Source organism: Drosophila sechellia, chromosome X (genome assembly GCF_004382195.2).
Source record: "Drosophila sechellia strain sech25 chromosome X, ASM438219v1, whole genome shotgun sequence".
Taxonomy (NCBI): domain Eukaryota; kingdom Metazoa; phylum Arthropoda; class Insecta; order Diptera; family Drosophilidae; genus Drosophila; species Drosophila sechellia.
Genome location: NC_045954.1, coordinates 17,944,578 through 18,461,487, shown reverse-complemented (window position 1 = coordinate 18,461,487; position 516,910 = coordinate 17,944,578). Strand labels below are relative to the sequence as shown.

At 43.7% G+C, this 516,910-nt stretch overlaps 47 protein-coding genes and 1 long non-coding RNA gene across 101 annotated transcripts; 23 read left to right on the top strand and 25 right to left on the bottom strand.

Annotated features, from left to right (window-relative positions):
• The first annotated feature begins 2,506 nt into the window (after positions 1-2,506).
• Positions 2,507-5,779, top strand: LOC6614846. The gene is made up of 4 exons (XM_032726092.1): positions 2,507-2,938; positions 4,002-4,489; positions 4,565-4,714; positions 4,898-5,779. Exons 1-4 carry the CDS (start codon positions 2,932-2,934, stop codon positions 5,624-5,626), a joined length of 1,374 nt encoding a protein of 457 aa, XP_032581983.1. The 5' UTR covers positions 2,507-2,931; the 3' UTR covers positions 5,627-5,779.
• A 21,057-nt stretch (positions 5,780-26,836) lies between these two features.
• LOC6614844 lies at positions 26,837-34,025 on the bottom strand. Its single transcript, XM_032726125.1, has 4 exons — positions 33,461-34,025; positions 31,127-31,564; positions 30,822-31,019; positions 26,837-27,851 (listed from the first exon to the last, which is right to left on the bottom strand). Exons 1-4 carry the CDS (start codon positions 33,461-33,463, stop codon positions 27,297-27,299), a joined length of 1,194 nt encoding a protein of 397 aa, XP_032582016.1. The 5' UTR covers positions 33,464-34,025; the 3' UTR covers positions 26,837-27,296.
• A 17,243-nt stretch (positions 34,026-51,268) lies between these two features.
• On the top strand, positions 51,269-52,084 carry LOC6614840. Its single transcript, XM_002039222.2, has 2 exons — positions 51,269-51,635; positions 51,691-52,084. The coding sequence occupies exons 1-2, from the start codon at positions 51,354-51,356 to the stop codon at positions 51,844-51,846; spliced, it is 438 nt and encodes a 145-aa protein (XP_002039258.1). The 5' UTR covers positions 51,269-51,353; the 3' UTR covers positions 51,847-52,084.
• A 13,527-nt stretch (positions 52,085-65,611) lies between these two features.
• LOC6614839 lies at positions 65,612-70,119 on the top strand. 2 transcript variants are annotated; one of them, XM_032726194.1, is made up of 4 exons: positions 65,612-65,877; positions 67,678-68,198; positions 68,580-68,717; positions 68,915-70,119. In XM_032726194.1, the coding sequence occupies exons 1-4, from the start codon at positions 65,826-65,828 to the stop codon at positions 69,446-69,448; spliced, it is 1,245 nt and encodes a 414-aa protein (XP_032582085.1). In that variant the 5' UTR covers positions 65,612-65,825; the 3' UTR covers positions 69,449-70,119. The 2 variants fall into 2 exon arrangements, with proteins under 2 accessions (XP_032582085.1, XP_032582086.1); XM_032726195.1 differs by lacking the exon at positions 65,612-65,877 and adding an exon at positions 67,360-67,563.
• Positions 70,120-84,419: 14,300 nt separating this feature from the next.
• Positions 84,420-99,586, top strand: LOC6614838 (probable G-protein coupled receptor B0563.6). 2 transcript variants are annotated; one of them, XM_032725954.1, is made up of 9 exons: positions 84,420-84,862; positions 84,986-85,409; positions 89,523-89,686; positions 90,296-90,461; positions 91,766-91,919; positions 95,808-95,957; positions 96,371-96,464; positions 96,516-97,173; positions 97,286-99,586. In XM_032725954.1, exons 4-9 carry the CDS (start codon positions 90,318-90,320, stop codon positions 97,397-97,399), a joined length of 1,314 nt encoding a protein of 437 aa, XP_032581845.1. In that variant the 5' UTR covers positions 84,420-84,862; positions 84,986-85,409; positions 89,523-89,686; positions 90,296-90,317; the 3' UTR covers positions 97,400-99,586. The 2 variants fall into 2 exon arrangements, with proteins under 2 accessions (XP_032581845.1, XP_002039256.1); XM_002039220.2 differs by having other exon boundaries at positions 96,516-99,586.
• A 54-nt stretch (positions 99,587-99,640) lies between these two features.
• LOC6614837 (transcription factor TBF1) lies at positions 99,641-101,224 on the bottom strand. The gene is made up of 2 exons (XM_002039219.2): positions 100,509-101,224; positions 99,641-100,173 (listed from the first exon to the last, which is right to left on the bottom strand). Exons 1-2 carry the CDS (start codon positions 100,791-100,793, stop codon positions 99,877-99,879), a joined length of 582 nt encoding a protein of 193 aa, XP_002039255.1. The 5' UTR covers positions 100,794-101,224; the 3' UTR covers positions 99,641-99,876.
• A 4,033-nt stretch (positions 101,225-105,257) lies between these two features.
• On the top strand, positions 105,258-105,968 carry LOC6614836 (enhancer of split mgamma protein). The gene is made up of 2 exons (XM_002039218.2): positions 105,258-105,441; positions 105,526-105,968. Exons 1-2 carry the CDS (start codon positions 105,268-105,270, stop codon positions 105,799-105,801), a joined length of 450 nt encoding a protein of 149 aa, XP_002039254.1. The 5' UTR covers positions 105,258-105,267; the 3' UTR covers positions 105,802-105,968.
• On the bottom strand, positions 105,956-133,211 carry LOC6614835 (frequenin-1). 2 transcript variants are annotated; one of them, XM_032725229.1, is made up of 8 exons: positions 132,725-133,211; positions 118,297-118,517; positions 111,099-111,123; positions 110,407-110,455; positions 109,589-109,678; positions 109,411-109,489; positions 109,126-109,214; positions 105,956-109,065 (listed from the first exon to the last, which is right to left on the bottom strand). In XM_032725229.1, exons 2-8 carry the CDS (start codon positions 118,358-118,360, stop codon positions 108,898-108,900), a joined length of 564 nt encoding a protein of 187 aa, XP_032581120.1. In that variant the 5' UTR covers positions 118,361-118,517; positions 132,725-133,211; the 3' UTR covers positions 105,956-108,897. The 2 variants fall into 2 exon arrangements, with proteins under 2 accessions (XP_032581120.1, XP_002039253.1); XM_002039217.2 differs by lacking the exon at positions 132,725-133,211 and adding an exon at positions 124,376-124,692.
• LOC6614833 lies at positions 131,321-132,239 on the top strand. The gene has a single exon (XM_002039215.2). It carries the CDS (start codon positions 131,359-131,361, stop codon positions 132,106-132,108), a length of 750 nt encoding a protein of 249 aa, XP_002039251.2. The 5' UTR covers positions 131,321-131,358; the 3' UTR covers positions 132,109-132,239.
• A 2,842-nt stretch (positions 133,212-136,053) lies between the features above and the next one.
• Positions 136,054-154,881, bottom strand: LOC6614832 (frequenin-1). 2 transcript variants are annotated; one of them, XM_032725315.1, is made up of 8 exons: positions 154,522-154,881; positions 149,069-149,343; positions 142,821-142,845; positions 142,648-142,696; positions 142,049-142,138; positions 140,998-141,076; positions 140,789-140,877; positions 136,054-140,620 (listed from the first exon to the last, which is right to left on the bottom strand). In XM_032725315.1, the coding sequence occupies exons 2-8, from the start codon at positions 149,130-149,132 to the stop codon at positions 140,453-140,455; spliced, it is 564 nt and encodes a 187-aa protein (XP_032581206.1). In that variant the 5' UTR covers positions 149,133-149,343; positions 154,522-154,881; the 3' UTR covers positions 136,054-140,452. The 2 variants fall into 2 exon arrangements, with proteins under 2 accessions (XP_032581206.1, XP_032581207.1); XM_032725316.1 differs by having other exon boundaries at positions 154,658-154,881.
• An 18,639-nt stretch (positions 154,882-173,520) lies between these two features.
• Positions 173,521-173,916, bottom strand: LOC6614830. The gene has a single exon (XM_002039212.2). The coding sequence runs from the start codon at positions 173,914-173,916 to the stop codon at positions 173,668-173,670; it is 249 nt and encodes an 82-aa protein (XP_002039248.1). The 3' UTR covers positions 173,521-173,667.
• A 1,170-nt stretch (positions 173,917-175,086) lies between these two features.
• Positions 175,087-181,270, top strand: LOC6614829 (potential E3 ubiquitin-protein ligase ariadne-1). Its single transcript, XM_002039211.2, has 8 exons — positions 175,087-175,191; positions 175,723-176,331; positions 177,441-177,596; positions 177,658-177,714; positions 178,326-178,975; positions 179,809-179,932; positions 179,994-180,220; positions 180,298-181,270. Exons 2-8 carry the CDS (start codon positions 176,113-176,115, stop codon positions 180,377-180,379), a joined length of 1,515 nt encoding a protein of 504 aa, XP_002039247.1. The 5' UTR covers positions 175,087-175,191; positions 175,723-176,112; the 3' UTR covers positions 180,380-181,270.
• A 1,232-nt stretch (positions 181,271-182,502) lies between these two features.
• On the top strand, positions 182,503-183,054 carry LOC116802072. Its single transcript, XM_032725133.1, is given in 3 exon segments — positions 182,503-182,509; positions 182,571-182,626; positions 182,628-183,054. Coding segments are annotated over 3 exon segments (387 nt in total). The 3' UTR covers positions 182,952-183,054.
• Positions 183,055-185,290: 2,236 nt separating this feature from the next.
• LOC116802144 lies at positions 185,291-186,448 on the top strand. The gene is made up of 3 exons (XR_004362514.1): positions 185,291-185,644; positions 185,851-185,881; positions 186,148-186,448. It is a non-coding gene; the product is annotated as an uncharacterized LOC116802144 (long non-coding RNA).
• A 10,858-nt stretch (positions 186,449-197,306) lies between these two features.
• On the top strand, positions 197,307-208,276 carry LOC6614826 (troponin I). Of its 12 annotated transcripts, none has more exons than XM_032724532.1 (10): positions 197,307-197,431; positions 199,426-199,461; positions 200,145-200,327; positions 200,492-200,620; positions 200,686-200,809; positions 204,458-204,558; positions 207,082-207,125; positions 207,191-207,332; positions 207,465-207,507; positions 207,968-208,058. In XM_032724532.1, coding segments are annotated over exons 2-10 (783 nt in total). In that variant the 5' UTR covers positions 197,307-197,431; positions 199,426-199,446; the 3' UTR covers positions 207,970-208,058. The 12 variants fall into 12 exon arrangements, with proteins under 12 accessions (XP_032580423.1, XP_032580429.1, XP_032580420.1 ...); XM_032724531.1 differs by lacking the exon at positions 204,458-204,558 and adding an exon at positions 201,376-201,476 and having other exon boundaries at positions 197,310-197,431; XM_032724538.1 differs by lacking the exons at positions 200,145-200,327; positions 204,458-204,558 and adding an exon at positions 203,437-203,537 and having other exon boundaries at positions 197,308-197,431.
• Positions 208,277-208,626: 350 nt separating this feature from the next.
• LOC6614825 lies at positions 208,627-210,452 on the bottom strand. Of its 2 annotated transcripts, none has more exons than XM_002039208.2 (3): positions 209,927-210,452; positions 209,386-209,860; positions 208,627-209,227 (listed from the first exon to the last, which is right to left on the bottom strand). In XM_002039208.2, exons 1-3 carry the CDS (start codon positions 210,289-210,291, stop codon positions 208,814-208,816), a joined length of 1,254 nt encoding a protein of 417 aa, XP_002039244.1. In that variant the 5' UTR covers positions 210,292-210,452; the 3' UTR covers positions 208,627-208,813. The 2 variants fall into 2 exon arrangements, with proteins under 2 accessions (XP_002039244.1, XP_032580417.1); XM_032724526.1 differs by having other exon boundaries at positions 209,395-209,860.
• Positions 210,453-210,626: 174 nt separating this feature from the next.
• LOC6614824 (transcription initiation factor TFIID subunit 8) lies at positions 210,627-212,017 on the bottom strand. Its single transcript, XM_002039207.2, has 4 exons — positions 211,794-212,017; positions 211,300-211,734; positions 211,114-211,242; positions 210,627-211,056 (listed from the first exon to the last, which is right to left on the bottom strand). Exons 1-4 carry the CDS (start codon positions 211,939-211,941, stop codon positions 210,776-210,778), a joined length of 993 nt encoding a protein of 330 aa, XP_002039243.1. The 5' UTR covers positions 211,942-212,017; the 3' UTR covers positions 210,627-210,775.
• A 671-nt stretch (positions 212,018-212,688) lies between these two features.
• LOC6614823 (multivesicular body subunit 12A) lies at positions 212,689-216,435 on the top strand. Its single transcript, XM_002039206.2, has 6 exons — positions 212,689-212,911; positions 214,257-214,473; positions 214,540-214,695; positions 214,756-215,110; positions 215,178-215,393; positions 215,461-216,435. The coding sequence occupies exons 2-6, from the start codon at positions 214,268-214,270 to the stop codon at positions 215,578-215,580; spliced, it is 1,053 nt and encodes a 350-aa protein (XP_002039242.1). The 5' UTR covers positions 212,689-212,911; positions 214,257-214,267; the 3' UTR covers positions 215,581-216,435.
• A 127-nt stretch (positions 216,436-216,562) lies between these two features.
• On the bottom strand, positions 216,563-220,322 carry LOC6614822 (rho GTPase-activating protein 22). Its single transcript, XM_032725937.1, is given in 7 exon segments — positions 216,563-216,871; positions 216,874-216,915; positions 216,918-216,988; positions 217,101-217,283; positions 217,350-217,455; positions 217,517-218,879; positions 219,147-220,322. Coding segments are annotated over 6 exon segments (1,722 nt in total). The 5' UTR covers positions 218,706-218,879; positions 219,147-220,322; the 3' UTR covers positions 216,563-216,740.
• A 600-nt stretch (positions 220,323-220,922) lies between these two features.
• LOC6614820 (3-hydroxyacyl-CoA dehydrogenase type-2) lies at positions 220,923-222,475 on the bottom strand. Its single transcript, XM_002039203.2, has 2 exons — positions 222,360-222,475; positions 220,923-221,828 (listed from the first exon to the last, which is right to left on the bottom strand). The coding sequence occupies exons 1-2, from the start codon at positions 222,366-222,368 to the stop codon at positions 221,070-221,072; spliced, it is 768 nt and encodes a 255-aa protein (XP_002039239.1). The 5' UTR covers positions 222,369-222,475; the 3' UTR covers positions 220,923-221,069.
• Positions 222,476-222,944: 469 nt separating this feature from the next.
• LOC6614819 (transcriptional protein SWT1) lies at positions 222,945-224,699 on the top strand. Its single transcript, XM_002039202.2, has 4 exons — positions 222,945-223,124; positions 223,205-223,459; positions 223,518-224,144; positions 224,208-224,699. Exons 1-4 carry the CDS (start codon positions 223,019-223,021, stop codon positions 224,429-224,431), a joined length of 1,212 nt encoding a protein of 403 aa, XP_002039238.1. The 5' UTR covers positions 222,945-223,018; the 3' UTR covers positions 224,432-224,699.
• Positions 224,700-224,997: 298 nt separating this feature from the next.
• Positions 224,998-227,621, bottom strand: LOC6614818 (transcriptional adapter 3-B). The gene has a single exon (XM_032725935.1). The coding sequence runs from the start codon at positions 227,479-227,481 to the stop codon at positions 225,811-225,813; it is 1,671 nt and encodes a 556-aa protein (XP_032581826.1). The 5' UTR covers positions 227,482-227,621; the 3' UTR covers positions 224,998-225,810.
• A 378-nt stretch (positions 227,622-227,999) lies between these two features.
• On the top strand, positions 228,000-234,945 carry LOC6614817 (xenotropic and polytropic retrovirus receptor 1). Of its 3 annotated transcripts, none has more exons than XM_032725932.1 (7): positions 228,000-228,206; positions 231,044-231,204; positions 231,281-231,679; positions 232,041-233,016; positions 233,075-233,244; positions 233,313-233,446; positions 233,509-233,785. In XM_032725932.1, exons 2-7 carry the CDS (start codon positions 231,136-231,138, stop codon positions 233,783-233,785), a joined length of 2,025 nt encoding a protein of 674 aa, XP_032581823.1. In that variant the 5' UTR covers positions 228,000-228,206; positions 231,044-231,135. The 3 variants fall into 3 exon arrangements, with proteins under 3 accessions (XP_032581823.1, XP_032581824.1, XP_032581825.1); XM_032725933.1 differs by lacking the exon at positions 228,000-228,206 and adding an exon at positions 230,838-230,943; XM_032725934.1 differs by lacking the exon at positions 228,000-228,206 and having other exon boundaries at positions 233,509-234,945.
• Positions 234,946-234,954: 9 nt separating this feature from the next.
• Positions 234,955-248,769, bottom strand: LOC6614815 (dynein heavy chain 6, axonemal). Its single transcript, XM_032725936.1, has 27 exons — positions 247,980-248,769; positions 247,653-247,917; positions 247,452-247,596; positions 247,040-247,390; positions 246,885-246,980; positions 246,698-246,828; positions 246,066-246,640; positions 245,593-246,003; positions 245,137-245,527; positions 244,802-245,078; positions 244,135-244,749; positions 243,627-244,079; positions 242,747-243,570; positions 242,092-242,686; positions 241,883-242,032; positions 240,583-241,822; positions 240,339-240,518; positions 240,017-240,283; positions 239,778-239,963; positions 239,366-239,715; positions 239,168-239,309; positions 238,107-239,110; positions 237,867-238,047; positions 237,057-237,808; positions 235,928-236,996; positions 235,395-235,865; positions 234,955-235,332 (listed from the first exon to the last, which is right to left on the bottom strand). Exons 1-27 carry the CDS (start codon positions 248,745-248,747, stop codon positions 234,976-234,978), a joined length of 12,246 nt encoding a protein of 4,081 aa, XP_032581827.1. The 5' UTR covers positions 248,748-248,769; the 3' UTR covers positions 234,955-234,975.
• A 15,574-nt stretch (positions 248,770-264,343) lies between these two features.
• Positions 264,344-269,549, bottom strand: LOC6614812 (axonemal 84 kDa protein). The gene is made up of 11 exons (XM_032725506.1): positions 269,389-269,549; positions 268,795-269,233; positions 268,580-268,737; positions 268,175-268,374; positions 267,234-267,593; positions 266,959-267,115; positions 266,052-266,893; positions 265,663-265,996; positions 265,413-265,531; positions 265,276-265,351; positions 264,344-265,224 (listed from the first exon to the last, which is right to left on the bottom strand). Exons 1-11 carry the CDS (start codon positions 269,412-269,414, stop codon positions 264,609-264,611), a joined length of 3,327 nt encoding a protein of 1,108 aa, XP_032581397.1. The 5' UTR covers positions 269,415-269,549; the 3' UTR covers positions 264,344-264,608.
• A 4,624-nt stretch (positions 269,550-274,173) lies between these two features.
• LOC6614805 (potassium voltage-gated channel protein Shaker) lies at positions 274,174-393,528 on the top strand. 16 transcript variants are annotated; one of them, XM_032725498.1, is made up of 13 exons: positions 307,239-307,273; positions 307,443-307,481; positions 365,833-365,956; positions 366,023-366,191; positions 366,403-366,499; positions 367,548-367,743; positions 367,843-367,964; positions 368,391-368,544; positions 369,050-369,221; positions 373,731-373,860; positions 376,112-376,302; positions 377,877-378,311; positions 379,090-379,237. In XM_032725498.1, the coding sequence occupies exons 1-12, from the start codon at positions 307,254-307,256 to the stop codon at positions 378,302-378,304; spliced, it is 1,842 nt and encodes a 613-aa protein (XP_032581389.1). In that variant the 5' UTR covers positions 307,239-307,253; the 3' UTR covers positions 378,305-378,311; positions 379,090-379,237. The 16 variants fall into 16 exon arrangements, with proteins under 16 accessions (XP_032581388.1, XP_032581387.1, XP_032581396.1 ...); XM_032725497.1 differs by lacking the exons at positions 307,239-307,273; positions 307,443-307,481 and adding an exon at positions 274,174-274,406 and having other exon boundaries at positions 377,880-378,311; XM_032725496.1 differs by lacking the exons at positions 307,239-307,273; positions 307,443-307,481 and adding an exon at positions 274,174-274,406.
• LOC6614808 lies at positions 291,446-295,823 on the bottom strand. Its single transcript, XM_002039191.2, has 16 exons — positions 295,604-295,823; positions 294,803-295,248; positions 294,590-294,735; positions 293,936-294,523; positions 293,741-293,878; positions 293,526-293,672; positions 293,345-293,473; positions 293,107-293,281; positions 292,934-293,049; positions 292,767-292,875; positions 292,619-292,710; positions 292,345-292,562; positions 292,190-292,286; positions 291,992-292,134; positions 291,702-291,938; positions 291,446-291,638 (listed from the first exon to the last, which is right to left on the bottom strand). Exons 2-16 carry the CDS (start codon positions 295,228-295,230, stop codon positions 291,555-291,557), a joined length of 2,847 nt encoding a protein of 948 aa, XP_002039227.1. The 5' UTR covers positions 295,231-295,248; positions 295,604-295,823; the 3' UTR covers positions 291,446-291,554.
• A 1,214-nt stretch (positions 393,529-394,742) lies between the features above and the next one.
• LOC6614803 lies at positions 394,743-407,241 on the bottom strand. 2 transcript variants are annotated; one of them, XM_002039186.2, is made up of 6 exons: positions 407,009-407,241; positions 399,804-400,451; positions 397,628-398,226; positions 397,109-397,568; positions 396,644-397,043; positions 394,743-396,584 (listed from the first exon to the last, which is right to left on the bottom strand). In XM_002039186.2, the coding sequence occupies exons 2-6, from the start codon at positions 399,856-399,858 to the stop codon at positions 395,096-395,098; spliced, it is 3,003 nt and encodes a 1,000-aa protein (XP_002039222.1). In that variant the 5' UTR covers positions 399,859-400,451; positions 407,009-407,241; the 3' UTR covers positions 394,743-395,095. The 2 variants fall into 2 exon arrangements, with proteins under 2 accessions (XP_002039222.1, XP_032581524.1); XM_032725633.1 differs by having other exon boundaries at positions 407,063-407,241.
• A 770-nt stretch (positions 407,242-408,011) lies between these two features.
• Positions 408,012-411,049, bottom strand: LOC6614802 (vacuolar protein sorting-associated protein 4B). Its single transcript, XM_002039185.2, has 5 exons — positions 410,897-411,049; positions 410,022-410,161; positions 409,066-409,927; positions 408,726-408,954; positions 408,012-408,656 (listed from the first exon to the last, which is right to left on the bottom strand). The coding sequence occupies exons 2-5, from the start codon at positions 410,155-410,157 to the stop codon at positions 408,555-408,557; spliced, it is 1,329 nt and encodes a 442-aa protein (XP_002039221.1). The 5' UTR covers positions 410,158-410,161; positions 410,897-411,049; the 3' UTR covers positions 408,012-408,554.
• Positions 411,050-411,452: 403 nt separating this feature from the next.
• On the top strand, positions 411,453-412,749 carry LOC6614801 (mitochondrial fission process protein 1). Its single transcript, XM_002039184.2, has 3 exons — positions 411,453-411,823; positions 411,889-412,114; positions 412,441-412,749. The coding sequence occupies exons 1-3, from the start codon at positions 411,718-411,720 to the stop codon at positions 412,601-412,603; spliced, it is 495 nt and encodes a 164-aa protein (XP_002039220.1). The 5' UTR covers positions 411,453-411,717; the 3' UTR covers positions 412,604-412,749.
• LOC6614800 (glutathione synthetase) lies at positions 412,750-419,008 on the bottom strand. 10 transcript variants are annotated; one of them, XM_032724238.1, is made up of 8 exons: positions 418,669-419,003; positions 418,379-418,596; positions 417,837-418,049; positions 416,594-416,952; positions 414,103-414,145; positions 413,731-413,969; positions 413,279-413,663; positions 412,750-413,202 (listed from the first exon to the last, which is right to left on the bottom strand). In XM_032724238.1, the coding sequence occupies exons 2-8, from the start codon at positions 418,535-418,537 to the stop codon at positions 412,900-412,902; spliced, it is 1,701 nt and encodes a 566-aa protein (XP_032580129.1). In that variant the 5' UTR covers positions 418,538-418,596; positions 418,669-419,003; the 3' UTR covers positions 412,750-412,899. The 10 variants fall into 10 exon arrangements, 9 of the variants coding, with proteins under 9 accessions (XP_032580129.1, XP_032580128.1, XP_032580131.1 ...); XM_032724237.1 differs by having other exon boundaries at positions 418,730-419,003; XM_032724240.1 differs by lacking the exon at positions 416,594-416,952 and adding an exon at positions 414,651-414,784 and having other exon boundaries at positions 418,730-419,001.
• Positions 419,009-419,185: 177 nt separating this feature from the next.
• LOC6614799 (fibrinogen-like protein 1) lies at positions 419,186-420,387 on the bottom strand. The gene is made up of 2 exons (XM_002039182.2): positions 419,410-420,387; positions 419,186-419,350 (listed from the first exon to the last, which is right to left on the bottom strand). The coding sequence occupies exons 1-2, from the start codon at positions 420,342-420,344 to the stop codon at positions 419,209-419,211; spliced, it is 1,077 nt and encodes a 358-aa protein (XP_002039218.1). The 5' UTR covers positions 420,345-420,387; the 3' UTR covers positions 419,186-419,208.
• Positions 420,388-421,314: 927 nt separating this feature from the next.
• On the top strand, positions 421,315-445,904 carry LOC6614797 (serine/threonine-protein kinase minibrain). 6 transcript variants are annotated; one of them, XM_032726288.1, is made up of 10 exons: positions 421,315-421,543; positions 421,971-422,115; positions 430,078-431,188; positions 435,076-435,221; positions 435,734-435,868; positions 437,861-438,032; positions 438,102-438,269; positions 438,345-438,631; positions 438,708-439,542; positions 444,169-445,904. In XM_032726288.1, the coding sequence occupies exons 3-10, from the start codon at positions 431,131-431,133 to the stop codon at positions 445,095-445,097; spliced, it is 2,730 nt and encodes a 909-aa protein (XP_032582179.1). In that variant the 5' UTR covers positions 421,315-421,543; positions 421,971-422,115; positions 430,078-431,130; the 3' UTR covers positions 445,098-445,904. The 6 variants fall into 6 exon arrangements, with proteins under 6 accessions (XP_032582179.1, XP_032582178.1, XP_002039216.1 ...); XM_032726287.1 differs by having other exon boundaries at positions 421,315-422,115; XM_002039180.2 differs by lacking the exon at positions 444,169-445,904 and adding an exon at positions 440,268-443,741 and having other exon boundaries at positions 421,315-422,115.
• Positions 423,237-425,238, bottom strand: LOC6614798. Its single transcript, XM_002039181.2, has 2 exons — positions 424,070-425,238; positions 423,237-423,885 (listed from the first exon to the last, which is right to left on the bottom strand). Exons 1-2 carry the CDS (start codon positions 424,735-424,737, stop codon positions 423,462-423,464), a joined length of 1,092 nt encoding a protein of 363 aa, XP_002039217.2. The 5' UTR covers positions 424,738-425,238; the 3' UTR covers positions 423,237-423,461.
• A 63-nt stretch (positions 445,905-445,967) lies between the features above and the next one.
• LOC6614796 (zinc finger protein 622) lies at positions 445,968-447,630 on the bottom strand. The gene is made up of 3 exons (XM_002039179.2): positions 447,005-447,630; positions 446,467-446,829; positions 445,968-446,393 (listed from the first exon to the last, which is right to left on the bottom strand). Exons 1-3 carry the CDS (start codon positions 447,518-447,520, stop codon positions 446,043-446,045), a joined length of 1,230 nt encoding a protein of 409 aa, XP_002039215.1. The 5' UTR covers positions 447,521-447,630; the 3' UTR covers positions 445,968-446,042.
• Positions 447,631-447,761: 131 nt separating this feature from the next.
• LOC6614795 (actin-related protein 8) lies at positions 447,762-450,393 on the top strand. Its single transcript, XM_002039178.2, has 3 exons — positions 447,762-447,973; positions 448,042-448,627; positions 448,690-450,393. The coding sequence occupies exons 1-3, from the start codon at positions 447,969-447,971 to the stop codon at positions 449,920-449,922; spliced, it is 1,824 nt and encodes a 607-aa protein (XP_002039214.1). The 5' UTR covers positions 447,762-447,968; the 3' UTR covers positions 449,923-450,393.
• On the bottom strand, positions 449,973-451,429 carry LOC6614794 (putative sulfiredoxin). The gene is made up of 3 exons (XM_002039177.2): positions 451,313-451,429; positions 451,036-451,213; positions 449,973-450,645 (listed from the first exon to the last, which is right to left on the bottom strand). Exons 1-3 carry the CDS (start codon positions 451,408-451,410, stop codon positions 450,433-450,435), a joined length of 489 nt encoding a protein of 162 aa, XP_002039213.1. The 5' UTR covers positions 451,411-451,429; the 3' UTR covers positions 449,973-450,432.
• LOC6614793 (laccase) lies at positions 451,388-455,649 on the top strand. 3 transcript variants are annotated; one of them, XM_032726292.1, is made up of 4 exons: positions 451,388-451,474; positions 453,227-453,453; positions 453,873-454,509; positions 454,576-455,649. In XM_032726292.1, exons 2-4 carry the CDS (start codon positions 453,268-453,270, stop codon positions 455,574-455,576), a joined length of 1,824 nt encoding a protein of 607 aa, XP_032582183.1. In that variant the 5' UTR covers positions 451,388-451,474; positions 453,227-453,267; the 3' UTR covers positions 455,577-455,649. The 3 variants fall into 3 exon arrangements, with proteins under 3 accessions (XP_032582183.1, XP_032582182.1, XP_002039212.2); XM_032726291.1 differs by lacking the exon at positions 451,388-451,474 and adding an exon at positions 451,627-452,523; XM_002039176.2 differs by lacking the exon at positions 451,388-451,474 and adding an exon at positions 452,549-452,732.
• Positions 455,650-455,906: 257 nt separating this feature from the next.
• On the top strand, positions 455,907-456,700 carry LOC6614792. Its single transcript, XM_002039175.2, has one exon. The coding sequence runs from the start codon at positions 455,972-455,974 to the stop codon at positions 456,689-456,691; it is 720 nt and encodes a 239-aa protein (XP_002039211.1). The 5' UTR covers positions 455,907-455,971; the 3' UTR covers positions 456,692-456,700.
• On the bottom strand, positions 456,685-458,135 carry LOC6614791. The gene is made up of 3 exons (XM_002039174.2): positions 457,893-458,135; positions 457,729-457,831; positions 456,685-457,671 (listed from the first exon to the last, which is right to left on the bottom strand). The coding sequence occupies exons 1-3, from the start codon at positions 458,033-458,035 to the stop codon at positions 456,838-456,840; spliced, it is 1,080 nt and encodes a 359-aa protein (XP_002039210.1). The 5' UTR covers positions 458,036-458,135; the 3' UTR covers positions 456,685-456,837.
• An 83-nt stretch (positions 458,136-458,218) lies between these two features.
• Positions 458,219-460,461, top strand: LOC6614790 (RING finger protein 121). 2 transcript variants are annotated; one of them, XM_032726297.1, is made up of 7 exons: positions 458,219-458,298; positions 458,508-458,668; positions 458,766-458,800; positions 458,869-459,165; positions 459,234-459,462; positions 459,525-459,760; positions 459,818-460,461. In XM_032726297.1, the coding sequence occupies exons 2-7, from the start codon at positions 458,621-458,623 to the stop codon at positions 459,936-459,938; spliced, it is 966 nt and encodes a 321-aa protein (XP_032582188.1). In that variant the 5' UTR covers positions 458,219-458,298; positions 458,508-458,620; the 3' UTR covers positions 459,939-460,461. The 2 variants fall into 2 exon arrangements, with proteins under 2 accessions (XP_032582188.1, XP_002039209.1); XM_002039173.2 differs by lacking the exon at positions 458,219-458,298 and having other exon boundaries at positions 458,451-458,668.
• A 149-nt stretch (positions 460,462-460,610) lies between these two features.
• Positions 460,611-463,567, bottom strand: LOC6614788 (mitochondrial uncoupling protein 4). Of its 3 annotated transcripts, XM_002039171.2 has the most exons (5): positions 463,187-463,567; positions 462,791-463,059; positions 461,771-461,880; positions 461,145-461,633; positions 460,611-461,082 (listed from the first exon to the last, which is right to left on the bottom strand). In XM_002039171.2, the coding sequence occupies exons 2-5, from the start codon at positions 463,037-463,039 to the stop codon at positions 460,908-460,910; spliced, it is 1,023 nt and encodes a 340-aa protein (XP_002039207.2). In that variant the 5' UTR covers positions 463,040-463,059; positions 463,187-463,567; the 3' UTR covers positions 460,611-460,907. The 3 variants fall into 3 exon arrangements, with proteins under 3 accessions (XP_002039207.2, XP_032582186.1, XP_032582187.1); XM_032726295.1 differs by having other exon boundaries at positions 462,791-463,567; XM_032726296.1 differs by lacking the exons at positions 461,771-461,880; positions 463,187-463,567 and having other exon boundaries at positions 462,791-462,882.
• Positions 463,568-463,941: 374 nt separating this feature from the next.
• LOC6614787 (replication factor C subunit 4) lies at positions 463,942-465,308 on the top strand. The gene is made up of 3 exons (XM_032726294.1): positions 463,942-464,132; positions 464,209-465,076; positions 465,139-465,308. The coding sequence occupies exons 1-3, from the start codon at positions 464,026-464,028 to the stop codon at positions 465,223-465,225; spliced, it is 1,062 nt and encodes a 353-aa protein (XP_032582185.1). The 5' UTR covers positions 463,942-464,025; the 3' UTR covers positions 465,226-465,308.
• Positions 465,296-466,466, bottom strand: LOC6614785 (transcription initiation factor TFIID subunit 9). The gene is made up of 2 exons (XM_002039169.2): positions 466,231-466,466; positions 465,296-466,167 (listed from the first exon to the last, which is right to left on the bottom strand). Exons 1-2 carry the CDS (start codon positions 466,379-466,381, stop codon positions 465,488-465,490), a joined length of 831 nt encoding a protein of 276 aa, XP_002039205.1. The 5' UTR covers positions 466,382-466,466; the 3' UTR covers positions 465,296-465,487.
• A 570-nt stretch (positions 466,467-467,036) lies between these two features.
• Positions 467,037-477,437, bottom strand: LOC6614784. The gene is made up of 5 exons (XM_032726298.1): positions 476,837-477,437; positions 468,363-468,492; positions 467,956-468,296; positions 467,712-467,877; positions 467,037-467,649 (listed from the first exon to the last, which is right to left on the bottom strand). Exons 1-5 carry the CDS (start codon positions 476,960-476,962, stop codon positions 467,543-467,545), a joined length of 870 nt encoding a protein of 289 aa, XP_032582189.1. The 5' UTR covers positions 476,963-477,437; the 3' UTR covers positions 467,037-467,542.
• Positions 477,438-480,704: 3,267 nt separating this feature from the next.
• LOC6614783 lies at positions 480,705-486,162 on the top strand. The gene is made up of 9 exons (XM_002039167.2): positions 480,705-480,872; positions 482,306-482,681; positions 482,747-484,847; positions 484,916-485,028; positions 485,092-485,260; positions 485,321-485,411; positions 485,477-485,584; positions 485,654-485,786; positions 485,849-486,162. Exons 2-9 carry the CDS (start codon positions 482,340-482,342, stop codon positions 485,870-485,872), a joined length of 3,081 nt encoding a protein of 1,026 aa, XP_002039203.1. The 5' UTR covers positions 480,705-480,872; positions 482,306-482,339; the 3' UTR covers positions 485,873-486,162.
• A 2,347-nt stretch (positions 486,163-488,509) lies between these two features.
• Positions 488,510-489,007, top strand: LOC6614782. The gene has a single exon (XM_002039166.2). It carries the CDS (start codon positions 488,588-488,590, stop codon positions 488,972-488,974), a length of 387 nt encoding a protein of 128 aa, XP_002039202.2. The 5' UTR covers positions 488,510-488,587; the 3' UTR covers positions 488,975-489,007.
• A 5,349-nt stretch (positions 489,008-494,356) lies between these two features.
• On the bottom strand, positions 494,357-516,659 carry LOC6615253 (visual system homeobox 1). The gene is made up of 4 exons (XM_032726293.1): positions 516,047-516,659; positions 496,399-496,625; positions 494,903-495,042; positions 494,357-494,824 (listed from the first exon to the last, which is right to left on the bottom strand). The coding sequence occupies exons 1-4, from the start codon at positions 516,528-516,530 to the stop codon at positions 494,437-494,439; spliced, it is 1,239 nt and encodes a 412-aa protein (XP_032582184.1). The 5' UTR covers positions 516,531-516,659; the 3' UTR covers positions 494,357-494,436.
• Positions 516,660-516,910: the final 251 nt, after the last annotated feature.

Sequence of the window (516,910 nt, the reverse complement as noted above, 5' to 3'; positions counted from 1 at the left end):
GACTAACTAACCGTTTAAGTTACCGTTTCCGGATGTGAGAATTGCACTTCGGGATCTTGATAAAGCGAGCGATTTTACGCATAATCAAAAAACATCAAAACAACAGAGGAACTGAACTGAGAAATGGGAAACTCACACCTCCCCCACCCATTGCACACCCACACCCACAGCTACACACCCACGAAAACAGGAAAACAGGAGGTTCGGAGGTAGGTAGGCATGCCTGGGATGGGATCAGGTCCTGCGAAAGGACAGGAGCTAAGCAGCGGGTAATGACGGATGGTTCTCCTTATGGCACATCTACAGATACTTGTATCTGCATCTGTATGTATCTGTATCTGTATTTGTGTCTCTCGGTTAACCTTCCACCTCGAGGTCGAGGTGTTCGCTGTGGCAATTAAAGCGTATCCTTAGCATTCGCTACGCCGCTAAAAAATTACACCATGACAGGGCACAATGCGTTCTGGACGGGCGAGGACCTCACAGGACAGCTCAATTTTGTAGCAAAATATTTTTGTTGTCCAGAACGAATCGCAAGTAAAACAGAAAGTCGAAGATGGGCGACTGGGTGGGGGTTGTCTCCCCGCCGGGAATGCTGTGTGTGTGTGTACCGACAGCAGCAGCAGGAGCTCATCAATGCAATAATCGTGTCCATCTCGGGCGTACGAGGATCCGATCCCGATGTCGATCCCGATCCATCCTGACAGCATCGAGGAGATGAAGCTGTTGCTCCGGGTGCGAATTGCCCTTTTTGTGCCTTGCCGCCCGTTTCCCAAAGGAGAGGTCGCACAAAAGGTGTGCGCTGCCACCTTGATATATGTGATATATGCGAGCGAGTCCCTCTCTGTGGGTTGTGGGTCCTGCGAGATTCGAGTCCTGTGCGTCCGTCCAGCCTTGCGGCGAAATCAAGGCGAGTGGCCCCGCTGCGCAACACAACTGCTTCCTGCAGCAGTTGCTGCACGCTGCACTTACGGTTAGACGCAAGGACACACCGTCCGCTGTCCGTTGTCCGCTGTCCGTTTCGGCCCGCTATCTGACCATCTACAGCTGTTTTCGGCTGCCCAAAACAATGCGGCCATAATGCAGCAAAACTCTCAATTTAATTAGACCGTCAATTGTGCAAGCCCTCGAAAGAAGGGAGAAATATGGGCATATTTGACGTAGGGAGGTCTAGGTAGCTGGGCGTCCGGGGGTTCGCCAGTTGGGAGTACCTGGCCCACTGGCCAGAGATTTCACACTCTTCTTCTATTACATAGCATATCCATCCATACCAGTATCAAGCCAAAACTAACCGAGATGGTGAAATATTAGCGCAGCGATCATCAAAAGATATAATTTGAGGTGTGATAAAAGTATCTAGATACGTTGAAACAACATCCTTAATGTACTATGATTTTTATGTAAGTCTTTATTAATTAATTAGCCATACCAACCGATTTAGGTATATATATATTATTAAATTCATTTAATCAACTTTAAACATGTCAAATGAATTGGAATGGAATGGTATATGTATAATAGATTGTGAGGGCCAAAACCAATAGTACAGTTACATTGGCTGTGTTCTAACACGCATAAATAATATTACTATAAAAATGTATATTTTATATATATAGTAATGCTGGTATTGAGAAGAATTGTAACTCAACAATTGGCTGATGCTTTAATACTTTATACTATTTTACGCTTTATTTCTTATAATTACTAAATTAAGATACAAATTTGAATATACAAAATATATAGCTATTTAATAGTTGTTAGGAAAACCTGAAGAAAATGTAGTATTGGTTAACACTCCTCGTGGATTTTTCTCGAATGGATTAGCGAGCTGAATTGCGGTGTTATGTTGGTCATTTCCGTTGATCACTTTCTGGACCGATTTGAATGTCAGGACTTTTTGGGAGGGGTGAGCAGGCCGCTCAAGGTCACCCAGAGTGTGAGAGCGAGAGAGGGAGAGAGAGGACCTAGCTGACCGGGCTTAGAGGAGTGGGACAGAGCCAGGTAGGCCTGGTCTTTTGGGGCACCAGGTAGGCTATCCACTCGCTGCCTCTCTCTTTTTCCCGCTCTTTGAGTGAGTGGCGCGGATTGGGCAAGTGGGAAAATTCCAGTTGCAATGGCGACCGGGCAAAGATCGCCCTGGCCCGCAGGAGCGAGCGGGATGGCGCGCGAGGACAGCCGGTTGGCAGGCTCGAAGACGGCACCGATACACACTTGGGCCAGGTAGGCGCATACGCACACACGTGCAGGTGACCTGGGAATAGGATACCCCGAATACGATCGGTGAGAGCGGGCGCGGGAGCGGGACAGCCTGCGGTTCTTCGGATCTGAATCTGATCGGTCCGAATCGGCGGTCTTCTTCTGGCTCGGACCATGGCGTACCGCTCGTCGGCAGTCGGCGGGCAGCGACGCCGGCAGAGGCCGCTCAGCTCGCCTCAGTTCCCATTTCAGTTTCGGTTTCGGCCTTTTGGCGCTGCTCATCGGTCGGTCGGTTGGTCGGTGGTCGGTCGGTATCGCTCTGGTATTCTGGTATCTGGTGTCCGCAGCCTCTCAGCGAAGAAAGCTGGTCAAATCCAGCGCGACTTTGGGCTCAGTTCGGTTTCACACTCGAACGCGAGCAGAAGTGTCCGCGAATCAGTCTCCAAAGCATCGAAATCACCAAATCAGAACACAAACTGAAGCACGGATCTAAACTCGATCTGTGGTCAAGTGGTCTCACAAATATTATATATAATAAATATATATATAAATAAATTTTTTTGCGAGTGTTGTGTTGCAAGTGTGCCCATTGAAAACCGCCGGAAAATCAACGAACAACGAATCTCGAACGATTATCGAACATTTGGATTAACGTACGGACTTTTGGGAGCTCAGGCGCAGCACAGACCACGGGGATCCCTCGAGGATCCTGACCGATTCCACTTTTCATCTATAATGCGGTGTGTGTATTATTTTTAATTTAATCAAGACTTAAGAGCAGGCACAATTGGAGATTGGAAGGATCGAAAAGGATATTTCGGTCAACATCAATTCTCCACTCTTCAAGTGACTTATCAACATGAAACGACCAACGATCTACTGTTATGCAAAAAGGACATTCTGTGAGAGCAACTGCAATTTTGGAAATTAGGATAAAAAAAAATTAAATACTTTCTTAAATCCGCTGTGCAGGACAATGCGATTCCATTCAGGATAATGTTACTTGTGCGAATCCTTCGATCGTTTTTAAGCAGCAAGCGATCTTCAGTCTCGAATTTTAATCCTGTCAGATAAAGTAGCTAACATGTATGGAGAATTTGAAATATTCAAATTTTAGAATTAGCTCCAAATCCAAAATTCAACCTCAAAAGTTCCCATACACTTTCACACACTGGAAGTTGAAGCCAAGCCAAGCCAGAGGCAGAGATTTATCGCCGCCTGGAGAAGATTAGATCCTCGAATCTCGGATCGATACGTCTTCATTATTCGCTCAGGCTACTCTCGAGTTAATTGTCTAAATTAAAAAGTTTCCCGCCCTCAATATACACACATATTGCTCTGGAAAAGAAAAAAAAACAACGAAAAGCAAAAAAAAAAAAACGCAAAACAAGCTAAGAGAAAATGTTAAAAAAATCAAACCAAATTGTTGAGACTGTTGTCCGGTTGCAGTTGCACTCGCATTGAAGGAGGCTCGGCTGATCATCCGACCCGTGAACCCGATCACTTCAGAACTCGAGCACCCAGGCTCCCGACCACGCAATCCCACCCAGTAACCCATCCACTCCCAAGGAAGTCCAGTTAGTTAACCATCTAGTCAGGAAGGAACAGTGATAGCAGTTGATCGTTGGTCGTCGCGCGTTGTAGCAGAAAATTGAATTAACTTTTGCATTCTCGATACTCATAGTGTTTTTTCTCCACATCTCTTCCCCTCTCACCTCATCACCTTCACATATATCTGTATATATATATGGTCACCCTGTTCGCTGTATCTGCAAACTGATTTCGATACGGACCGCGGACAGCAGTTGGTTGGCAGTGCGCTGCGACCACAGCTAAACACAGCACCACGGCAGCCGGCAACGGAAACGGAAACACCAGCGGAAGCGGTAGCGGTAACGGATTCCGGCGCGAAAGAGAAAGTGGCTACCATGCGGCGATGGCTCGTCCGCTGCTCCTGGTCCTGCCCGCCCTACTTGTCCTGCTCCTCGCCGCCCAGCTGCCCCACATGGCCGAGGGGCGCAGCACCACCAGCAGCGGCGGTCTGACGGTTATCGATAGCGAGCGCCTGCGCATTCGCACCACCTCCAGTACGGCTTCAGCCCAGCATCCCAATCAGGGCACAATCCCTGCCAGCGCCGCCAGTCCGCGCAAGCGCCATCGAAAACGGAACAGCAACTGGATCGACTATCGCAACTTTGACGAGAACACCACCGCCCTGGAGTGGGCCAATCCCTGCGGGGGCAACTATCATCCTTCGGCGGGGGATCGCTTCAATCGCCAGCGGCCCAGGCAGGTGAGTTCAAACGGAAGCGCTCGTTGGACACGATCCATATTTAACCCGCTCCCCATTTTATCTGCTCCTCCGCAGAGCTTCAATCAGCTGAAGCGCCACGCCTTTAGGGAGTTCCGCAGTCTAAACAGCAGCCAGGACTCGGCCATCGATATCCGCAACATGACCATGTGGTCGCTCCACACGCACAACTACAAGTTCCTGCCCAAGCTCAAGCCCAATTCCACGGTAAGCATACTTTTCTTCTATTAACTAGTTACTAGTTAACTCAAAACTAGTTACTAAATCATCTCTTTATCAACATATCTATGTATGATATCTTGCAAATAGCTCAATCATAACGTTATCAATCTATCTATGTATCTTGAAAATAGCTAACAATGGTCTTCATCTTTTCGATTTATCCCACAGATTGCCCTAAAGCGCTGGTACCGCAACATGCAAACGTACGTGGCCAGCTTCGCGTATCTGAGGCGCCAGCAGATCCGCTGGGACCAGCGGTCCATCACCCGCGAGTCCAGCACCGCCCGCGAGCTGCGCGAGCTGCTCCTGAGCTCGCGGCGCATCCTCTGCGAACTGGAGACAGCCGTAAACCAGACGCAGAGTCCGCGCCAGAAGCAGCGGCGCAGTGGTGCGGCGGTCACAGCAGTTGGCGGCACCACCATGCTGGGCCAGCAGCTGCCGCAGATCTCGCGTCTCGAGATGAACAAGCGTTTGAAGTTGCGCTCCAAGACGAGTGCGCCCGGCATGGGTGGTGCTCCTTCCAGTGCATCCATGGCGGCGGGCGAGGCGGACTCGATCGATATGCGCTTCGTGAAGCACCACTACTACGACTTTTTGCGCACCATGTACCAGCTTCTGCGTCGGGATGGCAAGCGGGTGAGGAGTCGGCCACGGAAGCACCACAAGAAGCAGCAGAGGAGCCAGAAGAAGCTGCTACAGCAGCAGCAGCAGCTGGCGGATCAACTGGAGCAGCGTTGGCGCAGCTCCACCATGAATGGCAAGGAGTTCAACGAGGTATCCAAGCCAGTGGCCGGTGCTGCTGCTGGAGTTGCAAGTGTTTCCACCGGTGGTGGAAGCAATCAATTTTCACGTGGCAGACGAGGAAAGCGCCAGTCGAAGCGCGTGCAGCGCACGTGAAATAGCATATACAACATCCCCGTATCTCCCATTTTCCCTTTCCTCAGGACACGCCCCTATCCTCTGTTCCACAAGCCCCTAGCCTAAAACCCTTAATTTAACCGTTTATTGATCGATAGTAGCTTAAGTAAATTATTTGATTGACAGCACAGAGTCCCTGTTCTCGAATTCATTGCAAGTATTACCACATTCCGTATTTATTGACATCCGTCGAGAGATAGAGAGAGAGAGAGAGAGAGAGAGAGAGAGAGATAATTATATAGCATACGAAACCACAATCCGCAGTTGCCGTTCTAGTCACATAAGAACAACCGCCAACCATCAACCACCACCCACTGGAAAGTATTATTCGCCACGCCCGCTTTGTAGCCCATCCCGCACCCAAATCGAGTACTATGTGACCCCCAGTAGGCTAAGCTAACCCATCGCATCCATGACCATAATTCCATATCCATATCCTTTAGGCTAAATTTCTATCCTAAGGCACACACACATTTTTTTTCGTAGGCTAGCTTGTGTTTTGACATCTGTGATATAGTGATTGACTAGTTCGTAACTAACCTAATTGTACATATATATTATATAGACAGCATTGGGGCGGCATGTGGCCGCATCTATGCCTTCGTAGTCCTAAGCTCGCCCTTAGAAATCGATTTTCGTATTTATAGAACCGACCGACATATGACTAAGCCAGCAGCGGAATAAAGCGAACAATAAACTGAATTGAATTTGAAAATAAATATGTATTGTATTTCATTTTTGGGAATAAATGGTATGATAAGGATAAGGTATATAAAGAATATATCCTTTTGGATATAAATACCATCTTTCATGGAAAATAACTTCGTACTTCAACATGGTATCCTATTTTGAGGTTGTTCAATCTTAACTGATGTTTTTACATTTGTATCTTGCTGTTTTCTATATCTAATATATTTCGAAACTAAAATAGACGTATCTTCGTATCGAATCCCTATAAAGATGGCTAAATATCTGATTATATGATTAGTTTGATCGAATTAAATTCTATATATTTTCATATCCTTCACCATCAAAAACCTATCAAGTACCTTTTTATGTGGCCAACACATTCGTGTACATTGAATCCCTATCTCATTACCCCAATTTCCTAGACCCACTTTCTGCGGATTCGCTCTCTGCTGCGCCTTGGATGCGTCTTTATGGCTCCCCCATGGGTCATGGGTTTTATGATCTCCAGCGGCGTCAAACTATTAGCACGTCAGGCTCCCAGTTCCCCTCGATACTGAAACCGATCCCTATTCCAAACCCGATCCCCACATGCGTGTCTACCTGTGCCCAGAAACCCAGAGGAAATGAATGGACTGTGATCAATGGAACCACTCAATGAAAGTTCGCGCCAAGTGCATCAGAACTACATATACTCGTAAAGCTGATCACCATAATCATCGGTGGCATTAGCTCTTGCGGGGATGCTAAGGTGCCGGGATCAGGGGGCAGATGAGCTGCCGCTTATCCCCGGGGTTAACTAAAACACGGCTACACTTGTCCTGGTCTCCGATTTGCATTGCAGTCTGGAATCGAGAAATCCCCGCTTTGTTTTAAGCGGATTTAGGTAAATTTACTTTTTAATGCCTTGGCTTATTGCCAAGCTCCGTTTAGGGCGCTTAGTGGCAACTTATGGCCAAGTCCACTCGGATTATTAGTGCTCAGCGAACGGAAGCAGACTGCCGTCTTCCTTGCGAGTCCTTAAGTGTCCTGGCGAAGGGCAAAACGGAGATGTTGACATGCAAATGGATTAGCACGAGACGGTGAGCAAAAACATTTCTGCATGCATTATAATGCCGCCTAAGCCGTTTATTGATTGCAATCGATCGAAGGAAGTCCAGACTTTAAGCCGCTCCAGGGTTATGGTTTTTATGTTCGGTTTTGGTTTTGGTTTTGGGTTCGGGTCTCTTGACCATAGTCCAGTGTCAAGTGTCCCCTTTTCGGCCTGAGCCCTTTCGGGTAAGTAGGTGTTGTTATGTTTTTAGCTGTCATAAATATTGTAAAACTCGGTAAATATTTAAACAGCGTGCACAATAAAGGCAAATGCCAAGAGGCTCGACGTCGACGGGCATTCCAGCATTCCAGTATTTCGGTTTTCAGTTTTCGGATTCCGTGCGGGGCATTGTTTTTGGCCTGGTCATAACGGACCAGCCGCACCGCCCGACTGGACTACCTGCTCCTTCCTCCCGGTGAAATTTGAATATGTGCCTGGCCGTGGACGGCGGAGTGGTGCGGGGAAAAAAAAGAAAAAGATTAACAACATTTAATAACCCATCATTGCGCCGTCCCGCTCCCACGCATTGTGTCGACAATTTTGCAAGATAACTGCATTTGTGCAGTCCTTTGTGTCGGGCCACTTTTTGCCATTGTCCTGCCATTTTGCGCTCCTCTTTTTCCTTTCTTCGCCGACTCACAAATTCCCAATCTCTTTTTGTGTTTTTTATTGTCCTGCGGCACCTTCCAGGAATCCCATCCCGTGCAGCGGCCTTCGCCTCTCCAAACTGCGTCCTGTCCCGCACGAACAGGATGTATCTGTATCTATTTGGCCATGTCCTGTTCGCCACTCAATTTGTGCACCCAAAGGCACAATCCGCACGGCAGACAAGTGGCAACTCAATTAGGCCATCAACGCAATTATATTGCTACGATCAATCCAGTCAACGCAATCGGATATTCAAGTTTCCAGATGATGATGGATCGATCGGTTCCTAGGGGATGCGATTCTCGGATTACGAAGTGCTATTGCTGGATTATAGAAACCTATCTACGTGATGAAAAGGAATGTTTTTATAATAATAAATAAATATATGAGTATTTATAGCAACTTAGTATATAATACAGATCCTCAATGCACTTATTATAATAATGATATAATAGTATTGCAAGATAATCTAAGTTTTCATGCATATACACTTTGTTTATAAACAATTAATCGATTAAGCACAGTTCTGTGTTCAATCCGCATTTCATCACTAACCCTAATTGATTCGATTCCACAGAGCTGAAATTCGTCACCACGCCCATTCACTTACTTTCCATAAACACGACTTTTAATTGAGGCTTATTAAGCGATTCAGTGCCAAGGCGACGATTTGTATGCGGATTGCAGTTCGATTTATGGCACTACTGCCCGACATATCTCGTCACATCCCATTAGACGTATGTCCACCAGTCCAGTCAATACCAGTCAATCCCCTCCGGGTGATCCCCCCAAAATAAACAACCCCGCGACATGTTAAATTAGCCATGAGCCGCTTGCAATTGAAATTCGATTTGTTTACAAAGCGATTCAATTAATTTGTCAAATTGGCCGCGTGATTTGCATTTCAAAGCGTTCGCATTTCAATATTTTCCATGTTTATTATTTTATCGGCGCTGCCGACGAGTTGTTATTGTTGTTATTGTTATTATTGTTATTATTATTATGATTTTTTTTACAGCTGTTATTATTTGCATAGCCGGCCGGCTTCAGTCCGTGATTTTGTTGTTTTTGGACGGCTCGATTGGCATGATGATGATTACAGCGGATTTTACTCAATATCATTTGCGGCTTAACAATTCATGAAGTGATTTCTTGTTTAAAAGCGCGACTCGCAAAAATTTACCGGGAAAAACTGTTGATAGATGCGAAAAAAAAAATGGTCCATCTATGGAAGCTAATGGTTTTCAGTAAACAGATCGTAATAGTATGATATACTATTGAATGGAAATTTTATGAGAAAAATCAAATATTAAGGATTAGGCAAAACAAGAAACAGAGTTAACGAGCATTTATGTATGGACATCCATGCTTCCAGTTAGTGACGAAGCGCGCCTGTCGTGTGTTTTAGCTGGAACAAAGCTGTAAGAATAAAAGTTTTGCTCAAAAACTGAGATTGTAATATCAAGCCCATCTATAACCATATCAATTAATTTGTTACTTCTGTGTTCCCAAGTCATATCTCAGATTGAGGATCCTAAGTGACGTGGCGTGCCCCCCTCCGCTGCTCTATTGCCACTCTGGCGGGCCTTAATTATATAATTTGTGCGCTTGTCTGGTCGGACATATCATATCTTGTTTTTATTAGCATACATTTTAATGGCCATTTATGTAATCTCATAGAGTGCGGCCGCATAAATCTCGCCGTCGGTTCTCAGACAGTTAAGACCCGGCCTAAAGTCTGGTCCCAGGCGGTAAAAAAAAAAAAAAAAAACAACAAAATAAAATAAAAAAATGTATGGAAAAAAGAAAAGATTTTGCGTATGACTTAATAAACATGTCGTTGAACTGTCGCCGGCAGCGTAGTTTTTTCTTTTTTTTATTTCGCCTCAGGTTTATGAGCTGCTAGGCTGTGGATTTTTATTTTATTTCATTTTTGAGTCGAGCTGGCCGGGCACCTCCTCGACTAACGCTCTTTAATTGTTTTAATTTTTCCACTTTGCTGGTAGCACCCCGCTCACCTCCTGTGCACATTGAACTTGAGCCGACGGCAAAGAAATAAAAAAAAGAGCTCACAACGCAGCACAAAATTTTAATTACCATGAGTAATATTTTATTACACTTTGACACTGAAAGAAAACTTCACAAGAACGAGACCATTGAAGAGGTGCGAGAACAAAAAACGGTAGGGATCGTTTATTGTGAGGGGAGGGGTGATAAGGGGGAGGGGGGGGAGGGGGGAGGGGGGGGTAGGTGTCATAAACACGTCGAATGGGTAATACCCTACAATTCTATATCTATCACCTGAATTTACAAATCGATCTCGAGATGATGGCATCCCAAACGCCACGGGGTTCGCAGTTCGCAACGCCCTCGACTATTAGATACCGTTTCCGAGGAAGTATGGGCATCTATGGCATATATGGCCGAATCAACAGGGCACAAATCACATAATAAAATGTGCAACAAATTCGTAAATCTCCATCGCCGGCAGGCAAAAAGGAAAATAACTAACTTAAGTAGCGGTAGCAAAAGGCTACTAACATGTTTATGCTACTTTTATGAGGTGGCAATAAAATCGAACGCAGTACGAAAATGAAAAATAAAACTGAAACAGAAACAGAAACGGAAAAATGAAAAATGAAGAGGGCAAGGGATGTGTTGTTGTTGTTGTTGTTGTTGTGCGCCCTGTACCGGTCGCACCCGCTGCAAAGGATCGCCAGCGGCACTCGCACACAATGACTTCATCGATTTATAGCGGTCACGAGTGAGGAGCACTCAGCTCGGACTGACTGGCTTCTCGGTTTTGGTTTTGGTTTTTAGGTTTTTGGTTTTTGGTTTTTGGTTTTGGTTATGGCATACCGCTCTAGACCTGGCCCAATAGACCTAAAACCTGGTCGTGGACATGGACTGCTGCCTTTTATGATGATATTGTTTTGCATTTCGCGCGCACACAGGACTCTCGCAGCGCGGCGGTAACTAGTGGCCACTGTGGGTTCAGTACGGTTCGGTTCGGTTCTGGTGGTGGTGCTGATGTGGATTAAGTCTAGGATGCAGTCGAGGGAGTCGAGGGCTCTGCGGTTCCAGGAAGCCACGGAATAACTCGCGACTCGTACGCGCAGCTCGCTCATCCTGCCATGCGTTTTATGGTTTGTCGTCATAATCACCGGCACAGCATCTCGCGGTGCCTCGTCCCTTTTCCTTTTCTCCACACTCTGCTGCGCCAGTGACACACTCACACGCACGCATATGTATGTATATGCACTTACACTCACACTCGCACTCACCATTTAGGGCCAAAAAGCCAGGCGACTTGTCACTTGATTTATGCAACCTGGCGAACGTGACTCGCCGGAGGAGCTGCCTTCTGTCTCCTTACCAAAAAAATAAAAAATAAGGAAAATTAAAAGAGAAAAAATCATATACCTTGGCTCGTTTGTTTTTGTTAGACATAACGGGGCAGTCAATAAGGTTTTTTATTTCGCATTAATTTCGTTTCGATTGCCAAAGCCAAGTGACAAATAACCAAAAGAGGCGGGGTTCTTATTCACAACCTTTGAATAATTGCGGGCCGAGCCATTCTGACATAACCCTCTGATTCGAAAACTCAAGGATGCGTTTAAGAATTGCAAAAATGTTGAATTTTTCACATTGATTTTACATAATTTGTGGAGTTACGAATACAGATCGGAATTAATGGAAATCGTGTTTTCAGTAAAATCTAAATTCAATTAAGACTTAAGCTATTGAATAATTATTCAGAACTTAATGAAAGCTGGCTCAGAATCGAATCAATGATTTCTATTTAATTAAATATACTCCACATCTGGAATTATAAATAATTCAATTGCTATAAACTATCTCATGAAGGACCTGAAGTGTCATATAATGTATTCAATTGTAATTGCCATCAGTCATTGTTCCCTCCATTTGTTGCCACCAATTGGTTGGCGCGGCATTTAGCTGTGGAATTTCGTCTGTGCCCCCAACCCTTCGCGACCAAATGAATACACTCACTCGACTCACAAAGGCCACAGAGGGAGACATTAATCACAAATCAAATGGCTACAAATAGAGCAGCGCAGAGTCTGAGATTGGTATTGAGATTCGGATACAGAATGCTGATTCCCCCCGTAATTCCCTCCATAGATGCATGTGTGTGCGTGTGCCCCTCATCTTGCAACACGGTGCTGCACAAACAAGGCGCAACACTTGACAATGACACAAAGCGTCAACTTTGGCGGCAACAACAGCGCTGCACTTGCTGCGCCCATGGATGGCCATTCTGGACGGGGGTTTGGGATAGGAATTGGGATTCAGACACGGATACAGATACAGATACATTTACAGATTCAGATTCAGATTCAGATTCGGATTCGGATTGGGAATGGTTAAAGATGAGCTGAGCTGGGCTGAAACGAACTGGGCGCAAGTGCAGGTCAGATCAAAGCAAGAGTGCCTCAATAATGATAATCATCGCGATCATGATGATGAGCGACTGTCGTCTTAACAGATCTTCTGCTGCACAAATTCTGACAAGTAAAATAATAAATTTTTCTATATCATCTCGCTCTCGGCAGGCATTGCCATCCCGCTCCCGCACACTTTGCCAGCGATGTGGGACACATTTAATACAATTTTCTGATTTCCAGAGTCTTTTTGTTTTGTACCCTTTTTGAAGGACCCTCAATCAAGCCAACAGATGGAGATCTGCGGCTAACCAGGGAGCGGGACTATAAAATCGTAGGGCATCGGAGGCGGGGTAACTGTCGGCACTTGGTGAAAATATTTGTTGTACGCCTCGTTGAATTCGGATTCAGATTCGGATTCGGATTGCTTCTTTCTCATTCGGGTGGAGTGGAGTGGAGCGGAGTGGAGTGGGGGATGAAGCGGCTTAGAGGGGACTTGGCTGTCGGGGATTAGCCGATGTGGATACGATTCAGTAGCTCAGAACTAGTAGGTTCCATTAGTTAATCTTCCATATAACGCATACGCCACCACCATCCGAAATCCTTTGGATCATTATATGCCCCAATTTTCGTATCTTTCCCAACAAGATTGTAGCGCACGCGTGTATTTGCTTTTGTTAAACAAAAAAAAAAAAAACAGAAAAAAAGAGCCAAGACAAGGCGACAAACCTTCAAAAGTGTGTGAAAGAGAGGGCAGGCGACACGCAGAGCGAGACGGCTAGAGGCGAGGCTCGAGCGGAACTGATCAAAGTCATTCAAACATGAATGAAGTTCATTAAAAACTGATCAAATCTTTTGGGCGAGAACAATGCAAACAAGACAAGAGCGGCGGAGAAATGCTGATACAACAGAGAATCGAAAGGGGAGTGGGGGGGGGGGGGGGGTGGGTATGGAAAGTGGAAGGGGGGTGGCAGGGAGTACAAAACGCTGGGAAAGAAGCAAGAAGAAGTGATGGCGAGAAAAGAAAGAAAGACACACACACGCAAACGGGCGAAAAGCGACGGGAAGAAAGAATCCATGAAAATGCAGCTGGCAGTGACAATTTCTCACTCGCTCCCTCTCGCTCTCGCTCTTGTTGCCATCCCGCTCGCGCCATGTGTGGCAATGTCCTGGATTCGATTCAATTCAATTCGATTCCGTCCTGTCGTCCTTTCTCTTTACACGGCCCTTACAAATGATGACATTTCCTGATATTTGTTTCGCTCCTCCAGCAACAACAAAGGACATCGAATGTCCTCGAAAGCGGCAAGGACAACAAACACCTTATCGACAATGGGAGTCGAACACCGTGTTGCTGCCACAACGGAAGTGTTAACGGTGCAGGATTTCAGGATGTCCCGCTAAGGCTAAACATAATAACATTGGGCTATCGCAGTGAGATAGGGCGGGGAATCAGAAACCATATAGGGGTTCTATTGCGTTATATGTATGTACATGAAAGCAGGAGATACTTTACGAGGTATAAGTGAAAAACTAAATCAACATATTTGAAAAATAAATAAACATAATCGTAATAGAAAAAAGTACTGATACCACATATTACTTATAAGGAATTTATAATAATCGTATCATGATGCATAGTAACTAGAGCATTATGTTCCCATACTAAATGACGTACTTAATATGCTCTTGTTTATGTTAACAGCTTTGTTAGTAATCCACATGAATGATTTTAAAGGAGGCTCAGAATGAAAAGTAGATTACCCATTTAGCTAATCAATAGCCGTGCAAAATGTGAAGCATTGGAAAACATAATGAGTGCTGTCCCAACACAGACACAATGTGACTTATTGCCGTCGCCCCGTTGCGTATACGCCATGTGGGGCCGTGCATGTTTTCCACAGGACCAACATTTCAATTTGCGGCCCAGCAATTGGCAACGCTGGTGCATGGATTGACCACCGACGGTTGACCAAAAGAAAAAAAAAAGAAAAACAAAATAAATAAAACGAAAATGGCTTGCGTTTACACATGGACAGAATGGGGAGGTGGACATGGTGAGCGGAGTTGGCTCAGTGGGAGCTAATTGATGCATTGAACAACTGACGGACTGCAACTGGTGGCTGGGTGGTCCGCCTACAACTGCCTCAAGATGAAAATGAAGCTGAAGATGAAGATGCAGAGACACTTTGTCGTTGGCTTGCCAATTGCAGAGTCTCGAAACAAAAAAAAAAAGAAAAAACCACCGAGAGACTTAGGGGCGGCAGCAGGGGCGTGCCCGGCTCACAGCTGGCCGCCCATGCTTCAGCCGCAGTTTGAAACTCAGTTTCAGTCTGTATCTCAGTCGTAGCCTTTAGTGCTTGTGTAAATATTTCCCCGTCTTATTTGTGCCACACAGCACACAAAGCCGGACAGTTGGACAGTTGGGCACACGGACATACGGACATTCGGACATAGGGACGGTTGGACATGCGGACAGACCGCCTCCCTGCCGCTCGGGTCGTGTTTCGTGGGAGGGGGAGGGGGTTTTGGGCCAGATATTGTTTTAACACATTAGCAGCGCAATGCAACAAATAATTTCCATAAACTGCTGCGCCGAACGGACCTCCTCCTCCGCCGGACTTGGACTCCGTTCCTAAATGGAGCGACAACACACACACGGCAATAGAGACTCTCAGCCGAGACAAAAAACACAACGCAACATACACACACGGCCAACAAAAGTAAATTTCAATGCACGAAAGAGATATGTCACAGGAAGAAAATATTAGTCTTTGTCATTAGGCAAAACAAAAGACGAAGATGAAAAAAGAGACGAAATCCATGGAGGGCGGGGTGCGGTAGCGTAGGGAAAATCAAGAGGAAACTGGGGGGCAGGGGCACCTGTACATGAGTACATGAATGGGTTGTGGCGCGATTATGATCGTCGTCATAGTCGTCACAGTCGGAGTCGCGATGATGATGTTTGAATGTTTGCCCACCAACAACGGCCGAGACTTGTTGTTGCCACATTCACATGATTTAAGCCCGGGCCCGAACACGAAATGTTTCCCATCATAAAAGGCCGCTGCCCAGCGCGGACTTCTTCTTCTGGAGGTGCCCAGTCCACAGTACACTGTCCCCAGTCCACAGACCCCAGTCCCCGGTTCAAGTCCATATCCAAGTCACCAGTCTCAAAGTCCAAAAGCGGCTAAAAGAGCTGAAAAGCAGTCTTTGAGCCAAAAGCAAACGAAATTAAAAACGGTTCAAATGCTTGACTTGAGCAAGCATAGACCCAATAGACCCACTAGACCCACTAGACCCACTAGGCCCACTAAGCCCACTAAGCCCTAAGCCCCACGGAGCCCCTCCTGCCCTCCACTCGGATCGGAAATGCCCCCAGTGGAATGGGGGATCTTTCTTTCCCCAATCGAACAGCGCAGGGAAATCGCCCAGAGTATTTTTTTGTTTTCGAGGCAGGGGCTAAGCCCAAACAATTGCGAATGCATCTAAATTTATCCATTAGCCAATTGTGTAGTTATGCCCCCCGTCACCCTCCGCCACCCACAAAACTTACCCACGCAAAGCCATTAAAAATGGCCTGGAAACGAAATGATTTTATCATTATCTGTGGGCGTGCAAATATCACGGCGAAATCCCCAAAACAATTAAAATTACGTTAACAAATGGTAATTATTTGTAAATGGCAGTATCAGCGAACCACTTAGGTATTCATTAGGTCACAAATTATAGTGCTTAAATAAAGTACTGAGGTAATAAAATAAATCTGTATCTATGTCACCTTTTGTAACTCTAAATGGAATATAACAATATTAATAGTTGAAAAATTGCACCAAATATTTTGAGGTTTTTACTTGATAGTCTCATTAAATATGTCTATTTGTTATAATTGTGAAATAGTTTTCAATATATTTTCATTTTAGCTAATTTCATTGCCCTGCCGCCTTATTTGTATTTACCCACTTGTCACCGCAAATATAAATATAATATATTTTAGCAACAATTTCAATTGACTCGTGACGTGACTCACTTTATATGACTTTATGAACCGTGGAGCCACCTAAAATTTACATTGTTTTGCTCGAAATGCATATTTAATTCGTATTTACCGACTTGTCGCCACAGATACATATACATATATCGTTCTGAAGGGCCTAGTCCACAATTTCAAGTGCTATCTGATTTCCGTTTAAATTTCTATTTAAATTAGATTAGGGCGGGCAAAAGTTTCTCAGGCCTGCGGGTCAGAGTTAAATATAAAGTTTCGGTGGAATGCCGCCGGAGTTCCGGGAAGCTTGGACGGACAGCCCAAGACTTTCCCTATAAATTTGCCTATAAGTCGCTGATTCTATCCAAACGAACGCCCCCTTCTGGCAATTGCCAATTGTGCAACGCACCGCCGCCAATGAAAAGAGTTTATTCTGTTTTTGAACTTGCGGAAATTCCGATCGACCGGCGGCATTCCTTATCGCATATGGACATTCCGTCGCCCATTAACGCCCAAGGTCGCCAAACATTTCCTGGCCAGCCCAGCCCAGTCCAGGCATTGCCCAAGTTCCGATGAGGCGCCCCCATCTCATCTCATTTCATCTCATCTGAGGTCCAGACACCGCAGCCGCATCGCCAGCAAAACCTCCAACCAGCTCCACTCGAGTCGCACATTTAATTTTTCGGAGAAAAACGCCGGAGTTTCTCGCAATTTTATGATAAATTCATTGAATTTTTTTCGTGCGCCGAAAAAGTAAAACCGGCAAAGGCCAGAAAATCCAGGTAGCTAATGTGGAAATACCCTGCGAAAATGTATTTACCATAAATTTAGCTACTTTTCGGTTTCAATGCTCCTAAACATATTGTATCTTTATCTAACGAATAATTAGTTTGGTGTTGCAAAACTCCGATCTTAGGCAATGTACTCTCCTGCGACAGGGTATCCGAATTGGGCCGCAAATAAACTGGCTTGCGGAAGTGCCGCTGAGCAACAACAACGCGCTGTGGAAGTTGTTGCCTTGGTTATTGACTCAGTGATACGACAACAAAAAGCGCGACTCCAGCATAATAATAATAAGAAAATAACTAAGTTCAACCAATACGGCGACGACACGCATGCCCCAAAGGAGCTGCGACATTTAGCTCGTATCAGTTGTGTTTGTTGCCAATACTGGCAACAAGCCGTGGTACTTTTTCGGACCCTCTTATCAGTGACGTCAGAGGGCGCTGAGCTGGCAGAAATCGGAGCAGCGAGTCCATAAACAAGGCGAACGAAAAACGAGCTATAAATAAACGCGAAATTGATGTTGGCGTAAGATGCTTAACATTTTCATTGACTCAAGACGGGGAACTTCTTGCTGGAGCCACTGGACCGTAGTGGAAGCTGGATGATGGAAGGCCCCGGGACTCATCCTCATCCTCATACTCATCCTCATACTCATCCTCATCCCATGCCCATCCTTCGGCCCATCCCAAGTCCAGGTCCAAGTCCGGTGTCAGAGTCTGTCATCCCCGTTGATTTGTGTCGAGGAAGCAAGTGCTCGAGTCGCCAGCCAAAGAGGTAGCTGCTTGGGAGTTGATCTTCATGATCATGCTCATCCCGAGGGGAGTACACTGAGCGAAAATCGTTTGCAGCTAAGCAGTTAGAGTTGGGAACACTTGTACTTACCTTCCGCCACTTGTCTAAGTACTACGTAAATCATTAAATATTATACCATAACTTCTAAGACTCTTAATAACTAAGGTCAAAGATCGGTAAACTGGTCAGACGTTGAACAATAAATAGAATATATATATAAAAGAACCAGATAAGATAAAATATTTCATTCCACCTAGAATTTCAAGATTTCCTTTGAGAAAACCTCATTGATAATAAATATCATATCATATCATAGAAAAGCCAACCTTTAAAATGACTCTTACCGACGTTATTATAGTTATTATCACAATCGCTAATCACTTTGACTAGCTTGTGTACTTAGCTATAATGGGGTCATATTTTGGTCTAATCAAGAGTATCTCCATTTCTTGCCGTGCAGCTGAACGATTATGACGAACTGCCTCGAACTGGCGCGCTCAGATGGATAGCCCCGGAGATTTATCATCAAGACAAAGTAGTCGCAAGGATCTGAAACAGTCAGCCACTCAAGGGGCACAATTAAAGCCGCTCTCTCTCGCTCTTGTTCTGTTTTTCCTTGTTTTTTGTTTTTTCTTTGGTTTTTTAGTCCGGGAGTGTTGAAAAGTAAGGAAGCTTTAACAAATTACCGCCCAGTGGCCGCCGCATGGCTGGACAACGGGGCTGTTTATAAAAGCGCTGTAAAAATTTGCCAAACCAACACCAGAGCCCCAAACTGCAGCCAAACCCGAACCCGGACCCAAGCCCTTGACCATCTTTAGCTTCAGCTCCAGACGCTCCAGCCGCAGCTCCATCTTCATCTTCATCTTCAGCACCATCGCCTTAGCCTTTGCGTTTGCCTTTGCCTTTGCCATATCCATCTCCATCTCCATCTTCAGCAGCAACTCGATGTCCGTTCTTTGCCAGCGGCAAACTTGGGCGCACACCCCGGAACGGTGGATCCAAGGAGGCAGTGGGGCATCCAGGAGGCATTAAAGGAGAGATCTGTGGCGCGCGGACCTTATAGAGCGAGCATCGCCGGGGCAGAGTCACTCATGTCATGACAGCAAACGAGCGAGCGGCAGACTTATGACTGAGTAATTGCTGGTGATATTTATGCGAGGAAGCGTCCGACTTTAGCGGTGCTACCCAGTCTGCCCCCCTCCCCCTGCCGCTGCCCCTGCCGCTGCTGCTTATTATTTGCTTGCCCCACAACGCGTTCACTGCGGCATATTGATTAGCAGGAAAACGCGGCGATAAGAGGCGTCCACACGCTTTCAGTTGTGACGTATTCCACGTGGCGACGAGTGAGTAATCGCAAGTAGTTCGCAATCAAATGCGAAACGTCACCGAGCTGAATGTTATTGTTTATTTATAATTGTATTTAATATGTTTGTTATTTACTATTCTCAAACATCCGAAGCTATTTCTGTTGGCTCGTCGTAGTTGATGGGGCTTATCAACTAGTAATGCCTATATATAAAGTCACTCCTGAGGAAGCAAAGTTAAGCAGTAGTAGCTCCATTATAGTTTGCAGATATTGCAGCTCCATGATTTCCGATCTTCATGTCGTAGTTCGATGACTGGCCATTTGTCGCGTCTTTGATTCATTCACTCAATTAATGGACTGTGGACTTTATTCTGGATAATTTTGATTGTTCCGCTTCTTATTATTTCAGCTATAAATTTCTTAATAATCCTAATCAGCGTTGCCACGGGTGTATAAATCTTTCCTCCATGTGAATATATATTTTGAAGATTTTGGATATTCTTTGAAATATGGATTACTAATATATCCATGGTAGTGAATCTGAAATCAATAATTTTGCTTTAAATAGCTTAAAGACTTGAATTGTATCTGATATGTGATTGTAGCTCAAAGATATAATATCTTCCAGCACACATTTCTTCGCGTAGGAGATCTGTGGATTCGTTGGGTTGGCTCCTCTTTTTGGGGCTGACTTCTGCGGCTGCTGCTGCTGCCGCTTGCAGCGTTGTGGGGCACATGTACACACTCTCAGTTGGATGTTGCTGCCGTGCATGTTGCTGTTGCGGCTGTTGCTGTTGCTGATGCGGCTGTGGTTGCTGCTCGCATAACATCACATACCGCAAAGCAGTGTGTTTGCTGTCTCTCGGAATGTAAATCATTCGCTAAGTACGCTTGATTTAGGCGACCATCGCACTACATTCTTCGACGAGGACAGCGGAGCCGTCGGAAGAGAGGGGATGGCATCACCGGCGGCGGCGCGGGGGGTTGCCAAGACTGCGGCTGAGACTGAGATGGAGGCCGTGAGCCTGGCTGACAGATGGCTGGCCGTCCGTCCGTCCATTCGTCCGTCCGCTTGTCCGTCCAACGTTTTTGGCGGCTCGATGCAGATACACGAGCACTTTCCAGCCAGGGCCTCAAACTGACGAGCTGACGACGAAAGCAATACGCCATACATAACTCATCGCACATAATGAGACTGCAATAATTCACTTGCTCTGCATGCTCTCTCTCTCCATCTCAACCACTCTTTCTCCGCCTTTCTACCTGTCTCTTTTCCTCCTTGCTGCTGCCCATCTCCCTTCCCTGACCTGATCCCCATACCCCCCGGCTCAAAGATACAGATACCATGTCCAGACTTTGGCCCAGACGGCGGCCCACACGCAGAAAAAAGTGGCGATGTAATTTAAATATTGCATAAATAACTTAAGAATTCCTAAAAAATATAGTAGAAGATAATATTTCATGTAAGGACTCGATATTTTATTTCAAGTGTACTTCTAATTATTTTAGCAGTTACGCACAGCATATCTATAGCCTATATTAATGTATTGAAAATGAAAGATATGCGTAATTAAATAATGGACTGCAGAGAAAATATGTATCTATAAGTAACTTGAAAGTGTATCTTTAAAATAAAATCAACACTATAATAACTCGCTTCATTGTACATATTGATAATAGAGTGTGTGCAGAAGTGATAAGCTTACATATTAGAGTCTGTGATTTATCTATAGATCACAAGTATCTCACATTTTTCCGAGTGTCTCCTTGCAGCCAGAAGCCCCTGAACCCCCCTCCCCCTGCTGCCATGCTTATCTTTCCGATTCAGCTGCAGATTCACGATCAGGTTCGCATTCGCATTCGGAGTCGTCCGTCCGCAAGTGGAAATCTTCATGCACTCCTAGTTTTCTGTAATTAAGTGTAATGAGCGTAATTGCTAATGTGTAGCACGGATCTCGAACTCCGAAGATCTCCGATCTGCGATCTTCGATCACCGATCGCCGCCGATCCCCCGGTCATTCTCCATCTTCATCTCTGCAGATTTAGTTATAGCCCAGGGGCAGCCCCATTCCGGGCCAAAAGCAAAGCAAACCAAACCGAACCGAACCGACCGAACCGAACCAAACCAAAGCCAAGAAAACCCGCTGGCGAGGATCGTGATCTCGACAAAGTGAAATTAAAATGTATGACAAAGTGCGTGCAATAATTCGTGCAAGTTTAATGAGCGGAGCCGCAATGCGATGGACATCGTCTAATTGCACTAGATATGGATATTTTAATTGAATGAGAACCCTGTCATATTAGTGGCCAGCAATTAGTCCGATTTGTCCATCGCCGGACGGGCCACACTTGGTCAGTTCCCGATCCTTCCAGCCGGCGATGTCTCCTCCCTGGATTTGTTAATCAAATATTGTCGCGATCCTGTGCACAGAGAAAAATATATATCTACTAACTACGCTATCAGCTAATTTAATAACTAGTTACCGGTATCCTTGTTGAATGACATTTCTATCATGAATAATTTGAATATGAATATCATGACAAAATAAACTTTGATTTAGGTCCCACCTCCTTGTGTTGACCTCCATCCTACGATAGAGATATCTTTTTTTCTGACTGCATACAGCTGCGGATCGGCTGGGATCGGATCGCCTCAGACTAGCTCCATAATGGGCAACCAATTAACTGCAGTCCGGTCGCGTTCGGTTTAATGAACTGTCCAGGATTACATGAGCACTCGAGCATCTGAGCATCTGAGCAGCGGAGTGTCTGAGTATCTGAGGACTGGCGGCGAATGCGACTACAACTGCAGTTGCAACTGCAACGGATGATATCAGTTAACAAGATTGACACCGCATTCCACATCCACGTCCACATCCCTTAGAAGGGAGCGGCGGAAGGAAGGGAGCGCGATTCCATATTCAAATATTTGACCATCGCATTCGCCTGTGAAGTTTTGTCCTGGCCCTTTTGTCCGAAAGGGGTTCCGTCAATATTTGACGGGCCACTTGTGAATTGTGACCTCACCCTTCGGCCTTTCCCCTTTCCCCTGGCCCTTCACCATCCCGTCCACCTCCCCCGCCCGCGGTGAGAGTATGTGTGTGTTCCCATTGAGTGATTGCCTTCGTGTTTGACTGATTGACTTGCGCCCCTCACCATCACCCTCTCTCTCGCACTCGCACTCATACTCTCCCTCATGCACCATCGGCATATCGGCTCTGTTTGCGCCCTGATCCTGTCCAGCGATAAGCTGGCACCACCCCCACCCCTCCTCGGCCAGGATAACGCAGGCACACGCTCATCAATTTCGACTCCTGCCCAGATTCAAACTCGGATGCAAAGTATGTGCACATGGAGAAAATATTCATGTTATTCATATTATTCATTCTATATAATGAAGAAAGGTTTCCAATGTAAGTTTAACATATGCTTTTTACTTATTTGTATACATATTTATGATAAGAAATTATTGCTGTTTAAAAAAGCAGAATACGTTTTATTACAATTTCATTTTTGTGAGTTTACTAACCAATATTCATAAATATTCCTAATTATTTACAATTGCTATTCAAAAATGTACTAAGTCATATATTCCTTTAGTGTTCATTGTAAATCAATTATTAATACATTTAATTATTTGTTTTTTTACTATTAAGTAATTTATAAGTCAGAAACTTATTATATATGTATTATTGAGTTTAGAAATTTTCCACTATTGCTATATGTATGCCAAACGTTGTGAAATGATGGAATTCCCATTAAAACCAGGACTTGAACGCATATTTCCTGAGTGTACATGATTTCCCTCCGTCCTCCTCATTCCTCTTTTCGTGTACCGAAAGTCTGGCGCCAAACTGGCCATTAATTATATCAATTCCATTGTAGCAATGGCCATCAAAAATCGGCATCTAAATCGCCAGAGCGTCGCATTGGTATTCGTTTTCAGGACATCTCATCTTATTGCATCTGATCTCACCTGGGTGGGAAGCCACCGCCACCTTTTTCGCACGGAGTGAGCAACTGTTTCCCAAATAGCCGCAAAAGGTCAAGAGCTGATGTGGCATTCATTGACAATTAAAAACGCTCGCCCATTGTCCGCCACTGATCACTTCATTGTGCGACTGTCCAGCTGCCCCTCGTCCTCAGTCTCCTCGTACCGCTTCGCACCCCCCAACCCCCGCTCCGTGTGAGTACCGCCTTTGTCCCGCTGGCAGGCGATTCAATTGTCATTTGTTGGTCGCTGCAGAGTGGGCGCGTCGCGTCGCCTTTGATGTGAGTGGATCGATCCCTCGATGGTTCTTTCATAATTTGTGTCACTTTATGTGCAGACGCTCGAGTGCAGACAATTGAATCCGAATCCCATTTCGCAATTGAAAACACCTTTCGACCTTATTAAGCAGAAAATTCGGGAGGTTGCAGGAAAACGCCAAAAAAAAAAGCCATGAAAATGCCGCCTCATTGTTAAGTGATCGTAATTTATTTGGGCCAAGGCGCCGCTTCGACGGCATCGGGATGGGTATACGTATGTCCTGGTCAGATGGTTATTGAATGGCCCGATTTGAGGGCCAACAAATGGAGAAAGTTAATGGGATTACAGCTGGCCATATCGTTGAGTGACTCAAATATGAGGCAATCTCTATGGAACAGGCACAAAAACTCACTCAAATCTTAAATATTTCGAAGCTGAGCAATAGCTACAAAATTACTTATGCATTTAAATTAAGAGTACTTGTATTATATTATATTATATTTATATTATTTTTTATTCACACACAAGTGAAAAGTCTCCTTGGCTCACCTTAGCTGGGAGAAGACCTTCCTCTGACACGATGATGATCTTCTGGGAAGTGTCGCACTTTTTCCCATCCAGCAATCTGGCCAAGTTGACTGTTTTCAGTGCCGTCAGCAAATCGAGCTCAACCTCGAATTTTGCAGCTCGACAATTATGCTTACAATAAGATCGCATCTAATGGAAATTTTATTATATTTTATTTGATTGCCCAAGAACTGATGAACAGATGAGCAGATGAGCAGCTGGCCAGCGGTCGGAGCATTGCTTTCGATTCGATTCCGTGAACGGAGAAACTGCTGAGCAGCGACTTGGGCAAGAGTTGGCCGGGGATTTCAACACCTCAGTGAGATGGCCAGACTCCGCCATCTCCGCCAGCTCCTCGGCGCTCCCCGCTCTCCTGGTGAATCTTCCGTATGGCGGGGAGATTCCCACAGGCGGACGGAAATCGCTGAGCCAGCGATTTGGGTTCGTGGGAGAGTCGGGAATCAGAAACTCCACGCGAATCGTTTTACAATCGGAACTATGGGAGTTACTGGACACTGGACACACGCCCTGGTGGGCGGTCTTTGCGCCACGCCCCCTTCGCCGCTGAACCGCCGAGCTCTAGGGGCTTGGGAACACTTAGGGAACATAAATGTAACGCCATTATCGGAGGAAATCTGCAGCGGAAAACATAACTCAAAAATACACACGGCGAATACAAGTTAAATATAAAATAAGAGAGGGCAAAGCAAGAAAAACACACAAATGAAATAAGATATTTTAAATTAATTGCCGTCGCACTGTCGACCAAGATCACAAAAAATCTGAAACAAAAACAGTTCCCTGCACGTGACTTGTGACGGTTCGAGTTGGACACAAAATATCCAGATTCAAAACTGAACAGAAAACAGAAACAAAACAAAGTGAACATTTAGATTAGATCAGTGCAGGCGCAAAAGTTCATTCAGCAGGAGCCAGGAGCGGAGAAGTCCCAAAAACAGGGGAGCCTGGCTCTCGACAGCGCGGATACCCATTAAAGCAGAGGTTTTAGTTCTTAATAGAACATAGAAAGTTTGGAATGTGAAAAGTATAGTCGCGTTAGATCTAAATAGAAATAATTAACTAAATATAAATATTATTTGTATCATGTATCTACGAAGTTATAATCGCATTTGGAATTGTTGACGGTTATCCTTTATAAGGACATCATTAATGGTTTTCTCGGCGGTTCGGTCTTTAAAAGCACCAAAATACCATAAAACAAGCCACTAATTTTTATAAGTACTCAACCCTAGATACCTTTGTTCCCACAATCCGCACGATAACGCATATGCCCCGAAAATCAAAGGGGTTTCCGGAGAGGGAAAGAGAGGGCGCAAAAGAGAGAGAGAGAGGGAGACACAGATCGAGTGAGAGGGATGAAGGAATTTCAACATTTCTCATAGAAAGACATAATTTTCAATTTAATAAAGGTCAGGCCAATAAAAACCTATCAAAACTGAAGATAGATGTTCGCTACGTGGACCTGAAAGGGACAAAAGGGTTGACGCAGCCTGCATGCAAAGCAGCCAGAGGGAGAGGGAGCTATCGGCGGATGGCCATGAATGGGATCGCATAGTTGCATGTGCGCCTCATTCGGATGGATCTCGGACCTGGCCAAGATCACTGGCCACAGATCTTCGCCAGATCAGCGGACGACGGAGAGGCTGCCACAGGGAGAGCACACAATAAAATCAGACCGATAACCATCTTTACTGGAGACGCAGACAGAGATGGAGATGGCGATGGAGAATGGGAATGCATCCCTCTCTGTCGCTCTATCTTTGGCATATTAAATTGTTGAATCAGTCACCGAGAAGGAGTCGGAGTAGGAGTCACAGATGGAGATGGAGGTGGAGGAGCTGTGCTGGGCAGACAAATCGGAGCACGTACACCGAGTCCGAAATTAATGACAATTGCTGATTGTGTGCGATAAACCCGATTCGGGTACTCCGGCAAACCGCAGAGGAGAACATCAAAAATCCAGGGCTCAGTGAAGGTGCGCGCGTAGATTCCGGCCCAGCGATAAGGCCGGGAGAATTGGAGATCTGTGAAAGGAAGAGCTGGGGAGGGAGATTCGGGAACGGAGAATGGAGAATGGTGAATCAAGAGCGGCGACAAACATTTCTTGTCGTTAAGTCGCTGGTGTTTTGTGTGCAGCTGACAAAAAGGGACAAAGGTGACCCCGACTCCGACTACGACCTCGATTCCGATTCCGATCCCGATCCCGATCCCGACCCGGGCCCAAGCCCAAAACCCAAAACCCAGGGGAGAGAATTATTATATGGCTCATAAAATATTTGAACAAGTCTATAAATGCCGCGTAATTCTGCTGCAATTAAAGCCACGGCGACGATCGTAAAGGGGAATTGTTTGGACACTTTTATGTCTTTCTTACCTCTCATCCAGCACAGTGCGTATGCGCAATTTCGGTGGGAATGTATCTCGTGTACCCCCCCACGTAATGTAATTGATATGGCGCCAGCAGAGGACCACCCAATCCGCAGATAAACTCGCGATGCATTTGTACTTTCAACGGTTTGTATTTGTATATTTGTATAGTTGTGTTTGTATTTGATGTCTAAAATGTTAATTCCTAATCAACGCTAAGTTACATAGAGGAGTAAATCGTACATATATCCGTGTGTAAATATAGTCGGGGGAGATATATAGCTTGTGGCCGTCGCGGAGCGTTGTGTTTACTTTAATCATCTACTATCACAGCATCGTAATACAAGGCAAAGTATATCTAGTATACTTAGTATCTAGCGGAATGTGCGGCAGATTGTTGGCGAGTTGCAATAATAAATAATACAATGGTACTTAAAGCTATCAAAAAAAAAAAGGAAGTTGTCGCAGAAACATTACTATCGTGTTTGGATATCTCAAATTCACTTCTGTGGTGGATTGTTCACATTACTTATTCGGTTTTTCATAGCCTTGCGATTGTCGGGGATTCCTCGTGATTCGTGACTGGTGTGGCGTGGCGTGAGTAATAAATATAGGATGTTTAATAAATTAAGTATGTCTTCATGGAATGAGCCTCGTTGTGTGGAATGAAGGTTTCGCCGGTTCTGAGCTCTTGGCAATAGCTACTGTCTATATTCTACTTTCTACTCTCTGCTCTCCTCTAGAGTTTCGACTGGATCGCCTTCGGCGCGTGGGCGGTCGCCTTGCACAGACTCTTCCGCTGGTTTGCGAGTATCTTGCGGATACTCTTGAGATACTGCACATACTTCAGTTTGGTGAAGAGGGCGTGGTGCTCCAGAACCAACAGGTCGTCGGGCGGTGGCGGCACATCCTCCCCGCGGGCGGCTAGCGTCGCCTGCTGGTGCAGCTCCACGAGTGGCACCAGCGTCGAGTTGAACTGCTGCAGACGCTTCTCCATCAGCTTGCGCGGCAGGATCTTGTAGGTGACCACCGGTTGGGCCTGGCGACGCTTCTTCTGGCCCCTCGGCTGCGGCGCCCGCGGCCTGTTGGGTGTGTACAGCAGGTTGGTAAGGTTGATGGCCTCCTCCACGCTGCAGAGCACCTCGCGGGCGGACTTCCGCATCCTTCCCAGCTCGTCGGAGAGCACGCTCTTCGCCTGCAGATTGGCCAGGTCCCAGTGCAGCTTGATGTTGCGCATGTACGTGAAGGCGCCCACGTAAATCTGCAGGTCGCGATGGGCGTGGCGAAGATTCAACTGGAATGGGCAGGGGAAAAGATTGCGGGTTAGTTAAGCTGCTTTGTCAAGAAATATAAATACTATGAATATGATCATGAGTAATTGATAACTTTAATGTGCAACGAGCGGTCTCTGTTGATAAGATTGAAGTTATATGGATACATATTTACACCCATTTCATTATTTTTAGATTAAGTTGAGTGTTTTATTTATAAAAGTTTGAGTCCCAGTAAATAAATATTACTTATAAGACTTATTTATTCCCTTATTCACGAACCGAACAAGTCATCAACTGACCATTAACTTCACCACCATAGTTATTCCACCCCGTATTGAAGATCAGCATAGAATCGAATATATAATAATTATATGGCAAAGTAAGTTAGGTATTCTTAAGCATTTAACGCCTTAATTGATTGTATCGCAATGAATAAAGTTCGTGGGTATCTTTATTGAATAAACCTTTTTATGATTTAATGCTCTCGCTGGCAATAGATAAAAATCCCAAATGGGAATTCTAAATTTAAAGTATTAGGGAACCTTGAAATTGCGATATCTATATCGCATATATGGTGTATATAGTCAATCATATAGTTACATTTTTTTGGGTTGAGTGAACCCGTGCACTGACTGCGCTCCAGCCCCTTCACACCCCCCTCCCTCCCTTCGGCAAGAAACTTATCTGACCAGCGGCTGAAAGTGAAAATCGAGCCGAACGCTCGTCGCTCTCTCGTAAATGTTTTTTGAGTTCTCGGCTGCGCTTCGGCTGGCTGCTCGTGACGTCGTCGTTGGCTCTTCGTTTCATTCATGCCGCGCTCGCCGCTTGTCGCTCACCCTCTTCCTCTTCCGCTCGCTCTCGCTGGAGTTTCGGGGGAATCCACGGCTCTGTTTCATATGAATCACATATCGCGTATACGCCCCGGCGCCCCATGTCCCCCACCACCGACCGCATCGCAAGGCAAACAGCGTGTGTGTGTCATTCACAATAAACGAGCGTTGTGAACTACTCAAACATATTATCGTTAAGCTCATTCCTTCTTCCGAACCGATCCGCTGCGGTATCAGCGAATTGGTTGTTTTCTTTTTTTTTTCTTTTTTTTTTGGTGAGTATGTGCGAATACATTGCTGTGACGTCAAAAGGCCGTCGATTCTCGGTACCGAAGCGATCCATCTAAATATAGAGATCTTCTATCAGTCCCGCTTGGCACTTCGTCGTCGGATCAGGTTCCGTTTCGCTCTGTTCCGGGGATGTCAACAATTAGTTGGCACAATTGGCATTGACGTAGCCGATATTGGCCAAATATTGACACACATCCCGAGCGGCAAGTTCCGAGCTTGGTGCAGAGTAAGAAAAGGTAGCTCGACTGGTCGAATCGAGTATTGTGATCAAAGGTATCTATTGAAAAAATCAAGCCGAAAGGGAACTCATAAGCAGCCAAGGCAGTCAATTGTTATGAGGAACCACGTTCTGTAGTTACCCCCATTTTCTCGCAGTGTGGTCCGCGGGGCCCAGGTACTTTTCCTCAACTATGACGACAATTGAGAAATTTCAGCGAAAGTCAAACTTTGCTCATCGCCCTGAATAGACGATTGAGTGAATCGCGCTGGCTGAGTGAATGAATGGATAAAATGGAATGGTGACTATGATGGGACTGGCTAAGTTTAGCCGTTCTGGGTAATTAAAAAAATAAAAACCAAATTCCCAGGGGGTGGCGACCTTTGAGATCCACCTGCATTCTGATCGCGACTTTTGGCTGACTCGAAGTGAATCGGCAGTTTCCGCGGATCTTGACCACGCTTGAGATTTTTCACATTCTATAATATATACACTCCCCATTACCCACCTAATTTTACTTCCATTATTCACCGGCTTATCGGTCACCCCGGGTTTTTCCTCAGCTGGGCTTGCTCATTTCCCCGTGTCAGGGCGAAAATATTTCCGAATTCCCAGACCCTGACAATTTGGCATTACTAAACGGTTCCACTCTATTTATATCAAACTGTCCGCAACTCGAGGGTCTCGAAATTGAAAAGCTCCATAATTTTCCTCTCGCCATAATTCAGATGTCCGTGGCGAATCCAATTCGAAATTTGATTAGCTTCTGTTTGTTGTTGTTTACTTGTCAAAAGTGTAAATAAAATGTGCCGCTTGATTTTATTTTGTTTATCCAACGAATTATCCACTTCAGATATAAATTGAGATTCGGATTGAACTTCGTTTTCAGTTTCAGATACAGCAACTGCTTCAGCTTCAGCCTCAATTCGGATCGATCCAATCTACGGGTTGGCCATAAAACGTGATCGCTGGATCAAGGCCGGTTTGGGGGGGATCGCGATGGATCTATATAAACAATACTCGAAAAAAAGCGCGCGCGCCGTCAATTTGCTCTTAATCTTAATGTGGTTATGGCATCGATTGCTAATGTTTTCTCTCGTGCTGTTGTTGTTTGCTGCCAATGCAAATCGACGGTTAATGGGGCGTCCCGAAATGCCGGCTAATGCTCACGAATCGAACGAGGTGCGATCGAAAAGTTGGCGGCACTTAAGTGCTCAACGCAAGTCGGGGTGGGCACGCAGTACTCAAGCTGATGGAAGTTTTGTCAAAAGAACTCCATCATCAAGTCGAACTCGTTGAGCTAGCACATATGAACTATATACATATCTCAATCTTTACTTCCTGCATCCCCCTCGATGGTCTTATAAATTCCCTTAATCACGTAGACAAACTATGGCAACAACTCTCGCGGCTGGCGGCACGATTCCCCCGGATTCGGACTCATATGACCACTCCACTCGCCATTAGCTTGTGACGGCCTGTTTGCACCTACGCAGGTGAACGGGGCGAACGCCTCACGTGACCCTCTTTTTTATCACCTCAAGCTCCCTGGCAACAGAAGAACCCCACGCGAGTGTTTGATGTTTGTAAATGATCCAGTAGTTCTTCACATGACAATCTATGCATACATATGTTATGCTAATGGCACTCACCTGCTTGCTAGTGAGATTCAGACGGGGCAGGAATCTGTAGTTTCCCTTGTATAATCGCCACTTGTTCTTCTCGACGATGTCCAGGGTCTTGGTGCTCACTGTGGCCCGCTTGTCCGCATTGGTGGTGACCCTTGCCTTGTCCTCGGCCTGGATGCCCCGCAGCTCGCGGCCCGTTTGGTTCTGTAGATTCTGCAGGATCTGAAATAGATATAAATACATATATATAAATCATAGTGCTAATTGGTTATGCTAATTAATTGTACTATTAAATAATAGCTAAGAGCTAACTTTCGCTTGAAACTTACCCTTTGGCGTTTCTTGCAGCGTTTCGCCTTGCTGTGGGTTTCGTTCAGGCCCGTGGGCTTCAGATTGCAGGTGTTCTCCCAGTCCAGATGCGTACTGCTGGCATTCAGTTTCTGCTGGAAGGTCAGCCGGAAGTTGGCCGCTCTGGAACGCTTCTGTAGGTGCTTCAGGGGATTGGGAGGACTTGGGGGACTGGCAGTGGGCGCGGTTGCCAGTTGACTGGGCGCCGCTGAGACGCCACAACCGCCGCCGCAGACGGCAAACTGGGACATGGCCATGGCGAGTAAGATCAGCGACCAGTTCCTGTTCAGACGACGTCGATCCACGAACGGCGGTTGCGGCTGCGGTTCCACTGGGTTCCTGGTCCTGGCCGTTTTGTTGCCGCTCCTCCTACCGCTTCCGCTGCTCCTGCTGACGTCGAGCGGGCGGTCAGCTGTCGTCTGTGGATTGGAAAAGTTCCGAAATAAGTTAAAAAAATTTATACAAACATGCAAAGCCCTTAAGACAACACCGTTTCATTTTTTTCCCACCCATAATGGCCCGAGTTTCACCCGGCTTCTTGACGTCACATCTTCGTCAGACGTCGTCGTCGGTGTTTAGCATGAGAAAAGTCTAGCAACAGGTTATACTATTATTAGTTTAAAGAAAAAAATCAAATACGTACGGTCGATTTTCAGTTATTTACATACGCTAACTTTGGCCGAAAAGAGGGTTCGGTTGGCCAAGTGTATTCCCCGTCGAGGGAGCAATTACCATAAGTCAAGACTAACGGACGCAGCGCGGACAACTGAACTGAACCGACTGGTTATATATTATCTTGGCCAACTTTTGCCAAATATAAACCAAAATTCGCACACGTGATGGTCCGTATGTGTGATTGTGGTGCGATTGTGCGGCTGTGTGTGTGTGCGTGTGTGAGTGCCTGAGTGGGCGAATTATGATGATTGTTTGCTGCTTGGGGATTCCCGCTGGACACACGTTTGCGCACACGCGCACACATTGAAATATAATCGCAATTGTTTGGGGGCCCGAAGCATGCGCGATTTGTTATTGTTATCGTTTGCGCTTTAGCTACAGCTATTGCTATTGCCGTCTTTATCTGACTGACATAATTATTTAAAATTAAAAATAAAATTCTTTATTTGTCCACACTTTCTGGCTGAATCATCGTGTGTCGAGTCGGCTGGAGGTCGACTGGCGAGGGTAGTGGTGATAGTGGTGCCACCGCACAGGCGGTGCTGTCTCACATCGCCTGGTGGGGTAAGCTCCAACCGTTCCACGCGCTTCCACATCGATCAGCATGGTCAACGAACTTGGCTTCTTGCTCACATTTGTGAAATTCATTTTGCCGTGCTTTCTCGCTCTCCGGCTCTTTATCGCGGTCCCTTGGCCCGGACCTTGTCCACCTGTCTGTGCCGAATCGCTAGTGCTTGTAGCGACAACCACCGCTGACGCATCCAATCTTCAATTCCTGCCAACCACCAGCACCGCCAGCCCAACCAGCCCCACTGGCACCACCACCCCCGCCGCACGGAACGTGTAAATTAATTTCACATGTTTCGCTCTTTTGGCCATTATTTTCTTTTTGATTTTTGGCAACGGACGATGGAAAGGTAGTTGGTCAAAACAGAGACGCTTTATTTTTATAGTTGCAATAACTATTAAGTTAGTTGCACAAGTTGTGTGGTTAAATGGAACAATAAGTTCCCAATAAGTTAGAATAGTAATAGCAAATAAATGCAAGTCATCGATTAGTCATACCCATCCGAAAATAACCATCCATAGGTTTTCAAATAACTTAGGTTTTTCATAACAGAAATAGTTTTAGAATGCTATGATTCACAAGTGGAAAAATGAACATTCTGTGCATCATGAATTTATAACTTGCTTTCAATGCCTATCAAAAAAACAGTGCCAGTGATTCATGAATGAGTTTCCCCCATGAGAGGCTGGAGATGGTCCCTTTTGGCTGTAAGCCCTATCCCCATCCTCAATCCCATCCCCAATCCCATCCCCAATCCCATCCCCAATCCCATCCCCAATCCCATCCTCAACCCCATACCCAATCTCATTCCAATCCCATTCCGATCCCTAAGCTCATCACATCTCCTCCTTGGGGCCAATTACATCATGTGTGGGGTACGTGTCACCTCAGCCATTGCTGACCAGTGCAGCTCTCGGCAAGAACTCTTCGGTTCAGAAGTGTCGAGCGCCAGACACCTGTACCTATCAACAAACCGAGCACCCACAGGTGAATTCTCCGCTCTTATCGACAGCAGAAAACGCAATATATAAAATGCCCGAAAAATAAGCCTGAGGTAGTTACTTGTACTTACCATTTACATAAAAATCGTTGGCTGGGAATTCCGCACAAAAATTCGTACTTGGTTGACACGCACTTTGCTTTTGTAACGCTGTTAGTCTTTTCTTTGTGGGTATTTGCCGGAAAGAAGCTTCCAGAATGCAACGGAAAAAAAAAACGGAAAAAAACTAACTAATAATAATAGCGATCGCGATTTGTCGAGCTTGGCGAATTTGTCGAGTTTGGCGAATTTGTTGAATTTGGCTGCGTATCTTTGTATCGCAGCTGGAGGAACTATCGCGTTAAGTGTCGACGCGCTGCCTTCGACTGTCTGCTATGATTTGATTCCGATTCGATCGGAGTCGAAGTCAACAGCGCTGTCGATTTTTCGCCGCTGGAGAGCGTGGATTGGAGTGTTGTCGAGTGGATTGGATTGGAGTGGCTTTCTCGCCGTCTTTGCCTTGTTTTTTGTACACTTTTTGCAGTAGCGTTCCTTCACTTTTTTCCCCTTTTCGCGTGCAGTGTTATGTGTGTGTATATATGTTGTGGTTTTTTGTTTTTGGGTCCGGCGGAGACTGACTGAACTCCTCAGTTACTATGAGCATACTAATGAGGAGGCGGACGCCCAGTCCGCCGGTCATGTCCGCTCCGCTCGAATCGCCAAAGAAGCGGAAGAGAGACAGCGAGAGGCTCTCTCGGCTGTCATGAGTGTGCAATCGCAAGAAAAGCGCTCAAAACATTCGCCGAGTGCCAAAAACAACGCGAGAAAGCCATAAAACAGCACAGCTGAGCGATAAAAAACAGAAACAGCTCAGAGCGGCTGGGTGTGGACAACGGGTTACCCTGTACCCAAGGTACTAGCAACTAGGACCAAGAAGATACGATGAAGAAATCATGAAAAAAGCAGAAGAAAAGTAGGTAAAGGTAAAGGCTAACTTTAATAATACTAAATATAAGAGATAACATCTAAACTACAGCAACCGCAAATACAAACATCCAAAAACTATTAACTATAGTTGCTTTATTCGATTAAGACCAATATTCGGTTAGTGAGCTAGTAACAAATGCCATAAATATTCTATATTACGGCCATCCCGAACATAATAGATTTATTACCAATATTACCCAGTCGTAATGGGCGTGAAAAAAATCGTTTAGTAAATGATTAGGCCCGCTAGATTTCAACACGATTAGAAATACTCACGGCTCTCCAGCGCTCCCCTTTTGGGATGACACATAATCGCCGCACTGGAGTGGAGTGGAGTAATTGATCGATCCGTCGAGTGGGCCGATCTCCTCCAGATAAGGTCGCTGGGAGAGCTATTCACTGTCTCTCCCGCTCGCAGATAAACAAAACATGTGTAATTCGCCCATTCGCCGGTCTCTGGGGAACAAAGTGAGCGGCTACTTGGCTCTTATCGAATGACTTTCACTCGCCGCCACTTCCGATTCTCCGTTTCTGCGGTTCTCCGGCTTCGAGACGATCGTTTCCGATCCGAAGCCATTTCGTTCCATTCCGTTCCGTTTCGATGTAACCCCCGCAAATAGTCGGCAATTTATGGGGGTTGGCATGAATTTCAGTTATTTCCGTTCAATTTCGCAAGAATATTACTCATACGCTCCGTCGGCCGCCGACAGCCGTCAATGACGACACGATTGGCTCAGTCGCGAGACGGGCTCTCACGCTCGCAGACACGGCGATTCATTCATGATTGCCGACGACGCTCCAGCGGTCGGCAGAATGCGGATGCCCAGCCGAGAGAGGGGGGATGGCGCAACTGCGGGGTGGCGGTGTGGCCGCTGAAAAGCGGTCTAAATTTCACCGCGCGCCAAAACCATGATCAATCGAAAAGTAATTGAGCACTCATCGTTACTCATGGCCAAAGTGGCGACGTCGCCGTTTGTCGTTTACCGTTTACGGTTCACGCCTTGCCGCGTTCCATGTACCGTGTACCGCTCACTGCCACTGCCACTCCCACTCACCGTCGGTCGCCCAACGCCCACCGCAGGCGGCCAAACTGACGGATGGTGGTCGGTGTCATGATTGGGCCGAGCTATTTTTAAACCATTGTGCGAGGCACCATGGTACGGATCGCGTATCTGTGCCTTTTGATTTCGGCTTATCGTGTTGATCTGTCCAATTGGCGGATATTTCGAATTCGATTCAATTTGATTCGACTCGCTGCGAATTGACCAAAATTGGCCGTGTTTGCGGTCTCCACATATGTACACATGTATATTATCGCAATCCAATGATTGTCTGTGCCTGCCATTCGGTGGCGTTAGTGTAAAACCCTAATGGCTAATGCATGACAGTCGATGACGACGACTGGGGTGCCAGCGGCGGTGGCGTATGAGTAATATTTTTGACGTCTTTGCCGCAATCATGTGAGACACGCGTGCGGCACATGGGGGAAACTCTCGAGACTGAATGAATGGAAATGGAAATTGATTGGGATGCGGTGGAAACGATTTGCGATTCGGCTGGAATATTTTTTTTCTCATTTGGAAGGGGAAAAACTTGAATGAACTTTGGCTTGACTGGCATTGTGCATAGTATGTAGACACGTCGTACATAAGCGAACTTGCAATTTTCGAGGGGAAGAACTTTCTCGTTATACATCTGAAACTAATTAATTACACTGCAAAGTGATCGAAATGTCACAGTCTAAGTGGCTCATTAGGTGTATTTCGCGATTGAACGCAATGGGTATGCTAATATGCTTCGAGAACGATTTAATTTGGTGGAAACGTAATCTTGAAATTTTCAGCACATTCAATCGGATAGCATTGTATCATTAGATTCGGTGAAGCACAGCTATACTCTAGATGTTCGTAGAATCCCAGGTATAAAAGCCTTAGGAAAATTTTACAGATATTCATAAGTTTCTGTCAATACTTCATATAATTAAATACTTACTTGCGCTCTCAATTAATAAGCTTTATTTTAAAGTTCTTCAAGACCATTAACTGAATAACTCGGTATTTTTTGTTCTTGGAACACGCTTTTATAGAGTCATAGAAGATTACACTGACCTACATAATAAAGGAAGCACACCAACTTCCGGCGAGTTCTTCCGATAAGATCAGCTATAAATTCTGTGTTATAGTGTGCCGCGTCAAGTGTTAGACATTTTATCAAATCAAACCCGAAATGAGTGTGTATAAAAATCATTTAGTTTTTCGGCCATGTGAAAATTCCCCAATAATGATACAATGTCTACCGCGATTGCAATCTTTGGAAATTTATTAACTAGGCGGTGATAAGACACCTGAATGCCGAGTATCGCCCCCGCAGAGAACTTTGAACCCGCGACCGTCGGCGAGATGCTGATGCAGATGCCAGCTCATCGCGTGGAATTTGAGTTGGCTGTAACCGCATAATGCTAATTTATTGTCCAATCGATTTGAAACAGCAACTAAAGGCTGCAAAGTCAGAGTCAGGAGAGCGAAGCAGCGGTGAAAGTGAGTCATAAAAGCAGCGAAATCGCGGGGCCAGAAAACATGCCAAATATTTTACGGCTAATGAAATTGGCTGCAGTGTCGATGGCTCTTGGCTTTTAGCTGGATTTTCCTCTCGTTTTACTCATCGTTCTACGCGCACCCGCTCACTAACTAGTTCATTCATAGACGCTCCACGAGCACCACGTGGCGTATGAGCAATTTGCAATTGCAGATTAATAGCTGGCCGTATTGATACTTCCTGCGCAGCGATGTGGCTGGGCGAGGGGGCCAGGGGCAACGCGGGGCCTTTAATGCCCGCCAATTTGGGGGGATACCACACGGCGGTTTTCATCTTTGCCGACCCAACGAAATTTAAAAGTTTCACACATAACAAAGTGCGAAGGATGCAGTCAAAAGAGCCCAAAAAGAGCCAAACTTAATTAGCGCCCATTGCAAAAATATTTACGGCAAAACAAAATAACACCCATTAAGGAAGCCCCGGCGGGGGCAGAGGCTTCCAAGGGCGGCGGGGGGTTGGCAAAGCGGGCACAGGGGGCGGAGTGGTAGAGGGGGGCGCAAATGCGTGATGATCACCGGGTAACGCCCCTCGACAAAGCCCCAAAAACGGAGCCACAGCAGCAGCAGCCGCACCACCACCAGGAGCATTGGCCAAGGAGAGGGCAGCGGAGGGATGGAAGATGGATGCATATGGAGCGACCATCAAAGGCACAGTGCACTGCGAGAAATGGCGCCATCCCAAGTGGCAAGCTACTTACATTTATTTAATACAGCCACGACATCGGGTAATATATAATGGAACTTATAATCAAATAGCTAATAACTAATAATGTTTATTATTATCAAATTATTTATTTAATAATTTATTATATTTTTCCTTAATTTACACACGATTTGATTCCATGCGTATATAAATTCATAACCTTGCTATTAAAAGCAGCCTCCGTTTCCTCGCCGTGCTGCGGCCAAGGAAGCGGGAACCGGCGACTCACACTCATCCATGGGAGGTGCAAACGCCTCAACGCAGCGCGATTTGATCCCAGCCGATCCATGGCAGCCCGGCCCATCCGTGCTCACGTTCTTGGCCATGGCCCGTCATTATGAGCCGTCACCTTATTGTGTAGACATTGGCCATGGCCACCGCACAGACGCAGACAAAGATGGAGCCGGTCGGCGGCTGGTGGATGGTGGATACTGGATGCTGGATGCTCGGTGCCGAATGCCGGTGCCGAGTGCTGGATACTGGTGCTGGATGGTGGTCGATCGACGACGATCGACGGTCAGAGGGGATGCAACTGCTAATCCGGTTCGACTGCGACGGCGGCGGCAATCGCTGGAGTGAAATCAACTCGTTAACTCGTTACCAAAACTGATCCCATTTAGCGGCGGCGCATCGCGAACCGGCGCCAGTCGCACAGCCCCGCGGAATGCCCTACACCGAAGGGGAGTCTAGAAGATTGGGGATTAGCTGCACGCACCTCAAGACCGTTTTATATGAATATGTCAGCTTTGCTTGTGGTTACCTACAGTACCATATTTAAACAGATTATACCATTAAGTTCATATATAACTTTCATATATAATATTGATACTTAACCTTTTTAATGAAAGGTATTCATTTCATCTTGCATATTCACACTATTAATAAAGGATTTTATTCGCATTTATGAGGGATACCAAGTAGCAGGGTATTCGATGTATCTTCAAGCCTGGCCAAAAGTAGCGAACAATGCCGTCCAGGGGGCGTGGTGAGCGGCGAGGGCTCGGGGGCAAAAGGTGGAGTCTTAACTTTGACTTTAGCTTTGGCTGTGGCGCATTCGCGTCATCAGCATCATCATCGCCAACACCTTCATCATTATCGGCGGTGTCGGCGTCTAACCCATATGCCCGTGCTTAACCCATACCCATGCTTAACTCCACATACCCAGATCCATGCCCATATCGCCCAAGGCGGTGGCTGCTGCTGTGGCGGTGGCGGCGCTGCTCTCTCATCGTCGTCCGCCAATTGCCAGATCCCGAAGTCAAAGGGAGCGAAGAATCCCCAGTGCCGTTGCCAGTCCCTACAGATCCCGTCCGTAGGTGGCTGTGATGATATACTTTGCCTGCCTGTTTGGCTTAGCTGTTGAAAATGGGGAGCTGCTCCAGCGGCTTCCGCTGCAAACTGGCAATATTGTTGCATTGTTATTCTTATTGTTATTCCTTGGCCCCAAAAGCAGAGGAGTAGCGGTGTGGGGCAGTGGCTGAAAGGATATTGGAGCCTCTTCGGCGGCGGCGGCGGCATCGGCATCCATGTTATTAACTTATTTTCAACCAATAAAACGGCAATGAAGCGAGGGGCGTTGAGGAGGGGTAGCGGCGTAGCGGGGCAGCGACACCGGTACCGGCACCGCAAATCAGTTCCCACAGTTATTACTTTTCATAGGCAGCTAGCTGGCGTGGAAGTAATGCGATATCGGAGTCGGTTTCGCAGAGGGATCGGATCGGATTGGATTGGATGGACGGCGGCGGGAGGGGTTGCGGCGGAAAGCGGAAAGTCGTTCGATGGCGCCTCCGTTTGGGATTGCTCGTTGATTGGGCTTGACCGCAGAAAGTGTCAAATGACAGGGACTTTAACTGGTAACTCAGCTTGGTCATGGACTTGCCAGGGAGCTGGTCTGGCACTGTTACTGCAACAGGATGGAGTCAAATCAAGTCAAGTCCAGTCCAAGGAAGCACCGCAAGTGTTGATGGCGCCCGCTCGCCGAGGGCTGATTAATGCGCAGCCATTAATCTCGGCCAGCAATGGAGTTGCAGCAGTCGAGGGAGCAGGACGGCCAGATGCCCCGCATCGGTGGACATGGACCACACAATGTGAGAGCTGTAATTGCAGCAGCAGCAGCAGCAGCTACAAAACATATCACATCCGAGGATCGGGGATGGAACACAAACACACGAAAAGACAAAATACCGCACCAGATGATAATTATGTAGAATGATAGTTCCTTTCTTGTACGAAACGAGACGAGCCGAGATGATCCGAAGCGATCCAATACCAATACCAATACCAATCCCATCCAATCCTATCCTATCCCATTCAATTCAATGCCCCTGCCCGCCCTCTTGTTTTCGTTTTGAAGTGTACAATTTCACAACATTTAATTCAAGATTTGACGGGTGGCCAAGGGGCAGTGGTGCCGATGGCAGTGGAAAGGGGTCAGGTTGGGCGAACAGGTTCCAAGGCTCCGGCTCCGGGGATTGAGCGACAGGTACGCACACCGGCAAGCAAAAACATAAGACACAAAAATAAACGAAGAAAAACGGAGGCATTGTATCCGTGTCTGTGTCTTACAAGACCTCCCGCACATGTAAAACATGCCGATTCATAATTCCGCATTTTGCTGCTTAAAGAGGAGCAAGCCGAGTGGACAGCCGGCGAGCGGAGAGGAGCAGGGGAGGATGGGGATGTGGATCTGGATGTGGATGGATGACTGACAGGCGGCACGGAGGCAGCGGGATGAGATGAGGACCCGGACAGGGGACAAAAAGTGCTCTGCTGTGAGTGGGGCTCCAGCCTCGCATCTTGAACCCCGATCGATAAACGGGGACCACCCGAGAGCTCCTGGCGGCAAAGGTGACCCCGATGTGCGGGGGTAACCTTCACAAGGTTCCTTCTGATCCTGACTCTTCTTTCTACTAGCCTTGGACATCATTCGGCAATGGCAATTGCTGATGTACGACAAACTTTAAGGATGTTCCAATTTTAGCTGCTAATATACTTAGCTACGCATATCTAGTCCTGACCAAACACACACACATGCGCAAATGCAAAATGAAACACAGATACTCGAATGCGAAGTGAAATGAAGCAGCGGCCAAAGCAGAAATACGATAATTGAGTGCTCATTTGTCTTACACGCAGCCAACAGACAAGTCGAGAAGGGGTTAAGCAGAATGGGGGTGGGGGCCTTAGGGGGTTAAGGGTGGGACAGGTATTGTATCTCAAGCTCCGTATCTGTCTCTCCTTCGGATGCTGCGACTGCTGCTGCTGCACGCGTTTTAATGCCCACATTGAAGTCTTTATGACAGCGCCGCATTGGGAATGGAAATGGGATTGGGAACGGGGAATGGGGAATGGGAAACCGCTGCGATCCTGCATTAGTATATCGAATGTCCTGGCACTTGATTCCGCCAGCGGGTTGACAGAGGTAAAATAAAAGTATCTGCAGGCCATTTCCTTGCTCGCCTGATTTCGCATAATTACACACATGTCAGCTGTTTGGGCCACACGACTGCGGCTGATTTGATTTTCCTCAAACGCAATTGTTTTGTAATGGCCATGCCATGTCGATGGCCAGATAGTGAGATATCCCCAGATAGCCAGATAGTCAGCCAGTCCGCCAGTCAGCTAGTCAGCTAGCCAGATAGCCAGGTAGCCAGTTAGACAGTTGGCCAGACCAAGTGGGAAATTGATAACCAAGACCGGTGCAAATGCAACTGCAACTGCCACTGCAGCAAGTGCAGCCGTATCGGGTATCACTGGCGGCCCATTCGATGGCAAATTAATATAATTATCGTTGCACGAACCGGAATTACACGGCCAGCAGCGCAATTGTCAGAGCCAGCTCCAAGTTCCATTCCTCTCCAGACCTCGTCACTATGCTCCACTCCACTCCACTTCACTCCAAGTCCGATTCGAATCGAATCGCATCGATTGAAGCAAATAAACAATCAGAGAAACGGCTCAGTTCAGTTCGGCCCAGGGTATAATTAACGCCACAAACGCAAATATTAAGCCAACATCGATAGCTGCAATCTGCCAGTCACTCAGATTTGTATCTGCACCCATATGGTGCAGATACATCGTGATCCGCATCTGCATCTGCATTTGTATCTCATTGCATAAATAGACGCATTGCCATTCGCATGGGAAATGGGGAGTTCAGGGGGCGTGGCAGGGAATCCGCATCGGTATTTGAAGTCGAACTCAGTTTCGGGATCCATCGATTTTCATATCCGAAGGTTAGCCTGAGGCCTTGTTCCACGTCACTCTCAATTTCAAAATTCATTTTCAATTCGAGTTTGATATTCTGTTGCAGTTGCATTTTCAGTTTTAGTTTCAGTTTCAGCTGCCATCTGCATCTCAACCGCTTTTTGATGTCTTGATTGAGTTGCCAAATTGTGGCCGACTTGTTAGCAAAGCCATTTAACGTAATTAGCCGGCGCAAGAACAGTTCAATTACAGTGCAAAGTCGGCCATAGACCAACACAGCGAACACCTGATACCCTCTTCGAGAAAAGCCAGAAAGATTCTACTGAGAATCTACCGAAGTGCACTGAGAAAAAAGGCATACAGTGGTATTAAGTATTATAATTATATTAACAATTTTATTCAGTCTAACTTTTAAAGTTTCCCATTTATCAATTGAGAATCGTATAACATAGATAACTATACTGAATACACATGTAGATTCTTAACTTATATTTAAGCCAGAAGAAAGAACATTCAATAAAGTTAACTTACCCCTTTGCTAGGTTTTAAATTGATCTGTAAAAGTGGGGGCCAATAGGTGTTGGAACCACTTTGTCATGGTTAGTTCTTAATGATAATAAAATTGCTGCTATTTGCGAGTGGCAGGAACTGTTGAAAGTGTCAGAGTGGAATAACAATTTGGTGGAAAAATCAGCACCATAAATATGCAACTATTCCACTGTTTATCGTTCAGTGTAGATGATGCACTGATTCCCGATGAAGGCGAGGATGAGCTCGCAACGTATGTGGGTACAAATGCCAAATTGCAACTGTCGACTTTTTTGAGCCGGGTAATGCAGAGTGCGGAGTGCGGAGTGGGAAAGTGGGTAGTGGGTGATGGTGATGGCCAGTGGGTCTGCCGATTGGATTGCGAACTGCGAACTTGGGACTGCGAGTGCAGCTTCTTGGCGGCAAAGTCGTGACTTACCCTCGCCGCGATCCGATAACCGCAGCTGGGAAAAGGAGAAGAGAAAAATTTACCCACCAGCAGGATATATTTAAGACCACAAAAGACCACAAATGTGTTGGCCAAAAGCAGCAGCAGCAGCAACAGCAGCAGTATCAGACGAAGACGAAGAGGCAGGCGGCGATCGTCGTCGGACTGCGAAGATGATGATGATGAGGCACAAAATCCAAAAAGCCAAAACCAAAACCAAAGCCGAAACCTCTGGGCCAGGCTGAATCTGAATCTGAATGCTGGAGCGCTGGAAAAAAAAAGCTGAGTTTCCGAGGCCTTGCAGTTGATTAAGCGGCGGCAACAAATTTGCATATTTCATTGAGCAGTTCAATCAAATGGAGGACAGCCCAAAGAGCCTGGCTGGCTGAAACAAAACGTGGCCGGGTCTCTGAGTTGTTGGGGACACCAGCTTGTATCTTTTTCTGCTCTTTTACTTATTTTTTTTTTAAGTCTTGGCAGTTGTGGCCGGGGATCCAATCCGTAGGTTGGGGAGTCACAGTCACAGTCGGCGGCGACAGATTCAGATTCGCAGACGAGGCGAAGGCATTTTTGTAGTTGGTCGAGATGCAAACGGAGCGATTAGGTCCGAAATAACTCATTCATACGCAGAGACAGCCACAGGAATGGAATGGAAAATCGGAGGCTATTGCCCAGGATGTGGCATGTGGCATGTAGGTATGCTCGCTCTCCCGCTCCCTCTCTGCTTCGCTCTCGCTCGCTCTAATCTGGGGAATGCCATCGCAGGAGCCACAGAACAATGGCTCAGCGGATCAGGATCTCCGAAGGGAGGAGCAGGAGCAGCAGCAGAAGGTGGCGGTGGTGGAGGAGGTGGTGCAGTGCTGCAGTGGCGGCGACCAAGATGGCGAGAGATCAGCCATCGGCCTGCCAAGATGGCGATGTCTCCGTCTCCCCACGGCGGTCGCATTTGCATAACAGCCGGTCGCACTATCTGCATCTCCGTCCCACAGCCCCTAGCAGCATCTCTTTCTCAATTCACTTGGCCTCTCTTTCGCGCCCTGCTCCCTGCTCCTGCCGTCTCGCTCTGTCTGCGGCTCGTCGGAGCGTGCTTAATGCGGGCGGACACTAAGCCACGTGTGAAATTCAATCACCAACTCAGCCAGCCGGCCGGTCAGCCAGGATCAGCTTGTCTCACTCTCACTCGGCAGCACCACCACGAACCACCGAGCCACCGAACCACCGATCCATCGAACATCCGAACCATCGAACCACAGAGCCAGTGGCTCGAATATCGCCATCGTCATCGTCATTGTCGTCGTCATCGCCTGGACACCTCGTTAGGGGCTCAGCAAAAGGGGCACAAGGAGGAGGAGGAGGAGCAGGGCCAAGCGGCGTGGGGTCCACGATTCCAGAGTCCCAGAACCTGAGCCCAGAACCCAAGACGGGGCTCGCTTCACTGCGGTTTCGGTTTCTTCGGCGGCAGCGGCAGCGGCGGCGGTGGTGTCGGTTTCGGTTTTCATATTTTGAGGTTCACCGATGTGTTAACAGGCGGCGGCTGTCGCATATTAGGCTGCCCGTCGCCCCCCAAACCGCTCACTCCTACCACTCAACACTTACCGCTGACCGCTTACCACTTTCCACACTTACCAGCCAATGCCGATATGCTATATGCTATAATATGCATACCCATACCAGCCAAGAACCACCATCGCCAATGCCAGGGGCCCTTGGCAAGTGTCACGTCGAGCACATAAATTAAATACACAACAAGTAAAAGCGATGGGCAGTGCGCTTTTTCGACTAGGAGATACCTTGATGCCTGGCAGAACTTTTATTAAATTGTTGGCAAATGATATTAAATGGTCTGAGCTACAGATTTGCTCAGCTTTATGCCACCAGCAAACGCCCTATGATTATCAGTTTGGATTAAAACAAGTGGAAGATTGGAAGATTTTTAGTTAGTTCTGCTAGCTTACATTAATGGGTTAATAGAAAACATACAAAGTAATTGTTAGAACTTTAAATTTACCTATTAGAATACTACATACCATGCAGTCTGAAGTCTAATCAAAGGTTTATAGATTTATTATGGGTATTAAATGTATCTACATTAGATTCATTTTTATGCTTGGCTGATTAGTTCAATTTAAGAAATACTGACATGAATAGTTTCTTTTGACTCAGTTAGATATGGAATATGAAATACTAATTTCAAGCACAAAGTTTAACATTTGTTGGTACATATAGTATTATTAAAAAAGTTAAGCTACTGTTGTTTTGAAAATATACAAATAAATATATTTCTGCGTAATATAAACCACTCCCTGTGAGAGATATAAAATCTAAAATATAATATATCCATACCAAACAGTATGGTAAATACTTACTGGCAGGGTATTCCACCTGCCCCACCTGACCTCCAGACCTTATAGACATACCGCTTGCCCCGCCGACTATGCCCGATGGCCGAGGTAGAGTATGGGATGCCCAACTCGGACACGAGAACATGAATAAGCAGCCGATCGAAATGAGCACAAGACAAGATAAGCAGATAATTTTCTAGCTCCAGCTCCGGACTGCGACTCTTGGCCGCCGGCAGAGGCAACAACAATGGTAGCGAAGACGACTCCAAATTGGACCACAGAGGCTGCTCCGCTTTTCGCCCCCTCCATCTCCTGACCATCCAGCGCTGCCAGCTTCTCGTGCTGCTCCTTCATTCTGACCCAGTGCCTGGTACCCTTAACAGCGACATGATGTTTTACTAACCAGCGAACGGCAACCGGCAACCGGCGACTGGTTAAGAAGACGGGCTGCTAATAATTTGTGTTCGCGACGCCGCCGAACAGGAAAGCCGGGTCCCGAGTCCAGAGTCGTCCCGGTTCCCTATGCCACGCCTCGCACCTCACCTCGATTCTCGAGGACAGGACCGCCTCACAATGGATACGAAACCGAAACCGAATAGCCGAAAGATCGGGATCAGGGGCTCCCCTGCATTTGGGCCATTGTCGTCCTTCGTTTCGTGCTAAACGTGTTGTTGCCAAATTGTGAACAAGATTCATTCATGTTTCAACACATTGAGCAACACGGAGGAGTCGTCGTCTGGGATCGGTCGGCTCCACTTGGGATGTTGATGTGGCTGTGCTCCCATCCGTTGCCAGTTGCCGGTTGCCAGGGCCATCAACCGTCGTCAGCCAGCTCGTGTGAACAGACGCCGCCTCATCATTCCGTAGCCCCTTTATTCAAATCGGCAGGGTTGGAGCTCTGGGGTTGGGGGGATATATTTGGACAACTTTGATCTATAAGGACCGCGATGAATGAAATGAATCCGGGTAGACAGTAATTAGGAAGGGTTGCGTCTCTAAGCTTTGAGGCCATGCGAATTGCTAGACACACGAGAGACCCACTGACTCATCCATGGCACTTTGACCCTCCGTAGGGTTCTAACCCTCTGCAGCTCTACGTTCCGAGTTCTGTGTTCTGGGCCAACCGGAAACGTCCGACATTCCAGCGGCATTCCACCGCCGCAGTTGGCCATAAAAATAAATAAAAAAATAAAATAAAATAAAAAAAAACACACACACCAAAGAACAAGAAAGAAATACACACGAAGTGCGCACTCGTTTATTGTGTGCCTGAAGATGTTTCTTATTATGAAATTAGACTGAACCTTCGGCGACACTTGGCCAGCGCTCAATGAATGAAACCGAAATGAGAAATGAATGATATCATGGGCATTGTTAGCTGAATCCGATTCCCTCTCCCCCTCTGACCATGCATCTACCCAGCCACAGCCAGCCAACCATCCGATCCCTATCCCTATCCCTATCTTTGTCCCTAACCCAAAAACCAGAGCCTGCGGGTCGGCCTGTCGATCCCAGGGACCGGCAAACGAGAGATCAAATGCGATAGCGCCACGAAAACGAGCCACCAGCAGCAGCAGCAGCAGCAACGTGTTGCTCATTTAGCTGGCAGCCCAAACGCGGCCATAATTCAACGCTTTTGATAACTGCGTTAGGTTTAGGCACCATCAAAACCCAACCCATTCCATCTAGAGATCTGAGCTCCATTCGAGCGACGCGGCGGCCCAGGATCGGCGCGCGTCAGCACTTGGAGGGACCGGAGACCCAAAAAACCCAAGAGGCGACTCCCCAGGCACAGTGGTTGGAAAGTTGATTGAAATGCGTTGGTCCCTTTGTTGAATCAGCTTAATGGCAAGCATTCCATAAGGATACATCAGGATTCAAGCTGGAGAATTGAACTTATTGTACTTATGAATTGTAACTGAAGTGTTGTGAATAAAGTAAGTAAAATTGGGGGTTGTCTTTGTTAAAAACTACATACATTAAATCACAGATCAATCCATTCAAATTTATCAATATCATATCAATATAAGATTATGTTCTTAAAGCTGATAGTGTTATATTGTATTATTTGTATCAGTAACTTACCTATTTCATACACCCTTCCATATTCCCAGAGTTAAGCGCTGTTGTACCCTGTGTAAAAATAAGATATATTATTTACTTCCATCTAATGCTTAGAGATGAAACACTACTACTTGCCCCACTGTGCCTTTAAACTTGGCCTGCCTGGCTGTACAATTTGATTTCGGTGTTGTTTGCCTGGCGATTTGTTGTGTTTGATTTGCTGCCTCGCCGTCTTGCTCCATCCTGGCTGCTCCACCCTCGCATCCGCACATCCTCGCATCCTCGCTTCCGCGCATCCACGCACCACTGAACCACCGCACCACCGAACGCAGCTCTTTCGCATTCCAGCGGTGCCGCAGCGCTTACATTGTTCGCTTTTTCGGTTCATTCAAATCCTTTCGGTAAAATTCTTTTGTTTGGTGTCAAGTTTAACAAATATTTGCGGCCTCTTGCCTTGTTTGTCCCATGTTCCTCGCGTGTTGCTGCCGCCCGTCATTGTTCGGCATCTCAGTTGGACAGCGTGGAAGTGGCTGCGGTACATGTTGTATGTGCGGCATGGGGGCGTATGAGTAATCAGTGCCGCCCGCAATTAGTTCGCCTTAGACAACTAGCGAGCTGGAAAATCCGCACAGAGCACCGAGGAGTGAGAGTGAGTTGCAGTCGGGAGTTCGTCCTTTGCTAGGCAACAACGATTTGCTTCCCATGATTGGCCAAAGTTATTGCTGTTGCAGTTGCAGTGCCATTGTTGCAACTCTCTTATCAGTGGCTTTTTCGCCTTTGTGCGAAATTTTTGACTCCCTGCTGTGTGAGTCGCACAAAATGCCACAAGAACTGCTGTTGCTGCTGCTGTTGCTGTTGCCGTTGTTGCAGTTACTGTTGCTGCTGCTGCTGCTGCTGCTGCGGCAACAATCTGCAGAGCGGTGCCCCCTGGTGGGGCATTTGGGGGCGGGGCAGGCCCAAGTGGCACTGCTAGCCAATATGGAGACTTGCAACTGCTGCAATACCAGGGCCAGGCAGCAACTTCCACTGCCGGACTGCAACTGCAACAAAATGAAACCGTAATTGTTTGTTTATTATGACTCTGAGCAGTTGTTGTTGCAGCTATCGCATGTTATTGTTGCTGCTGCCGTTGTATTGTTAAATGTTAAAGTGCTACACAATATTTATATTGGCATTGTCTGCAAGAGTTGGCCATCGTCGGTTGCAGCTGAGATCGCACTGCAAATGCCCTGACTTTTGAATATTTAGATGGCCTCTTATACGGATCAAATAATTATGAAATGATTTTGAAATATATAAATAAATAGATATTTAAAGTATTTCAAGGTTTTGCACCAGGGTTCAAAATTAGATTGAGCACATATTCCAACTTTGATAAAATTGATAATTGATATAACTGACAAGTAAGCAAACTCCTTTTCAGTTTTTCCATTTAGAAGATAATGATTTTAAGTTTTGCTTTAACATACCCCACATGGCCAGTGGACCCGCTTGCATCTACAGGGTAGCGTGGAGTAGAGCAGGCTGAGATTACCATCGGAGACACCCTCGCCGACGCACAGAGGGGAACCCAGCGATGTGTGGCACTGCTGACACTTCAATGGAGCCCCTCTCCTGGCGGGGATTGGCTGGTGGACAAGGGCGTGGGGACGAGGGGGCGAGGAAGTGGCACTCCGAGGTTGCCTCATGCTGTGGCGCTATGCTGCGATTATGGCCACGGATTAACTTCCTCTTGTGGCCATCATCATTGTGGTTATTGTTGCTCCTGCCACTGCCACTGCCGCTGCTGCTGCTGCTGCTGATTTCCGATTGCCGCGCCTGCCTGCACTCGCACCTAATTATATCTAATTCGAGTGAACCTGAACCTGAAACCGAAACTGAAGCGGAATCCGATACCGATTCCGACTCCGAGTCCCGATGCGAACCCTTGCCGCCTCTTAGGCGCTGATTGCGCTTATCAACCGATTACGTCGACGTGACTGGGTGGCGATAAGAAGGCCCGTGGCGATCGGACACGCTTCCCTTGAAAATCAGCCCCGCCAAGCCTAGAACTATGCAATGCCAGGGGGATAATTTCGTAGCTAGATCCCCCCTCATAGCCAGTATTTGTGGTATATAGTTATTTGTATAGAGGGCCCGCAGACTTCAAAGGGTTTTGAAATTTAATTTGAAAATTTCCTTATGGATTATGGTCTTTTAAACTCTTTTCTTTGTTGTTACACATTAAACAGTCGATCGAACGGGCGGCGTTCAAGACGCCTGTGCACTCTCATCTGGCATTTGATGTGACAGCATCTGTATCTGCATTTGTATTTGTAGCTTAGTCGTACCTGGGCAGGTCTAACACCTTATAACACCCCATAAATCAAGTGCTTAACCGTTTTTTACGATCGCCGCGTTTCGCAAGACCCCAAAGACCTTTTGGCGTTTTCATTGTGTTTTTTTCCTCTCATTTTTTGGCTAAGCTCCCCTTTGGCGGCTGCTAAACCGGCGGCAAGGTCAACGCGTCTCTTCTTCGCTTGTGCAACCCCTGACATTGAGCAATGCGCGCGTATGGGAGGGAGAATCTGAAGCTGGCGGAGATGCGGGAGATGGGGGAGTTCCACTGGTGACTGGACAGGAAATGCTCGCCGAAATGACGTCTCACTACCACCACACTCAACTACGCAACGCTGGTGACATTTTTCTCCACTTGGCGTCGGCGCGTTGACAGTTTCAGTTTCAATCGCCGTCGAGACGAGTCGACTTTTCCCACTGGCGGCAAAGTAGAAACGGATCCCGAGAGCGGCCCAACAATGCCCCGGGGCCGTGTTAATAGAAACGTTCCGAGATTCGACAGAACGAGGAGCAGTCGGAGTCGACCATGTAGACGGAGCCAGCGACAATTCCCGGGAACTCCATAAAAATAGCTAAACGTGCATGGGCCGCCCAGAACTCTTCAGCGTTCAGCGTTCAACGCTCAACGCTCCCCGCTCATTTCATTTCATTTCAATTGACCGACTGGATGGCATTCTTTTCTTCAGCATTTTCCTGCTGCTGCCCAAAAGGGAAATTCACTTTCATCTTTTCAATAGGCAGCCGAAGCTGCGTAGGAACACCATGGCTCAGGATCGGGACAATCAGCTGTGTGGGTCCTTTAATGTCTAAATCTTTGAGGCTGATTCCTGATGTGTCATACCGCCCAAGTCTTGACCTGCTGCTGCGTTGCTGGCCCAATGTCCTGATCTTCGATCTCTGATCCTTTTGGGCCCTTTGTTCGCTGCTAACTGTTTCGGGCCCAGGCCCATCCCTTCCAGCCTCTCTACCTCTCCCTCTCACTCTTTCTGGCACTTTGTGTCCCGTGTAAATATTTTCCCAGCATCCTGCAAACGTTTTGACAGTTTTTATTTGATCAAAAACCGGCTACAAGTGGCGTGTGATAAATTGCGGCCAAAACGCAGCTAAGCAGAGATGGGCCAGCCCAGATAGACGAGTATGAGTACACACACCCAGATAGGGCACACACACATAGGTAGGTGATAGGCACTGGAATTTGGGAATGGGAAATGGGAATAAGGGTCTAGGATGGAGGAAAGATCAAGTGTCGCTCACTACTTGGCTTCCCTTTTATTGTCTGATAAGTCGTGACTTTAACACACACACGCATTTCTCCCCGTTGAGTGCCAGCAATTAGGGCATCCAGAGTCCTGTTCTCTCGAGCATCTCGTAAATCCGTTTACCGGCATTGTGTTCGAAATTTAAGCACTCGAATTATTAAGACAATAAGATTTTATTACTGCCACAGCAATCAGCGTAATGAATCCTTCTGCCCCGCAGATCAACCCTACATCATGCACACATATCGCCGACTTGTCCTGCTTCTTTCTTGGGAGCGCTTTCTGTGCAGATCATAACTCATCATCGACATTGTGGCGACGGTGCGTTTGATTGATGAACTGCCAAAACGCTCGGCACACTCACAACTCAAATATGCTGGAGCTACAACCAGACCAACCCCACCCCCAATCGAATCAGGGAGGCCGTGCTGAGAACGTTCGAAAAGAGCCCTTGCGGGCCCCACAACTATTGTTTTTTTTTTTTGAAGTCAACACATTCCCCATCTCGTTGCAATAGGATGCCAAATTCGTCAGTGATCAGCAGGGTGAACGCGGGATTGGCTCGCTGTTTGACCCACCACCGGAGATTGTGTCGCGGCATTGCCGAGCTGGACCGGCTCATCCACAACGATGATTTCTTGAAGGATCCCAGGACGCAGTGGCTGCTCCATCAGCGGCGTCAAACGGAGGAGGACCAGGCGAATGCAGATGCTAGGGTCAGTCCGTTGGGCAGAATGGGTTGTGAAATGGGTCGTCTGGTGGGTAGGTCCAAGATAAATCTGTCCCCACAATCCCGAAAGGTGAGTACTGCAATCCCACTGACTGGACGACCGCTTGATGAGCTATCCCCCACAGAATAATCTCGTCGTGACCCGGACCTTTTGCCAAATCCTCCAAGTTGAAAACTCCACACCCCGAAAGCAGTCGGGACCAATGCCGGCTCCAACTCCACTGCCATCGCCAGAAAGAAGACAGAGTCTCATATTCAGCGCTAGCCTGCCTCGTCCTTAGCCGGATAGGATCCTGCTCCAAGATCAGCCAAAGTAGTTATGCATGAGATCCTGTAGAGATACACTACCAAGCCTGGCAGAGATCTACGATATGTATAGATCGGTGCAAGGCTTGGTAGAGTTCTCTTTGAGATGTCTCTGTGGAAATAGCCCAGCAACGACTGAATTTATATACCACACAACTGGAGGGGCAGCAGGAGGAGGTGGACTACGAGGAGGAAGACGAGGAGGAGGACGAGGAGGAGGTGTTGCCCCGTCCGTCGTTCAGTATCCGTGCTGCTCTCGTTATTGTTATGAATAAGTTAATAACATGGCGGAAGGCTTCTTTTGTCGTGGCCCAAACAAGCAACAACCTGGCAGGCAGCGCTTATTAAATGATTGAAGCCTTTGGTGGGGCGAGGTGGTGCTGGAACTTCGACTTGCTGTTGCTCTTGCTCTTGGTCTTCCAGTTGGACTCAAGCTGGGGGCCCCCATAAAAAAGGTAGAAACCTGGTTCTCGTTTCTTGATATTTTTTTGCTCCCCCCGTTGCTGTTGTTGCCCACTCTTTTGAGGAGCGCTGCTTTGTGGTTTTTTCCCTTTGCGTCCAGCGACCACCATCAATAACAGAGCCCGGGCCATATTTATGATTTGTTAAGCAACGCCGAACGTGCGAAAGGATAATCACAAGCGCCTGCTGGCACGCCCCCCTTCTGCTTTCTGCCCCTTTTTTATTTCGGCCAAGGGGGTGAGTTCGCTGAAGGGGGGAGATGTTCGCTTTCGTCGTGTGTGAGGCATTTTCAAAATTGAGTCAATGACTTTTATTTTTACGACTCGCCCTGAGAGTCAAAGTGTCCAAGATGGATGGATGGATCGTTGGATATCCAAAGCTGGTCGTCTGTTCTGGCCTGGCCTTTTGGCTTTTATGGCACTGCGAATTGAGCTATTAGACTGGCGCAGATTGGGTGATCGTTGTAGTTATGGACAGTTATAACAGGTGCCTTGCTCCAGATCCACTCGAACTTTGACCACCGGCGTTGGTGGATGATGGTAAACGCCCTCGATCCCGATCCCAATCCGAATCCCTAGTTGTTGATTCCAATCTCGTCCACTCAACGAAATCAATTATGTACTACAAAATTGTACAAATCATTTTCGTTCGACCTCCAAGGTGTTTCAGCTGCCAGGGGATCGAAGAAAGGAAAGAAGGAACGGCAAGGATGCAGCTGTAAGGATCGCACATTTTGTGGCATGAGGATGAGGTTGAGGCTGAGGACGAGGGCAGGAGTCGAGGGCCCTTTGACACGCTCGCGGGATTAGCACGGAATGAGAGAAGGAGGGCGGGTGGCTTGTTTCGCCGGAGAGCTGTGAAAATTCCTGGCATCTTTAATGAGCGCCGGCTTATCAATGGCCTCCGCCGTCCTCCGCTCCACATCCCATACACATGCCCATGCCCATGCCCATATCCATTCGCAGTACCATTCCCATTCCCAGTCGCAGTCGCAGTCTGATTGTTAACCTTTGAATCGGGGCATTAAAAAACGTTAACAAGCTGCGTAGCGCCGTCGGCGGCGTTAATGTCGAAATTGGCGCTGGCCCAGGAATGGCCAAGATCGGTGAACTGGAGGAGGAGGACAATGAGGATGGGTATGGGGATGGGAGGGAGAAGTGATTCCAGGAGGGGAGCAGGAGATCGGGGCAACTGGGAACTGGGGCCTGCGACTGGGACTGGGACGAACGTGTTTCTTAATGAAACAAAGCTTGAATTTTAAATGAGCATCATAAAGAACAATGAAAATGCAAGGAACAGCAACAACAAAGCGAGACCGGCGATTCGTTCGATGGACAAACACTGGCGGGGAAGTGAGCGGAGGGGAATGGTGGCGGGGCGGTGGAGCGCGGACAGCGCGAAATAAAAGCGCAGAAATGTTAAATAAACAATAAAAAACAATCCGCTGCCCCCACCGCCCCCTCGAGGAGTCTGTCAAACTCGGCCAGCGGATTAAGCGCGGCCTGCGCACAAGACGCACCAGAGATGGATATGGCAGCGATCCCAGGCGATCCCCCAAGCCCCCAGACTTCAGCCACGATCCCCCCGTGCTACACTCCAACCACGCTTGCCCAAGTCCCCGAAAACCCCCATCAAGCCGCCACCAGCCCAGAGACGGAGCAGGATGGGGTGAAGTCAGGAGGAAGTGCGTTCCAGCTGACGCGCCGACTGCTGAATGTCCTGCCACAAGGTCTTCGAAGTATAGTGCAACAGATTAATCTTTTAAATATATACCTTCTAATTAAATTGTATTACCATCTATTCAGAATTTGATAAATAAAAGTGTGGGTAAGTTCATTTACAAAATAAGTAAAGCGAATTACAATTTTACATTCTAGTAATTATTGAAAAATTTAATTTGATATTGTGCCAGATACATTTTAAGCACAGAAAACATATCTATATATAAATTTATATATCAACCTTAAAACTATAAATAAATATTAGTGATATAAACAAATAAGAATTGGATAACATATTTTTGAACTTACCTTTTAATAGATTGTAAGCATTTAAGGCTCAAACTAAAGCACTCCATGGTTATACCCTTGAAGAAGTTAGGGTATCGCCCGATAATCATGTGGGTTGGGATGTAAAACTTTTGCCGTCGCCGCTTTAAGGATTCCCAAATGATTCTGCGGCCAAAGATGAAATGAAATGGGCTCAAAAGGATCGCGGGGAGCACAAGGGGCAGCTGGCCATAGTTGATTCTCTGGTGCTGGTCATAATTGGTGCTCATCTTAATGGCATTAAAATTGCATTATCGCTGTATTTATTGAAACGGTTTGTTTTAACAAGATTAACTCGACGATACCGGCAACAACAACAACAACAGCAACAGCAACAACAATGGTGGAGACCACAAAATGATTAACAGCAAAAGCCGCCACAGACGAACACCAAAAAAAGATACAAAAATACAGAAAAGAATGAGAAAACGATCCGAAAACAGCGTTAAAATACGTGATATTTATGTGGTTGCTGCTGTTGTTGTCGCTTGATTGGCCCCATCCATTGTTGTTATTGTTGTTATTGTTTCTGCTGGGGGTCATAAAATATTTATAACATAATTTCATATCATTTTTAGATGATTAGATTCAATAAGGCCGGCTTCCAGTTGAGCAGCTGTATTGGATTTGAAATGAAATGCGCCCGATACCATTTGTATCTTTTTGTATTCGTACTTCAAAGGCGCTTATCTCTGCCGGACTCGGGGAATGGCTTGCTCCTGGGAAGCCAGGAGCAACCGAAGAACCCATACTGAGTCAGCTCGATGACGCCCACATGCATTCCCAGAACCCTAGTTTAGCCAATCGATCGATCGATCGACCGCTGGTGATCCAATACTGCAACCCTTTTGCAAATGATTCCGGGAAACACTCATAATTATTATTTATGGTATGCATACAAATTAAAAGCAGAGCGCAGTATTTACCAAAAATCCGAATCCGATCAAAGCGCTTATTTATGGCCGCTCTTCTGTTCTCACTTCTTGTTGTTACCCCGTTTATATTTCATCAGCCCGTGAAATGCCGAAAAAATACAAATCGAATGGAATGATATGAAAGAGTTTGGAATGCGTTTGCCGCGGGCATGTAATGTCCTGGTCGAGATACAGATACGTGTCGCCATTTCGATTGCTTTCCATTTCGAAATTGCCGTTAGGTCACCCATTTTTAGGGGCATGAGTTCGGCACATCCAAATTTGGTAGCCACCCGTTTTAATCCAGCGATTAAAACTTCGAGTGCTCCCGTTATCAGGAATCCATTTGTTAGAGTTCTTGACCTTAGACTTGGTCGGATGATTGGATGTTCGGATGGCTGGATGTTTGGCTAGTTGGCCCAAAGGTGCGTTACCGTTACTAGCGGCTGGCTCGGAAGTACCCCAACCGCTCCAGATTCCAGATTGACGCATCCACTTATCATCGACTATGGCCTACCTGTGACCGTGCGTCAGCGGCGAAAATTAAATAGATTGAATGCGGATTGCGACGATTTATGACCTGGCAGCGGCACTCGCGGCACTTGGCACTTGGCATTTGCAATTGATTGTCGTGTTGCCCAATTAAACTTATTGCGCCTGCGAGTAAATGAAATGTCAAATAAGTTAATTAAGCAATGTGGATGAAAAGGGGATTGGGGATAGGAATGGGAATAGGACGAGCCTCCGTTACGGGGGCGTGTTGCTGCGATAAGACGGGCGATGATAACACCGGACGACCTTGTTGCATCAGCAACAGGTGGCGTATTTGTGTTCGCTGCACAGCGAGAAAATAAAGGCGATAAGATAAGACCAGCCTGCCTTCATTGAACATGCAAGTCCCCTGGTCAGTATGCTGCAAACGATATAAATAGGTATTATAAAGTTTAAGTTCACACTAGAAGTTCTCAGGCTAAGATCGGGAAATCTTTGTTGGATTAAACGTAATAGCATTAAGAAAATACAGATTAAATAGTCCAGTATAGATACGATTATGTTGGGTGGGTCTGGTATGTTGGGAATTTTGATAAGATTGCAACGGCCTTTGTTGCAGTTTTACACGTAGAACATTTAAGGGAATATTGATAGCTCATTTCATTTTCATTTCTACCCAGATTGTGCCAAAATGTAGTACTAATTAATGCGATCATAAGTATTATTCAGGAGCCATACCTTAAATTGAATTTCATGATATATATTTAAACAGCAAGTAAAATGTGGTTGCTGTGCAAAATGAAATTGCTTGATTGCCGATAATCATTTGGTCCCATGATCATTCCGGCCAAACAATTTCGCACGCGTTGTGAGTTTCGATTAGATTGCGATTGCCGCACTGGCAGCCCGTCCCCGTTTCTCGCCGTGTAGCCAGCCGTCTTACAGTCGTGTCTACCGTGCCTGCAGTGATAACCACCGATACACATTACCACTATATCACTACCACTGCTCGTAACCACCGAGCTGGTGGTGCTGCGCTGTGGCTGACTCATCAGGTGGTTGCCCCGCTTAGCGACACACTCTGATTTTCCGATTTCATTCGGCGCTTTTTTGCGGGGGCTTCGATTTGCTGCGCTCGCTGAGTTGGCATCTCACCTGGCGACGGGCTTCCAATTAACAAATGCGAGTCGCGTGCCTTGACGTCATTGGAGCTGCCCCTCCAATACAAAACCAACACCCGCCCCCCCCCCCCTTGCTTTTTGCCCCAACAGCTATGATATACAAAGGTCGCCGCCGATCGATGTTTACCCCACAATTCCGCGAGAGACATGAGACAGCTCATGTTTTCAGCCGGCTACGTCAGATGGCTTGATTTCAAGAAACCTAAGTGTGGGTGATCTTGGGGGGTTTTCGAAGATAGTGATTGCACATTGTGAAATTCTGTTGTAGTGGTGCCTGGGGGTGGGGATGGTGTGTGGTGTGTGGTGAGTGGATAGGGGGTTGGGCTGTAAGCAAGTAGGCTTTGTTGCCAATTGAAATGAATTGAATGGCATTGAACGGAACGGAATTGCCGGTGCTTTTTGCTGTACCCTATTCCAACTTGACTTAGGTTAGGATTTTCAGCGCTATCCCAACAGCTAGGTAACATTGTGAAATTATGTGCTGGGCCCGCTCTAAAAATAGTCAACCATTGGTTAGGAGGGATTAACCAACACGATCCGGTGATCTTGACGAGCTACGATTTTCCACGTTCATTAGGTGCTATTGATTGTTTTCCAGCCAAGACTGGTTTCTATTTTTAGCCCTCAAATATCTGGTCGTACTACCCGTTTGTTTTTTTTCCCCACCAAACGCTTTGTGGGTCAAGACGTTTCGCAGCTTGTGACGTCACGAAAGAAGCGGCGCGTGTTTGAAAGCTAAGCTCTTTTTTTTTTGGTATCTTCTTTTTTCCCCATGGCAGCCAAATATAACTCCACCTCTATCCGAAGAAATGAAAATAAAAGGCAACTCTGTGGCGTCATCTACGCATGACGCATGTCCCACCTGGGGCCAAGTTCATTGCGTAGGTCGTTCGCACGGTCTTTAATTGGGTTATTAGGAAACGATGAGTGCGCCGGGTTTATTTTTGGCACAACGCCTCGATTTGCCATGGTTATAATTGGCCATGGTCTGCTACCCTAGTGCCAAGTGCCAAGTCCCAGGCCCCATCGCCAGTCCCCCAATCTCCGGAAGCGGCTTCGTCTGGCTGCAGTTGCCCAACTCGGATTGGGGACTAGTATTCATTTTAATTAGCCGCTTATTGATTGACGCCAATGGAAACATCTGAATCATCATCGTCATCATCATAATCGTGGTGATCAGCGGAGAGATAAGTTGGCCAGGCAGTCCGTTGACTAATTGATTGATTGCTAAATGTCCAGGTCTAGGGCAGGTGACCCTCCACTCCTCCTAATCTCCTTTCGCGTGGGCCAGCAAAAAAAAAAAAGATAGTAAGTAAGCAGAGAAGAAAACACGAAGGTGGAAACCCCTTGGCAATTATGCGCGGACACTCGACTCGTCTTTTTTCCAGAGCTGCAACATTGGCGGCAGCAGTTCAAAAACCTCGAAATAAAATGCAACTAATACCCCGAACCGAACCCCTGGAACCACGGAACCCTGAAAAACCCCATCCCGTTCCCCTCTCACAGTTCAGTTGGCTGTATCAAATTTTGTTTAATTGTCGGCTGGGTTCAGTGGCTCAGTGTCCAGTGTTCAGTATGCAGTCGTCTTCCCAGACATGGATTCTTCAACATTGTAAGCGCATTTGCTGCATTGGCATCTTGTCAACCGCATGGGGTCCCCCACCCCACTCCTCGTGCTCCTCCTCCTGGCAGATGCTACTCCATTCGATCCATTGGGATGGTTGGCTGTTCCCGTTCCCGTTTCAGATGCTCCATTTGCTGGGCGAGTTGTTTGCGCTGTAAATCGATACATTTGCACTTGGCTACTTACAAATGTCCATCTGTCCGTTCGTCCGTCTGTTTTTCCACTTTGCGGAGAACAAAACACAGGCAGCACATGCAACACATACAACAGAACACAGCGACGACGTGATCTCAGTGCGGCATTGATGGTGGTCATTGCATGCCACCAAAGCCACAACAAGTTGATCAGGCTGCCTCAAACTGGAGTGGCATGGGGCATGTGGCATGGTGGCATGGGGGCATGGGGCGTGTGGTAGCCTCTATCTAGGGCTGGGTCGAAGTCGAAGCCCTGATCGAGTTGCAGTGGCCCACCTCATTAGCCTTATTACATGTGCCACATCAAATTAACAACAAGAAGCTGCTCCCGATGTTGCTGCTGCGCCAGTGGCAGTGTTGCAGTTGCAATTGCAGTCGCTGCAGCCGCAGAAAAAAATAAGGCGAAGACCAGTAGAAACGATAAGCCCGACATTCAGACACTCCGACTGGCAGATTCTCGTTATTCAGCCGGAAAATTAATTTGAAATACTCATTTTGATGCATGTAAATAGATAATAAACTACGTTTCTTTATATTATGTCAATCATGTAATATTAATGCTTTGCTAATTATTTGAGTTATCTGTTTTTCTAATCAATATAATTTTCAAATTATATTTTCAAATATAAAGAATTAATTAACACCCATAGCATGCATGTGATAAAATTCCGACTTGTTAGATTCGATAAGCTTTCAGTATGATACCCACGCATAGATTTTCGGCAAAGTGGGAAACCCTGACTCATCTGCAACTTTGGTTTACGGAAATATTTTCAAACCAATCCGAAAACAAAAAAAAAGAGTCTCAAATGATTAATGGGCACGAATCAAAGATATAATTTGTGTGTTTATGGGCAGTAATTATGCGACCCGATAGTGTTTATATACCCTCTATTTGAGGCCATCTACAGGGTAGACTGATGAAATTAAATCAGGAACAACAGCGACTGTGTGAGCCGGAAAATAGCCAGTGGTCGGGAAAAACTTCGACTTTTCTCCAGAGACAAGAAAAGTCTCTTTTCTAGCCGCCCAGCAGTCTCAGCTCGACGACGACCCTGCCCCCGGTGGTCCCGCTCCGATTTCTGGGTCATATTTTGGCCAACTTTTTCAGTGACATTTGAAGCAGCCGCCGACGGCGTGCAAAAAATACAAAAAAAAAAACTGAAACAATCAGAAAGTAACCACACAAAACACCAGCAAAAACCAAAGAAAAAAAAAATAATCAAAAAATAAATAAATAAGAAATGCAGGCGAGGCACGACATGGTCAGGTTGTTTTAAGACCCAACTCCGCCGCGCTTTTTATGAGCCAAAGTTGCCGTTGCCGTTGCCATTCCCGCTCGTATGTAAATCAAGTGGATGCGTTTGGATGTGGATAGTGGGGGAGCAGGGGGGTTTTGGAGCTACGTGTACGTGTGGAATCTTGAATTGCAATTTCAATAACGAGACACGGAACACTTTCAAGAAAACGCCGCAAGTCGAGACAGCCAGCGAGGCAACACCCAAGATCCCTTAGAACTTGCAACTTCGGCGCAGCTTAGATTACACAGCACGATGATAGACCATAGACCATAGACCTACCATCTGACAATCCAAGTAAGTACACTCTCATTTGGCTGAAAGCAGCATGCATTTGGCCAAAAGCCCAGAAAAGTGGGTTAGCCCAAGGTTTTTGCCATGTCCAATTGACTTTGACTTTGAGCGTACTCCGCAAAGTTCACTGACACAAAGTAGGTGTATACAAATTAGCTAACTCTAGGCCACTAGATCTGTCTCTTAACCCCATAGGGTAACCCTTGTCTTGTCGTCTACTAGGGTTAAGCCCTGTTACACCCGAAATGAGCCATCATATGTGAGCTGAAGAATTCTCAAAAATGAAATCGCACTGCCCAAATGGTAGCCGCCACAGAAGCCGTGAGGCTGAGACAGATCTTCGGAATGCCGTTCCGGTTGGCCAAAAAAAAAAGAAATAAATAAAATAAAAGGAGAAGAGTCAAAAAAAAAAAATACAAACCGGGCGAAAACAAAAACATTAATTGCTCATCAATTGCTGGGAAAGGCAATCCAAACGGGTCCAAAGCAGAGCGAAATACTGAAATACTGACCCACACAAACACTTGTTGTTTGCTCTGCTGGCCGGCGATTCTGATGCCCAGTTCGTCGGATATATTTATTTTTTTTTTTTGGTCTTCGATGGCAATTAGCTGGTGGCTTGGGGGACTCACCGAGGGGGGGGCAAGGCCATTGCGCCTATGCAAATTGCGAATTTATTTTTGGCAACCGCATCACCACACAGAGTTCCCTCCTTGGTTTCCTCCATTCCTTTCGCGCTCTTATTTGTTTGACGACCCAAAGTCGAAACGGAAGTGTTTTCGCGATGTGTAAGAGCGCCAAACGCGAAGCCGGGCAACTTGGAGCTCCGAGCTGCTGGAGCCGCTGCCACTCATGTGGTAAAGTGAGTGGAGTGCCCAAATTCACACGCGATGAGCTGGCCCCAGTCGAGCACGGATGCCATCTGAGTCTTTGGGAAAAAGTATCTTTGCCCAAGGATTGATTAGTAATTGCTAAATATATATTTTTTATCAAATATTTTATTTATTACTCCCATATTCCTTGTATTTAAACAAAAAAAAAACAGCACATGCTGCAAAAGTATTATTAAAAGTTTACCACATCACTCGGCGATCTACATTGCTCAAACTACAACCATTAGTTATAAATTAAACGTAAAAACTAGTCATATGATTTATAATTAATTTTTAAATGATGTTATAAGGTTATAGTATTACTTAATTGATAAGAGTATCTAAACAGTTCATTCAATATGCTTTAATTATTTAAGACATTAACTTTTAATTAGAACTCAACACCATCGTCTGTGGAATTGCATTTATTTATTATTTGCCACTGCTTTCATAGGCTTCGGAGGCATTAAAAGTGATGGATGACTCCTGGAATATCTGATAAGTCACTTAACAGCTACCACATCATATGTAACACCTAATATTTAAAGCCAACAAAGTCTCCATTAAAGCCAAATATGCTCCCGCGTGGCTCACTGTTTTCAGTGAGCTTAAGTGCTCAGCCTGTGATTATTATAAATATTAATAAACAAATAATAAACAAAACAATTTTATTGTCTGCCAGTCAGTCCTTGCCATTTGGCCAATTGAACTGATGGCCAATGGTGACCCATCCTTGGCTAGCGAGTCCATTTGTTATGCGCTGCGCTGTTGAATCATCATGTCTTGGATCTGAGATTAATGTCTGGCTGCCCCGAAGCCCCAATGACTAACCACCCGTGGTTAGGTCAACCCACCCACATCCCCACCCCAGTTTTACCAATTGAACGCTCAATCACCCCACTCCACTTCACTCCAGATCCCATACCCAATACCCTTACCCATCCGCCGGCCGCCGCTGCCGTTGACAATTTGCCAGCGGCGCACGCGACACTTGTTGACACATTGGAACTGGAACGCGTTGGCGTTGTTGGCACGCGATAAACTTGGCGGCTCGGCTCGCTTATGGATCCGATCGAATTGAATCGAATCGGATCGGATCGGAACGGAACGAAACGGAGCTCGCGCTCCATCAATTAGTCATAGAAGGGGTCTGGGCATGGGTCTGGGAATGGGTCACATGGATGTGAGTGTGACTGTGAACCGCGTCTCTATGCTAATTACTGATCGGCAGGCCGAAAAACGGTGATAAGAGGTCGATTTCAATTATGTTGCCAGCCTGCATTATAATATTAATAACACTCGATAATAATCGCGGCGAAGGCGTAGCATTAGCCACCCCGATTTGTTGGCATCAAAGTATCAGGGTGTATCGATTGTTTGCCCCTCGGCTGATACTGATAATCAACGGCAATTACAGCGAAATTCGCGATTGGCCGATGGTCCTTCATGGGGATGGACGGTAATGGGCGGCAATGAGGTGGGGGCCGGCGATTTGGGAGGCGGTGGGTCACACGGCCAACGTCACAGAACATGACACCTACGTCAGTGGAGCGCCAAATGCCAATGGCTAAATTTAGCGCCAGGTGCTAAGCTGAACTGAGCCGATTGGGTTAATTGGATGTGCCAGGTATCCCTCGCTACATGGTGCCAATAGCATGGGTGTTAGCCCAGTTAAGACATCCTAATTACTCCTGAGACTAGTACAACCAGAGCCCGAGTGGCTTAATTGATAGGTCAGGGAGTCGTTTGTGAGATAACAAGCGCCTAATGAGGATATATACTATGCACTTACTATATGTATATGTTGTTGCAAAGATTTATTTTCGTATCGTTAGAATGCTTCTACATCAATGAGCCAGTCGGAATCCTTATCAACTGAGATAGAGAGCTGTTACCTTTACTTCTTAGCCATTACTATAAGTACTTCGTATAATGCATTAATAAAAACCTAAGAACCGATACACAAGAAGCTCTTGACTGATTAAATTCTTGAGCCACAGTCTGTACATGATATCTGTATAGTGTGGTTATAGCAGAGTATGGTGGTATCCTAAGCACCAGATCCGCTCCAATTGTGCTCCCCGTGCAGCGACCTCCGACCGAAGAACTGCCGGTGAGTCAGCCCATTCATGTGTCCAGCGAATGCCAAGTGCCGCCCCAGTCGATGTGAGTAGTCTCCTCGTATATCCATGGAGCGATATACACATATCGTACCGAGGTGGCGGTGGCGGCGGCGGGGGCGTAGCCAGTCCGATTATTTATTCATAGAACGGCATTAGTCAACACCCATTGAAGACAATTGGCTGCGAGGTGAATTCCCTGGCCGACGACGCCTCAAAGTTCAGCCTCTGACGACGTGCGGCGATAAGAGTTCAGTGGAAAAGTTGGCTCAATTACTGCTAACCGGCGTTGAATCAAAACTTTTAGTGCCACCCGTCGAATGTCTAGTAATGGGACGACAGTGGGCCAAATCGATGTGATATGGGCTGAAATGCCTGTGGAGACCAGCCCTGTCAATCCAGCTCCATACCTGCCCACTGTAAACTTTTCCACGCTTTTCCTTATCGCGATCGTTCCTTCACACAAACACACACACACACACACACATGAAAAAAGCGCGTCATCCACGGACTCAAGACCCCCAGAAGTTTATTTTTTTCTTTTTCTTATATATTTTACAAGCGTGCCACCGATTTAACTCGAGGGATGGCACGGGGTGTCCGTCGATGAGTGAGGGTGCAAAGATCGCAAATTTTGGGGATCATGATATCACATGTGTGTGCATATAAGATAGCTGCGTTTCATTGGGGTGGTTCTATCTCTGATATTTTTGATACCAACTCCTGCGATCGTAAATTAGTGTGATCTGGCCGAGATATTGGAAGTGGCCAAGAAGCTAGACTATAAAGCTGTCGCTGTACCGTGGGAGAATCCATTCCCAGTTCGATGGCCAGCTAACGGCGATGTGCGTCAGTTGCCATTGCTTTCGTCAGATGATATAATTACCGGTCAGATTTTGGGACAATGGAAAGTTTTGCCGCAAAATACGTGACACAAAGTGGGATCGAAATGGCCCAGTGAGTGGTGAAAAGACTGGAATCGCAGTTTGTTTACTTCGGAGTGCTTGAATGATGGTGAACAAATCTTTATTTAGAGTATCACTCAAGGGATTGGCTAGATACAAAATCAAAAGAGCGGGAAAAAATAGGCTAAGAAAAACATAGGAATAGACAAACGATCTCAAGAAGATACTTCTCAACTGATGGCTCAAACTTTGATTGCGAATCCATTGCGGATTCCATGGTGGCCAAGCGACCGTTATCACCACCTCCATCTGATCTTTCCAGAAGCAAAGAGCTCGCAAAAGAGTGGCGTCAATGGAAAGAGGACACACAGAGACACGTGGGGATGATCGACCCAGAGATCTCTCTCCATTGACGTGCCCCAAAATTTCCCATGGCCTCTCGGTCGTTGGCGAAAAAATCCCCCGTCGTTGAAAAACATGATTTTTGAACCCGGCCCGCAATCAATGCAATTAATTTCGCATTGAGGGCCCCCCTCAAAAAACTAGCTGTGCCACGCCCCCCCACCCGATCGGGCGGGCGGGGTTGTGTTTTTTCGCTTGGCGGAGGGGGAGTTGTGCGGCATTGTGACGCAAACAAAAACCTCAATGGCCAACAGACAAAGTGATGGTGTACATAATGAGACACATGAACACGGCACACTTACGCACACCACCGAAGGCCAAAAGAAAAATCCCCCTGGAGAAGAGTTGTGTGTGGGAGCCACTGGCGGCGTAGCTGGAGGTAGTGGAGTTCAGGTGGGGTGGCTGACGCCCAACTACATACGTAATTGATGAAATATAAATATGATTGTGCGGCCGGGTTGTGAATGAGGGGGGAGGGTTTGTTGGGTGCTGGCTGCTTGGCAATCATCAAATCAAATAATCCAATAATAATTATAAGCGTGGCGCGCACTTCTGACTCCGATTTCGATTCCCCACGTTCCGATGGCGAATCTTTCGCACGACGGCACTTCGTTGACTTCATTGACGTCCACGTTCCGCGACGCCCGTTGGAAGCGTCGGCGTTGACTGCGCTGCCACTCCGCCGCTCCGCCGCTCCGCCGCTCTGCTACTGCCATACCGCTCTGTCGCGGAGATAGCAAGATAGCCGTAGAAGGGCAGGCACAGGCAGATAGCAGGAGCACCCCAATGAAGCGGTAACGCCGACTGCGACGCCGACGGAGGCAGCGACTGCTGCTGCTGCTGGGACTGCCTCACAGGCGGCAATCGCCGGCGATTTTCGTATAAATATAAAATTATGCGACGGCCCGAAACCATGAATCAGTTTCGCTTAGACACACGCCAATGCTAATTGTCCCGCGTTGTGAACCCAGCCCAACACAATCGGAGAAAAGATACCGAAACACCCGCGACACACAATTACCAATCCGCTCTAGAACGAACGCCAATAGATTAATATTATAATAGCCCATCTGACTGAACTGATCAGATCTGATCTCCGATCTCTCCAGTTATCACTGGCATTGCCACCGCCACACACACACAGTATTATGGATGTTGCCAAAATAGAACGTGATCCGGCCCCAAAAAAGCGACTTCACAGTGAGTATTGATCGGTTTGGGTGCAAAGTCCCTGCGAAATTAGATCACCGCTTTCCCAGTTAGAAGATTACTTTCCCCGTTCGTTTCGCAATTGTTTATAAAAAGATGATTTGCTAGCTGGCTGGCTAGCTGGCCCATTACGGAATACCTTCGATCGGTTCCCATGATTAATGCTGTGTGCTCAACTTGGCCAGCTTGCCAGTTTGGCTATTTGGCTTGGCAGTGTGCTAGTGCCTTCTGCTTTCTGGGCTTTCTGGGGTGAATCCCCCATGCCGGACGGCGAGTGATCGAACTGTTAATAATCGGCTTCGACGCTAATGCCAATGCTAGTGAATGGCAAGGTGGAATGTGCGAAGGCGCGATGGTGTTACCTCCAAAAGGGGCTCAATTAAAGACAGGTTAATTATAAGCAAAAATTTATAAAAATAGCAACTTAAATTTGATACAACAAGTGCTCGTGCTCGGCTCCAACCATATAGATTACCTATCATATGTAGATAGTTGTAAATGGTAGCAGTGAAATCCCCCCATTCAGTTGGCATTTGCCAATCAATTCGTCAACACTTCCACTCGAAGCCCTCTTCCCGACTATCTAGATAGCTCACATGACCAATTTCCATCCTCGAATGATAAGAACACCAGCAACTTTCGCTGGCCAAGATCGTAGTGCATTAATCATCACATCGCGTTCAAGCAGAACTTTCCAATATCTCGATTACCGCCCAATTAGTGTTTATGGCCTTGGCCAGCTGATCAACTTGGCCAACCGCAGCGACAGCAACAACAACAAATAGTACTGACGCAGCACGTGCCTTATCGCAGTCGCAGAACCGCCGACAGCTCAGTCGGCGTCGTTATCAAGTCGCTGACCTACGACAACAGAGCCGCCGAGCGGCTGGCTGGATTGTTATTGGTCGGTGCGGAGCGAGCGGTCTGCTGAGCGGCGGCAAATCGAATTATACAAAGGTCGAGAGCGCTGCTATGGGCGGTGGGCGGTGGGTGGCACGCTGGCTACGTCACCGTTGGCCGCAGACTCCGCCGCCGACGCGCAGAGCGTCTGGGTAGCGTCTGGTCTGGTCTGGCCTGGTATGGTCGCGTCGGGTCGGGTCGGGTCGGAAATCGTGAATCGAAATCGAAATCCGAAATCCGAAAAAAAACCCAAATACCTATGAGTAATCTTTCTGGTGAAATTCAGCCAAAAGGCGGCCGAGAGAGCGAGAGACGGCCGGCCAGTGCGACTGACTTTGAGAGCATGATAAATGCTCGAAAACCGTATCAGAAAATTGCTCAAGGCCTCGAACGGGTCGGGCTGCTGTAATTGCACTCACTCACTCGCTCGTTCGCTCACTCGGGCGCTCATGCTCGCACTCGCACTCGCAGCCGCGATCGATTGGGATTGGGAGATCGGCACGGAGAATGAGTCGAGCCGAGTCGAGTGGAAGTGGGAATGCGTGAGCGACGCCAGGAGGCTGGAGGCTTACAAATTTTCGAGCGCCGCTGCAGCGGCAGTCACTTAGCCATCAGCCGTCGAGCGGGAGAGACCGTGGAGCGATCAGCAGCAGCATTGTGATAGTGATAGTTGGCCAGCCAGCTAGTCAGCCATTTAGCCAGTTAGCCAAGTTAGCCGAGTTAGCCCAGTTAGTGTAGTGTTAGTGATAGGCGCAATGCCAGCCTTTACCTTAAACGGTACGCCCGCATTTCCACCACAAACACACACCCCACACCCCACCGCCCACCACCCACTGCAAACTGAAACGATGGCCAATCCACTAACGCATCCACCATCTCTTCCACTTGCAGTCAGCCAACAGAGCCAAAGCAGCCGCAGCACCGGGAGTACACACAGCAGCTGGAGCTGCCACAGCCGGCAGGTGCTGCTTGTGATCATGATCCTGGGCGTCGTGATGCCATTCACCAAGGCGCGACACTTGCGCGACCAGGTGGCACTGGACTACGCCTACGACGAGGACAACTCCGGCCGATCTTCCTCGTCGTCATCCTCATCATCGGGTGGCGACATCCTGCCCGCCTTCGATGTCAATCCGTATCGCGGTCTGGCCGAGAGCTTCGGTGAGGGCAGCTACGACAGTGATATGAGTCTCAGCGAGAGCAGCTACGAGGAGATCGCCCAGGCGGCCATCCGGGCTGCCAGGCGGGAGATGCGCCGCCAGAGGACGCGGCACGCGCGCAGCCACAACCTGCGACTCTTCTCCGGCAAGTCAGATATCCCGGAGTGGGAGAACCCATGCGGAGGCACCTACACGGCCGACGAGAGCCTCAGCGATAGCAGCGCCAGCCAAGGACGAGTTATCAAGCGCAAGGTGAGCATGCAATCCGAAATGTTATACATATAAATTTGAATGGGAGATGGTGACCTACCTCAATCTTAGCTATCACTTAGATTTGCTTCAGTACTCAATACAAGTTAGCTTAAGGGCAATGGAGGGAAGCAACCTACCCCAAGGCTCAGAAATGAGTTATATGCCAGCTTTTCTTACAGTGTTTGATAACAGTTTACATTTACATAGTCGCAATGCAACTTCATAGATACTGAGATACTTTTGTGCGTTGCGTGTCCTGTTGGCATCTTTAACAGGACAGCTACTTTACTTAGGCAGTTAGTTGAACCCGAAACGTTCGAGAAATTCTGTCACACAGCCAATATGCATTACTCATCGATTCCCCCCGCTCTCCCTTTGTAGCACCTCGAAAACTTGCGGAACATCACGATGAGCGAGTACAAAGACATAACCCACCGCGCCACCCTGGAGTACGGCAATCTGCAGCACTGGCAGCGCGAGTACAAGTTCCTGCCGAACATGACGAAGCCCACAAGTGCGGTAAGTTAGACCGATGCAGACCGCGCCGAAGAGTTCCATCCAAACCGAGGCGGTGAGACAGAGTGAAGCGGACCTGCTCCGCCCTGGGCGGCGCAGACCAGTTTCCCAGTCGGCCCGCCTCATTTGCATGCCCTTCCCAGCTGCGCAGCATCCACATGCAGCAGTGACTGACGAGCACTCTTCTACTCAATTTGCAGGTGAAGCTGAAGACCTGGTACCGCCACATGCAGACCTTCGTGGGCAGCTTCTCGTATCTGGGACGGGCGCAGTACAAGTTCCGCAAGGATCAGCAGAAGAGCCTCAACGAGGCGGTCACCAAGGAGCTGCACGACCTGCTGGTCAGCGCGCGCTACATGCTCTGCGAGATCGAGTCGACCATCAACGCCTCCTATCCGAACAGCAATGGTGCGAAGCTCAGCCGCGTGAGCCGGCAGGCGATGGAGGAGCGGCTAAACTTTCACACGCCCGCCAACGGATCCATGGAGGCGGACCAGCGCGACCTGAAGGTCAGCAAGGAGCTGTACTTCCAGTATCTGGACAACGTGTGGAAGACCCTGCACCGCGTCCTGCGGCGACCGCGACGCAATAGTGCCGAGCGGCGCCACCTGGCGTCGATCCACGGAACTGGAGCGAGCGGCCTGCGGGCGGGCAGCTCGGAAATGCTCGACGTGGGCTCCTCGAACGGATCCGGTGGCAGTTCCGGCTCCGACGGCGGCTCCAATGAGTCCTGAGCCCTCAGCACCTAACTCTGAGCCCGATGAGCCGGTCAGCCGGGTCAACATCACGCCCTTCCAGTATTACAGCGAGTACTTACAGCTGCACATTCCCAAGCTTAGCAGCTTTCCAGCTCTGCAGCTTCCAAGCCAAATAGAGGACCACCCGACCAATCGAGCGGGCGAGAACGAAGAATTTTTTTCGAATGCCATTTAGACACGTACTTTTAGTATTTATTTATTTATTGAATATTGAGTATTTAGTATTAGAGCGCCTTCCATTCCAGTTGCCAAACCAAGCCAATCTAATCCACTCCATTTAACCCCATTTCCCATTTGCACTTCCATGCGGCTCAGTGCCAACTCGACTATTTATTTGCCATTTAGAATATGGACCCTTTTTTTTCTCTATGTGTAGTAACTTATTTATTTATTTATTTATGTATATCAATATTGTATTTATACCTATTTATTTGTGCAACGGCGAGATAAACTCGCCAGCAAAAGCCCAACAAAAACCCAGCCACAAACAAAAAAATGCTTAAATCTACTGTGATTTATTTTAAGTACTTTTTTTGAATAGTTCTTAGTGATTGTGAAAAAAACACGAAACGATTGTGAATGAAAACGAAGCGAAGTATTGTACAGACATTCTTGTGCTTAGTTGTAAGTTTGTGCAAAATAAACTTAGAAAAGACAAAAAACAATGGTGCATATTCTTTTGGGACAGTTTATTACTATTTTAAAATTTATAGCGATTTATTACTTCCCTGGAAATACATAGATTTTTGAAATACAAGCGGAACAAGTCTATGCCTATTCTTTTTTGCTGAGGTATTTATCTACAAATTTATGAGTTAATGAGCCCTCCACTAAATAGCTTTTGATTACTCACTAACAAAGAGCTTTACCTTCGGCATGGCGAAATTGATATACCCTTGCAGACAAAATATATATATATGTTGTTCACTATAATATCAATTACGTGGACATAATCTTTAGCAAATTTAAGCATACACAAAGTGTATTCTAAGATTCTGTTATTCAGATAGCTTGAAAATAAGTTAGCAAAGAAAAGTAAGTTGATGTGTTTTTGCTGAACTTTCTAATAAAACAATATACTAAATAAACTTAGCAAATTGCCAATGTAATTGAATAAATAACTATATTCGATTGATAGATAACTGAAAGAATAGTACATAGAAACATGTAACTTAAGGTTAAATACACTCTGGCAGAGCACTCAGAGGTGACAATAATCAGTCAGTTGAGACTGATTGGGTCCACCATCGACGATAGCAAACTGATAGCCCAGCCGATCGGTTCGATGGGAGCTCTCGACACTTCCGATCGGAAGCTGCTTATCGGCCAATTATGGGGCGTATCTACGCCTTATGACCCTATAAGCCCGCCACTTGGGACACTTGTCCGCTGCTAACCCAGATAAACGCTTCTGGAGTGTTGCCCCTTAAAGCGGACAAGAGGCGTGGAGGATCGCGTCGCGGTTTCCGTTTGCACTTCACGGAGGAATCGGTGCGTCCGCTGCCCGCATTCCTTATCGAGGACGCGCATCTTATCGGGTTATTCATGCCCGCGGCATGCGGTCGATGCAGTCCGTAATCGTTTAATTAACCTATTGATCGGTTTGGTCAATCTGTCAATTGGCTATTGGCTAGTCATAGTCGGACTGTCTGGCCGGAAGGCTGCCTTTGCCGCACTGCAGTCGCATTCCAGTGGATATTCATTGCCGCAATGGCTAGCATTTGCAGCGCATTACTCATACGACGCGTGGCCACTTAACTGCATAGCGCCACCTAGCGGCTAGTGTGGAGAGGCTCAGCTAAACTGCGCTGCGAGCTTTTGTCAGCCAGCACGCGCCGCGCAAAAGTATGCAATAGCCTCTCAGCCAAAAGTATGCTATAAAAATGGTATACCATCAGAATGTCCTGTATGAAATTATATTAACCATTTAATTGTCTGTTTAAACTAGGTCAAAAATCTGATTCGCAGTGTTAACGCCATTCGGCAGCCAAATTCATTTTATCTCAATTACATTCCAATTTATTACGCTTTTTTTTAATGGCATACGGCTTGGTAAGTGAATTAACATGCACTCCCATGGGTTAATTAAAACTTTTAGTGGCATTCCAACTAAAAGAATGGCCAGCGCAAACTAAATAATATCACATTGTTCAGGTTTTTTTAACAATACATGATGAATACATCGCCATTGGCGAAATTCGTGGTGGGCATGTACGCGATATGGACAATGGAGTGGTATAAATAATGTTCATGAAATTGAATTAAACTGGCGACTGTGTATTGTTTTTTCTACCTTAACTATCAGAACACTTTACCTCGTTAAAACGCGTATTGTTTGCTTATTGGTTGCAGCAGAATACACAATGGTCTAATAATTAAATGCAGCTCTTAATAAGTAGGCTAATTATGTTTACAATTTGTTCCATTCCAAATCAAACATATTGCATTACTTAAATAAAACCTATCTTTTGATAAAAAAAAAGTAACATAATTATATGTAATATTCTTAATAAGAAATAATGATTTATTGGAATTAATATAAAAAAGCGCCCTCTGTTGCTCAACTTGCAAAGGTTGAATATTATGAGTAAAGTTACATCAAAGTTCCTTCTAAAGCTTTCGGCAAAAATCCAAATAGCTATATTTTATTCAGACGGCATAGAAAACGTAAGTGGAGGTTATCTTTTTACTAGTAATTTCTACATACTCATTGCTAGCGCCACCTAGATGCAATTTCCCACTATTACTGAAAATACAGGCTCTTTATAGCAGGAGTCTTTCAACTCGCGTTCAATCAGCTTGAGTGGCTCTGGTTGAACGCTTTTACACGGAATTCCCCAAGCTTCGATTGGCCGAATTGGAGTTGTCTATGTGCGAGGAGCGTGCTATTTTGGCGCCACAGGAGTTGGGGACCCCTTTGCCTCTGCTTTCGCCTTTTAAGCCCGGCTTAAGACTCTCTAAGGGATGGGGGATCGGAGGTGGCAGCCAAATCAACCGATGACAACGAATTTTCATTGCCCGCATTCGAGCGCAAAGTGTTCGCAAATCGTCCATTAATAATTTGAATTAACTTTTGTTGCCTACCCAAACACTCGGCTATACACGGTATATACATACATATAAAGGGAAACCCACACACAGACACACACAAGCGCAGACGACACACACGCACACCCATACACACTCAGGGGGGACGCATTAAATTCAATTAACAAGACATTGTAAATATTGTCACACCTTTCACAAAAGTCAACACGAGGCCAACACTTGAAACTTGTCGTTGTTGCCACTTTATTCTTTGTGCATGCTGTGTTGTCGCTGCTGTTTGCATATGAATAAAGGCGGCCGAAAAGGGGCGGGGCCGAGGCGGGTCGAGGGCGGGCTACACTCCACAAAAAATGGGTTGCAAATAAACAACAGACCGGCGTGAATAATTGAAATGGAACCTGTGCCACAAATAAACTCAGAGATTCAACCACAAAAATTGTGAACATTGTGAATTCTTTAAGAATAGATGAAAAATATGAGTCAAAATTAAACTGTTTTGGAACTCAAATGATGATGAGGGTTTAATTCCTATGAATTCAATTGATGACACTTTAATTTCATGACATTTCGATCATGATTTGCCAAATAATACCATCTGATACAGCTGTGATAAGGCGGAATCCTGCGAGGGATTATCCGAATCAGCCACGATTTCTGAATCACATGCCCCACTTCCATACAGCCACTTTCTCTCACTGCAGATAGCGCGGTAAGCAGCTAGGTAATGGATCAATTCCCGTCTGACAACTTGCCAATTTTTGATTCCAGCCCCTTTGCATTCGCCCAGGTGCTAAGGTTAGAGGTCACGCGGCTGTAGGATACACGTACGTACGTGAGCTGTGCCCAGACTTTTCCCGGGTTGCCAGTGTGTGTGTGTGTGTGCGTAATTGTGTCTATTTGATATGTTTGGCTTGTCTGCCGCCCATTTCGATGATTGTCGCGACCTGGCGGGTGTGGGGTGGAGCATCCTTCGCGGGGAGTGTGTTTTGGGCGGTGCAAGGAGGATGGGCATGTGGATTAGCGGTGCGGTGGATGCATTCTGGAGGCGACAGCACTCCAGAATCGGGGATGCTTGACCTACATAGCAGGAGGGGTGCAGCACAGACGCAGACACCCAACGCCACCCTTCATCCTCCGCCCTTCCACCCTTCCACCCTTCCGCCCTTGCAGCTCCTAACCCACCCAAGTCGCACAACCTCCGCCCATGTAATTACGGAGCGCTTGGCGACCGACTGGGGGCCACTGGCGCCATTAACCCTAACGAGGCGGCGTCATTTTAATGAATATCGGGTTAATGAATATTTTATAGAAAAATGTGCAATGTTCGCAAGGCCGCAGATACTCACTCGTACCTGCACCGGTCACTCCGGAGCGAGCAGCTCTGGTTTCCAACATGATATTTTTGTCCTATTTTTCTATTTTCTTCATTTTTTATCAATTTTTTTGAGTTTTTTGTGTTTTATTTGTCAGCTTTACTTTGTGGCCCCTTTGTCCCCGGCACTCGATAAAAATTGCAGCGCATAGCAAAAGGGTCACGTACTTTAATTTTGCTTACTCCGTGAATGAGTGCAATTGAAATGAATAGAAATGTGCAGCCGCTGGGTCGTCGAAATGGGAAAGCCGTCGCCTCCTGGACACCACTGTGTTCCCCCTCAATCCGCATCGTATCCCCATCGTATCACCCGTGACCCGGCTACGTGTGAACTTTGGACAAATTGAGCGTGGGCGACGGACTGACGATGCCTGAAATATTTGCCGACTGGCAGCGAAAGGGTTTCCGGCGCATTTGCATGCTGGCAGCCCAATATCAGTACCGCCGCCCATCCATCGATTCGCAACCTGGCCAGCAGCTAGCCAGCACATGGCCCATTAAAAAACGGCAAGCAAAAAAACGGGCAACATTTGAATTAGATGGGGCAATTAGGCTAGATATATATATATGTATATTATATAGATTTTCACAGTTCTAATGGAAACGTGACACATTTCCGTTGCACTTTTTATCCAGCCCCAAAACAGCTCGACTTTCACTTGTGTGCATTTCTTTTCGTGTTTTTTGTTTTTTTTTTTAGCTTGCAGCCTGGTGGAATAATTAAAATGGAATTAACGCAAGAAAATCCAATTTCAGTTCTGGGCTCGGGCTATAAATACCTTAAATTTAATATTAATTAGCAACGCATTAACCCCTCTGCTTTAACAATAATCCCATGCCGAGTTATTGAAATGGCAATTTTCTTCTCCGATTTTCGGACTAAATATGATGGGGTAGCATATAAGTTGGACATAATCGGTTTATTAGCCGGGATCGAGCAGCAGGAGCACCCCTTTGACTTGGCCTTTTGGGTGGCGGTGCCTTGGCTACGCTCCGCTCCGAGTGGATTGCTCTGGCCGGGACAATCGCCGGGCTTAGGGCAATTAGGCATCAATTTTCATTGGCGTTTCGGCCGCACTGTTTTGGGCAATTAGCCGAGTGCACAATGAAGTCGTCCTTCCAGTCAATAATAACTAAGGACGAGGCATGCAGCACACAGCAGGGTGGCACTGGGGCCTTAGGCACCTAATTCAGGTGGTTTTAAGTCCTTCCATTGATTTGCTGCCAGGGATTTTGGCCAACGGGCAATCCAAGTTTAGGCCCCATTGTCTGTGTTTAGATGGGAAAAGTCGTAGAAAAGAGCTGGGGCCAACATTTCCCTAAGCGGCCCAAAAACTCTGAGTAGCAGCTAGCAGGTGAGCCACAAAGCAACGCAAATAAATTATTCAGCTCGGCCACTTTCTGGCCAGGAATGGCATCCAGATGTGTGGGCACAGAAACGGGACTGGATGGCAGCTGCTGCCAGGATAACGAAGGGATGGGGTGGGGTGTGGCTCACGTGAATGCGTTTTCAGTTGACTACTGCGACGCACATAAAGCCAAAAAAATACGTTGAGCGAAATTGGGTCAACTTGGATTGGCGTTTGATGAATACGTTACGAGCCGAGGGAAAAGGAAAGTTGGCGGGGGGAGTTGCTCGCTTCTCTTGTCTGTCGACCGAGGCGACAGGAAGTTTTACTATTTTTGGCCCCTGTTATTCCTGCCTGGGTGTGGGTGTGTTGGTAATGTTCTGTGTGTGTGTGTGTTTGTGGGTGGCCCCAATAGCCGGGTTGAGAAACCGGAACGAAGCACAAAGTACCCTATCAATTCTTGCCAAAGGATTTTACTCTGCAACTAAGACTGCGTTTATGTAGAGGTTGTACTTGAAAATAGTATAATTCAAGTAAATTAAAGTAAAGTAACCATAAAAACTGGCTTAGATTATGGCCCAGCATCCATTCAAATGAAAACTACATCAGCAAAGCGTTTTTCTAGCCATATACTTCATATCATCGATAAAGTGACCAACATATTGAGAATTTTACAGCCTAATTGGACGAATTGCATTTATCTAGAATTAACAGACGCATGAACCAGTAAAATAATGCAGTTTTGTTCATCAAGACTTAATTGAAGGATTCCTTTGGAAAGAGATTAACTCCCATGCTGCAATTCCATTGTTCTGTACTAATTCCATCTGTGCATTGTAACACTGCATTTGCTTTGTTATGCAACCGAAAATTGGATCTGTCTTGAGGATTTGCCCAAAACTTAAGCTCTTCATTCAATTCTTGATCCTGCCAAAAAGAAATTAAGCATACCCCTTATGGCCAGGGTATTAAGGTCCGAGAAATAAATAGAGAGAGAGCCAGCGTAAAGTCTGGAAGTTAGTCAACTCGGCTGAAGTCCTGTCACGCACGTGAGCCTTGAAAGCCACGACCCAAGATCCAAGGAGGTGGACGCGAAGGTGGAGGTCGTGGACGTGGACGTGGGGGTGGAGGTGGAGGGCCAGACATGGCTGCTGCCCGCCAACAGACTGGCTCCACCTGGCAAGGACTCAATATCTCTCGCCGTCACCCAGAGACCAGCTGCGAAACTGATTTATCAGGCAGGTCGAGTTCGCTGGACGAGCTCGCCAGCTGCATTCTGATTAGGCCAGCAAGGTTAATTGGATGCGATGGGAGTTCGATTGAAGGCCAAAATGTCTTCCTCCTCCCTCTTCTCCCATTCCCATCGCCATTCCCATTGCTGCTGTACTTTAGGTGTAGTGTCCTATTACCGAATTTCCCCTTCGGGCCAAACAAATTGCTGTCAACGACAAAAGAAGCCCATAAAAGTAACGCAAATAAACAATTTCACTTAAATATAAAACACGGAAGTAACCGCAGGGGTCGCCGCCGGTGGAGGAAAAACAGAACAGTACAGAACGTAACAGAGGTCGATGTCGCTTAGACGCTTGATCGATTTGGATTCGGAGGGCCATGTAGTCCACCTCCTACTCCAGACACAATCCCAATCCCAATGTCGGGACATGGGCAATTAGTTGGCAAGCAAATTGCCCGCAACGCCGAAAGTACCGCAATGTGGTTTCTCGATTGCGGGGCATTGAAATGGGGATGGGAATGGGGATGGGGAAAACCCCACTCAAATTAAGTGACAATGGCAAGCAAATACATAATGAATTATTCCATAAGCTGCTAAACTGGGTCAACTGCTACTTAGTCACCGTTCTGGGCTCTGCTTTCCGATGGCTGCTCCCGATTCGGGGGTGGCTCCAGTGCTCCATGGCGGACTCAGCGGACTGCCCGCGGGCAATTGTATTTGATATTTATCGCCCTGCAGTTATGGCGGTACAAGTACGCAGCGAAATAAAGCAGAACAGCCAGCGGCAAACGGGAATGTTAAGGATTTGTGGCGGAAATAAAAATATGAAGCGGCAGCGCGAAATGTGTCAACCGAGTGGCAGAACAATGGGACTACCAGACGCTCTTTGGGAAAGTGCACATATGTATGGCTGGGAGATGCGTAAATCATATTCCGCCAAAATCCCCAAGGAAGCCTTCAGGTGGCAGTGATTCAATAGCTTCAAAAGAGATCTTGGACAATTATACAGCTCAATAAGCGAAAATCTATGTAGGGAAAATAAAGTCACGGATATTTCATATATCTGATAGAAGCTCCCCAGCCAGTTGCACTTATAAATCGCTTTCGCCCAAATCGACTGATTAATAGCCCAGATCTCACGCACCGATGTCTCCCACAATAGATGTTAATACCTAAAGCGTCGCCATTAGGTTGCTCCACTCCACTCCATTCCGAGCTCCGGTTTCGTGCCAGCCTCCATAGCCATCTCCAGTCCCATTCCCCATTCCCATGCCCACTCGGAACTTGGAGTGTCATAATTAGCCATTGTTCAGCTTGACATCAGTGCGAAAGCGCGCTGGCAGCGTTTTGCTCTGGTTTGGGTTACAGTTTTAGCTCTGGTTTCGCTCTCGGCATCGGTTTCACTACCCATCCCAACCTTGGCCAGCGCCAACACCCTCCCACCCCTTCGATTGCCAGCTGGAGGCTGTCACGGGCTCGACAACAGCTGTTCGCGGCACCCGGGGCGTATGAGTGATAGGCGAGAGAACGGGTCGCCTGAATAAATCATCCCCATTCCCATTCCCATCTTCATTCGCAAAACGACCCGCGGCTGCTGTACCGCTCCACGCCATCCAGGCCCAATCCAATCGTATCGCATTCTATCGCATCGCATCCCATCCCATCCAATCGAATCCTATCCAGTTCAGTCCCGCTCTGAGGCTGAGCATATGCACTTCTGGTGTATCTTCCCAGGACCTTAGGCCAATTCCCGGCTAATGGGTTCTATCATCGCAGTGCATTAGCTAATGCCGGGTACTGGTTAAATCGCATAATTGATGGTGGCTGAGTGACAGGCGGCGCGAATTACGCAAATGGAACTGGTCATTCGACATTGTCCAATGGACATTAGAGATGGCGCAAATTTACAGCGGAATCGAAGCTCTGATAAATGGCACGCTGTTGCAAGTTGTGAGTTCGACAAAATAAAAAGAAAAACGTAATCCACGCATGAGAAAGTAATGAAAAATGGCAATGTTGGCAATCAGCTAAAAGTACTTAATCCAATTACTTCGGGCGACGTGGAACTTGGAAAGTTCGATTTGAATAGTGAAGTAATTAGGGTGCGTTATGAAAAACATGATTTACTTTAATTAGGCTCCTTTGAGCCGCGTTACGCGCTGCGAATCTCCCCGCACCTATTAAACCTCCAACCACCCCTTTTTTTTCTTGTTGGCCCCATATATTGCTAGGCACCCAATTTGCTATTCGCAGCTCCGCTGAATGGCTTCCGCGTCAGCAGTCCTCCGCCTCGTCCTTTCATCCCTCCGCCGGTTCGATGTCAATGAACTTGGTAAACAATTTTTAATCACATGCCTCGACACCAACGCCCTACTTGACGCCGATGCCAAATTAAATTGAATAAATCTCGGCACGCCCACGCGCCGCCAGCTCAACGGTAATGAAGTTGTGCCTGCTGTTCCCCGAGTCAGCTGCTGCTGTCGATTTTGGAGGGCCAGGCACTTGGCTCTGCCAGTTTCCACTGTTTTCGCCACTCGGGTTTTCCCGCCATTTTTGTTTTCCTTCTCCCTTGGCAGCGAGGCAAACAAAGGGCTGCGTGAATTGTGCCACGGAGCGGAAGGACGAGCCACGAGTTCAAAGGGCGTCCTGCGTCAACACGCAATTGTTGACGAGTTGCCAAAAGATTTGCCTCGGATTTGTGCTGGGCCTTTGGGTGGGCAGCGCACAGCAGAGAAGAGCCGCGTGCTGGGCACCAAGCTGGACTCCACCTGCGTGCATGTCCAGCGCGCTCTGGACTCAAGGTTGCCTGCAGGCGTTTTGGTCTGTGGTCTGAAGGTTTCGGGCTCTGGGGCCCGGGGTCTGAGATCTGTGCTGCGACCTATGGGCTTCGATCTCCGGGATATGTGCTCTGAGCTTCGAGCTGTAGTCTCAAGGTTTCGGGCTCCGGACTGCGGGCTATTCGATCAAGGTTTGGGCTCCAGGCCCTAGAGTCTGGGCTGTGGACTCTATGCCCTGGGCCTTCAGCTCCCAGCGGCTGTGGGCTCTGGACTCTCGGCGGGGTCAATGGACGAGCGATTGCCCTCGCGCCACGTTGCGTTGCGTGTTACGTGTTGTTTTTAATTGGCAAAACAAACGTAATTAAAGCATTTAGCAGCCAGATTGAATAATGAGTAATCGCCAGCGAAACCCCGACAGCTACAACACGGCGAAACGGCAATTAGTGGTCACTGTGAGTCCTGCGAGGAGCGATAACCAGAAGCCGAACACCCACCCACTGCCAGTTAAGTCCACCGCCCAACTGGAAAACGGACTAACGGGCTAACTGGCTTACTGGCTAACTGGCTAAATGAGTAACTGACTGACTGACAGCGCTGGGGCGTTCTCGGGCAACCCTGCGTATGAGTGATATAATTGTAATTGGGAGAAACCATGGTGGCGTTACACTACACTGTGGCCCTTAAAATCTAAAAATTTAATTTAAATTATAAAACAAGTATCTTTCCTAATGCTAATGTATTTAATTGATGCATAGAATGCCAAAGGACAGCTGTCGGAATTTTCTGTCACTGCACTTACAGCTGACCCATTATCTTCAGCTGGCAAAAAATTTGATTATTATGGCTGCCAAGATTGCAGATGCAATCCGCTTTTTAGTAGCACAAAGTGCAAGTTCTTTGGAGAACTATTGCCTTGGGCAGTGGAATGGGATTTGGGGTAACTCGTACCATAATTAGTTGCCAATCGTCATGGCCTTGAAGTCATTGGCTCCACCACTTTGGCAGCCCCCCTTTTTCCAAATATAAGTGTAGATGATGGTGTACTTAAACAACCGAAATGTCGCCTTGATTTGAGGAAAATGGCTGGGAAATCCATTTACATTTTGGCTGCTTAACACGCTCGATTAACAATTCCAACAAAGCACAAGTCCTGATCAGGAATGCACTGCCAAGGCTGCTGCTTTCGGGGCATTTGGAAAACTTTTGAATGCATTTCAATTATTTTGCATGTTCATCAGATATGCAAACTGGGATTCCAGCCCGGAACGGGGGCGATGCTCCCCACCGACGCGGGGAGCATCTCAAAAATGCCAGTCACCAGGCAAAAGTGCATTAAACAACTCAAGTTACGAAACATGACGATGGGGATGACGACGACGATGACTACGATGACTACGCCGAGGACGTTGACAATGCCAGCCCCGAACTCAGCTGAACTGAAGTGAACCTCGCAAAGGATATGCGATGGGCGACGGATGGATGGGTCGGATGAGTACGAGCAGTGGCAGTGGCAGTGGGAGTGAATGTGGGAGTGGGTGGGTTGAACTGCCATGGCATGAATGCCACCACACCACATCGCACACTATTGATTTAATCATTCAAACCAGAAGAAAAGGCCTCACTGACCTGAAATCGAACACCCTGTAGCTGCAAGTTATGGCATTATTAGCTAATCGAGCAACACATTGAAGGAACATATGGCTTTAAAAACTTGCTGCTATCGAATGTCGGTTTTGATAATTGCATATCAACTACAAACTATTCGAATATTATCTTCTATTCTTGGAATTGCGTTGTTATCTCATAACTCACCGAAGTAGGATGCCTTACAGAGGATATCGATGGAGGCTGGGCAGGGTTAAGATGGAGGAGGGCTAATCTAAAGTCCACTCCCGGAACCCAAAACCCAGGGCACACTGCCCAGTAGCCCTACCAGGCCAGGACTCAGCAATGCCGAATGTGGAACATGCTGCGTCAAGGCATTTTTGTGGCCAAAGTCGCAAAGTCTGAGCCGAGCGAGCAGTGAACGTTGCAAAAACGGGTGACTGAGCGTAACTCAAGCGACAATGGCTTGGGGCTGGGGAGGATTGGCAGGAGCTCCAGGACCAGCACCACCAGCAGCACCACTAGGACATCCGGGCGGTGGGGCAGGACAACAATAAGCAGCAAAGGACAAGCAACAACAATAACTAACAAGAGCAATAACAACAGCCATCGGAAAAATGGGAATGTGGGGCGAAGGCGACACGGGTGACGGTGGATATGGCACGGCGCACAGAAATTCTTTTGAAAACTCTTTCACGGCAATTTCGCCAATCTTTTCCCTCTTCTCTATATATATATTTTTTTTTGTTTTTTTTTTCTTTCTCTTTTGCCGCCCCTTATTACATGTCTCGAGCTCCACGGCAGGAGCATCCAATTAAGGGGCGTCCCAAGGATTCAGGAGCTAGTTTCCCAAGTGAGCAAACTGGAAAACTAGAAAAATAACATAATACGCTTAATATAATACTTTAATCAGGGTATCGTTGATTTTAAAGCAACGAGACTTGCGAACTCTTTAAGATTAAGTTGAAAATGTAACCTTCTATCGAAAAGGATGCAGTGCATGATTTGTTACATGACTACAAGATTTAACTAAATGACATCCTCATTTAGTCCTAGGTGCTAAAAACTCTCTTCATGAATATGGTCAGTTAGTCACTACCAAACTTCTACTACAATGGGCCCTATGTTTAAAATCAAGTACGTCAAAAAGTCAGTTCATTGTAACGTATATTTCATAGGATATTTTGGATTAAATTATATATAGAAGGGTAAATGACTTTATAGCTTAAAATAGTAAAACGGAGTAGGCATATCGTTACTAAAGTTGAGTATTTCAAAGAACGAGAAACCTCATTGCTTGGCACAAATTCGAACTGCTCTTACAACAATGAATTTTTATGAGTTTCTGCGCCCCATCACATATTTGTGTGGCGACCCTCGTGTCGCGAGCTTTGCCAATGACCTACTTACCAAAAAACGGCTGACTCGGCGCGGGGATGAAACTGGCGGAGGCGGAGGAGAAAGCAAGGAAAGCGAATGGCAAAGGGAAGGCGGCGGAAGAGCGAGTCTGTCTGCGAAGGAGGAGAACAGAGGACAATGCGATTGTTTGATCTGGATGGACGGGAACGTGGACCAGGACACATCGGAGGCATTTGGCCGATGCCAAAAGCTGAAAAGTCGCGACGCAAAGCAACAATAATTGGCGCAAGGTGGCCCAGTCAAGGAAAAACACGCAGCCACATGGATAGACAGACAAATAGAGAGACATACACTTAAGGCGGCTCACTGGGGCAAAAAAAAGGACGTGGCAGGATGGCGGATGAAGGGGTCCTGAGTGACAGAGATGACAATCAACAAAAGGACCCTCACACACACTCGTGCACATACAACACATGCACTCACACATGGAAAAAATGACAGGAAGCAGCGACGCTGGCGCTGACTGCAACCGAAATCAAAATCAAAATGAGAATCGCAAAATGTAAAATGCCGCAAATTGCTTGTAGGCAACACGGACAACAACAACGACGACGACATCGCTGGCGACGGATGGCAAAATGGAAATAGAAGATGAGCGGAAAAGCTGAGCGGTACCACGATGAAAAGCGGTTACCCTAGACAAACCGAGCACTACTACTGAAACAAAGGGCATGGGACAAAAAACTGTGCTTGATTTTTTACATGTTTTTATACAATTAAAAAAATCAAAACGATTATCGAAATAACTTGGAATACAAAGGTTTATTACTTAAAAACCGAATAAATGAGGAAAATCTTAAACGTTTGGTTCAGTAATGCACATTAAACATTTCGATACTTTGTTAAATAAAAATAATTTTATATTTAAAAAAAATTTTCTTTTTAAAAAAGATACCAACCCGAACTATTCTAAAATCGCTTTCAAGCAAGTGAGTGAATTTTTGCTCTTCTTTTGTTGGCGGAATGGGGAAAAGGAAGGGGAAACTGCAGCGAGGTGGCGACCACATACACACACAAACAGAGACACACACACACAGGCACACTCACACACACAGTGACAGTGGAGAAAACAGGGTGAAGGACAATGCGTGCATAACGCTTATTGAAATAGTTCTCAAGTGAGTTCGACGCTGGCGTCGACGTCGTCCTCATCGTCAACGTGGGCTTGCCAAATGGGCCGAAAAGGGTGGCCCAACGGCGGCCGGGGAAGAGGATGGGGCTGGGTTGGCCCTTAAGGAGGGGGTCACATTGAGGGTGGTCTGTGCTAACTAGGAGGCTGCCATTTAATGCCGAGAACCGAGAGGCGAGTGGCGGAGGCGAGAGGCGAGAACCAAAACCAAAACCAGAACCGGTTGAGACAGCTGATATTTGCAGGCTGTGCCCGCCTGCAACTGTCTGGGTATTACACGACTGTCTCCCGCACATTTCCACTACCAATACCAACACCAATACCAAGACCAGGACCACTACCACTAGCAGTACCTCTATCACTGCCACTACTTCCACTTTCCACTTTCCACTTGCGCAAGCCGCCTTTCGCTATATATCTGTTATATATCTGGGAACTGGTATCTGGTATCTGGCTGCCATTGCCGTGATTGTCAATACGCAATCCGTAATCCGGCGAAGGCTTAGGAAACCGAAAGAAGATAAGCAGCAGCTTACCAGCAGGACTGCTCCTGCCGCCTTCAGCTGCCAACTTTTCTGGGTGGCGGCCAAAGTGGGTGGTTATGGTTCTGATTCTCGTTCTGATTCTGAATCTGAGTCTGCAGCTGCGGCCAACGCCATCTCGTTGTGGTATTTATATTTGTTTTGATTTTATGCGCTGCTGGCTGAGGGCTGGCTGAGCAACCTGGCTCACATTGTTTGCCTTCGCCCCCATTCCTGGCTTACATCGCCAACAAAAAATCAAACAAAACAGAAAAACAGCATTCATAGCCAGAAAAAAAAAACAACAAGGAACAGCAAACAAGCAGCTGCTGCAGCCTTCCTGTTGATCAACCTCCTTGCACTATGGTAAAAGCTGGGAAATTTCAGCCCCACAATGTTCCCTCTGTTCGATTGAAAGCCAACGAATTTCCCCGCTTTCAATCGGCCCGTTCAACTCGCTTTCAATCTCTATAAAAGGAGGTGCGCCAGGCAGTTCCAACTCAGTTGCTCGTGGGCAGTCGAACAGGCATGGATGTGTCGCAGCAGCAACAGCAGCATCAGCAACAGCAGCAGAAGCAGTAGTTCTTGAACTGGCCAACAGTCCGCCAACCAGCAGCAACAGATCACACTGCCAAAGTCTTCTGTATTTTTTCCATTTTTTTTATTTTTTTTTCCTGGTTGCTGGAGGGCTTACAAAAAAGAATTAGAAATTCAAAGTGTGCTTAAAGTTTGAGTGGAGCTGCAATAATTGCATAGTACCAAACTTGTTAGTGGTATAAAAAATTGTAAAAAAAATATAAGGATTTTTTCTAAAAAAGAGTGTCGAACAGTGAGTGAGTTTCAGTTTCATTGCCGACGAGAACGAGGGGATTAAGAGGCGAAGAAACTTTTTGGCGCACAAGAGTAGGCAACAGAAGCGCCAACTTTCCTTGCTGGGTGAGTCTGTGTGAGTGTTGATTTGCGTTGGTGTGTGTGCGTGGCAATGCCTTAAGCCCTTTGCCAAACTGCAACCGCTGAACGCATTTAAGTGCAGATTTATGTTTTGCCTCTCTCACACAGATCCTCCACTCCTCGTGCACCACCACCATCAAAGTCACCCACCGAGCAACACTGCCAATTAAAGTTGCCACAGCAGCTGCCACACACACACACAGCCACTGCCAAAAACGAAAAAAAAACAACTAAGAAGGAGACCAAAGTAGCTAAGGAAGACGTAAGAAGGAAGAAGGAAAGACTTTGGCCAGCAGCTGAGTTATATTCACTAGTAGCGAATAAGTTTCCAAAGAGCCACTGCCACAGTAACAACTATAGACCAGCTTCAGCTACAGCAACACTACCAGTAACAACGACAACAGCGACAACGACAACAACGACGGCGACAACAAAAACAGAGCTAGAGAAACAGCAACAACAACGTGTTGCTGCCACAAAACGCAGCAGCCGCAACGAGAGCGTCATCTCTGCCCTTCGCACGCCTCTGCGGGTAAGTTGACATTTCATTTTCATTTTGAGTGCATTTTCCCGCCAACGACGACAATCCTCCTTCACCGTTAGCCCCATGCCACGCCCCCTCTTCGAGGGCGTTCATGTGTGCGTGCTAGTGCCGTTCTTAGTAATTGTGCGTGTGTGTGTGTGTGTGTGTGTGCCGGGGTCAGCGCGTTATTACAAGTTATGTCCTGTGCCAGCAGCAACTCGTTGCTCGCAGCTCGATTCGGATTCAGAATCAACAACAACAATGGCCCTGGGGCGCCCTTTTCTCTCAGTTTCCAGTTCCCAGTTCCAGTTGAGCACCGAAAAACGAACCCAATCCACATACCCATCTCGAACCAAAGTGGCGGCAAAAGTCACGTTTTTCGAGTGGCACCACAACATTATTCAGATCCAAGTTTCCAAGTTCCCGCGACCAGTTCAAGCTGACAAGCTTACAGCTCACAGTTCGCTTAAAATGTGTGGGTCAAATGTTAAACGGGCATCAGCGGCATCAGCTGGCAGCAGTTAACGGCGGTCCCCCGGGAAGCACCCATCGAAATATGGACTCGCAGTCGCCCGGGGACAACAGAGAAAAAAACAAAAAAAAAAAAACTATTGGGGCAGATGAAAAAATAAAATAATAAATATACAAGTATATCAATTCTATTCTGAGTGCACTTAATAACATAACTTAATAAGCTGAAGTATCAAAGATGTAGAAGATGCAGCAGTAAATTTTGCTACAAAATTATATTTCTACTTGATTGATTAAAGAAAAAATACCTATTAAATCAGTTTAGAGTTTTTATCAATAGTTTCTTGAATTTGTGACATTTGTGCTTTTCCCGCTTGGAAAACTATGGCTCTCTAGACTCCACTTCGACATTAATAAAGATATCCCAATGAGATCTCAATAGGCTGCTGACCCCCTCAGTTTCTCCCCGTGGTTGTGCATATCCCTGCGACCTGGCAGGACACTAAGGACACACACTTTGCATGTTTATCTCGCTGTGGGTGGCAATCCCGGTGGAACGGCCATCGCCGTTAAGCAATTTCGATAACTGCCGAGCGACAACGTCAACTGGTCATGCCAATTTATGGCCAAACTTGCTGTGCCGTGCTGTGCATACAAATGTAAATTTAAATTGAAAATTAATCGGACAGCGCAGGCGCTCAGTTATCAGCGATAAGTTTTCGATTAAAAACTCGTCACAAGCAATAGAAGAGCACGAAACAAAAAAAAAATTGAGAGCAGTGAAGTTCGTGGAGTTCGAGAAGTTTCACTTTCGGTTGCCTTGGGGTTTTAATTAAAAGCTTAATTGGAGGGCGAAAAAAATTAAATAAAATGATTGCGTAATTAAAAGCAAACAAAGCCGAAAAAATGCCCGTCGCCAAAAGGTGGTCAGCAAACAGAAGCAGCAGCAGCGGCAGCAGCAGCAATGGCAACAGCAGGAGCGGCCATGTCCTGCCAAGGAAATTAAAAACTTAATGGTCAGAAAGGACACACATGGGAGGCTGTCAACGCTCAACGACTTCGGCCAACAAATGGGGGCAAGTTTATCGTGTCGTCGGCTCCAAGTGTGTGTGCACACTTCATGGGGCCAGGGAAGGTGATTAGGCGGCAGCTCCAGATTGGGCAACTTTTCCGACGGGAGAGGTGCGCACAATGGTGCCGGAATAAACCAGCATAATCGAAGTGGGAAAGGTCTGATTTAAAATTAACAATGAATATAAATGAGCAGTGGGTGACAAGGCGTTATTAAGCAGTAAGGTTACACATGATTGAATTAGTCTCCAGTTCCAGATAATAACAATCAGATAACCATCAAAAGCAAGTGCTTAACATTATGAAGATATACATTTTATATATGCTTCAGGAATCTTTTAGACAGTGAATATATGATTTTTATGTGCCATACTCTATCTTCTTGTTATACACGAAACACACATATATTTTAAATACAATTTTCCCATTTATACCCACTGTCCTTGGATCCTCTCCTTCTCCAGGATACTGGGAATCTACTTAAACTTTGTCTTGAGTTGATTTCCTTTTACAGTTTGCTCATTCTTGTTGCTGGAAAAACTTAATTTGCTGTCTGCCCGAGTGTGGGTGTCCACATGAGTGCGACTGTATCCGTATCTGTATCTGTGTGCGTGTGTGTCTGTGTGTTGTATTCTGGCTGACAGGGCTTGTCCTGCTAGCTTGTCACTAGGGCCACATCATTTTGTGTGTAAATTAAAGACCCGGTAGTCCAGAACCGCCCAGAAAGTAGACAAACTGTCCACTCGCACACAACGACATATGGCTGCGCACACACACTGATACTCGTACACACACACACACACTCGCATGCACACATGCAAGGATATTCATCTATGTCGCACATCGTTAAGCGCTGCCAGTTTGACTTAATTTGCGTTAAACTTTTTTGTTAAACATATCATTCGCCTGCCAGGCCCCGGCCGCAAATCGCAAATATAGAGGAAATGGGCGGCCCCCAAAAGAAAATAACCAAACGTGAAGCGGGAAATGTAAACAAAGGCATTAATCATGCCAGCACACATGCGGCAGCAGACAGGGATAGAGATAGATGGATCGCTGTGGAAAAAGGGATAGCAGAGAGATGTCGGGAAAGCGGGAAAAGCCCCAGCAGGTCCATTAAGCTCCATGGCTTTCCCTGATTTTTTGTCCTGCGTTTCGGTGGGGGATAAACAGGCCAAGTCACTCTCACATGGCCTTCCTACCGTTCCCCGTCTGGCCACCACCATGTTTGTTTAAATGACAAACTGCTGTTTGTTAACCGAATAAAATGGAAAGCCAAGCAGAAACTACCGAAAAAAGAAACAAGCGTGAAGGGTAGCAGCAACGTAAAATGTAAAACAAATCCATGGAAGGGAAAGGGAGGATACGACCTGCCCACAACCGAACCGATCCGATCCGGGCTTCTATTTATTCGCCAGGCAAACTAAACCGCAATAACTGTAAGTGCTCAGCAAACAGCAACGGCGAAGAGCTCGGAAACCAAAACCTAACAAGCGACAGTTGACAGTCGACACCTACACACCCACACACGCACACACCCACAGGACACACCGGACCACACTGAGCCACCCTAGAGCCAGCGTAGAGCCACCCTAAACCATGCCACCAACGAGGCAGTCGTGTGTGTCGGACTGGTCTGGCGAATTATTATGATAATCGCCGGCATAAATTATGCCTGAATCCGACTTCAACCGAAAGTGAGACACCCACAGAATCCCGGACTCGGTGCAGGTGTCGCAGGTACAGTGAGCACTCTCGACAGGCGCCGTGCGTTTCTGGCTCGCAAATCCCCAGCTGCTCTTGCTTTCGATGGCTTTTATGTTGTGCCTTGGGGAAATTAAGTTTGTGTCATGTTTTGTGTCGCACCGCACTCACCACACACCGCAGCTCGCAGCCAGGTGCTCGGTTCGAGTGCTCAGCTTTTCCCCAAGCGCCAACAGTGCGTATGCGTGATATGCAAATATGCGGTGGTCCGCCGTCCAACGCCCACTGTGCAGCACCGCCGCCGCAAAAAGTGCTGCATACTTGCGGGCTGCAACCCGAGGCTAACAACAACACGCCTTCGCCATTGCCGCCATTCCATCCTGACACAAAGCCATTAACGGGAGCGCGCTGTTTGCCCTTAAAGCTCACTTTTTGTTTTCTATATATATATGTATATCTGCCATTTTTTTTACACTTTTCCCCAACTCTCTCGCCTGTTCGCCGCTGACTCGGGGGCAATTTATCAAGTATTTTATACTAATTTCAGCTGCCTGTCAACGTTGATTTTAGCGCTTAGCCGCCGGCGTTTGGTGGGGAATTTGGTGGTAACGGGGAAAGAGGGGCAGTGGCCCATGTGGGAGCGGCGGGGCGCAAATAAAACACACCTGTTGCCGCAGCCCACACGTCAATAATAATACACCAACACATATGCGCGAGCGACACAGACACATGCTCGCGTGTGTCCTGAGTGTTCTGTCGCATAATAAAACACCGCCTGGCGATGGTAGAAGATGGTGTGGTGTCTGGGGGGCAGACTTGTAACACTATAACTCAGCATTATTTCCACTCGTTCTTTAATTTGTCTACTCTTTGCAGATTCTGCAAGATGCAGCAGTATGCTAGGATTGCCAGGATTGCAACCAACTCTGCCCGGGCTTGTCACCGGCAAAGATTCTACGAACCCAATGCCGAAGTACGCTGGCAGCACTCCGAGCACTAAACAGGCTGAGCGGAGCCACTAGCACTCCCGATCCGATCAGGTGCGTCCCAGTCCATACAGTATATACTTGTATATAGATACATATATAGCGTATCCTGATTTCCCCCTGCCGTAGGCGCCCATTTTTATTTTCCCATTCACTGCCAACTTATTTACGGGCCGCAATTATTTCCAGCATTTTATTTTTACGTCTCTCTGGCAGTTGCTTTTCAATTTTTCGTTGATTTGTTTGTGCTGCGCGTCGGCAATCAAAGTCCCAATTGTAACGCCAACTGCCTCGCCCCATCCCGCCACGCCCCCTTATCTTTTTGTGCGTTCCTGTTAGTGTGTGTGTGTGTGTGCGTTTGAGTTTGTATTTGTGTTTCGTTTGCTCTTTGTTTTTATCGCACTGTGTACAAGTGAACGCTTCCGTTTCCGCTAGTCGCGTCACAGTCCGTTTGCCCATCCGACCGCCAGGCCACCCACTCTTCCTATTTAAATTACATGGCAATCGGCATGCCAAAGCCATTCATTCATGAGCCTGGCGGGTAGCACAAGCTGAGAAACTGAGAAGCCCAGTAAGCGAGAAACCCGACTATTTTTACACGCAATTTCTTTGGGGGGCTTGCAGGCGGGCGCTTTACTTACACAAATTAAACTCGATTCGCAGCGGCGGCAACAGCGGACGAACTATGATAACGAGGCTCTACAACACCGAAGAGGATCCCGCCTACTGCTCGTTCATCTGGGGCTCGAATCTCACCAGCAGCGTCGACGTCCTGGCTGCCAATGCCACGTCCGTCTTCAGCAGCGACCTGAGGGACGACTTCTATCGGGTGAGTGCGTTTTGGCCATTCAATAGTGCTGGCGGTGATTCCGCCCCGATTGTGTGCCCATTCTGGTCGGGAGCAGCTCGCTCGCACCTTGGGCCAGTTAGCGCCAGGCGTTGGCCTGGCCTTCGCAAAGGATGCCTGCTGCGCAGAAAAATTGTTGCCTACTTTCGGGCGCCGCGGGTAATGCCATTCTCGAATGTTTTTAACCAAACACCAGGGCCAACTGGAGGGGAGTAGCTCATTTCAGGACACAGCAGGCCCAGCTGCATGGCCTCCACGGCCAGGACACCCAGTTGCCAGGCTCCCTTAACTCTTTAAAGTCGTGCTAAATCTTGGCAAACAAAATTAGGTTTAAAAATAAACTCTTTATGTTGACTTGGCTGCTATAACTTTTTTTGACAGAGAGTTGTAAACAACAGAAGGCTACGTCTTGCTTGGAAAAAGCAGGAAAAAATGAGGAATTCTTTTTAAATATCATATAGAAACATAAAATGTTTGGGCTTTACAAGCTAAAAAACGGTGACAAATTCAAGTCATACATTAAGAAGTTAAGCATGTAAAAAGTTGATATGAAAAGTCATCCAATTTTGACACTTCGGAGTAATAAATCAATGTTTGGTATTTAAATATAAATAAAAATCTTATTGAGAATTGAAGCAGATATGCATAAGCTGTTTACAGTTTACAAAGCATTTTAATGGACAAAAATATAGAATTCATTTCTAAATTGCTTGAAATCTTTTTAGTGGATTTGATATACAACGACCGTTTCTCCTAATTTTTCGCCAAAGACTGAGAAATCATCTCATAACAAAGCGCAGGGCGTTTTCTTGTCAGTTTGCGAAGGCCAAAAGTCCTTCATCTCACTAATGCTGGGTACTAAAAGTTGACCTAGCTGGCAAAAGACAGCCAAAAGCTGCTTTGTTCGCAACTCTGGCTCAAGGCGAGCTGCTCGGCAAATGGGCGAATGCAAAAATAGAAAACAAAGCGTGGCACATTAGGGTGGCGCACACATGTGGCAGCAAAGGAGCAAGTGACTCAGGAGCCAGAAGAATGCCGCATGCGAGGCATGCGTGCGTATGTGTCTGTGTGAGTGTGTGTTTGTGTGCATAAAAAGTCACAAAATAAAAGTGTCAAGTTGACTATTGAATTTTTATCTGCGCCAGCCCATCCGAGTGCCAACAAAGCGAGCGAAGCCACAAAGAGATGATTTACGAGCTGTTCCCATTTCCATTCCCACACCCACGCCCCGCTCACACAAACAGCACACAGCCGTACTTACACCCGCTTGTTTACTATCCTTTCAGGATGTGGAGGATCCGCGGACCGAATCGCTGAGGGAATACTGCTATGGCCTGGTGCTGCCCATCATCTGCGCCATGGGCATCATAGGCAACGTGCTCAACCTGGTTGTGCTCACCAGGCGCAACATGCGTGGCACCGCCTACATTTACATGAGGGGTAAGTAGAAAAGCACACATATAGCAAGCACACATACATATGTCTATTTATGTACTTCCTTCAGAGAGTCCTCGACCACATCCACCCACAAAACGGGCAAGTTACTTGTGCCAAAGGCGCAATCATATCGGCTGGCAGATTTCCTATTAATCCGCAACCGCACACAAGCCAATATTCAAATATTTCCTAATTTGAGTGACGGATGCATTTGCGAACTCAATACTTGCGAATAACAATGTACACTTTTTAGTTTTGCGCTCGTTGCGCAAACTGGCAGCCATCAATTGGAAGTCCTTTTCTTACACTAATTACTGCATTTATGACTGTGAACATTCACAGAAAATATTCCACACATCAACATCGAATGTGTAACTCAAAAATCCTTGTCGATAGACTCAGCATCAGCCTTTTGACAAGCAATTAAAAATGTTATTCATTTTCAACCAATAGGTAGAGAACAAAAGATTTGCATCAACCATATCAGCTTCGCAGCTAGAAATTCAATTTGTGCCAGAGGTGAAGTCCCTTAAAACTTGGCACTGCTGCGCTTCATTCTGCTGTTCTCACGTGTCCTCTTATTATTATTTAAACTTTCTGCATTTGATTAGACGATGAAAACACAATTACATTTACTCCAATGTGAGTGGTATCAATTTGGGATGTTAACTCGTTCAGCAGCTAGCTGCATTGAATTTTGCTTGGCATTCTTGATTACAATGATAAGTGATTTATTGAATAATGACCAGCACAAATGGGCGAGCATGTCCATCAAATCTAAACAGTATCCATTTCCAATTAGTGCAGGCCCAAAAATGCAGCATAAATCCACTGCCTTGCAGAGTTGCAACACGGTAGCGTCAAATGAATTTAGGTTGCCTGTTGATTAGGCCGGAGGAATCCTTTTCAAAAAACAAAAAAAAATGAAATAGAAGATCTTTTCACTTTACTGGGAACAACCTAAATACCATGCTCATTTCCCATTTCGAGTATGATTGGCGATAACCCATATTGGATTTTTGGCCAAAAAGAGACACACTCGTACGTCTTCGCCCACGCAAACCTTGGATTTCCTCAGCTTCATTGGCATTCCGGGTGATGTGGAGATGGCGATGGAAATGGGAAGGGAGGTAGAGCTAAAGATAGAGATGGAGATGGAGATGGAGATGGAGGGCAGGGAATTGGGCTCGACTCTTGACTGATTGCCAAATTGAGTTTCGCTTTAGAACATATGTATTCCGTATTCCCCATCGCCATCGTCTATTGGCCATTGTGCGCCAGAATTTATTCATTAACCTCGCCGATTTCTGGCAAAATTGAAGCTGCCACAATGCGGCTAATATATGCGTACCGTCGTATTCGCACTCCCATCCGCATTTGTATTCGTATTCGTGTGTTTGTGTTCGTGTGGAGCTTCATTGAAAGTTATTTCATTAGATGAGACCGGTTAACCCAGTGGAAATTTATGCACAGCCACTAAGCCCCAACCACGCCCAGCGTCCAACTTTCTGCTGTATTAGACAGCATGTCAACTCTATTAGGCACTCGTTTGCTTTATGGCGCTTTAATTGATTAATGAGCTCCACTTCCGCCACTTTTGGGGCGGGCAGGAAAAAGGCAACTTTGTCAACGCCGCCACTTGCTGGTAATTTTTTAGCCTCGACTATCACTCATGTTGAACCTCCTATTCCTACCCCTCTACCCATCCAAAAAACAAAAAAAAAGTTAAAGGAATGGATGCGAACAAGAAAAACAGAAACAGGCGACTCACTTTACTTGTCATGGGGAAATTCCGCTCGAGCCGAACCGAGAAATACCCTGGGTGAAAAGGATTGACCATACAAATTGGTGACCCCTATTGCATAAGCAAATTTTGGTCAACCGAATTGTCGGATGTTAATAAAGGCTGTTGATTTATGTTCATAACTTCCGCTGTTCTTTTAAGCGCCCTCAACAGTTATTGGTTGTATTCAAAAAGTTTAATACGGTAGTGACCCCGATAAATTCGTTTAAGTGATCTAACTATACTCGAGCAAGTTAAGTTTTACTAATTATTAGTATTTTTGTGATGTAAAAACGTGTAAATTAAATGCTAAAGACATCTGTTGTTATGCATTTCTGTTACTTATCCAAACTGGTATCTGGTATGGCTGGATCTGAACAGTACATTTGGTGACCCCGATATATTCGTTTAAATTTTATATTCTTAGTGTAAGGAGTTAAGTTCCTTAAGCTTTTAAGATGCATACCTAAGTGGCAATAGGCGGAAGACCGCGAGAATATTACAGATTTATGTTTTGCTAAGAAAATCTGAACTTTTGATTAAAAACTGCTATCGTTCCTAGATCTGGATAGGCTACCTCGAGGCTCGTGCCCAATTACCGCCCGATAAATCTTCGACTTTATGACCTGCCATGGGCCAAAAGTGTGCGGCCGATCTGACTGGAATTTTAGTACCCCATAAAAGGGTATAGGTCGAGGGCGGGAGGATCCGGGACGTCTCGTCCCTGCAAAATGTGAAAATAAAATGTAAAATGCTCCAAATGTAATACGGATGCTATGGCAGCATAATTGATTGCCCTTTCGACTGCTGCCTCAGTCAACAAAAGTAGGGAAGTGGGGGCCGAAAAAGGACTAGAACCGTGCAGAAAGGGGGAAAAGTAGAGAAATGCAAAGCGAGACCCTTTGGCTGCTCACTGACTGAAATATCACCAGACTCGGCTGAGTTCTGCCGCTCAAGTGGCAGTAAATAAAAGTTGTGAGGAGCCTCGGCGGAATGAGTAATAATGACCGAAATCAGAGCACTATCACCACCACCGCCCAACGCGTTGCTCATTTTATTAAAATAACAAAAATATTTTGCCGCTCCCAGCCTTTTTACGATGCCGAACCGACTGGCGGCCCATTTGTTATTTGGCGGTCATTGCCAGCAAATGGTGTCCTGTCGCTCTTCCTCGTCCTCGTTCTCGTCCTTGTCCGTTCCACTGGGGCAACTTGTGTGTCGTGTGTGTTTTGACCAGAGTTATGCAGCTGCGGATGGGCAAAAATGTTTTATTGCCAGCCGGGGAATGCCAAAGTGGCAAGAGGCAGATTGCCCGATCTTAGCTGTTTAAATAAATTTAAGAGAGATCTGGCACGAAGCACTCCATCACTGGTCCAGCGATCCGTTAAGCCATTGAGGGTCCTTCGAATGAAATGCCAGCGCTGACAAGGAAAACACTGGAGATTTGTATAATAAGGTGGGGGGAGGGGTTGTGCCGAAATTTGGCACTGATGGGCAGGACACTTGTCAGGCTTGGCGCAAACAAAACTGACATTTATATTGATGTGTCCCTGTACCCAATTAGATGCCCATCATTATGAGAGCAGGCTATCTCTGCTCGCTTGTCTTTCCCCCTTCAGTTTTGCGCTCGGGAAGTCATATATCGAACATTAGGCTCTGTTTGTGTGCAGAGCAATTTGGCGGGAAGTGGCAGCCGGAGGACGCACATGATATTAGTAATAATGTAATTATATGGTCATAAACAAAATAATAAATCAATAAACAACACACACGCACACGCAGGCGGCACACGAGTAAAAGTTATCACGGGGAAGAAAAGGAGGAAAAATGGGAGGCAGAGCACAGGAAGTGAAGAAAAGGGAACCGGAAAGGAAAGCCATTCATTTGGCCCCGCGACTCAAGTGCCGTTGTCTGCGTTCGCGAATGTGTGTTTGGTTGTGTGCGTGGCAGGACTTCCTGTTGCCACATGGACGGAAACGGCGCCATAATTATGCCATAAACCCAGCCATAAAGGACATTTTTAGAGATGTGCCCGAGTTAATCCCTTTGTTGTTCCACTCGCTACCGCACCCAGCTCTCATGTCCTTTTTACCCGCACATCCTTTCAGCTTACTCCACCGCCGCCCTGCTGGCCATCGTGTTCGCCATTCCCTTCGGCATCCGCATGCTGGTCCACAAGGATCGAGGACAGTGGGAGGAGTTCGGCCCAGCCTTCTACACCGCCCACCTGGAGCTTTATCTGGGCAACGGCTGTTTGGGTGAGTCTCGGATTTTGGATTTGCAACAGGAGGAGCTTTCAAGGGTCGAAGCTACCCTAAAAGGTTCAAAGGTTGGACTCAGCTTTAAGTTCATCCGGATTTGGGAGACTATTTTCTACTAAAAATATATATAAAACAACACGTTATGAAATTGTTTATGTACCATAAATGGATCGTAATTTGCTTGATTTAATGGAACAGATGTCAACAGTGCTTAAATTGTAGTAAAACGCTATTTTTTTAGGAGCTACACATATATTATTAGAATGGACTGATAAACATCTGTTAGAAGATAATACTGCGTACATTTATAATTTCTTAGTTATAAACTTTATTCCATTGGGACCATTTAATCTTTGAACTGTTATCTGATATTTGATAATATTTACTTATTTTCCCATTCGTACTCCTAGGTGTTGGCGTAATGATGTTACTAGTGCTGACCATTGAACGTTACGTGTCCGTATGCCATCCAGGATTTGCACGACCCGTGATGGGACCACCTGGGTAAGTCACGTTGAAAGTCTGTAGACGGTCTAATTAACTAATCCTACCTAGCGTTGTGGTATTCCTCACCTGCTTGGCCACGGTAATCGTCTACCTACCGAGCATCTTTCGTGGCGAACTGATCAAATGCATCCTTGGATCGAGTGACGTATATGTGTATTTGCGGCGCGACAACACGATCTACCAGCAGACCATCTTCTACCGCGTCTACAAGATCATGCTGGAGGTGATCTTCAAGCTGGTGCCCACGCTGGTTATCGGTGGCCTAAACATGCGCATCATGATGGTCTACAGGCGGACCTGCGAGCGCCGCCGCAAGATGGTGCTCAGTCGTTCGCATGCCCAGGGACATGGTCACGGACATGGTCATGGACATGGACATGCACATGGACACGGCTATTTGAAGGACGACGATCCGCGAAAGTTCGCCGAGGAGCGGCGCTTGTTCCTGCTGCTCGGCAGCACATCGATTTTGTTCCTGGTCTGCGTCTCGCCGATGGCCATTCTCCACATGACGATCGCCTCGGAGGTCTATCCGAGCTTCCCCTTCCAGGTGTTCCGTGCCAGCGCCAATCTGCTGGAGCTGATCAACTACTCGCTGACCTTTTACATCTACTGCCTGTTCAGCGAGGATTTCCGCAACACCCTGGTGAGGACCATCAAGTGGCCCTGGTTGAAGGGCAAGTTCTGCCACCAAGCCGAGCACGAGGTGAGTGCCAGTCCACCGGCCACAGCCGGGACCGTAGCGGTAGCCGGTACCGGAACTGGCCACGTTTCTAATTTTCATCCGGCAATACCGGCGCTGACTCTCACACCCGCAGAACCCGACGAACGGCCAAGGTGTGCCAATGGCGTGCTTCACTAAGGTGGAAAGGGGCCATCAAAAGCACCACATAACTACCACCTCGGGCCTGGGACGATCGAGTAGCATTTAGCCAACGCCACCACCCAACAACAACACCACCACAACCCATCCGCTACTCGAGATCCGAACTCCGAACACCGAGAACCCTCCCAGCCCAGAGTAACCCCAATACCATCCAACTCCAAAACCGTCACCAGCACTTCCACTTACCCCCCAGGTCGTCGAGGTTGAATGGTGTCCTTTCTCTCGCTTGAGATCCTGCGGCATTCGAACGTGTTCAAGTATCGACAAGCGAAAAGCGATATACGATAAACAACTAACGATTAACGATAATTGATATTCAGCGCCACGCATTGCGTATATAAGTGTCTGTGTGTGTTCCTTAAACATATATATTTAAATATATGGATAAACATTTTTTTTGTAGCACTAGAATTAGGTACTTAAAAACCAAAAACGCATCCGTAATCGGTGAAACAATTGATATCGACTTTCGATCAACATTTGCCGAATGATTTCACCACATATAGCTTGCGGAATGTGTATGTCGCAGGATCGAGATCCTCAAGCCACACGTATAGATGCAGATATGATAGTTTCGTCAATGGATAGATTGCTTGCCATACTGATAACAAAAGAGCTCGTTTACTCTAGCATTAGATGCAGACAAAAAACAGGAACAGTGACAGGACAACAACAGACAGACATATAGACAGACAGGTGAGATGGAACAATAGCGAGAGAGAGAGAAAGAGTTTTACGATGATAATATGCAGACATACAATACTTATATATACACTTGCATATGCCTATATGTGAATGATATTTATGTAAACGACGTATTTATGTATACACGCGTAACTTTAAGCGAATATATTTATATATGCATATATGTATCTATTGATTATAGCATTTAAGTGCGCGCAAGAGGAATACAGATTCCAACCCCGGCCCCAGATATAGATCCAGATCCAAGTTGAGATCGAAGATGGATATCTGGCTACGTGCTGAGCCCTTTCGTCTGACGAAACTGTATTGAATTGTTGCGTGAATTGAGATTGAATTGTTAATTGTTAAGTTAATTAATTGTAGTCGCACTACGAATAGTTATATTTTTAATTCTAGTTATAATTCGAGGACTAAGTTATCTAGTTACATAGTACAATTCCCCCGCCCTTGGTTGTCAGTCTGAGAGGGGAGGTCTTGATACCTGACCCCTGACCACTGGCCGAATGAACCCTTGCAGCACGCGTAGCTAACTTAACTAAATGTGTGTACCTAGTATTAAAACAAAGCAAAGCAACCGAAACTGTTCAGTGATGTCTATTTACCCAGCGCCCAAGGCTAAGCTATGGAATGCATTACAGTAATCTCACAAATATCGAAATGTATATCTATTTAACGATGGAGCAGGATTAGTTATGTCCTCAAGTACTGATGAGTAGCGACGATGGAGTGGGTCAGACCTTTCAAAATTCCAGAGGAGTTTCGAGATTACTAATCCAATTTGGCAGCGACTTCAGTGCATAAATCAGGAAATAAATTCTGAACAACGGCAGTCGAGAACTCCTTTGAATTTCAAGTAACATGTGTATTGAATTCCCTCGAGGTATTTGACAAATATTCCGAAAAATGATGAAGTTATTTGCAAAATATGTATCCAAAATTGTGGAAACGAAAATCATGTCATGAAAATACTTTGGGCAAAAATCGAAAGTTAATAACTACAAGTTCCTTATATAATAATTTAAAATGTGAGTAAGCCAATATTTTCCGATCTACATCCTAGTCGCTACAAAAGCAAACAATATACATACTTGCTAGGATATTGACGAATATCCCTGCATGAGGCAGCTACTCAAAGGTGAATCATCACAGTGAATGAACGTAGATCCTTTTGTTTTCGTTTTCCAGAGCTCAGCTCAAAGCCAGGAAAGAAATTAATGTTTAGGAAATTAGATGATCGAATTGAAATAAAAAAGAAGAAAATGATATATAAAATATGAAATGTGAAACGTCAGGCAACTTGAGGCATTTAGGACACCAAAAACCCGGAAATCAGAACAGGCATCACGAAGGCAAACTAAGAATATCCATAAATAGAGTCAGAACAGCGTGAACGAAGTCAGATGGAGTTTAACGAATAAACCATTCAATGCAATGCATAACTTACCATAAACAGCATTCAAATACCCGATACGGATAAACAATTTTAATTGGTGTCAAAGTTCATTGAATAAAAATCTTTAGAAACGCATCTGCGCACTTTCATTTCGAATCGCTGGGGTTGAATGGAAAACAGAAGTGGGAGTAATATTTCCAAAAAACTCTTTATTACATAACTATTATTAACAGGAAAAAAAATAAAGTCGGTTTGCAGAGGCGTGGGAAAATGGAAGAGCAGCGCGATCATCACACAGCAGCAGGAATAATACCGAATGCGTCCTTAAAGCTAACCCTTAGACTAGTCTCAGTTCCCGGATTTCTCTCTCTCTCTCTCTAACTTTCTAGCTATCTCCCTCTCGCACTTTCTCCTTGGGAATCCCGCTACCAAGGTCGCCATACCACCATTCGCTGCTGCACCAGCTCCGCCAACTGGCGCTGCCTCTGTCGCTTTCTCTCGAAGATCTGGTGGCGAATCTTCAGCAGGATGCTATCACGTGGTGCCTGCCCAGTTGCTCCATGGGACTTGGCGGGCGAGGATTGCTGCAGCTGCTCTATGAACTCCAGGTCCATCTCGTGCGGCGCCGCTGCGAAGTGCTGCTTCTCCGGCATCTGCTCCTGATCGTTATCCTGATCGACGGCCAGATTGCATTGGTACTGCTGCAGCTTGAAACGCTGACGCTGATGGCGAAATTTAAGAAAAAGAGTTCCATTAGATAATACGTTTTTCTTACTTATGCTAATAGGCGTGATTTTCTGTCGTAATAATTTCAACTATGCTTTTGTTTAACTTTTTAATACAAATGCCTTTCAAATGAAGTTTAACTTTTACAGTTTTAAATTGAAATTGTGGTTTGTTTATATGTGTAATATAGTTTAATGTTTTTTCTTTGGCTTAAAAGGTTTAATAAATTGGAACCTCTTCAATTGAAGTAAAATATATATTAAAAGATGGATTTAAACAACATATATGCTGATCCACAATGATCATTATTTGTTGGATTTGCCGCACTCACCTTTTTTCGCGCGGCATTCTCGGCTAGAAATCTGCACAGCTGCTGCAATTGCTGCTCGGCCAGCTCCTCCTTATCCTTGTCGATGTGATTCTGGACATGGTTCTGATCCTGATCCGGCTCCTGATCCCGCTCCCGATCCCGATCCCGCTCCTCCACCATGTGATCCTCCAGGCGGCGCTGCTGCTGGCGCTGTTTGATGGCCGCCTGCACCTTGCACCTGGTGGCCGAGCTCAGGCTGAGATCCATGCTGCGTTGCTGCTTCAGTATCTTGTAGATGACGCCCATCGAGGTTGGTGGCTCTGCTCTGCTGTGGGTCCTGCGATATCTCCGATCTATATATTCCCGATATGCGAGCGCGTCGAGCTGCGGCGGAAGACTGTTTCGAACCACTCGTCCACCACGTCTTTATATGTGCTCTCTGCGGGTTTGTTTTGGAGATCGACTCTTTTTAGGATTAAAAATAAAACATAACTCGTGGGCCCATGTGTTACTGGTTGTGTTTTTGGATTGTTCGTTTGCTGGTGCGGCACATTGCGCGCCAAACTCGAAACTCCCGCTTTATGGGACATTGCTCAAGTGGAGTCAATTCTATTTTCTGCTCTCATTACAATGCCTTTTAGCAGCCCAACACAGAACACATGTGGCAGCACCAGCGCCGCACAATCGCCCCAAAAATAGACCCTCTCACACAGCTGCAACACTTTCGCTGCTGCACCGACCGCTGCCACATGCAACATCCAGCGGCGCATGTGGCCGTCGCGCAGTCAAAGTCCCATTTCCATATCCATTCCGAAATCCAAAATCCGGGTCCTGCTCCTTCTGCTCCGTCATACATCCATTCCCAAATCTCGTACCGAATTTTTCCCGTGGCAGTTTGCTGCGAGAAACCGCATGTTTCGGCGCCTGTTTGCGGATTGACAGGGTAGCAGGGGTATACTATACCCCTGATACTTTTGATACTTTTGAATATCTATTTGAATATATTTTGAATATCATTATTGGAAATTAAATAATTCGATTATATACCTAAAAATGTTCTACATTTTTAGGAACTTCAATATTGGTGTCATAGGTTCTTTTGTAAAGTATTTAGTAATATAAATTAAAAACGGCTTTTATTTTTTTAGTATTATACAAATATTTAATATAATGAACGATTCGTATAATATAAGGTTAACATTTTCTAATTAATAATACTGCATATAGAAATAACTCGAGTACATGGTACTCTGCGATCGGGAAACTCTGCGAATGCATCATCGTGTCGAGCGTCATAATCGTAGTGCCGCAAGATGGGATCCGATCGGATTGGATCGGATCGGATCGGATCGGATCGGCAACGGGATGCATGTTATAAATAGGGCCTGGGAAAAAACACTTTGCAGCGGCGACTCATCTGTGTGTGTGTGCCTGTGTCACGGCATGCACTTGAACTCTGCATTCACATGTTGTGTGTGCAATGCAACCCACTCGCTCCCTCTCCCTCTGGCAGCGCAGCGCTCTCGCTCGCACCCCGGTACTCGTACCACCGCATGCCTAACGTTCCTGCGCCTGGCCCTTCATGTACATACATACATATATATAAGTATATATATCAACGTATATTATTGTGGGTCTCTCTGCTATTTTATTTGGACTTCAAGATGTTTCAGAGTGCACTTCAAGTGCGTTACAATTTGCGTCTATTTTTGGACGCTTGGGAATATCTCGGGAAATATACATATCTGGTTTTTGTGGAGGGGGAAGAGGGAGTGGAGCGTACAAAATGCGCAGATAACGGGGATTTTTATAATGTAAATCATTGCCGACAACCCCATCCACATAGGTGCAAGATGCAAGATGGGCCATAATTGAAACATTTTTAATGAGCGACTTTATAGGCGTTTCAGCCCATCGTCCACGGAATTAGAATCCCCGATGGGGGAAAGCAATGTCCGATTGTCGCACTGATAACAGTGCACAGTGGGCCACATCTGTTGAGGAACCAAAAAAAGAGCTAATGATAGAGTTACTTTGTGTAACAAAATTAAATAATTATTATTTATTTGATGTTATTATAGATGAATTGTATATATACATTGTATAAATGTATGTACATATGATGTGTTTTTATATTAATTTTATACTTTTTCGGAACTATTTTGTAGATAATATAATCACAGATACATGTTAGAACTAAATATTATTTTGTACATTTTCACCTTAATGATCACATCCGATACTCACTGTTTCTGCCCACTGTACCTCCGAAGATCCCTTTTTGAGCGCCTGACTTGCGCGTGTGCGACTTCCCTGCTCCTCCTTAAGTGCGCATGTTCTTGAATTTCAGATGAGAATATATGTTCGTAAGTCCCATTAGCCGAGGATTGCGGACTAAAACGTCTGTTACAAATGTAATTTCGATATCCCAGTTCCACTCGGGAAAGAAATTGAAGCCCTTCACTTGACTCTCAGATCGCTGGGCTTCACTTGCCCGCTTATCTGTCGTCTGGGCCGCGGGGACAACCCTTGGAGTGACAATTAGCTGTTGGCCTGGGAAAACATTTCCCACAACTCGGTTCGGTTGGGGTAGCCTACATACATACGTGATATGGTAGAGGGATCTTTCATAGAAGCGAAGCCAACAAGTGCAGGTCCCTGAGAGGGTAATAAAAATATGTCTCCCTATCGCTTGGCTTGTCCCGGGCTAATCGATACTCGATACGATCCATAATTTATGTGCGATGCGTCTATTTCTGGACTTCCGCCACTCTCCTATCGCTTGAGGTCTTCGAAAGCTAAAAGTTTTCGCTTTGGAAGATCTGGCTCTGGAATCCCAGCCAGCCGTAATCCCTGTGACCCACTGATGCCAACGCATCGTTGGGCGCGAAATGTGGAAGAGTTGTCAATGACACGCGGTGCGGCCCCCCGAAGAGCGCGCCAATTTTCACCGCCCGACGTCCCACCAACACGCATAATTTCCCACGCTCCCGGCGGGAAGTTTTGGAATGGGCGGGGAATGGGGGCTGCGGAGCAGGGGGATCCACGAGGGGGAAGCCCTGACAAGTTGTCAGCGGGGTTGTTAATGAGCTGCGTGTGTTGAGTGAAAACGTGATGAATCTACACTGCCTCGGCCAACTTGTGCCTGCTCAGAAACGTGTAAGTAATCCCCGAGTTCTCAAAGATCAGCGGAGATCAAAACAAGATCTTAGATCCAAGTCATAGAACGCTTAGCATAATAGCTCACTTAATTGAGGGGAAATTTGAAAAGCAATCATACCTCTAGGACAAATCGTTAAAAAAGTTTTAAAGTCTTATAGGGTAAATTAAATAGATTCATTCGTTCCATTCAGTAAAATAAATATTTTGCGTAAATTATTGCAATTTTGTAGACTTTTATGTAAGTTATACTTCCTGAACCACCCACTGTATTATAGATCTAAGTAAAATTGACTTTACAACGAAGATAGAGAGTACCATATAAACTATGGTATACCCTCTCATTTGAAGTCCAAGCTCAAATACCCTGCAGTAAGGGTATTGCAAAGCATTGCAATTTGCGCACGAGCAGACAGCGAAAAGTATTTGATGATCTGGGGATCGGAGCAAAGTTCTCTGGCACACAACATGTGTCGACTCCCCTGCCACGCCCACCGGTACCGCCCCCCGGCCCAGTGTCATGTGTGGCGTTTAATAGCTTGCCTCAGCAGCTTGCCGCAATCGCGTGCACCAATGGCGGTAAGTGGGGATCGAGCGTGGGAAACGCAGCTTCGCCGCAATCTCAAAAAAGGCCATTTGAAAAGCCCAAGTCCCTTAGCAGAAAGATCAACAAAAACAAGGCAGCAAATCAGATACTTCAGCTGGCGCGGAAGCCATCGCAGAAAACCAAATAAACAGAAGCCTCCAGAAACAGATTCTCAACGGCTTTGCCGCCAATTCAAATTGTATAATAGTCTAGTGCACAGGAAAAAATATTTTAGAACGTGAAGTTTATACTTCTGGAATAACACAAAGAATGGATTTATCAACATCACAGAATATAAATTTATACATTTATACAAGAGCATTAAACTTGAACCCAAAACCAATTATCCAACTGAAATGTTAAATAAATAAATAATATAAATATTATGCGTACACATTCTCAAATCATTAAATAAATAAATAATATAAATATTATGCGTACACATTCTCAAATCATTTTTTAAAGTGCAAATCAATTTGTGATTGAAATATAGGCATACTGGGATTCTATGGTCCAAAATCTCTGGTGTCATCTGGTTTTCGGTGAATTATTTGGAACTCCCCCATTTCGCGTTCCCCTCAACCACCCGAGTATCCAAGTAATAGCAACGTTTACTTTTCCGATTCGTAGGAACCCCAAGTAGGTGTCCATAGGCCGGCGACAATTTTTGCCATCAGCTCTTTTTCCTCAATGGGACACGCATCGTCTGCAGTCGACGTCGCTGCTTTGGTTGCGTAAGCTGTCAGAAATCGGAGATGGTCAATGCAAGGTAAGTAAAAAAATGAATTGCGACCAACAATACCTCGCAGTATTTAGTACGTAAGACCAAAACAAATGTGAAATACTTAAGATGCAAATTGTGCAAAGTGAGTGTAAAGAAAACCTACGGATTCATATATGGGATGAGCCCTTGTTTCCATGAAACTAATATGCCCTGAGCCCCGCTACTTAGGGTGCATCTAAGCTGTCGCTGCTGCTCCAATTCGTTGGGCCATTCAGTCGCTTAAGATCCGGAGGTGGAGCTGGGCGAGGCTTATGATGGCAAGTCCCGATGAGCAGGAGTCCCATCTTGGAGCAAAGACGAATTCCAAGTCACGATCTCATCAGTATCGCGATGTGTTTAAGCCAATGATAGAGAAGAAGCGGCGGTCCCGCATCAACCGCTGCCTGGAGTATATAAAGGAGCTGCTTCTGGAGGTGTCCCATCTGGTGAGTGGCCGCGCATTGACCTGGTCTCCTGTGCTGCACTGCTCACTCATCTCAAAAATTGGTATAATATGTTTAAAAATTCAGGACGCCGAGACAATGGACAAAATGGATATGGCAGACGTCCTGGAACTGGCTGTTCACCACCTGAGCAAGAAAAACTGTCCTGTGGCCACGCCTACATCCAGAGAATATCAGAGCCCAATCGATTGCTATTGGAGTGGCTTTCGAGAATGCATCCTGGAAGTGTCCCAATTTCTGCAACACAACGGTTATCAGGCGAATTCCGAATTTGTGGAAGAATTGGATCAGCTTATGGCCTCCGCATCCAAATCCCAGCCAAATCTATGGAGGCCCTGGTAGTCATCATGGGAAATATCCACAAAAGTTCCTAAACTCACCATTTCAAATGGTATGAAAAAGCAAACGATTATTATGGGTTAATTATATAGTATTTAGTCCCAAAACAACTAAAGACACTTTTGCGATAGAGGCACGAAATAAAACTGCACATTCGTTTTCTGCTTTAAGTTTATCTTTTTCTTTTCGCAATAATTCCAAAAACTTTTTAGGTATGTGGTTTGTGTGTAGAATGTAGAATGTAGAATGTGTGTAGTGTGAGAATGAGTTTCCATTGGGGGTTTAAGTTTAGAATCGATTTAATTGTTAATAAACATTGCTTAATGCATTCGAATGCTAAATTAAGTATTGCTTATGTTGAATATAATGCACACAAAGTAAGGTTTTTTTCTGCTGCTATCAGTATCGTTAACGTTATCAATGTAGTAGCTTAATAGATAACCAAAAAAAATACATATCAGAGTAGAGTGGTCGACAAAAGGTGTTTTTAGAGATTATCCTTAAGCTTGCTCTAAGCTTATTTGCTTTTTTTTTTAGCATACGTGTGAGTGAGTATGGGATTTTATTACAGTCTATGCTGAATTTTTTGTCGGGACCCTCAAACTTTCCGCCTTTGTATGTACAATACGAGTATATGTATGTAGTTCACAATAATTTCGAGTTTGAGTGTAAGAAGCGCGAAAATTGATTGTTGCTGCAGTTTGTTTTAGTTTGGTTTTCCATCGACCTGCTGATTTGTATCTGTTGCATATATGTATAGGTATACTCATAGTTTCGTTTATTTAGATATCGATATCTTCTCAGCTTCGCTTGATTTACTCAGTTTTTTATTTCACTTTTTTCGAGGACAGAAAGGCATGCAATTTTGTGCAGTGTAGGTGTGAGTGTCTTCTTAAATTCAAATCGTTTTCAACAATAAATCTATGCAAAAACAATTTGCAAATTGCACAAGTAAAATACAAATGGGGACTTCTATATAATAATAGATGTATATATAATTATCAATATCTGTGTGTGTATATATATATATTTATATATATATATAATTCTCTCTCTCTATATATATATATAGGTGTGTATATCTATTTATTTGGCCATTATCTAGGTATATTTAAATACGAGTGTACAACTAGAAATATGTGTTTCGGGTGCTGGGCAATCAAAAAAAAAAAATGGTGGAAACCTCGGAATCGGATTTGGAATCGGAATATCGGTGTCAGAGAGGATGAGACAAGCATTATCTAGGGCCGATCCAATCTGAAACCTCAGCGACAAAGCAAAAGTCTTTGGCTAAATCTATAGATTTCGGTTAAATTTTGGGTTTCTAAGCGGAAAGCAGAATTTCATGTTTCTACAAGGCAACACTACAAATCGGGATTAATGAGGGATGAGGGCGATAGATTGGATAGGATTGATGGGGATAATTGGATATGGATCTTATAAACGTGTTCAGTTAACTGGCTAATATCTTTACAATAACGCTTTCTTTACAATCTAAAGCTGAACCACATATAAAATATAGAAATTATTTTAGCATGGTGATTAGATGGCTCTTCTTTTGAGTTAGAAGAAGAAGAAGCTCATCAAACGAAAAGGATAATCAAATTGAAAATCATATGTATGTATCAGAGAGAGATGGAGCGATTGAGAGAGAGAGAGAGAGAGAGAGAGAGAGATAGAGAGGGAGTGAGTGAGTCGATGACTGGAAGTTTTCGTTTGGTTTTTGGTAAGGCATTATAGGGATTTCCCCCCATACGATATATTTTCAAGCTCTGGTGAGGTGTAAAAACAAGTACAAATACAAGTAGAAATACACAATTTGATATTATCGTTGCTCTGTTAAGGCATGCACAATAAACACATAGTAGAAAAGGATTAAAGTTCTATCAAAGATTCGTCTAGGAGTGTCCTCCTCCTGTGCCCGATGAGATGAGTTCTTGAGGTGAACGGGTGATTGGAACCATTGGATGGTCCGCAGCAAAATCAGGTTGATTGTCAAGCTCAATGGGGGAAGAATGAAGAATGGAGACTGAAGATTGTGAAGAATCGGGCATACAAGAGGAGTAATTAAGCCGCATGCTTCATAGCGCTACGTTATATCCACATGCATGTTTGTCCACAGGACTTTTAAGGACTCTTTAGGACTTGGAGTTAATAGAGTCGGTTATCTGATTAAATTGAGAGTAAATAGGTCTGTGTATCAGTGTGTGGCTTTTTTGGCTTAATAGTAGCTTCAATTTCGATTATCAACACGTTCGATTATCAACAGTTAGAGCAGTTGGCACGGCAAATAAAAAAAGTAACAATCGAGTGGCTTCTAAGCCAATAGCGAATTAATATCGGTACAAGTACCAGTATATATGTAGATATTTTAGGCATAAGTACCAGCTTAGTCGGTGCTGCATTATGTACTATCCTTTTTTTGTTGGGCCGAGTAGCTTTAGTTTTCGCAAAAAAAAATTGCAACTATTCACTGGCCTAATTAATCGGCAACTCTTTGCGATAGTTGTCAATTGGGGTTTCTCGTTTGCTTGGCAAGCATTTCAATAAAAATGCCTAAGATCATTATAGAGCAAGTGCCTAATATGTAGTTAATTTATGTAGGTTTTCATTTATTTAATACCTATATTCATCCATGCTGCCGCATACACAAATACGAGTTAAATATGTTTTTAAAAAAGCGCTTTTTCGACTTAAATTGGTGTTGCTTTGTTTTCCATTAATTTACGAATTGTTCATTAAACATTTTTGTTTTTCAGCTTTATGCGGCTGTGCTGTTTGTTGTTAATAGAAAAATCATGTATATATGCGTAAATAATTTGCTATTAGTTGGAATTTCACTTAAGACGAGTTCGCAATGGGCTAAACTCGGAGTGTGTGTGTGCTTGTGTGATGGTGTGTGGGTGTGTGTGGGAGGGGGAGGATAAGGGCTATCGAACTGCCCCCAAAAGGTCAAATGGCATATGGTACACGGGCGTGGTGTGGACGTGCTTGTGGGGCGAGCTTTGACCCTCCTGATCCTTGATTCGCTGTTGCCTCCCATCACCGTCACTATCGCTCCCTCCCCGCCCCTTCTCCGCACGACTACAGGTCCCGCGGTTAATCACCACCTAAACTTAACGCCTGCACTATACGTGGATCAGCTTTACTGCCCTCGCGGAACTCCTCCAGCGTCAGTCGATCGTCGTGGTTCTTGTCCATCTGATCGAAGATCTTGTCCACCCGCTTCTGCGGCGTGTTCTCGTCCTCCGTCTGCGGCTGTTGTCCCTGCAAGCAAGTGTTTACTGTAGCCTTGGCATATAGCTATACGGATACAGAGATACTCACTACCATCTGGTAGATGGCGTCCACTATGTTGTACATCTCCTCGCGTGTTATATAGCCATCGTTGTCCACGTCGTACAAGCGGAAAGCCCCTGGGAAAAGGCAAATAGAAAACGTTAGCTATGAGGGATTATGATCTATCATGGAAGGAATATGATCTATCATCATGTTAATTAAAACATTTACAATGTACTATTTTACCATATCAGGCAAATAAGAGTCTCGCAATCATGCAAAATATTCTAGCTAATGCTATAGATTACCCATCTAATCAAATCGAAAACTTACAGTGCAGCTTCTCGTCCAGATTTCCTCGTGATGTGATGGAAAGGGCCCGAATGAACTCCTCGAACTCAATGGCGCCATCCTGCGGATTCGCACACATGTGCAGATATGTAGATAAGATATATATATATATATATATATATATATATATAGTAACACGTCAGCATATCAGCGTACTCACATTATTCTCATCGAAGACACGAAAGACCAGGGAGGCAAACTTGCTGGGGTCTCCGTCGGGGAAGAATTGCTTATAGATTTTGATGAAGCCCTGCGAAGGGAGATAGCGAGAGGGCACGAGAAACAGACAGAGAGGGGAGATGGCAGAGGAGAGCGGTTAGACAAGTAAATGTTTGCTATTGCCGTCGACTCTGGGGTTCAGTGTTGAGTAAGCAAGTCAGAACTAGACACATAAAATAGCATTAGAGTGAAAATTTTGAAATTCTCCAGTTAAGTGAAATAAACGACTCGCACGAATGGGTGGGTGGTGTATTTCGGTTTCATATGGTTTTGGGTTCTTCGCCAGCGCAAAGGTATGCGTTAGTATACATAGTTATATCGGAATGTAAGTGTGTTAGCTGGGTGTAGGGGAAATTTATGTGGCAACTGCTCCTCCTCTTCTGAGGGACAAAAATTCAGTTTATTTGCTGACGTAGCAGCTTGAATCTGCGGACATGCATGTATGGTAGAACTTGTATTTATTTTATTCAAGCCACAAAAGTCATACACAAAAAAGCACCGAACGTTGAAAATAAGGACAAACCGCATTTCAGGATTTTGGGGCAGAGTGTGGCTTAAATATATAAATGTGTGTAAAATATTCGAGTATACGCACATACATATGTATGCAGTTTGCCGGGAATGACCCGAAATAAGAGGATTCCGTTTGTGGTCGCTTATGATGAAAGCCAGGCAAATGGTTGGATAATGGTTGATGATGATGGTGATGATGATGGCGACGGCGACGATGGCGGGGGATAAAATTGCAGGGGTACTCACTTGTTCGGTCAGCAAGCCATTCGGACAGTCTTTGAGAAAGCCCTTGTGCCTTCGATGTGTCAGAGGTCAGAGATCGGGATAGCGGATAGCATAGCACACAGAGATCACAGGAAGAGACAGCGGGTTTATAGAGAGACGGGGCGAGATAAACAGATTAGCATAAAGGACAGAGAGAAAGAGAGAGGGGGTGGCAGTTATAGAAAGAGATGGATAGAGAGACGGGGGACAGTGCGGTACCCACAAATAATATGAATCAGAAATTAAATTAAAAACCAATAATTGAGGCAGCACACAACAAATGAAAGATAAATATTGGCTCCGGAAAATGTTTACCTCCGGGAAATCACTCGCACTTGCACTCCCACACGCGCACGCTTTTCCATTTTGCATTTTGCATTTCGCATTTTAAATTCTATTTACATTTTATTTCGTGCTGCCATTAATTTCAACTTTTCCCAATGCAACCGCAGACAGCGAGCTGAAATTTGCTGCAATTCCACCATTAATTATAGCCACACAAAACGCATCGGAAAATGAAACATTTAAGTCCTGGGCGCTCGTAATCGAATTGAAATAGTAAATAAAAATGAAAATGAAAATGAAAATACCGAAACTCATAGGGATACGAATCGAACACGCAAATAGAGAAAAGCCCGGGCTGTGTGTTGCGAAAAATCCATGGACATGCTTACCATTGACGAATTTCCTTTTCAGTGACTGCAACGAGAGGCAAGAGGGAGAATTTCCAGATTAGTTGAGCAATTCCAGAGGGAACAATAAAGCGGCGGGCTAAACGGCCGCACTTAGTTGCGCCTCAAGGGTCCCGAGGCCATCATTCTTAATATCAACATCGAGCCCACCAGCACACCGATATCAATCCCCCGAATCGCCATCCAAAGCCATCCTTAGCAGTCCCAAAACCATCCCACCCTCTTATCCAGCACTCAAGTGCCTTTGCTGAGCCGCTGAGTTATGGCGGCTTAAGTTCGTCTAAGGCTAGACTGCCCTTGGAGATTGATGGCGTTCACTTGACAGGCTTAGCGGACACGTCCTCCTCCCGTCCCCTGCCCCTTCCCCATACTCATCCCCGTCCACATCCGCATTCCCATTCCCATCCCCATCAACATCCACATCCACATCCGCACCCGTATCTGTGTTTTTGCCGATGCTGCTGCTGATACTCGCGCCACGCTGCGTATGAGTAATATGCAAGCACAATTTACGACCAGCCAAAAGGGAAGTGCATCAGCCATGGTGAGTGCACAACTCATTTAATAAATCATTTAATTAATTAGAACCTTTCAGGGTTACCTTTGCATGGAGTTATGTAAACTCCATATCAAATATTTAGTTTAAACGTACATGCATTTAACTATTTGGCTATCTAATAGATACAACAAAGCGGCTGTGAACCACTTAAAGCTTTAATAAATATGCATAATTAAATGGTTGCAGGCTAACACAACTAAACCCAGCCAGCCAATAATCGGAAAAGTAAGCTTTAAACAAACCATTTTAGTTATTCATATAAATTAGTCGAAACTAATAGGTTTTTCCAGCGTTTTGTAAAATTTTCTTGGCAAATATTTTTGTTAATTCAACTTCAAATTTGATTGGTTTTTATTGAGGATACTTCACTCACATGTATTACTTTTTAACCCCGCAATTATAGAGCTCTCTTGGGCGCAGGTATGGCTCATAGTGAGAGATGTGGGCTAAAACCACTTTGAAAATGAAAAACAAAGCGGTATTGGACCGCTGATGATGATGGAGACGAGCTGGTCTGATGATGGGGCGTTTGGGCAAGGGCCCTCCAATAGGTAGACCTTTTTATTCCGGTTGAATATGCCCCATGTTGGGCGCCAAATTCAGCTTCAGCTGCTGCACGCAATTGAAATTGGCCACAGCCTAGGTCCATAGCATATACACGAGCATATCTAGATACATTTATTTATGCTTGTGTACGTGTGTATCTGAATAATCCAGAGATTGCCCCGCAGGCTTGTTAAAAGTCTGCGCACGCCAACGCGTCGGCTAAGTAAGCTCCAAGGAGCGTTATCCTTGTCGCTGTCGATGTCGGCCGACGACTTTTACTGTGGCTACATGAATAATACATATCGCTGGCTGATGTGCTAGTGTTTGTGTTGCGCCGGCAGCTGTAAAGCAAATTAGTACGTAGTCCCACTTGCCAGGGCAGCGGGGGTTGTACAGGTCCTGGCAAAAATTATTTCGATTTAAATGTTTATTTGCACAAGGCGGCGCTCGGTTTTTTTGAAGCAAGCTGTTTGTGGCCCGCAGCGTTTATTCAATCTTATTTATAATTTTTTGAGGCGCACAAAAAGCGCCGAAAATGCCGCCAGCCTGGCCTTTTTGTATTTACTTAATTTAATTTTTAAACTGATTTAATTTCAACTTTTCACAAGCACCACACACACGCACACACTGAGTGTAAAAGGATGGTGACACAGCAAGGACCTCCCGCTGGGTGTGGCCACATGCTAATTAATGAATGGCTGGCAAAGGCCCCACGCCCCTTCTCCCTTCCCCCTTTCGCTTTCTCCTTTACCCTCGTGCCGCTCTCGAAAGAGAAAAGTGCTGGGAAAAAATGAGTAGTGAACTTTAAATGAGCTGCGAGCTGCATGCGGGCCACACACACACACGTATTCGCACACGCACACAGGGAAAATCGCAAGGACTGTGCGTGTTTTTTGGCCACCAACTCAACTCAACTTAACTCAACCGCCTTGCAGCCAGTGCTCCACATCCAGAAGGATGTGCGTCGTCCCCAGTTCGGCTCAAATATTTACCAAACTTGATTAGATCCCAGCGATTCCGGGCGGGGCAACAAGTGACCTCGCCACTAGGCTTAACCCTGAGCACAGCCACATCGCATGTCTGTGGTTAACCCCTTGGTGGCCTCGCACGCAACTGAAACGCAACCACTCACCTGGGGCGGGGTTACGCCCCCATTGTCCCAGCCCCATAGACCGACCCATACTTATAGTCGCAGTCATAGTCATACTTTCACACACCCCGAGCAGGAACAAATTGGCCTGGCAACTGGTCCGCAACCAGACACAGATCCAATCTCAAATTGGTTCTCGGAACAGGGCCCAGATGCCGGTGCATTCACCCACTAATTAATCATGATCCTATCTAAAATTAGTTCTTAGAATATGTATTCAAGGAGGCACTTCACATCGCAGAAGAGAACTCTAAAAATATCTATGGTTTTGTTGACACCAGTGAAGGTGGCTACAATTATGCAACAATTTAGATTCGGAACTATACTGATATTTCATGACGTTCCTTGTTTCCATTTTAAGGTTTCCAATTTGATTGGAAAGCATATGTCCCTGATACTTTTAGGCCTTATTTCGCTAACCCTTTTAAAATTTGCGCCTAATTGGGCTGGCTCTTTTGTATTAATGGCCTGCTGCAATGCAATGCAACCCGATCGTATGGCATGGCATATTAGCAGTTCAGTTTCCATTGATTCGATTCATTGCCTTGATTGGGTTTGCCTGCTCATTGCATACCCACTCATTGTTCCTGCAATGCTAAAACATCGCTGCCAGCTAAAGTTGACTCAAAGCACATCATAATTTCCCATCGATTGGCAATTTTCTAATGTCGTTATATGGCAATACGCTCAGTTTCGCCCCCACTTCCCTCCGCCGCCGTTTCCCTGGCGAATCGCTTTCTGTTTGTTGCTTTATCAATTTGCGTCTATAAACGAGCAGCAGCCAGGGAATGGCAGTAACAGAGTGGAGCCTCGTGGAACTGAACAGTGCTGAACCGAATAACTGACTCAATGAATGGTCGACTGATGCAAGCGGCATGAGGGATCTTAGTGGGGGATGGGGCTAAGGGAGAGGCGGTGGTTGGGCGATAGGGTTATAGGTTGCCCAATGCCGGCGCCATTAGCAAATTATACACAACATGTGTGCACAACAGTGGGCCTGGGCTAAAAGGACCAACAAGACGGGAAATGCAGACTGGCTATCAGCCCATTTCCACAACCCTTCGATCATCTTGTGATTTTTTCTCTTACACTTAACAAAATATGTATCACTTTTATAAATGAAATGCATTACATTTGGCAGTGTCAAAATAATGATATCTATGAGAAATAGATATAGAATAGAATAGAAGAATCGCATTTAAAACAAGTCAGATTCATTTCCCTTGGCAGTATCCTTTTCGCTCAGTGTATGCTCTTGCCGTTCTATTATGTTATGTTCAGCTGTGCTTGTTGCTTGTACACATTTGATTTCCACTGCTAAATGCCAGACAAAATGTCAGGACAAGCTGAGTGCTCCCTCAACTGGCCGCCCACTCAGTCCAATCTCGAGCAGGGATCTGGGTGCTGGGAACAGGGAACACAACAAGTGCAATAATAATTTCAACATTGAAGTGAATTTTGAGTGTCAGCCAATGCGTGCGAAATCAGCTGGGAGGTGCCAACAGGGCGGATGTGGAATGGGCATGGGCGTGGACATGTGATTGGTGCGGTGGGCGCCAGAGGACATAGAATCTTTTTGCCATCCTCGACGGCAAACCGACTGGGATGTTCTGTCTGTTTGCATAGCGAAATGCATGTGCCAAAGCCAAATGAATGCGGTTCCGAATGCTATAGCAATATGACATTGCTGCAGCGTGTCGTAAGCCATGGGTGTGGGTTGAAGAGGGGGATCAGATCCGGGGGGTCCATTTACCCATGTCCCTTGGCAAGGGACGTGCATTTTAGTTTTATAAGCGATTTGGCCCCAAGTCCCGCCATACCGTCATAGCGCCATTGCGCCCCATACTGCGACTGTTTGTCGAAGCGTAAAACAAACAGAAATTGACATGAAAGCCATGTGTGCGGGGTGCAAAAGAAGGGCTAAAGTAGGGGTGCAGCCAGGGTGAAGAAGGGGTGAGGAATGGTCGAAGAAGGGCTGAATAAATGGAAAGCCATGTGGCGAGCTAAAAGGCGGCGAAAAGTAATCAAATGTTGCACACATTTCAACTTGTTATTCTTTCGCCCGCCATTCACTGAACTACCATATTGCACTCTAATGCGTCCTGTGCCCCCCTATGCCTGTCCACCAGTCGCCCCTTTTGCTCTCATACACTCGATTCAATTAAGAATTTTATGACAGAACAATCAAAATGTGGTCTTAAGTGTAGGTAAAGTTTAGCGAATTAGCAGGAAGTGTGTCGGATTGCTAAAGGAGCTGATTTACATTTAGAATACAAGGCAAACCATAATGCTGCAGAGTATAGTACATAAATTCAACAAGTATACCCATTAGTCTGCCAATTTTAGAGCGTATAAATTAGATGTATTATTTAATTCGTGCGCTCATTTTGAACACACAAGCCACATTAATGAACCGCCAAACAGCTAAATGAGTGTTTGGGCAATTTATGGGCATTAAATATGCACTCAACTGACCGCTAATCGAAAACTAAGCCGTACAATAAAATTTCGCATAATATCAAAATGCCGTAAGACGACTTTAAGCGCAATGAATATAAGGTTGCCGTTTGAAACTCACATATGGCAGTCGTATCGCATAAAAGAAATGGAGAAAAGAAAGGCGGCAAAAAGTATTGCCTACTTATGGGGGCACTTGAGGCAATAAACAATAAAAGAAAACTCTTAAAGCTCATATAGCCAAGCGCTTAAACTGCAATCGAAGCGCAATGGGCCAATGGAGGAGCCTCCAATGAAGAAACCCATTGCAGGACTCGCGCCAGGACGACTTGGCTCACACACACACATACATGTGTACACGTACACACACATACATGTAGTCGTTGTTGGCCCCTCAGGGCGCTCTGGCATGTGCAACTATTAGAAAATATAAAACTGTATGCTACGTCGCTCGGTGGGTTATTCATACACACACACACATGCACACGCATGCGGATGTCCAAGAGAAATTACATAAAAAATTAAATGGAACACAAGCCTTGAGGGGCCTTAGCCTGCATAAAAAGGAAAAAATGCAACGGAATCGAAAAGTGTTCAACGACGAACGTCCAAAATGGTCTGGAAGCAACCAATCTTGCAACATTTTGTGGCAACTAAACAAATTACAAGTCCACATTATTGCCTGCCACATTTTAAAGCTGAAAAATGTGCCTTTTTCCGGAATTTCTGACATTTCCGTCATCAGTTTTAATTCCCATTTAGTTTACCGCAGTCAGCATGAGTATTGAAGTATTTTTTTTAATTTGCCACTTTCAGCATTTACATAATTTGTTAATACTCGTATTACTTTTTTATTAAAATAATTCCACGGCTAAAATTATTTAATTTTTTGAACTATGAATGAGTTGCTACCAATTCGTTCCTTTTGAAACTCTTGAAATATTATACAAATATGTTAATTTTAAAGAACCATTTAAACATTCCCACTGCTGTTAGCATATTTAACCATTAAGGATTTGTTGGCGATCCACAGCTAAGTGAAATGGAATTTGCTGACCAAATCCCAGAAATCCCAGAAATAATGAATGGCCAGTTGCGGGGGAAATGAGCAGTTGAAAGGATTGCGCTTTAGCCCAGAAATGCGAGCACTGTGAGAACTTTGCCACTGATATATGATGGTCGTGCCGTGGTGCAGTGGGCATGGGACATTACCGGAGCTGCCAAAAAGGCTTTCAGGCAACAACTCGTAACTCATTCCGGGGAGTTCAAGGCTGCCAACGCACCCAGCCGTGATTTGTGGCCAGTATACGCAACCAAATGGAGATATATATGTTACAGATCAGAGAACTGCAGCCCGCCACTGGCACTGTACGTCCACCCGATAAACACTCGGTACTCTAGGCACCCCGTGTTTTTTGACACCCTACTTGCGGCAACACAAAATACTCGAGTGTTTTACCAACGTGGTGTTATTGTTACGAGTAAAAAAACCACCCGAGGCCTGCTGCGCAATAACCGTTTGGGTGAGTGGACGCACAGTCAACGATCGGCCGCACGTCATTTTTTGTATGCGGGCTGCAGTTCTCTGGTCATTTTTTGTACGCCTAAAATTTGTAATGGTGGAAGTGTGACGGGTATAAGAAATGAAGGGTAAAAGGGAATACCCAAGAAAATTTTCGTGCTCATGTCTTTGCTCTTTGATGGACTCAATGTGTGCCACCCGTTTTTATTGCCTTGTAATTTTTCACACGTCGCTAGCTGAATACTCTAATGAAAAATATTCTTACATAAAGTCATTTTTGAAATGAATTTTGTGACTTTATGTACATAGATTCGGCTATTAGCATTATTACTATTACTATTATTTTTACTGTAATCTATATTTAAATTATTAATAATAATATTTATTATTATTATTATTATTAATTAATTAATTTTATTATTTATTATTAATAATTAAATTATATATATATATATATATATATATATTAATAATATATAATATAATAATATATAATATAATATATATAATTAAAATAATATATAAAAATAAGATGAAGGGCATATTATACAACGTATTTGACAAAGTCTAGAGCCACGCCGAAAGAATAGTGTGTAAACGTATGAAGTGTAAAACGTATGGAGTTACGCATCTTGTCTTTGACTCGACTACCTACGAGACCACTCGAGTATTTTTGGAAACACCCATGTGTTTAACGGTAATGTGACCGAGTGTGATCGGCACCCGCGACGCAGAGCACCGTATTGATTCGGGTGCGCGCACAACGGGGTGTCTTGTCTGTATGTTCAGATTTATACTGTGTGTTTGTAAGTACCCGCGATGTGCGTGGCGGGTAGCACCCGCACACAAAATTGTAGGGTGTGAGTCGAGTGGTAAAAAGTGCCACCCTTGCAGTTCTCTGTTACAAATACCAAATGCACGCAGTTCGAGATGTACGGGTACTTACAGTATGTGTCCGTTGTCAGCCGATCGATGGTGTCCTGCTTCAATTTTGAGTTCTTCTTGCCCATGGTGAAGGTTCGCCTTGTTTCCGATGACGATACGTCTACTTTTCCTCTTTGGGGGATAAGGCTTCTGCTTCTGCTTCTTGAGCTAACTGGCCAAGTGGGCGGTCAGTGACAGGTAATTAGGTGAGCGTGTCTTATCCCAAATAGGTCTCAGTTCGATCTGCAAGTACAAGCACAAGTAGCGGCATTGGATTAGAGATAGTCACCCGAAAACTGAACGCTGTCAAGGCGAAGGCATCGCTCATCGGTGCCTCCACCTGCACCGAAGGGTACTTTGATATTTAATCACGTCAGCGCTGGCTTTTTGTGTGGGCCTGGCCAAAAGGACTAGCGCCCACCCATCCACCATCCTCCATCCACCACCCACCTCGAACATCACCGAAAACAAGGCAAAGAACAACCGCAACGACAACAGCAGCCGCAGCACAATGAGTGGGGGTGGGTAGGTGGTTCGTCCTTCGGTTCCTTCTGGCCCTCCACTGCCCCCCGAGCCTTGCGCCAGTGCGTCATCCGACTCAACTAAACTCAGTTGAGCCGAAACTTACGGCATGGCTATGAACTTGGCCCTGTCGGACCGTTCGAATACAATTTCGGCCAATTTCAACCAAATTCCTCATTTCCATAGACCGAAATAGCACTTCATTTTGGCAATATCGTTTCCTATACCAAATGCAATGTCCGCAATTTATGTAAAATGGTCACACAAAATGCTATGAATTGGAATTCATTCGAGGATAGGTTTGAATTTATTTTATCTGCAAGATATAAATCTATCTTGTATCTACGACAATGTGTGACAATTTTAAAAAAGTTAATAGTTCAAGCCAAGATGGATGTTCGCAATTTCTTAGGGTATTTAATTTTTAACTATTTTAATTCAATATTAAATTTCTTCAAGATAGTTCAAATTTTAAATTCTAGTCTTAAAATCCGGAGACAAGATTTATTTATATCAGCATTTTAGAGGATTATATCTGCCATTCTGGAAATGCATTAATAATGGAATTTCAGCAAAGCTGTTTTGATAGCTCGAAAGCTAGGCCATCATACTACACATACATATTTAAATTATAGTCAAGATATTAATGTCAGAATTTGCAAGTACTGGGTACGAAGTGTTCGTTCCTAAAATCACAGTAAACCCCTGTTTGCTTTACCTTTCTGCAGGTTTGTGTAACGTCAACCATGACGACAATGGCAGCGACGACAGAATGATGTCTACAAGTTTTCCCCCGTAGAGTTGCGTAATTAAAATTTTAATAATTTCCCAGGCAAGTTTTCCCTCTTCCACTTTCCCAGATCCCCATAGCATTCAATGCGCTAGTGAGCAGGGAAGAAAGCTTTTAAATTCTTTGTTGCCACTTGACAAGCAAATTGCGTGAGACTTTAATTGACTTTGAATTGGCAATGGAGGCGGCGACCAGGCAAAAACCCAAACCCAAAAGCACCTCACGTATGTGCCATAATAATAATTTATGACCCAAGACCTAAAGCCAAAAACCCAAAACCAGGATCCATAATTAGGCGCGCGGAGTCCTCGAAGAAATCATGACAAATTAGACAGAAACTTGCATAACGCAATCGTAAAAGATCTGTCTGTGCCATTTTCATATTTCATTTTACGAGTTGCGGACAAATTTTGATGGGCCTGGCGGAAGCCGGCAAAGAAAATGGCCCCGACAGCCGAGGCAACTTTTTGATGGAGCTCCCAGCTTCCAGCTCCCATCATCCAGCTCCAGCTGAAATCCACAGCGAAGTCAACGTGTGGACGACGACGACGACGACAATTCTCGACGGATGTGCCCAAAGTTAACTACTGACAGTGGGAGAAACGGTAAGGGGATCAGGAACACAGGACGAAGGACAAAGGACGCAGGACGCCTTGGACTGATGGCACATGGCAGAAAGGAAAATTAAATGGAGCCCGAAACCGAAATAAATTATTGAACAGATCCAGCTTAAAAATGCAACACAATGGCATTACAACTGAAGCGAAATAAATGGATAAATGTTCAAGAGAACTTGAATATGTGCCAAGGAAAATATAGTAAAACATCTTTGGCGCACTACAAGTCGATTAGCATTTACAAGTATCAAGAGCGAGGTGTTTTCTATAGTAGTGCAATCATAAATGGTTTATGAAGGATATTCTAAGCCTGATGATACAGGGACTTGAGCAAACATATTATTTAAATACAAAAGTATGAAATTGTAATTAACTAACATCGTTAAGATAGTCTTCTTGAGTTCATCCTAAATTGATCACTATTTATAATCAAAGCACCTATATAATCTATCCCATTGCAAATTATAAATACTCCCTACACAAGATTATCTATTACAGCATTATCTTCAAAAAGAGAACGCCGCTAGCGAGGGAAATGAATTAAAAAATTATAAGCTGATAGGACAGCTCATGAATAGCCCCCACAAAATGAGGAGCTTTGAAAATTGATTCCCCCCCTTGAAGATCATTTGGGGAGACATTTTAGGCAATGCCCCAGAGTCAGTGGGGGAAAAAAATGAATGAAAGGGAAGCAATTCGACTGAAAAGGGCAAAAGTGGCTGGGTTGGCGGACTGGGTGCAGGGTGCATAGTTCAGGGGTCACACGATGGTGATGCAACTGCTAACGAACGTTGAGACCCAGCGACGTGTCCAGGCCACGTCCACATTCGACTCCACCACCGTGTCCCTTTGAGTCTCCTGGCTGGCTGGCTGTCTGGGTGGCCGGCTTGCTGTATGTCTGCATGTCCTTGCCCCCGCCCTGCCGGAAACCCTTTCTCCATCCCCACCCCCTTCCCCCTAGGAAGTTGTTTGTGCCAACTGCTTGGGGCGTCTGTCTCGTCTTCGTCTCAATCGTTGTCGTCGTCGTCGTCCAGCGGCTCAGTCCACATCCCAGTCCACGTCCACGTTCACGTCCATGTTCCAGTCCATGTCTGTGTCTGTCAGAGTCGGAAATTGAAAGGAAAGAAAATTGAGCATACTTTAAGGCGCCTCCGCCTTGGCCTTCTGCCTTGTCTCAGTGTCAGTCATGGCTCTCTGATTCTCCGGCTCTGATTCTGATTCCGACTCTGCTCCTGATTCCTATTCCGTTTCCCCCAATCCGATTCCGAGTCCACCTGGCTGTCCGAAGGGCATTACGCGATTTCCGGCCACCTCTAAATGCATTTACCCATTTGGCCATTCGGCCCAGCAACTTTCACACCCCCAGCGAGCAAGCATCGCAGAAAATTATATAAAATGGCCATCGGCGTTGCCATTGAATTGAATAATTGCCAAACGACTTGTAAATAAGTTTGCAAAGACACAGCAACTAGTTCTAATGCTAATTTGTTTTGGTATTTTCGCCAACTTCAGGGCCGTGAAACGGAGACAAAAGGCGTTGCTTCCAACTTTAATTGCCTGGGCAGGGCGGCCAAACTCGATCAAACTTGAGCTAAGTAAATTAGTCAATGACTTAAATAGCCAGCCAGCCCCATTCAGTAACAGGTCGAAATTCTGAATGGAAGCGAGGGGATGGGGGACACCGAGCTTCGGAGCCCATAAATTAGGAATTCCCCAGTGAATACTCAATTTTCGTGAGTCCTGCGAAACTTTCGCCTTGCTTGCCAGGACAAAATCATAATTTTCCAGCCAGCCCCGGCGATAAGTTGGCCTAATAAATTAGGCTCTAAACAATGCCGCCTGCAATCCCTTCATTAAAGATTGTGTTGACCACATTTCGGGATGCCTCAATTCGAGTGGCGTTCCCAGTCCGGAAGACACGTCTTGGTTTATTTCGCCTTTTAATGGAATTTTTAAGCAAACAATTATTCACGCCAGCTGGAGTCGAACTAGCTATGTACATCCCCTTTTCGTTTCTCGACAAATCCAGGAATTGCAATTTTTGGGCAGCCAGCCAAAGTCTCGGGCGAAAAGTTTTGCCCAAACGAAGGAAGTGCCAGCTTAGCTGTACCAGTTTTTACCAAGTTTTTCGGGTGCGTTAGAAATTGCAAATTGTCGCAAATATGCAAAAAAAAAAAAAAATATATAAAAGAAAAAAGAAAAGAAAATAAAAGGAAAACTGGGGAAAAGCGTCCAGTGATTGCGGTCCTTTGTATTTGATTGCAGATTGATTCGTCAGCTGGTTTTCTTATCGCTGCAATGGCATAACAAAAAACTCCTGTCCGATGTCCTTGGCAATCCCATTATTCACCTGCGTAACTAAGCCACCACCGTCTAATCACTATATTTGTACCCCAACTCGCTTTATCAGCAGCAGATAAGCTGGCAACCCTATTTTCGCCAACATTTTTGGAGCTCGAAAGTTTTGCTGGGGACTCATATGTCTGGCTATTAACTTGGCCCTGTGAATTATGCAAATGGCGGCGGAGAAAGCATACCAACGAATTGGTAATAAAAGTTACTTTCGGTCGAAAGGAGCGTAACGGGATAGCACATAAACACAGACACACTACCTTAAAGTTCCATTCATTACATTTTCAGTATTCATCCTGAACACATAATCACCGCTCAGGTTGCATGGAAACTAGGATCCGGTGTCCGTGGTTCGAGTTCCGAGGTGCCGTGACCTTGGTCCAGGGTCCGGTGTCCGGGGTTCGGGTGCGGAGTCCATGGTGAGGGGTGCGCAGCCGCCAATTTTGAGATGTTTTTGAGTAGGAACTGCAGAGTCGGTAAAAACACACATACGTACACACACACACACACGTGAGCGAAATTTACATAACCTCTTTCATTTTGATTTGATTATTTTCATTCAATTTCGTAAGCCACGCGAACAGGCGAAGGCTGCAGAAGTGCGGAGGGGGCTGGCAGGGTGGCAGGCTAGCAGGGGCGTGGGAATGTTTTTTTGAAGGGGGATTGGGGTTGGGGGGTTGGCTGGATTCGCTGACGTCGTCTGGCTCGTCAAAGCGCAACAGCGGGATAAAGAAGAAGCATCCTTTGGACAGCAGAGAGCAAAGGAGAATGGAAGGATGCTTTGGAGAGGTACGAAGATATAATACCCTGGATCTAAAATTAAAATATATGTTCATGGTATTTAAGTGAAATTATATATAAATATATATATCACTAATATTAGCATATCGGTAAGCCATGACTAATATTTTCTAATTCATATTATAGATTATAATTGATCATTAAACTTAAGATATTCCTCTGATTTACTATTACTAAGATCGATATAATTTGTACTCTTTCTTAAACACTCTTAAATACTATGAGATAGAAACCATTTACATTATTTAAAGTACCAAGTATATATCTAAGAATTAGTTTATGTTCATACCCTCCAATGCAAATTGCCATTAGGCTATAGAAAAGAGATGATAACTTTTCAGTTTTTCTGGCTATAAGTAATCGGCAGTATAAACAAATATTATGTCCACTAAGCCGATGGTAAGCCTATGTCAAAATGTCCAGCTGACAGAGAGTTGATACAGGGTATACGTATTTCGGGCAGGCGAGGAGTGAAAACAAAAATTGAATATGGTATTTTATCACTGGTAAGGTAAGAGGTGGTCGGGAAAGTGGGGAGACTGGCAGTTACAATGTGTTTCTGTGTGGGTGGGTGTGGCTCTCAGTTACCCTTTTATGGGCTGCCTGGGCAGTCTATTAGGCCAAGCCCCCACCACCGCCCCCGCCACGTTCAACACTTTTTCGGGGGTCATGTTATTCTATGTCCTCGTACCTTTTCAGCATTTTTCTTTGGGTTCTTGGAACCGTTGCTCCCCCTTCTTTTTTTTTTTTGGTTCTTTGACTAAGTAAGTCGTTAAGTTGTCAGACTTGACTCTCCCAGTGTATGTGTGTATGTGTACGTGTGCACATGTGTGTGCTGGCCCATTGTGTTCGTGTTGGTGTGGCTTTATCAATAAAGGAGCTCTTTGACAGGACATCAACTGGCAAAAGCCTCACACTTGGCTGAGCAATATTTGCCTGGCTTAAGCCTTTTACACCAGACCAAAACCAAATAAACAAACATTGGGATCGCTTAAAATATTTTCGAGAATTTGTCTTACATTCCAAGCAGATTTCTTGCCTTTTACCCCGCTCGTCTGCGGCTTGCCCTTTTTTGTTTGTTTTTAAATTTCCTCTTTTTTGTGTTTTTACATTTATTAGCGCTGCAACAACAGTAAACAACAACAACGAGAACAGAAAAAAAATATAAACGGAGGCAAAAAGAGGCGGATGCGGCGACTCCGGCTTTTTTCTTATTTTGGGTGGGCGGAACTCTCGGACTCGGATACGGATACGGATACGGACACGGATGCGGATGCGGACTGGGACTCGGATGGCTCCGGCTCCGGACTCGGCTTTCGTTCCGTTCGTGGCACGGTCTGAAAATCAACTGAAAAGCTTCGGTTCGGAGCGGAGCGCAATCAACAGTAGGTCGAATGTCCTTGCTGATACGAGCCGCCGACGAAGTTAAACGAGGCGCGTTCTCGTGGTTCCATGCCATGCATAGCCACGCCACTTGCACTCCCGCTCCCACTCCAAGTCCCGCTCCCACTTCCACTTCCAACTCCCCCGTAATCCCTGAGAGCTTTCTGCAGAGAAACGCAATCATCATAGGCAGCAGCCGGAAGACAAGAGGCTGTGAGGAATGCGGTGGCACAAGGATGGCGGCGAAGGCAGCTAAGCCAACACAGATATCGCTCGAGTAGTTTAAATAAATAAATAAATACGTGGCTTATTTTAATGGCATCAAGTGGCACAGCCTCTGGTTCTTTTTTTCCGCCCGCCTTCAGGCGCTCTGGTCACACTACAGGGAAATCCCCCCGAAGAAGCTGGGCGGTCCAACAAAAATGTCTCGGGAAGATGCCTTAAGATCCTGCAGATGAGATTGCCGTCAAATTGGTGAGCGGCCTGGGGCAGCTGACAGGCGAAATCTGATCATGAGATGAGATAATATTTGAATTGCTCTTCGTAGAATTTAATCTGTATTCATTTTCTTTCGGGCACTTAATCCTGTGACAGTTTTGCGGTCAGTGCATTTAATTAGAACCATTGCTTGGCGAACTCTGATTACTCAATTATGGGCGCTTTGGGCTGCTTTTCACTCTCTGCTGGCATTTTTAATTATGTAATGCAATTTATTAATTTCAATTTGCATTTGTATTCAGTTGCGCACACCTGTGCAGGAAGCCCAACTGCCAGCGAATCCATGCAGCCGAAATGGGGGCAACGTGCCGTATGCGTAATATTAGCGCATTAATATGTGCCACATAGCCATGTGTGCGCATCTGTGTATGTGTGTGTGAGTGACGCAGTGTGCGTGAGTCTGACAAGAAAAGGCAGCGGCTTAAAAAATATATATAAAAATCCAGGAGTATAAATGCGGAACGGGGAACGCCAGTAATTCGACATTACGAGCATTAACTCCCACGCCAGAGTGGCTACCTCTCGCTCCCGCGCTATTGCCCTCTCACTCCCACTACTCACCACGCGAGCTTTTCTTCTGCGACACAGAAAGCTCGTGCTGCGGCGAAGCTTTTCCTCGCGGCCAACGGACAAGTGAGTTTTTGGCGCCAGGAAGAATCGTATCGCAAACAAAAAATCTCATCTAATCTAATCGCATTAAATCAACAATGTTCACGCCAACGCCACGCCCACCCACCGCAGCACCTGACCGCCCACTGCGAAAAGCAACAAAAATTGTTCGTCATAAGCGGCGTGGGAAATTTATTTTGTGGGAAAGAGGTCGAGAAAGGAAAACCCGGCGAAGGAGCACGGTGCTCGAAATCAAAAAGTTTATGCAAAAAATAATTATGCAAATGATGTTATTCTATTCCTCGCAGTTGTTTATACACAATTGTTGAGGCAGATAGATAGATAACCTGATACAGCACTTGTAATTCTTAAAGAACAATTTGCTTATTAATCTAACCGAATCGTTATTTAATTTTTATAATCTATATGGTTATATGATGTCCTTAAGTATGCAGATCCAAATGCATTTTACTTCAATTATCTTGAAAGTACTTATGCCAAGTGACTTTGATATATTGCAACTCAAATGCCTATTTCAATTGCCAGGCGTCATAATTCCACTTGTAACCAGTTTGATGGGGAAATCACCCGGGTAATATATCATACGCGGTGCGCTCAGGTGGCATTCCAGCTCTCCATTTCGCTTATCAGTGCGCATGGGAAACAACAATATTTATCATACGCAGCGTGGGCCGCTGTGGAGTTTGCCCCACTGACGTTATTGTAGTTGCTGTTGGTGATGCAAAGTCGATTTTCACGAGTCTCGTGGTCGTTTTTCCACCCCTCCTGCTTGAGCGCCATATCGTTTAACTGCCTCAAAGCCATTGTTAATTAGTGCACCGACCTTGTCGTAATTAGTGCGCGCACTGCACATGGTTAGGGTTTTACGGTTTCACTGTTTTAGGGTTTTCGGGGGCCAGGCTCTGGAGAACAGGGAGGCTGGCGACGAAAGGTTGGGCAGCCGTGGGTGGAGCCAAGCTAAAGCCGACAAGAATTTTGTGTGCAGTTTTTGGCGAATGCCCCAGGCGCAACGTTGCCAAGGAATGGAGCAGATGAGCTCTGGCTGGACGGGTAAGGGGCTGAAGGGTTAGGCGTGGGGCTGAAAAGGAGCGAATTATTTGCAAGAAGCTTGCGGCACGTAAGCCAGCACAAGCGGATAATAAGTTTTGCATTAGTCGACCGGAGCCGGCCAAATGCAATTTTCGGTTGGGCGGATGGCTCTCCAGGGCCTCCATTGCTGGCCAGTTTAGTTAAATAAGCTAATGAGCCAAGCAGCAGCAGCAGCAGAAGAAGTTAAGCCCAGCAAATTCCAAGAATCCCCCTTAAAGTTTTCCAGGAAAATGCAGGCCAGAAACCAGCAGAGAGAAGTGGGAGGTGGTGGCAGAGGCATTAGATGAAATTAAAGTAGAAAAACCGGGCGCTTAGGTGCTAAGGCTACACAAATTCAAAGCACTTGCATTCGAATGCGTGCAACAAACACTATGCTAATCAACGGCCATAAAACCGGGTTGCAGCTGGAAAAAAAAAACAATGGAGAAGCAACCAATTGCCGAGCGAAGTGCATAAATCTCGAATGGAAATTATGCACACACACGCAGGGAAAGTGTGGCAACAAACCGAAGCAGGGGCAGAGGAAAAGCAAGGGAAAAATCAGTGAGACATAAGAGGGTGCGACAAGGAAAATGCCAGCTGACGCCGCCAGCCTTTCGTCGTCTGGTGGGGAATCAATCTCTACCGGGAACTTGAAGTAGCTCACCCAGTTCCACTGCTCCCTTCCTTCCCTTCGACACACAGCCACCCCGAAAAATACGTTCCAAGCGCGCCGCAGATGTCTATTAGCTGGCTCAGTGCTTGCCACATTTAAATACAAATTAAAAAACAATTAAACATTTTCCCCAACTTGTGCACACTGTGCTGTGTACAACGCTCAACGCCCGCAAATAATTAGGCGCATAATTATTTAATTTGACGAGTGTGCGAGTGTGGGCCCGGGTAAATTTACGAGGAAGTGCCTCATAAGCCAAAAATGAGCCAAAGCACTGCGAGGGGTGTATTGAGAAATGCTGGCGATATGAAAATTAATAGACGCACTTCCCAAGTGGCAAAAACAGGAACAAAGAAGAGCCCGAGGAGGAGGAGGAGAGGAGGAGGTGGCGGTGTAGTGGCTCAGAACACTTCGAGTGTCGTGTGAACGGCTGCTCGACTGGAGGCCATACCCATATCCACTTACCCATGCCCATGCCCGATCCCGGCCAGAGGCGACAGCTCCCAGACACTTCACCGAATGCCGGCGCCAGCATCCGACTGAACTGAAGAAGGGAGACGAGACGAGACGAAACGAAGCGATGTGGACACAAATTCGAGAAGCACTGGCTAACGTGGCGTATGCTTGATATTTGAGTAGGAACGCAAGTGAGCAAGTTGCAACTCAGTTGGCACACTGTCAAAATATTAAAAACTCAGCTCCAATTGATGAGTGCAGATGAGTGGGTAGTGAAGTAGAGTGTAGTTGGGTAGGGATGAGGATGGGTAACCTTCTTTCAGCGCCCAAGGGACTATCCCTTTTGAAGACCGCTCTTTAAGCTGCTTTCCTTCGTTTAACAACCAACTCGGCAACCCAACTCCCATCCGCGCCATTTGTTGTTATTATTAATTTTATGCGCCATATAAACGGTGGAAGGACCCTAAAAAGTCAGCAGCGTCAAGTAAACAAAAGCCTCTAACGCCGCTCCATTGACTACAACAAAAACAGTTGGAAAATAAAAAGTGGCCACTGTGTGGGGAAAATACATATTAAACAAGGGACAGGCGACAGGAAAATGTCTTGCCAGGGGAAGAAAATATATAAAAATAACCATAATATAAGGCATAAAATCCAGCATAAGACCTGCAAATTAATTATCATTTTGAGCTCGTTAAAAACAATTGGCAATATTTGCAGGCACTGATAAAATTCAAGATACTTAAGCACCTTGACTTCTTATGTTGCCGCTTTGCAAGTGGGAGAGTCTAATATAACTAATATAAGATATAGTGCAATTGGTTAAAAATTGAATTTCAAATAGGGTTTTTATATTACTCTATATGTTGTATCCTATCTTGTCAACCAGTTAAGAAAACAAGAGCACTTAAGTTCCGTTTCTTAATATACACAAATTCGTATTTGATTTGTTTTAAATATATCTATCACTTGCTTTGTTAATTAGAATTGATCTATCTTTCAAAGATGTAGCATAAATTCCAAGTGCAGGGAAACTTTTTTGAATCATTCTCTACAATCCATCAAAAATCCTATGTACCTCGGACATTTTGGTCGCCTGCCAACTGTGGCACATGTGGCTTAATGTGTGTGTGTGGTTCTGTGGTCCATGTGGCCATTGTCATTGCCATTGACTGGTCCTGTTCTCGGTCGCGGTCTTGGGTCTCGGATCTTGGATGCTGGGTAGCTGGGTAACTGGGTAACTGGGAAACTGGGGATCTGGGTGCTGAGTTCTGGCCGACGTCATATTGTGTTTGGCAAATCGTTTGCGATAAAGCCAACTACATAATGTCTCTGTAGGCCAGGGCAAGGGGGCGAAGGAGAGTGATTGGGGGTCGGGACACATAAAAATGCTAAACCAGCGCTATGCTGGCGTCGCGGCGACGCACACACACACACATACAACGAAATGCCAAATACCAATTTCCAACCCTCTGACCCCAGCGTTTCCCTCCATATGTGGGCCTCGGGATAATGCGCGTTATCCTTGATTGCCTGCCTCGATATTGGGCCACAAGCCACGGGCCACGAGCCATAGGCCATGGGCTCAAGCTCAAGCTCAGGCTAAGGGATGTGGATGTGGAATATGGCCTGGCTGCAAACAAGACGCTTAAACTTGCCTCTCGGTTCACCATCGTTGGACAAAGTTTGATGCTCTTTAGCCAAACGGAGTCACTCAGCTGGCAGATTAGGCTGGAATTCCGTATTTTATCTAATTTCAACTTGCACCATGCGAGGGAATGGTATTTTAAAGACAAAAAGATAAAGAAGATTTCTAAGGGTCTTCAACTATTAACAACTTTTGTTATCCATATAGTAAACTTCATATTTCTTATAAGTCTTTACTGCATTCTCAAAATCCTTGCAGAACTATAAAACCATAAAGCTCAATATTAAATTTGCCACTTTAAGTGGATAATAGTTATCGGAACTTTAGTGCTGCAAACTCAACATGCCCATTAAAATGAATATGCCATAAAAGCGTATGGCCCAGTTCGGTTTTCCCGATTAACCGGATCCCTGATTGTTTCACTTTTCTTGTGTCTTTGCCATTGAGCCTATCGTGATTTGGCTCTTTTGGGCTCTGGGCTGCTTTCAGCTCCAGATTCCTGATTCCTTCTCGCTTCTTGCCTTTGTGCTTTATGCTCATCATCATTTGCCGGGGCAGAGAAATCGCAATGGAATCAGATTTTTGCCTCTTTTCTCGGCGGCTAATTGGTGCCCAAATGCCGCCTGCCGAATGATTCTGTTTTCCCCACGAAATGCGAATGGGAATGTAAATGGGACCAGGATGACGGGGTGACCAGGGGGCCACGTCGTCCACGGGGGCTACTAGCTAAACAACAATTTTAATTGCGACCAGGCAGAGTCAACGTCTGGGACTCGGGCCAAAGGCAAATGAGCGAGCGCTCCAAGAAATATGAACGAGGTCAATGATTGTTTACACTACCCTCGAATGCTGTTTACTTCGGCCCGACGACAAGGGGTGGGAGGAAATGGGGGCTGGGGCATTGGTTGTGTGTGTGTGGGTGTGTGTGGCAGGTGGCAGTTGGGGTGGTGGCACGATGGGGTTAGTTCTAGTTGCCAGACACCTTGGAGGCAGCGCCTGCAGCGAATGTCAGTTGGTGGGAAAAACAGGAAAATGCAGTAATTAGAAAAATACCTAGATATAATTATTTCTCTTATCTTCGTTTGAGTGCATGCAAAGAAATTTAATTCAATGGGGGGTCTTTAGTTCACTACTTGGCATTTCTAAGAAGATTAGCTATAAAAAACTCAGTAAAACTTAAAAAACTTAGTAAGGTGTCTAAAAGTATGCAGCACTAAATTTCCGCATAGAATAGTACGCATGTCATATGTGTAAAGTTTCGTTAATATTTTTGAATGTGAAATTTAAGTATCCATTCCACTGTGGCAACTATTAGGCCTCGGGAACGTTTGTGTGTGTGTGTGTGTTAGAAAGTGTGGACAAGTATGGAATGCGAGCAAGGGAGAAGGAGATGAAAAACAAAAAGAGAGCGATGCATAAACACTTGCAGGTGCCACTACAGATGCTTCAGTTGTTGCCTCATTTACGTGAACTGTTTAAGGTGAGAACATAAGCTAATCAATAACCATGCAAAAGTAACCAAAAAGTAATAATCCAAGCAACTGGAAGGCCAATCAAAGTAGTCTACATGTAGATATTCAGTATTTTCTACACTTTCCACCTTTACACAGTACATAGTATACAAAATTATTCCCTTCCAACCCATGATGAATCGATATCACGAACTTAGCATGTCGTTTGAAATGCTGCGCGATCTCTACGAGACCTGGCTGATCCTGGCCATTGGCATGCTGGTCCGCTGGAATCGCTGGAGTCCGTTGATGCATGGCATCGTATCGCCACTGGATCCCTCCCTTAGGCACATCGTGGGCGACAATGAACGCTGGGCGGGAGTCTACTTTGGATGCGGCACACTCATGGCCATCATGCAGTACCGACCACTTTGGGTGCGCCGGTGTCGTCACCGCGTCTGCATCCTGATGCTGATGTCGGAGATTATGCTGCTGCTCCAGATGGTGTACTGGATCGACTGCCAGCTGTGGCAATCCTTTCTGGGCCTCTTCGAGGATCTCTTCTTCGCCCTGGGACGAGGTCAATGGGGCTCCTGGTTCAGTTTCTGTCCGGCCGCAGTGCGCAATCTGTTCCTGTGTGGCGATGTCTTCGATGTGTTCCGCCTGCTCGCCTCGTTCTCCATCTTCGCCCTGGCCCTAAACTCGACAGCTGGTGAATGGAGGGTGTCCTTGGACTTCCTGTTGATTGGCTACTTCCCAAATACTTCGCTCTGGAGGCAGTCCCTCTATGTGGGCTACAGGAGGAAGGGTTTCGAGCGCAGAGACTATGTACTGCCAACACTTCCCCCACCCGAGCTCCCTATCTACAAACGTATGTGTCGCCTGTGTCTGCAGCAACTTGAAGCCAATCCCACTCACCATGAGATTCAGATGCCTTGTTAAACGAAGGAGCAGTGCAGTTCATTCTTAGCTATTTTATTTTGACTGCACCTGATACGTTAAAATTGAATTAGTTTTTGAAACTTCGGCAAATTCCTATTATATATTTTCTGCATATTCATACAATAAAATCTAGCGTGTGATAAGTTTAACCTTGAGAAAGTTACTAAGCCATAGTTCTCTTTCGAGTAACTGCCACATTTGGTGTCCTGATGTGATCTTCAAGTGATTGGTAGCCAAAAGCTGTTATAGCGGCGCACCGCAGAAGCCAGAAACTATGATTAAATTCACTCTCCAGATCTCCTGTCCATAATTAACCACAGAATGCCAAAGTCATCGACCTGAAACTATCGTAATAACCGCAGGGTTTGTACCCAAAGATAAATGCAACCGCACATGGACCGCAAATCGAATGCAACTGCAAGCCAATTGGCAATCGCGAGCTGCCACCCAAAATACCACCCATTCCATCCAGGCCATCAAAACCACCGCGGGAAATCTGCCTAATTATCTGGTTAGCTGGATTCGCATTCGGATTGGGACTCGGATTGGGATTGGTATAGGGATTGGGATGAGTTTAGGGGTAATATTGTTTATCCGGGGCTAAGTAACGACATACCTGGCACTCATTAGTGTGGTCATCAAATGCGGCGGTGGGTCTGCGTATTGGTTCGTGTTGGCGATGACAGTAATCGACTGATTAAGCGTAATTATGGATGTAATTTCCACTCAAATAGAAGGCGAAACAGCAACAAACAGCAGCCAACAATGGACTACAAAGGCCTTTTCACTTTGGCTTAAAAACAAATTGGCTAGCAGTTTAACGCATTAGCGCGCACACTTAATTAGAATTCCCTGGCTGTTTTTTTTTTTTGTTATTTGCTATTTGGCGTTGCTTTTGCTGGCCAAAGTGGGTGGCGATTTCCAATATGCACAGCGCACGCGAGCAGCCCAAAAAAACAAACAAAAATTCGGTAAAAATTCGGAAAAAAATCGAACGAAAAAAAAAATTAAAATAAATAGAGGAAGCCGAAAAAAAAACAATGAGGAAACCGAACCGAAACAGAAAATCGAGTCGCGAACATGCAACTTGTGCGAATGGCAATCGAATGCCAGCAGTCGCACAAATGGCCTGGGCCTCAGTCGCAGTCGCCGTCGGCGTCGACGTCGGCAGCGCAGTCGGCGTGGGGATGGGTTGAGGAATTGAGCAATTGAAGAATTTACTTTGCATTTCTTGCAGGTGCCGCCTGTCGTGGTTGGGCAGTGACTAATTATTCCGCAGGTTGCTCTTCCTCTTGGCCTCTGCCTAAATATAGTAAATAATAAAAATTCTGGCGAATAACAAAAGGCAAAGCGGCGGGCAAATAAACAATAAAACGCCTGCCCCTGCTACAGATACAGATACTATATCTAAAGATACAGATAAAGATACGGAGGCGGGGCGGCAGTCAAATCAAACGAACCGTTTATTGGGCTGCTACTGTTCGCATTTGTATATATATATTTATATATATATTTGTTTAGATCGGTTGGATATATTAACACCTAGGCGAACTCTGCAGACACTATCGCTAAATAGAACCAGTGTCTTTAATCCATTAATTTAAATTTTTAGCAATTTTAAACACTCAAGTTAGCAAGGAAAAGGGCAAATTACTAATTGTATTAAACTATTAAAGTATTTCAATAATCTAAAAAAGTACTAAGTTTGCCAAGTTTATGAAATACTTTGCCAACATTATGGAATTAGCAATGCTCTTTATTACTTTACAGATGCTAAACCACTTTCAATATTCTCCTTTTGTGTTTATTTGTATTGCATTATTTTTTTTAGAATTTTTCAAATAATGTCGAATAAGCGAAAACATTGTCCGACTTTCACAGAATCGGTATCAATTTGTTTGGCTTTTTATTGCCTTGGATCATCTATTCGCTACGTAAAAACTAGAAGAATCTTTAAGATATTCTTGTCACAATCTTATCATCCATTCTATACTCGAATTTAAATAATTTCCTTTATATAACGCTGGCCAACGGATCAAAAAGCCGCCAAAAGCAACACTTTCAATATTATAATTAAACATTTGATTTGATACAGTGTTTGTTAAGTTGCCTACAAAGTATTTAAGTTCAAATTCCTGCCAGCATCGAATGCTTTTCGAAAAGTAATCTATAATTAAATGCATTGTTCTTCGAAAGTTTATAGCTGCTTATACATACACATTGATTGGTTTCTCAATTGCTCCATATATTCCATCAACTAAATGGTCTCTTAAGATCTCTTTGGAACCGATTAGATTGGTTGAAGTATCTGCCGATCTGCCGATCATTGATCATGACGATCAACTGGCGATCACTTGACGCAGCAGCAGCAGCATTTCCATTTCCCGTTTCAATTTGCAGTTCGCGGGAAGAATAAATTCGCAATTGTCTACGAAAGAGGGGGCTTTACTGGCCCCACCTACGAGGGGGGTTTTTTTTAGAGGGGCTGAGGGAGGGGGTTAGGGCGATTCCGCGTCATCGACGTCGACTGCGGCAGCAACGCCCGCGGCGACTTATTCACTCACTCTGCCGCGAATGCGATGCCGCTGCCGAAAGAATCGAATTCGAGTCCGAAACAGGCCAATTATAATTACTGTTTATTTATTCTGGTTGTGTAGGTCAGGGGTGTGCCGAGGGGAGGGGGGCGGGTGTCTGTAAGAATTGTTAGTTCGAACGTTTGCTCATTGTTTTCGCATTTATTGCTATTTTGTTGTATAGATACATTCGGATACGGATACAGATACAGATACAGCTACAAATGATGCAGCTGCAGATACAAAATCTATTTTGGTGTTTAATCTGGCAGCCTTTTATTATAAATAGTTGGGCTGCCTAGATAAACACGCTGCCGACGCCTCTGTCGCTGCCGCTGCCTCAGTTGACGCCTCTGCGTTCGAAATACATTACTAATTCATGTCCAATTTCCAACGCCAGCGGCACGCACAAAAACCGCAAAAAGGTAATCAAAAATGCGCGCCCCCGACCCCCAAAAGTGAAAAACGCCTAAATGAAAATTATCAAATGTCAACACTTGCGGCAGAGGCACAGCCATGGAAATTATGAAAGATTAAGTGCCTGGCTGGAAAATATTTCCAGCTCATTTGGGCAAGAAAATCGCACTGCTTTCCTTGGAAATCTTAGCAGCTAAAACCAAGGCAATTAATTTAAGTTAATTGGGCTTATCCGATTGTTATAGATTTGTATTCCAATGACAATTTATGATATTTTAATTATTTTAACTAAAAAAGAAAGTTTTCCCTTGCCATGCCACATTTTCGTAAGCCTCGTAATCCCCAGTTATTTCTGCTTATTGAATTATCTTAGCCAAAACTTCGATGGCGTTCAAGTGAATTATTGCATCATCAATTTTCCGGACGAAGCACTCGATGCTAACTCGCACAGCACTAACATGTAAGTACATCAATTAGTATTAAGTACGACATCAATCCGGCAAATAAAGTTGACCCAACTTGCTACACACTGTTAACATGTCGGGCTGACCCATCTAGACACTTGAAGTTTGCTTTGTGCAAACATTATACATTTATGTGCCAACGCTGCGTATACGTTACGTTTGGGGCCAAATCCATGTAATCGCCATGTAGCTGTCTCCGTTGATTGCGCATACGCCACGTGTGACTGGCCATAGCAGCTAATGGCCATTAAACAAAACGGCAAAGCTTCGCCCATTAAGAGCTCGACAATTAAGTTGAAACTTTCATGTGTGTGTGTGTGTGCATACTTGGGGCAGCACTTCTCCAAGCAGCTGACGATCTCCCAGGGGTTGGAGGTCACAGGTCACAGGTCACATACTTACCCCTATCAAAGTAAATGTCCAAATGGCCCACGCCACCACCTGGGATGGTCGGATTTGATTTTTAATTGAGGCATTAAGAGACTAAGGTGCTCGCTTTAAAATTTTTATTTGAAGTAAGTAATATTTTTTTGACAGTAACAAGATAAATTTTCCATTCCCCCTTAGGCGATTACTTAAAAAAAAATAATTAAGTTTCTTTCTTGGTAAAAGAATTTGATTTTCATTTGTATGTTCTATAAAGTTCTCATTTCATGTTCATGTTTCTTATACGTTTTGCATGTGTGTTTAGGTTTACACAATAATTGTTATCATCGGCGTTGCCATATAATCATAATAATAACAATCGACATAATAATGATGGTAAGTAAAGGCAAATAGAGTAGTACACAGGATATATCGAACGAAATGAAAGTCGAGTCAAGGTAAATGGGAGAAAAAAATTGGTTTCATTTTTTGTTATTTTTTTTCGCTTTTTTAGCATATCATTTCGTTTTGTTTGCTTGGTTGCTTTTGTTTTTGTTGTTTTTTTTTTTTGTAAAATATACGACCTTTCGCTTAAACTGATGTTATTTTCGTTACATTTTCGGCTTTGGTTTTGAATTCTTCGCGACTTTATACATTTCGTTTTGTTCTTAGCAAGGAAATCAGATTCAAGTTTGCTAAAGAATATCACTAAAAATGTTATTAATTCCCCACTATCTGCCGCTATCAGCTGGTTTAAACGCCTATTCACGCATTATCAGACATTTCGCTTGGATATCTGTGTATCTGCCATACAATATTTTATTTTAGCTATTATGTCTATTTAGCCGGTCGACTCGTTATTGCGGAGTGTGTATATAAGTTATGTATATATTTATTATCGTATATTTATTTATATATATATTTACCCATATATATATATATAAGTATATATGTGTATATAATGCATGTATAAGTATGTAAAATATTGCTTGTGAAACGTTTAACTTGACATTCGTGTGGTTTGTCAACGGCGGTGGAAAGAAACTCATCTTCGACTTCTGCAACTGGTTTTTCACAGCTTTTCACTGCTTTTCCACTGTTTTTTTTTTCAGTGTGTTTGCGGGAAAAGCTTCACTCGCCGGCCCATTGTAAATTAATATAAATATTTCATAATTCTCGTATTCTCGTATTTTGTCGGCTATTACAATTGACTTGATTCATTGCAAACCCATCCAATTCAATCCACAAAAAAAATTCCTTGCTCTAACTTACTGTTTTTATGATTTTACTTCTTCTCGGCTGCATTTTTGGATATTTGCATTTTTCGCATTAATATTATAATTATTTTTCGTTACTTAAGACCCGTTATATTTTGGTGTTAACAAACTTATTCGGTACTCCTCGTTTTTGTCAGTGTGCAAGTGGGTATGCGCGTGAGTATGTGTGTGTGTGTGTGAGGGTGTGTCTTGTGGTGTGCGTGATTCACTTAGTGTTATTTACAGTTTGATTTCCTTATTTCCGCCTCAGCCGCTTACAAAAAAAAAGAGCGGTCAACGTGAAAATTGCGTTGCGTTTTTCCCGTTTTTCTCCAATTTAATCTGTCACATATAATAGTTTAGTTAATATTATTTATAAATTTCCTTTTTTTCGTTTCTTTTCGATTCGTTTCAATTTCTTTTAACTACTAGACTACTACAGACACATTTGTTTTCTCAGCTATATCACTTTCGAATTATTTAATTATTGATTAATTTTCGCATTACGTTTATTGTTAATATACTCGTACAAGTGTGTACTATATCTTGTATCTTTCAGTTTGTTTCTTCGAAGAATTTCAGTGAGGTTTATAGAAGCGTTTTTGTATTCGATTTTTGGTTTTGTTATAGTTCCTTAACTTGCTTTCGATTGCTGTGCTTACTATTTAGAGTATATATAAGTTTAGGCATACACATATATATATATACATATATATATGTATTTATTTATACATACATATGGCTATGTGTGTGGTGCGTGTGTCAGTGTTTGGGGAAAAGTATTTGGGTTGCACGGCATTTGACTTTTGAATTTGTATCGTGTTTATTCTTTTAGATCGGTGCTTAAATACATGGAAAGCATAGGAACAGATAAACGTAAATCGGTCAATTTGGAATGTTCCTTCTCAAAGAAGGCAAAGCAGGCGAAATCATAAGAAATACTACTACATACATAGGCACTATATAGATATACAGTATGTGTGTGAGCGTGTGAGCGTGTGTGTGTTTGGGTTAGTGTTAGTGCTTGTGTGTTTTCAGGGAGTCCGAAATCTCCCTAGATCTAGATTACACAAAGGCTACTAAACGGGTTGTATTTTCTTTGGGGGCGTGGTGGTGGGGGGCGTGAGAAAGCGGGAGATTCAGTATTTATAGATAGTCATCGGAATAGTAAAACGGTTGACTGGTTTATTGAAAAATCAATGCAATAATAAAGCTGAACCGCATATAGAATAGAAATTAAATCGTAAGATGGATTTGTTTCATTGTTATACTCGTATATATATACATATATATCTCCTAACTGCTCCAACTTCCATGCTTCTTCTGCTGCGTCTCGAGGATATTGGATATACATTTGTGTATATATATATGTTCATGTTCTGGCTGTTGATGTGGCTCTGGTTGTAGCTGTGCGTTCTTTGATTAGTTTATTATTTATTAACGGCTTCACTTCGCAGCTATTTCTGGACTTCTGGAGCTGTGGTGCATGGGTTCATGGGTTCATGGATTCATGGATTTCTGGGCACTGTTCTTAAGACCTTTGGATATCCTTTTTCTCTGCTCATCCTGCTCCGCCTATTGTCATTATGTTCGTGTTGTTATTGTTGTTATTGTTGTTATTGTAAATATGGTTTGGTTTTGGTTTGGTTTGGATTGGTTATTGTTGTTGGGAACGTATAACGCTTAACGGAAAACAAGGCAAATCAGAATTTACAGATAGAGAGAGATGGAGAGAGAGAGGGAAAGAAATATAGATAGAGGTAGAAAGAGAGAGAGATTGAGAGCGAGCAAACGAAAGCAAACACTTTTCTGCGCCTGTTGGGTATGCAACACTATTTGTACGCCGGCGAAACTCATCTGCAGATTTAATCTCTTTTCGCAGGGGAGCTGCATAAAAGCCGATCAAGGTGCGTTTCATGACTGCAAGGCAGCTGGCTTGAAAGTACATGGGTTGCCTCGCATTTGAGCCTGAAAATAAATACACTTCTGCTGGTGCTGGTTGGTTATGGAACTTGCTCATAAATCCTCTTTCATTTCTCAAACAAGTCCTGGTCAATAAAAGCAAATGAATATCGGAAGTTGGGGTACCAAAGTAATTTGAATAAAAGGAAAGTTGCTATGGACAGCGAGACCTTCTGGCTTACCATTCTTTTTACATACACTTGCAAAAACTTTAGTGTTAGTATTGATGGAAATCAGAAAACATTGAGTGGTGTAATCTCATTATACCTCATCTTCGATTATTCAAATAAGCTAAAGTGAATGCACTTGGAAATGGGTTATATGTGTAAGTATCTCTCGTAATCGTTAAAGTGTTTTTTTTATGGTATTTTTAAGCTAGCTCCCCTCTGCTGTGCAATGCCCTCTAAACTGTGAACTCTGAACTCTGTTCGTCCTGTCTGCGGCCACTTATCGGATTGATACTGTATCTATATGTATATATATATATATTAAGTGTGGATATAGTGGCTGCTGTTGGCTGTCGTGAGTGGAATTAGCTGACTCGGATCGAGTTTATATAACTCGCTTTGCTTCGAAGGCTGCACAATTGATGCGTAGGCTTAGTTCGGCTCTAATTGTATCGTTTAATTGTTTAGTATAGTTATGCTGATTTAATCGTAGGTTTAATTAGTTTACTCGTAATTGGTGTATGCTTCAAAAATTGATTTGCGCCTCCGCGCCACTCGATTTAATTTAAAATTAGTATTAGTTTATTTATCTTTCGACTTTTTTTTCGTTTTTTCATCTTTTTGTTTTTCCATTATTGCTATAAACTGCGCTCTGACTACGCCATGATTTCCTATATATTTATATTCTGGTGTATATTTAAAAATTAATTTCTTTCGGTTTTTTTCGATTTTTGTTTTTTCTTTTCATTTCTTTTCGGTTTGTTTGTTTGGATTTCCATCTCGTTAGTTATTCTTTATCCATATATCAAAAAATTATTATCATCTTCAGTGTCGCAAGCGACGCGCGGAGAATCGAGAATCAAGAATTGAGAATTGAGAATTGAGAAAAGCGTGGAGAGAAGAGAGAGTGAAGAGCGGAGAAGCGAATGCAAACGAAGCGGCAGGGGCGTGGCACCGTACCAACCCGCCCCCACCCACAAACTGCCATATTTTTTATTTAATTTGTTTTGTTTTGTTTTTTTAAGCGGGTTTCGATCAACTTGCAGTATCAATATCTTTTTATTTCAGTTTATTGCGCGCTTGGTTTTTGTGGAATTGGAATTGGGTCTGTTATCGGTAATCGGCCATTATTAATCGATTTAACCACCACCCAAACTTAACGCCTGAACTATACGTGGATCAGCTTTACTACCCTCACGAAATTCTTCTAATGTTAATTTGCCATCGTGGTTTTTGTCCATCTGATCGAAGATCTTGTCCACTCGTTTCTGCGGCGTGTTCTCGTCCTCCGATTGCGGTTGCTGTCCCTGTTTTCAAATAATTAATAGTATGTCAAATATTATTGATAAAACTTTACTTAGCTTAACGTGCTAAACTTAATCATTAAAATAACTTTAAGCCTAACCTTGAGTTGGCTCAACTTTTTTACTATTTAGCAGGGAAAAGGGTAAGGTTCTTCAAACCCAACTACTTACCACCATCTGGTAGATCGCATCCACTATGTTGTACATCTCCTCCCGCGTTATGTAACCATCGTTGTCCACGTCGTAAAGACGGAAGGCCCCTGTGGTTGAAGCATAAAAAATGGTAAGAAAATAATAATGAAAGTATTGATGGATAGCTGGGTTTTTGTGAGCTCTTGTGTTTTTTTTTTCATTTTGTGGAAAAACATGGCGCCACTTACACTGCAGTTTTTCGTCCAGGTTGCCCTTCGATGTGACGGATAAGGCGCGTATGAACTCCTCAAACTCAATGGAGCCATCCTGGAGAGCCATAAAAACGGAACGGGAAGGCCGGGAAAAAAAGAGAGAAGAAAGCAGGCACACACACATACACACAGCGGTAAGGACACAAAAAGACACACATACACACACACGCGGAGACCCAAAGAAAGCAAATCAGTGCAGACATCAGACAGTTGACATTCTGTGGTTGTTCGGGCGGGGACGGTAGCGAAGGGGCGGGCCACGCCCATGGTCCATAAATAATAAAAGCGAGGAACAACAAAAGCAGCCAAAATTTATGATCACCCACACCATAAACTGGCCAACAGCGGTGAGAGTAAAGGGCATTAACCAGCTAAAATCAGTTTATTTTGTGGCTGTCTCACACTGAGGGAAAAACTAGCCCCAAACTTTGTTGCAAATGGAACATGTACCAACATAGATAAAATGTTTGTAAATATTCTGAAAAATCTGGATTTATGCTAGCAAATTCCTTGCACAATTTTTTCCTGGCCCTGCCAATGTGCCTCAATTGAATATTTACATGACAAAAAAAAAAAACAAAAAACATGGCAACTTTTATCTCATGAATACAAATCATTCGATGTTAAGCTTATAAAAACTTCAGTTAAATATTTCTTTTGCTGAAAATCCTTTTGCATATTTATGTTTATGCCAACAAAATCCCTTTCAAATCAAACAAATGCCTTTTGTAAATATTTTAGGGTTGGCAAATGTAGGGAATGAAAGTCTGGTTTTTTCGAACACTGAGCAATAACAATTTGTATCTTATAAATACAAATGATTCAATGTTAAACAGTTTTCTGCTTTACAAATATTTGCTTTTTGCATAGCATGTTTAGTTTACAAAAGATGTGCCGCTGTACTAGTTATATACAAAATTATGGAAAACTTTCAAACGCAAATGGATTGGAAACTTTTTAGTTTGTGGGCGTGGCCAGCCGCAGTTTCTACTGGGGAAATAGGATCTAGAATAGATTGAATACTCACATTGTTCTCATCGAAGACGCGAAAGACGAGCGATGCAAATTTACTGGGATCGCCTTGTGGAAAGAATTGTTTGTAGATTTTGATGAAGCCCTGAGAAGAGTGAGAAACAGATAGACGGAGAAATAGAGAAATGGAGAAACGAAGAAGGGGGCGAAAGACAAATGTAGATGAATCAATTAGAGGCGTGCCACATATGCGTATGCGTATGTGTTCGTGTTTGAATAATGCGCGCATTAATAAACTTCATTATCAACAAACAGCCGACGACGACAGCAGCAACATCAAGAACAACAACAACATCCACAAAGGCAATGTCATTAGCAGCCGGGGGTCGTCAACACATTTGGCCAACCCCAAGACCTCCACTTGTATTTGTGTTATCCTGGCGAAGGACCTCTCATGTCTGATATGGCTGCTGTCGTGGAATTAGCAAACATAAATCGAGTGGAGGGGCGAGTTTGGGTGCAAGGCGGAAAATTAACTTAATTAACCGTTTGACTTAAATGAATTGGCCACGCTCAGGTGGCCCTTTTACACACACACACATACAGTCGACTGCGCCTAAAGGATGTTTAAGGACACATATCCGATATACTCACTTGCTCCGTGAGCAGGCCGTTGGGGCAGTCTTTCAGGAATCCTTTGTGCCTGGCGGGTGCGAAAATGTTTGATTTATATTCAGTTAATTCGCGGATATGTTATATATGTATATATATTTAGATATATATCTGCCAGATATGCCGCCCGCTGGCATTTTTGCCAGCCAACTCACCATTGACGTATTTCTTTCTCTGTGACTGCAAATGAAAACAAACAGAAAATCGAAGTGGATTAAATTTTTATGCGGTATTTGAAATATTTACAAGGTGCGAGTGGATTATTTTGAATTGTTTTTGGCCGAATATGCTAAGCCGTTCAATTGAGCACACAAATTCGTGTGGGCCGTGTTGCTATTCGAATGGTACAGTGCGTTTCAAACCTGCCATGCCAGCTGACAATAGCAATGGCTTTTTTCCGTCAATTGTTTATTTACACACGAGCTGTCACCAAATCCACAAAGGCTGATGAAGGGTTTGGGAATTACAAATAACATCGGATTAAATTCCAAACTTTCGGTTATCTAAGGCTACCAGCTGGCTTAAAATTTCGATACTTTTGGCCAGCAGTTTGGGATTTAATCTAGTTATTAGTTACACTACTGATTATATTATTTTATTTTGTAGTATACATATGTAGATTTCACAGGTGTAAATAACATAAGCTAAAGGATTTAAAGTGCCTTGCACGTTTATATTATTTAGTTACAACTTAATGGTAGCTTCAAGAAGAGTAGTTAATTGCTCTTTTATAAAATAAAACATGGCATTAAAGAAAATTATATAGGTTCTCACAGAATATGGCATTCACAATTAAAAGTAATTGTTGCTGGAGGCTATACTACATATATTCCATATAGTTGGGACTGCTGGCTTCTAAATCAATTTTCTCTCTGCCGCACAACTAATGAAATCATCGTTGCTAAATTATTCATTCATTATTGATTGGCGTTCGATAAGAGGCGGAGTGGTAGGGGGTAATAGGGGGTGGAAGTTAGGTGGGGGTTGGGGCTAGGAGAATTCCCGGAATGACCTCTTCATTATCCATTTCTATGTGACCCCTCCACACTCCTCGCATATGCAAATGGTGAACTCATTCGGTTCGAGTCCTGAATTATCTTTCATTGTCTTTCGACCATGCCCAGGGCTTCATCTGGACCTGCTCCTCCTGCTCCTCCTGCTCCTCCTGCTCCTTCTGCTCCTCCTCCTGGACTTTCTCTGATTTTCCACCACCTTCTTGCCCACCATTCATGCATATAAAAATGTTCTTTGTTTTTCTGGCATAAAATGTTCTCTGTTTGCTTTCTTTTCCCCCATTTTGCTTGGCCATTGCCATTGCCGTTGGCCTAATGGCCGTTTAACAAACGTTTAAACGCCGCTCAGCCCCTTTGGGAGGTCCAACCTGACCGGGGCCGTATCCTGATCCCGGGTCCTCCGACTGACTCCTGGGCGTGTGAATGGTGCACATGTTCCCTGAGCAGCAGGACTAGGCAATTGGAAAACAGAAAATAAAAAAAAAACAAAAAAACAAAAATGAAAACATAAATTCACGCAAAATTACACACATTCGAATTGCTTTTGAGGGGGTGGGTGGTGTTGCGTGGTCAATGGCCGGCCATTTTGGGCGGCGTGAAGAGGTGGCCAGCTGGGGGTGGGGATTGGTGGGCGGAGACACGCCTCCAGGGAGCTGGGCAATTGGATACGGAGCTGGAGACGGGCTATTGACTCGATGGCTGCCAGTTATCTGCAGCGGCCACTCGCATTATTCATGACACGGTGGTTCATATATCATCTGCGTGCCCAGCCACACGCACCAAAGAAAATGCACTGAAAGAAATGCGGCACAACTGTGTAAAGACGCCCCTTTAAATTTATTGCAAAGTTGAAGTTCCCAGAATAATTGCAAATATTTTTAATATTTAATTAAAATAAGAACCTCCAAATGAGTATAATTTAATTTGGAAAAATCGTTAACTTCCCTAACTTTAAGTGCTATTCCCATTTGCTTTGAACTCTTTTTCATTCTGTTTCCTTCAGCTTGGTTATCATTTTTCATTTTGATTAGCTGCCTGGCAAAGGAATCGCTGCAGCATTTGCATTTTAATTAGCCGCAGAAAAAAGAGCGCTTCGTGGGTTTTATCCCCCCTATTAAACGAACCACCCATACCCATGCCCCTGGGCATATCCTTGATCCATTATGCGTTGTCCTTATCCCGCAGGGAATGTCAAACCGGCGGAGTCAACACAATTGGCACAGTCAGCGCCAGGAGCAGAATTGATTGGTAATCGATAGCCTGGCTAAAGGACCAACACACCGACTGAGAGACAGGACCCACTCTGCCTTTTTGTATTATTGACGTGTGGCATGTAAAAATATAACGGCATTTAAGGGGCAGCATTGTGTGTGCCTTTCATTTTTTCCCCCATCGTTTCTCCTTTTTTTTTGTGTTGTATGCCTCTGCGGCGTCAAATGTTCGCCTGTATTGATTGTAAATAAAAAGCATATTGCTCATACGACTTGTTGCCATCGGTTCCAGTTTACCGCCCCCCATCCGAAATGCATTGTCATTCGCATATAGCACGAGTCATTCTGTCAGCTCAAGTTGGCTTGAAAAAGATTGCGGATCAGCATGGCAGGATGTGGGTGCGGGTGGCACTGGTAGTGGCTCACCTTTTTGCAAGGAATGTGGCAATATGTGGTGCAATACAACCCCCCTTTTCCACACCCATGCCAATCGATTGATGACCGAGCATAACATATTCATTCCGCTGGGCCATTTGAATGTTGCCCATTCCAGCGGCTTTTCCGCAATCACAGCGTGGTATAAAATGTATTTTAAATAACAATGTTTGTCATGGTCGAGTTAATAGTATTGTACAAATAGCATTGTTCATGTTTTAATTGCCTGCTTTTCCTATCGGCGTAGGGCTAAAATAAAATATGCATTTAATTGCCATCGAATTCTATGCGCATAAACAATTTACTGCTGGCGAAATTGTTATCATTTTCAAATCGTTTGTTTGTTCATATTTTCCGCTTTACAAGGCTTATGCAATTGTTTTTCCAATTAAATTCAATTTAAATAAGTAATAAACCCATTGCGTAGACACCACAGTTTGGCATTCCAAAATTGATTGTTTTAATAATATTTGAACAATCATTTTGAATGAAATATCTCTATGAATTTGCTACCAAACTTACAGCTTAAAAAGTGATTAAGGCCATAAATTATTGCAGTTTGGAAACATACGTTACCTTAAGACTTTACCCAATACCTAAAAGCCATTATTTTGCCTACAGATATTATTTAAGCCAAGCTAAACCGAACAAATGGCTAGAACATTTTGCTTCATTGCCGAAAATCCCGAACATGAAATTATTAGAACAATGTAGTGGAAATCTGGCCAACAATAGAATGTCACACCTGGTTGGGCTCGTAATCGAATTATGAATTGATTGAAATTGAAGCCAACCAAGTTTGTGTTTTAGTGCAAAATTCGCCACGAAACAGATAATAAATAATACGATACTCCATCACGTTGTCATTTGCCTTTAAACAAAAAGAAAATTTCAAAATATACATAAAATAGAGTAATCCTTAAGTCACATTTTGTACAAATTGCGCCAGAAAGTGTTGGGGATATTTGGCTTAGACAACTAACAACACGAGAACCCTTTGCACTCCTAACTGCTTTTCAGTTAGCCACAGGCACTGCTGGTTTCGACCCTAATTCGAGCCACCATGGATGGATGAATGTGTGGCCCAAACGCACTGGGGAATTTGCATTTGCTACCACCCCTCCTCTCGCCTGAACTAATCAAATTTCTGTCCGTTTATTTATTTATTCAGTTGTGTGGCGGCAGGGGGAAGGGAAAGGTAGGGGGGGGGGGGGGCTAGTTTACGACTGCAAAGGGCTAAGACGATGGGCGCTGAGGGTTAGTTTAATGTCCAATTGATTGGCATGTCAATGGACAGGACAAATATTGACGCAGGCCAGCAGAAATTGTTCATACGACCCGTTGGCAATAAATTGAGTCCTTAGTTGATTCATTTGCTTTGCTTGGACAAGCAAATCTCTGCCAAACAGCAGCTGTTGCACAAACACACAATGGGCTTTTCGGCTTGGGAGCGGTGGAGCATTCGAGGCAAGAGGATTACAATTATTGAGTTGCATATTTAAGCAGAGCCCAATGAATTCCATTTCAGCGCAGCTCTGCCAGCCAGCTAGCCAAGACAAACAACTTCAAGGAAAAGCCATTAAAAAACGGTGAAAACTTTGGCAGCAATCTGTCAACACTTTCCTCCGTCCTCTACCTTATTTTCCAGCTGTTTTTCCTTTTCTTTTTTTTTTTTTGTTCGGCCAGGTGCCCCCAAATGCCCAGCGGTAATTATTTATACGCCCGTCGAGCGCCCCACCCCCTCCGGGTTAACCCCTGACCTCGGTGGGGACCGCAGAATAAGAAAATACAGCGAGGAGGCAAACGAAAGCAATTAGTCACAAAAGTTTGGGGCTCGAAAAGTTTCTGACTTGCATTTTTAAGAAGCCCAAATGGCCGAAACACAAAAAGGACCAAAAGCTCGGTGCCAGCTAAGTAAATGTAATGTCCTGCTTAGCAGTAAAAGCAGCAGCTACAAAAGAAGCTACAAAACGAGATACAAAACGAGATACAAAACGTAACGGAAATCGGTAGCAGGGCACGTAAACTGAAAGGTAGTAACTAATAGTAACAGTTAACACAACACATTGTACGGGCCACAAGAGTTAGCCACAACAACAGGTGAAACGCAGCAACAAAGCATACAATTAATGTTCAACTTTGTGGGTTGAAGAGGTCGTAAAAGGTGAGCTGCATTACCATAAAGGTGAAGTGCAGTTTCAAAAGTGTTGCCGCTTTCGAGATGTGACTTTTGTAGAAGGAATATTATTTAGAGGGCAACCCTATCATTTCTGATTACTGCTACCTTGATTGAGTTATTCCTGTTTAGACTTGATTTCTAGAACTTAAGCGTACTGATTTATAGCCAAGTTTATAGCTCGGGCTATAATATCCTTCGAAATATCTATGCCACTGAAATGCCAACGCTTTTTTTTAGCCAAGCTCAAGTCGAAAGCAGCCATAACTGCAGCTGTCAGTTTCAGCAACAATAACATGTCAATTTATAACAAAGTAGCAGCAAAAGTGGCTACAGGAAAAAGCGATAAAATTAAACCATAAATGTCAAGTGCTCACCCCCCTTGTATCCAGCACGGGGTAACTCAATAGCCGCAGGACGAAGGATCCTTTCGCACTCCATCTATGCACTCCGAACTTGAGCTGGCTGGCTGGCTAATCCCAAGTTTCTCAATCGAATCAAATCGAATCGGGCTCAGATGTTCGCCGTCAGTTGGGGCGACTTTATTGCCAACGCGGCCATGATGACTGATGAGTCAGTCGCCGTCGCTGATGAATAAGTTGGCTGGGAAAACACTTTTGAATTATGCATTTATCGAGCTACCAGATATCTCTGGCTATCTGGTTATCGGAAAATGTCTGCACCTTTGCGTATTTTGATTGATGCTCGGCGAACGAAAACAAAAACAAATCGAAATGGGGTAAACTGCCAATCGAAGGAAAATGGTAAATGAGTTTGGGGCAGATGGAGAAAAAAAATGAAAAAAAATAATGAAGAGAGAGGGCATAAATGCCTGGGCAAAACAAACAAACAAATAAATAAATAAGAAGACGGAATTATTACAAGGTAAATCAAAGTGCGGGGGCAGGAAAAACACGCTGTGGATGGGAAAATAATAAAATGAGGTAGATGTGGAATTGATATAGTGTCTATTAAGCGAGCTCAGTTCCCAAGGATAAATGCCAATTTTTGTAAGCAATCCTGGCGATTAACGGTACAGTTGAGGTCCTTGATTTGAGGGATAAAGTATAGCAAAATGAATTTATAAAGTGCAATTTAAGCCACCATTTAAAGGGGTATTAAATGTTTTGGTATTGGTACTGGGCTTAAATTAAAATGTCATAATTGGGTATCCTTTATTTAATCAGTTGCAGTAACATTTATAATTACATTTTTAATTATATATCATTTTGATGTCATTTATATAGCTTTATACATATTAATTAAATTATCTTTCAATCTTCATCAATCAATTCTTATCAATCAATTATTTATCAATTCAATCTTTAATATTTATTATTAATATGCCACTTTTGCTTTAATTAACTTTAATTAAATGTGCATAAAAATGGTTGTTTATCTTCATCTTTTATATTAGTCTCAATCTGTGCTCATTTAAAATGGAACATGTATCTACCTAAGTCTGCTGAAACCCATTGTATCACTAGATAATTGAGTACTTATGCCGCTGAAACGCACTGTACCACTTGATAATTGAATACAGAGACATTTAAGTGCGATTTACTTACAGTATGTGTCCGTTGTTAAGCGATCGATGGTATCCTGTTTCAACTTGGAGCTCTTTTTTCCCATGTTGTTCTTGTTGTGGCTCCCTAGTTGTTGTTGTTGTTCTACCTCTTGTTGTTGTTGTTGTTGTTATTTGTTATTTGTTGTTGTTGCACTTGACTGCTATTGCTTTTTAGTGGCAAACTTTTTTGCGCTGCCCAAGTTCGTTTTACTTTGCAATTTTTGTAGTTGCTTTTGTTTCGGTTATTCAAAAGTTTGCCATAAGTATTTTAATATGCTTTATAATTTTGTTATACAAAAAAAAAGAATGTTAAATGCGAGGAAAGTAGGAAAGTATGGTGCATAGTTCACGGCATATTTGCTGATATTAAATTTAAATATATATATTCATATATATATATATATCATTCATAACTGGCCAAGATAGTTTATGAAAAGTTCTGGCCGCACTTTTTCCCGGCTCATAAACTTCTCGAGTGGCAGTGGCGCTTAAAAGGAGTGTGAATAGATCTTATGCGAAGGATGCTTCAAATTCAGTTGGATTTTCATTTTGGCCCCACCACTCGCTGGAGGCTCATCCATCAAAAACCCATCGATAATCCCCCATGTCCTGTGTCCTTTGATTAAAAACTATTTTTACTTGGATTTTTGTCGCTGTTCAATTAGTGATTTTCCCCACACAACAACAACAACGCCGCACTATGATTATAACGAGGCCAGAGGCGTGCCGAAAAAAGGGGCCCTTTTCATGGGGTGGAGCGCGGGGGGAGGGGGATTGGGGGTATTGAAAGGCATAAAAATACACAGAGCGACACTTTTCAGGTCAACTCTCGACTCGAACTTTTCATGACTGTTGGCAACAAAAAAAAATCGTCTAGATGTGGGCGGAATGGGGTGCGGGTGGTTGGAGGGCGGAGGGCGTGGCCCGCTGCAGAGGATGCAAACAAAAGCGCATAAAAAACTTAACCCTGTGTGTGCCAAAGGGGTGGATGTGGGGGCTGGATGTGGGGGCGGTTCCCTCTGTTGCCTTCTGCGGTTGACGCGAATGGCATAAAAATAAGTTGCCTTTGTATTTTTTCTCCTCTCTGCCTCCAGAGAAAAAGGAGAGCGAAGCGGTGGAAGGGGTAAGGTGGGGAAAGGGGGCTCCGTAGTATGCAATGAATTAAATTCTGTTAATTTCAGATGCAATCCCGCCGAGATGTCGCATGCAAAGCTGTCGTATCAAGTGCAGCAAACGAAATCAAAAACACTCAATCCCCGGGGAAAAGTCAGGAGCTGGTGGAAAACGTGACGGAACTGCTGTTCATCGCCAGAAATCCGAGATGATCCCTTCCTGGCAGCACGAAACTTAATTTGTGCTGCGGAATTGTGTTCAAATCAAACCAATTGATCGGGGAAAATCGGGAACCTTTTCAAGTGCTATTAGCTGATAGGAAATATGTTTAAACCCAACTAATTCAATCTATTTGTGATAAATATAAGGAATTACTGGAGGTTATGTGCTTAATTAGCTAATTAAATCGAATTTTCGAATATAAGCGAGCGTATCTTTTCAAATTAGTATCTTTATAAGAAAGTACCTTCAGGTTTTTCGAACTATTTACCCATTAACTGAGGAACTGAGGAAAACTCTCATATGGCAGGCGCCTTGGCATTAAGAAATGCCCGAAATGACTTTCATATCCCTTTCGCAGGACAACAAATATGGCGAGTTACTTGAGGTAAATGGGGTCACCTGTTTTCGCTTTTAATGAACTCTTTTTTATTGTAGGGCTGGGCACAATTATGTAAAGGCTGCCAGCCAGCAGAGAGAGAGAGGCCCTCCAATATCTTCGTTCAAGTCGTGTAAAATTCTTGTTGCTTTTGACTTTGTTTGTTTACAAAACTGTCGCACACAGAGACACGCAAAGTGATACACCCACACACACACTCACTTTCCTACTCTCTACCTTTCTCTCTGCCTCTTCCTTTCTCTCTCTCTCTCCCTCTCTGCCCTGCGAACATGAGCCATTGGCATTTGCTAACTAAACACAGTTTGTTCCTCTGCGTGTGTGTGTGTGTGTTATCATGTCAGGTGTGCTGCCGCGTGCGTTTGAGTGTGTATGTGTGTGTCTGTGTGCGTTTGTCGCAGTGTTTCAGTTTCATTCTGTGTTGCCTTTTACAACGAGCGACGAGCTCAAATTTGTTCACACTAAAAATATTTTTACGTTTATTTCGTTCACAGCTGGCTGCTAATGCAGTGCCAACGAGCGGGATGGCACTATTTAGACAGGGATGCAGATAGCAGCAGGTCCTCGCTATCTACCTCTCCTCCCCCTCCCCTGGCCCTCCGCTGGCCCAAAAAAAAAGTCCTGGCTTGTAACTCGACTCGTTTATCTATCTGAATGTGTCCTTCTTCCCTGCCTTTCGCTGTCTATGTGTGCGTGTGTGTGGGTGTGTGTGTGTGCTTATTTTTCATACTGCCTGCAGTTGTGGTTGTTGTTGTCTTGCCCACCCCCGCCCCCTGCTGCCTCGGCCACTCCCCCTCTTGAGCCAGCCGCCTCCTTTTTATCCTTCAGCTGCGTGTTCATCTCGCGTTTAGCCCGCGAGCATGCAACACTTTTCTCGCACTCATCTACACTTGCCAACAAAAGTGGGACCGAAAATGGGAAAAAGGGCGAAGAAATGGGCGTTGAAGGAATTGGAATGGAAATGGATGTGGATGTGGGCATGGCCAGGGGGATCGGGATCGGAACGCAGTGAATGGAACGGAGCGACGCGCAAACTTATTCGAATGAAATGGATTGTAAACGATACCCGAAAGCTGGGCTACACTGGCAAAAAAAACCTATAGTCTATTCAACATTGTAAGCAAATTATTTAAAGCGTTGTCTAAAAGTAAAAGCAATGAAAAGGAATGACTGAGCGATTTAAAAACACAATCTATATCCACAAAAGGAAACCTTTTATCTTGAGGTAAATTGTTTATAGAGTGAACAAACAAACATAGAAATGAATAATTTATTGATTAGTTTATAGAATTTTAAGCTTCCCAACAATTCCAATCTGCGTTAAGTTCTGAATATACCAAACTATTAATGCAAACAACCTCGTTTTATTCACAGTTTTTGTGTGGCAAGCAAAGCTTTTAGATTTCAAGGATTTTGTAGCTTTTATGCTTGTTTTAAATCCGAACTGCAATTTGTTACTGCTCGGACGATTACCACAGTTTGGCCTTTAAGCTAGGAATTACCGATTTCTGTCTGTGTATAAATGCAAATGAAGATTGAGCTGGCAGGAGGCAGGGAACCCAAGACGCGGAGCCCACAAAGGCGGTGCCGTCACCCCGCATCACCAGCGGAGGTGGTAAATTAATTTTTACACCCACAGTCAGCCACATTCAGGGATGGGATGACAAGAACCCCGCCCACTCGCCCCAATATGGGGCGAAAGTCTCGATGCAAACAATGCAGAATTCGAGAATTTCGAAGATTTCGAAGAGCGGCAAAGGATCTCGAAGGTCCTAAAAATGGCGGTGGGCAGATAGACATGGCGGACGGACTGCAACCTAAAATTGCCTAAATGTCAGTGCCTACCTTAAGGCGATTGGATTAGGCCGGGCCAAGAGCGGGGGGATGGGGGGTTTGGCAACTCATCTTGGCAATCGAAATTCCGCCGAGCATTTAAATGTGGAATTCCTGGGAGGAAAGTGTGATTGGGATTGCAGGGCTTAGCAAATAAATGCTGCTATCACAATTGAAATATTCATGGCAACGGGCTAAGTGCAATTTAACATGAATTTCGAAATTAGCAAATCGGACGGATGCCAAAAATACTTTCAAGGCTGCTAACTGGCAAGTAATTGAAATGAATGTACTGCGAATTGAACGACCGGCAAATATGAAAATTTATAATTGGTTTAATTCGTACATTATCACCATGAACTTAGCATTAATTTGGTAATTAGAAAAGCAGACTGAAGCCAGGCCAACTAAATACCAAGAAAATGAAATAAATTTACTAGGAATATGGCACTAAAGCAAGTTGGAAATTTTTAATTGGCTCAACTTGTTAGCATTTGAGCTATGCATTTAAAACTCGGAAATTATTCAGATGCGTTTAATTGCTGAAATTTCCAGATTTTAACTAAGCAGTTATACTTCATTGGTCGCAAAAGTTGGTCTTGGAAATTAAACAAGCCAATTAGAACATAGAAACCATTTAAAGTTAAACTTACAAATTTATGGATGAATAAATCCTTTTTAAATATCTCAACAAGACAATAACATTAAATTTTTGTGTTTTGTAAAACCTCAAAGAAATGAAAGAACAAATATTTAAACATGATAAAAGCAGTTATAACCTTTAAATTGGGATAGAAGTCTATTTATAAGGAATATCCTAAAGTAACATCACTTTTAAATGGCTCACTATAATTGAATATAATTGAATAAGCAGTTGAAATAGCATAGCTGGACATTTGATGACCACATCTTGCGGTATCAAATATCCCAGTAAGCCCGGACAGATTGGCCAATTTGGTTGCAAATGAGGGAGGATAAGATCCTTCCTGAATCCGGCTATTGCAGCTATTTTCGTGCCGATTCCGGGATTTGTGCAGCCGTTTTGGCCATGGGCAATTATCAAATAATTGATGCAAATTAAAATGCATTTTGTAGCGCCGTGTTTCGATTTGTTCTGCCCCTTTATTTTGTCACTCGCAAAAAAAAAAGAGGAAAAGGATTGGGGGACGAAAAAAAGAAACGAGGAAATGACACGCAAGGTGAGAGTGGGGACTGCATTTGTGATTACGGACGGATTGTGTGCGGATGATTGCGGCCATTGATGGATGTTAGAGGGGAATGGAAACGCGGACTTCGAGGTGCCTGCCCCCCAAGTGAAAAATGAGAAAACCGAGTCCTTGGAGGTTAAGTCTAAGCGTCGCGACACAAGTTCTCGCTGGGCTGGGAAACTTATTTTTGTTTACATAATCCTTCCACGTTGTCTCGCTGCCCAACCCCCCTTTCGACCCACCTCAGCGCCCCCGCGGTCGTTTATTTTTTATATATATGTATATTTTTTTTTATTTAGCGGCAGCTGCTGGACCGCAAAACGTAAATTTGGGTCAAGTTTTGTAAGCATAACGAATGGCAGAACCAAAACCGAAACCAAAACTAAAAACCCCAACCAAACCGAAGGCATCCCATATGCATAAATGCGAAAGTAACCTTCGTCTTGCCCTCTCTTTCTGGCGCCCCGCTAGCTATCTTTTTCCCTGTCTGCCTGCGGGTGTGTGTGTGCGTGGGTGTGTGTGTGTGCGGATCCCTTTTGTGTAAATTAATCTTTGACTGCCGCACAAAAGTATGCTACACAAATATAAATAAACACTTGATCCCTTTGTTGATTGTTTCTTTTTGTTTTTTTTTGTTCTGCGGCACAACTAATGTTTTTATTTAATTTTCGCACTTTTGCTTACTTTTTTGCTTGTTGTATTTGTTTCTTTATTATAATTAATTATTTTTGCTTTGTTTGCTTGCGGTCGTATTATTTAACCGAAAAAAAATGTCAACTATTTTGCAGGATTGGAACTTGGAAAAAAAAGGAAAACAAACCAACTCTTTAGGTAATTGCTTTATTATTTTGTTATTGTTGGTTGTTTGTTGCTGCCACTGGCGGCTAATGTTGTTGTTGTCGATTTCCGTGGACCGGAGAGCGCGCTTTGTCCTTTTGTTGTTGTGGTTGCGAACCAGCGATTGGATTGTAAACTTAAAAACCTGCCGAGCTGCGTTGCGTTTGTTTGGCGGTCAAATCAGCGACTGAAAGCGCTCTGCACGCTCCACGGCGAACGGAATACGGAATATGGAATACGGCGGAATGTGCGGCAGTACGGCCAAACGGCTGCCTATATGTGTGTGCGCTATCAACAACTGAGAACTTTTTTGGTAACATTCTCAATGGGCCGTGGTGAGTTCTCCTACCGCCCCTTCCTTCCACCACTTCGCTTAACACAGTACGGCACTCGCGACTCATAACCGACTTATATAACGCACACAAATGCAGGCATTCCAGCGAACTCACCACTCGAAACGATGACGAAGGCGCAGGCACCGAAGCTTTTCACCACACTCACCCACTCACCGACGTTCGCTCTCCCGCTCTCTTCACACGAGGCTCGTTGTGTGCGTGTTGAGGTGCCGCTGTGTGCGTGTTAAAAGCTGCAAGAACTTACAACAAAAAAACTCGAAGAGTTTAGCAGCTGCTGAGGACCAAAAAAGAAATGTAAGAGGAGGAAAAACCGAAAAGCCAGCGCAAAAATGGGCCAAAAACAGGCACCCCTGCTGAATATTGAACTCCATGGAAGCGAAAATGGCAAACCCGTGGACACCAGTTCTGCACCGGGAGCCATCGACAATTACCAGAAGCTGGCAATGGTCTTAGATAAGAGCCCAAATCGCCAAAGAGCTGGGAAAAGTCGAACAAGAACTGGGACAATCAGCCAAGCAGTTAGCGATAAATTTCCCCCCACTCTCAGCACACAGCGAAAATAACAGCACTTCCCAATGGAAAGCGACGATTTTCCGTCAATCGAAAACATTTTCCAACATTCAGTTTTGAATTTAGTTTAGTTAACTTTTATTTCTTGAAGTTTTCCATCATTATTGGGTTGTCTGTTATTTATTTGCTTTATTTCCGTTTTTTTAAGGAATCTAGTAAAATACATTTTTAAAAACTAAAAATTCTTGTATTGTATTGCAAGTAACCGCAATTAATAGAAAATTTAGCAATTAATAGAAAACCTAAATTGCATTTTATTAAATTCTCCATTAAAATTAGCTTTTCATCATTTCTTCTCCCTTTCATTGTTAACTTAAATACATAAATATTTAAAAGTTTTAAGTTAATTCGAATAAATTTATTAATAAATTCGAAAATGCTAATAAAACGAAGTGTATTTTGTAGTTTACGACCCACATTTACCATTAAAAAATGCTGTGTTTATTCATTCAGATGGAAATGGTCGATTTATCACAATCCAAGGCAATTTCAAATATTTTTCAGTTGCAATTAAAAAGAGCTAGTTTTTTTTTTCTAATCAGATGGATTTGTGTTTGCTTTTACTTAGTGTGTGTTTTTGTGGAAAATATGTATACATTTATATACATATAAAAATATATATATATATCTTATATATAAGATATTCAACGCCAATATACTTGAAATTATTTATATAAAATTATAATCATTTTCAGAGAACTTGCAAAAATATACAATCTTCAATGCACTATAGGTACCTTTTTGTGGCCAAAATTAATAACATTAAAACGGAGAGAGATATTTAGTTTCTGTTTTTTGTTTTGGATTACACTAGGGCATATCTTATATGATACCAAAAACTGTGGGCGTGGCACCGCTCCTTATATTTAATTTTGTTACCAAAATAAATTACTTTTAAAGTAAAACGAAATTTTTGGTATCAATTTTTGATTTGTATTCTTAATAGGCCTTCTTCTTGCCAATTTAAAATCCTAACAGCAATATGGTGAAGGAAACTTTATAAAGGCATCTCTGCTTTCGTGCCACACACTAAAGTATCCTTTAGGCGGCAATCTTTCTTTTTATTTGCAACTTCGTAGGACGAATGCGGGATTAATTTAATTAATTTTCTGGTCGCAACACTAAAGTCTAATCTCATACTAACATAATGGCGTAATCAAAACTTAGTATTACGGACTTTTGAAAAATGGCTTTTTGGCCACAAAAAGGTATCATTCAGCCTATACTGCAATGGCTTGAACCTTTTTTCCAATTCCTGCCAACGATATATTTGCTAGATTTTTACAAATAGTCCACCTTTTTTCGCTCTGTGTAGGAGCAGCATTTGGCGGGGAAAAACTTTATCACCAGAGCGCTAGATACGCGTCCTAGAGCCGGGGGAAAGTGCGTCCAGAACGAGTCCTTCTCCTCCCAGGACCACCGACCCACATAACCCCCCAGCCCCCTTAATTGTTCTTCTTTTTTTTAGGATCCCTACACTATGACGTGGCTGGGTAACAATCCGGCAATCCAACAAACGAACAAACAAACAAATACATGGCATAACACGATAATAATAAAAATACAAACATTTGCCATTGCGTGTCCCTCAATGACGTAACCCCCCCTGAAAACACACAGAAAGACAAAGACAAGTAGAGGGTGAGCAGGGTTTGCGGGGGGTGGTTGGAGTTGGGGGTTGGGGCTTCATGGCGCCCCAAAGTGGATGGACAGGGTGGGGCAGTGAAACCACATCCAAGTGGGTGGGCATATTGCCGGTACGAAGAGCGCTAGTTGCTGGCTGAAAATTTACATTTTTCTATGTGCGCACAGTGCGGTACAGTAGTGTAAGGCAAATAACTTGTAACTCAAAAGGGTATTTATTGAACTAAAGTTATATTTGAAATTAAATCAACTCAAGGAGTGCAATAAATGCATTAATTGGAAGGCTAATAGCAAAATCTTATATGTAAGATTATAGGCAGTAACTGATGGGCAGAGCTTACCATTACTTTGTCGTGCTGCCTTACACCACCGCAACGCACTGTACTTACACACATCCCATTGGCGGCTGTTGGCTTTTCCAGTTGTTGCCATGCCCGTTAATTGCCCGGCCAATGGCCGCATCAGTTTTTACGGCCCTCTGGAGGACCGTGAGGTGTTAACTTCGGGAGCGAGACATCTGCGGATTCTCGCCGATCCATGGGCCAGTTCATTAAAGACGACTCTCCGGATCGCTGGTGGTTTGTTGTGCACCGTACACAGTGGGTGTGTGTTTATCCATTCGGATGGAAATGGGCAATTTATCAAAATCCCAAGCAAATCCAAATAATTTTCAGCTGCAATTAGACGAACTAAACTTTTATGATTCAGACGCTTCCATGTTTGTTTTTACTTCTGTTTGTTTGTTATGAAATTTCACAAACCCCAACCGAACCCCATCCTAATTTAGCCGCAGCCCAAGTGAAAATGAAAATTGAAATGGAAATGGGAATGGGAATATTTCTGCTCAGTTTATATGTCCAAGTTGAGTGCAGTGAAAGAAAACAAGCGGCAAAGAAAACTCTTTGCCATCAATCAAATTTAGTTCTTTTTCGTTTCGTTTTTGCGTATTTTTGTTTTTTTTTTTTTGTTGAACACAGTTTTCCATTTCCATTTCCGTTTTTCCAGTCGACTCGATTGCGTCAGAGACAGTTGGGGGAACTTAATTTTAAAGTTCCTAGAAGTTGCTAATCCTCAAGCACCCCCTCCTCCCTCTATCTTCCTTGCCTCGTCTTCTTGCCCCAAGATTCGGCGATATAAAGGAAAAAGAGAAAAAAGCTTTGGAAGGAGCAGCAGAAGAAGACATTGCCGAGTTGTCGTAAGCGCTGACTAATCAGCGTCATTATCAAAAAAGCCACAAAAGCAGCAGCACAAAATATACAAGAACATGGAGGGTTTTGCTCGGGATAATACACGCGGCAACATTTTGTGATTATCATTGCGCGGCGAAAGTGCTTTTTAATGTCGCCGAGCATTTTAAATAATTAGCTGATGCCGTGGCGGCATCCAGCTTCTCCGTCCCTCCTAAATGCTCCATTTGTAATTAGCTTTGCAAGGGGGATTGTGTAGGAACTTCCAACTGTCTTGGCTCCGCGGCGAAACCGACAAATAAAAGAGTTATTTCGCCAAGGATCCGCCTGCAGCGAGGTGACAATCCTGGCGGGGCTAAGAGGCAACCATCTAGACGAACAGTAGCTACAGATAGTCCAGGTGGAGCGATAAGAGCCGCCCACATGGCGTATACGCAATGTTGCGCCCTTCCGCCAATGCCAGTTACTCTCTCTTGTTTTCCACATCCTGCGGTGGCCAAATTAATTTACGGCGGCTCTGGATCGAGGCCTAAGCACCGAGTAAAAATGGGGAATGAGGAGCGCACCCCTCGACAAAAAAAAAAAAAAAACATGAAATAATAATAAATAAATTCATTAACATAAAACACGAAGAACAACTTCGTGGGGGGGGGCAGGGGTGTAAGAGGGGGTGGAAATTGAGGGGTGTCGAGCAGGAATGCGTGACGGCAGACGGAAGCCAGGACTCGCTCGTTACCTGCCTGGAGATTATCATCAGCGGATTGTTATTGTTTCGGGGATTTTCATTGTGTGCGTCCCGCTTACTGTTTTTCCCTCCAGTTTTTCCTGCTTTTTTTCCAACTTTTTTTGATGGTTAGCATCGTTAGCGGCTCCCCCGAACCTGCGAGGACCATTCATTTGCATAATTTTTTATGCCACAAGGGGTGTCGAGTGGCAGTTGTCCCCACTCAAGGGTTTCATCGATGGCGGCAATGTTATCAAATATATATGTACATAGGTATGCCCCATTTTTGTTGTGTGTGCATGTGTGTGTGTGCGAAGGGTTAAAACACTTTTATGCCTCATCAACGCATTTTTACGCCCAATGCGCGCCGTCAACTTTTATTAATTGAGTTTTGTATGAAGTGACAAGGGAAAATGGGTTGAGTGCTAGCACTAGTGTAAAAAACCAGCGGACAACGAAGCTTATGAGATGATAAAGCAGAAATAAAGGTTAGTGAAACGCAGAAAAACTTCTGTGAAAGTAACTAATAAAAAAGGGACTCTAAGTAGATTAAAATAAATGAACTGTACAAAAAACTGGCTAATTTAAGTGGAATTTATTTACATACCTGCTACATATATTCGAATAAATATAGCTAGCTGGAATACTTGGTCACTTAGGAACGCTTGACTGTGCTCAAATATTCGGCAGCTCAGAGGTCCATTGGGGAAACCAAGTCATTCCCAGCTGATTGAGTTGAGTGGGTGCCGGTTGGCCATAAATCAATGGAAGCCACTAAATCATTAGCCATAAATGGCCGCAGACCCGCATCATCAAAAAGTTTCAATTGGCCGAGAATTTTGGAATACTCGTAAGCCATGGCCAAGAGTGATTTCGTGTGCGTTGAGCATAAAACCTTAACACTTTCCTTGATTGGTCCCGGCAATGGAACACCAGTCGAGCCGCAGCACAGTGGTTCCACCCATAGGCCAAAAATAAAAACATTAAAGTCCAAATTTTGACTTTAAGTGTATCATTACTTTCTCATAATTAGTCTAGCTATTCAAATTTATTCATGTTTTTGTCTTGACAGCATGATATCAATCGAATGTTTCCGCGTATGATAAAAAACCTTATAAATCGACAATACTCTGCAATTGAAGGCAGATAATAAATAACGGTATTTAGTATATTTGAAAAAAAGTATATGTACGACGTTCTGTGTTTTGCTATCTTTCGTTGAAGCTTTCGTTATGCCCATTTCCACTTAATTTAATAATATTTTTTGTATATTGTTTATTAACATTTTAAAATTAATAAAACGTTTAGTTTAAGTGCCGACAGGTGCCCAGGTGTTATATATGCGAAGCAACTCCAACTCCAAGTTATTTATTTGTATGCTTACAAAGAGAAGTTTGAACCTTTTGAACAGACTTCTATTGAGCTCTGATCCATTTATCACTGGTCAAATCTTTGAGCGGTCCGGTACTTGGTCCCGTCCTCGGTCCCGTACTCGGTCCCGTACTGGTCCCCATACACTGGGAACCACTGTGCGCAGGCAGGGTCATGTTATGTACATAAATATATACACATTCTATATGTATATGTGTTATATTTAATATGTACGTGCATAGGGTCCATTGGCTCACACTCCAAATGCGGAAGTGGACAGCCATAAAATATGTGGCAAGAACCGCAGAAACTTTAACCATCACAAACTCCCTGCCGCAAAGGACGACGACTGCTTATCAATTGCCCATGAAAGTATGCTACGAAATTCCTGCTCGCTCCTGTGCACTCTTGCGTGTGCGTTAGTGTGTGTGTGAGAGATTTGCGATAGCGAGCTGAATTCATAAACAATATTCTACATGAATTGTTGCACCCTTCGACCCAGCCCCCCACCACTTTTCCTCCTGCCTGCCTCAATCGCCCTCTGAACGGCCTTTGCCTTTGTTTTGGATTTTGTAACTTCAGTTCGGGTAGCTTGAATAACATGATTAACTTGATGGCGAAACGAATCCCGGCAAGTGGCCAGTGAATCTCTGACCAGCCTGTTGTAAGAAAGAACTGAATTAAAACCTCCTGAAAAAGTTCTTCAAAAGGTTTTTAAAGATTGTCAACCGTATTAAGATATTGATAAGTATCTTTTATATAAAGTTATTATTTTTCTTAGTATATATCCTCTAGAAATCATGTGCAACACACCATTCCCAACAAAATAACTCACTTTGAGATGGTCTAAATATGTGTTTAGACATAAGTAGGCAAACTATACATGTGGTATATTTATGGGCTGCAATAAACAGGTCACGTGACAGCATAAGTGGAAACTACAGATGAGTACGATTGCAGCGGCCTATTGCCGGAGTGTCAAGTGACATGACCACGCGGGAGGCCTCAAACATAGATTTAAGAATAAAACTCAGCTGCATTTACCAACGCAGACTGCGCCGTCTTACAAGCGCTGCATTATATAATTAGATGATAAGAACCTATGTAAGAATGAATAAAAGGTGATGCCCTCGCAGCAGCGAGTCAGTTAGATTCAAACACCCGAATTGAACTCAATAAGTGTACGCACAAGTGTATAGTGTGTACATTTTGGTCCTTCGAGCCGAATTCTGTTGTTTCCCCCACCAGTGGTAAAAACACAGATAAAAACACGCGCTTCAAAGTAAAAAGAGCAAGGTTATTCGAGTGATTCTGTTGTTTCCCCCACCAGTGGTAAGAAACACACAATAAAAGACCACGACTTAAAGTACTAGGACTATAAGGTGAAACATTGTGTTATTGCTTTTTCTTGGCTGATCAATCAGCTGTGAGTCGAGGCACAGCTAGGTCAACTGGGCGACCAATCAAAAAATCCTCCAACGGATCACGCCAAAGAATACAAGCAGAAAGCGTAAAAAAGTCACAGTGATTGTTTTCCCAACATGTTGTCGGAAAGATCTGTGAAATTGATGCAAGAGCAAGGAGAGCTGCAGAAGAAAATACTGCAAGCCATCAAGGAAAAGGCATCTATATCAGCAATAGATGTATTGGTAGTCCGATTTACTACCAATAACAATGCGCTGGTAAAATTGGGAGTTGGCGATCATCAATATTTTAATGATAAAATATTTTTGAAAACTATATATGCTATCAAGGCCTACAAGGAGTCACTATTAAAGGTAGAGACACTTGAAGAAATAAATATACTAAGCGGATCAAAATTATCTGATACCGCATCAGCTCGGAGCGCCAGTCCAGTTGATAATCTGGTTCAACTGGTGGATAGAAGAGCGGACAGGGTGAGGCAACAAATGAGCCTAATCTACGAAACCCGAGATAGTTCAAGTGAGATTGAACTAGTCAAGCAGCTGGCAATGATGAAAAGTCATTGGTCCAACGTGACGGACACACTGAAACTGCTTGAAAACAAGTATGACAGAACTGCCTTTGATCAAGATGAGGCCGACATTCTGCAATCTGAAGTGCCCGCACTAGAGATGGTACTTCAAATGAAGTTGGAACAGTTTAAAAGTTCCCATAAATATACCATATGTATAGTTTGCCTACTTATGTCTAAAGACATATTTAGACAGAGATACCTCGACACGGAATTTAAGATCAGCTGGAATTTTTTTGCGGCTCCGCTATATGTTTTCTTTTTGCCCTTGCAGCGATTTCCATATTTTCCCCCTGCGAAAGGCATCCTCCTGGAGACTTTTCCAGCCCGCAGTTCCTTGGGTTCCTCAGTTTTTTTGGTGTCTCCCCAGCTGGAGGCAACCTGGTCGGGAGCGAATTCCGGCCAGACACCTCCGTGGATCCCCCGGTTGCTCAAGCTCTCAGTTTCGCTGCGAGTAGCTTCGGTTTTTTCCCATTTCCCTGCTTTTCATTTCTCCACTTCCCTTATTGCCCCATCCCTGGACCCCAAACCCACATTATGTAGCAGCACTAATGGCGCTTTATTATTGGCAAAGTTGCCTGGCCCCAGTTAACAGCATGTGGACATAGGGGTACGTGGAGGGGGAGCTAGGATGTTGGTGGGTTTTGGGCAAATCGGGGGATATATATGTAGGAGCAGCAGTAAGTAAACGAGGGAAGGAAGCAAAGCTGAGCAATGGATGCTTTTGGTTGAGCGGAAGCCAATTTATATGGAAATAGATGCGCGGCACATTTTCAATGCGGATTTTTCCTATCCCTGCCCGACTTCCCTATTCTTTCTGCTCCTCCCCCCTCCTGTGAACCTCAAAAACTCCCTGGAGAATGTTGGACTAGCGGGGAGGTGGAGACAAAAATCGATGCCCCCGGGAATGAGTATAAAAATGAGAATCTCAATCGTTGTGCCCGACACTGAGACTGAAGATTACTTTGGACCCGCAGTCCCAATCTTCGCCCCTCGAATCGCCAATTTTACGGACCTTCCTTTCTTTTCTTTAGCGCCTATGACCCGCCCAATTTCGGACCACGCCCACATCCATTGTTTGGGCCGGCATCATATTCGAACAAATTACGTGGCAAAAGGTCGTGCTGCCATGGGTCAAGTTCTTAAGCGGTAAAACGGTCAAATGTTCCAAGCCTATTCAATGGCGCAAATGTCTAAAAATAGAAATAGAAAAGCGTCGGAAAAGCGGCCAAAAACAAATGAAGTCTCGAAAAAGTAATGATGCGAGCTCAAGCCAAAGAGAGAAATACTCTGTCGGGGTTTTGAAAGCCATACTTATCGTATTGAAAAATTCCTTATTTTAATCGCAAGCAGATCAAAAGATCTATATCACATAAAAACGAATTGATCACATATAAAATATTAATAAGGTACATATTTTAGGTAGCTTAAACTTTTTTTTTTAAATAATATGAAAATATTTAAATAATATTATAGTAATAAAAGCTTCAAATAGCTTAGCAGCAACATGTGATTTTCTAAATTATATTCCAAATAATTCTAAATAATTCCAATAATCTACATACGTATTACGATTATCTTACAAATTACTAGCTTATATCAGTCTATTATCAGATTATTATAATTTAACAAAAAAAAACTTATAATATTATGTTGTAATTAACTTTGACCTTTAGTTAGCGACATATGCTCGGTGAAAGGTGACCACAAGAATAGGGGAAAACCGAATTACCGAGCGTACGTGCGTAGATTGCCTCAAGTTAAAGGCTGCACCTACTCGCTATCGGTGAGCCCACCAAATTGGGTTTTCTTTGGCCAGCAAATCGCAAAGGCAGCAAATTTTCCACTTTCCACTACTCTCACCCACTCTCTCGGCCGACTCTGGCTTTCTATTGATCAAATCAATTACACAATCATATGCCAAGCCAGCGGCACGCCTTGCCAACCGATATCCCGTATCCCATCGCCATGCCCCCCAATCGGATGGGGGAATCCCCCATGCTGCCAGCCAAACCAAGCACCCACCACCCGCAGAGCGGCACTTGCCACCGTTCCTCCATGCCATTCTGACACTTGCCACACGACTTTCAATCATCAACCGCGCCAACAATTACCCACACACGGACCACGCCCACGACTATCGACGGCCCAAATGCCGCCCCCAAGGAACGCATTTAGCCAAAGCAAATGAAGGTTAAGCCGGAAGAGAAAGAGCCAGGGCCGAAGGATATGGATGGGGCATGTTGGACGCGAAACTCCCACTTAATGGGTACTGATACCTAGGTATATCAACCGATAGATCTCCATATGCAGATATATTGCTTACTATAAATTGGCCAAACTTACGTATTAAGTAACATTTAGTTTGGAAACATTACTCATACTATTCTAACTATTAAGCTGTGCAAAAATAAATACATATATCTTCTCTTAATTAAGTTGTGATATTAACAAAATAATTAGTTAGATGATATTTAATGTCATATATGATATTACACAAAGGTTTATTGTAGTAAAAAATAACTGAGAAAGTTAATCCAAATTAATCTAATACATATTTTTAAATTAAATTAATATTTTATTGATCTGAAACTCACACCATTTCAAATCGAAGGCATTTGCAACCCTGGACTTCGCCCACGAAAAACAGCAAGGTATTTGCTTTACTCAATTTTTGTCAAATTTTTAGCGTTGTTTTTCTGTTTTTAGTGGGTTGTGGAGATAAAAGTGTGTGTGTTTGTGTATATGTGTGTGTAATAGAGTGAGGGGAGGGGGGCTATGGAATACCCAAGGGGCGACTGGCGTGGGTGCGAACATTTTAAATGAATTTTACGCTTGATTTTGGTTTCAATTTCGATTCCGTGAGCTGTCGCCGCTCGACTCAGGTGCATTTTCATTATACCCGTTGCTCTTTGAATGACAGGGTATACTCGATTCGCTGAAAAGTATGTAACAGGTGCATTTACATTACTGTCTGAACATCGAGATCTTGGGATCCATTTATGTATATTGGAAGTTCAGGTTTATTTAGTGAACTGTAATTACCGCTAGGTGGCGCTCTTTAACAATCATCCGATTAACGGGTATCTGATAGTCGAGGAACTCGACTGCAGTGCGTCCTCTTGTTTTCGTTTCCGTTTTCGTTTTGGTAGGGAGGGTGAAAAGTGTTAGGGGCTGCCCGTTCGGTTTGGATAGAGACGAATGTAGAAATGAGAGAACGAATTCAATGGGCCAACGAAAAGTTGCAGCAAATAAAAGTTGCAAGTGTTTGCCAGCAGGAAGAGGAAGGAACAGTGCCCATGGAAGCTGGATGGAAGCAAAGTCAGGTAGTCAGGAACTAAATCTGTGACAAGCACATGGGTGGCGATGGCTCCATGGGGGAATGGGGGCTCCAGTCCAGTGCTTTAGTGTCGAAGGGGAGAAATACTCGGTCGGTTGGAGGCAAGTTTAAATTGAGTGACATTTTGCCGCAATTGACTGTGCCGAAAGTTTTTTGACTCCCCCGCGCCCCTCCATTTCTCAATTTTCCCCACGATTGTTGGCCAAACTGGACTGGGACCATCCATCATGGCCACAATTTGTACGGAGCATTGGATGGCGCAGATAAGGTTGGCTAGCTGGAATGGAAAACCCTGTTGCATGTCCCAACTGTCACACGGGCGAATGTTGCACATTAGGTCCGTTGGATGGAGGCGGATGATGGTGTTGCTTCCAAACTAGATATCAATTACACAACCTTCCAGGCGAAATTCAGAATCCATGTGCCCCCACTAGCTTAGCAAAGTTCTCTGGAAACAAGCGCCAAACTATATTTGGGTTCACAAGCTGGACAGATTATTTGTAGGACAGCAGGATTGGAACTACAGACTTTTGATCAAATTTCGTGGGATATGAGGAACTCTTGAGTTTTGAAAATAGTAAAATGTATTATTTGCTTTAAGGTCAACTTTTGTGCTTTCCCAGTCAATCCTACCTAATATTTCTAGATCCCAGGCTATATGTGAGCGAAATTGACCTTCACATATTCCAAAAGAATTGTAGATTTGGAAGCGAGCTTGGGGGATTTTTCAGCTGTCGAATACGCATTTTTCGGGGATTCAAATTTCCACTTACTTGGCTTGTGTCCGTTTGTCCGTATGTCTGTATGTCCGTTTGTCCGTATGTTTTTGGGTGTCCGTAGTCGCGTTTTTGTCCGTGACGCGGCTTGCACTTTTGCTGCTCCATTTCCTTTCGGTTTTTTTTTTTTTTTTTGCCATAGTCCCCAGCATTTATTGATTGGTTTTTTTGGGGGTTTTCTTGGGTCTAGTTCGGTTCGGTTCAGTACTGTTTGGTTTGGTTTGGTATGGCTTAGTTGGGTTCGCATTGGTTTCGATTCGGTTTCCTTGGATGTCCTTGACTTTTGCCTGGCTCGCACTTTGCGAACACTTTTTGGCAGCCTCATTGTCATCGACCCCCCGCTTTTCCCGCCTTGTTATTGTTGGCTGACCAAGTTGTGTGAGAGTTTGAAAATAGTTTGCTTTCTTGTGCCTTATTCTTGTTTATGTTTTCTGTATTATTATTTTTGTATTTTTTTTTACACGTTTTGGCCGAGTGACTTCTCTTTGTGTGTCTGTCAGGGAAGGTGGGGGGAATGGTCGTCAGCTTTAAGGCAATTTTTCGACTTTGTTTCGCCTGCAGTAAACATTTCAAGTTGTTGTTTTTGATTGTTTGAGGGCCAAATTCGCCTTTAAACGGCGAACGGGGGCGTGTGCCTTGTCTATTTTGGAAACTCTTGTCGAATTGTTCTGGGAAAATATCAGCCGAGATCGGGCGAACTAAAATGCCAGTCGCACAGTCTGTGGTCAAAGTCATCGCTCCATGGGCAGCCAAAAACTGAGCATGAACAAGTACGTCTTCTGGCTATAATTGCCCATACAATAAACACTGCTGTGCAACTCTTCCCTTTTAATGGCGAGTCAAAGTACTTTGATCATTTTCTTTATTGCTCTAAGAGCTTTTTTATTACTTGGTTACATTCGCTTTTTTTACTGCAAAAAAAGGCAATTTATAAACTTTATTTCCTTAGTTTACGCAACTTGTCACGGTCAAATAAAAATGATCTGATTTCCATAGAAAATTTCATATAAAATGAAGTACAAGAATTAGTTTCTTAGCAGACTCTTAAAAAGAAGGGTTGCTGGAAATGTAAACGTTTTTCCAGAAAAATTAGAATTACAAAAGTCTTTCAAAGATTAAAAAAAGGGGTAATATCTTAACAAAACTCACGTAAAAAATAATAATAATAAAAAATAATATTTAAAAATACATCAAAAGCTTTCTACAATTTAATGTTGCACTCCGTAGTCCACAGAAGCCAAGTATATCTTTCACTGCATACTTTTAGACACCTTTGAAGATAAAGTATCTACCACCAAGCAGATACTGTTGCCCAACACTGTATCTCGTACACTTTGTGAGCTCTGACTTGCAACTTTTTCCCCATTTCGCTGCCCTTCTGCCCGCTTTTTTGGCTCTTTTGCTGTTTTATATTCTCAAAGACATATGCCGCTGCTGCAGGACTCTCAGATAAATTTTTCCTTGGTTTCGGTTTGCGTTCTTTTCACTCGCTTTTCCTTTTTCTGCGCTATATGCGGTAACTTTATGAATACACATATGTACATATACATATGTACATATATACCGACGTACATTTATGCATGGTTCTGCCCCTGCGAGTTTTGTATTAAAAATTATCAAAAATAGCGAGCTAGAAACGAAAAGTTTTTGCCAAAGTTGACCCGGGTCACACGTGTGCTGTAGGTTTTGCCCTTTGACCCACCGCCCTGCTGTTTTCCCTTTATTGTTATTTATTTCATTACGCATTTTTGGTCGCTTTTGTGTGCAAGATTTGGCTCTCTCCCTTTCCCTTTGCTAATTATTGAGCTCATTTCGCTGGCTTTCTATATGCACACGTGCGCGCGATTGCGTCTGTGTGTGTGTATGTCTCTCTGTGTGTGTGTTGTCTCTGTGTGTGTGTGAGGGTGTGGGATAGTCCCTAAAAGTATGCTGTGTAAATGGGAGACGGCTGTCTCATAAATCTGCCCGCGCATGTGGACAAATGTCCAACCAATTCGCACACAACAAATTCATTTGCCACCCAAAGGGGCGGTGGGGCGCGTGTTGGGGCGTGGCCATGCCGCAGGCATCATTTGTATTGCATAATTACTTATTTACACACACACACAGAGGGAGAGCAAAGGAATTAATAAAATCGGTGGGCGTTCTGCGAACCTCTTTCGACCGCAAGGCAATTCTGAGAAATCAATTGATTACAGGACGAAACTGTTGAGTAAAGTTCACAGCAAACATTTTATTCTCAAAAATGATGTGCTGAAAATCGTTAATATAATACAATGCCATGAAATTTGATGTGTTTTAATATCGAATATCGAATACAGTTTTTTATCTGTCTGCTTTCTGGAAATATCATAACTTCAAGAATTTTGAAAGGTGTCTAAAAGTATGCCATACAAAATAGCATTTCCGCATTGATTGTACCGTTTTAAATTCGCCGCATGCTTTTCTTTGAGCATCTAAGTGACTTTAGGTGCGATTTGGTTTCCGTACCATACCTTTTAAGTGCCGTGGGGAAAAAAGGAGCAGGATGAAGCCGTCGGGTCAACAGTTTCCCAACGACAGTGCGTGGGTTGGCCACAAAAAGTGGGCAAAACTCATCGGTGGCCGGGGGCGGGGGGTCAGAGGTTAGAGCAAGGCGACAGCCCCAAGTTAATTGCTTAATAGTCGAGACATCAATAAATCAAAGAAAAATGCGCGTAAGCATAAAGCAAAAAGCGGCGTCGACAACAAAGAGAAATGGCTGTTTGGGGGGCGGCTGGGGACGAGGTGTTTTGCGGCTGCCTGCGCAAATGCAAACAGACTGATTGATGGCGGCAAGTGATTTATTTATGTTAATGCGAAGGACTCGCGGGGGGAGGTAAGGCATGGTGAGGCGACATGGCACCAAAGCCAACGAGTGCTGACAGGACCCTCAAAGGAGCATAGGGATCTACGAAAATATCACTTTCATATTCACAACTTTCCTGGATACTCCATTTTATCCATCGAATTGGTCGCACATCATTTCTAAGTTCTATATAATCTCTTTGTAAAGATACCAACAGATCATAAACAAATAAATAAACTCATACAAAATTAGAACCATTCCTATACTCGATATTATAAATCAAAACTATAAAAATCTTAGGAACTTGTAATCAAAAAAGATACAAATTCAAGCCGAATATCTTAATTGTAAATATAGTAAGCTCATACCAAATATAGCCATTCTTACCTTCGCCATTGTACATGAAAATCACCAAAATCTTTGAAAAAGTTAAGCTTTCCGATCTGAATTTTTAAGATGTTCGATTGACGATAACCAAAAGCGATAAAAATGAAATCCCTATACAAAACAAGGCCATTATCAAACTTTTACGCCAGTTTGCTAATTGCTTAGCTGCAACATTTTTTTTTTAAACCTGTTTCAGTTATTCGATAGACGATAAGCAAAATCGATGAGGTTGCCAGCTCGCAGATGGGAGTGGGCCCGAAGCGGAGCTTATCGTTGCGTAGGGCTCCCAAGCACCCACCCACACCCACACCCACACCCACACCCACATCCAAATCCAAACCCACTCCATTCCACTTCGCATTCCCATTCCGCGGGCACTTTGGCATTTTCACCTGCGACATTTGTCGCTGTACGTGATTCGACCGACGATTAATCAACTGCGTGGGCGCCGGCGGGAATGTGGGATGAACTCCGATAACAGGAGCACACGCACGATTTCGATGACGATTCGAAGAGGACTCGCAGTTCACATTAAAATGAACAACCTGTATTTCCCGTAAACCGAATCGAAATCAAGGAATTTATTCACTATTTTCAAGCAATTGCTGGTCATGTTTTTTGAGTTTAAGTTTTACGGAGAAAGAAGGACTATTTGTAGGCTCGCTGTTTAAGGTGCATATTTGATTTGTTAATTCGACGAGCTTGATCCAAATGCCCGATAAAACAGATGAGGGAGGGGTGACGGGATGCCAGCCAGGCGACAAGAAAGACATCAAATGAATTTTAATACGCGCCTGGGGAGCCGTCAATAATTAATCGAACAAATGGGCAGCGGCGAGGCCAGGGTTTTTGGTATCCCACCTCGTCCTGGCTGCTTTATTGGCGGCGCTTCAATAATTGATTATGGCGAAATGGACGGCGGATATGGCGCAAGTTCATTCACTAATAATTCCAGATTCGCCAGCGACAACTTTGTCGTGTTGGTGGCGCCTCCACGACTGCCGCTCCCCCTCCGAAAAATCGCTGCAAAATAAGATTGGGGCAGAATGGGCATGAATAAACATCAATAGGAATTTTATTGTGAAAATATTTGTCGCTGCCGGTACGGTACGTCAACAACAACAACAGCAACAAACAGATGACGAATTCTACACCGAAAGAAATGAAAGTAAATTAAGTACAATCATTCATCAATGTAATATAACAACATATCTGGCTTGCTTATACATATATTAGGTATTTTATATTTATTTATATACATATCTGTAAGTTGCATATCCTGAAAACTATTTTCGAGTTTCATTTTTTCATTTAAGTTTTGAACAGCTTACACTTTACAGTCTTACGGTTGAAATCTGATTTCCTTTATATTTATAAGCAAATATAGGGTAGCCATGTGAGAAGTTTTTCTTCGAGTGTACAGTTTCCAGCCTGCCAATGACCGCAGAAATACAGAAAAACAGCGAATGGAAGGAGAAATTATAGAGCAAACGAAAGTCATGGGAATTTATTGCTGTGCTGTGGGCAAACAAAAAGAAAGAAATATCATACAAACAGTTCACTTTAATAGCTTACACTAGCAAATAATTCCCCAAAGCCATACATATGTACATATACGTTGAACTTTTGTACATATTTACGTTAAACTATTTTCATCGCTGAATTTTTCTTCTTTGAATTTGTGAAAGAAATAGAAGACATGCCATTCAATTTGGTTTACGAATAAGTGAAAACTGGCAATCTGCTATTAATTATGTAAATATTTTGTTAAGTTAGATGTTTGTTGTAAACAAATGCTTAAGAAAACGTTATTTCAGATACACTTGCGACTTTTGCGCCAATGAAAAGCGAGTGAAAATCGCACTTTTCCAGACGATCTCGTATTCGTCATGTGCTTTTGCCTTTAGCTTGACCTTTTTTTTTTGTGGCAACGCGTGAACGATGACGTATACGCTCCGTACGCCCGGCGGCAATAAAATTGATGTCACGTTTTTATGACGCCGTTGATGAGTCGTTATCTTTGATTTCAGCACGCAGGCTCGGTCTCCATTTCCGCCTCCTTGCCACGCTTCGCCATTATCCTGCTCCGCGTTTGTTTTGCGTCCGAGAGGCGCAAGTTTACAAAGCCGCATCCCCCACACACACACACCCACACCCACAGGACACCCGCACACGCACACACACACAAGCAGGACACGCACACCCACGCAGACAGCGACAATTGCGTCAGGTGGCCGCGGTCTTGTGGTCATCATTCTTCGCCTTTGCTCCGCTTTTGTTGCTGCTTTTTTTTTGTCCTGTTTTTAATTTACGCCCAGTTCAATTTGCGCTTTTTGTTTTATCTCCCGCTCATAATTTATTGTCTTTGTCTTCCCTCCTCGTTTTGCTGGCATTTGCAAATTGAAAACAAGAAGTGGGCCTCAAGCCGATCGTTGCGACCTAGGGATACCTCGTACCTTAGGCAGAACAAATGACACAAGAGTTTAGATCAATGTCGTATGTCTGCTATCCATTTATGTCATTAAATACTTGATAACTTATTTAGCTACTACAAAGAATGGAATTTTTCCACTTTTTTTAAAGCCAGGGTATATCTCTGTTTATACGAATACTCGTACAATTCACCCATATTGATCCACGTGTAACCGGTATAAACAGATGCGCAACCTTTGTCGTTGGCACACAAAAGCAACAATTCCTGCCGCTTTTTGGAAACAGTTTTGTTTTTTACACGTTGTTTGTGCTTTTGCTGGCGAGCATGCTTTACGAGCACAGCAGACAACTATAAAACGCAGCCGCAGCATCAGCGAAGATAAAGAAAGCAAGTTCGAGAGAAAATATCGCTACTTCGCGGTTGATTGCCCTTTTTCGTTAAAGAACTAACTTTGTATCGGAGAAAAACTAATTTAATTATTTAAAAGGGAAATAATCAAATAAGCGCTTTATCGCCTATTTTTTAAATACATTTAAGAATCGAGCGCAAAAAGCCTTTGTGTTGCTTTTAATCATATTTACCCGTTTGGTTTTAAAAAAAACTGGCAATTTAATAAATTCCCAGAAGGGTTCTACCATAATTGAATCGGGCAGCACGGACTGGCGTTTCGTGTAATAAAACTTGCCAGCAATTATGACGTGCCTAATGCAAATTGCAATTAATTCCTGAAATGCAAATTCGAACCGAACTATGTATGTGCTTGCATAGGTAATGGCCAAAATGCACATTACATATGTATTAATGTATAAATATACATATAAAGTAATTTAATCACAATTATATGCAATGGCCGCGTTTTAGTGACAACTGCCTGGTATTACTATTCATAAATGAAAATGCCTTAAATGCTTTTTTGTGGCGAAAAAAAAAAACAATGCAGCCATTCATGCGCTCAGTGCATTCGGTAAATATAACTCAATTGATTGAATTACAATCAAATTGACATTTTCATTATATACAACAAATGGTGTACATTTTGTTATGTTATTCGAGTTAAAAATGTTATTTAGTAACTGCCGTCATGTAATTTTGTAGTTTTATTTATTGGTTTAATAATATCCACATATCAAATGGAAATGTAAAATATTAAACCAATAGCAAATTATTGAAAACATTATAATATTTACTTTTGTGTAATGAGGCAAACGAAAAACATTGCCAACTGTGTAATTGCTTAGTTGAAATTTAATTATACGCCCGATCAATTTTAGTACCATTTTTTCCTCGTTAAAAATGTGTCTGCTGTATTTATTTTGCATGCTGATTTTGATTTTATGAATTTTAAGTTGATATTTGATTAGTAGTGACCATTGATGGTTAATCAGGGGCACAAAATGAGGGGCACACAGTGTCCTTGTTCGTCACGGGCATATCCCCTCGCACAATGGCATCCGGATGGGTTTTTCCAGCACCGCTGACTGAACTCCTGGCAGAAGGACTCGCAACGGCAGATCGGGTTGCTCAGACGGCACTCGTAGGGCCCGCAACTTCCGAATCCGTCCATGTTGGCCCGTATGGCTGCCACCATTAGAAGCAGGAGAAACCGAACTGCCGTCCAACGAACTTGCATTATGACAGCATGCTGATTAAGGCAGCTGGCTGTTTATATATACCTTATATATATATATATATATATACCTTAAGTCACACAACAACAGTTACAGTTGTCAGGTGTTGCAATAAAATCACAATATACAGTGCTAAAATACGTTTAGTGAAATTAAATAAGGCGCCCATTGCCAGTGCACCTCAGTAAAAACCGATACAGTATCGATATGGTATCGATGCATCGATGTTACATCTGTGTGACCACTTACAATTTAATTTCAGTTAACGGTAATTGAGAAACAGTGAAAAATGGAACATTCAATTTTCAAATAATTTTATTCCATTATATTTAGGTCGTGCGAAATTTTAGCAATTTTATATTCTTCACCAATTTAAAGATTAAACTTTTACCGGAAGCAAAACGTTTTAGTTGAATATCTTGTCAGTCAAATAAAAGATCTCAATGTTCATTCGGACGAAGACACAAACGGAGAAACAAACGTAAATAGATCGAGACGCCTAGTGATCCTGATCAAGAATTTTTTTAATTTATGAAGCCGGAAACGCTTTTCAACGAATCTAGTATGCCCTATAATTCTACGAGTGGGGTGTACAATTATACATAAAAACTCAATGTTTATATGTATATATATATATAAAACATTGAGTTTTTATGTATAATATATATATATATATATATATTAATATATATATGTAGTATTATATATAGTATTATAGTGTATTACATTCATTTTTTTTAACTCCTACAAAACTTGTGGGAGTTGAATAATTAATAATGTTTAAATAACGATATTTATTTCAAACAGGTTTATGTCTCGGATTGGAATTATACAGTGTGGTTCGTGTCTTGAGTTCAGCGCTCCTTGTTTTGTTCTGTAAAGAGTTTTTCTCAAGAGCTGTTTCAGTAAATTAAACGCAATTTTTATTTTTCAGCTAATCTCTTTTCTCTGAATACATTGAGAATAAATAAAATATACTCATTAGAAGCTCACTTGTTTTTGAACCTACTGTTTCTCAGCCGCCGATAAGTCACTCCTGCTATTTTGGCGCCCATCAATAAACAGATGTTGTTAAACATACGATTTAACGGAACGAAATGAAACAGGCGGCAATCGGAACGAAAGTAAATGGGAAAAAAGCACAAACATGCGCACACACTTTCACGCACACTTCACTCCACTGTGCGAGCGTGTGTGTGTGTGTGTTATTTTTTGAGAAAAAGCAAAGAGAGCAAGTGAGAACCAACACCGATGCAAATCATTTTGTTGGCTTTACGGTTAGTTTTTCGTGAAAATTCCATTTAATTTGTGCATTGCAACTAAGCTTCGCGTCGAGGGCTAGCACGATAAGTGTAACAAGCTAGTGTTTTTTCTTTGAAAAAATGCATCGAAAAACAACAAAAAGTCATAAGCTTTTCGATTGTGCCTTTGTGTGTGCGTGTGTGGCAATACACACGTAATGTGCGCATGTGTGTGCGCAGTGTGCTGGTGTGTGCCATTACCTTGAAAACAAAATAATCTGCCCTAAAGAAAAATGCATTTGTGTACATAATTGCGTTTTTTTTTTTTTTTGTTTGTCCTATCGACGTTCTGTCGATTTTACATGATTAAACGGTGCTGCGGACACACACATGCACACATTTAACATAGTGTTGTTCGCTGTTAAATCAGCAGTTCGGCCCTGTTAAGCGCACGGGCTAGTGTGGCCGTACTGCTGAAAAATACCGTCCTAGTATGACTGCCAGCAGGGTCTCGTATTGTCGTTAGAAAATCTCACATATTCATTTTTCATTTACAAATAAAAATAGCCAGCACACAGCCTACAAATCAACAGCGCACAAAATAAGTTAGTGTGAAAAAAGGAGTAGATGCTGTGTACCAACTGCAGCGACCAAACACAACTGTCCACGCCACTGCGAGGGCATAAATAAGAACAACTGGCGAAAAGGGCTGCGCAAAAACGTAAACAAAAGCAAGTGGAAAACGAGGCAAAGGAAAACGAAAAGACAAAAGCAAACGCAAATGCAAATGCAAAAGTAAAACACTGGAAGTAAACGCTGGAAAACAAAGCCTCGAAAGCTGAAAACAAAGAGGAACGGAAGTGGTGCGGGAGGTGCAAGAGGAACAGGAAGAGGAAGAGAGCAGAAGGAGCACCAGCAGCTGAAGCAGAAGCAGAAACGCAAAACAGAAACCGAAAGATGGACTCGGACAATGACAATGATTTCTGCGATAATGTCGATTCGGGCAACGTCTCCTCGGGCGACGACGGCGATGACGACTTCGGCATGGAGGTGGACCTTCCGTCCTCCGCGGACCGCCAGCTGGACCAAGATGACTTCATGTACAAGGTGCTCACCACCGAAGAGATTGTGCAACACCAGCGCGAGATCATCGACGAAGCCAATCTGCTGCTGAAGGTATGGCCAAGCGCAAGTACAGTGAGCACCCGATAGTATAGGAGAAGCTATCAGTCCTAGGGCAACCATAGAGGTTCATTCTTCACACAGTGCAGACAACAAAAAGATAGGCAAGCAGTCACCTTTGATTGCTCTACAGTCAGGCCTGCCTAGCAGGAACATGCTTGCTTCGGCTTTCGTTAGCACTGCTGCGATTTGCAGTGAAAGCCAATCTGTGCAACCATCTGTTTGACATAGTTTAGTTTATAGTATAGCCGCCAAGAATATCTGATCTGTTCGCCGCTCAGAGGCATCACTGTGTGCAGCACAGTGCATTTGGGCATGTGTATCCGCGCATCGCGCTCCCCACCCTTCGCTCTTGCCGCCCACCGCCCTGCCTGGGATCTGGGATAAGCTGAAGGTCGTCTCGGACTGCCAGTGCCAGTGAAATCGGAACACAAGCACCCAGGCGCACCCAAGGTCGCCAGATCCGCATCCCATATCCGCATCACCCGCTGACTTGCCCGAAGTTCACTAGCACAGTTTTCACTTTCCCAGATTTCGGGGGATTCCCTTGATTCCATTTGAAATGAATACATTAGGATAAAATTGAAAGATTTCCTAGAATCCATGTAATACTTTTTTGTTTCAATGACGGCAGAAACATCTGAAAATCTTACATTGCAATAATAAGCGAAATTCACTTAGCTTGGTGTTAACTTTCAGTATTGACACGCCTGCGATTGATACAGATCAAGTATATAGCTAGCTAATTGTTAGTTAAATAAAGCACCTTTGAGTAACTCTTCCCTCTAAAATAAAATTGTACATATGTACTTTTTATCGATTTCCAAGAAATCGATTAGATATTAAGAAGGCCAAGAAATGTTATATGTCCCAAAAATTATACTGCTTAGATAGACCAATTGCCAGTGGTAGTTATAGTGGGCCAACCTCAAATCCATCCACTATTATACGTAGGTACCTTCTGCTGCGGATCGCAAATGATTTGGCATTGATTTCGATGCAGCCCCGCTTCTTTTCCCCATGCCAGACCCCCTTATATGTACATATGTGTCATCATCCATCCACTACTGACATTCGCTTTGTTTTGTTGTCTATGGCCACAGCTACCCACACCCACTACGCGGATACTGCTAAATCACTTCAAGTGGGACAAGGAGAAGCTATTGGAGAAGTACTTCGACGACAACACTGAGGAGTTCTTCAAATGCGCACACGTCATAAATCCTTTCAACAACGCCACCGAAGCGGTCAGACAAAAGGTGAGCCCAGTGCTAAGGCTCCATTTGAGGACTCATCTAATGCGTTTCCCTTCATTTTCAGACCTCACGCAGTCAGTGCGAAGAGTGCGAAATATGCTTTTCACAGCTCCCGCCAGATGTAAGTTGTCATGGAGAAGGGATGAGTATCTCCATGACCTAATTGCGGTGTGGAATATATTTTCCCGCTGATTAACCATGAATATTTTTTGTGTTAAACATGATTTTGTACCTGGTCAGTGGTGCCTTATCTTTGCTTTGCTTTGCTCCACAAATCTAAAATATTCTAAAAAGACTTGATTTGTATTATATCAAATATATTTATTGGCTTACGTTATCACTAATTTACTGGCTTGATTTATAATTGTTGATTGTTCTCCTGAATTTGGTTATGTAAGCAATTTAGGTATAATTCGCTGTAATCCAACATTGAATAATGTAGTTTATAAAGTAAAATTCAAAAGGCATTTGCCTAATTTAACTTTCATATATTATATATAAGAAGCAAAGCTAACTAACAAATAATCAGAGCGTAGGCGTAGCAAAAGTTTAAAATTACCATACACTATGTAGGTGGTTTTGAATTGTTGTATGCTTCTTCATTAGGCTCTCATAGTTCGCAAGATACATATATTATAATTATAATATTATATACTCTTTTGCTCCACAAGCAACAACTTCAAGAATATCTACAATGTGTACTAATAGCTGTTTTCTCTTCGTTCCATTTAGTCCATGGCCGGGCTGGAGTGCGGACACCGTTTCTGCATGCCCTGTTGGCACGAGTATCTGTCGACGAAGATCGTGGCGGAGGGTCTGGGCCAGACCATTTCGTGCGCGGCGCACGGCTGTGATATCCTGGTGGACGACGTGACCGTCGCCAACCTGGTGATGGACGCACGGGTGCGGGTCAAGTACCAGCAGCTGATCACCAATAGCTTTGTGGAGTGCAACCAGCTGCTGCGCTGGTGTCCGTCCGTCGACTGCACCTATGCGGTGAAGGTGCCGTACGCGGAGCCCCGTCGCGTACACTGCAAGTGCGGCCATGTCTTCTGCTTTGCCTGCGGCGAGAACTGGCACGATCCGGTCAAGTGCCGTTGGCTAAAGAAATGGATCAAGAAGTGCGACGACGACTCGGAGACGTCCAACTGGATCGCGGCCAATACCAAAGAGTGTCCCAAGTGCAGCGTGACCATCGAGAAGGACGGCGGCTGCAACCACATGGTGTGCAAGAACCAGAACTGCAAGCACGAGTTCTGCTGGGTGTGCCTCGGTTCTTGGGAGCCGCACGGCTCCTCATGGTACAACTGCAATCGTTATGACGAGGACGAGGCCAAGACGGCCCGCGATGCTCAGGAGAAGCTGCGCTCCTCGCTGGCCAGGTTGGTGATTCGACTATGAACTCGGTCATAGTAAAGGAAACCATTTTTGTTTTTTTTAAGTGATAGTATTATTATTTGTTTGGTTTTCGCAGTTCGCTGATAATGCCCTCAGTGCTTATTAATTACCGGTTTATTTTATCTGCTAATTTCTTTTATGAAAAGATAACGATTGAAAGCCGTTGAAAGAAATGAATCAGCAATAATTCGTAATTACATTTTATCGCTGATAACCTATAGAATTATAAATGCTAAAATTAATGAAGGAAACACGAAAGCATCTACGCAGTAATGTGAAAGTCATCCAGGTGTGGGGAACTGCCGCCAAATCCCAGCTTAATAGGCTCCGTGTGGGCCAGTCGAGAGCTGCACGTCACGCATCTGGGCTCCCCTGGTACGTGACGAACATGGTCATCGAAAGAGATCTTAAAGTTACCCTTCTTGGGGATCAGATTAATTTCCACAGCAGCCGTTATGCCGACAGGCTTATGGCCCACCCGAACCGACTAGCAACTATCCTAGCTGATCCCATCTCCCTCCGAAGACTGAAGAGGGTACACCCCAGCGATCTCCTTACCCGGAGGATAATATAACATATTACATTTTAAGTAATTGATAACTAGACTAGATTTTTCTTTCTTTTGAACTTTATAATTAAGATACCACTTGGTCTCATTTATCTTTATCACACATTAGGTTATGTTCAGAGGAATTACTGAACGATTCCTTTTGAAACCTTAATAAATAGAATAAGTTCCCTTTTTTAAAAAAAAAAAAAAAAGAAAGTCATTCTGGAATAAAACTCACTGATATATTATCTACTGCCAAATCCACAGATATCTCCACTACTACAATCGCTACATGAACCACATGCAGTCGATGAAGTTTGAGAACAAATTGTATGCATCTGTGAAGCAAAAGATGGAGGAGATGCAGCAGCACAACATGTCATGGATTGAGGTAAGTGGTGAAAACTCGTGACCATAACAATGCGGATTTAGCACACTCATTGCAATTGCAGGTGCAGTTTCTGAAAAAGGCTGTCGACATACTTTGCCAGTGCCGTCAGACCCTCATGTACACGTACGTGTTTGCATATTACTTGAAAAAGAACAATCAATCCATGATATTCGAGGATAATCAAAAGGACTTGGAGTCGGCAACGGAGATGTTGTCGGAGTATTTGGAACGTGATATTACATCCGAGAATTTGGCTGATATTAAGCAGAAAGTGCAAGATAAATACAGGTGAGCAAGCGAGCCGTGTTGTCCGTCCCCAATATACAAACGACTCATTCTCCAAACATTGCTCTCCATTCGATTAGGTATTGTGAAAAGCGGTGCTCTGTTCTGCTGAAGCACGTGCACGAAGGGTACGACAAGGAGTGGTGGGAGTACACAGAATGACGCGAGTCATGGCTGGATAACTAAGCTAAGCCGAGCGGCAGGCAATCGGAATGTAGTGCCGCTAAGCGCCTCCCCATCCAGCATCCGAAATGCACCAAACACTGTCCCCATCCACATACCGACCAACATCTGCCAAGCCACGCAATACACACACACACACACACTCACGCACGCAGAAATCGAAGCCGAAGAAGTTGAACCGAAGTTAAGGATAATGCAGAAGCTACACAGAAAGGCAAGAGAAAGGAAACTCGGAATTCCCAGAAGCGCAGGATAAATCCCCCCACACAAGAGTTGCAAAGCAAAATTGAAGCCATTTCAGAACACAGAAGCCAGAAGGAAATCGGCATAAAATCGTAATATATATAAATATATATAATTATATATATTTTTCTTCGTACTGAGCAGCAGCAGCAGCAGGACACGAAGAAGGACAGGATCAAATAGACACTACCACCTACCAAACACATACTCACACACACACACAGAACCAGTCACAAGGATCAGAAGCAGAATAGATATATAGTAAATAATCAACAGTTACAAACTTATTTGATGTTAACCGATTGCAAAAAAATCTTCATGTTATAAAAACCTAATGAAAAACGAAACAAAATGCAAAAATTAGTGAATTCAAAGCTACACGCATGAGAAGCCAACAATAGAACCTAAACTTATGTGAAATAAACTACACATGTAAGCAGAAACAGTCTCCCAGCTTCCTTTCCACCTGCCCAACTTCCTTTGACCTTCTACATCCCGTTTTTAACCCGTTTAGGCTTGAGGTTAGCGTTATTGTTCTTTAGTTTCAATCTCAGACCCAGTTCGATTTTCAATTTCGAATTTCTTCCAGTTTGTTAAGCCTTTTTTTTCAAAAAAAAAAAAAAAAAACAAAATGATTTCCTCTTTTCTTTTTCGTTTGTTTTCTGTTCAATAAACAATTGTGCCTAGCATATACGGAATGAAAATGTTTGCAATTCGATCGGATAAGCCTTGTTTTCGTGGCGGGAGCAGAGCTACGCCCCCATTCTTAGTTCGTATGTAATGGCCTCACAAGGGCGTCGCCAGTGTAGGGCAGTACCTAAAAGGAATGTTCAAGAAATTTCATAATTTTCTGCCTATCACGTAACTTCTCCTTGTTTATTTACACCATGTACTGTTCTTATTCTATCGATCTGCTTCAAATACATAAGCTGTTTAATAGGTGCTTTCACTAAGAGTTTCCAGTGTTGGAAGTTGAATTCTACTATCTAACCCCCCTGGCTGATGTCCTGGCGACGCCCTTGTGGCCTCTCGAATGTTGCAAATGCTTAATTGGAGCTTAATCGATCGAGATCCGTGCTCGCAGCACAAATCGAAGAACATGCCGAAACCCGAAACACACACACTGAGTTATATACGAGGAATGTATAGTTGATGGGGAGGGAGACGGGGGGTCCCTGGACCCTTGCAGTGTCCTCCTCCTCGAATCGTTGTATATAAGAGTACAGTTTTGTCCATGGTTTCCTAGCCCGCCCACAAACACACACACATACACACACACAAAATGATGCACGTATGTATGTGCATTACGTGCGGCAACATAACTGGACATGCCACGCCCCCGCTACGAAGGCGTCGGCCCTTAACCATGTTTCCGTTTTCAGCATTCTCTATATATTCTAAATACCAATAAATGAAGAAACAATTATATTTATAAACAAACTGAATCCAAATGGAAAACTCATTGACATTAAATTGATGTAAAAAGTTAAAAGTTGTTCGAATTGAAAGAAAAGAAAAAAAATACCATAATGTGGAATACAAAAAGATATATAAAAAAGCTGTAAAAATTATGAGAAACTATGTATGTATAATTAAGATGAAATGTTGCAAAAATTAGTGAAAATAAAAATTTAAAAAATCTAGCCAACTGTTTTGAGTACTGTACATATATAGTATGTACAATCGCACACTTAATATTATCACATCGCGGCTCATTTTCTAGGAATTCGTACACTTATATCCCTATTTGGTTTTTACTTATTCGATTCGGGGGCGAAAAAAAGCCTATAAAAATGGTACACAATCTTCTTTTCGAGATCAGTTGAAGTCGGCACAGCAGCGCTACAATACAGAAAACAATGAAGAGTAAGACATTTTTGGTCAAAACATAGTACGAATATTTATTTTTTCGACCATTAATTCGCAGTTCTCTGTTGTGTAACCCTTTTGGTCATATGCGCATGTGCGTTTGGATTGCGTTTGGCCCCAGATAACAAGCATCTTGGGGGCGAATAAGTATCCTCCTGGTTATGGACCAGTAGTCACCGCGATAAAGGCAGTCATCGCCCTCACTCCATGCACCCCTTAGCGAACTCCCACATCCTTAAGCTTCAGATATAGTTACGAATGCTCCGAGAGATGCTCCGGCCATTGTGCTAGCTGCAACTCCACCTGTATCTTTGGCAACCGATGCGTCTGCGGAGCTGGTTACTACTGCACATGGAATCCCGATTCATCTAAGCATAAGCCAGGAACTTTGATCCCAACAGTATGCGAGCCCATTGAGAATTTCATCGAACGCGATTAAGGTACACCCTTATCTATATCATATATTAAGTAAAATTGAATGCGTATAAAATGTAAGACTAGTGAAAAATAAAATCCAAGTGGGCAATAGTACATATATATATTATTTGATTTTATTTGTCTCGACTATTAGATACCCGCTACTCAGCTGATGCGGTTGTTTCCAAGACTTCACACGAGCTCCACCTAGCGGCAGTTATAATAACATACAAATACAAAATCCACAGATTTCGGCGATATATGTACTCCTAGATAGATTTATTTTTAACTCACGCACAGCATTATTAGAATGGGTCACACTCATGTAGTTCAGATCAGTGGTAGAAAACCACATTAACACCAAGTAGCTTAATATATGTGAAGATTTATTATGTAGGTGTTTAAAATTATTTATTTTTACAGAATGCACACAGTTACACAGTTGATTTTCCGTTCACAATGCCATATTCATGATCCTCCTTCATCAGTAACTGTAAAATATAGATTTTATAGAATATAAAAAAAGAAATTTAATCCTGGATCGTCAGGTGTAACTTCCTTCTCACTCACAAATAATCCAATCCACATGAACAGCAGAGGCACGATTGCTAGCAACTTTTTTTCCATATGAATATGTTTTCAATGTAGTTATTTGGATTTCTTTGTTTTTCTGTTAGACAATGTGGTGTCAAATCTGCTTATAAAATAACGATTTCGCTCTAGTTACAAGTTATAGAAATTTTGGTTGACATTGCATTGATTTCCAGCTGTTTCGGAAGCTTCACGAAATCCATTACAGATACTAAGAAATAATTAATCTTAATAATGATAAGTCATTTCACATAAATTTGTCCTTCTTATACACGAGCAATATGTATTACTAAGAATAGATTAAATTTCACTTTCTTGCGAACTGAACTCTTCGGTCACGTGATTGATATGAAAATTTTTAAATTGTAGGTATATTTTGTATGCCATCCGTATGTTTTTAATCTTTATTATAAGCCCATTAGCAGACCTAAAGTTTTGTTTTTTATATATTTTAAATTCAAGTAAATAAGTTACCGAATCTCTCATATTTCCCGGACCTTAAGTCGTTCTACCATACAGTTCTACCATTCGCTTCGAGTTGAAGGATAATTTCGAGCACTTTGCGTTCGAATTGCTGGACTAATCCTTCGATATTATTTGATTCCATCAAAAACATTGGTAATAATTGCATTAGGCGGCAATCTCTATGGCTTCTCGTGCGGCAATCTGGGCCCCGATGATGGAACAATGGCTGGCTGTTGCTTCTATGGCCTCTTACAATAGCCGCTGTCACACGCACAAGAGTCTTAAGTCTAATCTTGTGCAGTGGCCAGCAGCTGCAATAAGCACCTTTCGGTTCCGGACGTGGTCGGTGAATCACTACCATTGCTGGTCGCCTGGCACACTAATCATCATTGTACCCGTGCAGTTCAACGGACATTGCCGAACCGATTGCTGAATAAGTGATGATGATGTGCCCACGACATATGGTCGAAATTCCAGGCTAAATCGCGGACGCTCCTGCCGCGTTTTTGAATAATATATAGCAATGTGTGTACATATATATATTTTTTTTTTTATGGGTCTCTCGATGGGTTATCGATTTTCAATTGGAAAATGCACTTCCCATTTTCGGTGTGCGATTTAATATAATCGTCACTGAATCACGGCAAAACAAAATGTTAAAAAAAATACCAATGGAGTGATACTATTATCCTGCGGGGATAGCACTTGAAAAAAATATGTAAATTGTTTCGCTGACGAGCAGGAAGGATCCTTCGGCTGGCCGCTGGTTGTCGCTTCATTAACGCTATTTAACTGAGACATTGTTCGGAGCGGCGTTCACCTTTTATAGTGGCAGGTGGTCAGAACATCCCTCTTGGTTCAGCTTGTTTAAGTACCTTGCCTGTACGTGTTGGCCGAAGACTTACATGTGTGTGTGGTATTATTAGGGGCGCATTAGTGTGTGTCCCACTCGCAAAAGGCTGCCTACTTTTCAGCGCTGCCCCCGGGGGGTTGGGGGTTGGGGGATCTAAAGCGAAACGACAACAAACAGAAGAGGAATGAATCCCAAAAAATCGAAAGCCAGACATTGAGGCAGGTTTCCTTTGCTCTGTGTGGCAAGATACATATGTGTGTGTGTGTGTGGATACTCGGGGTTCTTGACCAGAAGCCAAAGCGCCGCTGAGCGAAATATGATCCGAATGGAGATATGCAACTGCAACTGCAATTGCCACTGCAACTTGCAACTGCCACAATCAGTGGTGGTGGTGCTACATACCCGTTTGCCCACCCGGGGGCGTCACAAAAATTAAATAACATTTTTCCCGGCGGCTGAATGGTGGTGGCACTTGTATGGCATCTCCGGGTTTCGACTGGGGTTTGGGTTTGGTTTGCTTCGCTGGTCAGCGCCCGTACAAAAGTGTGCCCGTGTTTAGTGGGGAATCTCAACAAGGTAACGGTAAAGGTAATGGTGGTAATGGTGGCTTAGCGCGTATCAAGTGACAGATTGTCTGCGGCAAGGAGGCCGGCGATCAGTCGATTCGCTCGCCGCCTTGGGAAACCATAATTTCCGACAGCCATTCACAACTGTCAGTTCCCGATGGTGTTCAAATGTGGAAATAATGATTGATATGTCCGGAAAGTATCAAACGATTTTGGATTTCCGTTTAATTTGAATGTGCTGTAAGTAAAGTTTGAAATAGTTGTAACTTAGAGAATCTTATAGATACAAATGGAACATGGCAACATTATTTATGGATTATCTAAAAATTAGATAAAAATTGAAAATCTGAAAACTACTCATTTTTTGATTTGAAAATAGTATGTATGTACATACATATTTTCCAAAATAAAATATATATCTAATTTAAGAACATCTAATATTTCAGTGGAATGTAAAAGATAATTGCTAAGGTACAAGTAAGTCAATAAATCCAAATAACAATTATTAGAAATATATGAAATCTAGAATATAAGTAAATATTTACATATTAACTTTTGAACTTCCTAACCAAATGGAACAGGTGCTGAAAGCAAGTTCATTCTCTTCACTGGCTAATCACAAATTTGCGAAATTTTTAATCAATTAGACATAAATTTTTGATAGGAAATTACCTTGCTGTTCAAGGCGGTTCCACTGGGGGGCGAATTGAAATATATTTATGTAATTATATTTTTCTTTAAAGGCCGCTGTCTGTATGTTTAAAGTAATGCAAGGGATAATGGGAGCTCTAATCTAACCAATTACATATGCAATCCATTTAGCCAAACGTCTTTTATTTTGGCTGGCTGTCAAAGTTGATTTCAATCAATATTCATGAAATAACGTTGTAATTAAATGGCCACATACATATGCTCCTGTCAGAACCTCTCTTTGACTCCGAGTCGATACCCCAGGCCACGGAAGAGGAAATCAGCAATTTAATAGCGGCAATGGGTAACCACAAGGCTCCAGGCGATGATGCCATCAATGCCATTGCTTTAAAGCTCCTCCCCCCTATTAGCAAGTCACTAATCACGACCATAATAAATAAGTGCTTGCAATTGGGGCACTTCCCTTCATCATGGAAACGCGCCGAAGTAGTTATGATCCTGAAGCCTGGTAAACACGAAGCCAATCCCGCCTCCTACCGCCCGATCAGCCTACTACCAGTACTCTCCAAGATACTCGAAAGAGTATTTTTGACCAGAGTATTGCCGGTGATTGAGGAGGCTGGTCTGATCCCTGATCACCAGTTTGGCTTTAGGCGCCGCCACGGGACACCAGAGCAAGGCCACCGAGTAGCGCAATATATCCTGGACGCCTTTGAGAATAAGAAATACTGCCTAGCAGTAATGCTGGACATTAAGCAAGCCTTTGATCGTGTTTGGCACCCCGGTCTCCTCCTAAAGCTCAAAAACGGCCTGCCCCAGCCATATTTCAAGTTCTTAAAATCGTTCCTGGAGGGCAGAAGATTCGCCGTCAGGTGTGGAGAAACGCGCTCAGACGTCAAAGAAGCCCGTGCAGGAGTTCCCCAAGGAAGCGTTCTCGGTCCGCTCCTCTACAACGCGTATACGGCTGACCTGCCGGTGATACCGAGCCAGTACATTATGGCAGCCACTTACGCCGATGATACTGCGTTCCTAACAACAGCAGATACCCCAGCAGAGGCCTCCCAGACTATGCAGGAGCAACTAGATCTACTGAACACGTGGCACACGAGATGGAATATATCGGTAAACAGCGACAAGTCAACCGCTACCACCTTCGCAACTAGACGCGGCACTTGCCCACCAGTTAGTTTCAACGGGTTCCCAATCCCAGAGGTAGCCAATCCAAATTATCTTGGCTTTACACTGGACAGGAGACTTACATGGAGACCACACCTGCTAAAGAAGCGGAAACAGGCGGAGAACCGAGTCCGTGAATTCTACTGGCTGATGGGCAGACAATCTAAGCTACCGACTTCCACTAAGCTCCTTATCTACAAAGCGATCATAAGGCCAATCTGGACGTATGGCATTCAACTGTGGGGCACTGCATCGAAAAGTAACATCAACATTATCCAGACATTCGAAAACAAAACGCTCCGCACAGTCACAAACGCTCACCCTTTCCACGATAATGCCACTATACACGAGGTCCTCAGCTTCCCCTGGGTGAAGGATGAGATTAAGAAAAGCAGCAGGCAGTACATGCAGAGGCTTCAAGACCACCCAAACAACCTGGCACAAGACCTGATGGACACCAGTCAACGCACCAGGAGGCTGCACCGATCACACCCTTTGGACCTCTCTGGGATTAGACACGCAAATTAAATTAAATTATACACATACATTATTATATACTTCATACATACAATATCGACAGTTATTGTATAGTTTCGCAACAATTTATGTAATCAATTAATTCTCTACCGTTAAGTTTAGTCATCAAATTTAATGATTGTCCGCGAAGGACAGTTTTAAATTAATATATCCAAAAAAAAAAAAAAAAAAAAAAATATGTATACTTTTATAAATTCCTGTGAGCGCGTCACACGTGTCCTTTGCAGAAAGAGAGGGGTATAGGCGGTGGAAGAGGGACGGCAAAGGGTGGCAAGGGGAGGGGCAATCGCGTCCTTCGCTGCTACGTCACATTGCTTCAAGATAATCGAGAGCGAAAAGAAATGGCGGAAAAATCCTTGCGAAGGGAAAATGCAAATGGAACGTTGGTGGGGAGTGCGTCTAAAAATAGCAGCCCCCGAAAATCTAGGACACCTCGCCCAGCCACCGTGACGTTGCAGACGCCCCTTTCGCTGTTGCGGCACTGAGAGAAATGGTGCACCACATTCCAAATAAAACCAAAAAACTCAAAGTAAAACCAAACGAAAAATAAGACAGCAAAGACTTAAACAAAATATTTATTCGTGCCCAATTCAATGGAAATATTAAAAATGACAAATTGAGAAATCAAAATTGTTGAGTTTACTTACTTACTGATCTTCAAGCAACTTGCTGTGAAATATTTAATTCAATATTAATATAAATTGAACATTTTAAATGTAGAATATTAAACAGATTTGTACTATTTGATTGCGAGTAATTAAATAAAATTCTAGCATACTTTTAGACAGCTCAGTATGTAAGAATCGTTTTATTGAGAATCCAATCCATTGATAACTATTATTTCAAAATTAGGCGTTCTGCTAGTTTAAAGATTGTATTTTAATTGTATTTTATTGCATAGTTTTTGTTCTCGCTGTGTAGCCTGCCTTTTTCACTTCTCGCTTTCACTTTCTCCAGGCACTTCCCCCATCGCCCCCGGTCACCCCGCAGCCGCCTCGTTTCGTCTTCGGAGGAACTTCGTCTTGGATTCGGCACTGGGTTACTGGGTCTGCACATCGCAGCATCTGCGCTCGTGGCGACTATGACGTCAGCGGCGGCGGGTAAATGGCCTCTGCAGGCTCGTCACATGTTGCTGTTGCGCCCAGCAACATCCGCGCCATGGAAAAGGGGCGCCTCCCCCTTGCAGCCGCAACAACAAGAGCAGCGCAGAGGCGCAGGGTCAACAATGTTTGGGCTGCCCCTGAAAGTAGGCAGCGCTGCTCCGCGGAGAATAAACAGAGAAATGTGGCAGGCGCGACGAGTTTAAATTGCTTTAGCTGGACATTGCTGGAGTTCGGAGTTGGCAACTTTGCATATTATGAACTTTCCGTGCAAGTGGTCCAATATAATTAGATGCCTGAAAGTGTGCTGCCCACTCCGAGCGGAAAACAAAGCTTTTCATTTCAAACTGAAAATAGTTGGATTTTAATTAAAAACTTTACTCTGCCACTTAGCTGCTAAACTGTGTTTATTGTCTCGCCGTGCAGGTTGTCGGTGGAAATTGAAGAGCACGGACAAATTGCAGAGATGCAAATCACTTTTAAACGAGTTTTGAATAGTAGATTTGATTTTCGTTTAAATTTAATCAAATTTTCCCTTTTTTCCTTTATAACTTCTACTATGTATTCAGATGCCCAATAGTACATTTTCGGGATTTTTTAAAATATTTATTTCTCTATCACTGCCTAAATGTATTAATTTTAATCAAAAGTACATGTTGTTTAGAAATATCTGTGCATTCATTCATTTTGTGAAAATTTACCAAACTATTAAAATATTGAATGTAATTTAACATATTAAAAGCTTAATTAAACTTAACTTAACTGGGTATGTAAATATATTTTAAATTTTTTTATAAACTGAAAAATAAAGTGTAATAAATGCTTATTAATAAAGATGGAATTTAAAAATAAAATCAAATAACTTAAATACAAAGCTAGGTTTATTTAGGAATAAAATATAAATACACTGATCTCTTTTATACTTACTTATAGAACACATGGCATAGAACTTATATTTAGTAGCAACAGTAGTCCATCCCACGAACGAGCTCAACGTGTCAAGTTTTTGTTTTTAAAACGATCTCAAAACTTGCTTAGTGGAACTCGGACGTAGGACAGAGACTTGGGGATTCCTCGAACGCCACTGATGACGACGTTGCACTGACATCACTTGCACACTTTCGGCACACTTTGAAAAAAAATCGAAAAAAAAGCCTGTTCAAATGTTTTGGCGCCAGAGTTTTGGGTTTTCAGTTTGAATTCAGCCTTTTGCTGGCTGGAGCCATTCACGACTGTTTGGCTTGGAGACGAGTTTGCGACTGATTTTCCCAGATGCTGGCACTGCGAATGTAAACCCATGACCAGGCTCAAATTTGTGGCGCCCAACGTCGGCTGAGGCGGCGGCAGAGGCAGCGACTGCGGCGACTGCTGCGGCAGCGGCAGAACCAGCATCACAACGCCATCTCTGATGTCGCAAACAGTGTCCTTTGCAGATTATGTCTGGGGTCGCGTTCGGGGTCTCTCTTATTTGGGGCTGGGCTGGGTCGTCCTGTGCGAAGGATGCTGCCTGCTCGCTGGCTGCTGAATACTGGATACTGGATGTGGATATCCAATACTTGCTTTTCTCAATGAAAATCTCCATTTGCAGCCCAGCAGCGCGGCCGCCATTGGATGCATGCCTCACATCCTGTGAATGAATGCCAGCCGTGACGTCACTGGGCCCCAAGCCTTCGTGCTCCTCGGTATTTTCCTTTTTCCTTTTTTTTTATATCATCGCGACTCGACTCGGATATTTCGGCATTTGGCATTCGGCACTAGGTCACTGTGTTAGCAGACATTACAGAGCAAGCGGAAGAGGGACGGGGCGGGTTGCAGGAAAGAGAGAGGGATGTAGCGACAGCGGGGGGCGTGGCCGGTTGAGGCATCAGACGGCAGAAAGTCGGTGAGTCCTGTACCCCTTGGAAGAGCCCGCCTAAGCCTCTGTCTGTAGACAATCAAAGGTGGCAACTTTTGAAAAAGCCACAAGAAAGGACGAGGCATGAAAGAAATTCTTCGAAAGGAAAGCCAGACTGGCGAAGACTTTAAAGTTCGCACGAATGTGTGCACTTTTTGATTTCCAAAACGAAAAAAGGTTACAAATATAAATTCAATTATAATATTAAAATAGTAAATATCACCAATATTTATATATATTGTTTTTATTCATTTTTAGATTCGAAAAGTATATTTTGCGCTTTACCTTAAAGTATGCTCCGAACTTATGTGTCAAACTAGTTTTTTTAAATATATAGAAAAACAAAATACTTTAGCAGCATATATTTTGGAAAATTTGTTTATCTTATATGATGCTAATAATATACATACATATGTCAGGGTTTATAATCATTGGCATTTTCATGTACTTTCTAGATCAAAACAGAGTTTATACACTTCAGTTTTAAAAGAAAATTAATTTCCTATGTGAAGCTACATACGCATTTATGAAAAATTTGATAATATTCATATACTATATACCAGGTTATAAGACCTTTGATCATCCTTTGATCATCCGATTTTTGTAACTTTTCCTAGCTTTTAAGAATGTTTGTACACGGATATTTTCGTGATATAGGGATGCTAGCTGTGTTTCCTATGTGATATGTATGTAACAAGCACCTGGAGTGCAGCACTTGCTTATCAATTGGAACACGGCTGTGCCAGAAGTTGGAGAAGTGAATCGGATGGAAATGGAGGGGATGGAGACTGATGGGTATGGTGGCTGGTGCTCCATGCAGCGGCAATGACGTCGACGCCGTCTGCACACCTGTTTGACATTGCCCATTGGCTCGCAGATGAATGGATCCCGGAGGCCCATCCCAGCCCAGCCCGTTCCGATCCGATCCGAACCCGATTCGCAACCGATTCGGATTTTTATTCGGCGAATGCTGCCGCTGCCGCTGTTGCAGTTGACACTTTGACCTTATGCAGTTTGTGCAGTGCGTTCAAGTTGGAGTCCGCTGCTCCTGCTCCCTTCCCCGGCACCCCTTCGACATTCACCACCCCACAACGCCAGCGAATCCCAGCCAATTACGTAGCGACCTTCGCATTTATTTTTAGTGCACTTCTAAAAATAAATCGGGGTCAGCTAGAGCGGAGCCAGAAAATCAAAACTTTCACTTGCGAGTCTCGCTGGCAAATTCAAATAGTTTAGCAAGTTGGACAATGACGATGCCCAGGCGAATTCCAGATGCCAAATAGCCAGGTGTGTAGAGCAGGGAGCTGCTACGTAAAATAGAGTAGGTGGGAATTTGGCCAGGAGGTGGCTATATCTTTAGTCAAACGGGCTAGTTGTCGCTGCCAACAACGAGAACGAGACGGCCGACAGAAAATAGAAAGAACAAAAGCGTAGAGCAGCGTATTTTTATTATGCCACATATACACAATGTATGGTCGGCTATATAGACCCCATTCCGTATTCTGTATACCAAAGCATCCCATATAGCTGCGCCCGATTATTCGGCGTTATGTGATGTGCATGCATGGATTTCGCTCTAATGCCAAAACACGATTATGTGCGTCCGCCGATCGGACTATATGCTACTATATATACAGTTGTATATAGAGCGGTAATCTGTGGGCGATTCTCTTCTAGGAATGCGTCGATGGCTGTTCATGCAAGTGTCTGGCCATAATAGAGGGTTTCCTGATCCATTTGAAGCTATATCTACAGACTTAGGATGGGTCTGTACTGTGGTTCTACATATATAAAGTCTACGGGTATAGGAAACAAATATGACTATACCTTTAAGTTTCTAGTTATAGCTTAATTGGCAAGTGTTTATTGTTTTTTCTAAAAGTTAAGCCGAAAATATGATACACTTCTCTATATACCACACTTGTATACAGGCACCCTTTGTACTCAGTTCTTTTCGTTTAACCATGCCGGAAATCGGCATACAATGGAGCCAAGTGCAGAGTCCATGCGGATCAATTGAATTGCAACTGCCAGTGCATTCAAATCCAAATTGCATTGGCGCTATCCACCTGCCCCCCATTCCCTTCGCATTCTTCACGAGACTCGCCATCCGCTCCTCGTTGTGTGTTTCCATTGGTGTCGCTTAAGTCATCAAGTCCGGCCAGATAAGGTGCTCCGAATCGGAACCAATTGAGGGAGTGGCGAACGGGACAAAGGGAGCACATTTCCATGGGCCAGGACATGGGTTCAGGACATGGGGCATCCATCCACATGGCCAGCCAGTCGGACAGACAGTCAGCCCGACAGCCCGACAGCTTAACTCGGTTGACATTTATCTGGCTTTTGCATTTGTGCATTGCTGTTGCCATAGCGCCACGCCCACCCACAATCGGAATGGGCGGCCCATTGATGACGCTGGCGACTTTCATTCACAAAACTGCAGCATTTCAAGGCAGGAACGGAGTGGCAAACGTCAGCAGTGAATGGAAGAGACAGCCATGCAACCACCCCCCGTTTAGCCCCTCGATGAAAATGTGGAAAATTGTGCAGCCCCCGTCCATCTCTTCCTCTTCTTTGGATGTCCTTCGTCGTGGATGCGGATGCAGATGTGGATGTGGAGAGGCTGGGCGGCGGAGGGGACTTGGCTAATGAAGACCAATGACGTCCGACGGCTTACAAAAGCACTCGGAACAAAATGCTTAATCGTTCTCAAATTTAAATGAGTAGCATTAACTCAACTGGTATTCCTTTCTTGAAGAGCACACATTTTCATTAGATAAGTCTTCTAATTAGCGCATTGAATTAAAAGTTACCATGTATTCCTAAAAGGATTTGAAAAGGGTATTTGTGATAATTATCAGATATATTAAAGATACATGTGTGGATTCGAGATCTCACAGAAATAAATTGATGCAATATATAAGTATCTTTTTGGTAATTTTCCGTATCATTTGAAAGCACATATTTGATATGCTGTTCGGTGAGAATGTTCTTTCAAAAGTGTGTGTGGAACGGCCGTGGAAATTGGGGCCCCTTGATTGACCTCAGCTTACTGGACCATCAATCAATTAGGCGCCATTTTGCCTTCCACGAACGCGTGCACATGGAATCCGCATCATATTCCTGTTCCTGCACCATGTTGCATGTTGCATGGACTGACCTCGCTGCCTCCTGATGACGTCTGCCGTGGAAACTATGACGTCACTGGCGGCGAAACTAGTGCAAATACACTACAAGCTGCACACGCATGCCATCGGTGTGAACGGCTGTCTGTGTGCGTGCGGCGGCTGCACGTCATCAATGTGGAAAATGGAAAGCCATAGAAAAAGTACAAGGGTATAAACACAAGTCCCTAAAAATAGGCGATTAACCGAGATGCGAACTACTTCATAAAAAAACAGCAATGGAAAATATTGAGCTAGTTTTAAAGAAGCCAAACAGAAATTGCCCAATTGTTAGTAATTTTCGCTACACAAGTTATAAATAATTAAATAGGTATTTGTTTAGTTAAAAGTATATGTTTTATCTGTATAGATATTTAAGCATCATGCCAAATAAATGCCTTACTAATTAAGCTACTTATTGATCCCATTATCTATGCTAATCCCATAATTTTCCACAATTTGCTATCATAATACTAGTTTGCAAATGTTTCATTCCGATTAAATTAGTACACTTACTTTACAACACAAGTTGCGTGCTGCTCAGCCGCCTATTGATGCAACAAAATAAGTTACTTTAACCGACAAAGTTAGCAGCAAACGCAGTTAATCCTTGGAGATGTGCAACCAATACGTGTGCAGCGCATTTGAAACTGTAATCCGTTTAGTTGATTTAATTAAATTTGCAATAACTTTGCCAACTCTGAGGCGAACTTGGGCAGTGTTATTTAAATATTTTGCAGGACCTGCCGGAGTAAGCGAATTCTGAATTCTTCCATGAGTGCCAGCACCTACATAATGCGAGTGCATGCAGCATATATAAATATATATGCATATACATATATTATATATATATATATATGTATATGGTGCAGGGAGCATAAGGATGCGTGTGCCTGTTTGTGTGTATATAACCCTAAATGGGTCAGCGACAGCTGGGGGGTTTATGGAAGTGTGGGCTATGGAGGGGAAGTTCGGCGGGCAGACGACGACGACGACGACGACAGCAGCGACAAATAGTTGTCAGGTAGAGCGAACGTTGCAAGGCCACGCCCACAGTGGGCGGCGCAGGGGGTTGGGGGCTTATGACGTTTGTTTTGCTTTGACGCACTCGCAGCCAGCTGACCATCGATGGTTCGCCTTTAACCCCGAATTAAGCTCGATTCACTGGGCACACCACACTGCCCACCTTTAAGGCCTCGATTCGTGCAAATATTCCGCCCAAGTTGCAACATTGCGATATTAAAGTTTACTCATTGCCAAAGCACACTCATTTTAGACGCTTTTACATTACTGCTTTTCTAGTAATACTGGACCAACCCCGCTTCAATATTTCCTGTTTGCCAAAGATCCAAAAATAAGGCACAATATTAAAAGTGTTTTCAAATGAAAAACATTTTCGAAATTCATAAATTAAGGCAAAAATTGCTTGGGCGCGCAGCGGAATTGTTCAAAACGCTCGCAGCGAGAATGAAGGCGAAAATAGATTCGTCCAGACTTAGACGAACTGATCAAGTTCCCTACGAAAAACGAAAACATTTTGCCACAAGCTAACCCACTGCCCTTCCGCAGTCGCCGTTTTTCGATTTTCCCCCCTGGAAGCCATGTTCTAAATTTAAATGGGGGAAAAACAAAATAGAAATCATCGAAAATACATTTCGAAATAGAGCTAGAACAAGCTGTGGCAAAATCAAAAACAAGCAACACAAACAGAAACAGAAAATGCCAAGAACAACGAGATGAGCAGGGAAAAGCAACATTATTTTCAACAATATTTTGTTGTTGCTCTCCCTGCTGAAAGTTTATAGAATCGGAACATATGTACGTATAGCAGTCTATGTATATCTAAATTCATATACGATATATATATATAGACATGGTTTCGTGATCGAAACGTTTTATTCGTCGTCTTTCGTTCTCGGCGAAATTCGAAAATTACTTTCAACAAACGTTGCATGGCGTTTCGTCTACGGGGCGTATGCGTGATTTTCAGTAGGTGTGTTGCAGCGTCATTCGCACCGTTTACCATTATATATAGAATTTATATATATTTATATATATATATATATATATATATCTGTGTGTATTTGGCCATATTCCGTATATACATTATATTTAGACTGACGATGCCAAAGTAATTCAGCTAAAACATTGATATTAACAAGACGGATATAGGCTATATGTTTGTACGATTCGCTTGGAACACATTATTCGAAAGTTTAAAGTTATGTCAGCGGCCAACATGCAAGATAAATAGCCGAACAACATGAAACAGATCGTTAAAATGGTTTTTCTAGATCAAGTCCAAAGTGGCACGGTCTAAGAAAAACCTTTTAAATGAATGCAAACTGAATAATTACTTTAAGACTGGTAATGCATTGCAGGGATTAAATAGTATTTATCTGATAATTGAATCAGCCAAGTATCTATGGGATTCCCCAAAATGTATCTAATATATTTTCAGCAATATATATGTAAGGGTTATTAACCTATTTTTCTTTAAAACTGCAGTCTTCTATTGACAAGTGTAATTTGTATTCAATCAACTCATAGAAATATTAGTTATGTTTATGAGGATTAATGTTTGATAGGAGTTATAAATCTAAACTTTAAAATAATGCTGCATTTATCTATTATAAGAAGATATGTTGAAGACGATAACATTGAAAATGAATATATACAATATTATTTATCTTCCCAAGACAAGTTTATTCCCTGGACTTCCCAGAATTAGCATAATATTTTGCAGTTTTTACTCAGGGCTGGCGAAAGCAGAGGTTGCAGCCAGTCGCCGGCCCTGGTTTTCATTGCAGACCGACTGCACCGCCATCGCGTAGCCTCCCAACTGGAGCAAAACCTATTTTTATCCATTGCATTGAATTCCAAGCGGCTCCGTTTACAACAGCACACACATCGAACTGCAGATACGATTTTGTGAACACACAGATGCGGATACAAAGATACAAAGATTCTCCAAGCGGTATTTTCGTAGGGGGTTTACGGGCTGCAGTTCGGACGGGGCGGGAGTTACGGGATCGGGATAGCAATCGGATTCGGATTCGGAATCGCTTCGGCTCGCCACTCGGCTGCGACGATCGTGAGCCGAACAGTTTTCTGTATCCATTTCGATTTTGGTTGGGCTCTGCTCTGCCATGTCAGTTTTGGGGGGTTCTATTTTTGGACCTCACGCCCAGATACATAACCCCGGCCCCCGAGCCACTCTCGCTCTCTCTCGCTCTCGCCCGTTCGTGAAGGACGGTGGGCAGGTGGGCGGCTAACGGTTGGCGCTTTCGGAACATAACGGAACCGAGCCGAACGAGACGATGCGATACGATGCGATCCGATCAACAACGATCCGTATCTGTATCCGTTGGACGGCTGGCCGCTAGAATATAGTCTGCCGTGGATCGTCGGACCGTTCAGTCTTTTTGTGTCGTTCAGTATCATCCGATTCGTGTGATCGACAGCACAGCCGAATTTTTTTTCTTTTTTTTCTAATTCCTTGAAGGTGAGTGCTTTAAGCGGAGCAACATTCAAAAAGCCAAGAAAAACATCACCATCATCGACAACGAATAACAATGCAAGAACAAGCGGAAAGGAAAAACAGAAAACTGCAAAATGCAAAATGCAAATGCTAATGCAAAGAAAAACAAATGTGCAAACCTCAGTCCTTTCTCATATGCTATACATATCTATATATTGATATTTATTTGTATGGATGGACCTGACCAAAATCGTGTGCGCGTGCCCAGAGGATTCAAACATTTTTTTAACTATTTTTTTGCTATTTTTTTCAAGTGATACAAGTTAACAAGTGTCTAAAACTGCATCGAAATACTTTTCAACATTATTTTGACTTGATTTTGCAAAGAATTTTTTTTCTCGGATTGGCTTGCCAATTACGTAAGAAGTTGCCGTGTGTGTGCGTGTATGCGTGTGTGTGCGTGCCGAAAGCTATAAATGTATCCCGCAGATACAAGATACATTTCAAAAAAGCTGAAATCGCTCGAAAAGTGCCTGAAAATAGACCACAGCGAGAACAAGAGATCCCGAGAGAGAGAAAAATCACACACACACACGCACACACAGCAAATCATACACTCACACACAGAGAAACAAACGCACAGGTCGCCCACGTAAAATAACTGGATAAATGCTCTCCGAACTTTTGGATTTAATATTCGATACGAATATCGTTGCTCCAATTCGACTATTTTTTTCCGTGAACATATAAACAAATTGTACGGCAAATCATAAATAGCTGCCATATTTCTCGCATCCGAGATTCGTGTATCTATCAACAGGTTTATTTTTAAATCAGACTACTAGATCAGATACTAGATACAGTAGATGCCATCCCACTCGCTCTCATTCTCAGATTATGCTGTGTGGAGACATCGACTATGCTTAAATTCGCTGTGCATTTCTCGCAGTGTACATAGCCGAAGGTCGCCATTGTCAGAACATTTTCACGCCTTACCTTCGCTAAGGTGCGCAAATTCCTGGGTCTAAATATACGCCTAGCTCCCTAGCAATTCGTTCTACTAAGCCATATGGCTTCGTAGGTGTGAAAAACAATAATATACAACTTCCCCCAAAGGACATAAAATCTATTACGGATATCTCCTTTCGAACCATTGTACATCATTGTAATGCTGATAGCATAGCGAGTCTGTTTAACGATTACTTTCAAAACTAGAAGACTTTTTAAAGTTATATATTTACTTCGTGAGGCGTTAATTCCTCGACTTCATTTCAGTAAAAATGTATACATATACATACTATACGATTAAGCTAGCAATCAATTCCGATTAATCCTTAAGATGTAGACATGCTTTTTAGCATGATGAAATGTCATAATGTTTACTTAAAGATTTCCAATATGTCTTTTGAAATGGCATTAGTACGTTCAATTATCTGTATGCATATGTAAAAGTTACTTCTATACTAACGACTTAACTTTTAGCTTGATTAAAACGAAAACATATCGTAGGAAAGTTTCCATTAACAAAATCAGCTGGCTGAGATCGGTCAGTTGGGAAATGCTTTTCTCTCTTTGCTCACTTGAAATCGGATATCAAAGAGAGCAACTAGAAAAGCTAAAAAGCAATACAGTGGTCTTTTTCTGGCAGCTAGACGCCCACGCCAAAGTAAATGTGCGAAAGAGAGCGGGAAAATGAGCGTTGCTATGGTTGTCCTCCCATATACGGCGTGGACCAATGCTGCGTATACGTAATATGCGGCAAATGCCAACAATATTGCGCATACGCACTGTGGTACCCCGGTGAGATCGTAGGCGTGTGCGAATGGGAGAGAGAGCGACTGATTTATGGAACACATATATATATATATATGTATATATGCGTGTATACCTACATATAGCCGTGTATATATAGGGCAATGGAAATGATGTCATCGAACATTTCCATTTCCATTCACCATTCACCATTAGCCTCCAGTTCCAGTTCCTTGAGTTCACCTCTCGATTTCTCTTACTTTCAGTAACCAAAAACACAAATCAAAATGGCTGATGATGAGGTGAGGTGAGTATAGCTAACGGCACCCTTCCTACCGCCTATGACAAACGGTTGATTAACCTTTGACCCTCTTCTGCAGTTAACTATTTAGGGGCATTAATCGCAAGCACTGTTTTGGAAAATGGAAGTGATTTGGACGGGATTACCACTGACTGGATGTGGATTTAGGTAAGCAGAGTTCCCGAACAATCCAGAAGCTTCAACTGCCCCCCTTTTGCGACCATGCAACATGCAACCCAAGCCTTTCTTTGCCTTTCTCTTGCTTTCACAGGATCGCTGCGCTTTGCAACCCTCTGAATCCCAGCCATTTCTTCCTTTCGATCAAGGAGCACAGATAATGATAACTGTCAAGTCTGACTGAAAGCCATGTCTGTTATCGTTAGTGTGTGTCTATGTCTCTGTGCCTTGCTTTGTCCCTTGTTTGTTATCGGTGCGTTTGTGCTTGGAGAAATTTTAGATCTAAAATAAAACTTGGCTGTAAAGTTGTTTAGTCACTGATGAGTCAATAGACCACTCTTAAATATTTTAAATGAGTTTAAAACCTATTTGATTACTTTAAATAAGTGTGGATGATCGAAAAATGTAAATAGTTACTTTGAAGTTCAAGCAATTTTCTCCTAGCCTGGCGTACTTTTCCGATTTCTAGAACTGCAACTAACCAGAAATCCTTTACCTTGATTTCAGAAAAAGGCAGCAGCTCCGGCCGCGGCTCCAGCGGCGGCGGCCAAACCGGCGGCTCCGGCAGCAGCCCCGGCGGCCAATGGCAAGGCTGCTCCGGCGGCCAATGGAAAGGCTGCTCCGGCAGCCGCCGCCTCTCCCGCCGGTCCGCCCAAGGATCCCAACGACCCCAAAGTGAAGGCCGAGGAGGTACACTTGTGTACGTGTGTGCCCGTTCAACTCCACGTCCATGTCAAAGTCCAAGTCTCGTGCTGTGCAGTGCTGTGTTCGAATATCAGATCTAGTGTTGTGTCCAGTTTTGGATGTGGGCTAACCATGCTGATACCCGGATTGTTCGTTCGTTTAATTTGCAGGCTAAGAAGGCTAAACAGGCTGAGATCGAGCGCAAGCGTGCTGAGGTGCGCAAGCGCATGGAGGAAGCCTCCAAGGCCAAGAAGGCCAAGAAGGGTTTCATGACCCCAGAGAGGAAGAAGAAACTCAGGGTAAGTTTACTGCATATACCAAAGCTTTTTCCGATCGCCTGCTAATCCAAGCCCTTCACTTGCAGTTGCTGCTGCGTAAGAAAGCCGCTGAGGAGCTGAAGAAAGAACAGGAACGCAAGGCGGCTGAACGTAGACGCATCATCGAAGAACGTTGCGGCAGTCCCAGGAATCTCAGCGATGCCAGCGAAGGTGAGTAGCCTCGGTCCTCGAACCGAATGGTTAAGATCCCTGATCAGGCGAGTGGAAATCCCCAGGGGTTTTCCTTCCACTTGATCACGGTTCGAAAGTATAAAGGATGAAAAAACGTATAATCGAAATAAACGAAATCAATCAGTAAAACAGACAGGCGGGTTATGCATTCAATATGTTTGAGCCCGTCTGTCGCGAAGCATAAACCGAAATCGATAACTGAAAGTTGAACAAGTGTCATACATCGCATACATCCATACAATTACATAACACACCAACACGGGTACACCAAAAACACACACACACAGGATAACCGACCTCCCACATCGGATCACATCGACGTCGCAGAGGAACCATAGTCTTATTATGCCTGAACCACTGTGTGCAACATGTATCTAAATGTGTCTCTATCTCTATCTCTCTTTTGCCGCACCCATGCCCGTTAAATATCCAATCGATCCACACACACACCACCACCACCCCACTCCAACACAACCAACACCCCATTCCACAACCAACTCCGAACCACTCCGTAAAACCGAAAATAAAAACCCCATTGTGAACAGACACACTGAAATCTCTGATCAAGCAACACTATGACAGGATTAATAAGTTGGAGGACCAGAAATATGATCTTGAGTATGTTGTTAAACGCAAGGATGTTGAGGTACACGAACACCACCAATTTTATATACGCCACCTAAATACGCCTAAGTCTATCCACGATCAAAATCAAAAGCTAACGCTTAACAACTACAATATAAACACCTTCTGTCAGCTGTCTCTTTCTATATATCTAAAACACTATCTCACTCTCAATCTGTTTACTGTATAATACACTCTATATATGTTCGTGAAAAGTGTTATTCGCCAAGGCACTAAAAACTGTACAGAAACTCAATGGCTCAATTAGCTCCGTATGCGTATCCGTATCCGTATCTCCGTATACTCACCCGATTAATGCAGGTCTCTTTCTATATGTCCCTCCAGTGAGGATGTGTTCTGTTTAAGAATGGAAGTGTAGGTGCCATTTCTCGAGTAGATTAGTCTCACGAAAACACACTCACCCACTTCCACACCAAGAAATACCAGCACACTCACACACACACACACACACAGTCAAACAACACCTCCAGATATCCAGATACAGTTCGAACCGTTTTGATAACCACACTTCGTTCCGCAGATACAATTCAGAGTGCTTGTAAGGACTACCACAGTAAGATACTGAAACTGGAGTCCGAAAAGTACGATCTCGAGCACGAGGTAGCCAGAAAGGATTATGAGGCAAGCAGCTCCGGTTTCCAATAGTTTCAATCTTTCGCAGATCGTAGAACATGTCGATAACTATCTAAATATATAGAACTACTTCACTAGCCGAGGCAGCAGCACAACCAGCCCAAAGATATATGCAAATATTTCGGAGCTCTATATACACTAGTGTGTGTGTTTGTCCGGCGGACAAAAGTATATAAGACTAAGCACTTCGTAGAAACCGTAGTTAACACCATGTACTTTTTGAATCTAGTTTCCATTTTGGGAGAGAGCTGTGCAAACGAGGCCCCCACAAAAATTTCGAGGTGTTTTTGACACTCGAAAATCGTATATACCATATAGAAAGTAGAGCCCTAGTCAACGCAGCTAATCCGTAATATAAGAGCTTCAAGGTCGGACCCAAATTGGGGGGATCGAAAATAACTACGCTGCCTTTATGTACTAATAACCTAAGCCGAGTGCAACAAGTGCTGACAAACCCTATTTTTGATGTCACCTTATTTGTGGGTTTTTTGCTTTTTACGGCTTTAGCTATAAGCTTTTTGTGGCTACAAGTTGATTTTTGGCTTTTTATTGTAGCGGAAAACACATGTACTGTTTTTGTATTTTTGACAAGGCTTTTACTAACCCACCAAAATGAAAGAAAATATTAAGAAAAAGCGAAACGGTTAAGTTAGGGGAATGTACTTTACTCTAGTGTGAACAGAGCTTAGGCAAACAGTCATCACAGAAGTACAGTCACGCACGAAGGAACAACAAACAAGACACAGACACTCTTACAGACACTTCATGTTGCACCAAGAAACGAAAGCACAACACTGTCTTACACTTAGAACATTTGTAGGTGATAAAAATCGAGTTCAATCAATAACTTTATATTAATCAAATCTTAATCTAATCCTTCTTTTTCTTGAAAACGCGCCAACCAATCACTTGAACAATCAAACAAACAAAAAACACACAACCAAACTCAAATCGAAACAAACAATGCGTCGTTGTCGTTGTCTCTATACGTCTCTATCTTTCATTCTATCTCTATCTCTTTCTGACCCTATCTAACTCTGTTTCTTCGACTATATCTGTCACTCTCTCCAATTTCATGCCGCACCTAATCTCCTTCCTACTATCTTACTCTTACTCTCTTCACCTTTCTGTCTGTACCTGTTCTTTCACTCTATATCTATCTATCTTCTTTGATCCGTAACTCCCACGCATACATACAAACAAACACCAATACCAACACACTCAAATATACATACAACACCAATACAAAACGAACTCTGTCGATAAACGTCAACCGTTTACCGTTTCGTAACCGCTACTGTTACCGCTACCGTTACCGTTTACCGCAGCCGAACTGCAAACAATATGCAAACAATATTGGCAACGCGTATACAGTTTGGAGGGCGATAAGTTTGATTTAGAACACGTGCAGAAAGTCAAGGCCCAAGAGGTAAATTCCCCAAAGATTTACAAAGTTTTGCCATGCACCCACCAAAAAAAAAAACGAATTAAAAAAAAGAAACCAAGATCGAATGTTTTTTTCTTTCTTATCAAGCCAAATAAATTATATAAGATATTTACATATATATAAATCGATTATTAATCATAACTCTACTTTACGATTATGCCCTTGATTTAATTATTTGATTTCATTTCTAAATATTTCCTAATCATATTTTTAGTTTTTTACTGCGATACTTCTTTTTGTTTACCTAATTTTGATATTGTTTTAACTGCGCTAAACTACAGAAAAAAACGAAATCAGAGAGATCTTCTCGCATCGGCGCGTGCTTCAACAGTCTGGTTTTGGGGGGAAATAGTTCCCGGGCCGCCGTGTATATAGTCTATCCGTCCGGATCCGGGAACCGTCTTCCCCCGCAGTAACCCCCAAGCCAGGTCTTCGGTTCGCCGGAGTGGAAGCTTGTAGGAGAAAATAATAAGGAACGTCTTTCATTAATTGTCAAAACCCAAATAATAAGTCTGAGTTTATCGAGATGCTCATGGAATTCAAGCGTACCCAATAGGCCAATAATGTAAACCGTAACGATCGTTTCCGTTTCCGTTCCATTTCATTCCGATCTGATTTGTTCCGTTCCATTTCGTAACAGAAACAGTAGGAGAAACCCAAGTCAAAAATCGAAGAATAAAAACTCATCGAACACATAACATCTAATGAAGCTGCGAAACAACAAACGATAAGATATCGATAACCATTATTGCGATAAACCAAAAGAAAAATCTATAAACAGTAAATTCAATCATAAATACTATTAGTCATACGTAGATTTAGAACATTACCAAACGACGAACGCCGATTAAAAGTTTAAGTCAAACCAAAACCAAATTCCGAAAAATCAAATATTTTTGCAGGCGAATTGCAAGAGATTTGCGAAGAGTATTACGAGCGTATGTATATTTGTGAAGGCCAGAAATGGGATCTGGAATACGAAGTCAGGAAAAAAGACTGGGAGGTACTGCAACAATTTCAATTTAAATTTTCCAATCGTTCTCAATCAATCAATAAATGTCAAAACTCTGAATACAAAAGAACAACCAATCAAAAAAAAACCAAAAATATTAATAAGACCAACTCACCCAAGACAGAATGCAACAAAATTGTATCAAAACTAAAATCTTATTTGATTATCTAAAGTATTCATTTGAGTTCTAGTATCATGTTCGTTTCCGTTCCGTTCAGTTCCGTTGTTTCTTTCTTACTTGTTGAATGCGCATCTCAAAAATATGTCTCTTAGTTTGTATCTGTTTTACTTGACTGTTTCACAAAACAACAACCACCTCGTGCCCCCCTACCCATATATATATACAGAAGCATATATGTGGGTCTCGGTGGGGGCGCACAATCGTGACTATTTATTCGTACTACTCCCTGTTTAATTTCAATTTAGAGTTCCTAATGCCGTTGTTACTTACGTTTAACTCAAAAACTCCAGACGGAAACACGTATCCGCTGAGAACGCGAGGATTGCCTGACCAGTCAATCGATATCGAATATATCGAAAAGTTTATTCAACTTGAAGTGTGACCAGATGTCGTGCCCAGTGAGGTTATGTCCGAAAATACACATAGTGAGGATAAGTCCGCTATCGAGCACACGAACAAACATGTCACATGGCACCTCCTCACTTCCTCTTTGCAAAAATATCAATTTAACTGGCAATCCAAGTATGCTCATCAGTCACACTACACCCCAGACAACCAGAATCACAAACAAATCGAACAACAACAAGAAACAAGCAACAATAATGTAGTATTAGTGAATTGCACAATAGTTACAACAACAGCAATATAACTAGTTTGTTGCACCATTTGTGAACTTTGTTTTGTGTGTGTGTTATTTCTCTTTTTTTCTTAACTGTAACCAACAATTTGTTTGTGCCGCTGTCGACGCGTTACGCCATTATTCAACTGAACCACAGTCTGTGCGTCCGGTCCACAAACACAATTTCAACCCAAAAATTTACCAGCACATAGTTATACAAGCACATTAGCACAAAAGTACACGATCACAATTTATGAACAAAAGAAGGAAAAGTACAGTCACGCTCATACGAAACGCAACGCACGCCAGCACGCAACATTTTGCATGCAGCAACACATGAAAAAAAACAGAAGAATAAAACACTGAAACGACCGACAGGCAGCAGCCACGAACCACCTATCCCGATCAGCCACGCCCTGTACTGCCCACCGCCCACCAAGCCACCGCACTTCATTGTAAATAATGTTTGTGTAAATTGATCCCATCGCCGCTCACACTCTGTCTCTCTCTCTATCTCTTTCCCTCTCTCTGTTTTTCTATCTATCTCTCTGTTTCTATCTCTGTCTCTCTGTCACTTTTTTCTGTGTTTCTATACTATCCTTTCCGCGAAAAGCCGCAAAAAAGATAAGCCAAAAGCAAAGCTGAGTTCCAAGTTGAAAAGCATAAAAGCCAAGCGTCGATTACTTCTCGATTGAATCACTTAATGCTAGGCCACTAAACGTGATATACCGATTACCGATTACTGATACCGTTTACCGTTACACGTACCCGCCAAAATGCCAAATGAAACTGCGTGCGCAGCTGAACAAACAAATCGAAAGAAAGAGAAACAAGAAAGCAAAGCAAAGCAGAAAAAGCAACACAAAACAAAAAATCGAAGGGAGCAAGAAGATGAGGCTGTAATCAGTGTTCCGATAACGATTACGATAACAATATATACAAATACCGTTAAGCAGTACCTCAGCCCAGTCGCCCTATTGGGTTTCAGTTTCAATCTCAATCTCAACTTCCGTTCCATTTCCATTGTAGTTGCAGCTAGGCCAACGTCGCTCGTTCCGTCTCACTCCCTCCGGCTATCTAGCTATCTATCTATCGATCTATCTTAATCACTTGATCACGCTGACTATCTGTCTCTGTCTAGTGTATATATGTATAAACGAACAATACTCTCTATAAAACTACAAATAAAGCATTAAAGCAAAAGCAATCGACATTTGGATGTTATGCTGTTCAATCAACAAGAGGCGCGATTAAAGCGCCAATCTATTGAACCACCAAACCAACCAATCGAACCGAACCGCAACCACCAAATCCTCGTCTCGCTCCCACTAGGCAGTTTAGACCGCAAAGAACTTGGCTCGCTCGCTCGCTCGCTTACTCGCTCTCGCACTCACTCACCCACGCACGCCAGCACGCCCTAGTCTTAGCTCATAGTACTTAGCAATACGACTTAGTGGTAATGCCCATGGTAGAGTATGCTCTATATGTCTGCAACCCATGTTTCCTGTTTCCTGTTTCCCTTTGCATGCGTAAAAGAACCCCCATTTAGTGAAAGGAAAGAACTTCTTCTTGCAGCATTTTGATTTTGATAGTTGCCCGCCGTAGCTGTAGCTTTATGTGTCCATAGACCGATAGACAATTGTCGATGAAATCATACTAATCGCGTACCCTCTTTCATCCCAACTCTCTCTACGTGCCTGGCTTGGTTACACAGATCAACGATCTCAATGCCCAAGTTAACGATCTTCGCGGCAAGTTGTAAGTACAATCGAAATAATCGGCAGGAAGGCGATAACTAATCGATTACATTCGAATACCTTTAGCGTCAAGCCAGCCCTGAAGAAGGTCTCCAAATACGAAAACAAATTCGCCAAGCTGCAGAAGAAGGCCGCTGAGTTCAACTTCCGCAACCAGCTCAAGGTGGTGAAGAAGAAGGAGTTCACGCTGGAGGAGGAGGAGAAGGAGGTAAGTGGGCATTTCCCGCCATAAATGGGAACTTCAGCGACGGGGGATATCCAATATTATAATCTCTACTCGACGATGAACGAAACACTACACCAATCTCTATATCTTCTATATCTTCTCCGTGACGTTTAGAAAAAGATAAAAGATGCCGCTGTGCTAAATAAGGCCAAGAAGTGTAAGAACCTCAGTGTGTGCGTGTGACCCAGATCCTTCTGTTTGCCTTGAGCACCTGAGTGCACCTGCTCCATATCTTTCTCTCTCTCTATATGTTGTCGCACACTGATCTGTCTTTGTCTTTCAACGATCGTAGTCAGTAGTTATAGTCACACACTTTCTCTCTAAATCACACGAACAACTAGAATAGTCTAAATGTGGGGGATCTGAATTTGATTGCTCGAAATTAACCACGGAAAATATGCATTCATTGCACTCGCAGTCGATCAAGTTGAGCATCCCACCATAGCAATTTATTTTGGAGCACACGTCACTTGTACATGTAGATCACTATGTAGTTCTTAGTGTCGGCACCGCGCATCCAGATGTTGTATGTGACCATTTGGGATGGTACATGAGCCTACTAATACCGATATATTCTCTCCTCTATTCCGCCATGATATCCACGTCCGGATGAGCAGAAGAAACCCGACTGGTCCAAGGGCAAGCCCGGAGATGCCAAGGTGAAGGAGGAGGTTGAGGCCGAAGCTTAAGTGTCCACACGTCCACTAGTGTCCACTGACCCGTGACTCCCGCCCTAAACAATAATTGAAATTATTTACAACAATTATCTGAAGCAATACAATTTATATGAATCTATTAATATATATATATCCGCAAATATATATGCATGTATATATCTCGCCATATATATATGTCCACAATGGATTTGATCAGAAATGAAGTCAATAAACAACAACAGCAACAACTAAATTAATTCAAAATCAAAATCAAACTCAGACTCAAACTCAAACTCAACTGCTATAAATAATTCAGATCAACGATTCAAAACAACAGCCAAACATCTGAACGCCTTGATGAATTATTTATTATATTTCATTATTTACAAATTATATTTTTTAATGTAAATTAAATTAAATTACAAAAAAAAAACAGACACATTTTTTCTAACTCGCCCTATATTATGATATATATATTTTTTGCACTCAAAATCATTTTTTGCACACAAACACTGAGCGAAATAATCTTTAAAATGGTTGAGATTTTCAGGAGGGGACCGAGAACTCACGATCTCGAAAATCATAAATACAGTATAGTTTTGAATGAAAAGACAGCGAAATTGAAAATGTATGCCAAAAAGTTTATTGCATATTGTATTGTAATGGTATTACTTATTATTTATTGTTTCTAATAGAATGGGTTTTTGGTTTGATTCAACGGCTTTGGAACATGTACAAGTTCAACAAGGCCTTTATAATTTATTTGAAAATAGACAAAAAAAAAAGTGTTTACGAACTATAAACCGTCTAGTCGAACAGTTTCAACTCGTCCAGACGTTTCAGGGTGCACTTGAGGCTCTCCAGCGTGCGAGTGTTTCCCTCGAACATGAGCTGCACCTTCTGCCTGGCGAATGTCTCGTCGTGGAAGTTCTTCAGTGAGTTGTCCTCGGAGTCCACACCGATCATGCTCATCAGCGGGAAGAATCCAAAAGCCACGAAGAAACCGTAGGCCTCGCGCTTTCTGATTTCATCCATGATATCCTCATAGCTGGGCAGCTCCTTGGACCAGGGCAGATGCTTCAGGCAGTCCACCAGAGACCTGTAGTAGATGTCGACGAGCTCCTGCCGCCGGTCACGTAGCACCTCCAGTTCCAAGCTGGTGTTCAGGAAGTAGTTGATGTCGAAGCCCAGGCTGCCGTAGAAGCACAGCTGGAAGTCAATCTGAAGTGGCAGTAAAATGGGCGTCTAAGGATCAGTCGATTCTGATGTAAACAGTAGTAACTAGCTACAAGCTCTTAGTCAGTTTATGAAGAAATAAATAAAATAATATTGGAGATTGCTGGAAGCCTCAATTTTGTGGGCAACCATTTTGTACATACAATCTTCACCTGCTGCACCGTGTACTCCGCATCGTACTTGAAGAATATGTTGTTCACCCAAAGATCGCCGTGATTGAGCACGTTATGGTTGCCGCGCAGTGGGTACACCGCCTTCAGGACTCGCTCGGTGAAGTGCTCGTGGTAGCGATAGAGCTTCGTGGTGATCCCACCGAATCCCTCACAGTCACCGACCAGAGCGGCCAGCTTTAGGAGCTGAGTGCCGAAGAGCAGCTTGAAGGGCTCCGAGTTGATGGCATCCATGTGGAGCAGACCGAAGGGATAGCGGTCCACAATGGTTTCCGGTTCCCGTTCGGCCATGACCATGGTGAGGGCATGGTATTCGGCCAGTTTGGCCATCACCAGAGCGGCGTGGTCAAAGTCCAGACCCAGCTGGCGGCACTTCAGCTGATAGCCTGCGGCACACAGGTCCTCCAGGATGATCGTCTGCTCCGGCTGGGTGGTGGAGTAGTAGTGCCTGCAAATGGAAAAACAAGAGTTACTCCTCATGGATCCTAGACACACTGCCGATTAGAGAACCCACTTGGGAGCCAAGGTCCAGGCGCTGGAACTATCCACCGCCCTCCACATGAGTGCCTCCAGCTTGGGCTTGATGTGCATGTAGAAAAGCGTCTCCTTGTTGTAAATGTGCAGGCGGGCCAGGATGGCCTGCTTCTCGTCCGTCATGGACTTAACGATCAGGGATGTCTCCAGGACGCAGCTCTCGGCATTGCGATACTTAATCTGAGCGCGGTAGATGTTGCTGCAGTAGTTCTCCCCGCCACGCGTCAGATTGATCAGTTGGACACCGATGACCTGCAGGTCCAGCTGCTGCAATCCGTGCTCCAGGGTGCGCCTGAAGAACTGCGGCGTAAGGTACAATGGGGGCTCCTCCAGTGCGTCCGACATCGTGTATCCGTAAATTGCAATTGTGGCGGTGAACAGCCGGCTTTTTATGCAAAATCTCGGAGAGCACTTGCCGATGCCTCATTTGTTTGTCTAATTGATCTTAATGGACAGGGCACGACTGGACCTTCCTCAATTGCCTTGATGGAAGTGCATTTGCCGCTGGATTAGCGGTTTGCAGATTGAAGAACATAGCCGATTTGCAGATCTTCGAGCACAGATCGTGGCTGGGGTTCAAATTTATTTTGATATTTAAATATAACACGAAATATTGTTATATTTTGGGGAAGTTGGTCCTATACAATGTCTTCAGTTCAAACAGAAAGATACCAAATATGTAAGTATAATAGAAAATATATTAGTCCTACTATTTGAACCTAAAACTACATTATAAATTTTCTGAATGCACAATACGAGTGCAATTGTTGAAAGTTGTACAAAAAAAAGAGGAGTGTTTACATTTTCTAACCATAATTAAAAACGCTTGCTACTCTTGAAGGCTAGTTTTGGTTATCTCCAGAATGGAGGGCGTTCGTATCGTTGGCGCCGTGGTGGCCAGACTCCTGCTGGGCATGGTTCCGGGTGTTGGGCAATTTTTGGCTCGCTTGGGCAGAGTAGCCGCCCGCAAATAGGGATTATCGATGTTGGGGTTGTCCAAAATTGCCTTGTTCGTGTTGGAATTGGGCTTGATATCTATCTCGGGCTTCTCCTCCTTGGACTTGTCGCCATCCATCTCCTCGTTCTCGCTATCGCCCTCTTCGCCCTCATCTGAAAGGGTGGAAAGTGTTAGCACTCGTGACATCTGACTATTTGGAAGGAACGCACCTTTGCTGGGCTCATCTTCTGTGCGATTGGCCACCAGATAGTGGTACTCCAGCTCTTCGAAGTCGAACACCTGATCTGTGGGATTTAAAGCGGCTGCATAGGGAGGAAAGGCCGGTTTGCAGGCAATTACTGCAAAAAAAAATTGTTATTAATTATTGTTCGCTGGATGATTATTGTGCCTCTTACAAGGAAACATGTTGTCCTCGGTGGGAAAGAGGTTGTTCGTCTCCGTGGTCTTGCAGAGGAACTTTGTGAGCGCCTTCTCGATGTCCCGCTTCTGGCAGGCGGCCTTCTCCCTGATGGCCTCGTACTCTGTAACCGGCTGCTTGTGAGTGGGCGTCCGTATGTAGGCGTGCGGATCCGGCATGGGCGGAAAGTAGCTGGGCACATAGTGGGGATGCGGGGCCTTGATGCCCGCTTGCAACAGACTCAGCGGGCGCTGCTGCGTCTGTTGTGGGGGCAGTGGAATGGGCACGTGCGTCTCCTTGCGCATGTACGGATCCAAATTGGAGATCGAGATGCCCATGTTGATCAGGGCCAAACTGACATCGCCCACGGTGGGCATGGTGCGTCCACTTAGCTCGCAGTAGTTATGCGCTGAGTTGCCGATCTCCCAGAGCACTGGAATGGCGTGCTAAATGATTATCTGGTACAAAATGGTAATCCCAATGTCAACTTACACGCCTGCAGCATCTGGGTTAGCGTCTCCAGGCTTTGGTTGCTCGCCTGGCCGGCGCCCTTGTCCACCAGAAGCTGGGACACAGCCTTGTTTAGGATCCGCCGATAGGGATCCACATTGGGCACTGTTACCGCCTCCACCTTCTCCATGGAGATAGAATTAAATTTGTTTATGCTAAAGTAGAAACAGAAGTGAATATTGCCACTTTAGCGGCTAGTGATGGCACTGTTGGGCACTATCGACTACAGCTATCGGCGCAATGCTGCTTAAGAGTTCATGCGCAACTCCCCTGGTTATTTTAATATTTCTTCTGGCATTAAGATTTAATATTAGTTTAAGCCAAGGCTTGGCATTACAAATCGTAATTTTTCAGTTCTTAAGAGTTGATTAAAAGCTCAGTAGAAAAACACGCCACCAGAGATTGTTAAATGAATGAAACACATTTTAAACTCTGAACTATGTCTTAGAAAATAAAGTATAGCAAAAGTTGAATTATAGATTTATAAAAACAGGCAATTTTTAATTATTCCAACAAACTAGTGATTTATTCCCTGGGCATTAGTTTACAGCATCATTTTAAGATAAATTGTCAACCATTATTAATCAAAATCGCTGAGGCATCAACTTATTAATAAGCTGCATTGGACAGCATTAACATATTATAAGAAAATTGTACTCTACTATATTACACTATAAAGTAGTTATTAGTGTAGAATTTTACTATACCATACTGCTTAGCAATGCACTATGCCATAGATTCCCCTAATTGCCTTATAATTTCATTAATAAATTATTATGACTGGGCAAACATCGATAGTCGATGGTTGGTTCAAAAACAATCGATATATAGAAAGGAGTGCATCGCAGGTGCACCATCTCCAACAAATCAGTGTATTTTTTGTTGTTCTTTGCCAAACAATAGAAGGCGAACGTACTCGGAAGTAAATTAAACAAAATCGGGCGACCGGATCAGGCGTAAATCGTTAATTGTTCAATTAAATGCAGCTAATGAGGCGCCGGGCTGCATAGTGCGATCGCAGAGTCACCGAGTGGACCGGGCCCCCTGGCGCTATAGTCGTAATCCGAACCCGAATCGCTCCATCGGGAATCGTTAATTGTGTACGTATATATGAATGGATATGGATGTGTGTGGATGCTGCGTTGACTAATGTTTTTCGGCTGGGGGATAGAACAAATGTATAAATGGATGGCTGAGTATAGCCACTCGAACTTCCTGGCAATTTGCACTTATAATTGGAATCGTGTGCGGCCTTTTTCGAATGGTTTCTATTTTTAAGCTCCGTGCTCCGTGCTCCACTTTGGTTATCAGCCGGAGTTTCACCACTTCCCCAGTCTTGTAGTACATATATGTACTAGCCGTAATCCCATTTCTTTGTCTGCGCGCCAAAGAGTTTTCATTTCGAAACCTTAGAAAGTGTCTGTGCACAGGGAAAAATAAGATCTTGATTAATGATCGATGGATTATTGGGATATTACTATAGCAAACCATATAATCAACAACAGTTAATAGTAGTACATTTTGAGCTAATATAGTATAGTATCCCCCTGTAAACACTTTTACGTAATGGTAAACACAACGGAATTCATTTCATTGATCACATAATGGCACCTCTGACCTTTTACCCAGATTTTTTCATATCAATAATTAATGTTTTAACAAAACAAGCACTGCCTTGGTTGGTTTGTTTTGTTTGTGGGTTATACCTGTTCCGACTTTTGTTTTGTTTTCTTTTAGACGAGCATTCATTGCACTTGGCTGTGGGTTTTTGCAGTTTTACAGATGACTCAGAGCTGCCGGCCGTCACCTGGCTATGTATATCTTATCAGTACTTAAATGCAAAACATATTGACAATCGGGAAAACACACAAAACTATAAAAAGAGAGTCTCATCTCCTCCATTCTATGCCATTGTAAAGTGCGCACTCGAAAATGCGGCTGCGTTTGTTTACTTAATTTCTTTGGCGACGTGAGCATGTGAGAGTGGTCAAAGAGAAACTCGGACCTGGCCCTGGTGTGGCGACCTACAAAAGATTGCCATGCAAAAAACCCAGCACCACGATCATGAATCACTGGTGTGGGGCGGCAAAAAGCACCACCAGATCGACATTATCATCACCACCACCACCAGAGATCAAAGTTGTATTTCAAAGTTGTTTGTGCTGCTACATAAACAATTTAACAAAAAATACCCAAATTAGTTTCAAATTGTAAGAATATATTGGTTTACTGACAACCAAGAAAAGCCAACATTCTTTTCACTATCTAATAAGGCTCCAGTTAAGCCAAAAGCTCAACAAAGTGAACCCTAAAATGGTCTTAAAACCAACTTTCCCTCCATATTGTGTACACTTTTTTACCTTTAAAAAATATACATATATACATCTAGGAGCCATAACTCAAAGTGTCAGCTTACTAATTGTTCTGTCTGTGAATTTGTCTCAGGAATCCGCGCGATGAACAAAGTGGGCAAGCACATCCAAAGCGGCATCGGTGGAGCACCCAACGCGGCATTGTCCACGGCAGCTCTACTGGGTACTCCGCTGGAGGCGACCAATGGAGCTGGCTCGGCCAGCACAACCAATGTGTTCAACTCCATCATGAGCTTCCTGCCGGACAATCGACCCATCACCTCGCTGCACATCGTCGAAGATTTCGAGCGGTTAGTGTGCAGTAGTGGCCCGTTTGACAGTGATTTGTCCATACTAATAGCTTTTGCGCGTTTTAGCTGCCCGAAGAACTTCAGTGCCATAAGCCGCACCTACGACCAGGATTCGGATGCGGACCTATGGCGCGACTACAGTCTGTTCGGACGCCAGAACACACGCTACCTCTGCCTGTCCAAGTCCGAGGGCCTGCCGGAATACGTGGTGGAGACCCTACAGTGAGCTCAACTGGATTCCATCTCCTGTTCGTTTATTAATGAAATCTACTTGGTTTTCAGAGTGATTTTGGATAAAACGCCGCCGCCCAAGGAATTCTCGCAGGTCTCCCGCACTGCCGACAGCGACCAGAAGGCCTGGCGCAAGCGGCAGCTGATCTACAAGCTCTCCAAGCGCGGCACTGTGACCCAGGCGGTCACCGACATAATACTCTGCTCCAAGTTGAAGGCAGCGCCCGATGGCTTTAAGCTGGCCGGCGATATCAACGGAGTGCTTATCTGCTACAAAACGAGCGCGATCCCAGTGCGCCTCTCGCCGCCAGTGCCAGGTGGAGGATTGCCAGCTCCAGCCACCTGCGAGGTGGAGCAGGCCCTGAACCGCCTGAATCTCCAGGGCCAACGCAACTCACGTGGACCAGTAAGTCGTGCCTCTGAGCCAATTGCGTCTTCAATTACTGTCAATGCTTGCCCATTTCACCGAACAGCTGCCACAACCACCGACTGAACACCATGACTATGAGGAGATCCAAGCCAACTATCAAATAAAGTCGCCACAGCGACCGGCTCCACCGCGGCCAGCGTGTTCCGGAGGAGGACACGGTACTTACGGCGGAACGGGCACCTTGGGCACCTACACCGAGCTGGAGGGAGTGCCTTTCGCCATGGACGTTAGGCTGCAGCGCAACCAAGCTGTGAATGATGTGAGTGAAGCAGCCAGTGGCTATCAACCTCTCGCTCTAATTCGATATTCGAAATTTGTATGCATAGATACCTACACTGCCAGAAATCTCTACGCTGCTCAAGTCCCTGGACTATGACTTTCAGCTGGAACGTCAGATCTTGTGCACCATGAAGTCATCGGCATCTAAGAACCCGTTCTTTAAGTAATATCGCAAATTGATGGTTGGGCAAATGTAAACAGCAAAGCAAAAGAACCGGAAATGAGTGGATTTTATATTTAGTTTAGCGTAAGCTTGATCCAATCGCAAAAAGATGCGCGTGTGGCGTGTAGCTGCCATGGTGAACCCAGTAGTTATTCAGTTGGAATTAAGTTCTGAGGACCCCGGCCCCTTAGAGTAAAATGTGTGTAATATTCCTGTGCCTTCGATATGTATCTAATTTGGATGCTCGCCCGAGCAATCAACCGCCTCAGTTTCGTAGAACCCCTCATTGGAAAGCAACCGAATCAGAATCCTACCTATTTACATCATAGAAATCATTCATATACATACATGTATCGATTAACCCCAAATCAAATTGTGATCAAAAGAGCGAGCGCAATGTTTTGTCATTAATTTAGAAGCGCTACACATAAGATGGCTTTACTTTACGCATTCGCATATGTATTTCGAAAGGCCGATGCATAAGATACATGTGTATACACCTATGTACCACATATGTCCATGAGTGTAATGTTAATGTTGAATCAAGTCCAGAAAGCGGACTAAAGCTAATATAAACCTAGTACATACAAGCATATATCTAATATATATATATATACACTCACGTTTATAGGCCACATAGCACTTAAAACCAGTTGGTTTTTAAAAACATATATTACATATTAGCTCTAGTGACGATTAGACTGTATTACAAAATCATAGATTCTTCCCAGCTGCCTCCGTCCCCGTCACCCGCAATCCCAGCTCCTTTTCTACCCTTTACTCCCAAAAAAATACCCCACCATGTTATATAGCAGTTCAAATACAAGAAAAATATATATATACGCCACTGAAATTACAATATCGAGTCTTCTTTCTGATGATTCCGCGGCAGGAGAGCTTTGGGATAAACGTGGCTCGTGATTTCCCGGGAATTCGTCAGACCATCTGAGCATTAGTCAGTTTAAATAATTATTGAAGATATCAAATTCAGGAAACAATAAGTTTTAGTTTATAATAGTAAACATAAGTACAAAAGTTAGTTGATAAAGTAAGAATATAAAAAATAATCCTAGGACACAATAGCTAGCGGGGCCTAAAGTCATTCCATATGTACTCTCTCTCTCTCTCTCTCTCTCTGGGATGAAGGATCCAATGGACGTCAGCTTAAAATAGATTGTGGAAGAGCAGGTCCGGCTGCGACAGAGTCTTCTTCAGGTTGCGCATGCTCAGGCGGCGGCGATCGGCGGTGCATCTGTAGACGACGTGATCGGGATTGGAAATGGATTCGGGAGTGGGTATAGGTGTGGCAGGTACAGTGGGGGTTCAGGTTGAGGATTTCGGTTTTCGAGTGGTTAGCAAAGCGTTCGACACAACAGCACAGTAGGTGAGCGGTTTGTTTGGATGAGACGTAAGCGGCGGGAATTCGGGTTTTGTGGGTAACAGTAGCGGCGGGCGCCCGGACACCAAATGGACCATCACCTGGGAGACTGGGGGCTGCTCCTCCTCAGCGGGGCTGGCACTTACTCGAATATGCGCCCCTGGTACTCGATCATCAGCTTGACGCAGTCGGCCAGCGTTTCGCCCTCGCGCAAAAGTTGCTGGATATCCTGCATGTGGACGCCCTGCGGCACCGTGTGGAAAATCGACGGCGTCACCGATATGGACAGCGTTTCCGCGCTAATCTGCTGCAGCGGCACCTTGGTTATTCTGCAAATTCAAATTTATATTATTTAACGATACATATGTATATTGTGCTATGCGGGGCGCACTAACCTATTGAAGTGCCCGAAGATGTATTCCATGGTGTCCCGGTTGCTCTCCGGCAGCGAACGAATCAGTCTTTTCAGGGAGTCCAACTTCGCTGACAGATCGGTTAATACTGCGCATAGGAAAGAAAGAATTAAAAGCGGGCACTCGGAGAGGAATACCTTCGAACTTACACCACTGATTGGGCTGTCCAATGAAGGTCTTGGCCTCGTTGACACTGACCAGCGGACTCTTGATTTCGCGCAGGAAGAGCTTCAGCACGCCGGTCAACGTGTGTATATCGACGTCCGGCTGACGCAGTGAATCGTAGTCGATGGCGTCGATGCTGAAGCGCAGCGTTTGGATTTTATTGTAGTCACCGCACTGCCGATAGATGCCCTCGATGGGCTGCGTGGATCTGCGGTACTTTTGCTCGATAAGATCGCAGCAGTCCACAACGATGCGCGGCACAGTGCGGTGCTGGTCGTGCTTGAGGACCATCTCCAGGTCCGTATCGAAGCAGGGCTCGTCGAAGAAGATGCGCTGTTCCCGCAGCGTTTCCACGCTGGGTCTGCTCTTGAACCAATTGGACAGGTTCATCCAGGCCACCAGGCGCGAGGGTCGGACATTGGGACTGCCGTGAGCAGTCCGCTTGCCAGGCGCAGCAACGCCGCCTGCGGCTGCGAAGCGCGGCTTATCCTTGTCCCTCTCCCTGTCGCGTTCCTGCAGCAGTTCCGTCAACTGGCGACTCATCTCGCCCACCTTCTGCTCCAGCTCCTGGCTGTATGTGGTTTGGACGAGCAGATCCTGCTCCAGAGTATGCATACGCTGCTTGAGATCGTGCCAGCGCTTGGAGCAGCTGCTGCAGCACTCCAGTCCATTGCGGCGATCCCTGCCGGACTTGGACCTGCCCACCGCCGGACTGCCGCCAGAGCTGGAATTCGAGGAGCAGACATCTATGCTGGTGTTGGACACCAGCACGGCTGTGTTGGTTGAATCGTCCAGAAACAGGCGGGTCAGATCCTTGCTGCTGCTGCTCTTGAGCAGCGCCAGCTTGTTGGGTCTGGTTTTCAGCTCTCTGAGTAGGACGACCGCCTCGGGCCGCCCGCTATCCTGCTTGCCCGCCTTGTCCAAGGTGCAATTGGAGCCACCACTGCCCTCCAGGCGAAACAGAGTGCTCGAGGTGACGCTGTGACCACGCACATAGGCGTGTTGGGCCTGCGACGATGACGACGACGTCGTGGAACGATCGCGAAAGCAATTCATCAGGGTCTTTCCGGTCTGGCGTCTCTCGTGTGCCACGAATCCCGCGGCGCCGATTACGATATGCGCCGAGTCTGGAGTGCCAGGCGTTACTGGCCGCTGACTTGTCGTCGTCTGCATGATGCTGGGCTTGGCGCTATCGGGTTGTTCGCAACACCCTTTCCACTCTGGCTTCTTCTCGATTGGCTGCACTTGGGCTTGGCCACAGCGCCAGTGAGGCAGCTGACCAGTGGAGAGCCCTTCCCTTCGTCTCCTGCTTCACCTCCCGTTTCCCAGTGACGTCAAGTGTAGGAACTGTGCAAAAAGAAATAATCGTGTTTATAATTAGTTTATGACCATTGAATGTAAGTACAGATAGCAAACGCACAGTGAGCATTGGGAATTACAAATTATGTTTACTTGAAATATTCAATATTCAAAGAAGAAAAACAAAGTGGGTTTTCACTGCAAAATATATGAATATAAGATACAATAGGACCAACTCTAGTAAATCCATACGAAGTACAGCTTCTCAATGGAAGCCATACTCCTTAGCCAGTGCCTACTGTGGTAACCACCCACCTCTTCCGCTTTTCAAGAGCCTATTCCTGCCGTATCGTGGAATGCTGCCCAATGGAGTTGCAACTCCAACAACAGCCACACCTTGCACACCAGTTGACCGCGAATCACTTGTGGGTCTTCCGATTCTGTGTTTTCCTGGGGTTATCAAACTTTTCCTTGGTGCACTCGGATGACGCAGTATCAGCGACGCGATTGCCGGTCACGGATAGTGGATAATTCGCAGGCAGCTCCGATTTCAACTGACTGACTGGGGCAAGCGTTTGGAATTCTGTGGGCGCTTATCGCACTTCCAATTGTTCCACACTCGCAGGCCACTCCGACACTCTAGATAAGATAGCCCGGAGAACCAAACAAATGCCAAAGCACTCGCATACAAATATAACTGGCTGTCACAGAATGGACGATTATGTGTGAAATCCAGTGGAGGAGTTGCTATTCTCCTATCCCCCACTCGCATCGCTCTGGTTTCACTGGGCAAATGGGAATCGCTACTGTAAGCTGCAGACTTGGACTTTGGCAATTTCTGGGTAACTGGAGCAAGTCAGGGCCTTGACCAGCCCATGGAGATATACCCAATCGGTCGTGATGGGTAGAGTAGTGCTTTTATATTTAGGAAGTACCGACTGCCCAATATCCGGTGGTGATTAATCGCAAATAGTGTGATAAGTGGTTTCAAAGTGGTGGCTCATATTAAAGTATACTATGTTTTGAATGGTTCCATGGCACATCATGGTGTTAATCAAATCAAATTAGGTGCTTCTTCCTACATTCCATTACGACTTATTTCTTTTGCAATCACTTGGAGATCTCGTTGTGGATCTCTGTGTGTCGCTTGAGGCATTAGTGTCTAGCTCTTGCTACATCTAGGACAATCGAAGGCTATCATCGTGCTGAACCATGTAGCTATCCACGTTCTTTACCACTTCCTCCAATAGCCGCAACATCCCGTGGTTGGGGGAACAGGAGGCAAATAGCTTGCCCTCCCGCTCGTTTTGCTGCCGGCGTACTTTCTTCTGGTGGGAAGTGGTCCTCATCAAGCAAATTAAACATTAAAGCTGCCAGGAATTGAGCGGAGATTTTCATTTTATTGCAGCAAAGCTCCAGCTGATCCAGTTTCGATGACAGGACATGCTCTGCATGCATCATCAGTAGGAATCAACTAAAGTTGGGAAAAAATTAAAATATATTGCTGACTCACGGTTCCCCCATCTGTGCTGGACTGCTCTAGCTATCGCTGTATGGACAGTCCAGCAAAGTGTCCACCTCGTTATGCTTCACTTAAAATGCAGCCTCGTTGACCAGTGCATCCTTTCCTGCCGGGGATTCCTTCCATTTAAATTGCTCTGCGTCTTGTGTTCCCAAGGGATCTTTTTTGCGGACAGGTGGTACATTCTCTTGATCCCAGCCAGCTGCCCTACGAAGTTCCCGGCACTGATATGGCATTATCTTCTAAAGAGCGATTTTCGTTGTTTACATTTTGAAACGGAGCTGCCAACTTGCGGGAAAAACAGGGAATTCTTAAGGGGTAGCACTTGGAGATACCCTTTTATTCAATAAATATTTAAGCTCTTATCCACACTGTAAATATTATAGTAAACTATTTTCTTATTATAACTAAGAATTGCTTAAGAATTAATGGCACAAATAGTAAGTCAGTAATAACATTGACTTACGAAAAATAAATCCACCTGTTGCATCGACCTTTGCAGCAAATACACCCCAGCTACCCCTTATATATCCAGTGTTGTAGAACGGGAAGCAGATGCGCCTCCAAAATTTGAAATGTGACATTGTGTGTTTAATAGCAACTATTACATAATTTCGGGACAGATAATAAAACTTTTTAGCTTGACCACTAGACAATAGATAAATGCAAACTGATCGAGCCACTTCCAGAGGTCCAAGACCGCGCGCAGACCGGATCTAGGGCATCATGCGCAGGGCACCATCGATGCGGATAACCTCGCCGTTGAGCAGCGGATTCTCGTAGATGGCCTGCACCAGGTGGGCGTACTCACTGGGCTCGCCCAGGCGCTGCGGGAACGGTATGGACTTGGCCAGGAAGGTGCGCACCTTCTCTGGCAGGGCGGCCAGCATGGGTGTGTTGAACAAACCCGGTGCAATGGTGCAGATACGGATGCCCTGGGTGCTCAGGTCACGGGCAATTGGCAGGGTCATGCCCACCACGGCTGCCTTGGAGGCAGAGTAGGCCGCCTGGCCGATCTGGCCATCGAAGGCAGCCACCGAGGCGGTGTTCACAATCACGCCGCGCTGTCCATCCTGGTTGGGCTCATTGGCGCCCATCAGTCCGGCGGACAGACGGATCACATTGAACGTGCCAACCGTATTGATGTTGATCACCCGCTGGAAGTCCTCAAGACGGTGCGCCACGTTCTTGTTGAAGTTGAACGTCTTCACCGCGGTGGCTGTGCCTGCACAGTTCACAGTCAGATCCAGACGACCGAACTTATCCTTGGCCGTCTGCAGAGCGGCGCTCACATCCTTCTCGGAGGTCACGTCCACGGGCACGAAGACCACCTTGTCGCCCAGCTCCTTGGCCACCTCGTTGCCCTTGGAGGAGGGCAGATCGGTCAGGATCACGCTGGCGCCCTGCTTGGCCAGGCGCTCGGCGGTGGCGCGGCCCAGTCCAGAGGCTCCTCCGGTCACCAGGGAAACGGCGTTCTGCGGATGGGAAAGGCATGGAGTTAGCAAGGAAATAGATTCTAAAAATGAACTGCATTCCATTTAATCCCAACTACAACATCAATGTTTAGGGATCTTAACAGAATAAGCTTATAGGGTGCAGAATATATGATCTGTAGGACCTGAGATCTTTATCTTCAACAACATGAAAAGCTGTCTGTAAAAGTTTGTATAGATATAGCACGATCCCCAATTTGCAGATAAACTTATAATCCGATGTCGGTTTATCTTATTATTTCGAAAGCAGCGGACAGATGCGTTCGGTGTCCAGTTTCCCGATAAGCCGCATTGTATTATTGTATAACTCGTGGGGAAGTAATGCTAATTGTTGGATGGGTACAAGGTACATCGCTGTGGGCAGAGATACAGTTATTTATGGGACTCCATGTTTATAATAGACACGAGTTCACATCCCAATTGGACTTTGCACCCCGGCCGCCGAGTTATCGGCCGCTTTTGCTGCACTAATTCTAATCGCAGTGTGATCCTTATTTACAGCACCCCACATACCTTGATCATTGTTCTGGCTGGTGGTGTTGTGTTGTGGGTGCGAAAGGCGGTGGTTACTTAGTGCTCGGGAAAGCTTTTTGAACAAAAACTTGTTAAGCGATTCGAAACCGTGCAGTGTGACCGTATGTGCGCCGCTTGAAAATACTGCCTAAAACTATTGGCTAGGGGGCTCCTCTCAATGGCTTTACTTTTAAATTTTGAGTTGATTTAAATTTAAATTATTTTGTTTATCAGCAAGCAATTTATAATTGTAGGATTTTGGAACAACTTTTAAATAGAAATTACCTCGAGCAGGCGCTTGCCTGTTAGTTAGCTGTTTAGCTAACTAACTTGGCAACTAATTATTTCAAGAACATGTTTTTTCAACAATCAAGATCGCAGCAGTCAAGTCATTATGTATTCAAATTTTGCAATATGCTGTGCAATATGCAATATGCTTTTGATAATTTATGGAAAATAAACTTGTACTTAAAAATTATACACTTTTCTTATACGATGTGCAGTTGATACGGAACTACAGCGATGATTCCTCGAAAAACATCGATGATTGCGATTTTTTTGAAAACATCGTTGACATCGAAGTTTCCCCACCTCTAAGTGCCTATTGAAATACAAAATAAATAAGTGCTTGCTAGAAATCAAATGCTGGAGAACACAAAATGTCGCTCGGTGGAGAAAGCAAGCACACTCCAAAGCTATCCAATCTGAGGCTTTTGGACGACGACCAGCTGGTTAGGATCGTCAGGACGCCACGTCCGTCAAATGGTAAGACATTCACCCATGCAAACTGCGTGTTTGCCAAAAATACCAAGATTTAACTTCTATTTTCCACGCGATTGGGCAAGGATTGGGCCAGCATCCCGCACAGGATCGCCTCAAGCGCCTGCAGGCCCAACTGAAGCGGATGCAGGACAACGAGAAGGAGCAGGGGACCACCAATCGGAGCACCCACAGTTCCTTGGCAGCTCGTCGTTCATGTGCGTCCACATCTACACCCCAGCGAATCCTAAAGGTGCCGGCCAAGGTGGCCAGGAATGCCTGGGAAAAGCCAAAAGCCCTGGTGGATGCCAATCGCCTGAAGGCGGGACGTAGCCAACCTGGTGAGTGCTCACTGCATGTAGTTACTCGAATCCCTTTTTCTCCTTATCGTCTCCCTAGCCAACCAGCGTCTCATGCTATTAAGAGCTTCGCTGCAGCAGAAGCAGCAATGCGAGGAGCGCAACAACAATATTGTGCCCAAGATCAACGAAGAGGTGATCGAAAAACAACCAGAGATCTGCAACATCACAAATACAAGTGCATTTGGCTCGACGGCCAGCGATATGGAGGTCGAGCCCATGGAATGGCAGGATTCCATTGAAGAGGAGGCTACACAAAAGAATCAGGATGAGGCTAAGGAAGGGGACGATACTCTATTGATGTTGCAGGCGGAGTCCATTGAAGAGGAGGCTCCACAGAAGGATCAGGATGAGACGAAGGAAGAGGACGACACTCTATTGATGCTGCAGGCGGCCGATGCCGAGGAGCTGCCCCCAAGGCTTGTGGATTACATGTACTTTGTGCTAGACACCAACGTTCTCATACACAACCACAAGTTCGTGGAAAGACTGACCGATGTGGTGCTCCCTGGCACGGTGGGGAGCATGCTGTACCTTCCCTACATAGTAATCAAAGAGCTGGACAAGCTGAAGTACAAGTACGAGTCGGACTGCCTGAAGCGCGTGATTGCCGTGCGAGCAATACGCTTTTTGAACACCAAGTTCGACGAGAGCTTGCAAATACAAGGTGGGTCGTGGATTGTGTATGTAAATCGTTGGAACTAACCTATGTATATTCTCTTTGTTGCAGCTCAATCTGCTTTGGAGGAGGCGGATCACCTGATCAAGATCGATTGCCCGGACGATAGCATTGTGAATTGCTGCCTGCAGCTGCAGGAGCAGGTTCCCCACATGATGCTGCTCACCAACGACGCGAACCTCCGGCTCAAGGCCAATGCCTCCGACATAAAGGTCTCCAGTCGCTCCGCTCTGATGTCCACCTATGCGGATGAGTTCGCTGGCTTCGGCGATTAATTCGATGCCATCCGAGCTCCCACTTTACATTTAGTATACGAAAGACTGTGACTGCGTTTGTGATACGGGATCGGGAGGCAGGCAAAAGGGATCGACCAGTCAAGCAAGATGCACCGCAGCATACATGAAGTACAATGAATCCTTAAAACCTAATATACTTTCAGAGGAAGGCCACTGACGTGTTCACCGAAGACTTTAAACATGCACATATTAGACATCATATTTAACTGCCATTTGCTACGTGGAATAAAGTTTGTTTCTGGATATATTTACCTGGCGATTAGCGTTCAAGATAGCCAATCCGCGTGGCCCGGAAGGGCTTCCTCCGATCGAAGATGGCCCGCTCGCTTGTTTGGCTTTAATTAGCCGCACGCCCCGGAGTTGCCGACTTTGCGCCTTATCGGCTGGGCAAACAAGACCGGAGCAACGGAGGAGGATTCCCCACATCCGCTGGAGTTCACTTGGCCCGCTCCGTCGGCCAGATCGAGCTCAAAGCGTGCGCAGCGTTCGCCCAGCGCGGTGGTTTCTCTCCTCCGAACTCACTCCCATGGTGGAAAATTCTGTGCTTTACTCTCGATAGTGACGACTTTATTGCCGCGCGATAACTTAAGCTATAAAAAGTGTATGTATTTGGGAGTGTTGTTAAATAGGGTGGATCAATATTTATAGTTGCGAAAGACATGAGGGAAACAACGTGCTTGTAAAATGTGGGAAATTCGAGCAGCGGAAAGTTTTTCAGTTCATTTAGCCAATAATGCGAAGAGCATTCTCCACTTTTATGTACACAAAACCAAATTTGGCATGTAAAATCTACGGATATCCATTTAATTTTCAGGGAATACAAACAAATGAGCAAAATCTTTAGGCTTACGGAATTACGGAATACACGTTACCAAGCAAGGAAATTCGAAACTACGATTTTGTAAAAGAACAGTTTAAAATACGCAAACCCTACTCTCCGCCACTTGAAGATCTTATCTAAATAACTAATTTCTCTTTAATCTGGAACTCTACATTCTATGAGCTAATGTATCTTTGTTAATGTACAGTCTGGCGACGAAGATAAGAATACGGGGGTCTGGAAGCTAGTGGAAAACGTCTCAAAAGTGGCGTTCGACTCGGGGAAAACTAATGCATAACTTTTTCCGCCACCTTGAGCGCATCTTCCCAAACGTCCACACCTTGGATTGGGATTGAGACACTAGCGGCTATGTGTCGAATAGCGTGGCTAATTTACAGTCTGGCGAAAAGAAAGGAGTGGCGAGTAAGGAGGAGCGGCTCCTTCAGACGCACTGCAGCTTAAGGCTAGCGTCGCGGACCTGCCTCTTTGCCTGATGCATGGCCATTAGCTGGCACCAGCCCCAGGCCAGGCTCCTGTCCTACATCTTTGGCTCGAGCAGGGAGCTGCCGGAGCCGCCGATGCTGGGCAGATGCATCTGCATGCGCTCCAGCTGATCCGCCAGCAGGCGCTGCTCGTTGGTCAGCCGCAGTATCTCCTGCTTCTCCTCGATGGTGTGGCCCTTGCGCTTGGCCCGATACTGCAGCATTCGTTTGTAGCACTCGAGTATCTCCTGGTCCACCATGTCCAATTTCTGTTTGATGGCAATGCGCTTGATTTCCTCGCTGGCAACGGCACGCAGTCGCTTCAATTCCTCGCTGTTGAACTGAGAAATAGTGCTGATCTCGGTCGTCACGCGCTTGATCTCCATCAGCACCTCGTCCACGTCTTCGTGGGCCGCAAACTCACTGGCATCGATCAGTCCGTTCTCGATGAGAGTCTTCTTCAGGCGCTGTTCGATTCCCACGCCGTGTTTCATCATGGCGAGGGATCGGAAGTTCCCGGAAGCAGCTGCTGCGGCAGCATTTGCCGAGGACGAGGAGTGCGAGTGGGTGTTCTCGTTGCTGCTGCTCGTGGTGCTGTTGCTGTGCTCGCCCACGGCGGCCTGTTCGCTGGGCAGCGTCATCAGCGACTCCTCCATCAATGCGGACACCAATCGCTGGGTGAGTGGACCAGTGATGCTCTCCTCCACCATGCCTTCGGCCTTTTTAAGCATTCCGCTGGAATTGTTCGACTTGATTCGTGCTCCTCCCGGCTGCAGCGCCTTCATATCCTCCTGGGCCCAAACGGTGGAGTAGTGAGGACCCAGAGGGGGCACCGGCGGCACCAGTGGACCCCAATACTGCTCCAGCAGGTCATCGATTAGGCGCAGATCCTCGTTGGTTAGTGGCATGCAGTAGGGCTCCACGGATAGCCAGAACTTGTTGGGCGTATCGTTCTTGGGCACCGACATCTTCGGTAGCTGCGGCAGCGGCTGGTGATGCGGCAGCACGGATCCAGAGGCATTGGCGGCCACCAGTGTGGGCAGATAGTCCATGCTGTCATCGGTGTGCACGGCCAAGGGGCTGTTCTTGGCCTGGTGCTTCGAGGTGCCGCCGGAAACGCCCTGTTGCTTGAGAATGGTCATCGAAGAGTGCTTCTTGCGCACGCCCGTTGGCTCATCTCGCTTGCGCTTGGACTGGCTAGAGGTTGAGGCGCCTCCGCCGCCCAGCGGGCTGCCCAGACTTGTCGACGAGTTGCTGCCGATGCCCAGCAGGCCGTTGAGCATGCTGGCCGGACAAGGTGGCGATCCAGGCACACGGTCGAGCTTTCTGCGATCCTGGCGCTTCTCATCCTTGTCCAGGCTATCATACTCCGCTTTCAGGACGCGCGAGCGCAGCGCCACATTGGAGAGCATCTGTTCCAGCTCCAGTTGCACTGCGTCCAGATCCTCGGCCGCCAAATGATCATCCGCCGGACGCTGCAGTGCGGCTGCAATGGTGGGCAGCAGTTTGGGCACATCCCGAGTGCGAATTATGGGTATAACGACGCCTCCGGGCGTGGCCAGTACCTCGGAGTCCAGGAAGGTGCTCGCTGGCGCGGATTTACCGCCACCTGTGCCATTTGTAGGCAGTTTTCCAGCTCCTCCGGATGACGCAGAGATGCCAAAGCCACCGGAACCGAGCGAACCACTGAAGTGGGCCAGTTTGATGTTCTTCAGGTTCGCACTCATGGGACGCGACTGCGACTGGTTGGGGACCTGTGTGTTAGGTATATATGTGTGTTGCGTATATATTTCCTGTTTTTCCTCCTTTTCTTGTGGTGTAAAAATCGCAATTTGTTTTGCGTCGATATGGCAGTGTGACCGTAGCGGAAGACGTGTAAATACTAATGTACAAGATGGATAAAATACTGGAATGGGCTAAACGCGCGGGTTAGGCACAGTGGGCCAATCAAAAAAAATCCTCATAAGTAGCGATATATTTATAATTTAAAACATGCTTAACTAGCATTTCATTAGTCATATTTAGCAGTAATTGAAACTGTTTATTCGACTATATTTCAGCAATTGAAGAAAACGGAATATTATCGCATGCATACATTTGCATAGCACCTGATTTTATGATACAAAATAGTGAAAAATACTCTCTGCAACTTTAACAGTGATCGTGCATTACAGCGCTGCTCCAGCGCTGTGCAACACTGGCGGCCGCGTAGCGCGCGTGTTTACCAATACTTTGCTTTTTTTGTTCAGTTCTTTGTTGTTGTTTGGCGTTCGCATTTCGCCCGTCGTCGTCTGAATTTTGAGTGATATGCGCGCTATTTCGGTGATAAGCAGTGTACTTAACAAATCAGCGACTGTTGACAATTAGTAATGGCCACTTGGAGCAGCTTGCGATGTTAGAGTAGCCCCACATTCCCCCCTTCCGCGGACGAACTGCAAGTGCAAACTGCAGTGTATGTATATAATTTTATGTAATTGAACACCCATTTGCCACCCCACCCCCAAAATCCACCAAAGCATGCAAACACACATCCAAACATTCGAACATCCAAGCACCCAAACATCGAAGCATCCGATAATCTCGGACTGGGTGCCTCCAATTGCGCCTCGTTTGTCCAATTGTGAAGCGAAAATCACAAGACAAGTCGAATTGACGCTCAGCCGCCACGCCCCCTTCGCTGCTCACGCCTCCCCCCTCCCCCTTCACCCGGGCGGAAATCAACGTAAATCAAAAGCCAACATCCAGCGATTCAGTTCGGTTTAGTTGGGTTCAGTCGTGCCGACATATGCACAAATATCCCAGCTTCAAAACGCTGTTTCCATTCGATTTGCCTACACTTTCCCAACTGGGCATTTTCGCTATCAGAAGAGGTTTGCAATGATAGTTGATTCGAATTTCAAGTAGTGCAAAAGTTTGTTATTTTAGATGGATTTATTATTTCCAAGATTTCCGCTTCCAAAGAATTCGAGCTCGCCATATGTGAAACACGATCGTTATAAGCCAATTATTATTGTTTATTTTACAACAAAGTGTTTTGTTTGAGTTAAAATTCGATCGCAGAGAGTTTCAGTACGATAAAGATCCTAAAATAAACAGTGAAAACAATCCAAATAACTTGATGGTGTGTAATTTAATATAAATGAACAACACACAAAAGTGTTTTATTTGAGCTTAGCTTATGTTTTGTAAAGGTTTCATGTTTTGTGTTCCATAAGATATATGGATATATATGATATATTCGTTTCAAGTTCGCCTTGTTTGTTCTTCAATACAAAGATAAATACAAGCTTCCCCCATCTATTATCTCAAGTAAAAAGAAGTGATCAGCCTATATAGTTCTTTGTTGCTTTACTTAATTCTTTGTTTTCGCTATTTGCAATCTTGCAGTGTGGATAGAACAACTGAAAATCGTAGCTATTTTGAATCTATATCTCGTTTGTTTTTCGAGATAATCCCAACGTGATTGCACATAGTATCTAGAAAAGTCGAACAATAGCCGCGGGCGGGTAAGGGTATTTGCAGTGCCCCCAAAAATCTGAACGAACCCTCCGCTCTTGTTTTATTGATCAAATATTTGCGTCTACGTGTGTCGTCGTCGTCGTCGTCGATGTGTTCCGTTCCGGCGATGTCTCAGCGATTATGGGGCTTTGTGTGTCAGCTGTTGTTTTAAACGGCACTAGCACATTTTTTATAAGCCCAGTCCGCAGGCCAGTCGGCTCGTTATCAGTGCCAATTAAACCGGAGAAGAGAAATCTTTAACCGCCGGCGATAGTGGCGATAAGGTCGCAGCCCTGAGATGATCGGGATAGCTTCAGGATTCACCGGCTATGTCGATCGATCAGAGACAGCACCCACAATCCATTACGATTGCCATAAGCTAGTTGGTAGTTGCTGTATGGTCTAATCAATCAGCGAGCCCATCTAATTTTAGACTCCACTGTTGACGTTAATTGACCGCCAGCCAGTGCCACGCCCTCCCTCCCCCTCATCAATTATCGCCCAGGAATTGACCACTCTTCTCGGTTGCTCGTTCAGCTGGGAATGATAGTCAACTAAGTGGGGGGAAAACATTATCAGCGTATCCGTATCAGTGCATCAAAAGCGCATTAAATTCAATTAGATATATGCATAGCTGATAAGAAATGTTGTAATTCCCATTTAATCGGCATTTTGTTGAGATTTACAACAAGAATTTAAACAATTCAATCAATCAATCAGGGATTGGGCCATTGATACGCATATTTTGTACTTCTTAGTGATATATCTAAGTGCCTAAATTCATTTCCGACATGAACAATGACTATTGATAATAATTTAAAATCTACTGAGCAGTTCATTCAATTGATAATTATAAATAAATATCAAAATTAAACGGAAACAACAGAGGCACTATTTATAAGGCTTGAATATCTGCATAATGTTGATAATTAGATTTAGATAACGAAGTTGTATTTACTATTAAGTTGAGGTATAATTTTTAGAATTCTTTTTTCCTGTGTAGGGTATTGTGTGAACGGAAGTTCCGGGCAGAAATCGAGGAAGGGCAGCCGTAAAATGAGCGGCTTAAATGGCAAGAAAAATACGACAGCAACAGTTGGCGACGCAAATATTTGTGCAATTGATTAAAACAGTGTCCCATCCAGATCTCTATCTGTATCTTATACGTTTGCTGTTTGAACTGGCGACAAAATTTTCCAATTTGCTTAACTCGTTATGCGGGCCACGTTAATGATATGGCCTATGCACATACATACGTATATAAACAAACATATACATACATATGTGTATTCATTCTGTAAAGAGTCGAGTGGCACAGACCCCAATAATTGTTTGTATATTATTGCTTATACGTACAAATATTTTTTCGGGGCTTGGGTGCTTATCAGTTGTGAAGAACACACACCCACCCATCCACCACCCACCGTTCAATTTACGATCGCCGGTAGTCGCATACAACGTGCTTTAGTTAATACGCCCGATTAGCTGCTGCACTGATTTGAGCCATTATCCATTAGTCCGCTCGCTCGTCCGTTAAATTACCGGCGGCGAAAGCTGGGCGATTGGTTCTATGTTCCTCGGACATTGCTGACTTGAGTCTCAACCCCACACATTACTCATCCGCCGCGAAAACAGCTCTATTTGGGCGGTGAATCACTCACTCCAAAATACATCTTTCCTAATCTTGAAGTGTACGTAGTACAAGCATAATTTTAATGCACTTGGCTAGTTTTAAGTACGCATACGATATCCGGAAGTGCCCTTAACAACTCTTCAATGCCATCGTTTCAGACGCGCTTCACTGCAGCGCCGATCAACGGAACGGATCCGATCTGGACTGGACTGAATAGCCCTAGAATAGCCAGGTCGACGAATCGCCAGCCATGAAGTTCGCCGAGCACCTGTCGGCGCACATAACGCCCGAGTGGCGCAAACAATACATCAACTATGAGGTGAGTGTTGGCTCAACATGGGAAATCCACCAAGTAAACGAAGAAACCAACTGATAGCCCAATTTTTGTGCCACAGGAAATGAAGGCCATGCTGTATTTAGCCGTGGAGGAGGCGCCATCGGTGGAGAGCGTCGAGGACGACGTGCTGAAGCGGCACTTCGCCAACTTCGATGAGAACTTCTTTCACTACTGCGACAAGGAGCTGAAGAAGATCAATACGTTCTACTCGGAGAAGCTGGCGGAGGCCACGCGAAAGTTTGCCACCCTGAATGCCGAACTGAAGACCTCCATCGAGGAGTCGGAGCGGAGTGCCAAGAAGTCCAAGGGACACAAACGACATGCCGCCTTGCCGGATCGCAAGGCGCGCGAACTGAAGTTGGCCTTCAGCGAGTTCTACCTGAGTCTGATCCTCCTGCAGAACTATCAGAATCTGAATCACACCGGCTTTCGTAAAATACTCAAGAAGCACGATAAAGTAAGTCTGATTTACGGCAACCGCAGAGACATCATTGCTCAGCCATGACCTAGTCAAGATCTTTGGAGATTGCATGTAGTCTGCGGCGCAGAACACGAAAAAACACATTTCGTGTGAGAAATAAATAATACGAATTTATAGTAGGGTTTTCGGGGAAAAAGTCGTTTAAAAATAGTCACTGTTATCGCCGAAAATGAATGTATGCGGATTGCACATGTAAGAATTTTGGGGTAGCCATTAACAATGTGAGTAAGTGAATAAAGTGAATAATACTAAGATAATAATGGGTTAGACATCACTGTATAGTTTTTCTCAAGTCTGTATGTTCTTAAAGTTTCTATATTTCTATATTTGGTGACAGCTTTTGCGTGTGGACACCGGTGCCAAATGGAGACAGGAGTATGTGGAGGCTTCGCACTTCTTCACCAACAAGGACATCGACAACATCATCAATGAGACAGAGACGACGGTCACCGGTGAACTGGAGGGCGGCGATCGGCAGCGAGCGATGAAGAGATTGCGAGTACCACCGCTGGGCGAACAGCAGAGTCCGTGGACCACGTTCAAGGTGGGCCTCTTCTCCGGCAGCTTCATAGTGCTGGTCATTGTGGTGGTGCTGTCGGCCATCTTCCACGAGATCAGCGGCGAGAACCTGAAGGTTACGTTCCGACTCTACCGCGGCCCCCTGCTATTCATCGAGTTCATCTTCCTCATCGGAGTGAACATCTACGGCTGGCGTTCGTCTGGAGTTAATCATGTCCTGATCTTCGAGCTGGATCCGCGAAATCATCTATCCGAGCAGCATCTCATGGAACTGGCGGCGATCTTCGGCGTGATCTGGACACTCAGCATGCTGAGCTTCCTGTACAGCGCCAGCTTGGCCATTCCGGCGTTCATCAATCCGCTTACGCTTACGCTGATTATGGTGCTGTTTTTGGCCAATCCGTTCCATGTGCTCTACCACGACGCACGATTCTGGCTGTGGCGGATTACGGGACGATGTCTGTCGGCACCGTTCTTTCACGTTGGCTTCGCGGATTTCTGGCTGGGCGATCAACTCAATTCGCTGGCTACGGCTATCCTCGATTTCGAGTATCTCATATGCTTCTATTTCACAAATGGCAACTGGACGGAGGCGAAGGATGCCTCCATTTGCATGGAGAAGGACTTCATCATCCGGCCGATTGTCAATTGCCTGCCCGCCTGGTTTCGATTTGCACAATGCCTGCGCCGATATCGCGACTCGCGGGAGGCCTTTCCTCATTTGGTGAATGCTGGCAAATACTCCACAACCTTCATGGTGGTGATCTTCGCCACGCTGAAGAGCTTTCACAGTCGTAAGTTTTGCATCTCCATTTAAAGTATATTTATTTCCTAATGGATCTGTTCCTTCAGCGAACTATGCCAGCACATTCGATAATCCCTATACCTGGTTGTGGATTATCGCCTCGATTGTGTCCTCTTGCTACGCCTACACGTGGGATATCAAGATGGATTGGGGTCTGTTCGACAAGAACGCCGGCGAGAATACTTTCCTGCGCGAGGAGGTTGTCTACTCATCGACGGTAAATTGAATAACAGCTAATAAGTATAAGTTAGAACTATATATCAACCATATGTCCTTAAATTGCAGGGTTTTTACTACTTTGCCATTTTGGAGGATCTGGCGCTGCGCTTTATTTGGGCGCTATCTTTCTACCTCACCGAGATGAAAATCGTTAGCTCAGACATAATGACCTCCGTCACAGGCATCCTGGAGGTATTCCGGTGAGTACAGATTCCTGAATCAAAATCTGTCCAAGTAATTTACGAAGATTACTCGCTTGCAGTCGCTTTGTGTGGAACTTTTTCCGGTTGGAGAACGAGCATCTGAACAACTGCGGCAAGTTCCGAGCCGTTCGTGACATCTCGATAGCGCCGCTGGACTCCTCCGACCAGGCGCTCATCCTGCGCCTGATGGACGAGGCTGACGGTGTGATCAATCGCTACACGAAGGCGAACCGACCAAAGCCTAAGAAGGTCAAGGATCCGGAGAAGCGGAGCCTGCTGCAGACGCGCGGATCGCTGCCCGATCTCAGGATCGATATTGACAGTAAAAAATTGTAGGCAAAGATCGCCGCCCACCGAATTGTGCTTCCTAATGAACGATTTTGCGGAACGTCTTATACGAAAGTTTATCCGTAATTCAATTTACGTACTTTTTTTTCGTCATTTTTTTTTGCGTTGTTTAGCTAATTTGTATATTTAGTGACTAAGTACTTAAAATTGAGGAGAGACAATGTCCAGCAATAATTAGTGCATAAGATTTCTAACTAATTTAGCATTCCACGTATGCGGTTAACTAACGAAAAAGACCAAACCTATACCTATACTTTTACCCGTAATCCGTAATCCGTAACTCGTAACCCGTTACCTTTAGTTCCTAAGCCACATTTCCACGTTTCCAAATCCAATTCGATATCCATACCTTCCACAGAAATTGGAGTAAAGAACGGCAGTATTAGTACTTAGAAAAAGCGAACAAAATAACTAGAAATCAGCAAGAATATGAAACTGCAGCCACCACATTCCTTTATCAATCGTTAGTCTATTAGTTAGATCTGCCTTATCTGTTATCTGTCTGTCCACCTGCTGATTGATATACGACATAGACTGTGACCAAAACGAAACTTAAACTGAATTAAACAGAAACATATAACAAATAAAGTTTAAAGAACTTAAACTAAAGCTGATCCCGAACGGAATTGTACATAGTATACGTATGGTAGTGCCTGTGTGTGTTCTTCTCGCTCTGTGTGTGTGTGTGTGCGTGTGTGCAAGGTGTAGAATTCTAAACTTCAAAAGTGCAATGTTGTTTGTTTATACGAACAGAACAGACGTCTACATAACTATATACACGTAGGCTTAAGAACAACTCGTCAGATATTAATGAAGACTTTGTCAAATTTTGCCATAAGTAGTAGGCTCGCATTTTGAGCCTTTGATAAATCATCCTTCGAAAATAAATTATTCCTATTTGTAATAGCGCTTTTGATACGAAATCGCAACTATTTATGCGATCAACAATTTCTCAAGCAGGCATGTAAATATTTCAGTGCCTTTCCTCATTTGCACTTTAATCCACAAATTAAATTATATAATAAACGCCGAACACACACACACACACATACATACACATAAAATATATATTGTACACCTTAGCAGAAAGTACCCGAGAATTAACATGAAACGAAATAAAGACGGCTTTAAGTATGCAGCATAAAAAATGAAACAATAAGTGCCAATCGTATCTAGACCTAGCAAATATTTTCGAGTACGGCGGAAACCAGAGCTGTACCCCGCATAATCCAAAACTCCGGATCGTTGTGGCTCCGCAAGAGGACGGCCAGTATGAAGTTGGTCGAATGGCCCGTGGTGGAGAGGACACCGGATCTCTGCTGGGTCTTGTAGAGCGGCGCCTCATATCGCACCGTCGACGAAATCTCCAGGCACGGCTTGAATCTCACCACCGGCATCCGGGAGAAGAGCTCGCCAAAGTTGGCATCGCACAGGCCGCCTTTGCTCAAATCCCAGCGAGCTGCTTCGATGAAGATTCCGTGCACATTGATGACGGCATCGGTGCATTCCGGCAGGTTGCCATATAGCTTTTGGTCCTAAGGGGTAAAAGTTGGTGTAGGAAATATAAATCGAATGCGATCTGGAGATATGTACATACACTCATGTTGTTGGTGTGCATCTCAAAGAAGTCCTGCTGCACCAGTTCCCGTTCGAACACATCGAAGTCGATCTTCAGCGAATCAATGGGCAGGACACGGCGACGGGCGTACGTCTGCAGGACGCCGGTGAGGAAGGATTGCGGGAAGAAGAAGCCACTGATCCAGTAGGAGCGAGGTGCTCCATTCTCCGCCCACTGTTGGATGAAGTCGATGCGCCGCTGGAAATCGGATATATAGCTGGGCAGCGGCTTGATCGAGAGGAAGCTCCGCTTGGCCCAGGACGCGGGCACCTGGTTCGATAGCAGCGCCTTGAACACGTTCTCCAGCTCCTCGGACATTACCACCAGGCCCTTGATGGCCTTGGACAAATTTACCAAGCTGTCGTGAATGATGCCCAATGCGATGTTGAACCGATCGATCTCTTGGACCAGCACAATGGTCAGCGATGGCACTTGACCCTTGGCATCAAGCTGGAAAAAATGAGTGGGGATAAAGATTGCAGCACCATTTAGGAAACTACCATGCGACCTACCACAGAGAGCGTGTCGTGGATGGGTTCTCTCTTTATCTTGTTGGCCAGCGATTTCTGGATGCGTGCGATTGTCTGCTGGGCGATCTCATTCTCCATAGCCTGGCCCTCGTCGGCGGCGGATCTCGGCTGGCCTAGGAGCAGGGTGTTGATGAAGAAGGACGTCTCCTTGGTCTGGAACACGATGTTGGCATTCTGGTTCATGCCGAAGATCTCGGGATCCTCGAGGACCGGAAAGCCCTGCACATAGGCTGAGTATTCGGTGAGCGTTTTCTTGCGCGGATCCCGATAGTAGCTATCACCACGACAGTACTTGTAGTCCGGCTGGATGATCCTCTTCGAGGAAAAGATGGTCAGAATGGTGCGCAGACAGCGCAGATCCCAGTAGTCCGTCACCCGGCCGCCCCACGTGATGTCACCGTTGATATAGAGAATGGCCTCCCAGGGTATTTCATCCAGAACCTCCCGATCGATAAAGAAGTCGAGGGTCTTTAGTCCGCATTCCCGATCGCTCTCGCTGAACTCGTAGGTGATGTTCCATCCCAGGGGTCCGAATTTCCTGCGCTCCAGCAAAACCGCATGGAACATGCACAGCCCAAAGACAATGGCCCGCCAATTGCCATTCTGGATGTGCTGCTCGAAGAAGTCCTGCTTTAGATCCGTCAGTGCACCAAACACATTCGCCTTAATGCCCTTCGGCGGTTCATTGGTGATCTTCACCGAATTCTGGAGTACACTGATCGGGAACGTTTGTATGGGCATGGAGGAGAGATAGAGCCGGAAATCGACATGCGCCTTGGTGATACCCAGCGTCAGGTTTCGCACAATCGTCTCCAGCGTCTGCATGAACGAGGTGGCCAAATGGCAATTCTGCAGGAACACCCAGTGACCCAGTCGCAAGCTCTTTTCGATCAGGTTCTCAGCCAGTGGTCCCTGGCCCTGGCCCAGCGAAATGGAGTAGTACTTGTCGGTGAACTGCATCTGGGTGGTGAACTTGAGGAAACCAGACATTGGATCCGAACCAGTGGACAGCACAAAGATCAACGGCGTCACAGCAGAGGTGTCCAAATAGCTAAAAGGGGGATTGGCAAATATTACAAAACATTCCATAGCTGAGAGTAGGAGATCTTACACAGAGCTCAACTGGGTGCCACCTGATGCCTCGGTGAAGTACTTGCCCACGGTGGACTGCAGGTAGCAGACCACGTTGAGCAGGAATCTCGGTTTTCGGAAGGCGGAGATGAACATCAGCTTGTGGAAAACCCTCAGTCGTTTGTTCCACTTGTCCGTTGGTGGCTGATTCGTCTGGGCGAAGTCAAAGACCTCCTTGTTCTCCTGCATCTGGATGAAGAAGGGCTTGTCCAGTTCGTCGGTAAATCCGCCGAAGAAGCTACGGAAGTTATCCTCCAAAAAGATGCACGAATCCCATTCGATCTGGCTCATCTTGATCTTGGCCGGCTGAGTCTTGGTCCGAATGTTACCCACAGGTCCGCGAGAGAGGAAAAGGAACTCCTCCTCGGTAACTCGCCCCTCTTGCCGCTCCACCGACAACGCCAGCAGGAAGCTAAAGATGATCTTGTGGTTCTCGAACAAGCCGCGGGATATGTTATCGAAAATGGCTCTCAGTTCGTCCGTCATCAGAGTGGAAATGCGCACCTCCACGGACTGAGGTGGATGATCCAAACGGAGGACATTGCAAAATACCTGGGTGAAGTACTTCAGGCTGTACTGGTACATGGGATCGATCTCGGCCAGGCCTGCGACCACAAAGTAGAGGATGGCTCCTCGGGAGGCCAGGATGCGGTAGCGTTCCCGCGAAGCGGTGATGACCTTCTCCGTCTCCTCGGTGTCAATCAATCGGGCGGCAATGATCAGCGATGTTTCCTATATGGGAGTATGATGGATGATGGATCAGAAATGTCAATCGAGAGATGGGACCCACCTTGGCATCGTTCAGTGTCTCCACCAGCTCTTCGTCGTCGAGAATGTTTCCTTCGGAGTTGAACAGCAACTTCAACACCTTGTCCTCCAGCGCCAGCAATTGCTGTTTGTCCGAGTTGATCTTGACCACCAGGTCGTTACGCTGGATCTCCATCGCGGGCAGCTCGATGGCCACGATGTCACTTAGGTTACGATTGGAGTTGTAGAAGTGCAAATGCTTATAATGGTATTGATTACTTACGCCAGCAATTGATCCTCCAGACCGCTCTCCGTGACCAGAAAGTTGACTAATGTCACGTTGATGCACACCTCGGGCAGATAGTGAGGATTGGGCAACTTCGTGGTCATGTACAGCTTAAAATTGTCGTCGTAGTCAATCACCATGTCGCCCAGTTTCAAATAGGTACGACCCTCGAATCGGTACGTTTCTCGCTGAAGGATGGGTCGCAAACTGGGATCGATGGTCTCGTTAATCTCCTCGAGCAGCACCGGATACCCCTGGCGTACAGCGTTCTCCAGCACCCGCATCATAGTCGAGTCGGTCATCTTGATCACCTGCAGATTGTTGGCCCGCTCCATGTTACGGATCCAGCGATTGGCCTGCTCTTGGGGATCGATCATGAGGGCCCAACGCAGAGCCCTGGTGGCATATATGCCATTCTCAATGGATATATTATCCTTCGGTAGGCCGTCCACATTCCACTGTCGCATCTCGTACGGATCTCCAAGCACCTTCAGCAAGTTGAACTCGGGACTGGAGGGAATCTTGTGCTCACGGCACTTGGTCACCCACAGAGCACTCATGTCCCGACGATATTCATGGGAGAAGGCTCCCAAATAGGCGACACAGGCGGCGGCCACCAGGACATCGCCGGGCACACAGGCCAGATCTCCGGTTAGGGACTTGACGGTTTCGCGCCAACGCACCTGCTCGTCGGAAAGAGCGGAGGTCAAGCGACCTGCTCGATTGATCCTACCGTAGGTCAAGTCCACGTTGTCCTGGATAACCTGGAACTCGCGCTGCTTCTCCTCGAGACTGTCGCGAAGTCCTTGGATCTTGGCCTCCACGGCGGCCAGCTCCTTTTGCTTTTGCCTCAGCACGGTCATCACCTCCTTGAGCTCTGCTTCGGCGGCCTCCTTTCGCTTGATCTTCGGCTCCACGACCTTGTACACCTTGGAGAACTTGTCCATGGATATTACCCACATGCTCATCGACTTGGCCACCTTGGAGACCTTCTCAAATTTCTGTGAATAGCGAGATGGTTAGCCAAAGTACTCTGCTAGCTATGAAAGTAAACGTACAGCCGGCACGAAGTCCTTGTGGTCGATGTACTTCTTGACCTTCTTCAGGGTATCCTCCTTCATGTGCTCCTTGTCATACTCAAACAGCCGCTTGATGAAGTTTATGTCCGCCATGATGGCCTTGGCGGATGCCCAGGTGGGTCTGCAAAGGACAAAATAGATGGATAGGGGAACTTAAAATAGGGTAAGCCCACTCACTTGACACCCAGCAGAATGCAGACGGCTTCCATGCAGAACTGCACCAGAGCCGGCGGCGTGGTGAAGGACTTCAGTTCATTGATGTCCGCCTTGGTGAGACCCTTTAGTGCATCCTCCGCCTCTCGCAGCGCCGGCATGGCAATCTCCAGATCTTTGCCGGCATCCTCGGATATCGCCTGGGCCACCGCCGCCTTCTCCTTGGCATTCATCTCGTCCTCTAGCACGCTTTGCTTCACGGCATCCGCCTGCTTGGTCTCCTTGGTCAGATTGTCCACCAGGGACTTCATCATGGCGGATTTCTCATCCAGTTGGGGCACCATTACCTCCAGCTCTTTTCCCATCACTGCGATCTAATTATTGGAATAGAATTTGGGATCTACCTTCTAAGGATGAAGCAGAATTAGTTACTTACCACTTCATTGGTCTCCAGAAGCTTGTTCAGGCCATTGGCGATTCGCTTTCTCTTGGCTATGATCTCCATGTTTTTGATCTTCAGCAGATTCTGGTACAGCTTTAACAACTCCAGATAGCTACTCGGTGTGGTATAGTAGTGCCTCTTCATTTCCTTGTAGAACTTCACTGAGGCATCCTCAACAGTCTGGAAGGGATTTCATTTGAAGCAGGCTATTCCTTCGAAGAAACCGCACTTACCTTATGCATAAAGACGGTTGTGCTCGCCAGCGAGATGCGATCCTCCATTTTGGGTGCGATCTTTGTGAGCAACCCGAGAGCCACCGAATATAGGGCCTCCGTTGGCCAGCTGGTGAACCAATCGATCGTGGTGCAGTTGACGAGCGAGGGGAACATGCGGCATCTGCGCCGAAAGGCATCGCCAACCGGACTCATCGACATCACCACGTGCAGATTGTTCCTCACCCGGTTGATGAAGAACTTGTAGATGTCATCTCGTGTGCAGGGCTAAACCAGATAAAAGATAGGGTAAATCCAGATTAGTCCATTTTGGTATACCCACATCATCTTTTCTGTTTTCATTGCATCCGTCACGGGCGTCCAAGATGATCTTCTCGAACTCATCACCCTCGAATAGATTGGGCACTTCCCCGGAATTGAGGATGTTGTTAATATCCTCAAGGAACTCCTCCTCCACAATCTGACTGTCTATCAATAGGAAGGTCACCGGTTGATTATCGATCTGTTGGAGATTTAAACGGAACATGTAGCCGAAGAAACTTAGTTAATGTAACTTAAGCACTCACTCCAGCGATGCGGTAGAGGACTCTCAGATCTTCATGGAAAGCATTCAGGTCGTAGTTGCGTCGCATCTCGATCTGCCAGCAGTTGTACTCGTTGACGTGGGATGCCAGCCGGGTGAGGGATTGTTTTCCCATTCCGGCCACGCCCACCAGCAGTCCATTTCCGCGATCGCTGCGCAAAAGTCGCGCCAATCGGACCGTGTGCTCCATGGCGTCCTGGAAGAGGATTAGCTTCATCTGCTTACCCACCGCCACCGAGTTGTAGTCCGCAATGTAATCGTTGAGAACGCTTTCCAGCTTCGCATGATCCCTAATCTCATCGTAGATACGCTCGTTCTTCGGCTTGCCAAAGACCATAAAGTCACCGAAGAGTATCGGTGGCTCATTGTCGTTGATCACCGGGCGATTGAAGTGGTCCAAGCATACTTCCTTCATCAGGGTCTTGAAAATGTTCTTGTCCTCTATGTTAATCAATCTGTCGTGAAACACACGAGTGGTCTCGTGGTAGAACAGTCGGAGTATCTGGTTCTCCTGGTTGTAGTGTAGATTGCTCGCCTGCAGGATACCCTGTATACACTTGGATAGATCGCGCAGATTGAAGATATAGTGCGACTTATCCGGTGTGGGCAACATTACAGTAGCCACTCGCATATAGACATCCACACACGCATTCACCATGGGCTCCGAAAGAGCTCTTACTGCGGAGGAGAACGTTTGCAGGAAGCCCCGCAGGATGCCATTGAAGATCTGGGTTAGGGTCTCCTCATTCGGTTTCGGCAAGGAGAACAAGGCAAAGTGACGGACAAAGCGCGGAGTGAGCGGATTTCGACCTCCTCCAGGCGGAGCACAGGCACAGCCCAGGACTACGTCCAGAATCTCCTTCCAGTAGAGCTTCTCCCGATCGTAGAAGCCCTTAAAGTCAAGGAATTGGCGCAGCAACTCAATGGCCGGCGAGGCTCCGTAGGTATCCAGCTTGGGCATATTCACATCGTCAATGAAAACGATTACGGTCTTGCCCACCGGAGCACCCAGCTGGGTCTTCTTGCGCTTCTCCAGCGGCCCCTCGATCATCTCCTGGGTGCGCATGCTGCTCGTCTGGGCGGAGAAGTTCAAGATCACTGGGATGACATTGCCCTGCGACAGTCGTTTCATGCAACTGATGGCCAGGACAGTTTTGCCCACGCCCGTATCTCCAGTCACCATCACGGGCATGCCCCGCTTGAACAGGAGATCGGCCACATAGCTGGAGGGGATTGGGATTACTCTTTTGTTGTCATGTATTTAGTTACAAGACAGCACTTACCCGTATTTGGTGGTGTCCACCGTTGGCACCTGCATGTCATAGTAAGAGGTTTCCGGATCGAAGACAAACTTGGCCATGATATCTAGCCAGCTACCCCAGTCCATTTTCTCCAGGTCGATGCGATAGTTCCACAAGGTGAAGTTGGGCAGGCTGCGTGGGGAATAGGAATGCATAACTTGGTATTTGGTAACTACAGCCACCATTCTTACGTCATATTCGGATGTTGGGCAATGGCCTTGCTCCACTGCTCCTCGAAGGACACCTTCTCGGCATCCTTGAGATTAGAGGCAATGGCCCAGAGCACCGCCCAGGCGAAGATCTTCGTCACCAGTTCCTTGCCCTGCTCTTCACCCAATGCCGACCACTTGACCGCCTCGAGCTGGGCAGAGGTCAGCTCACAGCACAGTCGTACCTTGGATCCCAGCACCTGGTGGATGGTGTACACCGCCCGCTTCCGTTCGATCTTCAGAGCCTTGTCGAAATAGCCCACAAAGAGCTGGTAGCAGAACTCGGCCAGTGGAGCGGGCAGCTTGTGCTTCATGTCCACCTCCCGCCAGGTGTCGATCAGTGGTATCCAGCCGAGATCGCCGGGATCCACATAGACCATGCCGCAACGGGAAACGGTGGCAGGCGAAGCCTGCAGAAGATCCTGCACCTCGAAGAGCATGTGAATCCAAGCGGTCAGCTTGATGCGCTCCGAGTTGGCCAGACACAGCATCTTGTTATCATCCAGCACCGTGTTCAAGTTCTCGATCCATACTGCGTCAACGGGGCCATCGCACATGATCCATTGGTGAATCTCATCTGTATCGGGAGTTTAGTAAGATCTTTTAACATCTAAATATCTCTGCAGGTCATCATTACCTTCGACTGTGGTGGCAGTTCGCACCGCCAGGCCCAGTAAGCCATCCTGCCACTCCAGCGTCTTGAGATCCACATAGCCGTACAGCTCGTTCATGGTCACCGCCTTGGGATTCATTGTCTGGATGACCACTGGCCGAAAGTTCGGGTCTTGCACTTCGTTCTCGAAGAGATGTGAGAGAGCGAACTCGAGGGCATGCAGCACCACGGATTTACCGCCACCGGTGGGACCCACCAACATGACACCCCATCGGACGCACATCGTCTCGTACAATTGCAGACACTTTCGGATGGTGGTCGGCACCGCCTGGAGATTCTTCTGCCGCAGTCCCAGTCGCAAACTGGCCTCCAGATGCGGATGCTGTGAGTCCGGCAATTCCACGCCCGGAAACAGATCGCTAAGGATGCCACGGAACAGGACCGCATCGTCAGCGAGAAACTTGGGTATATTGGAGTCCCTTAATGCCGCAATCAGGGTGATATCCTCCCGTTGATTGGGCGAGGCTCTCTTGAGAGCTCCAGCCATCACCAGGACAGACTTCACGGCTCGCATACCGAAATCATAGTGATTCTGCTGGCTGAGCTGCTGACTGCAGAGCTGGTACATCTGCACCATCTTGCGGGCCAGGATCTTGGGATCCTCGAAGCCCTCCGAGTACAGAATCACCTCCGAAATGAGTGCGTAGTCGGGCACCATCATCGAGATGGGTCGGAACAGGGCCTTCAAATTATCGGGCAGTTCAGTTCGACCGGCGTAGCCGGGATTCATGGTAATGAAGACGCAGCAGGAACGATTGATCTTGATCTCCCGACCCTCGAAGATAAAGCTGTGGAATAGGAGGTACTTAATCAATTAACTTCTTTAAATGTGTAAATGTCCTACCGCTTCACCCTCATGGCCTTGGCCGTTCTGATGGTGATCAACTGCTGGGCAATCACGGACAGCACTTCGATGTCGATTCGGTTGAACTCGTCGAAGCAGCACCAGGCGCCGCATTGGGCCAATCCCGAGAAGAAACGTCCCATCATCTTGTAGTCCAGGCCATCTGAGCAATTAAAGACGACGCACTGTTTGGCCAACGCCTTGGCCAGATCCTTCGTGGTCTCGGTCTTGCCTGTTCCGGCTGGTCCGGCCGGAGCTCCGCCCAGATCCATCTGGAAGGCGCCCATCAGACAGAGGTAGCAGCGATCCGTCAGCGGGGTGAGCACCAGGACACCGCCGGCACCCAAGTACTCATAATAGTACGGAATATTGGCGGCGGCCATGCGGGAGTAGACCGTTTCTGTCTCATCGGCCCAGTAGAATCGCAGCATCTTTAGCCAGTTGAAGTCCGATCTGATGGAATGAATCTTACAATCTTGGCTCAACATTTCGCAGGCTCGACACTTACGCTTTGCAGACTTCCTTTTCGATGAGCATGCGCACCGAATCCTTGGCGTGCACATCGATGGTGATCAGGGCGCACAGGATTTTGCGCAGCAGCGAGCTAATGTTCTTCCTGGTCAACGCAGCGAGGGCGCCCAGATCCTTCAGGCACTTGATCTCAAACTTGGCCATCTTCTCCAAAATGTTCAGGGGATTGCGCTCCTTGCCCTCGTAGATGCGATGAATGTCGGCGGCCCACTGCACTTGGGAGACGGTGAGCACCACCTGGTTGGGATGATCCTGGAACCAGTCCTCGCGCTCCTTGGCCGGATAGCACTGATAACCGAATCGCATGTACCGCTTGCATGACACAAACATGGCCTCCTCCACCTTGCTGAGCCATTCCTCCACGGCTCCACGAGCCTTCAGACCCTTGCCAAACTGCAGCTTCTCGCCCTCGGGTGAGAGGAAGGCAACGATGTCGTTGGTGGCCACCATCTTGCCGTCGCCGCCTTCCTTCGATCCAAATTCCAATCGGTAGATGGCATCGAAGCACTTGCGCAGATGCGGCTGCACTGCCTGGGGAATTCGAGTTTGTGCCAGGATCTCCAGCAGTTCGTCGTTGGACAGAAAGTAGAATCTACGGGGTATTGATATATATATAATATATAGGTATGATTATGTCATCTTACCTGGGAAAGACCACCCGTTTCACCTCCAAATATGCTTCCAATCCGCGTGATATGAGATCCAGCAAACGGTTATTCTCCACCAGCACCTTGTGCACATCCGCGCTGGACATTGTGGGCAGGGCCAGAGCCACCTTCTTTGCCTGGCGGACCGTCTCCTTGAAGCTCTTGTCCACCGTGAAGAACATCTTGGCCTCTTGGGGCAGCTGTCGCTGAATATCCGCCGAGGCGAAGATGGCCTCCAGGTAGATCCAAGCTCCCTGGCAGTCCATCCAGCTTTCTGTTTCGGAATTGATTGATTAAGGATACGAAATCTTAATTTAAAATATATAACCCACCGAAGGTCTTGGCAAACTGGTCCATGGCATTGATCCACTCGTCCACCTTGCCCTTGATGGGACCCACAAACTTGGATGCGGCTATCGTGTTGATATTCACATTGGAATCATCGAGAACGGCCTGTAACTCCTCCGTGCCGGCCAGTATGAAGACGTCCTTGGCGTCATGGTGCGGTACAATGGACAGCTCCGTCTCCTTCCAGGTGGTTTCGATGCCCTTTAGCATATTCTCCAGCTGCACCTCGCCGGTGGCCTGCGAGGATATCTGCATCAAAGCCTCACCGACGGCGACATCGTCGAATGCGTGCACATCCTCGTATGTCTGGATTAGGATGTCCTTCTCTTGGAAGAACTTGCGATTTAGCAGATCTTCGATCTCCGCCCAGTGACGCTAAGAGGATAGATGATTAGGGGATATTATATATATATTACTATCTATATGAATCCACAACTTACGGCTCTCAAATTGGGATTACGCAGGTAACCGATCACTGGGAGTTTCTCCTTGAATGCCTCTGCGGATTTCTGGAGCACTGGGACTATGTTGTTTTCGGGCAGATACTTTTGGAACTGCATGCAGTTCTTAATCGTCTTGGAGTTCAGTTCAACCATATCCACCACATTTAGGGTGTTGAAATCGGACACTATCCACTCGGCCAGCGATTCCTCCCAATCGGACCACGTGCGATAGAGATTCTGGCGCATCCGTATGTCATAGAAGCCGCTGGCCATCTCATCGTACATGGTCAAGTCAATCTGGAACTCCTTCTGGTAGCCAAGGAACTCGTCGGCTGTCTCACGACATTTGTTCAGGTGTTCCAGCATGGAATCTAACTTATTGGTGACCGACAATCGGTTGGAATTGGCCTAGGGAATATATCAAGTTTAATAAAAGTAACACATGTAGAAATTCGTTTCGACTAACTCACATCCAGCAGCCAGGGCTGCATGGCTTCGACGGCAACCTCATGGATCTCCTCCTTGAGCGCCGCTATGTCATCCTGCATGGCATCCTCGAGTCGATTGATAAATTCCTGTCGCTTCTCTCTGATCTCCTCCAGCGTCTCCCGCGTCCTATTCAAATAGTCTTCGGTATCCATGTAATCCTCCTTGGAATCGTCATCGATGGGTATGCCAAAGTCCTTGATAATGAGCAACAGATCGTGCACATAGTCGATGCCATCGAATATCCCGTCCAGTTCGGTGGAGCACTTGTCCAGAAATCGGATGTGGGCTACAATCTCCAGAGTCTCGTGCGGTTCGTAGCAGATCCTGCCATGGAAATCCTGTGCCTCCTCGTACAGCCGTGTGGTCTCCTCCTCGGCTAATTTGGGCAGGTATGTGGCCAGGACGTTCTGGAGTCGGGAACAGACCGGCGTCACCGTATCCTTGAAGTTCGTCTGGGTGAGCTTTAGCAGACCCAGGAATACGTATTCCAAGATGCCATCCAAAGCCCTCACATTGTTGCAGTATCTATCGCAGTACGCTCGCAGTAATTGAAGATCTGAAAAGTACAAGATTTATATAAAGAATCTTAAATATCATATTTTCATATATATACCTCTTTCCGTATTGAGAACCGTGGGATCTGTACTATTGTCAATCTCAAAGTTTTCACGAATTTGGTGGAATCTCTGCGTATAAAGTCGCGCCCTTTCATAAGCGTTTCGTATTAGTACGAACATATTTTTGCTAGTGCGAAAAAGGTATTATTATTCAATTGTAGTATTTTATCAATGTTTACCTACCGATTATACTGAAATTGTATATCGGCGCGCAGCAGATAGTGCAAATCGGGGGCACCATCGTATAGCACCTCCTCCTGGCGTCCCATAATCGAGGGTCTAAGATTACATAGTTCAGTTATTAATCCGCTTTCGGATGCACAAGTTACGCAACCTACTGAGTGTACTGCGTGAAGAAGGGATCTGTGGTGAACGGATGGATTTCGAGGACCGTCTCCAGAATGAGTCCTGTGATGCGCTGAAATATAATCCTGATAATATCCTCCGACGGCTCGATATCAATGCGATCGGGCAGTAGACGCAACATGGCCAAAAAGAATGGACTTTGCGGCTTGTCCTGTGGTCGCTGCTTCTCGATCCGCTTGTCCACCCGATCATGTCTATTGATATCCGCCTCCGAAGGACCAACTTCGTCGTGCACCTCGAACGAAGTGGCCAAATCCTCAAAACTTTTGATCGTGATGCGGTACAGCATTTGGTACACCATCATGTCGCAGTAGGTGAGGAAACTAATTTGAAGAAGGCAAAAGATTAGGATCAATTCTAGAAAGGTCGAAAGCGTTTTCCCACTTGGTCAGGGTCTTGCAGAAGGCCCTCTTTCGTGCTCGGTCCATAAAGCTGTGCGCTTCACGCATCTTTTTCAGCGATGGATAGTAGTTGACCTCGTCATCCGGATAGAAACCGCGTGCCTGGATGGCATCCGTGCAAGCTCGAACTATATTTACGCGTTACTTATGGTTAAATGTGGACTCCAGTTACGGTTAAACTCACATATCGTCTTGGCAATAAACTCCCGGAAATCGGTGAAGGTCTTGTGCAGCTGCTCATAGATGCGCATGTGCGTCTCCAGGAAGTAGAATGGATGCCAGTTCTCAATGTTGGACACATTGACGAAATTCAATCGCTGCAACTGCACAATATCGCTGCGCATGCGCAGGATCGCTTTGCCCAGCTGGGGAATCACGATGAAGAGGTTGTTCTGCAGAAAGTCCCGTGCCTCGTTCAGTTTCCGCCACTTGATCGTCTTTTCCCATACCTAAGGGATGGGAAAACATCAGTAAAGATTTAAGCTATCAGTAACCAACTGATTTAACTCACCTTGAAACCCTTCCACAGCCGGAAGATGGAGAAGGATCGTATCTGGATGATGCTGAGGAACTGCTTGAACTCCTGCTGCCACTGGTCCAGTGGCGTGAAGAAGTTCTCGGAGCAGTGCCAGAAGGTGACGCCGTGTCGGGTGACGGTATAGAAGGGTTCGTACGTGTTCAGATCCTTGTACTCCACCTCACGCAGGCTGTACGGCGTGAAGTACTCGCTGTCGTGGGGCAGCATGTAGTCCATGTAGACGAACGAATCATCCGGCATGTTGCGCATCCGGTTGATGATCAGATTCAGATCCGGAATGAGCGATGCTCCCGTGGTGATCTTTGTGGTGCTGGCACTGCGCGATTTGTTACCTGTAGCCGAGCCTCCCGATTTCAAGGTGGAAAAGTTCAGCCGGTGCTTGGAGGCCCTCTTGTGCTTCCCGCTGCTGCCGGCTTGTGCCTTCTTCTCACTGCCATCCGCCGGACCCGTAATGCTGCCGTCGTTGGCATCGCTGGCGCGATCCGTGAAGGCGGTGAAATCGCTATCAAGTCGATCCATGGACATGCTACTCGGTCGCTCATCGCCGGTTACGCGTTTAAAACCCATATCTCCAGAATGATCGCCACCTCCTGCCGACTGCCGTCTACTTCTTCCCCGTTCCCGTGTCTTCCGTGACCCATCGTCGTCCTCCTCCCTCTCCCTTTCCTTCTCCTTGCCCTTGATCTTGATTTTGGTCCTATCCTTGCCCTTGGGAAGCAGCTGGCGGTACATTCCGGACATCGGGCTATAGAGAATCCGGCTGTATGTGGCTAGGTTTTGATCGGCTTCACACCGACTGACAGCTGTTGGTTGCTCCAAATTGTTATTCCGTCGCCATGTCTACTGTTGTCAGACATCTTGAAAAGGGGTGGAAGTTTGTTTGCTAACATAACTCCAGATACTCTGTAATATTAATGCTTATTTAGTTACAACTTGGTGGATGCTTAATTTTTTTAAGGATCCTAATTTATTAAAAATTTTCATGAATCTATATATTACTGTATTGATATTTAAATTTAAATTTAGTTTTAAATTATTCGTGTGTAAGCCCTCTAGCAGTAAATTCATTAGTTTTATTAGTAAAGTTATGAGTTTAGACACCCCACTTTTTAAAATCACCGTTTCCAGGACTTTCACCCAAAAGCTTTATTCCAAGTTGTTGCTAGTAAGCTTTTTAATAAGCTTTAGTAAATGTAAATGATCCAATTCCAGTTGACGTTACATTTTTTAAAACTTAAAGAAATTAAAAAGTTAAAGAAATTAGTAAGACCTGTACCAAAATTATTGTTTGAAAACATTTAAATTTATAAAATAAAATATTAAATAAAATTTTAAAAATTTATTAAAATATAATACTTGTTAAAAAATCAAAATCCTAATGATGAAGATTTGGGTGTATTTCGCTTGAAACTAAACTATATTGATAGAATACTTTGCCTATTAGTTTAAATTTATTAACTTGTATGATTTTTTTAACATTAAATTATATTTTATATTATATTTCTATGATTTACTTTGGCCATTATCCTTTTAACGGCTGAGCTTTCTGGAAGAGCTTCGGACACAGAAAAGTGGAAACTCGAAAATCTGCTGCATTCCGCTGCGGTGGTTGCGTCGCTCCAAACTGGCCTGGCCCACTTTCCACCCGCGAGTCCACGGCTTCTGCAGAGGATGCCACATGCCACATGCCACTTTCCACGCCGCGCCGCGACCCGCAAAAAAAGGGGCGAGGGCGATGAATTGGGGGGGTGTGGCGGCGATTGTTGCGCCTGCCTGCCGCCTGACCTTCAAAGCTCGCTGGCGCAAGCTTTTTCGATATCGAATCGAACTCATTCGGCGCGAAAGGAACGGCAAGGTGAAAGCATCTCTCTTTGCCGCCAACGCCGACGCCGACTGCGACGTCGCGGTCGCCGTTGGCGGCTGCAGTCGGTTTTTTGGTTTTTGGTCTTCGTTTCGGAAACAAGCGCCATCGGATTTTCGGACCCGAATCGGCATCGGAATCGGTTGGCATTATTCGGGCGTTGCGATTCTGGGTTCCGCAGACTAGAGTCTCCAGCGCCTAGTCGTTGGGTATACGGCGCGATGTACAGAGCCGCGACACGCGACACGCAACCAACAGCAGCAGCAGTAGCAGCAGCAAAAGTTGTGGCAGCAGCAACAGCAGCACTTGCAACACTTGCAACACTTGCAACAGCAGCAGCAACAGCAGCCGGAAGACCAAACGACCATTGAGCCGCCCTTTTAAGCCGTGTTAGTAGACCGCGCTCGTCGTGGCAAACGGAAACCGTCGCCATTCGAATCGAATTGAAAAATTCAAGCAACGCGAAATTACCGCTAAAATCGTCGCAGCCTCCTACGAATTCTTCTACTTTTTTTTTGTACATTTTTTTCCAGTGCTCGCGACGCGAACCAATTTGAATTGAAAACCTAACAAAATCTGAATATAATACCATCCCTTTTCTAACTTCAAAGAACAAGCAAAAAGTCCTTCGGCCGAGCAACTTGCCTACTTTGAGGTAGGTGTTTTCTATGTGCCTCGATCATAATGTTTGCCATTCACCCAGCTTTTATTAATATTTAAAGAACCATCAAATTGTTGTGACGTAAATACTAAGTCGAAAAATCACTGATTTTTTTAGTACTATTTTGTTACGCATGGTCTTTTTTTTTGGTTTTTTGTATATATTTTGCGCGTCGCGACGCATCGTTAAAAGCGTTTTTCATATTCATAACACTGCAGGTCGCGGGTGTAATACATAATTTTATATTAACGCCTGATATTTTTCGTATAATTTTGTTCTTTAATGGCTCTCACATGTGTGTGCAATGTTTCTGGCGATCCATTGAGTGTGGGAATATTTTCCCTTTTTGCGCACTGCCATTGGAAATGTCCTTGAACATTCACCCCCCCACGCACATGGCGTTTGGGCCGAGCATCAGTCAAGTGGGCCTGGTTTTTTCCTTGGTAACCCCAGCCCACTCAAATGTTAAATGAAACCCTACAAAAATTAAGACAACAAGATGCAAAAAAGCCAAGTTGGGCCAATTCAGACGGCGAAAAAGGAAGCTATGAAGCAAAGTTCAAACTTTCAGACCATCCCCCGAATCTTTGGCCCATTGCAACTTGGGTGGGCGAATGCAGTGCCGCCCCAAGACCTCCCAAAGATTCAACACCCGCTCGATACCTTTGGTGGCATTCTTTATAAACGGATGATAATTGGACATATCTTAAGGTTCCTAATTCCTTAAAATTTTCTTCATTAACTGTGCATATGAAGGAGTTTTTTCAAATTAGTAACTAATTAAAGAATTTTGTGTGTAATATACATGATTTATTTATTTGATTTATGGTCATGATCTATATCAAAATAATTGTAATTTTTGTAGGCCATAACTCCTTATATTTTTTTGAGCTGTAAAAGTGCCCACGAAATACCCATTTATTTCTCGCTCTGTATTAGGGCAACTCAGTGCCATTAGCGAGGCGAAACGAACTGAAATGAAATGAAATAAAATTACAAAAGACAAAGTCAAGTCGCGGAGCGTTTTTGGCCTGCGGGCTGCCGGAGCACAGGAATTCACTTAAATTGCGAAGAATGCGAATTTGGTTAAAGACCCAGCGAAAGAGAGGGCAGTAGCCGGAACAAGAGAGGCAGAAGAGTGTTCTAAGTTGCCGCACCCCCCTCCTCCTCACCCCATTTTAAATGTGCAAAAAATAATGTTGCACGCCCCGTCAGCACTGAAGCTTCGAAAAATCCATGGGAGGCGGCATTAAAAAAAGGGGGCCACAAGGAACGGGCGATGTGGTGGAAAGTCAGGTGCGAGGAAATCGAGGAAAAGGGGTTGGAAAAACGAGGTGGGAGGTTGGTGCTGACAGCATCTGAGGCCCTCGAGGGAACAAGGCGAATTCTTTATCAAAATGTATGACAAGTTTAAAAAGCCTTGCGGAGAACATCAACAAAATGAAGGTGGACGGGCTGGAAAAGGATGAGGGGGTTCAGAAAACGCTGTTTCGTAAGCCAATATGCGAAAGGATGAAAGATAAAGTCATATTACGCCAGAGTACTTGCCGTTTTAGGCTTTCAGCCAAATAAATCAGGTCGCGAAAGTTGGCTCAAATTGGGCCAAGGGGTCATATATCATCTTGAATACCAAAAACTTTGTAAGATTACAAAAATTCCAACAGTTGCCTTTGATCCTGTGCTAGCTGTGTTTCATTTGGCCAATATATTTTTCCATTTAAGGGCTTTAAATTAGTTAATAATCTATAAATAGTTTATCTGTTATTTAAGTACAATTGATACATTTTGCAAAATGGAATGACCTAATTTGCACCTGATTAATCCCATTTATCATTTGCTTGCTGCATTAAGTTAGCAACCTCATTAGGACAACTGCACTCGATCGATAGCCTCCTTTAAAGTCCTGAAACGCACTGTACCCAGTAGAAAAGAGGCGGCCTGCGAACTAGATTTATTTGGCCAACCCCAATCCCATCGGCAGTTTGTGCAAACACTTCATCCATCACCCACGCACACGCATACAAACATGAACACACAAGCACTCACCCATACACATGCACTCGCACACACACACTTACATGCACACACCCACAGCGACCATAATTTGTTGCAAATTTATTGAAAAGCCATAAAAGAATTTCCGTTATCTTTTGCCATTCGCATTTACCGCGATTGCAGGCGGAAGGAGCGACACGAATCACACCCCTAATACATCGCCAAATGAGCTGGAAATGTCCAAGTGGCCGGCGGCGATGGTGGATGGGCCATCAAGGAAGCAGCAACAGCAGCGGCGGCAAATAAGCCAAATTAGCGGGATCCCGGCCAGAAGCCCAAGTAATCGGCAAATAATCGCGTATTCGCTTCGTTTCGTTACGTTACGTTTCTTTCGGTTTGGGTTTCGGTTTCGGTTCCGCTAGTGCTACCACTTCCGTTTCCGCCTGCGTGTCGGTGTGTGTGTCTACATCTACATCTAATCTGTATCTGTATCTAAATCTGAATCTGTAGCTGAATCCGTAATTGTATCTGTGTGTGAGCAGTTGGCCAGATACGTATATCAATCTTTTTTTGTTGTTTTTTTTTTTCTACCCCCCACCCACTTGCAAAGATCGTTAAAGAGTTGGGAAACTAAACTAAATGGAAGCGCAGAGCATGCGAGTCAAGTCGGATAAATGAGTAGTGAGTGTTGCGGTCGAGGGTTCCATGGTTCTGGCCACCAGCATCGCTGGCCTACACTGTGCATCGTGAGTGGGACTCGAATCGCAGCCGTTCTCGCTCCTCCCGCCCTCTGTCCTTCGCTATCAGCATTATCAAGGCCAACTACGGATATTAATAGTTCTAATCGCAAATAATTACCAATAGCAATCTACGATTCAAGTAATAATACAATACATATTCAAAACATAACTACCAGCTCAGCCAGCACACGGAAAGGTGAGTTCTTTTATAATTACAGCATAGATCTCAAAAGATTGCAATTTGGTTTAAAAAGTATTTAAAATTCTAAGAGCTCAAACAAGTGCTTTAAACAGAAGAAAATATATGGCACATAATTGCGAAAAAATATTCAATTTGCTTGCATTTTATGGGTCCAAAAGCGAATCATTGCCAATAATCAACAGGGAGAAAAGCCCGGCTTGGCTAGAGGCCAACCTGCCGCCAGTTGGTTATAGTTGGATAGTTGGTGGAGCAGCGGATGTCCTCCAGCCACCAAGGCACCCCCATTCCTACGTTTCATGCCAGGCATGCTGAATGCCGAATGGAAGCAACAGCCTCCGCTGGCTCGTAAATGTGAATGATGCTCCTGATGACCGGGTAGGGATTCCGACCGAGAACTACGGACTATGGACTACGGACTACGGACTGCGGACTACGGACTGTTTCTTCCAGAGACCGTTGGCCAGCTAAAGTGCTCATAAACATTTTGTGTCCAGTTTAGCCACTGCTCCCGGGATGCCCTTTTCCACAAATAAATAAAAGGGACAACATCTTGCATGTGGCGCTACACTGGGAATAATATTATATACATATGTATATGTAATATATTATGTTTATGACCATACTTGTAATGAAAAATTCTTTTGAGAAATTCGTACTAAAACTGCCAATAGTGCCATTTGAGTTTAGACCTTTACAAGATCCTTTTAATCCTTTTCATCCTATTATCGAAACATTTATTCTCTCAGTGTAGTCCCAGTTTACAGTTTATGGCCTTTTCTTTGTGTGCAAATATTTCAGGGCGCTCTATTTTTTCCTTCATTCCGCGAAGAAACCAAAAATTGCAACACAGGCTTTGGAAATGTTTTTCCAAAAAAAAGGAAACCTAACTAAAATAAGCCCAAAAGAAACTCATGCAAAAGAGAAGCAGAAAAATATGCGTACGTTCCCGAACATCCAAGGTCGTCCCACTTGGCAGTCCTGCCCATCCTGGCCATCCTGCCCATCCTGGCACTCCTCCTGCTCACCGCCTCCTTTGCGCACTTCCTTCATATTATTATTCGCTGTTGCTTTGCGCGTGCCATACGTTTTGCGAAATTGCTGTATTTAATTTGGCCAGCTTCTTGTGGCCATCTCGCCCTCTTGCTCGCACGCCCTCGAAACAACGCGGACAGGACGAAAAGGACGAGCGAAGCGAGTCCCGTTTGCGCAATTTTACGACTCACCAGAGGCATGCAGCTCCTCTTTTTCATCCGCCCCACTTCCATTCCTCATCTGCTCTTCCCACTTCACTCGCTTATTGTGGGTACACTGAGAATACTTTATTTGGTTTTTCAGGCTTGAAACTTAAGAGATATTATTCCTGTCATCATAAAGTAACATTTTAGAGGAAAAGGATATAACAGGAATTTTAGAACAAATAATTTATTTAATGTTACTTAAAGTTATGGAGGCTGCTAGATATTTCGATTGCTTTACTTCATGTTCTAGATTAATTCCCTATTTTTTTCTGAGTGTATCACCTCCAAACTCTTGTTGCTGTTTGTTTTTCCATTTTTCGGTTGTTTTTCGTTCCCACTTCGCTCTCCGAGCAGCTCCACATAATTTAAGCCGCCGACTGTTTTTTCTTCGTTGGTTTGTTTTTTCCTTTATATTATTTTTATACGCTCTGCTCCGATTCGAATAGAAATTTTGCAGCTGCTATCGGGAGTTGCTTTTCCAGCCGCATAACGGGATTGACCTTAGTCGTTTTGCAACTCTGGTTCTGCATCTATCGATTGCAAAGCTAGCGAATCAGAGGTCATTTATTTGAATGACTCCAACTTTGATCTTTATAAAGAAACGGCGAAAATTCGTATAAATATTTGAGTACGGTACCGTTTTGCTAAGCCGTTTTTATAAGTTTGTTACCATGTACTATGCCGCGACTGGTCACACTATTTTGCTGCACAAGGGCCGCTGGTAACACTGCGATTAGCGGTAAAGTGTAATTTATGCCGCTATTGTTTGTTGCACGACTTTGCGTGTCGAATGAAACAGATTTGCCTGTTGCTGCGTCATTTGTTGTTGCCGTTTCGACTGTTTTTGGCTTTTGGCTTTTCGTTTTCGTTTTTCCAAAAATAAAGTGCGTTTTGGGAGCAGTGCGACAAACGACAACATATCCACGACTGCCCGCCAAGACTTCTAAATTTATGTAAGTTTTATTTTCGTTTTATGGCCGTCGTGTTGTTGCTGCTGTTGTTGCTGTTGCATTTCGCATGTGCCGCTTGGTTGCGTATTTTTTTCTATTTTCCATTTTTTTCTCTTCTATTTTTATCTCGACACACTCACATACTCACGTGTGCGCCGCCTTTGCTATTTTGCATATTGGCTGCGCTTTTATTTTTATTTCGTATTTTCTGTCTCATTCCCCTTCAATCAATGAGATCGCCCGGAAAATTGGGTCGTAGGGATATTGTGGGATATTGTGGCCCAATATTTGGGTTTATGCGACCGCACACACACGTTCGAACAAAAAGCCAGAGCAGCGTGGCTTCATTAAAATTGCTCATTTCCCCTTTATTTTGGCCAACAAAATGCCCGCATTTCAAATATTTCGATGGAGTTTCGGGGGTGGGGTTGGTTGGTACTAGTGGGTCTGGTCAATTTATTGTGCGGTTTTTAAACTGTGGCATCGTTGCATATTTAACGTCCCAGCTGCGTTCCTATTTTATGTGCTCTCGTGTGCATTTCCCAAGTGAAGTTGCATATGGAAAGCGCCGTGAACGAAATTGGGGAAAATTAAATTAAGGCACGTGCATGGCTGAGAAATGGCTGGAAAGCGGTTGAACATAACTCCGTTAAGTTTAATTTGTTTGTGTGGTCGGTAGAGATGATAAAAAGTAACCAATACACGTTTACCCTCTCAATTTATGTGACTAGATTCGTTGTTTAATTAAGCGTGCAGCTTCTTCTTGCCTGCTTTTAATTAACTTCGAAGTAAAAATAATCATAATTTTCTACGACAAACATTTAAAGTTAAGGGCTCTTAAGGATGGTATTTTTTATAAGTATATAGCTTTGAAAATCGCAGTGATTAATTTAGAGCTAATGGGGACATTAAAATTGTATATTCCATTTTTAAAATGTCACTTTAACGAGATATAGCTTCCAATTCATTTAAATTCAAGGGTAACCAAAATATAGTTAAGGTTGAATAGCCCTGGGAAAATGCGTCTATTAACGCCTCCATCTCGCTCTCACTCTCTCTCTCCCTCTCTCGCTGTCTCTCTCTGTGGCCCTAACAAATTGGCAATACGAAATGAAATCAATTGGAAATGGGCCTAAAAGCGATCAAAAGTGGACGCTTCTGTTTCTATCATGTGTTTTATGGGCCCACGCAAAGACGCACACAAACGCACATGGGATATATCATAGACGATGGGACAGACATTCGATAAATCGTCGCTGATATTTATATTTATAGAGGAGTTTAGTTCAACGACACACCCAGCGAATCAAGAACAATAAAAAGCGGCGCGAAAGCAAAGAGCACAGGCAGAAGCAAAATACAAAATCAAAACTAAATCTAAACACGAAGCGAAGCCAAATGAATCGAAATAAACCGGGCTAAGCTACAGATGACCTTGCGATACCCTTCCATGCTGGCCGAGATCTTTGGCCATTGGAATCGATTAATTTATGGACAAGCTCATGGCCCACTTCCCCTGATAACGCATGTACTTTTTGGCGTAGGGAACAAATAGCGAAGGACAGCGCACAGATATCTATGAACCAAGGCTATGCACAGAGAGAAATATCTTGTTAATATTTAAAACTATATATGGTTTCAATTTTTTAGGAACAAGTGCAGTGCTTGAAACTTGGAGAATCTATCGAAATCGATTGTTCTTGCCTCTTAAATTACGTATACGTAATATGTGTTGATTTTGGGCATTATATTATTATATTATATTATATTATATTATATTATATTATATTATATTATATTATTATTTTGTTGAAATTTTTGAGTTATATTGGGATGTGGTAAACAACATCAATTGTTATTCCATAAAGTTACCCGCATGAATTCTATTGGCCAAGCAACCAACATTGCGTATACGTAATATTTTGAGTTTTTAAGCACTTTTAAGATAAATCGTTCGATGAAAATTAGTTTCACTCCAGCTTTCGAATTATAGTATTTCCTGTCAAACAAATACATTTCTCCCCAGTGTGCTAGCTGCTTCGGCCTCGTCATCATCAGACAATTTCCAAGACATTTTATAGTACGCGCGTGTCCATCGATAAGCAGACGCCCCCCATCAGCCCATTTTTGCTCCTCCGATTCTGCCAACTTTTGTGTCCTATGGCTTTGAAAATGTCGTAAAACGTCAGTGTAAGATGCGCTGTCGCATCGTAAATCGTTAGCAAATTGAAAACCAACGAAAATAATCTCCAACTTTCGGCAATCCTTTGATTGCAGCTGTCCTTGGCCAAAAGCCATTAACTATTCCAACCTCCATTTCCGTTTCAAAGTAAAGAAAATTTATCAAATCAACAGAACAGAAGCACTGATTAAAAGTATTACTCTTTAATGCGTGAATTAAGTAAACAATTCTTTTGAAATTATAGCGGAATTAATTATGTTGTGTTATTTATCATTCATTGCTTGATTTTTTTTCAATTTTCATTTTTAATTTAATGAATTTACACTTAAAACTAATATGTCAATATATATCCTGTTCACTTTTTTCGATTTCGCCTTTATCATTTTAATTTGGGCTTCAGTTGCAAAGTTTATTTTTAGTTATAAAGCGATTAGAAGGTTAGCTTTCCAAAACAAAAGGCCCATGGGCTTTCGCGGTTTTTCAGTTTTTCACGCACAATCGATAAATCCGTCGTTCAGCGATGTCAACAGGTGGTAAAGCTGGTAAATGAAGCGAGTTTTAGGGGTAGAAAGTGCTAAAAAACGCAACTAAGTAAAAAAGCGAATAAAATTGCAGCTAATCAAAAGCAGCACGAATATGTGCGGCAGGTGAGTGAACATTTTTTGCGTGGCCAGTGTGTGGGCTTTCAGCTTTCAGTTTCCAGTTTCGGTTTGGTTGCAACAATAACTAATCAAAAACTGGGTGACGACGGGGGAGTAGTGTGAATGCTTTTGGCTTAGGTTTAGGTCTAGTTTTACGGATTTGTAAACTTGGTCCTTGCGCACGCAGACAGGCACACACACGTACAGACATGCACACATATGCACAAATGCATGTGCAACATGGCAGCAGCTGCAGACATTCAGCAGTTTGTTGCTGCGTTGCTGCTGCCGCTAGAATTCATTTTAAATTGAGAAAAATCGCAGCTACACTGGCACGAAATCACGAAAAGTTTTAATTATTTTCTAACAGGCGAACACACACACACACGCAGTTGGGGTGCAGCAAAAAATAACAAAAAAAAAAACTGGAAAAAAACACAGAGAAAGCCAGCAAGCTGTAGAGGAGAAAAGTTGCTCGAGGCATTTCAGTTTTGCACAACAGTTTGGTTTTACACATTTTAGCAACAATTTGGCCAGAAGTAAGCAAACTGCTTTTTCCCATAATTGGTAATTGGAATTTATATGAATTTGCTGAGAGCAGTTTGCGAGTTGCAATAAATGGTGATTATTAAAAGCGGTTGCTTTAAATTAATATATTTCATTATTCTAAGGGCGTTTTGCTGTTTGCGTTTCCCATACACTTTTTGTATTTATTTTGAGTTTTTAATGCGTTGTATCTTTTTTTTTTCCATCTTTTTTCAACCTCTTTCATTAATCATACCCATTATTCTCTCTAATTTCTTCTGTAAAATTTGACTTCTTTATACCAACTCGCTTTAAAAAATAGATTTAAAGTACCTGAAGATTGTATGAAATACAATCGGGTGGGAAGAGTACATACTTGACCTGGAAACGTTATGCCCGCAATGGGAGAGCTGATGGGTAGCTGTGGAATTTCGGCACGTCTTGAACGCAGAGGAGATCCAAGAATGGTCCTGCAAAATCGTGTCCTACGCTCTGCGTGTGTGGGTGAATGGGAGAGGGAAATTAAATACGTTAAATAACCTATATACATGCACGTGGCCACACATACACACACTGACACTCTCGCTCATACACACACTCACACATTCCCACGGCAATTTGTGGTCATTTCCTCTTTCATCAGCTGGGGCAATAATTCCTCGTTCTCGTCCTTTTCCCCCCGCTTTCTCGCTCTACCTCTGTCTTTTTCTCTTCTGCTGGTCTTCTTTTGGGCTGTTTTTCTTGGTTCGCTTTGTTTACCGTTAGCTCTCTGCAATTGCGGTACGTGCAGATGACCGACTTATCTGCGTGTGCGTGAGCGAGATGGGCGATGGCACGGACAGAGAGAGAAAAGCAGATATAGGGGCAGCCTTGCATAAATATTTTGTAGCTCGCTTTTCGACAAATATTTTTCCGACAAAGAAACTGAGGGGAAAGAAAAATAAAAAATAAAAGAGGAAAGTCTGAAATTCGACCATACTCCTAAATTAAGTCTGGTAGCGAATGGAGAGACCCCATGAAATATTGATGCCGTGCACAAGTGCTTAGATATAGTCGATAGAGTCGCCCAAACTCCAGAGAGCTTCTGTCACGTTCGAATTCAATTGAAAACTAGTTTAAAATGCTAGCAAAACTTTTCAGAGGAAATGTTCGAACCTAATTTTTGGCAAGCTGCCTTTTCATTGATATAAGAAAAGAGCAGTTCAAGTAGAGCGTCGAAAACTCTGAAATTTTTGATAGTTTTCAATATGAAATGCATTTTTCAATAATGGCTGTCTATCTTTTTGTAGTCCATAATCGAATATGTAAAATACAGATTTGCAAATGAATATTATGAAACCACAATGAAATAATCAACAGTTTTGCACATTAATTAATGGTGCACAATTTGAACCAAATATCAACAATCCACACGCTTAAATCCACATAAATAGGTAGAACTTTGCGTAATAAATTTCGATGGGGATATAAATTGTTATTTAAGATGCTATGGCTTAGAAACGGCAACTCTTTCAATTTCGCACCCGCTGATTAAACCGAAAACTGAACTCAATTCAAATGAAATACATAAATTTCGGAATGCAATTTGGTAGCTCATGCGGAATAATGCTCTTAGGATACCGCATATGCATCTTACTTGCTGTCTCGCTCCAGCCTATGCCTCAGTCTGTGTGTGCGTGCGAGGACATGTGTTCGCATGCATGTGCAGGACCGAAATGAATGACAAACTTTCGAGCAAGCGAGAGGGAGCATGTCTCTGGGCCATTTGCATAAATATTGCCTCTGCCGCTGCTGCTGCCGCTGCCGCTGCCGTTTGCTGTCTTGCTCGCACACACTTGCCGCGTGGAGCGCGCGACGGCCGCTAGGTGGCGCTGTAATCAACTGTGTCAAAATGCCAGCGCAGAAAGTCAAAAGTCGTCGCTGTCAAGTGAAGAAAGGGCAGAAAAGGGCCGCAGGGGAAGGGGAGGCAAGGAGCTGGGCAAAGGACTCGAGCAAGTCAAATTTTAAACACACCAAAACACACACACTCAGACCAACACACATATATGTATATAGATTTCAAGGCACACCTGCCCAGCATCAGAGACGTTGTAAATTGAGGTTAAAAACGAAACGAAACCAAAGGAGGCAAAGAAAAGGAAACAAGAAAGGCAAAGACGAGAAGCAGGAAAAAAGAAGGCTGTCAACTTGACAAGCACGTAGGTGACTCGCTCCCTCTTCCTCTTATACCCTCGATGAAAGGTAGACGAGATGTGTAAAGCGGTATCTCCGTCTCGCTCTGTCATTTGTCATATTTTTTTGTGACACGTCTCGCGCTGTTTTTGTTGCTGTAATTGACACTTAAGCTCGAAATTTGACGCAAATTGCTGAAACACAATGCAAAAAAATATAGAATCCATGCCAGTTGCAAGAGCAACTAGATTGCTACACTGAATTTTTTTAGTAGTACTTATAGTCTTGCCCTGCTTCTTGAAATTTTTATAAAATGGCTTCCAGTTCCTTAAGCCCGTTGAATGTGGCCTAAAAGGGGTTTAAAATCACCTATATAAGTGTTGGAAAGTATGCAGCAATATGTTTTGGTTCTAAAATGACAAATTTTCTAAGTATGTTTTTGGTGCACAACATTTAAATGTTTTAAAATAGTAAAGTAAAATTTAACAGGTTATAACATGATTAGATTTGGTTTAAAAGTAGTGGTAACTGACACTAGATCAAGAATTTCGCTGAAAGAGGAAGGCATCCGTTTTTAGTGTGCAATACGCAGGAGTTACTTTTCCGTGCAACACATTTTACTCTGCAGCTGAAGTGTGCTGCAAGTGTAATCAAGGCAAGCAGAAGGAGCAGAAGCAGCGACATTTGAAGTGTCGCATGCGGAAGTCTCTGCCGCAGCCTCTGCCGCGTCTCTGCCGGGCTTAAAGCGTGCCTGCGTCACAAGCCCGCTGCCTGACAATGCTCCCTCTCAGTCAGATCGCACCAATACACTGGGAAGAAAAGCGGTAGCTAAAGTTTACAATCGGAGTATATTTTATTATTTAATATTTTTATACTAACTGATTTAAGGAGATGATGCTCCTTATTCATGTAAAAAGTGTGTAAACGTATGCTATAAAAATACTGCACGTTGACAGTCAGATAGAAAACCATCGTTGCATACTTTTAGACAGCGTTATTCAAAATTTCAAGACACTAGTCGTATATGATAAGATTAAGGACCAAGCAGGATATTCCAGTGCACCTACTCACCGTGTGCACACACTCACTCGCTCGCCACCTGTACATAATGAATTGTAATTTGAACAGACGCGAAACTCTGAATGCGTGTGTGCTTGTGTGTATGTCTCTCACTCTCTCTCTCTCTCGCTCTCTCTCTTTCGCGCCTTTTGTCTGTGTGCGTGTGCGAGTCAGCTATTAACTTAAATTACGTAGCATACTTTTGTGCGCCGCCTGCGGATTTAATGGCATGTCCTCGTATGTGTGCTACAAAAGCAGCGCATTAAAGTCGCATACACACACACACATGCGCTCAGTTGTTAAGATTGTGCAGAAAAATACAAGTAAAGAAATAAAATAAAATAAAACGAAAAAAACAGATTTATTGTTGATGCCAGGTAACAAGAATTTCGGTCTTGATTAAAGCACCAACATTATTTACGCACACGCCCACGCGCTGGCGAACATTTGCATAGTTATGCTCTGCACTTAACACATGTAATGTGCCAGGCAAACGGATTTGACTTGAATAATGCCGTGCATCGAAATAAATAAAACCCCGAAATGGTCATGAGATCTCACAGATAATTCAGCAAATTGTGCAAAATATTTAATTTATGCAAAAAACTGTTTAGACAAGCCAAACAAATGTTTACAACCCAAATCAGTGTAGCCAATTGGCACAAATGGGTAGCACATACAAGTTCGGCGGCCATCCGACAGGTGTATGTGCGGTTAACGAAAAGCGGGAAACGGGTATCGTTTGCAGGTGTCGAAACCGGAAACGGAAACAAAGTTCACACTTGCCTTCCGACCACCCCACCACAGCCAAAAAAAATCAAAAGCTGCCACATCAACGGTAATTCATATGCGATTAGGCCACAGGATCGCAGGGCATGCAGCAGAAAAGTGTGGTTTACTATCCCTGTTGTTGCACAACAAGTCGAAAAACAAAACCGCAAATGCTGCACACATCTGTCAAGGGGTAAACGGTTATGAGAAAAGGTTAAATGGCAACGGCGGTTACAAAAGGTACCCTCTATAAATGCATAATTATTGGGAAATAAAATAAGGAAGTGTATACAAAAAACACTACAAATGACCAAGTAAAATTATAATAAATTATTTAAAGTGGTATTAAATAGTTAAAAAGAGCGAGTATTAATTTTAAATGTTTTTTATGTCTGTTTAGGGTACTCATAATTCTTCATTGAATCCAACAGGCGCCCTAAATTCCCAGTGCGCTTTCAATTGAATTTGGTAAAGACAAATACTTTTTAATTATTTATTTATGCATATGGAAAACAGCGCTGTTGGCGGGGCATCGGGGGGCTTGGGACGGACTTGCTCATTAACAAAACAAACGACAGCTGAATAAGGGGCGGGGTTGCGATGGAAAGAGGAGCAGTAGGTGAAGGCGGCGATGGAGCAGGGGGGGGGGGGGGCATTTCAGTTGACGCAGTTGTCAGACAGCTTGGCGCCAATTGCGCTGTGCGACCTTCACTGGCGGCCACAATAAGCGGGAAGTTTACCCCCAGCCTCCGAAAAGTGAACGAAAAAACATAACAGCCCCCCACACGCAAGTTGCGTATACGCAGTGTGGTCGCTTTGCTTCTAATTTCTGCTACGCGACAGTTGGACAGTGTTGCTAAAGGGAATATGGAATTTGTGGAAGTGTATGAAATGATATAATTTCTTTTTATAGGAAGAACTTCAAAATTATAGTAGAAATGGTAATTTAAGTATCTTTGTATCATTGGTTTATATTCTTTTTTCGTTTTGCGAAAAACATGGCAAGAGTTTTTGAGCTTCGAGGGTATTAAATGGCCGTTGTATTCGGCTACTTTTCTCTCTTCCTGCTCCTTAACCGCTTCTTCCTCTTTCGCCAGGGGCCAAAAAGGGAATGACGGGCAAAGTGAAAAAATGGCAAGAGGCCCAGGCGAGCATTAAAGGATAAGCTCGCAGTGAATATGTTAATTGTGCTGCCTTTGAGCGGTAGTCTGAGTGAGTGTGTGTGTGTACATATATATGTGAGTCTATATGTGAGAAGGCGACTAAGAATGGGGACTAATGGGCGGCATACATATAAGAAGGGTCCATAAGGGAAGCGACAAACTGATGACAATGGAAATGTATTATAATTGGAGAGGGAGACAATTTCAGTGGAGATTGATGATGCCTTTGTGGCTAAGCGCTATTCCTAAGTGGATAAAAAGCTGAATTATCGATATGGCCCAGCATTATGTATGTTCTGCATAACAAATTTCACGTTAAGTCCGAAAGGTTTTGTATAAGACCATTAGCCTAGTGAATGGCATCCTACTGGTATGAATTGCACGGTTTTTTGAGATGAAGAGAAATTAAATTGGATTTCGTTTTGAATGTATTTAGCTTAGCTCAACATAGACTCAGCGGTCGAATGGCCATCAGGATCTTGGCCACATTGTCCCTGAGCACGGGATTCATGGTCCTCTGTTTCTCCAGACTCCCAGGCTGAGCATGAGCCTGCGATAGTTGATATAGATCCGCGTAATACTCCATTCCCGGTATACCCACGGCATTGAAGCTGGCCGATACTTCTGTGCAATCGATTATCGAAGTCTTTAGTGGGGTCACCAATAGAGTGGAGTAGTATGGCACCTTCTTGCCCTCGATTAGCTCGCGGACCAGCAGAACAGCAGTTCGGGAACCTGCCAGAAGGTTCCAACGTGACCAACTAAAGTTGTGCGACTGAGCCAAGGTGGACAGACAGGCATAGCAGTGCATCTCCATCACGTAGTTCTTCTCGCAGGATCCCTCCGTGTAGCAGAAGGCATCCTCGTCCGGGAAAATATCCACGGCGGACAAAATCAGGGTGGCCTTTAGTTCCGCTAGTGATAGTGTTTTCCCAATCATATCGGTGATGCCCTGCGTACTGCCACCCTGGAAATTATTCACCGTATAGCCTGATTTAGTTATCGTCATGTCCAGACTTATGAGAGAGGCAGTAAAACTGAAGATGATAGTGCCGGGACTAGAGAATTGAAGAGTATTAGGTTAGTTATTTAGAGCTAGATTAACTTACTTCTTCATATCAGGTCGCAGGTCCCAAGTTTGATATGGCATATTGCTGTACTTATTCAAAGCAAATCCGAAAATACCTGTTCGTTTGGTTGGCTTATTATTATGATATTTGTAAAGTCAGCGTACTACATTTCCTACCCAATCTGCCTGTTCGAAACTGTATGGATAGCTTGTCCTCATTGAACTTGGTATCGTGGACATCGCGGGTGCTCCACTTGCCCTGCGTGATGGCAGCCACATTGCTCATCTTCTGTTTGCTATACATTTAAATTAAATCGTATAAATAAATTTCAATTTCCCGCTCAATCATTGAGCAGCGCCCAGATCGATCAATCTGTCAGCCCCACGTATATAGTATACCCTCTACATATATATTGTACCTATTTACCTTTCGCTGTCGCTGTTGTCGCTGTGCGTCGCCGGACCCAGCAGGTCATGCAAAGTGTTTGCCGCCGTGGAGGCTCCTTCGAGCAGCTCCACCAGGCTGTCCACATCGTCGTCGTCGTCCTCGCTGCTGTCCATGCTGTTGGAGCGTTTGGCTGAGGGCTCTGGTTCCGGTTCCGCCGGAAGCTGTGAGTCCCGGACAAAGGAGATGCCCGTGTAGTAGGCAAAGGCGGCGGCTGCTGCGGCCGGTTGCAGCACATCCACCAGCTCCTGGCTAAGTGGTTGCATATTCTCAGCCAGATCTCCATCGTTTTCCGCCTCCCGGGGCTCCTTCTCACCTGAAGAACTCAATTGACTTAGTCCTGAACTTCGAATAGTTAGTATATGTCTCACCTGTCTCACTCGTTCGCGAACCAGTGGGTGACAGCTGCTCGGATATCTGCTGGATGAGCTCCTCCTGCTGATCCCTGGGCAGCTGCAGACGCCACAATCGATCCATGTCCTCAATTAGCTGGGAAAAGAGGTAGCCCTGGAGGTGGGCTGGTGCCCGGGAGCGTGGTGCCAGTTGCCGGAACTTCAGGAGCTTATCGAAACACAGTGGTGGGAACATCTCTGCCGGCTCCTCAGTGTCCAGAAACTCAGCACCCAGGCCCGGTTTAGAGTTGAGCTGCAGCCTTTGCAGTTCCTTGGGTATCTCCAGTTGATCGTCTGCCATATCCTTGACCTGGCCCAATCGGATGTGGGCCTGTCGAGCCAGGAACATCACCTTTCGTTGCCTTAAGCTCGTGGACATGACCGGCGTCGATTGCTCCAGGCGAACGCAGAATCCCTGAGGCAAACGTGGTACCACAAAGTCCTTGACTAGCCCGTACAAATCCACATCGCTGGGTATGGCACGCAGATCAAAGTCGTTGATTTCACGAAGCATCTGCTGCCGGGATTCCCCGCCCATGTCCGATTTATGGGAACGCATGCGGGCCGGACAGCGGGGTGAGCTCTTCAGGGGGCTGGGCTGAGCGTGCGTGGAGAGGGGTGTGGCCTCGGTGGGCGTGGCTGTGGTGGCAGCTGCCGTTCCACTCACCGCACCCGTGCCGTCCGCCTCGCCATCTCCCTCGCCGTGTGGTTTCTTACCCTCCGGCTTCATGCCATCGGCTAGCTCCATTTCCAGGGTCTCCACATTGGTTTCCCAGCGACAGGCCACAGGTGGCTCGAACCAAATCACCGAGTCCGGCAATCTTTGGGATTATATTCGCATGGAATTGGTTTTTTTTTTGTTTTTTGGGCTTACACTAATACTCACTGCAAGGTAACCAGTGCCAGTTTGTCCAATGCCGCTTCAATCATTCGCATCTCGGCTTCAATCTCCTCGGGCAATCGGCGCACTCCGGGCAAAACGGGAGGTGGTGGCTTGTACGTCTGGTAGTACTCCTTGTGCACCAAGCTGTTGGCCGAAGTGACTGCAAGTGGTGGAAAGGATAACTCAATAGTAAAGGGACTTCCTATAATTCATTTGCTTTTTACTAATAGCTGTAATATATTCTTCCTTAAATATTCTTTAATAATGCAATGCTCAACTGGTGCGAATGAAGGATCTGGCATTTAGCTGCTTATCCTGCTGCGGAGTTTCGAGAAAGTCGATGCAGTAGACACCGCCAATGATGCGGTACTTGCGCAGATTCACGTCCGTCTCCAGCATTCCGTAGGCCTCCGGTCCAATGGCCCTGCGATGGGCTTTGCTCAGCTCGTCCTCGTACTCCGCGTACAGTTTGTCCACGTCGTAGGTGCGTTCCCTCGGCGGCTGCGAGCTGGCCGAGTGCTGGTCCTGGGTGAGCTGCTCCAGCTCCGAGAGCGGAATCTCCCGGCCACAGTCGTCCAGCATCGCCTGCAGAATCTCCTTGCGCTTGCGCCATTCCCGCTTCGTTTGCCGCAGGATATCTGCAAATCAGATCGCATTAAAATATGGATCCACTATTGTAAAATTTAGTTAATATATCATCAAAATTAAAATGAATTTATATCAATATACTTATAGCGAAGAAGTCCTGTGATTCAAATTCTATGTTTCTATCTAACTTAATTAGGTTTGCAGCTGATTTGCATTTTAATATGGCAATATTGGTGATGCAAATATGATTTGGAAATCATATGATCAATTATTAAGTTGACTTATATTACGAATACAGCTGTGGACGCCGAAAAAATGAATATCTGCGCACTCAACCCTTTAAATAATTTCACAATGCCCTCATTCGACTTGTCTCTTTAAGCACACGCCACCGAATGCCGCGTCTCGCCTATTCCTCTTTTCTTATACTCTCTGAAGTGTGTATGTGTTTGTGAGTGAGCTAGGTATACATTCTTATCTCTTAATGCTAGCTTATAAGTAAGAGCGAGATAACAATAATATTCTTATTCCTAACGGGGATATGATCTGCCACTGTGGGCTTCATAACTAAGACTATGCTACTACATGGTACAGTGGGCCTTATGAGTGTTCATCCTACCACACAGCTTACTGGCATTTGCTGATCGGGCATGTTTTAAGCAGTAACTACTGCAGTAGTCACTAAAGTGATCGTAGTTCAACCAGAGTCCCCGTAGAGCTGAACTCTGCAAATGAACTGTGGGCGGAAGTGAGATTTGCATTTCGATGGTGGGAAAATCGATCTCGTTGTGAGACGACTGTTCTCCAATTCGCGCTTTCGGGTTAAGAGATCTGAGAAATATAAACTATCTCAAGATAATTGTTATGTATTCTCAGCTTTATAGATTACATTTGAGCATCCTTCGAAAAGGTCCAAACAAAACTCTGAAATACATCAGAGCTGTAAATGTGCTTTGACACACCAGGTCTATCGATTCTGCATGATGATGATAATGATTATAAGTAGGAGGAAATGGAATCATCAGGAGAAACTCACTCCATATCCCTCTCGATATGCGACATGGTCTTGTAGGTGAACTCGTCCAGATGTTGTTTGAGAAACACCCGCATTTCGGTCTTGAGCTTCACAAGATCGGCGGCAATAAGTGCGGATTTCTGCTTGAACGGCAGCATTTCGTCCAGCTCGTTGAGGATCTAAGATATGAGTCACCATTATAATTCTGTGGAAACTTACTTGAATGGCAGTGTTACCCCCAGAACCTCCTTAATCCTGTGGGCGTAGACATCGCCCAATCTGCCCTGCTGTTGGCGCAGTGAAATCCTCGTGAGATCCGGCACCTGGGCATCCTGGGTCAGCAGTGTGCGCTCATCGGTGCGGAGTAGCCAGTTCCGGGACTCCAGATGCCGCTTGGCTATGTCCGTGTGCCACTGGTGGATGTACTTCCTCAAGTCACTGGGACTGGCAGCATTCGGCAGTCCGTTGCAGCGCATAAACTTCTCCCAGTCCCGCTCGTGCCGCTCCCCATCCTTGATGGCTTCGATGGCCGTTCGCACGGCGTCGAAGAAGAGCATGCTGTCCTTGAGCTGGGACCTCCTCTGGCGGTTCTCCGCCACCTCCTGTTGCTGGCGGTGCTTCGCCTGCTCCATTTCCAGTTTCTTGCGCTGACGCGCCTCCTCAAGCTTCTTGAGTCTGCAGGGGATTGGGGATCGAACGACATGGATTGGTTTTCATCAGGGCTCAAATTAAAAGGGCAATTTGCAATCAGTGTAATATGGCTCGCCTTAGTTGTTGGTAAGCTTTGATAGAAAAGAGTGCATCCTTTTATAAATATTTGTGCCACTTACTTTTCCTTCTCCATTTCAATCCGCATGAGCTCGGCCTGCTCGGCCTCCAGGCGGGCCTTCTCCTTCTTCGAGAGCTTCTTCTTGGGCGGCTGTTGTTGGGGAAATTTGCACCGTCGTCATCATTATGGTAATTAGCATCTTCATCAGCACTAAGCTGAGCATTTGACCCGTGGCCTACCATCTTATCCCGAGCAGTCCTCCGGTGGTAGTGGAAGTGGACATGGATACCTATGCCACGCCATGGTCGCTATTGATCCAACACAAGTGAGTCCTGGCAACCTGAGCGTTATTTTCATTTTTTTGTTGTTGTTGTTTTTTCTTTCGCCAGCTGCCCGGGCAACTTAGTTGTTAATCCTTTTTGGCCCCGCCATAATTTCCCTAATTAAATATTCAATGGGGAGCTTAGCTCGTTGGCCAAAAATGTTTACCGAAAATCCCCCGTCAAGTTGCGCGTGGCAGGAAACTATCCCCCGGTGGGAAATGTCGGGTGACACGACGGATTCTCCGAGGACGAGGATGGGTTTGTTGGCTGGGTAGTTGAGTAGATGGCCATGGGAATTCCATATTCTGGATTCCGGATTCGGATTACGGCCGAGGTGAGAAGACACCGATGCCACGGGGACTTTGGGGAGTTCCAACACAGCTTAATGCAGAAAGTCAGCGGAGCGAGTATCGAGGAAAATCGGATTAAACAGTTGGGTCAAAGTTTGAATTTAAAATCAGGGCGAGTTTAGATTAAGTAGAAGCTATTAATTTATGTGCGATAAAAAAGTTCGATTAATTAAGCATGGGCATTAATAAATGGGCTGTAATATATGCAATAAAACAATTAAAATCGTGTTATCTAGTATTCACAAGAAAGGCAGATGAAATATTTTATATTTATGCGTTTCGCAGAGTTGACATGAATGTCAAACAATCCGTTTATAACGAGTTAATTGAGGTAAGCGTTAATTGAACTTTGCCAACATTTACCGTATCCACTTTCTTTCATCGTCGAATTTTGATTTTTTCACTTGCCGCCAAAGTTTTTCCCATGCGAGTCCTTGTCTTGGATCCTTTTTTACTGGGGTGGAGATGGTCTGGGCTTTTATTTCACCCCAATCTCCCAGGTGTCAAGGAGACAACGTCGCTTAATTATCAGCCTATTTAAATTCTGTTCGAGCTCCTCCTAGTTTCCTGGCTAATTGCAGACCCACCTCTGGCTTATCAAATTAATAGCAGGTGCAGGTACGAAATGGGTTCAGGTAACTGCTTTAAAGGGGTGAATCACAGCAGGAAACTCATTCAGCAAGATCAAATGCCCTTACCCAAAGGGGTTATCTACTGATAATTACTTATTATATCATATAATTGTTCCATATTATTATTAAGCTTTTTTTGAAACGGATTACAATGAAATATTAAATTAATTCAATTCAAAAAGTATATATTTGAGTTAGCTAATGTATTTTCATTCTCAAAAGTGTATAGGTAACTGCATTAAATGCCTTTCCATTTGCCACTTTTCCTTCATTTCTAGTCTCCTTTCTGCTTTTCCTCCACCGGCTCACTCTACTCGCCGATTTTTTATTCCCTTTGCAGGTAATTTATTGCACTTGCCCCACAAGAGTATTGGGCAGCCACAGGACATGCCGCTTAATATCGTCCTATGGCCGCCAGTTGTTATCCCCTAGACCAAACCCATCCTCCAGTTCGACCAGGTGCTGGGGCTCATAATGCGATATAATTTTTGTGTAAATAATACAGATTGTGGGGCCAGTGTTTGGTTGGCATGACAATATATATTTTATAGAGACTGAAAGGTAATTAGTTTAAATTGGTCGTAGGGCAGCAAGTGCAGTGGCCAAGTGGAAAGTGAAAAGTGGAAAGAGGCCGAGGGGAAAATGGGAAATGTCAAATGGCGGGCGGATGGGGGGAATCGTGCTATGGTGGGACTCATGACAGATGCACAATAAAAATTTATCATACGCACCGTTGACGTTGACAGATCGTCGAGCTGAAGCGTTGCAAGTTGGCTACAGGCGACAGGCGACAAACTGCAACAAAAGCGATAAAAAAGAAGAAGCAAGGTCTTTAGAATCCGCAGCTCATCCTTCATCTCCATCTCCTGCATCTGGCTGCATCCTTTCCATCTCCTGGAGCTGAAGCTCTGAGTCCTGAATGCCGCACGCTCGAGTGAACTTTGCAATCTGACAAAATCGGTGAATGGCGAACGGTTAAATGCTTTGTGTTGCAGGCGCACAAGCTGCACATGAAACTGCGGCTCAGCCGGAAGCTGCAGTCAGAGTTGCCTTTGTTTAACCCATGATGCCCACCCTGACTTGCTTCTTTTGCTCCTCAGGCGTGAAAGGCATTTCTGAATGCCAAATTGCTTACAAACCGAATCACAGTTGCGAATTAGCATTTAGCTGAAAAGTGCTTGTTGTCAAGTAAACTTTTAAGGAGCTGGTTAAATATGTATACTTCTTTTAAGGGAAAGTGTCATAAGAAATTAAGTGAAATGTACGCGTAAAAACAATCTTGTTGCATAAACACATTCGGATATGAATGGAAAACCCCACCACCATTTTCTTTTTACTTGCTTATTTTCTATATATATTGAATTATCAGCAGTAGGTGCGAATTCAAGGATGTTTAAATACATTTTCGTGTTTAAAATATATTGTTTCGCACTTTTGGGCACCTCTAAAAAAAGGAAAATCAAAAAATTGCGCTACAAAAACTATGATTTTAATATGATAGTTTTTAACATTTTCGCCTTTGTTTATTTTTTCTCCATGCATATTCAATTATCTCCGGCAAAGGTTGAAACCATAAAAAACTGTCACATACTATATAATTTTATTTGTTATTTTTGGCAGTTAAAATAATAAATCCATTTAGTGAGTATCTCACAGCGGGATACTCGATTTTTGCGCTCTTGGTTGTCGATTTTATAATTATGTATTCTGAGGTTATAACTGGTGTCCAGCTGGGCGGGAATGAGTTTGCTAACAGCACAGCCAGACATCGTTTGTTGGATGGCACTGGAGGTGGATGAGGATAAGGGCGAGGATGTTCATGTGGATGAGGATGAGTTTGAGGATGAGGATGATGGTGATGACGATGACGATGGAGAGTGTGATCCGAGGTGGAATGGTTTCTTAATGTGCTCGATGCGACGTTGATGGCATTGCAAATGTGCACACGCTCGAGTCCCCAAAATGGTGGTTGTGTGTGTGTGTGTATGTGAGAGATTGTGGCAGTGTGTAAGTGTGAATGTGTGTGTATGGGTGCTTGAGAGTACTTAGCAGACTGACAGAATCGGACAACCCCTCGCACTCCTGCCACTTGCTGCTGTCAGATTTACAGTGGAGGGCTGGAAATTACTAGACTTCCCCCCCTTTCGAACATTGAAAATTGCAAATATATTGAGACATTCCCATAAGCCAAATGATGATTCCCATTTGAAGATGATCCTAGTCGTTGACATAATTGAAGCGATGGAGAGCTTTGTTTTTGGCTTCTTGGGTCCTCAATGGGAAGGATATGGTAATGGGGAAGGCATTTGTATGCAGCCAGTATAAATTATGAACCATTTACTGTGCATAGGTATAAATTGGTATATATAATATACAACCGTATATTAATAATATTAAAGAGAGATTAAGCATTATATACGACTAATTTTGTAAATATATTTAATAAAATCTAATTTGTGCTTTCATTTTATATCATATTTCCAGCTTCCCGTTCACGTAATTCTTCATATCGTCGTTTAATCGCCTTCCTGCCCTATGCACTATATATCAGCAACAACTACAACTAAAATTTCAAACAAAAAGCACTCGTAAAAGCAAATAATAATAGTAAATGTCGTAATTGGATTAAATGTTGTACATACCTACGGATACATTGTAAATAAATTGTACGATATTGCGAAACACCCGAAATATGACGATACAAGCTATAGCGATTAGGCTTCTTCCAAATCCATTTTATATCCATCCCGTTTTAACATGAAACCATGTTTCGGTTTCCATAATTGATCAAATAACCTAACTAGCTTCCATTTAAATTAAAGAGTATCGGGTATTCAATTGTCGATCTACTGCGACTATCAAAAATCCTAAATTAAATAAATAATCGGATATTTTCATTCGATAGAATCTTTGGCCAGCAAAATTTAGCTAGAAGACAAAATATACAAGAAGAGGAATTTTTGCATACTAAATTTAATGAACCTATACGGAAATTGCAAAAAAGCAAGAAAGGACAAACAAAGCAGAGAGACCCAACAATAATTAGCATTAAAAATTGGTTAACAAGCAGAAGACCCAAAAATATCGAAGTAAAGGATTAGTTCTACGCCCATTGTGATTATTAATTTTAGACATAGGCCAAGAAACCAACAGCAATTCGAAGGGAATCGTTGCTCACAAATAGAACAGCAGCACAACACGACCAAAACGCAAAGCAAAAGCAAGAGAAAAGCAAAGCAAAAGCAAGAAGCAACATTAGCCGCCCAAAGAAACTTGAAAGCATTAGCCAAAAACTCGTAGTTCAATTCCATCCAACAACCAAAACCAAACTCTCGGCTATGACAAATGTGAGGCGTTCAAACTGAAACTGAAAAAAAGCTAAAAAACCCTTGATGCGGCTGCCAAACCCAGAAATAACTCAGTTTCAACTCTTGCCCTGTGGCATCTGTCCTCTATATATATTTGTATAGTACATATATATATCTGATCTGAAGTTCCAAGTCGCGAGTGCGTTTCCGTTTCCGTATCCGCGTCCATTTTCGTTTCGGTTTCGTTGGAAAGCTAGAGCGGCTGCTGCCACTGCCACAGTTTCTTCGATCGGAACCGGATTTGGGAAACAGCCGCCAAGATGACCATGTGGCAGAGTGGCGGCATGGGAGGCCATGGCTCCCAGAACAATCCATGGATGAAGCTGATGGGCATCGTACACAAGGAGCGGCGCCACACGGAGAACGTTCAGAGTCAGTCCGGTTCCAACGAGCGCAACCTCAACCAGTGAGTATTGAAAATATTTTATATTAAAATGTTAATTAAGAATCTTGAAAGAAAAATATAGTATATAAATATATTCTTAGGGAATGGTATTAGGTTGAATAAAGATAAGAAACATAATTTTCACACTTTATGCAACATAACTAAAATAGGCCCTTGCCCAACCGAATTAGTTAACCAAAGTGGCAACTCGTCCAGCCCAAAATTTTCAGAAACTGTGGGATATGGTTTTATTATAGTTAAAGCACTAAGAAATTAGTAATTTATTACGTGCCTTATACAAAAACATCTAATGAATTGGGTGTAGCCCATCGGTAATATAATTTCAACAAGGTGGCAACATTTAAGTTGCAAGGTGTCCAGTGGCCACCATTGAGCTACTATGTTAAGAAAACTGAAATGATACAGGAAATATAGAATTTGCGGATGTATCTATTCGAATCTGTATCCTTGTAAAAAGCATGGATTCTTTGTGAAGGAAGAATTATGTTTGCAGGTTTAAAAATGAGGAGAACAAGCAACTAGTGAGCTTCAACCCATCTCTATTTACGCTTATTCATTTTTCTTGGGGCTCGATAAGCGTAATTTTGCATAGTTCTGCGAGTGAATCGGTGCTTTAATGGGCTTTGGAACAAGGATATTCGACGCTGCTTGCGCAGAAAAGTATGCGGCACTTTTTTTTCATTGTTATTGCCCTCCTACCGACTTTCGGATGTCGAATGTGGATGCCATGTTATGCATATTGGTCGTAAAACATGCGCCAACTGCGCAATTAAATGGCCCACAAGCAAATGGAATGCCGAGGACCGGCACCAGGAGCAGGACATGTTGCCAGGGCACAAAGTGTGCAGCTCAAGGCGGATTTTGGAGGGGATGGATGTCGTGGGAAGTCATTTACCACAAATCAACGCTGCCAACTGCCTGCTTTCCCCCCTTTTTTATATCCAAGTGAAGCGCCCTGTAAATGATATATCCAAACGGCCAGTGGCCAACTATCTTTACCCGCCCACCAGTGACTACCAGTAGCCACCAGTGGCCACCAGTGGCCGCCACTACGCGCCGACGGTCTCGGAAAGTGCAGCTCTTTGGGCTTTTAAATTGGCTATAAATGCGCTGGAGCATAAATGGATTTACACACATGCAGCTTGTTGCTGTCCCCATTTGCCCACCTTCGCCATCATTCATTTCCATTCCATGTTGCATGCAAATAAGAGCCACTGCATCGACACGCCCCCTTTTTCCACCAACACCCCGCTGCCCCCACCGATTTCGCATCCATTTCCCGCACTTTTCACCAAGGAGTCCTTATAAAAATTGTACAACTCGCCATATGCATACATGTGTATCCGTACTCATATGCACTTGTGTGTGAGTGCGAAGGAAGTTAAATGGAAAAGGCACTTCCGGAATTCAGATGAGCGAAGCGGATGCCATACAGATTCAAAGATGGATCGAAGTAGCGGGGAGTGGCAATCTGATTAGTCGGTGGTGGCTGGAGCTGGGTCCTTGAGCCACAAAATATATTTGAAAAATATTAAGTTTTGGCACCAAAAGTGGCATTTTGGTTCATTAAAGTTGAGCATACTTTAAATGAGGCTTAAATGTCTTCAATTGATATTGAAATATAGCTAATGCCTGTGCCTCGACTAATTATAATTATTTTCAATTTTCCGAGTGCAAAAGTTGCGTCGTCGGGCACCGCCAACTTTTTCTATTGCCGCACAGGACTCGATGGAGTCCTTTAGCCACCGCTTGCGTTCCCAAAACTTCGTTCGAGCGGATTAATTGAACTAGTTCCCCAATTTGCCAACTAATGTGCTTGCTGGAATCCGACAATTCTGCATCCTGCATCCTGCGACCTGCATCCTGCGTTTTTCCATGGGGTATCATAAATGTATGCACCCTCAACGCCGCACATACACTGGCACACAATGGAAAGCACTTGAAAATGAAAGGATAATAATAATATTTTTATTTTATTATATTTTAGTTTTTCTTTCCGCTTTTTGTTGCAACAACAGCAGCAGCAGCAGCATCAACATATGAGCGGGTGGCTCATGGGGGTCATAGGTCGGTGGGCCAGTGGGCCAGTGGGCGGGGCTGGGCTTATGTGCACTCAAGTGCCATTGGGGGTGTGGGTGTGTGTTGGTAAATTGCATGTGTAACTGTGTGCTGGCGTGCAAGTGTTGGAAAGTGCTCGCAAACTGTGCAATGATTTCGGGATTCCGCCGGATTACTTTCGCCCAAGTATTTCGCAATTTATGTCTAACTCGTTCGCATTTTCTCTTTGCTCTTTTGCCCTTTTGCTCTCCGCCCTTTTACTTTCTCCCTACCCTCTCCCATTTCTCCGTTCATCTTTCCTTTTCAATTTCCTTTTCTGCTTTGCCTTGCACTCGTGTTCGACCCTCGACAAAAGATGTGAATGATTTTATTACCTTCCAAATGAATTTGGAATTGTTCATATTTTTTAAGTGGCATGTTTGAGGAGCATTGAAAATCAAATGGAATTTTGTAGGCCAAAGAACAGGAAAACAAATGCAACGGCACTCGGAATTTAGCTCACACAATGTTCAGTATTTTGATAAATTTACAAATTCAATTCATACATATTTACATATTTCATGCATGAGTTTCTCAAAAATAATCGATTTTTTGTCCAGAAGAATGAAAAATATATGGACTGGGATATATTGAAGATGGTATCTTTATGTGCTACCATGTGATACATGATAAATGTGAAGGAAGCCAGGAAAGTTAAGATCTGTAGATTGCACCGCAAATATAATACCAGATTCGTAAGAAATGTTGTCGCATCTATAAAGTTTTCAAATCAAAGGGTATCTGATAAGCGAGCCACTCGACCATGGCGTTACCTCCTGACTTGTCTCGTTCTTGGGATAGAAAAAACAATTATATAGGGCGTTCATGCATAAATATTGCGAAGGTCAGAGAGGCCAACATGAAAGGGTTACGAAGGCGTGGCAGCAGCCTTGTTTTTTTGCAAACCAAATGTTGTTTGCTATTCTACCCATACATGTACACCCATACATGGACACCCATACATGGACACCCATACATGGACACCCATACATCGCCTTCCCCATCTTCTTGGGACCACCGAGCAACAGTTGAACATTTGGAAATTTGCATAAATTTCACAACACAGCCCCTGGCCTTCTCCTCGGCAAACTTTGTGGGAATTTATAGAAATGTGCACGGAACAGTTTCCATTTGCCTGGGCAGTGGGGCTCTTTGTTGCCCTTCAAAGGCATTTGGGTCCAACATGTTCAAATGAATACTTTATAAGCCCCTCTTTATGGTCTCACTCCCTCTCTCTCCTGCTCTCTCTCTCTGTCTCTTTCTGTGCTGCTGTCTCTGTCTCTGTCATGGGCTGTCTCTGTCACCGCCTCCCTTTCATTTTTGCCCTGCCAATGTGTAATATTTATGCTGCGAAATGTTTGAAGTTGACGAAACCATCGGCGTAGTTGTAATATTTAACGCCAACTCAGTGGTATTTACACTAAAAAAATATAAAACTTATTATTTTTAATGAGACGTAGGAATAAGTTGAGTACCTGAATAATTTCAAAGTGATTTTCTGTAGTATCTTATGAATAGTTGTGATGCCTCACTGCTTTGACATCATTGTAATGGGGTTCGCAAATAAGAATCATATATACACTATTTAACTTCATTTATTTCTTCATATACAAAAATCACGTCTGATCGCTATGACCGCAAAATTACAAGAAGAGAAAAGAAAGAATACAGTTCAGTTCAATTAGCATCGATACATAAAATGTTAATCCGCTGTTAAGACAGCTGAAGCACCGGGTGACTCTGCTCATAATCCGTACATGCCGCCCGCCAATGCGTCGTCCAGCATGAAGGCTCCTTGTGATTCTTGATCCGTGTGTTGATCATAATTATGTTGAAATCGGAAGTGGACAAAGCTTTGCGATTGACCTCTTTTGAATGCCAGATTTCGTCTTTAATGTAACCACTCTGACTAGCGAGTCCGATCCAGGGTGCAGTTCGACGACTCGGCCTATTGTCCATTTAGCTGGTGGTAGATTATCATCCTTTATAATGACTAAGTCGTTGATGCTAAGATTATCTTTGATTTGGCACCACTTTGGCCGAGTTTGCAAGTGTGATAACCAATCACGAGACCATTGGGACCAGAATTGTCGCGTCATGTGTTGTTGTGCGAGAAATAGTTCACGCAAAGGCTTATTATTCGGCCGACCTTGTGGCGGTGCCAGTAGTGCGTCACCAATTAAGAAATGTGCTGGAGTTAGTACTTCTAAATCGTCAGGGTCGGCGGTTAGCGGGCAAAGTGGACGTGAGTTCAAACATGCTTCAATCCTGATCAAAACTGTAGTAAGCTCCTCATACGTCTGCTTGTGGCTGCCGACGATCCGTTTAAGATGATGCTTCATTGCTTTCACGTTTGCCTCCCAGATGCCACCAAAATTGGGAGAATATGGAGGTGTGAAATGCCACCTTGTCCCATGTTGACATGTCGATTCGTTTAGGGCTGCCTTGCAAGTGATGGGCTGGTTAAGCGATGTACTCGCGCCAACAAAATTGGTGCCGTTATCACTATACATATGTTGAACTTGTCCTCGACGTCCGGTGAATCGCGTAAATGCTTGCAGGAAGTGCTCTGTTGAAAGTCCAGTGACGGCTTCCAAGTGGACCGCCTTGGTTGCTAAGCATATAAAAATGGCTACATAGCCTTTGTAGGTAGTAGATCCTCGTACACGCGCGGCTTGAAGTTCAATCGCACCGGTGTAGTCAACTCCTGTTGTAATGAACGGACGAGTTGGGGGGTTGACTCGATGTAATGGCAAGTCACCCATCAATTGCTTCGCTACGACTGGAGCTACCTTAAAACATGTGACGCATTTCCGGATGATTCGCCTGACTGCTTGTCTGCCTCTGGGAATCCAGAATTTGTATCGTATGTGAGCCAGTGTTAATTGAGCGCCGCCATGTAGAGTGAGCTGATGAGAGTGTTGAATTACCAAATCTGTAAATAGGTGACAATGAGGTAATATAATTGGATGTTTTCGAGAAAAAGAGAGATTTGAATGCTTGAGACGGCCACGAATCCTCAAGATATTGTTGTCAAGAAACGGTGTAAGATTTGAAAGTGTGCTGCGGGGTGGTAACGGCTCGTTCCTTTTAAGCGCTTGGATGTCGGCGTGAAATGTATCGGATTGTGCAAGGCGAGCTATGCAGCACAGGGCCTCATCCAGTTCGTCAGGAGAGAGTGATCCGTGACTTCGTTGTGCTCGAGCATGAGCATTGTGGCAGAATCGTAACATGTATGCCGTGACACGTAGCAGTTTTGTATACGACGAGAATCGGTCAATAATAGAATCCTTTGTGTCTGACAAGGTAGTGAAGGCTCTAATTTTTATGGATTTGGCCTCCAGATCCCGTTCTTCTGGATTGAGCAATTGTGATTGCGTGTTTGCCCAAATATTGTGTGGTTTGCATAGCCAGGATGGGCCATGCCACCAAATATCAGGTATTTGGCTCGGTGGTAAGCCTCTGGTTGCGCAATCTGCTGGGTTTTCCGACGTGTCTATGTGGTGCCACTGAGCCGCTGAGGTGTGGTCGAGAATGTAAGACACTCGGTTGGCTACAAACGTTTTCCACCTAGTAATGTCTCCTTTAATCCAGTGCAGAACAATGGTAGCATCGGTCCAGTAAAAGGTAGATATGTGTGCATTGGTCCATCGGTTATTCTCCAGCACCCATTTGGTGAGTTTGGTAGCTAATACTGCACCGCATAGCTCAGTGCGCGGTATTGTTAACGGCTTGGTTGGCGAAATTTTTGATTTTGCGACGATGAGCGTTGTATAGAAAGTCCCATCAGACTGTTGGGTGCGTGCATACACTGCTGCTGCGTAAGCACTGGAGGATCCATCGCAAAAGGTGTGCAGTTGTATCTCACTACTAAATAGTGGCGTAAATTTGACGCTGCGTGGTATTTTGATCGTGTTAACCTTCATTAGTTGCTGTCGAAATTGTTGCCATTTGACGGCAATGGTGTTGGGAACTGGCTCATCCCAATCCAGTGATGTACTCGATCCGTCCTCGCGATATTGCTTCGCTAGTGTAATTTCTTTCAATATAATCTTTGCTGAAATTACAACTGGAGCGATTAATCCAAGAGGATCGAATAAACGTGCTATGGTCGATAGGATTTCTCGTTTTGTTATACCGGCTGGAGTATTTGCTAGTAATTTATAAGTGAAGCAATCTTGCTTGGGCAACCAGTACATACCCAGTGTTTTGATGGTGTCCGCATTGTCCCAACTGAGGGATGTCTGCTTGCATCGATGCTCGAGAGGTATCGTTGCCATCAGCTCCTGGTCATTACTAGCCCATTTTCGTAGCTCCATGCCAGAGGATTTTAAAGCTAGCATAGTTTGCAAACTTTTCCGTATTGCTGCCTCTTGTGAATGATCGCCTGAGAGAATGTCGTCGACATATATCTCATTTTTGAGAACGTTGGATGCCATAGGATATTTTGTCTGTGTGTCTTCAGCTATTTGATGGATGACTCTTATAGCTGTATAAGGTGCAGACGCTGTTCCAAACGTGACGGTAGTTAAGCAATGTTGTTTGATGACTCCATCCGCCGCCCGCCATAAAATCCTCTGGTACTGCGTGTCATCAGGGTGGACATTGATACAGCGATACATTCGTTGTATATCGGCAGTGAAAACAAACTGATATTGTCTCCAATTTAAGAGAACGGCTGGCAGATCATTTTGCAGCGTGGGACCTACACATAGTACATCGTTTAACGATCTGCCATTTGAGGTCCGGGCCGATGCGTCAAAAACGATACGTTGTTTTGTGGTGAGGCTTTCTTCTTTGAAAACTGCATGATGTGGTAGCACGCATGATGCAACATGCCGACCGTAGGAATCCGTGGTTATGGTTGAGTTTTCGCTCGTCTCTGCCAACGTGATTTGACCTAGTTGAAAATATTCTTCAATTCCTTTGCAATATCTGATCCATTTGTCTGGGTCCCGTTGAAGGCGCCTTTCGAGTTGAAGATATCTGTTCAGGGCGATCTGATGAGATTTTCCGAGCGTCATACTGGGGTCAAAGTTCCTCTTGAATGGCAAACGGACTTGATAACTGCCGTCTGGTTGACGTTGATGGGTCTGCTTAAAGAAAGACTCGCACCATTGATCTTCTTTGGAGAGCTTTGGGCGTTCTGGAACTGATTCTACCTCGCAAAATACCTTAAGCAGCTCTTCGGAGTTTATTATGGCATGATTACATCGAATGTGGCGTGTAATATGCGTGTTGCCAACATTGCCTAACAGAACCCATCCGAGTTGAGTATTCTGCGCTATGGGTTCGTTTGGCAAGCCAATCTTAGTTCCAGGTAACAAGAGTTGTGCCATAAGGTCGGCTCCAAAAATGATATCGATTCGCTTGGATCTATAATAATAGGGGTCTGCGAGCATGAGACCATGGATATGACTCCAGTTTCCTGCTGGAAAACTTTGACTTGGCATGTGTGATGTCAACGTGTTCAAAACATAAGCATCGTCGACCTTTAACGAGAAATTTGGGTTAGTTGCTGTTTGCACCGAACAACTTACGATGAATTTGCAGCGTCGTCCTGAATCTTGACCGACTCCGGTGATTGAAGTGCGAGTGGTGCTTCGGGAGAGCTGGAGAGACTGTACAGCATGCTCCGAAATGATAGTTGCTTCCGATCCTTGGTCAAGAAGCGCGTTTACCGTGGCCTGGCATCCTGTCTGTGTGTTACTGAGTACAACCCGAGCTGTTGCTAGTAGTACCTTTCGATGAGTCATAGATGAAGTTGTAGTTGACATGCACTGTAGAGTCGGCTTGGCATCTGAACTGGCTGCTGAACTTTGGCATGATGTCGAGGAGGGTATCAGCGTTGGCTGTGTTGCTGGAAAATGTAACATAGTGTGATGACGTTGACCACAATGAAGACAATTCTTGTTGCTGGGGCAGCTTGCTTGTGTGTGCGATTTTCCCAGGCAATTTAAACACAATTTTGCCTTGCTGGCCACTTCCTTCCGTTGGTAGCAATCCATTGAAAGAAATTGCGGACATCTTCGAAGTATGTGTAAGTTGCCACAATGATAGCAAGCGGACGCGGAAGCACCCGACCTGGTGTGGGCGCTGTGCACACGCACGCGTTTAGTACCGTCTGAAGTTTCATTTGACTGTTTCATGCCGCTGCACGCGTTACGGCTTTCAATAGCGTCTAACGTAACAAGTCGATCATTGAGGAACTGTTGCAGATCTTTGTATGAAGGAACGTCAATCTTGCTGCCCAGATGATGCTCCCAAGCTGTGTGAGTGTCTTTGGGTAGTTTGGTTGTTAGATAATGAGTCAGCCAAAAATCTCCTCCCTGTAGTGGCGCCTTGACGGTATTGCAAGCGGCAATGCAGACGTTGACTGTACTAACCATAGACCGTATGTCAGCAGATTTTTCTTTCGAAAGATTCGGTAAGTTGTAGAGCATGTTCATGTGGCTGGCGAACACAATTCGTGGGTTGTTATATCGTTGTAGAAGTGTGGTCCAAGCGACTTCATAGTTTGCTTCAGTTAAAGCGATTTGGCGAATGTCGTTGTCCAGGCCTACTGGTAATGCTTCCTTTAAAAAATGGAACCTTTGAATCTTATCCAGACGCTCATTATTGTGAATTAAGCGTAAAAATGCATCATGAAAACTTGGCCAGTCCGCGCAGTTGCCAGAGAATTTCGGAACTGGTAATTTTGGCAGTGGTATCCGTACTTCCTCTACATGTGTTGTTATTGTAGAGTTAGCTGATTCGTTGTGCGTCACTGTGCCTGGATAAATTCGTTTCTTTTCTTCGGCCACGAAACAGTAAACTTCCATGCCTAGGTCTTCGAATTGGCTGATTGTATTTTGTTGCTTATACACACTTTCTTCGTAGTCTGCCATGCATATAAGTGTGTGATGCGCCTGATGAAATTCTTTGTTAAACTCGTCGATTTGATTCAAACGTTTTTCGAAATATATTTCCGTTTTCCGCGCACTCGAGTCTTTTTTCACATTACTAAACAAGCGCTTCAAAGACTCAATGCGGTCAGTTTGAACTCGCACCAGTTGATCAAATTTCGACATTGTTTATACTGACTTTGCTCCACTGTATGTAATATGCACAAATGCTCGTATGTTATCGGTGTTCTTCTTTGACGTCTTGTTTTTTTGAGTTGGCAGAGATTCCGGCAAATCTAACGGAATCGAAGGGCAACGGGACTTAGCTCTGTCGTGATGAGAGCGAGCGCGAATGTTTGCGTATACTGCTCTGTCGTGATGAGAGCGAGCGCGATAGAAAACGTAGGCACGGTGATTTATCTGGATGAAGCCGACCACGAAGATAAAATTGCCAAACAGCTTTTAGCAATTATTAATTATGATTCTTATGAGCAAGGTTCCCCTCATGGGCCACCAATGAATAGTTGTGATGCCTCACTGCTTTGACATCATTGTAATGGGGTTCGCAAATAAGAATCATATATACACTATTTAACTTCATTTATTTCTTCATATACAAAAATCACGTCTGATCGCTATGACCGCAAAATTACAAGAAGAGAAAAGAAAGAATACAGTTCAGTTCAATTAGCATCGATACATAAAATGTTAATCCGCTGTTAAGACAGCTGAAGCACCGGGTGACTCTGCTCATAATCCGTACATCTTAAATGTGTGACTCCTTTATAGTGATTTAATAATAATTTGTGGTATTTTAATGTAGGAACCATTGAACCCATAAATTTGAGTATTATTACTTATTCAGGAGTACAACTTATTTTTCTCAGTGCTTGTCATTCCACTGAGCGGCATTATATCCCCTTTTTGCCCATCATCATGGGCGTCCGAGCTATTTTGCATTGAAATTGAAATGTCCGCAGCTTTTGTGGGGTGCGTCCGCTTTTTGTCAGGTGAAAGGCATCCGCCCAACTGGGCCAAAATAAGTACATTATATTTGCTACCCTGTGTACGTGGACAGTGGGTGTGTGTGTGTGTAGGGCATCGCATCCCTATATGCTTATCATTTTGTCAGGCGCGGCGAATTAATTGGAAATTCAAACATATTGGCCGACATAAATACGTGGATAAGGTGCAAGTCCAGTCGGCCGGTTGATTACCCCGGCCAAGTTGTTGCTGTAGATTTGTCAATGTCGGAGGTAGTGACCGACGAACAGGGTGCTATATATACACCTATATCCAAATCAATAGAGAGTTAATATTTAAATCACTCTTTGGAAACATCGATTTTTATTGGAAAACTACGATTTTCACTTGGTGAGCAACTAAAGCTGATACTAGGATATTGTAAAAGTTTAAGGGGTTAATAGCATTTTTCCAAGGATTTTCTTGATAGATTTCGCTTTGAATAACAAAGCTAATGAGACCAGCATAGTCATATTTATATTTAAAGTAACTTAAATATTAGAATAGATAAAGAAATCGTTCTTTATCACTAGTACGAATTGAAAATAAAGTTTAGGCCATTTGCCCGTGGCACCCTGTCACCATTTGTTGTTCCTGTCATCGATTTCGCATCGCACGAGACTCGTTAGTTAGTTACTTAACCCTTGGGTTGGGACTGTCTGAATTTCCGTTTTCCCAGCCCATTAACCCATTAATTATTTGTGGCCGAAAAATATTAGTTTACTTATCTGTAAAAATAAATAATAAATTAAGTGAAATTATAAATGATAGTACATTTTTTGTCAATAAAAATGTTTTTATCTGTTAAAATATTTTTTCATTATACGTGGTCAAGCTATTTTACTAAATACTATCGATAATTTATTTATTGAATACCGACTTTTATTTTATAATTTATTATTTGTATAGTGGAGCTGAGACTTTTAATTGATGGGTTTGAATATTAACAAAATTTGTTACGTCAAGTTGTCAGGACGTAAGCTTTGTTTGCCTAGGAATTTGTAGCAAATTCGTAAGACAAACCCCATTTAAGCAAACCCCATAGCAGCTTAATAAATTTTCGTGGGCTTGTCATGGGTTAACACCGCTCCTCCCGCTCCCCCCGCTCGCGCAGCTCCATCCTCAAATTGCCGATGGCGTCTTTGCCTTCTGTCTAATTGCTGGCCATTCGTTTGGGCCACGTTACTTGGCCAGCCGTCGCTTATCAGCGCCTTTCACTGGAAGCCGACTTATTGCCACACCCACGTAGCGAAAATTGCGACCCATTTGTTAGACGGCTTCTGGCAAATCATTTTTCATTTGCCTGTGGAAACTCGCAGCACTTTGTCTGCCACCTGGCCAGGTGGGTGGTTTCCATCCACTCCCCACGCCCACTTCTTTTTTTTTTCTGTACGGTTGCTTGTCCCATTGAACTTTACTCAGGCGAAATTAATGAGCGCATACGGGCATAACACCACTCGTACCATTTCCATCGGTGGTGGTCAGCTGGTCAGCAGGTGTAGTGAAATGCGAGTCTACTGCCGTGCGTCCACTGAAGTGCACCTAAGCGCGAAATGTTTGCGGTGGTAAGATGGGTGTCCTTGTGCCGATCCCAAACCGTGCACCCATCCCCCACATTCCACAATCCCAGGAGCCCGCAGGGGGGTGGCGTTCTATTCTATTGGCGGACCCATAAAGAACCCAAAGTGTCAAAGCGAAACGCTTCAAAACACTGCTGCCAACAAGGGGGGCAACATTTTGGCTAACATTTCAATTGGCACGAGCATAAAGAACGCTTCGGGCGGCATTATGTTTAGGTGGCTAGGGGTAGACTAACTGTCACCCTGTAAAATGAATTTTAAATGTACTAAGTCTACAAATTATTACACACATTTATGAATTTCTCCAATTGAGAGTCTTGTATCTAATTTAACATAAGTTTTAGGCACAATCTTAACAAAAATATACAAATTTAAATTGGTAGATCAAGGGATACTGTGTAATGGAAAAATATTCATTTATTTCTGGAACAAAAGGTAAGAACTCCTCTGATTCGTGCATTTTAAAACTTTGTATTAATTTATACAAATATTGTTATTGAGATATATTTGCTTTGCATAATTATAGCCACTTAAATTATGGTTTAAAAGCCGTAAGCGTTTCGGTGGTAAAGTATTTTCGCAAATAATAATAGTCCGAAGATACCGTCAATTAATATTAAATTTCGAATAATTCAATTAAAGTGCATTTGTCTAATATTATTTCTATATTTATTCAATGGCAATTCAAGTATTTTAAATGCAATAAATTTCCGAATTGACATTTTAGGCAACCGAAATTGAATTTATTCGCACTATATAAATAACGCCTTCGGTACTTTTATCTATGCTTCATTATCTGGCACAAACTAATATGTTTATGTGTGCTTGGAGTGTTAATAACGAAATGAACATCAATTTCAATATCAATTTGAATTTTATGATATGTCAGATATGGACTCGAATCCCAACTCAAGCATCCCCATTAACCCCATTGTCCATATGCAATTCCGGTTGTGATGGTAACCATCTGCTTGAGTTGTGTGTGTGGCACAAAGATTTTCCCTTTGCCATCTTGTGTGTCTCGTTGACCATTTGACTTTGATTTGTTGTTTGGCTGCGTTGGACTACAAGTGCCGAATGCCTTTCTGGCAGAGAGGCAAAGGAAAAGCTAGGAGGAATGTATAAAAAACACAGACAATGGATGGCAAACAAAATAGAAGGCGGTGTGTGCAAGTGCCGAAAGACAACTCGTAGCACTCAATTAACGCATTTAAAAGTACAATGCGGGAGATCCAAGGCGGCGGGGTCAGAGGTCGCCACTTGTCGGGGTTTATTTTCGAGACCGTCGGGCCCGAACACACGGCCATTGTGCATCCGCCCCATTGTCTCTGGCACGCGGCGAGGGCCATCGGCTCATCGGGGCATTGTCTAACCCACAATGGATACCCCATTCCCGTGCGGGCAGCTCCTGCTCCTGCTGCTCCTCAGGTTACTCGGTCTCCACAGCCACCCATCGAACCAAACAAACCTCCTCCAATCAACGAGAGCACCATGAGCACCGACTGCCGGGACAAAATTGAATTGATAGCAGCATGAGCTGGATAAGAGGACTTACCATAACCGAAAGCAGTCAGGACCATCAATTGATTGGCCAGCCCATTAGGAGCGCCGGATCAAAAGTGATTTCGGTTTATGAAGCAGCAGGAAACTGGTGGAAGATATAAAATAAACAGCAGTGGGAAATCGAAGTTATTAACTTTAACGAAATGCATTTATTCAACGTTAAAGAACATTTAAAAAATAGAAAGTAGAGGTAAAGGCTTAAAGCTCTCTCTTAATCTTAAAAACATTCAAGCAATTAGTAAGTGCATCAAGTTGAGCATAAAGTTTTCTCTGAAGTCTGGACCAAGACATTTGTTACCACGAATACGGGCCAAGACGGTTACTAGACGGCATTAATGACTGTTTGGGCCAAGTTATTGGCTTCTCTAGTGACATTTGCCATTTGACGGACTCATTCATTAAAGTTTCGCTGGACACCTACGGCATTTACACCAGAAATAATTTAACGCATCACCGATTCAGCAGCTTTGGCCATGATTATTGGCCCTTTTGCCTTGGACTTGTAATTGCTGGCACTGTCTCTCTCGCACACTCTATACACCTGTCTTTCACTCGCTCGATTGTAGTTCCTTTTTGGTGCTGGACTTCTGGCAATTTTTCAGTTAAATTTTATTAGTTAGGTGGTAGTTGCTAAGCTGGTAGAGCGTATTTAATTTATAGTTGGAGTTTATAAACCAAGAACGCGTATCTACTTGTTATATTAGATATGTGGATGTTTCATCTGTTTGTTATAATTATACGCGTTACTCTTAGAGTTATAGGGTATTCTAAATTCGTGCTTTGTCCGTATTTCCGTCCGTATGAACGTTAAGATCTCCGGAACTATAAAAGCTAGAAAGTTAAGATTAAGCAACCAGATTCCAGAGACATAGGCGCAGGGTTGCCACGCCTACTATAATAGTATCTTATAGAATACTGGAATTACTAAGCTTAATAAAAACTATAACTTATAATTTAATCTATTAGTTAGCTACTGTAGCTTATTGACTTGGACAACACTATTTGCTTGTGTTATGGGTAAGCAAACCCTTGCGAAGGCATGAAATTGTATGGGTCTTTATGGCCCAGTGACCTGCTCACGTTGTTCATGTTAAAATTCCAAATTACATTTTGCATTTTGATTAGAGCGTGAACACAGTGACCTCCTGCTCCTCCTGCTCCCAATGTACTAAGTAGTACTGGTCTGGTGAAAAGGTTCCCCCCTTCGGATTCTGCAGCTCATTCCCCCCACTAGACACTGGATTCTTGATGCTCGTTTGCAATTTAATGAAGCAAACTGTTGCTAAAGCGAAAGGGGAGGGGTGAAGGGATGGGGCTCAACTGGGGAGAGCGGGAGTGATGTGGTGGGGGCGGCGTTCAAGCATGAAAATTGTTTGTCCACGGACTCGAGCGGATTCCGGCGGAATAAAAGCGACTGAGGCAGCTGGAAGGCGCTTAGCGTCCAACAGCTGTTCCAAAGCCCCTTCTCGTCTTCGTGTTCATCCTCATCCTCATTCTCATCCTTATCCACACTCGCATTCGCATTGGCATCCGCATCCGCATCCATATCCCACCCACCGAGTAGTATCCTGGTGGTGTATCCTGCAGCCGCCACTCTTGGCAATTTGACAAGAGCGCATTATCCTTACAAACGGCACCAGATGGGCCTGCCCCAACAAAACAGCACAACAAAAAATGAAAAATGATAGAGAGTCTGAATTTTCGGCGGAGAAGGTGGCGACTGGACGGGGGGTCTATAAAACTGGGGATTAGCCCAGTCAAACGATTCCGCTGGCATTTGGCCAAAACTACAAAAAATCCACAGTGCGAGCAAACAGAAAAGTACGGAATACATGTATATGTACATATATTTAAATCTGCATAAATCAAAACACCCGTGCCGAAAGGCCAAAGGTTGACGGTGATAATTGATGGTCAGTGCCAACTGACGGTGATTTTACAGGGCTAACGACAAGAATAGCCGTCAAATGGGTATTTGGTTATCGAGAACTAAGCGGGCTTTAATAAATCAATATAAATTAATTTCCATCGTTAAATTCGAGAAACTACATCCCGCTTCCTGGAAACTTTTTCAACAAGCTTTGATGTTAAGGTCATCGAATCGAATTAAGTTCTACGTCTTCTGTTTGCTTTCTATCGTCGATGGCTCAAAGCTGATTTTATTTCACCCATACTCACACTTGTGCATCACAGCAATGCAATGTGGAATGCAATCCAGTAAAGAGGAATCCCTATTTAGGAGACAGTGCCATCTGTGACTGCGCTGCCTTTACCAATTTCCACATTTTTCCCCAGTTTCCCACACAGAACCTGCCGCAATCCGTGACGCATTCCGGATCCCCGAATTGCCTCACGGTCGCAACGATGACAAAGGGAATCGAGAAATGCAACTGAAATTCGTTCAGACAATGGACAAGGGGCATGGGGGCAAGGGGGCTTTGAGGCGACTGTGAGGGTGGTAGACATCGAAAAATGCAAATTGTCAAACATGCAACGCAATTGACGAGAGACGAACTTCGAGGCACAAGTGCAGTGGAGGTGGTCCTATGTGTAGCTACCCACCGAACCAAACCGAGTTACACTGTTCACAATTTTGTAGTTTTTTATTTTTAATACTAAGTAAAAAATGGCGAAAATTTAATCAAGTCTATTTTCTTTTCTGTAGAGTAGTAGAGAATGTAAGGGGTCACCAATTGAACTACCCCTCACTAACTAACTTTCTTATTGTAATTGTTTGTATTAAATACATGAAAAATATATAAAAATAAGTCTATAAATAAAAATATATCTGTTCACCACTTTTTCTGCACAGTTAAAGGTGGCATCGGGGTCACCAAATCATATTTTTATAATAGCAGAGATCTTCCTTAATCTAGCTTTTAGTTTATTGTCCGATTTAACAAGCTGTTTAAAACTTTGAAAACTGAAGTGCAAGTCCTTCCTCCGTTTTTCTCAGTGTGCTTCAGCATACTGCTACGTTTAGGGTGGCTCAGTGTGATTGAGGGTGTGTATTTTGGGGTTTGGGGTGGTGCAGGGCTCTGCCAAACATCGAAACGCTTTCGTGCCGAGCTCAGTTGGTTTCCCTTATTGACAGGCCGTCACTCTGCCAGTCCGTCAATCTGCGGAGCTTCAGCTCGTCATGTGGCCTATATAGCCGCCCCGGTGGTCCTCTTACCAAGTCCCTAACCGATCGGCAGCTGGTTCCCCGCCTGGAAATTAACTGGAGCCCTTGCCTCGTCCCTGCCCACTTCGCCTTCGTCCGTGTTTCGTCGTCCATCTCTCATCTCGCATCCCTGCTGTTCCATCAACGGTTTGGCACATCCACAAGGTGGACTTGTTGCTGCAATTGGCAGAGTGCCCTGCGTCCAGGCATTTTTAAGCAGGCATAATTAATGGAACCCGGCCCGGATAATGTCAACATTATCGCAGCTAATTGACAATGGAGAGGCGTGGAGCTGCAAAGTGGTTTGGGGCCCAGCCGAGATGTTGAAACGGAATTTAATGGCACAGGGAATATGGGAAATGGGGATAGTGTGTGTAGTCCTAAAGGAGAGTTCTTTCGCTTGACAGGTGCACGATGTGGATTAACCAAAACAGAAATTTAATCTAGAGAAAACAGCATTCAATTATACGGCATGATACGATTGTTTGTCTGAATCGGAAGTGTTAATAAATATTTCCCCACATGAACACACTTCACTTCAAATATATATATAACACTTTTTCCACTCCACCTTTTGCAAATTAGCAGTTCACACCCAACTATTTTCGCACACTTTCCCTTGCTGTGCCTTTCAATTAGTGAATTTCCAGACATGTCAGCAAGCAAATTGGGAAAACATGCCAGCGATCTCAAATATTGAACAAGAGAAATGTAGATACAGATGAACCATTTGCATTAGGAAAAAAAACAGTTTGCATTTATTTATTGTGCCTTAGACTAGTTAGATTTTGAGCCTTGACTCTGCAGATCTTTAAGATCGTCTTGTGATTAGCGACTCCTAACTATTGTCGGAGATTAAACGCTGCTCATTGTAGCGTATGGGATATGTGAGTGCGTTGCCCTTGTCCCAGGAGTAGAGTTCCTAAAATATAGAAAATAATAATATATAATAAATAATCACTGTGAGATATCAGTAATCACTTACCACAGTCAGGGGATTGTAGCCCACGGTGGTGGTATGGCTAAAGGGATTTGAGAAGGGCAGATTCGTGTTGAGCAGCTTGCCCTTGTACAAGTCCACCACATATCGAATCTGGGTGTTCTTGTCCGTTCCCGAATCGATGGCATACAGATTGCCACACACGATGAACATCTCACCAAACTGATGATGGTCCAGGGTGATGTTAAAGTTGTACTGCATCTTCAATGTCTCCGCATCCAACTAGGAAAAATGGATCATATGGAAGATGTTTTTGAAGGGACCACAAAGTTTACCTTGGCCACCAGCGTATTGTTGGAGTTGTAGGTGCTATAGATCACCCACAGGCCCACTTCATCCACATTGAAGTCCATGTAGTTGTAGTCCGTGGTATAAAGCCTATTCGCAGCAGCCACTCCAGCATATGGCAATTGTGTGGCTAGGGGAATTTCAATAGATAGTAATATGAATCTCAACCATTGCAATACACTCACTTATCTTTTTGAGACTGGTCAAGTCCAGCTTGACCACCAGATCCGAGTTTCTTTGTTGATAGTAAAATGAACCGTTAAAGACCACATGTGCATTGCCCTAATAATGAAATTAAATAAATTAGGAAAGGAAAATCTCTTAACTTTTCTTAACTCACATGAAAGCCTTCTTGAATCTCGTATTTCCTCCGGGGTATGCTATTCATTCGGTACTGAATGCGAGTGGTGAACTCAAACAGATTGTACGGATCGTTTTCGTTGGTGACGAACGTCTTCTCACGATCACTGTCCGGCGATGGATCTCTAAGCCAGGAGCCGAACTTTTCATTGACCACCTTGTGGAAAACGGGCTTGCCTACCGCATACAGATAGCAAGCTAATGGGAGAGATATAATATCTTATACTTATTATGAGGTTAAGATATCTACTTACTCTTTGGTCGCTTGGGTAATCCCGGATAGCTGAGATTGCCAGTGGCCTGGATTTCAAAGTTATTCAGTATGGAGTCCTTGCACTGGTACAAGCTTCAGATATGGAGTAGATGTAAATCTTATCGGGGAGTTGATTATGGAAAACCCACCTGGGATCTGGACACTGATCGCAAACGGGACACTCGCTCTCCGGCGGCCTTTGGCCATATACCTTCATGTTATTTCCCACATACGGGGTCTCACTATTCGGATCTTGGGCTGAAAAAAAGGGGGTTAATAGAAAAATTTTAAACATTTCACACATTTTGCAACTTACGTGCTATTTCAAAGTTGACCATCGTTGCATTTAGTTCGTTTCGGGCCACACAATGATAGTACCCAAAGTCATCCTTGCGCAGATTGCTGATGGTCAAGCGCATGGTTGTCTTGAAACTAAGGAGCTCCATAATTAATACGGATTTCTACGGATAAGATGGTATATAAACTCACCCCTCTGGATACGATTCAATGCCGTACTTGTCGCTGGGATCGAGGATCTTGCCGTCGTAGGCCCGTTCCCAATACCTAATTGCTTCGGGAAATGCCTCCACCAAACACTCGAGGGTGGCACTGCTCTGGTACTCCGCGTAGATCATTTGGCGGTACACCGATATCATGGGAGCAACTGGGGGATGGGAAGTCTCTCTGTTCATAGCTAATCTTCAAACTTTCCTTGCCACACACTTACATTGCACTTCCACGAGATAGGTGGCATTGGCCACGGGAGCGATGCCATTGTTGGCAAAACAGGTGTAGGCCGCCATCTGATGTCGGGTGATATTGGTGAACCTCAGGAACTGTCCGCTGATGGAGGCCACTGGATGGAGAGGATTGTAATGGCAATTGGGAGTGGTCACCCACATACTTACTCTCTACGCCATTGACGTTAATGGTGCGACCATCCTCACGTCGCCATTCCACCTGCGGTGTGGGAGTTCCCGTGGCGGTGCAGCTCAAATTCAGGGATCTTCCCTCCTCCACAATCACCGTGCGTTGGAAGTCCGGCACTTGAATATCTTTATGGAGAAAATGCTCGTTTTATAGTTATGTATCCTCCCCTTAATTCGACATACGGTTAACTTACCTGTTATAGATGGCGGTATGAGCAGATCGTTGGAGGAGCTGCCATTGGGATATTGCAGCTTCCAGGCATTGATGCCGGGCACTCCGGGTATGCCATTGGTGCCCGGCTTGCCAGGACGACCACGCGGACCCGCAATGCCTGTCCAGAAGATAGTTACGATCTAGGAATCATGGAGTTATAAAGGGGATAACTTACCCTTGAGCCCTCGTTCGCCTGGTGGTCCCTGCGCACCCTTGGGTCCCGTGATGGACAGACCATCTTTGCCATCCTTGCCGTGGAGCCCATCCTTGCCATCGCGTCCAGGCAGGCCATTCTTTCCATCAGCACCAGCGCGACCCGGTACGCCATCGAGTCCCGGCTCCCCGGGAACTCCATCACGTCCATCCAAGCCCGCTCTTCCGGTAACCCCGGCATCTCCCTTAGGACCGCGAGGTCCGGCGGGACCCAAATGACCAACGCCATCCACTCCGGGGGTCCCCGGTAATCCCACATCACCGCGATTTCCCTTTGGACCCGGAATGCCCGGTAGACCCGGGTTTCCTGGTGGTCCCTTTGGTCCCACTTCTCCGGTTGGTCCTTGTGGTGCCGGCGGACAATAGTCCTGGGTGCCCTTACAGAATCCTGTGATTATCTTCTCCGGTACCCGGCAGTAAGTATTCAGATAGATCCACTCATCTCCGCCAGGAGCGGCGCCCTTTTGACCCGTTCGCTTACGGATCTCGGTGTCTTGCTCCTCCAGAACCTTGCGATGGTTCGGATTGAAAAACTCGATCAGGGGATCAGCTGGAGAGGAGGAGGGAGAAAGGAAGAATAGTTATGTGAATTCCTAGTCCGGATATCTGAACTTGCCATGCAGGGTTGCCGGAGCGGAGGAGGCGATGTCCCGGCGTATTCGTTTTCCTGTGGGACGCGGTGTGTGGCTAATCAAATTGTCTGTGAACTTGCGTTCATTCTTCAGAGGATCCCTCGATTGGGTGGTGCTACTCGCGGTGGTACTATGTGGGGAGTACATAATTATGTGCCAAAAACTTTGGAAGCTTGAAAAGTTAGTGATCCGCCCACCTGCCAACCAATTCCTGCTCCTCCTCGATTATCCTGTTGATCAGTCTCCTTAATTCCTCTTCCGAGCGCATTAACTCCGCCTGGAATTGTACCCGGAACGACTTCGACGGATAGTTATCTTCCACCTGTGACAAGGACTCGGTGTCCTGGGTGTGCGTGTAGAAGACGATTGAGAGGCTGGCCAGGATGAGGGTGAGGGCGCCCAGGTAGATGTACACCAGGGTCAAGGACTGCCGGCCCGGGCACTTACACGCCCGGCAGGTGGCTCCATTACCTCCGACCAGCTGGTCACTGGACGCACTGGGTTCCAGGGGCCGAACTGGTGGGGTCCCTTCCCCAGAATCCTCCTGCGGATCATCCTCGGCCGTCCGCCGCTTGCGCTTCTTCTTGCTGGTATTCTGTAGACTCTGGTTAACTGCCAGAAACATTTTACCGCGTCCGGGTGCCTAAACAAGTGGTAAAGTCTTAGTCTAAAGTTAGTTCTTACAAATTTTAACATTTATAATTGAAGGATCATTGCTTCTTATTTTTCGTAATTTTCATTTGAAATTTTCTCCGAGTGCCAATCGAAAGCAGAGGCGTCTCACAAATTTTGATTTTCATTTAATTTGATTTATAGCCGGCGAGTGCAGTTTGAAAATAAGTTGCCATATTTATAGATCGGATTTGAAGTGATGCGTCTAAAATTAAACGACTACCCACTGCCGCTGCCGCTGGATTCAAGAGTGATTAAACTGGCGTAAAGCAAAAGAAAACACGGAATTCCGATGCATTTCTCTGTTTTCCCCGCATTTTACATACTTGTATACATAAGAGCAGAGCCCCTGGCCGCACAACTTTTCACACTTTTCCTCTGCTGGAGTCCGTTGAAAGCGTGAATGCGGGTGTGAGAAGGTGCGACGTAGATGGAGGAAGCGAAAAAGAGAGAGAGAGAGCCGTGGAGCGACAGAGACAGAGAGTGTGTGTGGGAGAGAGAGAGAGAGCTGCCTCCGAACGCGTTGGCGTCTAATGCTCGACTGAGCGAGTTGTGCGGCGACACTTTCCTTCGTAGCGGTTTGTTTTCCACGCTTTCGCCGGCAACTTTCCCTCGCATCCGGTTGGCTCTCTCTCATTTTCCTCCTGTCCGGCACTCTACGCCGCTCTCTCTCTCTCTCAGTTGGCGAGAGAGGGTCCGCGACTATATCCTATAGCTATAGCTTTACGCACATCGTAAATAAATCGGAAAGACTTAAGATTCGTTTGATTTCGTATAAGAAATCTAAAATAAAATCGCATAAAAAATGTCTGGGAAATCTTCATGTTTGCTGACTAGAATCTCTATGATAACCAAGCATATATCTTAAAATTTATATATTCCATATAAATATGCGGGAAATCATAAGTTTTTTTAGCGAGAGAGTTAGTCGCTCTTCAATTCGACGCCTGCGCCTGAAAAGTACCTCTGTTTTCATTTCATTTCTTATATCCTGCAGTAGACACGGATGTCCTTCTTTAAGAGTCCTGTTTCGCTGGTCGGATGGTGGGGGGGGGGCGTGAGTGGGGGGGCTTGGAAAATCAACAATGAATGCACACGGCTCAGGAGGGAAAAACTGTCTTGGCTTGATTTTTGCCTCCTCGGAGAGGGAATACTTTGCGATATCCTCAACAAGTAGAAAGTTTAATGGGGCAAACTTGGCCCATGGCAGCCAGAAAGTTTTCCTATTCGCAATCATGGGTTTCCCACTCAAGTTTTCCACAAGACACTCCATTTGGCATTGTATCAGGTGTGTTTTCTTTTATTTCGAAACTGCAAAGGTTGATTAGAAAATATGTATCTTATTGGTTGGCATGGCAGGAACTTTAATTTAAGAAATGTGCATTTCTTGGATTTAATGATTAACTTTATGATTGATTTACTATTGTGTTTTTCTTCTTGGCATTGCAGAATTGTAACTCTGCTACAGATCAATCAATTTCAAATGCGCTTTAGGTATTAACTTATTTGCTGAGAATGTCTAGTTCCTGCATATTTACTTTCGAGTGCGCTCTCCAAGCTTACTTAGTAATTATCGCAATTAGCGCTTCAATTCTATCGATTCAAATTGATTGCATTTGCTCAAATAATTATATGTTATTAGGTGCCATTCCGAGTGCCACTCGATTATTGTTGCCACACCTTACGACCACTTGACCTCCCACTTGTGCGCCCACTTGTACTGCCCACCGCCCAGCAGACAGCGCACATTTGTAAGCACTTTGCGCTTAATTTGCATTTCTTTTTCTGTTTGGAAGGCGGTGCCGGAGACCAAATTCAATTTACATTGGCCAAATGCATAGGAGAGCACGACCCAAGGGCCAATGAGCCGTAACGAGCTCGTTAACTGGATCCGGAATCTGCAGTCCGGATTCCGTGTATTCCGGGTCCAGCAACTCCAAATCGAAATCGAAATCCGAGCTGGACCTGGTCCTGTTCCTGAATCTGGGTTTTTGACCATTCACTTTGTTGCCAGCTGTGTGCTGCATTAGTTGGCCAAATACAATGGCCAGAAAAGTGGGTGGAATGAAGCCATTTGCCGGCAAAGGCCAATGTCAGAAAGTTGGCACTGAAAGAAATGATCAGTGATAGGTGGTGGCATATTATTATCTTGATTTTTTAATTTTTTAAATGAGAATTTTATCATTTTGTTGTTACGTGATCAAAAATACAATTGTGGCCACTGGATAAAAATATTATTTTAGTTTGGTACGCTAATATTTTTCTGTTTAGATAATCTTGTAATTATAGTCTCTACATTCGACTTTAAAGTATCTTTTAGATCTCATATATGAACAGAATTTCTTGGAAATTACTACTTGAGCTTTCTTAAGCTGCAGAATGCAAGTCAGTTTTGTTCACCAGCACCGACAAATTTTCCGCTGGGAGAAATTATTATCTGTTTGGGGGATTTGGCGAGTGTTAAGCCAACTGGGAGCCTGGCCAAGCTGTTTGGCGGTTTGGCAGCGAGCGTTTTCCAGGCGGGCCAATAGTTGTAAGCGGCTTAGTGCCAAACATCAGCGGAGCAACAAGCCGCAAGGAAAGAAAAGCAACAAGCCAAGAAGCCAAGAAGCCAGCAGGCCAACAAGACAATGTTAAAGCCAAAGTGAAAGCCGCAGCCCAAGTCGGCAAACAACAGCAGCGAAGCCAATAAATCAAAATGTCAAGATGATGGCCTTTGAAGTGCTTTCGAGCTGACTGAGCTGAAGCTGAAGGTGAGATGAGGTGCCATGAAATGGGTCAAAGGTGGCATCTGAGCCAAGATATCCAACAGGCAACAGACATCAGCCGTCAAAAAGCAGAACACCGAGCACAGACAGCGGCCAACAGACGTCGCTTAATTTCGAACAAGCCGTGAATCTTGCCGGCAAATGACAAATCAAATGACAAGAACTGTCGGCTCAAAATGCCGACATTTAGTTAGGCCCCAGCTTAGCACACACCCGCACTGCTTGGGTCTCAAATTTTGGGGTGTAGCTGAGAATATTGATTGCTGTTAATGCGCTCTGACCTCGGGTCACGTTGCGTATGAGTAATAAATGCATGCAAAATCATTTGCAAGTGGAAGGAGAACGGTGTAGAAAGTACGGAAGCAAACCAAAAACGGGACTCACTTAGAAAAATAAGTTCACACAGGTCTTTGATTGTTATTAATCACCTCGGTTCACGTTGCGTATGAAAGGAAAGTAAAGCAGAAAAATTTAAAAAAAAAACCTTTATTAGTACAAATACGATTTTTTATTTACTTTTATTCACTTTGGCTTCGTTCCCATTTTTTGTTTTCTGTATATTTGCACATTTACATATTTAATATAAAAATAATATGCTTTTTTATGACTGACTAACTTTCATGCAACATATCTTATTTAAATCAATTTCATTACAGTTCTTTTTACAATTTAACATGGCACAATAGTGCGTTTGAGTATTAATTTATTTTTTTCAACGATATTCCCCGGAAACACTTAATCCTTTTATGAATGAATAAATTATCGTTCGTAAATGTGTATTTTCGTAATGACCATTTTTTTAAGCCCTTTTAACAACCATAACCAGTCAATAAGTGCAACCGTGGAACTCGTTTTTTTTTCCTGTGCAGCGCTTTTTTATGACCCCAGCAGACGTCCACGTCCAAAACTGCATTCGGAGCTGGTTTCTTTATGGCCCAGTTAGCAATAAAACCTCCAGCTCAACAACAAAACGCTGCCAAAAGTAAACAAAAAAAAAAAAAAATAAGAAAGGGGGAAGAAACAATATGCTTCACTCCCTTGAAGGACCTGAAATTGAAATTTTATTAGCATATTTCCCAGGCTTCCTTCGAGGAATTCGCCTAGCTTCAATCAGGCTGATTGAAGCGTAAGGTTGCCGCACAGCAAAGGGACTAGGAAAGTGAACTTTAAGATTCATTTTGAAATCGGAAAACTTTCGGCAAATCACAAACTATTTAAGATTGGACATTAAGCAATGGACATACAATGCATTGTAAAGATTTAAATTACATTGATGGATTGAAAACCCACAGAGAAACATAGTCGGAATATTTAAATAGGTGATTAAACGCGTTCAAAGACACCAGAAAGCATGAGTTAGAATAGAATTTATGAGCTATGCTCATTAAATATTTAAAGAATATGGAAGTAAAAGAATACATTTATGCACGACTTTATTATTTAAGGAAAATTTCAGAAATTAATACGGCATTAATTAAAGGAACTACTGTAAGAGATGAAGAATAACTTTTTGAGTATACTTTTGGTCGCGTAAATGTCTATGAAAACTGATTCCCGGCCCTCAGATAATTGCTTAATTGCCGCCCATTGCGGAAAACGGAAATGGGCGTGGCACTAGCCAGTGAAATTTCTGTCAGCATCGCCTTACTTCATCATCATTTGTTTCCGGTGGGAGGGGGAGTTTTTTTTTCTGTGGTTCGTTTGCTACGGTTTGCATTTCCTTTGCATATTTATGAGGAAAACTCGTGGAAAGCGGCCAAAACGAACAGGAGGCATTGAACAGCATCGAGTGGCGGTGCTTATCTCCCAACAAGGAATCAAACGGAAAACGAAAAAAATTAAGGGGAAATTCGAGGCCTGCGGTGGCTTTTCCCTTCGCATTTTCATTGCGAAACGCCGCAACAACAAAATCAACAGGGGGAAAATGTTTTCAGAGTTTAACTGAAGCGTAAGAGCTAAGCTGGTTCAAGTTAATGAATTTTAAAGTACATGTTCCCTTATCTCCTTCGTTTAGTACATTAAAGTTATTGGAAAGCAGCTCGTATTTGAAAATAAAGGTTTCTTTAAAATAAACTGCTTAGAATTTAAACAAAATTATTGCTAACAATGAGCAAATATGCAATAACAGAATATTTTAAAAGCAGGTTTTATGTTGTTAACTAATGTTAATTTGTAAGCTATTTTCTTTTGTGTGTTTTTCTATATAAAAAGACAATGTTATATATCTGTTCTTCTTTGAAAGCATTCTTGTGCAAATGAATATTTATTTTCAGTCGAAATCATTTTCCACTTAAAAAGAGCTATATTTTAATATCTGTGGACCGACTTTGTTAACCCATTATCCTGCACCCTTCGTTTATTTCAATTGCGCTCCTTTTGTCTTTGTCGTTTCAATTGCCTCCGAAAAAAGGAGGAAAATTTGCAGAAAAAGCAGAGATGTTGGAGCGCGACTTTCGAGGGGGTGGCAGAGTGGGTGGTGCCGAGCGGTGCTGGGTGGTGCGCGGTGGGTGGTGTTGCAATCTGCCGCTGATGCCGAGCTGAGAGCACGTGTTCGCCTTTAACTCCTGCTGAGCAACAAATGCCGACGAGCCGAGCGAATTTCGTTGTCGCTGCCGACGTCGCCGTCTCTGCTGCTGCCTCTGCCTCTGCCGGCGTCGACGTTGCCTGTTGAAAACTTCGAAAACTCAGCAGCAGCATTGGAAATTCGAAGAAGTGGAACAAAAAAGCTCTCGCCAAACGCTTTAGGGCTTACAAAAGCTTCGGTTTCCTTTAAGTTTAAATGGAAAGTAGGTACTCAAACCAAAATCGAAAGAAATTTCTAGCAACCGATTCGAGTTTTTAACCGTTTGTTTAACGGTCAGCATACCCGATAACAACCGATTCAAATTTGAATTCTACTAATTGCTAAGTCTAACTTGATTTTTCTTAACAAAAATCGAACTTGTACTCGTAGTTCTCATTAAAATCATAAATAAGGGGGTATTAAAAAAAACGTTGGTGCTTTTTATTGGCTGTTTAATTTGCTGTATGTCGTCATCACCTACTGACTGACCTTTTTGGGAAGCGCATTGACGTCATGATTCGAAAAGCTTCACCTCGATCTACGACCATTTGATGTGGAAATGTGAGCATGCCAGCGTGTGTTGAAAAGCGTCACAATTGCACCAAAGTCACGTTTTTAGCCTTTTATCCCTGTACCCTGGATTGTGTCAATGACCTTTTTAGCCAACGGAAACGCAGCGAATGAAAATGGCTGAGAGCTAAAAGAATCATGGCAAACGAGGTCATGGGGTCACTGCGGCTGTGACGTCAGTGTCCCCAATTACAACCAGAAAAATATAAGCGAGACACTGCGAGAAACCATTGTGCTAATGAGAATGCTATCATAAATATTATGATGTATAATATATATTCTTTAAGTCCTGGTATATTTATTAATTTACTGAACTATGTTCCAGCTCTAGTTATAGTTAACTTATTAAGTTTTGGCGTTTACAATTAACTAATTCTGTGCCTTCATTCTTCTTTTTCTAATTTCAGGTGAGTAAAAACCCTTATAAAGACTTCCAAATAATACTTAATTACAAGTTGAGCTTAGCCAAGCAAAGGTTTTGGATCTATAAATATCCGTGTACATTATTATTAGGTAAACGTGGTTAAATCTTGTTTTTTTCAAATATCCTATCCTTCAACTTTATTTGTTTTCAATGCATCATCACTTTGTACCGTCAAAAAGTTACAAAAAATTTTTAATATATTAACCCAACTATCTTTACTTTATTGTAAAGGAAGGTCGGAAAATCGTATGTATACCTGTAAAGTTTTCCCGGAAATACAACGTATCTTTTTCTTTCACTAAAGCACGGAAATAGTGGCCAAAGAAATGGCTTGCGGCTTATTCTCTTGGCAGATGATGATCCGTTCGAATGATCCATTCATTGCGATCCATCATCGGCGCAGCCCCTCCTCAACATTTTTCCAACATTTTCTGCCACCTACATTTCCCACCCCCGATTTTCCCAAAAATTCATTCCCATAGCTCGCACAAAACGTTTTTCAGCAGCAATCAATCGGCAAATAAAAGGAATTCGGAATTGTGAAAATGCATTAAAATGTTTTTCTCGCGGAAATTCACCCATCAAACCACCCACTTTGCCCGGGGGTGAGGGTTTCTCTTTTGTGCGATTTAAATTTTTAAACAGGGTATGCAACATTTTATATTAAAATAATGTCCCTCGAGGATTTGATAAAACATGTGAGACTTAATAACTAAAAGTATTTAACTTGCACATGTAATGAGAACAACATATCATACTTTCTAATATTGTTTTATAACTGTTGTAAGATTGATTTTATTATTTAAAAATAGTAAAGAATAGGTGCTTAGTATGTAGTATTAATGGGTACTTTGGACTTCGAGTGCCCGATTGCTGACCTTCCCCTTTGTTAGTCCTCGATCGGTTTTATGGCTTATTATATGTTGCTTTCTTGGTGAGTTTTCTTTTTAAACAAATGGAGATGAGCAGTAAAACCGATATTGTCGACAATTGACGAAAACAGGGCTACATGGTCGACGTCTCTTTACGCAATCTTCTCTTTTCGCCTCGTGTGAGTGAAATTGAAATGAAAATGAAAAACGAGTGAAGGTCGCCGCGAGAATGTGTGAAATTGTGTGTGTTTGTGTTGTTAATCTGGAGACGCGATTCAAACGCACTTATAAAGTGTATTAACATTGTTTTGTGGCCGATGCACTTTGTTTTGGTTGCTGCTTTTCATCTGCCATCTGCTGAATGCAAATATTTGTGATTAATTGATATTGTGCAGAAATTGCACTTTGCATTTGCGTCGATTTGCCGATTCGCCAGACGGAAGATGAAAATCACTCGTGCATGCCGTGCCATCTTGCCATCATCGGAAAACGTTGCCCATTTTCCGGGCATTTGCCATCGATTTTCTGTTGCATGTCATTTGTGTAATCGATATTCCCCCATAAAACAAGCATTGCCTGTCTGTTTGTTTGATTTTTTTGTCAAATACTTGGCTGGGTTTCGTTGCCGTGATTATTTGTGTCCTGCTGCCCGCCCACTTGTTGCTCTCGGATCGCTTGAGGGTTCGAGGCATTTTGGACCAAGGCCGAGGACAGTCATCCGTCGCCCCCTTACTACCCCGCCCACATTTTCCGTTTTCCCCCCAAAAATCCTCAAATGCAATTCGAGAACGGTTCACAGGGCTGTTGGCCATGGCACTAAGTAATTGGTTAACGATTTGGGTAAATACTTCGTTCGTGCGTCAAAAGCGCTCAAGGTTTTGGTATTTAATTACGTGTATTAAACGAAGAGTAATATTTGTTTTCTCTTATTGATTCATTTTAAATATTGCTAGTGAGAAAATAAGAAATGGTATTGTATTTTTAAGGTCATAGCCGATATTCGAATATCCTCCCAAAATGTGCTAGTATCTTGTAGATATCATAAGAGTAAGTCACTTTTCTGACAATTCACGTACTCTGACCACGCATAAACGAGTTTTCTGACCGCTGTTTCTTTGGGTCGCCGCTGGCCGTTGACGTTGCAAACAATTTGCGTGAAAAACACTTTTCACACAAACACATTGCCAGATAGACAGTTTGAATCCCACTCACCCACAATTTCTCAGACGTTCAACATTCGCATTTTCAAATTGCTACAGTAAATATTATCGCCTATGTGACGTATGAGCTGGATTCGAAGTAACATATTTTGCAAACACCTTAGATGAAAATTTATGGCCGTTTAAAATATAATTTATTTTGCATTAACAAGATGCCTTATAATTGGCACAACTTTTTGTATTAAATTTAGAGATAAACGTTGATGATATTATTAAATTGTTAGTATTACTTCTTAAAATACTTTAAATATACATGTATTAAATATATTTTCATGTTTTTATTATATTTCATATTATTTTGATCAATGTAAACCTTTTCAAAAATCCTTAAGATTGAAATATGTTTTATTCTGTAAAATGTTTAGTTTTTAACTATTTGTTAATGGTTGTACTACTGCTTTCTTATAACCTATAGCTACTGTATTAGGATCGGTATATAAACTGGATATTCCCGATGCTGCCGACGTCGCTGCTTCTGCCGCCGTCTGGCGCGACTGCGACGCCGGCAGCGTTTTGAGGACTGCAAGCAGAGCGATTTTCAGTACCGCGCACGCCGGTGATCGCTTCGCACTTGTTTAAGCAAAAAATAAATATTTTAACAATCCCAAAAAAATATAAATACTACAAATACAAAATATAGAAATAGCGGGTAAATTCCTGATAATTTTTTTGTTGTTGTGAGTGCATACGATGATCGTGCAGTGAAAAGTGAATGATCCCGAAGATCATCGTCTTCGGATTTTCATGTGAAAGGAAAAGTGTCGCGTTGGTCGTTTTTGTTGTCATTCTCGTTGATGACGTTGTCAATCTGCCAATGCCCCTCCTTCTCCCTCTAACGATCTGTAGCCCTCTCTTTCTGCCACACACTGGCCAGAAAAATATATCTAAAATTCTTTATTTTTTTGAGTGCTGTTCTGTTGTTTTTCACCCAATGTTGCTTTTTTTTTTGTTGTTATTTGTGTGAGCCGCGCGGGGCGGTGGAAAATGTGAAAAATGTGTGCGACAACTGCGGCCCCGCCCCCTCGAGCGTCCCACGCTACACCCGGCCTCTGCCGGTGTCGACGCCGACGTCGCTGCCCGCTGCGTGGACAACAAATAAAGTGAAAAATAAATGAAAATTGTTTCGTTTCATTTCTTTTGTCATTTGAATATAAATAAGCATATATCTAGACGTCTGTCTATTTGTCTCCCCTCACAACCGTATATATATACACATATATATGTATATAGTCGTATGCGAACGCATATCGGCTGATCTATATACGATACGATCTATAGAGTCTTAAGTGTTTCCCGACTTGCCAGCGAATAAAAGGAAAAGCCAGACAGATTCGGAAAAGCGATTAAAAGACGCCCAACAAAAAAAAAACACAATCCCAGTGGAGATCAAAGTGCACGTGCAGAGAGAGAAAAAGTGGAGTAGGTCGATGAATGGATTGCCTGCATGGCACACATCACGACGACGCACGGCAGCTTAAGCCAAGCGCCAAGGTAAGCGTACCGCCTTCCGTACCGCCTCTGCCCCTGCCAACGCCTCCGCCGCCGTCGCTGCCACTGCCGCCGTCGCTGCTTCAGTCGCCGTCGCTGCCGCCGCAAATGATCATGATCGATGGGATCTATCAGATCTGTAAATCGAAAGTCATAGATCTTCCACACTATCGGTAATGTCGATATCATAAATTTTGCATTTAGAATTAAGTAGCTACAGATCGTGTTATGAATTTAATATTTTTTAATATTTTTATTTCACGTTTTCATTTTGTAAAAATCAATATTAAAGAGGAGAGAATAAATATTTCTGTAGAATTCAGGCCGCTTAAATACAAATGTCCTTCTTAATATCCTTATTATATATATTATTATAAAACATATCCAGCTGAAAATCTGGCTAACAAGCCGAACTATTTATTTTATTTATATGTCAGCAGTGAAAGTTGCATATGATTTTTAATCGTTGTTGTCAGTGTTTCAGTTCTTGTAACTCAAAAATAAATCATATTGAAATCAAATGTAATAGGAACAAGTGGTTTGTTGTGTTTCCAAGCTATTAGCGTTATAATTAAAAAAGTCCTTAGTCAGTGTGATTTGGGGGGACCCCCCTACTTGGAAAATCTCTTTTCCACATTGTTTCGTTTTAGTTTGCCACGCGATTTCAGACTTTCCTTTTCTTTTCTTTTCCTTTTTTTTTTTTGTTGTACTTTTCTCTGCACGCGCCTCGGCCAAATGGTTCTTTTTTCATTCTGCATTTAAATTTGGTTTTATTATTTTCTAAATATTTACTCTGGAGCGAGCATTTAGCGTTTACGACTGGGATATATATGCAGGTGCCTCGGGGCAACGTTTGAGTTATTATCTGTGGCATCAAGCCCCAAAATAGTTGACCAGATGATCCATATCTACGGTCATGTAATCTTTTTCCACATTACCACCCAACCTCGGATGGCAGAAATGTCAAACTATTTAGGTTTTCCCTCGTTTCTGTGTATTATGTTATAGTTTTTAGCTTTCTGCTGTCATCGATTGGCGTGGCGGCTAATTAACGTGGTTCAAAAGCGCATATGCCATGCATTTCTGTTCACTAAGGGGAGCGAGCGAGACGGACTGCGTGTGCGAGTGGGAGGGCAGACAGGTGATGATTATTAAGAAGAAGGGTCAACCTTGGCGGCGACTTAAAATGCGCTAACAAGCGGACTCCCATGTCTTCCAGGTCTTAGCTCACCTGCCCCGTTTCCCTCTCCCTGTCAGCCATAATTTCTCTCTCGCTTTCCACTTTTGTCATTTCTTACTCTCTTTCACCTCGTTATAACCCGTAAAACCGGCTCTTTCTACACCTTGGAGGCGCTCTGCTCTCGTGAATTTCCTACTTGGGCCAAAGCCGTTTGAAAATTAAATTAGAAAGCATGACTGGTAGCTTCGTGTTCGAACCAACCAGTTAAATACACTATCTAATTTACCACTTAATTTATAAGTTATTCTACTCAGAGTTAAAGAAAGTTTGAAGAAAGCAAGCCATAAGATTGTGAACCGAATCAATAAAATTATCTGTGAATTATATATACCATACTTCTTTGTATGGAGATAATAAATTTAATGTGTTCACTTTTATTTTTTACTACAGTACGTGCAATTGTACAAATAGTTAGTTTCAAAAAAGATTAACTAGATAAATTTAATAGGGTTTTCTTAAACTAAAGGTTACATTTATCCCTGGCTTTAAGATTTATGAATTTCATCCTGAAAATCAAATGAGATTCATTGAGAAAAAGGTAGCCAGCTACGATCGTTGGTGTCTTTGTGGACCACCAAGTCGAGCTGAAACTACTGAACCACCGCACACCACCCACCACCCACTGTCGCTGTGGCTGTGTCAACCCGCCACGCTGTTGCACTTTCAAGTGGCGCGCGCGCCCGTACACATCGCTTCCACATAACCAAAAAAAATATATATCAAAGAAAAAAAAGTCCGTAGATTTCGAGCGTCGCGTGGGGCCCCAAAAAATTCACAAAACTGGTGTCTGGAATTATGCATGCGGCGCCACATGTGCGCTCGCCAGCAGAGATGCGTCACAAGAAGAAGAGGTAGTGAGCTCCTGACTCCAATCTCGATTCTCCGGAGAATCGAGACTCGGGGAACTCAGATTCCGAAGTCTCGTTTTGCATATGATTTGCTAATTTTTTCAAATATTATTTTTTTCAATGTGTGTGCTGTGTGTGAAATTGGATATGATTCTCATTGGAATGGAGACAGGCAAAAGCAGTTTGTCATGCAGGATAATTTTAAAATGATGTAAATATGTGCCAAGATTTCTGACTTTTTCTTAGAGTCACAGTGTAACTTTGATATAGATTGCAGTAGTGTAAAATTGCTAAACAATATTACAGTACGATTTATTAATTGAGTTTTCTACTCAGTGAATATGCTATTGTATTTTGGAGTAGTGAATCTTAATAACTGCCAACAATGTTTGAATTTTGCATTCATTTATCAACGATCTTTATAAATATTAAACTATAATGAAAATATTTATTGCTGGATGAGCTCTTTTTTGATCAATTACGATCCAGAAATATTCGAAATATTGAATCTCAGTTTCATAACTTATTTCTTTTGGCGATGTAAATTTGTGCCATCTCTCGACTTTGTTGTTCATTTGGGGAGTTTTGAGTTGGCAGTTGAAGTGGCAAAGCGGATATGTTAGACGTCACGAAACAATCGCATCAGGCACTGCCTTTCGTCCTTTTCGTCCTTTTCGTCCTTTGTGAGTGGTGTGTGCCTTTTGATTGCCACAGCCTTGACGTGAAGCGGAAATATTTGCCCAGCACTTTTCGTCTTTGGTTTTTCTTTGTTCGGTTTCCATTTTCCGCTGCTGCTCTGTTTTGTTTTCACGAACATTTTTTAATTGATTTGCCTTTGTTGGGTTGTCGTTTTTGTTGTCGTTGTCGCCTTCACCGTGGCCATGACCAGTTAGCCGCAAAAACAAGCGCCTCTTCACTTTCCCGCACCGTGATTTCCTCCAACTTTCTTTCTTTCATTTATTATTTTCTTGATATATATATGTATTTCGTTTTGGAACACACGCACACGGCTCTCCGCCTTTGAGTGTGTGAGTGTGAGGAGTGAGCGGAGAAAAGGCCATCAATTTTGTTATTTTTAGCATGCAAATCGTTCTGTCAGCCTTCGGGGCAAATGACTTGGTCGAGAGGGTGCCTTCATCCATCTGACATCCAGCTGGGCAAGCAAATGCCCCCGGATTTTCCAGCTTTCCAGCTTCCCAGCGTCCCTGCCATGCAATCCGATGTACTTGCTCGTGTCTTTTTGCCGGATATTATTTGCTTGGCTTTCACCTCCATCGCCAGGAAATCTGTGTCTCACTGTGGCAAACATTTGATCAATAATATTTTGGAGTAGCCCCCTCCGGAAAACGCTTTCGCCATTCTACTCACGTGCCGTGACTGCTTATTAGCCATGAAGGTTACCAGCACCAGCTGAGTTAAGTTTGGTTCACAATGAAAAAATATGTTATTAAAAATTAAAATTAGAGAAAAGTGAGTTTTTGTGGCTAAATAAGGAAGCCATCTAAAACTGGACAAATTTTGTCATAATTCTCCTAAAAGCAAACTTTAAAAAGTGATTGGCATTAACAAGTCAGCTTTTCGCTGAGTGTATTTTCTTCAGCTTTTGCCACATGGTCGTCGCGCATGCAACCCAGAGCACCACCCTGCCCCACTTAACCACCAAACGACCAACCACTGACACTGGGCCAGGGCAATTTGCATGGCAACAACGGCAACCACACGTCGCATATGAGCGGCACAAAGAGCCGGCCGTGATCCATGCGTCATATGCTCAATGTTGCTCCGTTCGTCGACAAATTGCAATCGCACATGCAATTGAATTCCATTCCAGTTGAGTTCAGTTCAGTCCATTCCATTCCCAGAACCCGGCAACAATTGTCCTTCGTCCTTGCCAGCGCCCAGTGTTGGGGTAAATGATATTGGAATTTAAATTTGAATTTGATTCGGAATATGAATGGGTGCTCGGATTTAACGAGCTTGCCGCTGAATTCATGGCGCAAATTAGGCAAATGGCAATGGGCTAGCTAGACCACACATTCGACTTGTGCTTATATAAATCAAGCTTTTCATGGGTACATCAGGGTTTGGATTAATTTTAAAAAGGAACAGAATTCATAATTCAGGGCCACGTTGAAAATAATTTAGCAGGCAGCTGCTTTTTTGTACGCAAGCAAGAGTACATAACTTAATAATCAGTTTTAGACTTGCCTAATTTATATTTAATATGAACTGTATGGTATTTCCAAATTTAATGTTCGATCTATATTTTTTTACTTCATGGACAAATAATAGTATGTTGTACTTTTCATTATCTCTCGTTGGTTTTACATTAAAGTTGGCCTTGATTTCTCGCCGTGCATTATTGCCGCTGCTGCTGCTGCTTCACACACATTAACATTAATCGTCATGCAAACGCACACATACACACACACACATAGCACACACGGCACTCACACAGCGAGAAAGTTACGAAGCCGAGGGACCAGCAAACGAGCAAAACAAACTACGAAAATGACGAACGCGACAACGACAACACAGCGACAACACAACGACAGCAAAGCGACTGCGGCAACGACGACGACGCGAAGCCGAATTGAAATGTTGCCCTCGGCTGTCAGACACTCACACTCAAACTCGAACACACTCGCGTTCGCACAAGCATGGGCAAGATTATAGGAGTTAAGATAGCAGCAATCGCACGAAAATATCTAAAGTTCTGCCAGTTGAAATAGATAAATGGATAAAATGTGTGTGCATTTTGGACTACTCGCTGTGTTGCAATTAATTACACTTTTGCCTTAGAAATCGTTGAAATAATGTTACAATTTGGTCTATTGAGTAGGTTATTATCAATTTCATTTCGCTGTTACAAATGGGATAGTAATATATAGATTTTGGTCACACTATTAAACTACTCTCTTAGTAAATATAAAAATGTGGTCACATTTTTCAACCCAAATGTAATTGGGAATATCGTAATACTCTACCTTGCTATTATAAATGAATAATATATAATAATTTTTGAAATTAACATTATATTTGCAAGCCCTTGAAAGTATGCTACGCTTTTAGCCGCAACTGTTTACCATACACTCGTCACTCGAAGTTCACGAGCTTTGGCCCTTGTTGTTCTTGCGAGTTGAGTTAAAGTCGGGCTGCCAGCATATGTGTATTTGTGCATATGTGTTAGTGCACTCGCGCGTCTGTACTTGTGTGTGTTGCCACCATCTGCAGCATTTAGTTAAGTTAAGCAATGAAGTGAACCCAACTGAACCGAAACTGGCCGAAATTGAAACGACGACAACAGCGATGAGGAATCGTTGCCATGCCTATACTATATAGAATATATATATATATATATATATATATATTTATGTGTATGCTTGAGTATACTTATGTGTGTGTGAGCGGTTCAAGTGGTGCTGCTGGCTTAGATTCCCGTGCTTTTCTTTTTTTTTGAATTTTTTTCGGCGCCGTTTCTGGCTTTTGGTTCTGGTTTTTGGCGAATAGTTTGTCCCGGCCAGTCAGCCAGGAAGCCAGTTAACAGGGCTCTCTCTTTCCCTCTCTCCAACTAGCTCTCGCTCGCTCTCTGTCCTGGCGAGTGTGTGTGTGTGTGCGAGTGTGTGCGTGTGGCAACTTCGTTGTTGCTAGTGGCATTGCTGCTGCCACTTCTGCCACTGCCACTGAAACTGCTGCTGCTGTTGGCTTTTGGCATTGTCAACAACGCGGCACAAAGTTCATACAATTGTGACACGCGGCGCGTTAAGCACGTGGCTCTGACTGATAACAGAACTCTGTCTGCCTAAATCAAATAAAAATTAATAAAAATCATATAAAAATGCCGCGTAGAAACGGCTAATGCATATTTTAAACAATTTTTTTTTTGCAAGTGTTCTGCGTTGCTGCGTATGTGTGCGTGCCAGTGATAAGCTTGATTGACCTCCTGACCCCACTGTCTGTGATTTTTGTTCGAGTGCCGCGAGAGAAAAGTGCGTGAACGGTCCGGGAAAACTGAGCGATTAGCTAACGTCTGGCCATAACCGTTTAGTAGTCGCCATTTGCAATTTACCAGCAACCGGAGCAGTGCATTCAACTCCATTTGGATGGCATCCAAAAGAAGATACATGAATTGTGATATGTAAAAGGAGGGTCTTTAAAGGAGTCAAAGCAAAGGAACTGTCATGAATGAACTAAATCAAACAAATCTATGCACAATAAACACTAATAAAAGTAAAGTTAAACACTGTTAAACATTTAAAACAAATAAACTAATAGCCACTGCACCTTAACTAGAATTTACAAAACAAAAAGTTGTGAAGTGAACTTAAAATCTTACGAAATGAAAATCAACTATAAAGTTAAATTTAGAAAACCATTTCGTACAAACAGATATATTATAAATCATTAAGTCTTAAAGATTTCACTAGATTGTGATATTACACCACGAGAACATTAAACTTTTCTCAAAATAGCTTAATAGTAAAACGAAATACCTCTCTTAAAAATGTCAATACGTGTTCACTATCATTATTAAAAAGAAAAGAAGTAGTGTTTAAAAAAACTATCAACCGCTTTCGATCACATATAATTGAAATAAATTTAATAAAATGATTGTGTTATCAAAAATGAGCTATAAACATTAATGTGGGGTATTTAAAATAAAGAACTTTGCGCAAAAAGACGTCAAACAACCACAGCAATGAGCAGCAACAATGGCAACGATCATTCGCAACAGCAGCAGCAGCAGGCGACGCCTGGCACATCAGTTGCAACACCTGCTGCAGCAGCAACAACCACTGCCCATCCGGAGGCTAGTGCGCCTGGATCCGGATCAGGATCAGGATCGCAGGCATCGCGACCTGCAACGGCGCCTGCACGTTCCAGCAGCAGCAGCAACAACAACAATAATGCCACCAGCAGCACCAGCTTTTACAGGGTCAACCTGAGCAACACGAACAGCAGCAGCATCAACAACAACACCACCAGCTGCAGCAGCAGCAGCAACAACGCTAATCAAGCCAGCAACAACAATCACCATGAGAGCAGCAACAACACATTGGTAGTCAACACCAGCAGCACTGCAGCAGCAGGAGGCACTACAGCTGGAGCAACTGCATCAACAGCCGCCACTAATAACAACCACATCTATGTGAATCCGCACAGCTACGATAGCAGCACCACCGGCAGCGTGAGTGGTTCCACGGCAGTGATGCTGCCACTGCCACTGACTCTCCCGCTCAACTTGCAACATCAGCCATCAGCAGCAGGCGCAGCAGCAGGATCAGCATCAGTCGACTCGCAGCAGCAAAATGCGTTGGGTGGCAGCAACACGGGCGCCATCAGTCGCATTGGAACCATGACCGGAACTGGCACCTCCACGTCCACAACGCTGAGCACCCTGAACACATATCTCTTTCCCTGTGGCGCCGACTCGGCCAGCAGTTGCGATCTGGACAGTAACTTCAGCCAGATGCTGGGCGCCGGCAGCGAGGGTGGAGCGAGCAGTTCCCTCAGCCAGACGACGGCGCCGGCGGGTGCGGGATTGGGATTGGGCGTGCAGCTGGGGCTGGGCTTCATCAACAGTCGGCGGCGCATCAGGCGACTATTCGGTGTGGGAGACATGGTGCCGCCGGTGGCCACGCCCACACCCTATGCAGCCGCCCTCAGACGGCGCAGTTCGCAGTTGGTGCAAATGACCAAGAAGCGGGAGAAGGAACTGGAGGATCTGGAGCAGCAGCAGAGAATAGCCACGGTAGCCTCGGCCAATGCCGCTTTCCTCGAGCGCCGCGAGCAGCAGCAGCAGCAGCAACAGCAGCAACATCTGCAACAGACGCAGCAGCAGCAACATCTGCAGTTCGCCTTCAATCCCCTGCAACCTGAGGCTGGAAAAAAGAAGAAAAAGAAGCCTCCTGGACCGCCGGCCCACACGAGACAGCAATCGTCGCGAACCATGGACGATCCCATGATGAATCGACCCAGGAAGAGCACACCTGCGGCCAGCAAGAAGAAGGACAAGGGACTGGAGAACCCCTATGAGAAGTACCCATCACCAAAAATCCAAAAGCACCCACCGCTCTTAAGCCTCACCTATACGAAACCAAAAATGAGAAAAACAAATATCAAAATATCTATGAAAATTATGCGGCAAAACAAGTGCTTCTATTACCATTTGATTTACGCCATTTGCTGCCATTCGTTTGATTTTCTTGCTTGTAACGATTTGAATAAAACGATTAAGAATACCTGCAAATACATAGTATTTTAATTAGTTTGAGTACCGCTTTGCTTTATCGCTTCTCAATGCTTTTTCGCCTTGTTGATTCTACTCGCCTCAAGCACCAACGTTGCAAATTTGATTTTATGCCCATGTGACACTAGTTGCAATGTAGCGAAAAATTGACAAGCTTGAAATTATTTAAGATCTTTGCCATTTAAAAATGAATTCCTAATTGTTTTAATTTGCTTTCCAAATTTTGAAATGATTTAATAATGCTTAAATAAGTAAAGTCGATTGATATCTGAATAGACTGGTGTAATACCTCTCTTACACTAGACAATAGCAATTTGATAAGAATTATAAGTGAGTGCCACATGGGCATAATTAGCTTGCTTACCGAGATTTAGCCGTCCCACAGGGCGAATGCGTAATGTCCGCAACAGCGGAAAATGCCAAAAGATGGCAGGGAAACGCGCTTTTTTTTTTGGCTTGGGGTCAGAAACAGAGCCAAGTTGCCGCCAAGTCAATGCCCGAGAGTCAGACACAGAAACCGTAAATGAATCCAGAATCTATAACCGAATTTGAATCAACAGACAGTAGACGGCGCCAGCTCCAAACTCTCTGGCTACAAAAAAAAAATAAAATAAAAATAAGCACTCTGGGTGCAAAAAACAAGTTCGGAAAAGTTCGCAGGGACGATGGGGGATGGCGAGAAATAAATGCGTAGTCATCTGTGCGTCTAACTGGAGCCAGCATAAGTCAGTGTCCTGGCCATCGAGCTATCCTGTCTGCCAGCAATCGTTACGTATACGCCACCGAGCCGGAGGAAATGGCTGCTTCCTCCTTTGCGATGGCAAATGACGACGGTTAATTGCCGTAGGTCAGCACAAATCCCAACTCTCAACTGAGGAATCTTTGACAACTTTTTTGTCACCCAACGCTGCTGCCCATTCGATTCTGGGACTTTGGTATATTTAGTCATATATATTTACCGCCTTTATGTAATGCCTTGGCTTTTTGGATACTGGAATGGGGTGTGCAATTGCTTTAATGTGGCTTGCGTGTCGCTGTGGACTTTTGTTGTGCCCTTTGTTGCTCGGCTTTCCTTCCTCCTGCTGCTAAAAAGGAATTTATGTCAATGCCAGAAGCGACAAACAACAAACAGCGAAACAGCAGCAAGAAAACAATAACAGAAGCGAATATTATAATGGAATAAGGGCGGGGTGCCTATGTGTGTGTGTGTGCAAGTGTGAGTGTGGGGGCGGGTGAAATCGGGAGTACTGACTTGGCCCCAAAACATTACTCTGCAGTTTCAGTTAATTGGCACGGCACACACTCGCTCATTTCTGGGGCCTATCCCCCTTTTTAGTGGCCAACACGTGGGCGACAAAAAAGCGAACACTGAGAGAAAAGCATACATGGTTATGTCATTGTTGTTTCTTTGCTTTCAAGCATTTCTTTTCAAAATATATATAAAAACATTTTGAAATACAAATTAAATATGTCTTGGCAAGGCAAAGAGAACTAGTGACGAATGCACCTACCACATACCATATTTATTATGCATACTAATTGCACTTGTTTATAAACACTCTCGGTACGCTTCGTCATTACGCAAACTTCAGTTCTTAAGGATAATGCTGTATTCGGAAAATATATTTCCTATCTAAATACAGATTTTACTTTGATTCAAAAATTAACAATGAGAGCTAAGTTATATAATTAGGCAGGCACCTACAAGTTACTAAACTACAAGTTCATTGAATTTCAAAAACGGTTACCTTATATACAATATAGTACTCTTAAAGTTTGTTATTAGTTTATGCAGCATTATTTTCAAGACCAAATATGGACTTTACCCCTACTTGAAGTATTTTTTCTCAGTGTTACGACTCGGAGCTTTAGGTGTGGGAAGAGTGGGAGCGAGAACACGCGACGCCATCGCTGCGACATGTAGCCGCCATTTAAATTGCCCGGCAAGGCGACCTCGTCACCCCACCGCCCACCGCCCACCACTACGCCAATTCAAACCCCTTCCCCCTGCCACCCCACACCCCTCCCGCACCATGGGATACCCCAACGTGGGAACAGACCCGGAATGAGACATGTTGCCCTTGATTTGTGTGCACGGCATGTGGCGGCGTGTTGACTATTTGCATTGCATATCCTCCCCCTTCGCCATCCCCCTCCCCCCTCCCACAACCAACCGCACACACACACACACACACCCACACATGCGCTTCCCTTTGCCCGCTGGTGTGTGTGCGTGAGCGCGCGCGTGTGTGTGTGTGTCCAATAATTTCGTAACATGGCCTTTGTGGCGATCTTTGCACAGCGATAAGCGAACTGGGAGGAGAACTCATTGAGTTGGCCACTCGCAACTTATTTTTCCCATTTGTTTTTTTTTTTGCCATATTTTTTTGGGCCAAGTGTAAAGGCCTTTGGCGAGGACAAAACAATAGCATTTGGCTCATTGCAATGGGATGTACGTCTAAGTATAAGTGAGTGTGTGTGTGTGGGTGTGTGGGTGCTGTTCCAATGCCAAGTTTGCATTTTTGTTGCTGCGCCTAATGACGTGGTAATTATTAATTATTCGATGCCTGTTATGGCCATTGTAACTTTCGCTTTTGCTGAATAATTCCCACTGGCGATTGCAAAGCAATTGAAAAGGTGCGCAGAAATGTGTAATTAAATTGTATTTACCGACGAATCAAGTGGAGGCTATTATTAGTTTGACATGTTTAGGGGAAGAGCAGTTGCGGTTGACCTACATTTTCCGATCCATTAGTTTAAGCATTAAGTATATTTTTAATTCTAGATGTTCATAAAAGGAATAACTGAACATTCAAATAATAAGTCTAAAAAATATATTTTAGTTTGTATTCATTTATAATATTTGAAATACAACTAGTTTGGCTCAATTACATTTACCTTATTGTTCTTTTTTTTTTTATAAATAGTAAATGTGTGCTTAGTTCCCTTCAAGTGGAAGTGGTTTCTGCTCAGGATTATATTGTAATTTATTTGTTTTTTCTTTGTGCCAACCACTTGCGCCTTTAAGTTAAAACAAGAACTTAAATGTGCTTTAAGTTGCATAATTTAAAAGCTTCTGTCGAGTTAGAAACTCTTGAAATTTTCCTTCAATTAAGCTGATTGCTTGGCCAAGTGTTTACCATCTGGTTGGGCTAATAATCTTGGCAACGGAAATGAATTCAAATTTGCACCGGCTTTCCGCGGAGAAGAAGGCGTTTTTTTTTCATTGGGCCACAGGAAAATAGGCTACGAAATCCATTCACTTATAAACTGCAGCTAGAGCGGCGACTCGCACACACAACTTTACTTCAAGGGCCACCAATTAGTGGAGGCAACACCAAGCCGCCCCATGCCACCCCATGCCACGCCATGCCACGCCATTACCACCCCATTGCCACCCCCTGCGGCAGCGACCTTGAACTCGCCGGCAAATCGAAGCACGAAACGAACACAAAGCGAATGAAAGTAAAAGTTGCACGTGCTTCGTCTTCTGCGGCTGGTGCTTTGGCTTTGCTTTTCCAGCTTTTCCTGCCTGCTACTTGCGGCAGCTGCATGCATAATGTGCAAAATATATGCCACCACCCACCACCCGCCCACTGCACCGCCCGCAGCCGTAGCCGCTTGGGCGCGAAGGTCGCCACTGCAGGCTAGATGGCTAAAAAAATCCATTAGGCCCTGTTGATGAACCTGCCCCCCCTCCCGAAGTCGCTGACGTCACCGAAGACTCACCTGTTTCTCACTTTTCTCTTACCACCTCTGCTCACCTGGCCCTTTTGTCTTATGCGCCCTGCATTTACTTATTTATTGAGCGCTGCGACAAAAATTCGCAAGTAATATACATATATACTCGTTTATATGTATTTAGTGGCATATATATATATGTGTGTCTGTGTGTGTGTGGATGTGGCAAGGGGGCGGGGCGAAGTGACGACGTCAGCAGCGATTTATTTCGCGACAGTTTGTCGTTCATCTTTTTTTACGACCGACGGACTCTGAGATTGCTGTTGTCATTTATTTGCCGTCATAAACTTTCAATGGAATCACGCAAGCGATTTTTGCCAACTTTTCTCATACTTATCCTTCGCCGCCCGCTGCTTTCGTTTATTGTTCCGCATATATGACAAAAATGTGACAGCGACAGCAGGCATATTTTCCGCCCATTTTTTCCATTTTCCATTTTCCTATTTCTAGCCACCATTCCCATCCTTTTTTGCTTGGGCATTTTTTAAAGCGGGCAACGCATTCGCAGCCCCATTTTCCCATTAACTTCCCGGGCAGACTTTAAACTTCTGGCTGATGTTTTGCATGTTTGACACACAAAACGGGGGCTTCCCCGGCCAAAAGGGAAAACGGAGCCAAAAGGCGAACAATAAGCAAATTGGCCAAAGGGCGAACGGCAACAACAGCAATCAACAGCAGTGGCAATACCAAGTTCCACTTTCGATCGACAACGAATCGCTGATGCCCTGACTTTAAGAGCCACTTTCAGATGGCAGGTCAAGTAAATAGCTTATCATTATTGACTAATTATGTTTTAGAGAGAAATTAAGGCTTAATTCTTACGATTTCACCATGTTACTTGGTGCAACTTTGCACCATAAATGGACTATTCTTACAGCCCTTTAAAAACATATCTTATTTATAATATTTCTGATGCCTACAGTTTTTGTTAGTCAGTTTTCATAATAATATCTACAAACAAATTTAAGTAGGATGTGCATCTGTGATCTGTACATATTTCGTATTAAAGATATATTATTATTATACGCTATGTACTGGAATTTCAATTAAATGCTAATTTATATTAGAAAAACAATGAAGCTTAAAAGCAAATTAACTTGAAATATATTTGTATATTGTTTTGGGAATCTTAAAAATAAGTTGTTTGGGTTCTTAAGATATCAGCCTACAGTTACCACCCCATATGCCTTATTGAACTGAAAAAAAGTGAGGGCTTCGCTCTAGTCGTTGCACTTGGCACTCGATGTTGCCTGCTGTTCTTGCCTCCGCCCTGTGTGTGTTCTTGCCCCGTATAAATAACATTTTTGTCAAGCGCCTCGTATGACAAAGTGTCAGCTATAAATGTGTTGCACACACACTGAGGCGGCCACTCGAACACATATGTACATATACATATAAATGTGTACGTATATATGCATGAGTATGTTTGACTAGGCCTATTGGGCACTCAAGTGGCTGCAATTGCTGATGTTGCTGCTATTGCTGTTGCTGTTGCTGTTGCTGCTGCTGCAGTTCAAACGACAACAGCAACAATTGCCGCTGCTGCTGCTGCTGCCGTCGACTTTGCTGCCCTGTGTGTCTCCAATGTCTTTGATTGTTGGCGTTGTGGCAAGTGTTGTTGTTGCTGCTGCTGCTGTCGCCTTTCGGCAGTTGGATGCCCAAAAATTGTGGCGTCTGCGTTGCCCTTTTCCACTTGTTGTTGCTGCTGCTGTAATTTTTGAAATTTTTACTGCCTAGTCGTTCGGTTGTTGTTGCTGCTGCTGCTGCTGCAACTTCTGCTGCTGCTGCTACTGCTGCTGTGGCGACAAATATTGTTGTTGCCTGGCGTTTGAATTGAGTCTGCCCTTTTGTACTTGTTGGTTTCGCTAGCTTTTGCTTTTTATATTTTTCGGCAGTCAGGCAAAACATTTTCGGTTCTGGGTTTCTGGTTTTCGGTTTTTCGGCCTAATGTTGCTGCCGTTGCAGTTGCAGTTGCACTCGGCGCGGAAAGCGGAAGCGTTGCCTGCTCCTCGCTCGGTGCGGATAGAAAAATTAAAGAAAATAGTAATTACTTCCAGCTGCTGAGTGGAGCAGTGTGTGTGTGTGCGTGTGTGATCTGGTCGTCGATCCTGATCACGGATCCTCCATACCCATACCGATACCTTTTGTGTGTGCTGCTGCCTTTCGCTGGCAGGATAATGGCCGTCGACGGCTTCGGGCCGAGCAAAACGCATTCTGGCCGGCCAGCGGATTGCCGTTCTCTTTTTGTTCGAGTTTTTCAAATTTTTTTCACGTGATTTGTGCCTGGCTAAATTGTGCATTGTGGTTAAGTGGCAGTTAAGTTGCAGCAACAACCGCAGCAGCAGACGCAGCAGCAGCAGCCGCATCAGTATCGCCAGCTGCCTCAGGATGTTCGTGGTCAATGCCATCAAGGATGAGATCGAAAAAATGTAAATATGCGGGGATGTGTAGTGGCCTTTACTCCTTTGCTCAATTTTTCCATTTTTCTCGATTTCGCTTTCTCAAGATTCACGCATTGATTTTTTATCCGTTTTTTTTCTGGTGTGCAACCCCCAACGATTTTGTCCATCAGATAAAATTAGAAATTAAAAATTGATGGGGCGAAACAAAGGTAAAAAGCAGTAGAACAGCTAAATTATGCAGAATTCCTTGATTTGATTTGATTTGTTGCACGGGGGGGTTAAGGGGATTTCCCAGTCGCATTTTCCTTCTCGGAAAATCAATTGATACGCAAATTTCGCCCCTTTACCCCTTGCCCCCCTCCACCACCCATGACATGCTTGTGTGCTGTGACCCAGCCAAAAATAAACTTCATTGACCGCTTCCACTTTGGTTTGACGCTAGTTTTTAAAAAGTCCATCCATTTTGGGGGAAACTCCCCAAAAAAAGGGGGACAGAGGTGCAAGTTCTGACTAACGGAAAATTAAGCTACCTTTGTTGCACTGCAAAAAGAGTTTTGAAAATGAAAAAAGCTCAGTTTGTGCTAATTGCTTACCAACTATGGCCAAATATTGAAATTACCAGCATATTGGGTTTTCAAGCTGTGAGAACGAGCAATAGCCAAGGATGTGTTTTTAGATTTATAGGTCAAGACGTTTGTTTGCTGGGCTTGAAACCGCTTTGAAACACGTACTTATGTACATGGTACACATGTGCAGAACTCATGTGTTTATATCGATAAAGTGAATCCATAACTTCCGTTTATTGAACAACATATAATTTCCATTATTATTTTCTGCTTGTGTGGCCCTCTTTTGCCCCAGCAATCGCCAGTCAATCGAATTGATTGATGAACCCACCGATGGCCACCGACCAATCAATGTCAATTGCTCTTCCTTCTTTCTTTTTGCTCTACTTGATTTCTTCTCTGTATTTCGCCTGCCCACTTCCGCTTCCTTATCTTCCGCCCCCTCATGCACCCTCACGCTTTCCATCTTTGTGTGTCATGTTCCTGCTCCTTCGTTCTGTCTGTCCGTCCGTCCGTCCGTTCGTCCGTCCGGCTGTCTGTCCTGATATCTCCTTCGACTTTTGCTCCGATAACCAAGTTTAAACGTCATTAGAACACTTTGCGTGCCATGTTTGCCACCAACAAACACCTACCATTTCGGCACTGCAAGAAATTTTTATTTATTTTAAAAAAGCGTCATTTTAATTTTACTTAATCCTTTTTTACTCTGGCAAATACTTATTATACCACCGCCTTCATTTAATTTTAATTTTCTGGATTTAAATAGGTTGTCATAAAGTATGTCAATTTCTTGATTAAATAAATAAAGTACATTCTAAAGCTTAAGACATAGACTAAGTAAGCAAAATAAGTACATAGTACATATTTTATATAAATTAATGGTAGTGTTGATCAGCTAAACCTATAAAATTGTGTTCCTATGCGTCAAGGTACAAATCTCGTTCCAGTTCCTCATTGGTTTCGGTTTCAATTTCGTTTGCCTTCTGCTTTTTGTTTGTTTGCTGTCTGTGGCATTTGGCGCTAGTCTGGCGGCCTTTGCCTCTCGGTTTTGTTTAGCCACCTCAGTGCGGTGGCTAGGTGGCGATACACGTATGTCTTGCACTTTTGCCTAAGCCTCAAGTCGTTCGAAAACCAAGCGCTAAATGCATATCTCTGTGTCAGAATGTGGAACAGTTGGCTATAATTACAAGCACACGCACACACACAGAGACACTCGCACACACACACATACACGTACAGATACGGCACATTGTTCTTGTAGTTGTAGCAACTGAATTTGGAAGCCCCGATCACTTTTCACCTGCCGTCTGAAGTCGCAAGTCTGAAGTCTGCCGTTTACCGTCTGCTGCCTTTCACCTTTCAACCCGGTGGGCTGACAGGTGGCGCAGGGCGGAGGGGGAAGCGGAAAAGGGATGAAGCGGCGGCAGAGGGCGGGTGGGAAAGCGGAAAATGGGAAATGTGGTTGTTCCGGTGGCGCCAAAGAAACGTTTAACGTTTTATTCCCATTCTCATTTTCGCCAGTTTCATTTGCATTGTTTGCCATCGCTCCAAAGTCCTTCCACAGTTTTAGTAATCAATTTTTGTTTTTGCTTTTGTTGCACCCAAATGCTGTCGCTATCGATGTGTGTGTCTCTGTGTGCGTGTATATCAGTGTGGGTGCCCCTGTGCCTGTGTGTGTGTGTGCGTGCTGGAGGAAAGCTGGCGAAAATGTGGCATCGACACAGCCAGTTGCATAAACGTCGCAGTCGCACGCGGAACCAGTCGAGAGTAGCAATCGCATTAAAGACCCATTTTTAATGTTTTAATCTGGGCTAAGCCATTGAATTATACACACACACACACATCCTGCGAGTCCTTGAAATGGCATCCAATTCACAACTGGTTCTACGCTCACACTCACACTCGCCGAAAAGCGTGCTCCTTCATCTTCATCAAAGGAAATCACAAGAAATAACAAACAAATACGTGTGTGTGTGCGTGATGCTGCTGCACTCTCGATAGTTCCCTCTCTTTCTTTTTTGTTTCAGTGCCTGTGTGTTTGTGTGTGTGTGTGTGCCTCTCTCCCTCTCTTTTAATCGCCCTCGCTCTCTCTTCGGGCGACTTACCATGGAAACGTTTTGGAAAAATGTGAAACATGAAGATTGGACTTTCCCTATAGCCGCTTTCAATTTTGTTGTGATGCTGCGTTGAGTTTCCGTTTGCCAGTTGCCATCACCATAACCATTATCTTTACCGTTAGCATCGGGCTTCAAGTGTTTGTTCGAGTGCAATAGCGGAAATTCAATTTCCATCAATCCGCGATTTTGTCGTTTTTTTCTTGTTATTTTTTTTTAGAAGTTTCCCCAACCTAGTTGTTGGCCAAATTCGAGCAATTTTCAGCAGCCACATTTCGGATAAATTTCAGTTTACTTGTGCGTAGTATCTGTGCAAGTGTGTGTAACAATAAATAAGTGCCATGCGGTTAATCTAAGCCATTAAAAATAGATTTCGTGACTACCAATTTGGGATAATAGAGTTTTCGTGTCCTCCGAGCATAAAATATAAATGAAGTTACATCAGATCATAGAGAATTGGGTCCCCTTAATAATTTTGTTCAACTTTAGACATAGCTGGATAAATTTTCTCTATTGATTTTGGAAGTATGATTCTAAAAAAGTTAATTGCTTTTGCCTTTTTTATGTAGATAGTAATTTTTAATTTCCGAAAATGTTTACACTTAATTAACTTTGCTGTAAAGGTAGTGATTTATATGATTTAAAAAGGGGCACAACTAAAACACAATTTTGTTTTAGTTTATTTTATATATTAGAGTGTCCCACTTATTTTAGTAAACATATTTCGCTTCATAGTTTCAAGGATGACAAATGGGCATTCCCAAAAGCAAAGGACTTAATATTTAGTTTTGTGTGCAGAAATAGTTGTGATTTATTATTTTAATTGCTGAAACATAGAATAAATAAAAGGATTATTTATTGTATGGGTGCACTAAGCTAAGTGTTTAAATAATAGTTCACAATTTATTTGGTTCTTGAATTGATTTAGGATTTAATGTTTAGTTTGCGATTGTTGATACGGCAAGAGGATTTATTGGTTTGTTTGGTTTCATTTCTTAAGGAATTCCTAAGCTAAATGATTATTTGATAAAGTTATTAATTAGTTTATGATGAGATCCCTGTACAGACATTAAACACCCAATAATTTTGTGAAATGAGCACATTTTCACTTACTTGCAACTTTCATCTATGCGGAACCACTTGAAGTTGTTTATAATTTGAGATTATTTAGCTTAGTTTACTTTTGTTTACTTTTGCAGATGTGCAGTGCTGTATAAATATTTGTTTGTTTGCCAGTTGCAACACAATTTGCCTAACTTAATTGAAACAAAGAGTTAACTCAGTTCAACACTCTGAGGCAGGGTCAAATGCTGTCCGAATCGTATTAACTGTAAAAGCTTTCAATAGTCCTTCTTTTACTACGCTGCGTTGCGTCCAAACACCGCCCACATGGCCCGCCCCACCCTCTGGCCATTTTCCACCCACTTTCCACCCCCTTCCCCGCGACGCCGCCTAACCATTTTACACGTTTTCCCGATGTCAGTGTGTCAGTGTTACAGTGCCAAAGCCGGGTCCATGTCCGTGTTTTTGTGCTGCTGTCTGTGTCCGTAAGATGCCGACATTCCACGAAGCCTTTCTCCCACTTTCTCCCTCCCTCTCTCTCTCGCTATCTCTCTGTTTGGCCTTTGGTGCCATCTCTTTCTGCTGTTGGGTAGAAACGATTTGGCAAGTGGAACACGGCAGAACATTCACATTTTGGACCGCGCTCATTTCGCGGCATTTTCGTTACGTATACGCAATGTGAGCCGGATAGGCGATGGGGAAAAAGTGTTAAATTAAAGCGACAAAAATTAACGAAAAAATTATAGTCGAATTTTTTGAACATGTATATCGAAGATTGTGTGTGTATATAGGATTGCTTAGAACAGAAATGTACTGATTTTGTGCTATGTGCATGTGTGTTCGTGAGCCCGCTAGTTAACTGCCTTCGATGGCCCAGTGTTTCCTTTATTTTCCCTGTCTCCGGCCAAATGTAAACAAATTTCAATAATGGAAAAAATGCGAGCAAGGAAAACTGTATGTGTGACAGTGTGTGTAAGTGTGTTTTTGTATGTGTGGGGGTCAGGCGCATGTCTGCAGCAGAAGAAGAAGAGCGATTAAAGCAGCTGTGCGAAGTTCTCGTTTTATTTACATTTATTAATATTTCCGTCTTTTTTTTATCACTGTGTCTGCGACTGTGTCAATGTGTGTGTGTGTGGTTGGATGTGAGTGGCTTTGCTCTTGGGAATTGTGGCGTCACCATGGCGTATGCGTAATATTTTGTTTTGTAATTATATGCGCGGCGGGCAAACGAAAATTTGTGTTTAATTAATTAATTGAAGCGCAGCAGCAACAGCAGCAGCAGTAGCAACAGCGGCGAACGCGTTTTTAGTTAACCGCGTGGCGCCAACTTGAGCGCAACTCAACGGAAGCTGCCCCGCAGAAATGGTTTTTATTTTTTTTTTTTGGATTTACATATATGTACCTAGTGTATATGCTTTTTTTTCTGTGCTGCCCAGTCCCAAAAACAGCTGCTTGCCACAGCTGAGTGTGTGAGGGTGCGTGTGTGTGTTTGTGGAAGCGAGATGGGCATATGTAAATAGAATTCTTTCCGCCAAACAACGACCTTGCCGCCCAAAAAACAAAACGGAATGAAACACGCAGCGGCGGCAAGTGATAAATGAGATGCAGGAATCTCAAATAAATGTATCAATTACAGTTTTTTTGTAGTGCCCCCATAAGTAGGCTATACGTTTGGCCCAAAGTGCATTCACTTAACAAATAAATAAATAAACAAACAGCGGCAATTGGCAGCAACATGTGGCCAAAACCGCAACGCCAATGCCACTAAAATGCAATTACAACTGATAAACCAAACCGGCAATAAAAACGACAAAACCCACAGCAAATCAACCGCAATCATCGACGACAATAAAATCAACAAATAACAACAATTCAAAGTGAAATGAAATTTTAGTTTAGTTAAAGGGTCGCCTGTGGATTATCTGGGCAATCGCATTTAATTTAAATATACTATTCCAGTCTTAGTCATATTTTTCAAGTTTTAGTTTGGTTGTATTAATGGAATTATAATGAATTTATAAGCAGGAATGAGTTAAATGTTCGCATTTAAATAAATTCCCAATAAAATCCTTTAATACGTAAAAATTAATGCATACAATTATTTTCCATTAAAAGATATATTTGATTTAAAGTTCCGATCAGAATACAGTGATATTTGTGATTTTTGGAGTATACATTTTCTATAATTGTTTGTGCATAGTCACACGAGTCGACGAGGCCCCCAAAACAGATCAAATAGAATGGCAAAACAAAATAATTAAAAAGTGATTAAATAAGTTAACACCAAATGCCGATCTGCAAATGGCAACCAAACGAGCAGACGAGCCACAGACAACGCTTCCAGGTCGAGTGCCACCTTTTGTTCGTGCAGCAGCAGCGTGTACAGTGAGGCAAAGCTAACAGCGACGCGAGATTCGCAACGCGGGATTATCGGCGCCCGAGAGGCCAGGAGCGGCCCACTCGGTGGCCGTCATGCAGCTGCAGGCGGCCGGGGCGCAATTAACCAGCAGCTGCATTTAGCTCACCCATTGAGCACCTAGCAAACACATAGAACACATACACACATACAGTCACATACTAGACACGCACACACACACGTACACGCACGCACACGAACACATACAGATCCAATTTATTGGCAAGGATACAGTGAGCTCAGCGAAGCAGACCAGAACTAGAAAACCGAAACAGAAACCCAAACCGAAACTGTTACAGAAACTGAAACTGAGACCATGCAGATGATACTTGTTGCTGGCGGGTAAGTGAAAAGACAGCCCACTTTCACCCTTCACCACCACCACCTTCCGATTATCCTATCCAAATCCAAATGCAAATTCAAATCCAAATCCAATCCAACCCAATCCAGAGTCCCCTCCCCTCGATGTGATATATGTGCCTCTGTGTGTGTGTACTACTCGGAAATACTCGTACTAACTTAACTGCAAAATCTGAGATTGTGTATGTAACCCGTGTGTTTACCTAGCTGGAATAAAAGTTGCCAAAATCATTTTCTTTGTATCTATCTATAGCCGTAAGCCTTGACTTGATCGGTCAGTTCTATATGCCACATCTTTCTGTATAATCATGCCTTAATAGTACTCCAAATGCTTATTGTTTCGCCTTATTTGCCACTCGCACTCGTTGCCGCCAAATGCCTTTGCTTGGCACATGTATCTAGAATCTATAGATTATGATAACTCGTAACTTGTACTGTGTATTGTGATCATATGCTAATACATATACATTTGACAATCTGTCTAATCACTGTTTTTCTTTGTTTCCCATTTGCAATACTCCACGATTCCTACGATGACCGAACTCGATATGAACCAATACCTTCAACTTCCAGGTAAGTCACAAAATACAATTATCTAAGTTGGGAGATTACGTGGGTTCAATTCTATAAGGATTACATGGAAGATAATCAATAATCTTATACTATTATTGGTAAACAATTTTCTATATTTCTCTGGTTGCATTAAGTCATTAAATAGCAAAGGAAAAAATGAAGTAAAATGTCATTTAACATAAAAAAATCAAATCTGAACTGAAGAATTATAAGTACAACATCGACTCTTAAAATATTGCCCAAAAAGGCGCAAGTAACCATAATGGTCAAATGAAATCCTAGTCATTCAAAACCTATAGAGTTTAATAAACTAGTAAGTGCATTAGAACTAAATAAGATTGTATTTATAAACCCAAAAGACGTACTTATTTTAGTTTATTATTTTCTGGATAACTTCGTCTCATTTAAAGATGAGTGTTAAATATTTCTGAAGAAAGCTCTTTTCCTTTCAATAAATTCTAAGATGCCATTTGGCAAACACTATTAAATTATAGTTAAAATTTCACAAATATATGTATTTTAAAAGTTAACCAACTTATTCTCCAAATGCTTTTGTGTGGCTATAAAAGGTTTGCGTTCCGATAAACTTTTATTCAATAATTTTTCAAAACAAAAACCTCCTTTAGCAAGGACCCTGAAGCTTAAAGCTTTTCTGGTTTTATGAAAATCGAAGAGCTTAAAAGCTTGACTAAAACACAATTCCTAATTTCAAGAAAGCTTTTGGGTAGCTTTTTAGCTGGGAAAACAAATAGCTAGCGTCAACTTTGATGAAGCGGACGCCAGAGCTTTAAGCTGCGCTTTATCCAGCTTTCCCTGGCCCCTTTCACTCGTTTTCCCTTCTGTTTTCCTTTCCGAACTTTCCCATGCTTTGTTTGGGCGCGCGTTTGTGTGCGTGAATGTACCATGTGTTTATTTATTAATAATTGCATTACTCATACGCCACGCTGTCCCTCGCTGGAAGCATAGCGTTCAAGTGCACACGTGACACGTATATGCGTGTGTGTGCATTACTTGGGAGCATGTGTGTGTGTGTGTGTGAGTGTGCAGTTATTCGCATTATTATAATCAAGTGGAGCCAACAAAAGGGAAGCGAAGGAATAGGCTTCGGCAGGGGGAGCATAACGAGCCCGGCGGCGTTTTAAAGCACACATTAATAATAGAGGAGCACACCTTTGCCACCAAAGGGTGGCGATGCGGTGGCGAGGTGGAGGGCATGGGGTTGTGGCTTTTGTCGTTTCTCCTTCGATTCGATTTTCTCTTGCTCCCGTGTGCATGTGAGTGTAAGTGTATGTTTGTGTTTGGTTCATTTACAGTTTTCACCTAGTTTTCGTGTTTCGGTTGTTTTGCCTTCGGCCGCCGCCTCAGCGGCCCCTAGCGGCATTTGCTTTGTTTGACACCGCCACTCATCCCCGCCGACGGGCCCCCATTTCCAGCCCAGCCAGGAACTAGAGCTCCATCTCCAGCGGCCGGTGCCCGAGTGTCGCCAGAGTCGCCAGTGTCGCCAGTGTCCCTGTGCCCATGGTTCCCGCTCTTCTTGCTCAGCCATGTTCACCCAGGCTACTCTTTGGCTTTGTTGTTGCGGCGCTGCTTTGTTGTTGGTTTTCATTTTATTCATTTCGCTTCTGTGTTTTTTTTTTGTGTTTTTTGGGCCCGCTCTGGTCGCCGTGTTCGTGCCAAGTGGCACTAAAACTATTTGCCTTTTGCCCAGTTTTCGTATGCCTTTGGCCAGCGGGAACAGGAGCGGTACCTGCCACACAGCACAGTACAGAACATCGCACATCACACATAGCACACACTCGGCACACACAGAACCCAGCACGCAACACGCAAGAGGCGCCATCGGAGTCGGAGTGCAGCAGTGGAAAACTCCGTATAGTTTTAGCTATATAGCCATACGATCCAGTCCGCTGACAAAGCCGGAGCCAATGCAGCAAAGCAAATCGCACGTGCTCGCCTCGGCCCAAAATGTTCGTGGCGAGTTCGTGGCGCCCAACGTGGGGCGTTCGTGCCACCGCATTTGGCTCGGCTCGTAGTTCGGCGGTTCTTCTATCGCTGGACACTTTTGCAGCGCCTCAGTTCGGTTCAGTCGTCGCAGTCGCAGTCACGTCGTCACAACGTAATCGTGCAACGCGTTCCGCGCTTGGCGGTGACTGTCGTCAGTCAGTCAATCAATCAGTCAGTGAGTCAGTCAGTCAGTCCGTCAGTCAGTCGGTCAGTCAGTTAGTCAGCCAGCTATTCAGTTAGCTAGTCATTCATTCAGTCAGTCAGTCAGTCAGTCAGTGTGTCAATCTGGCAATTGGAGTTTCTATCCAGACTTCAATATTTTTACCTCGCTCAAAACCCCCCCACTCGCACTTTAAATAATAAAAAAAAGCAGGTGGTGCGTGCCGCGTAGCCGCGCGTGATTCTTGTTGTTGTTTTTTTTTCGGTGAATGTGAGTGTATGGTTCTCTTTTCTTAAATGGTAACTCTTGTTGTTATTGTTATTCGGAGCTCGGTGCGTGCCGCAAAATTCGAAGCACAAGGAGAAACTCCATTTAAAAAGGTGTTTAAAACAGCTTAAGAAGCCATTTAAGCACCCTTGCACGCGCCACAGAAAAGGGATGAGAAGAGAAAAATACGCCAGGACATGATCAGAGGCTCCAGGGGACTCTTGGACTCCCTCGCCAACTGTATCGCCCTATCTGCGACTGTTTCTGTGTTTGTTTACCTTAATTAATGCACTGGCAAGCGGCAAATGGACCCGGACACTGCCAACATAATTTGCCTAGGGGGCGCCACTCGAATCTACACTGCTGCAGCCTCCGGTGGAATGGTGATTCTGATAGTAGTGGTGGTGGTGGGGGGTTGTCCACGCCAACTTACCCGACTGCAGGTCGAGTTAATTAATATTTCACTCTAGTTAAGGGGGAGAAAGTGGAAAATAGTAGGGAATGGAGGGGAAGGGTAGGGTGAACTAGGGGTAAGAGGCACCAGTGAAGTTTGCTTACATAAGCAACTTCAATTCCTATTGCCTTTTGCCATTTCCATTCCCATTCCCACTCCCATTGCCATTTCCATTTCAGTGCAAGTCGAGTGGCCCAAAAGAGCCAGAAGGAGCAAATGCTGTAGCAGTAGCCTAAAGAGAAACTGGCAAATTGCTCATACGACGCATTGGCGCCGTCAAAAACTGAACGAGCCACAAAAGCGGAGTGAGGAGTGGAATGAGCAGCCGAAGCTGAAAGAAAAACAAGTTGACCCAATTTGCAATTGTAAATCAAACTTAAAATCACAGCCAAAGTTAAACAAAAATAGAATGGTCAGTGGCAAGAAGGGCAGGCATGTTTAATTTACAATAAGACAGCCTCAAGGATCGAATTCTGAGATCAATTGAATGCCCCGAAATGAAACTGGGCAGTGGCCTTAATATTTTACCAAAAGTGAAGGAAACGTATAAAATTTGTATGTCAAAAACAAAAACCCAGAAACAAGAACCACATTGATTGGATTAATGGGCTTATGTTTCGTTGCTTTGGCTGTTTTCTTTCCATTGTCATAGAGAGCATATATAAATAATAAATACACGGGCTTGCAACACAATTGTGGGTGAAAGCAGGCTTTTCAGCAATTCGAGCACCTCAGAATGCAGTGAAAACTAAACAGATGAATAGAAACATTGGAGTAATTATGTTGGGGATTTTAGAAATGCATTCATTTTGTGGTTTCATCATTCAGCAGAGATGAGAGGTTTACCATAACTTTGCCATCCGTTTGTTCGGCAAGTCACTTGGATATCTGGGAAAACTTTCCGCTTTCCACCAACCAGCCAGTTTTCCCATACAAATTAGTTTGGATTTGGATTCTCGCTCTGTTCATTAATTTGTCTAAGAGCAGCTGAGATTTTTCCCCGTATTACAACTTGAGCACTTGGGCATGTGAGGTTATTATTCAGCCTCGTCTTTGTATTTTTGTTAAGCTTCTTTTGTTTTCGCTCCTCCTATTGTTTTCCGCTCTACGTTCCCCGCTTTTTTACGCCATGTTCTCATTGTATTTGCGATTAAATTCAAGTTTGACTCGCACACGCCAAAATTAATTGGGCACTTGAAAAGTTGAACAAGTCGATCGAAAGGGGGGCGAATGGTTGCAGGGGCTAGATGTGCCGTGACGGCTCGACAGCTCAGCCTTCTGTTAACCCTTATCCACTCAGTGGAAAGTGGCAAGGGGAAGGGGTAAGGGGTACGGGGTGGGAAACCCCTTTGTAATGTTCTAGGCAACTGATTTATTTTGATTGAACTTTGCATGCAAGCAGCTGAGGCAACAGGAAGAGCTCCTGAGCTTTCGAGCAACAACTGGCAAGTGAAACATCATAAAACAAAGCCAGTTTGTGGTTGAATACGAATACGAGCACAGCCGCAGGCTTTTGAAGGAGGTGGGGGGGGGTCTGGTTTTATGGGGGGTTACTACTAGATTGAGGGGATCGGAGGCCATTCGCACGCACATTGCCTGGTTTTTAGGCGCCGAGGCTTAGGCTTAGCTCCAGCTCAATCGTAAATGCGTCGAGTGTGGTTCGTTCTCCTCCGCACTCTTAACCCCTTTGTGCCAACGCTGCTCGGTGTGCCACTGTGTCCGTGTGTGTGTGCAGGCTAAGTGGTTATGGCAACAACAGCGCTAATAAATCCCCTCTGCCCACGCCTCTGGTGCTCGCTAAGCTCTCCTAATGCCACTGAGGCAACTCGGCTTTGTCTTTCGAGTTGAATTTGCCCAGTATATGGCGCATACATCGAGTGGCTTTAAAGTGGTCGTCTGTCTTCGCAAAAACATCAGCAGCTTCCCTGATTGAATGGCGGCGAATTTTTATTTTTGCCACAATTCGATATAGCTGCCAACTGTTTTGCTCCATTTTGTCTTTCCTGACACGCTTGGCCATTTAGTTTTGGCCCAATTGCTAACTTACATATGTATATATTTATGCGCATATGTTTGCGGTCGGGCATGAACACACACACTACAAGAAAATTCGACCAAAAATATGCACAGAGTCGTATTTTATATATGCTATATACTTGCAGACTTTATGCCTCATATATGAATGTAGCAGATGCCTTCCGCAACTATAAAACATTTAATGTTGCAGTGAGACTTTCTGATTTCCTTTATAAAGTTTTCAAAACTACTTTGGGGGCTTATAGAAAAATGGCATTTATAAAGCAAGTATGTACATTGATTTTATTTCACTTAAATGTAACGAAATGTTCCAATTAAATGAGCCTTTTAGATAGTTGACCTTTGGCAATCTATTTAGAATTAGTTCTCAGTGTGCCATCTATCTATGGATATTGTAAATTATTCGCCTGGATCCGGAATCTCTTGCCAGTGGATTTTGGTGCTCCGGCCAGAGGCTGTGCAGCTCGGCTCCGAGAAATGTGAAATGTGAATTTCGAATGGCAAATGGCAAATGGGGAATGTAGGAAGTAGAACGGAGAACGGAGAAAGGAGCACAGAGAGCGGAGAAAGTTACGCACTGCGGCGATGGCGAGTTTTTGGGCTTTTAATATGCTGTCGAGAGGTGGAAATATGTGTATGTGGATGTATGGATACACGGCTGTGTGTGCGTGTAGATTGCACGTGCGCTGCGTGATTTTAATTTGAAACAAACATAGCCAGAGCACCCAAACACACACCAATTTTCTTGTGACTCGTTTTGCGTTTCTCTTTTTTAGGTTTTAGTTTCTTCTCTGCTCTTTTTTTTATTTAATTTTGTTCATTTTTTTTTGTGGCCCCGGCTTTTCACAGTTTTATTTGGGTTTTCCGTTTTTGCTCGGTTCTCATTCCTTTTTTTTTGCCGTTTTATTTGTTTTTTTTTGTAATTCTTTTTACGACTCAACAAGCAGCAGAAATATAACAAACCAAAAAGGAAGAACACAAACCAAAAAAAAAAAAAATAAGAGAAAACAAATAGGGCGGGTGGCACAGAGAGAACATTTATTGATCTGCGGCCGCTTGAAGCCAATGGGGATGGGGGCATCTTCGCAGTGAACGAGTTTTGCAGTGTTACATAAACATATGCAAGCCGCAACCAATTTCCCTACATCCCATTCCCCACCCCGCTCGTGACGTCATGGTAAATTATTTTCAAATTTGCGCCCAAAGGCCAAACAAGAAGCAGCTGTGCTGCACAAAGCGGAAACGGAAGTAGCAGCAAGGCGACAGGAGGCCACAGCACGGCAAACATAGCATACTTTTCAGGGCGCTGTGGGTGAAAGGCCGTGAGGCTGTACGGAGTAAGGATGTGAGGATTGGAGGTTTGGAGGCTTGGAGGCTTGGAAGCTTGGATGCTCGGAGGCTTGGAGCCTGTAAAGCAGCGACGACTGCAGTTTGGCTCCCGCTGCTCCGCTTGTGGTTCCGTGTCAAACATTTTCATCCACTTGTTCGCATTATCCTGCCAGACAGCGCACAGCGGGCGAGGGCATCAAAAGATGCCGCCAGCAGCAGTAGCAGCAGCAAAACCAGTGGCAAAAATTGTTACAATTGCCGTGGAGCAGGGTGGCTACGGGGGCTGAAAGCCAAATCCGTGCGAGCCAACGAGCGAGAGAAAAATGAAAAGGAGTAAAATGGCAATAAACAGGCAGGAAAATGGGCCTGATAATGCGAGCGCTATATACACTTCGCATGCGATGCTATAGATTGGAGAAGCAGTATTATTGAAATTCAAGTAGTTCGCAAAATCCTTTGCAAAATCATGTTAAGCCAGCTATGCAAATGGTTTCTTAGTTCCTTGATTCGATCAATGGCAAGAGATTAATTTACCCATGTTAGATGTCTCATCTAATTCGATAAAAACTTATAAACAATTACACTTCGAAGGTGTAATTATTTTGATTAAATATCTCAGCTGCCTTTTAAACTCCACATTCTCCTCGCTTCAAACTGCGAAAAATACCTATAGTAGATATACCTACAAACTCATAACCCACGACTGAATAGAATTTCCTATTGACTGCACTCTGAAGTTTATCGTTAGCTTCCACAGAGGAGGAGCTAACACTGGGATTATCCCCTACTTGCAGGGTATTCCCATCAAGCCAAAAGGCTTTTCTTGCCCCTCCCCCCAGCAAGTCCCACCCAACCCCGCCGCCCCTTTCGCAGCCCTCGTGAAAATTCTTTGCGAAATCATGCAGAAAATCGCTAAAACCCAACAAGCAACTGAAGCTAACTGATGACGGTGGAAAGCACGCACATTTTGCTCGTTTTGCTCGTTGCTTTTTCGCTTTTGTTGCTGCTGGCTGGGTGCAAAAAAATTTCATTAATACTTAAATAGAATTTGGAATCGCATTTCGAAATCGATTAGCATTTGTCCGGTTGCTTGAGGAGTCAGAAAGGCACTGGATATGCATTTTAATTATGCAGCAGGAGCCAGGCAATCGCCACTGCATTTGGACGCCTTCAATCAGGATGTCAAATGAAAATGAAGATAGAACTCATTTTCGCCCCGTCTTTTAAGTGAATAGTTGCATTCGCAAGAGGTAGTATGAAATTAATTTCAGTCGCATAAAACAGAGATGATTGCATGAATTCAAAAGAATATTCTGTTTGGCATTTCAAGAGTACGAGTACAATTGGCATCGCTCATCCGCCAGGTAATCCCAGTGAAATATTTAAGCTCTCTGCACTAAAGCATGCAGAAAATGAAATAGCAAAAACGAAATCAAGACTTTTAAGTCAAGACGCAGTGTTCTAGAACACAAGGATTCACTTCCGTAGCGAAGTGCTCAGCGTTTTAGATTCCAGCTCAAGATCTCGGTGCCGCTAAGTGATTTTCTCATGGTGGGCGCTTATATAAATACTTGAGTGCCAAATTAGGCAAAAATAAATAAACAATTGGCCAAGAAAGAGAGAAACAGAGAGAGAGCGAACCATCGCAAATTAAATAAAATTAATTCAAATGGCAACGGCGGCAGTGCCAAGAGCAACCACAACAAGCAACAGTAAAAATGAGCAATAAAAATTAACATAAAAATGCGCGAATGTCAGGCCAACTTGGGCTTCTATCCCTCCCTTTCTCTTTCCCCCATTGTCCGTCTCCCTTCCTCTCACTCCGTCCCCCGACTTCGCTGTGTGGGTCTATAAAAATCGTGTTGTGCTTTAGCTTTCGCTATAGCCATGTCTTTAGCTAACCCTAAAGGCCCTGCGATATCCCCACTTCGCTTCAAAAGCGGCAGGTGCAACACACGCTCTGTCCAAAAGGAACTTTCCTTCACTCGCCGCTGCTCTCTCTTTTTCTGCTTTTTCATGCTTTTTTCCAGCTTTTTGGTAAGCAAAATCGATACAACCACAGTCGAGGAATTAGAACTTGGCCAACACACACGTACATTCAGGTGTAGCACGCGGCAAAAAACGGTATGCAAAGCCAAAGGACTGTTGTTCCCCTAATTAAACTAGAAAGGCCGAGGCTAAGGAACAAAAAATAGGTTATCTTTTCAGGCTGACTCCCATTGATTTCCACTGCACTTAGCGTAATTACATTTTTGTGCAGCTTGATTTTCGTGTGTCAATCGATTTGCATATGCCAAGAAAAGTTCATTTAGTGGAACGCGTTACCTGTCCTTTTTGTTCTTTCGGCCGAGCAAAATAATAGGAGGAGGGGCCAAAACTTTCGATCAACTTTGAAAGTCACGTGCCCGAAGTCCGAGAGTCCAAAAATGAACCCACCCCGAGTCTCAGTTTACAAATTTTCAAACTTGCGGCGGTAAAAGAGTTGGAAATTGTCGGGAAATGGTGCGACAGAGAGGGAGGTAGGCAGCATGGGATAGGGAGCGAAAGAGAGCACCTCATAGACAGGGACTCAACTCAACTCAACTCAACTAAACTCGACACGAAACTATAAATGTTAATAACAAGCAACATTGTTACTAGTTCCTCTTCCTCTGGCGCTTCCTGTTCGCTCGCTTTTAGAGGGTGTCCTTTGAGGCATGTCCTCGCAGACGGAATGTCTCTCCGAAAATGACAGTTTAGCTACCCCTTAACGAGTTCCTTTCGGGAAGTAGTCACACAAATCCAACAGATTTTACTTCAAAGAACAACTGAAGCTCCTACACTTTAAGCATTATTTCGAAGCTGTCTAAAAGTATGCAGTGAAAAGAGGTTAGAAAATAATGTTGCATACTCTTTGGCTCTCCAATAAGCTATTTAACAATTCCAAGTTAAAAGGGTGGGATTGCCTTTGTAGGGGGTATTCGTACAGCCGTTAGAAGCTTTTTAGTGGCAAACTTAATTGTTCGCCTGTATCCTGACTGGAATACCCGAGTTGAGTCCTTGCTCTTCTTGTTGTTGTTTCAACTATTTTCCTGTAGTTGTTTTTATTGTTCGCTGCTGGTGCTGGTGTTGGTTTTGGGTATGTTAGACAACAAAGTTTTAATGGTATTAGCAAGCCAAAAATAACACACACAAAATGTAGCCAACAACAATGTTGAATTTGAAGCGAGAAGAGTAGTAGTAGTAGTAGTAGTAGTGGTAGCATGGCACAGGAAATGAGTGAAGTGAAGGAAATGAAAAAATCCATTGCCTACTTTTTGGTACCGAGGCAAAGAGTTTCCCTTGAATTTGCCACACTTAAATCGAAATGATCGTAAATTAATTGTGAAAACCCTGGCCAAAAAGAGGAAAGAAGTGACGAAAGTTCTGCTAGTAATATACCAATTCGCTGGCCCTTTTCTATCATTTTACCTTCTCTTTTTTTTTTTTTTGAGCCAACTGTCTGCGTGCCTGTGTGTGTGTGTGTGAGAGCTGTGGTCAGTGCATATGTGTGAGGGTGTCGTACTGTCTATGTTAGTGTCAATTATCTGTGTCCATGTAGACAAGCAAAGTAAGCTTTTCGGGCGGCAAAAAAAAGAAAACGCAGGGGAATGCAAAAGAAGGGAGGGTGGGGGGGGGGGGGGGGGGGGGAGGGGGTGACGGGCGCTTGGCAAGCAGAAATTTAACTTTGTCAACCTTTGCAGTTTTATGAATTTCAAGGCCCCCATTCCATTCACTAAATGGGTGGAAGTGAGAGGTTAAGAGTGGAAAATTAGCTGATAATGCTGCTGGCTCTTGTGCTTGTGTGGCTTTTCTCGAGGATTATGCGATGGCTTTCAGGGAAAATTTGTGGAAATTGTGCAAAATTGAGAAATACACACAAAAGAGCAACTTCAAAGCCGCACAAGTTAGTGCGAGTGCGTATGTGTGTGTGTGTGTATGGAAGAATTGCAATTTTAATTCCCACTAAAAATGAATTTATTGAGCGTCCATAAACAACAGAGCACTGAAAATGTGTAAAACAAAACCAGAGCAATTGCCCCATGGAAAATTGAAATAAAATTCTATTTCCCATTTGTTTACACATTGTTCATGAAATATATACGCTTGACCTGGCCAAATAGACCAACAACTCAGGCCGCAACTGCAATATATGCATATATACATATGTACATATATTTACTTAGATTCCGGACAAAATAAATGGTTGAAAATTGAATGCTGAAAAAATGTTTATGCTTTTGAACTTGCTGTTGTTTTGTCTACTTTTTTTGCCGAATATTGCATTTGGAAATGCTTGCATATTCGGCATTTGCATATAGAATTTCAATTAAAATTTTAAGGGCATTTTCATCTTATCCACGGCTTTCGCTACCATTTAAGGTCGACTTTATTTCGCTTTAATTGGGAAATCATACACACCATTGGGGCGATTCCTCATGAATCATTTCCTGGTTCGGATTCTGACATCTGGCAATTAATAAGTCCAACTATGAGCAGGGCGTGTAGGTTAAAGTAGGCTAAAGTAGGCTAAAGTAGGCACCGCGGCTTGTTTACCCACCAAATGATAGGGATTGGTTGGTGGGTGGGTGGCTGGCCGGTGGTTTGGGTGGTGCAGGTGGTGCCTAAGGGGAATGACCAGGCACGCACACAAACACCACACACCCACCAAGCCCACTCCCCCGCTCCGAACCAAAAGCAAGCCCAACTCGCGTTTTTTTCTTCTTTCCTTTTTTCCCGCAAGTTTCTAGGAATGTCAGCTCTGATAATTGTCGGCGCTTGTCTGTCATTTTCAATTTGTTGTTCCCTCTCTCTCCATCGCGCTCTCTTTCTAGCGCGGGACGTGGCCCCAACCTTTGAACCCCTGGCAGACCCTTCATCGCATTGGCATTTCCGCTGTCATTTAGTAATCGATAAATTTTGTATTTGCCTTCGGTAAATGCTTCTCGTTTGGCTTTAGCTCTTGTCAATGCCGCTGGCCGGCGATGCAAATGCTTTCCAGCTCCCTGGCAAAACTGTTCCGCCCACATTTTCACATTTCCACCCGCCTTTCCACATTCACGCCTCTTTATACACGTGGCCCGGCGAAGATTTGTGCACAGTGCAAGAAATTAGGCAGCTTTACAGGTCATTCCAATTGGTTTTTTATAAGCATGGAAATCATACGTATATGAATTAAGCTAAATACTAACTAATTCTGCCTAACGAGGCTATAGTTTCAAGGAATAAGTAATTTCCTCAAGTCTTAATTTAGTAAACATATGTGGTGCCATACATAACTAGATTAGCTTTCAAAATATTCAAATATATATCTTACTATCTTCTTTACGTAATATTCGTTTAATTTTTGTTATATATTATTATGATTTTTATCATATATTTAAACACAATGCTACATTTTTGTGCCCCGTGCACCTTGGCTGCATCTGCTGGCAAATCAATCAATCAGTCAATCAATCAGTCAGACTGTCGTGCTGAGTGGATGGAAAACTGAAGCGAACAGAAACCGCCAGAACCGCAACGGTTCTTACCCCTTTGGCTAAAAGCGGGAGGGGATTAAACAGCCAAAAAAGCCAGAAAGCCGATTCAATCCGCTGGAATGCGAAGCCCCCTGGTGTCTTGTGTGCATAAAACAATAATTTGTGCATAAGCCAAGCGGAAAGCGAAGCGTTTGGAAATGTTTATGGCACCGGCGGGAATCCCGGGCAGCTCCAACAATCTCAACTATTCCATCTTTCCATATATATATACTGTATAAAATAGCACGAGCGAGCGAGAGAGGTGAGGAGAGCGAGCGAGATGGCACCAGGGGGCGGCCCCAAAGAGATTCTTGTCATTAGTTTGAATAATTTATTTCTGTGTACTTTCAAACTGAGCTCACAGTTTGGCTGCGAGCGTTATGTCACCGAACTTTCAATGCAACGCCACAGCTTAACCCATTAAATATTGTGTCAGGATGTGGATTTGGATTTTCTAGACAAATAAGAGAGTTTATTATAAACGAAAGAGCAAATTGGGTTAAAATAATAGAAAAGTGTTTGTGCACATAGCACATTTTAAAAATTGTGTTATATGGTTTTTTACCCGCAGTAGTCACTAACATGGGCACAAACCAGCTGGAAATGCAAATAAGCATATTTAGTTTATTATGCCGCCTCTTCTTAGATTTCTATTTGTGCTAATACAAATTTGAAAAACCAATTTCAATTTGCCCAACTTCATATGTCATTTGTCCCCATTACCACCTGTGTGTCCAAAAAATAGGATGCTGCAAGTGCATTAAACGCGCATTATACGGGCGGCCGTTCTTCTGCATTTTCGCAACCACCACAGTTCACCCAGAATTTTCCCCATTTTCCTGGCTTTGTTTTATTGCTTTCAAATTAGCGCAGAACTCAATTAAAGGCAAAGGAAGTGGAGAAGCTGGTAGTTAGGTGGTTGGGTGGTTTTGGGTGGTTCAGTTTTTCGTCGTTTTTTGTGGGTGGTGCGTGGCGTGTGTATGCGCTTCAACGCGCGTTTTATACACCCACGCACCAACACTTATACACACACATAGCTGCTCACCCACACAATGCAGCTCTCGCATTTAATTTAGTTGATTCTAATTTAATAATGAGTTGAATGGGTTTTTGTGTGCACAGTCCATGGGCAGCCCTCCGCAGCCACGCCCACCTCAATTGTGGCCAGCCACATCATGTTCTTATTAACGATAATGCCGATGAGCATTGAAATTACAGCCACAAAATGCTGAAAGTGGAGGGAGTGCATAAAGTCGGCTATTTCCTAGGGCCATCATGTGAATGCGACAGCATGACGTATATGGTAAATCCGATTAAATCGCTCGTATTGCCCATGCATAAATATATACATGGAGTTTTACTATTTTTAGAGCAACTATTAAAATAAAAAGACGAAAGCTGCAAAGTGAAAACTGATGGCCAGTGCAGCAAAAAGTATATTTACCAAGCTACAGAAAGTGGTTGAATAAATTGATAGTGAGGATTAGCATTGGTAATTAGCTGCTCAGCTCAGTTATTCATTCATATCTATGATCATTTTTAGCCAAGGTATGCTTAAAATGCCCACCAAAACATTTTTTATCTTTTGACATAAACAGTTTTACCGAATTTTGGTCATAAAATAATCCGCTTTTTGGCCAGAAATTTAGAAATAATTGTCTGTATATGGAATGCCATATTCCGTTGAGCTCGTCATCGAATTCCCAATCGATTTGCATTCAAGTTTGTAATTTCTATTTTTTTGCAATTTTGTGCAAATTTTGATGATGTTACCCCTTACAAAAATATGCAAAAATGTACCAATGAAAATACATTTTGCAAAAGCAAAGGGGTTTGTTAGCATTCATAATTATTAGTGCATACCATTTATTTATAGAGATATGTGTTCATTTTTATTGAAGGTATTTAAATTCCTTCTTTTATATCGCTTCAAAACCCAAAAGTTAAAAAAAATATGCATTTGAGTGAAACAGCGGGTTTCCTGCAAATGCGATTGTCGTCAAGGTAAAATTGACCAAAATATCGCAAGCAATATGACGGCAGTATGGAATCCATAACGACATAACCTCTGGCCTTAAGGTCTCGCATATGTGGGCTTGCTTGTAAGCCACCAAACGAAGCGATTGCCTAGGGAGACGATGGTCGGTGTGGGGCAGGGTGGAGGGGCAGCCCCTTGTGTCGTCGTAATTGAATGGCCAATGGACTGATGGTCTGGATACACCACACTCTGGCCGTGACCTTGCCGGCTGGTCGAGCCGAGCCATCCCGCCCCGTTCCGTCCAGAGAACGCACACACTTCTGCCACCCACTGCCGCCGCCACCACCTGCTGCCAATTTCGCCGCCTGCTGTATGAGTTAATGCGCTTACAGGGACGTCAGCGTCAACGCAAGTGTTTGGCATTGCACTTTAAGCCTGTGCAGCCGGGCAACTGTCACCTAATGGCCACCAACGAGCCACCAAGCCCAGGCCAACCTTACCAAACCGAAACCACCGAGTGAAGGAGATTAGTGCAATGGCAAGAGCAACCGCAACACGAGGCGTATACGTGATGCGAGGGCGCATAAATCAATAAAACCCGAGCGACCCAGCATGGAGCTCTCTTCTCCCCCCCTTGATTTTCTGTCCTGTTTTGCGGCACCTGAGCCAGCCAAGTAGCATTGTTAACTCAATTTCAACACGGAAGCAATTGCCAAGCGGCTTTAAGCCTTTCTGGCTTATTAAATGCAGTCACCTAAGCCGCAAAACTGAATTTTGACAACTCGTACGAATTTGCAGACATTGATTTAAAGTTTAGTTCGATTTTGGACTGCAACTGGTGCATTAAAATAATGAACTCAAGTAGAGATTATATAAATATCAATTAGCGAATATGATGAAGACATTAATCTTGTGTGCATCTGTGCAATTTGCGGCTGATTGATATAATCATATACTGTGTGTTATGTGTTATGCGATATTTTTAATGTTCCCATCAAAGACAGGATATCAATGACATAAATTTCAATTAACTGTCAGAGAAACTCAATAGGTTTTTGCGCCAAAGGGTGGGAATGTTGCTGAATGGATTTGCTAATAATAAGGCAGTGAAACATAACACTTTAATTATTTAAGGGTTTCGATTTCGATTTCTTAGCGGTGAATTAAAATCCTGCATCTCTTCTATTTCAAATCAAAGTCAATTTATTAAGACAGGCTGGTGGTAGGCAGGCTAGAGGGTGAGAGGCATTCGAATTCCATTTGATAATAGATAATGGCGCATTGAACATGCCACATGCGGCACAAACGCCAGCTTTGTTTGCCTTTGCGAGTTGATTTCGATTCCATTCGATTCGATTCGATTTGATTTGATGTGATGTGATGTGATTCACTTTCCTGGGGGTCTGGTTCGGTTTTTTGTTTGCTTTCCCGGCAATGTGCTTCAAGCTAAACAACCAACAGCCAGCAGGAACAACAAAGCCGAACCAACAGCGATGCAATTATGGCTGGCATTACGCAATGGTTACATAAGACTCGGGGCTCAGGGCGAGCGCACGCTAATTGATTTGCCAAGCGAGTGTAGGAGGGTGTAGGGTGCAGGGGGGAGGCAATCGGTAGCCGGAAAAGCGGAAAATCGAAAATCAGAAGAGTGCTGTGCTGGCGGGGGAGCGATAAGTAGCTATACATAGCATTAATTACAAGCAACACGAAATCGCCATCTTAGCCACAGATTCGCTATCACTTGCCAGTTACAAAAGCCCAGCTATCGATAGGCTAAAAATATCGCTGGCGTGTGAGCGATATTTATATAAGCATTGTTCTACATCGAAAGTGGGGCAATGGCAAAACACTTGTTGGCCGAGCTAAGAGATAAGAGCTAAGCTTGTAATGCCAACACATTTGAGACACTTCTGTACGTCTGCTAAGCCATCGAAATTAGTTATCGAAAGCGCGTGCAATCGTAATGATCGATAACACCAGCGTTGCAGTTCTGTTAACCATGTACCAAAGTGTTTTGCCGCGAAAACTAAAATGAAAACGAAAGTGAAAATGAGCGAATGGCAGCCGCGGCCACAGCAATCGATCCATGACACAACCAGTGACAAGCAGTCCCCCAGTGAAAACGCATCCGCATCCGAGTCCGATACCGATACTGAATCGGAGTGAGTGCCGCGTCCGAGTGCGTCCCCTGTCCACGTCCACCATCGGCGGAGCAGGTGTGCCTGAGGCCCACCTGGTGGCATGGCCGCCGTCGCCGGCCTCTACGGCCTTGGGGAGGATCGCCAGCACCGCAAGAAGCAGCAGCAACAGCAGCAGCACCAGAAGGAGCAGCTCGAGCAGAAGGAGGAGCAAAAGAAGATCGCCGAGCGGAAGCTGCAGCTGCGGGAGCAGCAGCTACAGCGCAACTCCCTCGATGGTTACGGGTATGCAAAAATCAAAGCAAATTAAACATTATCTTCAAGAACCTTGAATTTTGAAACTACCCTCTATCGACCATTTAAGTCTTTACCTTTTCACCGGATTTCTTGTGTGGAAGGAATATTCATGTTTTCCGTCACAAGAGCGTTATTGATTCACACATAGTTCCCCAAGAATATTGCAGCTTTACACATCCAACTATCGATCATTTATATCTAAAATATTTTACTAGTTTTCTATTAAAATCAGCAAATAACTCGAGGTGGCAAATAGTCCTTTAAAATGTTTCGAGAAATTAAGCATTTAAAACTAAAAACTATTATTTTGGCTTCTCATCAGTAACCTGGTTTTCACTTTTTCTTGTACTACAATTATTATATTATTTATTATATCAGTAAATACTATGTACCACTCTCTGGGCATTAACTTTTTTCAACAATATTTCCCTTCAATCCGATTTTCGGAGAAGTGAAGGTTCGCATGCCGCATTGCTGACGGCTTCATCAGAGTTACAGCGCCTTCCATGCGGATCCATCCAAATGCGAAATAAATAAATAAGGAGCGACGGAAGCTGTATGCCACGAATGTAGCCTAAAGGATTCGTTTTCGTTTATCTGCCCCTACAGCTGGCACAGATCTCGGGGCACTTGGCTGCACCACCTGAGCCACCTGCACCTGCACCACCCAATCCACCCAAACCAGCTGAACCACTCGAGAAACGCCCCCAAACTCAAACTCCAGCACTCGAATTGTTTACCTCGACCTGGGCGTTGGTTGGCAAAAAATGGGGATGAGAGGACGAACTGGGAGCCACGAGGTGCTGGATGTGAAGATGTCTGTCCTAAAAGCGCAATAAACGTGACTAAAGTAAACTAAATCAAGAACGAAGCACACGGCGAACTTTGAGTTGAGCATTTCGTGTTGCACTTGACAGCGAGAAAGGAGATGAAAAAAGTGAGAAATAGAAAGCAAGCTGAAACTTAAACTTGTGCGCTAGTGCACTGAGCAAAATTCGAGGTTTCAAGTCGATGATTTAATATAGATGTACAAATATATCAATGACTTATACTAGTTTATGAAAGAAAAAGTTATAGACTCACTGTGTACATTTTTAAAATTAACATTGATACATTTATTTTAATGACTACATCTAACTTTCTTATGATGTCTACTTTTCTGTTTCGTGTGCAGATTGAAAGGTGAACAGCATAGATGTCTTGCTGATTTCTGTTTGCTAAAAAATATAGCCAGATGCCTGAGTAATTTTCAAATTCAATATAAAAACACCAAGCAATAAGTAAAACTGCTATGCCAAATATTGAAATTAAATCAAAATGCTAGAAGCTACCTGAATTTCAGGCTGTCTGAATTTAAATCAACGTCCTTAATTCCAATTAAAGCTTTTCACTGCAAACAAACAAACATGAATAGATATCTAATATTGGTAGTTATTCGATATTACAAAATCCAATGCAAGTGCAATTGAAGGCAACAAAAACCAAACCATTGAACAGTAAGCAATGGAGAATGCCCAAAAATAATGGCAAGAAAAGCGAAAACACAGCCTGGCAGGGAAATAGAAAAATAAGGCTGCAAAAATATAGAAAATACGAAAAAAGTGAAAGCCAAAATGTTATTTTGTTCAAGAGTTGCAGGGCGCCAGGCAGTCAGTTCTTGTCAAGCAGGACCTCTTTCCCATGCCCCCCTCCTCCCCCTCAAAATAAATGTAAAAACTAGAAAAGCATGTGTGCCGTGTGGAAAAACTCGTGTGAGGGTGGCGGGGAAATGTGTGGAAAAACTCTTTTGCTGATTTTTCAGTGCGCATTTCTCTTTGTTTCTCGCTTTTCGGCGAAGTTTCTTATTGGACTTTTGTGTGCTTACGCTTAAACTCGTATTTTATAGAATGATATTTTTGGCTGAATGCCAAGAGGCAGTTACCAAGTGGAGCGAGGGGGGGGGGGGGGGGGGGGGGGGGCACAAGGGTGAAGGGAGCTGCTGCTGCATGTGTGTGTAAGTGTGACTTTGATGTCGGTTGTATGCCTGCATGTATGTGTGTCAGTGCACTGAAAGCCTTTTGGTAATTACATTAAACATGCCCAAAATGCAGCAGCAATTTACACATTTCCCTCAGCCGGCCACGCCCCTGTGCTGCCGCCCTCTTTTTGGATGAATCCAACTCCATTTTCCCTGTGGCGCATATGTGTGAGTGTGTGACGTCACATGCTGCAGCAGTTGCCAAAAATTGCAACTGAAAACTCTGGCGGCCATAAAAAAAGGATAAAAAGGACGCGAAACACAGAGCTACAATGCTGCTGATGCCTTTGGGTTAAGCAGCGGTATATATATACACATATATATAAACATATATGTGCATTTGTATCTGTGTATGTGCCTGTTATGTCTGTGTGTGTGTATGTGCTGCAGCCTCAAGGACATTTCCACTTGCATCTGCTTCAATTTTGTTGCATTAGTGTCAGTTTCTCTCGCTCTTTTCGTCCTTTCTCTCCATGTTTTTTTTTGTTTATTCCGGCAAAGATGTTAGGCCTTTGGGGGCGGGTATATGGCCGAGGGGGCGTGTCCACTGCCCAGACACAATGTCGCTGCAAACGAGGAAAACTGAAATTAAATTCATTTCCCCCGTCTTGAAGTTCACATAATTGTCAGTTTTATAAGTACTTACAAGATCACAAGCGAGTGAAGTGGTAACTAAGGCAATTTCAAGGACCCCACTTGAACTTTATTACACTTTTTGCATCGTTGTTACAATGCTGCTGAATTTATTTGGTCGATTATTGTGTTGTGAACATATTTCTTAAGGTTCTCCTTCGTGATTAAATATAGTTTAGATACAGAATTTTCCTTTAAACAATTTTCCTTTCAAGAGGAAAATTGGTTTACTTAGCGTTCAAAGCATTACCAATTAATACTTCCATTGGTTATAGAATTTGTTAAAGTGCAAAAGTTGGTCCTTTTTAGTTTCGGCGTTTCAGTTTTTGCAGTGTGCAACTAATGACGTTGACAAACGCTGCAAGTGTCGCTCGTTCTGGCCGAAATCGGTGTCTACAGTTGCAGATACGGATGCAGTTGCAATTCCAGTCGCAGTTGCACTTGCAGCTGCGGTTGCCAACTGCCTGTCGTCCTGTATGATTCGTATTCGGATTCGAAGAGCCGCAGACAAACTGACGACAAGCCAAGCGTCGCCAGCTCCTCCTTTGGAGCCCAATGCCACAAGCCGTATTTGGCCGGCTTTTCCTCGGCTTTTCCCTTAAATTTTCCATCCGTTTCAGCTGGCCCAGACGATGTCAGCCGCCGGCCAGTGCTGCAACTGCAGAGCCGACTATCAAAAGTGGCTAGTAAAGAGATTTTTTATATTAAAAAAATTATAATTATAAAAGTTAGCATTATTGCTCTGGCTTATTATTATTTAAATAGTGTAGAAATGTTTGGGCATACTTGAAAAATCTATGGCAATCTATCTACTAATTTACTTAACATCTCAATCTGTACCTAAAACATGTACAGTTTGTTAATTAAAATTTAAGAAGGTTATTTTTATTGGAACAGGTAAAAAAGGCGCAATACTTAAACCAAATGAAGTGCTACAAACAACATTTGAATTATGTTTTTACATATTTTTTATAAATCTGTAAAATAAAATCTGATTATATCCAGAGTCAAGTTGGCAACACTTTCCTTATAGGCGGCGGTGCAGCAAATTAACATCATGACACACATTTAAATGCAGACAAGCTGTGGAGGGAGTGGGGGAGGGGGTGGTGTGGAGCGGCAAGTGCAAAGTGGAGAGATTCTGCAGTGGTACCCGGGGACTTGGGAAATTGAGGCCACACAAACGAAGCAGGAGATGTATGTCTATATGGCCGAGATGGGGACCAAATGGCAGGGCAGTGGAAGTCGGCTCACTTTCGCCAGATGATGCCACACTGCCCCCCACCCGCATTTTCCATTTTCGCCCCATGTGAGCAGTCTAATTGCCCAAGAATTGCCAGCTCACTCCATGTAATTCAGTTACCAATAAACTGCCATTTAATTGGCTGTAAAAAGCACGGAAATGCATATCGATAACAAAATGACCTAATTGGTAGGCAGTAAATATACATTTGCACGGGCATTTTAATCACTGAATTATGTCAGCATAAAGTGATTTTAAAATGCATAAATTGCAGACAATTTATCAAATTGTGATACTCACTCACTTTCAGTGGCACATAATTACACCTTTCTCCTTTGCCCTACTTTGCTGAAAGCCATTCAATTATGGATGCACAATCGATAAAAGCAGCTGAAATCCCTTTCCATTTCCTTATTTAAGCCATGTTTTTACTAACTTGGCCAAGAGCGAAAAGTCGCTTGCATAATCGCTGGCAAATGTGAGAATTTTGGGCGCCGAGTGCCCAAATAAATATGCAATTGTTATGAAAAATCGAAGGCCAACTTTCAAGTGTCAGCCATATTTCACACTCTCTTTTCGGTGAGTGTGTGTGCGTGTGCGAGAAGTGGAGAGTGAGAGTGGCATGCCGGAAGTGGCAAGCAATTTGGGCGACAAGAATATACAGTACGCGCAGCAAAAATACTGCATAGTTGAAAAAATGCCTCATTCAATTTAGTTTTAAAATGAATTAATTGAATATGAAATATGAATAAGAAAAACGCATTTTGTTAGATGAATAAGCATCATAAATCTGATTTCTAAATATTTAAGTAATCCACTTATAATTAGCTAGCAATTAACTGCCAACATTTCTATTCGCAACATCAATTTTGCTCAGTGTAGACTTCAGCTCATCAGCAGCATCATACACACAAAGCAGAAGATGGCCAACTGTTCGCTACTTATGGCGCCAAGATGACGCCCCCTTTTCCGCCTTCACCTCGACGCCCCCCTCCATGTCCATGTCCTTTCCGCCCATCCTGGCAACTTGCAACTCGCTTAAAGGATGCGCTATAAATTTTGCAGGTTGTTTTGCTGCGCTGCACAAGTTTCGGCGGTATAAAACTCAGCCCCGTCATTTACCAACGATTTTCCCGCATTTTTCCACCCATCGATGGCTACGGCATTTGTCTCGCTTTTTTTCGCATTTTTTTCCTTGTTGCGGCCCTTTGCTCGAAAATATGTATATTTTCCATGCTCATCCCCGCTGGCCGCATATTTTATGCAGCTGCCTCGGGTTTTCCTCGGATCCTGCGAGTCCGCCTTTGGGCCAGGACGAAAAGGACGACCGGAAAAAGCAGGACGAGCTGAAGCCGGAATGTCGGCCAAAGCTGCGGGCCACATTTTCCACGCTCGCTCCTCAGCCATTGACGTTTGAGGTTGCATTGTTGCTGAATTGTCCTCGACGAGGTCCTGTGTCCCGTGTAATTGAACCAATCGCCTCTCGCCGCGCTGGAATATGAAAAAGATATTTTTTGTCATCCAAAAGATATTTTAGCTTTTTTCGCCACTCTCTTACTCGCATCTGCCTGGCATCTCATAAATCTCATTAAAAATGCGGGTGGCAAAAATGATGCCATAGTGCTCAGAGTGGCTACTATTCAAGGGGATCTTAAAAAATGTATTATCACTTTTACCGTTGCCAAAGGAATCACAAACTCAAATTATATTGTCTAATTTCCGTAATTTATGCAAAAAAAAAATACCCTTTCAGCTCGTTTATACCCTATATCAAATTATAGCATACAGTAAAATTACAATAGCTCATTCATGAATATGTTGTGTAAATGGCATTTTATTTACTAACCAACTACGGTATTTAAGCCAAATAAATTGGCTCAATACTCCAAAATTTACATCTAGCTTCCCAAATTTGTTTTAGCTTGTTAAGCTAGTTTATTGTTTAAATGTTCTATACGTGTGTATAAAAATCCTGTGAATGCCGAGCCTGCATGTGCATAAAGCAATTCTCATACAAAATAGATTAGTTTGGAACTCTAAAATTCACCATTAGGTCCCCTAATTTGTGGCAGATCCCAGTTAGAATAACTGGTCGCCTGGCTACCGCAGATATATCCTGGTCGACGCCTTTATTGTTATCCTCGTTTTGCATGCCCGCCGACTCCATGGCCTCATGGCCTGCCCCTCGGAAAATACGCATTATCCGCGTTTTTCCGCCACACCCGACCCCTCGCTGGCCATAAATTTGGCTAGCAGCTTAACAAGGGAGCTGAACAGCAATGAACAAAAACAAAAAAAAAAAAGGAAAGGACTGAAAAAAAGTATAGAAGAGGCCAGGAAAAAATGCAGCACCACGGGACTGGGAAAATCCGCGCAAAACGAGGGGGAAAACCCGGCAGGCCGTTGGGCTACAATGTATAACATGGCACTAAAAATTTTATGGCTCCCACAGCCTTTGACTTCAGCTTCGGCTTTTTGGTTTTAGCTTTCGATTTGGAATTTGAAATCGGTTAAGTGCAGGCAGGACTAAGCCAGGACATTATCCCATTATGGGAATGGCCAGTTTTCTATGGGAATTCGTTGCCATATCCGCAGCAACGTATTTGCGTCATTTCGGGCCATTTTGTTATTGTTTCGTTTTGGAGGCCAACATTGTTGCCAAATATACCAAAAATAAGTCCCAGCGCTGGCTAATTGATGTAATACGAGTTTTCCGAAACCACAATTCCAGCGGTGGATTTATTATACGAACTCTATATATACACACGTGTATATATATCCTGTGGCCGGCATTTCAGCACTCTCTAATCGATCGAAAGCGACGGCTACAAAATGCACAACTTCATAATGAATATTTTAGCTTGATTAATTGCCAGTCGAACAATGCAGATCCAACCTCGAGTTTGAAACACACAACTGCCAAAAGGAAGTGTTGTACACATCTGGGAATCTGGTTGGCCAAAATAATTTTGATTATGACTTATCGAAGCATTTGATGTACTTGTTAAGACGACAAATATTGGCAGCACTTTGTAAATCCTGCAGTTTTGCTAAAAAAAATTAATTGGGTAATACTTTTACTACTATTACTCAATTGACATACTTTAGATTTATGTACATCTTGGAAATGCTTCAATTGCAAATGCGATATTTTCCATCTGACATCGGCAATATATCTTAATAAATATTATATTACGTACACCCACGTTGACATGCAACTACAACTCAATTATTTTTCGCTTAAACTGCCAATTATTTTGTCGCTCCTTGAAAAAGTGGCGAGTTTCGCAATAAATAATTAATAACACACGAACGTATGTAAAATGCTTATGATTGCCTGGAAACTTCAGAGTTATCCACTGGAATAAATTTATACATCTTTATGCTTCAATCGCAATTGAATTTCTCTTAAATCTGATTTACATAGTTCACGTGAAAGGTTTTTTTATGTAGTTCTTTTTTTTTAATCGAAAATCACCCACAAGCAATGCGTAAAAATATATATTTCAATTTTAAAATAATATACAGTTCATATGGCCATTTCATTCAATTTTCCCCTGAAGTTCTCGCTACTTGCGAAGTATTTTTTTATGCAATTATATTTTTTATACATAAATACATATATATTGCGTTAGTGCTCAATGGCCAATGGACCTGACTAATTGATTTTGTACACGAAATATGAATTCAATTTGCGTTGTTTATCATTCCTGGTGGCCCGAGTCGCATGTGCCGGATTAATCCCATTAGGTGGCCGCTCGAAGGGCATTGTGGGTGGGAATTCGGAATTCAGCCTTGCTGCTCTCTGTCAAGGATACGCGAACGTCAGGACCGCCCACTGACGTCACACGGGGGCGGTGAACTGAGGCGATTGCAATCGATGCGGATGACATGACCCAACGACCCATTAACCCACCAACCCGCCGAGTCACCAAACCAGCTTTTCCGATTCATTCACCTGCTTATAGGATCTTCGCATTTCAAGCGCGCGCCCAGCATCCGCAGTAGGAGCTTTTGGTGGCGCCCTCTGTGCGCTGAGCTTTTGACTGGAAAGCGGAAAGGCCGCAGACGCACAGCTTCCGGCTTCCAGACGAAAAGCTCAATCCGCTGACAGCTGGCCAACTGACAGTTGACCGTGTTCCGTTTCCGCTGCATTCCGCCAGCGATTAATATGAATATCAAAAAGTGATATTAAACGTAACGTATATAAATAAATAACCAACTTTGAAAAGGAATGTATCTTTCCACAAATTGACTTACATGTTGGAATTTTTGTTGGGATATAACATAAGTTTTATCAATTTGATAAAACACAAATATATATAAAATCATTGAAACCCCTTTACAGTCTTAACTGATTGCGTTTTATACTTTTTACTAAAAAGACAAAAAACTCATCCTTATATCACATAGTCTTTTGAGTAAACAAGATTCTAGTAAAAGTGATTCTTACAATTTCAGAAATAACTCAATCTATTTGACAAATTTAATTTTTTTTATTTAATGGTATTAAATCCTAAATGCACCCACATATATAAATCAACAGGTGTATAAAGATTGAATAATTACTTGTAGGCCGCAAATATTCGTTTCAAACAAGATAATGCACATGTAGACACCATGGTGTGCAATTGATACTCGATAACCTATAAATATAATATTTAAAAAAACATCATAAATTATCTGTCATATAAATTCCTAACCATAAAAATACGTTTGACAAATGACTGACCCAAAAAAAAATTCACAAATGAGGTACTAAGCTGAAGGGAAACATACACAACAATTTAACTTTTTTTTAAACAAAATATTTTAAATATGAAAGTTGAAGTGACAAAGCAAAGCTAAAAGAACTGCGATTTTGACATTTGCCAGCGGGTGTACTGCCTAGTCCTTTGCTCGTGAGCTTTATTCATTGAGGAATCTGACGAAGCTCAAGCTCGCTCCGCGGCAGGATTCGCAGCCTGGAAGCCCAGCTGACAGCTTCCAGCTTCCAGCGGCGGAGCAGCTGTCCCATCGGTGGGCGCAAACGGAGGAGTGTTGGGCGGTTGGGAGGACCCCCGGTCAGAAGAACACCCGAGAACGGAACGAGGAACACCGGCCAGTGGAACGGGGGAATGAGCGGACCGAGTGGAACGCCGAGTGGCTGGCCCAGTACACTCTGCCGAGAGTCAGTCTTTGGCAGTCAGCAGCCGACAGCAGATGCCGACGAGGATGCAGAATAGCCGATATCTGAATGCGAATACGAATCCGAATCGAAATCGAAACCATAACCGAATCCCGAACCGAAATCGAAACTGAATCTGGGAAAAGTGCGCGGAAGTGTATGTGTTCCATTGCCGATTCGTGGCGTTCCAGTGGCACTGCATCAACAAGGGGGCGGGCGCCGCGAAAGGGGGCGGGGCAGGACACAAAGCCAAAGACGAACTAGAAACGGCCGCAGGTAACAAAAATAAATTAGAAACAAGAGAGCCGAGAAAAAGCCAGAAAGCACTCACAACCAGCCAAAGAAAACGTGTTAAAATCTAGTTGATAAAAATATATAAGCATTTTTTTACACTTTTTTTTAAGACAAAACATTTTTTTCTACTGTGCGTGTGTAAAAGACGAATCACAAGAATGATGGAAAAAAGTGCGGCAAATGGAGAGATTAAAACCGAGCGATAAAGATACACAAATCCGTGGGATTGCGTGCGTGTGCTTAACCTTGACATATCAAACAAAACAACAAAATTAGACCAGAGTGTAAAAAAGAATTTAAAAGTATCAATCTATTGTGTCTGCAGTGCGGATTCAGCGATTTTTGGCATCGCTGAAATTCCGCTGACATGCCATTCAACCCAACAGTAAATCGAACAAGCGCAAGAACACACAATTTTAGCTAGCAAAAATAACCAACAAATATATAAATAAAAATATATAAATCAAATTCAAGAAAAAAAATGCAAATAAAACCAATAAACACTTAAGAAATTTCATTAAACAAGTGGCCGCCAAAGAGAAAGTAGTGCAAGAAGAAAGGTGAAAGGCGGTGGGTGGGGTAGTGTGTTCAAATAACATATTGCTAAGCAGAAAAAGAATCACAGAGAGCACAACCAAAGGAGAGAGAGAGAGAGAGCGAAAGAAGAGGGAAAGAGAGGGCTCAATTGTTGTTGTTGTTGTTTGTACAGCAGCCTACCTGAACAGCAGCAACAACAACAGCGAGCATCAGCAGCAATTCCGCTGTAAGCAATATTTTTGAGGTATATCCTTCTTAAGGACGTTCCAAAGGCAATTTGCTGCTGCTGCTGCTGAAGTGTGTGTGTGTGTGTTTGTCCCTCTGCTTTTGCCCCAACATTTCTCTCTTTTCGCTTTGTCTTCATCTTCACGTAAACACACACACATACTCACACAGAGAAATGCCCAAATAAACTGAGGCAGAAAGGAGAAAATCAGGCGTATACGTAAATATCCTTAAAGCATTGGCATTTGTATTTTTCGCTTTTTGCTATTTATTTTCACATATTTGGAGCTATTAAATTCATGTTACTAGAATATGTCGTATTTCAAACCCTAATTCGTTGATAATCCGCTCAAATAAGAACTTCAAAAACTTAAATACAACACAAACTTGATATTATATTAGTATGGTAAAGATTCACGGTATGGTAAAGATTAATTTCATGCAAATATTAGCATTTTATGCAAAAAATACAATTCCATTCCGTCTTACATTCGTTGAATAAAACTAATATTTACTCATACGCCGTGGTGTTTCAACTTGCAATAAGATTTTTCATTTAAAGAAGTGGGGAGCAGCTATCCAAACATAACTTCCCCCAAGAATTGAATTTAATCTACGGCAAGGCTTCAAGAAATTCATTTAGAGGATCGATTGAATTCTTCAAACTGTCCACGTGGCGTATGCGTTATATTTGCTATATTCACTAGGGACAACAGTGCGGATGAGTTTTTTTTTGCTGACCATCAAGCCGTAAAAATCGCACGCTAACCACAAATCTGCCCCAGATTGAGTCCTTAATTCATCCTTTATCCATGCGGCCTCTCACCTGGCTGCAATTTGCCGAAACTTTTGGCAAGTGCTCAATTTCGTGGCACACACAGATGCTGGATGCTAAATGCTCTGCATGCCGCCGATGTTGACCTTTCGAGGCTGCCAAAACGCTCACACAGACAGTCGAAATTGATGGATGAGCCAGATGGTGGGTCCCTCTATTCTGATTTCGCTTTTGGTTTACACCGAGATTGGCAACGTGTGAACTTCAAACTGTTGCCAAAAACCCACACAGCACACGAAAATGTACGGATAGCTAATCAAAATTGATTAAAACCCATCGATGACAGCGAGTTTTGTGCAGTGAATGCCGGGGAAATGGCAAATTGAAAATGGGGAATGTGATAAAAGCGAAGGTGAGGTGTCAACACAATGCAGTTAGACCCATCAATCAATTAGCATCGGCAGGTGGCAGCTGAACGATAAAGCACTTAAATACCTATAAAACTAGGCCTAAAACGAGATCGATATTTTAAATTCAAGCCAAAAAAAACGCAACTTATTTGTGGAGGTCGATTCAGCAATGGACGAGTCGTATGTATTTTATTTAAGTTTTTATTTATTATGACGATTTTTGTTATATTATCTTTCTTTCTGATCATTGCATTTTATAATTTTATGTTTAATTTGTTTAGCCCAGATGCAAATACAAATATACTGTCTTTTTTATAATTCTATATTTTTTAAACTTGCTTAAACCTTACTTACTTATTCATTCTATTTTGTTATGTTTTGTTTTAATTCAAATTTAAAATTACTTAATTTATGATTATTACATATTTAATATTTATTTTTTATTATTAAATTATTATATATTCGTTTTAAGCATTTATTTATATATCTTGAGAGGGTTTCGATGCAGGTTTGGATAGTATGGGCGAAATATGTGTGCTACTAGGTCTGAAAGTTGAATTATCGAGGGTATTGGTGCTTCTGCAACTTCTTCCATAATGTCTTTGGTCCTCAAAAGTTCAGTCTAGTTTGGCCAACTAGGGAAAAGTAAAGTAAAGTGAAGTGAAGTGAAGTTAACTGGAGTTGAGTTGAGTTCAGTTCCACAAAATGCGTGACAAGACAAAGGCAACAACAGAGGCGTGAGTTGATGTCTCTTTCTGGCCAGCTCTCCCTCTCTCTCTCTTGCTCTCGTCCCCTCTCTCTCGCTCTACCTTTCTTTACGTTTTTTTTTGTTTTTTTTTTTTTTGTTGTGGGAGGGGGTTAAGTATTTACTGCGCACACCGAAAAAATAGAAAAGGCAAAGGAAACGAAAATCGTGAGAGATGCGAAGAGATGAAAGAGGGCAGGCAATGGGGACCCGGTTCACTTTTTCCCGGCCTAGCAAAATTCCCGGCCCCAAAGGACCCTCGCACACACACACACACATACATACATACATATCTATGTATATATATACGGCAAACACGCAGACGCAATAGCAAAAAAAACGGACAGCTGCTTAACACTTCTGAAAGAGGGAGTGAGAGAGGGAGATAGGTGTAGCGGAGGTGTCTGATAATAACGGCAAAGATAATGGAAAAGCGCACAATACGCTAGGCTGCGAAGCCAGCGAAGCAGCGGGCGAAGCAGGAAACGCCAATAAACGAGACAACACAGCGGACAAACGGCAAACGCAGCCAGGACACACACTCTCTTTCTCACTCGCTCTCTTGATTTGTGCGTGTGTATGGGTTGCATAAATCCGCCAACAAGTTTCCCATTGTGCAGGGCCTTAGAATTTCCCTTTTTGCCTCAACATCCTTCGCGCTCTCACTCTCTTTCCCTCCACCTAGCCCTCGCCCTCTCTCTCTCTCCTCACAATGACTCACGAGGCTTGCTCTCGTATTAGTGTTATTTTGTTATACACACACGCCACACGTGCGTGTGTGTGTGTGTGCGCGCAGGAGAGCGTAAGTGTGTGTGTATGTGTGTGCGTCGGTGTCATTACATCGCCAGTTAAGCGCTTACACGCTTCAATTTCTCGCATGCCACTTATGGCCCAACATTCGTCGCCTTTCGTCCTTTTCGCCTCGCTGTCCACGCGTTCCACTGCCAGCTGTTCCGCATCGCTCCACCGTTCCATTACCAACTTGTGCCGGGCCACGTTTTTGCGCGCTCTTCCAGTTGTTTGTTCTGCTGGTCCTCGAACTGGAAAGCAAGCGAAACGCGAAAGGCAAAGAGCGACTAGCGGGATAAACCCGCTCCCTTTCCCTCATTTTCTTAAAAAAAAATGATGAAAAGAAGGCCTAGGGCAATTCAACGAATAAATCTTCCTTACTTCAATCTAAAAATATCATAAATACATATACATATGCGTGTAGCCCGGTTCAAAAGTTGTTTTTCTGTTGTGTGTGTGTGTGAAGTAATCTAAAATAAAACACCTCCGAAAATAAGTTAAGGCGTGGGCCATTTACATTTGAGGCTATATATGTGTGTGTGCGTGCATGTATGTACGTATGTGTGTGTGTGTCTCGACTTCACCTGTGTTACCTCCCCCATCAATTCTGCTGCCCAATTTCTCTCTGCCGAACCGAAAGGTTCAAGGTTGTTGTTCCCAATCGAAAAGTCGCGCCAAAAACAACAAACAGCAGATTGCTCTCCATTCGCAATCAATTGCAATTATTCCAAACAAAAAAGGGAGCAAAGAGAAAGAGGTTGGGAATAGTGGGCTGAATGAAAACGCTTTAAATGCCGCCCATAAATAAATTGTGAAAAATCTGGGCTCGAAAAAAATCAATAGGTAAAGGACATCTTGCAGGCTATCCGCTGCCAGCCTATTTTTACCCAATAAATTCAAAACAACCTAAAACTTGTATGAGTGCTTTCTAAAAGCGGAAATTGCAATTTTCACTCGCTGTTTCCGGTTCAAATGAAACGATTTCGGTGCACGTATATGTGTGTGTGTGCGTAGTGTGTACTTCCATCTTTTTTTATTTTGTTGGAAAAATAAATGGTGAAACAAAAAGCTAACATAAATAAATAAATGTCAAACTGCAGCTAAAAATATATGTGACAAATAACCCCGAAATCAATGACAACAACAAAGTGGAAAGTGCATTGCCTAATTGCCAAAGAAAAAACAATTCTAAAAGTCAAGCAAAACACGCAACTGTAATACAAATACATGTATATACCACATATATATTGAACAACAAAATCCCAGACTCGTCTTCAACTAGCACGAATTGAAAGAGAGAAACCCAAAGGACTTCCAAGCCATTGCCAAATGCTAGCCGAAATAGGAGCCAAAGCAATCTTAATGGCCAGAAGCAGCTGCACGGAGGTGCCGAAAGCCAAGGAACTCGCCAAATAACAGAAGGTGCTCCGGACTAGAAGCATCAGAAGCAGCAGCACCAGCAGCAGCAACACCACCACCGCCAGCATCGCAAGTGGATTACTGTAAAGTGGAGCAGCCGCAGGACGAGGTCGAGGGCGCGGCCAGGATACGCCATCCGAGCAGGCTGAGCATTGGCGCAATTAGCGATTCGCACCACTTGCTCGTCCTCAACCATTTCCCGCATCGATTTCATCGAGCGATGGGGCCTCACACCGGTCCTGCGACCGCGCCAGGAGCAGCCGTTGAGCGGTGAAAACCTATCCAACGCCTCGCCCCCTCTTCTCTGCGATAGGTAAGGTCCTTGAACGATCTGCTTACCCAGATACCATAGCCTTTATCTTGGGCAAGCAATCGGGGAAGTGCGAAAAACTGCCTTTTTTGCTTGTACTTTAGGCCTATGAATATGGAGGGGAACATGGTTATGGTCACTGGCTTATTTAAAGATATCCCTATAAACTATTTCTTACATTTTCTAGAGAAACTTGAATTGCTTAAACATATTCTGCGAGTAGATACACTTTTTTCTTCTTGAGGATAAATTGAGCTTACTTCGAAGTCTTCGAAGAAATATTCCAAATCCTCTGACAAAACAATACACTTCTCTCAATGATTTTATCTTTATTTGTAATAAAGACTGAAATTCTTGCATTTTAAAACCATAAAAATAAAAACAAGAAATGCTAGTTACCCTGCAATATTCAAATTTAGAAGAGACGCAATATGTCATCCGCTGGTCACGAAATTCATTGCATACCTCAGGGCGTGCATCCCTTCGCGATGATGATGACAAATGATGAAGCGCCAGCCGCAGTGGAGTGAATGTAAATGTGAATGCAGATGCACAAACAGACAGAAGGACAGACACCCACATACGGACATAACACCCACTCACACTGCGGTGCGAAATGGTGGGCGGGTCAATGCGGCGTATGCGCAATGTGACATTGACAGCTGCCCAAACGGCAAACACAAAAGTGGCACAGCATCAATATCATTAACATTCCAATGGCCCCAGACCGGAGCCCTCACCGCACACTCACCATCATTCATTCATTCAGTCAGTCATTCACTCAGTCATTCCCCCGCTGCCTTTTCAGCCGATTGAGACATAACAATATCCTTTGATGATATCCTGTAATCGTCTCAGTGAATTGACATGAGTTTGACATCGATAACGATGTGCTGTGTCCTCGTGGCTCCCCTTCGCCTTTGCCACGCCGCTTCTTTGGCTTTCCTTTGTGTGGAGAAAGCATTTTCGCCGAGCAGAAGTTCAAGAACAAATGAAGAGCGAATCCAATGCATATGGGTAAATTGGTAAATTGATACCCGACGCTGGCGAAAGCAATTCAAGGCACTAAAATCGCTGACACCAAGTACTTTCTTGTTTGCTGCAGAGAGAGAACGAAAATTATAAAATATAGATTATAAAATATATATAAATATAGAGAATTAATCTTGCATGTTTTAGAAATGTATCATCAAATCAAATATGAACTGTTCGAAGGGCAAATCTATGCATATAGGTATCTCCGGAGCATCTAGCACCATTAAGCGCCACTTTGAGCAAAATCTCAAGCTTTCCATCTTGATATATAGAAAATATTTTGGCCAGTGTCCTTACACATCAGTCTGCTCCTTGCTGCTCTTGTTTTTGCTGATTGACGAGGCTTACACTTTCACTTTGCCTTTTACCCAAGCAAACAATTGCCGCACATTTCAACTTGCAACTTGACTTTTGCCCGCTCCTGGCTGCTTGCCGCTTGCTATTTGCTGTCATTGTTCTTGACTTTTGATCCCCACTGTTGTTGCTGTTGCTGCTTTTTTTGCTGGCCATAGTGTTGGTAGTAGTGGTTGTAGTTGTTTGTAGTTGTTGCTGCCAGCGACAAGGCGACAAGCGCCGTCAACGTCAGCAGCAAACAGCGAACAACAAAGCAACAAAGCCACCGAACACAGCCAACAATGGGGGAGGTGTGTGTGTGTGTGTGTGAGTGTGGGTGTGCTATAAAGACCTTCCCCCTCTCCCCCCTCTCCCTCATCTTCCCAGTCCCTAGAAACACACACCCATGCATGTCTCGCCATTTTCGCTTTATGTCGCTTTCACTCGCTTGACTTTCGCCACGAAAAACCGAAAAACCCCACCTTAGTTTCCGATTGTGCGGTGCATTAAAATTAAAACCACACAATGCGGGGGATTAGAGGGGGGTTTTGATATGTATTAAACGGTTTCGGGGACTTAACAAATTGAATGGGGATTACTTCTGATTGTGGCCAAGACAATTGCCAGCTATCTCAAACTGCAGGGCTGCTGGAAAGGGAAAGAAAGGCTTGTGGGTCAACTACTCCTCTTCATTCTATGAAACCTTTGACCCTTGGGTATTTTACAGATTTGATGAATTAACTGAAACTTCCAACATTTTACTCACTTGAAAAGATATTTATACCCCAACTTTTTATAACCCAAACGAGCTAAAAGAAGTCCACTTATGAAATTATATTGATTCCATGGTAGCCATTCATGTACTATCTAATTAAATCTTATTTAATCTCTTATAATCTTTTATTTAATCTAAGAAGTAAATTTAATTTGCAGTCTAAATAACAAATATTTACCACTTCTGTAAATCAGATAAGATTTAACTAGCAAACTGCAACTGCATTTCATTCCATATACAACAAATATTATCTTGTTTAATCATTAAATACCACATTAGGTGGACAATAGATTATCTAACTTCAATTAATTTCTATTTATAGTGTCTTTAATTCAAATTGTTGCTATTTGCAATCTCTTAACTAGACTAAACATTTAATTGAGTTCAAGTTTCATTATGGCCCAACTTATGACCAACATCCTAGACTTTAATTGATCTGCCTAATTACGCTTCTTGAAATTTACGTTTTAAAGGGGACTTTTCACCATGGCAAAACCATAAAATATCGATTAATGAATATTCCACCGAGCCCTTTGATTGTCTTATGCCTACTGAAGGACCATGAACTGATTGCACTTCTGAGAGCCTCGGTTGAGGGTCCTCGATCTCCTGCTATCTCTCCGTAGTCAAGTGTCCATTCTGTAGGTCCTTTTCCATCCGCTTTTCACCCCTTTGACACCCCTGAAAACCCCCCTGTGCCACCACTCTGCTAACTTCTGCTCCTTTGACGCACTTGAGACATTTGAAAAGTTTCACCTTTGGAGAAGTTCGCTTCGCTTTTAAATTGCGCGCTTAACAAGTTCGTTTCCTGTCCTTTTTTTATCCTGGCCCCCACTTCGCTGAAAACTCCACACTGCCCGTTCCATTGTTACTTTCCTTTAAGCTTAGCCTGCCTTTTTCGAATAATAAACGACGAAAAGTTTCGAATAGCGGAACATGTTTAAAATGCCTGACGTGCACACTTTTCCAGCATTTTTTGCCTCGCCTCGCCAGGACCCTTTCTCCGTAATTTTCCCCAACGCCTTCTCCATTTTCAACTCACAGCCCCTTTCATTCATTCTTTTCTGGCCACACGTGCATTGCTAAATGCAAACAGCACCGAAAACAGAAAACAGAAGACGACAGGCAACAAGCTTTCGCCCACTCCTCCTGCCACTCCCACTCCGCCACCCACTTTCACCCCACTTTCACCTCACTTTCTCCACCCACTTTGGTTGTTGTTGGTAGCTGTGGAACGGCTTGCATGTCGGTGCACACGAGTAGAACCTGAGAATGGTTGCCAAAAATAAAAAACACCAAACGGAAACGGAAAATGAGAATGGAAATGAAGAACGAGAAAGCAAATTGTAAAAGATATGTTCAAAACTTCTTTATACCCTCGATCTTGATATTACATTGTTACCAATTGCTTTTTATATATAACTTTGCAAAGCTTTTAATCAAAACATTTTTCGAATTTGAATATAATCCTTACCTTATTCACATATCATCTAAAATCTTCCAATTTCCTTGACATATTATACCCTATGTGCTGAAAAAAAGGTAAATCACGAATAACATACCAACAACCCACACAAATTGTGCACGCAACTGCCCAAGGTCACAAAAGGGCAGGCCAGTTGGTAGTCGCTAGTTGGTTAGTCCGTCCGTCCGTCCGTCCGACTATCCAACAGCCGTCCAGCTATCCGTCCGTGAATCTTTCAGCCAGGGATTTGCATAATTCAACGCTGCGGCGGCCGTGATTCCCGATCCCCCGTCTGGCGATTGATGGACCCGGATCCGGATCCGGCTGCAAATAAAAGTCCGGGTGCAAATCCGGACGGCAGGTGTATTTCCAAGGCAAATTGGTGAAATGCAATGCAGTTCTGGAAAAAAAAAACATGGGAAGTGTTTACACAGCGCACAACGATTTCAAGGAAATTAAATTGATGAATATAGTGGAAAAATATGCATCACATGAAAAGTTTCAGGTGCTTTTTTATGTCATTTAATTCAAGGAAATGCAATTGCTCATAGAAAGAGATATATCTAATAAGATATATATTATGTAAAAACTTCGAAAATGTTATGTTATGAGAGCTAAGTTTTTTATTTTATTGATTGGAGATTTTTAACTGCCTCCACGACTTAAATGCTACTTATTAAACTTCTGGCCAATCTTGATTAAGATCTTTTCTCCACGTGCATATTCATTTATTCATATTCAGGTTCAAAACTTTGTCAGTCGAATGCCGTTTGTGACGTCAGCATCGAATCGAGTTTCGCATTCGCATTCACCTTGCACAGCCTGCGGCGCCTCTCGTTTGACGGCGTTGATTGAATCATGTTGACACGCTCTCCCCGTCCGATCCCCAACCCCCTCCACGTACGCCCATGTGTTTTCCGCCAGTGGGGGGCGGTGGCAAATCAGCTTTATCAATGCTATTTCCCATAGGGGAATCGATTCGGCCGTGGGCCGCACACAATGTCGCACCCGAACAAAGGAGTTTTTAAAGCAAAACATGAGGTCCTTACTAATGAAGATATGTAGGCGAGCATTTTAAATCAATAATAATAAAGCTGATGATCAAGTTTTTTAGTCATCTTAAAACAGTTCTTTATAATTGGATATAGGTCGCCTGGCACTTTCTTTAAGAAGAAGCGCCCTTCTCGGCGATTCTCAACTACCACACGTAAGTGGGTGAAAGTTGATGATGAAAATATGTGTTTATCTGATTCTTTTTGAATTTAATAACAAGAACTTTCAAATGATTTCATCATTTTAATAAACTTATTTAATGGTATATTTATGTTGCTTTACTTATTCGCCCTTCTTGGCAATTCTCAATGGTCTTGCTTAAGTGATGGAATGTATGTGATAAACCATTTTCCTTATTTTCAGAGCAGATGATTGCCAAACGTAATATATTCAGCTCATTTAATTTCACTATTAGAGGCACGGCTCTCCTCTGCGCTGCTTAAGTGGCGAAAGTAATCCGCAGATGCGGTCCCAATGCTTGATTAACTTGCAGATGCGCAGCTGGAATGTGCGGCATGCATAAGCAAATCCTCAATGAGGACCGACTGGGTAACTGGGTGCAAGTGCACTCCCCCAGTTCAAGGCTCCTTCTTGTGTGTGTGTGTGTGTATGTGTGCATGTGCATGTGCGTGTGCATGCCTTAAATTTCCTTTCGCCATCGCATTAATTCATAAATTTCAGCATGCCGTTATTGACGCTTCTAAAAATAGTCCACAAAAATGGAGAACTGGAGGTTGGGTCTCGGCTGTCGGCTGTTGGTTGTCGGTTCTGTGGGTCTCGGGGTCTTGGAAGGTCTAAGGACTGAGGCTGACGTTGCCTTGACCGGACAAAGAGAAACTGGCACCAACACACAGAACCACACACTTTGCACATGCCAGATACCAGGATACTCACACATATGTGCATACCAGGGGGCGAAAAAAAGGGGGCCCACGATCCCACGAAATTCCACTTCGATTTTGCGACTTTACATTGAACTTCACCCAGCGCCGTTTTCGTTTCCGTTTCAGTAGCAGTAACAGTTGCAGTTGCAGCTTTTCGACTTATGCAATCCACCTGCAGAACGATGCGGAAGTGGGTGAGACTCGACTTCAATCGACTCGACTCTACTCGAATCAACTCAACTCACGTAGCGACTTGTGGATACATATGTATCTTGTAAATAGGTCGCTGCAGCAGAGCACGGACTCATCGACAACGGCGGCATCTAGAAAAGAGGCGACAATGACGTCACAGCCGCATCAGGCTGTGGCGCTGACCTATATACACGCCATCAAGTGCAACAGGGACGAAGACAAACAGAGAGTGAAAGAGGGAGACAGAGAGAGAGAGGGTAAACGTATGCATAAATTTCCCACCGACATTTGCATATAGTAGATAAACAAGAAAGTTGCTTCCATGTACTACACTATACATGGGTAGAGAGATTGTTTAAATGGCAGAAAGTCGGCTAAGAACAGAGCCCAGCTCTCCTGGGCCTAAATTGTTTGTTGACATTTCGTTTGAACCGGTCTTTTCCACCTTGCACTCTCTTTTTTTGCGGCCTGCAACAGCTGCTGACGTCACACCGAACAATATGCCAATTTGCGGTTAAAATAAGGGTACATAAGCTGTGTATCATTACGAAATTATAGACCACGTTAATCGAATGCCAACGCCTACGGTGTTAACTATTTATACGTCAGTTAAGGGGGTATTGTGCCACTTTAAAGCATATATTACAGAGTTACTACAGTAACTGGTAGTCGTAAAGTCAAAAAATGAAATAAAGCCCTTCTCTGCGCTTCTCAATCCCCGCACTTAATTGGGTGCGGAAATAGGCGTTGAACTGGTTGTTGTTTTAAAGATTATTGAATGATAAAATAAGAAAATAAAGTAGGACCCTCCTCTGAGCTTCTCAATCGCCGCACTTAAGAGTCAGAATTTCCTATATTTACTATTTAGTGTAGATCCTATTTAAAGGAAATGTATTTATGTAAACGCCATTAGTAATGCCATGAAGACTATAATGAAAAATGAAAGTTGAAAATAGGCCTTGAACTTGTTGTTATTTTAATGATTATTGAATGATAAACCAAGAAAATAAAGTAGGGCCCTCCTCTGCGATTCTCAATCGCCGCACTTAATTGTCTGAATTTCCAATATTTACTATGAAGTGTAGATCCTATTTAAAAGAAATGTTTTTGTCTAAACGCCATTAGAAATGCCATGAAGGCTATTTCGTCCGCTGCGGTTCTAGATACCCCCACTTAAGTGGTGTAAATGCCTTAAATTACAAATAGGTGTTGATCTGATTCCCGGACACAGAAATTACTTTATTTTATCGTGAACAAATATGCCATGAAAGAGAATTTATAATGCCATTATTTTGTTGACCACATGTGTGACCATAAATATGAATAAGCGGCCGCTGTGCCAAGATGGAGTTGCAACCGGAAAAGATTTATGCCGACAAACAATTTGTTCGGGCAGGCGCTCGCCATTATTTCAGTTGAGTGGAGGGGTTAACTGATGTGGGTGGTGGATAACGATGGAGATGAGGACAAGGCTTTCGGGCTTTGGGTTTTTGGGGGTGGGCCAGTGCACTTACACGCTTAATTAAATGCCACGGCACGACGCCAGAAAGCAGGCAACGGCAACCTGCCATGCAACTCCAAAAACTTGCCAGCAGCAACAATTGCAGCTGCAACAGCAGCAACAATTGCACATTGTCAGCAACATCAGCGATAAGGGCGGAAAATGTTGGGCATTCTGCCAGCAAATGGGTGGTTCGGTGGTTGTAAGTGGTTCGATGATGATGATGGTGTTTCCGTGGTTGGGACCACTCGCTGGTTCGTTTTTATATGCGATTGTAATACAATTTCAATTACAAGTGTAAACATAAGTATATTGCCGGCGTGGGCGTGTTGTGTTCCCAGTACGCGCACACAACTATACATGAGTATATCTATATAAACTTCGAGTGCAATGAATTTAATTTGAACAAGGCCTAAGCCAAAAGGAAACGACGGTATACGAGTATCTTCTGGGTATCCACCCACCCACTCTTTCTCGTGTCCACAAAATGGGTTGCCAACGAAATTGCGAATTGCAATTTGAAATCGAGAAAGTGAGTCTGAAAATCCCCGTCTGCCGCCGGCCATGCAATATGCATGGCCATTGAATATTCAATGGCATAGCATCTGGAAATTGATTCGAGCCGATAAGTAATTAAAGACCAGGCCACTGGAGAGCTTAAAGATCGAAGGCATTGAATAATGGAGTCGCGGCTTTCAGTTAAAAAGAAAGTCAAATGTAAATTAAATGGCTGTAGGCTAGGCAATGGCAAAGTAATTAATTACTCTTGGCCTTATTTTAGGTAATCAAAAATGTGGAGGGCCTTCCTCCGCGCTTCTCAAACTCCACACTTAAGGGACGCACATTGCATTAGGTTAATTGGTGTTTAATTAAATGGGGACTTTTTCTACGCGCCTCTAATGCCGCACTAAAGGTGATATATTCGTCATTTTTCTAAAGCCGATAATAGAGGTACCTTTAATCCCTTCAAATGTAAATGTTTTGAATATTACTTGTAAATAATAATAGATACGTCTTGCGCACCTCGCTTTTAATCCTATGCTTTAATTATGCCTATTTTTTTCTTGATTCGCAGGTCTTTGCCCAAATTGAGCAGTCAAGACGAAGAAGGGGGGGCTGGTCATGGCTTTGGTGGCGGACCGCAACACTTTGAACCCATTCCTCACGATCATGATTTCTGCGAAAGAGTCGTTATAAATGTGAGTAAGCCAAGCGAATACTGGATACTCATAACCTAACCCACTTCTATTGCTACTCTGCTCCAGGTAAGCGGATTAAGGTTTGAGACACAACTACGTACGTTAAATCAATTCCCGGACACGCTGCTTGGGGATCCAGCTCGGAGATTACGGTACTTTGACCCGCTTAGAAATGAATATTTTTTTGACCGTAGTCGACCGAGCTTCGATGCGATTTTATACTATTATCAGAGTGGTAAGCATTGGAAGTGGTGCCTTCAAATAGTACCCCCTGCCCGAAAATCTAATGTAACTTTTGTGCAACCCATGGCTAATGTTTCTCTATTTCTCTCTCTATAAATCCTCGTCGTCGCCGAACAACAAACAATGAATACTTGACTTTATTCATACACCGCCACCAACTCACTACCCACAAACAAATACACACCCATCACGTTCATCCACAGGTGGCCGACTACGGAGACCGGTCAATGTCCCTTTAGACGTATTTAGTGAAGAAATAAAATTTTATGAATTAGGTGATCAAGCAATTAATAAATTCAGGTAAGCCCACGTGTTGCCCACTAGAAATTCCACCATTCCCCTACCAATAAAAGCAAAAAACAAAATCCCAACCAAAAATAAACTAACAAAATATGAACAAAAAACTAAAGCAAATCAAATATAAACAGGACAACAATTTGGTTCGGTTTATTTCTATATTGGTAGCAAGGCAAATTTTTTATCGAATCAGTGTAATGAGGCATGCAACACGGCAAACAGACCGACACACGCACATTAAACGTAGACAATAGAATAGAATTAGACTTGGCTTAAATACAAACATACCAATATATACCTACATACAAATTGCCTTGGCTGGAAGTGCGGTTTAAAGGGAAAGCCTTTGTACAACACAAATTTGTCAATACAATAATTTGTCAATAAATCGAAGTATTCTAATCGAATATCTTTGGCTTAGGAGTCATCAAATAGTATAATTATATGACCATACATGCAATAGTAAAATTATGTATAATTTAATAAGTAGCTTGTTGGCCGCTTTCCCTGAGAACTTAAGCATCTCCACCGATGGCGAGCTGGAAGCAAATTGTATAAAGCAAAAAGACCCAGATCTAGATGGACTGGACTCTGGACCGAGCTCGATTGCGAAAGTGAATGTTAATCCCTTGACCACCAGCCTAAAATTTTGTTGATACGGCACGGGGGGCAGTGTGGCCGGACCCGTGAAGCGGAAATGGAAAACGGAATGTCAAGCGAGGATAGGACGATCAAGGATCCAGCAGGAAGAAGCCTACTTAATCTATTTCAATTCTTTGCTTATTGCCAATGCCATAAATGAGTCAACGCTTTTATTACGGCTTTATTTCTTAATTTTTACTCAAGCTTAGCTTTCGATTTAAGCATTTTGCCTGCTTCCGATTAGAGTTGCGAACCAATAAACAAATTCTGTGCCTAAAAGATAACAAAAATACTCAACGAACGCCACACTCAAACACACAACCTAACCTCACTCTCACATCATAACTAATACGGTTAAGTGGCTCGTTTGGTACTAACAATAAACCGTATATATATTTTCTACTTGCAGAGAGGATGAAGGCTTTATTAAAGAGGAAGAAAGACCATTACCGGATAATGAGAAGCAGAGAAAAGTCTGGCTGCTCTTCGAGTATCCAGAAAGTTCGCAAGCCGCCAGAGTTGTAGCCATAATTAGTGTATTTGTTATATTGCTATCAATTGTTATATTTTGTCTAGAAACATTACCCGAATTTAAGCATTACAAGGTGCGTACGAATCAAGCCAAACCTCAGGACCTCCAAGGGATACAAATCCATATCTTTCTCTCCTTCTTTTTCTTGTGTTTCTGTGTGGCATACTTTCAGGTGTTCAATACAACAACAAATGGCACAAAAATCGAGGAAGACGAGGTGCCTGACATCACAGATCCTTTCTTCCTTATAGAAACGTTATGTATTATTTGGTTTACATTTGAACTAACTGTCAGGTAGGCAGCTCTCTTCCATGAAAAGTCTATTTATGCATACACCTAGTTATAAGCTAAGCGAACGAAAGAGAAATATTAGTTTGAACTTGAACTCGAATACAATATCTCTCTATCCATCCTCCTTGAAAAAAGCTATGTTTCCAATTGAGTACAAACATTGATTGATTTTCCGTTATCTCCTGTTTTGTCTATAATTTGTTTATATTTTACATACAAATATTATACTTATATTTCTCTGTCTGTTGCTTTGCTTTTGTTTGACACTCATGGTTTAATTCAACTGTTTCAATCTGAAATCTTCTTTATCTCTTACAAATCTCCCTCTCTCTTTCTCTCTCTTGCTCTCGGTTTCTCTATCGCGCTGTCTGTGTGAATCTTTAAACCAAACCAATCGCTGGTCGTTGTATCGATTTTGTGTGTGTTCAGGTTCCTCGCATGTCCGAACAAATTAAATTTCTGCAGGGATGTCATGAATGTTATCGACATAATCGCCATCATTCCGTACTTTATAACACTAGCGACTGTCGTTGCCGAAGAGGAGGATACGTTAAATCTTCCAAAAGCGCCAGTCAGTCCACAGGTATGAGATTTCTGTTTGCCCAATGCCAACTACACCAAAAATATCGATATTAATCACCCACACACGACCACACACACTCACATGCGTATACAGTTGAACCGATTAAAGTAATAAATGTTGCCATCATCATTTATGAGTTGCCTGACATGATAAGGAAGGGGTTGCCTGCCCGCCCCGAAACCCAAAAAAATAGAAACACACCCACAAACACAACTTTCAGTCAAACCTTTTCATTTGTTGCAATGCTCAATTCATTACCAACCAACCAACTTATCCCACACTACCAGATTATCGATAAAAATGTTCATTGTTGTATATTACCGATACTAACACAATCCAACATCCGTTTACTCACCTCTAAATACAAACATACGATCGATCTATGTAAATGAACATCCATCATATATATATATAAACGATAGACACCAGTACATACCAACACACATATATATATGCATACCACCTATTATATATATATATATATATATTTCGATAAAATTTTTAGGACAAGTCATCGAATCAGGCTATGTCCTTGGCAATATTACGAGTGATACGATTAGTTCGAGTATTTCGAATATTTAAGTTATCTAGGCATTCGAAGGGTTTACAAATATTAGGACGAACTCTGAAAGCCTCAATGCGGGAATTAGGTTTACTTATATTTTTCTTATTTATAGGTAAGTTCCATACAGTCAACAAAAAAAAAAAAACAACATACCACATTTACTTATCGATTTACGAGTTTTATTCAAACAACATCAAAAACAAAAGAGAAATACTGCAAAACGACTGCGACCATCCAGACAGACTTACCCTCGCTACCCTGCCCCTCAAAAGATCTTTTTCCAACTACTTCTCTCTCCTGATACACATACTTACAGTAACTAGATTTAAAAACTACATATACAGCGGAATCGTCCAACGATCGCGAATTAAAACAACCACAAAAGATACATATATATAACTATCTATGCTTACGTCTGCCTCAAGCCAGCACATTTATGTTACCGCTCATCATGAACCTTCAACCCTAAAGCCAAAAATGCGAAAAATATTTCATTGCGCCACAGACAACAACAGCCAAACAAGCCACAAATATACAAAACAACAGATACAGAAAAGTGTTATGCTTTTTATGAACTTATCATTTTCAATTTGATTTGCCTCACGAAACTCGGCGAAAGCCAAAAATGCCAGACCTAAGACTAAGTTATACCGAAAATACGATAGCCCCAGTACTTGCTTATATCAAGTATCCATATCTAGATATAGTGTATCTGCAGACACGCCTCGCCCGCCGCCCAAACAACTATACGAAACACCCACATGAATACCCGAAACGATAGAAATTAGACGTAAAACATCAAGCTAATCTAAAGTAAACTAAAGTAACGTAAACTAGTCATACTACCTATATAGTTACAACCATACACACACATACCAAGAACTCTCACACACACGCTAAATAAATAAATAAAATAGAGGGACGCCCTTAGAACGTGTATCCGTATTACCTAGGTGTATAACTTGTATAACTCACCCATTACGTATATCTTACTTATCTAGTGTCGGCTAATCCTAGCGCTAAGTAGGTACGAACTATCAACCAATGGAGCAGCGATACGTTAGCGACCCGATCCACCGGATCTTATATCCCGATCTTACGATCTATCCGCAGATCTGCTAGCAAAAGCTCCCTAAGTATCGTTCACTTTGGATACGTTCGTTGAGTTCTCTTCATTTGCGTTTTGTATTACGAATATCAATTTGAATTTGAGTTTGGTTTTTGCTAGCTTTTTGGATAAACAGCAGCAAAGTCTCTCAATGTACTCGAATTTTAGTCTATTACTCCTGATATACTTTGACAAAGTGCGAACGGCAGACCAGGGAGGCGAAATTGATCGAGTCTTTTTAGCATCGAATCGTTTCGGGATTCTCCATAGTGCCGCGTTCAAGTCGTTGGCAATTTTAAGGACCTCAAGCATTTTGTGCGCAGATCTAACTTACTTTCTCAAGTCTTTTTTCTTCTTTATGTGATTTTGGAGCCAAACTTTCTATCTTACTTGATTCATACCTAAAATCCTTTCCTTGTCTTCTGATTTCCCTCATTGTATGTGCCCAAACTGCGTTGAAAATGCCTTAAAATTGGCAAACTTCTTGGCATTGAAATTGTCCAACCAAACGAAATAAATAGCAACTAGAAATGGTGATCGATATATGTTACAACCTTATACATACAGAAAAGATCAAGCGAAATTAAAAACCATCTGTATGAATTGAATTTTATATATTTTGTATTGTTGTTCATGTTCTATCGCATTCAAGTTGTTCGTAAACCGTATTCAGTAACCGTAATCGTAAACGTTATCCGTATTCAATAATCCGTAAACCGTTTTCAGTAATCCGTAAACCGTACTCATCATTAACGTTGTCGTTTCGATGTCCATGTCCACAGATTGTGCCGTGGTTTGAATTTTGCTTTTAGTTCTATAGTTTTTAGCTTCTAGTTCCTAATTTCTAGTTGGTAATTCCTAGCTTATAGTTTGTTGTTGTATCTGTTGACCGATTAACGTATTAACTAATCATAAGTATACCATATGTATAATCTATAGTGTACCATACTTAAACCGACATGAACATGAACACATCTATATCAATATATCGTTAAATAAATATTCTCAACTATCTGCATATCTTAATAAATATATATTCTGTATATATCAGTTACGTTGAGTTCTGTGTCAGTCACGTTTCGTTACGTTATGTTATGTTACGTTATGTTATGATAGATACGTTTTCTTTGGCTTTCCAAATTTCAGACTCCCCAGTGCAGATGTTGATCACTAAATACGATATTTAACTGATATATACGTGTATAGCATACCGATAGACATTCGATGGTTGCTTTCCACTTGTTTCCGTTTCCGATACCGTATCATTTGTCTTGCCGTAGTGTAGCCTTATCATATTTAGCTATACGCATATACATATACATCGATATATTGATATATATGTATGGAATTCCATTGATGACTACTTACCTACTACTGCTACTTATGAACCGTAACGTATGTATATTCTATTGTACAGAGTACTTAGCTAGTTTCATGATTAACTCTAATCAAACCAAAAACCAACGAAGTAATAATATTCTATATAAATAAATAACCTTCTGTATAGCTAGTTTCCACCGATCAAGTAGTCGTACTAACCTAACTAATACACACACTCTCACACACACACTCTCTCTCTCTCTCTGACTCTCTCTCTCTCTCTCTTTCTTTCTCTCACACACCCACACTTGTGAAAGCGCAGAGATGTAGGCAACGATTCCTGATCTCTGCACTTCGTGTACTTCGGTTTTAGCCGAGGAACATTCCAATTTTTGGTTATCGCCTTTGTAATATTTTGCTAACTTTCGTGTGACACCCACACAAGCAAACACACCCACATAGACACTTCTAACTACTAATACATACATGTCTAAAACATTTTTAATTACATACTTATATATATAGTTTTCTTTGTCGTGCACCGAACCCCAAGAGAAAGTGAAGAACCCCAAACATTTACTAACTCATACTCACAGTCTTATGTATATCTTGTAGTTGTTTTAACGAACTAATAAAAAGGGGACCAATCCACCTTGAAATCTGACGGGATTCAGATAAACATACGTATCAGCCCCTGCGACCCGAAAAGATCCAACCCCGACCATCCCCCAACCGATTCCCAAGCAGAAAATACCATTTAATTGCACTGTTATTAACGATTGATCTCTATATTTAAACGATCCGCATTCGGATCGCAATTCAGGCGTGGTCCTGTTCTCGTCGGCGGTTTATTTCGCGGAGGCTGGCAGCGACAGCTCCTTTTTCAAGTCGATACCGGACGGCTTCTGGTGGGCTGTGGTGACCATGACGACGGTGGGATATGGTGATATGAGGTACAGCCCAAGTTTCAGCTCCACACTGGTGTGGTCCCGGCACTAGCAACTCTCGATCCCGCCTTCTATATCTACACTTATCTCTCTCTATCTCTCTGTCTTTCTTAATCTCTGTCTGTCTCTCTTCTTTGTCTGAGTGTTTGTAACTGAGTGTTGTACAGTCTCTCCCATATCTCAACTATATGTCTGTCTAACGCTTTATGTGTGTCATTGATGTTTGTTGCTTTCGTCACTTTTAATGCTAATGTAAATAAGTCGGGCAAAACGGTGGTTCCATTCCCACACGTTCCGCGCTCAGGCTGTGCCCAGTGTACAGATGTGTCCGTCCAAAATACGGTCTGTGTAAAAAAGAACGATGTGAATATAAATATGCCATAAATGTGATGTTGTGGTTCCTTTTGTGGTAATCGCTCGCTTTTATGGACCTTAACCCCGTACTCCTTACCACCAACCCCCCATTGTGTTTTTTGTCTCATTTTTATTTTTATTTCCTTATGTGTTTCTTCTGTGGCATGCTCAATTCTAGGTTTTGCGTCGCCGTCCATTTCCCATTCCCTTTTACGTTTTCATCTGTTTTGCGTTATGTTTGTCCTAAGTATGTACCTACATCCCACACTCCGCATCCCACTAGCCCCGTATAAATAAAATAAAGGAATGGAGTCTAATTTCGTTTTCAAGACATTCGATCTATGGTCCACTATCGCCGTTTGTTCGACCCCCAAAAGTATCACCATATTTCTGGGCCCATAGAAGTAGTGCGAACAACGGGAGGCTCACCAGAAACCGATATCCTACATTGATCCTCCTCTCTGTCCCCCAACCCTTAAGTGTTTTTGAAAAGCGAGCCCCCGAGGTAAGGCCCTCATTTTCTGCTTGGGAATACCGCCGGATTGTGGTCAAGTCGATCGAGAAAACTCACGTGAATATATCAAAACTTTTTTAAGTTAAACCGAAATCTAAAATCTTAACACTGAAACATAAGCAAATGCCGCCGTACCAGGGCTGCGAAATGTATTTTGGAACACGAATACCCAACCATCACATACGTACACCACCTTGACGAGCTTCCGACGCATCCAGACATAAAAGACTTACTTTCAAAAAACACTCTTTGGTTAAATGTTAATTTTGAAAACAAAAAAAAAAAAAGAAAATCAAAATCAATAAATAAAACCAACAAAAAATCATAAAAGATTATATTACCAATGCAAAGCAATGTTTCTCCCATCAATTTTTTTAGGCGTCGTACTCTTCTCATCGGCGGTTTATTTTGCGGAAGCTGGAAGCGAAAATTCCTTCTTCAAGTCCATACCCGATGCATTTTGGTGGGCGGTCGTTACCATGACCACCGTTGGATATGGTGACATGACGTATGCAAATCTATACAATTCTAACTTTTATGATTACGTTTACGATAACTCCAGTTTTGATTTTACGTTTCGTTTCCGTTATCGTTTCGTTCCCGCCTTGGGAGCGCCTTCTTTCTGGGCGCTCCATTCCTTCTCCGTTCCACCTCTGTATTCTATTCTAATTTTAATTTTTAACTGTTTCGTTACTTGCGTTGTTATGTGTGATTATTGAAAGCCCGCCCAAAAAAAAACGCTAAACCCACTAAAGCTATTTACCGAAATGTATCCAAAACTAACTGTACTTCTTGTTAACCCTTTGAGTTCCGTATCTCCCGATTAATAATATGCAAAACCAAACTTAAACGTTGTTGTCTCTTACTTTTACTCGCTGAGCTGTTTGTTTGTATTCGTATTTGTCTATAACGACTTCTATTCGTATTTGTATTTGTCTTTGTATTTATCTTTGTCTCAACTCTTGTTTTACATTCATTTCCGTTTTGTATCGTTTAACGTTTTTCAATTGGCATCAGTCTTTTTTTCTCGCTCGCACTAGCTCACCCTTCATCTCGCTCTCTAGCGTGTTCTGTTGCCATTACATCCTGATTCAACCATCAGTCTTTTAGCAGTTCTTGTTTTGTTTGTTTTTGCGCCAATCTTAAGTATATCGCTTTTAATTTCCTTATCGCAAATTACCTATGTAACGTTGTGTCGTTGTTTAGTTCACAAAATACCGAAAAAATACCGGAAAAACATCGAAATATACCGAAACAAGTCATCATAAGTTCAACTCGATTTTATTCTCATACCGGTCACTGTAACTTCATAGTACAGTGCCGTCCATAATCGCTATCATCTCACACTAAAACAACAACTATACGCACACACACACACAAGCAAACACTGGGTGATGGAACCACACTGACAAAGCGATAACGATAACTTCATTTGCTGGCCAAACAGTTTATCGAGCTTAACCCCCTAATACCATTACAACGAACACAATAAAGCTGGAGGAAAAAATAAAAGATAAAGGAGAAGAGGACGAGCATGCTGCATGTGCCCGATAAACACACTTACCCACTTACACAACACACACACCCACACCTAGGCTCCCTCATCCCCACACACACAGACACAAAAGTTTAGCTACAGCCGCCAAATGAGCAACAAAGCCCAGCCGCCTGCCAAATCCAATTGCCTATGATACCAAGATACCAGGAACCCCACCGAAAAAAATCCCCCTCCTCATTTTTCCACTTTCCAACTTTCACAGGAGGAAAAAGTTTTCGCCACACCTACACACATGCACCAGGCCCCCCTCCCCCCACTCTTAATCCCACGCACACACACTCTAACACCTGAGCCAGTTGCTAGCACTTATGCAATAATTATGTCTGTATATTAGCACACGAACAAGCCGCCTCAGAAACTGCAAACAGAAAAGAAGAGAAAAAAACTGTACTGAAAATACCATATATACCCAAATATACATATAAACGCTTAACACACCCGTTGTTCTAAGTGTTGTGCCTTCTTCTTTCGACTTTCGTACTCTTTGCGCCACTTTGATTTGATTTGAACGTTCTCTGCTAGACTAATGCCTATTCAAGCCCTCCTCTCTCTAAATATTTACTTATATAAGCGTATACCTATTGATATCTATACCTGTATCTGTATCTATATAATGCGTAAATGCCGTATAATTTTGCCAATGCATACCGTATATACGATAAAACAAAAGAACCCAACGCAAAAGAAATTCTAAGAAAAAACGAGAGTTTTACTTTACATTTCTTATATATTTGTATTTTCATTTTATTTATATCGTTCGTTCGTTAACATCGCTCGCTTCCATCCAAACAAACAAATACCAAAAATCAATTTAAAAAAACAACCAACCAACTCCAAAATTCTCAATTCAAATAAAATATGTATCAATTGATAATCAAAACCAAAAAACAAATATCCCCAACAACCAACAACAACAAATAATTGCACCAATTTCTTACCATAAAAATCTTATAACAATAATCAAAATAATCAAAATGCAACCCTAAAACGCCGGGAAAATTTGTATGTGCAAATGATTGCCAATCAAAAATTGCATTGTAATTGTATCGTTTATCGTTGGACACACGATCACGACTATCGATTGAAATCGAATTCGAAATTGAAAAAAATGAATTGAAAAATTTTGAACTATGTGAAACAACCGATTGATTGAATGATTGATTTATTGAATGATTGAACGATTGATTGATTGATGGTACAGACCCGTCGGCGTTTGGGGCAAGATTGTGGGATCACTTTGTGCCATTGCTGGCGTGCTGACCATCGCACTGCCGGTGCCGGTCATCGTCAGCAATTTCAACTACTTCTATCACCGCGAAACGGATCAGGAGGAGATGCAGAGCCAGAACTTTAATCACGTTACTAGTTGTCCATATTTGCCAGGTACATTAGGTAAGTTCAACACTGTGTGTGCACACCCCCACTCCGAACCGAAGCCAAGCCCCCGTCTCACAATCTCTATCGCTCTGTGCCACCTGTGATATACATATGTGTTGTGGCCTTGGCTCGAACCCCAACCATCCCACCCCCACCTTGTACTCGATTCGCATTTACCCAAACAAACCCACCGTCCCATCCCACAAAATTTAAAAAAAAATATGAAAAACTCGCAACAAGCCACCCAAAATACGAACCCCCCACTACCGACAGAACCACCAAAACCCAACCACAAATTCAAGTAGAAGAACAAAAAGTAGAACCCGTCGAATAAAAATAGAAACATTTACGAAGAAAGAAACGAATTGTGGATGCCGATGCTGAAGCCGAAGCCAGTGCCGTGTGCCCCAAAAAGTAACCACCGAGAAAGTCAAATCCGAATCCGAAAACCCACCATCCATCCTACCGATTGGCACCACCAAGCGGATGGATCTCAAGCGGATGGGCACCGGCACTGCTTTCGAGCCAGACACGCTGTCACACAGAGAAAAAATATCACCACAAATCGGTCATCGATTTCCACACAGTCACATTTGATCCGAGGCATATCATTGATTATTGAATCTTTATGAAATGGGGATTTCAATGCCCCAATCTGTTTTTTCATATACTTAAGTTTAATCAAATCACACAGAAAACAATAACCTCCATCAATATTATAATAAAAGAGGTACGATTTATTAAATTTGCTATATCCAAAGATCTTATGACCTTATCCTGTCCATAGCACCTGTTATAATGACTACAAGCGTTGAATGTTAAAGTTGTAAGTTGTTAACCTTTAGATTGAGCTGGATGCATTATAAAATGAGGACGTTTCCACTCCCTCATCAATAAACATCCAGAATTTTATCTTTTCACAATGATATGCCACAGATGATTGATATAGCTTAAGGTATTTGCATGATTGAAAAAGTCGAGATGACAATATGAAACAGATGTTATGTTTTTTCTCTGTGCACTGCCGAGCACCCACCACCCCTCCGAGGCAACACCTAATTGGCTGGTGGGCTGGTGGGTGGCGTGCTGCAGCGCCGGTGGGTGGCAACCCTGTCGGTGGGGCAGCGGTATACCGCAGTATTGACAGCGGTGCCACAACCAACGTGCACGTACTGTGTGTGTTTTGTGTGTAAGCGAGTACTACAGCAAAAAACATTACTGTAACCGATGCATTACAACTGTATGTGTGATCTCCTCTTTCTCTCTTCTCTCTCTCTTCTTTTTGTTTCTCTCTTTATTCCGTCAATTGTATGGCCAATTTGAATATCGAAACGCGACCTCCACACAAATAATTCCCCAATTAATACCCGATAACCCGAAAACCAAACCAAATTCAAATCGAACTCGAACCCATCCATCCAATAAAAAAATCCGCTCCTGCATCCCTGGCATTGTGTGAATCCCCTCAAATCAAACTCACGTACACACATCATATCTACACACACACACGCATAAAACACTCTCTGTCTGCCAACGCGTGATATACACTGCGACAAAACACACTAAACAAATGCATACAAACCACCAAGTAGGTCAACACATGAAGAAATCATCATTGTCTGAGTCCTCATCGGATATGATGGATTTGGACGATGGTATCGAGTCCACGCCGGGATTGACAGAAACGCATCCTGGACGCAGTGCGGTGGCTCCATTTTTGGGAGCCCAGCAGCAGCAGCAACAACCGGTAGCATCCTCACTGTCGATGTCGATCGACAAACAGCTGCAGCACCCACTGCAGCAGCTGACGCAGACGCAACTGTACCAACAGCAGCAACAGCAGCAGCAGCAAAACGGCTTCAAGCAGCAGCAGCAACAGACGCAGCAGCAGCTGCAGCAGCAACAGTCCCACACAATAAACGCAAGTGCAGCAGCGACGACGAGCGGCAGCAGCAGTAGCGGCCTCACCATGAGGCACAATAATGCCCTGGCCGTTAGTATCGAGACCGACGTTTGACTACTGGGTAAGTGTTGGAAAACGCCACTCGCTTGCTGCACAGACCCGACCCCCCTACCCCTCACTACCACCACCACCACCAACCCCGAACAACATCCATCTTTGTCACACTACCTATCTATATCTTGCTACGGCACACTCACTTCTCTGACCCCAACCCAAACACCACCAACTACCCAACATCATCGGAACCCGTGCACCCTGACTCGTAGAGCGTAACTAGGTTTAAGTGTTGCAAAATGCGAAAAGCAATATGCAAAATTCCAAAACGGATCGTTCGCACTGGCAGCCACAGATGCGCCACAGCGGAAACACTTTCTTTTGCTTCAAAGTGAGTGGAAAGAATTGCACGTTGACACCAATGTCAAAGCAATATTGTTATGAACTTCTAACAATTTAATAATAGAAATATTTAATTTCATTTGCATATTTAGTCAATCTACTGCGTTTTTAAAGAATCCCATTAAAAGGTCCGAATTAATTATCGCGAACAATCTATATATTAACTCCAAATTTATTTTTAAACCCATAAACTATTTTCTCTGTGCAGTGCGAACATCCGATCAAATAAATTGAACTGAATTGAATTACGATTTGATTAGAACATAACTTTTTCTCTCTTTTCTCTTCACGTGGCGCGCTCCTCTACCTACGCGATACACATGTTTGCCTATGTTTACGTATAAACCTAATCCTAAACCTAAACCTTTGCCTACGTATCGATCCCCATGTATGTATTACCATATGTTTGATCTATATGTATATATGTATGACGAATGAATCAGTGCAAAAGACGTTGCGTGGTATAAATTTGGCCTTGACAGGAGTTACGTTGGATGCCAGAAACGACTACAAAAGCTGTTTATATTTAATTTAAGTAGAACAAATAACAAAAACAAATTTAATATATTGCTAAATTAAATTAAATCTAAATTAAAACCTAAATTAATTTAATTAAATTATACATTTAATGATAAACAACACTTAAACCAAAAAAAAAACAAATCCAAACCAGAGATAACAAAAGGCAAGAAATGAACGGTAAGAGAGTACGAATAAATCCAAGTAGTAAGGCATAAACCAAAAGTCCAAGAACTAATAAACATTGACAAATAACACTACAGAACAGAAGGGACATTAAAGCGACAGCATAAACATCGAAGAAGTGATCGCAGAATTTAATCAAATTTGCAACAACCGAAGCTGAATAACACCGCGATCAAGCTGCAAGAGCAAATGGAAACTGTAAATAATGCAATAAAATCACAAAGCTCACAAGCCATTATTTTAGCAAGTATAAAACAGTGGAAAGGCTTTGGAACTCCCAACCAAAGGGTGAAAAATGAAGCCAAGCACAGTGAAGCAAGTCCATATTGAGGGATGTCCCTTTGAAAAGCTGAAAGAAAGAGACAGCAAAGCAGATTTACGATCTACACAACACTCAGTCACCGAAACAGACACACACACACGCATTACTAAAAAGTATAGAAAAACTGCCGTTATATTTAACTGAAAAGTAACAAAGAAGAACCATAAAACCAAAACCAACATGTATAATCATCAAGCGAAACGCGAGGCAATATCTGCTTTTTAAATGTGACAGAAAATACTATCGTGTAACTTAGACAGCTAGCCATCTGTAACTGAACTACTGAATAACTGAACTAACCAACTAAGCATATACACACACATACCTATATGTGATAGATGTATTACGTGTGTAACCTTATCAATATCGTTCGTAACACTAATCAAGACCCTTTGATTTTTGACTAAAGCTTAAGAGAAATCCAGAACCCTCCACCTACCTATATATGCCCACCCAGCCCACTTCTAACCTCTCTCCACTGAACACATATTAACTAACTGAACCCATATCAGCTAAAACTTCTGCTTCGATCCCCACGAATTAAAACGAAATAAAAAGTACAAATATTCAACTGAATGCAAACGCGAAACAACTAACGTACTCGTAAACTATTACGATTGTTTAAAGGAATTTCGAAGAAAGGCGAAACGACTGCAATTTAACTACAAGACCGAACGAACATTAATGGAAACATCCAATGGATTGCTCGTATTTCCCAGTCACAGATCCGCTCAATCACAATAAATAATATCACAAACCAAGAGATATACTGGCGACAAGAAATACAACAAAACCGAAAACGCTCTTATGATTTTTGTAATGAATGCAAACTATATACGACAAGAAGAAAACCAAAAATAATTAAACAAATGGTAAAAGTTTAACTAAGTTACGGGGCTCTCCAGCGATGATTTCTTTGACTGAATTGCGGGGGTTGGTCATTTAACCCCATTCCCACCACAAGAAACCCCTTTCACAGCAAACAAAATACAAGAAATTGTTGACTGAACCATGCGAATTCAACTTTTGCATTAAATGTATTATAACAGAGACACTATAGTATGAAGATATATATTTATGTGTGTGAATGTAACTGCATAGATGAATATATGATATCATATATATGGATTCCTATATATAGGAGACCTGTACATAAGAAGGGTTGCTCTTGTCGATGTAAATTGATAGCAACGATGCCAACAAGATACCGATCATATTTGAGTGTAATTTTTAAAAAGCTTCGAAAACCGTCCACACACACACACAAACGTACTCACCACACACACACACAGACACATATAGATATGGATATGGATGGGGCGATACCCAATGTTAGGGGCGAAGAGCTAGGGGTGTTCCAGAGTCCCAAGCCAACCAAAAGATCCGGAGGAGCAGAGCAGAGCAAAGTGCCTTAAGGAACATTGTAAGCTGGCCGATTCGACCCCCTTTGTCGACTCAGCCCCTAGATTGGGAAAATAGCTCCCTTTTTTTTGCACCCTCCCCTGCAACCCCTGGCAATTCAGTAGAACCAGCTGAAAAAGCGAACAATAATGCAACGTTTCCAAGGTGCCACAGTGGAGGACAGATATAAAAGGCCGAACAATACGTGGACACCGTGTAAATAGTCGCTACCCAGAATCCCATTGAAATAGGGTATCCCCACTGTGGCTGCTAACTGCTGTAAATACTCTCCAAATACAAATACATCTTGCAAATGCGATTTTGTACAAAAAAGGAAACAAAACCCAAAAACAAATCCTAACGATAAACCCAAAAAAAAACTAACGATATTAAGTAATAAATAAATAAAATGAAATGAAAGAGTATAAAACATTTAAATGTCAGCTAATTGTACTGTACGTAGTTTCTCTATATCTGTAAGAAAGCAAAGATTTAAGAGATGAATAAGCATTAGAGAAGATAACGATAAAGATAAAGGTCCAGTCGAAGATGATGAAACTAGCAAAACACCAAAGACGAACGAGGATTGAGGAGAGGGAAATGAAGCGTAACGAAAAGAAAACCGCCTACTTAAGATTAGATATTATGTTTTAGATCGATCGGTCGGAGGAAATGATTTTAGCTTCATAAATACAAGAATACCAGATAGCGGATAGCGGATAAAGGTTAACGCTAAAATTTACCAAACACATGAAATATGAACATGAAAATGAATCCAGATAGCGATACAAAGAGCCGAGTGTAAAGTAAGGTTGTTTTTTTTTCCTAGCCTTAATCTAGACAAATGAATAAATTTAGCAAACATAAGTGTAAATGAGTCTAAGAATTACCGATGTATAGCTGAATTTAGAACTTTATTATAATTTTATTATTACAATTATATGTTCATATTTTGTCCTACATCTTAAGACTTTGATTTAATCACAAAATAAGCCACTATAATTAAACGACAGCAAAAAAAAAGAAAAAACACAAAACAAAAACCACAAATAAAATGGAGAACAAGAAATTGAAAATCGTGTTAATATTTACCTATGAAAGCTTAACAAAAAACATAAATTATAAAATGAAACAAAAAAAAAACAGAAAAAAATTTGGAATAAATGTGTTCAGCAAAAGAAATGTTATTATATGTTTAAATAAATTACAATTAATTCGAAATGAACAAAAAATTTAATGTAATTAAATTGAGCTAAGTACACGAGTAAAATTCTAAACAATTTCAAATTGTACATAAACAGCATATACATATACAGATACATTTAGCATGTAGCATATATCTAGACATATGCATATGCTGCATCCGAATTACAAGCTAGCTAACCGCAGACTAAGCGCAGACTAAAATACGAAAACCCTAAACCCTGAACATACCAAAGACACTCACTCGAGCATGAGACACTCGATAAGCAAGATGAACAGTGAGGAGATTAGGAAAACGGAACCCTATGCTGATCCAATCCGATCCGAACCCACAATAAAGAAGCGATATCGAAGCAAATAAATTGTGAAAAGTGTTTTCGAACCGTTTTTTATTTCGCACAGTCACCTGTGCCCACCCCCTCCACCACCCTAAGTTTCCCCTTGTAAATAGTATTCGAATTATCCGTCTCATTCCATTCCGATTCGCTCCGTTCCGTTCCATACTTGTATGTACCTATATATTTTCTGGTATTTGTATTTTGGCCTTAGATCCGTAGTTAGTCGAGTCGAAATGGAAACGGAATCGAAACCGGAAACCGGAAAACGGAAACCGTATCCCTTTCGATTTAGGATCTAGTCTGAAGCAAAAACGCTAGTTCTGTATTCTTAGTTTGTATTGTAATTGTATTAGCTGGCGCTCAAAAACCCAAATGTAATGAAAAGTTCTAAATTGTAAATACATATTTGATTTCGTTTCGTAACGTACGAGTATCTTGTGTGAGCTCAACCTAATTTTCGTCTTTGGCATATCAATCACTCCCAGCTGCAGTTCAGTTATCCGATCCGTAATCAGTAATCAGAAATCAGTAATGAGTCAATCAGTCGATCAATGCTAACCGATTAGATACACCCACATACATATATACTACATACTACCACATACACACTCTCACGTACATGATTCAGGAGCTGAAAGCGCATTTCTTTCGGTTTTCTTATTACTTTCATATGCTTGAACTATGCTCTACTCAACTCAACTCTAGTCTAGCCTACTTTAATCCAAAAGCGAAATGCATTAAACGAAATCGAGAAACATAGGGCGATATATTAGTGAATAGAATCCCAGGAAAACAAGAACAAGAAGATGATTAAGATGATGATGAAGAAGCAAACATATCGTTGTAAAGCAAGAACTAAGTTATGAAAACCACGAATAACTCAAAAGAAAAAGTCTAACTTATGATGCATAATTATTTTCGAATATAACACTAACACGCCACAACAAACATTCGACTTCTCCAGTTCAATTTAAACCAAAAACAATCTTTTCAAGTTTTCCATTAAATTTAATTGCAAGCCTAATGAAAAAATCTTAACACGCATACGTAAACAAAAAGGAATATTTATATAAAAATAATGAAAACCATTTTGATTGTACGGACTATAACGAAACAATACACATTTACCATATGCTATGTAATCAAAACATAAACCAACAAATGGAAACAAAAAAATAAATAAAATCTTTCAAAATCTACTCAATGCTTCAAGAACAAACAAAAAGAAAGCAAATTTCTATTAAGGACAAAGACTGCAAATAGAGATTTAAAAAAAACGTACACTTAAAAAGCAAAAGCAAAAACCAAAAACATTGATAAATTAATTAATTGATTTTTAATTCTAATTTGGCCTTGATTCAACCTACCAGGAAATAAGTTTAGGTTTAGTTAGAAGTTCAAGACACTACACCACACACCACCATACAATACCATACAATACCAACCAAACCGGACCGGACAGAACTGAATCGTATCGAATCGAATCGTATAGAACTTTCAATTTGAAAAACTCCACCCGAACCGCAGACATTTACGAGTAGTATCAGAAATAGCATAATTTCGGAATAATAATAGTAACAATAATGCAGAACCAATGAACAAGACCCAGTCACAAGCCAGTACATGAAAGCAGATGATAATGATAACATACATACGTACATATAATACAAAACTCGATTCGAACACGAAGAACAGTCGCAATAATCCCCATTGACAAAAATCTAGTATTACGCCCGATAAGATATTACAAAGCTAAAACGAAAACCGAAACTCACACACAGAAATTAAACCGAAAGAAACAAAAGAACGCATAATGAAAACAAAAGAAAACGAAACCAAACAAAAATGGAAATGTTGTTAAGATTAAAAATGAAATGTTTTATAATCGTTATTCAATAAAAATAAAAAATAAATAAATTTTTAAGAAATCATTAACCGATAAACAAGAAAGCAATGGCGCAATTCGAATTCATTCGAACAATTCTAGCTGTAATCTACCACCATCTCTACCAATCTGCCAATCTATCGATATACCGATACCTAGGCAATAATCCAATCGACTGGTCCCGAAAGCCCCATTTGATCCATTTTAGACTAGCTGGTAGTATTTGCTTTGTGATCTTACTTCTAACTTATTATTTTGTTGGGTAGGCCTATTCGCAAGGGATGGCATTAGATCTAGTTAGTCACTACGTTATTCTTATTCCTTATACAGTTATCGTAATTATAAGCCTTGTCTCTAGTAACCTAGATCTAAGTCCAGACCCTTCCCTCCGAAAAGGGGGGCTTGGCACCTCCCCTTTTCTTTTCGGACACACAGACAGACCACCCCACACACACACTCGAGTCATATACCATTATATCTACAGTAAATATACTATATATACATACATATATACATATATATATGTATGCCATGCCATGCCAGTAGCACATACCATTGCATACATTTCCCTAGCGTAGTTTAGCTCTTTTGCCCACCTACCCCCACACTCCCCCAAAAGAAATGCATACACATACTATCGCCGTGAGCACTTACTAATCGCAGATATAGCGATCAATCGAGTGATAAAAGTAACGAGAGTACACTTAAAAAAGAATACCCTTACAACTTACTGAAAATCTTGGAAAGTTGAAGTCCAAACAGGTTAAATCCGGCCCCGGCAGTCAAAGCGATGCTAATCAATCCAGCGAACGGTGAGTTTAAAAACCCTCGAGACCCCTCTCCAAACCCCCGGTTATCCTATATCTATGTCTCCGTTTCGTTAACAATGCCCTTTGATATGAATATATATTTATACTATATAAATTTCTCTCGCTCCCCAAGAAAAAAACTCAGTCTCAGTCGGTTTTCCCATAAAATTGTATCTCTCTCTCTCTATATATATATATTTCTGTATTATGTTTTGACTTTGACTAATCGTATTCGTTTTTATTTCAACTTTTTTTCTGCGTATGAATCTTCATTTTGATTTTGCCTATGCCCTCGGATCTGCGCTATATGTCACTCTCGATTACGTATAAGCATTGACCATATTATTGATATAATCGTATATGGAATATTTTGTAAACTTTTGCTTACGTTCTCCCCCCTGCGCCGAATGTAAAACTGTAAGAATCGCTTCAGCGCTCAGCCGCCTGCACCTGCTCAGCCGACGCTCCTGCGCTATCCTGCTATACCGTAACCGTTATCGTTGCCGTTACCGTTATCGCTATATCATTAACGCTATCGCAACCAGAAATGCCAGCAGCAGCAGTAGCAGCAACTGCAGCAGCAGCATCTGTAGCATCTGCAGCATCTGCAGCAACAACATCAGCGTCTTGAACAACAACGAACAACTAGGAAGATCTAACAGCCCTGTCAAAATGCTGAGGCTGTGCGGCTCCTGCTTCTGCTCCTAAGTCCCGTTTCCCTGTGCTTCCCGATTCCGGTGCATGTGCAATCAGTTGCTGTATCCAATCGAAATCGAATAACAATCGAAAATCGATATTGAGATCGCGACAGTACCAGAATCAGATCGCGTCAAGCGCAATCTGCCAGCAAATTCAAATCCAAGCAAAGCAAATCAAAGCAAACAAAAAGCAAAAGCAAAGCAATCCCAAATCAAAAGCAAACAAAAAACAAATTGCAAAACTTTTGCAAGAAATATACACAAAGGCGCACGCTTAGCACATTTGCATAAAAATACAACTTACTTGCTACCTAAATCTCCACAACCAACATACCCAAAATACAACCAACACACTCTAAACACACAGACACTATCACACAGGAATGCATACACCAACTAAAGAGTTAAATCGAAACTTTTTTGGCTTTTCTACTCACTTTGAACACGTTTTTTCTCTCGCTTTGATTTTGATTTCGTTCCTTGACTCGAGTACTCGAATGAGCATTTTATCAGCAACTACTCTTTGCCTAATTACGATCGCTTAACTATACCTAATCTCTTTGTTACGAACACATCAAAAAGAACACGTCCCAATTAAAAAAGAAGACACACACATCCACTGCTGCACGGCAATTTGACTGTTTGGTCGGGAGAATTGCCGAGCAGATTTGTCCACCCACCCATCAGCCATTCGCCATGATCATCCTAAAAGAGAAATCAAAAATTTTGAGCACACACACGCAGTCATGACACACACAGACTATCGAAAGAAAACTTATTGAATCATGCACCCAAAAGTACAGTCAGTTCAAAACATACAGTCAGACAGTCTATACAGACGATCCAAACCAGAGGAGATGAGCAAGCTCCGTACGGCGACGATGAAGAAGAATTGGACGAGATGAACCAGACGAAGAAGAAGCGAAAAAAGAAGAAGAACTCGAAGGCCAGTCGCTCCAGCTATGTGTCTCCCTCCCACCTCCGCGCCCCACCGCTGTGTCAGTGTGTGTGTGTGCCGAAGCAGTCGGCGGATGGCTCCTTTTGCTATCCCTCACCGTTAACCGATCGCCGATCCCTGAACGAGGATCGGCGAGGATCGGTTCGATTTGCTTTGGTTTTTCCACACATCTCTATCTATGTATATTCATTTTATGTCAAGTTTAACAGCGACGACGCCAAACGCCGGCACATTTTGTTTATTCCATTTGGCAATAAGTACGCTTCGGTTTTTCGTTAGCCAAATAAACCCGCAATCCACCCATCAATCCATATGTATAAGTACGAATAGTATGCCACCATAATTTCGTCTTCTTGATTTTTGAAATTAATTTACGGTTTCGACTTTGGTTTTGATTTGAGTTCATAGTTACCCACCACCCAGTTGGTTGTTGTAACCGATTTTGGTTACCGCCAACGAATTGCTTTCGATGTTTGCATACAAATACCTATACGAATACCATTAACCAGAACAATAACAATAACAATACCAACCCTATACCTATATATACCAATACCTAGTTGAGCTTATAGTTTTGACTTTTGCTTTCCCCTGAGTTGAGTTATCGCTTCTCCACCTACCTCCCCACCCACGGATACTTACTCGAACGTCTCCAGCCAACCATTTATAAACCCAACTCGTATCGCTTCGTTTATGTAACCCATATGTATCTGTTGTGACACGTTTTTATTTTTTGCGTTTTTTACAAGTTTTTAACACTTTAGTTGGGCCCGGAGCCACGAGCTCCGGACCCCAAATCTAACCCACTATCTAGAATAGTATATCGAATATATCAAAACTTATAACTCATTTCTACTTGTTTGTTTTTTTACCACCTGATTTACATACTGCGTTCTTCTTCTACGTTCTTCTTCATACCAATACCAAATCAAAAACCAACAAAACACACCAAATTCAATTGACTTTGAAACGAATTTGCATATTTAAACACGGATCGGATCGAACCGAATCGAAACGAATCGATTTAAATATACAAACCAATTCGAACTCGAACACACCCAACGACAATGACCATTGACAAACATGAATCGAATCCACAAATATTGCCATTAAACAAACGAATGCATTCAACAAAAATGCATCCAGGCCCGTCGGCTTCTGGGGCAAAATTGTCGGCTCTTTGTGCGTGATCGCTGGTGTGCTGACAATCGCACTGCCGGTACCGGTTATCGTCAGTAATTTCAATTACTTCTATCACCGCGAAACGGATCAGGAGGAGATGCAGAGCCAAAATTTCAACCACGTTACAAGTTGTTCATATTTACCTGGTGCACTAGGTACATACTACTACTACTAGCGGTTAAGAAAATCCCAAAAAAAAAAGAAAAAATTATCCCCTATCCCTGATTCCCGCCCACTCTGTGCAACCGATATAATATCCCCTTGCTAATCGTTGTATCTGATCCACGACTCCGGATATAGGTCAACATTTGAAGAAATCCTCACTCTCCGAATCGTCGTCGGACATAATGGATTTGGATGATGGCATTGATGCAACCACGCCAGGTCTGACTGATCACACAGGCCGCCACATGGTGCCGTTTCTCAGGACACAGCAGTCATTCGAGAAGCAGCAGCTCCAGCTTCAGCTGCAGCTGCAGCAGCAGTCGCAGTCGCCGCATGGCCAGCAGATGACGCAGCAGCAGCAGCTGGGCCAGAACGGCCTAAGGAGCACAAATAGTTTACAGTTAAGGCACAATAACGCGATGGCCGTCAGTATTGAGACCGACGTCTGACTACTAGGTGAGTATTGGTTTGCGTGAGTATAATCAGTGCCCCAACGTTGGGCGCCAAGTACTATAGTCACTTTAGCTCGGTCCCATGTTGGGCGCCAATAACTTTTGACATTTGAAAATTTTCATAAATTAGTACAACCTTTGCTAAAATAATACATACATTGAAATAGAAACCAAAATATAGTCGTTTATACCAGTTAATTCTGTCAATTAATGGATTATTTTTGTCTTGTTTTTATAACTTTTATTATGATAATGCAACTTCTTTCGAATTGTAGCACTAAATCAAAAGTAATAAATATATCAAAGTAACACACGCTTGTCCTTCTATTATATCTGTAATGCAAATATATGTATATAACTAGGCAACATTGCATTTTTCGGTCACACTCTTTATCGTTCTCCTTTGACTCTATTTCGCAGTCAAACAAATGGAAAATGGACGAAATTTGCGCAGTGAAATGCTACGTTGGATGCCAGAAACGTCATCAAAAGCAGTCTAATTTAGAATTTTATTAATAAATACAATTAAAATATAATTATAATAATTAGTAAGCAACGTAGTTGTAAATTAAACAGCAAATGTACACACACACAACACACACACAGACACAGTGCCAGTTCACTCAGCTTGAATTAGAGTATTTGTAGACACCAAAAAGAGTCAAATATGGACTGGCCTTCAATAGGGATTTCCTTGTTTCTCCTTTCATTTTCCTTCTGGTAATCTACACACCGAAAACACTACACACACACGTCCACACACACTCAAAGAAAAAACTCTACTTGATACCTATGTTCAAATTTAGCAATTAACAACTAACAATCGTTAACAACAACAAAACAAAACATATAAAACAAAAAACGAGAAAAAAAAAACAAACAAAACCAAAATCTAATTATCTTAGTAGACTAATCTAATTGGAGTTTCTTCCTTTCTTTAGAAGCTAGCAAAACAAAAACAAAGAACAACAACAACCAGACAAAAACAAACATACAATATCTGCTAATTTTATTTTCATCTTTAAATTATGCTCTATTATTAAATATTAGTCAGAATATTAGTAAAACAAACTAAACCGATAGAAAATACCAAAACAACAACAACAAGTAGCGGAAACGGAAAACTAAGGGCAAACTAAAGGCAAGGCAAAATAGAAAAGGAATATGGAACGACGGATTATCGTCGTTAAAACAGTGCTCGGTTGATATGTTTCATTCAATATTTTAGATATCGATTTGATTTCGAAACGTTTTCCTCGCATTAATTACCAATAATTTACTTGAAGATATATGAGATTAATTATTGCAGTTTATAAAATGGAAAGCCCTTAGCTTATATTGACAATTAGGCATCGTCCGATGATTGATTATTTTCGTATAAAGGACATCCGTTTAACTCGAGCGCTGTTTTGATATTTCGTTGACACTACCAACACAGCCATACACATAGACACATGAGACACACATGATAATGCTAAAAACATCAAAACTGCCGTTAAGTTTAAAGAATGAGTAATACAATGATTATATATAAATAAATATATATTTAATATATACATACATTTACACATATAATTAAATATACATAAACTAAAGTAAAACTGCTATTTTGTAAATAAGTGAGTCAGAGCTGAAGCTGAACAAATAGACATAGACACAAAATAAATATTAAACGACAAAAAAAATCAAACAAAAACCAACCAAAAACCAAAATCATAGCTAACTAAAGGGAATACAAAAACGAACCTAAAACCAAAAATAAGGAAAGCTGCTAACGATACAAAAACAATAATTAAACTTAGCAAATACAGACAACCTAAAACAGCCACAAAAAAAAGAATGCCACAAGAACAAAATCTAGAAGAAACCGCGCTGATCTTTCCATTTAGGAACCAAGAAACCAAAAAGAGGAAACCAATTGCAAATTTTATATGAGACCTGTAGGAGAATCCTGGCTCATCCAGTACTAGCTATGATCTCTTATAGAGACCCTTGTGATGCCCACGTGCATGGACTTGCTTTCGTTTGGTTAAATGCAGTCTATTATAGTTTCTAGTTTAGTTTAGTTTAGTTTAGCCTGCCTTCCCTTAGGAAAAAGAGACGGCTGTAACAGCTTCGATATTCAGTTCTCAACTCGAGAGATATGCAGTATATATCCTATATATTCCTCAGAACTGTTGCATGTTGTATGTGTCTTTATTTTGTCTCCACTGCACGCACAGAACACACAGATACAGATACGGATACAGAAACAGAAGCTTTAGGATCTAATAGCTCACACAAACATGTTCATGAGTTGTAACTTGATTCGCTGTCTTCCTGATTTTTGTGATTTGATAACAATCGAAATCTTCTCACTTGAAAAGCGTTCAATCTAGCGACTTCAACTTTTGTCAAATTCCTAGAAAACGGCAAACGGAAAAAGAAAACTAAAAGCTACAAAAAAAAATCGGATAGGAAAATCGTTAGGGGTAAAACCAAAATTATCAATTTCAATTTGAATGCGCATTCGATATATCAATTCTATACAACATAAGATACAAATACGTTTGAACTGCTTCCACTGCTTCACTGTGCAGTGCATAGTGCCGAATGTCAGCGTGCAAATAGATCGATCGAAGCCATATCTAAATTTCTCTATACCTAGAATCCTACCTACAAAGCTTTGCTTCTACTGCTCTTGCTAACCAAAACGAATTATGAAAATCGAAATGGAGGGAGGAGAATCAGACGAGGGAGCCCACAAGTTACTTTGGACCACAGAAGAAACATCTCACAAGCCAGAGATTTGGCTGGTGAGGATTACGTAGTGTTACGTTAACAATTACGATAACGATGATATAACTTTGGAGTTAAAGATGGGATAGATGGGATTACCATGTTGAGAACTAAGCTAACGCAGGCATATATACATACACACATATATGATATTTATATATATTCGGATATATATATATAAATATGTTTTTTTTTTTGTTAGATATGCGACTGAATAAAAAGTTTTTATTGATTTGCTGCTTGTTGTAATTAAGAAGAATTTAAACAAATATTTATACCGAAGCAATCTGTAAATATGTAAAAACGAAAAATGAAAAAACCGAAAAAAACGGAAAACCAAGCAAAAAATATAAGAGCGGGGAGAAAAAAAACGTTAAATAAATCGAATCAATTTACAGCTTTGAAAACCGTCCACACGCACACAGCAAACGAAAGAGAAAAAGATAAAGAAAAATAATGAGAAGGCGATAGCGAATGAGAATGAGAGTGCGGCGAAGAATTAGCGCGGGAAAGAGAGGGAGAATCAACTAGAACCGAAAGTCATTCTTACGTATACTTGATTTGGCCTTAAAGAAACACGCCTGCTTGCACACACACGAACACAGACACACATTCATGCTCCGATCGGCCCTACCTATATACGAATATATATATTATATATGTATGTATATACTAGTAGCAAAAGTTGAAGCATCCCATGTTGTGTACTCATGTCAATGTCCCGGCCATATCCATTAGCATTATATATTAGCGGATTTTTGAATTTGTGGATTAATGGATTATTGGATGATTGGATTCACGGACCTGCGTCCGAGTTCAGTTTGGTTTTAGTTCGTTCGATTCGTTGAGAAGTTCTCGGTCGGCCAACCGATTAGATAAGCCCAATGAGCAATAACAAAATACCACAAGATTGCATATAAAATATTCTTAATATTAACTACGATAATTACACAATAATCTCTATATAGGCATACAAATAATAATACAATTAAAAACATATCGTCTTCAAGTCATGCAAACGGATAAACCAAATTCAAAATATTTTTTTTTTTTATAAGCGTAATTTACAAACTAATATTAAACTGAGAAATCGCTAAGAAAAATGAAGCTTACTATTAAAAACCAAAAAAAAATGATGCAGAGAGACCGCAGCATAGGAATGATAGAAAGGATAATTTGAGGGCAAAAGGAGGAGGAACCAACTTGGCCAGACTACAACTAAAAGTGATATAAAAACCAAAAACAAGAGTCACAAAACAAAAGTAAGAATTCCCAAAAACCAAAAAAAAACTATTAACAAAGTAAAGATAACTTGCCAAAATAATTAAGGGTATTAGAAAGCGGAAGCGGAAGTGGAAGTGAGCCGGAAGTGAAGTGAAAAAGAAGCGAAGCGAAGAGAAGAGAGAACTATGTTTAATTATGACCGAAGTAATATGCCTAGGATCAAGTACAGTCTGCAGAGTCTAGCTAAGTCCAGCTTGCCCCTTCCAGTAGATTCCCCCATAGACCCCCAAATAGTCCAGGAATCGCAGATTCCTTCCTTGCTCGTTTCAGGATCGATGAGGTGGACAGAGAAGCCGGAGGAGAAGCGAATAAAATGAATAAAAACAAAGACTGGAATAAAACAAATAAAGATTACAACAACAACAAACAACAAGTATATACACACAAGCCGGGGGACTGCAGACATATATCTATGTATAATGTTCGATCAGTCGGACTTGACATACATACATATATACTTGAAAGTTCCAGACCACATCATTCAGTTCAAACCAATCCAAACCAAATCAAATCAAATCAAATCAAATCAGTCTTCATTATCGATTTCGATTTCGATTCCATTCCGAGTCTTCATTTCGATTAAATAAAGTGCAACACTACCAAACAAAAATATATATTTAGCTCAAGCATGCGAAATACAACAATAAAAGTAAATGCAAGTAAAGATGATAACTATGCCTAGATAATACCACACAACCACACACAGAGAGCAACGTATTAGGCCCAGATCAAGTAGGAGGCAGGATATATAGCAGATATATGTATGTAGGAGGCATATGGGATATAGGATGCGAGCAGCGGATAGAAGGGATAAGAGTTAGCATTACGAATGCGGTAGTCACTCCATGTAAATTATGCGTACAACAATAATAACAACAATTAAAAACCAATAGCAGCAAGAACAGAGATGGGCATATGGAAAAACTACTTATGAATTAATGCTAAACAAATTTACATATTAAACGTATACATAAATAACACTTAAGTAAATCAAATTATAACAGAATGAACGCCGCAACAATTATAAAAAGTATATGTATATATATATATGTATATAATATATATATACATGTATATATATGTTGTTAAGATTCTAAAATGAAATGTTTTATAAATAGTTAAACCAAAAACAAAAGAAAACCAAAATGATTATTATACATTAAATACGAGAGAAAACGAAACCAAAACAAACCAAACCAGAAAAAGATAAAGATAAAAACACACAGCTAGGAAGCAAAACAAAGGCAAACAGAACAGAACAAACACACAAGGAGAAACAACACAAAAACCACAAGCAGCAAACAAACAAGAGAACAAACAAATGAACAAGGCCAGCAAGCACAAAAATCTACCATTTGACTTTCGATAAATTTAAAAGCAATGGTTGAAAAGCAAAATCCAAGCCAAGGTGGCGAAAACCATAAATCAATTTTTACAATCATTGTAAATTGAAACCAACCAAATTGGATCTTAAATCAAAGCAGCTTACAAAACGAACAAATTTAAGTGAATAATAACAAAAATATATGAAAAAGAAACAAGCCACACACATGCTCAAACATACACACACACACACCTACACAGACAGAGGCAGACACACGTTACTTTATGAACATAAAACAAATTAAATGGAAAGTATATAAAATAAATTATGCTAAAAGGAAAATTAAAAGAGCGCGTTTAATTTTGAATTTCAGTAAGCAAGCAGTGCCGCACTGTTGTGAACCGTTGACAGCGTTGCTAGCAGCAAGCAGTTGATCGCTGTTAGTTTCAGCACTTTACAGTGCTCCTTAACAGAAAATGTGCAGTCATTTCGTTTACACTTTAAACTTAATATTTATTTTGAAAATAAGGTAAGCACATGTATGTTGATAAATAGCCTACCCACTTAAGAAGGCAATGAAACCCCGAAGAAATTGAAATGCAACCATTATATTCTGGTATCTTAAGGTCGAGACCCTCGACAATAGGCTTTATCTTACCAACTAAATTTCTCACATTTAAATTCTTACATTCAATATCTTATTCTACGATGCAACATCCCACGATTTGAAATTCCATTTCATTGTCTATGTACCTTTGCTTGCTCGTTCGAATATTTACAGTATGAGGAGGAGGATGGGTGTAATGCGAATGAGTGATCCGGATTGGGATTGGGATCGAAATGGGATGGGGTTCTGGAGCCGTGCCATAGCCACGATCTGGTGTGCATATCACAAAGTGTTCATCCCCGATGGCGGGACAGCTTAGCCAGCTGCATGTCTGAATATCAGGGAATTAGCTTTGGTGATCTGCCACGCCTTCTAGCCCTTGATACGGAAAGGGAACCGGAAACGGCAGCGGATGCCAGCGGAGCGGAAACGGCAGCGGAGGTGGAAAATGCAGCTGCTGTCTTCGGCTTATAGGTGGGCAGATCGATGAATACGGGTCTATATTCGGGTGCCTCGGGTCGCATGGACCGCGATTCCGACTGAAGCACATTGGTGTAGTAGTTGACCTCGTTTCGCTGCTCCCGCTGTCTCTCCCGCTGCTCATTCGAACCATCTTCGCCGTCCTCCAGGCCGTGGGATCGCGCTCGCACGAGTCGTAGGAGGTTTCTCTGCTGCACTGACGAGCGGCGCGAGGCCTTCTGCGATCGCTTCCTGGAATTGGAACTGGTGTTTAGGAAAGCCGACTCCTCGTAGCGTGGAATATAGCGTGGCTTGCGCGATTCCCCCGGACGCACTGGCTCCCGATCGTGGGGCGTCACATTGAAGCCGAAGAAGCGCGGCGCCTGCACGGATATGAGCGGTAGAAGGGTCTCCCGAGCATACCGCTCCGCCCGCTGAAGCAGTTCGCCCAGTCGGAATGGCAGCAGCTGGACGGTCTGCGGTTCATCCGGATCCGGAGATCGTCCGGTGCCCACCTGAGCCATCGTCTTGGCGGGCAGGCGGGAAGAGCCCGCCATTGCAGACGTAATGGCCCCCAATGTTGTGACCATGCCAGCAGCCAACTCACTTTCAGACAAATCCAGATCCTTGCCCTGCTTAACACGCGGTGTGGTGGCCTTCAGAACAGGTTCCACAATCTCCGGACTGTCGGTAGTGGCATAATCCTGTAGATTTCGCCCCCTATTCACCGCCAGCCGTCGATCCTTGAGCACCGGCTCAAAGATCTCGCCGGCAATCGAGTCCGAGAGACTGCGACTGGACTCCGCGGCCTCAGCAGTCTCGTTATCCAGCGAGTTGCCCACCAAGATCGGCTGCCACGGCAGCTCGTCGCCCTGAACCAGGGGGTACGTCTGATTGCGTGCCAACTTGAAGCTGGTGCCCAAATTGAATATGTCTTTGCGCTGCTTGGCGCTCTCCACGCCATCCACCGATGCCGCCAAGCCAGATTCCTGGACACTGGAATCGGGCACATCGGTGGGCACTGCCACCGTCGGATTGCCCGCGTGCTGTGCAGGTGGTGCAGCCGGTGGTTGGGTGGTGTACGCCCCATAGTCCTCCTGGTTGTCCAGCTCACAGTTGCCCGCCTGAAGGCGCAGGCGCACCGGGCTGCCGCTGCTCAGTTTCGTGGAGGGGCGACACAAGGAGTGACTGCGGCCAAAGCTGTCCGTCAGCACCACCTTGTCGATGTCCCAATGGGGCAGGCCCTTGCTCAACCACCCGCTGTACGACTTGTAGTGCAGGCTCAGTGTGGTGGGGAATCCTAGTGCCGGATGCGGCACAATGATCTTGGACACTATGTCGCCGGCGAAGAACTCCGCATCGTCTTTCCTGCAGGTGAATTATGTTAGGAACAGGTAATTTGACTTATTGATCACCCTCATACTCACTCGGATATCTCGAAGGTCTCGTTGAGACCACCATCTCCCTCGAGGATCGCCTCCAAGCGACCTATGGTGCGCAGTGGCAGATCGTTGAATGAGTTGAAGATCTGAAGTTGGAACTGGTGGGCACAGAAGGGTTCCTCCTCGCGGGTGAGCAGGTACAGCTGACCCCTGCCCGTGGAACGATCGGCATAGTAGCCCATGTTGCCGCACCTGGGCACACCTTCGGCCAGATCCTCATCATCCTGGGCGCAGGGAAAGCATCTGCCCTTGAGGAAATCGTCGTAATTACCGCAGGGGAAGGCGGGGAACAGACAACGTGGCGCCACCGAGTCGATGAAGAACTTGTAGGCTCGTCTGTGGTTGCACAAGGAACGACCCTCCTCATCCTCTGCCGCCTGGGCAGCTGTAAAAGATTGGTAACTCAGTCAGCTAAGTATATATAAAATATATTTGAGCAAATATACTTACACCATATGAAATCGGTGACAGCGCCTACGAAAAGATTCGAGCAGCCGGTTTGCACTCGCCCACCATTGGGATAATAGTCCACGTGGCCCATCGGTTGCCAGGAGCCGAGGCCGCCCAGGATCAGATTCTCGCCATTCGAGTGGATGACGTCCACGAACTCCGCATCGCTGCTGTCCAGTCGCACCTTTGGATGCTGGGCCTCAAAGAGTGGACCCGCCGGATCCAGACCCGTAATCCGCGACAGTCCCGGCAGCTCAGCTCCGGCAAATCCGGATACGTGAGCCCCCAAACTGAATCCAATGACATGGGTGCGCATCAGGTCGAGACCCTTGTGCTGCTGCAGATTCCTGAGCAGCATGGCCAGCTGCTTGCCCACCAAACGGGTGTTGGCCGCAGCTCTTACGTAGTTCGGGAAGGTGGCTCCATTCTCCCAGTCCACGCAGATAACAATGCAGTCCTCCTGCAAATGGGCAAGTGGTATTAAGAAGAAGGACATTGTGGACATGGTGCAGCACTTACCACCGCCATCAGAGCTGTTTTCATCTCGTAGATCCACACATGCGGACAGGCCGAACCGAAGCCATGGACAATAACCCGCACGGACAGCTCATCGAATCCCTCGAGGTCATTGATTGATGGTGTGGGTTTCTTTTGCCCGCCACCAGGACGCTCGGTCGTGAACGTGGTGGCGTTCACGGCGGACATGGAACTTGGGGCCGAGGCGACCGATGACCTGCCACTGGTTCCCTCGGGTGAACTGGTGCTGACCTCCGTCTCCCGCTTGCCACGAAAGGCATTGGTCATGTTCAGAAAGGACAGCTCCATCAGCGGCCGATCGGAACGCTGGCGCGTGGAGTAGAAGTAGAACTTGGTGTTGATCTCCTCCGGCGACGAGGGCAGCATCTCCAGATAGGCAAACGGGCCGGAGTCCTCGAAGCAGCCCAGTTCCCCATAGCAGACCCGTTTCACTGCCCTCCGGGAGCGGTGACCACGACGCACTCGCTCCCGCTGGCGCTCCTCGTGCTCCATTAACTGATCATGGACCGCCTGCGATAGTTCCGCAAAATGGGCGGGCGAGGGCGCGGTGGGCACAGTTCTGGCCACTTCCTGGGCGATGGCTATAAGTAACCATACAAAAGGCAGGCAAATGCGAATCAATAGTATATTGCAATGCAATCAATACCGTAAGTACTGCTATGTGCATGGCAAGCACGTTCGTCGCCATGTACATTAGGTTTATATTCGATTTGGGCGTTTCCAAGTTTGTCACAGCTCCTCCCGTGCTGTTTATATTTTGAAAACCCATCAATCGGTTAAGCCTTGCACCAAAACAGCTAAATTATCGTGCTCTTCTTGATCTTTCCCCTCTATTGTTATGGGTAGTATCTAAAATTTCCTCAAGTTTCATAACTAGTTAAGCCCTTAATATGTTCATATGTACGTGCTGTTTCCTGCTTTAGCAATTAGTTTCCCAAGACGATAATGTGGTGACAACTACTTAAAATTTCTTTCCAATGACAACGCGTGAATTATTTTAATTTTAATTTTCCGTCTTACGTTTCCACTCGAAACGAGTCGTTTTGATTCGAATCGAAACGAAATGAAACGCACGCCACGCGGATGACATAACTACGCTATTCGTGTGCGAGTTTATATGATGGATCGCCGAAGCGTGATTGCGTTTTTAAAATTCCTAAATACCAAACACCTTTAAAGCCGAATCTAAAAGGTATTAACCAAGCACTGAGTCCAAAATTGTCAACACGCGTCGAGCTTCTAGGGTCAAGAAAAGGAAATGGGGAAATACTACTGAATAGCACTTAAGGCGACTATAAAATATACAAATTAAAAAATCGAATAGTGATGCACAGATAAAATAACTGCATAGAATCGGAATCTATACACCTAAACGTATATATGAAAAGCTTAAGTTTCTGTTTTCACTGGGAATTTCTGCCTAGGATCTACATATTAAATGCAAACGTTCTATGTGCAGCAGATCTTAGTAGAGAAATCCGTTGTAAATATATATTACAAATGAAAACATCCAAATGTCAGATCCTCAGATCTTCAAGCCATGGCTCTGCTCAAGGGTAAACTAATCTTGGCCGCTCTTGGCTTTATTGGTTTTACCTTCACAACGCAGACAATCAGACACTTGTAAGCATGAAAACTACACAGATAAAAAAAGCTTTAATTAAATACAAATAAATCTTAAGTAAATTAACACATTGTCAAAGAAATTGGAACGCGCGTTCAATCTATCATATTATACAACTCATGTAACAAAACTTCTTATTCTTGATAGTCTTCCAAAACACAGAAACTATTATTTTAAGGATATCACTACTACTACTAATGATTAGCCCGATTCATGTGCTAACTAGTTGTAACTGACCCATATAGGCCATCATTTTTGCTGGTGTAACCACCGCATAAGCACACATATTCCCCCTTGAAAATCCGCCCTCTGGACCATTGTGCAATCATCGCATTGTAGTGGCTCGTTAAACATCTTCTCAATTGACACAATCACCGCACCGCCCACATAAGTGCACAGCTATAAATACATATACAATGTATGTGCGGAGACACTTGTTAAAGGCAAACGCAAGTCGAGCACTAAGTAAATTAGTTAACGCTTCGCGCCGCCGACTGGCAATTAGTTAATGGAGCCCACAGGGCGTATACTCACCATTTCCCGTGTGGCACATGAGCACCGCCAAAATGATGTAGCTGGCACTTAGCATGCTGATTTCTTTCGCAGTTGTCCAGCTGTTCTGAAACGATCTTCATTGATTGAATTCCACAAGATGTGCTGTCTCCTTGGTTATCTCGCTGTCTGAATGGAATTGCAGTGCCCAGTTGTGGATGGCGGTTGTCTCAATGGTGTTATGCGTCTCTCTCGCTTTGGTAATAGCAAAATATACAATAAACAAATTCACTTTCACTTATTTGTGAACCTGCCGGGCGACAACGGCAAAAAACCAAAGCCAAAGCGAAGACGATGTGGATATAGACGTGGTTGTGCAGTCGTGACTATAACTATGACTACAAGTTCGAGTGTCTGACTCACTGACTGACTTAGCCAAAAGGCAGACACCGCCGACACCGACACTGTCGCCAAACTCCACTGGGTTCGGGTATCGGTGTAGAGTATCGAGTATGGAGTATGGAGTATCGAGTATCGAGTACCGAGTATCGGACCCCTTCGAGTCCACTGATCCACTGTCCAGGTTTCAGGTTGCCACTTTGGCTTTCTCCGAGAAGGGAGAGCAGCTCCAATTTGCGACGAGCGGCATTGACTGATTGATGGCCTGATTGATGGCTGGCGATCAGTCGCCTGCAATCAGAAGAGTCAAACTCATGTACTTTAAACGTTTTCGCTACACACAGAAAAAAATGAAGAAAAATCTTGTATAACAAATAGCCTTTAATTATAATCCTAAAGAAGTATTATTTTAAAATTTAACTATAATGTATGTTCATAGGTAGAGTGTGTAAATCAGTCAAGTAATTCATTTAAAAAGAAGTCTTAAGCCTTTGTTCTATTGATACTTAGATAATTAGATACTATAAGGTATGTAATGCTTCCTAATTAAATGCTGGCATATTTATTTTAGTTTTTACATGGTTATGAAAATTTTGGTATTTAACCCAGCGCGTTTGTGGCCAATTGGGCTGATTTTGTTTCGCTCCGTGTGGCCATTGGCCATTGTATAATAGGCCGGTTGCAGTGGCGCCCGAACAGGATGTTGCGCATGTGCGACCGTCTCGTGTCGCTTGCAACTCGCATCTTGCATCTTGCAGCTTGCAGCTTGCCACTTGCATCTTGTGCGCGCGACATCTAGTCCATTGACCTTACACTTGACTGCCGACCGATTCTGGCCGCTAAATCTCGCCGGACCGCTTTTTTGGCCGAATCACACATTTGGGTCAACAGGCAGACAAAGCCAACATTCAAGAGTCGAGTGCCGTCGCCGTTTGTTGACTTTTGGCTAATTTACTCGGCCCCGAATTGCAAGAGGAGTGGATGGAGGTGTGACTCAGGCAAAGAGCCAAAAAGATGTGACAAACGAAAGTGAAAACCTTTGGCCATAAAAACAACAAACTGGAACTGAAACTGAAACCGACACTGAATATGTATCTGCATCTGTATCTAAAGCGGAATCAGAAACGAAAAAATCACAAAAACTTAAACTGTTTCCCCTATCGATTAACAAATGCGGTCTTCAATCAACAACATTTCACTTTCGTTGGGCGACCAACGTGATCTATCAATTAGCATCTAAAGACCAAAGATTGTGTAACATTTACAAAAAGATTATTTGGTCAGATACTCGAAACTCGGGAAATTGCCCGCCCACGAAATATTTTGTCATCGGTGAAGCAGACAGCGGATGCACCTGTTACAGCGCAATGGATAATTTCGAAAGAAATATTTGGCAAAGACTGACGTTTGCCATAGATTGTCCAACCTTTTTTAACCTCAATTGGCATTTTTGCAGGTTGATAAACCATAAAGAATAATGGCGAACGTTTAAAATGTTAATACAAATGTATATTCTCGATTTATTCTGTTTTTCTACGAAACACAAACATAAAAGATTATTATGCTTAAATGATGATTCAGATATTTCCAAGAAATCCATTAAAATTTAAAAAATTAAAAATGCAAAAGTATGTTAATAAGACCACAAATATTTCAAAACAGCAAAGCAATCCAAAGAAACATCTTTGCAATAAAGAAAATGTTTTAGCAGGAAATACTGATGCTTTGATTATGGAAATTGAATCATTCTGTTTCGCTTCTAATTAGTTTGATCAATATCAAAGCCACATCAATTACTCTAAAACTGTACAAGTGATGTAGGTTAATTTGTGAAAATGTATGACATTAAAGAAAGCTTTTCTTTGAGCTGGTCGCATCCTGCTAATAACGATTTCCTCAACTTTCCGTGACTGCCACCGATCACCCCAATAAACCGAGCCCAAGCGATTCCAACGGATGCCAGCCAGCACATAATTATCATTAAATTGCGCGATGGTATGGGGCATTTTGGGCCCTTTGTTCGCTTCGGATCGTGTGAACATTCAAAGCTGATGGGTTCGGCGAAAAGCAAAATTAAAAGACGAGTACCGTTAAAGAATAGAAAGACCGTCGTGTTGACAGGTGAAGTTTCTGAGAAAGCGGAGACAAACGTCAGCATCAGCTCGAATATCGCCAACAAAATGGAAAGTAACGCACAAAATAATGCTTCTAAGGCGACTTTCGCATGGACTCCATCAGATGTTGATTTGCTGCGGCCAACGCTTCCACTTTCAAATAGATTAACCCAATTTGGCGGCTCCGACGCTTTCCGCTGCTCATTTTCGCGTTTGGCGGCTAATTCAGCTCATTACGAAGAACGAACGCCTGTGATATCTGCACACGGAGAAAAGATTCGAGTACTTAAAATCACAAACTCAGAATGCATAACAAAAATTGTTAAAATATATAAAATATAGCAGTTGACTGCTAATAGCAGTCTCTTTATTTTGTTTTAAGTTGTGAGCCTTGTTTATGCACACCATTCCTTTTTTTCTGTGTGTAGGTCCCATTTGAATGGAAAAAAAGTGAGACGAACTGAGAACTGGCTGGGAAAGTCTGCAAATCGATTGGGAAAACCGAACCGTGCCAAAGAAAAGTGCAGATTGCAGCCGGCTGGCGGGGGAATCGCTGTTTCTTCTGTATTTTCTACCTCATGACCGACCGTCCATCCGGCGGAATGTCTCATTAAACTCTGGACGTGAGCCAAACGAATGGCGGACAATGGAAATGGCCACTCGGCATTGCCAAATGCCAGACGGCGAGAAACGGAAAAAAAAATAAAACGAAACTTAAAACAAAACTAAAAACAATAATACCTATGCATTGTTGTCTTCGCCTTGTGTCTTTGTGCAATCGAAGTTCGCATGAAGCCATTTGATTGATTTGTCAAGCCAAAGAAATAAAGACGGTCGATACAAGTGTGTGTCCAAGTCAAAAGAAGCCGCTGAAAAACCATGCGAGTCTTGGCGCAATAGTTATAACTTTTATTATCATTACTCTATGCTCGCCAAGCCCAGACGGTAAATGCCATGCCAAGAAATCGAACAGATTATGAAGAAATCCAGAGTGATTTATAGGTTCCCGGTTTAATTTTGCAAACTACGTTGGTCATTAAAGCTGCAAAGCAATCGATCGAGTTTGCATGCACTTTAATAGCTGCAAATTGCTGACTTAACATTCTGACTAGGCTTTCAAACTTGGCCAATTTATTTATATTTCCTAAAATGTTATTTTCAATTAGTTGTTAGAAAACCAATAAGCTACAAAAAAAAGATAGTCAATTACGGGGAATTATTACACTTGGGTAACCAAGTCGAGGGTATTCCTGTCTCGCTTAACAATATTTCAAATTTTCAAATCGAAATGCCACTTGCCAAACGAAAGACTTAGGCAACGAACTTGCCACCGATGGCTGACGCCTGATTGCAATCGCCAGAAACAAGCGCTACATTAAAATGAAGTAAGGAAACCCCAAAAAACGAAAATACACATATAAATTTCTTTAGCCAATTTTCGCATGGCAGCGTTAAAATAGTTTCCTGTTTGTTACGACGGACCCAGCGACTTCAAAAAAACAAAAAGGGAGGAAGCCGATCCGATTCAAGTCGACAGCCAAGAGCTGGGGCAAGAAAATATAACGAAAACCAGCAATGCATAAAGTTTCCGCTCGCGTCTTTGGGGATTTTCAACCCAATGTAGGCAGTGCACTGCAAGAAACTAGCACAGCAGCGAAATAATAATAAAATGTTATACAAATTATTTATGATCAGCTATAAAATCTAACCTTTACAAATATCGCAATAGCATACAACAAAAAGTGAATCAGCATTTTGAATCTATTATTAGAGGAACAACTTTGTAAAGTGTAGTTATTGTTTTGCCATATTGCTCGTGAATCTGCAGCAAAGGAGGTCAGCTTTTGGGCTACATTTTTTTCCAATGTACCTTTTCATAGCTGCTGCAGGCAATTAGTGGCGCCCATTTGTGGTCGTTTTCGAGGTGCTTTTTATGCCTCCCGAGGCACAGAACTCTTTTGTGGGGCCACGCAACTCTCATTGGCGATGCAGAACAGTTGACTTATAAACAATAAGCAATACTCCATAAATCAACTGGTTGCAAGCCAAAAAAAAAAAAAACTAGCACAATTACATGCATGCAATGTACATTGTACCCGGGTGACACAGTTTTCGGGAACACAGTATGCTCCGAACCCGAATACCAGTGCTGACTCTTTTGTCATTTCCGGCGACAGCATCAAGTTGCCAGTTATGGTTCATGGAACGGGTTGACCTAATCAGGCACGGCCATATCATTTCTAGTCTTATGAAACTTTCTGGTCCAGTTATCCAACGACAATGAGATGAATAGCAAAGAAAAGCAGAGAGAACCGCCAGAATTTATTCACTAGACGAGAAAAAGGGTCAGGTATGTATATACATATATACAAAATCAAATTTAGCTAATTTAGAAAAATATATAGAGTGTCTAAAGCACGTTTGCAACATAGTTATTATGAGGGAATATATATACTAGGAAACATATACTCGCATGCATCTTAAACCCGGTATCTCTGTGCAGATCTTTCCCAGAATCTCAGCCGGAAAATCCAGAACTCTGACTTATCTTTGGCTTTCCACTCACACGGCCAGCGTAATGACAGCCACAATTAACACACCATATTTAATATAATTATTCTGTTTAATTGTGTGCCACGCTCCGCTTTGTCAAGAACAAAAGAAATTTAATTTGCTTGCGCTGCTGTTTTATGGTCTCCTTTCCAGGCAATTATACATTTCATTGCTATGAACTTTTGTTAATAGGCAAGTTAAAATGTGCAATATATAACAACAGGCGTATTGAAGTTTAAAGCTGAAATTGTTGTTAGTTATTTAGACAAGGGTAAATACACTTAACGCAGCTATTATCCAACAAATTATGCTTGAATCACTCGAGGAAATTTTCCAGCGTTTAGCAGACATAATGCCCATTTGCATTTAATAATATGCGTGGTAAACGACCTTGTTCCTCGGGCAAATCGATCCAATCAACGACCGACAATCAAATGGAGTTGATTGTTCGCGGGGTCTTCAATCCGTTTGTTTCAACTTCAAATGCAATTTCAAATAATGAAATAGTTGCAGTTTTTAGATTTGAACTTCAGGTATTAAGTGTGGATATTCCCTAATTGATTTTTGCCCTTTCCATTTGTTTTCGATATAATTTGGAGTTGAATCTTTGTCTGCCAGATCAATGTGATAAAAACCACTTAGCTAAATTTGCATAATAAAACATCAGTTAGTGAAGAAAAATGGCATATGATTAAAATCGAAACTACCCCTTTATGTGCATAATTTTCTTGCGGTGCAATGTGCCACTGAATTGACCAAATACAAATTTGTAAGCCAAATTAATATAATTCATTGCTGTTGGCCAGCATTGGCATTGATGGAATTTTATGCACTTTAATTGTGGAGCGCGCACAGCAGATCTTAGTCATAAATTTTAAGTTGGCAGTTTTGCTTGAAATTCAACTTTAAACTGTATGATTTGACTTTTGTTTGTTGGCTCTTGGAGTTTTTTGTTTATTTGTGTTTTTTTAGTTGTTGCTGGCGGCGACAATTCGTGTCAATGTCAGCATGATTTTTAGTTTTTACTGATCCACGAGGGTGGTTGGGGCGAGGGGCCGGGGGGCGGGGGGAGGTCAGGTGTTGATGTTAATGCGTCTGCAAACAAGTTTAATCGAATAATGCATAATATGCACCTGGTGGCCAGAAGAAATACCAAACCGAACCCAACAAACTGGATGCAAGCAGTGCAGCGCGAGAAGTGCAAGCAGTGGCACACTGGAAGAAAACTGCTAGTGGCCACACAATGATGATGAAAGGCACTTCATGCGCATAACTCAGTCAGTTGGACACACACATTTAAGCCGCAAGAAATATGCATTTCTGAAATAGTTTCGCAAAACGGCGACTGACACAAAAACAGTAGCCAAAAACACAAAGTGAAGCCCGCAAAAAAAAAAAGAAACAAATGGTTAAAACAATGCGAATGTGGGGGAAAAACAGAGTCACCAGCAACAACAGCAACCTTACCAATAATAACAACACCGAAAATAACAACAAATCATGTGAGTTCGGCTGCTGTGCGGCTTTAACTCGACTTCTTCTTCATTTCGCTCATTTGAGACCCGGCTCACGGTTTTCACCTGAAGCGCGTGAAAGTTGCGCTTCGCCGGGGCAGCAGCAGCCGCAGCAGCAGCCCATGTGCACTGGGAGAAACGCCTACCCACTTTGGTTGACCCTCCTAACAGCGCTCCTTTAAGTCCACTAAATGATACTAGCATCCGCAGCTACACTACTTGCAGTATCTCAAATTTATCTAAATATATTTTAATACTATTTAATTATAGTATAATTATAGCAAAATATAGCACAGAAGATAGGAATTTTATATTTTAGTAACACTTTAAAATGCTTATTTAATGAAAATGTTATTTTACTTGGTTAAGAAATAATACGTTTTATTACTTAAAGTACAAATCCACACAGTTATAAACCAACTTCAAACTCAATTCTTATTAAAAAAAAACATTAAAAAATTCCGCTACTTATTGACATTATTTAAATCGTGATAAATAGTGAATATTTTCCTTTGTGCACCACAGACCGCACTTAAAAAAAAATAGCTCAAATAAGGTGTGTAGAGTAAGGGCCGGGCCCATGAGCCAGGTAATTAATGCACCTTGGAAAAACTAAAGCCACTTCCACACCAAACGCAAACAAAAACAAATCACAACAAATACGCACTTCTTTTCGTATCTGGGCTCTATCACGCTTTTCACAAAGTTGCGCAAAACCAACCGAGAAACGTTGTTGCCGTGTATCTGTATCTTTTCGGCTTGTATCTTTGGCCTTATGCAGCGCAGACGACGGCGCTGCACTCACGTAACGGAACTGCCGATGTGCGGGCGAAATATAGCGAAAAACCTATAGCGGACCGATCGTACAATTTTCAAACCTCTAGCCTTTGCGGCCGAAGATCAACTGAAACTCTGGCTCAAAGCCCGGCTCAAAATTCACGATCCGAAGGCGAAAACCCAGCGATCCGAAGGCGAAGTCGAAGCGCCGAAGACCACAATCACTGCTCGGCTGCATTCGGCAGCGCACAGTGGAGCTGATGGACAAAATTTGCCAGCTTACAATGGAAATAATATAATTCAAATTGAAAACTACATTCATAATGTCTCAAATATTATTCATCAATAATATTATTATTTTGCTATCAAATAAAGATAGTTACATTTTTATAGCATTTATTTTCGATGGACTTAAATGGTGACAAATTGTTAAAAACTATTTTAAGGGAAAAATATTAAAAAAAAAACCATAAAGAACCGATGCAAAGGAAGAGCAGTCACACAGAAATTCAATTTTTGTGTTATACAAATATTTAGACTATGGAATCTGTAGGTTTCTTAAGTTTGCTCCATGCAAATAGGTCAAGACCCACTGTGCACCGATCGCCATATGCCCGATATCTGGCCGATCGGCCAGGAAAGAGCGCACATATGCTGGTGGGCTGGAAAGATCTTATCGCACTTGCCATGTGGGTCAGCCGGCTGAGACTCACGCATTCTTTGCGCCACTTTAAGACGGAAAGTGCCGCTGGTACTCTCTGCGCTCAGTTTCTCCATTCCGTCCACCGGCCACCCACCCACATTGGTGGCTCACATTGAAATGGTGTCACTTGCCGCGACGGGGATTCCCCGCGACGATTCCGCTTGCAATTGGCATTCCCGGGACGTCGTTATACATAGTATACAATTTTCGCTTTTATTTCTGGTACGTTACAAGTTAAATAGGTTTGCTCGACTGCGCTTAAACTCCTCCAACTGGTCCTGCTCCTTCTACTTCTGCTTCTCCAGCTCCAGCTCCAGCTCCTCCACTGATTGCTGCTGCTCTGATCAGGTGTCCGTGGCAAGTCCGAGTGGCAAATATTGCGCAAGCGCGGCGGACACTCATATTACATTCGGTTTCTGTGTCGGTTTCATTTTCAGGCTGGATGTCGGGTTTCTTCCATCGCTTAACATTAAGAGTACAAAAATACATTGACTTTGTGATTACAACAATCCACAGATCCACCCGCTTCACGCTCACTGCATGTCCATCATCTCCGTAGCAATCGAACGACAAATTTGAATTACATTTTAACCGTATATCGCATGTATACATTATATATATATAAAATAAAAAATGTTTAAGGAGAGCCAGAAGTAAAACGTGTTTAAATTTATGCAATAGGCAACAATTAGAATTAGCTGGTGGTGCTGACGATTTCTGGCGGGGATCGTGTCTAGCCCTCCTGCCCAAAGTCCTCTGTGAATTTACGCAGCTTCTTCAGATCGTCTTCGTTGACAGTGGGTTTCGTGCGGGACAAGGACTTCAGCATGTCGCGCTGGATGGAGAAGTTTAGGAAAGATTATAGGCACTGTGAAAAAAGGTTGATAGCTAATAGATGCCGTACCATGGTCACGGGCGGTTCGAAGAGCTTGTCGCTGGGCACATCCATCCAGTTCATCTCGACGGCGCCCTGGTCGCCGGGCGAGCACGGAACCAGCAAATCGTTGACAATCTCCTCGTGGTTGGTGGGACTCGGACCGGATACCCGCTTGAAATGCGTGGCGGTCTGTACTTTCCTCACGGGTTCCATCAGCGCATCGCGCACCACGATTGATATATCCGCGCCGGAGTAGCTGCAAAACGGAAAATCAGTCACTTAGTTAAATATGCTTACATATAAATTGTATAAGCAATGGATCATTTTTGTGTGATAGTGAATCAATTAGGTTATGGAGTGCATTTACCCCTCGGTTTTGCCGGCCAACTCCTTGAGATCCTGCTCGGTGAGCACGTGCGTGGTGTTGCCCAGATGGATCTTGAACATGACGAGGCGGGCATGCGCCTCCGGCAGCGGAATGTAGATGCGCTTCTCGAATCGCCGGCGAATAGCCGAGTCGAGGACCCACGGTATGTTTGTGGCCCCGAGGACGAGAATGCCATCGGTGTCATTGCCCACGCCCTGCATCTGCACCAGAAACTCGGTCTTGATGCGCCGCACGCTGTCGTTCTCGTTGTCCGATCTCGCCGAGCACATCGAATCGATCTCATCAATGAAGATAATGGAGGGCTTGTGCTGGCGGGCCAGTTCGAAGAGATTCTTGACCAGCTTCTCGGACTCGCCCAGCCACTTGGACATCAGATCCGAACTGGACACCGAGAAGAATGTGGAGCGATTGGCCTCCGTGGCGACGGCCTTGGCTAGATACGATTTACCGGTACCGGGCGGGCCGAAAAGCAGGATGCCCTTCCACGGAATCCGCTTGCCAGTGAAGAGCTGCGGGAATTTGATCGGCAGGATAACGGCCTCCTTCAGCGCCTCCTTGGCGGCATCCAGGCCAGCGACATCGGACCACTGAACCTTTGGCTTCTCTATGACAATGGCGTCCTCCAGCTTGCTCTGCAGCTTCTTCTTCTCGGGATCGTCGCCGTCCTCGTCGTCGCTGTCGCTCTTTTTGTCCTTGTCGTCCTTGGCGCTGGACTCGCCGCCCTCCTTGATCGGTTTCTTTTTGCCCTTCTTCAGGTACTCCTTCAGCTTCTCGGCCCGGTCCAAATACTGCAGGCACTTGGCCCGTATCGAGTCCTTGGCCTTCTCGCCCTGTGCCTCATCTGCTCGTTAGATATTAATTTGATAGTTTGATAGTCAGCTTGCTTCTACTCAGTGAGGATAAGTACATGCTAGAAGCACTAACGCACTACTTACATTTGATGGTGTGCAGGAAGTACTCCACGCCGTGCTCATACAGACGCAGTGCCTCCGCGTAGTTCTTATTTCGATCCTCCTCGGTGGCCTTAGTCACCAGATCGATGGCTTTCTGTAGTGTTGTTCCGGCTGCCATGGTTCTAAAAGTTACAAACGTTCACACATTGGTATTTCAACTGGAATTTTGATGAGAGGAACTATCCACTAAGGCTCAACGTGTACTACTTTTTCGAATATGGATTGTAATCTTAATTTAAGTTCTCATTTCCGCTTTCTAATCATTTCTGCTCCGCTTAGAGTTAAGTTCCCATATTTTAAAGCTTAATACTTTACTACACAGAGAAGTTAAGATGAACAATTATGTGGAAAATCGATTTGTGCAATATGGAGCATAATGTATAGAATAATGTTAAAATAAAGTTATTAAACAGGTTCAAAAAGTATAGTTACAATATCGATTTATGCAAAATCAACTGTATCTGATCCTAGCTTTGTTTATATCTTTAGATTGCTTTACACTCACTATCCAAATCGATTCTTATAACTCATTTGGAATGCCCAACTTCCCGAGCATAATGATTCCATAGAATTTGGATATAATTCGGGTTATAATAGCCCCTCCCCTTGGGAATCTATCATCTCGGCGTGAGTTTCGCTGGCCAGGCCGATGACGATGGTTACCCAATGGATCCTTGTCGGAGTGGTAACTCCCATCTTGCTGTTCAGTGTCCTTCGGTGACGCAGTTCGCGAGCAAAATCGAATTTCTGGGCATGACTAATGCCCGAATACAGCGGCATTGACAAAAACACAAGTAGCCAACTTTTTGCGGGGTGGCTGCGGAGGGGATGGCGGGTCAGTTCCGGCCATTACTCACATTTATGCTGGCTGACTTGCTCCTGGTATCCCGCAAGCGTCACTGGCTAACTCGCTGGCTAACTCGACAGGTGCTAAACAAAAGGAAAACTTAACTATTTTTTTGGAATTCCAACGCGAATGACGACGTCTTGTTTTTTTTTATTTGTCAGTGTGACCACAGCACGGGCTGGGCCTTAAATCGCGGTGCAGCTGCAATGGTCACACATGGAAAGATGAAGTCAATTGGCGCGCTTTTTGAAAATGTAGCCAAAATGCAGCTTTTTTCTCTTATAAAATCACATTCGTGAAAGTAATAAAAATGAATGTTTGTATGACAATTTGTTAGCATTACATTATTTCGTTTCAAAAATGTCGGCACTCATATGTTATATGATTAAATGTATAGCAAGCGATATAAAACGGCTTTAGCTCATCAAAAAAAAACAAATATAACGCTAATATTTCTGATAAAGAAAGAAACATTCCATTATTACTATAAATTCCTATAAAATGTAATCGCCATAAAAAGCTGATTCTAGCGTTTTTTCCACCAGCTCTGACAATCGATAACAATAATACATTATCGAAACGCGCAATTAAAATATTTATATAAACAGTTTGTTTTTAAGTCTTCAATTTATAGGCAGTTAGGCGCTTAAATCATTTTATTTAAAGCGCTATTTAAAGCGATTTTAATGGATTTTTAGGAAACCCAGTTGCCAGCTGATTTTGCGTCAGTGGGAGCTGATCATCTTGTCATATTACCCAATTACTCGAAAATCAAAATAGCAATAGAACTTCTGCCATTCAAAAATAGAAAAAAAAAAATCGGTAAAGACAATGTCGGAGGATAAACAGTTCATCCGCCGGGAAAAGGACACCAAGAAAACCTCCACGGGTTTGAAGGAGGTGGACATCTACCGGGACACCTTCATTCGCTATATGGGTAAGTGTTCCTCCCAATCTGTTTAGATCCATCGAAATATGAGTTTAATTATCCCGGCTTTAAAGGCTACAGCAACGAGATTGGCGAGTCCTTCCGTCCGCTGGTGCCCAAGTCTCTGGTAGCCGCATCCTACGGCATGGCCATCGGATACGTTTGCACGGACACCTTTGACAAGGCACTGCGCCTCCAAATGGATGGCGCTTCCTCCAGAGAAGTGGTCGTCAAGGGAGGCGACGTCTTCTGCTGGCAAATGTTGGCCTCCGTTGCCATTCCCGGCCTGGTCATCAATAGGTGCGTTCATCCCTTGCCAGATAATTGCCCAAAAACGTGGACTCAATGGTTGTATTTACATAGTTGGAAGTATGAAATGAGGCATCTTGAGGGTTCCCTTTTTCCATAAGTTGCATAATACTTATCTTATATAAGTAAGCATAGTTTCTATTGATAGTTTCTATTGAATGCATACGTAGTAGAATGGCATGTGCAATGTTGCAAAAACAGGTTTATTGTATTGATAGATAGAAAGACGGTGAAGTCATCGTTCTCTCCAAGATCATAAAGCTTTTGGTATTGAATTAGATCCTCATAATAAGCAATACTCTCTTATATCGTTTTAGGATCACCTGGGCCACCAAAACACTGCTGAGCAAAGCGCCTATGCCCGTGCTGAAGACGGTGCCCACCCTGGTGGGCCTGGCCAGCATACCGCTTATCATTCATCCCATCGACAGCATGGTGGATCGCCTGATGGACGCCACCTACCGCAAGACGGTGCGGTAGTGAACGCTGCCTGGGATGTGCCCAGCATCTGGCCTACTCCAAATAAATTCCCATTCTTCTCCACGGTGATAGTTCTTAGATACTAAGAGTTTACATGAAATGTAGCAAAGCTTTAGCCCCAAATCCAGTTTGCATATTGACAATGATTTCTAGTTTCACGTTTTGTTTATTGACATTGGGACGGGGAAGAAATAGTGCAAAAAATTTACAATTCGCTTTACAAAAATAATCATGTATACAAGACTGAGGCAACAGGTGGAATGCCGGCGTTCGAAGCCTTTATCTCATAAAGGATCCTACTTCTGCTCATCCTCGTCATCGCTGTCGATCAGATATGGACTGTCCAGGGCGCCCAGACCGGCTGCCACGCCTCCTTCGTTGGCGGTTGAGAGCTTTGTGCGCAGCATGTGTCCCGCCTGGTAGTTGTGCACAATGTGCTCCGCATCTCCGATCACCACACCGAAGATGCCCAGCTCGGAGACCATGTCCACGATCTGGGGCGGCATATCGCCACCGGGCCGCACCATATAGCCCTTTGTCAGTGGCGGATGAATAAGGTCCATCAGAATCCATGCGGAGCGCTCCACTCGTGACATGCGCTGAAGCATAAATAAAGAAGGATTTGTTACAAAACTGTTCACAATTCAAATAAATCATCAGAGTGGAATCGCTTACCTTTAGCGCATCGGGAATATCCACGCCGTAGACGTTATTGCCACCTCCCTCGCGCTGCGGCTTCAGCACGAATCTCTCCGGAGTGCGCAGCGCCATCTCGTAGCTGGCATTGCCCGCCTCGTTGTCGTCCAGCGAGTAGAGACCCGTGAAGATCTTGCCCACCGCCTTGATCTCCTCCGGATCGTTGATGAAACGCTCGAGCACCGCCGGCTGGGCCAGTGCCTGCTGCACCTTCTTGGTTCCCGCCAGATGGTAGTGAATGGAGGGGCACTTGATGGCCAGCGAGGTCTCCATCAGGTAGCGGGCATCCCACTCCGCCTGCGAGTGATAGTGTCCGGGCTCGTAGCCAGCTCGGAAGTAGATGACGGCCACCTCTTGGGATCCCCTGTGCGCCAAGCGGGTGAGTTGAGCACACAGTTCAATGCTGTATGTAGGTATTAATGTGCACTTACAGGAGCAGCTCCTTGGACTGGCCCAGTTTGCCCTCCCGATGGACCTCGGTGAGGGTGCGGCGCAGCACCTTGATGTGCGGATACGTCTCGCGAATGTAGAACTCGTGGAATCGCTGGTCGCAGATGTTGTACGACACATCCTCGATGATGAACAGGATCACGGCCTGCGGCTTCGCATAGATGTCCCACGCCTTCACCATGCCATCGCAGAGTCCGGCCAGGGCATTGTTATCCGGCATCTGTAGCGGGATTACAAACATATTATTTGAGTTGTCTTTTACTCATGGTTATTGTACAGGAAACACAGATCATATACTTATTATATATGATTATATGTTTATATATATAGATTATATATCTTAAGATACTCACATTGTGCAGCTTATCTGCATGTCCCAGCTCGCTGAGTACGAATCTGCGCGGACGAAAGAGACGGGTGGTGCCGGAACAGAAAGAGACAGACATTAGCATAATTCCGCAGTCTCTCAGCGACCAACAACAGCAACAAACAACAACAAATGTTCGGGTGGATTTGGGGATCAAATGGGTGTTAATTACTGAGACCAAAACCTCTCAAATGGGCGGATATACGTATGTTTGTGGTTAGGGAAAGTGTGGAAGTGGGGTTACGTGTGAATGCCAGCCATGTGAAGCTACAGCGTGTGAAAAGAGACGGATAGAGCCATAACCAATCAAACTGCATGCAGAAAGAGACAACAAACGATAGAGATGGCACCTCTTAAGGTGGATAAGTGATCAGTGAGAAGGAGAAGGATTTGGATGGAAGGATAAAAGGTCAGGTGTAGTGTGCTTTTGCTTTAGGTGTGTGCATTGTGCATTCGTGCGTTTAATAAACAGATATATGAGAGAGATAGATATATATATATGTAGAAAGAGATAGAGAGAAGAGCGCTTAATACTTCTGCTGCGGCACCAATTGGGTGGCTATGCCAGCGAAACTGGAGGCCACCGTGTTGATCTCGACCTGCTTTATCGCACAGCCCTCGGACACGTGTGCCATATAGTCGGATCGCAACAGACCGATGCTATATGCCTGCAATTATGATCGTTATACAAGATATATATACATTAGGTGCGTCCCTTAAAGATTAGCTGCTTAGCCGGTAGAGCGAATTAATATATCTAGGTATGGTTTACGATCCTCGTCCGTATGTAGGATGAGGCAGGTGCGGATTTTTAAATATATATTCAAAAAGAGAGAGATAGAGAGAGAGAGGCGAGAAATGGTGCAAGATGGGTACAGTGAAAAGATGCATCTCCCAATGCTATTAACTCCAAAAACTATAATTTTTAGGGCTAAGCTATGAAAGTCTCCAAATATTTCGCCACAAACGCCACCAGTTTCAAATTTTTTAAATATGTATTTCCGATATCAGTTTCTTTCTTCTATTTTCCATTTCATCACAGGTGTGTAACTAAGCATGACGAAGTAGTAACAAGGTTTTAGCCCATTTTCAGCTGGTAATTTTACTATTTAATAAGCATGCTCTGATCTAATCTGTTTATAATTATGTTTACGTCACCATGGCTGGCAATTAAACAAATAGACAAACAGCTGAAAACTCAAAACGTGCGTGCAAGTGTTTTGAGTTCTGGCATTTCATAAAAGTGGAGAACAAGTAATCTCGGTTATGCGAGGCTTGAATTCGTAATTGAAGACAAATTGATCGGCTTCGCGACCACATTTTGCACCCACAAATGCACTTATTGGGCCCGTTATCGCCCTCGCCTCGACTTTAAATAAACAATTACCAGGCCTATCTATATCAGCGTGTCCGTATCCCTATCTGTAACCCTATCTGCAGTACAGCTGTGGGCCCTCCATGTGGGGCTTCGTCTACAACGTATGACCAAAATGCGGCCTTGAGTTTAATATCTATAAAAGTAAAAACTACATTTGTTGTTTCAAACATTTAAGTGCAGAGTTCAACCTCCAGAAACTTCTAGGCTTTTAATTAGCGCCTTTTGCTGATTACAAATGACAAATTGATGTGATGTATCATCCAAAAACTTTATCAGATCTTGTGAAATCGCTATCTCTAAATCTTCTAGAAAGATATTTACATAACCCCTGACCTATACGCCCCATAAGTCTGTACGATAAGTTGGTAGATTAAGCGACAGCAGAACGGACAATCACTGACGGAAGTGGAGATTATTAGGCGGGTTAGATGCTACGGTTGGGTCGGAAGGAGCAGGTGGCGGGTGGCAGGTGCCAGGATGCAGGAGCAGAGCAGGCAGGCAGGAGGCAACGGGCGACAGGCAGCGTCAGCAAATGAAAACTCTAGGCAACAATCTCGAGGAGCAACGTTTGTAGCTATGGTTAATCATAAATACATTTCTAAGGAACAGCGGAACAAAATCAATTTCAACTAAAGGACAAAGGACTTTACAAAGCAACACACACAAAAGCACACACTACGAGATTTGATTTAAATATTTCACATATTTTAAATAGCTTATTTCAGTCGAAATATCTGAATATACAATGGCACTTCTTGTTGAAACTTAACTCAATGTTCACAGAATGTTCTCTACGTTACTTCGTTTTAATTCCGATCTATCTTTAACTATAGTGCTCTTTCTTTTCAGATACGAAAGATTCTTTCGATTGACAATGTTAAGGACTCAAATATAGGTTGAAATTTGATTCGGCTATCGAAAAGAGTTAGTGTGTGATTTTGTGCGGTTAGGCGGAGGATGCAAGCGATGCAGGAATGCAAAAATGCGATGAGATGAGTGACGTGTCATGGGAGGAATACTGGGTTTTTAGGGGAAGTGTTGCTGATGATAGCGTGGTGCGGAGTTGCACTGATGGATGCAATGTGCGCGTGAACAGCACCTTTGTATGGTTTTACTTGCTGGTCCCAAGTGGCCAAAGCCCGATGCTATCGTATTGATCTCGACTTGCTTCCAGCAGCAGTAAGCGGACTGGGCGCCGGTCGCCCTCCGTTCCGGCTCTTTGGTGGCCCGGCTCAGCTGGACCTCCCTGTTCTCCTTCTGCTCCTCCTCCTCCTTGCTGCCCGTGCCAGCGGCAGTTCCGACTCCTGCAGCTCCGACAGCTCCAGCTATTTGCCCCACAGCAGCGCCCGCATCCTGACCACCATCCTCACCAGCCGCCATTCGCAGCGCCCGTGGCGACAGCTCGGGACAGCCGGACTCCAGCATCAGATCGCTGCGCAGCATCCCCAGCGATGTTTTCTTTGATTCAAAATCATTTTTCGTAGCACAGCGATGCAATGAGTGACGGATTGCGTTTGAGATCGAGAGTTTGTACAATTGCTTGGTTAGGTTTTAAGTTTTTGAAGGAGTGGTGACGAGAAAAGCACAGATCGTGAACTAAATTTTGCACAGAGAGCAAATATCGCAACTAAACTTGATATTGGGTGATGAAAATGATTAAGTTGCAAGTAAAAACAAAGGTATTTACACTGAAAAACATTGGCAAAATCAACAAGTTTAAAATGAATTGATCTTAGCATTCAAATGCTATTGAGACGTCGATAAGATTCGAGACAAAAGTAATAAAGTAAAAATAGCGCTGGCAAAGTTATATTTAATAAACCCTATCAGTTACCGGGCCAATAACTATTCAAATTATAAAACTGTCACCTTTCTGATAGGATCTACAAAGATTAAGCTTCTTGCGACGTGGAAGAGTTCAACGGATTCGCCTCTGTGCTGGTTTCGTTAGGGGAAATGCATGTAAATCAAAGTAGGAGGAGCAATGGCAAAGTTCTAGCGTTATGGGGGTCAGGGATGGGCTGTCCTACGTCGATTTACAAGCCAACGATAAGGAGCTGTGAGTCCAGGATGCTCGCATAAATCACGCGAATTTAGCGACTACAGCCGACTTCTAGGCTTTGACTGCGGCTATGGCTATGGCCGGGCGATTTATGGAGTGGCGATTAGATTGCGACCGCGGGTGGAGGGGCCCAATAAATTCTAGCGAGTAACCCACTGGCTGCCTGTAGATGTGCTCCCTCCCGATGGGGATGAGGTGGATACGTTGGCGGGTGATACGATGGTGGTGTGCAGAGGGCGGAGGATCGGAGATGGGTAGACGCCAGCTTACGGAATCTCACCTGGGTGAATCCGTGCGCCAGCACCTTGCGGTAGATGTTAAACAGATTGGCCGTGAACTCATCCACTTTGATCGTCTCCGCCAGCGTCGTCGTGATGAACTCCTCGTCGTGGGCCACATTGTGCATCAGACGATTGATGATCGGCTGCAGGACCACCGCCTTTTCGAACTCCTTGCGCGGAAACGAGGAAGGCACCAGGACGAAGGGGGCGAACTGGAAAATGAAAATGTTTAGTATCCTGGCAAACTTCAGCTCAAAAACACGCCAGCTTGGAGCTCGATTGAATGCTATTGTGTAGCTTATATCGTCACATTGCTAATCTTTCTCTACCGTGAATAAAATGGAAAACAAACTCGAGCGTCCAATCACATTTGGCATTACACATCATTTAAAAGTAACTGAACTCGATAAGGGATATGTAAAAGTAGTTCAACTGGATGCAGAATGAATGTTGTTCCATTGAAATGAGCTTCTTGAGCGGAAGCTAGCCACGTTAGCATGGATACGAGCCCTCGCTAGCGAGTCCCTACTGTACCACCCACATTCAGCGAGTCCGGACTGAAGGCCGTCTTCGATCGCATGGCGGCGCCGTGCATGATGGCATAGTCCTTGGCCTTGCCCGTCACCTCCAGTAGCTCGTCCTCCGCCAGCGGCAAGCGGATGCAGTTGCGCAGCACGGGCGTATTGGCGTCGCTGGACATGATCGTTCTGCTTGGGGCGGTCTGCTGCTGGTATCTGGGATCTGGGGCGTCAGCTGCGTCTGTAAGGGGCAGAGTTCCTTAGTTGTTCGCTTATGCCGCACTATCCGCGGTATCTCACGGGGTCTGCTCACCGGAACTGCTCGCTGGGCACTGAGCACTGAGCACTGCGACGACTGTCTACTGCCTACTCACCACTGCTGGTATCGCTGGAAGCTCTAGAGTCTAGAAAGACTGGAACTGCGGGGCTCTTATCTCTGCGCTCTCAACGGGCGATTTTTGTGGCTGCGCCGCTGGTTTCCTGGGTAACGCTGCTGGTGCTGCTCCTGTTCCACCGGTTGCACTGTCAATTTGGAAACCGTCAAACGGCTGGGGATGGGAGTTGTCAGTTTACAATTTGCCCACAAGCCCTTAAACGAAAATATAAGAATGTTTTCAATGCCTAGTATTTTTGGCCGAGTTTCTGCAGTGTGCACACAGCGGGATGGGCAGAAAATACCAGCCGGCGATGTGCCGCAATATGCCAGATTATGGCATCAAAAAATACCAGGAAATACGCTGCGAGAAAAGTGTAGCAAGTGCCCGTTATTCAATCAATTTGAATTGAGAGTAATGATTACAAACTGTACAATCAATCGTATATTTGTGCCATTTTCTTCTTATTATTATTATTTCTAATTTATTCGCGGTCTTATCATCATCTCCACGAAGGTGAGCGAGTAGGTCCAATCGTTGTTGTGCCAGGAGCCCCACATGATGCCATTGGTTTTTCCATTCCGCGAGCGGCCCTCCTTGTAGAACTTACCATTGAGCATGCTGCAGTTACTCCGCCGATTAGTATTACATATACACATGTCTATAATGGGCGTACTTACCTCTTGGCGCAGTCGTAGTACCACCAGCCACCATATTCGTCGGCGGCACAGTTGAACCGATAGGCATCGTTGTCCCTGTCGTTGGTGGTGAACTTTTTGCGCTCATGTGGCCGCAGAGAATCGCCGGCTGTGCCGTTGTAGCGGCCCAGCGACTTCAGCTCATAGGACTCACTCTCGCCGCCGAGTTCGAAGTCGTCGTAGTGGGCGTGGCTGGTGGTGCCGTCAATCTTGCCCAGCTTAATGTACAGTTCGTGGCTTCGTTGGCGCGTCATGTGATGCACTTTCTCCAGGCCGATGAAAAACTCTCCTCTCACGCGCCCGAATCCATCCTTGTAGTCCTTCCAACCGCGATCGAAGTTCTCGGAGCCATCGTAGCGTTTCTGTATGGTCAGCCAGCCATTGGAACTGCAGGGAGCCTCGAATGCTGCCAATCCACGGATCTTCAGCTTATAGATGCCACCTTTGCCGTCGGTGGGACACGTGTCCTGGCGGCTGCACTGCGACAAGAGTTCGTCGCTCAAGTGCTTGATCTTTGCCGCGCCCAATTGTATTTGTATGTCCTTGTTTTTGATCTCGTCCTGGGCAGACAGCCACTCACTACGAAGGACTTTCATGTTCTTGGCCAAAACGTTGAGCCTGGCACTTTGGTCCTTGATCTGGCCGGCTTGCAGCAGGAGCAGCTCGTCCTTGTGGCCGATGCGCGTCTGCAGCTCCTTGATGGTTTCCGACATGCCCTGGACCTGGTTCTTCAGCTCCTCGCTGGAGTTCACCTTGGCGAAACGATCGAGAATGGGTCTCCAAACCCAAATGCGGTGCGCACTGCACGGAATGCCCACATTTTGATCGGAGGACCTCTGCGGATCCTTGGCCAAGGATGTGGATATCGAAAGCGAAAGAATCAGGATGAGGCGTGCGGTTTCCATTATCCTGAACATGCGAACTGCGCCAGTTGCTGCGCCGAAGTAAACTGATTTTTTATGAGCTAATGAATATTTATAAGCACTTCATGTGCGCATCAAATTTGTAATAACGTGTTGCTTTAGAGTCTTGGGCATTTTAAGCCGCGAGTTTAAGTGTCCACCTAAAATCCGCACAGTGGAAGAAAAGGGCTTGACTTTGCACAGTGATAAATAGGGCATTCTTTTGTGACATTCGTTCGAAATAAATTCGAATTTATTGTTTGAGAAACCATATATTATAAATGAAAAAATCGTGTTTACAAATCATTATATTCTCGCAGTGCCTCAGTTTTACGATGCTTAACTTTTTAAATCGGGTCACAATTTTACAACTTCTTCGTTTTTCGAAATAACTGGATTTATGTGTTCTAATTAAAACCGGTTGGAAGTCGCATTTTAATGGCAATGAAATTTTTATTTGCAAAGGATGTGAATTTAAAAAAAAAAATGCATCAAAAAATAAAAACAGAGCTGTCTGTGAGCGGAAAGTATTTTCAAGTAAAGACATAAAGTTGATTTAATGAAATATTTTTAAACAAAAAATTCACCACGATTGGTTCAAGCGCTCGCTTAGTTAGGAGGCTGTATTAGCTAAGTTTATTTTGTACAACAACCACCTGTCATTGGTATCGATTAGTTCATATGCATATATATCGAGTGGCCTTTAGCACTGGCTTGCAGGGGTCTAAAACGAATAGTCCTCTTCGATAGACAAGATATTTTCAAAATATAAATCATTCATATACTTTTAAAAGAAATGCTATCTATTGCGTATCAAGCAATGCGAATCGCTCTGTCATGTGCATAAGCTGATTAATTGGGTAAACTAAACGGATTCTCCGAAAACATCGAATCGTAAGATATCGGCTACTATCGCAACCGATGCCCCGATAGTGGCTAGCTACCACCACCGTTCCGCCCGATACACCGATACATCGATATCATCGCGAGTGGCTAACCCAGCTCTGAAAGGGAAGCAAGACACCTAAAAGCAGCAACAAAATGCGCAGCGCGGAAACACAGGCGGCGTGTTAAATAAAATAATAATATATAGTCGGTGCAGCTGGCCGTGTGTGGCCGCTGGAAAAACGGGAAAAGCGTTTACACAGTGCTTTTTATTTAGCATTTTCTCCGTTTCGCCCGTGTCTGTGTATGCGTGTGCTGCGTGCGTGAGTGTGCGTGTTTTTTTTTTTCCTCATTTGGTGTGTGCTTTTTTTTTGTACATTGCGGAGACGCGCTCTTTTTTGTGGCAGACAGGCGGAAAAGATGAAAAACCGCAGAGAGAGCGGTGAAAATTTATGGGAAAATGTATAAAGTTTGTTAATTGATCGTTTTCGAAATGAAAGCATAGAAAAAGGAGCAGCAACGGCGGCAGCAGCAACAACAACAACGAGTAACGAAAAACGGCAAAATTTTTTTTGTTTGCCTCGTATCGCATTTTCTCACTCTCTCTCTCTCTCTCTCGCTGCGTGTGTGTGTGAGTGTGTGTGTGCGCGTCACATATCGACGTCCCTCTCTTGCCACCGACAACAACACAAATACAAAACGAAGGAAGTAAAGAAAAAGGGGAATAAAGTGAAACATGTTTTTCTGTGGCAACAGCAACAACATAAGCGGCAGCTGCAAATATCGGCAGCAACAACAACAGCAGTATCATAAAACATGTGTGGAATAATCGCAGCGAATTGAACAAAGCCCAAAGCCTGGAAATAAAGTAACCAAAAAAGAGAAACGTCGAAAATCAAATGTAAGTAAGCCTTTTTATGCTTCTGTTTTTGCTGTTTGGTTAGGTTGAAAAAAGAGAGAGCAGAAAGAGAGTCGAAACTCAAGCGTCCAGCAATATACAGCGTGCTGTTAGGCGTTAACAGCGTTGCTGTTATGCGCCCAGCAGGCAAACCAATTGGACTTGCCGGCATTTTAAAGTCCAATTGGCTTGTGGCCATTAGTTTATTAATTCGATGTTTTTTTCAGTTAAATGAGGTTTTAGAGTATTTATTAAATATATTTCAATGTGAATTTGTCAGCTGGCAATTTGGTTCATTATATGGGACTGCAGTCTTAATAAATGTTCATGTATTTATGCGCAAAATGCAGCTTTAGAAGGAATTTCTTACAATATTTTGTATATTTTTCAAAAGATTCAAATTAGTTGGATTATACAAAAATTAGAATATCAATTCATCAAGTTAGAAGCTGGAGCAAACATTTAGTTGACTAGATATTTACGATTTATTTTATTGGTTCTGTTGCTTTGGTAATCACTTAATTAAATATGCTCAATGTGTTAATAAAGGACTTAAAAATTATAATTCAATTTATACGTATTCCTTGAATTCACTCTCTTTTATCGCTCGTTGCGCGCGCCCTCTCTCTCTCCTTCTCACTCTCTTCCGTTTCGAGTTTCAAGAAGCGACGCCAAAATAGCAATAAAAACAACAACAACGCAACAGAGCCGCAAAAGGTGGCAACCCTGCTTGCGTTGCACTTTTTACACCCAACCGCCCACAATTTTTCCGAAAAACGAATACAAAAGGGAAAAGGAGGAAAAATCCAAACAGCTGGCAGCATCGCATTGGCAGCTGTGATTTTTCCTTCGTTCTTCCGCTGGACAAGATGGGTTTTCCACACTGTCTCCTTCTCTATTCCCCCTCCCACTCTTCTTGTTCTCTTTGCGATCGTGTTTCGTTGCGTCTTGGCCTTGCACTCATTTTCCATTGTTATTGTTTATTTCGCAATAATTACGACACTGTCGGGCGAATTTGTTGGTAAACAATTGTGTATTGAGGCAGCTACGGTGGTCACTTGATATGAGGAACATTTTTTGTATGTACATCGCTGACAATACATTAATGAAGGCATTTGTATGTGCAAGCTATTTAGTTCGATCTATAAAGTGGGAAATAAAATAACAAGAAAACAAAGTTTGTACAACTCGCAGTTGGGTATACCTAATATTTACGCTGAAAAAGAAGTAATACCCTTAAACTGTTGAAAAAACTGGAAACTCTTATCCAAATAGAGAATATAATTCGCAGCGTTTAGAAAAACAGAATTGTAGACGTGGAAGGTATCAGTCAGTGGGGAGCGCATTTGTTAGTATGAGTGATCCCCGTACAGTGAATGCCCTTGATAGGGATCCAGTTCGTTCAGGACCATCTTCCGCCGCAGTCGCTGTTGCTGCCGTCGGCGCTGCCTGTAGAGATCCAGGAGGGCGTTGCAGGTGTTCCTGTCGAGTGAGTAACCACACGCATTGGGTGGGCGGTGAGGCGACGTCTTGCACAGCAAAGCGGCGGAGCTGACTTTTTGCTTGGCCTCCACGGCGGCGGATGCAGCGCGACAGGCCGCCTCCCTCACCTGTTCGTACTCCGACTTGGCCTGCGCCACCTGGCGGGCCAGGCGGTCACCACGCGCCTTCGCCGCCGCCAGCATTAGATTCTTTTCTTCGATATCCACGTTCGCCTGATCGATTAGGCCTTCCATTTCCGACAAAGTGCCACTCGTCTGTTGCACCAGGACCCTGAAAACATTAGGAAGCGAAGAAGCATTATGTGCGAGAAGATGCAATATTTAGAATCGATATGCTATCGCTGGGAAGTCTTTTGATATAACGATATAATTTTTCCACTTTTTAATTGGGGTTATATATATATATATGAACAATATATTATATATCATATTTATATAATATTTATCAATTATACCTGAATGATTCGGCTTGACGCTCCGCTGCTTTGACTACGGCAACGGCGGCCTCCACATTCGTGTCACTGATCTCCAGCGAGCAGCGCACCTGTCCGACCACCTCCTCGGCATCCCGGATCTCCCTAGCGTAGTTGTCCACCATGGCCTGCTTGCCCTCGAGCACGGCATCGGCAGCACGGGCGGCGGAGATGGCCTTTTCCGCCAGCTGCATCTTCGCCTGCCGCGATGCATCATGGGCGGCGGCCGCCTGTGCATCATTGGCTGCCTTGGCCACCTGGGCGGCATTCTGGGCAATGTGGGTGGCCTTTAGCCGCGAATTGAACATATCGCTGTCACAGGAGTCACAGTTGTCCCTATCTCTATTTTTATTCCTGTCTTTGTCCCGATCCCTGGCTGTATTTCTGTCCCAATCGCGGCCTCGATCCCGATCGTCCATGTTTTCGCCTCCAGTGGTGCATCTCAGATAAGGCAATGGCATCACTGTGACCCCCGAACTGCCATTCCCATCGCAGTTGAGGCCCTGGGTAGGTACGTCATCGTTGATGTTGTCCAGATAGCTAGCCAGGGAGGCGTCGTGTCCGTTGTGGGGCAGGTCGAAGCTCATCGTGCGGACACTCATAATGCGGAGGATGATCAGGAGCAGGGTATATGGTGGAAATATATACATTTTGGATCAGGAATTTGAGGGAAGCGACTCAGGCTGCTGTTTTCAAAACTACTCGATATTTCACAGATTATATTCAAGGGTATTTAGCAATTCTTTACAGTTCACATAACTGCTGGCTTTCTAGTATTTTCGTACGGTATCAGTTTAATTGATGATGGGAACCACTTGACTCTCCCGTCTAAAAGAGCTATAACGTATTTGTGAAACGGAAAAGCACTTGTTTATCCTTTAACGATTTTTTAATTGAGCTGAGTGGTTGCCCATACTTTTCCGCCAGCGCTTTTCCAGCTTTCCCACTTCCCATTGTCCTGCAGGATAAATGGCTGCCATGGCGATGGGTAATCAGCACCTCAGTTAGCAGCTTTCGCACCTTGCTCACCTTTCGCACCTTTCTCCCTTCGCCCAATGCAGTGTAAATGCGTATCAAGAATATTTCATTAGTGCCCAATTGCGGCGCAATTGCGACGCTGACGCATTCAACTGGCTGGCTAACTAAGTAACTAACTAGTTACTAGCTGACTAACTAACCAGCTAGTTAGCTGACTAGCGAGCACGTGTGGCGAGCGGAGAAAGGGGAGAAAGCGGCATGGGTGTGGGTGGGCTGGGAAAAGCCGCACTTTATCACAACAAACCAGATGCCAAGCACGTGCTGCCATTTGCTTTGGTTATTATTATTGTGATTCCAGTCTCTAATCAGTGCGGCCAAACAAATAAGTAAGCGGAAAACAGAAACCATGAATGCAGTTAACTGGCGGTGGGGAAAAACGCCACCTGGCGGAAGCAATATCAACAATTGCAACGATCTGTAGGTACAGATACATAGATACTAGATACATAGATAGCGCTATAAAAGATATTTGCGTATTTTTCATTTGCACTGAATATGCTAATATTTATTTCGTGAGAGAATTCAAATTCTTCGTTGAAATTACGCATAAAAGTCAGAAAAAATATACTATCCGAATAATTAATACAAGATTCAAGATGAGTTATCTGAAAGATGAAATTCCATAGATGCAGAGTATAAAAACGTTTTTCGGGTCCCATATTAAGTGAAATTCATGCCATTCAGTTCTTTGTCATAAATATATATATGTACATATGTATGTACATACATATATGCATGGTATATAGTATCGTAATTGTAGTCTTGTTCTTGTTCTTCCTGCATTCATTATCATTGTTGTTGCTGCTGACTGGTCACCAGTTCAGTGCAGTCTGCTTGCGAAACTGAAATTTTCAATGCCACTGTCAAAGCTGCGACGTCATCCGTCATCAATGAATGCGCAGTTTTCAATTACCATACAAAATACAAAACAGTCAGTACGACGGCTATACAGTGGCGGAAATGGGGAATGATACCGCCAGGTTCTCTATAAGAAAGTGTAAAAATGGCAGAACATAACTACGTTCCATTCAATTGCCAGTCTGTGCATGGAAAATCATGCACTAGTCCTAGTCTTCCCATGTGATCTTATGAGTATCGAAAACCATGAAAATATGGTATCGTTCGTTATCAGATATATGATATCTATGTACATACATGTTGAATAGATTATAGGTCTGTAAAATACAAACCAAATGTTCATTTTATGTTCTTTCTGATTTATGGAGAAGTAAATTTAATCATTGCCAACATCATTTATGTTTTATTACCACCTTATATCATAATATTGTGCATTTGATAAGTTTATATTTAACGTGATCTTTAGAGATCACAAAAACAACTTCATGAAAGGTTCTTTTTTAATTGTTGCTTGTTGTCTTTTGTATTTTCGCTTGCCACTTGTTTGTGTTTATATTTTTTATTTGCACATTTTTGCGCTATTGCGTATTGAGCAAAAATCAACTTTATTAACTGACCTTGTGTGTGGCCATGTGCCCCAGTGTGTGTGTGTGTTTGTGGGAGCGAGATGGCAGCAAAGCTCTGCGACTGCGCCGCTCACTTCACTTTGGTTCATTTCAGTTCACTTCATTATTTCATTTCAGTTCATTTCGCTTCAGTTTCGGCAAAGGCAAAATCGGTCATTCAACTTTGAACCACCTCAACCTAAACAAAAAAAAGAAAAGTACAGAAAAATAAATAAGACAGCAAGGAAAAAAAATAAAACAGCAGCAAAAATAAATATAATAAACATAGCCAGCCAGCGGCGGGATTTACATTCTTCGCTTTCGATTCTTCTCTATCGCTCCTCGCCTCGTTCTACAACGCACTTGCTGCGGGGCGTGCGAGCGGGACGGGAATAGGGCTGCGGGGAGTGCAGAGAAAGAAAGCATAAATTCTTCGCCTTTCTTTGCACAATCGCACAATCTTCCATTGAAAAAGTGCTTTCAAAAGCGCAAAAACCGTTTTGATGTCGCTGATGTCCAATTGTTGTTGCTGTCACAGTAGTACTTCGCTATGCAAACCAACATGAAAAATGCGTCCTAGGATTTGCAACTTCCTTGCATGATTTGCAGTTACAATATGAAAGATAGCTAATATCCACGCAATTGAACTTCAGATTTGAGACAAAACCAAGTGACTTTAGTTGGATTCACGTTATGGAAGCCGTGCCGTACTATTTCCTTGCCAAATTCCCTTAGCTCTTCTCGTTCTTGGCTAATCAGCGATACTAACGAATACAGAAGAAGCGGAAAACGCCTACAAGGTATTTTTAGTAGACACCTAGAAATCTGGAGCACGCACATAGCCAAATAAGTTTGTGTATGTAGACAAATGTGTAAGTACGCCGCCGTATTAATAACAAAACGTTTTCCTTCCTATTATTTTTTTCATTCTCGGGCGTCGCCACATGTTGCACTTTTAATAAAATCGAGTTCACAAAAAAAAAGGAAAGGAATGCAGAAATAGAGGAAGACGCTGTTGCAGAAATATGATTTATTTCAATTATTAGTTTAGTAGCAGCATTTAATGTGCACGCAAATTGAATTAAACAAAACGAGTGCAAATGGAAAAAGTCACACGAACGATTTGGGTCACCACATGACGTGCTGTGCTCCGCTCTCCTCCGCCCGCTCCTTCTTCTTCTCATTCTGCGGTGGGTGGCTGTAGTGGGTGGGCGGAGGAGAAAGGCGAAAGCGAGAAGAAAGAGAGCGCGAGCGGCAGGGAAACCACACACATACACATGTGTACTACCACCACACGTACATTAGCGCAGTCCGACAGACAGACAGACAGCCAAGCCAAGCGATTCTGACGTCAAACGGCCGCTGCCGATCATAAAGTTGTATTTTTTATGCCCCCGCTAGAGTGTCTACTCGCTAAGTTGGCCTGCTAATAGGGATTTGCGGTAAAACCCAGTTAAAGCTTCAATTTCTTGGCCTCTGCCTATTGATGTTTTGTTATTTATAATAATAAAATATACAAAACTGGCAGTGCAACTTCAGTTGTGCATATCTCTTAGATGAAATCGCTGATAACAATCGAAATCACTATTTGCGAATGATTACTGTAGTGTTAGGAATCTTAATGTGGAATTTTAAGTACTTTTCCCAGAAGTTGGGGGAGTAGACTTGTGATCCGATTGCGAAGATATTCGTAGACCACCCAGCCGCAGGACAGGGTTGCCAGCTGCACCGAAAGCCGAATTAGTTGGCCAACGTTTCGCGCAGTGCGCCTCACTTTTCTACTCTTGTTTTGTCCGTTTGTGTAGGAGTGCGTGGGTGTGTGTCGTTATTGCAGCTATTTATTGCTGCTTTTTGCCGATTTCGTGTTGGCCCAGAAATAAACGATGAAGCATGCAAAAAAAAAAATTTGCTGCTGCCGCCTGCCCTAAAAATAAACGCAATAGTAAATAAATAACGATCCCCGGACATCGGCGGTCGGACCGGACCGTCCGTCCGTCCGTTCGTCCACATTGCAGAAAAGTGTGAAAAGTCAAATGAACATGAACTGATAATGATAACGAGAAAGGCGTTCGATTGTCGATCGCTGATCGTCGATCACAGTTGACAACAACGGGTTAACACTCGTTAGCCACATGATCTGCAAAAGATCCGCATCCGCACTCTGCGAATCGCTTGCTTACTTTATTAGTCACAAAGTGCAGGCAGGAGTGACGCATTTGTTTCTTTTTTTTTATAACCCCCTCCCCTCCCCTTCCTTTTTTTGTACTGATTCCGATTCTGATTCACACCAGGAGAATCATTCACGGGCTGCAGTTTTCCTGCTCTCTGTATCCCGTTCTGTGGCTTTTCTTGATTTGGGAACTGGTTTTCTTCTGTTTTGCCGGTAAAATGTGTGAATAATTTCTGCAGAAATGTATAAAAAAGCACAAATACGGTGGCGTTGGAATAACTTGCCCATGAATATTTGATATAATTCCGCTCATTTTATTGCATTCCATAAATGGTTTAATATAATAATAATTTGCATAGTTTTCCGCAAAATATTTGGCAAGTTATTGTTAGTGTTATTATTGCACTCTAACAACTTTCCTGTATAGCCTTCGTCACTAGGGTGCTAACCGCAGCTGTACAATTGTGCATTTATTTTGCTGTTGTTGTTTGTTATTCCTTTTTTTTGCGCCGCGAGGCAGAGCCAGAAACTGAAGGAGGGGTGGCAACCCTGGTCGTCTGCTGGTCAATTCCATTTGCTTGGCAACAAAATCGCGAAATGCCGACAGAAGAGCAACAACAACAACAACAACAAAGCAAGAAAAAGTAGCAAGCAGCGCACCTCTAAACGCTAATAAACGCCACTTTCACCGCAGCATAGACAACAACAGCAATTTGCGCGTGTGTGCTTTGTTTTGTTTAGCTAATTAAAATATTTGCTCACGTATATTGTGTGTTGTGTGGGGTTAATCGACATTTGTAATTAAAATGCACACTAAATTTTTCGCCTTGACAACAGAGTCGAAAACGAGTAATCGAAATCGAAATCGAACTTGAAACAGCTGTCACTCCGCGGTGCGTGTGTTTGTGTGTGCGAGTGCAATGTCAGAGGTGGGCGTGTGTGTGTGTGTATGTATTAGAGGCGGCGCCCCGGCAGAAGAAAAAAAACACAACGAAAAAAGCCAAGCCACACGTTGAACTTGCGCGCTCTCTCGCTCGCACACAGACGCATGCTTTTTACGTCGCGTGTCGTTCGTTCACCTGCCAAAGAGAGACACAGAGCGAGAGAGAGTTGGGAGAGCGAGCTGGTTAACATCGCGTTAACAGAGGCAGAGAGAGCGCCAGATTGTTATTATTTATTATTTTTATTTGCGCCGTACGCTTCAAACCTTTTCCGGCTCCCCAATTCATCCATATATATATATTTGCATATATATACTTAACTATAAATAATTACAATTCAATTAGTTGATTAAACAAACGTTTCTCATTTCATTGCAGCAACACAAACAACAACAACAGCAGCAGTATCAGTAGCAGCAGTACAGTTTTGTAAACAAAGCGTGGCGACAATTATTTACCATTATCAATTGCAAAAAGAAACATACAAATTTAAAAGTGCTTGTGAAATGTTTATGCAAAATGTTGAGCATAGCGGAAGCCAAAAATTACCATAAAACCAAAACTACACTAACTTGAGAAAATCGATAGATTCTAGCTTACTAATCAATAAAGAGAAAACCAAAAAAAAAAAAAATAAAAAACAATCCGTACAGCGCAGAAGAAAGAGATCGCAAAAGTTTTTGCTTTCTTCTCAGATTTCCCCCTTGCGTTTGTGTGCGTGTGAGTTCGCATTCGCGCGTGTGTGTGTGTGTTTTGTTTTCATTAGAGCACACACACACGCCCCGTTGTGTGGGAGTGTGTGTAATTGCAATGTCGAGCGGTAAATAAACGGAAAGAGCAATAACAATAATAACAACAACAGCAGCAGGAGAAACGTGTTTTTGTTTTGTTTGTTTCATAAATGTTTGACAATTACACTGTAAAAAAGAAAGAAAGTAATTCGTGACAAGTGCGCGGACAAACGGTAAAGCAAATTCGAAAAAAAGACTTGAAACTTGTGTTCATAATTTTAAACAAACAACAAAAAGTATTCGACCCATTTAAAAATATATACGAAAAAATATATATTAACCAATACCACATACATAAATCTATATTAACTGGTAATCACGAAAGGAAATTCAAACAAAAACAAATAATAAGCCAACAACAACGACGCAAAGGATAACGAAATGAATGCAAATTACGTAAAAAAAACTATTTAATTTAAACAAAAAAAAAAAACTACAAATCACAAGCAACCAAAATCCGACACAAAAACACAATTTCAAACTATCAAAATCGCATGAACAAATAACGCAACATATATACATTCATCTATATAAATATATATAAGCAAGAGTATATATATGTCAAGTACATATAGGGTAATACAACAACAAACCAAGTAAAGATTCATTAATCAGCGCAAAACCAACAAACATCATCCCCATGTATAGATTAGAGGATACGAATAGCGGCGGCGTTATGGATAAGAATAAACAGAAACGTAAGTATTGTCCACTGATCCTTCTCCCAAAAAACTAAGGATCATATCGCTCGGACCGCTCCAGTAACTGCTAAATATTTAATCAACCTTTCACCACAGGAAACCCAGTTTATAACCACTTATTTTTGCAATCATTTTTGTAGTGTAAATAAGTTAGTTTTTATTGCCATATAGATAGATGGTATTTTGTGGCAATTGAAAATTGTAGTGCTAAATTGTGGAAACGAGTTGACTGACTATAAATCAAATAAAAGTCACCCATTTTGCAAATACACTTGACATTCCAAGATAAAAATGGTGTTAATGCCTCAGTAGTACAGCTGTAACGGTACTGCATTATTCACCTTTCGAATAAATCAGTTCAATATTACTGCTTTCGATTGCAGTGCAATAATTCCGCGCAAATGGGGCGTATCACCGATAATTATAATTAATATCAGGTGCAATTTTAAATAATGGCCAGATTTCGAACAGCAAATTTCGGCAGCCTTTCCCCACCATTTCCACCATTTTCACCGCTTTTCCTGCTCAGGCGGGGAATGCAACAATGTCACTCCATTCATTCAGTAAATAATGTGTCAACTGTTTGCTTATCACTTAACCGTCACCGTCTGTATTTGTTCCAATCCGCACTGTTTTGAAAAAACCCGTAAGTCCATGCGGGACTTCCCCATTATTTGCCAAATATGTCGAGACTTTAGTATCCGATTAGCCGGCGCCATCTGTTCATAAAGTGGTCAAGTGGAGGGGCACTACTACCTTTCCACCGTCACCGTCACAGTCGCAGTCACGTCACGACGTGAGTCACCTGCTCCGGATGCAATTATCGATGGAGGTTGTTGTGTTGGTAGTGGTGGCTAGTGGCCCGCTCCCCCTCATTCCTGGCCCAGAATGCAAGTGGCCAAAAAGACGGCGGGGAGCGAACGCAAAATGTCGTCAACTATTTTTATTTTCGGCCGAGAGACGCGACAGACAAACAACGAACATGAGAACTTTGGGGCAAAGATCCCACATTGCGAACGGAGGATCGGATCGGATGGGATGGGAAGGGATCCCTATAAATAGAGGGGCTGGCGGCTATGCTCCTGCGAATCTTTCGAGGGGCCCCGAACGCATTAATCATTCAACTCTTCCATCGATTGGCAAGCGTTCAATTTGTTTATAAAAGAAAAATATTTTATAATTGCTTCGGCGAAATGGAAAACACAAATTAGCTTGGCGTGTAGACAGACATTTACATAACGCTAAAGAACACAAGTTTATAATTATTTCAAAATCTTTTGGCCATTACTTGGCATTTTAGTCTCGAAAACGATTTCCTATTTATATGGCTCATTCTGCAAGTGGCAGCCCAACCAGTTATATAGTTTTGTAACGCACTGCATTATGTACACACACTTTTTGCCTGGGGTTAATTACATTTTATTTTAATTTCACATTTCGTTTGCTTTGTTTTGATTTCCTTGACTTGCCGACGACGCAAAAGCCGAAACAAAGAAATGCATACTTACATATGCATGTATGTATGCATGTATATTTGTATCTCCGAGCGCACGAGACAAGTGCGAGCACTTTCCCACCCACAACCACCCAGCGTTCCCCCATTTCCCCCACATGCATTCGCTACATGTCATTATTGAAATGCCATTATCAACGAAAAGCTCCCTCTTTCAAAAAACACTTGTGATAGAAAACAAAAAGCCAGAAGCGCGCTTTTCACCAACAACAATGGGAAAAACACCTAGGAATACAGATTTATTCATTTGTGGTTAATCACAAGCAAGTACTAGTAACTCTGTGATCAATATGAAGATACTGAAAGGCATACGATTATGCATCATAATAATTTACCCAACACTGTATTAATCAGTTGAGCTTCTCCAATACCAGAGTTGTGCAACTCCAAAACAAAAGTCGAAATGTATGGATTTGAGTTCCATCCCCAAGAGATTTTTGTATTTCCCATTCACTCAAATGCAGCTGTGCAACACTGAACGAGTCTGGTGTAGTGTTAACATAGCGAATTCCGATGCCAGATCGCCGGGCATCCCCTACTTTAGCTTCATGATCATTACCAGACCGAGATCGTGATGATCGTTGCAATATCGCTATCGCCGATAAGCTTCGTTCGTGTGTTCGGCATAAGTGCAGCAAAAAAGTGCAAAAACACCAAGTGAAATAAAAGAGCAGGCAGAAAACACGGTTCCGTATAAATAAAACAGACGACAACAACGACGAGTGACAAACTTTGGGGACTGAACTGGGGGAACAAAAACCGAGGCAGTTTGCGCTGAATTTTCACACGACGCAGACCGCGCTTCATACAGCCAGATCCAAATGGATCTTAAATTACTTAAATAAACTAAATAAAAACGGGGAAAAATAAACGAAATAAGCATATCATTTTGATTGATAAAAGGAAGCGGGTAGTGCGAAGTGCGTTCGCGTTCGCGATTGCGAGTGATATGTCAACGGCCCTGGTTTATTGGCAGTCAATGAATGGCGGCGATCCGATTGACAAGGCCACCGCGGATTGGGCGCCATTTGTGGTTGGTGCATCAGCTGGTGGCAGCTTCAGTAGCACCACCATAACCAGCAGCAGCTTGAACCACCATCCGCACAACGGCCACCACAATCACCATCATCCGCCTCATTACATCAATTATTTGGCGCAAATTGGCTGCCAGCATCGTGTCAGAAATTGGCCAACAAATGGCAAGCAGGATCAGGCGGATGACGACGACGTTGGCCATCAGATCATCTCTAAATTCCTGCCCAAAAGTGCTTGGGACACGGTGCTGTTGGATGTGGATCGGGATGTAGATGGAGATGGAGATAGAGATAGAGATCGGGTCGATGGAAATGTGCTGATGGTTCAGGGATCGTCATCATCATCGAGAAGGGAGGCGGAACAGGCACTCTATTATACTAGTAAGCTCATTGGATGAAACAAAGAAGTTGGCCTAGAAACATTTGTTGGGTGTCAGTGACAACTTCTTAGTCAACGAATAGAAAGGAAAAGTATCATACGTTTAAAGATCTTTGCTCTGATCGCGTTTATCTCGACACCTGTTTTTTGGATATTGGAAATGTGGTGTTGGAATATGAAATATCTCGGACTATCATCGAAAACACAGCTGCTGCCTCTTACAGGTTTTTCTTTCTTGTTTATAACGTTGGGTCTATTTTTGTTGCACAAGCCACCAGCCAACAGGCGAAGAGCAACAAAACAAACAGAGTGAGCATGTGAAATGGTCATAGGAACTTGAGAAATAGAATCTACAAACGGCAGAATTATGTATCTGCGCCTGCATATTGTGTAATAATTTCAGTTCAGTTCCGTCTGGTTCTAAAATTAAGGTGGAGCTTCTTTTTACTTACCTTTGCTGCACAGGAAAAAATAAAGCTGAATAAATGGTTGAATTAGTTTTTCTTAATCAGCATCATGAGCTCACTATCTTAAACTCACTTGTACTACTAATTCAAGTCTTAAATACTCAACTACTAATTTTAGAACGAATGTTGCATCTTGAGTTAAAAAAAGAATGGATGACTCTGGGCTATATCACATTTTAAAGGGGAATTGGCAGTGTTTTTCCTGCGTTGTGTGTCCACCCTTTCGCCCTTCCCTTTGCTTTTTTGCTTTTATTATCGTTTTGGCAACTCTCGACGCTGACGTAGTCAGGTGTGCGAGAAAACAGGTGCATTTTGCAGAGGAGCGGTGTCCGAGCGATCCGGTCAATGAACCAGCACAAAACGACGCACAACGAAGGTGGCAAGCAAATACAGCGCAATAATTATATACACACATATATTTGTATAATTCCCGCCGATATCTGATAGCATCTCTGATCTCTCTCTCTTTCCCCTCCTTTCTTTCGCTCTAGTGTCTGCTTATGGGTCCAGCGGGGGCAGCGTCGACGGAGCGCAGGGCAGCGGAAGCGGGGGCGGAAGACAGCGCCACGCCCCCCTCTACGGGCGATTCGTCGACGCAGAGGATCTGCCTGCCACGCACCGGGATGTCATGCACCATGTGAGTACAGCATTATCCTTATCTTCAATCCAAAACATGCATTTACATACAAAGGACGTGCAGAAGTAGTGCAATTCTTCGGAAACTAGAAATTGTAGAAATGCTATTTTGTTTAGAAATAATCCACAAATATTTTGAGAGAGCCGCGTAAAAGTTAACTTCACTTCGTTGAATGTGAACTTACTTTTTCCCATGCTCCACTTAAATTAAAACTTGCAATTAGAAAGGTTTATGGCGCATTTGAGAAAGCCGCGCCCTCAGAAGAACAAAGAATGGTGTTTTTCAGGACTGGTTTTGCCTTTCTCAATGCGGCCATTAAGACTATTTTTATATTTATGTTAATAATGAAGTTTAGCAAGCACATTAATAACGTTGTTTTTAGAAATTAAAGAAATTGTTTTCAAAATGTAAATGTCTGGTGTTTACGATTTGATCTGTGCACTTAGCTGGGCATCACTGTACTACATTTTATCGAACAGTTTGAGTAATACGTTCTCCATCTCATTCCACAGCACTCTAGTCCTTCGTCTTCGTCGGAGGTGCGCGCCATGCAGGCCCGGATTCCCAACCACTTTCGGGAGCCCGCCTCGGGACCTTTGCGCAAGCTGAGTGTCGATCTGATAAAGACCTACAAGCACATCAACGAGGTGAGTGTGGCCCTTTACTGGCGGTTAATCTGGTTAATCTACAAGCAAATCATATGAGAACCATTTGATAATTGGATATTTGACCATGAAATCCGATGTTTATCGAGGCAAAATGGGTTTGGATCATGTTTACCAGGGTCTCTTGTTGTTACAATCCATATAACTTTTCAGTTTCCATTTGCATTAGTAAATAGTGATTCTATTGATCTTATAGTTTGTCAAGATTCCATATAATTCCAAATATTATATTCTATCTAGTTTATGTAACTTACCTTATTAATTACTATTGCGATACAGCAGGAACCTAATGAGCGTGCAATCAAATTGATGGTGTTCTTGTGTTCTGCAAAACTACGAAGGAACCTTGGCATCCATCCATCCCGATTTCTTCTTTTTTATTTACGCTCATATGACGATCGGAATTTCGTCGGGGGCTTTTCTCGTCTTGTGGCTTTCTTTATTCGGCTGTCTGACTATCTGCTGACAGCGGATATTTGTGGCGTTGAGCTGGGCTAAAGATACGTTTGTCCTTGACCCGTTCGTGGGGTCAATTCCCCCAACAGCGTCACCGTTCCCCCGCAGCCAGCCATTTGCAGTTGGCTTCGATTGACGTCGTCTGCCGCCTCGGTTGACAACAGTCGAAAAAAAATAAAAGGAGCATAAATGCTACACGCAACTGTCTCGGTTCTCCTGCCAAGTTCCCAAATTTCTCAACGAGAACGTCCCCCGAATAACTAATACTTGTTTCTTGATGGCCTCTCATGGAAACTGTCAATTGACGCTATGACAAAATGCCGGCGACCTAAATCGGTGATTATGCGCCTTGAGTGGGTGGGGCGAATGTCGCATGCCTCATAAAAATGTTAATATTTCACGCAGTTTGAGTTCTTATGAGTTGCACGCAACTTTTCCCCCAAATAAAACCTTCACTTTCTGGCAACCGTAAGGAAACTGTACCAGTAGTTATTAATATTTTCTTCTCTAAAGCATATTTAATTGTAATCAATTAAAAGGCTGTAATCAAATTAAAACCGGCATTTTAGCTTATTCTTAACGAGTCAAACATACTGATATCGCTAAATGAGAGTGCTGCAGTTGGGCGATTTGACAGCTAGCGATGTTGCAAGGATTTGAATTTGACAGGTGCTCTCGAGCAGTTGGAGTGCTTTTGACAGAAGTTACAGTTACATTTGCAGTTGGCAGTTTTTGCCGTTGGAGATGCCGTAATATTGCAAATGCCTTTTCGCTGCCGCTTTGTATGCTACAGTTTTCGATTTCGAGAGAGTGGGCCTCTCTTCCTCTGACTCTGTCTCCTGTATCCTCTCGCAACGTGGTGCTATCTCACTTGCACCACCGCCAACTTGCCGCGTTAGCAACAACTTTTTTCACCAAGCTTTTTTCCCCCGTGAAAGAGAAGCCGTGGTGGGGAAAAAGAGAGTGCGAAAGAGTGAGTCGAAAAAGGGAGAGAGGATTTTCTCTTCATTTTTTTTTTTTTTTTTTTTTTTTAGCTTGGCGTCGCCCTCTTTCGGCATTTTTTTTATTTGCCGGTCTTGGCTCTCATTTTCGCGATTATCCCATCTTCCCACTTTGTGTTTACATTTGTCGTTGATGAAGTGGAAGTAACGGGATTACTTGCAACTGGCCAATAGAATCCAATTATATTTAACACTTCTATTTTTGGAGATTGTAATATTTTTCTATTACTTCATATGCATTATGTACATATAATGGGCTAGAAAACTGTTATAAATCACACAAAAATGCTATCGATTGAAATTGATCCGACTTTTTTAAGTGTAGTAACGCATTCTCCTGGCAGTGGCGTGTTGTTGCCCTTTAGGCCACTCTACTTGCCGCCAGGTGGCGAACATGATCATAAAATTACAACAAAAGCTTGAAATGTGTTTTTGTAGAATAAAAATTGATTTTTTGGTTCCATATAAATAATAACTTGTATTTAATTTATAATATATATGATAATATTAATTTTAGGTTTACTATGCGAAAAAGAAACGTCGTGCCCAGCAGACGCAAGGAGACGACGACTCATCTAACAAAAAGGAGCGAAAACTTTATAACGACGGCTACGACGACGATAATCACGACTATATAATCAAGAATGGCGAAAAGTTTTTGGATCGCTACGAGATCGACTCTCTGATCGGTGAGTGGGGATCATAGATATATCGGTCGGAATTTTTTTTAATTAATTATGTTTCCTAAATTTCCGCAGGCAAAGGCAGTTTTGGCCAGGTGGTGAAGGCTTACGACCACGAGGAGCAGTGCCACGTGGCGATCAAGATAATTAAGAATAAGAAACCGTTCCTAAACCAGGCACAGATCGAGGTCAAGTTGCTCGAGATGATGAACCGGGCGGATGCCGAAAACAAATACTACATCGGTATGTGTATCTACATATATACCTTTACGAAAGTACAAAGCATATTTAATCCATTGAAATCATTTTGATCCGCAGTTAAGCTCAAGCGGCACTTCATGTGGCGCAACCACCTGTGCCTGGTGTTCGAGCTGCTCTCATACAACCTGTACGACCTGCTGCGGAACACCAACTTCCGGGGCGTTTCGCTGAACCTCACGCGCAAGTTCGCCCAGCAGCTGTGCACCGCACTGCTCTTCCTCAGCACCCCCGAACTGAACATAATTCACTGTGATTTGAAGCCCGAGAACATCCTGCTGTGCAACCCGAAGCGCTCGGCGATCAAGATCGTTGACTTTGGCAGCTCCTGCCAGTTGGGACAGCGGGTAAATGATGGCGTAGAGTTGGAGTCCTTGGAATATGCATTAGAAACTAAACAATGTAATCCTTGAATCCCCACAGATCTACCACTACATCCAGTCGCGCTTCTACCGCTCGCCGGAGGTGCTGCTTGGCATCCAGTATGACCTGGCCATCGACATGTGGTCACTGGGCTGCATCTTGGTCGAGATGCACACCGGCGAGCCGCTCTTCTCCGGCTGCAACGAGGTGGACCAGATGAACAAGATCGTCGAGGTGCTGGGCATGCCGCCCAAGTATCTGCTCGACCAGGCGCACAAGACCCGCAAGTTCTTCGACAAGATCGTCGCCGATGGCTCCTATGTTCTGAAGAAGAATCAGAACGGCAGGAAGTACAAGCCACCAGGATCCCGCAAGCTTCACGACATCCTCGGAGTGGAAACAGGCGGTCCAGGGGGCAGGCGTCTCGATGAGCCGGGCCACTCCGTCTCGGACTATCTGAAGTTCAAGGATCTGATCCTGCGCATGCTCGACTTTGACCCTAAGACACGGGTCACGCCCTACTATGCCCTGCAGCACAACTTCTTCAAGCGCACGGCAGACGAGGCAACCAACACGAGCGGCGCGGGCGCCACAGCGAACGCAGGAGCCGGTGGCTCCGGTTCCAGCGGAGCAGGAGGCTCCAGCGGCGGAGGCGTCGGCGGCGGCCTCGGAACGAGCAACAGCAGTAGCGGTGCGGTCTCCTCATCCAGTGCAGCGGCTCCAACGGCGGCGACAGCAGCGGCCACGGCCGCAGGATCCTCCGGTTCGGTTTCAAGTGTCGGCGGGGGATCCTCCGCAGCGCAGCAACAGCAGGCGATGCCGCTGCCATTGCCGCTTCCCTTGCCGTTGCCACCACTCGCGGGTCCTGGCGGTGCGTCAGATGGCCAATGTCACGGTGAGTAGTAGTTGATTCTAAGGCATGCAAATTAGGGGAGTACTCTGCAGGTTCTTGATGAAATCTGTGGTCGGAGTTTGGCATCAATAATAGGAAATAGGTTATTAAATGCAAAACAAATATTGAAATCAAAAACATTTTTGTTCATTAAAATCAAAATCTATGATAGTTTCATTAACTAATTATAACTTTTCTATGATTATAAAATATATAATTAGTATTCTCTAAATTGTCAAACTAAAATACTTCCTAATCGAACTTGCATTGAATTGCAGTTCTAGTTCTAGAAATTAACTCTAAGAAAAAGATGTTGATGCCATGTTCTATTGCCGCAGATTGCATTAATAATCCCTGGCCTTTAAAATCGATACCATTAAGTTTTGTAGCTCCTGTCCCACAGAATTTTGTGTTTGTTGATTATGAATTTGATTTTTTGGGAGCTGCTTTAAAGCAAAAGCTCCCAGTTATGTGTTGTAGTTCGTAGCGAGTGGGTACTGTATTTATGCAGGATCCAAGTCTTCAGTTGCTGAATTTCGTGTGTGTTTTATGTGTGTGTGTCATCGATAAGCATTTATAATTTAGTTTTTAGCTTTGAACAAATTTGTAATTGAATATATTGTTTATATTAGGCAATTATGATTATGATTTCTATACGCTACTTTATAATTACCATTTTGTTGCACTAGTCACCCTTAACTATAAGAAGTGTTTCGTTTTATTTTTAGTTCGGCGCATAGTGCGAATTTAATTTGTTGTACGAAACTCAAATTTGTGATGAGTAGAAAGCAAGAATGCAAGCAATGATGATTGGTGGTCCCTCATATAAAGATAAATTCCTTTCTTTTTCTATTCGAACACCTCGCTCGATCACTCGAATACAAATATGTGTCAAATAAAACCTATGCAAATTCAATTGATGCCAGCAGACGATCGCCGATGACCGGCAACAACGGCAGCCACATCTGCAGCAGCAACATCGACTGCGGCGGCAAATTCGAGGATGCCACAACAGTAAGCAGCGACATGCAGCATGCGGCATGCAACCGAGCAACCGTGCAACTGTGCTGCTATGCAACGTGCAACGAGCAACGAACAACTTTAGGAGCAGCTGCAACATGGTCGTGTTATCCATTATCTAATAGCTACTGCGTTTTGTAAATACTCATGTATCTCTTTCACATTAAAACACACACCATCTGTCTATCTCTTTCCACGCCTCTGTATCTTTCTCTTTCTCGAACGCCACTTAAAAAAAAAAACAAGAAATGCATTTGTTTGTTTTCCTATCAGAAGTAATGTGGCGCCTTCACAACTGATTCCAATAAACCGAGAATTTTTTTTTTTAGAACTTAATATGTAATTTGTATCGTGCTCACGCATTTTAAGCGCTCGGATGAAAAACAATAACGTTTTTTTGTCAACTTAATACCGCAAAAATGTCTAAGGAGTAATTACCTAAGTCTAAGCTATTAGTGTCATAGAACCTTACGAAGAGTTTGCGAATACATAAGAATAATAATAAGAGGAATCCTTAACGACTTTCTTAATGACTGCCATACATATATACATACATCTAATATACATACATATATGCATAAGTACAGGTATATACAACTTAAACGACACTGAGAGAAACAGTGAACAGCAGGGGATCTCGTTGCAAATTAAAATTTCTTTTAACAAAAATCTCATTTCAAATCTCGAGTGCTTGTAAACATTTTCAGCAGTAGCAACTTTTCTTGTTAACTTTTAAAATCATCTGTTAAAGGTGATTAAGGTTTCAGTTTTACTAACCTTTTCTAGCATAAAAAAGACAACACTACCATTTCAATTGGATAATTATAGAAACACGAATCATCAGTGCTCTTCCTTTAATCCAAATTCATAGTTTCTGTAGTCGAAATAGGCAACCCTGCTGTTTAATCTTCGAAAAAATATTTAAGCGCGAAAAACGAAAATTTGTAAGAGCGATAATGGATCTCAGTGAAATATGCGAAATACTAAACACAAATCATAGTTTGTAAAAAGTATAAATCCAAAACGAAAATCGTAGACATGTAAAAACGAAACAAATTTCACAAGCAAAAAAGTGGTTAGGAAAGGAATCTGTTTAGTAACCAAAGTACATACACAAAAGTCAAGTAATGAGATGTGAACTTAATGGAAAACCCCAGTTTGTAACATAGACATAAATAGATATTTTTTTTGATCCCCTAATTATAACCGTTACTCTCTTGATTCGTTAAAAATTTATTTAACAGATAGAAGGAAGCGTTTTAACTCTATAACGTATATCAATTCTTGATTGGGATCCATGTCCGGCTGTCTGTATGTCCGTATTAACTTCAAAATCTTCAGATACGTCGACGCAATGCAAGTTTGTTTTTAAACTTTGCCAAGCCCACACTTTTAAAAAGGTTTTGAAATTTTTATTCGGTTTAATTTTATTTGCTTTTCCAAAATATTTTTATCGCGCAAAACTGTCATGCGCACACTTTTCAAATTTTTCATCTTATTTTTTTACGCGATTTCTACCGATATTTCAGAAAAATGTAGAAATGTCCACTAGCTGATGTAACGGGTATCTGATAGTCGGGGAACTCGACTATAGCATTCTCCTTTGTTTTAAACCTTTAATTGCCGTCGGATAATGTGTGGTAAAAGCAAATAATAATAGTTTTCTCAATTTTTTCAAAGGAATATACGTTTTTATAATTTATGACATTATAAATATAGATAACATAACGAAATGACACCCTGATTTAAAACATTAATGAATGCCGTAATTTCTGAACCGAACGTACATAAATTAGTAATCTATAAATAGCGTAACGCATTATATTTGCTTTTACGACCCTTTTTGTGTGTGGTAAAACACTTCTTGGCATTAAAGGGATAACGTAACTGTGGCTTTCTCGCTCTCTTTCTCAAACTTTTGGGAATTACAGGGATTTCGTGTAACGAAACCTCAGCGAAGAAGGAGAGCGAGCAAGCAAGCGATAGCCGCTTTCTTTTGTGATAAAAACAACCGCAAAAAATAATTAACCCTATGAAGCCATAGCATTGCCGCAATCTTCAAAAAGTTCGGTCCTTGTTACAAATACAAAAAGCAAAAATGAAAAAAAAACAGGCAAAAATGTTAAGCAACAAAGCTAATAGAAACAAAACACACCTTCAGAAATAAAACTGCGGGTAATATTTAAATATATGCAAAACAGTTTTAATTGGAACGATTGATAAGCGATACCCGATAAACAAATGGCGATAAGTATCGATAGAGCGTCTAATATGCTAAATACGAGTTGAAAACCAAACACAAATCATAGTTTGTAAAAAGTATAAAGTCGTAGCCATGTAAAAATAGCAGAAAAAATTGGTAAATGAATAAATGAATGCGTTTAGTAAACCACAAGAAGTGAATAAGAAAACAAATGAAACCGTATAGCAAGCATAACAAATTAAATCAGTACGTACTAAAGAGAAGAACTTTAGCATTTAATAAATTAACATACATACATCTATATATAACACTTACGAGTAATTATGCGGAAAACTCAATTACTTTTGTTAGACACAGACGAAAACGCAGACAGACGAACGGATACGAAATACATATAAAAGTAAAAAGTAAATATTTATTAAAATTAGAGGTTAGCCCCGATAAAATGATCCATGATCTATGAATTTAACAGCAACCGGAGAGACACTTAACAAAACTTGTGTAAAATACTAAAACCCGAAAAGCGAGTGTTATAGGTCGAGTAAGTTTAAAAGTCACCATACATACACACATACCCAGCAAAACACAGAAGATGACGAAGTATGCAATAAGAGCGATAACTGCAACAATAACGATAACCAATTGTTATTTGGGCAGAGTTGCGTTTTGGAAAGAAAGCGGAAATGAAAGCAAAAAGAAAGTGCAATAGCGGTAAAAACAGAAGGAAAAGCGGGGAGACCATAATGCATTTTTTTTACGAAACAGTATTGCAATGATATGAAAAATATGAAATTTGAATTCAACCCAAATTAAAAAAAAAAACAAAAGAGAACACAAAAAGCACTCACACACATACACAGAAAACCGACAGACCGACACACATATGGACATGCAACATGTGTGGCATTTATATAATATAAACATACAACAGCTGATGGTTTAAGTTGAATAAGTACGAGATAATTTATTAACGATTAATGAAACCGAAACGAAAACTTTACCAAAACCAAACCAGAAAAGGAATTCATACAAAAAACTAAAGCAAACCAAAGCAAAAGATAAAAATTACAAAAAAAGTGAAAAAAAATCTTCAATAAAAACTTATGATATAATCAACAAAAAAAGAGCATGGGTTAAAAATCTTTAATGTTTGTTGGGCTCAAAGGACCAAATAACTTGAATTCACGGAAAATACTAAGTGCTTTTTTAAAGCACTGTTTAAGGAGCTTTAATTATTTAATGAAATAACATATTATTGACAAATATCGGACAGTTTCGAGTTGAGTTGAAAGACCAAAATGCTTAGTATTTTCCGGGGATGGCCAAGTTGTCCCTGGGTTTTTCTAAGAAAGGACAACCGCAGCATATGAAACCCATTTAAAGCCAAACATCTATTTGTTTTTCAGGCCTGCTTATGCATTCGGCGGCGGCCAACGCGATGAACAACTTCTCCGCTCTGAGCCTGCAGTCCAACGCCCATCCGCCGCCATCGCTGGTCAATAGCCACCACAGCACCAACAGTCTGGGCAGCCTGAATCACATCAGTCCCGGCAGCTCCGGCTGTCACAACAACAACAGCAGCAGCAGCAACAACAACACACGCCACAGTCGTCTGTACGGCAGCAACATGGTGAACATGGTGGGCCACCACAACAGCAGCAGCAACAACCACAACAGCATCAGCTATCCGCACGCCATGGAATGTGATCCGCCGCAGATGCCGCCACCGCCGCCAAACGGACACGGCAGGATGCGAGTGCCGGCGATAATGCAGCTTCAACCGAACAGCTTTGCGCCCAATTCGGTGCCCTATTACGGCAACATGTCCTCGTCGTCGGTGGCTGCGGCGGCGGCAGCGGCAGCAGCTGCTGCCTCGCACCTAATGATGACCGATTCGAGTGTGATTAGCGCCTCTGCGGCGGGCGGGGGCCAGGGTGGCGGCAATCCCGGCCAGAATTCGGTTACGCCGTCAGCTGCCGCCTTTCTCTTCCCATCTCAGCCCGCCGGAACGCTCTATGGCACGGCGCTCGGTTCGCTGAGCGACCTGCCACTGCCGATGCCACTGCCCATGTCCGTGCCCCTGCCACTGCCGCCCTCGTCGTCGTCGTCTGTCTCCTCAGGATCAGCAGCGGTTGGATCCGGAGGAGTGGGCGTGGGAGTCGGCGTGGTTGGCCAAAGGCGGCACATCACCGGACCCGCCGCGCAGGTGGGCATCTCTCAAAGTGTCGGCAGTGGCAGCAGCGGCTCGGCCACCGGAGCCAGCAGCAGCGATGCCTCCTCGTCGTCGCCCATGGTGGGCGTTTGTGTTCAACAGAATCCTGTAGTTATACATTAGCATAAACTGGAAGCAAGCAGAGAACGTTTGATGCTAGCTTATAACACTACTTTTCACGCCTATTGCCGCTCTCTGCTGCTATTTATTGCACCGCCACCAACGCCTACACCCGCCCACAAACCAAGGAACCACAAATTCACCAACGCAGCAGCACCATAGGTGGTGGTCGGTAATCGGGAGTCTTGTCCACACGTTTTTCCAATTTTACATACCATGTACGATTTTTGACGAATAATTGTTAATATTTTCATCTGCGCTTTTGTAAGATCTTAATTGAAGCCAATTTCTGTTCTATGTAGACAATTTTTAAGTAAATTCTTTTAATTAGCGATTGCAAAGTGAATTCGATTGGTTAAATTTCGAAGATCATTTTGTTTTCTTTAAGTGCTAATAGTCACACTTTCAGCTTTTCCTGAAGAGAAGAAGATCTTGTGGGACAAGACGCCCGATGAAGATCACTGCAACACAGACACATGCCCAAAATAAAAATACATTAACATTAACTAGCTGAAATTGACCCTCAGGTCCCACGAAACACACGAAAATTCACTTACCTGCGGTTCTTACTGATTAGTCACTTCGAGCTCTCACCGCCGCGCCCACAGCACGGCCACGCCCCCCTTCGCGCGGGATTGGGGCGGGGATGCCGTGTGGGCGCCTTGATGGATTCGGCAGAGTTTATTTTTTTACACGCTAGAACCTATTTTTTTTTGGTTTAATTATAATGTTTAACTTTATGCAGTAACCTTAACGACATATTTTTACTTTATATAAACGAATCAAAATTAAACTTTATTTAATTGTTAATTTAAATTATGTAATTTTATTCGACGAGAAATCGCTAGTAATATAGAAAGCAAACAAATATGCTTAATTTAAGCAAAAAACAAATTCTTTTTATTGTACAAGGGACCAATAGCAATTGGAAAGAAAAGCAAGCGATGATTAGATCAGAACCTGTGCGCGATAGTGCTTCTGCAGCTTATTGGCCTTGCAGCCGAGCTTCATCTGCCACTTGGACTGGACGCGCTTCATCAGATGGATGTCGCGTGCCTTGCGGGCGGCGGACTGCTGCTGCGTTTGTGTCCAGCCCAGAGCCCGATACTCGCTGAGCACACGGTGCAGCTTGCGGTCGGACTTCTTGATGACCACGGCGCGTTCCGGACGGAGACGCTGTTTGTAGTAGCGAAGCAGGGAGCGATGGCCAATGACCGCGCCGGAGGGCAGCACCAGCTGATACTCATCGCCATCGAGCAGATCTGGCACCACCTCTTCGTCAATGTCCATGCCCTCATTCTGTGCGGATTAAAGGGTTTTCCAAGATTAAGTCAGCATACATGGAGGTTGGCTTGTGCTAAGTGATACTCACATTGTCCGGATAACTGCTGCTGTAGTCGTAGTACTCGGCATACTCGGCCAGCGCCACGCCCTCGTGCAGCATCTGGCAGTGGCCCTTGTCGGTCATGTGCTTGCGCACGGCGTCCAGGGAGTAGAAGGTCTTGCCGCGATCGTTGCAGAACAGGCAGATGAAGTAGTTGGCCACCTTCTCGCCCAGGTAGTACAGAAGGCCCTCGATGTCCGTGCAGTACTCGGTGTCCGGGATGAAGAACGAATGCGCCACGGACATGTGCTTTAGGTTCTCCACGAGATCCTCGCTGGCATGTGTGCAGAACAGGCAGTCGCGCTCGGTCAGCGGATTTTCGGGTATCTTGTCCCACTCATCGGAATCCACCTGCAAAAAACAAAGGCTCTTTATAAAAAGATGTATACGTTGTAAAGGTGATAGAAGAATGAAGATAGTTTCATATCTTAACCAGGCATAGAATCTCCAAGGAACTCAATCTCAAGGTAACCCTTCTATGAGCAAGGAAAAGTCTAATGCTAGCTGTATGCATAGCGCTTCCTACCTCCTCCTCTTCAATGTCCTCGAAATCATCGTCGTCCTCGTCGACCATCTCCTCGTCGGTATTGGCCTTGACCACCCGCTCCGCGAAGGCCAGTCGACCCTTGCCAGCGGCTGCGGCGGCCATGGCGGGATGGGGCCGCTGCTCCACGATGCTGCGCGTGCACACGGATGTGGCGGTGCTGGCGCTGCCGCCGCTGGCTGTCATCTGCTCGCGCTCGAAGCGGGCCAGCAGCTCCTTGTGCTTGCGGCTGTTCAGATGGTTATCGTGCGCCTTCTGGCTGGCGAATTGGCGCCTGCAGGCGTGGCAGTATACACTCAAGTTCTGCTCCTCGAGTGCCGCGTCCGAGGCGCTGCGGGCGCTAAGTACGCGCTGCTGGAACTCCTCGGCCGTCACGGGCGGAAGCTGGGCTACCCTGCGCTTCAGATTGTAGCGATGCCAGTCGGTCTTGTAGTGTTCCCGCTGCACATCCGCGCTGGCGAAACGGGCATCGCAGTTCAGGCAGGTGAAGTGCGACATTGTGGCGCTGAGTGGATTCGATGATCGCTTGGCTCTCACTTTTGTTTTCGTTGGCACTCTGGAATGGCGTATTTCACAATGGAAAGAAAGGCTGCTCAATTTGATAATGATGATTAACAAACAAAACCACGTTCTTAATAGTGTGACCAGCCGGTACTCAAGACGGCACCATGCACACACAATATACTGAACAAAGAATTTATTTGATATCATATATATGCGTGAGAACTAAATGGTGCTTTGAATTTTAACAATGAATTAATAATAATTAATGAATATTGAGTTTTATAAATCAGCGCTATTTTTTTTGGTTTTAGTTTTTTTTTTTGCTGTGTTCCTGTTTTATTAATGTTCCCATTTGCGCACCACGGTCACATTGGCTTTGTTGCCATTGTTGTTGCCTCCGATTTCCGCATTTTCAAAGGATCCGGATTTTGGAAAGCAAACGATGCAGTAAGTGGATAAGTAAGTGTTGTGTGAAGCAACTAATTTAGCAACTTGGCTACTCTCCCTTCGTCCAGACGATCCCGTGCCAGCAGCACCAGCAGTGGCCGGCATCCGGCGCCGCCGCCAATTGGGCTGCCCCAGCCGCAGGCGCAGCCCCTGGAGGCGCCAAAGATCATTGTCATCCATCCTGGATCGCAGCACTTGAGGATCGGCAGAGCGGCCGACCTCAATCCGCTGACCCTGCTGCACGCGGTGGCCTACAGGAGGCGTCCGGGGGCCAGCGATAGGCCGCATCATGATCCGCTGCTGCCGCCGCTGGACAACGTCAACTCGAACTCCGGCCTGATGGTGGAGTTCGAGGAGCAGCGCCTGGTGGTGTCGCGCATTCTGCAGCACTGCGTCGTCGATAACAAAAACCGACTGCGGGTGGCCACTCCGCCGCAGCAACTGGCTCACTTCAACCGGAGCAGTCAGGCGGAGAAGGTGCCGGCGCCCAGTGGCCAAATGGCGGACGAGCCCTGGCTGGATCGCGGGGCACCCGTGCTGTTCGACGATCGGATCCTGCGACTCGGTGCCGTGGATGCGCGCAACTACGACATCCATTTCCCCATTCAAAGGGGCGAGCTGAATGTGCACAAGGAGAAGGGCGGCTCGCTACAAGTGTGTGCTGCGTGGTTCCTCGTAGTTCCTAAACTAAACTGATGAAGCGGTTTTTCTTTCAGGCCAGCATGCAGCACTTGGAGCGTATCTGGTCGTACGCCCTGGAGGAGCGTCTAAAGATCCCGCTGCGTAAACTGGGCACCCACTGCGCCGTCTTGGTGGTCAACGATGTCTATGTGCGGCGGCATCTGCGCGAGTTCGTGACACTGCTTCTGAGGCGTTTGGGCTTTCGGCGCTGCTTCCTCGTCCAGGACAGCGTCGCCTCCACCTTTGGTGCCGGCATTGGGTACGGCTGTGTGGTGGACATTGGCGCCCAAAAGACCTCCATCGCCTGCATCGAGGACGGCATTTCGCAGCTGGATGCCAGGGTGCGGCTGTCCTATGGCGGCGGCGACCTGGATCAGGTGCTCCTCCTGCTGCTGCGCAAGTGCGGCTTTCCCTATCGCGAGTGCAATGTGCAGGAGAGCTATGTGGATGCCCATCTGCTGGACGAGCTGAAGGAAAAGTTCTGCCACCTGAACACCAGCGTTTGTGGCGCCCAGGAGAAGCACTTCAACCTGCGCAAACAGAACGGCCAGTGGCTGCGCTACACCATACAGGTGGGCGATGAGGCCCTAATGGCGCCACTGGCCCTCTTCCACACGGAGCTGTTGAACATCACGGGCCGAACGAAAGCGGTCTTCACGCAACAGGCGGTGCAGGACCAATACGACTGCGAGGACTGCTTCGATGCGGAGTATCTGAAGGAGACGGGTCGAAAAAATGGGGTAAGGGGTGGCGACATCTTGCAGCTATCAGCCAGCGCCGGATACCAGCCGCGGCCGCAGCTGCCTGTGACCGCCGACGATGAGGAGCTCATTGTGGTGGATCAGGACGAGACCATGAGCAACTGTCAGTCGCAGCTGGGTGCACAGGCGGCTGGTGGGCAGTTAAACTCGAACGGGTGCTACCACAACGGCCAGGGTCTGGTATTGTCCTTGGACCAGGCCATAATCCAGGCCATCAACCGGCTGTCCAGCTACGAGACCAAGCGCAAGATGTTCGGCTCCATCCTGCTCGTGGGCAGCAGTGCCAAATTGCCCGGTCTGGCTGCTTGGCTAGAGCATCGGATTAGCCAACAGGTCCAGTCCGAGGTGAACGTCCTCATCAAGGGCATGGACGCCGGCATGGTGGCGTGGAAGGGAGCGGCCATTATGTCCGTGCTCGAGAGCGCCCGCGAGCTGTGGATATCGCAGAACGACTGGCAGCGCCATGGACTGCGGGTGCTCCGTGAGAGATCTCCCTTCCTCTGGTGAGGTGATGAGATGGTCGCTCCAGTGCATTTCGAATATGTTTAGGGATTATATAGGATTGTATAGGCTTTTTAATTGTTCATAGAGTAGAAGTAGTATCGCAACCGTAGGCTAAAATGCATTACCCTGAAGGAAACACTCCGGATGGGGTCATACAAATTTATAAAACATTATGCAATTATTTTTTTTAAAGACACCTAACAAATATGCAGAATGCAAACGCGAATCTAAGCATGTTTTTGCGTTTGCTTCTTTGTTGTTGCAATTATACTACTTTGTATCAGTGGCAGATTAGGTAAACAAATTTAGAGTTCAGCGATAAGCGCAGTATATACGCAAATTTAACGATTGCCAAAAAAAAACAAAAGAAATTTACGAAAACAAAGAATAAAGCTTTTCTTATTGCTTTGTCCGTGAATTTCGAACGTTATCCAGCGATCACGACTTTCTTATCAAAAAAAAAAAAAAAAAAAATGCACAACGACAACAACAACAAATGATCAGCGGCAAAGATCAGGCCAGGTACTTGGGTGCACTGGAGCCCATGTAGTGATACAGATCGCCCAGGGTGGACTTCACCAGCTTCGCCTTGATCGTCGGCCGCTGGAGCCGCTTGTACGCCTCGAAACGGTGGCATCCGCCGAAGCTGAAGTAGTAGTCGCCTCCCTCGCTGCCCGAGATCCACAGCAGGTCGATGGGGGGCACCTCCTCCTCGCTGGTTTCGTTCTGCGGAGAAGGTGGTAAATGAAAACCAGTGGAGCAGATACGTATGTCCCGAGTGTGGGGAAACATGTTTTCACTTGTTTTTTCATTCAAAATTGATTAACTAACTTGGTAACTAACTTTTTGAAGACAACAGGGATTCATGAAAATACAGCTTCAAAACACAAATTTGAAAAGCTACTTCTGAAAGCTATGCAAATTGGGAACATTAAGTAATAATAAATATAAAAACAAACTAACAGTTGTGTACTAATATCTTATATATAGTGTATTCCACATTTTAACAACTACTAAGATCTTGTAATCGAAATTTATCTGAACGTATTTTGTACCCTCTCCTTATCTAGATACGTCCCACCTCTCTTCTCACCCAAGGTGCGAGCACCAACCCACCTTAATGGTTTCCATCAGAGATTGCACCTTCTGCTCGTCCAGGACGGAGGGAATGGGTCGCTGGATGACGCTCATGGGCACTAGGTGGGTCTCATCGATGCCGGCGGAGTGAACGGTGGTGTCCATGGTGCTGCAGCTGGATCTGTATCTGCCGAATGCCTGTCGATTGGTCAAAGATCTTGGCCAGTTGTGAAATTTCACCAAAAACAACCGCGTTATCAATGTGCGTGTAGGTGGCAACACACCCACAGCCAGTGTTGTGGCAAGGAAAGCTTACTGTTTTTGGATGATTTCGCTACGATTTCTTTGCAGGATTGGACCCAATGCGGTGGTGCGTCTGCTCGTCGCTCGCAAGAAATGGCTAATGAACTCCATGGCGGCCAATTGCCCGATTTTTGAGACCGCACGGCGTTGAAACTTGTTTGCTGCTCATGTGTGGGTTCGTTTACCGCTATATGTTGTTTTGCTGCAGCTACTTGTTGTTTGTTTTATGCATAATCATACCCCCCACCACCCACAAAAGCACACACACACACATGCGACCAGTATTGCCAGTGCGATAAAAGCGAATGAAAACGAAATTCAAAATACGAAAAATACAATACATATATGTATGTAGTACAGACATACGCTAATTATGGACCGACGGGGGAAGGGGTGTTTGGAACACTCGCAAAGACAGTGGCAAAATGCAGAATTCTCGGCTGGTGGGCAATCGCTTGCTGATTAGCGTCAGCACAGAAATTAAAATGTGTAATCTACGCTGACAACTCTTGCTACTTGTTTATGCCCCATTCCCCAATTCCCATCGCCCTATCATAAATCGAGATAAATGCTATGTGCAATTGGGGGAAAAAGTACGGGTGTGTTTGATAACGAATGGAATGAGGTGCCATTTCAACTTTACAAACAAGTTTTGCATATTTTTGAGAAAGAAAAAACAGTCGCGAAATCGACAGCTTTTTAAACGCCAACGGCTGGCCCGCGGTCAACTGGCATTTGGCCAGATGGGCAGCACTGTTGTGGAAATGTCAAATTCAAAACTTTGTACGCGGTCTTTTCAAAAATTATTCGAATCAATGGGATTTTAAACAAGAACTACGAGAAAAATGTTGTTTTCGATTAATGTAATCTATATTACCATAATAATACTATAATATAATACTATACTCTTATCATCGGCTGCTTAAAGTAAATACACAAATCTTGAATATTACATTTAAAAATGTAATATTGAGCCCGCATTTTTTTGGCAAATGCAAAAACTAGGCCAATGGCACTGCATACTTGATTTTGCCAAACAGTAGCGACTGGAACATGGTAAATTATTCGTGTATGTGCGTCAGTAATCGGCATCCTCTGTTCTTCCCGTGCCTTGTCGGCCGCACAATCTTCAATTAACCGATACGAGATGTTCGACAAAGGGCAACAAGCAACCGATTCCGGGTAATTTTTAGAGACTTTCCCGACGGAGTTGCTTACAAAAAGGTAAGCGATGACGGAAGCCCATTGACAGTAACATTTGGCCCTCAGCCACGGCCACAAAGGCGGCTTCCTTGCAACATTTTTACCTTTTTACCCTAAGCACAGTGATTAATTTTTTTTGATTCAATTGGATGCGAGCATGAAATTCAATTTGGTGCAGACACTGGTCTTCACTTTGTGCCTCATCAGCGTGCAAATATATGGCATTCAAGGTGCTTAAGTGAAATGGAAAATCAAATCAATATTTAAAGTTAAACTTAAAGTTTAAATAAGTATATACTTGGTGTTTCAAAATTATAAAATATTCCTCAACGTTCAAATCGGTGAACTAAAGTGCCATTTTGTGCGAGGCAAATGAATAATATTGAACTATATTGGCATTTAAACACATAAAACCAAAACCAATCATAAAATACCGAGGAGTTGACACTAAAAATAAAAATATATTTTTGAAATAACGAACAAACATATTTTAAGCCCAATGAATGGTACAACGGGTCTTTTTACTAAAAATAAATGTACTAAATCTATAAATCAATTTTATTAATCTATAAATGTACTCTTCCAAATCTAAAACATTTGAGAGTTGGGCCTTAAATCATGAATAAATTCGGAATGCCAAAAAATAGTTAAAACTAATTAACTAAGATTATGCTAGTGAATATGAAATATGCATTAAATCACAGTTTGCTAACAACACCAACAGATGCCAGTGGCAAGCGGATCGTGAGCAAGTACGAACGCATTATGCAGATGTATCCGCAGCTCTCCTCCGGCGCAGGTGAGTCCTCGCAGTGGCGGGCGGCCGAGAAGGACAACCAGCGGCATCCTTGCAGACGCGACTGCGCCGAAAAGCAGCCGATGACCTGCTACTACTACATGGTGGTCCACTACGACGACACGATGGCGGAGACCTGCAAGCGCTACCTCCAGGTGAGATGGGGATCTCGAAGATTGCTAGGAAACTGTAGTTGCAATCCTAAAAATAATATTGATGCAGTCGAAAGAGGCATCTTGAGATTACTGCATAATTTCTGTTACCCATGAGGAGATTATCACTTTCACCATTGTGGATAACTTTTATCTGATTAACGAAACCAAAGTATATGACTGTAGTTTCTATCTAAAAAAAGTATCTGGACTTATGTGTATTGTATGGGTTACTTAAGATATCCAGCAAGATGTAGACATATTGAAGACTTCTTATTTAGATTTCACAACTTGACAGCTCCAGGATGTTGAAAGGCACGTGCCTGTGGATTCATATGGACATTGGTTAATGATAATGGCCACGAGCCTGCTTAACGCTTCCGGGGATTATACCTACTAAGTAATCTCTTGTATATTGACAGTCCAAATTCCGCTTCAAGCTGAGCGGCAAGGAGTTCATCGACGGGATATCGCTGGCGGCGAAGCTGGCGGCAAACGACGACTGCAAGTACGCCGATGGACTGGAGAGCGAGGTGATGGTGGTCAATGGCCAGCTGCCGGGAATGAACATCGAGGTGTGCTACGGCGACACCGTGGTGGCGGACGTGATCAACAGCATGCACGAGACGACGACGATCCACTGGCACGGGATGCACCAGCGACTGACGCCCTTCATGGACGGAGTGCCCCACGTCACCCAGTATCCAATCGAGGCGGGTCAGGCGTTCCGCTACCGTTTCGAGGTGGATCACGGCGGCACCAACTGGTGGCACAGCCACACGGAGCACCAGCGGGCCTTCGGACTCGCTGGGCCACTGGTGGTGCGAATGCCGCCCAAGCTGAATCCCCACGCGCATCTCTACGACTTCGACATGTCGGAGCACGTGATCATGATCCAGGACTGGGTGCACAACTTCGTGGAGAGCGTGGCCGAGAACATCCTGATCAACGGACGGGGCAGGAACCTGAAGAAGGGCGTCAAGGCAGCCAAGCCCACGCTCTACGCCCACTTTCCGGTGGTCAGGGGCGGACGCTATCGCTTCCGGGTGATCTTTAACGGTGAGTGAAGTTAGGGCGCTTTGGCAATGGATGGAGTTAATCCTATGTACGTACATCCATTTGCAGGCGTTTCGAACTGCCCGATCAGCTTCAGCATCGATAAGCACGACCTGGTGGTGATCGCCAGCGATGGCAACGACATCGAGCCGGTGGAGGTGCAGCGGATCATGTTCCACGGCGCGGAGCGCTTCGACTTCGTGCTGCACGCCAACCAGGAGGTGGGCAATTACTGGATCCGGGTGAAGGGCTACAGCTTCTGCGCTAGGAACCAGCTGCATCAGGAGGCGGTGCTGCACTACAGGGACGCGGATACCCGGGCGTTGGACACGCACACCCTGAGCTATGCCTACGATACGCCGGGCAAGACGCTCAACGAACTGGGCGACGATGCGAGCGGTGCGCGCGCTGGGAATAGCATATCGTTGGCCAATCTCAATGCCCAGCGACCGGAACCGGAAGTGGCACCATCGGTGACCTTCTACACCAGCATGAACGCGTTCGAGGTGCGGCAGGGCGAGGGTTTCCGCTTCCAGATGGACGACATCAGCTTCAGCATGCCCAAGATGTCGCTGCTGCAGACGCGCAACCTTGGCGTTGGCCAGTTCTTCTGCAATCGCTCCCAGCAGGCGGATCTCGGATTCAATTGCCGCCAGCGGCACTGTCAGTGCTCCAATGTCATACAGGTGCCGGCCAACAAGCAGGTGGAGTTCGTTATCTCCAGCCTGTCGCAGACGCCGCATCCCATCCACCTGCACGGCTACACATTCCGTGTGGTCGGGATGGGAGTGCTAGGGGAGCAGAAGATTGGTCAGATCGAGCAGATCGACAAGAAGACGCCGCTGCCGCGACGCGCTAAGGGTGCTCCGCTAAAGGACTCCGTCCAGGTGCCCGCCTTCGGCTACACGATCCTGCGGTTCTACTCGAACAGTCCCGGCTACTGGATGTTCCACTGCCACATATCGCCGCACTCGGAGAACGGAATGGCCGCCGTGGTGCGGGTGGGCGAGGATGTCGAGATGAAGATGTGCCCGGTGAGCAACTGCGGTCTGTGCAGCTCGGTGGCCTAGTGGGGTTCCTGGGCCCGGAAGTTACCTCTCCAATCGCAGTATAAGCAATAAAAACGTTAACTTTTAGCTGGCATTATTTCGAATGGATTGATTTTGAGCGGTCGAATTTGTTTCACAGGAAACAGCATTAAAAGTAATAATCACCGAGGAAAGTTGGGCTGCATTAAATCATAGGTTCAGATTCTTTTGAAATCATTAAAAAGTCTGCTAAATGGCCTAATCTAAAATATTAGCAATCTCCGATTTATAATTTCGAATTCCACCATAGCGCTTTTCGAATCTATCGATACTTATCGCTTTGAAAACTGACAGCTCCAACTATCGTGCACGTTAACGGCACACCTATCGCTTAAAAATCAAATGTAAATGAATAAATATTCAAGGAGCGTACAAAAATGCCAGTCAAACCAAGGGACAGCGACTCCGATTCCGAGGATGACGCCCAGATGCGCCAGTTCCTGGAGGCGGCGGACACCACGTTGCTCACAAATGCTATGTATCAATCGCAGCCAAAGGAGAAGGCGCATGAAGCAGCCAACGAGGAGCAGCCGGTGGCCCCCAGGAAGAACGAAGCACCGCCGGTAAAAAGTGAACGCTACGTGGAGGATCAGGACGCACCTGCCAGCGATCTCCAAATCTCGCAGGAGATGCAAACGCACATTTGGCGCAGACTGAGCGGCATAATCCAGGCGCAAATCGAGTTCTCTCTGGATGCACCCAATAGCGTGGGTAAACAGAAACCCCCACCCGACAAAGTTAAGCTCGTGTCCAATGCCGATTGCTACTTGATCGCCGATTTGGTGGTGGAAGGTCCTGCAGGTCCGAAAAAGAAACCTACCATAAGGAGACGGAACCCCGAAGAAGACCAATCGGCGCCCGAAGCTCTGGACTCTGTGGTGGTCACTGGCAACTCCATACTGGAAGGCAGGGACCTGCTAGCGTGGGCCCAGAAAAAAACGCGCCACGACAAAGTCTTCCAGTACAGAGCAACCGATCCGAATGCAACCAAACTAGTGGCCATTGAACCCACCAACGAGTTCACCAAGCGGAGGCGACAAAACAACTGGAACGAGTCGAGGATTAGCAAAAAGATGAGCAATAAACCAAACAAGTAATAAAAACTATTTAATTAGTACGTTTCTTTAGAGCTTAACTTAACTTAACCCTAGAGATCTTATTCGTTTTATAGAAAGTGTGAAAGATTTGATTACTAGGGATATCTCCGTGTGAGATAATGAAGTTATCCCATCCATTTTAACAATTACGTCTCAAAAGTGGCGTGAAAGTTGCTAACCGTGGCCCCATTGCCATTTCCATTGCCGCCCGTGCTGCCATTGCCGCTGGTCCCCGTCATGTTGGAGGTATTGGACGATATCTGGCCATCGAGCAGGCCGTACAGCATCTGCTGGGAGCTGACTGTGCCACTAGAGCCCGTGCTACCGCCCAGATCCTGCAGCATATCGCCCATGGCCATGCCGCCTATGCTCTGGCTGCTGCCGGTGGCGCTGTTGTCCAGGATGTTGAGGAAGTCGTGGCCGTTGAACTCGTTGTGCTGCTTCTGCATGCTGCTCTGGCTCTCCTTCATCAGCTTGTCGTACTCCTGCAGCACGCTGTTGAACTCGGCGATCTCCACGCGATTCCTGGCCAGCACCTTGTGTTTGTAGTAGTTGTGCACCTGGGTGAGCGAGGTGCCCGTTTGGGCGAAATGGGCGCGCTCAAGTGGAACCAGCTGCAGCACCGTGGATTTCTGCAGCCGCGGCTGACTGTCATAGTAGCCGCGATACTCGCCGATGAAACTGCGCAGGAACTCCTCGGTGGCGTCCGTCAGCAGCTGCACCGCCGACTCGGAACAGTCGGTGAAGCCGGCCAGGCGCAGCATGCCGCACATCACTTTGCGCATCGCCTGGCGGCAAGCACTGCTGGGGATCTCCGGATACGCCTCCGGATCCCCGCGGGAGTAGGCTGTGTCCACGGTTGGTGTGAACCAAATGGGCTTCTGAAACTTTTGGCTGCCCACCAGTTCGGCGGCATTCTCCGGCGGAAAGTCCACTTCCGGTATCATTAGGCACGGATTCAAGAGGTAATTGGAACTTCCCTATGAATTCAATGGGTAAATCAGGTAAATACTACGGTTAAACAACCAAGAACTTGCATTTTTGTTGGAGTACGTTTCGATGAGGGACTGCAGCACCTCGGTTTGCTTCATCACCTCGATGGTCTGGGTGACCAGCGCGCTCCTCAGCTCCAACTTGTGGCTACATGGAATATATGGTTAGTTTACCGGCTGCGTTGAAGCTTTTCTTTCGATTTATTTACTGCTTTTCTTGCGGTTGCGGATCTCCACGCTGCCGAACCTCGTCCAGCTTTAGTTTCTTGGCCGCCGTGGGCACGTATTTGTCCGGCGACAGTTGGCCGCCGTCTTCCTCCGCGGGCAGCGAGCCCCAGTGCTCCATTTGCATGTTTACTCCGCTTAAAAACCTACGTACAACATTAACTTTACAATAATTTGTTGTTTACTAATCGGTCCCCAAAATAACATGGTTGGTTATCGGGACTATCGATAAGATGGCTTGCGCTGGGGAACGAAGTACTCAATTCATTGAACTAAACAGCTGATTGTCGGTAAAAATCGCCACGGCCTGCTGCGACATCTGGCAATGTTGGCCTCGAACGTTTTGTTTTCGATAATCAGAAAGCGCTGTCGTAGCTAAAGTAAATAAAGGTTAGGATAAAATGACAACAACTTGGGAAAAACCCCATACTGAGGACAGCTGGTTCTGGAATTCAGGTCGCGCTTGTATTTTTTGTCTCACGTCACACACACATGTATTCGTTTTTTCGACCGCTTTGACAAATGGCAACGCCACTGCAGCTGGACACGCACACAAGCATAAAATGTAATTATTTGTTTTCGTTTCACGAATTTCAAAGGTAAAAACCGATCGCAATACGTGGTGGGCAAGATAACGCAGCGACGCAGACGACGAGTGGGACTGTCCGGCGGATTGGCGGCAGCGGGATACGGCGGATACAACGGCAACAAGATGCACCAGGAGCACATGAACCTGCATGAGCCCGTGGACTTGAACAAGGTGAGTCTTTTCTAATGGGAATCGGATAGGAAGCCCCACTCTACTGCCAAATTTTCCCTCTTCCCTGCAATCCCCTGCTGATGCGGATGTCCATCAGTCCCTGGACGAGATGACGCCGGAGGAGCGAATGCGGTAAGTGAAGGAGTGGCCTTCGAAAATCCTCTAAATCATGACAAATTCTCGGATATCCAATTCCACAGAGTGCAGCACCAACTGATGGTGGAAAAACATCGCGGCCACGATGCCATGCACTCCGAGATGGTGATCATTCTGTTCGTCACCCTGGTCATTGCCCAGATCATCCTGGTCGAGTGGAAGAAGCGGCACTACAGATCCTACGCTTTCGTCACCCTGCTGGCCATGTGGCTTATTCCGCTGATCATCTCCTGCAGCTTCGGCTGGCTGCGCTTCATAATCATCTGGCTGGTGTTCACCTGCATCACGGCACTGGTTATGCGGCGGGCCATCAGCAAGCCCATCCAGGGCACAACGCCTAGGTGAGTCATCGCAGATAAGAACGGCGCCCGACTAAGGCCAGATAATAACCCATAAAATCCAATTTCAGGCTGGTCTACAAGTGGTTCTACTTCATCTACAAGCTCAGCTATGGCCTTGGCCTGGTGGGCTATCTGGTGATCATGGCCGCCTTCCTAGGCATGAACTACATGTTCTCGCAGCCACCAAACACCTGGATGGATGTGGGCCTGATGTTCTGCTTCTACGGGCTGTACATCGGCGTCCTGGGGCGTGATATATCCGAGATATGTTCGGATAAGATGGCGGCAGCTATTGGCGTGAGTTGACCATTGGCCAGATACCCAGTTGGAATCTTCTAACCCTCCCGTTTGTCACACAGTACTACACACCTCAGGGCATTCCCACCCGACACCTTGATCAGAATGTCTGCGCAGTGTGTGGCAATCAGTTGCTGGTCTCGGAAAAGGAAGAGGGCGTCATTGAGAACACCTACAAGCTGTCTTGTAACCACGTATTCCACGAGTTCTGTATTCGTGGCTGGTGCATTGTGGGCAAGAAGCAGACGTGTCCCTACTGCAAGGAAAAGGTTGATCTCCAGAAGATGTTCCGCAATCCGTAAGACATTCAGAGCCATCCGATTGACTAGCCTACCTAATATTGTTTCTCCTTTAGCTGGGAGAAGCCGCACGTGTTGTACGGTCGCCTGCTGGACTGGATTCGCTGGCTGGTGGCCTGGCAACCGCTCATCTTTTTCATAGTACAAGGCATCAACTGGATGCTGGGACTGGAGTAGATCCTGATCTCGGCACTGGCTTTCCTCGGCGTCTAGTCAAGCACACACACATCGGATTAAGTCCTGCACATGTAACCACACGGAAAACACGATGATGGAGAAACAACGACAGACCAACCTGGAGGGGCTGCGAAACACCCGCACCACTAGCACCGTCGCCGTTCATTCCCCCGCTCCCCTCCACGTCACCATTACATGAACCTGAACCATGATGACGATTACGGATGAAAGATCTGTAGACGAATGTCATTGCCATCCAATCTGTTTGCGGGTTTCCAGTTCTGTGTGTGGTTTGCTTTTGGGCACCCAAATTTTCCTTTTCCATTGGAGTCTTTAATCGAAACGTAAATGCAATTTTGGATATATGTATCTATATCTATATATTATACATAGCTATGTATTTATGTACATATGTGTGCCTGTGTGTATGTCTCCTAGGTATTATTACCAATATTATTTTCTTGATTTTACTTAATTGCACTGGAGCTGGTTAGAAATATACATATACCAAAAAATCTATTGATAAAATACTTGAAACTGTTTCACTTTCACTGCGCAAGGGAAAAGCCTGTTAATTATTTATTTGTCTGGATTATACAAGTTCCATTGACCACCAGCATTGCTGTCTCTTTCGATTTCGCTCGGCTCTTGGGAGCCTCTTCAGTAATCTCCTTTGAATTAACAAGTATCTCGCTTTATTGTAAGTTTTGATTTTAATCTTAAGGCAACAACAATAACAAAGGGTAAGAGAAAGAAACCTGAAAGATCTGAGTGGCATAACAGACTAAAATGGACAGAGTATATGCTAAGCTTGGCCACGAGCCGCACAACATCCTGCCGACATTTGGGCATTCATTCAGGCACCGAAAATAGGATTATGACCGACTTAAAGGCGGGGTAACATGAACGAACTGCGTTATAAATGTGCTTGTATGTACATCTACACCTAAACTTAGATTGAGCCACCGCTCAGTAGCCGGAGGCTCCGATCATCTTGCGGATCTGTTCGAAGGACAGCCAGAAGGTGAGCGACCACGGCGCCATTCGTATCCAGCAGGGCAGGAAGCCTTTGTACAGCGCCACAAAGCCCTCTTTCGCAACCGTCTGTCGCAGGCAGTCCACGGATCCGCGATAGAGCAGGCCCCTGCGAGAATAACATAGATGGTTAAGCGTTCTAGTGGTTAAATGCTGCCATTGGTCACTTACCGGCCATTCTCGTCGGTGGGCTGGTTCATGATGCGCGTCTTCACCACATCAGCTGGCGTGCCCATGATCGCTGCCACGAATCCGGCGCAAACGGAGGCCAGCACGTGCACGGTGTGGCAGTCGGGCATCTTCAGGCGGTCCATGATCAGGTGCTTGATGGTGTCGTATGTGGTTAGGTCGCCCAGATTGACCAACGCCGCTCGCTGCACATTCGGGATGCTGCCCTTCCACAGACCCTTAATTCCGCCACGCTGCACGATCTGGCGGAAGGCATGGCCAGCCGAGTGGACTCTCGGTGGCTCGCCCATCAGACGTCGTCGGCCCTCCATCTGGATTTGCACCTTGACCAGGTCAGCGGGCGAGGCAAGCCACTGGGCAACGGCTCCGGCCGTGACGCCGCACAGCGCCGACTTCCAAACCGGCAGAGCCTGGGTGCCGTTCTGTGTGAACTCCTTGCGCATCAGGTCGTAGCTGCAGATCCTCACACCGCTGCGGATGGACATGGGGGACAGGGAGAAGTCGGGTTAGAACTTGCTGAGCTAATGGCTGATGGCTAACAGCTGCTGGCGCAGATTGGCTGTGGCGGTGATCTAGATGCTAGAATGAGGAGTTTTGGGAATGCCCACCTATAGACGACGTGTCGGTAGAGCGCCGGCGTTACGCCCTGCCACAACTTCAGGGCGCCCTCCTCACGCGCAATCCCGAAGGCGGTGGCCACCATGCCGCGGTATTGCATCTGGTAATGGTAATCGTTGGGAATCGGTAATTGTGGGTGGTTCATTGTAGTATCGGTATCTGTATCTGTTGCAGGCCGAAAAACACAATATTCACATGGAACAGGCACACACACAAACGGATTGGGATGGGTTGGTCAGTGGGATGTGAGTCCTGTATTACTTGGCCGTTCCTATCCCATATCTACTTCAATTTACTTAGCTTACCCTATAAGCCTTGTAACTTATTGTTAATGTATCTTTTCTAACAAAGCTTTTCATCTTAGAATTATTAACTATTATTGCTTAAAAAATCATCTGGTCATATCAACGATCATTTTCTGCGAAACTGAGATTGGTTATTCTAATATGAAACATGTTCTTTGTGGTTAGCAAACTGGTTTCTTTTGATACGATTAAACAAGTACCTACTCATATTGGTTAGCTATCGTTATCATACACTCTCTTAGTAATAAATTGTATCAATACAGTCCATGAATACAAGCAAACAATTAAACCAATCCAAACATTCACACACACAGATGGAAAGTGGGAAGGCGTATACGGGTACAGTGGATGAGCTAGCCGGGGAGGGGGCATGGGTGTGATCTGGGCAGAAGCTGTGACTGATACCGAGCCACCTAGCATAGCGTCTTGTGAGCCAAGGCTTATCAGCATGGACGTGCCCACTCCGATTTGCCGTATCTCTCTGACGCTGGAAACACACTGTGAAATTTCGGCTCGCTAATCGCGCGATTGGATATAGATAGATAAATCGGAGGGGCAGCACAATCTCTGGTTTAGTTTGTGAGCTAAGGGAATGGATGGAATGGATGAGGGGGATGTGGATTAGGTTCCGGGGTTAGGAGTAACCAAAAGCCTGAGACAATAGAACAACAAGCGGAAAGCAGTTAGGTGTGGGGTGCCACTCACATTGGACTTTCCCGCTGAATGGGCGGCTCCTTCGCCCTGGATCTGGAGACGCGTCTTGGTCAGGTCCAAGGGATAGGTCGCGAGCTCTGCAATGGAGGCGGCCACCACGGAAACGATGTAGGTGCAGGCAAATGAGTCCGCGTAGTCGAACTTCACGGGTCGCAGCTGGTGGCGTCCGCTGGAGGGAGCGGGAGTGCTGCTTTTGCGTGACGAAACGGCTGGCGAGGATTCGTCCGTCTTGGCGGCCATTTCCGAGCCGGGTTTCCTATCTGCAATGCACGAGGAGGGGAACACTCAGTAACTTCGTTAAGCGTTGGGTAAACAAGCGCTAAACAATCGAGCCAGGCGAAACTTTCACACAATCGCGTGATGCGTGCGGGTGCTGGGCGCTCCGACCTTAAACTTCGTGTCCCGCTGCGGAGCACGTCGATTGCGGTGGATTCCGGATGAGGATGGTGCCTGTGCCAACGTTCTGCTTTCGTGCATTTACATAACAACGTTTTGGCAACGCTTCTCTTGGTTTTCTCCTTTTCGGTTTTATGGGGCGAAGGGGCACAAAAACAATAACAATCGCATTGGCAGAGGCAAAGGAAATGGCAAATCAAAATCAGAATCCAAATCGCGCTCTTATAAAACACTCGTTGGCACGCGCTGTGCTGGGCGGTTAATCATGTTTGTCCACCCTGCCTGCGAAAGCCGCTCTATTTATATCCTTTATAAAAAACTAAAAAACCCGTAGTTATCAACGCAATAAAAAAACGCAACAAAAACAAAAGCGATGCAGGTCAGGGTTGCCGGATAGATGGATGCACCTACGCGGCGAGAAATTGGAAATCTACCGTTCATATGGTTTTAATTTTAAATGAAAATTATTTGCAAATTTGAAAGAACTTGAAATATGTACAGCCTTGTTTTAAGACGTAATTTCAATAACTGTTATCTACGAAATCGTTTTCGGTCTTAGTATTTCAGTTAAAAAGAATCTGTACAATAGTGTAATTTTAAGCGTACGAAAATTAAAAAATGTTTTAGTGTAACATATTTACTATTACATTATATACAAACTTTTGTAATACTCAGAAGTTTTTGCAGGTGTACAATTGCTTCGCTTCATCTGGCAGCTCTGCTACCGGCAACCTTTCAACTCGCGACAACTCGTTATCGATAAACGCGCGGTAAACTTGCATTTGCGTCCTGCTTTATTTATAATTTTGTCAAGAAACAAGGAAACCGGTATGCAAGCCTTTTTGAAAACGGGAAAATCAACGGCGGGAACCGGAGACAAGAGCCAGGGTGCTCCAGCGGCGCGGCGCAAGCCACCGGCTCCGTGGGTGGAGAAATAGTGAGTTGACGAAGTCGCCAATTTGGAGCACATGCTTATTTAAGTGGTTTCTATCCTTTCCGAATGACGAAAACAGCCGGCCACGCAACGTGGATGATGTGGTGGAGCAGTCCGAGGTGGTGGCCGTGCTGCGCAAGTGCGTTGAAGGCGGGGACCTGCCCAATATGCTGCTCTATGGACCGCCCGGAACGGGCAAGACCAGCACGATCCTGGCTGCCAGCCGGCAGATCTTCGGCGACATGTTCAAGGACCGCATCCTCGAGCTGAACGCCTCCGACGAGCGTGGCATCAATGTGGTGCGCACCAAGATCAAGAACTTCTCGCAGATTTCGGCCAGCAGTGTGCGTCCGGACGGTAAGCCGTGTCCGCCCTTTAAGATCATCATTCTGGACGAGGCCGATTCGATGACCCATGCCGCACAGTCGGCGCTGCGTCGCACCATGGAGAAGGAGAGCCGGAGCACCCGCTTCTGCCTGATCTGCAACTATGTGTCCCGAATTATCGTGCCCATCACGTCGCGTTGCTCGAAATTTCGCTTCAAGGCGCTGGGCGAAGACAAGGTGATCGATCGGCTGAAGTACATTTGCGAGATGGAGGGGGTAAAGATCGAGGACGATGCCTATAAATCCATTGTCAAAATTTCCGGCGGAGATCTGCGCCGCGCTATCACCACCTTGCAGTCCTGCTACCGCCTTAAAGGGCCCGAGCACGTCATCAACACTGCCGATCTGTTCGAGATGTCGGGCGTTATACCGGAGTACTATCTGGAGGACTACCTAGAGATCTGTCGCTCTGGAAACTACGAGCGCCTGGAGCAGTTCGTGCGGGAGATCGGCTTCTCCGCCTACAGCGTTGGGCAAATGATGGAACAGTTCGTCGAGTTCATTGTCCATCATCCGGGGCTGAATGATCCGCAAAAGGCCACGATCTGCGATAAGCTGGGCGTACGTATTGACTGCATAGATAGATATGTTTCCTCTTGTTTAATGCTTCCTTTATCCTTCAGGAATGCTGCTTTCGACTGCAGGACGGCGGCTCCGAGTATCTGCAGATCATGGACCTTGGCTGCTGCATCATCTTAGCTTTAAAGTAACCTCATCCCACTCAGCACATTCATTACATGTATTTTTTTTTCGCGACTGAAGTCTAAAACAAATGGTGTATTTAATATGAAAATCTGGTAGTTGTATTTGTGTATAAAACGTAGATTTCATAATGATTAACGGGCGAATCTATACTAAGGTTTTTGGGACTTCACATTCCAGTTGAAATTTAGATCCCCAGTTCGCTCAACCAAATGCAAATGCTTTGGTCTGTTTTAAGAATATTAATTTAAGGTAAATGATGTCGTTTCGCTAGTTGGTCACAAACTCAAACTCCTCCTCCTCGCGCTCCCGCTTGACGGCCACTCCAACGCCAGATGATCCTCCTCCTCCACTGGCACTTCCTGCTCCCGAACCGGAAGCGCCAGCGATGCTGCCCACGGCCGCGGCATCGCTGTCCACCTCCATCTTGAGATCTCCGCCGGCGCCACTGGGCTCGATCTTAACCTCCTGACCACCGCCGCCCCCCGCGCCACCGGAGCTGCCGCCCACCGTTTTGGTCGTCGTAGTGGTGGTAAACTTGATGACGGGCTTGGGAATGGTCACCACCTGCTGCTTGGCCACCACGGAGTGTGGCCTCTTCGGGCCATTGGCGCTGGAGACGGGCTTCACCACGGTCTTCAGTGGACGGCCCTCCACCGCCGACTTGGTCATTTTCTTGGGCTGATTAGTGGCCCGCAGCTTGTAGTTGACGCCGGTGAGACAGTAGCGGTCGGGCGGCAGTCGGAGACCGCAGTGCGGCTTGATGGGTGGCAGGGGCATGCTGTTGCGCTCGTCGGCCACCTTGGCTAGAACGTGGCGCTCCAGCGGCCCGGTGAAGCTCTTGTCCAGCGTGACCTCGGTGGCCAGACGAACGTCGTCCAAGTCGATGGTCTTCTTGCGCGCATGGTTAGCGTACACCTTGGCGTCGTCCAGAATGCAGGTGACATAGCCTGCAATGCAAGACAGCTTTTAGGAAAATTGGTGGGAAAACCAAGGCATCAATCGCCGCTTACGGAAGGTGAACTCCAGCAGTTGGTTGACCACGCGCGGCTCGTACTCTTGGATATTCAGCTCCTTCAGGATGGACATGATCACCTGCGCGTCCTTCGGCACGTGCTTGATTTGGGCACTGATCTTGGCCTTATCGGACTTCTCAGAGCTCATACTTCTATAATTATCTTGTTTACGTCTGCTTTGCTGCAAGAAGATTGTTTATTCCATTGAAGTTGTGCACGTACATATATATGAAATCGAATCGGTCTATCGGAAATCGATGCGCTTATGCGATACTATCGATACGCACGTCCAGTGTGGAAAATGCCGCTGGACTGCAGTGTGGCAACTCTGACTCTGACCATTAAAAAAACGCCTAAATTCGAAATCGATTTTAAAATGAAGAAATAAATCTAATGAAGCTCATGGAAAATATTAAACAATAAGCATATTTCTACCACATCACATAATACCACATTGGCATAATATGTGGACCAACGAATATGTAACTATCAGAAAAAACAATTTCAAAATATTTCGGAAATAAACGCAACGAGAACGAATTGCAGAGTCAAATGAAAACTATATATCTGTTCAGTTGTATTAAAGTCCATAAATTATGTAATTTCTCTCACACGGCTTGATAAGCTTCTTAACAACACTTGAATACCGCAAATTCCCGCCAAAAGCAGATAAAAACTGTCAAATTAACGTAAGAAACTTTTATTCATTAAACGTACAGCTCTACATACAATATGCACTATACTTGGAAGACAATTGAAGCTTGTCGCGCATTATTACATTCATATACATTGTACAATGAAACTTTTAGCTTAGATACATACACATATTTCTTTATTATTATTTTAGATACGCTACATGTACGTTACGTGCTACAATAAATTAACTCTTTATTGTCCCGACTTTTAATCGCCATCTCGCCGTGGTCAACATATAAAACCATCCATCCATTCGTCTCTCTTAGATATTTGCAAAATAACGCGCAACAATTCGCGCACCAAAAACTTGGACGCAACTTTGACTCAAGTCCCACGATCAGTTATACATACAAGCATATATATATATATATATATATATATATATACTATATAGCTCTATATAGACTACAAACTAGATTCTTGTCGAAAAAAAAATGATGCTTTAAGTAATATTTTCATTGTCAGAATGTATGCATTTTAAGATTTCGTTGGCGCTCGCTCTGTTTTGATTACTGGGGAGGGCTACCAGGTTCCCTCCTGGTCATGATTTGTGATCTCTATGTCTCTATATCTCGATAGCAGCTGGCTGAAGCTGGCCCCTTCGGGAGTGCCCCTAGTAGTTGTACGGTCCGTACTGCGAGCCATGATAGTAGGGTCCTGGGTAGATCTGCTGGGCGTAGTTGGCATAGGGGGGATAGGGTGGCTGCTTCTGCGAGTAAACTGGAAATGGAAACCGAAAATTAGTCACCAGTTATATTAGAGGGTCAGCAGGTTGGACATACCTGGCATCAGGTACTGCAGGTTCAGCTGCTCCTCCTTCTCCCGCTCGTTGCGCAGGCAAACGGCCGCGCCGGAGAGCAGGATGGACGCCAGGAGACAGGTTCCGATTCCTGCCCAGGCCACGATGTACGACCAGTCGTAGGCGATCTTCGTGTTGTCGCGCAGGACCTAATAAATCAAGATATTTATCATTAGTTAATCCACGTTAATCCATACGTGGCCAATGCAGCTAGCTGGTGTACATACCGTGTTCCACTGCTGGAAGTAATCCTCGCCCACGACCTTCTCCTTCTCAAAGAACTCGACGGTGTGCCATAGTCCCATGGCGCCGGCGGCCAGAAGACAGGTGACTAGCAGCAGTATCGAGGTGGCTGTGATGGCGCCCGACGACCGCTTCCAGCAGCCGGATAATCCGGTCCAGAACGCACAGAAGATGGTCACGAAGCTGATGATGAACAGGGCGATGCAGGAGCGGGCCAAATGGAGACGCGAAGTGGCGTCCTCGTTGGCGATCTTCTCGTCCTCCGCCTGCGGGAAGTAGTCGATGTTCGAGCAGTGCGTCTCGATCGGTGACAGATAGGTGGGCACTGCGCAACGGGAAGGGGAAAGGGATTAAATAACTCCCATTTGATGTGCCATGCAGTATTACTCACCCGCTGAAGCTGGCGGCCGCTCCTTGGGATAGCAGATCCGGAACAAGCCCCGTGTCCTCGTGTAGTAATAGTACTTCACGTTCATGTTGTGCAACAGCGACTCCGCATCCGAGTGCTTGGCGGCAAAGGACTGAAATCGAAAGGATAGTCCATATTAGCTAAGTTATGGTTACAAGTGTTTGGAACTTTCCTATCTTAGCTCTTAGCTCTGGCCCTACCCATACTTGTCTTGATATCCACACATTTATTTATAGCCCGCGGATTAACCTTCTTAGGGAATTAGCGCCGCAATTCAAGCTCACGTCGCCAATTGTTATTCAATCGAAATGTACACACAAACCCCCCCCCCCACACACACCACACACAACATTTTCAATACATACTCATTAATAAACCCGTTTCCGCCCCCTCGAGGGCGTATCTTGATAATGTGTCCAACTACCTCGCCCCGGACTCCATTAACAATCGCAATCCCAGCGAGAAATACAGACAGACAGCATTGAACCGCTGTCGATCATCATCATCCGGTCATCTTAACGATATGCGGATGTTCGTACAGTGTGGGTTTGTATATGCTATATGCTATATACCTTATGGTGCTATAGGTGCTATATGGCATATGCTCAAATGTTGTATGTTATATGGCCCTAGTATCAGATCGTGTGGCATTTTGAACACGTTCCGCGGTTTTCCATTGTTTTTGATATTGTTTTTTTTGGCATTTGCTGCTGGATTGAGCAATTCTCTTGGGTTTACGACCCAAGGTTCATGATGCATACATAGTACAGTGCGTTTCTGGGCTGTAAGGCTGTGCCGGCGACCCTAGAGATCTCCAGCTGATCATTGTCACCAGGGGTCGTGTCTCTCAGCGGAGATCGTTTGGTAACTCAGTTAATGTAGCGGCCTTGGACTTAATGGGTTTGCGTTGAGGTGTGCTAATCTGGTAATTAAGATCTATCATGATATAACCCAGATATGATCTTTGATCCATGTGAAAGAGAGTCTAGTGAGCATTCAATGCTTATAAGCATATAACTATCCATCATAATTGATGTGGGAATTATACCAAATCAGTCAATATGAATGAGAACATCACTTTTACTCAAATTCATCATAAGTCACCTTTAGTTTAATCTCCCATCCGAAGTGTGATCATAGATGAATTAAAATATGACGCATTTGATTAAATCACCATTCAGTCACTTGAAACCCGCTACTGCCCATTGAGTGTGTGGAACCATGGAACTCCTCGTAGTGCTGTCTAGTATTTCGATCCCTAATCACCAGAAATTTCTCTGCGCTGAAATCCGAGTGAAATCCAACTATTCCGAGTGATATCACGTTCTTCACGTTTTGGCACTTTGCCAGAAATTCTACGATTTCGGTTGACGCGGATGATCGTTGGCTTTTCCACCTTTTTTTCCAAGTGGCGAGGGAAATCGCATACAAAGAAGAGGCGAGACGAGTTTTTCTCCATTGCAGCCATGCATTTTCATGAGGGGCAAAAGAAATGGAGTCGAAAAACGTGTTTTACTGTACGGTATGTCCGGTACTTAAACAACAATGGGAAATACCAAAAAAAAAAAAATAATAAAAAAAAAATGAAAAAAGTAGATATTTAAGAGGTGGGGCGTTCGCCGCCCAGTTCATATCGAAAAGAGTTTTCAGTTTTTTTTTTTTTTTTGCTATCTATACTCAAATATGTACATATATGCATCGAACTGGGCGCTTATGTAAATTGCCGGCTGGCTGGAAAATGATTTTCGTTGCGTAACTTTCGTCTGGAGACGACGATGGTCAGGGCAGCGTGAACTGGTTAGGGCGTTCCACCTTCCATTTCCATTTCCCTTTCCAACTATCCATCTATCCAACTATCCCCATTACCACTACCATTGCCTTCTATTGGGAAATGTTTTCGCTTGGCTCGCAGGGCTACCTCGTTATTGGCGCCTCTTCAGCGGATTAATTTTGTAACTTTCTTATGAAAGTCTTGGGCAATTAAGGGCCCCTCGAAGTGGTAATTCGTATGAGAGATCCAACAAACTGAATTGTGCAGCATTCATTGGGGAATCAGAGGCCCCTGAGTTGGATTAGAAACGCATTGGGCTGTGAACAGAAAAAAAAAACAAAACGTTGGGGAGACAGAAATGCCCAGAAATCCGAAGAAATCGGAAAGAGGGTGGAGATGCAGGTGGAAAACGAGAGCGATTCGAATTATCGGTTGGTTAGCTGGATTAATACGGCATACTATATAGATGCAGATACAGATACAGATGTAATGCGAAAAGTGCTTCAAGGTTGATCGCTGATCGGATTGGCACGCCCAGTGCATCGGAGAAAATATGATAAAATATATGATAAAATATAATATATACAATGCACGTTGTTCTGGGAACCCCAATCAATGCGATTTCATCTGCGGCACAACTTTCTTCAATCGAATCGGAAAGAAAGTCTTGCGAAAGACTGTGTCAAAAAGATTTCATTTGTTGCTGATAAGATAATCGCATGAATGGGACACTAAACCGCGATTAATCGCTTAAAACGGGTGACTGGTAAAAACAGGGATTACATTTTAAGATATGTTGGCGTTTTGTGCTGCTATAAAAGTCCATGGATATATTCGTAGTTTGTAAATTGTAATAATATTTAAAGTGATCGTAATGATATTCAAATGATTCAAATTCAAGTTCCCTGTGTGCAGAGGAATTCCATTCGATTGGTGGAACTGCGGAACTGCAACCACTTGGCAATCGGCTGCTTGGTGGTTCAGTGGCTTAGTGGTTCGGTGGTTTGGTGGCTTGGTGGTTGCCTCAGTTTCCAGAGCTCAGTGGCTCAGTTGGACACTTAGTAAGCTGGTAAGTTGGCAAGTTGGTAAGTTGGCAAGGCACAAATATTTTTATGACACCCGGGCCGCAGCACATGCGAAACTAGTTTGGGGCCTACAACCTACTGCCAAGAGTGCAGAGCAGACCCCCAACCCCCTCCCCCTTTGCTCCACAAACCCCACTTTGTGGCAACGACGGATGTTGGTGATTAGCCAATCGGACGGCATTTGTGCGGCTGTAACCAGATGAATTAAAGCCCGCCGAGAGCGGCAAACTGGATCGGTTCTTGGGAGCAGGGACAGGATGGACAGCAGCTGTGCTCCAAGTTTCCCCAACTCCAAAACGTGAAAAACAACCTATCGTGAAATGCACTGAAGTCAAGGACGCACAAATTCTGCCCACCGGCGGCATTTTCCGGCGAATGGGATTGGAACACCTCCCACTCGGGCGAAAAAATACCAATGGGATTAGTCATTAGCGAGTATTCTACATATTTCTGGCTAACAACAATTACGCTTTAATATGAACAAAGTGAATATCTCAAATATATTTCAAGAGTACAATCAGTAAACACATCGTCTGCCGACTAAATGCTACCTTTTAGTTTTATTCGATCGACTAAGTTATATGATACATATATCAGATGTTTGAGTTTTATTATATTTCAAACTAAATACTACTTTTCAGAAAACATATTGTTTTTCTATCCAGACAACTTTTTTTCAAAATAACACCTTTTGATTGCCTGCATTTAAGCACCTTTTATGGCTTGTGCCCCCATTTTGTTGCAGTGCAGCCATTAATGAATAATTTATAACACACTGCACAAAAGACAATACAAAACAAAAAACAGTTTGCAACAATTCCGATGCACAGACAACATCAATTTAAGCCATCGAACAACTGGTTTCTCTATTTCTGGTTTCTCGATTTGTCAAAAACGGATAAAAAAAGAAAACAACCAGAAAAAAAACTGAAAAAAAACGAAAAAAGGTCGTGGGAGCACGACATTGAGAAAAGATCGCTGTGGTATTTCAATTCGACATCGCATTCTTGACACTCCGTGGCCCACACAGATACTCGGATCTTCAGATGGACGGATTGTTAGATACAAAGATCGCAATTACATTTTGTACCATTTTTCGTGGAAGAATCTGCGACGCGGAAGTCGCCACAATTGTTGAAAATAAAGAGGCGATAATGAAAATGGTAATAATAGTGGGGAGCAGCAGAAACCTGAAACCTGATTAAAATCAAATGATTTGTTTATTGATTCAAGTGACACACACACGCACCCCCGATAATCGCTTGAAATTTGGTTTGCTCTGCCCGTCGTCTTTTATTTACTTCCAGCAATTTGTTTATATATTTTTTTTTTTATTTTTTTAAATTTTTTGCACTTCTGCGGGAAGCGAAAGCGTTTTCAATCGCACGCTCAAGCGGTCGCCATAATGAGAAACCTCGGATGCTGCGATCTTCGAGATCAAAGAATCTCGCATGCGGATAATTGCGATGAAATTGAGTTTCGTCTATCGCATAACCTTAATTTTCAATTGCCGGAACCGGATTATTCGCTGGAAAATGGCGATCTTAAGGGTATTTCATGATTTTTATGGTGAAAAGGGGTATTATTTATGATATAAATATATTAACATAAATACTATATTTCTGCTGTTGTTCCTTTGTGAATCTTGCAAAAATATATCGATATTATTCAAGATTTATCTCTGAAAAAAAAAACTATTTCACAGGTGCTAAATATTTACACGTGTAATCATTGTTTATGAATGGAATTATAATATTTTTGACTTTGTTGCTCTTTAAAGAGCTTGTGGCAACTCCCTTTCCATCTCATTGACTAGCTAGAAAGCCATTTGGAACCGGAAACAGCGACCACTTGCCGATAATCTCCGATTCTTCTCCCAAATTCTCCCAGGCTAAAATCAAAACAAATTCTACTGGCTTCGAGCCATGTGCAATTAATTCGATGCTAATTCAAGTCAATCGCGGGAAGTGCTGATTAATCAAGCTGGAATTTCACATGATGTCAGCAATAAAATAATAAATTAAGCACTCAATGATGGCGTCAATAGCCATCGGCGGTGCAGTAAAAAAAAAATGGGTTCCACTTCAGTTGAAATGCCGTAAAAAACGCGAGGAAAGGTGGCCGAATGAAGAAGAAGAAAAGAAATCTTCTGTCACACACGGCGTATGCGCAACCCCAGCTGAAAATAATTAATTTCACATCGCGAATTAACATGTGTTTGTTTCGCTTCGTCTTTCTGCCGACAAAAAGCTTACTAGGCGTAAAGACCCAGCACGAAATTCATTCATCGCCAAATGGCAGGGAAAACGGCCACCTGGAAAGAGCCGGGCCAACTAAATAAAAGAGCAACGCCAGCTTTTCATTTGATATTTTATTTGGTTTTGGTTTTGGTTTTTGTGTTTCAACCGCTTTTTCCATTGGACATACTCGTACAGATATATGTTTTTGGTTTTTTTTTTTTGTCATCGCATTGCATTGCCCAAAGTGAGACTGCTGCAAAATGAAATCGAAGACACGGCAAAAAATATTGAAAAATATTTGTAAATAAATATGGGTTAGGTTTTGAAGTCTCGAAAAGAAAAGGGGTTCCAATGCGCCAGAAATTCCCAATCCTTTGGATTATTATGGAATATCTTAGGAGAAAACTAGTTAACTGAGTAGTTATCTAGAAAACACAGCATACTTTGACCATATGTCTACGATCATCACAGTTTATAATTCATTTTTCGTAGCGTGGGGAGAAGGGTTTTCTCTTTTCACCGATCGAACAACGAACCCCGATTCGAGTTAAAGACACGACCAAAACGCAGCTCCATCAATTTGGGCTTGGGTGCCCGGGGATACCAGCCCCCCACCCATCCAAAACACCACCATCACCCCCCCCTGCTGACCAAGAAGAGTGGGAGAGAGAGAAACAGAGAGAGCGAGAGAGAAGCACCACCTGCGAGTTAGGGCCAAAAAGCGAAGTGGCAAACCAAACCGGCCAACTAGCCGCATACCAATTTTAAGTCGTCGTGCTTGTCTCGAAAACGTGAAACGAGTGAAAACTCAACTCGAAAACCAGTTCGTGGGGTGGGTCTGCGGAGGGCGAGGGGCTGCTGTGCGATATAGGCGTGGATACGATCCAAAGCCCCCAAGCCAAAGGCAAATGCTGTGGCCTAAACCAAAACCAAAAAGCGACATGGCTCTGGCATGCCAGCCACTACCAGAGCACAGAACTTCGAACACGATGGACCCAGCCAAGGAGGAGCAGGATCTGTGGTGAGGGCTAGAAGTAGATGGTCAGGGCGAAGATCTGGAAAATTCAAGGAAAAGGGCAGCCTGCAGACTAAGAGGACCTAATCCCTACACAGAAGAGAAAAAAGTACTATAAACAGTATGCAATCTGATGTGCATATATCAGAAAAGACAAGCAATTATAGATATAAGGAAAGAAACAACACAGTGCTTCCTTTTCCACCATAATAGTTTCCATTTGACTTCTTTCGAAGAAAACAACTGTAAAAGAGAGGTTGAAAGTGATGATATTCTGACACCATCATCATGATTCCCTCGACTGACTCCCCTGGATTCCCATTCTTTGAGTAGCGCTCATAATCGCTGGGGTATTTAGTTCTGCACTCTCCCGGGTATGCACTTCATAGGACCCTAGGGTTTTCTGTGGCCAGGTAGCCCATCTCGAGTTACCTGCTGCACCTGAGCGGTGCCTCAAAGGCTCTTACAGGGGCGGAAATCGAAGGGGAACGGAGATATGGAGGTGGAGGAGGAGGAACAAGAATCTTGGATGGGGAGAAGGGAGCGATGACCCAAAATGGGGGAGGTCAAGGCTTCTAATGGCTTTATAAGTGCCCAGGCTCTGAAGACTTCGATGCTGGGCGAGATTCGAACGAATCTCACCGCAATTATTGTTCCCTCGATTCCATTAAAACTTTCGGATTAGGCGACAAAGTCAAAAAATGTGCAAATATTTTCAGCACACTTTGAGTGCTTTTCTTCCTCTTCTTCAGCTTTGTTTTTTATTGCTATTTTTCCTTTTTTTTTTGTTTAGCTAACTTGTTTTGGTATGATTGGTATGCGCACGCACACCGCCTCGATTTTACACCTATTTCTATAGAGCTCTCGTATCTAAAATTCTCTCGGTTGCACCTACAAGGCGGAGTTGGATTTTCTACAGTGGCACTTCATTAAGACAAACTGCTGCTTATTTGAAAGAAATTAAAACACACATTTGCTGCGATGGCTTTTGGCCCTTTAAGTAGCGGATTATAACTGAGATTTCATTATTTATTTCATAAATAATGAAGTAAGCAACTTAAAATTGAAATTTTGATTACTTGGAAGAATGGGAAGTGTTGTAATCCGCAGTTTGACTGTATTAGCAATGCAAACTGTAAAATTGTGTACTTCCACTTCACCGCCCCTTTCTTCTTTTTCTGCGGCCTCTTCTGCCTGGGCTCTTCTTCGTTTTTTCGCTTGGCTAAGCGCTCGCGTAGAAAGTTTGAACGTTAACGGCCGTTGCCCCTCCACAGCCCCTCTCGATCCACACCGCACCACTCCCTCCCTTCTTCCCTACCCACCTCCTTCCAATGCCAGTTGTTCGTGTGTTTGCTTTCGACCTTTCTTCTGCTTCGCCTTGCCCTTTTTCTTTTTCTCTTGGCCAAGCACAAAACGAGCGACTGTTACTGTTACCTCCGTTTGTTGCTGTTGCCTTCGTGGTTGCCTCTCCGCTCCTCTCCTCCCTTTTCACCTACTCCTCCTCCTGCTTCTTTTTTCGCCCTCCTCCTCCTCCTCGCACAGTGGGCCGCGCACACCTGTTTGCAGTGCACAAATGTCAGCAAGTGCATCTTAATTATCTTGTTTATCTAAGCATCGCTATAGATAAGATTCTCGGAAGAGGGAACACGGATTTTAAAAGATATGCAAAGATGTTTGTAGAACTAAATGTAATTCCTACTATTACTGGTTAAATACAATCCATATTCTTCTCCAGAAAAAGTAGAACTCTCTTAATTCTTTTTAAATTCACACAGATATTCCTTTCGATGCTATTATTTATTAAGTATGAAAACTTTAATCCTTATGTCGTAAATGGCTTTTGTGAAATGAAGCCACTTATCTACCAAATATAATAAAAATATCTATCACTATATTATTTATATATTATACTCTGTTATACTTTCCAGAAGACTAAGTCCCTCCCCATTTTAAATATTTCCATCCCAGAGCCAACAAAGTACCATTATATCGTTGTGTGGCACGATTTTGAACCCGATCTTTTCAGATTTCTTAAGCTATTGCCTAATCCCCGCCTGGACCTACTTTAGCCACATCTCTGGGCCCAATGTGCGGAGTTCGTAAGCGGAGCTAAAGCTCCGTCTTTAGCGGCAAAGTCTTCGGCTTTGGTTGTAACTCTGGCTCTGGCTGTGGCTTCTGCCACGCAGTCGCAGATGCACCGTAAATTTCGGTGACGCTGGCGCTGGCTCTGGCCTTAGCTGATTATGTATTCCAAGCGGATGGGCCTTGGTTTAATTTGATTCGTAGCCCCCACCTCGATGGCACTGAAGACTAAAGACACTGTAGACTGCAGATTGAAGACTCACCTGTATCTGGTTGCGCCAGACATCGTAGTGCAGCCAATTATCCGTGGAGAAGGCGATCGCCAGCAGGGCGGTGGCGATGATCGCGCAGATCGTCGCTATAGATAGGGTTACGGCCGAGCAGGGCATGCTGGTGTTTTATTCCGGATCTGTTTTCAAATCTCAGCTATTTCGGGGCTATGATACGGGATTTATCCAACGAAAATCCCCGAAAAGAAAACAACAACTACAGTTGCTATTATTTTTCTTTCGTTTCGTGATCTCTAGCGTCTTCGACGTCTTCTTCTTCCGCAGCTAGATTCTGCCGCTTCTTCTTCTGGAACTGCTACTGCTGCTGCACAAATACACAGTTAAAAGAGCAGCAACCAGTTTGGAAGGCACAGTAAAAAAAAAGCCAACGTTCGTTAAAAAAAATAATAATTTTAGCAACGGGCCAGCACTAACACACTGACACGGGCTCCACTGCACACGCTCACAACACCCCACACACACACACGCGCGCCGGCGAAGAATCTGAGCTGGAGAATTGAGAACGGAGAATCTGAATCTGGGCAGCAAAGAGACGGAGAACTGATAGCCAAGACGTTGTGATCGCAACAACGTTCGCCAGCGGACTGAAAATCGTCGGCGACTGAGCCAGACTTCAGGTAATACCAAATACCCATATACCATACCCACATACCCACATACCCATAGTCTCAAGTCGCAGTCGGCGTCTCAGTCGGCGTTTCATTTGAGCGCTTTGCAATGCAACCGGACTGCGGGGGGAGGAGAGTTAGGAGCAGGAGACAAGGAGACGGTGACTCTTCTACCTGCTGGATAAAGAAAAAAACAAGAAAGGAGAGACTGTTACGGCAACCCAACCATGGAATACCCTCACAGATTGCTTATATCTCTGCCAATTTGAGGCAAACTTGATATGATCTTTTATAAGCTCATGTACCAAGTTTCAGATTTTTATATTCGATAACGCAAGAATTGTGTTAATGTGACTTTATGTTAACGCATATACGAAACCCAACACTGGAAAATCCTAACCAAACGCGATGATTGACAAGGCAAATCATGATATCCTGTAAACACATATGCCAAGTTGAGATTTGCAGAAACCACGTTAAATACATAAGATCTAGTAACCTTTTGTTAGGGTATACGCAAGGCAAACAACAACAAAGCAGCAGCCTGTTGATCTTTTCGTATGTTTGTTTGGTATTTGGTATGTGGTGCTGCCTGTGCAGTGGAGTCCCAGTGGTTTCGGTGTCCCAGTCCCAGTGGGCAGGAAGGTAGGACGCGAGGCACATGGGCGTAGGCGGTGGGCTGGAACTCGAAGGGGGCGTTCGAAGGGGAGTGCTGGTGCTCCCATATCTCGACCGTATCGCAGTTATGCCACGCCAGATCGCAACTCTGTCAAAACTGAGCCACATATTTTATTAGCAACATATTGAGATCAGGCTCCTAAAAACAAATACCCATTACTCTAAAGGATCATAATAGTAGTTTCGGCGGAACGTGAATATCATAATGTGAAACGTCAATATCATTACCTACGCACCCATTTTAACACTATTGATTTTGAGCCTGAATAAACATGCAGGAATTTACCTATATCTAAACGGTTCTTTGAAAACGGGCAGTGATTTGCCGAAATCGACTTGTAAGAACAATACTTCCAGCTAAAAGAGAGCCATTAACTTCTGGGGCGAGAATCTATATATTCAGATGCTTAATCTGAAATTCCGCCCACATGAGTGCGATTAGTCCGGCCTTTTCCACCGCCCGCTGCTAATCAGGGCGCAGCCGATTTCTCGCAGTGTGCAATTGACCCAAAGATGCTGCGACTGTGCAGGTAAAAATATGTACGTACACACATACATCTCGTGTACAGACATATCCATATAAAGATAGGTGTTTGTGTTTGTGCGGCATTGGCATCTCGCTGCGTCTACTTGCTGTTGTTGTTGATTTTCATCGGCTTTAATGCCTTTGTCTATTTTGGGTTTCTGTTTATGGCGTGGGTTTTTCTCAATTGCATTTTTGGGCGCGCTCTCGACTGCAGCAGCACAAGCACAGTGGCGGGCAGAGAGATAGCAGCGTTTACGAAATTGGAAATATGCTTATAGAAAATTTAAAGAATTTAATACCATAAAGAGGTACTGTTGATTTACTTTTAAAGGTATAAAGTGGATACTCTATGCAATTATTCTTGTACTATTTTTTATCTTTAAAGTGATAAACATAAAATATATAAGGTCTAGACCATGATATTTCCAAAATTTAAGAACCTACGCTTTTGAAGGAAATTGGAAACTACTAACTTGACGGGCATTGTAAGTGTCGTATGTGTGAGTGTGGAAATACCAGAATTACCTAAATAACAACAAGAATAGCCGTGCACTTATAAAGCAATGTTTGTAATCGGATCGCATTGGCATGTTGGCCAGTTGAGTTCAGTTCTCAATTGCTGGCCAAAAGTTTCTGGCCCCTCGAGTGTCTGACTGTCAGTCTGCCTGTCTCTTTCTGCGCCCCATCACCCCTCTCTCTCTGCTCGTATAATTCGTTTTCTTTTCGCATTCCGCTGGAATTCCACAACGTCGCAGTTTGTTGTAGTGGTTGTTGTGCTGTCCCGACTTGTTGTCACTTTTTTCAGTGTTCAGTTGTTTTTAGTTTTCAATTTTTTTTGTTTCAGTTACCCGAGGTGGTGGTAACCAGCATTGTGCGTTATGCATGCCGTCCGGCACTTAATTAACAGTTTAGCACAAATTATTAAATATTTGACGGGCCGCAACGAAAGTGAGAGCGGCGTCGTTGGTGAAAAGGCCCTACACTTCCGCCACTGCACACAGAATGGCTAATTTATGCGATTATTGTAAGACGGCATTGGCAAGACAGCCCAGTTCGGTCGTCTGTCTGTCATTTTAATAACTCTTGCATTGTGGCCAAGCAGAAATATCACAAAGCCCAGCGAAACGTGTTCGCCGCAGTGAAAGTAAGAGCCAAAGTCAACAGTCACCAGGTAACTGGCAACAGGCAAAAGGCAACAGGTGGTGACCGCGACGGTCAGAAGCCGAAAACGGCAACGGTTCCCAGCGCATCCCTGGCAATTGATGGTGGGGGATGGGGCGAATTCGACCCCCAAATGGCAAGGGGCCATCGGGTATCAAAAGCTATACATGATTTAGCTTGAAGATTTCTTTTTCGGTGGTAGTCAACTATGGCTATCAAACTAAAGCTATTTATTTCTGTAAGCTACTTTGCTAAAAAATTATTTCTTATTTATTGGAGCCTAATAAATTTCTACATGTTTTGGATATATCTATTACCTGTTAAGCGTTTTCAAATTTCACGTGATTTCATTTGGTTTCGAGCATTACTGTGTGAAACCGTCCAACATTCTTGTCAATTTTAATGTCCCCAGATGCAGCATTTTAAAAAATAATACGTTTATGAAATAATACGTTATTTGCGTTTATTAATACATAATCATTTTTTCAATGTTTGCATTGCAACCATTTGAAGTTGAGAAGTAAAATGAGTTTTTAGATAATATATTAACTTTATTGGTTTTCAGTACCAAAATTCCTGCCCGGAATTTAAAAAAAAAATCAAATCTCCTGCCTTCTTTTAGCGAAGTTTCGAACACAGAAATACTATTTTTGCATTTTGATTGTACTGTAACGGTTTGTATTGCATATATTGATTAAACATTTCAAATATTCTCCAAAAGTCTGGCAGCACCGATGTTAACGATTAAGCCGCGATGCATGTCGTAATCTAGTGCCGTGCCGCCAATCGATAGTATCGCACTTACATCGGTGCAGTGCCATCGCTAGCCAAACTGAAATGCTGAAATTGAACATCGAAATTGAAAGCAGCGGCCGTGCAGCAATTGCAATGCGTGCAATCAATCCCGTCAACAACAAATTGGCGCAGAGCAGCCAATAGGAAGCAGATCGGAATCGCAATTGGAATCTGGATCGGATCCGTGTGGGTGTCGCGAATCTAATCGGAGGAAAGCAGCCGACGAAAGGGGCAGCGAAAGGCAAGTGCGATTGCAACTGGAATTGTATTTGTAATGAATGCAAACGGTCGTGTATGTGCATGTGCCTCTGTGTGTGTGCGAGTCTGGCCTGCGCTGGTGTGTGTGTGTGTACGCGAGAGCCAGGAGAGCAATAATTAAATTAAGCAAAGGTGTTAAATTAAACCCGTGTGTGCGAGTGTGTACGTGAGTGTGTGCGTAGGTGTCGTGGCTCTCTCGCTAAGTGTGTTGGTGTTGGTCCTGCTGTTGTGCTGTGTGTGTGCGAGTTGTGTATATACGCAGAGTGACAAAATTCTAATAAGAATTCTTGTTATCGCTGCACTGCACTGCCGTTCGCCCTCTCTCCTTCCCACCCGCTAGCGGCTCCTATATAAAATGGCTTAAAAAATACTAGCAAACGTCGTACTACGAAAACGACGACGCACGATGTCGGTGGGCGGTGGGCGTTGGGCGGTTTTCGGGGGGCGGCTGACTTTTCCGGCTACTCTTTTGCCCATGTGTGTGTGTGTACTACAGCGGTACTTTTTACGCACTTCAGATTCCAATTGGCAGAGATCCATTTCTGGATCTTCATCTTCTGCTTCCGCGCTGAATCTCTCGTTTTTTCCTGCTGCAAAAAATCTCTTTGGGAAATCCGCTGGCGAAATCCGCAAACTAAATCTCTACGCCCAAAAAGGGGGGAAAAAAATCTCGTCTGCTTTTTTGGCTTCAATTTCTGCGCACAAGCACGAGCGTAGGTGAAAAGGGGGCGGCGGTGGGGTAGGCTCGGCGAGGGGGCGGGCGGCCGGGACGACAGGACGAAAAACGGCGCACGCAACTGTCATTGACCTTCAATTGCATTCGTTGCAAGCTGCAGCCGCCGCACCCAAAGGTCATAGGTTGGGATGTGTGTCATCCAATTAATCAAAATCGAACCCTAAAAACAGCAGCTAATACTATTTTCATAAGTCCTATATAACGTCTATAAGGCAGCCTTATAATCGGTCGATTTAAGTGGGAATTATACACTCAAATGTGCCACAAATATTGCTGATAAGTTGGATTTTCCGCACATTCAGCGATATTTAATCATACAAATAATGTGCAGATACTGGGAATTAAAAAAAATGGTATGCAGGATGCCAAATAAACGTATTTTAATTATATTAGGTCTAAAAACCCATGAATAACAATTTATTTTTAAACTGTAATCTTTAGAAATCCAGCTAAGATCCCATTTAATTGTAATTTGTTGTTCATCTCAGGTATCTTTCAATCTGAATTCCTTAATTTGTAATGCATATCACATCTGTCGGTCAACATTTAAATGACAAGACATCAGCCTTTAACCTTTTATTATGACTTGCATTCAAGTATTTTTTAAGCTACGTATCTTTCCCAGCATCCTTGGAAGTAGTTGTTAATAACACGAAACCGCTTTTCATCTCGTTATTCAGCTGTTGCCTCTCACCTGAGTCTCTTGCCCCGAAAATGGAATCGTCCATTAAGCTTAAGGACAGCAACTCCAACTGCAGCTCCAATTCGAATGGCAATGTGGGCGGTGGCGTTGGCGCGGGCGGAGGCGTGGCCGCGGGCGGAGGCGTGGCCGGTGGAGGAGGAAGCGGCAGCGGAGGCGTCTGCGTGTCGAGCATCTGCAGCAGCGACAGCTTCAGCATCATGCCACCGCCGCATCACGAACTGGTCAGCGCCAACAGCATTGAGCTGAATGCGGCGGCCTCGCTGAGCGATGATAGTGGAGTTCCATTGACCACCAACAGCTCCATATCCAGTGGCGACTCCTACCGTCTGGGCATGTGCAAATTCGAGATTGAGGTGAGCCGCACTGGGTCGCACGAATCCACCCGAGAATACCCCTAATCCCATTGAATCCCTTGCAGATGGTGGAGAGCGATGGCGAGGTCTCGCAGTTCGATTCACTGGACAATTGCTCCGAGGGCGGCATGAGTGCCGAGAACTTTAATACGCTGAAGAAGGGACCGCTGGCGCCCATTGATCCGCCGCCCGAGTTCCAGGACTCGCCACAGACCACGCTGGTGCGCTCCATCTCCAAAAACATAGTGAACAGTCTGCGTCGCTGGACCTCCTCGCAATCGTCGTTCGAGCACCTGAAGGACGATGCCACCACGATGGTGAGCGGCCTGGCCACGGCCGTTCTGCCCGAGGAACCGCATCCGCCCAGCCAGGAGTTGGTCCTCTTGCTGGCCAAGACCGAGTGCAAGCTGGACGCCCTAGATGGCCAGGCCCTGGGCCAGATGAGTCTCAAAGAGTCGTATGCGATCAACAAGCATCTGTACTCAAGCGATTCCATACTGAACAGCCACACGGACAACATTTACGACGAGCCCAACAACATTGTGAGCAGTTCGCTGGGCAACAGCGTGGATCTGCTCGAGGAGGAGCAATCGGACGCCAGCAGCTGCTCCCCGCTGCCATCGCCGCCGCCACCCGTGTCCATAGTTAAGATCAAGCAGACGCTATGTCCGTACTACCAGGACCACACTCGTTACTTCAAGGCTATACCCACGGAGCAGGACAACATAGCCAGTGCCAAGGCGGCGGCTGCCCAACAGAGGTTCAACAGCGCCGGTCTGTCGGAGATCCACGACTACGACCTGTACTACGGGGCCAGGCGGCAGCCGGTGGATAACAGCAGTCTGCAGCGACGCCAGGCCTCGCTCTACAGTCCGCTGGGCCACACCAGCCATTGTCACTACCACCACAGCCATGGCCATGGGCATGGAAGCCATCATCACCATCACCACCACCAGCCGGGCTACGGCTACAGCCATGGCCAGCGGCCCAACTCGAGAAACTCGCTGAACAGCCGCCTGAGCAGCTCGCACAACTCACTGAACGTCTCGTCGGCCAACAAGCCGGACGACTCGATCTTCATCACCCAGGCCATGTCGCACGATGCGCTCTTCACGCGCGAGATCTCCGATTTCTACAACGTGCCCATCGACTCGGACATCTACGCCTTCCCCGTGGACATGATCGAGCAGCAGCAGCAACAGCAGTTGGTGGAGGAGCAGCAGCAGCAGAAGCCCGCAGCGCCCACTTACCACAAGGCGAGCAGGCGAAACAAACGCAACAAGCGCAAGCAGCGCTACGCCGGATCAGGCACGGGCGCCGGAACGGAGACCAGCGACGGCGATGGCGAGAAGAGCAAGCACGGCAAGTACCGCACGCCCGTCGGTGTCGGCATGGGCCAGGTCAGCGAATCGGAGCCACTGCACATGACACTGGACGAGGTGAAGCAGTTCTACCACACCCTCTACTCGGATGCGGGCAAGCCCACGCCCAAGCCGATGGTCAAGTCGAGCAACGAGACCATATGGAGTGTGTCGACCAATACCACCACCACCACGGCGAGAACGCGTAGCAGTGTGGGCACCACCCGAGGAGGTGGTGGCCCGCCAGGAGCGGGCAATGGTGCTGGTGGCGCCAGCAGTGATGGCGGCGTTGGCGGAGGCAGCGCTGGCGGTGGCGGTGGCAAGTATCTGAGCAAGCAGAACAAGCACAACCTGGACAACGATAAGCTCAACAACAACAATAACAACAACAACAACCATCAGCCATCGCACCAGCAGCTGGAGAAGCCACCGACGGAGCACCACAACCAGCACCAGCCACCGAATAACAAGCACGTCCTGCACTCGGAGAAGAAGTCACAGTTCACGCTGAACCTGAAGCAGCGTTTCTGCAGCATCTTCCGCTTCCGTCGGAGCAATCACAGTCGTTGCCGAGGCTCGGGCGGCAACCAGACCGGCACCTTTGCCAGTGCCAATGCGAATGCAGCGGCAACAGCGCCCCTGATCCCGCCAGCTGCCGTGATAACCAGCGCTCCGGGGTCAGCGGGCCAAACCCAGTTGGCCAGCGAACTGAACGGGGCGTTGATTACGGCTGAGTCGGACGAACCGAATGCCGATCTGCGCAAGAAGTTCCAGTCTCGTGCCCTGCCACCACTACCAAAGAAGGGTGAGTGGACGCCTGCAGAACTGGCGGTCGTGTAAGTCTATAATTGTCATACCTTTGCCATCCCGCAGCCGCAGCCTATGCCATTGAAGCCGTCAAGTCGGAACCGGAGGAGGTCAAGGCGAACGTAATCCAGGAGCCCCGGGCACTGCAGTTCACCTCCAGCATTGAGAAAGTCAAAGACGTAGGTTTGAGTCGCACTGCCCGCCCCGAAAAGCGCTAATCGTTCAATGATCTTGTTTCGCAGTATGGCTGGTACTGGGGTCCCTTGTCCAGCGAGGCGGCCGAGAAGGTGCTATCCAGCGAACCGGACGGCTCCTTCATCGTGCGCGACAGCTCCGACGACCACTACATTTTCTCCCTGAGCTTCAAGCTGAACAACTGTGTGCGACATGTGCGCATCGAGCAAGATCAGGGTGCGTATACATCATATACATCGACGACATGTGTGTACATTGTTGTTTCATTGTAAACAGGAACCTTTTCCTTTGGCTCGTATGCCAAGTTCAAGTCGCAGACCATCACCGAGTTCATTGAGAAGGCCGTCGAGCATTCGCGGAGCGGCAGGTTAGCTTAGCCCGAAAGTACTGCATCCACTTTATGACTGTAACCCAATCCGAAATCTCCCCCAGATATCTATTCTTTCTGCATCGGCGGCCTGAGCACGGACCAATGCGAGTGCAATTAACCAATCCAGTATCTAGGTTTAAGCATGTACAAAGCTTGCAGCACATGTGCAGGTGGGTTTCCATTAACTATACCTTTCTATAATATCTATCTATCATCTAACTATCTCATCATCATTTCAGATTTGTTATACTAAAGGCGGTTATACGAAAGGATCTAATACAGACATTGCCATTACCGAGAAGACTTCTAGACTATCTTAACTATAAGCACTGCTATTCCGAGCAGGTGGAGAGCGACAGTTCGCATTCGCAGGTGAGCTGCAGCTCTATCTTATGTATATAACCTGTATATAACACCTTATCTATATCCTATAGATATCTGGCGATGGAACGATGTAAGGGAGGGGGGATATCGAACGGAGGCGATTCGCTTGTGACAACAAAACGTAAACGAAAGCAACAGAAATTATTACCTTAAATAAGTAGTAGAATTTAACGAAACATTTAACGACAAACAGTAACAACAAAGCAAGCAACAAACAAACAACCGTTAAACGTTCTGTATAACAAGAACAGCGAAGAACAAAACAAAAAGAAGAAGAAAACACCAAACAAAAAAACAAAAGTTACATGCGTAAGCAAAGCGAGGAAATTGTTAGTTTTGCTAAAACAAAAACAAAAAAAAAAAAGAAACAAAAACAACAAAAAACGAAAAACCAGAAAAATCAAGGAAACAAAATTCAAACTCTGTTTATTGATCATTTTTTTGTACTCGGTGCTATACTATAAATATTAACTATTTAATGAAAGGAACGATGGAAAACAAAAGAACAGAACAGAATATGACGATTATATAAATTAATTATGCGTAGTCAAGTAAACGAATAACAGAGTTGTACATAAGCAAGTTTGAGAGCCAGTAATCCAAGTCCCACCCACAACCAAAACCTCAACCCCCTCAACTCCCCACTTTGGGCACGAATCAGACCGAGAAGGAGACAGAGACAGAAACAGTAGCAGTAACAGTGACAGTAACAGTAACAGTGACAGTGACAGTAACAGAGAAAGATAACGAGACAAGGTCGTTGATGTTGATGTTTTGTGTAATCAATTAATTACTTTTATGCTTGCCTTTTAGCTGTGATTTAAATAAGTCGTCGAATGTTAATTGGAAGACGATGTGCAGTTTGATATTTGATATTTGATAGATTTGATATAGCCTAGCCCGCATATAGTTGAGGTTCTGTTATGCACATTTCGAAACTGCTCAATCGTCGCAACGCCCGTGCCCAAAGGTCCTTGAAAGCGAGCGAAATATGAGATAACCATTAACGCATTGTACTTAGTTTAATCCACGTCATGTACTCAAAGGATCGATCGCCAGATGGAAAGGATGGCGAACTCACACATACACACACACAGATGAATGGAAAGCCAACAATTGTACTGTATTGTATTTAGGTTTATTTGAATTGTTAACTAATTTTTGTTTTCGTCTTTGTTATTTATGTTATAAGCTCGACTCTTTTCTACACTATTGCGTATGGTTTGTTTTTAGTTTGTAATTTCGTATTTATTTAGTGTTTTTTTTTGCTGTTTTGTCGTAACTGCGATTACGTAAACGATGTAAGAGAACCCGCTCCAATCCAATCCAACCAATCTCAAGTCCAATCCAAGCCAAGCCAAGCCAAATTCGAGTCCGTCGTGGGCTCTGCTCCTCTTTGAACATTAAACAAACAATATTTGTCTATGGAAATTAAATAAACGAACGAATGACGATAGAAATACAAAGCAATGCCGATGATAGGAGAGCGGTGTGGAGGGGAGGAGTACGAACGGTCACAGTAAATGAGCAAAACAACAAAGGCAATATAAAGAACATTTTTAATAATAAAAATTAAACAAAGAACTTGTAGCACTTGTCGTTTGACTTTTGGGCAAAAATTCGGTTGCTGTGTAAAATAATTGCTTAACTTTTTGAACCACATTTTTGGGGCTGCCCAATCTGGTAAATGCATTCTTTAAGGTTGCCAGTGTTTCAAAAAGATGGGAATGAAATGTTTAAGATCACGGTAAGTATATTCATATGCGTAATATATATAAATATATATATATAGGTGAATGTTTAGGCGCATACCCCTTTTATAGCATCGCAAACCACTCCTACAACAGACGCAGCATTTCTTAAGTTACATGCATTCTACATCTTACACGCACTTAGTCTACTTATTGTTCATTTGCAAAGAGACTTACACATCGTAAAGTAGATGGCTCTATATGTTCGATTGCAAACACAAGCAACATACATAGGTGGCGCTAGTACACACGATTTTGAAAAACGAAATGCCTGTTTGATTAGATTATTTCATGAGTACTTATAATTATGTTGTTCATTTAGAACAAATATTATATATATAAGCATTATTCATTACAAGTATATCAAATGCATGCGTTTTGTACATTAGTCTATAACATTTAAAAAGGAAAGTTAATGATATTTTTGAATGACCAAAGAGTGTCCATATAACAATTCATATTTCAAGAGCTGAAATACCGTGTGTTGTATATTCTTTTTATCAATAGGACTCGCGGTGCGGTTTTACCTGAAACTTTCCCAATTAACTTGCGTCTGTCGAACTTCGTTTTCGAGCCAGGTAGTGAGTGCTTCTGGTGCTTCAGTTAGAAACGTATTACGCAACAATAAAAACTGTCACCGAATGGCGCCAGCAGGAATCCGGGACTTTGGCTCATCCTGCAGGCAACCTTATGAATGGCGGGAAAGTCCATGGGATTTCCCGCAGAGCCGGTCATTCATGAAACTGCAACGGCGTTGCGTTGCGCACACGTGTTGTCAATTACCTGGATCCTCAGTTCCGATCCAGAGGATCAGAACCGTGCGGTCGGCGGGTAATATATGGTGACCAGGTAGTTAGTAGGGATTTTCCAAACGTTTTATGAATGAAACGGGTTGGAGACGACGGCGGTGGTATATAAGGCCATACTAGTTGACCGGGACAATCAGAAGCCCGATAAATCTAAAGCGATCCACACCACACATCTCTTCGACACTACGGAAGTAAAACTAAAAGTAAGGACCTCAAGTTCAAAGGAACCATGACTGGGGAAGCAAAAATCATGATGACCATCCTGTGTGTGAGCATCTTTCTCGCTGGCAATGCGCTGGGCGCATCCACATCCATATCCACATCGGCCGGAGGACTACAACGACGACCACAGAGGGTCGCCCAGTGCCGAGAGCTCTGCTACCGCCAATCCTTGCCAGCGATTACGCCACCACTGCTCTGCCGATCCCGTCCAGAGTGCTACATGTGCCACGACTACTGCCGCGTCCTCGATGTTGTCCAGCGCAGTCTGGCCACCTCCATGTGCGCGGATCGGGAGTTCTGCACCCGTGGATGTCGGGTGGCCTGCTCGTACCACCGCCTGAGGATATTCCACTTCCCCCAGGACGCGACTGCCAATGCGGTGATCAAGCAGTGAGAGTGAAGTGTTTTGCATCCGGTGACTCTTGTACATAATTAGCCATAAGTTAGTACCTATCATAAGTGTACAGTTCGCATAAGGATAAGTTACAAAATAAATCAAATTAGAAATTACAAAATTGCTTGTTGCATGCTTACTTAATAATTCTAATGGATTCAATTGGGACTAAAGATATTTCTTGCTATCTGAGATAGAAATTCAAAGGAAATTATTATTATTATTTTAAGAACTCTGGTCTATGAATATGGTAATTACTTATAATAGTAGGATACCCCTTTAAAGATGGAAAACTCATAGCAGTACTCTGATTTACTAGGTTAGTTAGTTAGTATTAAAGTTGTTCCTTTAAATTCAAAGAGAAATAGTAAGGATATGCATACAATCGTTCATACGAAAATTCAATAAATCTCAAAAAAATCAAGGAAATCGTGTAAACGCTCGTCCATTAACGACTGATCGAATGATTATAATTATAATAATAATTATTAGGCCATAAAAAAAGAAAGTCAACTGCAGTTTTTCGGCACTGTTTCTGTGCTTTTGGGCCCGGTCGCTCTTCTCACGAACGCGATTGGCAATTGGAATTGGCCAGGCTGTTGCAGCCAGCTGTTGCGAAAGGCAACATTGCCGATCCGGTCTGGATGTTGGCTTTATTAATCACCAGCGATGGCCAGGAGCATGAGGAGCAGGAGCAGGAGGAGCAGGAGCAGCAGGAGGATGATCATGAGGTTCGAAGTTGAGGAGCGTACGAAATAATTTAAGCTTGCATATGAGGGAGAGTGCAAAAAATTAAATTAAAAATGCGGCGCACATAGAAAAAGGGGCACAACAGGTGGCCACGACCGGATATTGAATCGATCGCATATATGTATGTGTACCACCTTATAACTTACCATATAACTTATAGCTTGTATGCGGCATATGGTCCATATGTCGTGCGATCTGAGTGCCTCGATAAGGAGTTACGCCTAACGGTGCTCCAAACATCATTATCATTGTCAATATTTTGTGTGTGCTTGTTGGCTCCATCAAATTGTCTGCCTTAGCACCTAATTACATAATTACATAAAGATGCAGCCAGCCATTCGGATTTCCTAGCTTGGAGTTTCGGGTTTCCCGCCCGTTGGTGTTAACTTTAAGGCCGTAACCCCCACAATGGCCAAAACCCCCCGCTGCACTGCTGTCACATAAAACCGTGGTGAGCGCATAAAAAGCGGCAGCGATGATCATAAAAAATCGATTTGAAGTCTATAAAAATCATATCATACAAATTTTTATATGCCATGCTCGTTTTAAAATGTCACGATGCACCAAGTTGGCCAAAAAAAAAAAATCAGTTTTCGGACAGGAGGCTAACGAACTGAGCCGAAGTTACAAAAGAAAATATTACCAACAAAAGAGGCGACCTAAAAGTAGGGTATAGAGACGAATTTTAGATGCCCTACAATTACCAAAAATTGCTTCAATATTTTATACTATTAATTAATACTTATCTTTGATGGTTTCTAAATTCAAACAACTAACTGTGCCTTTCATTTTATTTAATTTAATATAAACATTATAATACTGTTACTATTTATAGATATTTATTTATACATTTATAGAATACCATATCGTAGTTTACAAAACCAACGAAAAAACCAAACGAACTTCTCAAAAATTAGATGAAGATTTCGAAATGGAAAACTAAGCTGCGTTTTGAAAGGAAATTAAAAGCCGCGACAAATGCTGCAAAAGGAATGACAAATAAATTTCCCATTGACCAACAGGTGCTTGGAAATGGGCATGGAAATGGGTATGGGAATGGGTTTGGGTATAGGTATGCGTATGGGGATAACTAGCAGACTATACTCACACCTATCCTATCGCACCTCTCATTTCTCGGCTGCTTCTCCAGCGAATTGAAAACTTTTCCCGATGATGCAATAAATTCCCAGATAAATGTTAATTTACGAGTGGAAGAGAGCAGTCTGGCTGCAGAGGAAATAGGAATGGGAAAGGGGCAAGGGAGGAGGTGCCACTGCGACAGGCTGTCTGGCGGGTAACCAAGCTGGGCACTCCATAGATACCATGACACCCCCCCCCCCCTTGCAGGGCTACCCTTCCTTACTTTCGAGATTATGATTATTGAAATGTTTTTGGAGCCCGTCAAACCGAAAGCAAAGCCGAACGAAACGCGGCGGGCGTGCAAATCACGAAGTGCTATATCCAAATCCGGATATTTATACCTGTATTTGTACATGTGCAGCTACGTATTAATTAATTATAAGCCGCAAGGACGGCCGACGGAGGATGGAGGACAGCGGAGCCTCCATAACGTGCACGAAGGTGAGAAATCAATTTTCAGTATCTCGCTTTGTGTTTAATATTTTTCCAGTGAAATGCGCCGACCGAGCATCCAAAGACGACGGCTGGACGACCACGATGATGATGAGCCTCAGTTTTGGCCGAGGTTGGAGCCTGGCTTCAGTTTGAGCCGCGGGCATCGCTTGTGACGGCGGTTCAGGTTCAGACACTGCAAGAAATAGTCCTGCCTATATTCTATGCCCCTCAAATCAAGGGGTAACGTTTAAGTCGAGTGTCGAGACTACCAGATACCTGTTACTCGAAAAGCGGAAATGCGAGGAAGAAAGTTTATGGTGCAGGGTGGTAACCCTATAACAGAATGAAACATTCATTCTGGTCACAGAATCTCTAAATATTTAACTCTTTAAATTGGGCTTTTTAATAAATTACTTCCACATTTCAAATACAAGATATCTTTAGGATAATCCAGAAATAAAATGAGTCTTTTAAGAAATATTTTTCAAATACTAACATGGCATTTACCTGAATACCCATAGGAAAATATGAAATTTCAATGATGTCTAGTTTTATAAAAAAAATATGTTGATTAGCCAGTTCCCATTTCTTTCAGTGCACCGCATACTGGGACTCTGGTTAGTTCTCTTGTTCTGGGGCACGTAAATTAGGATAACAACGTGAAACATAATTATTACTTTGGACAGATATGGCAGCGTCTGCTGCGCCTGCGCCCCCAGGTTCCCAGCTTCCTTGGAGGTGCCCAGCTCGGGGTGGAAGTCTCCGTTTCAGTTGGAGACCCCGTCCCAATCCCGGCCAGCGTTGGCTTTGTGGCCCAAATAAATGTATTAAACTTGGTTAACGCCTTCATTTCGGAGCCGCTCGCTCCGCCGATCGCCGTCGCCTTCGTGGGCCCCAAAGTAGGTGTAATAAAAAATATGAATTGTTGTTATATTAAGATCCATCCAAACGGCAAACAGCAGGCAAAGATCATTCAGAGCTTTTTACGATCCGCAACGAATTGCAATTCGTGTGAAAAACTCACGCATGCATATCGCTTTCGAACAAAAGTTTGACCAATTTATTGAAGTCATCCCTTTGTAGGGATGCCAATTTGGAATAATATAATGTTTAAGCGGTGCAATAATTGTAAATAGAATAAAGTTTATATTTCAAAAAGGCTTGCAATTAACCCAACGAACTAGCTCAGTTGATTGAGCAATTGAGTTCCAAACCCAACTAAAAATGATTGTGCGCTGAATAAAAGTAATTTTAAAATGTAATTTTAGCAAATAATTCTAAATTTCAGCTTAGAGATGTACTAGTAAAGTGTGTGATTCCATCTTGCATACAATTTATGGCCCAATTTGTTTGCACAACCCCGATATTCCAACCGCTTGACTTGGTTGGCCCTAATTCAATTAGGATGCCCTTTGTTCACCTCGATTGGTTAATTGGCATTTGATCTGCGGGCTCATCAGCTAATTAACGCTAGCCGATCCGCAGACAATACCCACCAGCTGGGACCGCCAGCCACCCGCTGGCTAAAGCTTTCGGCTTAGGTTCGATCCCAAGATCCCCAGATCCCCAGATCGCAAGATCTCAAGATCTCCAGATCCCGAAAGGAAATGCCACGAAATTGAAAATGCAAAACGAAATTGGCAGCGGAGACAGAGTGGAGAGTCCTCTGGTTCTGATTCTGATTCTGGTTCTGGGTCTCTGTTTCAGTTTCTTCTTCGTTTTTTTCCCGACTCCAAGTCGAGAGGATGGTGGCAGGAAACGTGGGCCGTGGCCGTGCGTAATGAAGACGTTAAGCTCGGAGGATCAGCAGTGGGCTATGTGGATGTGGATGCGGCTGGAGTCGAGCGGATCTTCAAGAAAGCTGCCAGGCATACGTCGCCGTTAAAGTCCAGCCCCATCTCCATCTTCAGAGTTATTCTCCCGTTTTACCCTCTTTACCGATCCGCAGACACATTGAGGAAAATTCTAACTAACTATGTCTAACGAACTAAGGAACTATGCTTAACTAATAGTATTAGTATAAGGAAGTTACAGCAACAGTTTTTTCTTATATTGAAGAACAAATCTTGTGATCATGATATTGAGCTGTAACAAAAGTAATAATGAAACGATGAACTAAATAAAACATAGTAACAATTTCCGGCATTGGTAACACTTCTTTTTCTCGCAGTGTGCGTAACTCTTTGAGTCTCGTTTCGGTTCCGCTTGCATGTTAACTGAAATGAAAATTCGTATGAAGGCGAGAAATTAATGAATCATTCACACCTGCATGACGGATTGTCTGCATTACTCGCCACTCTGCATCCCCACTCACCAGGGTTTCGGGATGGCTTTGGGTTACGGCTCCATTTTGTAGGATCCGAGTGCGAACGGGGGGCGCGGCCTGGCTGACGCTTCTGCCGAAGGAGTTGCCTTCTAATTTATTTGCCTGATGTGTGTATTACACATACGCAGTCCTTGCAGCCGTCTCTTTCGCCCCCCGCCGCCTTGGTCGTCTCTTTCTGCGCTGTCTCTGCTCCAGCGGTCGCGAGTTGCATTTTTGAAATTGCCCCGAGGTCGAAAACTGCGACTCTGGGATTCCAACGGATGCTGATGATGGGTACTATGGTTGTCGGTGCGAAAGGCACACAATGCCAGCGCTAAGTGATCAATCACCATTTGCAATTCAATCAGTAACTATAAAACCAGACCGATGACGAGCTCAATCAAAACGAAGTCAGTCAATGGACCCTAGTATTAACCGAAATTCGATTGTTACGTGAATGACTTTATCGATTTTTGTCATCGGAATATCGAACGTTTTTTTTGCCGCTGAGCTCAGCGAATTGTTTCCACCGTGCGAGCTGCGTGTGAACTTGATGGATGCACTGCCTCCGCCTCCTGAAGCTGCTTTTCTCTCCCTGGTTTTTTATGTTTTACCCCACGAGAGCCTTCGGGGTGTTGGCTGGAAATTAAAAGGCACTCGCATTTTGGCATGCGTATATCCTAACCGTACCCAAATCATCGTCATCCCACTGGCACACTCTTGACCCCAAAGAAAAGTACCAGACAGAAGGAGGGGCGGAATGTTTGGGTTAACAGAATATATTCGCACCTAATGCCACCACCAATCATAGTAGTGCAACATACGATGTTTGTTACGATCCCAACAGGGATTTGATGGTGAAGGACGATTTGTGGACGACGGGCCTTTTCTGCACCGATGGCTGTGGTGGCGGCGGAACTTCCACTATTCCCTGGACTTCCATATCCTCGGAATGCAGTTCGCTGCTGGTGCTCGACTGGTAGGTCCTGGAGGAGCATAGCGAGAGGTCCTGACTGTCGCCGGTCACGTACTCTGGTTCCTCGCCCACCATATCGATGGGCAGATCATCATCCATCGAGTTATTATCCTCCACCCGGTTCTTCTGGTGGGCAGCTATGTAATCGGCCTTCAGACGGGCATAGTCCACTGGGAGTCCCTTGTCCTGTAGCTTCTTCGCCTGCCGTTCGATGGCTTTCTTCATCAGCTTGTTGCGCTGGGCTCTGTTCAATGCGGATTGGTTTCGGATTAGGAACTCGATCAGGTATCTGGGCTATATCGCCTCCATTTGTGGTACTCACAGTTCTTTGGCGCGAAGTTCGCTAAGTGGAATGGGGGTACCACTGCAGCTCTGGGGATGGGTACTATGAGCTGGTCTTCCAGGACCCTTCTTGGTATGCTCCCGCTTACGCCACTTGGCACGCCGATTTTGGAGCCAAACCTGCAAGGATAGGGATAAGGGCAAATTAAATGGCATAGGCTTTCACAAGTAATTGTCGAAGGTTGAGATGTGCGGCAGTTGGTACGCCACAGGCGTGGCGTATCCATTACCATTGCCAGTTAATCATAATTCCCTCCAATTCGTTTCAATAAGTCAACAATTCAGATGCGGACGATTAACCAGACCAAGGGCAATATGTCATGCGTTCTGGAGATGGATCGTCATCATCATTGCGCTGGAGATCGTGACCACAGGGTGATGATGATCATGATGATGACCATGGTGATGATGCGGATGGAGATGGGGATGGTTGGCTTTGCTTAGTTGGAGTCATAAACAAGATGGCGTCGCTAATTGACGTGCAGTTTGCCGGGGAATCCAGGCGTATCGATGGGGGGTGGGACTGTGGTGACCCAGGGGTGGAGTCGAGGGGGGGGGGGGGGGGGGGGGGGGCTTTTCCAATGCGTGTGTGTGTGTGTCTGCGACAATTTGAAGTCATTTGCATGCATTGTGCATTTTTTAATGTGCAACAAATTGTTTTCGAACAGCGGCATGCAATGCCTCGTTCCCGACTTTAACAAGAGCCCCCCTTCTGCCCCACCATTCCCTGGGTTTTTTTTTTTGGTTCATATGTACACATGTATGTAGATATGTATGGTTGTACCTCCGGAACCCATGGAGTTACGTTCGCCATTCGAATGACGGACAGACTGTCGCTGTCTTGTCGTTCGCATTGACAAATTGATATGTCATGTCAAGAAACAATTTCAGACGAAAAGCGTAGCCAAATGTCCCCGTCTCCGTCCCCCTAAGAGAGAGAGAGAGAGAGAGAGAGAGAGAGAGAGGGCTATTGCCAGATAGACAAAGACCCACGATAATCACACGACTGACATGCAAAGTCAGCCATCGTTGGGCATCGGGGGGGTTAAGGGTTAAGAGTGGGGCGGCTCGCTAGGGGGGCGACAAAAGGGTTAAGCTACGCTATGGGAATGCAATTGAAATCATTACAACAACGAGCGACACGAAACGCAATTGCAAATGAAATAAAATGAATTATAATGGATAAAAATAGTCAGGTAATTGGTTTTATTGAGTAATTGAGTTCCAGTTGCCGCCAAATTGTTTTACAATGCTCACGCAAATGTTATCGAAACGAATCGAAATGGAAATGGATGGGGGACAGGGGATACCTAAAGGGAATCCTATGACCTCCTGGAGGTTTTCATAGTAATGTGTTATTAAACAAAATTCTATTAGCACTTGCAAGACAACTTTGGTTTCTAATTTAAACCAAACCAATTCGAATCTATTTCAAAAGGAGTTTTAGAGTTTTGATTCCCAGTTTTGGAAACTCACCGCTATGCGACTCTCCATTAGATCGAGTCTGGTGGCCAAGGCATGACGCATGAAAATGTCAGGATAGTGATTGTCCTGGAAGGCTCTCTCCAGCTCCCTGAGCTGAAAAGAATTGAAGTTGGTCCTGCCGCGACGCTTCTTCGAGGACTCTGCACTACCATTCTGCCCCGGATTGGAATCAGCCCCATTATCGCTTAGCGGATCTGTATTGTTCTCGCGACTAGATCCTAAATAAAAAGGAACAAATCACAAAAATAAATTAAGAAAAATTATAATTATGTATGTAAAATCAAATAAAATGTACTGTTTGAAAATAATAGAATGAGAAACCAGGAAGATTTCGTTATTTTATTCCCATTGCAAACCTTAAAATAAAATCATATTCCTGCCAGAATGCATATCTGTTATAAAATTGTACCCATTATATCGAAGTTCTTTCCTATAAGAAATGCTTTCAAGTAAGTTCTTCCCAAGTAGATTAGATTGCTAGCCAGCCTTTGATAGGGTGCACAATTATCCGGAATACTATCTGCTGTGGATACCCAACAACTAAGTGGAGAGGCACCAGTCACAGGGTGTATATTCGTGAGTCCACGTATCCATGTTTCCATGTATCCATGAATCTATGTGTTATTCCGGGGAAGGCGGTGCCGTTCGTTTCGGTCTCGTTTTATAATTGCAAACAATTAAAGTCTATTTATGCAAATTTCCAAGATATGCGAGCGAGACCACAAATAGCGACTGAAACTGAAATAGCAGCAGGAAACGGAAGCGACCACGCCCCATTCCCAACCAGGCCAGCACAGGCGCCTCACCGCCCCCATCCCCCCCTCTGGAAATTCAGCAGGATTCGAGGAGGAGCGTCGTTTGTCTTTCTAATTTATAGCGGCGCAAATTGGTTTCCACAATTAGGAAGTGGTGGGTGTTGCTCGGATATGTTTAAAGCTCCAATGGCGGAAGTAAATTACTCCTACAAACCGACCCCTTTTCGTATCCCCCCGCCCAATCTATTCCATACTATACCATGCCATACCAAACCATGCCATACAATCTATCCTCTTGCCGCCTTGGGTTTGCAGTTTGGGTTTGCGTTCGGTTGCAGTTTTAAGTGAAATTTAATTGCAAAAATTTGCCAGAGCCACTGCTCCTGCTGACTGGGCAATTACAGGGGGGTGGGGTGTGTGTCTTTTGGAGCTTCGGAGTTTGAGGTTTGGGCCATCGACTTGTGGAGCCACCGACCAGTGGTTAACCACACGAACCACCAAGTGCACCACAACCCAAGGCGGCGGGAGTGGGGCACTTTCCACCGAAAAACGTAGAAAAAATATAATAAAAATCATAGAGCGGTCGGCTACGTGAGTTTCATATGCTGAAATGCACACAGATTTCGACAATTTACAAACACATCTGCTAGCAAATCGAAGGAGCCGCAGGACGCAGGACGCAGGACGCAAGGGGATTCAACCCCTGTTCGACACGACCCAGACATTTCATAGAGTTCACCAAACACCAAACAGCAAACAACAAACACAACAAAGGGGCAGGTCCCTGACAAGGACCAAGGACCAAGGACCATATCGGTGTATCGCGGTCCATCCAACAATGCCTTTACCCCCTGGCCGCTCTCAACCTCATCATCACACTTGAAAGAGTAAATAAAATATAATTCCTCAAGGGTGTTATAAATAAAATTATCTGAATTATGGTTTTTGTTGACTTTCCGACTCGCCGGGAGAAGCGGAGAAGGAGTTGTAGTCGAATCGTAATCGTATCTGGCATAGTTCACAGCATTTTCGAGGGGTTTGTCCTCCTAATTTGCCACAAAGATTCCGGCCAATGGAACAGGTCTTTGGCTTTTGTTTTGTGTTCCAGTTGGGGGATTTGGATTTGGATTAACACTGGGCTGGGGATATCATGTGTGTGTGTGCGTGTGTGTTGCTCGCCAATCGATAAGGGGCGTGGCAGCTAATGGTTAAGACATTTGCCGGGCATTTAGAGGCGACGCCAAGGTAAACTGGCCAAACTGAAACCGAATGAGACCCCCAAGGATTGATGGGGGAAGTCTTTGAGGACCCGGAATCCAGATAGATACAGTACGAAAAAAATTCAATGCAAACTGTTGTTGAAATACGTTTGCAATAACCAAGACTTCCTATTCAATATTAACTAGTTCATACAAATTGTTGTTGTTACTCATTTATGGTATATATTAACATTTAGAATCCCTTCTAATATTTATATTTATATTTTCGAATCTGCAACGACACAACTTAAACGGCATACAAAAAAAACTGCACCTTAAAGCTTTAAATACTAATTAATTCAGGCAATCGGTTTCCTTGCTCCTTACTTTAAATTCAGCTAAATTAATTCAGTTGAATTATTTTGATTATAAACTCCTCTAGAGTGTTTCAACCCCTAACAAGCGCTCATCCCCCCTGTTCGTTTGGCTAATTAAAAACGCTAACCCAATTTAAATTAGGCCAGCAAATGGCAAATCTGCATCCGAATCATATGCAAACTGAAAAGGCGATCGGCGAAATTAGCATATAAACAGTATAAATTGCCGTCTGCTGTCCAGTCGAGAATCGTTCCAGACCCACAAGAGCCCAGAACCCAGAACTTAGAACCCAGAGGCCCGGAGCCCAAAACCCAAGCCCAAATCTCAGCGGCAACCCCAGAGCATCGAGCCTCATCCTTTGGCCCTTAGTTTTGCCTAATTTCAAAGGTCGTTAAACAAACAAACTCAAGTGGAACAAAATGCACACGCAGATGAAGGAAGGAGGCCCTCGGGACGACGATGATGATGTTGATGAGCACAAGGACACCAGACGAGACCAGTGCTCCTGGCCTGGTTCATAACGTTCATTCCACCTTCGAAACGACCCACAAAAAATTACCCAACAAATGCCCGTAAAAATCTATAAAAAAGCGATGATGCAAATGGAAAAAAAAAAAAAATGTGAGGGCTCATTAGCATTTATAGGCCACACAAATGTCGCTGGCTGGGAACACAAAATCATAGTCAAAAATGCAAAAAAAATCCATTTCGGGATGCCTTTTTGAGGTTCATTAGAAGCTTGTCACATGATTTGATTTGCCTGGCTCACGAAAAAGAAAAAACGAACTCCACACGGCAAAAAACACAAATAAAACGCCCAAAAAAATGGCCACATAAACTATTAGGGCTGCTAATTATGCGACCCTTCGCTTGACTCTTGTTTTCTGAAAGTCAACCCCCAGGATCATCACCTAGCAAAAAAAAAAAAGAGAACTAGTGCCGAGAATCAGGCATTAAGTCTGACACGCGCCCCTAACACGGCGATTTCCAGCTTACGCCTCTGTTTCACACTCCAAACTCGAATTTTAACCCCTTTTTTGTTTTCCACCAAGAACGCCGCTTTTCATTGCCTGTCAAAGGCGTTTAGTTCCTGGGCACATTGATGGATTGTCCGAGTTTTCCCAACTCCAAGTTGGTAATGGAACTAAACTGTTTGTTCAGCACATAACGTGGGAATCTGCGGGATATTAGAAACAGGCTTGTTGTGATTAACTCCAGACTTCTGTTTCAGGTAGAGATGAGCTCCATTTGTTGAAGTTGGCTATTTATTTACTATTTATTAGAAAGAAGGTGATACACCACCATAATCCCTCCCAAGATCCACCTAGATCTGCACCTAAACGGGCATATTTGGTCATTTGGACACGCTTACCACCCCTAGATAGCCGATCGCTTGAGTCCATCATCATTAGCCGACTGCGACTCCGCCAACCGCATTACAGTAGACACCCGGACAATCGCCATTTGCGAGGTGCCCAGTAATTTGTCTAGGTTCCGACGACTCTGACGCCGTCACTCAACTCAGTTCCATGTGGTGGGCTCTGGACTTAGCGAAGCGCCCCTGCCCCACCAACCTCCTGTTATCCTGGCCAAGTCCTTGGCCACAGTCTCATTTCCGTCGGCCGCTTTATGGGCGAGCAATAATAACCGCAATCGGAGCTCCATGCTCCAAAGGCACCGCACAGTGGGCCACAAATGTGTGGCACTTAATTTAATGAATTTCTTTGCACTTTGCCTGATGCCCGCCGATGCCGAAGCCGTTGTTTCCAGGAAGGGATCTCCAAGGAGCAGGGGCACGCGGCGAGCGCACCGGCTGGCTGCCCACTTGCCACATGAATTTATACGAGTTGTTTGCATTAAAACGAATTGATCGACACGACGAGCGAGTGCAATCGACAGCAAAAGGCTGTCCGGGTATTCTGGTACTGGTCTGGGTTGCGCTCGGATCGGATCGGATCGGTTTGGCTGTATATTCTGGACCCTGGACCCTCTCCACCGATCTGGTCGAGCCGGGTCATTGCTCATCTGCCAGGCCAGGCACGTCAACGCGGCAAATTACTTTGCCCTGCTGCTGCGATGCAAAATTGAAAATTCAAGTGGAAGTGGCCGAGTGGTTAACTTGGCAACATGCTAGCCATCTCCATCTCCCAGTACCTGTTGCCATCCCCATGCACTCGAAGAAATTCTCAGCCTCTTTTGATGCCAAGCTAACGCAAAGATAGCATTCAAAATAAGCCCCTTTTGTAACTACGTATTATTATTTGGAAATAATACTCACTTCCGAAATATTATATCATGTTTTTGTAGTAAGAATTACATTCTATATCTGTCCTATTGTAAAAATATTGCATATTCCCCTCACATTATAATAGTTATCATATATTATTGTATTTCATGTTGATAACTATATTAACTCACATTATTTAATCGTCTATAGAGTTACAAATCTGTTTCTTCCAGTGCACTATTGCCCCTCTCCTGTTTGCTGGTTGTGCTGCATGTTATGATTAAATTTTGATAGCCAACAACAATCAAGTCAAAGAAAATCAATAATTTTTACGCATCTTGTTACGATGTTGCCAGTTGCCCCCGCTCTAACCACCTCCCCCTCCCCCGAAGACCCGCTCCCCCGAAGACCCGCTCCATGGACCCCTCGTAGCCCCCACATAACCCCCCTCGCCCAGAGCAAAGTCTGCTGCCATGACGAACTGCTCTCAAACGATCTACCAGCTACGATCGACATGCCAAAGCGGCGCATAAATGTTTTGTTGTTTTAATGAAGACGTCGCTGGATCTTGGATCTGGGGTCCTCAGTCCGCAGTCTTCAGTCTTCGGTCTTCAGCCTTCAGTCTTTCCGAGTCGAAGAAGACATCAAGGCGTTGCATGCCACATTTTTTACCTCGTTCTTGCCTGCTTCTCATTTTTTTCTTTTGTATTTTTTTTGCGCTTTCGTTTCTTTTTTTTTTGCTTTTTTTTTTATTTTTCATTTTTGCAAAGGGGCGCGTCAGCGTCTGCACGCCAAGAGGATCGCTCTATCGCTATCTCTATCCGGGTATCTGGCCTCTCGCTCGCACGCTGGCAGCTTGTGGCGCATTATTACGAATAGGGTCTAATTATTGTGGCAAGCCCCTGAGCTATAATTTGCCTGATTGATTTACATAACGATCGAAAATGATCAAGACATTAATTTCTTATTAACGTCGTTTCGTTCGGTCGTTCAGTTGTTGGTTGTTTCGTCGGTTAGAGCTCGTCTTCCTTTAGATCGGCTCAGATCGCCTCGGTTATAGGCCGCCTCTGCTGGGGAGAGGATTCGATGGATGCGCCTACGTCTGGTCCGGGTTCGAGTTCGGGCTCGGTCAGGTTTTCCTTTGGTTTCGGTCTCTGGGGCGTAACTCTGAACGGGGGCTGCACTCGTTTTCCTTCCCATTCCCATTCCAGCTCAAACCTCCAGCCCAGTCCAGTCCAGTCCTTTCCTTTTCGGTTCCCTGATTTGTTGCCATGTTCGTGGCTCTAACATCTTTCCATCGATCGCCGGTGGGTTCTGCATACATATGTACATATGTATGTATATAGGCGAGTATGTACATATATCAGATCGGTGGGCGCCACAAAAGCCACTTACAGTGTTGCATGCGCTGGCTACATCTCTCATGTTTTTGCGCCAGCATTCCGTTCAAAGCTAATTTTCATTTCATTTACCTGCTTTAAACGCTATATTATTTGACAGTTATGAATTTGATATGGTTAGCAAGGATCCCAGGCTGGATTTTCTTATGGCACATGGCATGACGTAAATTCTTGCATGCTCAACACCATTTATATCAGATCCCCTTGATTAAGCCACTTCATTACATGGTGCTATAACACATTGGCAGCGGCTTGTTTGCTCTTTGAAATGTCTTTATCATGTTCATTGTAGCACTACCAAATGCGGCAATATAATGTCAACATTGTAACAATGGGTGTTACCTACAAAAATGTTTTATTTTGTAATATTAACTCGCAATACGTGAATCAACTTAAACATTTATCCGCATGGCACCTTCTAAACCTTGGCCCACGTTGGGCTTTAGTTTCTGTGGCAGTCGAGATTAGCCCAGTATTATTTATAGATTCAACATTTCTTCAGTAAATAATTCACAGGAGAACTTCCGCAAGTTAACGCCGCATAAACGATCTTCGCTTTGTGCCACTTTTGTTGCTTTCGACCAATTTGGAGCTTCCTTGGTCTCGATCGTTTTGTTCGTTTCGGACATAATTAATGTTAGTTTTAACGCTGGTTGAAAATGTTATTTCCCTTGATTATAGGAGGGCTGCCGTCTGCTCACTGTCTCCGTCCCTGTCCTACCCTCGTCCCGTCTCTTTCTGCCGCTGTTTACGGCCGCTGATTGTTGGTTGCTTTTTTTCCCCTCATTTTTTGGCGTTTGCAACGCGCTGCTCTGCCGCTGCGGGCAGTCATGGGGAAACATTTTATGACGATTACTGTAATTCGTTGCCGCAAACAATAATTACTTTCCATTACGAAAATGGCGGGCATATTATCACCTGAATATCACACATACACACACATGCACACATTGCAACCGCCACCAACACCAATACAGGTGTGAAGCCGCGCCTGCGCCGGCGTCAGCGTCAATGTAGACGTCACTAGGGTATCCCAAGATCGCCAGATCGCCATATCCGCAGATCGCGAGATACCGAACCCAATTCGCTATGGCAAATGGGACCTTCGGCTGCTTGGGCTTGCAACGTTGTCTAAAATTTTCGGTAATAAAATATGACAACTCAATCAAGGCCCATAAAAGCGACAACACCAACAACGACAACAACAACGATAATAATCATCATTTTGGGGCGGTGCCCGCTTGAAGATCGGGCACAACAACAGAACCCGAAAGCTTCGGTAATTTGCAGAGGCTGCAAAGACGATCAAAATTTACGATCATTTTGTTTTCAAAATCAATTTAGAAAGGAAGCGCGGCAAAGATCAGGCTCTGTCCGCGAAAGAGATAGCCGGCGAGGGTGCGAGCGAGACAGAGAGCGCAAATTGAGTTCTTAAGTTGTCTGGGGGATCTGTGAAACTGGAGGAACTAGGGGGACTTTCGGGGATACCTTGCAAACTGGAACTGAGCTGGGTCCTCTAAAGCTGCGGATAAGGCCATCATGCCGTTTCTTGGGGATCTCGTTTTGGCCCTTCTTGGTTGGGATTCTCCGCCGTTTTCGGCAGTTATTAGCCTGGTAAAACACGAGTCTTGCACATTTGAGAGCTTGTAATTTACTTAATTTGATTACGAAGCGACTTCGTCCCGCTCTCTTTGCCGAGGGGGTGTGTTCCAGCTGTCTGTCTCTTTCGCGCTCTCTGCGAGTGTCCGAGCTTTTGTGTGTGTGTGTGTGTTGCAGGTGCAAGGTTGAAGAACGATGGCAGTCTCTGATTTAGGGTTGCGTAGTGCCATTTTATTGGCAGAATTTGAGAGATTTTAGTCATGCTACGATGCATTCATTTGCATTTTATTAAGATTTATTTGCGACTTAATAAAATTGAAGAGGATCTGCTATAATGAATGCCACAGATAGCAAGATATGAGATTTGTATCAATAAATATCTTAACTAATACTGCGAACGAAGACAAACCAGTTGTGGGAATTTTTACAATTACTTACAAGAGATTATTTTCTAACACTGATTTTTGCAGTTATTTTATATACCTTTTAATAAGCCCACTAAAGTTCTTAGCTCGTTACACATGCTACCCATTTACGATGTCCAATAACACATTCGTATTAATTTGCTTCTGAAAATCCACTTGAGCTCCCAACCAGTTGTTCCACTGTGAAAGCTCATCCAGTTAAAGGGCAATAATCCCCAAAATACCATTGTGGTATGGGTTCCAAGACCAATTTCGGTTTCTTTGTATAATAAATTGGACAAACAAATCTCGGCGCAAAAGCCAAAAGCCCATGCCACAAATGGCATGGCACACAAAATCTATTAATGTAGACAATAGTTTATTAATTGAAAGTTATGTCTGAGCGCGGTCCGATGATTTATGCACAAACTACGGCAGTCCGAAAATTTGAGCAAAAGAGCAAAGAGCACGGCAAAAAAGATAAACAGGTAAAAATCAAAAACGGCGACGAAGAAGCACAGAGGCGAGCATAAAAATTGATTTCTGCTGCTGCTGCTTTTAATGAATTCTTCCCCAGCAGAAACAACAACAGAAGCAACAACAACCACAACAACAACAACAACAACGGCGGCAGTATCAACAACAACAACACAATCTCAATCAATTTCCAGTCGCACATCACATCAAAACAAATTACCAAGGAATTAATTTGCCATCGGAATCACGCAAGCGCAGATTTGGGGCCACGCGAGCGAAAGAGAAAGCAACTGGGCGAGCGAAAGAGAGGGCAACAACGAGGATTTTGGCTGCACAGCAAAAAAAAAATCATACACGAGGGAAATCTATACCATCGCGTGCCTCACATTCTTGATATAATAATAAAAAATCAAATTTATTCATAATTCCTAAATTGAATTCTCCAGGATATTTGCAATGTTTTCAATAATTTTTAAGATTTTGTATCAAAACGTATTAATCTAAAAGTTAAACCAAAGTAAATAAGCCTTATTTTAACAACTTCTGATATGCTGTTTACAAATATGCCGCAATTTCTTCCGGTGTACAGGATTCAAGCACAACGGGTTTTCGGGCGATTGCGATTAATAGAGCGAAAGTGTGGGCCAGAGAGGGGGTGGATGGGGTTGTGGAGGGGGAGGGTGTGGGGAAGGGTAGGTAGGTGCCGTGATTAATACATGAGGATTTAATTAACTTGCCATCGCGCTATCTCGCTCGACTCATTCCACTGGAATGCGCAAACTATGGCGACTGCGACGCCACAAGACGCTGTCGCACTGCCACAAGAGTGGGAAAGAGATGGGCAGAGGGAGCAACTTGTTGTAAATGGTAGGTGTATGTGTATCATAAGCAGGTGAACGTTGGTGTGTGTGCGTGTAATTGAAACGTGTTTCGCTGTTGTTGTTGGTGTCGAACGCCTGCAGCGCGAAAATCGGTGGCATGTATAATTTTTATCACCTTTAATTAACTTTTCAATTAATAAAAAAACGCAGCAACAACATCGCCAAACATGTTGAGCGCATGTTAAGCGGAAAAGTCGCAGCTGCCAAAGCTGACCAGTGCGGTGCGAAAGAGATGGCGCGTGGGGGGTGCGAAAGGGATGGGCAGAGCGAGGCAGACGGACGAATTGCCGACGGCATTTGGCCAAAACGAACAAAAGTATATCGAAAAACATGGCCAAAAGGCCAAGCGGCGGAAACAGATACGAACACGAATACTAATGTCCCCTTCCACTCGCTCTGCTTTCAACTTCCGTTCGGAACCACTTTGTTCTTATTGCTATCTACTATATCAACATTCCCATAAACAGCTTTTCTTCATTTTGCCTTATTTCACTTTCCTTTTCCCTTACCATCTGATTTAAACGAAAAGTTGCTGTTTCATTTACATATGTACATATGTACATACATACATATAAGAATAAGTAATTTATAATCTAAAACTTAACATGGCAACAGGAAAAATTACTAAGCTGTCCTTGCTTTTTAAACTGTTTTTAAACTTTTATTTATTTTGTATAATTCTTCTAAGGTCATAGATATGGTTTAAAGTGGTTTCTATTTCCAATCAATTTGAATGGAATAACTTTACATTGAGTTTATTTTTTAGCCTGCCTTGCTTAACAGTGAAAATGAAATGGGTGAAAGTTACTGTTTAATACAATTAAGTGCACATTTCACTCTCGGAAAGTCACGCACGTTTGCTCGAACCGAAAGTAATGCCAAGTCAATCGTGTCCCAAAAATTGATTAAAAACCGCATCGACTCGTGGAGAACAATAAACAGTGGGGCTTCGCAAGGCACGAACGGAAACGGAAATGAACTCACACTCGGGACGGGTAAATGGCTTCAAAGTCAGCTAAAAGTGTCATTACAACTCAACCGAAAGCCAAAGCAAAGCATGGAAAAAGCAAGGAAAGCCGAATAGCAAAAGCAAAGCACAGACCAAAAACAACCGTAACAACAACATTGAGAAATAGGGAAAACTTTCAGGGACGTCTGCTGCACCTCCCGCCACCCCGCCCTCTACCCCACAACCACTGGAAAACCTCCCTAGGCATACGGCTCAATTCAATTTTATCGTTTCAATATTAACCCAAAACAACCCCACAATATTGCCTTCATTTAAGGTTTATTAGATACAACGACAACGTTGTGGAGGCAGCTTGAGGTGGAGCTACAGAACGTACGGTCTTGGGGGTTAAGAGGTTCGGGTTTCGGAGACCCGGGGTGGATAAGAGGGGCAGGGGCAACATGGTGGACAGCCAACGAGCGGAACGCTCTTGGATACAAGAAATATTGTGACTACAGTGAAATCGAGACTAGGATGTTAACACTTAGGCGTTGACTAGAGTTTACCCTTTATACAAATAGGATTGCTCATTTTCATATATCACAATAATAGATCTATTACGACTATGAATCCTACAGGATTAGCATTTATTGGTAATCAACAATGTGTGAATTCGTAATATTCCTATTCATATGTATATGTTTTAACCAAACTTTAAAAAGATGAATACCTTGAAAATGATTAACATTGCCTTTATAAAAGTACCCTTTTTTAATACAAGATTTAATTTCTTAGATAGAAGTATTAGAGTGTAAATGATAAGACATTTTTAATAAACAGTAAGTACTGCAGCAGTCGATTCGAACAGTCTTCAATGCAGCACACGAAAACCAAAATTTTCCAATTTACAAACGAAATCCGACGGAGAAAGGAGCTTAGAGTGTGGGGGGAAATCAGTAGACAGGGCGGTGTATAACAAGGATAAATGCCTCGGTGTGCTTTTGCTCCTGCTCCTGCATATACACATATATATACGTATATATATATCCATGCATATGTATGTATTCGTGTTTGTATAATGGCATAAACATTGATCCAACCGTAAAACTGGCTGACAATCGAGTTGGGCGAAAAGAGCGACAGACAGAGGGAGACAGAGGCGAAGAGAGGGAGAGAAAGAGGTCCTGGCAATCCCCAGTTCTTTGGCCCCCGTAACCCCCCCAGTTTTTGGGACCATGGCACTGAGCCAAACCGAAACGACGCCAAGCCAAGTGTATAAATTGTATTAGCCCCGAAGTGTCGTGCGGCTTTTCTTCTTCACCCCCCCTACAACACACTTCCTTTTCACGATTTTTCCTATTTCGGCCAGGGAAAGCGGTCGAGCAGGAGGGGGGCGACAGCGGCGGGGGCGTAACCAGGGTAGGCAATTGCTCGTCCTTCTCCCTTTCCGCTCCATTTTCCTTTCGGGTGGTTGATGCGCATCATACGCACACACACGCAGCGCGAAAACGGGGGGCGAACCACATGGCGTATACGCAATATGGCCGCCATCGTCGTCTTCGCAGACGGGCAAAGAGAGTGGGAGGAAGTAGAATGGGAGAAGGATAAAAAGAGGCAGAAGGACAAGTATGTCGAGGCAGAAGGAAGAATCGCACCACCAACTCGTTGTCATTTGCAGCAAATTGCAAACCGCAACAATTTCACAAAAGACACCGAAACAAGTGGCAAGCACACACACACATATACGGATAGAGTGTCGCAAGGATACACACACACACATAGAGATCAGCGGGGAATAGAATGGAATGAACGGGAATGAACGGGAATGGAATGGAATGGCAGGGCAATCTGTTTCAATATAAACGCACATGAGGCATTTACGAGAGAATCCAACAAGCGTCGAGGGTTTTCCGAGTGGGGTTTTCATATTTGTGTCCTTGGTTTGTGTGGCATGTGTGTGATTGTGTGCGTGCGTGGGTGGTTTTCACCCAAACGAAGCTGCCACTTAAATGCCGCTAGATTTTGTTGTTCGGTCAACAGTTTTTAGTTGTTTGCCAGGATGGGATACTGTGATTTTTCAGTGTGCCCTATGTGAAGTTATACTGCTTTCTATATACATGGTTTTCCTTATTTTATACCTAATTTTATAATAAAATACTATTATTTATATAATTGTTGTGTTATTCGTTGTTAGAACATACATTTTTCATGCCGTAGGGTATACACACTTCGATGTGAACCGACGAAATCATCCTCACCCACTTGATTCTGGGGGTTGCTACCACCGAGCACGCATACATCCACATCCTTGGACTCCCTGGGGTGTCATAATTCTTGACGAGCTCATCTTTTACTTAAGTTTTACATAATTTTCATGTCGTCGAGAGGGGAGTTCGCTTGTTGGGCTCAAGTCCATGGAGATAACATAAAAATCGGGACGTGTGTGGGTGCTTCTGGGGGGTGTTACAGGACGTTTCGGGATATTAGGGGTTTTTTCTTTTGGATGGAAGTGGGTGGTGAGCTTAGCTTTAGCGGTAAAACGCTCGATTCTACGTGCTTGCGGCTTTTCCGCTTAGCGTTTCGTCGCTGTTTGATATTTTCCACCCAAAAACCGCCCTCCTGCTATTTATTTTGTGGTTTTGGGTCGTGTAATTGCCTTGATTTCTTGACACTTGTCGACACAGATTGCCAACAAAGTGGCGAAATGAGTAGGGGATAAATTAGTGGGGGCTCGGCTGATTGATTGGCCATTCTATATCACTTCCCACTGCCCTCCGCCCACCGCAAGCAGTTATTAAATAATAAGCGAGGCAGGGAAAACCCTTAGCGGCCACCAATAAATTTACCAATTTACCATTTTCGGGGCGTCTAACCCTAATTTGCTAATCGCCAAACGAGTTGTACAATTCGAGGGCGTTCCGGGGGCGTGGCACTTGTAAAGGTATTTAAGACAACAACAAAATTACACCTCAAAACTGTAAATGGCCAAAGAACACAAAACAAAGAAGAATACGAACGGTACAAGTCAAGTGGCCGAAACAAAATACCCCTTTATTTTTATTTTTTTGCCCAACCTACGAGCACTGCTTTTTTTCCTATTTGGCCAAAAAATGTTTTTATCTAGCGCCGCCATCTTTGTGCTAAACGGTAATTCAACAACGGTATAGCAGGGGGGATGGGGGGGGGGGGCGGGGGTGTAAGAGGGGTGCACTAAGCCAAATCCGCCCCTTGAAGTGTTTATCCTTCGGTTTTATGGGCAGGGGAACGGCTTTTTGGGGCAGGACTGCCCTAAAGTGTTTTCAATTTAAGTTTAGAGAACAAAACGCCTTTTGATTTTTATTAGTCCACCCAAAAGGGGTTGGGCACAAAATAAAGGCAGTTACAAATATTGGATGGGGAGCACAGAGACGCGACACTTGGTAGTGGGCAAAATGAAGTGAGCGGGAGCTGCCAAAATGCATTCGCAGTCGGCCTAGAAAAAAGATGTTGGCTTCTAATTTGGCTGGCTGCCATTCTGCTGAATTTATGGCCACCGGCCAGGGTTGTCGCCCTCATAAATTATGGAAATGCTAATGCAAATGCAAGGACGACATGGATGGGTTGCAGTATTTAGAGCGATATAAGGGCGCTTTGCTTATTTGATAGTGCTCCGATTTCTTGTTTCTCGTTCGCTTTTGGCAACCGCCTAAATGGGGCCCCACTTAAATAATTATCATTTCCCGGGCCAAACGAAAAAAAGAAAATAAATAAATAAAGCGGAGAGCTCGTCAAAAGCTCATCAGGGGCCCGACGATCGGACCAATTAGTGCAACGAGCCCACTGAGCGTTTCATTAATTAGCCAAGGAAAATCTCGGTGGAAATTGGACCAATACGCCATACCCCATACCCTCTATCCCATATCCCATACCCTATAGCTATCCCTTCCAATTGCCCCCTTTTCCGATTCGAACAAGAGTCCCATTAGTCGCTAATGTTGATGGGTTACGTTGTTCGCTTTTCGGCTCTTCGGGCTTCCAGTCTTGTTTTCGGCCCCTCCACTCCCCACCACTCCACTCCCTTCCAATCCACTCACTAAATCTTTCACTTTTGGGCGAGAGAAATCTTCGGATCAGCACTCATTCACTCGTCCATGCGGAGCATCTATCATCTACACTTGGAAAAAACGCAACCCAATACCCAAATAAATGAAAGGAGGCTTCTCTTCTGAAATAATAATAATAATTTGCTAACTATATAGAACTGATTCAATGAATACCTATTATATGGCTTGTTGTTTTACTATAACAATATATTAATAAAATATTTAGAGATGAAAAATGCCTTAAGAACTAAGAAAACTAATCAAATTGAAAAACCATATTATGCCTTTTTAAACCCATTGCAGACTGTTTAAGTTATAAAATGGTAGCCCCTGTTTCTCGCCGTGCAGCTGTACCTGTTTCCATCTTTATTTTCCACTCGACACAATCACAATTAATCTATGGGTCTAGTAGTTCAGTTGAGTTCTCCCGGTAGTTCAGCCCCATCGAAAACCCCTCGAAGTCCCTTGAAATGATGGCAATTACCAGAAGCGCTCGCGGTCAGCGCTGTCTAATGAGCGGCCATCGGCTGGAGCGGATCAGCGGAGATCACCTGGGATTGGGAGCCAACAACTCAATTCATTCATCACTGATGGACTGATGAGCGCTGGTCGGGAGGGGGCCCTTTATGTTCGGGCCCGAAAAATGTTAGAAAACACAAGAAACTGAGAAACCGAATAAAGGCAACCTGACGGGGCGTGCCAATGGCGTTCTTATTAATTTGCCCAATTTCCACAGGCAGAGGAAAATGGGGAAAACTTAATTAAAATGTCGTAAACGAAAATTGTATGTTTAGGCACGCGGTTTTCGTTACCGGCAGCGGAGGGCAGGGAGCTACCAAAAATAATTAAGACATTTCGCTTCGAGTTCGACCTTTTTTTCTCTACCTCTCTTTGGGTTCACGAAAAAATGTTAAGAAAAATTGCTGCCACAAATTGTTTGGCTGCCCAATTTCCACAGGTCTTTCCCCCCGCCCCCCTCCCACACGACTTTCCACGCTGGTTTTCCACCGCTCTCCTAACAGTTTTCTATGCCCCGTTTTCCCCGACTTGTGCCAGTTCTCTTTTTTATATATATGTATATATTCTTTTTGTATTCTGTAGTTTCGGGGACGCGAGCGAAAACAATAAAAATGACTAATGGCAGCTAATTTCCCGTCGTCGAGAAAAGTAGGAGGATGAGGCCCAGCAAGACGGCCAATTCGGAATCGGAATTGGATGCGCCTCAGAAGTGGTTCAATTGCCAAAAGACGAAAGACAAAGGGCGAGGTACGAAATGGGAAATACAGGTGTTTCCCGGATTGGGCGTGACCTGGGCAAAAAAAAAACAAGGAAGAAAACACACCGAAAGGAAAGCAAGACTTCACCTGTCACTGCTCATTTCCCATGCACCATTTCCCATTTTCCGATGCCAGGTGCCTCGCACCTCCTCGCGTCACATTCACAAAGTGCAGTTACACATGTTCATTGATCTCAAGGCTAAGCAATATAATTAATCAAAGTAATATAAACAAAATATATATATAAAATATATAAAATATATAAATTATATAAATTATATAAATTATATAAAATATAAAAAATATATAAAAAATATAAAATATATAAAATATATAAAATATATAAAAATATAAAAAAAAAAAAAAAAAAAATATAAAAATATATAAAATATATAAAATATATAAAAATAAAAAAAAAATATATAAAATATATAAAATATATAAAATATATAAAATATATAAAATATATAAAATATATAAAATATATAAAATATATAAAATATATAAAATATATAAAATATATAAAATATATAAAAATATAAAATATATAAAATATATAAAATATATAAAATATATAAAATATATAAAATATATAAAATATATAAAATATATAAAATATATAAAATATATAAAATATATAAAAAAAAAAAAAAAAAAAAAAAAAAAAAAAAAAAAAAAAAAAAAAAAAAAAAAAAAAAAAAAAAAAAAAAAAAAAAAAAAAAAAAAAAAAAAAAAAAAAAAAAAAAAAAAAAAAAAAAAAAAAAAAAAAAAAAAAAAAAAAAAAAAAAAAAAAAAAAAAAAAAAAAAAAAAAAAAAAAAAAAAAAAAAAAAAAAAAAAAAAAAATATAAAATATATAAAATATATAAAATATATAAAATATATAAAAATATATAAAATATATAAAATATATAAAATATATAAAAATATATAAAATATATAAAATATATAAAATATATAAAATATATAAAATATATAAAATATATAAAATATATAAAATATATAAAATATATAAAATATATAAAATATATAAAATATATAAAATATATAAAAATATATAAAATATATAAAATATATAAAATATATAAAAATATATAAAATATATAAAATATATAAAATATATAAAAATATATAAAAATATATAAAATATATAAAATATATAAAATATATAAAATATATAAAATATATAAAAATATATAAAAATATATAAAATATATAAAATATATAAAATATATAAAATATATAAAATATATAAAATATATAAAATATATAAAATATATAAAATATATAAAAATATATAAAATATATAAAATATATAAAAATATATAAAATATATAAAATATATAAAATATATAAAATATATAAAATATATAAAATATATAAAATATATAAAATATATAAAATATATAAAATATATAAATATATAAAATATATAAAATATATAAAATATATAAAATATATATAAAATATATAAAATATATAAAATATATAAAATATATAAAATATATAAAATATATAAAATATATAAAATATATAAAATATATAAAATATATAAAATATATAAAAATATATAAAATATATAAAATATATAAAATATATAAAATATATAAAATATATAAAATATATAAAAAAAAAAAAAAAAAAAAAAAAAAAAAAAAAAAAAAAATATATAAAATATATAAAATATATAAAATATATAAAATATATAAAATATATAAAATATATAAAATATATAAAATATATAAAATATATAAAATATATAAAATATATAAAATATATAAAATATATAAAATATATAAAATATATAAAATATATAAAATATATAAAATATATAAAATATATAAAATATATAAAATATAAAATATATAAAATATATAAAATATATAAAATATATAAAATATATAAAATATATAAAATATATAAAATATATAAAATATATAAAATATATAAAATATATAAAATATATAAAATATATAAAATATATAAAATATATAAAATATATAAAATATAAAATATATAAAATATATAAAATATATAAAATATATAAAATATATAAAATATATAAAATATATAAAATATATAAAATATATAAAATATATAAAATATATAAAATATATAAAAAAAAAATATATAAAATATATAAAATATATAAAATATATAAAATATATAAAAAAAAAATATATAAAATATATAAAATATATAAAATATATAAAATATATAAAATATATAAAATATATAAAATATATAAAATATATAAAATATATAAAATATATAAAATATATAAAATATATAAAATATATAAAATATATAAAATATATAAAATATATAAAATATATAAAATATATAAAATATATAAAATATATAAAATATATAAAATATATAAAATATATAAAATATATAAAATATATAAAATATATAAAATATATAAAATATATAAAATATATAAAATATATAAAATATATAAAATATATAAAATATATAAAATATATAAAATATAAAATATAAAAAAATAAAAAAAAAAAATAAAAAAAAATAAAATATATAAAATATATAAAATATATAAAATATATAAAATATATAAAATATATAAAATATATAAAATATATAAAATATATAAAATATATAAAATATATAAAATATATAAAATATATAAAATATATAAATATATAAAATATATAAAATATATAAAATATATAAAATATATAAAATATATAAAATATATAAAATATATAAAATATATAAAATGTATAAAATATATAAAATATATAAAATATATAAATATATAAAATATATAAAATATATAAAATGTATAAAATATATAAAATATATAAAATATATAAAATATATAAAATATATAAAATATATAAAATATATAAAATAAATAAAATATATAAAATATATAAAATGTATAAAATAGATACAATTTATAAAATATATAAAACAAATAAAACAAATAAAATATATAAAAATAATATTAGCTTACAAATATTGAAGAAAATGTTGATGTTTTTTTGCAAATATGGTTTTCCAAAAGTACAGCAACTTTTCAGAAAAATGTTTTGCTTAAAGTGGCCTATATTAAATAAATTTCTATTCTATTCTATTAAGACTTTTACAATTTTCTATTACTAATAATTCAATAACTTTCCCATTATTTCAACTTTGAATTTTAAAAATGTACATTTTCTGTGAGAGGTATGCTAATTTAAATGCCAAAGGCTTATTTCACCAGAAATGAAATACATATCATAACCTCTGTATAAAAGCCCATTAAAGTTTTTAGTAGTTATTCAAAAATTTCCCCTACATTTCAGCCGATCTCATCTAATCACCCACGTTTAGCGTTAATTTCCGGCAAGGACACTTCCGAAATGGGGTTATTTATGGCCACCCACATTCTATGCCCGGATGTCCTCTGGCCCACTCATTTGTTCATTCATTACATTCATTAACTTTGCGGCGAGCTTGCGCAGATAATGGCATTTTCCAAATGGCCAAATTGGAATGGAAAACAAGTTTTCCGGCCGGGGCCTTTATGCCGCCGCGCACTTTATTCAATTTACCAATAAAATTTCAATCGAATTGTTCCTTTTAATCAATTCAGCGCCACCCACACACGCGCAACACACGCATTTACATACGCGCATGCATAATTCGTGTGTTTTTATGTTTTTTGATCAATTTTTAATCAACAACATGCGGCAGCAAACAACATTATTTACCCGCAGGCCAGGACTTTCAATGTGTGTGTGTGTGTGTCTTTGTGTGTTTCGCCAGCTTGTAATTGTTGTTTCGGCTTGTTGATTATTCACGTAATTAAATTTGGCCAGCAATTTCATGTATTTTGGCCAAATGCGAAATGCTGGTTTATAGAGTGGTTTTTTGTGCATGCTTTTATTAGCGCCATGTGTAGTATTATATTTCATTATTATTATTAGTTAATATAGACATAGAAAACGAATGAATCAATGGGAATAAGCTAGTAATATTGCCAATGAATCAATTAAACTTACCCGCGCGGTTGTTGTGGGCGGGCGACAGTTGTCCCAAATTAATAGGCTGCTCATTGTTCGAATCAATGCCAAGCTCCGGATTGAGATCCCTTTGCTGCGCCTGCTGTGGCTGCTCTTGCTGCGGCTGCTCTTCCTGAGGGGGCTCCTGCTGCGGGGGCTCCTGCTGCGGGGGCTCCTGCTGTGGCTGAGGTTGCTGGGAGTGCTGCTGCTGGTACATTGTCACCGCTGCGGCGGCTGCTCTGGCTTGCTGTATCAACGCCATTTGGTGGATCATATACACGGAGGACGCATTGGTTGCGGAATTGAGGTTAATTTCCGGATTTGGGGCGTCCATGGACAGGCTGAGCAAGGATGACCAGCCGGACACGTGCATGTTGACGGCCGCTACTGCCGCGAAAAGTTGCAAAGCGACTGACCCATGCGGATGTTGGCCTTGCCCCTGAGCAGCGGCTGCCTGCTGCAGTTGTTGTATTAGCTGATCCATTTTCGTCCTAGCTTTTGCGATTAACACGTTTTCTATTTAACACACAATGTGCTGACGCTTCAAGTCACTGCAACCCTGTGAATTAAACTAGTTCATTTTCCTTGAACATTGTCACCAATGATATCGATATTTAACTCCGAATGTTTCTAGCTTTTTTTCCGATTTTCCCTCTACCTCTTTCTTAGCCTTACCACAGACACTAGAATAACAACAGCATGCGTAACGACATACGAATTTTTGGCAAACTATTTTTCCGCGTGGCTCTAGAGGTGGCACCAGGCTCTCTCGAATTTTTGTTCGAGAGAGAGAGAGAGCGGAGAGCGCTACAGCAAACAGCTTTTGTCTACGCATACAGTGATAGCAGACAACTGTATGTGTAC

Bases quoted from the DNA above. Each gene is read 5' to 3' on its own strand.
- LOC6614795 (XM_002039178.2), top strand. The intron at 448,628-448,689 runs GTGTGTGCTGCG...TTTTTCTTTCAG, and splicing joins AGAAGGGCGGCTCGCTACAA to GCCAGCATGCAGCACTTGGA.
- LOC6614839 (XM_032726194.1), top strand. From the start codon at position 65,826: ATGGATGTTGCCAAAATAGAACGTGATCCGGCCCCAAAAAAGCGACTT. The intron at 65,878-67,677 runs GTGAGTATTGAT...TTCCACTTGCAG, and splicing joins CCCAAAAAAGCGACTTCACA to TCAGCCAACAGAGCCAAAGC. The intron at 68,199-68,579 runs GTGAGCATGCAA...CTCCCTTTGTAG, and splicing joins GACGAGTTATCAAGCGCAAG to CACCTCGAAAACTTGCGGAA.
- LOC6614800 (XM_032724238.1), bottom strand. From the start codon at position 418,537: ATGTCCAGCGACGCCAATACGCCCGTGCTGCGCAACTGCATCCGCTTG. The intron at 413,970-414,102 runs GTGAGTATCTTA...ATCCCGCTACAG, and splicing joins ATGCAGATAAGCTGCACAAT to ATGCCGGATAACAATGCCCT. The intron at 413,203-413,278 runs GTAAGCGATTCC...TTTATGCTTCAG, and splicing joins ATATTCCCGATGCGCTAAAG to CGCATGTCACGAGTGGAGCG.
- LOC6614799 (XM_002039182.2), bottom strand. From the start codon at position 420,344: ATGTTCAGGATAATGGAAACCGCACGCCTCATCCTGATTCTTTCGCTT. The intron at 419,351-419,409 runs GTAAGTACGCCC...GAGTAACTGCAG, and splicing joins TACTACGACTGCGCCAAGAG to CATGCTCAATGGTAAGTTCT.
- LOC6614803 (XM_002039186.2), bottom strand. From the start codon at position 399,858: ATGCTAAGTGCCAGCTACATCATTTTGGCGGTGCTCATGTGCCACACG. The intron at 398,227-399,803 runs GTGAGTATACGC...GGTTACTTATAG, and splicing joins CATGTGCCACACGGGAAATG to CCATCGCCCAGGAAGTGGCC. The intron at 396,585-396,643 runs GTGAGTATGAGG...ATTCACCTGCAG, and splicing joins GAGACCTTCGAGATATCCGA to GAAAGACGATGCGGAGTTCT.
- LOC6614835 (XM_032725229.1), bottom strand. From the start codon at position 118,360: ATGGGCAAGAAGAACTCAAAATTGAAGCAGGACACCATCGATCGGCTG. The intron at 109,679-110,406 runs GTGAGTACCCCT...CTCCCTTCGCAG, and splicing joins ATGGCTTGCTGACCGAACAA to GGCTTCATCAAAATCTATAA. The intron at 109,215-109,410 runs GTAAGTTTTCGA...GCCTTTTCCCAG, and splicing joins TCTGGACGAGAAGCTGCACT to GGGCTTTCCGCTTGTACGAC.
- LOC6614791 (XM_002039174.2), bottom strand. From the start codon at position 458,035: ATGCAAATGGAGCACTGGGGCTCGCTGCCCGCGGAGGAAGACGGCGGC. The intron at 457,832-457,892 runs GTAAATAAATCG...TATTCCATGTAG, and splicing joins CCGCAACCGCAAGAAAAGCA to CCACAAGTTGGAGCTGAGGA. The intron at 457,672-457,728 runs GCAAGTTCTTGG...TTGAATTCATAG, and splicing joins AAACGTACTCCAACAAAAAT to GGAAGTTCCAATTACCTCTT.
- LOC6614837 (XM_002039219.2), bottom strand. From the start codon at position 100,793: ATGGGCGTCATCTACAAGATACTGAAGCAGCAACGCAGCATGGATCTC. The intron at 100,174-100,508 runs GTGAGTGCGGCA...TTTCGCCATCAG, and splicing joins AGAATGCCGCGCGAAAAAAG to CGTCAGCGTTTCAAGCTGCA.
- LOC6614832 (XM_032725315.1), bottom strand. From the start codon at position 149,132: ATGGGAAAAAAGAGCTCCAAGTTGAAACAGGATACCATCGATCGCTTA. The intron at 142,697-142,820 runs GTGAGTTGGCTG...CGCACCCGCCAG, and splicing joins GAGAAAGAAATACGTCAATG to GCACAAAGGATTCCTGAAAG. The intron at 140,878-140,997 runs GTAAGTGGCGCC...CTTCAACCACAG, and splicing joins CCTGGACGAAAAACTGCAGT to GGGCCTTCCGTCTTTACGAC.
- LOC6614787 (XM_032726294.1), top strand. From the start codon at position 464,026: ATGCAAGCCTTTTTGAAAACGGGAAAATCAACGGCGGGAACCGGAGAC. The intron at 464,133-464,208 runs GTGAGTTGACGA...TGACGAAAACAG, and splicing joins GCTCCGTGGGTGGAGAAATA to CCGGCCACGCAACGTGGATG. The intron at 465,077-465,138 runs GTACGTATTGAC...TTTATCCTTCAG, and splicing joins CGATCTGCGATAAGCTGGGC to GAATGCTGCTTTCGACTGCA.
- LOC6614829 (XM_002039211.2), top strand. From the start codon at position 176,113: ATGGACTCGGACAATGACAATGATTTCTGCGATAATGTCGATTCGGGC. The intron at 176,332-177,440 runs GTATGGCCAAGC...CTATGGCCACAG, and splicing joins AAGCCAATCTGCTGCTGAAG to CTACCCACACCCACTACGCG. The intron at 179,933-179,993 runs GTAAGTGGTGAA...TTGCAATTGCAG, and splicing joins ACAACATGTCATGGATTGAG to GTGCAGTTTCTGAAAAAGGC.
- LOC6614805 (XM_032725491.1), top strand. From the start codon at position 311,970: ATGAGCAGCAACAATGGCAACGATCATTCGCAACAGCAGCAGCAGCAG. The intron at 365,957-366,022 runs GTGAGTAAGCCA...ACTCTGCTCCAG, and splicing joins GCGAAAGAGTCGTTATAAAT to GTAAGCGGATTAAGGTTTGA. The intron at 366,500-367,547 runs GTAAGCCCACGT...TTCTACTTGCAG, and splicing joins CAAGCAATTAATAAATTCAG to AGAGGATGAAGGCTTTATTA.
- LOC6614790 (XM_032726297.1), top strand. From the start codon at position 458,621: ATGCACCAGGAGCACATGAACCTGCATGAGCCCGTGGACTTGAACAAG. The intron at 458,801-458,868 runs GTAAGTGAAGGA...CCAATTCCACAG, and splicing joins ACGCCGGAGGAGCGAATGCG to AGTGCAGCACCAACTGATGG. The intron at 459,761-459,817 runs GTAAGACATTCA...TTTCTCCTTTAG, and splicing joins CAGAAGATGTTCCGCAATCC to CTGGGAGAAGCCGCACGTGT.
- LOC6614815 (XM_032725936.1), bottom strand. From the start codon at position 248,747: ATGTCCGGAATGTACCGCCAGCTGCTTCCCAAGGGCAAGGATAGGACC. The intron at 245,079-245,136 runs GTGGGTTATATA...ATTCCGAAACAG, and splicing joins CCAGTTTGCCAAGACCTTCG to AAAGCTGGATGGACTGCCAG. The intron at 243,571-243,626 runs GTAGGACATTTA...CCTATTCCACAG, and splicing joins AAGGCCATGAGGGTGAAGCG to CTTTATCTTCGAGGGTCGGG.
- LOC6614846 (XM_032726092.1), top strand. The intron at 4,490-4,564 runs GTGAGTTCAAAC...GCTCCTCCGCAG, and splicing joins ATCGCCAGCGGCCCAGGCAG to AGCTTCAATCAGCTGAAGCG. The intron at 4,715-4,897 runs GTAAGCATACTT...TTTATCCCACAG, and splicing joins AGCTCAAGCCCAATTCCACG to ATTGCCCTAAAGCGCTGGTA.
- LOC6614782 (XM_002039166.2), top strand. From the start codon at position 488,588: ATGACTGGGGAAGCAAAAATCATGATGACCATCCTGTGTGTGAGCATC.
- LOC6614796 (XM_002039179.2), bottom strand. From the start codon at position 447,520: ATGTCGCACTTCACCTGCCTGAACTGCGATGCCCGTTTCGCCAGCGCG. The intron at 446,830-447,004 runs GTAGGAAGCGCT...TGTTTTTTGCAG, and splicing joins AGGACATTGAAGAGGAGGAG to GTGGATTCCGATGAGTGGGA. The intron at 446,394-446,466 runs GTGAGTATCACT...TAATCCGCACAG, and splicing joins GCAGCAGTTATCCGGACAAT to AATGAGGGCATGGACATTGA.
- LOC6614792 (XM_002039175.2), top strand. From the start codon at position 455,972: ATGCCAGTCAAACCAAGGGACAGCGACTCCGATTCCGAGGATGACGCC.
- LOC6614833 (XM_002039215.2), top strand. From the start codon at position 131,359: ATGATGAATCGATATCACGAACTTAGCATGTCGTTTGAAATGCTGCGC.
- LOC6614819 (XM_002039202.2), top strand. From the start codon at position 223,019: ATGTCGCTCGGTGGAGAAAGCAAGCACACTCCAAAGCTATCCAATCTG. The intron at 223,460-223,517 runs GTGAGTGCTCAC...TCGTCTCCCTAG, and splicing joins GGCGGGACGTAGCCAACCTG to CCAACCAGCGTCTCATGCTA. The intron at 224,145-224,207 runs GTGGGTCGTGGA...TCTTTGTTGCAG, and splicing joins CGAGAGCTTGCAAATACAAG to CTCAATCTGCTTTGGAGGAG.
- LOC6614783 (XM_002039167.2), top strand. From the start codon at position 482,340: ATGGAATCGTCCATTAAGCTTAAGGACAGCAACTCCAACTGCAGCTCC. The intron at 484,848-484,915 runs GTGAGTGGACGC...GCCATCCCGCAG, and splicing joins GCCACCACTACCAAAGAAGG to CCGCAGCCTATGCCATTGAA. The intron at 485,029-485,091 runs GTAGGTTTGAGT...CTTGTTTCGCAG, and splicing joins GCATTGAGAAAGTCAAAGAC to TATGGCTGGTACTGGGGTCC.
- LOC6614802 (XM_002039185.2), bottom strand. From the start codon at position 410,157: ATGGCAGCCGGAACAACACTACAGAAAGCCATCGATCTGGTGACTAAG. The intron at 409,928-410,021 runs GTAAGTAGTGCG...TCTAACGAGCAG, and splicing joins CTTCCTGCACACCATCAAAT to ATGAGGCACAGGGCGAGAAG. The intron at 408,955-409,065 runs GTAAATGCACTC...TCCGTTTTGCAG, and splicing joins TTGGCCGGCAAAACCGAGGG to CTACTCCGGCGCGGATATAT.
- LOC6614788 (XM_032726295.1), bottom strand. From the start codon at position 463,039: ATGGCCGCCAAGACGGACGAATCCTCGCCAGCCGTTTCGTCACGCAAA. The intron at 461,881-462,790 runs GTGAGTGGCACC...TACCATTACCAG, and splicing joins ATTCAGCGGGAAAGTCCAAT to ATGCAATACCGCGGCATGGT. The intron at 461,083-461,144 runs GTAAGTGACCAA...TTATTCTCGCAG, and splicing joins CCCACCGACGAGAATGGCCG to GGGCCTGCTCTATCGCGGAT.
- LOC6614784 (XM_032726298.1), bottom strand. From the start codon at position 476,962: ATGCCCTGCTCGGCCGTAACCCTATCTATAGCGACGATCTGCGCGATC. The intron at 467,878-467,955 runs GTATGTACACCA...TTGATTTATTAG, and splicing joins ACTTCCAGCAGTGGAACACG to GTCCTGCGCGACAACACGAA. The intron at 467,650-467,711 runs GTATGTCCAACC...TTCCATTTCCAG, and splicing joins CCTGCAGTACCTGATGCCAG to TTTACTCGCAGAAGCAGCCA.
- LOC6614824 (XM_002039207.2), bottom strand. From the start codon at position 211,941: ATGGAGAAGGTGGAGGCGGTAACAGTGCCCAATGTGGATCCCTATCGG. The intron at 211,243-211,299 runs GTAAGAGGCACA...TTTTTTTTGCAG, and splicing joins CGAGGACAACATGTTTCCTT to TAATTGCCTGCAAACCGGCC. The intron at 211,057-211,113 runs GTGCGTTCCTTC...CCACCCTTTCAG, and splicing joins AGAAGATGAGCCCAGCAAAG to ATGAGGGCGAAGAGGGCGAT.
- LOC6614817 (XM_032725934.1), top strand. From the start codon at position 231,136: ATGAAGTTCGCCGAGCACCTGTCGGCGCACATAACGCCCGAGTGGCGC. The intron at 231,680-232,040 runs GTAAGTCTGATT...ATTTGGTGACAG, and splicing joins TACTCAAGAAGCACGATAAA to CTTTTGCGTGTGGACACCGG. The intron at 233,245-233,312 runs GTAAATTGAATA...CTTAAATTGCAG, and splicing joins AGGTTGTCTACTCATCGACG to GGTTTTTACTACTTTGCCAT.
- LOC6614838 (XM_002039220.2), top strand. From the start codon at position 90,318: ATGATAACGAGGCTCTACAACACCGAAGAGGATCCCGCCTACTGCTCG. The intron at 90,462-91,765 runs GTGAGTGCGTTT...CTATCCTTTCAG, and splicing joins TGAGGGACGACTTCTATCGG to GATGTGGAGGATCCGCGGAC. The intron at 95,958-96,370 runs GTGAGTCTCGGA...TCGTACTCCTAG, and splicing joins TCTGGGCAACGGCTGTTTGG to GTGTTGGCGTAATGATGTTA.
- LOC6614840 (XM_002039222.2), top strand. From the start codon at position 51,354: ATGCCAAATTCGTCAGTGATCAGCAGGGTGAACGCGGGATTGGCTCGC. The intron at 51,636-51,690 runs GTGAGTACTGCA...TATCCCCCACAG, and splicing joins TGTCCCCACAATCCCGAAAG to AATAATCTCGTCGTGACCCG.
- LOC6614808 (XM_002039191.2), bottom strand. From the start codon at position 295,230: ATGTTTCTGGCAGTTAACCAGAGTCTACAGAATACCAGCAAGAAGAAG. The intron at 293,282-293,344 runs GTAAGTGTGTGG...CCCATCCCCCAG, and splicing joins CTATCTCGTGGAAGTGCAAT to TTGCTCCCATGATATCGGTG. The intron at 292,287-292,344 runs GTGAGTTAAGAA...TTTCATTATTAG, and splicing joins AGATTCAAGAAGGCTTTCAT to GGCAATGCACATGTGGTCTT.
- LOC6614823 (XM_002039206.2), top strand. From the start codon at position 214,268: ATGAACAAAGTGGGCAAGCACATCCAAAGCGGCATCGGTGGAGCACCC. The intron at 214,474-214,539 runs GTTAGTGTGCAG...TGCGCGTTTTAG, and splicing joins ATCGTCGAAGATTTCGAGCG to CTGCCCGAAGAACTTCAGTG. The intron at 215,111-215,177 runs GTAAGTCGTGCC...TTCACCGAACAG, and splicing joins AACGCAACTCACGTGGACCA to CTGCCACAACCACCGACTGA.
- LOC6614826 (XM_032724529.1), top strand. The intron at 200,328-200,491 runs GTACACTTGTGT...TTTAATTTGCAG, and splicing joins CCAAAGTGAAGGCCGAGGAG to GCTAAGAAGGCTAAACAGGC. The intron at 207,333-207,967 runs GTAAGTGGGCAT...CCGGATGAGCAG, and splicing joins TGGAGGAGGAGGAGAAGGAG to AAGAAACCCGACTGGTCCAA.
- LOC6614798 (XM_002039181.2), bottom strand. From the start codon at position 424,737: ATGTATATATTTCCACCATATACCCTGCTCCTGATCATCCTCCGCATT. The intron at 423,886-424,069 runs GTATAATTGATA...TAATGTTTTCAG, and splicing joins CGTCAAGCCGAATCATTCAG to GGTCCTGGTGCAACAGACGA.
- LOC6614825 (XM_002039208.2), bottom strand. From the start codon at position 210,291: ATGTCGGACGCACTGGAGGAGCCCCCATTGTACCTTACGCCGCAGTTC. The intron at 209,861-209,926 runs GTGGGTTCTCTA...TTCCATTTGCAG, and splicing joins GCCTGGACCTTGGCTCCCAA to GCACTACTACTCCACCACCC. The intron at 209,228-209,385 runs GTATGTACAAAA...CTGCCACTTCAG, and splicing joins CGGTGCAGCAGGTGAAGATT to ATTGACTTCCAGCTGTGCTT.
- LOC6615253 (XM_032726293.1), bottom strand. From the start codon at position 516,530: ATGGATCAGCTAATACAACAACTGCAGCAGGCAGCCGCTGCTCAGGGG. The intron at 495,043-496,398 runs GTGAGTTTCCAA...CTATCCTTGCAG, and splicing joins TAATGGAGAGTCGCATAGCG to GTTTGGCTCCAAAATCGGCG. The intron at 494,825-494,902 runs GTGAGTACCACA...CGCATTGAACAG, and splicing joins GAACTTCGCGCCAAAGAACT to AGCCCAGCGCAACAAGCTGA.
- LOC6614836 (XM_002039218.2), top strand. From the start codon at position 105,268: ATGATGGCAAGTCCCGATGAGCAGGAGTCCCATCTTGGAGCAAAGACG. The intron at 105,442-105,525 runs GTGAGTGGCCGC...TTAAAAATTCAG, and splicing joins TTCTGGAGGTGTCCCATCTG to GACGCCGAGACAATGGACAA.
- LOC6614793 (XM_002039176.2), top strand. From the start codon at position 452,660: ATGAAATTCAATTTGGTGCAGACACTGGTCTTCACTTTGTGCCTCATC. The intron at 453,454-453,872 runs GTGAGATGGGGA...GTATATTGACAG, and splicing joins CCTGCAAGCGCTACCTCCAG to TCCAAATTCCGCTTCAAGCT. The intron at 454,510-454,575 runs GTGAGTGAAGTT...ATCCATTTGCAG, and splicing joins CTTCCGGGTGATCTTTAACG to GCGTTTCGAACTGCCCGATC.
- LOC6614844 (XM_032726125.1), bottom strand. The intron at 31,020-31,126 runs GTAAGTTTCAAG...TATCTATTTCAG, and splicing joins GCTGCAAGAAACGCCAAAGG to ATCCTGCAGAATCTACAGAA. The intron at 27,852-30,821 runs GTGAGTGCCATT...TGCCCATTCCAG, and splicing joins TGAATCTCACTAGCAAGCAG to TTGAATCTTCGCCACGCCCA.
- LOC6614797 (XM_032726286.1), top strand. From the start codon at position 433,654: ATGTCAACGGCCCTGGTTTATTGGCAGTCAATGAATGGCGGCGATCCG. The intron at 434,120-435,075 runs GTAAGCTCATTG...CTTTCGCTCTAG, and splicing joins ACAGGCACTCTATTATACTA to TGTCTGCTTATGGGTCCAGC. The intron at 435,869-437,860 runs GTGAGTGTGGCC...TATTAATTTTAG, and splicing joins CCTACAAGCACATCAACGAG to GTTTACTATGCGAAAAAGAA.
- LOC6614830 (XM_002039212.2), bottom strand. From the start codon at position 173,916: ATGCAAGTTCGTTGGACGGCAGTTCGGTTTCTCCTGCTTCTAATGGTG.
- LOC6614812 (XM_032725506.1), bottom strand. From the start codon at position 269,414: ATGCGGATTGAAATGGAGAAGGAAAA. The intron at 269,234-269,388 runs GTAAGTGGCACA...AATCCCCTGCAG, and splicing joins ATTGAAATGGAGAAGGAAAA to ACTCAAGAAGCTTGAGGAGG. The intron at 265,352-265,412 runs GTAGGAAATGTA...CCAAACGAACAG, and splicing joins GTTTCGAACAGGCAGATTGG to GTATTTTCGGATTTGCTTTG.
- LOC6614801 (XM_002039184.2), top strand. From the start codon at position 411,718: ATGTCGGAGGATAAACAGTTCATCCGCCGGGAAAAGGACACCAAGAAA. The intron at 411,824-411,888 runs GTAAGTGTTCCT...CCGGCTTTAAAG, and splicing joins CACCTTCATTCGCTATATGG to GCTACAGCAACGAGATTGGC. The intron at 412,115-412,440 runs GTGCGTTCATCC...ATATCGTTTTAG, and splicing joins CCCGGCCTGGTCATCAATAG to GATCACCTGGGCCACCAAAA.
- LOC6614785 (XM_002039169.2), bottom strand. From the start codon at position 466,381: ATGAGCTCTGAGAAGTCCGATAAGGCCAAGATCAGTGCCCAAATCAAG. The intron at 466,168-466,230 runs GTAAGCGGCGAT...CTTGCATTGCAG, and splicing joins ACTGCTGGAGTTCACCTTCC to GCTATGTCACCTGCATTCTG.
- LOC6614794 (XM_002039177.2), bottom strand. From the start codon at position 451,410: ATGGAGTTCATTAGCCATTTCTTGCGAGCGACGAGCAGACGCACCACC. The intron at 451,214-451,312 runs GTAAGCTTTCCT...CAACTGGCCAAG, and splicing joins AGCGAAATCATCCAAAAACA to ATCTTTGACCAATCGACAGG. The intron at 450,646-451,035 runs GTGGGTTGGTGC...CCTTCTCCGCAG, and splicing joins CTCTGATGGAAACCATTAAG to AACGAAACCAGCGAGGAGGA.
- LOC6614818 (XM_032725935.1), bottom strand. From the start codon at position 227,481: ATGAGTGCGAACCTGAAGAACATCAAACTGGCCCACTTCAGTGGTTCG.